At 41.2% G+C, this 453,886-nt stretch overlaps 14 protein-coding genes, 3 long non-coding RNA genes and 4 pseudogenes across 31 annotated transcripts; 14 read left to right on the top strand and 7 right to left on the bottom strand.

Moving 5' to 3' along the window:
• Nucleotides 1-35,665: 35,665 nt before the first annotated feature.
• LOC147247429 (dickkopf-related protein 1-like) lies at nucleotides 35,666-38,165 on the bottom strand. The gene is made up of 5 exons (XM_086180375.1): nucleotides 38,151-38,165; nucleotides 37,208-37,430; nucleotides 36,937-37,078; nucleotides 36,617-36,751; nucleotides 35,666-36,523 (listed from the first exon to the last, which is right to left on the bottom strand). Exons 2-5 carry the CDS (start codon nucleotides 37,406-37,408, stop codon nucleotides 36,258-36,260), a joined length of 744 nt encoding a protein of 247 aa, XP_086036501.1. The 5' UTR covers nucleotides 37,409-37,430; nucleotides 38,151-38,165; the 3' UTR covers nucleotides 35,666-36,257.
• Nucleotides 38,166-41,836: 3,671 nt separating this feature from the next.
• LOC147247427 (cGMP-dependent protein kinase 1) lies at nucleotides 41,837-136,461 on the bottom strand. Of its 4 annotated transcripts, none has more exons than XM_086179745.1 (18): nucleotides 136,076-136,461; nucleotides 126,577-126,743; nucleotides 102,988-103,101; nucleotides 74,135-74,240; nucleotides 69,870-69,933; nucleotides 64,972-65,049; nucleotides 63,469-63,563; nucleotides 55,131-55,196; nucleotides 52,136-52,210; nucleotides 46,918-47,014; nucleotides 46,098-46,237; nucleotides 45,681-45,770; nucleotides 44,466-44,607; nucleotides 43,167-43,330; nucleotides 42,841-42,963; nucleotides 42,696-42,758; nucleotides 42,533-42,599; nucleotides 41,837-42,430 (listed from the first exon to the last, which is right to left on the bottom strand). In XM_086179745.1, exons 1-18 carry the CDS (start codon nucleotides 136,330-136,332, stop codon nucleotides 42,332-42,334), a joined length of 2,007 nt encoding a protein of 668 aa, XP_086035871.1. In that variant the 5' UTR covers nucleotides 136,333-136,461; the 3' UTR covers nucleotides 41,837-42,331. The 4 variants fall into 4 exon arrangements, with proteins under 4 accessions (XP_086035871.1, XP_086035870.1, XP_086035873.1 ...); XM_086179744.1 differs by lacking the exon at nucleotides 136,076-136,461 and adding an exon at nucleotides 132,674-133,456; XM_086179747.1 differs by lacking the exon at nucleotides 136,076-136,461 and adding an exon at nucleotides 126,826-127,051.
• On the top strand, nucleotides 62,336-97,434 carry LOC147247428 (uncharacterized). 2 transcript variants are annotated; one of them, XR_015109344.1, is made up of 5 exons: nucleotides 62,336-62,415; nucleotides 62,507-62,617; nucleotides 70,424-70,506; nucleotides 74,454-74,550; nucleotides 76,537-76,553. It is a non-coding gene; the product is annotated as an uncharacterized LOC147247428 (long non-coding RNA). The 2 variants fall into 2 exon arrangements; XR_015109343.1 differs by lacking the exons at nucleotides 74,454-74,550; nucleotides 76,537-76,553 and adding an exon at nucleotides 95,886-97,434 and having other exon boundaries at nucleotides 70,424-70,528.
• Nucleotides 136,462-154,733: 18,272 nt separating the features above from the next.
• Nucleotides 154,734-178,701, bottom strand: LOC147247426 (phosphatidylcholine:ceramide cholinephosphotransferase 1-like). 4 transcript variants are annotated; one of them, XM_086180843.1, is made up of 6 exons: nucleotides 178,580-178,701; nucleotides 160,669-161,572; nucleotides 160,452-160,569; nucleotides 159,345-159,498; nucleotides 158,288-158,454; nucleotides 154,734-157,564 (listed from the first exon to the last, which is right to left on the bottom strand). In XM_086180843.1, the coding sequence occupies exons 2-6, from the start codon at nucleotides 161,277-161,279 to the stop codon at nucleotides 157,388-157,390; spliced, it is 1,227 nt and encodes a 408-aa protein (XP_086036969.1). In that variant the 5' UTR covers nucleotides 161,280-161,572; nucleotides 178,580-178,701; the 3' UTR covers nucleotides 154,734-157,387. The 4 variants fall into 4 exon arrangements, with proteins under 4 accessions (XP_086036969.1, XP_086036971.1, XP_086036972.1 ...); XM_086180845.1 differs by lacking the exon at nucleotides 178,580-178,701 and adding an exon at nucleotides 178,417-178,573; XM_086180846.1 differs by lacking the exon at nucleotides 178,580-178,701 and adding an exon at nucleotides 177,473-177,640.
• Nucleotides 178,702-181,337: 2,636 nt separating this feature from the next.
• On the top strand, nucleotides 181,338-186,410 carry LOC147247425 (multiple inositol polyphosphate phosphatase 1-like). Its single transcript, XM_086180042.1, has 5 exons — nucleotides 181,338-181,947; nucleotides 182,036-182,230; nucleotides 182,639-182,736; nucleotides 183,396-183,526; nucleotides 183,826-186,410. Exons 1-5 carry the CDS (start codon nucleotides 181,374-181,376, stop codon nucleotides 184,229-184,231), a joined length of 1,404 nt encoding a protein of 467 aa, XP_086036168.1. The 5' UTR covers nucleotides 181,338-181,373; the 3' UTR covers nucleotides 184,232-186,410.
• A 451-nt stretch (nucleotides 186,411-186,861) lies between these two features.
• On the top strand, nucleotides 186,862-190,737 carry minpp1a (multiple inositol-polyphosphate phosphatase 1a). The gene is made up of 5 exons (XM_086180043.1): nucleotides 186,862-187,568; nucleotides 187,669-187,863; nucleotides 188,257-188,354; nucleotides 189,047-189,177; nucleotides 189,305-190,737. Exons 1-5 carry the CDS (start codon nucleotides 186,980-186,982, stop codon nucleotides 189,690-189,692), a joined length of 1,401 nt encoding a protein of 466 aa, XP_086036169.1. The 5' UTR covers nucleotides 186,862-186,979; the 3' UTR covers nucleotides 189,693-190,737.
• LOC147247423 (uncharacterized) lies at nucleotides 187,971-192,208 on the bottom strand. The gene is made up of 3 exons (XR_015109375.1): nucleotides 192,131-192,208; nucleotides 188,280-188,362; nucleotides 187,971-188,118 (listed from the first exon to the last, which is right to left on the bottom strand). It is a non-coding gene; the product is annotated as an uncharacterized LOC147247423 (long non-coding RNA).
• A 70-nt stretch (nucleotides 192,209-192,278) lies between these two features.
• On the top strand, nucleotides 192,279-204,618 carry LOC147247422 (bifunctional 3'-phosphoadenosine 5'-phosphosulfate synthase 2-like). Its single transcript, XM_086180041.1, has 12 exons — nucleotides 192,279-192,482; nucleotides 194,630-194,744; nucleotides 195,596-195,831; nucleotides 195,968-196,106; nucleotides 196,257-196,375; nucleotides 199,331-199,444; nucleotides 201,014-201,125; nucleotides 201,789-201,994; nucleotides 202,080-202,215; nucleotides 202,606-202,874; nucleotides 202,984-203,213; nucleotides 203,704-204,618. The coding sequence occupies exons 1-12, from the start codon at nucleotides 192,456-192,458 to the stop codon at nucleotides 203,843-203,845; spliced, it is 1,845 nt and encodes a 614-aa protein (XP_086036167.1). The 5' UTR covers nucleotides 192,279-192,455; the 3' UTR covers nucleotides 203,846-204,618.
• A 2,468-nt stretch (nucleotides 204,619-207,086) lies between these two features.
• Nucleotides 207,087-219,658, top strand: LOC147247421 (phosphatidylinositol 3,4,5-trisphosphate 3-phosphatase and dual-specificity protein phosphatase PTEN). Of its 2 annotated transcripts, XM_086180252.1 has the most exons (10): nucleotides 207,088-207,869; nucleotides 212,046-212,130; nucleotides 212,229-212,273; nucleotides 212,363-212,406; nucleotides 212,628-212,866; nucleotides 214,323-214,464; nucleotides 215,966-216,034; nucleotides 216,562-216,728; nucleotides 218,180-218,437; nucleotides 218,557-219,658. In XM_086180252.1, exons 1-10 carry the CDS (start codon nucleotides 207,791-207,793, stop codon nucleotides 218,740-218,742), a joined length of 1,314 nt encoding a protein of 437 aa, XP_086036378.1. In that variant the 5' UTR covers nucleotides 207,088-207,790; the 3' UTR covers nucleotides 218,743-219,658. The 2 variants fall into 2 exon arrangements, with proteins under 2 accessions (XP_086036379.1, XP_086036378.1); XM_086180253.1 differs by lacking the exon at nucleotides 215,966-216,034 and having other exon boundaries at nucleotides 207,087-207,869.
• Nucleotides 219,659-236,869: 17,211 nt separating this feature from the next.
• Nucleotides 236,870-248,611, top strand: itprip (inositol 1,4,5-trisphosphate receptor interacting protein). Of its 3 annotated transcripts, XM_086180633.1 has the most exons (10): nucleotides 236,870-236,983; nucleotides 237,258-237,349; nucleotides 238,208-238,342; nucleotides 238,436-238,556; nucleotides 238,684-238,754; nucleotides 238,833-238,934; nucleotides 239,133-239,188; nucleotides 240,164-240,182; nucleotides 240,491-240,758; nucleotides 245,910-246,021. In XM_086180633.1, the coding sequence occupies exons 1-10, from the start codon at nucleotides 236,913-236,915 to the stop codon at nucleotides 245,914-245,916; spliced, it is 942 nt and encodes a 313-aa protein (XP_086036759.1). In that variant the 5' UTR covers nucleotides 236,870-236,912; the 3' UTR covers nucleotides 245,917-246,021. The 3 variants fall into 3 exon arrangements, with proteins under 3 accessions (XP_086036759.1, XP_086036758.1, XP_086036757.1); XM_086180632.1 differs by lacking the exons at nucleotides 236,870-236,983; nucleotides 237,258-237,349; nucleotides 238,208-238,342; ... (3 more) ...; nucleotides 239,133-239,188; nucleotides 240,164-240,182 and having other exon boundaries at nucleotides 240,656-240,758; nucleotides 245,910-248,611; XM_086180631.1 differs by lacking the exons at nucleotides 236,870-236,983; nucleotides 237,258-237,349; nucleotides 238,208-238,342; ... (4 more) ...; nucleotides 240,164-240,182; nucleotides 240,491-240,758 and adding an exon at nucleotides 243,008-243,167 and having other exon boundaries at nucleotides 245,910-248,611.
• Nucleotides 248,612-249,754: 1,143 nt separating this feature from the next.
• LOC147247419 (RNA polymerase-associated protein RTF1 homolog pseudogene) lies at nucleotides 249,755-250,978 on the top strand (annotated as a pseudogene).
• Nucleotides 250,979-253,642: 2,664 nt separating this feature from the next.
• LOC147247418 (RNA polymerase-associated protein RTF1 homolog pseudogene) lies at nucleotides 253,643-254,926 on the top strand (annotated as a pseudogene).
• Nucleotides 254,927-257,587: 2,661 nt separating this feature from the next.
• Nucleotides 257,588-258,871, top strand: LOC147247417 (RNA polymerase-associated protein RTF1 homolog pseudogene; annotated as a pseudogene).
• A 2,680-nt stretch (nucleotides 258,872-261,551) lies between these two features.
• Nucleotides 261,552-262,835, top strand: LOC147247416 (RNA polymerase-associated protein RTF1 homolog pseudogene; annotated as a pseudogene).
• A 2,359-nt stretch (nucleotides 262,836-265,194) lies between these two features.
• Nucleotides 265,195-280,003, top strand: cfap43 (cilia and flagella associated protein 43). The gene is made up of 37 exons (XM_086180623.1): nucleotides 265,195-266,023; nucleotides 266,125-266,378; nucleotides 266,702-266,798; nucleotides 266,886-267,053; nucleotides 267,905-268,040; nucleotides 268,131-268,275; nucleotides 268,387-268,469; nucleotides 268,592-268,723; nucleotides 268,813-268,929; nucleotides 269,033-269,110; nucleotides 269,187-269,335; nucleotides 269,440-269,543; nucleotides 269,683-269,832; nucleotides 270,372-270,532; nucleotides 270,660-270,824; nucleotides 270,908-271,038; nucleotides 271,545-271,710; nucleotides 271,878-271,955; nucleotides 272,077-272,202; nucleotides 272,286-272,390; nucleotides 272,479-272,595; nucleotides 273,060-273,257; nucleotides 273,887-274,093; nucleotides 274,227-274,313; nucleotides 274,548-274,628; nucleotides 275,075-275,203; nucleotides 275,287-275,406; nucleotides 275,495-275,602; nucleotides 275,823-275,909; nucleotides 275,980-276,068; nucleotides 276,203-276,404; nucleotides 276,820-276,932; nucleotides 277,232-277,391; nucleotides 277,483-277,647; nucleotides 278,574-278,654; nucleotides 279,177-279,330; nucleotides 279,415-280,003. Exons 1-37 carry the CDS (start codon nucleotides 265,857-265,859, stop codon nucleotides 279,588-279,590), a joined length of 4,986 nt encoding a protein of 1,661 aa, XP_086036749.1. The 5' UTR covers nucleotides 265,195-265,856; the 3' UTR covers nucleotides 279,591-280,003.
• On the bottom strand, nucleotides 279,862-281,207 carry sfr1 (SWI5-dependent homologous recombination repair protein 1). Its single transcript, XM_086180624.1, has 3 exons — nucleotides 280,907-281,207; nucleotides 280,279-280,623; nucleotides 279,862-280,199 (listed from the first exon to the last, which is right to left on the bottom strand). The coding sequence occupies exons 1-3, from the start codon at nucleotides 280,988-280,990 to the stop codon at nucleotides 280,011-280,013; spliced, it is 618 nt and encodes a 205-aa protein (XP_086036750.1). The 5' UTR covers nucleotides 280,991-281,207; the 3' UTR covers nucleotides 279,862-280,010.
• Nucleotides 281,208-286,850: 5,643 nt separating this feature from the next.
• On the top strand, nucleotides 286,851-311,043 carry col17a1b (collagen, type XVII, alpha 1b). The gene is made up of 57 exons (XM_086181376.1): nucleotides 286,851-287,215; nucleotides 288,340-288,404; nucleotides 291,149-291,199; nucleotides 291,335-291,442; nucleotides 292,126-292,401; nucleotides 292,518-292,574; nucleotides 292,690-292,725; nucleotides 292,842-292,892; nucleotides 295,121-295,267; nucleotides 295,919-296,590; nucleotides 297,372-297,455; nucleotides 297,545-297,607; nucleotides 297,701-297,853; nucleotides 298,230-298,322; nucleotides 298,398-298,442; nucleotides 298,534-298,677; nucleotides 300,720-301,358; nucleotides 301,436-301,486; nucleotides 301,675-301,701; nucleotides 301,786-301,839; nucleotides 301,927-302,022; nucleotides 302,124-302,177; nucleotides 302,797-302,823; nucleotides 302,930-302,983; nucleotides 303,070-303,105; nucleotides 303,187-303,222; nucleotides 303,322-303,375; nucleotides 303,832-303,867; nucleotides 304,029-304,100; nucleotides 304,204-304,230; nucleotides 304,331-304,366; nucleotides 304,510-304,545; nucleotides 304,640-304,720; nucleotides 304,839-304,874; nucleotides 304,974-305,066; nucleotides 305,364-305,435; nucleotides 305,585-305,635; nucleotides 305,717-305,776; nucleotides 305,850-305,909; nucleotides 305,991-306,017; nucleotides 306,149-306,208; nucleotides 306,350-306,436; nucleotides 306,529-306,567; nucleotides 306,647-306,754; nucleotides 306,848-306,967; nucleotides 307,053-307,163; nucleotides 307,249-307,383; nucleotides 307,469-307,579; nucleotides 307,750-307,929; nucleotides 308,354-308,494; nucleotides 308,605-308,757; nucleotides 308,866-309,018; nucleotides 309,099-309,335; nucleotides 309,445-309,609; nucleotides 309,726-309,806; nucleotides 309,894-309,977; nucleotides 310,076-311,043. The coding sequence occupies exons 2-57, from the start codon at nucleotides 288,350-288,352 to the stop codon at nucleotides 310,126-310,128; spliced, it is 5,868 nt and encodes a 1,955-aa protein (XP_086037502.1). The 5' UTR covers nucleotides 286,851-287,215; nucleotides 288,340-288,349; the 3' UTR covers nucleotides 310,129-311,043.
• A 69-nt stretch (nucleotides 311,044-311,112) lies between these two features.
• slka (STE20-like kinase a) lies at nucleotides 311,113-332,827 on the bottom strand. 4 transcript variants are annotated; one of them, XM_086181377.1, is made up of 20 exons: nucleotides 332,196-332,827; nucleotides 329,577-329,741; nucleotides 326,143-326,191; nucleotides 325,449-325,598; nucleotides 324,478-324,550; nucleotides 323,935-324,129; nucleotides 323,647-323,728; nucleotides 322,959-323,090; nucleotides 321,408-322,595; nucleotides 321,180-321,310; nucleotides 320,549-320,672; nucleotides 319,384-319,563; nucleotides 318,106-318,198; nucleotides 316,478-316,549; nucleotides 315,450-315,579; nucleotides 314,863-314,987; nucleotides 313,957-314,151; nucleotides 313,679-313,804; nucleotides 313,303-313,416; nucleotides 311,113-313,211 (listed from the first exon to the last, which is right to left on the bottom strand). In XM_086181377.1, the coding sequence occupies exons 1-20, from the start codon at nucleotides 332,343-332,345 to the stop codon at nucleotides 313,065-313,067; spliced, it is 3,621 nt and encodes a 1,206-aa protein (XP_086037503.1). In that variant the 5' UTR covers nucleotides 332,346-332,827; the 3' UTR covers nucleotides 311,113-313,064. The 4 variants fall into 4 exon arrangements, with proteins under 4 accessions (XP_086037503.1, XP_086037504.1, XP_086037505.1 ...); XM_086181378.1 differs by lacking the exon at nucleotides 316,478-316,549; XM_086181379.1 differs by lacking the exon at nucleotides 318,106-318,198.
• Nucleotides 332,828-334,753: 1,926 nt separating this feature from the next.
• Nucleotides 334,754-388,139, top strand: LOC147247411 (SH3 and PX domain-containing protein 2A-like). 2 transcript variants are annotated; one of them, XM_086179532.1, is made up of 14 exons: nucleotides 334,754-335,111; nucleotides 339,113-339,193; nucleotides 345,890-345,965; nucleotides 346,892-346,968; nucleotides 348,061-348,152; nucleotides 355,317-355,339; nucleotides 364,978-365,106; nucleotides 376,613-376,726; nucleotides 379,289-379,372; nucleotides 383,713-383,830; nucleotides 383,911-384,239; nucleotides 384,375-384,424; nucleotides 384,649-384,768; nucleotides 385,220-388,139. In XM_086179532.1, exons 1-14 carry the CDS (start codon nucleotides 335,040-335,042, stop codon nucleotides 387,137-387,139), a joined length of 3,285 nt encoding a protein of 1,094 aa, XP_086035658.1. In that variant the 5' UTR covers nucleotides 334,754-335,039; the 3' UTR covers nucleotides 387,140-388,139. The 2 variants fall into 2 exon arrangements, with proteins under 2 accessions (XP_086035658.1, XP_086035659.1); XM_086179533.1 differs by lacking the exon at nucleotides 379,289-379,372.
• A 742-nt stretch (nucleotides 388,140-388,881) lies between these two features.
• LOC147247410 (uncharacterized) lies at nucleotides 388,882-399,689 on the top strand. Its single transcript, XR_015109311.1, has 7 exons — nucleotides 388,882-389,266; nucleotides 389,359-389,392; nucleotides 391,309-391,441; nucleotides 395,450-395,551; nucleotides 395,705-395,793; nucleotides 397,198-397,320; nucleotides 397,638-399,689. It is a non-coding gene; the product is annotated as an uncharacterized LOC147247410 (long non-coding RNA).
• Nucleotides 393,885-425,823, bottom strand: LOC147247409 (E3 ubiquitin-protein ligase NEURL1-like). Its single transcript, XM_086179534.1, has 6 exons — nucleotides 425,572-425,823; nucleotides 420,346-420,587; nucleotides 419,027-419,348; nucleotides 402,552-403,268; nucleotides 398,460-398,639; nucleotides 393,885-397,833 (listed from the first exon to the last, which is right to left on the bottom strand). The coding sequence occupies exons 1-6, from the start codon at nucleotides 425,603-425,605 to the stop codon at nucleotides 397,589-397,591; spliced, it is 1,740 nt and encodes a 579-aa protein (XP_086035660.1). The 5' UTR covers nucleotides 425,606-425,823; the 3' UTR covers nucleotides 393,885-397,588.
• Between the last annotated feature and the right edge of the window lie 28,063 nt (nucleotides 425,824-453,886).

Genomic DNA, 453,886 nt, shown 5'->3' with positions numbered 1-453,886 from the left:
CTACATACAAACCACTGTATCTCGTGGTTTTATGAGAGTCCCCTCCCCTCCCATGCTTGGAGTCTCCAGAGGTGGTGGTGTCAAGTAAAGTGTGCACCAAACAGAGGTGCAGGGTCACACTGTCTCCGCGCCACAGCTTGTGTCAGCTCACTTATTCTAATTGGTATTTCAAGGCTGTTTTTTCTGGCCTTTGTTTGAATGGGTGTCAAGGGTTTGCATTGAGATATGCTCCAGGTCTCTGCAAGTCGGTGTAAAGGAAAAAAAAAACAAAAAGCTTGTTGCCATGAAACACAAGTTGCTCCCATATTTTGATGAATTTAAGATAAACATTTTTCCCAGTAAAGTAATCAAAGTGTGGGAATAAGCTGGGTCTTGTGGCCGCAAAATATTTAGTTTTCTCTGTCCATGGCCTCTCCAGGTCTTTGGAGTTTTTCCTCACTGGGCTGTTGGTAGTTCAGCGCCCTGGCAAAAGCTTTAAGTAGCAATTAGAATTTGTGTTTTATTGAAAAGCCTCATGAATTTATATTCAAGGACATTAATTTTTTATATTTACCCAGAATGGAACAGAAACTCTGCCCCGAAGCTCTTTTTTTTTTATTGTCACGGGTTGGAGTATTGCTCTGTCTGTTGATTTTGGGTTTTTTGTGTGTGTATGTGTGTGAAGAAGACAAATAGCAGTCACACTTTTATCACATATAAACGCTGCATGTCATGAGTGTGAAACCATGACAGAAGCATGGTAATGTGATTTTTCTTGTGTGTGTGTGTGTGTGTGTGTGTGTGTGTGTGTGTGTGTGTGTGCGCGCGCACGCACACAGCAGGAGTTCCTAATCCGCCTTCTTCACACTCTCAAGAGTGCATTTCCCAGGTACAGGTTAGCGCTGTTCTTCCAAAGTCAGCCCCCTGAGTTTCACCTATTAGCATCGCCCACAGAGGAGATATCCTGGCCTACAGCAGGTAATATGGTAATCCACCCGTGACTCATTCGAAAGGAGATTATCGCAAATCCCCAACGGAGGCAGAGGGAAACGCCTCATAATACCGTTGCTTATTGCGAACGCCTGGGCAGGACTCTTCCTCTACAACCAAACTCCAAAGTAAAACAATCAATGCCTCAGTGTTACAGCTAAAAGATCACATTTTTATATGCTTTGACATTTTGAAAATATCACTTGAGGATGTGAAAATGGCAAGGAGTTGTGGGAAAAGAACGCCTTTTTCAATTTTATAAACCTGAGCCATAACAGAGTAGTGAGTTTGTTGGTGAGTTGTTGTTGGTTTTTTTGTGCACACAATGAAGCCCCGATGACATTACAGCTCTTGTATCTGGTGTGCCATTATTTTTGGTATTCGGTGAACTGTGGCTTTTTACTCATTAAACCAGATCAGGTCTCTGTTGCCACCTGGACCACTGTCGTATTCCCATCCATCACAGAGGAGCCACTTCGGAGGTTCCAGCGCAACACTGTTGATGACAAACACACCTCCTGTGATGGAGGGTCATTTCTTTGATTAACAGCGAAAATGGGAGGTGAAGGTCTGTTTTATTCTTCGTAGCAAAGCTTTAGTATCATTTGGAGGTTGGAAAAAAGGGGGGAAATGGATGCTTTTTTTCCCGACTCACAGGCACAGCGCAGGAAGTTGTGATTTTTAAACTGCAGGAGTGACCAGAACAGAACAGCGGGATTGGCTGGCCAGTATCCGTGTAAGTGTCAACACTATATAGAATGAAATCATTGGCACAAAGACAATGAAAATCTGATCATCCCTAATAAATCGGAGGGAGAGATTTGTTTTGATGGACAGAATTCCAAAAAGGTCAAACTTTTCCTTTTATTTCAACATTTCCATATTCCTTTGCGGAGAAAAGCAGTAGATGCATCTAACAGGAGGCAAGGGGGGGCTAGAAGAAACCAGTGAATTTGTCACAGGACTACCATACTTGAAACATCTTCAGCTAAAGTCAAGTTTTCTTTTACGTGACTTCACAAGAGTCGTCGGGTGTGTTTGGTCCAGCTGTACGCTAACAATTGAGCAGAAGTGTGAAATCTTTGAAAGGAATGGAATGAGGCACGTTTTGAAATAAGGGATAGCGTGCATGCTAGCAGTTTGTGAGGCTGAACATCCATGCGTTAAACTGTTAGCATCAGCATGCTAACATGCTCACAGTAGAGTGACACAGGGGTGATGTATTTTCGTGGGCCGGGGCGGAAATTAACGTCGCCACCGCTTCCCTCGACTGGAAGCCTATGAGAATTTTAGACTGGATATTTGATGCTTGCTGAAAATCAGTTCTGAAGCAGAATGATTAAAAAGTTTGTGATTGACAAGTTTTGTTCATGATGATTATCTCCACAAATTAAAGCCACCTTTATGGTTTTTGTGGCAGAAAAGCTACCACTGAATGTCACCACAGCTGGCCTCACGCTTCCTCCTATTTCGAGGTAAAAACTCTGCTCCTTATGTTAAGCTGGCGTTAAGCACCAAGCTTTTTTCAACATTCCCCCAAAAGACCCATTTTATCATCCCTTTGACCTTTAGATAAGGACATCAGATATTCATCAATGCAAGGTTAATTTTTTTTAATTAATTCATCAGTGCAATTTTACTTCAGAGTTTCGGGAATCATGGCCTTCGCACGTACAAGGTAGACATAAGGAAGGTGGAAGCAGTGACAAATGGCAATTATTGGGTCTTAAATGCTCAAGACTCGGAGATACAAAACAAAGTCATGCATGAAAAATAACACAGAGAAACGAAGAGAAATACAAATGAATGTGTGACCAAAGCAAAGAAGCAACAGTCGAGTAAATGCAACTGCACTCTGCCGTGAAGCGCCACACACGTTCCCCTTTAAATAGTGGCGCATCTGTTTTGTTTCTTCTTTATAGATTTTTGGCTGGAAAGGTTAACGTTGCCAAATGTAAAACTCTACGGCTCATGTGCCCTTTTCTGTTACCCTGACACATTCCAGACACTGATGAGAGCCTCCTGTTGTCCAAGCTCTCGGTAGTTGTTTTTTTTTTTTAAATCCCGCTGACAAGTGACGGTATCAGAGGAGCTCTGGCCGCTCCTGATCGATGCTAATTTCATCAAAACCTGCCCGTCAGCCATAACGTGATTAACCACACAGGAGGTCCAATTCATAAACAGTCTAAGAATTCTCTGCGGGGCCTCAAGAGTTCTTTAATTTTCCTGCTGATCAATTTAGTTCTCACCTTCTTTCCAGTTTTGCCCCGCAGCTCAGCTACCTGTTAATATCACACTTAACCTGGGTTCTTTACGTTTCAGCACATCGTTGCTTACTAATTAGATTTCCTCTGGAGGGCTGTGGAGTTGAACCTCTGATCACAGCGATATCAGGAGAAGCCAAATGAGAGGAAGGTTACAGACATGGAGAGTGGAAGCATCCGAAACTGTTAATCCCGCAGAGACGCTCTGAGAATTGAGAAATGGACTGCAATAACATATTTCCTCAGCAATATTGCATGAATTCATTGCATGCAGGTTATTCCTGTGAAGGCTTTGCATTATATTATGTTCTTCAGGATTCACTGGTACTTCCATCGCCTTGGCTTCTCGTGAAGGCTGATGTTATATTTCTAAATGCCATTATGAAATGTAATTATCTCTCAGTCATTGGGTATTCCACACAACCGTTATACAGAATATATTTGCACAACATTTAATTTTTCCACCGTAAAATATGGAGCCAGCGCAGAGGTGCTAATGGAAATTGTAATGACTTTTTGTGTTGCCATTTGCCTCCAGATGCATTAGTTATCTTTTATAGAGCTGTCACTTCAGCAGCATTTCCCCCTTATTGATGCATTTCAAGGAAGACAAAGTAATCTTGATATTTATATGTATATATTCAGCATTTATTTGTCAATCTTATATCAGAAGGGAGTGAAAGAATGAAAACCCAAACAAGGAGAGAAAGCATCACTTGTCGTGACGTGAGCACACCCCTTGTCGTTGGACGAGAGCGTGCTGAGCGCTCTGAGTCATTAGTTCATGATGCATGTTTCGAGTGCTCCTGTGATATGCAGCCACAAGATGGCGCCTGAAACTCATGACTGTGGTTTCACTTGAGGCAAATGAAGAGCTGAATCTAGCTTCAGAGTAAATTTAATATTTCATTTTTTTCTTTCCTCTTTTGTGGCATTCAAAGCCCCGGAGAACAGCTGCTTCGATGTACTTTGTGAGTTTATAACACTGCTGAATGAGGACAGCAATGATACTTCTCTATCAAAATTGTATATATTTCTTAAAAAGACCTTAAATTTTGTCTGTTTTTTTGCACTTAATAGAATTCTGCTGACTTTCTGAGATGTAAACTGGTATTTTTTTTAATTTTCTTTTTTTTTGGGGGGGGGGGGTAAAACTAAAAGCCCTTCAGTTGTTATTTTAAAAAGAATCATATTCAAATCATAGTCCTTGATTTCACACGCTTTCTATTTGTCTAACTACGATGGACATGATGATTTGTGACATCAGTGACCGGTTTTCGCTCTCGCCCTCCCCTAATTGACATGCTTTTTTTTTTTTTTTTTTGTCGATCTGATTTATATATTTTTTTCTCCCCTTTTCTCTGGGATGTAGTGAACAACAGATCACTCCTATTTTTGGTGAGCTGTGCTTAAGTCGAGGGTAGATTCAGGTCCATCATCATCTCCTCATTTCCTGAAGCTATTTAAGACCGTGCCTCTCCAAAATAGGCGCCCAATGACCGCAGTCGGAGCTATCTGGGGACCTACTTTCAAAACTAATTCGAGGATATTAGGATGAAAAAAAGGTTTTTTTTTGTTGTTGTTGTTTTTTTTTTTAGACATCCCCTTCTTGACCAGTCGGGGTGTGTGCCGTCTGATTTAACACCACTGCCAAGTCATCTCAGATTTTTTTACATTTTTTTTTTTTTTTTTTTTTAGGTTTCCATAACTATATATCGTGCATTTTGAGTGCTTTATAATTTCTATGCTGCACATTGTTATTTTGGAAATGCAGCCCCAAAGTAAGGTTTAACTGACAGACAGGTCTTACACACAAACACATACATACGTCGCGCACATACCCATTCCTACGGCATCCCGCCCAAAGGTTATATTCTGTTTGAAATGTTGGGTGTGTAGTAAACTGTCTGGCTCTCCTAATGAAGGGGTTTATGATTGGTAGACCTGTGTTTGTACCATGTATCGTGCACCGCTCTATCGCTGGAGGTCAGATCTTATCTTGTGCTATATCCGCCAGCAGCGTAAGTCTGCAATGACAGTGTATTAGAGACACAGTGGAGACATGAGGCCACTGTTTTCATCGCTTTTGGGATTTTTCTTTTCTCTTTTTTTTGGGGGGGTGTGTGTGTGCTCATATTGTTGTTGATTTTACAAGAGCGCATTATGGAGTTTTTCACTTCAGTTATTCTGAGTCAGACACATACGCACGCTGCTGTACGTGGCCAGACTTGTGAGACTGCAAGCATCCACAGTGTTAATATATAATGTCAACGCAGTAGGGAGCCTTGTTAAAAAGCAATTAAGCCGAAATGATTTAAACATTGTGCGGTTTGGCTGCTGGCGAGCTTCGAGGTGCACACTGTGTTGTTTTCTTAAAATGAGAATTTCACTGTCTGCTCACACTGAAAACCGCTATTTGTGTGAGTGTAGCTCTAAACCACACTTTCCCACACCCGCCTAACCATACCAAACCACAGACTTCAGATGAGTATGCGCAACACACACAGAGCCACAGTATTCACATGAAGAATAATTGAGGGGTTTGACTAGTTTTTGGTGCATTAAAACAGTAGCTGTTTTAAATAACAGGGACTGAGACATACTTGCATTGATGTCTGCGAGGCTGGTAAAGATGGCTGATTACTCCAAGAGGACGTGGCATTCACTAACTCTTATTATCTTCTTCTTTATTCGCCAGAGTTTAACTCAGTCTCATTATGGAGCATTCTTGATCCGCATGTTTTTTGTTTGGAGGGGGGGATCAGTTGCACAACTTCTTCCTACAAACATTTCTTATTTTCATGACATTACTACTGACTGGAGCAATTAAGTTGCTCGCCCTGTCTCCAGAGCAACGGCTCATCCTGTATTTCACGTGATAATTAGCCATTATAGTTCGACCAGAGTTACATCAGCAGCTTCGGTTTTAGTTCCAGCAGCCGTTGTTTTAGACAACGATTAGCGCTGTACAGCATAAGCAGACATATTTTAGCTGTTGGCATTTTGTTAGCTTACACTCCGTGTGTGCAGAAGTGTTCATCCCTGCCAGGGTGCTTGGATGTGGTTTAAAACATCTGTGTGGTCCCCACTCAAGAAGAAGACAGACAGGGGAGAGAGACAGAAGCAGGGGGGGTAGGGTTGGTTGCTTGGACCCCAGGACTGCTTAGAAAGAAGCCCTCAGTTTTTCCATCACTGCTGTCATAGTGGTGTTGCCCGAGTGGAGCCAGAGGATAGAGTGATGCAGAATGTGTATATGAGATGTTTTTGTGTTTAGGGGGGAGGAGATGTGGTGGACATGCAAAAGCAAGAACGGGGGCAAAGCAGCTGGGTGGGGAGCCGTCAGTCTAGTCGATGAAGCTGAAGTTTAGGTCTGGCATGTCTTGGAGCCGCTGGCAAGTGGTGAGGAGAGGGGCATTGAAAGGAGCCGTGGTCCAAACCTGTGGTCGATTCCTCCTCCACCACCAGCAGCAGCAGTAGCACCGCAGCCCAGCTCCCTGCCTGTATGCGTGTGGTGTTTATTTACGAGCCTGTTTAACCACGGCGCGGTCCCTGCGGTGGACTGACACAAGATGACAGCAGCCTAAATGTCTTGCCCTTTAAATCCAGCTTAATGGTCGCTTAGAGCTGCGGAGACAGGCACTGGGATAGGCGCCTGGGGTCTTTTCATAGGGGCCCTCTGAGTAACACATCAGCTAACACATCTATGGGCCATGTGAATGACTTTTTAATATCTGTGTCTGTGGCGTCTGGGACAGTTTGAATAGCCACTGTATGGCTGGCTGTATGCGGAGGCCAAAGAACAGCAATTTAATATGATGTTTGGGATGTTTGCGCTCCACCAGAGCTGAATTCTTAATTCCAAACCTACAATTTAATTTCTAGAGCAGAGAAATTGCAGTGTGTTTTTTTTTTTTTTTTTTTTTTTTTGATGTTGTTGTTCTTTTTCTTCTTCTTCTTAACATTTCATTGCAATCCAGACTGGAGCATAGAGAGTTAATCCCTTGTGTTTCTGCCTGAAGTAACTCTGTGGTAAGTTAATAGCAGATGTGACTGTTATTGGGCAAATTATATGCAATATGAGAGCAAACATACACTCACATAAAAACGACCTGCGTAAACACACCATTCATAACTGCATACCATTCTGTGTGGGCTTGCCAGCCAATGCAATTAGATGCTTTCTGGGAGGAAGAAAAGATTATCTTCCAAAACCTTAGTCCTTGCTCAAATCATGTGAAGGGAAAAAAAAAAAAAGTTTCCTGTGAGACAACTATCAATAATCCTTGACAGGTTTCTGATCACACTTCCCGGATCCGTGAGAGGTAACGGACAAAAAAAAAAACCAACAAAAAAAATGGGACGACATGGGCCACAAATCCCATGGGAATCCCATCGCCTTAGAATCACCTGTTGGTTTCCCTCACTGCCGTTCTCCCAACCTTAGTTGCTCAACACGCACGCACGCACGCGCACACACACACACACACACACACACACACACACACACACACACACACACACACACAAAGGCTTTGAGCTTCAATCTGCATGCTTCAGCCCTGTGCAAACACAGATCAGACCATATTCATTGGGCCGTGTCTCTGGCACTCATCAGGCTGTTTGTTCTGCAATTTCCTCCCCGCTCTTATCCATGTTTTGTCCACTGTCATTCCAGCAGGATTATGGGGATGCTTTCATCATGCAGGAACATAGTAGGGGAAATGCAAAGGAGTCCTGTTGTTTTGCTCCTCTCATCTCACATAGAGTTATCATCACATGCCATAATGAACGCTGTAGTCTAGGGTTATCCTGAGAGCTAATTATTATTTTCAAGTGCTGCTTCTCCTGTCCATCTAAACAAATACAGCAGCTAAGCAAAGTCACATTTGTTCCGCTTGTCACAACCACAAGCAAATTCTGTTTTTAGAGGACATATCACAGGAATCCACGGCCAAATAGTCCTCTTAAAAGAAACCTGTGTTTATCTAGTAACACTTCTCTGAGCAGCATGTTTTACCGGCAGGCATGGAACATTTATTCTCACATTCATCTAAAGTTGTGCTGATGGAAAAAAGTGTTTTATCGGTCTATTTGAGAGTGTGTTGATTCAACCAATCGATTCATATCCTTATCAAAAATAGGTCTACGTAATATGAATGTTTAGATAACTGCGTATTCTTTTGGTGTTGTTAGCTGAACATTTCTCCAACTAAATCATATATTTAGCCGCTCTCTGACGCTCCTCCGTCTCCCTCATGTCACAGCATGGTATCACTTAAAATTCCATCCATCCATCTATTTTCTTCCGCTTCTTATCCTGTTAAGGGTCGTGGGGGGTGGAGCCTATCCCGGCTGCCTTGGGTTAGAGGCGGGGTTCACCCTGGACGGGTCACCAGTCCATTGCAGGGCCAACACATAGAGACAGACAACCATTCACACTCACAGTCACACCTACGGTCAATTAAGAGTATCAATCAGCCTCGTCCCCTCTTGATGTCTTTGGACTGTGGGAGGAAGCTGGAGTACCAGAGAGAACCCACACAGGCACAGGGAGAACATGGAGACTCCACCCAGAAAGAGCCATGGCCGAGCCGGGACTCGAACCGGAACCTTCTTGCTGTGAGGGGACAGTGCTGACCACTGCACCACCGTGCCGCCCACTTAAAATTAATCTCTTCCAATTCTGGTCATCAATTCTGATATTGATTTCTCCTAATTGCTTCCTACGTGAACATTTTCTGTAACATTTCACAAATCTGATTTGTCCAGCTTGTAAGGAAAATTGAAGATTGAGGGCTCATACGATCATGAAAAAAACCTGGAAAGGTCATGGAATTTGAAAACGACAATTTCCAAGCCTGAAAAAAGTCTGATATGAACAAGGACGTAAAATGAGACATGGAAATTTTGCCTCGCAATTATGAGAATAAGGAGTGTATTTGCTTGGTTTATACTGTTTTAGTTCATCACATGTTCATGTGTTCAAACCTCAAATTATTATTATCCATTTTAGTTAAATCATGGTGGTGATTTTGATATGGAACTCAAATGATCAAGAATATTTTCTGCACATGCAGGCAAAAGTCATGGAGATGTATTCATAAAACGGTTATGAATACATCTCTGAATTCGATTCTCCGTCTAGCCAGCGATGTTTCTCACGCCTTGTAGCTCTCATTCATGTCCTCTACTGAGTGTTACGGGAGAGTACTGAGACAGACCTCCTTTGGATGAATCACTCCGCCCGAGATTTCTCCGACCTGAAACTACTTTTATAACGGATCTCCTCGCGGTCAGCTCAAGTTCAAATTGATTTCAAGATCTTATCTTAGAGGCTCAGATGGGTCTGAAACTAAACTGTATCAGACAGTGTGAGGGTCCTCCAGCACATTTTTAATAGCTTCTACAGAGTGGGGATTAAAAACAAGACTATCTCTTCCCACTTCGAAATGAACTGCTCAAGGAGCTCAAGGCTAACTATCACTTAAATACACACCTGCTTCAAATCAGTTTTTGCAGACACACTTTATTTTCCTCATTCTGTTTGGTATATGATATATTTTATTAGCTGTGCTTGTTTTACGGTTTATCTGTCAGGTCGAATGCCACTGGTTGTGTTTCCATCGAGAGATTTTGATGCACATTTTGACGTACCACGTACGGAAAAAGTTGATGACAAAAACAGGAAACGACTCCCTCGCTGGCGCTTTGGAGTTGTAGTTTTTGCCTTTTTGGGGATTTAACTTCTTTTTTTGAAAAAGCTTTGACTTAGCAAATCTGTAAGTCACATGATGGCAGGTTTTTCTGCTTTTGGCATCCTCAGAGATATTCCCCAAACTTGTGTTCAAACAGCAGCAAGATACCAGACAATTGCACTACAACTTGTAATTCCTCACGATGTTGCTCTGTTATTGCTGGTAAACAGCCAAGGCAATCTCTTCTTTTACTCTTTTTTTCTTCTTTTAGTTTTTTTTCCGCCCATTTTTCTCCCCAATTCTACTCGGACAATTTTCCGTACCAAGTAGCCCATGTTGTTGCTTCGGCCCCCCCTTCTACTTTTGGGGACCACCGTGGACTTCATCATGCTTTCTCCATTACAGTTGGAGTGAACGTGTGGGAAGATCACGCCGGTTCCCCAACCGACCAGAGGAGGCGCTAGTGCAGCATCCAGGACACACACTGTCATTGTGCTTTCCGCAAGCAGACAGGGTTAACCGTGTCCATACAAGCGGCCAACAAGCCATCGGCAACACGGAGAACTGAACCAGCAGCCCCCATGTTGTTCCTCTCCTACACTGTTTCTTGCACATATGTGTAACGCCGCCTATACCGCCATCTTCTGATGAAAACATAAACATGTACATTTGTTCCAAAAAGGACACACACCTGATTCACTTTTTCTATTTTGTAACCTTTTGCAAAGTTTGCCGGACAAGTAAATGAATTCATGACGGGTGTTGATGTTTTTGCACGAACCTCCGTGTGTGATCTTGTTTCTGCACTAGACCGCTGAGAACAAACCATCAAATGCAGTCTAGACACAATCCACGGTTAGTTTTGTGTTTTCTCTTCGTATTAGCAAAGTCCCTGGCAAGGTTGACATGATTCTTAAGTGGAGGTTTCTGTCACTCGAGTCTGCGGGGGGACAGTTTAGTTGATTCAGTCTTTGATGAGGTACCCTCCGTCTCCACTACTGATGAGCTGTTAGTCGTCACCACTGCCCAGCCTAGCTGCTGTGGTCTTGGCCTGCTGCCTCCCTTCTATCCAAGAGCCTCATTCATCCCAAGACAAACAGACAGAGTCATTACAATTAAGCAGCGCTATTAAAGGGACAGGCCACTGGCAGATTAAGAGTAAAGCAATGACATTGCTCTTTGTGTTATTGCAAGACGTCAGGTCATTATAGGTTTGTTTGTCTGTGAGTGTAGCTTGCATGAGAGGGCAATTTTGGGACTGAGGACGTTTTTATAGTTGAAATTACTCACCTGGCATCCCGAGAGCAAATGAAAACAGGTCAGAGGAGAGACACAGAGGGCTCAGACTTCAGTTCTTTAAGGGGCCTTGAAGGATTAAGATTATGGGGGTGGTTCCTTTAAATGACTGATAGTACAAAGTGAGAGAGCAAGCAAGGCAGGGCAGGGAAGGAGTCTGTGTGGCGGACCAGCAGCAGCTTTACTCTTCAATCAGTGAGATGAAAATTGCCACTCCTGTCAAAGTAGAGGTGTTTACTGAAAGGAGGACGAGGGAGAAAAAGAAATGGGGGAGAGAGAGAGAGAGAGAGAGAGAGAGAGAGAGAGAAGGAAAGCGAGAGAGAGAGTTATGCAACCTATGTTGGTCAGAGGGATCCCAAACAACAGGTTCTGCTAAATTTGACCAATTGGGCCTACAGTTTTGCACCTCTCAAAAATCTGTGGGCAGAAATAGCCGAGGTGATGAGAGGTAGAATTGAGTATGATCCTGCAATGATATATATTGACAGAAAACCAAATTGCATATCTCTTTGAGTGTGGCTAAAATATGGCAAACGGAACGAGTTTTCTGGGAATGAAAGAATGTTGGACAGCTGGAAGACACTGAGAGAAAGTAATTCCACAATATGTCAGGGAGAGTGAGGCAGCTGAACATTATCCGTACCTCTAGAAAACTGTTAAAGGTAACGAGAGGCTGTCACCATGCAAAATGTGACTCGGCTGTAAATCATTTACAGGGTTTTGAGCATAAATGATTCATATTAGGAGTAAATGAACCCCCCCCCCCCAACCCCAGTGTGGTTTAGTGGGATGGAGGTGATTTATCATACAGTAACTTGGGGCAAAGCTGCCCACAATGTATTTTTGTCTGTTTTAGATCTTATCACAGATGTGATGGAGAGCTGCTGTCGAGACCCTTTTAAACGAGAGATCTTAAGACCTCTCATTATGCTGGCTTTAGGCATTGGCACTGGTTGTGTTTCCATCATATTTTGGTGCACATTTTGAAGTATTAGAAACTGAAAATTCTGAGGGAAAAAAAAAACAAAAAACATGTTTTATGCTTGCTTGAGGTCATTTTTGATTTTTTTATTTGGAAAGAATATTTGCAAAATTAGAGATGGAAACCACTTTTTCAAATGAGCTCCGATGTAAAAAAAAAATCATTAAATCAAGTTACTGACGAGCTGTTTCCGCTGCAGTCGTCTTCACAGACAGCTCCAGACTTTGTCTTTGTTTGTGGATAGAACAGGAAGGAACAATAAAACTTGTCCAACTGTATGTACTTCTCTACATACTGTATTTCACTGGAGCTGATCTCTTCTTCTACTCTATTTGTTCCAGCTAACATTGCCTACGCCGCCATCTTCCGAAAACATGCATTGCATAGCCTGATTTATTGTCTCAAATGCAGCTACTTTACATGTCTGAAGTTTCTTTTCATATTCAATTCAACTGCTTGTATATATTATATGGTCCACTTATAGCGCTTTATGATATTGCCTTATTCTCACGCAAACACACACACACACAAACACGGTGGAGGCTTCCATGAAAGGTGGCAACCTCCTCATCGGGACCACCTTGGAGCTCAATATCTTGCTTACTTCCTGCTTTATTCAGTGTCCACACGAGCTCAGATCGCTTTACAGAGGCTGACAGGACAATTAACGATTCTGCCATATCTGAATGATGTGATCCAAATCAGAAAAAATAATAAATCCGTGCAAATTTTCCAGCTTTACTGACTGTGACTACATCATGAGTCAAAGTAGGAGATGAACAGGGATTATATATCATCTTGAAAATTAAAGAAATCTCAAACAAGGACACGTCCAGGCATGTTCGTCACTTCTAAATGTCCTCTGTTGTTTCCTTTAATTGCAGTTGGTTTCTGTGTTGTGTTGTGATGTCTGAATGTGTCGCGTGTTTTTCAAATGATGCATGTGTCCTCACTGTTCCGCTTTGTTATCCCAGAGCGCATTTAAGCTCTCACAGCTATCGTAGACGTCACATTACACATCGCTGCGGCTTCGATATTTCAGGGCAATATTCAGTTTGAAATCAAGCGAGAACATTTGTTGAAATGATCCATTTAGCTTTTTAAGGAGAGTGGATCGTCTTCATAAATCAGTCTAATCACAGGGTTGTGGTATAACCCTGGCATTGTTGATGTTTTTGCTAATGCCATTGACAACGTGACCGTTGACATGCTTGCGCAGCATGAGTGAGCACCAGTGTTCTCTCTCTCAGCTGTAGACGACACTCATGCCAGACCTTTGCATTTTTGGCTCAGGATTTAAAATAGATCTCAACATCTTAAAGCTACGCTTTTAACTGTACTGATCTGGATGATCTATAACGTCGGTTTAGTCCTGTTGTTTTATGGAGCTGAATAAAGGAGTGCATCCCTCCTGCAACACCTTTTTATGTAGTGATATATTTTATCAGGGAAAACCTGACTTTCCTCAGGCGAAACACAGCTGGGCACCACATGCCTCATATCCTCAATGTCTGCTGTGAACCCTTCAGAGACAAGATACTGCCCCGTCTTTGTTTCCCTTGACTGGCGTCCCATTGTGTCTGGGTCTCTTATCCAAAGACTTAAATCATTACTGTATGTAAAGGCTGCGCTCATTTTGATGCTGCGTTGAAGTTGGAAGTCTTCCTGACAGACATCTGTGCTGTCTCAAGTGGAGTCAGACCCTGCTCAGATAGCAGCTGATGACCGCTGGAATGCTTTTTGTCTTATTGTGTTGTCGCCGAAGCAGACTTCGCGTCAGGATGCACTAGAGAGACCCCGCATCATCCTGAAACGAGTTGCGCGTTAAATCAACATCTCCGTCTCTCACATCTTGTCTAACACAAACATTCGATATAAGGGACTCCTCGTGTAGTTGCTGCTTGGCGTTTTATGCCTAAATCAATGCTGTTGGCTGCCTTTTTTTTAATCAATCTGTTTTTTTTTCTGTAGAAATATCTTTCTTTCCTCTCCACCCTAGCTAAAGCATCGCTAAAGCCGATCGTAATTGTAGCGAGCGGAGCTGAGCCGATGACTCAGCAGCATAGTCTTACAGCATTTTATTCAAGAATCATGTTTAGGTGTTTATATTTGTTGAGTATTTTACAACTCTTCAGTCAAATAAAGGAAAAACCTGGCTGTTTGTTAGCATTGCTGCTAACTCAGAGTTTGTCCTTGTTGCTCGTTGTGAGGGGCGGACCTCGATGATAGGACCACACAAAACGAGGTGGACAATATAGTTAGTCATCCAATGGTAGGTTTACGTATACCTTGGACATTCTTCCCAGACTAAAACTGGACCCCAAAAACAAAAACAAAAACAAAAACAATCATCAAATTGACCAAATGAGATTAAAGCTTTTTGAGATTTTTGTTGACAGAAACAGAAGTGAGATTAACTGTAACCAAAATACTAAAACGTGTCTAAAACTAATGGGAATTTCAAGCAAAAGACTTCAACCAAACCAAAATCATCTGGCCAAAATAAGCCGAAGAGAAACATTAAGGCTCACCACAAATAAACCCATTTACTTCAATGGTTTTCTTTGACTATGTAACACTGAAATGCTCAGACGTAGAGTCAACAAAAAGAAAACAGGACAATTACGACTAAACACGATGAAAATTAACAAGGACATTTGACACAGAGCTATGACTAAATTTAAAAAAAAAATAGCAGCCAAAATGAACACCATCGTGTTTTTAGTGTTTTATAGTGCTGCAGTGCTTCACAGTCAATATAAATAGCTCTTTAAATGCTTCAACTGTCGTTTTATTTCTGAAAATATGCTGCATTGACTGTATTTAATCAAAGGGAGGCAGTATTTCTTCCATGAATCCGTCACCGGCTTTTTTTTTCTTTGTCCGGCTTGTTTGGTACCAGTTAGTTACACTGAGTTCTGCTCCACTAATATGAATGTTCCAGTGTGCTTGTTACATTCCTTCATGTTTTCCAATCGTTTTTCTCTCTCTCGCTCTCTCTCTCTCTCTCCATTTTAAGCATCTACTTATTTTTATATGATTCCTATAATGTATTTTATAAGGAATGTTAGACCTACTATAATCTCTCCTTCGTGTTACCACATGAAGAGAAGAAAATATAATCCAGTGGCTGGATTTATTTGAACATTGTGATAATCATCAGTGCAGCCATTCCATTTCATGCGCTGAGCACTCTAGTGACACGGGCGACAACACAACTGACAGTCCGTCAAAGTTTCCAGCAGTTGTTCATCGTTAACGACGAGCATGGATCTGGTTATGATTAGATTAACAGAGACAGTAAATCATGACGCAGCACGAGACCAATTTGAGGCGGAAAGAAAGGACCTGGCCCTCGTTTTGCAGTTAAGTAAGACACATTAACATGCATGAAAGAAAGATGAAGGAAGAGGAGGAGGAGGAGGATGGCAGAGGGAGAGCCTGATCTGCAGGTGAGCAAGGTAACGTCTGGTTTAACCCTGGATGGCCGGGGTTCAGTTTTCGACATGCATCGCCATGGAAACGGGCCGCATGAGAGTAGTTGGAAATTCCAAGATCCATCGCGATGAACACGTGATCCATAGTGAAGCCATTCACAAATGTTGTCCAAGTAGAAGTCTTATGCCGATTATTCATTTACAAGCCATAAAAATACATCTACCGAAGCCATTTGTTTGATTAATGACGTGATTGGGATTATAGTCGCGTCTTAACAGAGGAACACAGTGAAAGACACATTGCAAGTGAAAACTTCCACAAGTGAACCATCAGCGGATGAAAGGGAGGAAAGTCTTGATTGTATCAGACACGTGATTCAAATCATGTGGTTCACAACCCAAGTCGACTTCCCTTCCAAGTAAAACTGCAGAGACACACACACACACACACTGGTGCTAAGACCATATTAATATCTGAAGGGTTGTTTGTTTACATGTTTGTGTTTGTGTAGAGGCCAAAAATAACAGGGAGGGCGTAGTGGTATTTACTAGCAACTAACAAGTGTGTCATTAAAGTCATCATATCTCAAATCAAGTCCGGATTTATATTTATTTATATATATAGTCATTGTCATTCTCAACCTCTGTCTGGTGTTACTATGGCTTCAAGCTGACTGGAGCTGTATGTTTCCATCAAGAAGAATAAACTTTCAAATGTGTGCGGCTGGATTTAGATGTGGCGACTGCGAAGGTCGTGGCATGTGATTTGCTGCCGCCCTGTTTGGAAGCATCTGCGTTTGTTGTAGTTCTCATTTATGCACCACTGGACTCAAGCTCCTTACTCATATCGATGCATCTCAACAGAAACACTGGCTATGTGTACAAGGACGGCAGTGTCAACACAGAGGGAACAAAACGTTATGTAATGGCAGGTAAACAGCATTTTCTAATGACCATAATCCAAAGAAGGTCATATGTCAAAGAGGGTCATCTCTTGATGCATTGGGGACTGAAGTTAGTGGCTATTAGTCTTGGCTTCCATGCCCATGTTACAGGGTTCAAGTCCAGTGGTGGACGAGGAGTACTCAACGCAGGTTACATAAGCAATAATCAGATTAAACCACGCGGCGTATTCCAGTCTTAGTTACATCATTGAAGTGCATTGTAGACATATAGACACCTTTATCACACTTTCAAGTGTTCTTGCAGTATTTTTTGTGACACGTGGCAGTCAAACTACTCAACGATTCACGGTCCAGCTTCCAGTGAGGGCTAAGAACCTAAAACTGTCTCTAAGCACAGTTTCCTGTAGTGTGAGCACAAAATTCAGGAGGTTGAATCTAGGAATATTCGACAAGAAACTGTTGTTTTACAGTAAGGTCTATAATCAAAATTATTGCTGTCCATGTAACTCTAGCAAGTGTGTTATGTCACCTACGTGTGTGCATTGTGAAAAGAGTGACTCCGTCTAAAAAGCGGATCCAACAGAACTTTCCACTCTGGTTGGAAGCCTCAGTAAAAGGCTATCGTGCCCTCTGTGAGCCTAAATGCAACAATCAGCAGGCAGATAAAGTAGGATTTCCCAAAATATCATCTTTCTAGGATAGTCTGAGTGTCTTAATAAGACGCCAAAGCTTTGTCTGTTTGTTTTGGAACAACAAATAAAAACCATCTTCTTTTTTTTTCCAGTGCAAACAAAAAAATGTTTTAAACCCTAACCCTGCCTCAAGGGAGCATCCTTCCAGAGAGGTTATAGGGGTCTGAGATAACCAAAAGGCATCGTGAAGACTCATTAATTTCTCAAGTCTCCCATACAACGCAAACAATGTTTAGAGAAGCTGCCCCTTAATCTTTGAGATTTTTTTTGTCTCCTCTGCTTTTCAGTTTCAACTCCGAATATACCTCTCTGGGTCAAATGATTCCCTGGCTTCACAGCAGTTCTGTGGTGGCTCCACTAATGGCGCAGTAATTTTGCATCTCTTTGAAGTTCTTCCCGACCGTTGTGTTACCTGAAGTCTGTGCTTCTCTTGAGGTTTTGGGATGGGGCAGGCTAGCTACCCTCTGCAGCCTAATTAAATGTAATTGCTCCATTTTGTAGTGGTGCCCGTGTGGAGAGGGGAAGCCTTGTAATAAGGGAGATTGTGTGAAGGGTCCGAGGATCACAGACGCCAAAGAGGAGCCACGAGGAGACGATTGGAGACGCTTCCCCCTGTGTCGCCTCCTCTGTCCTGAGCAGACCTAGTCATTACCCCCTCCACTCTTCTCGCTATGGCTCTGTCTCTCCTTTCCTCTGCTGCTCTCCCTGCCCCTGCTGCTACTCCTTCATCCTCTCTGTCATCATCACTATTTTTTCCATTCGGTGTTTTGTGCAATAATCCACACAGAGACATGCTTCATATGTAACTGATTTACTTCTCATCCTGTTCTCATGTGAACATGAAACAGAAATTCATGTCGTAGCTCGGGGATGAATCCTGTGAGTGTGTATCGGAAGTGTCTGGAAGGATCTCTGTGGCATTCCCTCAGGTGGCGTCACTGTTGTGGGTGCAAAAAAAAAACAAAAAAACCTGGAATTCTTGGAATTTTCAAGGCACCTCTGGGACTCTTAACTGAGTCAGACACCAAAATGGGCTGTTTAGCCCCCCTGACACTGACTGGTGGAGCGACAGGAGACACATTCTTTCCGGGAAAGAGGAGAGAGAGAGAGAGGAAATTACAGAGCAGGAGAGAGACAACATGACACAGAGAGGGAGTGCCAGCTTGACCGTGACCCTGTGGGATGACAAGCTGACAGGGGATGCATGATGATGATGATGATGATGATGATGTGTGTGTGTGTGTGTGTGTGTGTAGCAAAGGTGACTTAGATGGAGGGATAAGCATCATCCCCCTTCTCGTGTCTAGTTCTTTGCGTAGATGATGAAATTCCTTCCTGCTGCTTTTTTATCTCCATATGCTTTTCCTGCATCAAGGTGTCCGGCGATTTGCCTTCCTCACCTTCCTCCTCCTTCCTCTACTGCCGCCGCCCGTCTTCTCCATTCTGTGGTGCCAGTGCGTCTGCCACACCGCCCGTTAAGGCTAATGCGACACAGGCTCCGGATCACATTTCAGACTCACATGAGCCACCCACTGCCCCCCACCCCTCTGCTACCATCTACCCCCTTTCCCCCTCTCCTCTGAGCTGACCAGGCCTGGCCCAGGAATTAGACATTTGATTGGAGCGTGCAGATCAATAAAAGCACAGGATCCCAAAGCCATCATTTCAGTGCTTTATGATCCAGGAAAGTGTCCGCTAAATGATTTGTCTGCTTGTTAAAATGGTTTCATGAAGCGGGAGAGTGGTGCCAGTACCCAAGGTTCGCCTCGGAAATGTGTGTGCGGGTACAACTTCAGCCACTTTCAGGGGCACAAACCACACTTAAGTGCCATGTCCCCAAATGGTAAAACTGATTTTTGGGTCAGTGATTCAGTTATAGCGGTTAGTCTCCAGGAAATGAATAGAAGTCTATGTAAATACCTCAAATATGAATCAAGTAAATGTGTGTGTGTGTGTGTGTGTGTGTGTGTGTGTGTGTGTGTGTGTGTGTGTGTGTGTGTGTGTGTGTGTGTGATGTCCTGACAGAGAGAGTAGGGGTCTCCGGAGGAGCAAATGATAAAAACTGAGGAAGAAAACATCAAAAGTGCAGCCGGGAACGAGTGTGTGGTGAGATCACACACAGCGCTGGGCCTGCTCTCTCTCTCATGACCTCCCTGTCATGTGGCTTCCATGAGAACCAAACATCCAGCCACAGTTGTTTCCATACAAAACCAAAATGCTTTGGTGATCCGTAAGACTTCTCTCTCTCTCTCTCTCTCTCTCTCTCTCTCTCTCTCTCTCTCTCTCTCTCTCTCTCTCTCTCTCTCTCTCTCTCTCTCTCTCTCTCTCTCGCTGCCACAAAGCTAATCGTTTGGCTGTTTCTGTACGGCTGTTCCTTTCATCTAACGTGTGAAAGTTTTAACATCACACACACGGCGGCTGATTTATTCGTCACAACAATAGCTGTGTCTAAACTCCCGGTCCTACTTTGGCTAGATGCTAGTTTGGAAAAGAAAATCCTTTAAAAGAAAAAAATCACATACGTGTGCTACTGTCACATAAATCTGCCAACCTTATCAACGCTCCAGTTCTAAACAGGGGGCACAACCAATTAACGAGGCCTACTCAGTAATTAGCTGTCTGAGTGTTTAGTGCTCCTCATTCCCAGTTCACATTAGTGGCTTATTGCTGAGGAGCTTCATAATTATACCATGAATTGTATACATTTATAATTATACCATCTATGTAATTATACATTCATGCTTCCTCTGTAGCTTGTTTTGACAAATGTTGTGTGAACTCTCACAATCAGTGCCATTGCTGTGTAAATCTTTTTTGGCTGGTTAAAAACTGTTTTGGCATTAAAAAAGTGGAAACGCTTCAATCCCTTCTCTCGGAGGACGAGTGGATCCACCCCCTGTGATGAAACCGACTTATAAGGAGGCCAAATCCTTGGTCTCCTGCAATTTGGATATTAAGCCAACAAGTTGTTGTTTGTTTTCCTCAAAATGAAACTGGATTAATGCCTTTTGACTCCAAAGTCGCATTGGTCCTATAGGTGAGCTGGAATTAATGTAATTGTTTGAAGTGTCAAGTGTAAAATCAGCATCAGATGGCCTTCATTTATGGGCTTATCAAATCCAGATGGAGCTATATTTTACTCAGCGTGATCCCAGTATCCATCGCTTTGAGTCTGCTTGCAATCAAACCATTCAGTGAACGTTCAACAGCCTGAGAAAAATCTGCTCTTTTTTAGAATCAGTGGGAGACAAAGCAGGCTGAGCTGTTAACGCTGGCAAAGACCACCCTGGATTCTGACTGTAAATAATACGGTACTGTATGTCTGATTTGGAAGTGTTACATCAAAGCAGAGAGACATTACAGCCAAGACCGCCTCATGTGAATGAATGAATGAAAGAATGATTTTTTTGCATTCTTGCAATTATTATAAAACACTGATGTAACATTACTATGAAAAAAAAATGCCTTCCCAACTGTTATGTGGGTATCCAGACTAGTGCCTGAAATCCACCAGATCTCTCCGTCATGTCATCGGATCAGGGATTGTTCTTGCAGCACCAACAAAGCAAGTTCTGTTGAGTTATCTGTCTTTTTAAAAAACATGGAGTGCCTCATCATTGTGGATTAAGACAAGAAAACTAGACCAGCTGTCATGTGACCTGCTGAGTGTAGCTTGGTAGATGGACCTGGTGTGCTTCAGGTGATGTGCCTGGAAAACACTGGAGGATGCGGTTCATTAGTGGTGTGTATTTGGTTTTGGTCCTTCCCAAATAGATGGATCCTGTCCTTTTAAATGCCTGGAGAACCACATTGTCACACACTGAGGAAATAGTCCTGGTTTGGTCAGAGATGCCTCTCTTGCAGATGAGCGTATTTGATTTAACTCGCTTCCAGTTTGTTGCAGAAATCGTGGCCCCATTGCAGACAGACCTGGTGTGTTTCAAACTTGAGGCTCCTCTGACATCTTTCATGTAACCCAAGCCTTTTCTATAAAGTTCAAATGGACCTGCCTCGCTAAAAGCATCTGCACCCTAAGGTTACTTTCACATCATTGAATAAAATCGGACGCAAATCATGATAAAATAGACGAAAGTTTGTCTTCCTCGCTTTTACCCGACCCAGCGGCCTTTTTATAGACTAGAGGAAATGTATTATGAAACATTGGTATGATATCACTATGCATGAAAAATTGTGCATAACTACGAATGGTCGAGCGCCTGCACAAACCTCTGCAGTGAGAATCTCAAGCAAAATACCGAATTAGAATAGAATTCCTTGTATTCTCAGTGGAAAATGCAACATTCTAAGAAAGTTGTGACAACGTTGCGGTTAAACTCTCAAAGTCAAAAAGGTTGCAAATATCTCAACGTCTGGGCTTCTCTTCTCCATTTGTGTGCAATTAGTAGCATGGAGTTAATCCCTCCCCCTTTTTTTTTTTTTTGGATGAGCATCAGCAGTGTTCCTCCGCGGGTATGAAACACTATCTATCAGATGAAAAATGGAGATGTGTCAGAGGACCAATAAAAAGTGCATTATGGGAAACTCCAGATGTTTAGTAAGATCAAGAAGTCCCTGTCAGAAATTACCCCTCGGGCAACGTGGAGTTGTAATTTCAACCCCATTATGATGCATTAGTGTTAATTTGTTTAAAGACAAGGAGCTGTTGTGTTTATAAGAAGAACGTATTGTTTTGAGAGCGAGCAGCAACAATTACATTAATCTAAAAATCTTAATGGATGGAAAATACTTGCACACAGTTAATAAAATAAAAAAAAAAAAGACAAGTCAGGGTAAACCTGCAGGTAGAATTCAGTAAAACATGTTTTGGCTCTAAAGAGGAGACAGAAATACGTCGACATTTTGAGATGAAAGTGAATGAAAGAATGGAGACACTGTTATACCAATCATATTCTAACCACATAATGAGATGGTTCAACCTGTTTGTGATGACATCGCTTTTCTTAAAGACGGCAAATCTGTTGTGTGTGTGTTTCTCATGAAGTTCAAAAGGTAAAACCTCTGATCTCTTGTGTGGGAGCTCAAGGGGATGAAAACCAGCATTTAACTACTTTTTATTTCATTTCAATTATATTTGTCAGAAAGGTTGAAAATAACGTCAGATTAACCAGAAAGTCTAGATGGAGTGGCAATTCCTTGGAAGAAACTTGTAATGTTACTTAAAATCTTCTTTCTTTTTTTTACCCTTCTTTTTTATCCCTACGGAGCTCTGGATTGGCCATTGAGATTTGTGTGCATACACAAAAAAGGGATATCTATTTTGAGGATGCAAGATGTAACTTTTTCCCTGAGCTAAAATTTTTTGTTTGCCCTCGAGATATAAATAGAGAAGAAAGAAATATACAATTATAAACCTGAAATCACAACTTATATCAAATGGGCTCAAAATAGCTAAAATAGCCACAAAGTGTTGACCGAGGGGACAAGTCATGTATATATATATATATATATATATATATATATATATATATATATATATATATATATATATGACCACTCCAGGGCTCCCTAGCACTGACAGTAAGGGAGAAGTTAGACTACGATGATGCTGTTCATTGGATAAGCTTCCAAAGGTCAAAAGGGCAGCATTTAAATGGAAAAAAATAACAACAACAAAAAAAGCTGGCCTCTTTCATTAGATTAGAGTGTACGGTTGGGACTTCCTGGGTTAATGACTGGGACGGGGTTTGCATTATTTTATGTCTGAGCAGCAGGAGAGAAGCACAACCCTTTAATACGGCGGCTTAAATTACACCACATCAGGCAAACAATGTCCCCTTAGATCCCATTAACAAAAATAATACTCCAAAAACTGTGCTGCGAGTGTTTGCTGCTGGTCGTCCAGCCTCTCAAATTTGGCTCCTCAGCTGAAAAAATTTGGCTTGTCATCTCACGAAGTTAGGTCATTTGTAGGGCTTTAAACAGAAAGACTGATGTGTTTAAAAACAGTGCACCAACATCTGTTAAATTGCTGCCATTGATAATCATCACAAACTACCGGCAAATTGCTGCATCTTATCATGGGCAATTAACAAAATACGGAACTTCTAAAACACCCTCCGGCTGTCTTTTCTCTTCCTGAGACTCTCTATCTCTCTCTCTTTCTCTCTCTCTCCGTCCAATGGCTGCTCAGACTTATGCGGCCACATGTCAGGGGATGCCTCTTGTAGTGAGTGCCCATTGAAGGAAGTTATTTTGCCAAATGCCAAAGCCATTGAGTTGCTTCATATCCTGTCAGATAAGCAGCCACAAAGAGCTCTCTTTTTTTTTCCTCCCTCCCAAACCTAACCCTAACATCTCAACATCCTCCTCTCTTCCTCCCGCTCCCCTCCTAGTCCTCTTGTTAGTTGATAAAGAACGTTGTAATGTCAGGAAGAACACACATTCCTCAAGATGTACTCAGATCTCTGAGGAGCAGGGGTTAGCTTCCTTACAAAGTGTGTGACAGATCAGAGGAACGGGGGGAGAGGGAAGGAGGAAGAAAGCGAGAGAGCAAGTGAGTGAGATGAGAGGCGATAAGCACGGATTTGAGTGGAAAAAGAGGGAGTGAGCTGAGAAATGCATGGAAAATGACGAGAATGAAACATGAAACACAAGACAAACAAGAAATCTCATAATTGAATTGGATCTCTGGATTGTGGCAGCATATATTTGGTTAATAATAATCATATACTTTATGGCACCTGTCATATAACTGCAGCTCAGAGTCCTTTAAATAAAAAAGATGACTGTATTCACTTTCTCCTCTGTGGAAAAATTGCAGCTCTCAGGTCCAAAATAGGCTTGGTGTTGACAGTAATGTCTTGCAGCCTCTGCACAATGTCCAGAGTGCTCCATTAAAAAATGTAAGTTTATGTGTTTGCACCGCTGGAGTCAACAGTAGCAAGTTTGCTAAGTCCATCAGTTTGATTGTAAATTACATGCACAGCACAACAAAAAAGCCAATGTCTCCAGCGAGCCAACGACTCAAAACCTCCCTTGTGGCAACATTTGGATGTCTTGCAAGCTCAATAAAAAACAGGCTTGGTCGTCAGCCGCAAACCATTAGCAGCAAGCTGAGGCGCTCGATGTGGTACACAGGCGTTAATCGCCTGGTTACCTGTAACTGGAAGGGGGTGGGGAGGATTTGGGTGTGTGTGTGTGTGTGTAGGGGGTGGTGGTGGTGGTGGTGATGCTTTTTTTTTTAAGACTGTTGTTTTTGTAAACAAGGTTGTTTGGAGAGGATTGTAAACACCTGTGTTCTGGGAACTATCATACGTGATCAGGACAGTTGGAAGCTGAGAAGTCTGTCTGGGGCTGATAAGTACGACTTCACAGCGGCGATCTCCTGACATCTCACAGAAGCTCGCGGTTCTTGCTGTCCGTTTGAAGACCTTTTTGTATCACCCTTTCTTCTCTTTTATCTTGAAGCCATACTTTGCTTTCCTACTCATCCTCTATTCTAAAGCCTGAAACTGATTTGGAAACTGTCTCCAGATGCTCCAGCTGGTGGCACTCATTCTTTCTTTTAAGGAGGAAAACAGGGGAGACTGTCCAATAACAATGTCGAATATCAAATAGTACAATGTTGGACTCACTTGACAAGATCTAGAAAATAAGAAATAGAAATATTTTAAGCTTTAGGTCAGAAACATACTTTTTAAACCATGTTCGTGTGGACAACCATGTCATGAGCATTCTTGTCAATGTACGCTGTGTGTTACAAATACTGCTAGAGGGCACACCACACATGGAACTTCCTAATTTGGAATATTGTAATACCCTGAAGAAGAATGGATTTGGAGGAGGATTGTAAATACGAAGACATTCGCTAAGTTTAATGTTTTACTAATTCTAAAATATGGCAGAAAAAAAACAACAGTGGGGACATCATAGCTTTTATGTTTCGCTAGCTTTCCCAGACGACATGTTTCCAGTCAGAAAATAGTTCCTATCTCACCCAAGCTATGAGGTTGGAGTGCGATGACGAGGACACAACAATGACCTATTTTCTCAAACACTCTTGTTCAACCAATATTTTGCCACCTAGCCTGTTTGCTAGCTTGTTTACTAGCTTGCTAACTGGCTTGCTAATGTTACACACGCGGAACGACTGAAAGTTCGTTCTTGGCACTTGCTCAGAACAGTTACAAAAACATTTCAACAGTTGGTTAACTAGAGAGAGTAAGTGTAATCGTTACAAATCTTTAAAAATTTACAGATGCCAAGTTGGCCAAGAGCTTTGACGCCACATCTGCCTCCAGTCCTTCTTTCCTTTAACCGCCATCCAACAAAAAAAAAGAAGCTACCGGTACATCAATTATTATTCATGTTTGTCCTCGCCGACGCTTACTGTTCTTTTTTTCAATGTCAGTCCTTCATTTGAAGTTTTTCTTTAATTCAGTGCATTCACAGAAACGTTTCCTCTTAGTTTTTTCCAGCATTCTACCACCTGCTCTCCATCATCTCTGGTGCTCCCTTTTTCATCTCTGACCTAACATTGTTTAGTCGTTTAAAATGCATCACGACAGGTGCGTTAGGACAACAACTTCTAAAACTCCATATAATGTGAAAAGCAGGGCTGCTTGTACAGCAGTGATAAGCAGAAATTCACTCTAAAAATCCCTGAACTGTGTGAAATACTTTCTCCCTTCTGCACAAGTGAACCTCAATTCTAACCCATCTGATTTACAAGCCCCAGCATTTTACAGCTGCCTTATTTTCATTTTATTTGCACTTTTTCAATTTGTCAACATGAACTATTTTATTTTTGTTGCTTCGCTGACTCTGCAGAAAAGGCTGCTATATGTAGGACGAGCAAAAACAGTGTTACATGTGAAGCCCTCCCAGTTTGGCTCCTATCAAAATGGCTGAGATGCTTGTGGCTTTGTGATTAAGCTGCTGCAAACCACACAGCCCAGGGAGAGTAAACCTAACATTTAAACCAAAACCCAGATACAGGCAGCCTGGGCAACAACAGAGGCATATTAGTAATTACCTCAAGACAAAATGTCCATCATTTGTGTGTAAGCCACATTCAGGCAATTCGACTTCTCAGCACATGGAATTAAATCGAGGAGTCTCGAGGGGGTTCGGGCAACTATTATGCAGCCATTTGACAGCCCTGAATTGTCTGGAAGAATTAAGATGACTTGTTGTAAAAATGGCTCATGTGATTAAAGTTGAGATTTTCCAGATTTTTCAATGCCATAACTTCAGAGGTGGCAAAAGGACACACACATTCATTCCCAAAGTAGACATACTCAAAAGTAAAGACATGCATGTTCTTGAATGTTCTCAAATTAAAAAAAGAGATTTCTTTACATTTTTTAATGTCACGTTCCTGTTTTTATTTCCCAAAACACACAGATGAATACGGGGGAAAAGGAAACCTATAAATGTCATCCACACGTCCACCTTTGACCTTTATCTGAAGACAGGTTCGAGAAAATTGAATATTATAAAACTGTGCTTAAAATAAAGTGCCAAATGTTCAGTGCATCTTTGAGACAACATGCTGACTGTTCAAAAAAATTGTATTTAAGCCAATTTTTAGTATCACCTAAATGTACTGCCAGTATCTGTCTCTTTTCTTTTTATTCCATCACTCATGTGCACCAAAGTAATGAGTCTCTTTTGCTTTTTTTTACTTTAGAATTTGACAATACATGTATTTGTCTTGAAAATGTAGAGAGATTTATAGAAAAATACAGGAACAATAAATAGTCAAGGAATGTTCAGACAGATACCTGACAAATAGACTGAAGAATTGAAGTATTTGTACTACAAATTATGTTTTTAACACTCTGTAACAGTCTATTTTTCAATTCTTCAGTAATACAAATCACCTAATATTTGCCTGTTGCATCTCAAAGGAAGCAACTATTTGATATCTACTGACCCGTTATTTACCAAGTCCTTGTGAATCCCATCCTGACCAGCGGGACCTTGTCTAGAGGGGAAAATAACCCATCTGTCCGGCAAATGTTTCCATATGGACACTAAAAGTGGCGGCACATTCTTGTGGAAATGAAAGCGCGTCCTTTAATCTTAGAGACATAATCAATAAATGATAAGGCCTGTAGCCGCAGGGTAAAAGCGGTAGTTTGAAGATATCTTAAGACAAGATTAGTGATGGGACGAAAAAGGGTGGTGGTGGGGGGGGGGGGTGATGTTGAATTAAAACATTATGCATGGAGGACTGGAGTTAGTTGCTTGGTAATCATGGGTTCCTATCAGCTCTTTAGATCACTTCCTGCAAGCTTAGCTCAGTCTTATTCAAGTGATCATTGTTTTATCTGGAAGGAATGCTAATTAGAGTTGTAGAGAAGCCAAGCCTTGCCGACATCACCACAATACACTATGCGGTCAGTTTAAATGAGACAATAGATGCCTTCACAACAACTATTATGCAAACGAGAGGTTAGAGCACCGATAGGGAATGCAATCTTCATCTAGCAAATATTTATCGACTGCTGAAGAACAAGCTAGCGTGGTTAATGAGTTGAGGGCTACATTTTACTATCAGAGGGTTAAACTGGACCTGATACAAGCCCCTCGGGAATGTGCTGTGTGTTAACATTTGATGTGCGAGATAGTCGATGTAGTCAATCCAAATTGTCAGTAGAGATTCATGTGGAACACCAAGCATGGATTAAGACTTTATAGGCCTGGCTTTGATTTCATGGTACTATAGGCTTTAAGACTGGGATCATGTTTGAGTGTCAGGAGAATTTGTTCACGTCTGAAGCTGTTTCTAATGATATGAAATGACCCAGACGGGTGTTACTGGTCTCCCTAAAAATAGAGATGCTTATTTGCCATCCCACATTTGAGCCATGCTCAGATGAGAATGGCAAACTGTGACACCAGGCAGGCAGTCTAATTTTCCCCCAGTTAGTGCTGAGAATTCACTTTAACAAGCCAGGAATTCTTTGAAATAATAAATATGGAAACATATTCTTTGACTTGTGAACAACAGCTGCCACAATGGAGGCCTAGAGTTCTTATTCTCCCAATATGTTTATTTTTTTGAAAGAAACTTCCCTCTGTCCTTTTATTTAAAATGCCCGCCTAGTCATTTCTCTTGATGTAAGAACTTTTCTCTCATAAATTTTCCAACCAAAGAGATTTTAGGGGATTCTTTGTATGTCCACAGTTGATCAAATTCAGAGAGCAATGTCACGCAAGATAAACTTGATTATTTGTCTCTGGCTGCTGCTGACAGTGGGTGCTGGAGTGTGTGTGTGTGTGTGTGTGTGTGCACGCGCGTTTGTGCGTGTGTGTGCGCGCGCGCCTGTGTGCGTGTGTGATTTATACTTTTCTCCTAATGTCTGCTGTGAGAGTGACAGTAATATGATGTTTCCCACCCACAACGGAGGAACACACACACTGGCACACACATAGTCTGCGACCTCAACGTAACTGTTTGCTGTGGCGAAAGGGTGTTCTCAATCAAGCCACAACAGAGACAATAAGTTTGCTGCGCTGTTAAAGTCTCTGAGTGAATAAGTGAGGGACTAAAAGAGGTTGTCGTCGGGCTGTTATTTGTGGACATATTGCTGTTTCGGAGCTAATATGAAGATGTTTCCTTGGGGACATGTTTCGTGGTTTGCAGTGAGGAAGAGGAGGAGGAGGATGAAGAAAGAAGAGGTGAGCTTGAACACGCATCTGAAGGAGAGAAGTGAACTTGACCGCTTTGCTCATTTCCATTCAGTGGGTGTTTACCTTTTGTCAGCTCATTTAGGCTTCCTCAGATGTTGGTGTGAACAAATCAACATTTAGATAGCGTACTAATGTGCCACTGAGGAGACCCTCTGAAGATAGCTACCTTTGATATGACCCCCTGTGTCTCGCTCTGTCCCCAGCTTAGCCCCACCAGCAGGGGCAAGACAATCCAGGCCATTTGCCCCCAAGAGAGATCAAAGCTCCGGCCTCCTCCTTTTCATTCCATTACCAAAGACTCCACCTTTGCAAAGTCTCTACACAAATGAGATTGTGCATCAGCCATTTTCTTTTGAGGGGTTAAAGTGTTTTTGAAAGGAGGAAAAACAAGTAGGGACATTAAAGACTTTGGGTGATGAAGGAGAGGAGCTGGACCGGGGGGGGGGGGGGGGGGTAGGGTGGCATGAAAGGAGGTGGCCAGCAATGAAAAGGGCCTGATTAAGGCCTGATGGGCTGTTAATGGGACAATGATTGATCCGCTGGGGCTGTAACTATGTGACTGTCTGATAGGATGCTTCCTCCTGATGAGTAAACGAATGCCAGTACACAACATTGGGGGCTTTTGAGGCTCAAGCCTAAAAATATTTGTCCGTCAGTGGGTTGATATGCACTGTTGCAGTCATATTAAGACATTCAGAATCCAGACTCCAGTTATCCACCTAAGTGTGTCTGCCTCAGGAACTGCAGGTGGTTGCAACTGGACTTTCTACTAGTTCACCTTTTCATGCCACAGATGATGTGAACACCTGGCCATTTAAAGCGTATGTGCCCAAATTATTTGATCCTCAACTGCATCATCTAGGTATGATAATCCGACTTTGTAAAGTACGATTTCAGTCAGACAAACAACTTAAAACTGTATTTTTAAAAGCTTCTTTTGGGCGGACAAAACGCAGAAATTTGACTTTACTAATGTCATGAAAATGTACTGCATGCTTCACAAGAGAAGATCCATGGAGTCCAGTTTTACGAAACGAATCGAGAGCTCAGACACACCTATTTCCTCCCATCATGAAAAGCTGAGGTCCGTGCGCTGCGAGCATACTAGATTTATCATGGTCACCAGCAGTACTGATGGCGTGCATTCATACTGTGGTTTGCCAATCACTGGTCCAACTGTCTCTCCTCAGTACTTTAGGAAATGTTTCAAAGTATAAGATTACCACAGGCACCTCTAGTCAATCAGCTGTTCTAATTGACTGTGACTTCATAAGTCTGTCATCTTTCATATAACTGTGTAGAATGTTTTGTATTGAATAGCAACCCAGTCCTTTTCCACCAACTCTCTCACACAATATATTTTTTTTTGACTTCTTCGAAAACTTTGTGAATAATGAGCAAATTATATGTGTGAAGCAGCTTTGCGCTATGTGGTTGTGGCTGAGGCAGACTTTACATAGCAGCCAGGAGCTGAGCCAGCTCTGGCCCTTGTCCTAGCCCCTAGGCCGCCAGCAGAAAGCTTCTCGACCAACCATAATGAAGAGTAGGCATTTTTATCCCCAGCTGTAACTCTGTCCCCCCTCCTGGTGCATCTGTTCGCTCCCTGCTTGTCTGGCATAGCCGGCAGACGTTGCATATTGGGATATTATTTGTATAAACAATGGGCAGATTGTTTGTTTGCACTGAATTGGTTGCAGCTGTGAAAGCCGTGGGATAAGTGGCGCATGGAGGGATTGGAGCAAGTGAGGGAATGCACCTGAAGGACACAGGTGGTGGAGGACTAACTGAAGAACATGGCCCGTAAGTCCAAGAGCAACTGGTTTTGCCGAGAAAGCCAGCAGCAAAGCGAAAATAAACATGTACGTGAGTCCAGAAAGAAACGGGGCATTTCAAAACACAGCGTGCTGTGGTCAGGTATCTCTGTGCTTGGGCTTTCATGATGTATTACTGTAACAGGCAGCTTGCAAAACACAATACGACACTTGTGTCTGTTTTGGCCAAACACACGTCAGAGCAACCAAGTTTCCTTCATGTGGTAAACGTGGACTCAAACTTAGTATGACATCATCAGCAAGGGACCAGGGACCACATAGGAGGTGTGAGCCACAGATGGAAGGAACACCAAGATGGATCAAATAGTGAGTGAAACCAGTGTCACGGTTCTGTCCCTGGGACTGCAGTCAGAGACAGGCAGGGCCTTGTGGACGGTACATAGACAGCCGTCCCTACAAATGGAAATATGTCAGTATCATGTTGATGATTTAGAGTAATTTTAGGTAATGGATGACTCTCTCTGAATGGGTGTGGTTCCATCCACCTGTTTATGTTTGCATTTTAAAGCAACACCTTACAGGATTTTAGCTACAATTAAAGGTTTAATCAACAAAAAACACTTTAACCCCTCCTCTGAGGTCTATACTATATTTACCATGTAAAGTCCTTTTATCTTATAGTTTTGTTTCCATGCACGAGATTCTACCTCAGGATTCTCAGTACAAAACAGTACAGGGTGTTCGTGGAGGAAGCCAAGAGAAACCCTTACGTACTGCCAGTCTGTCAACCAATGTACCAGTGTATCATACCATAAGGATGAAGGATGTCACTGTACATCCAAGATTCTCAGGTTACTAAATGTTTCCATTCCTCTCTGTCCCAGTCTTGCTGTCAAAATCAGTTGTTTCACTTCACGTCAAGATACAATAGTGTGATACTCTGCTAATTCTGAAACCGACAGACATCTTTGTAACACTGTAACTCAGCAAAATAACATGACACTGCTTTAAATTTGTTGTGTGGAACAGCATGTAACGGGCTGTAATGTTACTGTTGTGACTGTAAAACGTGGATAAATATTTTTGGGGTATCACGTAAACCCTGAAAAATAAGATAATCACTATCAGTATATGATCTGTTAGGTCTGATAATATTTGGAAAATCAGGAAGAGCTCCACTGTTGTGATATGTATGCATATTCAAGTTAGCAGAATGCTAACAGGAATTAGCTAGCTCAGACAATGTAAGTCTCTGTTGTGCTCAGTATACATTGACCCTGCAATGAGAATTTTGCTACAGGGTACGAATATAAGCGACATTAATTGACATTATGGTGCACTGTCGCTTTAAATTTCTGAAATAAAAAAAAACTCAGAAAACATACATTGTCAGCATACTCTCTTGAAATTCTGTTAAAAATGGAATTTTAATTTTTAAAATTTTAGTTAACAGGTAAACACAGAAGAACAAGTAGTCAAAAACGAAAGTCTACTAAATCAACACGCAAGACGTGATTTTGACAAAGTGCCAGGCCACTTAACTTCAGTGTTATCCACTCATAATTATCCACCGCCCAGACTTGCTTACATCCTGCTAGATTTCCTGGTTGTACAGATAATTTAATTCTTTAAAAAAAGAGTTAACCGCTAAAAGAGCCATGAGAGACGTGGATGAAGAGGAGAAGGGGCCCCTCGAAAACTACTCCTGTGCAGGGCCCAAGATACTATGCGTACGTCTAAAACTGCGGTTGGTCCCCGGACCTGCAGCTTGATGATTTTGGAACTGAAATTCATCGGAGGTGGTTTTACTGAGCCACAGACCCACTCATTAAAGACTTTAAGGATAAAATATGTTAATAAACGCTGAAGAAATCCTTAATCGTGGTTTTCAAAAATCGGATTACTTCATGTTTGCATGAAAAAAATCATTATCAATGTATTTTCGTAGAAGATTAACTGGGAGAAATGTGTGTCACTCATGATGATGTGTGTTTTTCCGTTCCTATTTGTTTTGCAATGTTCCGGTTATCACCCAATGACGGCGTTTTTCCTCCATCTGTTATGCTGCAATCGGAATCTACCCAGATATTACTGACAGCTTCATGGTCAAAACATAGATATCTCTATATAAAATAGGCGGATATTTTACTTTTGAACTTTTCCCTTTAAATGTGTTCCACGTGAATGCAAAGACGGAACCACGGGACGACAGAGAGAACTGCAATTCAATACGCAACTTGGAGGACAGCGAGAATAATCGTTAATGGTGAATTACCTGACACGTTACATGATACCAATCAAAACACAACTCACCATGACTTCACTCTGTGAAAACCTTTGTTTCCCTTGTTGGGTTGACATCACGAGAAGTTAAATCAGTTGTTCAAACCTGTTTTCCACCTGCCTTCACACACATAGCACACTGTGCCGAATAAGCTGTCCTTTGTTTAATTATTATTTCCCAATAGGACAGGGAGATTTCCCCTTATTGCTCAATCAGGCAGATTGTCATCCCACAAAGATGAATAGTGCACATTGTGCTTCGTCTCTATGAAGTGATCGGGTGCCAGCGCCCAGAACTTTGACACCTCCCTGTGAAATTTTGTTTACATAAGAGCTTGGTTTTGATCCGAATGCTCATTCCAGAAGTATGCCATCTCTTTCATCTGACAAAATAACATGCATTGCCTCTGTGTACTCTGCCTTGTTCTGTAGCCTTTCATCTCTGATGCCTCACTCATGAGTTTGTTAACTCGGGGATGTCTGTCAAGGGTGTTTGGCAGCGATGTTAGAATAACAACGGCCGATACTCCAGGTAGACGTGCAGAGAAAAGCTTTATTGTAATACTTATTATGATGTGTGATGGCAGATTTTAGGGCGGCAGGATAACCAGAGGAGGTCTGGATTTTACTGCCCATTAAGTGTTACTGCACACTGATAAACTGCATCTGATGAGCACCAATCAAGCTGGACCTTCATATGCAAATAAAGCACATGCTTAGTTGAATTCAAAGTGACAGACATCTTATTTTCCTGAATTGCATATTGCATATTGCATATGCGCTGTGAGAAGCTAAATGTTTGGTCTAGTTATGTATTTTCAGTGTCTGTAAGTCTGCAGTAGCATGAAAACGCATGTGTGAGTGGAAATGATGACGCATTCTTGTGGTATGACAACACCAAATGTTGATGGTTAGGATTCCACTGCGTGGGCAACTGTTTCTCCAAACCTCTCACATCCCGAGATTCACCCGTACAGGGTGTGTAAATGCGTGTGGACGTGCGTAGACATGTGGTAGTGTATGAGGTAAATGATTGTACGTGTGTGTGTGTGTGTGCGCGCGCACGCACATACAGCTGTTTTAGATTGTGTGTGTCTGCTTGTTGTTTTGAATGCTGCTGTTGTTACTGTCGTTTCTAAATGTACCGTAGCTGTGTCACACGTACACACACACACATTGGTCTTCTTTGGCTAGGGCACATGCCTGTGGCCTGTGTTAGTCTGAGGTTAGCGTAATGATGACAGGCGCACACACTCAGATTCCAGGACCCCCGCAAACATGACTTGGCCGAGGCTGCATGGTATATTGTACTGCTGACAATGCTCCCATTACTCTTAATTACTCCCAAGAATGGACACTAAATTGTTTAAATGGAGCGTGTCTCTATGTCTGCCTGCCTCTTTGTCAATGGATCATCAACAGTGGTTGAACAAATATGTCGAATTTTTTTTTACTCGAGTTAAAGTAGAAAAACCACAAAATAAATGACACATAGAAACCCCCTACTGTAAAATTTTATGTAAGTAAAAGAAGCTATGAAACACTAATACCAATCGTTATGAATATGTGTATGAAGATATTTTTTGAAATGCAAAATTACAGTGCATTTTAAACTCATTATATGTCAAGCTGAAGAAAAAAAAAAAAGCAAATGAATGAAGGGCTCAGTTATTAACCTCGACTTGTCTGGAACTCTTAACAAGGCGAAGAAGTTATTCTGCTCGTTCAGATATCAAGAGCATCTTTTTGATTTGACACGAAAATCAAGCAGAAAGTACAGTCATTTCCTCACCATCTTCTAATCTAAACGGGTTCTAATTACAGGCATCAAGGTGTATTTGGGTGGATTTATAACATACATTGCACAACAGCCGGGAAACCGTAGTGTGCATGTGCAACCGGAGAGACTGAGAAAGAAAATCCCTCGAATTTTTTTTTTTTTTTGCATTGCATCACAAAAACACCAAGGGTTGCGGTGCACCTCATTTCATGAATCCTTGTGTAGATCGAGTAAGATGAAGTAATTAGAGGCTTTAGCTTGGATAGCTAGCTATCTGCACTGCTGCACATGAAGACGTTATAATTAGAAACTAGCCAGCAACACCAAAGCTGGCAAACACTCACCATGACACTCATAGTTTGTTATTAAGTCTTTGCAATTATCATTTGATATAGCAGCATCCTGTCCTGTTTTTAATGTTCGGCTAATGATATAGCCTCCATGACCCATCATCTATAGCAGGATGTGACATGTTTTGTGTCTGCGTGTGTGTGTGTGTATGTGTGTGTGTGTGTGTGTAGGGGAGGGTGGTCCAAGTAATGACTCATTTAAAAGTTGTATATTTGCTCTATGTTTTCTGGTTAAAGTGTGCCTGCGCATATTTCAGCAATTGTGGGTAATGAGTTTGAGAAGCGCATGAGGCCAAATATTTAAACCATCCACTCAAGCTCGACCACATATTTGTGAAAAATGGGCAACGCGCTGAACAACACCAGTGATTGTTCAAATCACTCTCGCGTTCCAGAAAGGAGTTTCTGTTTAAGAGCCAGAAATGTTTTTTTTTTTCCCTCTCTTCGCATACCTACCTTTAACTGACTATTTGAGTGGTTCTGTTTGTTTTTTTTGTTCCAACGCAATAAACACGTGTCATTTATTAGAAAAAACTGTGCCAAAAAATGAAGATCATGAAGGAGAAGAAGTGAGGTTATTAGAGTAGTGTTTAATAAAACAAATATATTCACATTTTCAATATATAACATTTTCTTATAAAACAATATATATAACACATTTACAATGCATGCAGCACCATGTCTGTATAATACTGGTGTTGACAGAATTCAATAGTTCAATTAAGTGCCACCCCCAGGATCGTATTTACAATACAGTAATTTACTGCAATAACTGAGGCTCCAAGTTCCATAAAAAGAGAAACAAAACAGCTCTGCCATTACCGCCGACATGAATCGATCTCACCAAGACCTCTGAAATGTCACTTCCTAACTTCCGACTCCTCATCTGTTGATGGGGAATCGGATCGGTTCATCTTGCACTGTTGCATCCCTCAGGGTGTATCACTTTTCCAGGAATCATGTCTATCCTTCCGGGTGCTGTGTTTGTGTCAGCAACTTTGGCAGGAAAGAATGTCTTAGGTGTCTGTGTGTGTATGTGTATGTGTGTGTGTGTGTGTGTGTGTGTGTGTGTCAGCATCTCTGGTGTATGCAAGTTTTAGTCAGTGTCTGTGACCGATGTGGGGTTGCAAGTATGTCTGTGTGTGTGAGTCTGTGTGTGCCCATGCATTTGTCAGCGTCTCTGACAGGTGTGTAGGTTACGGGCTGCAGTCCTGCTGACATTTTGGTCTCGCTCTCCTTTCTCCGGTCTGCAGGCCAGACCGTCACCACAGTCGCAGCGCTGGAACAGCTCCAAACCGTGGGTGCCTTTCCTGCGGTGACGCGTACACACCTGGCCCTCCGTCAGCACCGGCTTACAGATGCGTGACCAGAAGTGTCTGGCACAGCAGAGACCCTCCGAGCAGTCAGCAGATCTCAGGCAAGTATCACCTTCCTGACCTGAAATGATAAAAAGTTACAAAAATGTTACAAACATGAAAACTCCACCAAATATATCAACCGAATGAGATGAATCCTGAGGCTGAAACTCACCTTTCACAGCATTGGGCTCATGGCTGTGGGCAGTGGGAGGTCTCTTGAGGTGATGCTCCATGGTGTTGTTATGGATGTGCCATCCCGAGGTGATGGATGCATCTGTACTTTCTATGTCATTTGCCTGACAAACACCTGCAAAGTCAAATAAAAGACAGATGCTTTTAGTTTCTTTCTTTCTTTTTTTTTTTAGTAAATTTAACAGATATGAAAACATCATATAGGCAGTGAATTGACTATTTTCCTGCTGTCAGGCTATAAACAACAACTTTGTAGGCTTAAAGAGACAGTCAGCGTTCAAAGTGAGTGTCTTTGCTGACCGTTGCTGCAGCGGTTTCCTGCGCAACACATGGAATCCCGTGCACAGCGCTTCCGGCTCTTTCGGCAGGGCAGGCAGGCACCTCGGACGTCGTTACAAAATTCGTCGCCTCCGCAGTCTTCATCATCAGTGCAAACAGCAGACTGCCACAGTAGGACAAAAGCAACAGCAGTGAGTCACTGAAGCGTGCGATTTTGCGCATTAAAGTTACGTAACAGCAACTCTTGCCGTAGCGCGCAATCTTGATTTTTACGCACGGAAGAGTTCATTACCTGCAAGGTGTCTACGGGTAATTTATGTCCCGGTGGTGAGGTGCGCGGACTCGGACTGACAGTCTCGACTCCTTTACCACTTGAAGTTCCCGGTAAGTTTTTAATGGCGTTGGAGTTCATCAGAATTGTCCCCGCGTCCGTAAGGTATCCAAACAGCGTGAGATACACAGCCACAAAGCAATGCGCTGACGGCGTCTGCATGGTTCTTCTGTTTAAATCTGCTCTGCTGCAAAATTAAGAGGGGAAAAAAAAATCCCTTATACTTTTCTTCCGGGAGAAAAACAAAAGAATAACAAAAAAAATAAAATAAAATCGGAGTGACAAAGTCCAAAGCGGCCTTGAATCCTGAATCCCAAAAGTTTCCAGAGAGTTTCCAGAGGCAACAACGCTTGGTAGTCTCCTGTCTTGCAGTCCCGGGATGATCGCTTTATACATGTGGACCTGTTTGTCTTCCCGCCCCTCGCTGTGCACAACAAAGGCGGAGGGGTGGAATTTCAAAGAGAGCCCCACTGTACGGAAATGGCCATCTATTCTCCCTGAACAGGACCGCGTTTCACCATGTTTGTGTAATGATAATGACCCGCGGAGTCCGTCTGAATGACCATCAAATCTCCAGCGCTGCTGCTGCTGCTTACTAGAGATAAAGTATCCAGAATATACTCAGTATTGACCGTATCGAATGGCTTTTTTGGTCGAAATTGTCATTCATTTCACTTTTTAATAGAACTGTCCCTTCATTCCCCTCATGTGTTATTCTGATTTGTACAACATGCCAAAGTGCAGTGAGAGCGCAACACCAGGCTGATGATGTGTCTCCTGATTTATGCCAGATATCAGAATTCACATATTTTCTCCAACAATGATGGTAAAATGCTAAAAATAAATAAATAAATAAATAAATTCAAAGTTCCAGCACGTTTTGTATAGGTTTTATTGTACTCACGCCTGTTTGTCTTCCTGTCCCTCAGAATAAAAGCTGTCGGATATTCCAGAGTCTTTGACATTCAAGCAGCCCGTCGCTTTTTGACGGTCTGATTGAAGTCACTCACGTCGATTAACTCCCTTCATTTGATCCTTCTAATTGCAAAGGAGGCAATTATCCCCCCAAAGTGTGCTTGATTACACCAGTGGCGGACATCAATGTGTAGGATATGCAGACCATTAAGGGGTGTGAAAAGTTTACCGAATTAATAGACTTCCGCGGTGAGGCCTTTCAGGGTTGACTGGCACTTCGAGATTAAAGGCAAGTCATGATCTGCCCCCCCCCCCCCCCCCCCTCTCTGACCCCTTCGGGTTCCTCCGCAGAAGGAGATGCTTCAAAACCTGAAGAGTATCAACTGTGTATTTGTCAGCTGAGCTAAATCAGTCCAGTTCTCATAAAACAGCCTCTTTGAATCTTTGACTCTTACGCACTTATTTAATTATATATATATATATATATATATATATATATATATATATATATATATATATATATATATATATATATATATATATATATAATTATAAGCTGTAGAAATAGCCGAGACAGCGCACAGGTAACGTGTATGACGGGAAGGAGCTCTTCTGTTTCTCTATGAAGTTTTGTTGGCACTTGGACGTCATCTGCTGGTCGCCTGTGTGTGTGTGTGCGCGTGTGTGTGTGTGTGTGTGTGTGTGTGTGTGTGCGTGTGCGTGTGTTTTGTGTGTGTGGGGGGGGGGAGCGAGAGAGATGCGCTGCAGACACCTGACAAACATACTATAGCACTGAATTGCTGTATATCTTTTGAAGTGAAGCTTTTATCTTCACTTTAGTAAATGTCAGTGCTGCTAAGGTGAGCTCCTTTGATGCACTTTGATCCCCTTTGATCTTCCAGAAGTGTCACCCTGTTGTTATGGCTCAAGCCATTTCCCTGTCCCGTCCCGTCCCCCCCACCCTCCCCTCACAAACAGATTTGTTGTGCGAATAACACAGGGACCAGAGAAGCTGAATCATCTGCACTTACAGCTAAGTGGATGACATTACCTTAAGGACTGATTATTAGATCTGAGGAGATCTTAACCGGCTGATGTCAGGCTGACGCACATTGGTGGGGAGAGATCTGTTGGGCCTTTAGCTCCCTCTTGTGGTGAGCACCGCAAACTACAGAATACAAGCCTATCATTCAACCTTCTTTAAAATAAGGAGACCAACACCACTTAAAAGTATTTGTTTTTTACTCTATACTTTTAAAAATCATACAGTGGCACTCTGCAAAATTAATTTACAGCAGAAAGGACAACAAAACACAAGGCAAATATCAGGTGACATTGCAGAAGGCGGTCAAGATAAGACTTTAAAACCAGTGGAGGATGTACATAAGGCTGTGTGATAAACATAACCTGCCCTTGATACAGTAAAATAAGCCTTACTCTTCTCATTCGTAGTTTCCCATCAACATTTATTCAATGACTTATATTATTTAAATAAAATTATACAGAGCACCATGAGGAGATGTTGCGAGGGTGGATTTTTTTTTTTTTTTGCAAGAGTATTTGCAAAAGTATTTATGAGGTCAAGTGTGCTTTTGGGGTCTTAAATTTTACACGAAAACAAAATGAACGTCAAACTAACAAACTCAATTTTTATTTTGAGATTGGCTTGTAATTTAAAGACATCCAACCTGCGCTCGTCAGTTGGCATTTTTATCAGCTATGTGAGAGAGATTTGAAAAGAGAGGACGCAACTATTCTGTCCACATGGCCCTGGTGGAGTTTTTTTGCCAAGTAACTGAAATTGAATATTGACAAGTGAAGAAAACCTGCCAAATCCTTCCCTGTACCCCTTCAAGGTTAACCAGAGTGCTTCAGTTGGTTGCCCTGGATTACATAATACCACTCTTGCAGGAAAAGAAGCCTATTTTAATCCCCCCCCCCCCCCCCCCAAAAAATCTCCTCTCCTGGGCTCTGTATAATTGTGTTTGTTTGGCTTTCTGGGATGGAATATGAGTTGTGCTGTTCAGCTCGATTTAAACTGAACAATAATGATGATGATGATGATGATGATGATCCATTCGCTATCATTCTGTCAAAAATTGTCAACATTGGTAAACAAGAGTAGTTTTTGAAATACTGCAAATCATTCTTGCCCTGTTATTCTCTAAAACGGTCAGATTTCCCCGCTGATCGATGATCGATCCCTCGGAGCTGCCGCTCACTATCATTAACGCCAGTCCTGGGTGACTTCACATTAGATACGCAGAGAAAAGCATGTCATTGCAGCCGTATCGGATAGATTTGAATAAATGTCCATTTGAGATCGATCAAATGCTGGAAATCAATTCCACATGCTCTTTTCTTGGCCATCAAATAATTTCTCTTTCCATAGTGGTTAATGTATTTAGAATAACAAAGGATGAGAAGCAGCCATCAAAGAGGACACGTATGTTTTTGAGGTGTATATGTGTTCATGCAGCATCAAAAAGGTCTCGTGATGTTACTTTTGTATGCCATTGGTTTAAGGCACTTACATTTCTTCTGATTTCCTGCTCTGATTATTGGACATAAGAGATAATGACCTTGTGAGTTTTGTCAAAATATAATTTCCTTTGCTTTTTTTTTTCCCCCTTGAATCATTTCACCAACTGTCTTTAACGAGTTGTTGTTGTTGTTGTTGTTGTTGTTGTTGTTGTTGTTGTTGTTGTTGTTGGAAGATGATGTCCAGTCAAGATTTAAGAATGCGGTTCATTGTCATGAATGCATGGTTGTACCTGTTTAAAAAACCTCAAGAATACCAAATTTTGCACAATGCCGGATGGTGTCAAATGATATCAAACATATCAAGTTTACAAATAGACTCTAATATCCAAATTTTCTAAAGAAGTACGTACCGAAGTAATCAAGCACACAAACAAATAAATCACTTTACAAAAAAAAAACCCAAAACAGAAAAAAAACCAAACAATAACCAGTACTGTCATTATAACATCGCTCATCATAATTTACCAATAACAGCACCAAAGACATCAAAACCATGTTCACAGTTATGTCAGAGCTATACAGGAGCCACGTCCATTTTGGTTGACCGGGAAGAGGCATTTGGGTGATTTGAAAATAATAGAGGCATTCATATGTGGGATTCAAAGCGTATTTATGAACAGAAAAAAGAAAGTGTGACTTCATCTACTTGAGCTTCAGATGAATGTTTATCCTCGGTTAATGATCTTAAGTGCATAAGGACACATTGCTTCATGGAAATACTGACATATCACTTGTGTCGGTGTGTTGTTCCATAAATTTTAAACAGGGAACTCAGTCTTTTTCTTTTCTCTCCACTGAATGCACAGGGTTTGTGCTTGATCTAAGCGTCCCGACTGTTTGATTTTATCCCGGTTGTGTTCATTTATGAGTTTGTAAATTCAAATACTACGTACCGTACATACTGTATGCCGCATGAAGAAGAAAATGAATGACATTCAGGTAAGTCTAGAGCACTTGATACCAGTTGGTTGTGTGTGTGTGTGTAGATCTCTGGGAAGTCGTTGCAGCAAGCGACAGCTGCACGTTGGAAAAACCCCACAAAAAACCAGAGAACAACTGCAGTCACATCCCATTACCCCCCACCCCCCACCCCCACCCCCACCCCTTGCCCCCCAAAAGTCAAAAGTCTACCAACAAATATTGAGGAAACACAAAACATAATCTGTCTTTTTGGACCACCCATCACATTCTTATTTATCTTAGAAGCAAACAAAGAAAGTCTATCCAACATTCGTCCTCCCATTTAACATTTTTCCCTGTTACATAGGGAAAAACTGGCTCCGTGTTCAGCCATTTTTGTTTAGTGTGTAAGTGTGTGTATCCCTGCACTTTCATCTCCTTTGCCTTTTTTTTTTAAGCTGAGTGAAAGACAACACCCAAGAAGTGCTACAGCTGTCCCATTATAAATGCTTGATCCAGAGCCACAGTGAAGTAAAGGCATATCGGTGACCCAGAGGGTGTGCCATCCATCCGTTTATCTTCTTTTTTTTTCATATCATCTCATTTTTACTGCAGTTTTTTCTTTTCTTTTCTTTTTTAACAACACAGCCATGTCCTCAATGTGGCCTCCAAAAAAAGAAACATAAGAAGAGTTCCTTTTGGTTTCAAGGGGAGGAAAAAGAACTTTCAGAAATCAACGTCCCAGCCAGAGTTGTCATCAGGAGGCGGGTCTTCGTTGTCTTCTGGGAAGCTGTCGAAGTTACTTGTGTCAACTGCTGACGTGACCTGACGGAAAAATCAGAACGGATAAACATTTTTCTTTTTTTTTTTGTGAGGATGATTTAATCTTAAAGAGTATTTGCAAATGAAATAAAGAGCAGCACTTACATTAGGGATAATAGGAGGCGTCAACGTCCCCTTCTTTAAGCCCTCCCAGTTAAAGCCCTCGAACCATCTACAACAAAAACATTCGTTTATTTCTACGCTAAATCTCATAATTATAGTTTTAAGACAAATGAAAGACAAGCAGTTATTCTACAATCAATCATACTTGTGCTTTTGGATGTCTTTGACACCATTTTTCAAGTTTCCCAGTCGTTCCGAAGGATTATCCCTGCGGGAGGAACAAAACAACGTTCAGACCGCTTCTCAGACGAATCCTGCTGAGATGAACTGCAGCCGGGACAGACACTCACCTGCATAGCTTTTTGATTAGGTTGGCAGCATTTTTGGTAATTTTCTTTGGAAATTCGATCATGTCGATGCCTCTCAGGATGATGTTGTAAGTCTTCATTGGATCGGGGCCAGAGAATGGAGGGCTGTGTAACAGAAGCAAAGAAAATATATCGGTTTAAAAATGTGAATATCTTCCTGAGGACGAGTAGACCAGACATTTAAATGTCATTGGCATTGAGACAACTCTCAAACTTCAAGCAGTATAGCCTGTTTGTTTCAATGTGTATGGAATCAAAGGAACATTTATGTTATTAGTTTGTCTGAACATGCCCAGGCTTGTGTGTACCTGCCAGTTAAGAGCTCAAACATGAGGATTCCTAGAGACCAGTAGTCAGCTGAGATGTCGTGGCCCTTGTTCAGGATGATCTCCGGTGCTACATACTCCGGTGTCCCACAGAAGGTCCATGTTTTCTTCCCAAAACCAATTTTCTTAGCAAATCCAAAATCCACCTGATGGAAAGAAAGATGATGTCATTAATCATTACATCACTTCGGTACTTAGTCACGTAGTGTTATTGTTTTTATTTCCACTTGTCTGTCTCTCCCATTCTTGCTAAAGTGAACGCCTTGAGGATATTTCTTTAACTGTGGTAAAAATCACTTAGACAGGAGATCTACTTCACTCCAAAATGTATTTTGTCTTTCAGTTACTCATAAACAAACGGGATTTTTTTTTTTTTTTTGTGACTCCAAAATGCAGAAATAGCCAGCTACGTATATTTGGCGCAAAGCTAATGGCGACTGACGGCTAACAACAGCAAAACTGTAAAAAAAAAAAAAAAAAAGCCCATTTCCGAACGCTCAAGCACGTTGTCTGATACGATCCACATCTTCATTATCCAGCTGAATACTTGATAATCTACAGAAACTGCGATTTGATAAAAAAAAAAAACAACAACAACAAACCCTAACACTCCCTGCTCAGTGCTACTGTCAAAAAGCAAGTCAAGCAGAAGAAATACAGCAAGGAAAATGTCTCGGGGAGCTCAACACACCCATTACTGAGTACTTTTGGGTGAAGTAACACCTCAAATATGAAGTGATTTGACTTCATGTGACCTTTGACATTTACCCACTTAAGAACGTTTCTGGTCTTACTCAAGATAATAATTAGGGCAAAACTACATACAAATGTCTAATTGCATGACATGACATTTTATACCAGTCAAATTAAGTGTGACATCATCATGTTTTTCTGGGCATATTCAGAGTCATCTCAGTAACACCTCCCTTTAAAGTCTGCACCACATGCAGGTTATTACGAGTCTGGACAAACAAGAATTTAACTGCCGCTGAACTGTTAAGTGGAGGCTGACGGCTGCGAGGTGGTAATTCTACTTCTAGTTGGCATGAACCAGCGGAGCAGCTGGATGTTGGTCCACTAAAAGCTACAACCTGGTGTTTCCATGAGGCGAGAACAGAATGTGGTACCCCATAAAAGCATCATAGTTATATCAACAGCCAATGTGAGGCTGTTTCTTTTCTTTTTTTTTTTTTGACTCTTCATTTTAACCTCACAGAACCAAGAAAGAACACAAGCAGACCATGCAATTTTTTTAGGTGATGATCCCAGAAGATCGCTTACCAGTTTGGCATAGCCCCTGTGATCCAATATAAGGTTCTCTGGTTTGAGGTCTCTGTATATAATGCCTTTGGAATGCAGGTAGGCGAAGGCCTCCACCACACACGCGGTGTAAAACCTGGTGGTTGAGTCCTCGAATGAACCCCTACAAACACAGCAGGGGGGCAGCGGTGAAAATCAGCAGAGATGCAGACAAGTGGCAGCTGCATGCTGCTAGATAACTACAGCAAAACGACAATGATGTCTTTCACACACCAGCCAGGTGTTTGGCCCATCTCAGGGCCCCCCCGGCGATTGCCAATGAAAATTTTGGTACTGGATGTGAAAATACAAAGAATGAACTCTTTTGAGGAAAATAAAACCTCAAGATGATTTACATATCGTCGCCCTCTTCAAATAATCGCCGGCCATGTTTTTTTTTCAAGTTCTTCAGACAACACAAAAAAATTGGAGATGAAACATAATGAGGAGTTGATTTAAGAAAAAAAAATGAAGCAGGAAATAATTTTAAGAATGTGACAATATCTGATTCTAAAATCTAACACGCAAAGTTTATCAGGTGAGACGACAGTGTGTGACTTCTGAGAAGTTTACGGCCGTTAACTACAGCATTTTATATGTTGCAGCACACGTTTTTGTTCACAGCGTTGAAAGAAATACGACAAAACAAATAGAATTAAATGATGATAAAATCATCCTTTAAACAAGTGGAACATTTGCCATCATCACTTTTACCTTCGGCTCTTGTATGTTTTTAATATGTTATTTTCTCTTTGCTTATTTATTATGTGTTCAGGTTGTCCGGCATTTGTTCGTCTATTCTATTCTCTGAAACCCCTTGAGGGAATTTCCAAAAATTTGGCTCAAAGTCCACTGGGACAGAGTTGTAGACTGAAAAGATTTTGGTGGTCAAAGTTTCAAGGCTACTGTCTCAAGTGCACACTGACAGGATAAAAAAAAACGTATTTGATATTTTTTATATGTAATTATTCTTGTCCTGTTCTTGTCTTTTTTTTTTTTTGCTGCTTGAATCCTGACCACAACTACCTTGTAGATGAAATAATGTCTCTAAATAAGATATAGAGAGAGAGAGAGAGAGAGAGAGAGAGAGAGAGAGAGCGAGAGAGAGAGAGAGAGAGCGAGAGAGAGAGAGAGAGAGAGAGAGAGAGAGAGAGAGAGAGAGCGATACTTTCTTTGAGCTAAAGAAATCGCGCTTACCGGTCTCTAAGAATGGTCCACAGCTCTCCTCCTAAACATGCTTCCATCAACATGTAAAGGTACTTGCTGTCCTTGAATGTCCTATAGAGTCTGGGAACACAAAGGTGGTCTTTATCTCAAACAGCTGTCAAATGGGGGGGGGGGGGGGATTGATTCAAGGGTGGAGAGAAAAGAAGTCAACATTTTTATACATTTACTGTATGGAGAATAAACACAATCAATCATGAATTCTTGTGTTCCCTTTCAAGGTCACAGGAAGATCTCAGTTGACAAGAGAGATTCTACAAGCTCCGCTGAGAAAACTCTGGTAATCAAACCAAGGTTAGTCTGCCTCCGAGATGATAAAGTAGCCGTCCGTGACATGTAGACTTATAGAGTGGATTAATGGTTCTCTTGGTAATTGATAAGAGGGTGTACCTAACAATGAAGTCAGAGTGGGCCTCCTGCATGATAAGTTTTTCTGAGCGAATGTGCTCCTGCTGTCTCGTGTCAACAATGTGACGCTTCTTCAGGATCTTCATGGCAAACGTTTTGTTCTCGTCACTCTTGAGTTGTACCTGCGCACAAAGAGAAGAAGAACCTCAAGTATAAAAGTTCAACCCTTTCACATTGACTTGTTGGATAACATCAAGTGTGACTGTGGAAGCGACACTTCATCCAGATGGTCTAGTTTGCCTTTCATTACTCACAAGTACAGAACTAGCCCTGGGCTTTTTCACCACTGCATTGTAAGTCAAGAATGTAGAAAGAGCCAGCCGCGTATATTAGCATGAAGCTAATCCAGATCAATTAGATGCTACTGCAAAACTGTCTTAAAACTCTCACGTGCGTCATCTGGTATAATCCATGTCTTCTTGATCCAGTCGTATGCTCAGTCATCCACAAGCACTTTGAGCTACAAAATCCAAGTGTTCAAAGAGTTTCTGATCAAATTAAGTGTTAGTGAGAATGCAGCTGATAAAGAAGACTGGGATTAAACTGGATAATGCACTTAAGAGTTTGTAATCTAGTGTTTTTGAACAGTTTTGCGCTTGTTTATGGATGGCAATTTTGGACTACAATTAGCTTCATGCTAACTCGGCTGTTTTTTCTGCATTGAGGTGTCAAAGAGGTGACGGGGGGGGGGGTGTGACATCTCGAGACATCTATTTGAGAGTGATCAAAAGCCAAAATACACTTTTTGTTTAAACTATCTCTAAAAGGATTCATTGTACTGTCAAAGTGCAGCGCCCCCTACCAGTTCAACACGTCCAAAGCCACCAACCCCCAGAGTGTCGATGATGTTGAAGTCAGCCAGATTGAGATTGAAGAAAAATGCATTTTCTGCTTCATACCTGTGGTTCCGGGAAAAAAAGGGGTTGGGGGGGGATCAGGGAACAGGATTAGAGACAAGATAAAGGATGAAAGAAGAGATAATCCACTTTCAACAAACTGAAACCAAGTATCTGTTTCTCTTGGAGCACATTTGTTTGCAAATCTAAGAGGATTACTTTATAGTAATCTATCAAGGATGTTAGTGACGAGTGTATGAATATGAACAGGATGTGTTTAAGTCCCCTGGCGAAGTACTTTGGCCCCTCTTTGAATGTAGACTAAACTGTCCCCGTCTCTGACAGGAAAGAACAAAGATGAGACATCTGTCAGACAAGGTGCTCCCTTCTCAGCTGTCTCTGAAGACATGCTTTGGCTCTGCCACCTAACAACCCACACACACACAACCACACACACACACACACACACTGGCATGGCACCGCTGATCTGCACATGCTGGCAGCAGAGATTTCCACGTGGTCATCCCCTCTCCCCAGATACACTGCGTCTTTTCAGCTTATTGTTTGATCCAGAGTTTCATTACTTCGGTCTCTGGATCAGTGGGCTTAGGGTGGATCTGGGCTTGCGCAAGCTTTTCTGGGTCACTCGGAACAGACTACGACCTGAACCTCCCTCACAAAACCACTACAGCCTTCAGAGACAAACAAAAACATACATGGGACCCTGTTTATTTAATCATCTTTCTTTCAGTGAGCCATTAGCTGTAATTGCATAAAAAGAAGTGACTCTGAATTTGAAACTTATTTTATTTTTTAAAGGAGAATGCTGATGGTTTTATTGAGCTTTTAGATGCAGATAGGGAATATGACTACCCAGTCCAGCAGAACAACAAATCCTCGTCCCTGAGCTGCGTGCCAGCAGGCCCAGAGATGGCACGTGTTGACGGGTTACTGAGCTGACTGTTTCTCCTAAACACCTCAGGTTACCCGGACAGTCACTGTTTATTTGCGTGCGTGCGTGCGTGCGTGCGTGCGCGTGTGTGTGTGTAAGCACTTCTCGTATCATGTAAGATGATTCTCAGGTGATACTATTATCTAGGCCAAGAAAATACTCCAAATCCCAAAATGCTCTCTGCTTAGGAAAAGGACAAAGTATCAAATTCAAAATGGTGCCCCAGTTTGGGAAGCCTCATGAAGCCGTCTGTTTAAAGAGACGAGCCCATAAAACACACAAGCAGAGATGGAGTCTAACTACGGAGCCTTAGCGTGGCCAAAGAGAGAAAGATATAACTTTTAATGTTGTTTTAATGTGTTCCCATTTTGTTGTTCCCATTGAGGGAACAATTTATAAATCTCATGGCCTCAAAATAACTAAAGCAAGGGAACAAATTGTAGTTTGTGGCTTCAGATTAACTAATTTGAGAGAAAAGGTTACATTTTGTGGTCTCAAAATAATTAAATTGAGGGAACAGGTCATAGGATATATTGCGCCCACAAATTAATTAAATACAAACAAATCATATCTTTTGGCTTTAAAAAATACAAAACTGAAGGAGCAAGTTAAAGCTTGTACCTTCACAATAACTAACTGGAAGGAACAAGTTAAATCAGGTGGCCTTAAATGAACTAAATTGAGTTATATGTTGTTCACAAAGATTTATTGAATCAAGGGAACAAGTCTTCATGGCCACAAAAAAAAAAAAAATGGCCATAATTTTTGTATGACCACAAAATCTTTATACATTCCTTTCTCTGTTGCCACTCTGGGGCTTCCTATAATCTGTCAAGATACAAAAGGTCGAGGTTTGAAGTTATCTTTTTCACATCATGAAATCTTTGAAAGTGGTTTTACAGCATTTGGCCAGCAGAGGTCAGAATTACTCCATTAGAAGTATGGACTCCAAGAGAGAATGTTACAGAAACAAAAACAAACTTTTAAAAAGTAAACCTCAGAATGACGGTTTTTTTTAAATGCTTTAAATGAAGAATCGACACGTATCCGTGAACAAGGTTAACTCGTTTTTCAGCCAGGCAATTCTAAAAAAAAACTTGAGACCAGTTGATAAATTTAAGAGTTCAACAATATTTTTCTTTTGTCTGGTAAAAACACTTAGAAGTATTAGACGTTAGAAACAAGTATATGATCGCGGGAATGGAAACATAAAACCACCTTAAGATAAATAACAACATTAACAAGTAACAGGATGGCCCTAAAACGTAAGGCCAGTCTAAACTTTGCCTTGATTTGTCTTGCAAAAACCCTTTCAGGTAAATGTACTAACCCTAATGGGTGAGCCCCTCCATTTGTGGAGTAATAAGAAGGAAGATAGCTGTCAGGGTGCTGCATCCTGTCGTTCCAAGGCATGAGGAGGTGACACAGCTGCTCGTTTGTTTTTTGTTTTGTATCTTATTAGCTCTGCAAAACCGTAATGTTGGCACGATATCTCAAAAACTAATATAAAAATGTTGATGGAAACATAGAGGTAATATTACAAGGCAGTGAACTTCTAGAGGTGATCCGGATCACATTGTAGGGCCGGGATCATGAGGGCTGTTCTGGGACATTAACGGGATGTACAGTAGCTCCTGGCAGTATTTCTGCTCATGAGATGAATTTCCATCAAATTCCTTGGTGATGCATAATTTGGAGGACCTATTTTTAGCAGCTAGGAGGAACATTTCTGTACAGATTTTGATGATACAAGACTCTGAGAGGTATGTGCTCTCTGAGTACTTTAAAGGGATTTGTTTGGGTTTTTTTTATCTGTTTGAAGCTGGCCCCTGGCTATGTACAATACACTTGAACTTTGACATCACTTCAGTTATGTAGACATTGTTATTTACTCTTGTAAAATTGTTAATCTATCACAAGCATTGTAATACCAAGTGTTCCAGTGTAGGTCAAGTAGCACCCTAGTGGGTATCACTGGGCAAATGAGATCATAAAAAATGACTCAATCCTCATGTGTGTGTGTGTATGTGTGTCTGAGAGAGAGAGAGAGAGAGAGAGAGAGAGAGAGAGAGAGAGAGAGAGAGAGACTGAAGCCAGTTAATTGGGGACGTTATGTGCAAAAGCTGAGTGCCAAATTGGTAAAACCTTAGTTTTCAGATCAGTCAGATTAAAGTGAGTGTGTGAATGTGAGTGTGCACGTGTGTGTGCATATGTGTGTATACTTTCTTTTTTCTTTTTACTTTTCATGGTTCAGCCTGGCTCAGTGGAAGAGAAGGAAGTTGACGATAGCGCTGACCTTAACGCTGGCTCACATTAAATGGCACTTTTATTTTCCAGTAATTTCGGTTTATTGCACTCCTGCCAAACGGTTATGGCACTTCCTGAGCAGCGGGTCATTATTTTCTTATCAATCTTTGGTCATAAAGACCTTTATTTTTAGTTGAGCTAAATTAAGCACTAACTGAAAAAAGTGCTGTCGAAAGGCCATATGAAAGTTTTATAAACGTAGATGTAGGTTTTTTTTAATGACGGGCCCCAGGAAATATGTTCCCGTAGCGGCCCGTCAATCTCACTCTTGTTAACACAATAGCTAAGGATTGCCAGGACAGAATTTTTTCCAAATTTACCAAAAACAACCGCTGTGACTCAAGGATGATTTGAAAAAATGTTGTTGGTCACAGGTGAAGGTGACTGTAACAGTCATGCAACTGTAATGTAGTATTGTATTATCATGTCATACCATGATTAAAGTGAAAGCAAATGAAATAAAGAATAAAAGTGGTATCAAATGTTGATGCGCAGCAAAATTTGCATTCATCTGCAACTGCATTTGTCTACTTCTGTGAATTGGGATCCAATGATTGACTTTTTGGGGGGATTTGCAGACTTGAAGATTGTTTTCATGAGCTAAATTTACAATGAAAATGAACTTCTTCTGACATCATTTTTTAGATTTATGAGAGTAGAAACAGGTAACGAAGGCTGTATTTCCATCCTCTGTTTTGTCGTGTGAATCTGCAGAGCAAAGCTGGATCAAACACGGTCTGTGTATACGCCGTATAGCGAGGTCTTAGAAGAAAAGACTTGTCAAGCTCGCAGAGAGCAGCTGCAGTTTGCTGTGCAGTTACAGTAGCGCTCCATGATGCTTATTGGCTTTGCCCTTTTGAAGATAGTTTCCATCACAGTGAGATCGTGACTCAGGTTTTTCCTCACCAAGGAACTAAAGTGCTCCGCTGGGTGGGGAGTGCCAGCGTGAGACGACACACACACAGCAGAGGAAGCTACCTTAATCAGGATAAAAGGGGCTTTAATGTGACAGCTTTTAGGGAGAACAAGGAGAGTGAGTTGGGTTGCTGACAATAATGGCCATGCAAAATTGTGATTTGTTGCTCATTTGCATGAAATACACCAACAACTGGCTTCCCAACGGAGGGGGGGTCGAGTATTCACACAATTTTAATCACACACACACATCTGCAGTGTAATCATCAAAGCTATTGAGCCATGAGGGGCAACTGCCCAGTGCTAAATGCCAGAGGCCAACAAACCCCCCCGCCCATACCCCTCTTCTCTCTTGAGTTTTTTCTGCATCTGTCCAGCAGAATGAATAAAGTTATGCTCTGCTCCTTGCTAATTAAATACCACTAATATGCTCTCAGTAGATATCAAAACCAATGCCAAAAAGCTAGCCTGAATCATCTCGTCCCTCATCAGTCCATCCATCCATGCACATCTCTTTGTTTTGAAGTGGCGTTAAGCTGCCCCTGCTCCCTCTACAATTACTTTTCTTTCACCTCACTTGGACTCATAAAATAGCAGAGTGAGCAAAAGAATCAGATTATATCTCTTTCATTTACCCAAGAATGCCAAACCCTTGCAAAGGTGCCCTGTGCCTTCCGTAGTGCTATTCTCTTGTTTCCATAGCGACAATAGAGTACATATTAATTCCTTTAGAATTAGAGGTGAAGGTCATTGTCTCTTCTTTCCTCCTTGTTACTTCTCACATTGTCATTTCATATAAAGACAAAAAAAAGGGTGCTTCCTGAACGGTTTTAATAAAATGTTGCAACAATGAGCAGTCGTCATTTGGTACAAAGTTAATTGAAAGAGAAAGTTAAATATTTATTCCGTTAGAACAAAAGGGATAAAGCTACGCTAGGATATATTTGCATATTGAGATTGGCTGCTTGTTAAATCAGATACAACAGTAACGTTTTTTGGGGGAGTCTTACTTGGCTTTGGCATCAGCATCCTCCTGGCCTTTACTGGACACATCCTCCAATCCTCCAATCAGGTGTTTGAATGAACTGCAATGAAAGAATGAAGAGTTTTTTGGTTAGAAGGAACAGAGCGGTTTGCTATACTGCAGGCAATTCTTATAGGAAGCTAGTGCAATATCCGGCCAGACTGTCATAACAACCACTGCCAGTCACAATGAAATATTCATCCATCTACTTTTAGAGCCGCTAAAAAATCATGGAGAACAAAGGAGAAGACGGAGCTGCTCTGAATAGGTGTGGTAGCAGAGGAGGGATTTCAGAGACTAAAGTAGACGCTGGGCATACATTTTTAATGAATTAATTATAGAAAAGAAAACACACTATGCAGTAAGAGAAAAATTTACTGGCTCTTACAAAAGATTTATAAAACCCCATAATATTTTGAATCAGATCTTATTTTAGTTGATTTGCACATATAAACACATACAAGAACGTGGTTTTATGTATTCATTTTGCTCTTAACATTGCCCAGGAGATGTTAGAAGTCAAACATGGCTTGCAAATATTCCAATAACCAATTTAAATACCAAAAGTCATATGTTAAAATAATAATGCCTGAAACTATTTCTTTTCATATCAAAAAGATTAGCATCAGATAATTGAGATGGAATAGACGTAAAGGCCCTTTTTAGTTGTTTTACAATTCATTTCATGCTCAAAAAGTTCAGTTAAACTTCAATATCTAATGGAATGGGGTGTAGAACATATCTTTAAACATTTTCTTAATATATATCATGGATGAACTGGATTGATTTAGATTTTTATACTTTTTGTGAATTTGAAACAAGTGGGAGACATATATCAAACATAAATGCAAGATAAGCTAATGAAGCATCCTGGTGATTGAGCACCTCCTTCCATGAAACCTCCTCCATTTGGGATTTAAATAAGTTCTCATTTATCTTAATGATAAGCCCGAAGGCTTCTTCTCCGGAGCCTTTGGGCTCCCCTCATCCCAGATCCCGGGTGCTGCTAGAAGAGGCTACAGACCTGAAGAGGCTCAAACTGCCACCCTCAGCACCCCCTGTTCACGTCCCCGTCTGTCCATCAGTCTCTTCCCTTTCTCTCTCTCTTTATCTCTGTCCCTCTCTTTCCTTCTGCATATCTGTCTTCCTCCATCATCTGTCTTTGTCTCTGCCCCGCCCTTCTGCTTTCTTTCCCCCCAACCGGTCAAAGCAGATTCAAATTCATTGAGGGAGTGAAGTACTAGACCTGCTCTACCTGTGAAGTGTCAAGAGATAACTTTTGTTGTGATTTGGCGCTATACAAATAAAATTGACTTGACTTTTATATATATATAAATATATATAAAACTGGCATCATGGACAATTTTTAAAGCTGCTTATGTTCTCAAAATAAATTCTAAATTCTAAAAAACGTCATTCAAAGTTGCAGCTGTATTAGTTATCATAGTTAGCTCAGATTACTAAAGTCAATAACGACATTCAGCACAAAAGAATAAAATAACCAACTTAATTTCCGGCCTTTTTAATTTAAGCACAACTAATATTTTCATGTTAATTTTATTACTGGTAATATTTGAAGTCTTTTGTTTTTATTATGTCTACAGAGACTCATAAAAGTTTCTTACCAGCTCGTAACTGAGGGAGACCTGCTCACGTAACATGCTTTTAAGTTGCACTCACAGGGAGATCCACATAGAGAAAGTAACTGTCAACCCATTGACCTCGTAACTGGCTGCATATGTTAAAAATAAATACAAACAATTTAAAAAAAACAACAACCAAGAACTAAGTGAGGAATCTTTCATGCAAGACTCATCAAGCAGTTACACCCATGACAGAATACAGCTGGTGTTTCCTCCTGTTGAAGCCATTATGTTTGTGAACTGACTGTTTTGCAGCTTTTCTTTAAATGTTTAGCTGCTTATACTGTCTACTGCGCAGAGCCATTAACTCCCCGCTGCTTGTTTTTATCCCCCCGACTTTTTTCACACTGTCTGTATCTCCTCCTTTTCCTGCCATGTGGCTCCTGCAATTATCCTAATCTCACCTCTGAAGCCGCGCTGTTTCCATTTTAATTCGACACACACGCACAGACATACAGAACATGAATTCATGCACACAGGCAGGAGAAGAAAAGTGTAATTACTGACAACCCGGGCCTGGATGAGTAACACTCATAAACACACACAAAAAAAGCTATAATGTCGTGGGCTGTGGCAACATTAGCTACTTGTATGACGGGTGGTGGTAATCACCTGTGCTGGATGACTCACTCACTCACCCTCCTGCTAGATCTGAGGAGGGCCAATTTGTGCCGGCCGAGCTCCCAGAGGCCAGAGGGAGGCCCGGGTAAGCTGATACCATCTCCTCTCTGTGTCCTCGTTTCTCTATTCTCATCACAACTTAATACCAGAGATACTTTGCAGACAAACTGTTCCCTTAGATAGTATAGCTATCGGATATTTTCTTCTTTCAAGATGAAAACACACAAAGTTGGTCGGGCTGAGAGTAGTGAAGAGAGGGAAATTGCTGTTATTAGTCATTCCTGTGCAAATTTAGAAGACATCTGAATTTTTTTTTACCGAAGTTAATTCAAGGTTAGGGATGCATTTTACACCTGGCCTCCTGGCATCATCTTCCATAATGAGCATAAAAGCTTCATTTTTTTTTGTTGTTTTTGTTGCTCTCTGGGAAACATTTATATGCAAATGAGAGCTGAATAAGCCTGTAGGCTTCAGGTTATGACAAAGAGGTCTTTTATGAAAATTAGAGCATATGCAATACAGCGCATGTTGTTTTTGTCAGTTGATTGAAAACAGTTGTCAATGAAATACATTTACAGCTGATCGTGAGAAAATGCTCACATAACCTTGACAGGCCACAATGTAGGAAACAAAAACAGTAATTCAAGGATCTTTCATACCAATGTTTAAATGAATTAAAGAATAAACACACAGTGTAAAAGATGCACTGATACTCACTCCCTATCAATGACAAGGCAGGTGACAGCCTCTGCAGCGATGACGTTGGCTGTCCTGATGTCCTCTCTGGAGAAAGAAAGACACAACATAATCAGCCACAACAGTTGAATCATCATTATTCATTTAAATGCAGCAGCAGATGTGAGGATGGAAGTCGGAACACTTGTAACCACTGATTGACATTACACTTTATTGCATTTGACATCAAGTTCATCTTCCTCTGATGAGGATGCTTCTTCAGAGGAGTTGCCCCAGTCGCAGGAATCGTCTGAGTCCGTATCCCAAGAATCCATCTCTCACTAAGGTTGAAGTGATGAGCTGAAGTAAAGCTCTGATAAAAAGGCTTGTCGGTAGAACGCGTGTGTAAATCTCGGATCCAAAAGTGGTGTCAATCAATCTAATACAGGCTACAATATTATAAAAAGACAGAATGTTCTCCGGGTGGTATCCCATAAGCAGATCATTTCATGCCCAGTCTTTTCAGAAGACGAAATCATCTTCTACTGTCGAACAAAAAAAAGACTTGAAAAGAGTTCATGTGTGAACAGTGACAATCACTGTCCAGGTCTGATCTGAACTCAGACGTATGACAACCTATTTCAATGATCTGAGGTGACAATTCCTCCTCATGCTATGCCAACTCCCTCTGCCTTCCCTCTTCCATGCACAGACTCCGTCCTCGCACTCATACACACACACACACACACACTCGCCACTTGACCACTTTGAATAAAGGTCACAGCTGGTGGGGTAACAACAAGTTTTGAAAGGTGACGACTGCAGAGTAGAGCGGAGCAGAGGAAGGGGGTGTTTGTTCGCTGCGTAGGATATACAGTGCAGTATTATCAGATGACGATTTGGACCCTGCAGCTAGTGTGGCACATCAAGCATTTCATTCACCCCTCTAACCCATATCCATGCTCTTAACACTGGCAAACATGACTGCACCTGTTCCTCTGTTTGCCCACAAAAACATGTCAAACTCAAGTACATACTGAAGAGCAAAGGTGATGATGAGATGAATGCGATGGTTATGACATGATCAGTTATTGTTATTAGATAATTGTTAACACATACAGTGTGAGGTTATCAAAGTAGTTTTGTCATTGTTCTTACTGCATTTGATAACCAAAACTTGTGCTTTGGAAAGTTAAGAGAGAACAAATTGCAGTCTTAATTACTACAGCACTAGAAGGAAGACAGCATTAATTAACATTAATATTAGAAATATCGTGTGATACTTTTCCTTACTAGGGCACCTATGGTGATGCACTTTATCCAGTGGTCGGCCAGAGCTGAATGGTGAAACAAGAGTAGTGAGGGGGGGTGCAGCTAAGAGTATGGCTTTAAAACTAAAGACGAAGCGTCAAATAAATGCCTCGAGACTCAATGCATCATTTAAAATAAAACTGTAGCTAACAACAGTCAGGAAAACATGGATAAAAAGTGGTGTTTTTCCTTATTGGAGAACCCTAAAGGAAGAGAGGGAACTAGGGTACCTATATAAAGGACGCCTGTCCCGCAACGGTGGAAATCTGTTCTGTTGTTGCTACTGTTCCTGAAGATGAACCAGGGTACATTCTGAAGCTGTGACAGTAAAAAGTTAGCGGGCTAGTTAGCGAGCTAGTTAGTGAGCTAGCAGTTTTACTAGCTATTTTGAGAAAAAAGAGAACCGTTATGTCTCTCTGATTACAAAAATTAAACATCAACACCAATTCTGCACCAGCAAAATGGGAATGGGAAATAAAAAGTTACAAATCATAGCTTTAATAATTTGGATTTTTATAGGCTGAGTTAATTTGCAGTGCTGCTGAGGCGCAAAATCTCGTACTGTACTGTGCCATCTGTGAATTCGCTAGTGACCAGCTGTAGAGTTCAAAAGCTATCGCACTACTTTTCCAAATTTCCCTCCTCAGTGGATTAACTTGAGCAGCCTTATTTTTAATTCATGTCCCGTATGTATTGAAAAATGCTTCTCTTATATATTATTCAACCAAAAATGTTGAAGTTATTAGAATGTAATTCAATAAGCCAGACAAGTTTAGCACATCTGAGCAGATTTTTATTCACTCTCTTTAAAGTGTAAATATCTCAATAAAGGCCTGTGATAATGAGCTCCTCCATCTGTTACGTGACTTAATTTGTCTCATGCAAGGAAGTGTACAGTACTTGTGTCATTTACTCACCATGGTGACACGGAACAGCATGGGCTATACTGAAATAATGGTTACATAAGCATGAATCATGGTTAAGAGACCTCAAGGGTTTTACACAAGAGAGCAGCTTGCCACACCTGTCCCTCACTGTCTGACTGAACCCGAGGAAAACAACTTAGTACGCTAATACTTCCACGTTCTGTGGCGAAATGATATCCGTTGGAGTGACTCGTGTGTACACTACTTAAGTAGTGTACACACAATGTCTTAAGTCATCCACTCAGTCACAGATGGCTCTGCACTTGTTAATTGTGGTGTAACAAGAAATGTTCTTGGAAAAAAAAAAAAAAGACACGAGCACAGACTCACTAAAAGCAGCAGCATGCCGTGTCTGGAATGTCCTTTGGAGTTACACAGGAGGGAGCCTGCGGTGTTGATTACCAGTAGATGGTTGAAATTAACCTGGTAATTGGACAGTGATCTGGTGTCCTGGGAAAGGGATTATAGAAATAACGTACAAGCTTGCAGGCTCAGAGTAGAGGAGCAGCTCTGGGCCAGGGTAGGTTCAACACTGGGGCAAGAACGAGAGGTGGCTGCAACCTTATTTGTACTTAATTTCGGTGACTGAAAGTTTTTACATGGATCTCCTTTATATGGCTGCGTATGAAACTTCAACGGTTGGACTGGAAGTTGTGCATAACTTGATCATTCTTCAAAGCATACCGTACATTTCTACATTTATTCTTTTCTATGATAGCATGAAACCCTCTGACGCTATTAAGAACAAATTGCTTGAACCCATTTCAACCTAAAAAAAAAAAAAAAAAAAATCTATTTGTAAATGACCTCCTGAACCCTGAGTTTTCGGAAAAAGCCATTGTCGATCCTGAAGCAAATAGATTCATGAAATAAAACCCCAAAACATTTTAGATCTTTGGCTTCTCTGTTTATTAAAAAACATAAAAGCATGCAAATGTTGCATCGGGCTTAAAGGTAGAAGAAGCAGTACGTTGCATTAGGTCTACAGGGGTTACACGTATTTCCTTAATGGTGCATTAAGATCCAGAATTTGAGCATCAGCCTTTAAACAGGACTGCAGTCACATGCTCTATGTTGCCAAAAATAACGATGTAAAAATGATAAGGAGGAGCCTTGAGTCTTCCATGAGAGCATGACCACATTTCTCAAGTATAGAATCTATTTTGGTGACCCATCCAAAAAAAAACAATTGTCCTTTTACTTGCTGTCACATCTCGGACATGCAATTGACAGCTCTGCCTGCCAGAAGACGACTGTTAGCTATTTTGGGAATTCAGCATTAATGTTGCAGCTGGCTCATGGTGCTTGATGGTGTTTGTATCCCTCTCTCCATCTCCACCATCATCAGTTCAAGTCCTAAAATTAAAAAAATGGGCCCGTTGGAAACTTTGATGTGAAGGTCATAACTACATTCTTATACACAACACTGTATATTAATTGAAAAAGGGAATATATTTTGTAATTGTTATAGACATTATATTCTATGATGATATGAAGTGATTGCAGTAGTTACATAAAATGAAAGAAAATGTTTCCATTAATCAAAAAAATCCAGGACTGAGTGGGTTCAAACTTAGGTTTGTGCATATTGAATGAAATCATAATACGCTTACTAGAAAAATTATATACACTAATAGCAGTAAAAGAAGAGAGGGGGCTGAGGTGAGACACAGGAACAATAAAATTGGACTGGTTTAACACATTCACCAAAAATACCATATGGTCTTGTGAGAGAACTATGAAAATTGTATTTTTTTGTAACTATTAGTGAACATGAGCCACACGAGAGCACAAGGTTGGTAGCGTAACATGTTTGTGCGCTAGTTAGCAAGCAGTGAGCTCGGTCGCAAGCTAGTTAGTGAGCTATTTCGCAAGCTAGTTAGCATGCTAGTGCAAAGACCCCCCCGCACCCACCCACCCAGCTAAAAAAAAAGAATTATATGACACAACACACAGTATCAGGTCATTCCCTGCATAATTAGAAAAAGAACATATTTAAAAAAGACCAATTTTTGGAGCGATTTTTTTTGCCTATAAATATTTTTTGTACTTAATGGTTTGTGTGTGTATGTATGTGCATGTGCGATTGACATTACCAGTGAATGGTGGAATGTAAAGCTGTGACTGACCTCTCTAAACTTGTGCAATGTTTACTTCAACTCGGATTCTATTGGCAGTGTAGCAGGTCTGCATGTTCATCAAGTAAAAGGGTTGGTTCTGGTGCAACATGGTGGAGCATCACTGTGTTAATGTATACGCTCACAGACCAGTCAGAACACGGTGTTCCAAAAAGTTGCCGTCTGATGATCTAACTGTCAAAGTTAACTTTTGCTTGGTTTCATTATCTGTGTGTCTGTGGTAACACCCCCACCCTACCACTGCCTTTTGCTGTGATTTGATTTAGGTCCGTTTTTGGCCCGACGGTGGCCCTAGGCCCGGCACCAATCACCTATCTGTCAGTGACATCACACTTTTTTTAACAAGCTCTGGTCTTGCGCTGGAACACCCACACAGAATAGGTCAGAGTGCTCACTCTCTCTGGAGCTGATGGATCTACACCTCAGCGAGCTCATACTTCACATTTGACATGTTGCTGGCAACGTCCAAACAATATTCTCCTGTTGGGATGAGACATACTGTTGTGTTCATTCATGGCTTTACAAAAAACACAAAAAAAGAAACACCTCATGTAAGCTGATACTTGTGCTTCTTTAGTGCGCACACACAGCACTCATAAACACACTGAAAAAACAATTAGGACAGACTTTGATTTGTAAATATGTTATTGTCACAGATCAAAGGCAACAAATCCAGATAGACAGAGTAACCTTTGAGTAGGGGCTATTGAGTTTCATACATAAGGACACACACAGTTAACTTCTAATTAGAAAGATGGGGTTACAGAAGCACCCTCTGATCAAAAGCCTGATTTGAAGATGGCCAGCATCTCAATCATTTAAATTTGTGAGACATAACCATCAAAGCTGTAGTTCAATGGGGTTTTTCCACTCAAGACACTCCAAGACAAAACGCGTTCGATGGAATAAATGATGACAATACCAAGCAGGCGCTGAGGCGAGATGCAATTATTGTTGTGGGGTGTAGAAACAATACAGTTTCCACAGTTAAACAAAATGTATCTTGAAGGTGCATTCAAGAGCCTTTCACAATTCTACTTGAATTTGTATTCTGGGAAGCACCAAACATATTGACGTCACTATATATTTAAATGTAAACGCGACATACAACATCATTGGTAGTCATCAGTATCACAGTCAGGATTTTAATCAGTAATTTCAACATGAATTCCTGAAAGAGATCCAATTTATCCGTTTCAGAAGTAGCACAGCTGCTAAATCCATTATAAATGAGAGCATTCTGTCGCTCTCATTCATCACAAAGCATGTTTTTACGTCTCATTAGTGTAACAGGATCGGATTACGTTTTGAGACAAACGACTCCTCCCTCTGCCAAGAGATGAAGCTTCCCCGTGTCTCACATGTCCTGCATGCATTTTAATGCTCTGTCATCTTTCATATCTTATTAGGTGTAGTTTATGGGGAAGGTCCAGCCATCTGTGCAATCCCAGCTGTTGCACAATCATCTAATGTCCAGGGATTTCATTTGACAAAAAAAAAAAAAAAGTGTTGTGTGATTGGACTTTTATTTCACAAATCTTTGTGTCAACTTGATTATCTTATTTTTAGCTCTTGCACTGTGATTGTATGGTCTGATTTCATTAAAGTGTCATATTCACCGACCACAAGATGGCGACATCTCCATTTATTTTGTTTGCAGTCAGATGTAGAGTGAGTATGTCCTCTCAGACATCCATCCATTTTCTATATCGCTTTCTGTAAAGGGTTGCTGGGGCGGGGGGGGGCTGGAGCCTATCCCAGCTGACATTGGGCAAGAGGCGGGGTTCACCCTGGACGGGTTGTCAGTCCATCGCAGAGCCATCAGGAGCAATTAGGGGTTCAATATCTTGCTAAAGGATACTTCAACATGGTCACCGGCGGAAGTGAGGATTGAACCAGCGACCCTTCAGTTGCTAGACGACCACTCTGCCTCCGCGCCATGCCATCTCACCTCTCAGACATATTTTTGAAAACCATCTCTACCTTCCTCTGCTGTATAATCTGTTGTCCATGGAGGCAAACAGCCCTGAGCCGAGTAAAAATAGCACTTGAGGGCATCAAGTCCTCCACGACGGAGTCCTACAAAAATATTTTTATTATGCTTTACTGGTCTTTCAGACAAAGTGTTTGGGAGGTGAGATGACACCAAATGTTTGCAATGGCTGTGAATCACTTGATCCCTCAAGAATATACAGCCTGGTTACGTCAAACCCAAGTTCCCGGTACAGGCGTGCATGTGTTGGTAATGATGGGGATTGTGAATGCTTGTTTAACTCCATTGACATTGGCTGCTGGGTTACAAGTATCAATTTATTATCGCACAAATGTTAAAAGTCAGATCAAGACTGAATGTGCAAGCTTGAAGTTAAAGCAGTGTTTCCACCAAATCATTTATTTTCAGTTACTCACTGCTAGATGCTTTTAAACTATAAATAGAATTTTTTTCACCTGAATGACTGCTTGTTGACCACAGAAAACAAGAGACATCGGCCTGTTTCAGACCTTAAATATAAGAGACCAACTAAAAATGCATAGAACTAAAAGATAACTCAGCTTAAACTAAAACAACTAAAACTCAAAAGAGACCAACTAAGAACAGCGAGACTGTCCAGAATGTCCCCCCAAACACATTGCTAAAGCTAAAATGAAACAAACTAGAACACTTCCTGTTTAGGCCTCCCATGAACAACTGGGAATACTGTTACTAGCTAGTGAAATTTTTCATGCGTTGTCACAGTTTTTAGACCATACCAAATGCCAAAACACCAAATCAACCTCCTGTTGTGTAGCCCCTCTATCTCCAGCTGTTAGCGCGACTAATAGCTAAGCTAGCACCGCTAACATGAATGCTAGCTCTGCCAGACACAATACCAGAAGCCCCCAAACAAACGTTTCAACAGTCAGAACTCTGTCTTTGAGTGATATATTTTGTCCACTGCTACACCCATGGCTGTGGGTTGAGATTATTTCTATCATTCATCCATGTTTGAGCACATTCGGCTGTATATTGGGTGCCTAAAGCCTGATTTTTCCTGTCTAGCAGGAAATGAACATTCGCCAACTGAGTGAGCTACTCTACCTTTGATTAACAAGCCTCGTGGAGCAAGACGGATTTTGTGATGTGCCCTCCAAATATAACTGCATATACCCTTGGGTAAATCAATGCATATCCCATTTTGGGAATCATGAAACTCTTGGATAACACTGGTTGATGAATTGACAAGTTTGTATATGGACATCGGTAATTTTGCTGTTGTTAGTGGTCGCTCTCTATTAGCTTCAAGCTAATAATACATGGTTGCTCTTTGCAGACAAAAAAATCATGAAGGGGGGGGGGGGACCTACCAGTGATACTTTAAAAGTAAATTACACATTTTGGGTGAAATATCACTTTATGTTAATTCAGAAAAGATTAAGCTGCGTGAAAAAATAGCATGTGTTTCACTTGGAGAAGGTATGAGGAATCTCTATGTTTTCATGTTATTTGGGCAAAAAAAAAGAGTATGGGCAAGAGGGACTTAATATAAAATAGCTGAACTCTGCATGTTTATGTACTTGTATTCATGCTGTTCATACTGTGTAATATCTGTTTGGAAATTGGTCTCATAATCATGTCAGAGCTTGCCTCAACATATTTCATATCAAATCCCTTAAAAAGATTTGATTTCTGTGACACCCTCAGCATTTCTGATCAGCTCAAACATGACAAGCTTTGGTGATAAAAATTTGTGTGTCAGATATACTGAAGCAACGGTAAAGTCGCGGAATGCGTGCCCAGCTTGAAGCATTCCAAAACCTCCTATCAAAGGCGTCATGAAGAGTGAGCGGCGGAAATAAATAAGGTTAAGATAAGAGCTGGAGGCTGATTGATAGCAAATTAGAGAGGATAAATGCAGGTTGTGAGAGAAAATTAGAGGGAAAGTGGGTGACAGTGTGAGAAACAGAACCAGCAGGACAACAGAGGATTTAAATTGAAAGAGGCAGCATTATTAAGAATAATCTTACCCTTGCAGGGCTTTCTCTCCAAACCAGTCTCCTTTCCCGAGGCTGCGCAGATAGACTGGCTCACTGTTGGGCAAGTCCTCCCTGGTCACATTAACCTGGTGAGAGAATAGAACGAGGACAGTCAGATAGTGTGACGGGGAGGATGATGGGACAAGAGTAAAATAGAATGGGTTGATGTGAAACAGGATAAAAATGTGTCGAAGAAATGAGGAGAGACAATTAGGTAGAAAAGATTTCATAAACATTTACAGCTCTGTCATTCCGAAAGGAAGTGACAAGTAAATGATGTCTCAAGATGGCAGGCTATTCACACTGTTACACAGGAGGGAGACAAACTGGTGTGACATATATTTCTGGGTTGTGTGTAACAAGCAGGTGACTGTGGGATCTTGGAGATGCTGCCGACCACTTCATTAACCACATGACATGTGAGTGATGGCACCGGGTTGCGCTTAAGACTTGAAAAATCAAAGTGATGACTCGATTTTAGAGGACACAGACGCAAAAGTGTTGTCTGTGTTTATTAGTCAGCTGGGTGGAAGTGTAGTAGCATATCTAGTAGCAGCAGAGGGTTTGCTGGCTACACCTGCGTGACAGCATTTATATGCATGATGTAATAGGATCAGATGGCTGCAAACAAATAAACAGCACAAAGAGGAAGTGGAGAGATTTTAGGGAAGGTATAAAAAAGGGAGGGCAGATGCTGTGTGTGTGACCGATTTAGTAGCATGTCCTTTAGACAAAGTCCACTGTCTGTTGTCCAGATAGAGACAAAGTGAGAGAAAAGCAAGCGGAAAGAATTTGATAAGGTCAGCTGGAAATGTGTTCATGTCTGCAACAATGTGTAGATCATCCATTTTGGGTCAAGGACAGTGAAAATGGATAGAAATAAATCTTCACCATTTACAGTAACACATCCTGGAACGTGTGAACTGGGAGGGAAATGTGTCCGACTCATTTGGTTAGCAACACATTTTCCCCTTTGGGCATCTTTGCTGGAGAGAATGTTATTATTGACAAGTACATCACGATGGTGAGGAGGAGAAGGAGGAGGAGGAGGAAGAGGACGAGGAGGAGGAGGGGTAGTGGACAGAGGAGGAGGAAGAGCGAGGTGTGAAAGCGGCAGCAGGAAGCGGATAAAGAGAAGTGAAAAGAGCTGAGGGAGGAAGGGGAAGGTGGAGGAGGATAAACATGCTCTCAACATACAACAATGCGGGGACACGACAGCGCTACAACACGGCTGATGTCAGATGAGAGGAGGATGTCTGTGTGAAAGGCAGTGTTGATGACAGAAAGGTGAAATGAAAGTGACTCCATTCTTCTCAGAAGCTTGTACTGACACTGTGAGAGATGATGAAAAGAGGCGTCTGTCTCCCACATCTCAGATGAATGATGCCAAAATCGCCCCCCCCCCCAAAAAAAAACCCAAAAACAAAACAAAAAGCAACCACTTTACTTCAAAAGTTCTGAATCTTTTCAGTGTTTTGGTGCGTGTCCTCTTACCTTTCCCTTACTGATGATGAAGAAGGTGTCTCCTCTGGCTCCCTGTCTGATGATGTACTCTCCGTCTTCATAATGTGTCTGTTAAGAGAAGACAAGATGCTTTTTCCTGTTAATACCACCAAGTGGCAAGCTGTTGAGAGTCCCTCTCTCTTCCACCCACCGCTTGCTTAGATCTGCTCTACGACCTTGAATATGAATAAACAAGAACATGATGAATAAATTAATGGCATTGCAGAGAATCTCATGGTTTCTTTCTTAGACCTGGCCTGTACAGGTAAAGCATGGCTGTGACAACACAGAAGAAGCGGAGATGGAGAGAGGTGTTGAGCTCAGAAAAAAAGACATTCGCTCACACATTCATACCTCTTGTTGGAAATAACCCTCTTGGTAAAGAATGCATTTGATCCAAGGACAGTTTCTTGGAGGGAAAATACATCGTGCAATTAAAAACCATCCGGTCCTGTCCGAATAAAGACTGTCGCAGAGCGCAGGCCGACATGCATCACAATACAACTTCAGAATTTCCCAAAACACACACAATTCTTCATCTGGGACCGCAAGTCTACGGTGATGAAAAGGCTCAATAGCTCCTGCTGACTCATCGACATAATTCGCACACTGACTTCACACATCTGCCAGGTTGTTTTTTTTTAATTCTTGTCTCCCTTTTAACCCGGGGTAGGTACGTCACACCAAGCAGGGTGTTTATGATTCATGTTTGCTGTGCATCACTCAAAAGCTTTAGGGTTTTAGAGTAAATAGTGGGTTTATTTACTGAAATGTTCTGTATATTTGGTGGTACACCAGATTTTCAACAAAAGAAAAGGATATAATACCAGAATATCCTTGTTTGGTAAATATCAAGGACAGAAAGTAAAGCTACAGTAGATCAAACGAATCCACACACAGAGCAGAAGGAGCTTAAATAGCACAGGATAAGTCATGACTTGAACTACTGTTGTGACCACCAGCCGAACCACATCTGCAAGGAGAAACGATAAAATGCGAGAACGCATCTCAATTCAACCTCTGACTCTGTTTTGTTGTATTTTCCTGCCTCCTCCTGTCAGTTTTCTTTCCCCCGTTCCTTCTTGTCCTTCAACATAAAGGCACTTATGTATTCCCTGATAATTGTAGCCACCGCAACAGAGTAGCAACGCGTCCCTGCGTAGTGAAGGTATTGATAATATTGACAAAAGCATAATTTGCACATAATGGTACGCGGTGGTTCTCTATGTAATGTGCTGTTATAAAACTTTACAGAAATGCACCGTGTATGTCAACAATAACTGGATGTCTGTTCAGTCGTGAGGAACATCTGATAAATCAGCCAGTTTGTGGCTTCGTGTTGTTGTTGTGGCAGCTGTGGTTCATCATTTATGTTAGTTTTTGTTACCTTCATCTATTTTTGTGGCCTTATCGTGCAATGAAATCAAATAATTTGGAGAGCAAGACTTTCCCCTCTGAAATCAAGAATTAGATTTGTTAGCAAAACTTTTAAAATTGCAATCATTTATTAGGCTGCATTTTTTTTTTTGCTTCCTGAGTTATGTCAGCGTTGTTGTCATTACGTTTGTACAATTTTCTCTCAGACGAAGTCCTTAAGAAATATACTCAATCATGATTTTTATTACTACATAATTATTATTATCGTAACAAGTTGTCATGGTCATTACACTCAGCTCATCAATAATGCTCTACAGAACAGAGATTTAGTATTGCTGACTTCCCCAAGATGCAAAACATTATTTTCAAAAAAAAATTACAAAAAAACTGTAATGTACTGTTCAAACAGATTGTGATCAGTCGCATATTTGTACACCAGAGGCCAAAAGGAAAGGTGCATGGCCACATTGCATTAACCTATGGCCCACACGAATTATTACACAATCTAATATTACATTTTTGAGCTGCTTTCTCTGCAGTTATATTTAATTTAGATTTTCCATTGTGCCCTCATGACCTGTAGAATACAACCACTACGTGACCAGAGTTCTGCTCACATTCCTTTCTTCGGCATCAGCAGTCATCATGTGAACATCGCCCACATTCCAGCTGCCCACATGGTCAGTTTCCTGCACAGATCAGCCATAAGCTGCTGGATGGTCCCATTTCCCCCTGCTGGATTATTGGACCATTTCCCCAATTGCCACAGTTCAGCTGCACAGACAGCTGGGGAGCCATCAAAGTGTTCAAATGTGCACATAGCCCATGTGAGCTCTGTGCTCTTTTATTTTACATGTTCCCATCTTTGTCAGTACAGAGATCTCTGAACGCCATTCTCCTGTTCCTGATTACTTGCGTCTAGAGGAGGATCTAATGGTTTCTGGTGGCTCTTAAGGGCACAAGCACATCTTGGTTCCGTGATGCATCTGTTTGCGGGAAGTCATGGAACCCCATGGGATGCATTGTATCAGCTGCACAGCTCAATTCTGAGGCTAATTTCCACTTAAAGCTGTGTTCCTCTCTGTGCTGACATCAGCCACGGCTTAGCGATCAGCTGGGCTCTGTGTTGCCTGTGTATCGGTGTGCACCTAAAGTTTTAGCAACTCTCCTCCATTGTGAGTTTTTACCCTCCAGGGTATCATTTCACCTCACCTCAGCCAGGCAGAAGAAGCTTCTCATGTGCAGACACACCATCCTTTCATTCTTTATAGAGAGCCCTCGAGGGCTGTGGTGCTGTCCTAACAGCGTTATTCCTGTGTCACTGGTTCTACGATGCCATCATATGTGCACTGGCTCTTTTGCAGACTGACAATATAGCTCAGGCTTTCATTTCATGTGTCAGCGTGAAGGGAGTTAACTCTTATCTACATCCATACTTCTCTGTAGGAAGATGGCAGTGACGGGCATTTGCACCATGACATAGTGCCCTCTCATCCATATCTATCCGTGTAATATGTTTGCCCCCCCCCCCCACTCATTCAGTTTTATGTGTGATAATCGGCAGATGTCTCGATAGTCAGGCATGACATTTTATCCACACCTCGAACAGGATGCCATTAATCCCATCTTCATTCAGGGGTTATTCTATGCGTTATCTCATTTCTCCCTCCTGTGGGTGAATATGTCATTATTCTGCCCTCCATTCTGTCTATCAGGGCTGGTTTAGTTGTTACCATGATGCAGCAGTGCCTCCTTGCATCTTTGCGCTTTGTATTATAGAGTTGAGATCTGACGCACAATCACTGCTGGTAGCCTGTCACAGTGGGCATGGAGCTTTCGTCAAGCCCAATATAGCGACTGCTTTTTCAGACTGAAGTTTATATGAAATAGAATATTGGATATTTATTTATATATATATATACAGTATATACATACATATACACAGAATATACATATATATATATATACACATACTGTGTATATATATATATATATATATATATATATATATATATATATATATATATATATATATATATATATATACTGTGTGTATGTATGTATATATGTACTCTTGATTCTCTTAGTGCAACCCTCAAAAAGGAGCAGAGCTCAAGGACACACAAAAGAAAATATTTATGTCTGTTCATGTACACGAGGGATGAACCCAGTCACAGGCTATCGTCATAGAATCTGACATGACATCAGTAAACAACGTGGAGGCAGTTCAACATACTGAAACACCCAAATACAGCAGCACACATCAAATGTACAAATGACAGTGACGTTGCATAATTAAATTGCGCTGGAGAAAATGTCAAATGAAGTGGTGTGCAGATGGGTCGAACGTGATCTTCAGACACATCTCAAAATACACGCTGTCGGCAGCGTGACACAAGCCAGAGAAATCCTGCAAACTGCACATGAAAGAACATACAGTGACTTTGAGTGTCTCAGACATTTCACAACCCAGACTGTGTTGTTGTCTTCAGTATTAGACAACAAGCGACTTTGACTTGATTAACCACAAAATAAATCACAAGCCGAGATTATTATCACCGTCGACATGAAGGTTCCTTTGTTCTGACTCTCTTTGTTTTGTCTTTTCTCCTTTATTTTTTGTAGCTTATTTACTTAATTGAATGTTCTAACTGTGTTTGGCTAATTTTGGGGGGGGTTTTTTTAATCACCAAATTAGCCTATAATTGTGCTCTTGCGCCTCATATTAGCCTGTTCAGATTTCTTTTCTCTATTTTGCAATATTGTTTTGTGTAAAATAATTTTTTTTTTTTAAATTCTGTACCTCTCAATAAGATATTGATGCCCATTCATTCACATATTAGAGAAGAAGCAATCCATCACAATACAGAACATATTTGCTTTTAGTTACATAATTTCATTGCATTTACGGTGTGGTTTTGGAAATTGAATTGAAACGCTCTCTTCACTTTGATGGAACACAAGCTAGCCCGATGGGTGATTTTATCTGAATAAAACAACAGATGTTACATAAGAAAAGTAGTAGGAGAAGGAGCAGGAAGTACTGAATGTAGGTTACTATGCTGCCATTAAATTAATATGGATGTCGTCCTTCACCATGAAGTAAAATGGATTACCAGGCCCTGGCTTGATGAGAGTGTTAGAAATGGCTTCTTGCTGGAGTGCACTGAATTTCTCAACAGGTTCATGAAATTTTACTTCACACACTTTGTATTCACCACCGTCTGGTCTTGTATAAAGTGTCCGTACCTGCTCTACATAATAAGTGCCTCGCGATAACTTGATTTGCTACTAAAATCAATCAAATTGATCCAACCTTCCAAGGTGGCCTGAGCACGTACTTAAGAGCAACAAAGTAGCCAGTGGCTTTCACCTGACTTTTTTAAAAATTTCAATCCCACAACAGAAAAAAAAAAAATAGAATGTATAGAAATTCATTACGATGAGTGGCATGACAGCGACATCTGCAACAGAGCTGCAGCTGTCGCCTTCTTTTTGAATAAGGCACTTACCTCCTCAAGGACATCTGCGAGCTTGCTCAGAATATCTTCCTGCAGGCTGTGGAATGTGGGGACGCTGCAGGAGGAGAAAGAGAAATCATAGGTTCACTTATATTCAATATTCAACTGTCCGATGCAGATGAGATGCAGCTGGCGGCAGCGGATATACAGTACTGTGTGCACTGGCTTTACCAGCTGTCCAGAATCTCAGCAGATCCTCATTTGAAGATAAATATATGCAAGAGGAACACAGGAAGCTGGGTATTATGTTATGGGTGTTATCTTGTTCTTTAACAGTATATAAATATTTCAGTAACGTGTTTGGTTACACAGTAGGACATTAGATCCAAAGCTTGAATACATCATCAGTGTTTGCTCTGTTTGCTTCCTGGCAGCCACGTTGAATACTGTTACCAAGCCTGCTAAATGAAACTGACCCAATGTTTATCAAGGAGGAGAGAAAATAACCCGCGTTGGTGAACAAAGGGCTTATCATCCCGTATCATCTCTCTCTCTCTTTCTCTCTCTCTCTGTCTCCCCCCCCCATTTTCCATGCTTTATTACAGTAATCTGAACCATCTTGTCTCAACCCCTACGACCCAGGCCCTTTGCCACCGCTGTGATTCTTGTTTTTGTTGCTTCCTTGACAGTGAGTCCTAACAAGCAAAGCAGTAAGTGGATGATGACCCTACATGAAACATATGGAGTTTAAATCCCTCAAGCTGTGAAAACCAAACAAAAGGCCTCCATTTAATAGGTTTCTCATTCATCGGCTTAATTGTGTTACAGCAAATGAATTAGTAACACAAAAGCGGCCGGGGTAATGCGGTAAAGTCTTCATGCTGAGAATTTTAAACATTCGAAAAACCAAGACAAAAAATGTGAATCTTTGACGACTGGGTTTGACTGATGATGTCTGTGCCTCTTCCCATGTGTGGTGAAGCGCCGGGCAGATGGCTGCATTTATTCGTTGCCTTATAGTAAGAGATTTATCTCAAAAGGAGAGGGGGCAGAGTTGATTAATAGCCTTAGAAATATCAATCTACATTTTTAGGTGATGTTTGTTAGCTCATTAGACACAAACCACGCTGTAGCTCCATCTGCAGTAATGTTTGATTTGTGATTTGAGATACGCACGAGGAATAAGAAATCCAAACATCATAAGGACGCTCACATCCTCATATATAACAAAGTTTGGTTTCCACAACTTCAGAGCAGATAAAGAGTGGGTGGAGGACAGGGATCAACATTTTTTGTTTTTTTTCACTATTTAACACTTCAGATTGGTCTGAGAAAGAACACATGAACTTTTGAGGCCGATAAATCACAGCGCCACCAGGTGGCAAAAAGGAAATTCATGTTTTACACCTTGTAACTAAACCAAACTAAGGCATTACTGACCAATGTGGTCAGTAATGCCTTAGTTTAGTTTAGTGTAGTTTAGTTTAGTTTGTACCACTTCACAATAAGTCTCCCTTTATAAGGGGTTACTAAATGGATGTAAGTGCATTATTAATTGTAGTGTAAACGCTTGATAAATTATTAATTAACAGTTGTGCAAGCCCAATTTCCCATACATAAATGTGGGGTCATTATTTGGCAAGATGCCAAATTACATCATTTTTATTTAATCCATTTAGGTTGCAAAAGCTGATAGCTTATTTAACCTTAGTAACTGATTAGCCATTACGCTTGATAACAGCTACTCTTCCTGCGGTCCATCCAAAATACATGCAGTAAAGAAAATCAACAATACCAAATATCATAAAGACATTAAAAAAATGTAAAAAACAAAGTAATAACAAAAATCTGACAAAGTATTAGAACAATGGAGCAGCCACACACACCGATGTGTGCGGGGGTACTGCTTGCAGGATTAATTGGAGCCTGAGCATGTTAGGTGAAGGGGCCAAAAGGTCATCTCGGCGGATGTATGCAGTCCCCAAGTGACCTTTAGTTAGATCTGCTCTAACAAGAGTATCAGTACATGTTGAGAATTTAAGCATTTTACTCAAAATATCTGATTGGTCTCCTTGGGGCCACTTTAAACACATAGTGAGCCTAATCTAAGCAGTACGTAGATCTGTTAAATATTTACTTATTTCCTGGACTGTTATGCAAGAGCAGCTGAGAGGGAAGAGACGCCATGTACTCATACACACATTTGAGAGGGGTTTTTCGGTCTTTTTCAGTCAAAGGCGTCATCAAAAAACCATCAGCCTGAGACAGTAAAGCATTATCAATTTATATATTTCTTGAACTGCGAGTGTTCTCTCACAGTGAAAGGCCTCTGCAAAGGACTGAATTAGCTCTGCTGTGACTGACCTGTAAATGTCAGGGACATCACATTGTATTGCCCCAGGAGGCCGATCTCTCTCCCACTGTTTGTCATCACATTCAAAAGTAACCTGTGTTTATAATTCCCTGACTTTTCCTTGCTGCCGGAGGAATTACGCACTCTTAGTAGCAAAGGTGGAACTATTACTGTAGCAAAATTTATTAGGGTCAGAAGAGGTAAAAGTACAAAAGAACGACTGGTTATGAACAACGTGATCATTTAAACTGTATGTGTCATCCTTCCCAGACTTTAGACAAGAAGTTCTCATTTACATAACAAAGCACCAGAATATACAGTACACCCATTTTCAGTGGTGGAAAGTATCTAAGTTGTTGCTTTTTTGATGCTTCTTTATACATTTACTGTGGGGTAAATATTGTAACATCTCCTCTTTTACATTTATTTGACAAATGTAGTTCGTAGGTTTAAGAAAAAAGATTTTACACTGTTAATTATATAACTACAAACCCTGACAAAGCACAAACTTCAGCCAAGGAGAAAATAATAGCTATATCCCGCCAGTGGTGTAGAACAGCCTTTGGGAGCCAGGATCTACAATTGGATCCAGATCGCCTCCAAACAATATTGTTCTTTGCAATATTACCCATCTTTCTACTGAATTTCATCAAAATCAAAAATTAGCTTTTGCTAAAAGTCAGACACAGTGCTCCGAAAACTTCCAAGGTAACAAACTATTTAAAGTAAAACTCCTTTTTAATATTAAATTCTAACTTTTGGGGGCTGAGCATAGTCTAAGTCACATTCCAGTTATCTTTGAGTTGTTAAACCTCTCACGTTTCCGTTTGAATAAATGTTCAACTGATAAAATAGCTCACCAAAAAAAAACCTAATTCAACTGAGAAACTCCAGATTTTTTGGTACACAAAATTTTTTACTTCTTTAATGCCTCATTAATCATCTAAGATTAACTCAGACGCTAATCTGGAGTCTCTGAGGATAAAATTGTAGATAAATTAATTCAAACTCCTGCAGCAGCCACAATAATGTGCCACCCACAACCTCATAATGTCATATATAATAATACACCAGTCAGAGGGACCAATCAAGTACTTGAACAAAACTCAATATAAGTCATAGGTTCTTTCAGGATTTATTTTTATTGAGTTTTACAAGGATCAGTAAGTCTACCTCCACCTCATATACTGTATTTCTGGTATAAAGGCTCATACCAGAAATAATGGCTCCCTGTGTGTGCTGTATCCACCCTCCTGCCTCCTTGAAACAATTCTGTCAAACGATGACAGACTCCGATCATGATCGCAGTGACCAATGAGGTTTCGTTCAGGAAAAATTATCCTCTGCAGAGTGTGTGACTGAATGATTTCTTGAGCTTTAAACGTAAATTATAAAATAAGACAGTGAAGTGTGCGTGAGGAGACTGTAAAACTGTTTGCAGCCAAAACATGAAACCATTTAGTTAATTGTCTTAATGAGGACATAAGTGGATGAAAGAAAAAAAATAGGAAACAGAGGCGAGGTGCGAGAGAAGATTTATACTGGAATTGCATCTCATGCATGTTGATTATCTCACGTTGCTTTCCAGCTCTTTTGAAGAGTCTTCTTTTATCCTATACTTCATGCAGGCCAGTAAAACCATCAGCCGGCCTTTTAAGTGATAATATTCTCCTCTATAGACAAGTGGTTGAACCTCTCTGATACAAATGGGGACTTTAAAGAAACACGTTACGAGAAAATTCACCATTTAGATGAATCACAACTTCAGTGACACCAGAAATTTCCATTGAGTTATATATGTTAGGAAGAAAAAAAAAAACCCAGGAGTGAGAAAGCTTCTGAGAAACAGCTCACGCATATTGTTCTGAATTCATTTTGCTAATTCATTCACTGCATCTCAGATCAAAGCTCCATCCAGGGCCATTTGTCTGTCATTGTAGGACAATTTGCTTTGGTTCCTTACCTTTTCAGAAACTCCATGTACTCCGTGTGCTTAATGAGACCCGTCCTCATCATGATGGTCTGGAAACATTGTCGGTCGATGGCCCAAAGCTTCACATTTGTAAGAGCTGGGAGGAAGAATATACACAGTCATGGAAATGAGAATTTACCCTCAGGCAATCAGAATAATAAAACGGCCTATACATTTCCACATGACCTGCAACTGCTTTATGGTTTATGCATGCTTAATATGAATAAAGTGAATAAAATATGACATTTTAGGAGTTTGATATTGGGCTGGATATGCGAGAGGAATCCCAGTTGTTTGCTTTCTCTTTCAGTCGCAGTAAACCAACGTATCAAAGACTCACTCAGCCATTTTTGGAAACCCTTGCATGGATGGCTTGCTTCAAGTCATGCTAGAACATTTTAATCAAGGTCAGGACTCTGGCTATGCCAATGTTATTTTAAATCAGCTGAAGCCCTTGTGTTACTGATTGATCTTTGTGTTGAGCGCATTTATCAAACTGTGTGAGGAAACATGTCAAGTGACAGATCACAAACTGCTCATATTATTCCCAATGATACCCCGGAGTTCATTTTTCTTTAATTGTTCCCCTAATTACTGCAATCTGTGCCTCAACACCCCCCCCCCCCCCTCGTCCCCCCCGAGACATCAAACCATAAACTGAAAAAAAAGAAGTAACGGAGTAATGAAAATGAAGTGTTTATATGTTTTTCCTCTTTTCATATTGCTTTGGTTTTCAGTGGTTGGAGCATCTCTTTCCCAGAGCTCTTCTGTATTAAATCTTCAATGTAACATGTTTTGAATTTGACATTTCTTTGTTGTTACCATGGATAATCATCAGAGCTCAAGACCTCTGACCCACATATGAATATTGATACATTTCCCCACTGACATTAACTTCATAAAATACTTCTACGTCCTTAATCACTCCCTTATTCACTCATATACTCACTAACAAGTTTCAGGGAGCTCATCTACCAAAACGGGTCTGCCAAGGCTCGGTTTCCTCTCTCCTGTGTGCCGCTGTATTTCTTCAAGTCGGTGCAAAGCATGATGGGATGCTTAGTTAATGAACATCAGCTGCACATTTTTTTCCCCGTGGCATTGCGGGATTGTTTGTCAATGATTTAGGGTATAATAAATCTCACTATAGGTTCAGACCACAAAACACCACAAAATGGCAGACTCACGATATAGTCCACTATACAGTGATTATGAGGGATTTTCCAACACAGTCCAATCGGAGTTGATGCACATGTTGAACAGAAAACAGGTCAAAATTCCACATTTCATCAAGCTGAGTCACATTTGAGAAAAATAACAGTTACAATGGTTCTCAACCTACGGACCTGAGTCAGTACCACCACAGGGATTGTGAGATTAATCCAATAATCATAAGACTCAAAACTGTTTATTGGTCTTTGTGTTTTTGTTGTTTCTTTTCATAAACATTCTACTGCCTGTATTGATATAATTTGTCTTTGAGATCAGTTTTATCGAGCGTGTGAGTGTTTAAGTGTGCCTGCACATGCAAACTATGAAAACTACTTATGAAAACTACTATGAAAAGTAGTTGAAACTATTACTATATAACAGTTCCATAAGAGTATAAGGCTATGCTGGGGGTTTTGGGGGGGGGGGGGGGGGTTTAGGCAAAATAGTACACAGGCGAACTGTGAAGCCACAGTTATCTAAATAAATGTAGAACACTGAAGTTAATGAATAATCTGTACAGGGGTCACAAACACCCACTTGATATTTCTGGGTAATGGGTGGGTGGGTGGGTGGGTGGGTGGGAAGCGGGGTCAAAAAAAGTTGAGAACCACTGTTCTATGAAGACACTTCATAAATCAACCTTCGCGCTTGATTTGAGTAGCTGTACAGTCGACTCTGAGGAGCAGGGAGAGAATATCTTCAGTCTGACCCCCACAAAAATGTGGAGATCCCCACAGGCGTCAAAGGGACATGTAGTAATATCAGAGAGAAAATCATATAACAGTCAGCACAATTGCTGTTTTGTCTGTGAGTGAGTGTGTCTCTATTTTTCAAGAGCTTTTCAATCTATCTCATCCCCCCCCCCCCCGTGTGACACTTCTAAGAGAAGATTTCTTGTAAAAAATAAAAAAAAAAGAATGAAAGAAAAGAAAAGATGAAAATGGCTTTGACAGTTAAGCATCAAATGGTGTTTCTAGCGATTACCTGGTGGATAACAGTCATTTAAATATGGCTGTGTGATGGTTGGACACAAACAAATACAGTTTAAGCACGTAAACACACACACAAGGCTCTCACAAATCATTCTTTCTGCAGACCAAGAGTTGGTCATTACTTTAAAATAGGACCAGCCCACAGGGGAAATGTCCTCATTACAGCCTGACACTCTTTTTACGTTCCAGACACTATCTCAGAGATGGAAGCCCCCAAAAAAACAACTGCAACAAAAAAGAACTTAGAGAGGCATGAAATCTTGAGATCTACAGAAATCAAGTCCAGGCATGCACTGATGGTAAATATACACAGAGGATGCACTTCCAACCCTCAGGACATATATGTTGCTCACGTGTGAGTCCAACAATCAAAATCAGTCCCCTCCACCTCCAAAGACGGCGAAAGGTGTCATTTCAATCACATAGCACATTTGCTGTGAGTTCGCAATCTCAAATCTCTATGTACTTAGTTGTGTCTTTTCAACGTTTCCAAAGAGAAGAAAAACAACCCCAACACACGCAAAGAGACACCACTGAAGATACATTGGTATTAGCAAGTTGTAGCCGAGAAAACCGTGGCCACAGGAAAAGCATGAGAGCCAAACTAGGAATCCCTTCTTCTTCTATGAAATCACAAGTGCAGAAATATTCGTCATCCCAATAAACTAAGCCTCAATTATATCCAAAACAGATGTGAACATGCACAGCCGACGACCCCACAGACGCGTAGTACTTCAGCATCCGCTTACCACATGCATATCTAGAATGGTGGGACTGATCATTGTTATAGATGTTTTCCTAATTGGTTTTTCCAGCTTCCAAACCGAAGCCAGTGGATGGTGACAGAAGGTCACTGCACGGCCTTTTTTTTTGGTGCAAACAAACAAACACAAAAGGTTTTGCTGTATATTTAAACACAGTACGCACGACACCATCAACCTTGTCTTTTAAAATAATTTCAAACGGAAGCAACATCATAAAATGATTTCCAAAAATCAAATCGTGACCTGAAAGTCCGATCAATTGAGGGATTTGGAGAATCATCACACTGCGCTTAGTCATCTGATAAAAAAGTTGAATTATGATGACAAATGACTCCAAGGAAGGCTGCAGGAGAAAAAGATCCAGAGAGAATCTATCATAGTCATCTTCTTTTAAGATCGCTGATCCAAAGCCACAAAGTAGGGGGGCGGATATCACCAACCACTATGCAGCGTACAGGGGAGTGCTTTGACAGCGCGTGGGAGTGGGGGGCACTGGGAAATAAGATATGTAGGAAGCCTGCAGCAGCTCACCACAGCAGGTAAACGTATTATTGTCAGGCTTGACTAAATTGCAGTGAGACCCAGGGAGCTAGTTATCCTGTAGTGAGAGCACAGATGAATGTCTTAATGCTCATGGGTTACCAGCCCTGAGCTTCCCAGCTTTCCAGATACACTAACACCCAAGGCAGCGCTGGAGAAAGGCAAGGATGCCGCCTGTGAAAGGTTCTAACTGAGGAATGGGGAAGCGTGATTATCCGCTGGGAATATTATTTGGGCTTTAACAGTCGCGCTATGTTGGGCTGTAGCAAGCAACACTGAAACCCACAAGTGTATACTGTGTAAACCAGAGGTGGACTAAAATAGGAACACCTATGCAATTTAAAGCTGTCAAAAATGGAAGCTCAGCAGAACGCGCTACCTTTGGGAGCGCTGGTGCTTAGCGTAGCTACTTTGGATGACACTGCACTGTTGTTTTTGCATCCAGATGAATCATCATGCACTTTAAATTATAATAGGCCATGCATGCTTTTGAATGAATTAATGATTTCAACATTTGTGAAGAGAAATAATTTTACAATTACATCTATTTAGATTTAGGCACACAAGAAAAACATTGGCTTTTACCCATTTTACTTTCGTCTTATTCGAGATCGTTTTTACCATTCCACCTTTTTTGTAAATCATTTGTAAAGCACCACGACATGCAATTGATCTTGATGGAAAGGTGCCGCATGAATAAAGTTTGATTGATAGGGTCATCTTTCTCACTACATATAGACGTCATCGCATCACCACTGACGCTCTTGTCTCATAAATGTCCCGTTCAGCGCAAAATCCATTTCAAAGTCACTGTCAAAAAAAAGATCACAATAAACAAGTATTTTTGGTCCAGAAATGAAGAGATCGAACACATTTATGGTTGTAGAAATGTTTATCCCGACGAGTGAATTGGACAGAATCGTAGTCAAGATGTAGTGATCTAATAAGATAACATTTCAGGAAGTGACCGTAGATTTGGATTCAATAACAACAGTTACAGGTATTTCGATGGATTTATGTGTTCATATATTTGTTATTTTTCATCATCAAATCAGAATGTACTAAAACTTCTGTATTTTTGCATGCATGTTGGTTGATATAGATACTTATTAAGATTATAACAATAATGACTAAACAGTTACTGTCACATCATTAGTCTTAATCTGTTGTATATATGGTTGATCTTAACATGGATCCCAGGACTAACTAACTGAACTAAAACTTAACCACCAAGGCCAATAGCTAATTCGTCTATTACTTTGAAATTTACAACTAAAACACCATATATGGGTGGATAGGTATGCAAAAGTAAACATTCCCAATTTCATAAACCCTTCATACAAAAAAAGAATACTTTACACATCAATATGAGACAGGTGCGCTGGAAAAACGTTTGGTTGTTTTTGCGTAATCCTGCTAAAGGTCACACACACACAAACAAACAGCCACCAATGAAAACATTAGATCAAATATCATTTATTATCCACAAAGGAAAATTAATTTTGCTGGGGTCAATGTACAGGCACAACGTCCTTGGCGGAGGAAAAGAAGGCTATTCATAGCTGTGCTGCTGCCCACAGCCCAGCATTTGTCACTCTCAGTCACTCCTACTCCATCTTTATTCCTTCATGCAGGGATTGTAATCCCCTACCCTTCAATTTCTTCCAATTATTAGTAACAATAGATCAGCACTGATGAGTGTGAATACAACCAAACGTAGACAGCGAGCCTCGTTGGTTGCCGGGCCAGGATGGGTCTCACAGCCGGAGGAAAACAGTGAGGAATAATGCACATCTGAATGAACGAGACAGATGCAGGATGAGACGTGCATGCAACCGATTCACTCATTCTTTTGCCTCAGTCATAATTTGTGGTAACTGAATTTCAGCCCAGGGCATTATGCAAATGTTCTATGTGTGTTTGTTCTTCTAATCTAATTTTTGCTCATTGAATTATATGAGTATAGGATTAGATAAACCATTTTTTTTTTCCCTTCCTGCACTTTGGTCAGGACAGTTTATATCCAGAGACTAGGGTTAGGAAATACTATGTGTAATTCTGATTTTTGTTGAGAGCACCAAAAACTTTTAATTGGGTTTAAAAAATGACTCCAATAGTTTATGTCTGGCCTTCGATGAGTCAGAGTATAAAATATCTGCCATTTACACCGCAGAAAAATCTTAATTTCCAAAAGCACCACGGGTCGACATGAAAGCGGTACTTAAGGAGAGATTAGACCAGAGTCTCCAGTGGTGAAGTGCGCAAAAAAAAACTTCATGTATTATGCATTGAAAAAAAATAAGGACTGAAAACAGCTTTTTTCTCTCCTCATGCTCATCTAATAGGTGCACAGAAATCTACGTTTGCTGTCAGCGGCAGAATAAAGTTACAGATTCTGTCTCACTCTCTTGACTAATGAAATCATTGTAATGCGTCAAAGAAAACACGCTAAGAGAAGCTTGGAAATATTCATCAAATATGTTGGTGATTAGGATGTGCTCGCCTGTGAATCATCATTTTCGCACTTGTAGATGATTAACCTGAGGTTACACAGCTTTGAGAGAAGGAGTGGCGTCTCCAAACTAATTAGCAAGAGCATCCACCGTAAGAATTTTCACTCCGGTATTATTGTCATGTTTGGGTTTCAGGGCGATTCAATTGGTTTTCACCTCAAGACTACTGATGCCTCCCTCTTGAAAAGAAACTCTCTCGCTCTCTCACACACACACACACACACACACACACACACACACACACACACACACACACACACAAAAACGTGATATAAACATGAGTCCTTCAAGGCTTCCTGCCTGTTTTGGAAAGTGTTAAGAGGACGATGCCGTCATGGTTGCAAGGTGGAAAGGTGCAATCTCCTTTTCCCCAAAGTCATTAATAACATCAGCCGATAACATCTAGACTGAATCGGAGCGTGAGAAAGTTGGTCAGGGTCATTTACGCCAGACACCAAAAGCCAAAGAAAAATGAAAACAACCAATGGATTCTCTTCATATCCATGGCTCCAGGTGTGATTATAATGGCATAACAGCGTGGAAAAACAGATATTCTGCAAACACATTTGTAAAAATTCCTTTGCCAAAACAACAACAAAAAAAGAGAAAATAGAAATTTAGAGAAAATAATTCATAATTTCTTTTTTCCATTACGGAGCAGATGCTGTTTTATGTTTTCCTCACACAGTTTGTTCCCTTCGGGCAGGTGAAGTAAATATTTTGCTACCTTGGAAACAAATTTTCAGAACAATTGTAAAGCAAATATTGACATGTACCGCAGGATCATTCCGATGACAATATCCTACAGGTTTAATGCTGCTGAAACAGCTCAGAACACGGAAGAGTCGTTGTTAAGTGTAGGTTGGAATAAGGAAGAGGAGGAGGAGGAGGATTTGCATATATTTGATCCACGTGTGACAATTATGTGAATGAATGTTGAAAAACGGCTTAAGTTATGCAACACTTAGTCTTCATATGTAAACCTTTTTCTTTTTTTTCTTTTTTTAAAATCTAGTAAGTTTCCTTTGGGAACAAATATTTGCTTCAAGCAATTATGAAGTAGCACACCACTGTAAGATATGGAACAAAATGCGCTCTGGTAAAGAGTGGGACTTGAAGAACTTGAATTGGCCTCTCCACCTGTCATATTCGTATTTTAGTTTTAACAGCACAGGTACAGTCAATTCATTGATCCGTTTACCGAAAGCATCCTTCTATTTCCTCTTTACCGGCTTTATTTTTTTTTCCTCGTCAGACTCATCTCCTGTTTTTTTATTGTCCTCATACCCATATGATACTGAATGTGTTATTTGCCTGGATCCATATAAAAAAAACAAAGGACTAAAGAGTTAAACCTGCAGCTGTGTCTCCACTATGCACGGAAACATGTGCTCTCACGACAGCTTTCACATATCAGTGAACACAGAAAATGAGCAGCTTAATCAGATGCCATTTCCAGATGCCAGTTCTGACAAAGATGAGACACATGTGGCAGACAGGAGTCCATGGATTTGAGGCCGCAGCTGCTTGATAAATATTCAGCTGAACACCAGCTGAAAGAGAAGAGGATGGAATGAGAGCTGTAATTGTTGTCATGTTTCTATTTCTGTACTGATGAGGATCAGAAAGAGTTTGTTTAAAAAAAAAATGTCCAACTGGATCCATCATTAAAACAATAAAAAAGGAGACACTACATCATAATATTTAAATGCATAAATCTAACACTCTTGCTACGTTTCCAGCAAGAGGCTGACTGAAAAAAAAGAGTGCTTTTAGCTTTCTGTCTCTCAGAGTTCCAGACTACAAAAACACATTTTTACCACTAATTCCTGTAACATCAACAAACCTCACTTGCTGATCTTGTTTAGAACGCCATCATAAACACGCGCGCATTTAGGGAGACTGAAGTTTGGTTTAAAATGACACTCCATTATCCTGAAAGAAGAGTGCCTCAGCTTAAGTTGGGATTGCTGATTTATCCATACTTGAAGCAGAGCAGTAAACATCGCCTAGTTCCAGCACTGAGAGGGAGCCTGTAATCTTTTGGCTTTAAAACATACTTAATTTAATTTAAATTCAGTAATTACACTCGGAATAGGGCCAACAGAAGAAATATATTTTCTAGACGATATGTGCTGTCTTAAGCCTCTTTACCACTGGCAAAACAACCTGCTAACATCTGGCTTTCGTCTGCTGTGGGAACAGGATTAATCAGCATTCAGTTTAGGGTGAACTGAGACCGCAGTAGACTCGGGTATTTATCAGCTCGGACAGCCAGCGTGATGCTATGATATATGCAGTAAAAGTTTCACAATTTTTTGTTAGAAATTTAAATCATCTGCATTCAAGCGGTGCTCTAACATCAATCAGATATCAAATGCTGAGCACGGAAACACCGCCAATGACCTTCTCCACACCAATTGGTTAACTGGCCATTTTTCTACAAGGTTAACTTTGAAAAAACTGCACGTAGACGTAGTTATGTTTAGTGGAAAAAGGGTTAAAAGTCATGTGATGGATGACACATGACCATACTTTTTAGAAACAGCTGCTTCACTTCAATTTCGCCGCTTAAATCTCAAATATAAGCCATACAATATGAAAATGACAAAGGAAATACGAGGTTAACGGCTGACGCTGGGAAACAGTAAATCTTTACTCAAGAGTTTCTTGAGGGTGCAGGATATTAGGAAAAAAGTAGAGTTTATGTATCATAGAGAAAATGAAAAATCAGTGCAAACCTTTTGAGGCCTAAAACACAGCAGCAGTTAAGTGGAAAGAACACAACTCTGACCTTGAGCAATGACAACATAGGAGCAACAGTGCAACAGCTGGCACTTAAAGGTGCATTAAGCGTTGTTGCCTGATGTCGCTTCTGTTGACGTTCGTTGGAAATAGACAAAAACAGACCAATCTCGCCCCCACCCCCTCCCCCACCCCCTCCCCCCCGCGTCAGTGAATGTCATGAACGCGCATCGACATGGATGGTGGACCTGTGCTGTGCTAATGCTGCTGAGATGAGTGAGCAAACTCCCAACTGTTGGCTGAGTAAATTTATATTCTAAGTCTTTATATAATATCTTTAGGACATTAGGTTATGAGTTACAGCTGATATATTTAAAAAATAATTTGTTAGGTTACGAGTTACTGTTGATATACTGAAAATGAATTTATGAGCTGCGAAAGAGACCCATCTTGTAGGATTTGTCCTTCCTCGAATCGATGCTCGTGCTAGCTAGGACCTTAGGAATAACAAACTATACATGGAAAAATGGCTCACGAGTGTCATAGCGACTACGCTACTCAATCGACTCTGCTTATTCCCCGACATATGCATGCGCACTAACCAGGGGCAAAAATGAAATCGCGCTGAAACCATGCAACAAGACTTTGTGCACCTTCAACGACCACGAGGGGCCAGAAACTTCTGCGTGTCACGTCAGAGATAAAGGAGGGCCATTAACATGCAGTTCTTTTTATTTTTCTAATCCCTCCAAACTATTTGAAACAGGCCCTTCTTTGCTCTGGGAGTATATCAATAAATAGAAATTGATTTTTCTTTTTCTACTGATTTCTTTGCGCTGTGTTATTATTTCTAACTGACATCAGTGGTGAGTGTGTGCGTACGTGAGTTTGAGGGTTGTAGACACTTCAATGCCAATTCTAAAAAAGGACCTTTGGAGTTTTTTCTCATCGGTTTTGTAAGGTAAATTTCAGTTGTTTGTTTGTTGTCACTGCCATTACAGACAATCAAGCAGAAACTATTTTTCCGCAGGGGAAATCTGTTTGAGTAATTTGATGAATTTCACTCCACCCGGTGGTAGAAAACCAAACGTAGGAAATGAAGTGTGTTTGCTATTCATCAGCAAGTGTGTTATTTTTAGTTTGCAGGTCCAGGTTGTGTGAGCTAAACTGATGCATTTCTCTATACAGTCGGTTTTGCAGGCTCCTGATGATACTCCAAACAAAACACACACCCAAAAAAAAATCACTTTATTGATTCATCAGGCACTCAAAAATCAAGACAGCCAAGGAAACACTGTCAAGTCAGATTTAGATGTGTGATATTGCAACAGAGGTTTCATTGAGATGAGTTTATTCGTACGAGTGTGGGTTTGGTTTATTGAGATGTACATGTTTTTGTCGAGAACTCACAAGGTAGTTCACACAGGCATTAAATTTGATTCAAACACCTAATTTAAACGAGAAAAACATTTGTAAAACTGATTAAAAATGGTCGGCCATGTCTCATCTTAAAACAGTGTTCGATTAAAAAGGACATGCTGTCACTAGTGGTTGGCTCTGTTTAAAATCTGTCTCCCTTTGGTTCTTACCTCCCCGTGTAAACACATAAAATACTTCCTCTCGCAACATTCTGTGTCATTTACCCGCGACGGTTTGCATTTACCACAAGCGGCAGAGTACGCTGCTTAAATCCAGCAGACATCACATGTGTATTTGCTGCTGTTAATCCTGATGGATATCAGTCAGAGATTAAAAGCAGGAGAGAGAGAAATGACTGATTCTGGCCGGGTCAGTTCTTCAGCATGTTCCTAACAAACCAAACCACCAAAGGGTGCATTTGCATTGCAACACTACAGAGGGAATGTGGTCACATGTAATCTGATCTCAAGAGGCACTGTGCGTGTGCACACCTGGTATCAAGGTTGGCAACTTCTGATCGGACCACTCAGGAGGGATCTTAGTACCAGGTGTGAACAAAGCCTAGCGCTCACGGATGGTACCACCGGGCTCTTATTTTATCGGACCAGTGTAGCTACTAACATTTGAATGACTTCACACTAAAATAACTACAAACATGAAAGACTTTTTTTCCCCCCCAGTTTTGTCAAGTTTGGCAAACCGCATCTGAGAGTGGAGGCAAGGTGATAATTCATCTCTGAATGTGATGATTACATGTGAGTGAGTGGCATGTCAGCATGTGTATACACACTCATCTATCTACACCGCAGGAGTTCTAGATTCTGCACCCTTTTCTGTGACATTCATGAAGAAACTGCTCATTATGGAAGAAAAAGCCATATGCAAACATTCATCTACCCAATAAATAAAACAGAGTTTGTCTGTTCAGTGAGCCTGTGAAGAAAAATGTATGTATGTATATCGTATTATATACATTAAAGCTTCGGAGAATTGTGTTCTGTATAATTCACGTCGACGTCAATATGAAGAAATACAAATCTCATCTAAAAAATGAGCTATTTTTCAAGAAAATAAACAAGCACACCTCGTCATTATTGTCGTCATCATAACATTCAACGATAGTGAGAAAGTCTGGGCACTAATATGTTCCAGCAGTGGCAAGCAGATATCAGATCGCACTTCTAACAGGAACAGATGTAAGTTCATGGAAATGTTGCGGAGAAAAAACAGAAAACTCTTAGTAATTAGAGCACAACCGGCCGACGCCTACAACTCTATTGAACGCGTATTTAATTCCGTTTATGAATCTGGCTGCGGCTTTCATGATTATGCAAAATACTGAGTCACTTTTAAGTCTGAATTCATTTGATAGGAGAGCAGTCAATTTCAAATGATGCTGTAATGACATGCACAATGTGGTGTGTGAGTGTGTGTCTGTATAGGCCGTGTACGATAAACTCATTTTACCAAGTGTTTTCATCATAAACGGTTACCCTGATGCCCCCGATCAGATTTGTTCAGAAGGCGACTCTAATTGGTCCTCTTTGCTTGGAAAATGTTCAAATGGATTTTCTGAGAGTTGCCATTTTTTTTACTGGCTGTCTGATCTTGACAATTAATGTTTTTAATAAGCGCCAATATCACCAAAATGTTGCCTGCCAAGATATTTCAATTTCTTTTCCATGAAATCTTTGCTCTTTGGAAGTCAACACGCTTGGTTAACATTTTGGACGAACAGTGTTTGTGGTTAAATATTGAAACTGTGACTGAATTGGAATTTCTTCTAATATAGTGCAAACATCCACCGGGTCTCAAGGATGACCTCCAAAATGTGGTATTTCTTGTCAGTCTGGCAACCATAAGAATCAATCCCTTGGACCTAAGGGCATTCTGTTGCCTGTGTTTTGTTAATGACAAAATCATACAGGACATCTATTTTATATGAAGTGTTTCCAGCAACATCTCCATTTACAATGACAAAGTCCAGATTTCATTTGGGCTTCCTGTATTTGCTTCTCCACTGGCCAACTTACAAATCTCAACACGATCCATCTTAGGTGACACACAAACTGGTGCACCTGGAGATGTTTCAAAGCCAAATAAAACTAAAATAACTTTTTATGACTTCTTCACGGATAATTCGGCTTCACAAGCAAGAATAAAACTTTATCATCCTAAAAGGCTAAACTGGGCTGAGAAATATTGCAGTAGTTGGTGTGTGATTTCATGTGTGAGAGCAGGAGAGCAGTTGTTTATTTGTTTGGGGTTTTTTTTTTTGTTTTTGTTTCTTTGTGCCACAAAATGGAGAGAATTTGGTCTATTATCAATGGAAACAAACCCTGCTGCTTATCCACATGCAACCAGGAGAGATTGATTGTATTTACTGCTTTTTTAACGCCTGACTGGTTCTAGAACGTCCTCCAGATTGTGATGGAATGATTTCTCTTTGGAGGGATCTAAAGGTTCTGTTCCTCTGTGAGAACCTTTCAAGAAAACTAGTTTGTCTTTATTTTATGTTTTTAGTGCACCGGTGGAGACCGCACTCGTTAATTTGGCCGTCATTATCTGTAGAGAGTGGCCGTCTGACCTTGGACACTTTGATGCTTTCTGTTTCTAAGTGTTTGGGTTTGTCTTTGCTGTAAATGAAATTTCTGATTAGCGCCCCTCTTGTTTATGGCTGCTTTAATTGCTTAAGCGGATCTAAACGCTACTGTATATCCTACCCATCATGACTGGCTGGTTTCTCACTGTGAAATGAAATCTCATTTCCTGCCTTTCTGAAATATTAATAAATTCACCAGCACAGGGGATGAACTCTCCTTTTTCTTACAAGCTCCTTTTGTCACTCATCTCCATGTCACCAGCACTCCCAGCTTTGTCGGTACCCTCATGTCTGTTTACTCGGAACACAGTCAAGATGGAAGAAATATAATCAGTTGAAATATTTTTAACTGACATTGTGTATATCTATATTGTATATAAATTCAGGGAGGGTTTATCCAGCTGATGTACTCTTTTGCAGAATCATGTGAAGGATATCTAAATTAAAAGGTGGAAGGTGAGCCCATAAACATCCATTTGGGGACTGCAGATACCAGCTAAGCCTATTTATAAATAAAATAGTCATATTTTTGGTCAGATCTGCTCCAAATTGTACCTGCTTCTTGCTATAGGCCTGTGCGACACCTACCTATCAAGTTTGTTAAGAATCAGCCTCATAATTTTTTACATAATTCTGCAGACAGACAAATAGCAGTGATCAGTCCTTGGTGGAGGTATAACCGTATTAAAATAATACTGCCATCTTCTGAAAATGTGCACTCACACACTCAAAAGAGAACAAAGTTGCTCAGTGTAACACAGACAGCAGAGTAAGTTACTGCTGAAGACGCACGAGCTGCCATCTTGCTGTTTTGGTCACTTGTTAGTGCTGTTGCCTGGGAGGGGGTGGGGGGTGGGGGGGGGGGGCGTCACAATCTGAAGGTTGTTTGCCAATTTGATTTGTTACAATTTGATCTGATTTGATCTGATTTTTTTGCCCAATGGCTCATCTTCCAAGAGTCCGCATTTTAAACGCATACGATGAGACACACAATAATACATGAAAAATTGGACACGCAACCGACACAAATACATACATATACATGTCTTTTTATGAACATGCAAGTATGTTCATAAAAAGAATCGAATACCCGACAGGCTTAGTACAGCAATTAAACTGTTTTATTATCGTTATATTAAAAATCTTAGTTATTGGTGTGAATCACATAGTTTAACACTACTAAACATTTTATTTCTCCTGTTTCGGTGTTTATCTTTTGAAGCAATGATTTTTATCTTCGCTTTATGATTTATATAACTTGATTTTTATCACAGACCGACAAAAACGTGTCCTTGCAAACTGGCCTTTTAAACGTTTGAATTTTCGAGTTTTGAAAATGGGGTCAATCCAATCTTGTCTCACATGCTCTGCTACTGAGAGGATTGTTTTACAACAAGATGTGGTATACCCTGCATGACTGACTATCTGTAAGTGTAAGTCAGAACCATCTGGTTTAAAGTATTGTCAACAATCGCAGCTCCACAAAAAGTCACGTCCGCGCGTCCTCGCCTGCACCCGACTGACAAATCACTGTTTTTATTGAGCAAAATTGTTTAAAAAGAAGAGGGCATGAAGAATGCAAATGTCTCAGGGCTAAAACAAAACAAGTGCACACCAATCCTATCCTTAATGCAGACAGCTGTCCTCGGTTACCTGAAGGAAAAAAACAAACAAACAGCGTGTTGATATGATCGGTTTTTATATTGTCACACAAGATTATTTGCATAAAAATCCCAAGAGATGGTGTGTTTACGGCTACACCAACAGGATACCGTTACTGACTGCATGAATGTTGTAGCCTCTCTCTGAGTGTTAACCTTTCAAGCTGTCCCAAGCTTCATAAGAGCCTTTAGCTCCGGGCTCACACCTGAGCTCTGATTGAGAGTCAGGACAGCAGCAGGGGCCCTCGGTAAAAAAATCCACACACACACAAAAAAAAAAAGACTTGCACAAACACAAACAACATTAATGCACAAGATACAAATTTAGTTGCTTTATTTCATCTAGAAACATTCCTTCCTCTGCCTGTTCGGCATCATCCGAGTCCGACAAACGTGACATCAAACAGCTGGGGTGGGGGCCTTCTATGCCACCATCACCATTTTACCACTACATTTCTTTCTGCTCTCTGGCAACAGTGTTACCATGGCAGCTGTGGAAACAGAAGATTTTTTTCCCCCCCCGGTTGGTCCCGCTGGAATTGTATCTATCTGAGCCATTCTTTCTCTCTTCTACTTCTTCTGCTGCTTCTTCTTCTTTCTGTCCCTGCTTCTTCATTTTCTGCTCTCGTCCAAAGAAATCCACCCCCATTCTGCGTAGCACCAAAATATCTGGACATCATTATGAACAAGACAATCACAGCAAATGGGACCGAGCTCTTTGTTGTAAGCAATCATTAGCAAGTGTGCAACTTCAGATTTTTGTGTAATCGCCTTTTCCCTGCTTCTCTAATTGCTTGTCAGCGTCTAAATGTGAAATGCCATTTCTGTCTTTTTTTTTTTGCATTTGCACTTGCCTGTTTGTCTTTTGATACATCGTACGTGTGGCTTGTCGCCTCCTCTGTCTTTCATTTCCTCGCTCTCGATCGCACGTCTAATTAAGGTGAGTAGTTTAAGATTGGAAAACACACAATATCGCAGTAGGTGCCGCCTCATTGTTACTCGTTAAAGAGTGCACTAGAAAGCTTTCCCTCGTTCTAAAAATCTTTATTTCCGGACTGTGACAAGCAAGCTGTGAGAAATTGCATTGTTCAGGTCTGTTCTGAGTTCATAACAATGCATCTGATTTGTTTCTTTTAAAAGCTTGTAGAGGTTTTTACATCTCTGTGGTATAAATCATGTTCTGTGTACATAAATCAGCAACCCTGAGGTCACCTCACACACTCAACATGCACTTAAAAACGCAGTTGTTTTTCTCCTCCATTCCAGGTCTAACATGAAGAGGGAGAGAACACTGTAACGAGCTACGTTACATGGAAGATAATGTTGACTTTAGTCCATAATAAGGCTATCTTTTTCAGGATGTCCACACGAGTATCTAGTTGAACGTTATATTTGTTTTCCTGTCAAATCCCATCCAGCAAAGTCTGACTAATGACTGAAGACGTCCGCCAACATGACATCCCTACGTTCCAGGATTTTACCTTAAACCATTCAGTGTTTTTCTACCGTGTTCGATTTTAGGTGTTTTCTTGCCATTAATGCATAAAACTGACCTTAGACGCGAGTTTGTAGCACATAAAGCAGTCATACACAGGTTGTACTTAATCGAGTGATTACGACACACTTCCATAATGCGCCAGCCATTGGGTTACTCTGCCTCTTATCGCGAATGTCGCTTACTTTTCTGGGTTAAGGTCAAACGCTGTTTTCATAGCAGCACCCTATTCTGTCTAACATCTTAATCAGTTTAACATCTTGATATTGCGGTCTATGTGAATGTAGCCACTGATTTTGTAGAATAAGAGAAAAGCCTAAACTCGTGCTTCATAATGTTTTCAAGACGCATCAATGAAATATCATTGCCCAGTGAAGGAAAAAAATAATTATGGCATTGATCCAAAGCATCAAGTAAACACACACAAAGTGGCTACGAGACTATTAGCTCAGACTTACAGTCATACAGGAAACGTAATTCATTATTTAAACACAGCAAAATCCTCTGCGAACGCTACCATCCTCTGCCTTCGCGATGTTTAACTTGGAGCCTGCTTCTCAGAGGAGTCAAACCTATGACTTATCTCCATCTGCCTAAACAACATTCACTCAGTGTGGATAGAGGTGTCTCTGAGACTGAGCAGACATAGTCTACTACTACACACACACACGTGCGCGCGCGCACACACTCTCGCATGCACATTGTCCCTCTCAGGCTGATTAGAGACACGACCCTCTCAGCGGAAGGAAGGGTTTTTAAACAGCTAAGGTAGCACTGTTAAATGGTCATTCTAAGAAGTGTCCAGAACAATGCAACAATTCTCTCTCGGTGATACTGCAGCACTGTGTTTATTGGTACGTGTGCATGTGAATGACAAGCTGAACAATGTTGTGAAACATTAAATGCACGTAAGATCAGTTATATAGGGAAGCATGTGCAGTTATGGACAAAATCGGAGTCCCCAGTTTGTAAAAGATTATTTGGGAAGTGGATGTTTCAGGCAAGAAGGAGATCATTTAAGTGTGCTAATGTTTTGTAGCAAGTGCAAGGGTGTCCAGTAGGTCTCCCATGTCTAGTTTACAAGACCAACACTGCAGATCCTTTCGTTGAATAATTAAAGATATTCAGTGAAAATGAATGTGTGAATACATTTTCTGCATAGAATTCCCCACCTTTACGTACTTTTGCAGTGTTGTTGCAACCTTAGCGACCTAACCTTACTCTAGCGTGATTAGTGCTACCCACAATGATTATAATTGGCTTCCAGAATTACAAAAAGCGGTAGCATTTTTTTTCTTTTTTCTGTAGCAGAGTGATACTGGGTTGATGCGGATGTGTCTAATATGCTGGCACAGTGTAATGGAGGGATGTCTGGCTTTGCGATGTTAATACCACAAAAGGAACTCAGAAAACATGAGCATGTCTAATGATACCCAGGATAGCTGAACAACCACTTTCTTCTAGCCGTAGAGTCTTTCAGATCGCGTGCATCAGTGTGCCTAATGTACATTTTGAGAACTATATTTGTCTTTTGTCTGTGTTCTGAGACACTTGCACAAGCTCCTCGTTTTGCATGCAAGCCTTGATTGAATGAAAGTCTTGGCACTAGCTTTCTGGAGCTCTGCATTCATGGGCCGACAGCACATACTAGAGTGAAGAGTCTCACTACCTGGTGTGCAACCTCATGAAAGTAGAGCCCTTAATCATAAAGGACAGAGTCGGTCATGGTTTGGAAGGCTGCCATCCATAGGAAATTAACACCTTTTATCACATTAATTAAGACTTGCTCCTTTCTAGTTTATCTCAAGTCCACATTAGCAGCAAGATAAATGTCAAATAATAGGAACCATTAGTAGAAAGGAAATGTCAAATTGAGATAACAGATACATAAGTAAAGTGTTCAGGTGCCACAGAAGATCTTATAACTCCACTTTGGTGGATGTAACAGTTCCTCATCTTATTTTGAGATGGACTGTTCTTGCCAACATTGACGCGGTAACAATTTATGCATGAAACAGTCTTATTTATGCGTTAACCTTGTGGTGGTTTTGTTATCATTTACTGATATCCAAAGGTTGCATTTCTGATTTGGTAACTGCATTATTTTTCTATTGTGATTTATGGCGCGATTCCCTCCTAAATTGGTAGGTACATGTCAAGGGGTCTAACTGTAATCAAGAAAACTGTTCACATTCATTCGTTCAGTTGTTAGTTCTTTTTCACAATGCAGGCGTGTGAATGGACGGGTGTGAGTGTCGTGGAGCAATGTAATTAATTTTAATGTTCAACTGTTTGACAGACAAGCATATTCTTTGTTTTTCTGCCTTGTTTAAACTCAGGCATAATAAAACAAATCAAAATACTACTCCATTAGGACTACTTTTATTTTACATGGAAACATGATCAGACCAAAATAGGAAATTTTATCACTTCCCAACCCTATAAATTACTCGGATTGTTCAAAATGTTTGATTTTCTCAGAGAAAAGAGAAGCTTCAAATGCAACAGCTCAGTGTCTTTTTTTAATGCCTTTGTCAGTTTCCGGTCCATTGATGCTGCCATTTTCTTCGCCATGCTCGACTGTCAATACCTTCAGAACTCCTTAAACAGCCCGAGCTTCACTCTCAGATATGGTGCATAGGACCATGAAAAGGGAGGATGGGCAAGTGGAAAAAATGACCACCTTATTCTAGATCATCATGAAGATGCTTCTCAAACTGATATTACAGTGTGTGTGATTGAGAATGTGTGTGTGTTTACAAGTGGTTGTGTGTCTGCTGCTGGCAAATACCCAACAGTGTGTGTTTGATGTCGAGAACAAATCATGTCTTCCCTTTTAAACACACGCTGCACTCAGTTTATGGATCTACCATGAAGTATTCTGTGTAGCCTGGTACTTCTCAACATGAGTTATGATATTACCACTGATGGAACAGTATTCTAATCTTGTCATATGCCAAAGCATTCGTTAGATATGATCCCAGATCAGCTGAGTTTCGGTAAAGATGTCCGAGACTGCTTTTTCCATTTCATGTCATTAAGATGGTCGCCACAGATAATCTGTCCCGCTGATTATGTTAGTGGTAACTGGCAGTGATGTCACTCTCTAAGAGGACTGGTCTGAAAATATTGTCAAAATCCCCCGACGTGATACTCATTTAGAGCCACTGTAGCTGAGTAGTTTGCACTAAGCATCCATGTGTGTTTCCTAACGGCCTCTCATAAAAATGTGTTGAGAGCTACTCGTGTATTTCCAGGATTTTATCATGACCGTACATTCTCTGAAACCACTGTTAACGCATCAAAAATAAAACAAAATCCAAGTCCATATTTACTTGCATGTATGTTGCAAATTTAGTTTTTTATGAGTTAAATCAATTAACCAAAAGAGATATTTCTCAGTTGGTTTTTAGCTGAAGGCAAATGCTTTATACTCACATTCCAAGTCTCGAAATTGCCATTATCTAAATTCCACAATTTTTCCAGGTTTTTCACGAGTGTAAAAACCCTACAAGCAAAAGAGACGAACATTGTTTGACAGGACGTTGGCTTCCTTTGACTTGAATCAATCCCACCATGCCTCATTTGGCCATCTGGTTGACCACCCTCAGCCTATAGTTTCCAGAAAAAACTGAGAGTTTCCACAGGTGACTCCCGGAGGTCGTCCACAGCAGCACAGACACCCGTGTCACGTCAGTCCATCGGTGTCCTCGATCTCCAGAGTGTAATACCTGACTTCAATTCTACATCTTTCATCCTCACACCCATCTAGAGACCGTCTATCAGTGAATGTCTGGTTGGTCTCTGTCTATTCAGAGATGACAAGAGCTTGACACCTATTTCACCCTCATCTGCAATCTGAATGTAAAATATCACACACTAGGTCTGTATGATTCTAAGCTCTCGCTTGAAGTAGTCTGGTCCCGACACTAAACTGCTGGTGATGTAACTCAGCTCTCTCATGTAGGCTTACATTAATTTAGCTTCACTGTGCCATTTCAATTCAAGGCACCAACAACATAACCTACTCCTTGACCCGCACAAGCTGATAGCAATGAGAAGCAGGTTCAAAATATGCTTTCAGCCATACTGCCTGCATCCATGTCCAAGACTATTGCTTTGGCAGACAAACTATTAAATTTCCCACATGACAAGTTAATCTAATCACCAGAGTGTGAGAAGGATTGGTGTAATTACAGACTTGTAATATTCAAGTATCGGTCCTTTCACCTCATTACCTTCCTTTGTTTTGCACCGATTCAACAGGAATAGCCACTCTGCCCTGTCCTCATTCTACTGTGGTTTAGATTAACCTCTGTTGGCGGCATGTCAGGTCTGGGATTAGTATGTCATTGTCATTGCTAGCAGTGTTTTTCCAATACCCCAAACTATCCACTTCCCCACTTAAGTTTTTGAGGTTCTGGAAAGTATCTGGAACCCTTTATTCTCTTTTTTTGTAACACCTCCTAAAAATGTCCAAGTTCTCAGTTCCTCTTAAAAGTATATAATCTTTGCCCTCAATTGTTCAAATAGCTCGTAGACCTGAAGGAAACATTTCCACGAATGTTAATACTCCAAAGTCAGACAAGGAAACAGATACCCCTCTTTGTTATGTGCATCCATTAAGAAGCTGAGACCAGAAGAGACCAGCTGACCGCCGTGTAGTAGTTGGTAGGAAGTAATCTCCATCAAAAATCAAATCAACTCTCCTTCATGACACTGTGTGCCAGCATTCATATAACTGTCGTGCATCCACCATCATAATGAAACAATTCCAAAAAAGACTAATTTTATAACAGTAACTTTTAACAGAGGTACGTTAACACTGCTCACCCACAACCCTTCATTTTGCTAAGCTAACTAGCTAGACCCTATGAGTCTCAAGCTCCCCATTGGATGCACAGAGGAGAGAGAGGTATCTTTCTTCTTGTCTGGCTTGAGAGAGGATAGACAAGAAGTGTATTTCCTCAAAGCTTGGCACGTTCCTTCAAACTCATCATGGAGGTTCTCCTTAGCTCATAGTGGTCTCTTTCAAGTCTCCATCGCCATAGGGTCTCTGTTTCCGTCACACATATCTCCTGTTGACCTTTATTCCTTTTCAGCACTTGGATGGGCTCTTGTCGCCATCCTCCTGCAGCTTTCATCTACTGTACATCTTCATTACAGGGATCTTCGTCTCTGCCTGGCCTAAAATAGACACTGGGCTTCATCACTGAGTATACACGCTCCCCCTGCAAGAATAATATCCTCATCTCTGCTTATATCCTTATCTCAAAGTTTGTTGGGCTAATTTCTTTCAGCCTCTACTTCAATACTGTGCTCCTACATAATCGCATCAGGTTTTTCCTCTTTGTCGAGGTCTGAAAAGCATTATTGGTCCTTTGTATGCGTGTCCCCGCTTCGATTGGAATCATCAAGGTTGACTATAGTCTTAGAATTTGAGGGGACCCCACCCACCTCCTCCAGCAGCCACCTAATGAAGACATATCACGGCGATGCAGCCATTAATTAAATCTGAATCAATGTTATACACTTCCATTAGATCACTCCATATTGAAATGACACTTTGGCCGAAGTTCAATAGGATCTTTTTCCTTCTGTCGTTTTTCTTCTGATCATTGCATCCTGCTGTAACCTATGCTCATTTCTGCCTTTCTGAACTGTCACATTCCCTTTCATTCATAATTCAGAAGTCACTGCATCTGCACATGTTCTCTCTGCTCGTGTTTGATGGCATACTCAGTCCCTGGATGCTGTTCTTTAAATATATCATGGAGTCACCACCATTCTTTCTTTCAGTTCCCTGTTTGCACTACACTCCTTCTTCCCATGGATTTGGATGATCCTGGAGGCTCAGCTGAGGTTCCATCTTCCATCAGCTTGCAGTACACCACCAGAACCATCACCTACTCCCTGAGGGGATTCCATCCACCGCCAGTCTTCATGAGCCTATACGCTCTACTATAGCTAGATCACCACAATGAGGTCTAATCATCCAATTCCTTTCCCACAATTAAATCGGAAATGTTATTATGCACTTCCAATGGATTTCTCACTACAGAACTAAAGTAAAATGCTGAGTTTTTTGCTGCTTCATGCTGAATTACATCCTTTTGTGGTTCTTGTGGGGGGAAAAAAAGTAATTTTGAAGCTGGAAGGGTATTTTGGATGCAGAAAACCTCTTGTGCTTTTGTCTGTCTGTTTGTTCTGTCTCACTTCTGTTGAAGTGGCTCCCTCATTTTGCATCACTCCTACACAGTATTTATCACCTGCATTGCCTGTCACTCTAACACATTTCTTTCTCCGTTATCACCTTGGCCAACATCTTTTCAAATGGTGTCATGTTAAAACTTGGTGAAATGGATTAAATTGCAAAGGGGGATGTTTGTATACTGGGTTTCAGTCAGCATGTTTTATTTTTTCCAGGTCAAATTGCCCTTCAATTTTTTTTAAATTGCCGGAGTCAAACAGCCCTGAAGTGAATATATCTCCAAACTAAACAGAGACTATTGATTGGGACAGCTTGTCAAGTGCAGTGCCTGTGGTCTGGTAGTGAGAGCGACAAAAAAACAGCTGAATTTGTTGTAAGAAAGACTGATGAGGCTCACAGGGAGAGACAAAATGGGTGAACTGAACAGATGATCTAACACAGAAAACAGAACTAAAGTAAAAAAGAACTAATAGCATGATAGAAACAGGTGGGAGAACATGAGGGCAAGGAAGGAGCTGATTATGTAAGACACAACAGGAATGCGGCATGGGGCTTAGAAGGACTGATTAATTTAAAATAAACAGCTGAACACAATTACAGGAGAAGTAAATGAGAAAATCTGACGTGAGGGACAGAACTACTAAATCAAACAGGAAACTTAAGTTAAATGCAGCAACCCAAAATTCAAAGCAAAAAAACTTTAAAGACAATGACTAAAAGTGCAACAAACAATAAATGAATCCTTGTGGAATTTACAATAACCCAAGTGCAAGAATTAGGAAAATTAGACTAATCCCTATATTATTTGTCACAGCTTGCAACTGTGTCTAATCCCTGAAATACATCCAGATAAAAAATCCATACAAATGAATTTATCTTGGACTCTTTTCAACATAAGATAAAACCCTATTCATGCATCCATCCAGTTTGTTAACCATCTTTTTTGTGTCGGTATACTGTATGGTTTTCTCATTAAATACAACATTCATTTTAGCATGTCTTACTCTGTCACAAATATCGAGAGTTCATTGTAGTAGTCATTCAATATCCATTCATACCGATGTTGTTTGTTGAGGTTTAATTTGATTTAGTGACCTCCAGCAACGAGGTTATGTTTTCAGTGTCATTTATCTGTCTGGTTGTCTGTCACCAGAATAGACAGAAATAAACCTTGGTAGAAGAACTGGCCATGGGCCAAGGTAGGGCCCATTCTATTTTGGGGCACATCCAAATTAAGAGGCAGTTACACTAATTAGTTTTGCTTTTGTTAACAGATGTGGACATGAAATTGACAAAAGGCTAGAATGGATGACATCACATTCAGAATGAAAGGTGTTGAAAAGTTCTCAAATTTCTCCTCAAAGCAAATGTGTCTTCTTGCACACAACTTGCTACGCAAAGAGACATACAGTTTCCTCCAAGGCCCTTCAAGTTACAGAACTAATCCCCAATTGTCCCATAGTCTGACGGGGATTTTAAGAAACAAATAACACAGGTGTATTTACTCTACAAATATTGTTCAGCTCTTCTAAACTGTTTCATTGATGGAGTGAAACTTTTTAAAACCTATTTAACGCAACCACAGAATTAACAGATTTTTTTTCAAGAACCAAAATATTCTGGGATCTAGCGTAGTGCAGACTGATCTATAATTAAGAAGAGATGTGATATACGAAGGACGCTTACCCTGGAGTACTCTGTGAATAAATAACAAGCAGTGTTCCCTTCTCCCTGCCAAAGATTGCCACTCAACTTTCTCATATAATATACAATGATGTATTCTAAAGCCGTCTCCACTGGAATTTAAGAGCCGAGTGAAAAAATGCATTAAGAGATGTAAGTGCAGAGGCAGGCAGTGCATTTAAAATGGTTCCATGAAAGTCCAAAACAGATGAAAACATTCACTGAATCATCTTCTTTCTGTAGCTTGGGCTAAAATGGGTTTTATGTCTGTACAAAAATACTTCTTTGGTGGTTGTTTTTTGAGAAACAGCGTGTCATCAATCCAGAAACAGAAAAAAAATATTTGTAAGAAGGTACACTTCAAATCTGTGTCCCCTTATAAGATAGAGTTTTTAGAAAACGTACGTGTTTTTTCATCTGGCTTTAACAGTAACTTAAGACAATTCAGTGTAAAATGAATAGTATTTATTGCCCAAGCAGTAGAAGAGGTTGTTGTGTAGAGCAGGACAATCCGTGTAAGTGCATTGTACAGTTCCTCAGATTTCTTCAAATTCACACAGAAGATTTGTGAATCAAAGTGTACCCAAACTAGAACCCTGTGGCATACCATTGTTCAAATTCACAATACTGGAAAAATAACCATCAGCCACAATAGCTTGTACTCCATTAATGATATACAGTACAGACCATATACACAAATGCCATCAAATTCATCAGACTGAATGTGTTTGAGAGGATTCATTTATTTATCTATCTATTGTACACTGTATGAAAAACCTTTAATAAATCAACTACAGAAGGGGACTGCTGACAGATACTGCTGTTAGAATACTGTGTTCAGGTCTAAATCCTGATCTACACATTGTACAGACAAACATACTCACTTTTTCTAGGGGTCGAAGACGCTTTCAGTTCTCACAGTCACACTGACATGAAAGCTCAACATTCAACAACAAAAAATGGAGCAGCTAATTATAGAAGCCTTAGCTGTTGTTGGTCTGCCATTTTTTAGGATTGATCAAATAAAGACATTCATCATTCAAGTATTTAAAAAAAAAAAAGAGTTCAATGATACAGTCTGAATACCAGGACTGCCTCCATACCCAACAAAGCACTATGAGCTGAGGCTCTTGGAAGTTATGTGACATTTTTAAATATATAACCTGATGAAAGAAACTTCATTAATGTCTCACATATTTTCTTTCCACAAGAGATAAAAGAGGAACCTTGAGCAATATTCATTAGGTAAGGATGAATTAGTCTTGTAGGATAATGTTTAAACCATTTTCTAGAAATGTGGTTTCTGGAAAGTTTCCTTTGCTATCAGATGATGATTTGGCTTTTAAATTGCATTAGCTTTTTCTTCTTGGAGCAGTGAAGCTTGTGCAAAGTATCTTTACATGTTGACATGATTTGTTCACAAAGCAGACAAAGGCTAGGTGGGTGGACCGACATGGCAGTGTGGCTGTAATGAGAGGGAAGCCGAAGAAACTGTCTAACAGGTAATGGTCATAAATGCGGTACTTGGCAGAAAATTACATAGAAGAGGAAAACCGGCCGAAAAATGTCTGAGACGTATATACAGTATTTATAACACAGTGTACATACGCACCCATATGCCAATCAAACAGTGGGTCATGTGATATGTGAAGATACATCTAGCATATACACTTGCACGTTTTCATTAATTCCTCAGGAAACATCCCTTGCTCTGCATTTCTAACTGTTTTGTCATTTTATCACTTTTTTCTGAGACGGCTGCAAGTGAAGAGAAATTTGAAAAGTCATCAGGCACAGAGCGTGTCCATGAAGATCTGAAATGAATACAAACCAAACGATGTTTAGAAAATGAGAAAGATGCAATGACATTTCTAAACACAGTTTCATAAAATGTTGATGGTACTAATGTCTAATGTCTAGATGCAATTTATAGGTAGACTGGATATACAAATCGCGGTCATGTTCGAAGAACAGTTGGGACTGCAATCATCTCAATCATACTGACGCATATTCAACAGTTTTTACTCCATGCTCATTTTAAATTCTGAGCCTTCCTTCCTATCTGATTGCAAAGTCATGAAAATGATGCAAATGTCACCCAAAGTCTTGAAACAAAGAATGTCTTTCATCAATCATCATTATATCAACGATCTTATCATGCTGGGGTGGTCGTGTTAAGCTTGATTAGTCTGAAACAGAATTATGCACGATTTCAGATGCATTATTGTTCAAGGTGGCTTGAAATTGTTTCTGTAAGTGCTCTGATAGGACACAGACTCAAATAATGCCTTTGTTATCGCTGCCAGTAATGATGACATTATCTTTAGAGGTACGTATGCAGTTCAAGGATTGGAAAGGGGTGTCCTGTACACAATTTAATGCATGAACTCCTCTGGGTCCACATTAGCAGGTCCATCATCTGAAGTCTGCCAAGATGTAATTACTCATGCATATGACTTAGGAGACTATGCAGAGGAAATTGAAATTACGCTGAGGTTATATCCTCCAACACGGCTCCATGTGAGGATCAAATTAAATCGGTAGATTGGAAGCGGAGCCCTCGTGCACACTTGTCAGGTAGTTACATGATTTCCTTTAGAGGCATTGGCCTTTAATGGTCTGTATGGCAGCCACATTCCTCAGTAAATTATTGTATAGACACATACATTAAAACAAATGCAGCCACGGTGAGAGAATGCCCTTTGTTAGACTCTAAACACACTTCTTCCCATGTAGCCAGTTACATCATTTGTTCCATGCAGAGTTTTATTAAGCAGCCACCTCAGAGGCAAAGCACTGGCGTACACTTCTAAAGACTCCGAAGGGAAGCACATGCCAGCAGGATGGTGGAAGGCAAAGGAATATACAAAAGGAAAAGACAGACACTCTGTCGCCTGTGGGAAGGAGAATATTTTATCCCGTAAGAGTTGGCTCGTTTCCTCGTGGGCATCTGTTGCCATAGCAACAGGAGCTGGGAGTTCTGTCATGCTGGCTGGTCAGTGGTGAGGGGTCGTAGGACACGAACGCGAACGGTAAGGTGCTTACAATCCTGATCATCGAGTTACTTCCCCCACACTTCTAATAACGCCTCTTTACCCTCATGATAAGACTTCAAACAGTGAATACACTCAAATATTCTTCAACAGAGAAATGAACACTTCTAAAAACTCTCATGATCAAAGACCGAAGTAATTAATTTAATAAGTAAATACTTAGTCCATTCAAGTCATACTGCCTTTTATGATTTAGGAATTGGATTTGACGGTGATACAAGGATGATTTTTGTAGGCCAACATGGAAATTAGCATCTGCGTGGAAAACAGGCTCTGTGTCAAGCTGTGATAATGAGCAATCTAAATGCAACAGTTACCTCTAATTTCCACCAGATGGGGCTGCTGTGCATTACGGCTGCAAAATTAACTGATTGCGGCCATTCTAGAAGATGCTACAGTTTCCACCAGAAGCTATGCAGTGCATTTCAGGCCTGTCCCAGAAGCGGCTCTACACACCGCTTCACAAGGAGTACGTGGCAAGTCTAATTTTGATGAAATGCGCGTCACTCTGACCAGAGCAGATAGAGCCACACAGGAACTCCCTGGACTAATGGTACAGTGTATCCACTCAATTTTCAAAATAAAACATGATGTTAAAAATCTAGCCAGGCTGTCTAGCAACCAAAGGATAGCAGGTTTGATCCTGCGATGCTTCGGTCAACATGTTGAAGTATCCTTGAGCAAGATACTGAGCCCCTAATTGCTCCTGATGGCCCTGCGATGGACTGGCGACCCATCCAGGGTGAACCCCACCTCTCGCCAGCTGGGATAGGCTCCAGCCCCCCCACCCCCACAATCCTTAATGGATAAGCAGGATAGAAAATGGATGGATGGATGGATAATATTTACAGATATTTTATGCCATAGAACAAAATGCTGAAATAGCTCAAGCTTGTGTTAACTACAGCGTTTCACTTAAAAAGCCGTTGACTTTGAGACGAGGGAATTGCATGTTCAACCGTTCAACAATTCTGACTTTCCACCAGGTTTTGGGCCCCATTCCTGTTTTACTTTATTACAACATATATTTTTGTACATTTTTCCAAACCTAAGCATAAGAAGAGTAGAATGCGATGTGCAAACCTCCTACTTAGACTCTGCGGTGCAGAAGGGAAAATCCCTGAGGTTCCATTTCAAAAGAAGAAATTAATTCACATGCACAAACTCCCTCTTTGCATTAAAAACCATTTCTTTGCTGTCTCCCCATCAGGCCATTCTCCCCTTCCGCTCAACACAATACCCGCCCTAAACCTGAGCACGTCACACAGGAAACCTCACTTACGTTCATTTTTTCAGTTGATCGTGGATGCACACATGCTCACATGAAACCGGCAGACCTTATCTCATCTCACATTTTGGCAATTTATTATTCCAAGGACACATTTCCAGCCATTTCCTCTTTCCTGCCGTACTTAAACACACATTCTCTCATCCTGACACACTCTCTAATAACAAATCAAATGTGCACGGTCCACCATCTGTCCTCTAGTTTCTCAGTCTCTGCTCCTCTTATAGTCCGAGTATTCAAATCACCACTCAGACCACCTACTCAACCACTGTGCATCCTTCATATCTGCAGCTTTGACACATGAAAGAGCAGAGGCAGTACACCTGGCCCTTTACCAGGACACTTAACCGGAGTGTTGAGAAACGGTGGACTGGTGATGGGTAGTGTTTCATCATGACCGCCTAACAATGCTGTGGCTGTGTTCCATGCACCCATTCATACAGTGACAGTGTGATCTCTCTCGCGCTCGCTCTGTCGGCATAGAACTGATAACTGACAGGCAGACGGAACCCTAATCCTCCACACTAAGGCAGGGGATTTCACTGAATGTGTGTGAGTGCATGAAATTGTGTGTGAGTGAACATTACATCTGTCACCTGGGGAACACATTCAACAAAACTCATACAAGCAGTTTGGATGTTTTTCCAGGTGTCTGCAGAGACTCACTCTTGACAGTCGCGGTCCTGGTGCAGTTGTAGAGAATAGCCAGCTCTCCAAACACCTTCCCCGGTCCCATCGTGCAAAGCTTCAGGCTTTCCTTTGTCACCTCCACCTTCCCATCTGAAACAAGCATAGAAATTCAGGTGCATCAATAAACATACTCAAATTGGACATTTATTTTGCCGCCTGATTACCCAGGTGTGCAAGAACTCTGCTACATTCATATGAGCAGCAGAGTTTCAGTGTTGAAATGGAGTGGATGATAGTTGTGTGAGGGCTCTTGCTTCATTTTGGGGGGCATCCAGCCAGAGTGCTTTTGGCTCACTGAGCTAGAAAAAAAGATTATTTTGCAGTGTGGGGTTTCCAGGGGTTACTGGGCTCCTATAAATCCTTGTGCATGGCCCTGTTAAATAACACTGCAGTGGCATCGACGTAAAAAATGACAAATTATGCAAATTACATTTTCTCTCAACATAAGGTAAATGTCATGTTGCAAGCAACACAATGGGAACAAATATGTTTAGGCAGTCACATTAAATGTAATCCTATTTTAAATGTATATCAATTATTGTTATTTTGTTAGCTTCTGCTTTTAGCACACTTCCACCATAATAGGGATCTTATAAATACTTGTGTACATAAAGGAAGAAAGTTTTACAATCACACATTTGGTTCATCGAGCATCGAACTGAAACAAGATCATTTTATTGTGTGATTTGATTTTTTTCTGATGTGCAGTGGCATGAACTTTGGGGATTGAAACAGATACCTCACCCAAAAAGTGTACTTTTAAGTACTCACAAATCAGTGCCTTGAGCTCACAGAGATATATTTTTTTCATCAGTAAACCTGATTTGACCTTTTTTGAGTCCAGAATGCAGAATAGCCAAGCTTGAAGCTAATAGACTTCATCACCACCAACTACAAACAACCAACCTGTTCAAAAAAATTGCTATTTTACAAATTCTCCAACTGGAAGGGTTATAAATTTCTGTTTGTGGAGCACAAAGCTGGCTGAAGAAGACATGGATTATACTGGATGATGTGCCTCAGAATTTGTACACGGACAGTTTTGCTGCTAGTTGGTAGCTATGTGGCGCCATTAGCTTCATGTTCAAAATACATAGTTGGGTCTTTTTGTATTCTGTCTGAAAAAGAACTTAGCCAGCTGTCTGTGTGAGCTGCAAACAACAACTTGCTAGTACTTGAAAGGCAAAATACACATTTTTGGGTTTAGTATCTTCTCAGCTTTAAAGAAATATCTGAATGTATTGCTATCACAACAGCCATGCTAACTTTAGCTTCTCACACCTAAGTTTGAAAAGTACGTTAGGTTAACTTCACATGTACAGAATGTATACGATCAAATTCAGATTTACGCCCACATGTGTGGTGCACTTGTGCATCCATGTAATTTTTGCATGTTTTGAAGTGCTTTTTTAAAAATGTTTTAGCACTTTTGTTTCTCTTAAAGAGATTTCTGAAGGAAGGGTGAAAAGAACAGGACCTAAAATGCAAAGTAAGTCTGACGGAACAGAGAGAGCTTCTGGCAGCATCAGTATGCTTGGCTGAGGTTTGCTAAACTCTTGGTTTAATACAGACACAAGTCAGCAGTGACTTGAATCAAAGCGTGTCTAATAATGTTTAATCAAAACTGCATTCTTTCGCTGCCTAAACCGATCCAAAAACGGGGCTCAGGATGCCAACATTGTTTTCCTGTTGTTAACCCCAAACCATCTGCCCGTTACTCTTCATCCATGAATGTAAACATAGACTGAACTAAATGAGCAAAGCATCAGGATAAAGTCAACTTTATTTCTAGTAGACAAGGTTGGTTTAGTAATACCACTTATAGCCAAATGAACTGCCACATTTGGTCTGCTCAACAACTGTCCAGGGATACATTGAGAGGAACTTTGGCAAACAATCAGTGAAACCCCGATGATTTGATTTTGATTGCCTGATGTTTTCATAAACTGAAATTTAATTTGCTTTATAATGTGATATCGTTGCTTATTTCTTAAAGTCGCTTTTGACAGAGAGCAGAAACAAAAGCAACAACTGAAAATCCAATAGAATTTCAATGTGCAAAAATGAGTGCTGTTCTAAGGTGAACTTGAGTGACCCCGTCCTCAAAGGCAGCGTTTGCCAACCTGGAACGTATGTTTATGTCGAGGGGTACACCGAAATATTGTAGTATCATCACAAAATTCTCCATCCCAAATAAGCCAGTGTTGATCGTATCCACTCTCTCGGCCTCTGATTGGCTCTGACCCTTCGTTATCTCATTTTACACGCATAATGGCACCAAGTACCAGCCAATCAGAGTCAGAGTAGGGTTTTGGGCAGTCTTATGTGGCTGTGCTCTCAGAAAACCTACATCCCTTTCTTCCTGGGTTGGAAAAGAACATCCTTTAGCCGTTAATATGTCACCTGATTTCCTTAAATATGAAAAAACCTCTCGCCTCACGCTTCTGGGAGCATTAAAACCTATCAGAGGAGGCAGTTCAACCGCTGAGGATCCACTTGTAAATCCACTTCAGGGTCTCACAGAACTAGCATTAACGTTAGCGGTGCCAGACAAGCTGATGGCGGTGCCAGCCCCATCTGTGGAGGTAGAGAGGGGGCAAACAGCAGGAGGTTTATGTGTAGGGTTGTGCAGGATTTACGGGCACTGCTTTTTTTACCTCATGGATATAATAAATTCCTAATGAGGTTTTGCCAACCAAACCACATGAAAAAAGCTCCATATTTATCTTCCTTAACAGTGCAAGACTGCCACTGTTTTTAGACACGCTTCATCAAGGATGCATGCTTTCCTGGAAACTTAACATTCCAGCGAGACTATGACTCTGATTCACAAAGAGCAAAAACCAGAAGAAAATAGTTCAAGTCAGCTCCAGGCAAGACGATAAGAGCAGCCGAGTCATCCTTGGAGGACAAAGTTTGACATAATATCCTTTTAGAGAAGAACTCAAAATCTTTCAACAAAAACTTTTCCCTCTTATTATATTTTCCACCTTACTGAGTGTGTCATTTTCACCATAATAGACGTGACATTTTTCAGGACCATACAGCATGAAATGATATGGAGGGGCTCTTAATATATGGCACCGGCTCCAGCTGCTTCTCACTGTTTTCATTGTCCCGATTCAGAAGAGCTTTTTTTTTGTCACGGTGCTATTCTGAAATCACTTTCACCGAAAGCTTTTGCCATGAAAACTAATTCTTTTAATAAACTTGTAAATCTTTTCATTGCTTAAGCATTCATCGCACAGACTCCAAAAAAAAAAGCTTTTTTTTTTTCTTCAGCAACGCAGGTGTAAACACAGGACTGCCTACTTGATTATATTTCATATAAAAGGACTCTGCTTGATCAAATGAAGATTTTTGTGTTTAATGGCAACATTTTAGTTCATGAGTGATCCTGGTATCAGTGCAGCTTTCAAAAGAGAAACTGAAAATAATTTCTCTCTTTTTTCTGCCCAAGCGAGCTGCCGTTTGTTACCATCGATCACTTCACCTCAAGATATCTTCCAAAAGAGACGAAACCTCTTTAGCAAGAAACTGTAAAAAGTATTTTTATGAACTGAATTTAGCTGAGATCATTATTCTCTCACTGGCCTCACAAAGTCTATAAAGACTTTGATAAGTGAGCTGGAATCACTGGGAGATTTAAGTCCAGGGGCTGGCCATTGAGAATCGATTGAGCTCCACAAATATGCGTCAGGCTCAGCGAACGGTTAAAAAAAAGGGGGGGGGAGGGTCGGGGGGGGGGGGGGGCTTAGATGATTGCTCGAAATCCACTATTAACTGTAAAACCTGGGTGTCTTACAAAGGGAGTGGAATAGAGTTTGATGAATAGAAATTGGCTAGGATCGCACAACTGCTGCCATTTCTTTGGTGTGTTTATCCTAGACAGCCTGTGTGTGTGTGTGTGTGTGTGGGGGGGGGGGGGGGCTAAGGCAGGTGTGCTGTAAATTGTGATAACATTTGAGAGTGGGATGGGTCCAAAAATGAGTTAAAAATGTGTGAATGACAACTGGTCAGACTTGTTTGAACTTTAGTGTGCAAATTGTGGAAAAGTAGCGATGTATTTTTTTAAATGTTTGAAGGAGATTATATATTATGGTCCTGTTTAATATTCTAATTTTGCTGGTGTCTTTAACCACAGTGTCATGGGTGGAGCCCCTTGTGATGTGTGAAAGGTCAACCAAACGGAATCACAAGACAGCAGAATGAGTCAAAAATGATTGACACATCAAAAGACCCAAATCTATAAGCTCAAGCAATGAAAAAGTGAATTTTTCATGATATGGCCCCTTTAAATGTTGAATGAATTATTTAACCAGGTGATGTATCTCCGGAGATACAGAGAGCAACTTGGAAACTAGAGGTTACATTGAGCTTTGATGTATTGCAAAGCCTAGCAAAAAAAAAAAAAAAGGGCAGGTTTTTATGTGACCGGATTAGTAAACGCTGCGGAATACAAGGGCATTTGTATATTAATGATCGACTATCCAAGGGTCCGTAATTGGGCATTTCAATTTCATTGTGCGAAATCAACCCTAATAAGGTTGTGTTTACATTTGCATGTGAATGTGTTTCTTGCAAATTCATTCAAAAGGTTCCAAATCTATTAGCAAAGCAATTAACATTTTGACTTTTTTTTTTTTAAACGTGATTTATAGATGTGTTGTTCAAATTAAATTTTTTTTGTGTGTGAGTTGCTCACAAATTATTCATGACAGAATCAAATTAGTCAGAATTTGCATAAAGCTCTTCCCCACATGCGTTACTCTCATTTTAATGAGTCGTCAACTCATTATTTCACAAATATAAAACATAAGGAAGCCTTCTGATGCTGGTTCCCGCAGAGTAATAATCTTTTTTTTAAGATTTATGCAAAGTTGTTACCGAATGTCACCTACTTTTACGCTGAGCTGTTTCTCAGTTCGAATCTGCAAATCAAAATAAACAGAATTCCCTCTGTCACATGATGTTTCTTTCTATATTTTCAAGCATCCAGTATGGGACTCTCAGCAAAATTCTTCACGAGATGGGCTTTTTCGACTTTAAATAGGTGGTGCATCACTAATGGGGTATTGTGATCTTTAAATAGGTGGAGAAAGTCACGTACTACATGCATAAAAGTACATGTTATGCTTTTCCTTTTTTTTTCCCATCTGAAAGTAGAGAGATTGCTAGTGGCACAGGGGGCGTGAGAAATGAACAAAGAGAAGCCCACGACTTCAGCCTCCAGGTATGAGACGTTTTATTTCGAGTTACGTAAGAATAAAAACAACATCTTAAACAGTTTGTTTTCAACCACCGACAGATGGTTTGAAACATGTACACTCAAGCCTTTTTATGCCCAAAATGAATAAATAACATCGGGAGGGTTTCTTTTTTTAATATAAGATTTGAGTAACACACCCTCTAATGAATGCAAAGGGGGAGTCCCCATTTCCTGGTCTTGAACCTGGGTCCACGGCGCACGTGTGGGTGGGGGTGACCACCCGCTGTCATCGCTATACCTACCATGCAAGTGCTGCTTGGATTAAATTCTACCTTTCAAGGGGAAATACCGAGCTATCTCAGTCATATGAGACAGCAAAATTAGCAATAAAGGATTTAATAAGAGCAGATAATCGTGGTTGGAGTTCACATTAGGACAAACACGACTGCATTCTCAGCTTGACACGGACAAAACTAGTAATTTCCTGTGTAGAGCCAACTAATTACAGTAATTTCTCAAGTCCGACAAATGTGTGCAGTAATGGTACTTTGGACTTGGCTAGCAGGCTTTGAGGGAATTCCTGGGAAATTCAGTAATCCAATCATCCATTTTATGAATGTTCTTTTTTTTCTTCTTCTTCTTCTTCTTCTTCTTCTTCCTCCTTCATTCAGAAGTTTGGATGCGTCCACACACAAACACGCGTTCCAACTCTCATTTCCTCTTTGTGTCTAACACGATCTGTTTTATCTTATTCGAGATTCACCTCGCATATGCCGGCGTTATTCAAAACTTACTGATAAAATATCACCCACAGGCAAATAAACTCTCTCACCGCATCTCGCCAAGTAATTTAACAGTAGCTGTGTTGTTGAAAGTCAAATCAAAAATATGATAATCAAAACAACTGGAAAATTAAAAATGCAGAAATACTGAATTCATAATGAAATTCATTAAATTTTCCATGATTTTTGTGTGTGTGCGTGGGTGCGTGCATTCTTTCCCTAAGGCTGTGTGGATGGCTGACCAAATGAATGCTAATGGTACTTCGCTCCGCATAGCAGGGCAGCAAGACACACACACACACACACACGCACACACACACACACACACACACACACACACACACACACACACTGGCTCAACATCAAATGGGATTCTGGATGAATTCCACATCAAAAGCTTCCATCTTTTGGGTTGACTATCTCACACAGGTGTTGGAAAAAAAAAACCTCTCCAGCAGAGATGGGAAGTAGTGAAGTACAAATACTTTCTCTCTGTACTTGAGTACAACAACACAACCCACATCAAAGTAGTGGTACAACATTATCTCATTTTTACCTCAAAGATGCACTGCATATTGGAAATTGTATATATTATTTTAGGATAGTAAATGTCGTAGTTTTTGTTAAATTCTTATAAGTACAGCATGGGAAAAGAGCCTGTTAAGGGACAGGAGGGTAGGGACTTGGTTTGAATCAATGCTTCCCCTTTTACACAAGTACATCACACTTCTACTTGAGTGTGTGTACTTCTGCCACCTTTTATGAAGACTAAAGTTAATGTATACCATCTAACCCTTCAGCAGGAGTACACAGAAGATAATCACTACTGATATCTGAGGAAATTAAAAACATCCTTCCAAGACACTTTGAGACAACATGGTGGCCGCATTTAAATCTGCGAGCTTCAAAAGGTCAGACGCAGGGGAGAATAAAACATAGCACGATTCGTTCTTCCCCCTCACACTGACAGTCAGAAACGTCAAGAAACAGGATGTGAGGGAGTCGAAATCCCAGAGAGCATAACATCCGAGCAGCAACTCATCCTGATGACTTCTTCTTCCGCCACTGCTCAAGGGTCAGATTAGCCAATCTTATCCCTCTCTCCATTAGAGCCGCAGAGGAAGTGACCCCACATCAAGAAGAGCGTCCCTTTATCCTGTTCCCAGTAGAAAAAAAATGGACCATTTACATTGAATTATATTCAAGTGGATACAATACTCCAGATTGACTTCTGGTTAACATGATGTGTTTGTAAGAGAAACACATTGTCTGACAGTTTGAATGGTTGGTTTGAAGCAAGCCAGACGCTGAAGCTCCTTTGGCCAGTCGTGGGATCAATTTAAAAAAAGGTTCAATGTTTTTAAAAGCCACCGTCTGCAAAAAGCTTCACCGAAATTGTAGCTTTTTATTTTGTGCAGCTCCAAACATCATTTATTTTCACCTTATTCTTTCAAAAGAAATAATGTGACTGCTCCCAAAAAAAATATTTATGGCAACCCATTTAAGAAAAATGAGACAACATGGTGAGAAAACATCAGAGGGTGAAAAATGAAATAAATAGACCTGAAGATGAAATGAAACATTGGTTCAAGATGAAAACTTTTGTGTTTGAACCTAACAGAACCTGATTGAGTTCACTTGTTTTTTTTCCCCTCTCATTCTTACCAAAGAACCGTGACCATTTCCAATAATACGCATAAGTCACTTTGCTCTTCAGCTAAAACCAAAATTAACCTGGCAGTTTATGAAAATACAGCAAAAACAAACACAGAGGAAGAGAGAGAGAGAGAGAGAGAGAGGAAGGGAGGATGGCTAAGGAGATGTGATAAGTTTTGAGTACTCAGCCATTGAGAACGACAGAAATACTTAGTGTTGTTATTTCTGGGAAGCCATGTCTGTGTTTCCACAGAATACAGGATGATGCATTGCTGGAGAGAGCAAAAATGGGGGATCGAGGTTGAAGAAAGAGGACAGAAATAGAATAGGAAGATATATCGTTTGTTTCTGTAGTTTCAGAAAGTGCAAGCGTGCTGCCTCATGATTGTATTTACTATGAAAAGATACAAACTTTTGCTCACCAGTACAGTCATACTGGTGATGAAGCCCAGCAACGGGTGAGCCGGTAATGGACATAGAGGTTTATAAATACAAACAACTAATCATAAAAGAAAGTGGGAAGACAGCGCGAGAGCTGGGACGGAGCCGACTGGCTTAGAAACATCGAGTGATCGAAGACACTCGGGTGATCACAAGTCTTAAAAAGCAGGTAAACAAAAAAGGCAGGGAGTAGAAGCGCACAGGCAGAAGGGAAGAGTGATTTCAAAAGAAAAAAAAAGACAGTACTTAAACAGAAGGTGAAACCTGAAGCAGAGAAAGGAACAACACAAAGATCCAACCTTTACATAGCAAAACTGCAAGTCGAGAATGAAAAAACCCAAACAATCCAAAAAGAACTGACAAAAAAAACAAGAAAGAATTTTCCCAGCTCAGACCAATTTGACCAAACACTGAAAATGTTGTTCTGCTCATTAATTGACATTTCTCTTTTGTTTTGAAGGCATTTTTTTTTCTGAATGTGGTCTCCATAGTTACAATAACATGAGCTGCAGCCTGTCCTCTTGCTGTAGCCAACAGAAATTGTATCTACATGATAAACTGGAAGGCTTGGAGAGTGATTGTTTCTGTACTTTAGTTCTATTATACCCCCCAATTTCATCAGCAACTTTTCTGAGTGACACTGTTCAGTGGATCAACCCCCAAAATTCAAACTTCCTCCATTCCTTAAAGCTAGTTTTTGGATTTTTAAATGTTTTTTTTTTTTGCATAATCCCACTCACAGACAAACGGCATTAAAGGCAGGATCTCCTTTGGCGGACAGAAGCTTTACGCTCTCCTAAATCTTTTCATTTGCGGCACGAGTAAGTCTGGGCTCTCCTCAAAGCTAAGATAGACGTTAAAACTCTGAGTGAGTTTTAGGGTTTGCTCCTCCATATTTGTTTCACAGAGCAACAGTCTCACAAAAATATACTTGCAACAGCTTTCTGTCAACACACTTGAGCGGTCCTATACTGTATCTGTGCAGCTGCAGGGGCCTCACCCATGAGGCAGGAAGAGGAGGGCTGAGATGGTGGCGGTGTGCAGCTGACAGACGCTGATTTACAAAGCAATCCCAAAATATCGTTGGCCACATTCGCACTGGAAGGAAGAAGTAGCCAGAATCAGATTTTCTTTCATCATACGTGACTCAAATCTATATTTCCCAATGTGAACAATCATGTTCTTACAGTTTGTTCAATTCTGACTATGTGGTTCTATGCAGGTTTCATTTATTTTTGTTGCAATCCAAGTCTGATACCGAATAACGCATCTGTTGTCGCGTTGCAGTTGTGTCAGCTTATCAAGATCAAACAGATTTAAAATGAACTTGAGTGCACTCACGTTCACCCTCAATCTTTGTTGCCTCGTCTACAAATACATTGCGGCTGTCATTCCATTTGTTTGTATTTTTTTTTTTTTGAATCGACATGAGCCGGCTGCACAGCATATTCTGAATGACATGCAGTTGGATGTGAGCACCAACCAGCTGATGTCAGTCTTTTTACAGTGATGTCATTTTTATTGGAAAGACCATAAAAGAGAAAAAAAGGGGGGATTAATAAATCAGAGAGGAAGTAAAGGGGAAGAGAAAAGTAGAAGGACAGCTGGGGAGAAAAAAGCAGGAGGACTTGGGAGACCACCTGACACTATTGGAGAATGCAGCTGATCATCATATCACTGGAGATGAGAGCACTTCCAATCTTTTTTTTTTCTTTTTTTTTTCCCGGCTCAGCTGAGGCGCCCTCACCCAGGGCTCCCTGCCATCCGCGCAGTGGGAAATTGCTCTGCAGTTTTGTAGAAGTGGCTGGTGGGACTTGAAGACACTGAACAGCGCGTCATCAATGCGGTGGGAAGGACAGCTGGTTTCAACCTTTTTACATCATTCTTTCTTTAGAGATTTAGCAAAGAATAGACTGCTTCTTTTAACAGCCCTTCAGCCTCACCGAGGTCTGCTTTCATTCGGATGGGTGTAATGGGACGCATGAGGTGTGACACAACTGTTCAATTCCCTTATCCAGAGCTGCTATATCTCTGTTTTCCTTAAAGCAAACCTGCTCCTCTTCTAGTCATCAAACTCTTATTATAGCTCCTTTGTTGACAACCTGATTGGCAGCCTGAGCAAGGGGGGCAGTGAAAATGATCATTTTGTACTCACAGAGCAAATCACAGCTGTGTAATTAACAGTTTGTGCCTTGTGCATATACTGTGGCTTTTCTTTTCTGTAGACTGGGCTTAATTAGACAGCATCAACATCAGAATCCAGATTAATGCGGCATCTTAAGTACTACACAATCACGGGCCTCTCATTTCCGCAGACGGCTCTCGTTTCACAAGACCGCTGGATCAACCCAGACATGAGAAGGCATTTACAAGGAAAGTTGGATACGCTGTCAGTCTCGCCCCTCGAGTGCTGGGGACACACATTTTTACACACATACAGCTGCTGCGGTGCATAAGAAGTGTTACACGACAGGAGCGTTAACAACCTCCCCAGCAGCACTTAGTTTTGAACGAAAGGCTAACATTTTGCAAGTATAATGTTCACAACTTTAAAAATGCCCAGAGATATTCTTGACTTTTAAGATAATTTACAGAACAAGACTCACACTCACTGGGTAGACTGGTCTCTTTGTGCAGGGGAGCTTAAAGAGAGCTGAATAGTAGCATGTGAGCTTCTGGGTATGGAGGAAATGCTGGTGTGTTTATTCTATGGGTCACACAGGAAACTATAGTGAGTACACTAGAGACTTCCAGGGGCCAAGACTTCTGATTTTTAACCCTTAGCTGACTTGGTTGGGGATAAAATGACTAAATTTTTTTGCTCTTCTTGACTCTCCATATTTCATCAGACCAAAGGGATCATGTTATGATAGCAAAACACATCATTTAGCCAGAGCTGTGCAGCTTCTTCAATTTAAAGCCTGAAACACGCCGGGTCCGTCCGCCACACACAACCTAACGACAGCTGCTGCAGTCAGTTGTCGTCGTAATCAACTGGAGCAGCCACAGTGACCAAATCCATTGTTTGAGGCACAACCATCATCACCTTTGACCTTCTCCATCACAATACTCCATCATGGAACCAGTGGTCCTCAGACACAGGTCTGCTCTTGACCTGCGCACCAGCCAGGGAACCTCTGGGGATGGAGCGTCAAGTGTGAAGGCTTCTACCGTCAGGAACTCTGTCCTCACAGTAATTTTCAACTTCCCATTCCTGGAACTCTTCAAATCTCCCTTCAAGAGCCACCTGTTCACCAAGGCCTTTGGTTAGTCGGGTAGTTTATTTAGTCAGGTTTCTGTGTTGTTTCTGTTTTCTTGGTCCCTAAATGTTTATCATGTAAAGCATCTTTGAAGGTGCTACATAAATGAAATGTACTGTTATTATTATCGTAATAATCAGTATCTCAATTTTGAATCTCAGGACGACACAGCCTTCCAGGCATTTAAAATGATAGAATCTCCAGAGAAACCATTTGTGCTGCGGGTTCCAGTCCCATAGACATACATATAGAGTATAAGAAAATTTATATTATATATATATATATATATATATATATATATATATATATATAAATAAAAAGCCAGAACAACCTGAGCAAGCGTAATTAGTTGAAAACCTCCGTTCATGCTGCTGATGGAACACATCATGCATATCTCGTGTTTCAGGTGACAGTCATGGGAAAAAAGGATGTGTGAGCCACTGAGCATCTCCTGACAGACGCCACAGTTGTAATTTCACAGTTTGACCACTTTGCAAACTTCATCAGGAGCAGTGGTCAAGAGATTGACAGACCGCTGGTCGGAGTTTGGTTTCAGTTTTCCATTTTTCAGGTTGTTTAAGAGCGCTGCTGCTCTGTGAGAGCTGACCTCTTATCGAGGTTACCCAGCTTCAAATAAGCTTGTTTTTCTTCATTTAGTCACACGCTATTACTGTATGTGTGTCAACATGTGCGCGCACACACACACTCTACACGCACACTTGCAAATGCAATTTAAAACAGCGACTTGTTGATGCACAAAACCCCAGTATTACTATGGCGGGGGTGAAAGGTATTTGGAAGAGGCAATCAAAGTTCAAAAAGAGATGAAAGAGATGAATTTTCACTCAATAAGACGTCTGCAGAGAGCGGGAGGAGACATTTATAAGAAACCCTTCTCACAGTCCTGCAAACCTCGAGTCTCCTGACATTGACGGATGAAATGGGCCTTTACAGTTCAACGTGTTCAGGTTTGTTTGAGTATGTAAGACAACAATAGCCACACAGATCAACCTTCAAGGATGGGCACTGTCAAAGTAGCAAATCCTTACTGATCGATTCATTTTGGCTCAGCTCTAACCTCTCTTTGCAGCTAACTGTAGATGTGTGGATGAGCGCGTCAGTCTAGGGGTGAGGGGTCTGTCACTGTAGCAGTACAGATTACTTGGGCTCTATCGTGTATCCTCAGCCAGAAATTCAGCTAACACCGAGCTTATCCAGTCACAGCAGAAGCTCACACACTCCCTCACGGCACACGCAGCAAATATAAGACCCCGTACAGTTCATATGAAGCAAAGAATTAAGTTCCAACCATTTGCATAATATTTATCTTATATGATGGTTTTGCATCTGCTTTTCCCTCCTCTGTCTCTCGTCCTTATGTCAGACACACACGCACGCACGCACACACACGCACACACACACACACACACACACACACATGCTGCTGTCATTGTCTTTCCAGATGAGGAACTTTCAAAAGAGGATAAAGGCTTGCGGATCCTTCAAATTACTCATTAATTCTCTCTCTGAGGTGTATTCATTGGCTTCTATTGAGTGAAAATGGGGATCAGTTCTTATTCAGGGCTTAAACAAGGGCCATCTCATTCTAATCTGAGAGCAGAAAATGAGCGATAACAGGGAACATAAAGAGAAAAGTAGAATAAAAATGAGGTAAGATGTGTAACAGAGAAAAGAGGGGATGGGGAGAGACAGTGGAGGTAGAAAAAGAGGGGATGAGCAAGCGGAGGAAGATGGTGACTGGAGGACAGATTGGGGTCAGAGTCTGTAAAATGTGAGGAGGAGTGATAGAGGTAAACGTGCCTGCCTCTGGTCTTGTATTTGAAACGTTTGAATTGATAAATTGTACTCGTGTGTGTGTGTGTGTGTGCGCGCGCCCGCTTGTGTGCGTAGATGACAGAGAATGACAGAGAGGAAGTGACAAAAGACCAACTTAGAAGCAGAGAGGGCAGACGACAAAAGACATCAGAGAAAGAGTATTTTCACTTTCAATGCAGCTACTCGGTGAAGGTAAAATGATTAATCAGCGACACACACATAAACACGATTTGCACATAAATAGGACATTATCTTCATGTGTGTTCTTTTTTGAACGTCATTAGGTTATTACATGTTAGCAAATCCAGGTGAGTAACCTCTGTGTGGACAAAAAAAAATCAATGCCGGGTGCATTTGTCAAAACAAACAGACCACTATTTCCTGCTTCTTCGTCTTTGCCAGCATTCCCTTCTTTTTTCTTTCCCTGCTTTTCATAAATCAAAATCAATCTCTTCAGCGTAGCGCCGATCTATAGAGGATTTGCATTTACTCTAGTTCATCTGCTGTGACATTCCCATGTGCTGGAAATCAAATCAGAAAAATGCGAGGAAGTTGGAACATTTTCTGTAAGATCTTTTCACAATAATGGATTTTTCACGGCTGAGTATTGCATCAACAATGCCGCCAGTCAAGTGTGTGTGTGTGTGTGTGTGTGTGTGTGTGTGTGTGTGTGTGTGTGTGTGTGTGTGTGTGTGTGTGTGTGTGTGTGTGTGTGCGTGCGTGGGGGGGGGGTTGTAAAGCAAATTCTGGGTGACATTTGAAGAAGTAACCACAAAAGAAAAAAAATGTCATTACACCACGTGCTCGGTTCAATAACGTGAGCCTGATTTAATAGCGTCGGCCCTTGTTTCTTTTTCCATTGTAGAGGGGCAGACTGAAGTGGACGGCTTGTGGACGACCACCTGATCCTGACAGTTTGTTTTCACATGGTGTGAGATAACTAGGTGAGTGTTTAAATGTCATTCCAATTACAGACCCCCCCCTCACCTTTACCCCTGGTGACTTCTTAATAAACCTCCGCTGAGACCATCATTAGAATCATGAGAGCTGATAGCCTTGAAGAGGCCAAGCTATTTATGCGACTCTATCTCGTGGTAATAACGGATGTCGGGTTACGTGGGCGCACATAAACAAAAAAAAGCAGCTGATCTTATATAGAAGGGTCTGTATGTGATATATTTTAAGGTCTCAGTAGTAGTGAGGGTCTATTCTCTGGCTGATATACAGAGCTGTCAGGAAACAATGAGCAGCAGTTGTTCTATCGAATTTTGGCCGCATTCTTTATTTTCTGGACCCCCCCACCAAAAAAAAAAAAAAAAAAATTAAAATGTGCGCTTCACTTTGCTGAGCCTTTTCCCAAGATGCTACTTTGACAGCAACAGCAGCAACAATTTTATTGTCTGCATTAGTTAAGTTGCCAGGCAACCGTGCAGTGCAGGTTTAGAGCGCTCACGTTTCTCTGCTATTTCTCTGCTATCGGCTAATCAATATGCGAATTTATCATAATAATTACAGTGATCAGCAGATTAGCAGCAGTAAGCAGTGGTTGCGAGGGGATCCTTCTGTCACATTAAAAAAGTAAATAAATAAATAAAACACTGAGTCACACTCAGGTGCCCCCTCTTGATTATATCACGAAACTGGGCTCAAGATGAGAGAGGAGGCATCACGCTTTACCCCGCCTCATTGGCCGGTCCGCATCCCCTCCTCTCTCTGTGGACACCAGGCTACAGTATGATGAAAAGATGGGTCCTTCAAACCGGAACAGATCAGAATCAGACATATTAATTATTTTTATCTCTTGCTGGAGTTTGGTGGAGAGAAGCCAGCTTAGTGCGATGATGTTGGTGGGTAAGAGAGCTTCAGGCAGGTTGTGGCTGGTAGAGGATTCACACGTCTTGACTGAATTTTATTTTAAATTCAGTAATGTTTAATCTCATGAAAATACACACGAGACAATTCAATCAAAACACAGTAAATGTTAATCCTAATCCTTTTTTTTTTTTAACAGCGGCGATCACAGGGACTTGAGATCTCACAGGAACACTGAAAAAAATAAACATCCGTCACCGTAAACATGCTATGCTTGTGTGTGCGCAATGTTTTGCAAAGTAGAGCAGAGGAAAAAAATGGATGAAGTAATGGCTGAGAGTACTACCGAGTGTGGCTAAGCTAATGCTAGCTACAAGCTAAATTTTCCAGAACATCTGGTGGGAGACACTTCCTAGTCAGGCTTTTGCAGGTTTCTGCTCAATTTTCCTTTCCTGTTCCTTTCACGCTGCAAGATCAAGTTTTAAATATCAAAATATTCATTTATGATGGGAAGTCGGGGAGACTCTGATCCACTCAGGACCAGGGCAGGGTATCAAACTCCTATGGCACCACCTTAACTGCCTCAGAACTACAGCGAGTGTACAAAGATGCCCTTTGATTTAATACCCAAGGAGTGTATCTACAAATTGTGATCTATTTTTTTATTTTGTAAAACTGCTTAGAATGGAAAAAATGCTTATGTCTTGAAATACAAAATTCTTAACAGACAAATTAAGTTAAAACACATTCTGGTGAATTATTTTCATGTTGTGAGACAGTTGTTTTTTGGTTTTTTTTTTAGCAGAGTTTAAGTGTGTGAACACAGCACACTGTAGGATCATTTAGGCAGATAACTGAACCTTGAAAAGGGGGGACCCCCCACCCCCACCCACACACACACACACACACACACACACACACACACACAAGGGTTGGATTAGAGCTGTCCCATATGGAAAAGCCATCATACCATTAGCTATGGTACAGAAAATCAGAATACAAATTGATGTTCACTAAAGTGGTGTGCATGATAATGAGAACTGTCACTGTAATTTTGATATTTCACTCGAATACACACACATTTTTTTTCGTATGACACTCAAGACTCTTTTTTTTTGCTTTTCGTAACTAATTCGAAAGTGAAACTGACCTGTTGCTAAGACCACAGTTCATAGCTGCTACACGATACACTCGCACAGTCAACACTCAGACCACCGTAGACGAGCATTAGTAATGGTGATTTGCATCTGGATTTCCTTCTTTTAAATTTAAAAAACTGCTGACTGATGCAATACACAGTACCTTAAGACCAAGCTGACTAATGACGTATATTTTAACCCTTTTTCCAAAGCACACTTCAACAGTCTCAGGTGGATTAAACTGTGCAGAAGGCCCCATAATCAACTCATCTGTCTCCATGTGTAGAGATTCTTTGGTCATCGTTCTGATGCTGACAGCTTCCATTTTTTTCAGGTCACTGCGCCGATTGTTTGTACAGCAGCCCACTTAGGGGGCGGGTCTTAGCAGTAGGTGAGTTGTATATCATGATTCTGGATACTGGAAAAAAAAAAGAAATCCATAACAGAATATCACATTTAGATGATATTCAACATAAATCCATATATTGCCAAGTCAGGTGAGCTGACCCCAAATCAGCTTGTTCACCCTGGACTGTGTGCGTAGCTTTAGTTCAAACTAATTCAAAGTATTACATCCAACAGTGTTGGATCTTTCAGAAGGCATCTGTAAACAGTGCAGTAGAGAAGCTTGTCAGGTTTTAATGACCCAGCAGCCCATAAAGTAGCAGGTGACACGGAGGTGATAGGGTGCCGGTGGAAGCTGACGGGGATCATTATTACATGATCAAAATGAAACCACTGTAAACAGACTCCTGCCTGCATGCCTGCACTTCTCATCCTCCAATCTTCTTTCATATTTGAGTAACATAGAATGCGAAAAAAGAAAAACAGTCCATGTGCAACATTTCTACACACACAATCACTGCCTACCGAGCGTGGCATCACAAAGAGTCTAACATCATCAAGTATTCCCCTTATTGCGGGACTATTGAGCTGCAGTGGGTAAACAGTCATTGTTATTCACAGGTATATCTGTGACTTTAAAAAAAAAGCTGAAGGAGGAATAACTGTCAGGAGTGGTTCAGCATAAGCCTCAAACCGCCACGCTGTTTGTTTTCGTCATATTAAGACATTAAAGGATGCAAATTAAGCCTCACTTAGACTCAAACAGCACCAGAATACTGAATTTAAACCTAACAAAAAGGGCAAATGCTATAATTGGGACTGTGTCTAATTTAAGGTGGTAAAAAAAATGTAAAACCCAGGGTCTATTCTCAAATCCCCTGAGCACCTCGACCTGAATAAAATATAGTGCATCCATGGTTGCAGTGAATATAGTAGCCTGTCAAATAAACTGTCAGTGTAGTGTGAGCACTGGGGGGTTTGGATCCCCTCTCCTACTGTAACATTACCACCTCTGGCTCCCCTTAGTACTACTAGGACATACTGTACATACATTATTTAAAATCACACATGCATGAATCCTCATAGCGCTGATTTTTATTTTATTTTTTTAAGAATACACCTTAGGGTAAAGATATTACATAAAAAAAGAGGATTTCCTGGCCACTCGCTCCGGCCACGTGGTGCTCACTCAGAAATGTGAGTGTGAAAATCTGCCAAGATAAAACATAAGCGCATGAAATATTCAAAAATTTAAATACGGGGTCAGGAAATATCTACAATTAAGTTGTCAAACAGGAGGTGGGGGCTTTCCTATGGTTCATGCTGTGTTTTTTTGTGTTGGAGCAGTGTGGGCGCGGCATGCACCCTCCTGACCGGCTGCTATTTTCATCAGTACACCTGCCTGTTATCACCTCAGCAGCGCGTTGAACCCGTCTACTCCTCAGCTTGTCAGCAACCCAGCACATGTTCAGTCTCATGAGGTTTGCCAGTAATAATAATGCTGCTGCTGCTTCTTCATGTCCAGGATCTCCAGCTGCATCCCTGTGTATCTGTGAACCCGCTCGCCCACACACACACACACACACACACACACACACACACACACACACACACACACACACACACACACACCCCCACGCGTGCTTGTTTCAAGCCTCCCAGCACCAGCTCAACCCACAACTTGCTCACATGCATTATTTACATTGTTGCAATAAACTCTGTTACTTCCAGTTGAAGAAGTCCTCCTGTGCCGCCATCAGGACAGCGAATTATGAACCATACAGCTCCAATTTGAACCTGGATGACATCAGAAAGCTGAGTCAAAGGTTTAGTTGGACTGGACGGTGCAGGAATATTTTGAACATCATTTTCCAATCATTTAAGCAGAAGAGTGGAAACAGTTCTCTGGTTCAGACTTGCTTTCTGTAACAAGAATCATTTCACAAAATCCTATATAAATTTACAGGTTTTCAATGAATTTTTTTACAATTATCTCTTGTATATTTTCAATGATACTGCATGGCCCCTGTTGTGTAAGACTTTCACCACTGTTTAAGTTTTCCGTTTGTTTTGGTCACTGTTGCTAACTTCCTGTGGCAGCAAAATGCAAAAACACCCCTTACAAGCCTTGATGGACTCTTTGTGCTATGACGTTTTATTATTATTATGACTATTTTTGATCGAATAATAATGATAATGTTGTGATGATACGCTCGATGGGCGAATAAAAAATACAAAATGATCACTTAATCTTGAAGGTGTTTGATATGAGACGCTAAAGGTCATCTCGATGAAACCATGATTGCAATCAGCCACAAGGGCAGGGGAGACCACACCAGCTGTTCGAGGTGGACGTACCCCGTCAACAGCTCAATACATGGATTCTTCCCTGGCCTCAATTAAATGGCCTAAGTAAGTTTTAACTAGTTCAATTACAGCAGTGCATGTAAACCCACTGCATGTTCAGTGTGTTTAAACCATCCCTGAACCTCCAATCATGAGGTCAAAGGTCAGGCACCTTTGGCCTGCTCTTTATTAACATCGCCCACACAGTCCATGCAACTAAAGGACAGGTATCATCAAAGCATCTACTTGTATTAGTGTGCATTGTTCCATAGTTTAAGTAGACCGGTGACTAAGAGGAACAACAACGATGATTTACTGTAGAGGAAATACTTGATAATAATTGGATGTGATCACACTATTATCCTCATTAGCCACCTGTACGAATGTCCGTGCATCTCTCCTCTCCATGGTAACGACAGCTTTTGTCTGCTTTTCTATCAGTATTTTCAAGAGAGTTGACGTGGATGTTTTTAAAATACAACAAGCTCAGCCGGTGCCACAATCTACTCTGTTTGTGTAACTCCTTTTTTCCCCCTCCCCTTTATTCTTTGGTCTAATCTTTAATTATCAGGTGCATCTGCAACAAAACCAAACTAATCCAAGGTTGTTCAAACAATAGAGCTGCCATATATTCTGAAATATCAGTTGATGTCAAAGTAAAAATGAATTTCCCATAAAATGTTTTCATCCTTCTATTTCAACAAGAAAGCAATGATCTAGCTTGTGTGTGCGTGCGTGCGTGCGTGCGTGCGTGCGTGCGTGCGTGTGTGTGTGTTCGATAAGCTTACTGGTGTCTCGTACTGTTACATGACAAACTGTCTGTCTGACCGGTGGCAAAATGTTAATGATTAGCCCGTCAGGTCTCAAGACAGCAGGGAACACTTCATTTGCTTGAAATTGATGTGCAAAGTTTAGCTAATGATGCTGTGTGTTTGGCGTGCCATGTCACTGTCAGGCATCAAGTCAGCTTGGATTAAGAAAAAAGTCTCTGAGGCTGTGATGGGCTTCCACAGACCCTTGAAACAGAGTCATCGCCCCCTTCAGCTACTGTGTTTAACATTTGCTTTTTATGCAAAATAACTAGTTGGAAAGAAAACTGCAGGCAAGTGACACACTGCAACACGAGGAACAAAAGGGAGGCAAATAGAGAGAAGAGTCAGAGACAGATGATGAGTTAATGGAATAAAATATGTCAGGCTCACCCTACAGGTTAGAAAAATGTAAAATAATTAAACAAACATTTGATATTATTGGCATATGACCACTTTGAATGGCAGCCATATTCCCAATTACACTACCGTACTTTCCTATCACTGTCAGACAGGAAATCACAAGGCCCCTCAACAATTATTTCTCTTACAGATTTGTATCATTCTTTTCTGTCTGTCTGTTGCACTTGAGAGGGACCTATTCATCATGCCGGTGTGACACATGCTCATTGGTAACCCAGCGTGACGAGTCACCTCTGGCGCAATCATCTTCTCACATCCTCCGTCACTGGGAAGAGATTTAGATCTCTACCAGAAGATGTGACTGGTGTTGAGTTGAAAACACAGATTTCCATCTCTACAAACAAGAGGAAAAAAGCCTAGATGGCTTTCTTCTGTAATTCTTCTTTCTGTAATTCTCGAACATTTCGGGTGCAATAATAAAAGCTGTGATTTCTAATGGCAGTCATTAGTACGTGAAATATATAATCCCTGATTTTCGGACATGATGTAACGCTGCTGCGCACTCACTGCTCCTGGTTTTGCATTTCATTTGCATCGTGATAGTTACATGTCAGACCTGATCGTATCTCTCCGTCCTCTACAGATAAAGCTGAAGAGTGACGTTTCCTTGCACAGATGATGGAAAACATGACAAAAATAAAAAAGGAAGGAAGGAAGGGGTTCATCGGATCTAAATTCATAATCTGATTCACCGATCTGAACCGTCGCCATTTTTGCACACTGAGTGCCAAAATGTTCTTGACTGCATCTGGTTGACTTTGGTTCTTGATCCAGTCATCTGTCACCTTGAAATGCCCAATAAAAATAGTGTTTTCAGGCTTTACCACAGTTTTTATAATTATATATATATATAAACAGCATGAGCAGGAAACACAATGCCTCTTATTAGGAGAGTTCTGCTTGCAATCAATCACGTCTGGCTCCAATTAGGAGTAATTTATGCAACATTACTTTTAATAACCTAAAGATACCCTGAGATTGAGTCTCCTTTGATATTCTTATTAAGACAGAACAAGATGAAGAGTCTTTGCAGACACAGCAGAGCTTTGAGCTAACATGCAATGTGACAATGCTAACACGCAGATGTGAACGACACGTTGTGGTTCTAAGGTCTGTTCCACGCTTGGTTTGGTGGACTCCTGCAAGTCGGCGCAGAAGTCGCAACAAATTCGCATTTTTATTTCACTCTGGTTGGCTTTCACATCGTCTGTCTGTCAAGCGCACTAAACATCATGACACGAAGGCCGCCAGGATCCCACAGACATGTTTTTAATGACGTTGTGTGTGCTACGCCATTTAATTTTGTCGTCGGTCTTGAAACCACCGAGGGAACATTTCATTCAGACCTTAACTTGTTTTTTTTTCCACCTTTCATTCCGAAAAAAAACCCAAAACTCTTGCATTTGTAACCACATCTTTCTTTTCCTCTCTTGTCCTGGACCTGTGGTGTCATATTAAACTTTTTACTCCCGACTGTGTGCTTACAGCTCAAGTTTTAAACAAAAACCCTCATCAGCCCTTCTTTTTCCATCTCACAGCGTCGTCACTGGCGTGTATATGAGCCGATCGAGTTAATGATTTTTGGATCGCTTTCTATATTGGGTCAATTTCCTCAGTCACACCTCAAGGGAACTGCACCATGTTCCACTTGGAAGCAGACTGAGTCCCCAGGACCACCACCAAAATTAAGAGATTTCTGAAATGACACAAATATTTCCAGCTAAAGGTTTCCCTCTTCAAACCTAAGCTGCAAACCCATTAGGAGCTCATTTCAGCCTCCTTTGATATATACTGCATGCTAGGAAATGACCTGAGAGTGTGTTTTTTGGCCAAAAATAACTTAGTAAAGCCAGAAATCATTGGAGACTAAGAGCCTCATGTTAATCCATACATCCTCCATTTCTACACAAAACTCTCAATCTATATTAGAAGGTCCTGCTAGTATACTGATCAATATGACTGAGTCAACTCCCTAATTCAATAATATTTGAAGTCATATTTGTTATATCCCCTCAGAAAAGGTTTCCGAAGTCAGCACCGGTGACTCACTAGACCATATGAAAACAGACAGCGGCCATAACCTTTCAGCTGACAACCTAACCTGTCCATGGAGTCCTTTCAGATATCTGCCTCCCCTTGAAAAACAAAAAAAAAATCCATGAATAGATGTTTTTTGTGTATTTATGTTCAATATTTTTTCAATTTGGCTGCACGGTGGTGCAGTGGTCAGCACTGTGGCCTCACAGCAAGAAGGTTCCGGGTCTGAGTCCCGGCTCCAGCACAGGATCTTTCTATGTGGAGTCTCCATGTTCTCCCTGTTCCTGTGTGGGTTCTCTCTGGTACTCCAGCTTCCTCCCACAGTCCAAAGACACCAAGAGGGGACGAGGCTGATTGATACTCTAAATTGACCGTAGGTGTGACTGTGAGTGTGAATGGTTGTCTGTCTCTATGTGTTGGTCCTGAGATGGACTGGTGACCTGTCCAGGGTGAAACCCGCCTCACACCCGAAGGCTGCTGGGATAGGCTGCACCCCCCCCCCCCCCCCCCGTGACCCTTATCAGGAGAAGTGATAGAAAATAGATGGATGGATCTTTCAATTCCCGTTGGTTTAAAATTGCCGTATCATGGTTTTTAGGTTGTAATCCCTCATAAATTTACTCTTAACAATGTCTGAGCCTCCAGGAAATGTCTTGAAAAATCCGATAATCAAAAAAAGTGTCTGACAGGAAGACAGAAAAAAGAATAAATGACAGCATTCTCCTTTGTTAATTATTAACCTTTGAATGCCACTGTTTACCGACCATTTTATTGCGCTTGCCTTGCTCGTAGAGCAGCACAAGCGGTAACAACAAATGTTGTATATATTTGTCTGTTTCTATATCCTAATGCGCACCATGTTGGTGAATAACCTTTATATAATGAGGATTTATGTGTTGCAGGTATCGACTCAAGCCATTCTCCCTCAGGTTAAATAGTATCAGGGACAATGGCATTTTACTGCAGCATCACTTGTCACAAATCATGTAGCAAAAATGCCCTTTCACAAATCCCGTCAGCGCCAGAGCGGACATGATGCTGTTGTTCCCGTCATCACAGCTCTCTCTCACACTCGGCGTTGGCAACCCTCGTTTCAAAGCAATGAAAGTGGAAACCACATGCTGAAACAATACTGGTACACTTTAAAAAAAAAGAAGAAAAAAAGACTGAAATATAAAAGACGCAGCAGGCACACCGGCATCATTGCAAATAAGATCAATGGGACATGAGTGAGTCATACAGCATTCACAAAGCGTAGTTATCTTTTAGTTCAACGCTCCACATCAATAATGCCCTTTCATTTTTTATCAATCATTGTCATGATGCTGCTCTCCAGCTCCTGCACCTGTAAAATTCGGTTATATCTTTTTAGTCTAATTAAATAGAGCTAAGTTAGACCAACAAACCTATCGCTTTGCATAGGATTGGGCCTCCACCGCCGTGTTTGTGTGTTTTGTTTTGTGATTTTACCTTCCATGACGTACACCAGAGAGCCCACGTCGCCCTCCTTAATAATGCAGCTGTCCTTTCCATACTCGACGGGGTACATGCAGTCGACGATTTCTTGAATCTGCGACAGCTCCAGGTTCTTCATGAAGTCATTGTCTAAGATGGCCTCTTTGATCAGATCCTTAGACCTTGGAGAGAAAGAAAGAGAGGGGCAGCGAATAAAACAAAATATCATGTTATATGTGCTTTATTGTATAAAAACAAACTGACCGGCAATAAGAGAAAGAAAAAGTCTAAATGTATCAGGAAAACACACGTAAGCCTGGGCTCATAGAGTCCTAAAAGCACTGCACTGTTGAAGGTCCACTTCCGTTCTTTCAAAGTCAGTGAGTTTTGTTTTGTATTGTATTTTTTCTCTCTCTTTGGCATAAAATACGTCAGTAAATATGCTCCACGCAACTTTTACGCATCACAAATCAGGTGCGTCAAAAAGGCAATGGGGAACCGAGCAGGAGAGACAAAGACTGATTAACAAACAAGACACAGGTGAGCACTCCGAGGAGGAGGGGAAAACACAGGAAGTAAAGCAAAGAAACACACAAGGAGGAAGGATTTTCAAAATAAAAGAGGAACTGACTACAACAGGGAGACAAAGGCAAGAGAGAGATATATTGCATATAGATGCAAAACAAATATCAAACAAAAGAAGGCAAATTTAAAGTCCAGTTGAAATTTACAAATGGGAACTTGAAAAAATTCAGACTTCCGAGTTCAACTTGAACACATTGTGAGGTTGATGCCAAGGGTGTAGTTCTGTTACAGCCAAACAGTATTTATTTACTTCTAGTTATTGCATTTCTTTGTGAATCAGTTTGCTGGACAAAACATGAAAATATTACAAAGTGTCGTTTGCCAAAAATCGTCCTTTTTTTGCAGTAAATCAAGAATCCAATGTAGCAATCCTCTTAGCTTTTGGTCTTGAGAACCCAAACTTTCAGGACGGCCTACAAAAATAAGCAATACTGGCAGCACACTATTCTGATCTAAAGGACATAGAATAGAGGATTTACAGATATTTAAACTTAGCAATAACTTTTCAGCAACAAAAAAACAACACATATGGCCATCGCAAACAGAGCATGGTGAAACCCTTTCATTCCCTCCAAATGTTTGGAGCAAGTCAATAAATTGCTAAATCAATGCCTAATGGAAGCAGATTGTTTCCATTCAGAGGTGCAGTTCTAAAAGACAAATTGTCCTTCAGACTGTGGAGTCATTGGGGCATTCCACAGGTATGCATTCAAGGGCAAAAATGGAATTAATTACAGAGTTAATGTGCCGTTGTCAAGGTGCAGCTGGGTACACAAGTGAGAGAGCTCTTTGTCTGCATGGGGGATAAAAGGAAAATAAAATAAGACCACATTACGAAAAAAAAGGGGGGGGACATTAATCCAAACACGATTTAAATGGAGGAGGGCACATTAAGATGCTTTGATGGATAAGAAGAGAGGTGTTTGTTTATAGAAGCTCTACTACCAGATGCAGTGAAGTTTCAACATTAGCTTTATAATCTCCACAGCCGTGCCAAGAGACGTGAGAAAGTTTGAGGCGGACCAGATCCCGAAGCGCCCCCTCATTCATTGGAGCGCGTCGTCACTCGAGTCTGTCTTGTTTGGCTGCCGCTGGATGAATGAGGTTAATAACATGTATCAGGGTTAATCCAACAAGGAGTCTCTTTCTACAGAGAAGGAAAGCTTTTAAACCTTGAATCATAAACATGACATCCCCATCCTCTGCTTGAAGCGTTCAAAGGCACCCATGAACTGCCTCTTATCATTTTTTTTTTTCCTGTGGCTCCCTCCGTGCCCTTTTCAGAAACAGGTTTTGAGGTGCATTGTTCATGCTGATCACCAGAGGAGCTTATATCTAAAAGGGCAAATAACCTGGAAGGCATTTATAAGGCATCATTCCCAATACACACACACACACACACACACACACACACACACACACACACACACACATTTCTCTGTGCGGAACCAGCAGCACAACTACACACACCAAAAAATCAAGCACTTAAACTTCAATGTCTGCCTTGATGGACTATATCAGCAGTGCCCAGTGTATATTTATATTGGAATAGCTGGATTCCTGCACTGAATTAAAGAAGACTTTTTTTTTTTAGATAGCAAGAACTCCTCTGCACACCACCACGTGTGTGAGGTGATGTTTCATATGACTGACATCTTGTAAGGCTGGCTGTCTGTGAGAAGAAAAAAATAGCAGACGCACAACCGTCAGAAATGTGAGCGACGCCATGCTGTGCTGACTCTGGCATGTCAGCTGCAACATTTTAACACCATCAGCATGCAAACGGCACGCTAGAACGTCACCGATGTGCTTCTCCGCATCTACTTTTTCTATTGATTTGGGGTTTTTCGAGAGCTGTGATGCAGAAAATGAAAAGAAATCAGCTTGAGAGTCAGACTCTCCACACAAAAAAAGGCAACCGCGATGATGTTGAAGTTCCTCATTAGAGATTTCTGTCTCCGTCCTTCACAGTCAGAAATAACAAGATTGAGGTGGTGCACCTATTTCTCACTCTGTGTTGGGATGTGCACACTGAGGAGACTTTGGATTTAGTCTTGACAGCTCTTGCTAGGTTTTAGGAAGTAAAAAAAATGTGAAGATAGGTGGCTGGGTGGGAGGGGATTGTGATGAGCCTCGTGGTCCACACACACGCGCACCCACACCCACACACACACACACGGATGAAATAAAGCTCATGCTTTTCATTAAAACTTAGCATATTTTTGAAGTGATATTTATACAAAACATTCATTTTCAATCTCATCACCAAACACAATCCATGTTTTCTTCATCCAGTCCTATGTTCAATACTTGACAAATCATTCAATTTGACTTGAAAACCAACAAAAAAACCATGATCTGAACTGTTTTAGTTGGATAGATTTTAGCTTAAATCAAAGTGTTTGTGAAGCACGTCGACTCTGGCTGGAAGAAGAAGATGGACGACGTGTTTGAGAGCTTGAAAGTTTTGTACCATTTTCTGGTCTCCATTTGCCTCCAGCAGGAAAAAAACAAACAAAAAAAAACTTCATGAATTAAAGATATCTAACAATGACTAAGTGATAAACACGAATAATATTTGTGTGAAGTATCACTTATACTGAAGTGCTCCACTGTTAACCTACTCAGTTATTACTGTTTATTTTTTTCGGAGGGGAAAACAAATCGTTTCACTGTCAAAATTTGATTCATGCGAACTGATATGACATTTAGAGTCTGCAAGAGCTGCGCAATTGCATAAGTTTATCCATCTTTGAGTTAACAGTGTGTTAACAGGAAGTAGCCTGCTTTTTAGTGCCCTTACAGAGCATGCTCAGTGTGCACCCTCCCTGCAGTGGGGGAATGTCACCGCATACAAACACCTGATGCGCTGTGCGAGCTCAGCCGATGGCTTGATTGTAAGGAAAGTTTGTTTAAACGTAAAGATGTGATGCACTTGCACTGTATAATCAGGAACAAACATAAATGCCACTCTTCTCCCAGAGTTGAGCTATTCATTTCCTGGAAAGCACCTCATTACAAGTACTTCTCTTACATTCTGATGGGACCCCCCGACTCAGGCCCCCGATGGCAACGTTGAGCTATGACTCGTCCGCTGCAGCCAAGCAGACCCTTATAAAAACATCAGCCTTCCTCTCTTTTGTGAGGATGATATATTTGCCTTCATCCACTGGTGAAGTTTGGGTCTGAGCAAGTTCAGCCTTCCTTATAAGGAGAAAATATGCTCTTTTAGTAGGAAAAAAGAAGAGGGGTGGCAGAAAAGAGGGAGAGGCTACGGGCCTCGGAGGGAGAGGGATGGATAACGTATGAGCGAGGAACGCTGTGGGCCTTGTAAAGAAGATAAAGTGGGTGAGAATGTAATGAAATATAAACATTTAGCCAAATCTAACAGCCATTATCGCTACACTTCAAAAACTAAAACAAAATGAAAATGTAATGGGGCTGGTTTTTAACCCAGGAGGACACTTGTATAATTTATAAAAAAAAAAAAAGAAAGAAAAAAATCCTCTCTATTCTAAATTAAGCAATGACCACATTAAAAGCAAAGTAACTCAGATATAAATTATAGAAAAACTTGCTCAAAACTAAGATTCCAAACAAACTGATGGCTGACGATACAAATGAGAAGCCAAGCATGTTCCAACGCTTTCAGGTCCGTCCGGTTTTTAATTGTAACATACATCTTTAAGAACAGAGAGTAAAACATCCATCCTCAAAATGGGACGGATTCTAAAACTCAAATTTCCGACTGTACGTGAGAGACTTTGATGCGAGTTCAAACAACCACTTAGCAAGATGTAACTTTTCAGTTTCATCATGAAATTCCTTTTAGTTTCCCCATGAGGATTATCGCCAGAAATCGTGCACTCGCTTTTTGAAAGTCAAATTTCAAACTGCCCTTTATCCAAAAACGGAAAGATTGAAGCTCCTCAGTGGTGGAGACATCAAACGCTTCAGCCAATCTTGCAAACGTGCCAAAACACAGGGACATCCCCCACCCTCACCCCCCGAAAAAGAAAACATTTTTGAAGAAGCAGAATAATGACAAACTTCCTGTCGCAATCACTCTAAAAGCCTCTTTGGGAAATCTGTTAATCGAAACAGGCAGATACAGTAAAAGTTAGAGCGTGATATCAGGCTGCATTTCACATTCTGGTGGTTTATCCTCATGTCACATTCCCCGCCAGCATCCACAGTCTCGCTTTTAATACCGCCGAGACCAAGAAGAATGGAAAAAAAAAACCAACAAAAAAAAAACCAAGACACAATAAGACAAGAGTGAATTTTCCAACACAGAAAGTTGACAGGTATAACACAGACAAATGGACGTTTACCGCTCAAATAAATAAAAACCCGTCATTTTTAATCTTCTTTGATGGAATCCTCACAGCTTTGTTTGTTTGCAACTGTCAGGGGAAAAAAAATTATTTATTCTCCATCTTTTTTTTTCCCCATTTGAGCTGAGAGCACCGGCGAGAAAAGAGATTTTTTATTTATTTTTTTGGTTTAACAAAGGACAAATTACACAAAACTACCGTTATTTTGGAGCGGATGTCGACATTTTTGTTAATTCTCAGGAAATGGACATTTGCGAAGATTATCCAGTAGATAATAAAGTTTAAATGTCATGCGTTTCACAGCATCGTTGGAGCTTCAACATGCCTCAAAATGTCAATATTTCAATACAGTGTGCAAACATCTCTTCATCCTGACAACCAGAAAGGGTAAATCCATCGATTCATGACAACACAACCTTCAACAAAGATGGGGGTTTTTTTCTCGCAATGATGTGTCATAATGTTTCAAGTTGAGCCTGAATTGTGAGTCTGAGAAGAAGAAAGAGGGGCTGGATTTAGACAAATCATAAGGTAAACATGTGCCGAGAGCCTGCTAAGCCTCACTGTCACTGAATCACAGCTTGTATAAATAGGCATAGATACATTAGCCAGCTGCCACCACCACCACCAGCTCTCAAATCCAAACCTTCTGCCATGTTGTGGAAAAATCTTCTCCTGCGTCAAACTTCCTACTTCATCATGCAGATCATCCAGTTGCACCAGTGACCTCCAGAGCTGCATCTGGCATTTTATAAACACAACCAACGCTGGCTCGATGCAACGATCTATTAACGTTTATATGTTTGTCAGCGTTAAGGGATGCTCTTAAAAGGAGAAGGGATGTGCAAGATGAAGACCTCAACTAGGTTTGAAGCTGAGGGACTAGTTTGTTTGGGTTTTTTTTTCTTACTATAAACGCTATAAATCAGTAGCCTAAAACACACACACACACACACACACACACACACACACACACACACACACACACACACACATCTTTATAAAGGTTGGTACGCAACGTCTCATCCTGCCGTGCTACAGGTGCTGTACCTGCTGCGCCACATCACATTACGCGCAACAATCAAAGAGGTGATTAAAGGTGAATGAACTCACACTTTAGTGCAAAAGCCGAAGCTAAACATCAAAACTGATTGTGAATATTCATCTCGGTGATAATTCAAGACACCTACTGCGGGCTTTTGGGGTAGAAAGGTAGAGTGACATGGCTAAGATCCTGGATGTCGAAGGCGGTGGGTTCAGCGGAGATCGCCTGCCTCTTGGTCCGCTGCTGCTCGTGCAGCTCATTCTGCTTGTGGACCTGCTGGGTTGCCGGTTTAATAACGGATCGGTATTTATCCAGTTCGTTCTGTAGTCTCTGTATAAGCTCGTCTTTCTGGTCGAGCTCCAGCTCGAGTTCGTCGATGAGCGCGTCCCTCTGGCGCAGCTCCTCGATCTTCTCCTGGAGCGCGTACTGGAGGTCACGCAAGGTGCCCATTTCAGCCGGAGGCTCCACAGGCGACTTCCTTCTAAAGTTTATCGAAGGGTGTGCAAGCTGAAGTCTTTATCTTCTCTCCTCTGCCACGCCGCTCATAAACTTTATCCGGCATCAACAGACTGGGAGGATGCAGCCCCCGTCTCTCCTGTGGAGGAGGAGGGGGGTACGGTGTGTGTGTGTGTGGGGGGGGGGGATTCCTCCTCCCGGTCACACGCGGATTTGGGGGAATTTCGGCGATGGTATGTCCGGTGGATCCCGCGATTCCCAAGGTGAGCTCATGAAGCGTTTCATCCACAAACACACAAAGTTTGCTCTCTCTCTCTCTCTCTCTCTCTCTCTCTCTCTCTCTCTCTCTCTCTCGCGCGCGCGCGCGCGCGCTCTCTCTCTCGCCCCCTCCCCCCGGTGGTGGTGTGACAGCGAAGGACCGTCCTCTGCGAGTGCGTCAGGCTGCGACCCGCAGAGAGCGCATGGCGAGAAGGGCGCCTACAGGAATCCGTGGCACGGTGCAGCAGCAGCAGCAGCAGCCCGCCACTCCGGAGGAGGAGAGGACTGCGCTCGTCTCGCATGAATAATGGACTCCGTGAGAAAGTCACTGCTCTGAGAACCAGCGTGTCATCATTCAGTTGCTCGCCCTGAGGCTGCCGAGTTACAAATAGATGAGCAACGGAGCCTTAATGGAAGTTGAAGCTTGATGGAAACTTAATGAACTTGGGTTTATAAATAAATATCAGAGTTTGTTTTAAAGTGTTGTCTTTATACGAGAGATAGAAGAAGAACTCCGCCTTCTCTGAATCTATTCATTTTCCCCGAAGACACGCAGTCATCCAGGGAGCTGCTGTGGATCATGACTCTTCCACAGCACATCACATTCCTCCATCCAATCTGGTTCGTGCCTGTGTGTGTGTGTGTGTGTGTGCGTGTGTGTGTGTGTGCGTGTGTGTGTGTGGACCCTGAGCGCCACCGGTGTCTGTCCACATTATCCCAAGTTATCTGAAGCTCAGCTTTTGGCCTTATGCGCTTTCTAGCTGGACAAATTCAGAGGAGGGTGAACTGCCAAGGACAATCTGAGAGGATCAAGAGTGGCTAAAACAGAAATAGCTGTGCTGAGAGAGAGAGAGAGAGAGAGAGAGAGAGAGAGAGAGAGACTAAAACGCGGAGTGTATGATTTCCTTTTGCTGTGATGATGATGTTGATCATGATGATGATGATATGCTTTACGATGCTGCGTGATTCCCTGCATCTAAACAACCCAAACAGACAGAATGCACAATAACAGGCCACAGCTGCCCTCTAGTGGTTTTTGAAGGGATCAACTCAGGAAAACAACAAAGTGACACGTCTCTGGCCTCCAAGCATGCTGGGCTGCTGAATTTGTGGATGCGAAACGTGTGTGAGGTGCATATGATGACGTACAACTTGTTCACGTAAATATAATCCCTGACTTTACGAGAGATTTGATTCAAATAAATGCGCAATAAAAGTTCTGGCTGGAGATTTTAATCTCGGTGTCTGAACTTTCGTGGAACTAAAAGGGGATTTCAGATGTCACACAAGCACAGAAGCTCTTCATGGGATGAAGCAGCATCTATTCATCAAACAATAGTTGTTTTGTGAGAGTAACGGTGTCTCTGTGTGTTCCTCACTCATCCAAGGCCGTCCTTTTTTCCTCCCGGCTAATTATAAAACAGCTCATTTCCTTCCTCTCCGTCAAAGAGAGCACACAATGGCAGAGTGGCAGCAAACTTTCTCTCTGCAGGTGACCAGACATTCAAGGTCCAGCTCTCTCTGGTTTCTATCGCATCCCTGCATCCTCTCATCATCAAAGCCGCCCACCCTCCCACCCTACTGTCCTTCAAAGCACCTCTGGGCTTTAAATTTCACCTCTCTAACCACCCAACTCAGCCCTTTTCCTATGCAGATCAATAGAAACAGGATCTGTTGCTCCATGGTGCAGTAATCCGATGAGTGGGACGGGCCGCCAGCTGGTGCCATGTCCATGACTCTAAGGGGGGCGGGCCGGTCGGGGTGGGGGTGGGGGGGTCACGCTGTCTCGGACCCTGCGGTATACTGGCACAGGTGAACGCCCTCCGAGAAAGAGCGAGAGGCAACACGTCATCCCTTTCACAAATGTTTACGTCAGTTTCACTGAAAGAGACACATGCAATTACGCTTTCTGGAGGTTCATTCAAGACCGCCATTGAGTTTTTAGAATGAAACTGACAATGGATGCTTGTAGTTCTGTCTTGTATACAGCTTGTTAGTCATTATATCCGAATCGCTCTGAAACCCTTTCTTTATGATTATTTTCCGTAGCGTTGTCATGTTTTCTGAAGACACAAATATTCAATTCACCGGCGCAAACAAAAGCCAAACTTGTGTGTAGGTTATTGACAATAAAAAATGAAGATTAGAAACTACATCTAAATTGAGTAAACAGGGTGATATGCGCTTGTGTGTGTGTGTGTGTGTGTGTGTGTGTGTGTGTGTGTGTGTGTGTGTGTGTGTGATTAATATTCACATAATCAGTGCCAGTGGGATTCTGGTGATAGAAAAAGAAACAAAGAAAAAAAAAGATGAAGATTGTGTCAAAGTTTTTTGCAGTGTTTACTGTGTTATCGGGCTTATTATTAAACCTTCAGATTAAGGACAAATACTGTGAACCTAAAACCAGCACCTAAAGGTGATGAAGGCAGCATATGGTCAAACACAGCGCTTTCTAATGGAGTATTAAATATCCTCAGACATGCACTTCGGGTCCTCAGCGTCTAGCTACTAAAAGCCAATAATGCATCGCACTTCCTCCTGCCCGGGTCCTGTGGGACTGCCATGATGGATCTGATCAATTAGGACCTCTCTCTGAAGCTGCGTCATCGGCCCCAAGAATGGAAGTGCAGGTCCATTCATGACAAACATGTCAGCGTTACAAGGAAAATGTAGTAAAATAACCAGAAAAGGTTTAAGATGTAGGACAGCGAGGAAGTGAGATAAGTGTGTGCGCGCCTAGAAGTTCCTTTAATGGATTTCATTCACGTTTCTCTCGATACCCCCCCCCCCCTAAAAAAAATGACACATGTGCGTAAGAGAGATGAAATCTTACCAGTCAGACTTGGCATATTTCCGAAAAGCCTGCCTTGACAGGTCCTGGTGCGTCTGAGGCTCCGCAGAGATGCCCTGAGCCCTGCGGGTCCTCGGTCCGATAAGTTGAGCGCTGGGCAGCACAGACTGACATTTGTGCAATTTTCTCTTCAGTTCTTGAATCTCGTCTTCCCTGTTCGCCAGCCGCCTCTCCAGGTCCCGTATCCTCTCCTCCTTCAAAAGCAAGATCTTCGCAAAGTCGTCCTCCAGGTCACTCATGTTCAGATCTGCGTTAAACTTTGCCGCGATAACACGAACACGGATGATTTACTCCCAGAGCTCGCACAGGTTGTGAAATCCTCTCTAAAACACGCGGGGAGTGGTGATGCTCCGAGAGTCCCCTTCACGGTCCGCTTGTTTATATCGGTAAAGAGGAGAGCGAAGCGGTGTTTAAAGCCGGGGAACGGACGATTGATGGAGCAGCGTTGCGCCACTGTGGTCCAGCGAGCCTCCGGGGAGCTGCTGCTGATCTTTCATTGAGAAACCAATTACAGCAGCTCTTCCTGGCGAGGGCGAAGGCAGGCCGTCCAACTGGACTCTTAAGAGCCGAGCCAACTCCTGTCGGTAGTTCACCGCCTCTCACACTGCAAACACACCACCACAACCACAGAGGACACCCAGCGCTCTCTCAAATATTTGTTTATCATCTAAGCTGCACAATCCCCGAGCCCCCTCTCGAGCTACAGGGCTGATGTTTAACATCCACACCGCCTCCCCGACATGAAGGACCGAGTTAAACTGCTTGTTGGCTCTGCTCATATTTGATATGTAATGGCACACGTTAGCGAGGTGAAAGTAATTTCCTTATAGGGCAATAGCCTTTATATACCAGCCACGCGTGTGTGTATGAGATGAATATCTTTAAGATGCGTGTGTTAATCACGACTGCACCTTTAAATATCTGTAAAAGTTCATGTTGTTCGCAATTAACAGAACAATCATCATTGCCAGTAATTGACTTATGAGGTTCACGGCAACATTACATGATAAATTAAAAAAAAAAAAAAAGTAAATATAGAGGCCTGTAGTAACATGATGTAAGAATGTATACTGTGGTAACCAAAGTAAAGTGTGCACAGTGATATTATGTTGGGGGTGTGTGTCCTTGTTTGTCTGGTGTGTGTGAACAGTACTGGTATGTTTGGTGTGTGTTCACTGTGATTACTCCATGTTTGGTGTGTGTCCAGTGTTAGTCCTGCATGTTTGCCCTGTGCCAAGTGTTAGTACTGCATGTTTGATGTGTGTCCATTGTTAATACTGCATGTTTGATGTGTGTCCATTGTTAATACTGCATGTTTGCTGTGTGCCAAGTGTGATTACTCCATGTTGGCACTGTGTCCATTGTTAGTACTGCATGTTTGCTGTGTCCAGTGTTGGTACCTCAGGTTTTGTGTGTGCCCACTGTTTGTACTGCATGTTTAGTGTGTGACCAGTGTTAGTGATGTATGTTTGCTATGTGTCCATTGTTAGTACTACATGTTTGATGTGTGTGACCAGTGGTAATACTGCATTTTGCTGTGTGTCCAGTGTTAAAAACGCATGTTTGCTGTGTGTCCAGTGTTAGTACTACAGGTTTGCTGTGTGTCCAGTGTTAATACTGCATGTTTGATGTGTGTCCAGTGTTAGTACTATATGTTTGCTGTGTGTCCATTGTTAATACTGCATGTTTGATGTGTGTCCAGTGTTAATACTGCATTTTTGATGTGTGTCCAGTGTTAGTACTGCATGTTTGGTGTGTGTCCATTGTTAATACTGCATGTTTGATGTGTGTCCAGTGTTAGTACTGCATGTTTGGTGTGTATCCATTGTTAATACTGCATGTTTGATGAGTGTCCAGTGTTAGTACTGCATGGTTGATGTGTGTCCAGTGTTAATACTACATGTTTGATGAGTGTCCAGTGTTAGTACTGCATGTTTGGTGTGTATCCATTGTTAATACTGCATGTTTGATGTGTGTCCAGTGTTAATACTACGTGTTTGATGTGTGTCCAGTGTTAGTACTGCATGTTTGGTGTGTGTCCATTGTTAATACTACATGTTTGATGAGTGTCCAGTGTTAGTACTGCATGTTTGGTGTGTATCCATTGTTAATACTGCATGTTTGATGTGTGTCCAGTGTTAATACTACGTGTTTGATGTGTGTCCAGTGTTAGTACTGCATGTTTGATGTGTGTCCAGTGTTAGTACTGCATGTTTGGTGTGTGCTCAGTGCCTGAATGCCTAAAGATATACAAATGCCCAATATAATTAACTCCAACTACTGTATCCCACAATGCTATGGGATAAGAAGCGTGCAGCTGATGGTCACGAACCAAGCATGATATCCCATCATGCACTGTGTTGGCTGGCAGAAATACAGTGGACACTCTGTTTATATTTGGTAGATGAGCTCCCTATATAGTCTTCTTCATGAAATTCCCTGTATTGTGAGTACAGAGTTGCAAATGTTGGGTTAATTTTGGACTCTGTGAAAGTTTACTCACTGAAATTGGATATAAAACCATTTCTAAACAAACTAGTGTACATAAACAAAGGCTACCGTAATTCAAAAATGTGAGGTTTTTCTCAGAAGCAGGATAAAATAGATAATTCAGTTGTGTACATCGGACATAAAGTAAAGCTAATTACACAACTGATTTGGAGTGCGTTATCTCTGTGATTAGCAGTAAGCAGTAATTACCTGTACTGGTCCCGGTGCCCATCGCATTCACCCTCTATGTGCTGTATGGACTGAAAAGAGTTCAGCAATACATCATTACTTCTCTGCCTCTAATATTAATCTCCAATCCCAGTAAGTCATTTCTATGCTCCATTTTTCATTCTACTGCCTAAATCTGTTTCAACTCAATGAATTCATAGAGGGAATGAAAGAAGCTCATGTGCGCTTGGGGGATGTTTCATTAAGATTCTGAGTTAAAAATAGACTGAACAGATTTTCCCTTTGCTGGTGTAGTTTAACATATCTCACCCTTGTCTACCACTATACGCCACGTGCCACTTTACCGGGCTGGAGATGAACGCTCGTTGCTGGAAATCTTGGCCATACAGTTTTATTTACTGACTTTTATTACACATTATCTGGCATGTCCGTGCAGGTTCATGGAAGAAAAGAGTTACCATGATAACAGCTTGTAAATCCTCATCTCCCATGTGGAGATATCCCATTTTGCCTTTGCTTGATAATTGCCCCGAGACTTATTAGATTGCCTGGCACCTCTAACCATGTTGAGCCACATCTGATGCGCCTCACTAACAGTCGCACGTTGCACCAGTGATTGTGAGCGCAACCAGCATTCAAAGACAAGTTGAGGACTTATCATTGTGGAAAAAAACTGCGATCAATTAATTATGTATGCAGCAGACAGCGCGCCCATAATGACAGTAGTAAATTAAGTGTCCCCTCCCGTGACCCTGTCCATGTCCACAGAGAATATGGCTGCAACTGAAAAGACACTGTTGACATCCTCGTTGAGGAAAGGGCATTCATGCATTTGGATAAAAAGAAACGGAATATTAGCACTGTTTGATCTTGTGTCATTATTACCAATGCACATGTTTTCTACACACCACGGGAAAATCAGTTCCACATAAAAAAGTGGACCCTGAGACTTGGACCGGAGTTGCACTTAAGTGGACCACACTTAAGCCTTGACTGAGACTTAAGCCAGGTGCATTAAAATGGATACTTAAATGTACGTCATCATATTCTGATAAAATTGTGACCCATGCGACATTTAATGCGTCACGCAACAAAGTACAACTGTCCCAGTTACCAAATATTGTTCTGATAAATGGGAGAGTATAAAATTTATTTATTTGATTTGATTGATGAACCAAGATGCCGGCGCGCACAGACGCCGCGGCTACAAGCTCTCCACATAAAAAATCGAATCGTTTGGACTCAATTTCCACATTAAAGTTATCAACATAATGTGACGTACAGGTTGTTAGACAAACAGCTGGTATAAAAAGTTGTATTTTCAGCTCAATTTTCATTTTCTGTAAATGAAGTAAACTATCGCAGTATTGTATCATATATCAATTAATTATGAAAACATGGTGCCCACGTATGTGTATCATACCATGAGGTCCTTGATAATTCTCAGTCTAATTCTGGCTTTTGGGCTCAATTTTTTTTTTTGCGCGCGCGGCGGTCTGACGAGATAAACGTCGAGATACTTTAGCGAAACATCACACATCTTGGCAAAATTTTCATGCAAAACACAAATAAAAACAAATTCTGAATGCAACGTTTGTGGTTTCAAAAATAAAAGACACTTGGTCGCCTGTGTCAAACGTTACCAAGCACTGAGAACGGATCCGAAGTCAATCGACAATGTGAAAGTTAAAGTTGAGATTAGCAGACATTCTCAATATTTGCTCTTGTGCATCAGCTAAGTCAGTTTAATGTTACTAGATATTAATTGATTGCTAAATATTTTTAAAAAGATGAGTGTGACTCCTAGTTTCTAGGTATATTTGTTTGGAAATCCATTCATTCTTAATGACGTCCCATGTGTTTTCTCCTCCTCCTGTTTATTTTTCAGTCTGGTATTTGCCCGAAGTATGTTGAAAAAAAAAAAGATTCCCACCGAGTTTAATCTCATAGCAGACTTTAGCTTTCTCTGCAGCTATCTCTAAAGTGCCAACACCATGCAAAGTGTTCCATGCAGATATATTACATTTCTGTATGTCCTAAACGAAACACAATTAGCCTCTCACCCAGGGCTGCTCAGCGGATGTTTCCAGCACAATCCAGGGATTCGGGAAATAAAATCACAGACATCTGTATGTGCAAATGAGGTGTAAACCTTGGCTTGGACTTGGACTAAAAAGACATGTGAGCATGTCTTTATTAAACCTCTGTCCTAGGATACTGTTTGCTCAGAGAAAAAAATGCTGTGCTACCAGTTTTTGTTGTCTGAGTGCTACATGGGTCAGGTAATGGATTTAACCTCACGGTACCCAGAGATAGACTGCATGGAAGCAGCTGCTCATGGCTGTCGCTGACTCTCTCGTCTGTAATAAAGGCGTCATGTGTTGTCTTTGCAGTGTGTCAGAGAAATGCCGGCGCCCTCTCCATCGCCACGGGGACAGATCAACTTACGGAAGAGAGGAGGGCAGGCATTAGTCATTGTTTTCCTGTAATACACTCTCACAAGCAAGGACGACATAGAGTGAGGTATCTTGGGTATACCCAGACATATGCTTGCACATAATTATCGCCCACGCTTGCATACGAAGATTTATGTAACCATTCAGAAAGCTAAAATCCCTGCAGACATCATCATGCCAGTAGCTCGTATGGAAACATTAGAGGGGATTACTGTAAAAGCAATGTTGGAGAGGTATGTTCCTACGTCCCTGGAGAAGCTTCTCCTTCACCCCCTCATGTCTTTGATACTGTATCTGACTTTGCTTCTGATGTCTGGTCCCAGTGAGACGTCCCCGGCTTGCCCAGGCCTCCTGCCCCAGGAGAGGCGAGGTGGGGAAATTATGGGACCGGGGAAAGGAGACATATTTTAGCCTGGGGGGGGGGGGGGGGCATTCTATTTCTGATCCTCTCCAGTTCTGTAAATGGCTAAATCCAGCAGCAGTAGTAGTACACTTCACATCACATCTCAGACTGTAACCTGATATCGTATCCAGAGTTGCAGATTGATCGCTGACCTCGCGCTGGAGATGGATGGAAGTAGAGCTCAGGAAATTGACTTAGCAAACACAATCATGATACTTCCTTCCTAGTTCCCTGAAAGAGCACGCTCAAAATCAGATAGGTGGGGATATGGTAGACACTTCTTTTAATTACTGATCAATCTATCAATGAATCCTTCTCTGAAAATTCTCAATCAGTCAAGTCACAGCTGAGTTAGAACTTTATGAGAATATTACAAAGCAATGTTCTAAGCAGGATTTTTTTTTTCCCCTCAGGAAGTTCCTCTTAAAGCTTTAAAAACAGTCTCGCAATCTTTGGCAATTAATATTAGAACATTGTGTCCTTTTTTTCCAGTCCGTATTTGATGGCAGTAGACGGGAGAGACGGGAAACAGGAATTTAATCAGATGTAAGAATGCCATCAGGTAGACAGTCAGACGGTGAGGGAATATTGCGAAGGTGAACGTGTGAGAATGAGCACTGCCTCTGGATTTACAGCTAAGTGGAGATGTGAGGTGAAAAGAAGGTCAGAGGTCAGCGGTTGGAATGCTGCATTCCTATCATCTTCCAGGTGTGCAGGCTGACTAACACTCTTAATAGTGTGAAACACATGAGGAGCGGTTTGAGAGCTCCAACCCCGGCTAATTATCAAGACGCGCAGATGCTCGAGCCAACGTGGGAAACATGTTCGACAATTTGATAACATTCAATAATGGGGGAACACGTGTGACGATTCACGTGCAGCATCACATGACGAATACTGACAATACAGCCGCAGATGTGCCGCAGATGTTATCTAGCTAAGAGAAGAGCTGGAAAATAAGTTTACCTTCATTTATTTTATTTTAGACCTGCTAATTGCTTGACACAAGTGTGAACGTCTGATATTCACTTCAGGCTGCAACTGAAGTGAGGTAGTAAGAGTGTGAACTTCTCTCTTTACTCTTTTTTCTAATGTGCTCATGTGAGTCAGCGACGATTTAAACCTTCCAGGGGATAATTTATTAAAGTCTTTATTCACTTGTTTCAACTTTTGGGTTTTTTTTTTTTTACTTCCGACATAGTCAGCCAGATGCCCTCGAAGTAACACGTTCCATCAAAGTTCTTGTAATAAGCAGCAATTATGAGATGATAAGGGTTTAAAAGATGCTTATTTTGTATTAATAAGACATGTTCGCCTTAGCAACACACACACACACACACACACACACACACACACACACTTCTTGCTCGGTTATGAAACACAAGACTAACTTAAATAATTTGTGAAATAATGATTTGGAGTCTTTTATTTGCTTTATTAAAGTTTACACACATTTTGTTGCATGTGTATTCATAATCGACTATGCACTTATTATTGTTTAATAAAGCCTTTGACTCTTCAGGGTCTAACGAAAAGCAGTGGTTAATAAATGGTAAATAAATCATTTATCACACATTTATGAACAGTCAAGTCATCTTTTTGCATTTTCTAGATAAAAAGCAAGAGCAGTACTGCTTAAAGGCTCATAAAATGTTCGTAAATCATTTACTGTCCGTGCATTAACAGTTAACGTTCACGTTGCAGTTGTTTGGGGGGTTTTGTTTTGTTTTGTTTTGTTTAACAAGTGACCACAAATAAGTTTCTATGAGAAAGAGAAAGCCTCAGAAATGCACAAAACATCAATTATTTGTGAAAGCAGATGTACTTTTTTTTTTTTTAAATCACATTGGAACCACTCAAAAATACAATTGAAATGCTAGCATTAAAATCTTAGGCATTTAATTCACGAGTGCGTATGTTTTTTATTAACATAAATAAGACTCTGATCTTGCTTTGGAGCCGGTAGCTGCTTGGTTAACCGCTCATGCACTCGTAGGTAAATATGAATTCATCTTAATAAAGCAACAAAACTTTAAGTGAAACGACATATTTTTATTTGCTCGTATGTCCTTTAATCATGCGTTGAAAGTATTTGTGATGCTATAATGTGCATATTGTCTTATTTACACATACTCCTGTCAAAAGGCCTAAAAGAGGCCTTATTACATATTAATTACATGCACATTACTCAAAAAGGTTACCCCTGTGTAGCATTAACCTTCTCTGCAGCTTGCAGCATGTTTTCAACCTAATGAAGTCTCTCTCTTCAATTGCATGTGTTTTATTTGGTTGCCCCACGACCTCTTGACAGCGCTTGGTTTTAGAGTCTTTCATCGACCAAACCTCAGATCAGAATAACTATTTAGGAAGTATAAATCGCAGTGTCCGACACACAATAGGTTTTACGTCAACAATCAAACGAGCCTTGGCGAGGAGTTAAGTTTGGCATCGTCGTTAGATGTTTTCTGGTCAAGGCTAAATAAACTGTTCTCACGGTGTTGTCATTTCAATCGAAACGCAGGGAGAAACTGTTACAAGAGGAGAACCAAAAAAAAAAAAAAAAGCTCTTTACCATGCTAGTTTGCCTGAGAGCTGTGCTTGGATTATTTTTCTCCTCTTCCAGTAAATCCAAGGTGTCTTCTTTCATGCTGCTCCCGAGCTGCTTGCCACTGTACCATCATGGCGCAGAGACAAAATAGTTGTGATGTTGTCATTACGGAAGAATTTTTCTGTTTATCTTTTATGCCTGTATGTGTTTATTTTAAACCGAACTGAGGCATGTGATGATTTGGAGAGCAGTGGCACAGATTGTTTCCATGTGAGGCGATGACCTCAGTAAATAAAACAGTGTGGAGATTTTATAGTCTTTTGATGTGAATATTTGTTGATTTTAGCCCATTAGAAGTGCATTTGTCACATTTTCTCAATCTGCGGCCACATCTGTGATATAGAATCCGTCATCAATATCCATCTGAAGTGATGGACCGAGGCTGAATGAAGAAAGATGTGTTGTGCAAGGGGTGAAGAATCTATCACCTCCAAGGCTATGAAACAACAAATAACCGTCTTTCCTCCCCAGCTGGCTTTGCAGCATTAAAGCAACAAACCAATATGCTGGTAAAGATGGGGAAGTAATTGATGTTGCTGTGTGAAATGAAATGACCCTGTTGATGTCTCAAGCCTCTCCACTGCGCACACACACTCACACACTGTCTCACTTTCACCACCTCTGCCTCTTTTTATTTTCCCCTCTCCGATTGTAAGCATGTGTTTGAAAAGGTCACCACCTCTGACACGTTTTAGCTGAATAACCGCCTGAGAGGATGAGCGGCTCCGACTTTTTCTCTGTGCTCGGAGCAGATGCTGCTCCGTGTGTTAAGTCTGCCTCCTCTTCTTGCTTAATAAGCTGTAAACACACCTGAGTGTTGAGTCACATCAGTGGCGAGCTGCAGCCTACTAGCACGCCGTTATCAGGCTGTTTGCGAGGAATGCGTTTAATGGAAGCACATTCCTCTCCGGGTGCACACCATATGGAGGCTATACGTCAGGCTTCTTTGAAAGGCTAGGAAACACGGGACAGTATACACCAAGCTTTGATGAAATTCCTAGAATTTGGGTTTTGTTTTGTTTTTTTGAAGCGTCTCTTAAAAAGAAATATCAGTTCTAGTAAAGCTTTCACGAGACATCTTTGCCATTTCTGGGCTTCTGGTGAATGGCAGTTATAAGGAGGGAAAATATAACAAAGGGAGGTTCTGAAATAAAACTGCTGCTGTAAGAAGAAACATTCCAAAAGGTTTCATTTAAGGTTGACTTGTTTAAATTACACTCTGTAAATAATGAGATTATATTATATGTGTGCATGGCCAGTGGTAGTTTTTCCAGCTCAAAGTGATGAAAAGTGGCTCTAATGGTTTTGAAAATTGCCTAATCTAGCTCATGCTTTAAAAGAAGAAAAGGTGGCAAATGATGAGATTCTCATAAAATGAAATGCAAAAAGCACATCAGCGATAGCAGATTCGGTTTGGTGGGGTTGGGCTGGAGGGGCAAAGGTTGGCAAATCAGATATCAGGGGTCGTCATTGCCACCCAGAACACTGCAAAGTAACACAAACTTAAACATAATCCGTGTCTTATCTCAAAGTACAAATCAAATGTTCTTAAATTAATTGACATAAAGGCGGGATAAAGAACTGAAGAGTAAAATAAACTCTCACCGAAGTTGCAGCCATGCTTAAAAGTGAGAGAGTGAATGGAAGGGAGTCATCAGGTGAACTCAGTTAGGATAACGAGGGGTGAAAAGGGTGAAAACAAGAGCCAGAGACCAGCGCTGCGTCCGACTTGCTAAGTAGGTCGGATCATAGGTCGTAGGCTGTCTGAAACCACAACTGGCGCGAGTAGCGACCTACTTCGCAACCTAAATTCCAGCCTAAACACGCCCACATTGTAGGTCGGTTCAGGTGCATCCTACGGAGCTACCTACGGCCCACAGTGCACCACGGACTTCTTCCTCGTCCCCTAAAAACATGTGGACGCACAAGCCAAGTTTGCGCCACCAACAGTCTCCCATTCTTATGCAACACCAACATTTATAGTCGCTGTTGATGACTAAAGGTGCGTTCACACCAAACGCGACATGGTGTGAACCCACCTTTACAGGTGAGTTAATGTGCTTAATAATAGAGAATGAATGAAAGGTGGGCTCAGAGTGGAGTGCAGTACAACATTTAGGCCAGCAGGTGGGGCTTTCATTGGCGCTGTCTACCTATTTGTGGTATCTGTGCTCTGCAGAGGTCGTGCTTCACCACCAATTTTCTAGGGTGTCCGAACGGTACCGCCGTATTTAGGTTGTAGGAGTAGGCTGTAGCGGTAGATCGTAGCAGTAGGACGTAGGTTGCTACTTGGCAATTTGGACGCAGCCCAGGACAGGAGAGGCAGAGAGTGAGGTAAAGGAAGTGGAAGAAATTTGGGATCTTTATTAAACCATACAGAACCAACAGAATACTGGAATAAATAACATTTGTAATGTATATCAGTAAATATTCATAACTACAAGGGAAATGGAGGATCATCATTTTATGTGCACGTGTGTGTTTAAGGCGTCATATCAGCTCAGTCCCAAGAGACTCAGCCCTCATCACATTCTCGGAGAAACTTTTAAATTTCAATATTAATTTTAGCACAAGTGAAAAAGTTTACCTGAATTTTATTCCATCATATTCTGTAAATCAGGAATGAGGCGTGCTGAGATTCTGACCAATGGATCCGTAGGAAAGAGCCTCATACCTCCTCAGTGGGATTAAGGTTTTGTCTGCTCCTTTGGCCCTGCGCAATATTGACAATTTTCCTGAATCCAGTCAAAGCTCCGTGAGTATTCTGGGAATATTCTGTAATCCAGCCCTGATTTTCTTAAGCAGGCGTCTCCTCTTATTACCAGAGCATTGCATCATAACCCCCCCTGCATTATGTTTAGATTAGCGTGTGGAGATGTTAACACAAGTCAGTAGCAACGCTGGATTCCTCTGGCACATGCCTATCTCAGCGGGGGTTCCGGCACACGAAGCAAGCTGTGGCAGGAAGTAGTGGAAAGTCATGGCGGAGGCCGCTCACTCCAAAAGTCTAGAGCCTGATAAGACCGCTGCAGCACGCCCTCACTTCTTCTGGCTCATAAAAGCCAGCATAGCTAAAGATAGACGCAGGCAGACAGAGGGACAGCAGTAAGATCAGTAGTACCCCCACCCCCCCACCCCGCCCCAGGGTCTCAGCTAGGAAGGGTCCTCAGATGTTTTCAGCCTTCTGCTATTATGCTGATCCCCTTTAATGTAGCTAAACTCTCCGCTTAGTTGTTCTACTCTGGCGATGTTGACTGTACATGCTCAAGATTGGTCTCACCTTTAACATACTAACAATACGAGCAGGAGCTCCTCATGAGAAGCCTCTGCTGCCATTGATCCTGGCTGCTGCTTTGCGCCCAGAGGGCCTCCGCATTCCTGGCTCAGCTGGACATTCAACAGGCCGCCACCTGCAGCATGTCAACAACGACATGCTGCTACTACACGAGGGTAACACCCCCCCCCACACACACACACACACACACACACTCATTGGGAATCCATTTACAGTCACTGGAATTGAAAAGTGCTGTAAAAGTAGTTTGAGAGAGGACTTACGGGACCAGTTAGTGAGCGCTGGCGAGAAATGCTTAAACAAATAGAAACAAAGGATTAATTGCCAGATGTGGTTTTTGTTTTTCGATGGAGAATAATAGCAGCACGCAACTCAAAGGAAAGAGATGAGGTAATGCACAAAAGATATTGAGGAGGACACAGATTAAAGCTGAAAACAAAAGGCTTTGATAGACATTTGTCCGTGTGTGTGTGTGTGGGGGGGGGGGGGGTGGGCGCGGGGGGGCTAGTCGTTCTTGTCTCAGCTGTCACTTCTGAGCCTGTGGTGGGTAAACGTGTGAAAAATGCCCACACTTTGTCTTTCAGTCACATCCACATCCACCACCTTTTCGCTTTTGTCTCCTTCTTTATAGTTGTTTAGCTCCTTTAGGTGTGAGTCACTGTGCGATTTTAAGTGTTTTTCTAAGTCACCCTGTTGAAAAAAGATTGAGTGAGTGATAAATAATTAATTTTCTTTTGGCTGCTGAATGTACCGATCTGCTTTGATGTCTGATTCAAGAAACCATCCTTGAGCAGGAAGGAGCCTGGCTCGCTGTTGAGTATGTGCAACTGTAATTTCCATATTTGCATGACAAAGATGAAACTGATAGTGATAGAGATTGAGATCTTCCTTTTTGCATTGTTGCTAATTTATGTTGCAGTTGCCTAGTAGCCAGCGATGGCCTCTTCACTTCCAGTCCACATCAAATGGCGCCGGAGGAGCTGAACAGGAATATCGGGACAGGCCTCTGGAGGCTATAGCTAATGTAATAGGTATTAGAGAGGCCTTGGCTTTCATGGATGTGCGAGAGACGTAGTAATATTAACATCAATGCTTGGACCTTTAACTCTTCATGCATTTAGTCAAGAGAGACATTTGCTGTAACCATGTTTTCCGGATGAGAGCATATCGTTGTTCACCACTGCGAAAGAACTGGTGGATGACTCAGCCTGAAGGAGCGCTTCCAGATAACTGGTTCAAAGTCAGGCTTTGGCTGCTGGGAAACACTCCAAGTCTTCATGTTCCAGGCGTGATCGCTCTTCATTTGTCTGCGCTGCAGTAAATCAGCCATGTAGGTCTCCATTATGAGAACCCTCTGACCTTCCAAGAGCTTGTCAAGACGAATAGCACCGCTTTGCGGACACATTTATCATCTAGTTCGATTTCGGCTCTGATGCATTTCCGTTTTTGCCTCATGAAGCGGTAGCCACGCATACATATTATTCTTAACTCGTCGCCATTATTTGCTGTATGAACTTTTATTTATTTATTTTTTTTAAACAACGGTAACTTTCACATGCCCAAGAGGCTCAGCTACATAAATCAGCTTTTAATGTAATCAAGATGAGTTCCAAACTGTTAAGTGAAAAGAAAAAAAAAAAATCCCCAAATGGAACAAGCATAACATCCAACATTAGGGTCTCTCCAGTCAGAAAGGTCGCAGATTGAATGAAAAAAAATGCCTAAAAGATAGTTTATCTATTCAGACAAAATAGAACTCCATTGAATTGCACCTGAGGGTCCTGTGGAGCTGGTGGTGCACCAATACTTGTTGCTCAAGGACACAGATGAATTCTTTCTGACATTTGCTGCTGCAATCCTCAGAAAAAAGGGGAAAAAAAGCATAAAAAGGGCACATGCTCTCTATCAGTGGGTGGTGGTCATACACCTGAAAACTGTTTGCTTGAACAAGGATGTAATGTTAAAAAGATATATCGGCTTGCAACGGTAAGGGCCTTAGATTGATGTAGGTTATGGCCAATTGGAGTAATCAGGGTTCCCGACCACTAATTTCCGCCGTTTAATCGATTTCTCCCGACTCAGACTTTGTTTTTCTTCCACACTCGCGAGTTGTCTTGAACACAAAGCTTCCAGTAAACCCTTCACTTCACCCCTTCCTTTTGCTATCCTTGTATTTTTGTTTTTGGATGCCTACATAAGTGGGATAATTTTCGTTATTTGATCAAAGATAGTCGACTATCTAGCCGCGCTAGCTTAATATTGCTGTTAATTATAAATTTCAGAGGACAGCAAAATGCATGAAAATATCTGATCTGACTCATTTATTAGTTTCTGAAGAAAAAAAGCAGCCCATTTCCCACAAAATTAACAAATTATTAAAATACTTTCACCTCCGGGGGCTCCCTGGGGAGGCGTGCGTCACACTTTGTTCTGTAACATCTGCAACGTTAACAATCCGAACTTTTTAGTCTGTATTTATTACGATCTTTCTTCCTCTTTTATATGGTCTAAAACAGTCCCGCAGATAAAACGCCACCGTTCTTTCTCTTGAAGTGACTTTTTAAGGATTTTGGTGTTTGAAAATGATCCATTTGTAGTGAGACAGCAACACACGAGTGGTCGAACCGAGGAGCGTCACAAGCGCTGTGGCAGATTCCCCGCTGGTTGGACTCTCATAGCCAATTTTGGTCCGAATTGTTTTTAAAAATGAAATGCTTTTTAATGATGAGGGAATACATACATACAGTTTACAAAGAATAAGCCTCATTTCCTGTTTCGGGCATCAGGATTTGACCTCATCCAAGGACAATACAAAACTGCTGCTGCTGCTGTGGCGTTTCTGCTTTCTCCGTCTACTGTCTGAACTTCAAGTCTCATTATGAGAAATGACCCTCAAACAACCAGAAACATCACTGTTTATATCACAAACATTTCTTTAAGAGCCCAGTCTATCAGTGTTTACTTTATATTAAAACATGACGCTTGCAGATATCTATCACCGCTCCACACAAGCGTTTTTCCATTTATCAGCTAACTGTTTGGGTCCATAACTTTACGCCGGCATTGCTTGTGGACATAAGCTGACAGCTGTTCTCACATAAACCCATTTTATGTCCAAAACTGTAGACAAACGGAGCAGCTGTCTGATAAACACAGTGGAAAACTTAACAGTAATAGAGCAACATATTTCCTTCAGAAGTTCAGACAGCAAATATTCAGTCATCGCACAGCTGGAAGCAGGATTTCACCAAAAAATACCTGTTTTTAGTCTGCTGAAGGTGCAAATAGAAAAATTGTTTGCAAGCACATTCAACGCATCAGATTTGAAGGCAATAATACACCATCATGAGTTTACAACTTGTTGCCCCCAAGTGACCAAAGAAATAATCATAATAAATAATAAAATCCAAAATGGAACACTGCTCTCCCACTCTGTTCACCAGCAGCTTGCTGTCCTCTGCAACATTGATGGGTTTTTGTTGTTGTTGTTGTTTTTTTCTAAACTACACCACTGAAATTAGCCTCCCGTGCAGGTAAGGTGGAGACACTGATGTCTGTCCTGGCAGTGGTGGTGGCATGTGCTGTCAACAGATGGCACAGTAAACTGTTCCCATCAGCCACGAGTATGTCTCCCCAGTTGGCGTGAGCTGACTTTTGACTTGTTACATCACACAGTATGCCACACTGGACGCCGCCAGAGACTCTGTCCAAAGCTTGTAAGATTATAGCGGGTAGAAGACGCAAGGTTACATTCCATCACCCGTCGTAACAGCTGAGCCGTGGTCAGACTCCATCATCGGACCCTCTGGGCATGTTGTCACCTCTACCACTGGAAATCACCACCTTGTCATATTGGCTGATATGACTGCCAGTTACTGAGTCACCTCTCCAGTGTTAAATGGACTGAAACTGCAATGCAATTTCAAGTGGTCAGAAGCTGCAGGGAGCATTGGGCCAACTGTTGAGAGATGAGCCAGCTCTGAGGGGAGGATAACGTTTAGTGGTTAGTGGTGTGTGTGGGCATGTCATGACCACTTGATGTGTGTGTGTGAAGCCCTGGAGTGGGTGACATTACACTTAACCAACATAGATAAGGGGTGTGTGTAATGAAAATAACTGTCATCGTTTCAACTGTTGCAGTCCTCAGGAGCAATAGCCACTTTAGTTCTGAGCCTGGAGTGGTCCGAGGTTATCTGTCCTCTTGAGAGAAATTTGGACTGAAATTTATTTGTGTGTGTGTGTGTGTGTGTGTGTGTGTGTGTGTGTGTGTCTGTGTGCTGAACTCATCACATCTCAAAAGCATTCAGCTATAAAAGAGATACAGAACGTGGTTTGAATGTATTTACGGTAGATCTGTGGTTACAGGAAAGAAGGCTAAAACAGCACATACTCTAAAAGACCAGTATGTAGGATCTAGCGACATCTCGCGGGGATTTTTCAGATTGCAACCTCTCGCCTCACCCCCTCCCTTTGAAATGCATGGTGGCTATCATGATCACGTCACACAGCATTAAAGGGATAATTCAAACAAAAATGGTAATTTGCATTTCGAGTACTCACTGTTCTGCGTATTGACTCACAAAGACATTTTGTCCCCCTGCATGATTTCTTAGTGACCAGGGAAGTCAGAAAGTACCAGCTAGATTTTTAGGGCCTGAGCCTGAAGGTACTTCAGGTGAAGACCCTATTATATTTGTTTTAGTTTGAAGCTCATGAAGGTCGACAACTATCAACAGCAAAATTGTCCACAATGTCAGTTTTTAAACTCTCATACTCATCGCCCATTAACATCCAAGTCACCTTTACATGCTCAACAAATGTTTGCAACTGAAACTGAACACAGCCTCAAAATGAAAGTTCAGTCGTGTTGAACTGAAAAAATTCAGACAGAATCGCTGAAGTAAGAGCTCAGGCCACAAGTGGAGTAGTAATTTTAGCAGCTGTTGTAGTCTGCAGTGGTACGTATACACAATTTCTAAGGAAGTATGGGTATCACACCATTGTGTACTGCATTGATTCAACATTGAAGTGCTCTGTAAATCAAGACGTCTGGGGAGATGTCAGAGTAAACATGAAGTAGTGACTTATTTTCTTTTGAGAAGTCAGGATGACAAGATAATGTGAGCGATGCTAGCTAATCCAGGAGCTTACAAATGGTCCCTTTAATCAGTTGAAGGTGTCCTTTATTCTGACATCAGCTGTTGTATTCTTCTTCAAATGCAATGCAACACGACTCCAAACCCCAGAACAAACGAATACAGGAAGGAACTCGGGCTGAAAATTGGTTATTAAAAATCTCATAAGGACTAAAAAGCAACCAGTGGACCCCATGCATGTATATTGATGTGTGTCTTTTCTATCCATTAGCTATCTCTTGTAGAAACACAGGAGGGAAGGAGAACAGCCCATGATTGTACACACTGTGGCAGTTTTATTACCCAAATCCGTCTTTCTCATAGCACTCACTTTCTGAGCCATCCATTAATAGCCAAAACTCCATTTGCTCGCCGGCATTATCTTTACAGACTAAGTATGGTATTACAGTGAACCACCACAGCACCACTGAGAATAGAAGAGAATTTGCTTGTGGAGCCATGAATCAGGTCTGTTGTTTCTCTTGGCTTGGTGTTATTGAGGGAGGGAAGGTTGCTCAATAGTGCAGTCTTCAAAATCTTCACATATTGAAACTGAAATGTTCTGTTTTGGGGAAGGAAAAGAAGGGAGGAAAAAAAAAAAGGACCGATGGGCGGGAGAGTCCAGATTGGAAAACAGGTTGGTGCCGGCTGCAGCGTGGAAGCCTCAGCAGACGCTGCAGTTTCACATACTAGTCGTGTTAAAAGGCAACGAAAGACATGAATCGTTGTAACACCCCAAATTCTCAAATTAGCACGCCACCTCTCCCTTTCATAACAGAGACGGTACAACTTCCTAATTATAATATTACCAGACAGGTTAAGCTTCCTTGAGAGCGTCGCTCCAGTCTGTTTGATGCAGTCAGCTGAATCTAGAAGACTCAGCGGTCCCCTCTTTCCGTCCACTGTACACTGTGTGGGAGATCGGTTCCACTGGCCAGCACAGGCGGTCCAGGTTGCCAGCAAATTCTCCAGCGGGCTGAAAAACCAGCTCAACATAAATATAAATCTCTTTTCATCAAAAGCATAATCCATTTCATTGTGTCAATGAGCAAACACAGAAAACACCATTTATCAACAACTGAGATCATGATCTACTGTATTTTTTATTTGGACGTCTATTACATATCCCCAGAGGCCATCGTGGCAGAATTCCACGATCAGCGACGAGATCCGTCTGCTGGTGATTAAAGAAACGCCCGCTTCAATAAGGTTTTGCCTTTTAAATAGTCACAAATGCATGAATTGAGCTCACAACGATGTTTGGCTAAAAAATGCAGAGAAATGTAGCATCATAGCTACGGAAAAAAAAGAGAAAAAAACTGCCCAAAAATGTCTGTTTACAAACTGAAGCTCATAATTCACTGTAATACATGTCTTCTTCATACAGACCTAGCTTTATTTGAGCTAAAAACAAGCTAGCATAACCAGCATTTAGCTGAAAAAAATGTGTCTATGCTCATTCACAGCAGCACCAGACTGGAGGTGTTATCCTTAGTAGGATTACTGAGAATACAGCAGGATAAAGACATGGACTATACAGGATGATATGTTTGAGTTTGTAAATTTATGTTGTTTTTTTGCTGTTTTAGCCATCGGTCACCATTAGCTTCAAGCTAAGTATACGTGGCCGGCTCCCTCTGTATTCTATGAGTGACAGAAGAAACGCGAGAGGGGAAAAAGGCATCTAGACACCAGATGCTACATAAGTGCGATTTCAAGTGTCTCGGTGGGGTGTGTTCATTCAAAATCTTTGTGCACATCAGTTTTGTTTTTTCTGGAACAGGCTGACTAAAAACAACAGGGTGGATGAGAGAGGTTGTGGGAATTTTCAAAAGATGTGTGGGATGTTTGAGGAGTATTAAGTGGACCAGCATGAGTAAAAGTGGAGTGCACAGATACATAATGGAAATAAAGATATTTTTGAAAGGAGGGGTGAACCATCATACGCCTCACTGTGTCCATCTGCTGGTTGGCTGTGGGTTTGTCATGATTTTTTGGCACAATGTGAATAAGCTGAAAAGTAATGTGCTGAAAAATGAAAGAATAAAAAGAGTTTTTGCAAAATCTGTTATAGTAAAATCTTTTATTCAATAGCGCCCCCTGTAGAATCCTTTGTCATATCTTACAAATGTCTGGTATAACACACACACACACAAAAAAAGGGACAAACTGGGTGAGAGGTTTACTCAGAAACAAATAACTTTCATTTCTTAGATTAAAATAAAAAAAAACAACATAAACATAAACAACAACTTGATTAGCACACCAAGAGACAAACGTCACCTCCACTCTTCATCCCTATCAAGACCCTCGCAGGGCTAAGTTTGGACAATCAAAAATATGGCCATATGTGAGGAAGCTATTGTGCTCTTCGATCTGAGAGAGTTGTCTCTGATGATGAAATGATCGAACCATGATACAAAGAGGAGGCTGCGCCGATACTGCGATGCCTTAAAACACTAAGGCTGTTAAACTTTGCATGTCACATTGAAATGACTCACTCCCCTCCTCCATTTTGACCGTTTTTAAAGAAACATGACTCGTCATTCAACCGTGTACTCCTAAAATTAGTGCAGTTTTCTTCATCGAGAAATCTGATTTGAAATCAAAATTTCACTTTTTTTTTTTTTTTTTTTACATTTTTACAGTATTTGATGAATTTTAGTACTTGTTATTTACAGTTCAGTCATTGCTACAAATCCACAATTAACAAGATTGGGATTCATTAACAGACACATTTTCACATTCATGGAAACAAATGCCATCCTGTTTGCACTAATATGACCAAATATAAAATCAACCGCTTTGTGCATCACTTCCCGACTTGTTCCCCTTGTTCATGTTTGCTACTGGATTGTTTTGGCATTATGTTCGGAAGGAAATAAACCGTCTTCAAGCTGCAATGTAAAAACCAAACCGTGCATTTGAATGCAGAATTTGCAGGGCGAGGGATTTGGCACCAGAAGTGTTCTCGTCTTGTTGTGTTTGAGCGGGCTTTGGTTTCATGCAGGTAAACATTCGATGTGGTGAGGAGAAAAAAAAAAGAAAAAGATGCAGAATGCACTGTCTGAAACGGGATCTCGCACCTACCATCTGACCATGATTGTAGCTTTCTAATGAGTTACTTACAAAAAAATAAATAAATAATAATAATCCAGCTCCATATTGTGTTTCAAATTGCTTATGGATGTTTTGGCCCGGATGATCGCCGTTGACATCAGAAGACTCTGTTGCCCCCCCAAGAGGTTCAAGGATTGTTACGCGCACGCTCAGAAACTCTGCCTCAAGCTTCTGTGGTTTGCTGACATTCCCTAAACTCAGTACAAGTATCGTGTTGTGCATTCTCAAAGTTTGGTAATTCCAGTATTTAAGATTCTGTGGCGTGATTCCATACGGGGAACAAGATGGGGTTCTTTATCCCCTCACAAGTTTGAAAAACCATACACAAGACACACCCAGGTCCAGTTTAACTAGACTGGGCCTGCAGAGATTTATCTCATCGTGTTTTCTAACCAGGCAGTGATGTTTAGCAGATTAAGTTAAACCAGCAGACACTGTGGCGTCCATGGGCGACTGAGCATCAATGGGTACGTTTTCAACATGGCTGGTGTCTAGAAAAGACTGATGAATGAAATAGTACACACATAAAAAAAAAACAGAATTAACAGTCTTTTTTTTCCTGTTAGATCATCATTAACCAACCAAGCACACAATGACATCATATAGCATCAATAAACGGGATGTTTCACTCACTGCACTTGATTTGTTTTTGGGGGGGGGGGGGGGGGGAACCAATCTTCTGGTAAGGCTGGCGTTGTTGTCTTTACATTCATGGGAACGAGACTGTTAAGCGAGTCCCACCTGCTACCGTAGCGCGGTGACAGCCACGGCAGAGTGGAAACAAGACACGGAGTACTTGAACTGTTTTACAATCAAGCTAAGGAAGGCACTGGAATAATGTTTACATCACATTAGATTATTATGCTCTCAGTTATCCATCTTGAAAAAGGTAAAAATCTAAAAATCCTTTTATTGGACATCATTTGTTTTTGAAAAATAAAGTTTGACATACTTAGAAAAACTATTTTTTTTGCGCCTTTGACTTATTTTAGCAAGGACAGATTACAAAACACAATTGGCTTTTAATAAAAGAAAAAAAAAGAAAAATGCATATGGCATTTTGGTTGAAATGTGCATTTGATTGACACAATTTGCACTTAAAAAAAAGTTTTCTAAGAACATGTGGACATTAACTTTAAGTAAACTATGTCAGAGTCCTTTCGGCCCAAACGATGCAGTATTGAGAAGGTAATGTTGAAATGCTTCATAATCTGCTTCTTAAGCAGAAACAAATATAAATTAGTGCTCTGTGTTGTCAAATACTAACAGCAGAGAAGGTAGGACAAGAACGGGAAAAAAATCATATTATATATATATATATATATATATATATATATATATATATATATATATATATACACACACACACACACACACACACACACCATACACACGCACGCACACACACACACACACGCACGCACGCACACACAAAGGAAAGAAAGATACTAGGTGGGTCACAGTGTTACCCATTTGGAGAGGGATCATCTGTTACTGGAGGGGAGAGGACAGCGCTACATCAGACCGACCGTGACTTCTTCCTTGGACTAAAACAGGACTCATGAAAGTCACAGTCCTTGCCTGCTCTGACAGTCGGGTCACTGGATGTCCAACCTGCTGTATTTCACTCCACGGTTCCACTGCAGCGCTCGCCATGACAATGGCAGCTGATAGTTCCGGGGAACTGTGCCGCTGACGTTTTCTTCCAAGTATTGGAACAGTCTGTACCACCACACCCGTGAGAATGGGTTATTCTGTGATGTCTCTTTCAATGTCTGAAAAGGATAAAGCAGAAAGAAATATTGTTAGTTGGGTCATTTAATATTCTTACAAATTAACTACTTCTAAATATTAGAGCTGAAGAATTTTTTTAAAAATACCAAGTGATAATTATTTTTTTCCAATACTACAATTGTGGTATGACTCACAATATTAAAAGATATCATCATCTTTCATGTTTTAATTGGAAAACACATCGGTTTGAAAATGGTGTGACTTCTGCAAAGATCTGTAACAAAGAAAGACGTTTTTTCTTAACTCTGTAGAATACCATTTACATACATAGGATATTTTGACAGTGTCACAATACTTTCTGTTGAATAGTATTTTATGTAAGTATTGCAAAGCCTATCATTTGGATATTGCACTAGGCCTATTGTAATTTTGATAACATTCAAAGTAGCTGTTCAGCCCTTGTATTTGATCTTTCTAAGTTGTCATCCTGTTTTTTGTTTTTTAAAGGAGCACACAAACGTTTTAGGAAATACACTGCATTTGTCCCATCCAATAGCATGCATTGTGCTAAGTTAAGTAGCAATTAGCTGGTCCCTGTTGGTCTAAGCTCCCTGATACACACACAGAGGAAAGAAGAGTCTCCTCATCTGGCTCTGGAGAAGATGACAAATAAGCAGATGTCCCAAAAAGTTGCTGTGCTCCTTTAAGTGGCCATGAACAATATTGTGAAAATCTATCAAATGCTAATAGCATGTTGTACTCACCTGCTGGTTGGCCATAGTGTGGTACCACCAGAAGAGACGTGTAGTGATAAAGTATGCTACCACCACATCTACAGTGTAGTGGTCATGGGCCAGAAGGATGCAGAAAATCCCAACAGCACTCAAAGTCCAACAAAGCCAGTGATACCACCAGAACCTTTTGGGGGAGTCTGTTAAAAACACATAATTTCCTCTTGTGAATTCTGCTAGTAGAGAAACTAAAATCAGCTCTTGCACTGGTAAACACAGAGTGAGTGGGAAAGGGCGAGTGACTCTTTCAAAGCTGTTCTCATCCTCACCACTAGATGTCCCCGCTGCAACGTGTTTCTAGAACAGTGTGATGAAGACAGGGCAGAACAATGGGTACAAAGAAATTTAACCAGACCAAACTAAACAAGTCTGGCTCTTGTTCTTTGTGGTGACACAGGTGGATATGCAAAATAAAACTAAAGTTAAAAAAAAGGAAAGCCAGCTGTGGAGCACGAAAATATGTAAACGCACTGGAGAAACATACGAGACTATTTCGACATTTCCTCTCACATGTTTCCTTTGTGGTTATATTTCCTGAGAGGTATTGTGTGAACAGAGCAGCATTATATTTAATATTTCTCAGATCTGTGTCGCATATAAGTACAAGATTCCTAAAGGAATGAAATATGCGTAGTAACAAGTGTTCATTAGTGCTAATTAAAGAAAGAAAAGTAGCCTCACCTGATAAAAACGAATTAATGAATACCAATAAGCCGCAGGTAAACCTTCAACTCAAACATACATAACTGAAGACTACACTTTGACTTTGTGATTATTCTTTAACTGAGTCAAACTTAACTTAGGAAAGAAAGTATGTAGCTCAAGGTATAAACAGTTCATCTTTACTTGAAGATGCAGTGAAGGTCTGAAGCTAACTATGGCCACGGTGTCATTTTGTAATGTGCTAAAAAGTGAGCCATAGAGAACAGAATAGCACAGAAAAGCCCTCCCCTCCAGAATCCTTAGAGGCAGACATGTCGGATCAAGCTAGCGTTGACAAAACTACATGTAAAAACACAGCGGAACTTACATTCCTTGATGAAGAGGTATGTCAGCGTTAACATAACAGTGTGTCCACTATACAGATAATCTCCACACATGGTGTGAGAGCCTGTGATGGAGAGCCCTCCGCCAGCAATCATCTTCATTATTCTCCTCATCTGGGCTTCCCAGTTCCCGAGAAGCTGAAAGAAACACAACCACGGACTGAATAGCAGAGCTTTATACTAACACTGTTATGATGTAGAGGTGAAATCATTTAAGGCAGAGGTGAAATCATTTTGTTTGGATTCATCTCTAAATTATTTGTCCACTTCTTCTAACATAATTTAAAACTGCTTTTGAAATATTCCTCCTCTTCATTGTTTGAAGCATAGAAAACCCTAAGCTAGAAAAGTTACCAGAACTGAAAAGTAAAAATGAAGATGTGACTATTTAAGCGTGGAACCATTTGTTATTCGACGAGTGTCCGAGCACTGCGGCTGCTGAGTGATAAAATATTTCATATTATAAATGAGTATTTCAGGAACTTACACGACAGTTTTGTGATGCAAGTCATCAGGTAATCTGAACTGAGTGAAAACTTGATTGTTGCGCCAAGTCCAAAACGCATGTTTGTTTACATTTGCAAAGAAGGTGGTAGTGCAACGTTCTTAACCCCCCCCCCCCAAAAAAAAGATTGTGATTGAGGATGCGAGGACAACGTGCACGTGTACCACCTCACAGCATAGTTCTTTTATCTTTACCTATTAATACTGACATGTGACATACGCAAACGAGATCTTGTGGCTATAAAGGACAACTTAAAAATGAAGTTGTAATTTCCACATGCCAGTGAAAGGATGTGAAACTACTAGTTGAATAATATTTGCAAGAGGAACTAAGAAACAAAACAAAAAACAGCCTCTCCAATGCACAAAAATGTGTGTGTGCAAATGACAGTTGTCAGTGGCTTTGATCTTTTAAAAAATGATTAAAAAACACTTTTTGCTGATTTTGCCCATTCAGAAAGCTCATGCTCAACCAAACTATAATGATGAAAGAAATATAGTGAAATAGAGTGTAGTGTGTGTGTGTGTGTGTGTGTGTGTGTGTGTGTGTGTGTGTGTGTGTGTGTGTGTGTGTGTGTGTATTATACCTTTGGAGAGCATTTGAAGTGCATTCCAGGAACAGGCAGAGTGGTGATGTACATTGTAATACAGCGGTACAGATAGAGGGTGCCCACAATGAAGAAGAAGCGCCTGCCTATAATTGACCTGGAGAAGAAAAGAAAGACAAGGAAAAATAGAATTAAAAGGATTCGGATGAAGTTATTTGGACTGATGTTGGATGAAACTGAATATGAAGGCGTGTACCTGTGCTTTAGCAGAATCCACTGGATTAGCCAGAACGCCACCAGCACCATGCCGTTGATCTCACAGATGGAGAAGGCCCACTCTATCCTGTTGAACAGGTCGAAGAACTTATCGGGCAGCGGCGGGGTGTGCTCCTTTGGCGGTACTCTCTCATGAACCACTGAGATTACAACAGTGGTGGTGACAAAACACACCACTGCATAGACAAACGCGATGCCCGTTTTCCCCCACTCAGCAGGGAATGAGGAGCGAGAAGCTTCCTTTGTTGGGATGGGAATGTGGACCATCTCCATCCGGAAGTCCTTCCCCAACGTGCCGTTCCTCTGGGGCTTGCTAATCCCGTTGGGCAGCCCACCCATGTGCCCATTTGCGTGACCATTTTTATGAGCTTCGATATGTGTTTCTATCCGCAGCGTCTCCAGTCGCTCCAGCAGCTGCTGCCCACCATCAGACGAGACCAGCGAGAGGGGTGGCATCTGGAAATCTGCCTCTGTGAGCCGAAGCAAGGCAGGGCCACTTATCTGATGGAGTGCATCAATATACTCTGGCATCCCCTCTTTGCTTAACCAGTCAGAGATGTCCTCCGCCGTCCACGCCGCTACCTTCTTCATCTTGGCCAGTGGGTGGTGTCGAGGATCAGAGGGGTCCTCAGAAGAGAGGGGAGGGGACACAAGAGGTTTGGTGGTCTATGGGGCTGAGGTAAGTCCACACCAGCTCTGGCACATGGTGTTTCTTGAGCATTGAACAGCAGCACCCAGAGGGACCCCAGCTTCCTTTTGAAATGATGGGTGCAGAATCCAGGCAGGAGGATGACTCAGGGTGAAGGCCAGCAGATAGCAAAAGAACCACAGTGGCGTCTTGTGCCTTTTATTCACCTCATCGGTTTCCCACACACACTGCACTCCTGTTAAAGAAAAAAAAATACAAAGCATGATTCATAATGCTAGTGAGCAGTGCTTTGCTCATCTCAACTGCCCTGGTGGGCGAGGTCCTAGACCGGATGCAACACCAGAAGCCATCATGTACACTCTGACTAATAGAGCAGCACACTGGTTAACTTCTGAGGGTGAGCAGTGAAACATGGTGAGATTACTACAACATGAACAACAGGGGTGCTGCCATCAGAGGCATTTGTCCTCTTTGAACATCACTGCTAATAAGCCATTCATGCGCTAATATAATATAATATAATACAATTCTAGCACTAAAATAATAATTCGCACAAACTAATATTCAACCAGTGCTGCACAGTTCATCTGAAAGCTAATATCATGGGCTATGAAATAATTACAATAGAATTATTTGAAAAAAGCGCTGCAAAAACATTGCAGAGATGGCTTTGTTTATGTAAAAGTTATTTTGAAAACAGGACTGCAAAATATTCTGTTTGTAATTTCTTATATGTTTGAGTAAAAAAAAACAAAAAAAAACATTTATATTATCTTGATAACCTAACAAGGACACTTATCGTACTATTTGTTTAATAAATCCCAGTAGCAAGCCTGGACTGCTCGACCGCATCTGCATGACAGGAATCTTATGCCGCTGAAGGGAAATGTGACTTTCACTGGTTAATAAAGAACTGAAATGTTAATACTCGAAGGATCAAAGAATCCCCTAATAAATAAAAAAGAAACTGCATTTCCTTAAACATGATTAAAACTACTTAACCTTCCAACATTGAACAAATAACTTAATCAAAAACTGGCTTTGACATTAGGGTTAAACATTGAACTGAACTGAAACGTATTAATTGCCATTTTTCTCATGAATTCTCTTTTAAGCTGCTCCAAAAAATAAAAGCAGTTTAGACTACAGCACCACCTAAGTTTTCCCAAAGTTTTCTGCATTCTAGAAAAACAAACAAACAACAACAACAACAACACAACACACTCAAAAAAAATACAGTTATCAAACACTGAGACAAAAGAATAACCTGCAACAGCTCTTCAATGCCTTCACTTCAAAGTCAGGAACTTGTGTGTTTATATACAGGGACTTGAGGGGAAAAAAATCTAACTCCCTTTACTATCTTTGTTTTTTAGTTGAAAACCTTTCTTTTTTCCAACTCCACAAGTCTGCTTATTCAGCTCATCTGTCGTTTTATTAGACCCATTGCTCACTGTTTGCACAACATTAGAGTCGTACGCCACCATTCTTTCCCTCTATTTTTGTTTTTTCTATCTCTCGCCTTCTTCGTTGTTAAATCCTGATCTAACTGATTCCAGATTTTCTTGTCTCTCCAGTGACAGGCTCGCGTCCTCCTCCGCCGTGTTGATATCTGCACTTTCTGCCAGGATCTCCTCTGGCCTGACCTCAGCTCCTCCTGCTGCTCTGGCTCATTTGCCAGCTTCCTCTCATCACTGATGATGTCACTCTTCCATGTCTCATCATTTCCTTCGACAATGACAGGTTTATTTCCTTCCACTCCCTTTTCCACCAACACCTTTTGTTATCTTAACCCCATTCTCTTCGTTTCCATCTTCTAAGGTCTGCCCTTTGGTTCCAAACCTCCCAATTTTCCTTTCTTTTTATTATTTGCTTTCCTTTTCTGGACCTGACGCTAATCCACCAAGCAACCTGATCGCAAACTCTTTCCTTGACACAAAAAGGCAGATTTTATTCCTACTACAAATCTCTCTTTGCCACATCCAACACAAAACATCTGCTATAGTAAACAACATGATCAAACTCAGCTATTTTCAGACAAAAGGTTGAGTTTAAATCTGCTGTATACTCCTGTTAAGAATCATTAATCCATCTCCCATAAGACAACGTGCGCTAAAGCAGAGAGGACTTACACTCAGAGAGGACTTCTTTTTTTTCCCTCTTAATGGGGGACATTATTTTTCCGTGCCTGGAAAGTCCCCCTTTCCAACACTTTGATGAACGAGGAACACTGGACAGGATCAGCGTTCTTGGCCGGTGAGGCCAGAGGCAGCACCAGGACAAATGTGCCATTCACTACAATGACATTTGCGATGACTGTGTTCGCCTTTTTTCCCCACCTCATCCGCAAAAATCCCAACTGCTCCCTTTATGCTGTCTGTCTGTCTGTCTGTCAGACTGTCAGCAATATCGACCTCGCTACCTAAAAAGTAGCAAGCAAATCTTTAGTCAGAGTTTCCTTGTCAGCATAGAGAAGTCGAAGTTTAACTGTTTGGACAAAACACAACTTAACAAGCCAGAATCAATAGAAATACAAATCGCCACAATAAAAGAAGTTTATATGATATTTATATATTAAGAAACCTTTTGAATGTTAAAAATATAGGAATGCTGAGTAACATCAGCAAGTCCTCAGTGGGGGCAGATATTGGTCATTTTTAAATATATTGGTATCGCTCCGATGTCCAATAACGGCCCCCCAGGTGTTAAGATTTTACTTCTTTCTGTTTGTTCATTGTTGATGATTATCATGAGGAAACAATGAGAAATAAGCTTTACCAGTTTTAGAGAAAAAAAAACATCTTACTCTTTCAAAATTCTCTTTGTGTTTTTCAGCATGAAGAAAATGTAAAAACTAAATAAACCTATTTTTTTAATAATCTTTAGATATATTCGAATTCCAAGTATTTGGAAAAGCCCATTAAAATGTATTAACTACATAATTTCCTTATTGGAAATGACAGATGACGGGCAAGAAGGGACTTGAGCAAAACTGGGCTGGTATAAATATCGGCCATTTGAGCGATATATTCTAAAAACGAGTGAACGAACGAAAAACGACAAATATGCCAAAACTGCTGGTGAAGTGATATTATTGCGCATTGCTTTTAATAGCCATAATGCACAAAAATAGATATTCAAAGACCTCCCTGTGTATCAGAAAGAAAAGGTGAACATTAATGGCTAATTTGACAACCTAGTTAAGAAGAAAGTACATAAATTGCCAATGTATACACACAGACGAGTACTGTGGTTCACAAGCTTCTGTATTAAAGGACAACAGGATGTAAGCAGATCCAAGGTTAACATTGGGCAAGAGAAGAAATGGATGGGTCATGGAAAAAACATGTAATCTGAGGCATTCCATCATCTTTCATTTGATATCTGTCAACAAATTAATGGACGATTGCCAAATTACTGCGATTCGGGCTACTAATACCACTTGCCACTCAAAACATATAAGTAAAGCAGTTCTGACACTGTCAGACAGAAATAAAAATACTATCTCTACTAGTTTTAAAGCACACACATACACACATTCCAACCACTAAACACTTAATCTCCATACGTAGTAATCAACTGTTATGGAAAGGAACTCGCACAACTGCAGCACATCATGCGCATGTTTATAGATGCCCATGTCTGTGGTGGACACAGGGTGGTCTGGTTTGTGCTTGGGTGGGGGGGTGGGGGGGGCAGTGTGGGCTAAAGCAGGAGACAAGCTCTAATCTACAACATGGATTTGAAGGAAAGCAAGTGGACAGGAGGGAAACAGAGCGCAAGGAGGAACCCATATATCACAGCGAAGGTCAGCGCTGAGACAGCCCCACCCCTGTTTAAGAGGGTGATCAGCCAGCGGTCAGGCCCTAGCAGGGGCAGATCAGTGCAGACCAACAGCAGCTACATACACTGACTGGCTGGCTGGATAGCTGGATGTCTGGCAGGACAACAAACAAAACATCAGTACCTCATCAGGCCCGGGCTCAGGTCGGACCTAGATTCATTTAAGCCAGCGCACCAGAGCCAATTTAAAAGGCTACAAGCTGAACCCTCTACAACTCCAGAATCACATCCATTCCCTCTGATAGACGGAGAAAATGGGGCCTCATATGCATGACATCATAGAAGAACAATTGTGAGCATGTGGACAATATGCAAAGAGCCTGTAGTTTATCAGTATAACTAAAAGTAGTAAACGTGTCCTGCAAGGGTCTATTTAACAGTAATGATCATTTTTGCAATATTTATCGCACCAGATTGTGTTAAAATTAGTATTATGATACATATGTTATATAATGAGGTCCATGACAATACCCAGCCCTACATTTTGATACCTAATATTGAAGCGCACGTCTGCCAGATAATTTAACGATGCTGAAGTGATGGTTTTTGCAGAAATATTATCCACCCGTGCATTTCTGTGAGTTGTCTCAGTTTTATTACATTTTTCCTGGTTGGTCGTCTGATGAAAACTTTGGATCTGATGTTGAGATTCCATCTCCACGTTTGCAATCATCACAAGAATGGACACCGACTCATATGTAAACGTAGCACTTGTGTATGTAGCCTAGTGAGACCCAGAGCCTCTTTGGTCAAGAGTTTAATCAGCTGCTAATACCATATTTTGCTGTAAAATAGTTGGAATGTTTAAAAAAAAAGGTATCAAAAATTGGACGCAGCCCAACCCTACACACAGTTGATCCACGTGACCACCCAGCTGTGTAACTTTAAGCTGTGAAAGTGTGTGAGGGTGCAAAGGAGAGCACCATTTCATGGTGATAAAGAGAGAGAGAGAGAGAGAGAGAGAGAGAGAGAGAGAGAGAGAGAGAGAGAGAGAGACAAAGAGCTCTTCTGTCAGAAGTGTACAATTCAGACAGATCAGAGATTAGCTGTCACTGACTCAGCAATGTGCAGAGGACCTTTGGTCTATGAATCAGCTTACAACAGTCAGGCTCGCCGAAGAAATAATCTCACAACTGTACCGACAAAGTGAAAAAACAAAACAAGTCCCTTACCTAAGACTACACTTTTTTATTTTGCTAAGGTAGCTAAATACAAGGGTCTTCCCCAGACAAAATAAATCCTGGATTAAAAAACTACTGTGTTTGTACATTCTGAATGAAACGGTACAACGGCGCTGTGCTCCTGTTCTCATATTTGAGCCGAATATGAATAAGCACGTATGGAGAATTGCACGACTACATGCGCTTGTGGAAAATACATATTTGTACGGTTATCTGACATCTGGGGCTTGTATCAACAGAGTGAGAGGTGTGTTAGCCAGTATTTCATTGAACTGAACATGCATTTACTTCTGTAAGATCTTTCACTGTCCACGTTGCTGAAACTCATCGTTGGCTGGTTAGAGCCAGATGGGGAGAGAGAGAGGACAGATAGGAGGATGAAGACAGGTCACAGCGACACATGTCAACAGGCAATATACAGTAACAAATGAGCTGAACGCTGCTGGTGCTGCTGCTGCTTTGATTGCCAGAAATGAGAAATCAAATTATCCTCAAGATAATATGGTTGGAAGGCAAAGAACTACAAAAACAGCTGAAAATCAGTCAATCCCTCACGATAACTTCCAGTTCAATATGACAACAAAGCGTTAAAACTCTTCCCCAAACAAGATTTTGACCTTGAAAGCGTGTCATTTCCCTTTCGACATTCATGAACGCGGTAACAAAAGAGAATACATGCAGCTCTGGAGGGAAAAGATATTTTATTTTCAGCGATGAGGTGTGTGTGTGTGTTTACTGAACAGAGAGTTCTATTGTCACATGCTTACTTATTGTAAGCAAAGGCAGGCAGCTCTTAGAGCTCTGACATCAATCATTTAACCAATGTTTAAAGAGTCAAAGGAGGTGTTTCTTTTTATTCTTGGCCATAAAGAGGGACAAGGCAAACAATAGCGATTGCACGCACTTTGTTAGTGTGTCATAAGCATGATAAAGTGAACTTTGAATCTTACCACTGCTGATAAAACCTTTGCATTATTTGTGAACATGTGACTACCTCGAATAATTTCAAGCACAGCCCACACATGTATTGTGGTTAAAGAGAACAAGCACTTGTATTCCCGATTACTCACAAAAAAATAATTTCCTCAACTTATCAGGATCATTTATTATTCTGGGAACTGGGTTAGTCAACCAAAGTCAACTGTAGTATTGGCAGAATATCCCTTTTTTTTAAATGATCAGAGGGGTAATAATAATATGCTGCATGAATGAGTATGTACTGATCCCAGCTCTGAATAGAGCCATATAATCTAAATCAGCCTGACTGCTCCTGTGCTATGAGTTCCCTTTAATGAGTTAAGTGCTTGCTTACTCCTCTGAAACAAGTCAATTCATTAAATATTGATTCAATAAAAATTCGATTACAGCTGGCTTGTTTCTTTAACTAGTGTTATGTAACAACTATAAAGACAAAAGTATGTCCTTGAGGCAACAAAGATAGAAATCTTTGAGATGATCTGTCACCACCACAGACAGACAGCTGCGCAGATACATCTCAGTAAAGCAGCATTCTAAGATGACACACCATGGACCCGATCTGACCTTCAATCAGTTTCCGTTACTCTGTCATATCTTCTCTCTGGCTCTAGACACCTTAAGCACCAAGCATTCAATGTAATAAATTCAGTGACAAATCACACTTGGCTGCGGGAAATGGAAAAAATATAATGAAGTAAATGAAAAGTATTACCTTAACTCCCTAATGTGTTAAGTCTTTCCACTCTTGATGGTTAGGTGGGACTACGTTGGGGGAGGGAGGAGGCACAAGGCAGTACATGTGACACAACCAAAGAGGGATCCCACCCAGGAGGAACATCTGTCAAACCGACACAAACATAAACACACCATCCACAGTTCGTTTGGAGGGAGCCAAGAGTGGAACCGAATGACTCACACTTGATGGCTATGAGAAGCTTCGGCCCAGAGTCGCTTCAGACTGAATGGAAGAACCACAATCCCCAAAGACACAAGCCAAAGTTCGAAACCAGTGCAATAATTAGATGTTTACTATTGTCAGTAACTGGCCAGATGCACTCTCGGAAGATTACTAAACAACACTGTTTCCTGCCCCCCCCCCCCCCCCCGAAGAATTCTGTCAGCCTACCACAGTAAATGTTTAAAGCACCTTTTCTGAAATTCTCATACTATTTAACTGTAGTACCAGGTGTTTACATCGTCCCTATTTACTTCTTCAACGGTTCAACAACAACAAGGGCAACGGTCTCTCTAATAGGTCTCCGCCGGCTTTCGTGCATTTCCACTTTCTCATCTTTATTGCGCAACCGCCGCCCCCCCCCCCCCCCCCCCCATTTCACTCATGTACTTTTTTTGTTTAAACTTCAAGAAGTAAACCGCGTTATTGCTAGAATCCAAATCTGTAGATACGGTACAGAGGCTCAATACACAAGATACACATTAACCTGAGGTATATTTGTTGGTCCAGCCATATCAGCTGGAAAATGAAGCTAACCTTATGATAAATTCAGCAGCTAAAGTACCTCGAAGAACCTCTTCAGAAGGTAAAATCATTTTTCTTTCAAGAGTTTTTCACAACAAAAATAATGTTTCTTTGTTCAAACTGCCTGCAGACACACGGCAAACTAAAGCTGTGTGTTTTTTCGACAATCAAGCTATAGAAGTAGCATAACATAATATAAAAAATATCTCTGGGTAATCTGCTCTCTCAAGATACTCAAATTAAATTGAATACAACAAGGGAAGTTAACCAGGTGGTCAGAAAACCTTGTACACCCCCCCCCCCAAAAAAGTATCCCAATGAAAAGAAATTTTTTAAAAGAATCTACAGTAGAAACTGTGTTTCAGTAAATGTGTGTGACGCGATATCAGTTAACACCCATCCCAGTAGTCGATTGTTCCCCTTAAAAGTGCAACAACACTCAAGCAACTAAAGATTTTCTGCTACTTTGTTTCTTGTGCTATCTTAAAACTCATTTCTGAAATTCTCAAAACTAAGCGGTCTCCTTCACGAGGACCAGTCAGTTAGAACAGTTTAGCGGATTCATTCCATGTTTGACAGTTCATGTTGCAAATGGAACTGAAGGTCTCCTCTCACATGTAGATCACATTTGTGAGAAGTAAGATAGGCACCAGGAAACAATGCAGGTCACATAAAAAAGGCAAACAAAGACATACCAGTAAATTGAAGGGAATGCTTTAGTTTCTCTCTTCCTACCCTGCCTCCTAAGCATACTGTTCTTTCCACTGCACAGTTTTTTGTTTTGTTCCTTTTTGTAAAGTCCATGGTGTCTCTTTACACATTATCTTGCGAGGTAAACCAACAATGGGTGAGTGACCTATTCTCACCTGTATCCCTTTACACGTAGCACCCAAACGCTTCACAGGCGGAGGTTAAAAAGCACACAACAGGGGCTTGCCTGCTTTCAATCAAAGATATTCTGGTTAAAAATCAACCAGGGAGTTCACATACTTACAAAAACAGTCATCAAAATACTGTGACACATGCCATTGATGAGAAAATAGTGATCACTTGAAAAGGGGGGATGAAATTGAGTAATGTAGCAATGTGATGTCTTCTCAGTGATTTGGGCGAGACATGTTTAATGATTCAACTGTTTTTGGCTTGAATAGATACAGACAGGATGAATAATGTGATTGGAATGTGCAGCATTTCACAGATTAGAGGGTCAACTCCATCACAAAACACCCCCTCATAACCACGAAGATAACGACTAACAGCTTGAACGATCGCTGCCATTTCTGCCCTCAACCCTAAAAATTATTCCAGTTACAAGGATTTCAAGTTGATGTAAATATTTAGCAGGAAATGACACGACACGGTTAATATATCGTCCAACTGGAAACCGTCTGAGTGCGATCTAAGGTTCGTCCACAGTTAATTAAAACACACCCTAACCTTGAGTCAACAAAAGGCTGAGTTTTATTCAGTTTTAAATAAGTGTCTCTTACTGTAAAGTCAAGGTTCAGTTTCACCTTCATCTTCTGCCAATGTTGATATTTTTACTTTCACCTAGTTTGGATTGGTTTCCTTTTTTTTGGGGGGGGGGGGGGGGGGTTGGTTCCTGTTTTTAAGTAACACAGCACTCAGTGAATGAACTAAATAAATTCACTCGACTTTGTAAAACAACTAAATCGCTGCAGCTATCTGTGTGCTCTGCTAGCTCCCAACTCATTAAAAAAAAGACTCAGTTTGAAGAGAGCAATAAACTGAATTGAAACCATTCGCCTGACAGGAGGTTTTTCCCTCCAACGGTAGAATGGGTTGGGCGCAGCGCTTAAGTGTTTGCAGAGCATCTTTAGCTGAATGAACATGAAAAGGTATTTATGCACAGCACATACAACTGAATGTCAGAAACAAAAAATAATCCATTGAATGTATAACGTCTTAACTTCACAGACGTGATCCTCCGCTGATTATTCGTCCGAAAATCAAAGACACTGATTCGTCATCAGAAACAGAATGCAACACTTTCTTCAGTAAATCAATTTCACTAATCTCACTCTTTTAAGGTTGACCTTTATACATCTGCAAGTAAATAAAGGCTAAAAATTTCTCAAATTGTAGAATGATGAGGGAACAACAAATATCATTAGTGAGCTTTTCCAAATGTTTTTTTTAAATAAAGAAAAAAATTTACCTTTTATCAATTCAGAATGTAACTGTATTTCTCAGTATGTGCAAATTGTGAATATTATATACATGGAAGCTCATTATGCACACGACAATAATCATAAACATCAGTCAAAGTCATTTGTAAAATATCATAAGCGGTTTCCTACATCCCTGACACAAACACTGGAGGGTTTTGGTGGTGGCATGACGAGTGTTGCCAACCTGTACCAACAATGTTAAATCTGAGTCATCAATGAGAAACTTAGTTAGCGTCCAAACTATCGCAGAATATCTTCATGTTTAATCACTCTGTTAATTAACAGAACTAGCCGTGTTTGTTCAGACAAAGCTATAAATCACGGGTGACTCTTCCAGAAGTCTCTGGGGAGCTAAGCTCAATGACAAACACTCCTCTGGTAGCTGCCATCCACTAATGAGAAAACCACCTGTTGCTTTAGGAGTCACTGATTAGGCTGTCAGACTCTTACAGCCTCAGAGGACCAACACACACCTTATCTGGTCTCTGTTCAATAGCATGCGGTGCAGACACTGAAATAACATCTAGAACAGCACGCCGAGAGACGAGCTGTCAACAGGGAGTAATTAGCACAGCTTTCAGCCCATCTTTATATTTGTACTGCAAAGTTCTGTGTCAAGACAAGACAGACAGCCTTTCTGAGACTAAAACACCTCAACGTAAACCTGATGAAATCCCTTTGCTCCAGCTCGCATGAGATTTTGAAGGTACATATGAATTAAACAAAGAAACTTCTTGACCTACATGTGAGAATGCCACCCACTATACCCTGCTCATGACATCATGTAATTATATTAAATCTTCTACTATAAAATCTACAGAGAAGAAAGAAAACTCTCCTCGATGCAGGCACATAAGTGCAATCTCTTCTGTGTCTTTCTTTTTGTTTTTTTCTTCTCTCAGGGTGTAACCTTAACACGCGACTTCCGGGCACAGCCCATGTTTCTAGTTGTATTCTTTTTTGTTTCAGTCATGTTATTCAAACTATGAAGACGCAGTTACTTCCTTCGAGAGCGAATTCTAAGCCTGGCTTGAAAAAAAAATTTTAAAGAAAGGGTTGGTCAAGTGGATCCATGATGACACCCATAACAAGTAACCACATGGCATCTTGTACACTCACGGAGTCATAAAGAATGTCGCTCCATATGAAAAACAATCACAGTGAATTATTCCAAGTGCCTCTCTAAAGAGAACAGTTCAATCCCCACATCCAAAACCACAGTCAACACTTCAACAGTTCCAACCGCTGAGTTCTCAGCAGTCATTACCACATTATCAGAGTGAAAACCAAGTTTATCGCTGAAATGAGAAAAGCACGTCCATCCTAGAGGTCTGTACACAAATTAAAGTGTTCGGGGCATCAACTGTTCCAGGCTTTGAGGCCAACCACTTTCACCCTACGCAGGTAGCAAGCAATCTACATTCACATTTTGTGGCTTGGGCCTGAATACACAAGTTGCATTTTTCATCTGAAAGTTGATGTCACTTTCAGAGCGCTACTTTGATGTATTCGTTAACTTGCAGAATTGCAGCAATTTTAATTTTTCCACTCGCGCATCATGTCATTGTACAAACTATGACCAACTGATTTGGAATACGGCGGCATCAAAAGACTGTCACCTGACCTACAGTTGATTTCAAACATTGATCAAAGGAGAGCTGAAAACTCCACTGGAAATTAGGCGACGGCTTGGATAGGTTTCTTCTTGTGCATTGTTGACACTCTCCACTCTTAATTTAGCAGCATGTTGCACTTAAAATAGGTCAAAATATGCAGAAATCAGGGCAGGGGCAGGTCTACAGCAAAGAGGCCACATGGATAATTTCCTCCCCCCAAAAAAGTCCTGCTTTTATTGTTTTTTTTTAGAGAAAAAGAGCATAACTCATGCAGTGCAAGGAAGCGGAGTTACACCAAAGAACGGGGGGTCCTAGCTCAGGTAAGCAGGCCAGAAAAAAGAAGGAAAAAAAAAACACAAGTGACAGATTGTACTATTTCACATTCCTTACAAATACCCACTTCCAGACTCCAGCCCTGTCCTTGTGTATGCATCACAGCATTTACAAAATAACTGCATCATCTTATCTAAATGCACCCTTAAATTGAATTATGTCAAATAAATATTAAGTGTGGCTCCTTTCAAACTCTGCCCTGCAATGTAAGATAAAATTAGACCAGATAAATCACTGCCAATGTGTTCCACAAGGACTTTTATATGTTATCTCATATTTTGGCTTACTTCTTTTGGAGATACACAAAAGTAGGCTCCAGCCAGTGTTACTAGCCTAGATTTGCAAAATGCAGTTGTAGGGCCGAAAGAAACTGGGACATCATGTGACTGGTGGTAAAACTTCATGTGTTTCTAATTATGGCCAAAATAAGATTAAAGCCACTGCATATCATTTCTCCAGGGGCAACCCTTTGACGGAAATCAAATGATCAATGGCTTTTTGCTGGCAGTAACATTGTAGTGGCATATGCTAGAACAACAAACAGGCCAAGGCCATCAGGTAATAGCATTATACTGGAGCGCGGGGGGGGGGGGGTGTACAGAGGCTTTAAAGTGAAAGACCAGACATGATGTATTTCTAGCATCGAATGAGCGGCAGTGTAAGTGTGGTCCCACTAACTGAGGCTGTGTATCTGTAAAACCGATGACACAAATGAATGATGAGGTGTGCCAGTGATTTGAGAACTAGGCTTTGATAAGAAAGTGATGGCTCTCACTGTGCTGGTGCTTTCATTTCTTCTTAGCATGACTTTTAAGTGGAAGTCTGAAGTGACACAAGCAAGTGACACAACGGTGTTAATGAAAGGTGCTAACATTCCAAGTTTAGCAAACCACCTTGAAGAGCAACAAGCCAGGCTAGACTGTTATCACCATCACTGGAAAGTGGTTTGTCCAGTTGTTGGCCCTTCAAAGCTAAAGGCTAGAGATCTTTCTAGAACTGGCCTGGTTTTTTTTGTTGTTGTTGTTGTTGCTGTCACTGATTATTGGAAGAAATGCAATCTAATGCCTTCAGAGTCAGACACTTCTTGAGGCAGTAACAGGGACACACGAGCCTGTGGGATCTGTGAGTCGCCGCAAGCAGTGATCAAAATACAACAAGGCTGAACTTTGACCATTTTAGCTGACAGAGCAGTGCGCCAAGTGGTATGCTGCATATGGGGATGGGAATTGAGAACCGGACCCATTAAAAAAAAAATTATTGATAACTCAGAGAGTCAATACTGTAAACCTCTGAGCTTATTGATGCTTTTTTCTTTTCTTTTTTTTTTTTTGTTTGCTCACTGCAAAACAATGATGCCATGTGTCTACACTGTGAAAAAGCATGGCCAAATGTTATAGGCATACCTACTATCTACAGTGTTACTATAGCAGGAGATGACAAAAAGTCCAAAATCTGTGTGGACATGGTCTTTTTTTCCCCTGATCTTTTTTGATCAGAGATAAATACAGGAATTTATCTTTTTTTTTAATTTAAAATCAGGCTGAAAATGACATTGCTAAAAGATAAAATCCTCTCAATTCCCAATCCCTATCTGCCCGATGGATGCACTTTGCTCGAAACAACCACCACCGGTTTCAGAGAACAACAGCACTGTTGTTGTGCTGTGTTACAAAGTCCCATTAAACAGGTTCGGAATATTAAGCTCTGTCACCCAAATGGTGAAAACCCACAGCTCTCCTTCCTGCCCTGGAGTTGGAAGAAAATCTCAACTTTAAAAGTTGCAGGCAAAAGCTTCTAGACATTCATCTGCATCTGATAGTGAACACAGCCACAGCTTTAAACCCAAGACCCAAGGATAGCTTTGTCAAGAGTGTAAAGCAAATCCTTACGGCCAATGTCCATTTGCCAGAAACAGGAGAATCAGCAAACACCTCAAGGCGCCAAGCAAACAGCAAAGACTAGGGCTGCAACGATTAGTCAACGTTGTCGACAAAAATCAATAATAGAAATAGTCAACAATGAATTCCATTGCCGACTAGACGCGTTTTTCCAACAGAGTGAGGCATCTCACTTGATTATAATCTCTGCCGAGAGTCGTTCATGCACAATAGCGTCTCTGTCTCTGAGCAGTAACATGGAAAAATGGTGGCGTCAACATCAGGTACGCGTACCGAAACTTTTAAAGTTTGGGAGCATTTTAGCCTGGATACTGCGAATAAAAAGACTACTTGCAAAGTTTGCAAAGCAGACCCTGCGTGTCATGGCAGTACCTCGGTGATGCACGAACATTAAAAGAGAAAGCACGTCGGGCAGTTGAACGAAACAGAGTCTGACTCGCCTCGGTGAGATTCAAGTAACATTCAAGTCAAAACGGTTTTTATGACTTACATTGTACATTTTATAAGCGTATTTTCGCTGTAAGAGAGCTTGAGCAATAATCAATCAAATCAAATCAATAAAAGATGTATTTTTCATTGTACCCATCTTTCTTGTGTTTATTATCATTTGCCACATAATTCAATCAACTTCGTGCTAAATTTCAGAAAAAATTGATAATTAGCCGTTTGTCGACCAATCGTTTCAACAGTCGGTGACTATTAAAATAGACGTGAGTTGCAGCCCTAGCAAAGACAGCAAGAGATCTGCAGTGACTGTTAACAGACATACAAGTAAGGGAAAAGTTGACCATGGAGAGGATGCATCATCAGGGAAGAGGGCGCAAGGGTAGAACTCAACAAATTAGTTCACAATACAAAAAGAAGTGCCTGATCTCAAAGCAGTGGCGGACCAACTCACATACTTCTTACTGATAGGCTTTACAACAAATGAACTACATTTTATTTCCATCAATCTACATTTTAAAAATGTAAGTTCAGCCACTATCCGTGTAAAGAAACCCAGACTTAAGGATGGTTGACATGTAAAATAGTCTGTGAAAAATATTCATTCGTATTTGAGCGACCTACTTTTTAGTCCTTTGATTTTCCTTGAATTTTTACAACTGGTGTTCCTTGTTGATATGTTCCAAAAGTAACTGTACATTAGGGGAGTGTTTTGAATGCAAGCGAGGCTTTTCAACATGCGCCTTTGAAATTGTCACGCGACACAAATCAAGTTAAGACACTTCAGCGATGACGCGCATTACAGATGCAAACGTCTCTCGGAATTAACATTAGTTTAGCTATGGAACGCGATATCAGCAGCTCGAACTAATTCATTGATCATCTCTAGTAAATCTATGGATTCATTCATAAAGACACAACACTAATCTGGAGCCTTCGGGAGTAACCAACAGCCTACACAGATTCTTATGTCGCAAGGCTACAAAAGAACTTTTTAACAGAAAACCTCATGACTATCCCTTAGAGACCGAACTCAGTTTAACTACTTTCTAAATAAATCATCAATTTTCTTTCAGTGTATTTAGATGAATATATGGACGTATCACATTTCGAAAAGTCTTCAAGAAATAAAAAAATACTTTTATGCTTGTTTCAGGTGTTTCTTTTGAACCTGACCCATCAGATAGTCTGTTACACAGAACCATCTGGGAAGGCCTCAGAAGAAAGTGTTTGGAAAAGCCCAGACACTTTCCCAAAAATGCTCGGAAGGTGCCTGGATGAAACATTTGTCTGTCATGGGCTTCAACCAATCACATGAACAAAATCGCATAGAAGTCAAAGTCAGTTGGTAGAAGATTTAAAAAAAAAAAAAAATTCTTAAATTGAAGCTTGGCGAGATGGAAATTCATGCGAACTCAAGAATCCAGCAATATAATGAAGTCTGTGAGTTTTGCCTTTCCAAAAAAAAGAGGGGAAAAAAGCAGCAACGGAAAACGCTTTCCTGAGGTCGTAAATATTTTACTCACGTGACTGACTGACCATTGTAGCGGGCATCATCTCCTAAGACACTACAAATCTCTGTCTTCATCTCTGCACAGCATTCAACATGTCCAATACTAGCTGGTGGTTAAGAAGAATTCAAATACTCCCTCTCTCCATTTTTTTTGTAGATAGATGACTTCTTTTAAAATCGTGTTTTTTTCCTTCTTCTTACAGCCAGTGGCTGTACTGCCATCTTCTGGCAGCATTACATAGGCTAGTTCATTCACTCCAAAATGAGTAGATGGGGGGGGGCCGCACACACGACACTTGACATGTAAATTGCAACAGTTATTATCATGTTATGCCAGGCCACGGGAAGTTGATTATGGAAGCCAGAGTTTGTCAATATATCTGGTCGTCAGCTGACAGTTCCCCAATGCTGAATCATTGCCATGACAACAGAAAACTCATTGTTTCCACTAAATGACACACACCAAAAAAAAAATTATGCCTTCCTTGTCAAATGTACCAGCCTGGTTGTTGATAGTCTGACATGTTTTGCTTTGGCAGTGACATTTGTGCTGGATGCTGTGACAACAATAAACTCCATTGACTCCCTTCAGCATTTCCCTCCCTTGACACTCACTGCAGTCACACTGTTTATGCCCATGAAAAGCTGCTTTCTCACCATTTCCAAACGCAAATCTCCCGGCTCCACTATATTACTATCTCTGTCGGCCCATCGAAGGTTATCTCTCTCTCATTATTCCTTGGCCTTGGTCAATGTTGGGTTGGTCATTCACACCATGTCTTGAAGACGGGGCAGATACTTTCTTCTTCTCAACGACACGCAGTCACACATCAAGTTGATTCTTTTTTCCACAAGAGGAAGGGACATTTCAGTACAACTTTGTGAGGCAAAGGGAAAAGGTGCTGAAGTGGGTCAGCCGTTTCGCCCCGTTCTTTAGTGATCAAATTGAGTAAATAGACCTCATATGTGATCCTGCTCGGAGGCGAAGAGCAGAAACAAATGTTTTACCTGAAGTACTCTGGGTCAATATTAACAGTGAGTTGGATTAGCTAGTGATGTCGTTGATTCAATGCCACTGTTAACGTTAGCTGACACACCTGTGAGATAGCATTACTCATAAATCACGTCAGTCACAGGTGCCTCAACGTGCTAAAAACATAGCTTTTATTCACATTAAGATCCCCGGAAGCCGCTGTATTTAGTGGCTTAAGAGCTTATAGCCTGACCACCTAAAAATAGATAAAGCAAGCTGGCGTCTTCAGTTGTTTTAGCTAGCCGAGTTAGCTGGTTAGCTAAAAGACAAGCCTCACTGGGCTCCGTCGCGCGCTCCACCGCTAGCTTAATGTTTGTAAGTGATAAACAATGGAGCTAAATGTTGTTTACGCGACCTAAATACAAACCAGCTGGACACCTCTCGGGTTTTAATTGTGTCGATATAAAAATCACTGCAAAGCTCAGTAGCTCTGGATTAGGAATAACGGGAGTCGTTCAGTCGTCAACAGATAAAATGTTAAACACAAGGCCAGTGAACAGCACTGGCTACATGAGATAGGAAAGGCTGCGATAAGAAAATGAGTGTTTATCAGCGAAACGCCGCTTACCATACGTTACAATGCAGCGGGGAATGTCTCAGAGTTTGCCTTAAACAGTTATCTTGGAGCCAGCTGTAAGTTAGCTGAGCCAACGCACGGTTGAGGCGATCCAGAGATTTAGCTGCGGCTGCTCCTGGATAAAAGTGTAGTAAAAACGTGTGTGGAGTGTTACCTCAAAATGTTTAAGGATTCCTCTTCAAATTCTAGTGGTTACCACAGCAATGTGCTTCAGTCGGAGTCCGTACGGTGTTTTCATGGGTAGGCGGTTTGTGACTGGAGAAGCGGGGAGTACCCTTCACGACGTCACTCATGCTGGCTTCATGAACCGACAGAGAATTTGTAAATGCGAGCTTCTACGTTCCAACTCTTCACTGTATCGCTCTTTTCACTTGATGTAAGACCATTACATGATCGATGTATCGTCAGAGACTCTATTTATTGTTATAGAGGAAATGAAGAAATGAAGAAATTTTTAAAAAATCGGTACTAAATGTCTAACGTTGGAGATGCACTGAATGCAGCAACAACTATACAGAAAATGAAGCGTTCAGGTTCAGCACAAGCTACACAGCTAGCCCCACCCTCAGTTGGAAAAACTATTTTAAAAAATTGATTTTATAAAGTAAAACGAACTTTCTAAATATGATCACATGTGTACATATATATGTGTGTGTGTATATACACTTACAGACACATGAAATATATATATATATATATATTTAGAGAGCGAGAGAGAGCGATATCCAAAAACATATACAGTATATGAACTGTTTGAAAGATAAACTAACAATATAAAAAAAAATCAAGACACAATGTACCGTTCTTGCATTTGCTGTACATGAAAAAAACCCACTAGATTTAACTCTAAAATATTCATATCATGTATGGAATACAATAAAATTCAATAAAATGGGGTGTGTCCTATATTTCCTCTCTATTACAAATATCTGGTACTTACAATGAAAATCATATATAAGAACGACGAAATTGTTAAATTGAGCGTACATATAAAACACATTTCTTAACAGATGTGGAGCTAAATGTTCAGCAATTTAAAGCTGTATTATGAATAACTTTTCAACTTTATATTTTTTAGCTGGAACAAATTTGGTGTTGTGGATTTTCACAACAGACAGAAATTGTGTGAACTTGTTTGACAAGTGGATTTTCTACTTTTGAAAATGATCTTCAGCATACAGAGAGCACACAAACTGACAACAGATGAGTTTAACTTTGGCCTGTCATCAAGTTACTCGCAGAATTGAAATTAACAGCTGGCACCAACCAGCAAGTTAGAATTCTTATTTTTCAGATTCACGCATGTCACTGTATGAACATAATCCTAATTCTGCAGACTGCTGTAAAGAAGGATTGATTCTACTGTAATGAAAAGAGCAGAATTTAAATTCATGCCCTCAAAATATGTCTGGCATTTTGACAAATGTCTTTCTTCAGAGGACAATAAATGGTGATTGTAATCAAGACAAGAAGACATGACAAGAGTCAGGATCCATGAGGACATGAATTCATAAAAGGTCCAAAAGGTTTCAACTATATTCCTGGATCTTTCGATTCAGGTCTTTACAAGATTCACTCCACTAACCCTGGAATGTTGATGCCTACTGATAATATTCCAGTTTGGCTTGATCTTCTTAGATTTATTCAGGATTACCATCAGTTGACATCTTGATGAGACAGAATGACTGGGATGGATATCTTTAGTAGGTTTTTATCAGCTCAGTCTAGCAAAGTATTCGCTGTCTCTAGTAGGTAGATTTATGTCATTATCAGCCTGCCCTCATGCGGCCCCTTCATGCATCAACAATGGATCATTTCTACTGCCCCCTGTCAATGTAATCTGGAAAATTTGAAAGACTATTTGCTGTGTAAACTATTATTACATCCTGGATTTTCTACCACAACACAAGTTATTGCTCAGTACATAAAAATGACTGAATTTTGTATGAAAGAAATACAATGAAAATAGTAGGCAATAGGATGCAATAAAAAGAAATGCAATCAGTATTTCCAGTCCTGTACTAATATCTGGTAGTTTCAGGTCATATGACATGGAAGATATTTTTGAATTTATCTGAAATAAAATTAATTTTGCACAAAAAATATTTGTATATAACGTAATATAGGAGTCAAAAATACAATAAAATGAGTTGTGTCTTTTATTTCCAGTTTGGTACTCATATCTGTTACTGATTTGGAGTTTTTAGATGACATGACAAGGAAGGTTTTATAAAAATAAAAGCATGCATGTTACCATATATGAAAAAATAACTTTGCTCTTAAATATTTATGTTAAAAACTTGACAACAAATGAATTGTGCTCTATATTTCTGAAATTGTACAAGTATGAAAAGATTTTTCCATCCATTTTCTTCCGCTTGTTCCTATTAAGGGTCACGGGGGGGCTGGAGCCTATCCCAGCGGCTACGGGCGAGAGGCGGGGTTCACCCTGTACAGGTTGTCAGTCCATCACAGGGCCAACACATATAGACAGACAAACATTCACACTCACAGTCACTTTAGAGTATCAATCAGCCTCATCCCCAATTGCATGTCTTTGGACAGTGGGAAGAAGCCGGAGTACCAGAGAGAACCCATGCAGTTACAGGGAGAACATGCAGACTCCACCCAGAAAGACCCTGCTCCCGAGCCAGGACTCAAACCTGGCACCTTCTTGCTGTGAGGCCACAGTGCTAACCACTGCACCACCGTGCTGCCCAGATTATTTTTCAATTACATAAAATTTAAATTTTACGCTAAAATGTTCATCTAAAATATAAGTGGTAGTTTGTTTCCCATGCATGGTTGATGACAAAGTTTGAAATATGTTTACATTTGAGGATGTGGTGCAAGGAAATGAGGGTCAACAAATGAAAGTGGACTCTGTTCAGTCACTTTTTCAACAACAAACAGACAGTCCTACAGTCGGGGGAACAACAGGGTGCATCATGCTGACTATTCTTTCTACTATCATCCATTTCCTCTTCACCTCTTGCTGCTTACTTCATTTTGCGACCTCAGATGGGAACAGAAACATTCCAGCGATCGCAAAATATTTCAGCACTAAAGGACGTTACGAGGAAGTGAACCCGCATCTCCTTGAGGACATCTTGGCTGTAAACAGATCCATCCTGCAGCTCCCATCCGAGCAATGTCGGGAAATCCATCTTACCGCCATAATAAGACATGGCACAAGATACCCTACGAGTAATAACGTGAAGAAGATGCAGACACTTTACCAGCTGGTGAAAAACAGCGCCTCGGGAAAAGAGAGCTGGCTGCGTGAGATCCAGACCCAGTGGACGATGTGGTACACTGAGGACATGGACGGTAGACTGGTCCAGAAAGGTGTGAATGATCTCAAGAATCTGGCAGTCCGGCTGTCAAAGCTGTTCCCCTCACTGGTCTCAGAGGAGAACCTTCGAAACGGACTCTTCCAGTTCATTAGCAGCTCAAAGCACAGGTGTGTGAACAGCACCCTGTCCTTCAAGGCAGGACTGACAGAGCTGTGGGCCATTGAAGGTAGGATGAAGATGAAGACGCTGATGATGATGCTGTACTGTATGTGTAATATGTATTTCACAACAATCTGCTGCTTTCTTCTGCCCAGACCAGGAGTTTGATCACACAGTGAACGATACCCTGATGAGGTTCTTTGACCAGTGCACCAGATTTCTGCAGGAAGTTGTTTATAACTCATCAGCTGTGGTGGAAGTGGACAAGTTCAAGCAGGGTTCAGAGATGAGGAGGGTCTTGAAGAAGATTGCAGACCATCTAGGAGTCCCACAGAGTCTCATCACTCATGGTCATATCACAGAGCAGCTTTTCTAAATATATACACTACAGTATTTATCCTGTAAAGATGATTTTGTAAAGTAGTTTGCTGTTGGATAGGATAGTGAAGAGTAGGTCTAGTTGTTGTACACTGAGTGGCGCTGTTGTATTATATAGAAAACCTCCACATAATAAATTTGATCATTTTTGACTTTTAATTAGTCAAACGGGTTTAAAATAGCTGGATCACTAAGATAGTTGCAACAGTGGTGCTTTATTTGTAAGATCACTTACTTTTTCAAGCTGTGGTGTTTCTAATAATAGTTCCTGCAGGAGACGTGACGCCACAGCTCCTTCCTAAGGATGTCATTGATTTCTTTTTTGAAGATTTAAGTGGCAGCGGAATCATGATCAAGTAAAGTGAAAGTCTGTTTTTCAGATATGGCCCAAGCAGCATTGGACTTGTGCGCTTATGAGTTTTCCATCAAGGCTGTGAACTCCCCCTGGTGCTCGCTCTTTGACGAGGATGACTCAAAGGTGAGGGCCTCCACTGACTAAAGAATGACACTTTTTAAGCCCCTGGAGGGTTTTTGCAGCTCTCCTTCTTATTGTTTTTTCTTTATGTAGTGTACATTTGTATGTTTATATATGGAAATAAAGAAACAAGCGGTGACTAACGTGGCAGTGCAGGCTTCTCTTCGTTAATCTGTGATGTTTCAGTTATGATGTTGGGGTTGTTGTCCTTCTGCGTAAGGAGACATTTTTCTAAAAGTGCAAAAAACACAAATGTCCTTTCAACTCTGCCACTTTAATGGCTTTAATTTGTGTACTCATCTACTTCAGCTTCACCTACGTTTGCTCAGATTGTGTTTTCTATGGGTTTCAGAATTTATCTTGAACCATGAATTTATCATAGAGGATACACACACACACACACACACACACACACACACACACACACACACACACACACATTTGGAATGACAAGACAGGTATTTGGATCAACCAGGGTCAGAAGAATGTACAGATACTTAACACACAAAACCAAGCAAACCAACAGCTGATTCAAGCTCAGTCAGTGGTACTCAAAACCATCAGCATCAATAGGATGCACAAGGATGAGTATACACTCTTGTTAGCGCTATGTTATACTGATAAATCTCATCCACGTGTAGGCTAACTATGTAGTTTAACAGGTTATGGAGTATGCAAATGACCTGCTGGAATTCTGGAAGAGAGGCTATGGTTATGACATTAACAGCAAGTCGAGCTGCATTCTCTTCCATGACGTGTTTAATCGACTGAACAATGTGGCTCATGAGAACAGGTAAGTGAGAACAAGAAATGAGTACTTCCCAAAACCCTTTGAGGGAAATCAATTTGTCTCTGCTGCTGTCACGGCATACAAACAGTGTTCTTCCTTTTGAAAAGATAAAAAACACAAGCTATTGAATGTTAAGAAATCAAGGATTGGCCTTATACCTGCCACCAAAATATGTTGAAGTTTAAATTTTGTCCTTCACCATGTTGTATGCTACCTTAGGAAGTATTTGTATTCTCTGTAATAAAGTGGTATAATCAGTATGTTAAATTGTCACCCCAACACTGCCTCCATTTCCTTGGCAGATCCGGCCAGCAGGTGAATGAAGCTGTGACAATCCAGATCGGCCACGCAGACACCCTCCTACCCCTGCTGGCCCTCCTGGGCTTCTTCAAGGACAGCGAAGCCCTGACGTCCATCAACTACGCCACACAGACCCAGCGCTCCTTCCGCACCAGCTACATGTTACCCTATGCAGCTAACTTAATCCTGGTGCTGTATGACTGTGGGGAAGGAGACCTGAGACTGCAGACGCTGCTCAATGAGAAGCCCGTGACGTTCCCAGGTTTGACTGACCTGCAACGGGCCACCACGCCACTCTATCAAGATGTCAAGGAGCTCTACAGCGAACTGCTCCAAGGCTGTGACTTTGAGACCGAGTGCCAGCTGTTTAATAATCCTGCTGGAAGAGAGGCAGCTGGGGATGGATAATTAAGTTAATATTGTCTTTAATTTGCAACATGGAATCAATATTAGGCAGAGAATTAGATTAATAGAGAAGTTAATGTGGTCTCACAATGTAAACCATAAGAAATCCAAATACAAACCTCAGTAAAAACAATTCAAAGTCAGTGCTAGCCTCCTCAAAACATAATTCAATGTTGTTTGAAAAACATTAATTTACATCAACAAATATCTATTAAAAACAACATTTCCATACCAAAGACGATATTTCTTTTTTGTTGTCATAGTTGTCCCTAGCAACTGACTTGACTCATTCAAACTGATGTCATCAGTGTCAGCCCAGAAGAACGCCCTGTAAAATGACACCTTTTTTTTAGGTAATTATTGAACCAAACTTCAGCCATTCAAAAACTGAGTGACCATAAAACCTGGTCGTAAAAATGTCACACAAAGGGAATCAGCGCTCCAAGCCAAAGACACACTGGAGGGGAAACTTACCAAGAGACAGGCCCACTAACATGCTTCTGAAGCTTTTAAGGAACACATCTTGAAACTCTAGTATCCAAATGCATTTGTTTCCTTTCATTAAAAGATATGCTCCCCATAAGTGGTTATTATGAGGTTAATATGTGAACTTTTTTAATGATTTGCAAAATAAACTATGAAAATAACTCATAGATATGCAAATGCTTTGAATGATGAGCTGTTCATAGAGGGTGATGGGGCGTAATACACCTCCAGTTGTACTTTAGGTTTTCATCATCTGATATCATCAGTTATTATGCAGCGATACAGCTAGCAAATAAATCAACGACAGCTAGCAGAGGACCTGCTGTTCTAATTAGCTGTATCATTAAAGTAACTGTGAGGATGGACATTGAATCATAATGGCCAGTCAGTGACTGATTTCAAGGATGGTGAACAATGAACTCAAGTTGATGACATGTTGCGCCGTTGTCGTTTTAAGTCAAGACAACGGCGAACTAAATGTTTTTTAGCAAATGCAGTAAAAGGCTCTTCGATTATACTTCATGCCAAATATAGCCAACAAGTCACGATACACTGAATTATCTGAATGTCTGTTCTTGTGTGTTTCCTCCATTGAAAGAATCTTTTTTTTAACCTGAACCGCAATGTTTTCTTAAAGCTAAACTCTTATTTCCATAAATCCTCCAGGGCAAACTTCCAAAAATTCCAATCCAAAAAAAGAACAATTTGCTAATTCCGAGATCGAAAATGCCTTTTGAGATTATGACAAACATTGAAGTAGCACACAGGAAAATAATGTGGTTGTGTATTTGCTCAGTATTTACACATCTTTCAACTTTTCTTCATATTTTTACATTAATATGGACAAAGACTTCCTTCAAACTGATTGTGATGTCACAAAAGCCCACTGGCAGTTATACGCCTCTTGGCCCCAGAAAAAAAAAACATCATAACTACAACAAAACCCTTTAAATCTCACCTTCTCAGATTGCCTCATTAAACAGTCCAAATTTTGAGTGTCCGAATATGTTTGATTGTAAGTTTAACTGCTGAAATAAGATGTCTCCTTCTTCATGAAGTCCATCAATGGTTGGGTTCGGGTTAGGGTTCCACAGAACGCTTATGTCTGCTTTAAATTGGACCAGGATCAGCTTCTAAACTATGAGTGATCAAGGCCGAGCGCCAAACTGTACGTTTGTTAAGTATTGTGGAGTTGTGTCAGTATAACCATGGAGTGATTCACACTCACAAAGTACAGGAACAAACTAACTGCACTCCATCTGACTCCTAATAATGCCAAAGGCTGATAGTTAATTGTTCGCTCATTTGTACATTACTGAGCGTATAGCTGGATTAAAGAAGACGTGGATTACACCAGGTGGACGATGTGCTTGAGAGATCATAACCTGACGTTTTTAACAGTTTAGCTGTTTTTTTAGGTGGGGTTTTTTTTTGCAGTAGGTGACCATAGATCGCCATTGTAATAGTCTTTATTATTTTTGATGAGATAGCACATGCAGAAACAGCGACAATTCAAATCTCCAATACTTCAATTATGCTGTGTGTGAGCACGTATGGTAGTTTGTAGAATGTGATGTTGTGTTTTTTTTTAGACTTGTTAACAAACCTGCACTATTACAATGATACGTAACTATTTACCCGGAGCTGGGAGAAATGACATTTGAATCCCTAAATGTCTTGCACATATGGTGTCTTGATAAATAAAGCTGACTTGAACTGGCTTCAAACTAAATGTGGTTTGCACTTTTTGCCTTCTGGAGTCAAAAAGATTCGGATTTAAAAAAAAAAAAAAACATCCTCTGAAGTTCAGAACATATTATGAGTACTCTAAATAACAACAACTACAACAAAAACACTTTTGCAGTTAAGTAAAACTTTAAAGGCAAATTTCCAATGAGTTTTTTTTTTTGTGCATTCTTCTTGTAGCAAAGTGTTTTATACAATGCCTAAAACAAGCGTGCCAGGAAGAGAGGAACATTTTTTCACTGAAGGGGGATTAATTGGTTATTAATTAGTCATTTTGACTTTTGTAGTAATTTAACAAGAGAAAGCTAGAGCTGGGATTTTTTACGGACAAGCAGTTATGCCAAAAAAACGAGGAAAAAGGTGTCCAATGTCCACTGCAGCACATTGTGTAACCACTTGTTCCTCTGCTAACATCCCACGGCTAACGGACTGGTAGGTCCCATGTGAACGACGTCACTCCGTTACTTTTTGTTTTTTAGGAGGGGGTACAAACAGCCAAGCACGGTACTTGACTCCACCATGCCGTCCTGTTCCTGGCTAATCCTCTTCATCCATCTCCTCACCATCACTGGCTTCTCCTTCTGTTTCTCTAACTATATCAGTTCCGAGGAGAAACTAAACATTCCAGCGATCGCAAAATATTTCAGCACTAAAGGACGTTACGAGGAAGTGAACCCGCATCTCATCGAGGACATCTTGGCTGTAAACAGATCCATCCTGCAGCTCCCATCCGAGCAATGTCGGGAAATCCATCTTACCGCCATAATAAGACATGGCACAAGATACCCTACGAGTAAAAACGTGAAGAAGATGCAGACACTTTACCAGCTGGTGAAAAACAGCGCCTCGGGAAAAGAGAGCTGGCTGCGTGAGATCCAGACCCAGTGGACGATGTGGTACACTGAGGACATGGACGGTAGACTGGTCCAGAAAGGTGTGAATGATCTCAAGAATCTGGCAGTCCGGCTGTCAAAGCTGTTCCCCTCACTGGTCTCAGAGGAGAACCTTCAAAACGGACTCTTCCAGTTCATTAGCAGCTCAAAGCACAGGTGTGTGAACAGCACCCTGTCCTTCAAGGCAGGACTGACAGAGCAGTGGGCCATTGAAGGTAGGATGAAGATGAAGACGATGATGATGATGCTGTACTGTATGTGCAATATACATATTTAAACATATTTCACAACAATCTGTTGCTTTCTTCTGCCCAGACCAGGAGTTTGATCATGCAGTGAACGATGCTCTAATGAGGTTCTTTGACCAGTGCACCAGATTTCTGCAGGAAGTAGACAACAACCCGTCCGCTCTGACAGAGGTGGACAAGTTCAAGCAGGGTTCAGAGATGAGGAGGGTCCAGGAGAAGATTGCAGACCGTCTAAATGTCCCGTATAATGACATCACACATGGTATTTTGATCACTTTCTAAAGTAAATATTCCATCTTTTAAACATAGCACCTCAAGCCGTTGGTTACATGGCCCCTGTGTTTTTTTTTTAAATTGTCTAATTTAGTTCAAGAGTATGATGACAAAGTATTAATGAGTAGTAGCACTTAATCTTGATGCAAAAACAAGAAATCCTCTGCAGCTTAGTAGAACTCACCGCAGACGAGAGGAGCCATGGTCTGTTTTTAAATGCTGTGTTGCGAGTCAGAAACTGGCGCTGTATTGAGAAATGAACTCTCTTAGGTATTAGGACACACTGGGCCACTCCTCAACATTTTGTTTTTCAAAATGGCTGCACAGCCGGTCTTATCTGATGACACATTAACATTTCATCATCATAACTTTTCTCCCGTAGATATGGCTGAAGCTGCATTTTACCTTTGTGCCTATGAGTTTGCCATCAAGACCGTGAACTCGCCCTGGTGTCGGCTCTTCGATGAGGTCGATGCACAGGTACAGGCCTTATTTAAACACAGAAATAATAGCATTAGAAATAGAAATAGTAATTTTCAAAGACTAAAGAAACGCATCGACTTTTTGGGAAATTGGCTTATTGTCCTCCCTCAGAACCAGACAAGAAGACAGCACGTATTTGATCACTTTTGATGGGGATACTTTTCATTGGCTGCCATTATTTGTGCTCAGCTCCCCAACGCAGAAGTGGAATCTATCTCCTTGTCTGGCTCTGGGGAAGATGAGGTATGGGAATTGTTATCAGGAAGGACAAATGATACTGGAACATCTCTACTTACTATCAGTCTTAATAATTCTTTCATTAAAGTCACCAAAGCAATATTTTTTTGGCAAGAAATTGTTGCTAGCTGAGTTAGAGCATAACTACTGTTTCTATCTAAAGGAGGGAATGCACCAGAAACTTAATTTCCTCCGCCATGATGTATACATGGTTCAGTCATGTGGCCCGTCACAAATCACAATGCTATTCTTTATGTGTTTCACCAGAGAATTCATTCAGCGAGAAACAGTCTGGTATTATTCATGTGACAAAGAGTGTTTTGTGTCCATGCTGACCTAAGACTCAGGTAGCCTGAGATGTTATCTTGCATTATGAAAGACTTCACATAAAGCCCAGTTCACACACACTACAAGTGATTTTTTTTTTTTAAATATACTGTCTGGGTCAACAGGTTATGGAGTATGCAAATGACCTGAAGCAATTCTGGAAAAGAGCCTACGGTTATGATATTAACAGCAAGTCCAGCTGTATCCTTTTCCATGACGTGTTTAATCGACTGGACAAAGCGGCCGTGGAGATCAAGTGAGTGAATAGTTCTCCCTTGGAATTTGTAGCAAAAAAACTAGCTTTCTTGGATGTATCCTTGAAATTTCTTCTAATTTTTCAGAGATTCTGCCTTACAAATGATTTTGTTTATCATGTATATCAGATCTGGCCAGCCGCTGAGCGAAGCCGTGACAATCCAGATCGGCCACGCAGAGACCCTCCTCCCCCTGCTGGCCCTCCTGGGCTTCTTCAAGGACAGCGAAGCCCTGACGTCCATCAACTACGCCACACAGACCAAGCGCTCCTTCCGCACCAGCTACATGTTACCCTATGCAGCTAACTTAATCCTGGTGCTGTATGACTGTGGGGAAGGAGACCTGAGACTGCAGACGCTGCTCAATGAGAAGCCTGTGACGTTCCCAGGTTTGACTGACCTGCAACGGGCCGCCATGCCGTACTACCATGATGTCAAGGAGCTCTACAGTGAACTGCTCCAAGGCTGTGACTTTGAGACCGAGTGCCAGCTGTTTAATAATCCTGCTGGAGCATAGGCAGATGGGGATGGAGGTCTCACAGAGGCTTCAATAGGAGTGGTGAAGGAATGTTAGCAAAAAGTCAGTGGGTTTCTCTGAATGAGTATCTGCTTAAATGCCAAGGGTCTGTGGTTAACATTAGCTTCAGTTTTGTTCACAATACATCAGAAACTACCACGGTCACGAATTTTTTTTAGCGTTTATGTCCTTATAACGGCTATGAGACTACAGAGGTCACACCAAAAATAGACGAAGCCAAAGATAGTTGTAATGGCATCAAGTCTACTATAACGTTAGTTCTACATTTATTAGCCTCTGAAACAAAACTACAAAGGTGATTTGCTGCAATAATCAAATATCCAACGTAAGAATCCTGTTAGCTTTTGGTCAAGGAAACCCACGGTTTTGCTAATTTCCATGTAGGCCTGGAAAAATGTCATTCCTGCAGCACTCTGTTTGATTTTAAAAAATGGTGTGGAAATTGTGCAGCTTTTCTTAGTCAGGAAGCTTCTGTGGTGTCAACCATTAGCAGAAGACTGTTTGAAGTGGCTTTTTAATCACACATGATCAGCAAGTGTTCGGTTAACTCAGTTAAGTGTTACGCAAGGAAAGCATTTCCTTTTGTCTTGGGGCTGAAAAAGCAGACTTAGAGTCTTTTAGACAGCAAAAGTCCCAGCCTGTGTTCAATCTCAAATTCACTTTTGTCATTACAGTATTATTGCTGCTGTCCCAGCATCGGCTAACACGAGCCACAAGTTGTAATAATGTTAAATTAAACAGGAATTTTAAACACTATTTTTTTCGCTTTTCAGAGTGTCATATGCACAACATGTATTTTGAATATGAATTGCTGTTTATTGTAATAATAAGAGACACTTCATGATGACTTAAGCGGTTTCGCGCTACTGTTTGCTACAACTAATAACGGGTAGCGTGAAACAGCAGAGAAGTCCGGTGAGTAATGTATCATGAAAAAAGTGGTATTTATTACACGCCTGTCTTGCCTTATGTGAACTGAACTTGCTATTAAACTATTCAGGGTTGTTTAATTTATTTTGGTTCTCAGTGTGGGACGTTCAAGTAGAATGATGTTTTTCTCCTCTGCTTCAGCAAGTCTGCATTAAAATGAGCGTGTTGATAGCGTGATGCGGGTGGTACCTGCAGAACTGACCCTGGTATGTCACTAGTTCAGTTTCCTCTAATGTTGGAACCTTATCTCTAGGAATGGTGATATAATGCAGAACCACTAGTGACATACCACACACTCTTCTCTTAGTTTTTTTCCTGGCAACCAGGATGTTATTTTAATTACATGTCTTGTTGGTTTGCGGTATCGCTACCCAGATCAACTCGGTAGTTTAACCTACTTCCTATAGTGTGAAAGTCCTTGTAAATTTAGATGAACAGCAGCACGAAAAAGCGGTAACATCTTCACGCAAGAGTGTAAAGTGTTAGCTAAACATTTTGCTTCATCAAATCTTAATTAGCCTAACTGACCCGTATGTTGAGCAGTTCATTTTAAAAAGTTATAGTTCCAAGTGAGACAACTGTGACTAATCGTTAGCCGAGGGATTTAAAAAAAAAAAAATTTCAGACCCAGAGGAAATATTGTGAAGTAGTCCAAACTGAAATACTGAAGTAACGCTGATGCCAACTTAGCTCACTACTACATGAAAGAATTTATGTAAATAGGGTTCATTCATCATTCACCATCAATGAAAGGTATTATTCTATGTAGCCCTTGAGAGGCCTTAGATGTTGTTTTTCTTTTGTGAGCAGAGATGGGGGGGGGGGGCTATTTTGAAGCCATAAGATACAGCCTAATTAATTAATTCAAGGCCACAAAATACTGTTCCCACAATTTGGTCATTCACCAGAGGAAAGAAGCAAGGATTGAACCAGAGACCCTTTGGTTGCTAGACTGCCACTCTACCACTGAGCCATACCACCCTAAATTAGATTCTTAGGCACCACAAATGAAAAAAACTGGAAGCAATTTATGAGTTGTGGCCTTAAATTCATTAACTGAGGGATGAAGTGCAGTATCTGTGGCCTCAGCTACACTAAAGTGAGGAAACAAGTTACATCTTTAGGCACCAAAATGACTAAATTGTGAGGACAACTTATACGTTGTGGCATCAAATGAGATATATATATATATATATATATATATATATATATATATATATATAGATGTATATATATACATATATATGTATATGTATATGTGTGTATATATATATTTTTTTTTTCCAATTTATTCCTACTGTGTTTTCCGTACGACCACGCCAGGGTTCCGTTTCGAGTTAAGCGAGTTCTAGTACTGTCCTGGGACTGAGACAACAGCCTACACTAATAATATACACCAACTCTGACGTTAACTGCACTAATTGCTAGGTGAAGTATGGGAAAGTCACCATGTTCAACGCCTCTCCACCTTCCTATTCTGTGCCTACCGTCGTGCCCAGCCTCCGGCCCGGTCCTACCGGTTTGGCTGCTCGGCAGCTCGGCCCAGTCATGTCGTTATGCTTGAGTATTGGCTGCTGTAACTTAAATTATGCAGATTTGTAGCCGTCGGAGGAGGAGGGCTGTAGGCTGGGCCAGCGGAATGCTACGTGTCTTGGAAGTCCTTTTAAACCCCCAGCCACCCCCCCTCGTCTACATCGATTACCACAGCCAAAAAGTTAGGAGGTTACAGCTGGAACAGGCGGCAAACGTCCCCATCCAGGCCTGCGAGTGAAAAGGTGTCCCGGCCTATCGGCGGTGTTCCCTTCGTACGAAATGTCCGGAGTGAAAAAGCTTCGCACGGTGAGTAGATCTGGAGAGAATGTTAACTGTCATCGGATGAGACTGCCTGAAGTGTACCGAAGTGTTCCGAGCAGATGTAAAACTCCTCTCAACTCTCATGAGAGTCTTACTGACAATCAAGAAACTTTTCCGCTTCCCGTTGACGAGACTGATATCCCCCAGAAGAAGAAGAAAACGCTGAGAGAGAGAGCGAGAGAGAGAGAGAGAGAGTACAAACAATAGTAAAGTACTGGAGTGAAAACGAGTCGGGGTGATGCTGTAAATACACGTTAATTTCATCATCTTGACACTGGTGCCTATTTACTGTCCTCCAGGTGTGATGGTGGAGGACGAGCCGGACCCTGAATAGGCCGGTTGTTGTAGTTTTCATCTCAATATGCCCCATTCATACCGTAGACGTCTGAGGAGGGAGAAAGGAGCCAGTGTGAGGGAGCAGGACGGAGCTGCACAGGAATCGGACCAGGCTCTCTTTAGATATAACAGGAATTAATAGAAAGATCATGGTTAAATGGACAGAAGTGTTTGGTTTGGGGTTTTTTTGTTTTTGTTTTGTTTTTTTCTAGTGCCATCAAACTCAAGGTCTGATACTGATTCAAAGATAAAGATGCAACTTAATTTTTAAAGCAAAAACGGCATGTTCCAGTCTCCTTTTTTTCTTTTATATATTTAGATTTGATTAATATTAACTAAACCAAGCAATTTGCAGTATTCAGACTTTATATAAACATCAATCCTCAGAGATAATAAAAACCCCATCCAGAGCTGTGACAGTAACCCTAAAAGTTAGTTGTTTTGTTACAAAATGTCCTAACCAGTTCCACTTAGTAGAGCAGTTTCAGAGTATGTTATTACAGGGTTCATACCATCTTGAAAAATCTGGAAAAGCAATGGCAATTTACTCCACAAAAGCTTGCATATTAGTGTTTTGTTTAATATGGATGTAGTTTCATTGACTTTTGTTCAGCACACACAGGTAAATTTTGATATCAATTAACCGATTCCAATTCTAGAGAATGCGTGATCAGGGAAAAGTCACGGTAATGTTTAGCAAAAAACATGTATGTATGTGAACCTTTTTTCATCATCTTTGTTTGAGATTCAAGAAAGTAAGATGAGACTGAAACCCTTAAGACACATCTTAAGTTTTCCCTTAAATATGTGATTGATAGATAGATAGATAGATAGATAGATAAGTTGTTTCATGGAAGGAAGGGAGAGTATGTCAAGCGCAGGAAGTTACAGTTCGGTCAGAAGATGAGAGCTGTTATTCATCTCACTTGTGTGTGGGTTTTTTTTTGTGCGTGTGTTGTTGCACACGTGAACAAAGGTGAGGCTGCATGTCATTTTAGGGAGATTATGCTCATCAGTGGAGCACATCAAGCCCACCCTTGATGTGCGTTGGAGCGGCGGATCGTCTTAAAGCACCAGTGGTTCAACCCTCTGCTGGGTTTAAATATCACACAGTTCTTACAGGAACTTGTTTATGACTCATCTGTGGTGTGATTCCTTAGCACCAGCAAATCCCAGACTATAAATTTATAGCTCCCTCGCCATTCAAGAGACAGTAACGCGGCGTATCTTTAGAAGCAGCGGGCGGAATGTGGAGAAACCAGATAGGCTGAAGTGAAGCAACGGGATGGAGGGATGCAGGGAAGAAGGCAGTGGGCGCAAAAAGGGTCATCGAGCATGCGGGCACAAGAACTGCCACATCATCGCTGTGGTGCCGGTGCCGGCTGCACACTGGGCACATTGTCCACTCAGTCCTCTCCCTCCCTCCACTCCCTCCATGCTCTCTCCTTTGCCCCTCCCCTCTGAACGTCAATACAGCTCCGTTTATTCACATCCTGGTCCACATATGAGGGTGGCATGTAAAACTTGCCATGTAATAAAAAACATATGGGTGGACCCAGACAGGTTAGTTTGCATTTGTAATTTTAATGGTAGAAGGCCTCAAGGCTACTGTACGGCGTGTTCATTATTTCATCACTCACAATAGACGCGTCCGAAAAATGTTACCTGACTTGAAAGACTGTACGGAGCAGACAAACAGGTGTTGTTACTGGTGGTTATGATATCACATGATCCGAACAGAATACATCACAAGTCAGCGGGCAAAGATCCTCAACCCTTGTCTCCTTTTGTCTCAGGACCTCAACAGGTCGACCAACGTGGTGTACCAGGCCCACCATGTCAGCCGTAGCAAGAGGGGGCAGGTTGTGGGCACCAGGGGAGGCTTCAGAGGATGCACCATCTGGCTCACTGGTAAATCATCCATTGTTGATGAAGTGGCTCATTCCCCAGCCACACTTAAAGAGATCCACCAACCAAAAAAAGTGTAATATGCCTTTCAATAACTTACTTTTTACTTGTCTTGAAAAAATATTTTTTTCCCCACCTGCATTACTTCTTGGTGACTCGAAAGTCAGAAAACAGCAGCCAGATACAATTAGCGTGAAGCTAATGGAGGCCGACCAGTGAGGGCCAGACCACCTGGGTGTTGCAGCTGTTTAGTCGGCTGGCTAATATTAACTGATGTTAACACTTTTAGTACTTGGTTAAATTTAGAAGTGATGTTCCTAAATCTGTTGTAAATTGTAGTTTAGGACAATCATTTTTTATCAATATATACGTAAATTACTCCGCAATATCAGAATCTGCCCCAAAAATCCAATAAACTCATCATCCCAAAGAATTCAAGTGCTGTCTATCCAGCTATATGCTCCATAATCTGCAATTTGAGTTGAGTTAAACAAACAAGAATATTTTGCTAGCTTGCACATTCTTTGAATTCTTATGAGCCTGAACAATTCAAAGTTAAATTGAGCGTACGTCTAGATAAAGAAGAAGAGGATTACACTGGATTATGTGTCTGAGAGTTTGTAACCAGAAGTTTTGGATGGTTTAGCTGTTGTTAGTTGTTGGTCTCCATTAGCTTCAAGCTAAAAAATACATGGCTTGTGGGGGCAAAAGCATTTTTGTGAGTTCAAGTAACTGAAAGACAAATAAAAAATTTGGGGTGAGTTATTGCTTTAATCGAGTTTTATTTGATCCAGATTATTTCAAAAACGTTCGAGCCACATTCAAATCTTGCTCCTGTCATTTTACTACAATAGGTTTGTCTGGAGCTGGGAAGACCACCATCAGCTTCGCCCTGGAGGAGTTCCTTGTGTCCCACGCTATTCCGTGTTACTCCCTGGATGGTGACAACATTCGCCAAGGCCTGAACAAGAATCTTGGTTTCTCTTCAGAGGACCGTGAAGAGAACATCCGTCGTATTGCTGAGGTGGCCAGACTCTTTGCAGAGGCGGGGCTTGTTTGCATCACCAGTTTCATCTCTCCTTTTGCCAAGGTCAGAAAATAGCTTTAATCAGGTGCAAATTCCTTTAAATGATATTTTAAAAAGGTGGATATCAGCCATTCACCGTGACACACTGCTGCACTTTTATGTTACACAAATTAAGCATCCACTGTAATTTGTGCCACAGGATCGTACCAAGGCCAGGAAAATCCATGCAAATGCTGGACTGCCCTTTTTTGAGGTGTTTATCCATGCTCCTCTGGAGGTGTGTGAGAGCAGAGATGTAAAAGGACTTTACAAGAAGGCTCGTGCTGGAGAGATCAAAGGTGCGTGTGACAGAGCTCGCCTTAGCAAATATACTTCCAATCTCGCACATGCCCTTTCTACCACTAAACTGTAGTTACCGCTGTAGATTATTGTAGATAAACTGGAATAGAGGTGCCTCTGGGGTTTTAACGACTTTTCTTTGTTGTCAGGCTTCACTGGGATTGACTCAGATTATGAGCGCCCAGAGGCACCGGAGTTGGTCCTGAAAACCGGGGAGCTTTCTGTGAATGAATGCCTCCACCAGATTGTTGAGATGCTCAGGGAGCAGGTGGGTAAAATGAAAAAGAAATCTGAACAAACTGCTCTGTTTTAAAAAAGAAAAAAACAACAACAACAAAACTTTGGCTCTTTCAGCTTCAGACTGCCTTTCAAATCAGATTTGTTTATTTTCATGCTGTTCATTTGCACATTTGCAAGTGAGATCCGATTTTAGTGAGATCAGAGATTAGTTGTGTACAGACATCACCAACCTATTTACAAGACGCTACATTAAAGCAGCCTGTATCCACGGAGAAACATGCTGTGAGTGACACAAAAAGAAATTCTTTTTAAATGTCCAGAGGGGGACGCATCTGTAGACCAGATGGATTTCAGCTGTCCAGAATCACTGGACTTCACTTAACTGGACTGTTGTCGTTGTCCAAGTATATGTAAACAGGGAAGAATCTATTTATTCATCAAGTATGTCTGCTTCCGGAACAGTAGGTTCCCTTGTAGCTGGTGGCAGCCTATTGGCTAACCTTTTATTTGGCACAGAAGTTAAGCAGCAGCAAGCGATGTGCCTTCAGTCGGACTAATGTGTTTGCATGTGTTTTATAAAGTCTAACATTAGGATTCACTGTCTAAAATGAATTTAGATACAAATCTCAATATACCCAAACCCAGAATGAACAGGGCCTTTGTAGATTATCTAAATAGATAATAATCTACCTTAATCTATGTAAGGATACGAGATAATACTGTCAACAACTGCTGTTTTCTAGTCCGGGAACAGCTTGTAACAGCTAAGCATTTTGCAATGTTGATCGGTTTCATTGATCATGAGGGGACAGAAGGTCAGTGCAGCAAAATCGATTCAGCTGACAAAAAGCCTCATTTTATCACATATAGGCGCACAAGAAATATAGAGGATGTCAGAGTGTTGCTTACTAGGTTTGAATAGCTTCATTGATTAATCGAGCTATGAAGCACTGCTGAAGAAGCTGCTGTCCCTCACATTTATGTCAGAGGTTTTTTTTTCGCGATGCACAACTGACCCAGTTACAGTACTGTGTTGACAATTCAATGTCATCGGACTCTTTCCATGTTTGAAAAGATTTAAATCACTCTAGTCGAACTGGAAAGACACGTTCGTTCTTTTCTCTGGGACAAAAGCGTTAATTGCAATGGACAAACTCGTAATGCAAGAACATGTTTGATTGACAATAAGTAAAATGATTCCCATTAACAAGTTCTGTGGGGGGAAAAGTTGCAGATAAACTTCACATGTAAATATGTTACCTTTTCACACCACAGTCACAGAGGTAGAGGTTTACTTGCTTTAAGTTATACAGTCCTGTGTCAACAGGAGGAAAAGATTTCCCAAAGTTAGCCCTGCATTGGTAAACACACCTGAATCGAGCTGCGAGTCATTAAAAAAAATCCCTCTCAGGAATCCAGGGAAGCAGAATTTCATAGCGTGTGTCACAGGCAAGTGAGTACGAGTCGTGACAAACCAGACCGGCATTCATGTATAAACTGTACTTGAATATGTGTAAAAGCGGCATTTTAAAAGAAGAAATATTAATATGATTACAACACTCAACTAGGTAGTTATGTGTCTTGTGTTATGCTCGTAAACGTGTCTTGTTTTTTGCAGAAATTTAAAATACAGGGCGTTTGGAGAGGGCGAACCTCCACCAGTCTTACCTCAGCCAAAACCAGCATTAAAAAAAAAAAATTGCAATCTTTCACTATGTTAAATGGATCTGGTCCAAAGTGGTTCATACTGCACCCCCTTGCCAACTTTATTACATATACACATGTATATATATATATATATATATATATATATATATATATATATATATATATATATATATATATATATATAAAATGCATTTTTGTGTAAACATTATTCATCTAATGAGGAGCCGTTCCGTTCTTCAGAGCCACAGACATCTGATTCGAAGGCAGACATGCTGTTGCCCAAGAATAGAGGCCTGAGGGGAAGCTGCGTCACTCCGTGCCATCATTTCTGCTTTTGAAATTATTCGAAATTTCCCATGAAGTAGTCAGTGAAAAGTATGGGACTTTCAGAGGGGATCTGGATCAAGATATAAATCCTGGAGCATGAGGACTGTTCCTGTCAAGTAGTAGGATGTAACCGTTAGCAATATTTCCCGATTAGCACTTCTCTCGGGCAATAAATACTTGTAATTGGTTGGTTGTCAATCACTCCAATATGACCTATGGATCATTTTCTCTCATGTGTTTCTGGTTGAAATATTGTGATAGGATGTCTGATGTACTGAAAAATACCTAATACATGTAAACTGAGACCACATGTTTTGTGAAAAAGAATTTAGATTATATTATATTCATATTCTGTATGCACATAGCTTACTTGGAGGAGGAGTAGGCTTTCTCTGAATATTTTTTGTATTGTTTTGTTATAATATCAAAGCAGTGCAACTTTTGGGAAGTATACCTTCTTTTTCGTACAATCAATGTGTAACACGTTCGTTTCTGTCTTGTAAAACTGGGCATTTTGACAATTAGCATAGAAAAGCAGATAGATCTCTTCACTGAAGCTGTTGGTCATAGAGAAGAAATTAAATTAGTGTAATAAAGCCTCATAAAAATCAATTTGACATTTGATAAATAATTTGAGCGACAACATCGACTCATTGTAGAAAATATGTTTTTCTCTCTTTCTAACTAACCCATTTCATTCAGCACTCGTCACTGGTTACCAAAAATTAGATCTGATAGCTGGAAGATAAACCTGCTGTGGACACAGGTTACATCTGGTACACAAGTAACCGTGGACATGTACTCTGCTCTTAAGGAAAGCTGTTGTTAAAAAAAAAAAAAACAGACCTAAAATTAAGCGCCAGGTCAACACATATGATATGGAAAAATTGAGGGCAAAAACTATAACTGCAATGAAAAACCAAACACACTCAAACACCAACAATAGTCAAGCATGACATTAACATTCTCTTTCTCTCTTTGTTTATAGAGTATTGTACCAAGCGAGATCATGGAGGAAGTCAATGAACTCTTTGTCCCAGAGAATAAGCTGAAACTTGCTGTGGCGGATGCAAACACTCTGGACACCATCAGTATCACCAAGGTAACCCAGCGTTCCAGTATCCAGCCTCCTTTGTATTCATCAGACAGTCAGCAGGCACGTGGGCAGTACTGGGCCTAACAAGGTAGATAGAGTTTTGGAGATGATCCACCCAGAAACACTCCCTGCTGTTTGGACGGTGTGAACTGCTCTGATTTCTTGCCCTTAATTATAAAAACATAAACTGGACCAACAGCAGTGTATTTGAAGAACTGGAACGCAGACTGACAGGATTGTCCGGTTCTGAAATAACCAAGGGCAGTTTCTTTCTACAGGTCATCACTCTAATGAAGGCTTGCATCATTGCACCATATCAGGAAAAATAGCTGACACTGGTTCCTAAATTATATCCTTAATTACCCAAATCAAGACACTCGTGAAATTTTGAATTTTTCAAATGATTTAAATTTTGTGTGTGTTGTAGCCTGAGTAGTCTTTCTTTAAAGGTATTCCATGTGTGAATAAACTGAGCATTTGAAATGTTGCAGGATAAAAGGAGAATATATATGTCTGCCTATTTCATATAGATAAGATAAGTAACATGTTAATAGTCCATATTTATTCCAGCATATTCCCACTCCTCCCCACTGCAATAGTGTAATTTACTCTGTATTTTTAACTCATAATATGCTTACATATATTTATATTTATATTTATATTTATATATAAAACCATATTCCATATTACTTGTGTCATGTTTGCTCAGCTTCCTTGAGCTACATGTCTGTTCTTTGAATGTACTTGGACAGCAATGAAACAAAAAATCCTCTTATGCATTGACATACTTAGCCAATAAAGCCAATAAAGTCTAAATATAAACCAGTAATAATTACATTAAAGCCTGCACATGAACAAAAGACCTAAATAAAAAAAATAATAATTCCAGGAAAAATGAGAACAATCCTTGCCTCAATGCCAACATTCTGACCGTGTGTAACATACCGTTGCAGTTTCCTTCTAGCTGATGTGTTTTCCTTTCATCTTAAGGCTCATATTAGTCAACCAAGGCTGTGTGCTATCCCATAATGTCTCTCTGCTTCAGCGAGGGAGTTCATATTTTCATCACAATTGCATCAGCACCCATATCTTGTTCACTCCCATGAATCTGTTCAATGGCACAAGAAAGTTTAAAAGGTTAAAGCTCATTTGTGGAGTTCTTAAGGTCAGTGTGTTGGATCTAGTGACACCTAGTGGTGAAGTTTAAAACTTCAGTTTTTTTGCAGAAAGAATACCCTAAACACTCAACATAAATACTAGTAAAATGTAAGTAAATGTGAGCAGAGAATTAAGAGGATGAGCAAGAGAATGTGGCAAAAACATAAAATTCTTATTTTGCTTGTCCATTCCAGGCTACTGTAGTCGCTCTCCATATACATCCAAGGACATCTAGCCGTCATTTTTTTCTTACACAGTTCACTGATTGACTCATACATACTGGAATCAGAGTCGTGCATTGACATTTACAACCAAGGGCTCAGAGCAATTGAATGGATACTTTATATGTTTTATGGGTTATTCAGTATCATTTCCTCTACCTGATGTTTACAGTGAGCATATCTTCTTTGTCAACAGTTGGATCTCCAGTGGGTGCAGGTTTTGTCAGAGGGCTGGGCGAGCCCTCTTAAGGGTTTCATGAGAGAAAGAGAGTTCCTGCAGGTTTTGCACTTTAACAACCTCTTGGATGGTAAGAGACAACTAAAAACATGGTTATCAATGCCACGAGCCTCTTTCGGTACAGAAAATTACATCCGTTTCATCTGCATTTGCTCATAGCTGCAATTTGTTTGTAATTGTTGTGCTAAAAGACAATGTAAAAATGTGTGTGAATGTTTTAGTTTTTTTTTCTGTCAAAATTTGGACATTTAAATAGAAACACAAAGCAGTAATTATTAGTATTGATCACACAATTATCCTTGGCAGAGATAACAATAAACCTCTTTATTTTATTTAATAACATTCCGAACCTGTTCTATGACCTTTTTCCAGATGAAAGACACAAACTACTGACATTGATTTGGTAAATCTAATTACATGCAACTGTTACAACTTAACTTTAATTTGAATGCATCATCTGTTCTAAGTTTTGGGTAATTCAAGTTTTATTTATACAAATGAAAACCAAAACCTTCGATGGAACCAGCAAGTAGATATGCCTTCTTTTTGGATTAATGAGTGTACACAAAGCCCATTATCTGTGATTCTAATCAGTCTGTTTCGGTAAGAAGTAACTCCTGAGTAGAACTTGTAATACATTACATTTGATGTCTTTTTTTGTTTTTTTGTTTTTTGTAGTAAGTACTGAACAGTTGCTTCACTGGTTAATCTGCTGCATCCTCTCCTGTCTTAGGCGGTGCCATCAACTTGTCTGTTCCCATCGTCCTGCCTGTTACCACGGAGACCAAGGAGAGGCTGGATGGCTGTGCAGCCATCGCTCTGGAATACCAGAATACACGTGTAGCCATTCTCAGGAACCCAGAGTTCTTCCCCCACCGCAAGGAGGAACGCTGCGCCAGACAGTGGGGCACCACATGTCCTCAACACCCTTACATCAAGGTATCAGTGCATTCACCCAGCGTCTTTATCACTTACAGTTATTTATTTGTGTGGGCCAAGATACTGGAGTTTTCATGGTGTGCAGATGGTGATGGAGGGAGGCGACTGGCTCGTAGGTGGTGACCTGGAGGTGCTTGAGCGAATCAAATGGAATGATGGACTGGATCAGTACCGTCTTACTCCACAGGAGCTGAAGCAGAAGTTCAAAGAGATGAATGCAGGTTGGGAAAACTTCCAAAAACTTAACTCAGGCAACACAAACTGACTTTATATCTGTGGAAAAATGAAACTAATGGGAAGGTGGTAGTTTACCTAGAGCACACATTTGTCTTTCAGAAAAAAACATGACAAAGAAGCAGATGAAAAACTGAAATGGTAAATTAAAAGATGCATGAAGATGTTTAATTCTGAATCAGCTTCCCTGACTTTGACTTGACAGTTGCACTCACACGCTGTGGTTAAATGTTGTTTTTGCATACGTAGATCACGCATGTTATGATGGACATGATAAAGCTCATCTGAGTGATGTGGAAGGCATGATGGGCATGTTATATTATCCTCACATTATGAATCACGCAACTCAAATAAGGTTTTTGTGTCGTCTCCCACAGATGCAATATTTGCATTTCAGCTGCGTAACCCGGTCCACAATGGCCACGCTTTGCTGATGCAGGACACCAAACGCCGTCTGCTGGAGCGAGGTTACAAGAACCCCGTCCTCCTCCTGCACCCGCTCGGCGGCTGGACCAAAGATGACGACGTGCCTCTGGAGTGGCGCATGAAGCAGCACGACGCCGTGTTGGAGGAGGGCGTCCTGGACCCAGCCAGCACCATCGTAGCTATCTTCCCCTCACCTATGATGTACGCCGGACCCACAGAGGTAGGTAGCTGTCAGCTCGTCGGATCTAAACTCTGGACAACCATGTACACACTATAAACACACACATGGGTTTGAATATTAACCTGCGTGTCCTCTAACCTTCCATCAGGTGCAGTGGCACTGCCGGGCAAGAATGATTGCAGGAGCAAACTTTTACATAGTTGGACGAGACCCTGCAGGCATGCCTCACCCAGAGACTAAACAGGACCTGTATGAGCCCACTCACGGGGGCAAGGTCCTCACCATGGCCCCGGGTCTCACCTCTGTGGAGATCATTCCCTTCAGGGTTGCAGCCTACAACAAGGCCAAGAAGGCTATGGACTTCTACGATAAAGAGCGGTGAGCAAAGAAGCATCTGCAAATATTACTGACAATAATTCACTTCACACATACGGCTAATTTATTGATTTTGTCTACTTGATTAGGAACTTTAGAGCTGCTAAAATAATTACGAATTCATTTTTCACAAAAAGAAAATTGTCTCTTTTATTCAAAATTACATACAATAAATCACTGAGTGAAAATGACAGAGGTCCTCACTGGAAACTGGCTGAGCGGATTCTTTCAAAGTAATAAGTGTATGTGGTTATTTCAGAAAAAAAACAGGGCAGGAGTTGTTACTTAAATTATTTTATTTATTCATAAACAAGGGATTTTTTTTTCCTCGGGCAAATGCAAAATGTTTCTGTTGCAAAAAATGTGAACCACCTCCATCCCAAAGTTCAGCACATCATACTGTTATAACATGCTTATATCCAGTGTCTTGTAATTTTCGAGGAGAACACGCCATTTCCTATAACCTCTCCTGTGTTTCTTTCCTTTCTGTTAGACATTCCGAGTTTGAATTCATCTCAGGAACCAAGATGAGGAACTTGGCTCGCAGCGGAGAGAACCCTCCAGAGGGTTTCATGGCCCCCAAGGCCTGGAAGGTGTTGGTTGACTACTACAGCTCCATTCAGAAGGACAAGTGATCAGCACTGCTCACAGCTATGAAAATATACAGTAAAGTACGCAGCCATCCCTCCAGGAGTATTTTAGATATCTCCGTTTTATCCAAACCCTTGTTAAGTGTGATGAAGTCTGGCAAAGGTGGGTGTAAAACTTAAAAAAAAAATTAAAACTGTTTTCCATTCCTTTAAAATTATGTGATTTTATTAATCTATGGTATGTTTACAATCACTTGTCAATTTATAAAAACTTTCTAATCTTCTTGCAAGGAGGATTTATTATATTGAATGAGTTTCATCTAGGTGTACCTAATAAAATGGCAAGTGAGTACATAATAACATATTCTATGTATTTTTAATAAATTAAGGGTAACATGAGATTATTTTTATTTTTGAACTTTAGGAGCACATCCCATGAAAGGGAAATCATTTTCGATATTTACATGTTGTATCTGAAGGAAAATATATTTACATTTAAATGTATTTTACATCACTGTCACTCCAGTTATTTGTATTGCTAAAAGAAAGCAATGTTATCACTACCTACAGTGCCTTTTTGTTTTATAAGTATGTATGTTAAATAACAGCTCATGTTTAATATTATTGTGAAGTACAACAGACATTTTTTTCTTTAAAATGTGATCAAGTGCCTTTCTCTCAAATGTCTACATCCAAAAGCTGTAATTGTTTGCCTAAAGATTTTTGTGAAGTGGGCATTTGCATTCAAAGAACCTGCAATATTAGGAGGATAAAGATGTGAATATACAGATACAGTAATAAAGGAACTTATTTGTCATGATGGATCATTTGTTTGTACTTATTTCTGGGGCTTTATTTCCTGCAACCTAAATAATACAGCAATAACTGGGTTTTTTTTCTTCTTTTGTTTCTGTGTGCACAGACTTGTGCAACATACTTCACGTTAACTCCTGTCTGTGCAAGGTTCATTCTTTATCGACCAAAGGTCAAAGGTCGACAGCGTGGAATCCTGCTGTTGAAAAGTTTTAAGCACAACGCTGCCACCTACTGGCGAAAACTGTCACAAAAACCAAATCACTGCTGAATGAGAAACTGCTGTGATGCTTTAGACAAGACCACAGACACGTAAAGTCTCTATTGCAGCAGTGAAACCCGCTGAACAACAATCTACACAAATTATACATCAATTTGATTACAATTTCTAGCAGCACCAACAGCAGATATCTGCTTTTAAAATACTCTTAATTGTGTTCGGCTGCACTGAATCTCTTCTAATTACCAGATCTTTTATAATAGATTAAGGACTTTTAAATTAATCTTATGAGATGGTTGAATGAATTCGGAGGGCTGATTGGTTTTGCCCGTCATTAAGCTGTATGGGCTTACATCGCTCTGGGATGAGTGTTCTTCCATGAGGAGACCCAGTCGCTCCTGTAAGAAGCAGATTTCTAATTAGCCTTACATGGGATCAGATCATTTAATCTGTGATGTTCCAGGTAAACGCATTTAAATCTGCTGAGCTGCACTCTCAGGACCTGATAAAATCTCTAACTAATGTACATCCAACATGTCATGTCACTGAGAAATGACAAGGCTGGAACTGTTGTTCATCTCTTAGAATGGGCAGTATACGCACAGGACTTGTCATACTTCCAAGCTGTTTTTCAGAATTAATGTTGATACTCGTGGCTTTTTATTCAAATATAAAAATGTCTTCGTTTTTACAGTCTTCACATCTCTTGTGTTGCATAATTTGGGTTTAGTAGACACCTTAGATCCAGATAAGGGCTGCACAATGAATTAAAAAAACGTAATCAGAATTGCAATTTATCCAAGGAAGGTGCAATATGTATCAATTTAGGCTAATTGGGTGTCAAAATACCATTTTAGATCAAATATTGCATTGCTGCAGAGATGTCCCGCCTACAAATCATATTTTACAGATTCAAGACAATATTGTTGTTTGATACAGATGCCCAGAAAACAAATCACACACAATCATCTTGATGGAGAGCTCAATAAAAATGACATTATGTAAAAGATAACATTCCATATATTACTGCAAATCATAACACAATCATAATATAAGTCAAAACAATTGCAATTGGATTTTTTTTCCAACATCGCAAGTGGTTCACAATTTATCTGTGTATTTGGTTTCATGATAGAAGTTATTACTATACACACTTGTTACAATATTATCTTATTGTTTATTTTTGGGGGTATTTTGTCACTTTGTGTCACCTCAAAACAATTCTGTCGACTTTTCTTTTAATTTCATTGCAAACAGTGTAAACATGAATTCAGGGTAACACAAATTTTAACATTAAAAATTAAATAAGTACCAAAAGAACCAAAAGGAAAGATTACATGTGCTGGAGGTGAGATATAAAGTGCACATTTAATGAAACAGCAAGTTTTATATGTTTAAGTTGCATTTCTGTTTGTTTTGGGGAATTTCAGACGTAGACGTTTCCATTTTTAACAATGATAATTAAGGAAATAATGGTTTCTTAATTGTAAATGTAATCTTATGGATGCAAAATTAAACATTTCAAAAATGAGACGATTTAGCACCGATTTTAATAGTACCAACTGACAACTTCTGGGTTTGTGTCATGGAAAATAAGCAATAACTGAGGAAAAACTGTCACAACCATTACATGAATTGAAGACGTTTAGTTCCCTATCAAGGATTTCGGTGGGGGGGGGGGGGGGGGGGGGCATTCCCAAAATCAATGTGTTCCTTTTTTGGTTTGAATCTTGCAAAAAAAAAAAAAAAGTGTTTATATGAGTCATTGAAAATCTTGTCACACAGTCTGTCACAGCTGATGTTTTTTTTTTTAACCCGATTGGCGGCATTAAGAATTGACGGAATATAAAGAAAATACTGTCAAGTATATTAATTTTGCGTCGCAAGTATTTTAAATGTCTCATCGGTTGTGATGTTTCCAGGATGTGTTTCTTCGTGCTTTAAATGACAGGTTGAAACCGCGAAAAGTGACATTATGAGAGAAACTTCCCCAATTACAGCCACGCGTGATCACTTTGACAGAAGGGAGCGTCGCATGCGGACTCATTTTATCCTTCCGCCAGAGGCAAGAAATAACTCCGCTGATGAACTTTTTACGGTTTAAACAAAAACTCTAGTATCTAGCTTATCGTTTATATTTGACAGGGAAAAAAAGAAACGGCATTGCACACCACTGCAATAACTAGCTGTAATCAAACTGCGGAACTATAAAGTGAAGGCGGTGGGATATGTGCTCTAAAATCCCAGCCTGCTCTACCTTCTTTTTTTCCTTCGGTGGAGGCCATGATGGGAGCCTGAGAGTTCAGCTGGAGTGAGAGGAGCGAGAAAAGAAGATGATTCCCCGGGACGGAGCTGTCAAACCTATCTGTGCAGATTCCTGATCTTTGTATAGTTTGTATACATCTAAGGTGGAGCCTGTCACTTTTTTTCAGATGTTTTTTTTGGCAATCAGTCGATGACAATGTTGAATCGTTAGGAGGCTTTTGGATCGAAAGAGGGGGTAGCTATTGTTGCTAGCTAGCAGTGCTAGCTAGCTAGTTAGCTAGCACGCTAGCTACGTCTGAGTGACTGGATACGGGTTTCGGGAACCGGTGAGTTCTCTATCCTCTCACCGTCGAGCCGTCTGCTTGGACCGAATCTGGCATCTAAAGGTTTTTCTGAGGACAACTGCATGTATTTTATTCGGAGGTTTTCGCAAAACGAATTGCATGATTGGGAAAGTCGGGCCTGCACGGAGGAGCAGAGTAAGGCCCGTCTTTATGATCCAGAGGAAGCCTGTCTAATCCTACCGAAAGCCACTGCTAGCTCTGCTGGCTAGCCGTCTCTGAGAGGACCTGCAAAATTCAGAAGGACCGACGGAGCAGACCCGCTGACTGCGACACACACGACCACACGGCCAAGAGTAGAAAAACCTGTTTTCATCATTTACCCCCTATAGACTCCTGTCACCTGCTGCAATGACTGCCATTATAAAAGAAATTGTCAGCCGGAACAAAAGGAGATATCAAGAAGATGGATTCGACCTGGACTTAACATGTATCCTTCTCCGTGTTCTTTATTCCATCTGCACCTGGCTGTAAAGCTCAATAACATATTTGGTAGTTACATTGATAATCTGAACTGGAACCATAAATGTGAGTGGAGTACCGTGAGGGAGCTAACTTCCCTGCTGCTCGGCTAGCTGGCTAGATGTGGAGACGGCGCAGCTTTGCTGTCACCGAGCGTGTTTGAGAGATGGTGGATCTGTCAAAGCAGCGTGCATGAATGTCATAGTCCCATTGCAGCAGGACAATCTCGTCGTGCTGGACATGTATGTGTCTATAACACAACGACAGAGCCTTTTTTTTTGTTGCTCGGGTACCAGTCATCTAGTGGAGATGCATTTAGTTTAATGTACTGTAAGTGGCGTCTAGTCAGCTTTTTTCCCGGTGAGATGTCTGATTCTTATCTTCACGTCTCTTTTAGTGTTCTTATGATTGGGTACTGATTAATGGTATGTTAAGCAGTGTGTAAGCATGTTGCCTCCTGTGTCATGCATGCACCTTGTATTCCTGTGTCCTCACCCTGCAGTGATGAGTGGAAATCCATTAGTGAAGCATCTTATTAACAATTCCTCTGTGTGTGATTTCTAGGGTCATGAACAGCTACCTTAATGGCCCCCCGCTGATATATATATTCTGTTTAATCAGAGGTAATTGTTGACATTGTGTTCCATTACTGAGTTTGAAGTAGTTGGCTGGTGAAGAGATTAACAGCTAGTATGACTGCTGATGGCTAACTAACTGCAAAGTGATATTTCATACAGCCCTGAGAGTGACTGCTGGCTGTATCAATATGTCAAACTGCCTCCAACAGATTACTGACTGAGATATTAAGGATTTAAAGGCAATTCGTGGACAGTCCGTTAACAGAAAGTGACGTGGCAAAAATGCTGAATATTTAGGTCATGTTGTGATAGAAATGTAGAAGTATATGTTTACTGACCTGTCATTGATGGTTAACTGAAAGTGTGGCTCTTGGACTTTGAGGTTGGACTAAACGAGCCATCTGAAGTGTTGGTAGTTATTTATAGATCAAATTATAAACTGACCAATGACAAAAAGAACTTGTAGGTGAATCTATAATGAACATAATCATTGGTTGCTTTCTCATCTGGGTCATTGTAACATGTTGTGTATCAATCAGGCTTGAGGATTTATTTAATTTTTCATTTTAGTTCATATCCGTCTTGCTAGATTCATTTGTGGGGTATTTTCTATTTTTCAGACCTCAGTTCAGACCCTGCACTGTCGCTTGAAATGTATTTGCTCTAAATTCAGGTGTGTGTGTGTGAGTGAGTGAGTGAGAGTGTGACAGTGCGAGCGCGAGAGAGAGAGAGTGCGAGCGAGCGAGGGAGGGAGAGTACACATGCTGGCATGTGCATGGTGGCAAAGTTCAGTCAGATGTCTCACCTGGCTTTTGTTGTGGTTAAGTGCATGTCAGTGAGAAGAGCTCTAAGTGTGCCTCTGAATCTTAGTGGAGGTGTGTGTGTGGGGCGTTCTCAAAAGTGGCATCTGTAAGTTTGAAGGGTTCCTCTTGTCCAGATGTGTGTCCTTTTTGAACGATCGCTCTTATCATTTTGGCATGGTGTCTAAAACAATATGGGCTCTCTACAGTTATGTAATGCAGTATCACAGTTCTGGGAATTGCCCTTAAAATAGCGTTGCCAGTGATCTTGTATCAGCATTGCTGTTTGAGTGCGCTCCCTCTCTCCCACCCTCTCAACCCACCACCTCTCCTTTGCTCTTTTTCTTGACTACTCCCACTCTAATTCTCCCTCCCTCCCCTGCTTGCCCCCTTTCCTCTGCTCTCCTCCTTTCCTGTCCTCCCCACCCCCTCCTCGCGCGGCACTTGCCGGTTCCCACTCCCCCCCCCCCCCCCCCCGTTCTCAGTTGTGGATTTGGCGTACATGCATAGAACCAGCGGAGGAATGGCTTTAAAGAAAAGGCGTTCCTCAATTATTATTTTTTTTAAACAATTTTTTTTGTCTTATTTCCCTCCTACTTGGAGCTTCCGTCGGGGGTCTTGCATGTGCGTTTCCTCCCAGCTGCAGAGACCAAGTCCCTGATGCCCTGGGCTGAAGCTCTCTTGGGAGCTGTGGAGCTTTTTAAAAACACTTAGAATAGTCTGACTGGGATCACTTTGTCAGTAGGTCCAAGGGTTAGATCAGCCTATTAAATAGCATAGAAAACCTGGACTTGGCTCCTAATTAGGTCTTTGAGGTGTAAATGGAACGGATTATGGCTGCGTATATACAGACGGAGCTAGTGGGAAGTAGTTTGACAGTAGTGGAATAACACCATAGATTGCTACTTGGTTGATTAATGTTCACATTTGAGTTGACATGATACCAGCGCCAGGAATTTGGGACATCTACTGTTTTTTTAGTAAATTAAGTTTTTCTTACAACCAAAAAAAACCTCAGAATTTCAGACTTTTTCTTTCTCTATCCCAAAAACAAATTAAATAAACCCATTTATCACCTGTAATGTTATGTGGTGAAGTTGATTCCGTGTCTTAGTCATCTTCGGGATCTTCTTGGTCCATGATGCTGGCTGCCGGCAACATGGCATGCCTGCTGCAGGCGCACCGCTAGCTCTACTTGCTACTGTTACACCAGGAGACGTAGCGTTGAGGCTAGCTTTTTCAACTGTACAACACCTTGCAGTCATTTGGGTTTAAATTGACGTTAAACCAGGTGCCTCTGCAAGTTAATGTATTGTGTATGTGTTCTCCACCCTCTGCAGGACATGACGGAATAAGACCAAACTGACAGAAGCGATTTCCGCACAGATGAGAGATTTCAGTGTCCATCAGCTCACTAAAGTTGTACATTTGCAGATCCTCACCAAATTTAAAAAGTTATTTCAAAAGATTTCAGTCGGTTTGAGTGAACAGTGGTGTGAACATCGTGTCTGTGGCGTGAATAGTCATCCTTGCATGTGCACATAAGGATTGTTTGAAGTCTGCGCAGCAGCATATAAAGTTTCTCATTCAGATCTAGGATGCTTTTTCTGAAGAATAAGTTCAGAAGTGATATGATTCTGGAAGAAGAAGAAAAAAAACCTAACGTCTGCTCAAACCTCAAACAACACATCCAATTAGAAATATTCAGCTTTTCTATTTTTGACACCGTGACACACAAAGGGTAAGAAAAGGTTGCCCTTTAGTCAGTGGTTAAAGTGTGAAATCCCACAGCTTATGGCGACAGGCAGACTTCAGTTACAGGTAGGCGTTGCAGCTGAGCCTTGAATTCATGCGTGCCAACTCAATTATTCTTTTTGCTGCCACATAACACTGATGTGTGCCTTAAGATTTTATGTATGTCACACTAAAATTTGCCATGACATTTTCCATCTCATTTTTTTATTTTTATATTTTTTTTTTTTGGGGGGGGGGGGGGGGGCTGAAATATGGAGACCAGTTCAATGATGTAAAGAGAGTGTAAAAATGGAGGCGAGGCAGTGCAACTGGACGTCAAACTCATAGATTAAACAGGTGTGTGTGAGTGTGAGCACGCGGGTCCCGAACCTTTTGCTTCCAGTGTTTTTTTTTTAAAGAAATGGTTACTACCTGCTGCCGTACGACAACAACACAAACTCAATGGATTTTCCGCTCTGTTGTCATGTTGCCTGCTGTATTGATAAATATTCAAATGTGAACTCAAATGAGAGATAAGCTGAACATTTGCGATCATCCCAATATAACTTTGGGCTCTAAAAATACATGCAGGTCAGGGAGCGGAGAGACGCTCCTCATGCACCCACATGTGGGCCTGGCTCGAGCAGGAGCGCTGTTACTCCCGTCCTTTCTTCTCACTGTCAAGGCCATCTGTCACAACACGCGGGCACACACACACACACACACACACCGTGGCGCACACCGATCAGCTCCCCCTCCGTGTTCTCATCTATCTAACCACTACAATGACACCCTCATTGACATTGGCTGAAGCTTTTTCAACGGGCGGCTGCTCATCCCTGCATCCATGTGCTTGTGCTCTCATTCTTATCAGTAGTGTCACTTTTTCGGGAGTAAAAACTTCAGTGAAGTCTTCTGGTAAAGCTATCGAGAGCTGACCTCCTCTGTAACTGTGCTGTCATGCCTTCTGCTCTGAAAGTTTTCGCTATCCACAGACATGTACAGTCCCTTAACCTCCCCCTGCCTGATCAGATATCTACCCAAACATCATTGCTATGGGCTTTCCAGCAGAGCGACTCGAAGGCGTGTACAGAAACAATATAGACGATGTAGTTCGGTGAGTTTTTCCCCGCCTCTTCGTAGAACTGTTACAATGTTTATTCGTTTTACTGTGATGTCACATATGGCTTTCTATTCATTCTTCCCTTCAAACAGGTTTTTGGATTCAAAACATAAAAACCATTATAAAATCTACAACCTGTAAGTGTTTCATACATGTTCCCCACCTCTGTTTACTCACCAACTTCCTGTGTGTCATCTCGGACTGAATTTCGCTCTTCCCTTTTCAGCTGCGCAGAAAGACACTACGATGCTGCCAAATTTAACTGCAGAGGTATGCCAACTTGCACGTTCACTAGAGCCCCCTTCCCCTTTAACCAAAAAAAAAAAAGAACAGTTACACATTGTGCCTGATGACTCATAAGGTCGTTAAATCTCACCAAATATCCACTGTCTGTCTCCTCTGACTTGTCCCCTTTTTATTTATTTATTTTTCTTTTCGCCTTTTCATCTCATTACAACTTTGCTTGGGTCTGCATCACCGTCACGCATCAGTTGCACAGTACCCCTTCGAAGACCACAACCCTCCTCAGCTGGAGCTAATTAAGCCGTTCTGTGAAGACCTGGACCAGTGGCTCAGCGAGGATGACAATCACGTGGCGGCCATCCACTGTAAGGCCGGGAAGGGCCGCACCGGAGTCATGATCTGCGCCTATCTCCTTCATCGCGGCAAATTCCTGGAGGCCCAAGAAGCGCTGGACTTCTACGGCGAAGTCAGGACAAGGGACAAGAAGGTGAGAGACTGTCTCAACTTAGTATAGCCGCTATTGTCATGTCAATGAGCCTGCCAGTTATTTTATCGATCTGTTGAATGTCATACACATTGGGTCCAAAATCATTACTTTAAATGGAATGAAAATGGTCGCGGATTTATTCAGGGTGATGTACTGAACAATTAATTGATTAATCCAGGAATGTCGACCTTTTCGCCCTTGCTATGCATGTTGGTCCAGAGGTTAAATTGTATATACATTTATACTCTAAAAGCTTTGCTAGCTTGCTGCTTTGGCTTAAAGGTAAAACAAAACAAAAAAACATGAACGGGCTAAATGAAGCTCGCTGTTAGTGATGCATGATCAGCTCAGCTTTGCTGGTCTCCTTCTTTGCTCATCAATAACGAGGAATCAACAATAAATATGATTAATCGGCTTTTCCAAATGTTTTGGAAATAAAAAACAAAAACAAAACTTAAAACAGTTGTTTTCCAGGATGAGCAAAGTGTTTATATCATATAAACTTGTTTTTTGCACCGATAAAATGACAACAGTGAAGTAAATATCAGCCAAAATCTGTTGTAAAATATCAGCATATCTGAGATCAGCCCCCCCCCCCCCCCCCCCCCCCAAAAAAAAAGAAATGTTGTTCGTCCCTACTCAGCACTTTGCTGTATCACACCAAGGAAAAGCACCTGGCAGCATATATGGACGGCTTGCAGCCAGAGATTACATGGCTGCTGGATCACAGATATGCTTCTGGTGTTTCTAGGAGCTTGTTTGGTACCGGGAGCCTGAGTAGGCTGTCCTGTTGTGAGCAACTGTGTAAAACGCCACCAGGAGAAGAAGAATAAGTCAAGTTAGCAAGGGAGACGAGCTTGCTGTGACCTCTGACTGCTGGACAGCTCTTATAAACACAAGCTACATTGCAGAAGGACAAAGCACAAGCTCGCCAACACGCTGCTGCAGGGGAGGCATGAGACCACGTCCCTATTGTGCCCTCTAGAGCTGCAACAATCAATCAATTAGTCGATGGAAAAATGGACTGGAAAAAATCAATTTAATCGTTACAGCATTTTGTCAAGCACCAATGACAAACCTTGACTGGTTCCAGATATTTAAATATCGGAATTTGCTGCTTTTTTTTTTTCTTATGTCATGAAGAGTGTGCGTGTTTGATTAAAGAGGCAATTTTTATAATAACTTTGGACTCTGGAAATGACATTGAGCTGTGTTTTTTTTTTTCCTTGAATTTCCTATCATTTTCTAGACTAAATGGTTCATTGATTGATCGTGAAAAAAAAATCTGCAGATAAATCGATAAAGAATCTAAAGGATAGTTGCAGCGCTGTTGTCCTCAGTAACACTGAAAACATTGTAGCCTCTCCCACTCCAGTGTGAGTCCCCTGGGTCGTGTTCCAAACCAAAAAGGAAGGTGACTCTACACTCCCTGTGAATGTTGTTTGTGTCGTTGCAGGGAGTAACGATCCCGAGCCAGCGCCGCTACGTCTACTACTACAGCTACCTACTGAAGAACCAGCTAGAGTACAAGCCGGTGGCGCTCCTCTTCCACAAAATGGTGTTTGAGACTCTCCCCATGTTCAGCGGGGGCACCTGCAGTGAGTCACACTCCTGTTCAACTTTACCTCTAAACTAGGGCGTAGGCATGCATACCGCTGTTCAAACGGAACAAGAGCCCTGGATGGTGTTGTGCAGTGAAGGGCTCACCCACGCTGCAGCTCGGCACCGTAGAACAGAGCAGGTACTCTGTGATGGAGCTGAGTCGTAACGGAAAAGCGAAACGGCGGAATTAGCTGCTGTATTTTTGGACCTTTTTGAACCAACAAGGCCAAAGTCTTATTCATCATGGCCTCTCTTTTTTTGTGTGTGTGTGTGTGTGTGCTTCCGTTTACCAGCTTTTTATTTTGGCCCTTTTTAATGAATTGTTAATTTAAATCCATGCTGTTGGAGCCTTGCGGAATTTTCAAATATTATTAGGATCATAGGATGGCTTTTCTTTGGCATGTCTCAGTTAAGGAAAAACGCACATCAACAGATATTGGTTGCCTATTTAAGAGTTTTTATAAGCTCAGGAGGCTGCAAAGTCGATAAAGGAGGTTATTAGAGCAATATTTTTTTAAATTTTTATTAGCTTCCTCGGGAGTGCTTTTGAAAGGAGCGGCCTGTGAAATGTTTAATGCTTTTCTTTGTTTCAAAATGCGCTGTTAGGACAGTAGAGCACGATGAAACCTGCATGAGGGAAGTAAACTCACTCACCGCACAGTCAGGAAGCAGCCTCTAGTGTCATGTGCTTTACTTTCATATAACTAGGAAATTAACGGACATATGATTGCTCATTTTTTTTCTGGGTTGACTCATTAAGCAGATAATGAGGATTTGTTAGCTTTCCAAATAGACGTATATCTGTGTGTGTGTGTGTGTGTGTGTATATATAATATATATGTGTGTGTGTGTGTGTGTGTGACCATCCTTCAGTGTAGAGCACCATTCATGGGCTCAGAAAATGAAATTTTTTTTTTTTTTTTTTTTTACAGTCCTGAGTCACACGATGTTGTGCTTTTATTGTGTCTGTTATTCAGATAAACAGCGCTGCCTCTTCCCTTTTTCATATATATTTTAAATAAATAAATACATTTCTGTGGCTTTTCCCCTCTAACACCTTAACCATGCTGAATGGCCTTGACCTTATCGACTCTTGTCTTTTCTGCTAACTCTTCCCTTTTTTCCGAAATAAAAAGGCCCTATTCTGAGTTTGACGCTCAAGTATACACACACATAGACACACACCAGTTTTTTTTACCCTCAGGTTGTAACTGACAGCGGAAATAAAATCCCACATTTTCAATTCAATTCAATTCACCAGAGAAAATCGTTTGCCGATCTTTTTTTTTTCCCCCAGTCCACTCCGTGCATCTCAACATACCATGTCAGTGTTCCAGATTTAAAGCCACACATGTTTTTTGGTTTTGTTTTTCTAAACTATGGTAGATGTAAATATTTGTGTAGCGCTCTTGTGTTTGTGCCTGCTGTGCTGTCCAGCCCCACCTTGACAGGCCGGCCGGGGCCCTGTTTGTGATGATCTCCTTCTCTCTCTCTAAGGGGACAGTACGGTTAAAAACAGGAGCGAGCCGACCCCTCAGGGCTTCAAGAAAGGGAATTGGCATTGGGGTAAATGAGCCTTTCATCCATTATTATTTCACTCATTTTCTTTTTATATGGCCCCAGAGATCCACCAAGCAGAGCGCAGACAATGTTGCCTTACAGGATAGAACTAGCTAGCCCCGCCCTCCCAGCACCATTACCCCCCCCCCCCAAACCCCTTACAGGAAGAAGAAAATGTTTTAGATGCAATGACCAAATAGTGATGGTCTATCAGAATAGGGTCCAATCTCTCTGGTTCTGGGTCTCTTTGGGAGTTACATTTTATGGTGTGCTACTTTCCCTTCCTCTGCCTAATTTTAATATTTTGTCCTTTTTTGGTATTATTCCTGTTTTTGTTTGTTTGTTTGTTTGTTTTGTCCAACTCATGTAATAACACTGGTATTCTGTCTTCCTCTCTTGATTCACTCCCTGCCTGTCTGTCACTCAATTATCTGTCCAACCCCCACACCATACATTTTCTGACAATCATGCCCGCCCCCTTTTTTTGTGGCACTTTTATTTATTTTTTTTAATTTTTTTTTTTTATTTTCTAGATCCACAGTTTGTTGTTTACCAACTGAAAGTGAAGATTCACACGTCAAGCCCGTCTCACACCCGGCGCGAGGACAAGCACATGTTTTTCGAATTCCCCCAGCCGCTGCCGGTCTGTGGCGACATCAAAGTGGAGTTCTTCCATAAACAGAATAAGATGATGAAGAAGGTCGGTGCTGTTTTGTTTGCTCATTTTTGAGTGTTGTTTGCTTGTTTCTGAACAATTAAGTTTTATTTCAGCGTTTGATTGACACAATCTCCTGCCGGTTCAGTTTCCGCAATGATATTTTCAATCATTGCGTCTCGAAACAATTTTGCTTTTAGAAGAAGTCTGCGAATATCACTTAGTAAATGTCGTATTTTGCATTTCCTGTTTAGCTACAGCAGTTTCTAGACCTCAGCTGTTTGAAACATTTTCAACACTGAATCAGAACTAATTAAACAACACAGTTTACTGCACAATAGTCGCTAACGTACACTGTTTACCTCTGCTTGAGTAAAGCGTTGAACTGCATTGCCCAGATGTAGGGAAGCTGTTAAGTTTTTGAAATGTTCATGTGAATCTCTGGCCTGGTTTGAACGGTTTTGACCCAAAGTAAAGCCTTTTATACTTTCTGCATCAGTGAGCATGCAAGGGTGTGCAAAGTAACTAGTTTAAACTTGAGGTGTGGGGCCTCTTGAAGACGGCTGTGGGCCAAGTTGTAACCGAAGGTCGTGACAAGATTCGTGTGCGAGTCAATGCTAAAATAACGGCAATCCCGCATCAGAAATTTTTTTCTTACATTACTGTCGCTATTATCATTTGGTTTCTTGTGCGCATCTGCAGCTTACGTGTCCCTGTAGAAATCAGGTTTTAGTTTTGTAGGTGTAGTTTTAGCACGTCCACCCAGCAAACATGAGAAAGTAGTACAATTTGAAACACTCTGGAGCTATAGTGGGCGCAGCGGTAAATGTGCGCAGCGGTTGAGAAGTTTAACATAAAGTGGATTCATGTTTTGGTTTGGTCTTGTCCTCGAGGGATTGAAAACTTGGGATATTGCTAGCTAACGTGCCTGATACCATGAACATGAAATCGTGGGTCTCCAGCTCATGCAACTTCCTTACCAATAAGAGGGGGCCACTGGTTTTGGTTCCCTGTGTTACCGCCAGCTTTGTTGGGCGTCTGTAGTGACACGATTGCGTCTGCAGGTGGAAAGCTTGATGTGCGTATTGGTAGTGCTCCTCCCACACGCCACATCCTCCAAGTGAAAGGAGGAAAATCTCATCAGAATCATGTGTTTCAAGAATATGATTAAAAAATACATCTATATTCTCTAGGGGCGGCATGGCTCAGAGGTAGAGTGGCCGTCTAGCAACCGAAGGGTCGCTGGTCTGATCCTCACTTCCCCCGGTGACCATGTTGAAGTATCCTTGAGCAAGATACTGAACCCCTAATTGCTCCTCATGGCTCTGCGACAGACTGGTGACCCATTCAGTGTGTACCCCGCCTCTCGCCCAATGTCAGCTGGGATAGGCTCCAGCCCCCCCACGACCCTTAAAGGATAAGCGGTATAGAAAATGGATGGATGTATATGTATTCTCTCCTGCCCGCCACTTCATTCCACTCTCATCACCCTACAGGACAAAATGTTCCACTTCTGGGTGAACACCTTCTTCATCCCCGGACCAGAGGAGAGTGGGGACAAGATGGAGAACGGGGCGGTGAACAATGTGGAGAGCCAGCAAGGGGGACCGGCTCAGGGCCAGCCGCCGAGTGCTGAGTGCAGGGACAGCGGCAGGGAAAGCGACAGGGACTACCTCATCCTGACGCTCACCAAGAACGACTTGGACAAGGCCAACAAGGATAAGGCGAACCGCTACTTCTCGCCAAACTTCAAGGTGAGCAGGTGAGCTGTAACTCAAACCAGACTAGGGTTTTAATTTGATCTGCCAGACTTGCTTCACAACTCTTTGCTTTTTCAGAAACTGAAGTTGGTTGTCTCAAATTTCAATTTCAGGTGAAGTTGTATTTCACGAAAACAGTGGAGGAGCCTTCAAATTCTGAGGCAAGCACCTCAACATCCGTCACGCCGGACGTTAGCGACAATGAGCCAGACCATTATCGATACTCTGACACCACTGACTCTGATCCGGAAAATGAACCTTTTGATGAAGAGCAGCACACACAAATCACAAAAGTGTGAACTCTTTTTAAACAGGAAAAGAAGAAATTATACACCAGAAAAAAAGGAGAAAACTTGAATATAAACTCAAAAGAAGAACCTTTGTCCCTTCCCTCCCCCAGACGGCAATAGAAATATCATCATGTCAAATGCCAATTTTAGGGAAAAAAAGATAAATATCCTGACCAATATATTGTTTTTTTTCTTTTGTTTATTTTTCTTTTTTTCTTTGGCACGGCCATCTACCATGTGCGAGGTATTGACACTGTTGCCCCATGGGAAAAGGTGCTGTAGCTATAAAAATGTGTTGATATATATACATACGTATATGTATATACATATATACATGCATATATAAACAACTTCTTTTGTGTCAAAGACAATGGAAAGAGTACCACAATCAGGAGACGGGAGTTGAAGTGGGAGAAGTTAGAATGATGTACCAGGACTATGCTGCTCCTTCTCCTGTCTAAACCAAGGCCAGTGCTGCTGTCACTTTGTTTCACTCCCTCTCTCCTCCTCCCTCCTCCCTCCTCTTCCTCTCATCTTTTACTCTCCCCTCCCCTCTCGCCTATCCTCCTTTACTGTGAATGCTTCTTGTGCTCTTTGCAGGCTGTCTCACATGACTTTTTTGGCCTTTTGTGCAGTGCAAACTGCATGCGGGCCGTGGGTTGGGGGTGGGCGGGGTTACGAAGAGGCTGTGATGACGTCTAAAGCATTGCCATTCCTGTTCCCACTGTGTATACGTTAAATTATGCAGAACAAGGCATCCCATGTAATTGTTAATGTTTTTTTTATCCTAAGATAATAAAAATATAATACACAAAACAGCAGGGAGACAAGTGTTTGCAATAATGTCGACACTACATTTAAAGGACAATGGTGACTTGCATGTATTGGATTTGGCGTCCATCCCTAATAAATGTATGCAATGTTGTCTTTTCTTAAAGAAATCAGCTCTGAGATGTGTCTTCTGCGTGGGGTTCCCCAGTGCTTTGAGTCATGCTCAGAAAATTACATCACAGGGTTATGTAATAGACTCCGTTTGCACTTAATGAAAATGATTTTTTTTTTTTCCTCTCCCTGAAACGGCGAGTTCATGGCTGACAACCCAGACTCCCGTTATCTGGGTTTTTGAAAGAGGGGCTCCGTGTTGGCGACTCAGCTGGAGGAGAAAAATGTTGCAAAGCAGGTTGTCGTTGCAGCTGCCGGGGCTGTGTTAACAGTAACTTCCTGCTTTAAAGGTCAGCACTGCAAATAGCAGGTGGGACCTGAGGTAGGGAAATGGAAGGATTATTATTAAAAGTTCAACTGAGGGCGTAGAGCTAACTTTCAAACAAATAACTGAAACTGAACTTAAACTGCAAATCTGTTGATCATCACAAACAACTGAAGCATTTAATGGTGTGGTGGTGGTGTTTTGTTTTGTTTTGTTTTTCTGTGTTTCCACTTTGTAACTGTTCATGTCCAGTGTGATTTTGGAGCAAAGAGAATTGAAACCTGATAAAAAATGATTAGCGAGCCTGACCTCATCCCAAACCATCAGTGCTGCATGCCTAGCTGCTGCTGCTGCTGCTGCTGCTGGCTAATCAAGGCGTCCTCCAGATGAAACGAGCAGAGGAAGGAAAGGCTAGCAGCCCGGGAGGGAGGAGCAGGAGGCCTCGCGGAGACGAGCCTGCTCTACTTGCAGGCTCTGGCGCCCCCCCCCCCCCCCCCCCCCAAATGAAAGAGTAACAGGATTAACGACCATGTCACTGTGATAGGAGAGCAGAGAGTGGCAAGACCCTGACTAAAGCACATCCCCAAGTCTCCTGATAATAAAGTATGAATTTATGATTATATGAACATATATTTTTTTTAAAGAAATGTTCCACCCTCAGTGGCAGGCAATCACATAATCCCCTTCTGCTCTATTAAGACCGTCCCCGGCTCCTTGGTGTTGATAGAGACATCAAAGCCAACCAGTGCAGCAACGAATGAGACGGGCAGCAGTCGCAGGGGCCCGACTGTAATTGGCTGAACTGAGGAGGAGGGAGAGACGGCCAGATTAATAATGAATGTGCTGTGCTGGGTTGAGGGAGACCAGAGAAATGCTTGGGCTCTCCGCAGGCAGGCGAGACTGAAGAGGCCTGACTTCACTAGAACTGGAGAGTCCGCACTTGGCGTTTGATTGCCCTCTTCATCTCTCCTCATCGTCACAGACGCGGCACCGGCAGCAGCATCTGAAATATTACTCTAGTCAATAAACTGCTTCATCTGTGTTGAACATCAGTTCCTCTGGAGGTTTGTTCAACACTTGAAATGGGATAAAGTTGGAGAATTGTTGGAAACTTTGTGGATTTTAATCTTGTCAAATATATAAATAGGACGGGCGTTGCATAGCATATTGTGCCTTAACAGCACTCAGGCTGTTGGAAGCTCCCATGATAGGTGTCATCCAGCTCCTCATATGTAGTATCTTGCTCAAGAATATTATATTTTAAATGTACTTGGTTCTAACGTGGCATAGTCCTGCTAACAAACCCAGATGAACAAAACAAATGTCCATGTTTAAAAGCACTGGGGTTTTTTTTCTTGCAATTTTATGGAATATCTGTGTAAAACTGCCTTATATTTCTTGTTTCCATCCAATTCATTTCTTGCCTCAAATTTAAGAGGAAGTTAATGCATCAGCTTTGGTCCACACTAGGTTATTGCTGACATACACTCAATCCAAACAGCCCTAAATCCCAGTCCTGACACTAGAATGTACCCAGAGAGAATACAACTGGGTATGGTTACCGAACATGAATATAGTATCAACAAAATCAATTCCCTAATGTTTTAAAAAAACATGTCGTAAACGGGAGATGTCGGACACGATCCATGCCGTCCCCAGCAGAGTCTCATACACACTGAATTCAAAAAATGACATCAAAATATGTTTTGGATGAGAAATATTGACATCAATGTAAGAAACTGGTCTTGATCAAAGCTTGCTCTGTCAGGGTTTTCGCATGGACTGGAGAAACTGGATCAACCAAGATCCAGATACAGAAAAAATAGCTACTAATAGCCATAGATGAATGGTCTACAATCCAGGATCGACCAACTGAGCCAGATCCTTCCATCGCTATTCACTCGTTCAATTTTGAGATATCCTGCTAACAAAGAAACCATTGGCAAATGCAATAAAAATAATCAAAGATATCTAACCCAGTCCTGCGTCAATATTTATGTTGGGGTTTTTTTGTCACATTGAGTACTGTTGGGAGTCAACCTCCATAGATCCATTTGTCACACTGTTGTGAAAAGAGGAAAGAAAACTCCACCAAAATATAGAGATTTAAGCACAGTATTATGACCAAATTTGGGGGGTGGGGGGGTCAGTCTGGCCTACAAAGAGAAGATAAACCCAAGCTGGTAACCCCATTTCCCTTCCATCTGTTGGTAGCAGTTGTAGAGCATGGCTGCACTCACCAGGACCTGGCAACCCATCCCCCAAGCCCTCTTTCTCTGGCTGACTGCACAGCTGTGTTGCGTTTGGATTAGGCCAAGAATAAAACAGGAAGTAGAAATTAAACAAAAGCTTAAACACACACGCAGGGAGACACACACTTCACGCAGACACAGTAAGTTTAAAGGCTCGATGGTGGCGGCAGCACGACGACTGACGGCCTGTGGGAGAAAAAAAAAAAGCGCACACACCCACACGTGTGGACCATCTCACACACACATACACACATGCACAAATATGCTACAGAATGTACAAAGTCATAGCCTGCCTCCCACAGACTCATATAAACTCAGTCAGGACCACAGGCGTATCATTTCTCCATGCCCACACTCCTGCTCTCCCATATGGTCTTTTTCATGCTAAAATGCTTCTCCTCTTCATGGTGGTCCACTGCCACGAGTAAAACTAGCAAATAGGCCCTGAAACTATGATAACATTTATGATTATGATCCTATTTTGACTATGAGATGTCAGGCAAACTTTATGTTCAAATAAATCTGATTAAAAAAAAACAACAAATAAATGCCTTAATGATTTTTTTCACTCCTCGCCGGAATATGGAAACCATTAACATTTTTAGATCTAGAAACACTTAATTTATTACAGATTTGTTTTTAAATGATTCCATGACACTAAAGCTGGAATCTGATTTTCTTTGAAGGAGACAAATTCAGCTGTACAATACAACTATCATCAGCATATTATAACACTCAAGTCAGTCATTTTTGCTTCTTTTTTGTGGCAGGAATCTATCAGGACATGAATATCTTGTAGTTTAAGGATCACATTAAAAATATAATCAGACCCTGAATGTACCATCTAAAGGAAAATGAATCTGCATCATAAGGAAGCAAGTGTTCAAAATCATTTAAGTGTCATATGAGGCTTTTAACGCTTTCGAAAACCTTCTGCGTGGTTTCTCTTTTGAATGCCCCTGATACAGTCCCATGATGATACACAGGAACTATGGTAAATGAGGAAGTGGAATTGGAGAAGAAGATGATGATGATAATGATGTTTAGAAACATGTACATGCATATGAACACATTAGTTTGCTGGAACATTCAGACTTGGATCAGTCGTTTTGATGAATTTACTGGAAATTTTTTCAGATTTTTGTTTTGTTTTGTTTTGTTTTTTACCGTCAAGACCTGAGTCACCTAATGAGTCACATACAAGTTTTGTGTATTTTTGTTGACATGGATATGCCATCATGCTTGTCTGCATGAATAAAATACACAAACACACTCAAGTGGAAACATTTACTGTATTGCTGAAACACTCAACCTGTCCTCAATACACATACACAAATACACACACACACACACACACACACACACACACACACACACACACACTTACACTCTTATTCTGTAATGTGATCAAGCACGTAGTGTCTATTGTATTGGTCAACATGTATAGCCAGAGGCAGAAAAATAAAGATAGAAGCATTACAGTATATACCCACATTCTCATAAACACACACACACACACACACACACATACACACACACACACACACACACACACACACACACACACACACACATATTTCTACAACAGGAACTTGCATTGTGTTTAGTTTGGCTTTCTGTGATAGGAACCCAGCAGTGAAGTTCTCCCACTCCGGAGCTTCACTGTATACGTCTCTAATAATGTGTATGCAAGTGTGCACCATGATCCAGATGTATGAACGGAAAACATGCATGCATCATTTCCCACACATAAACTGTTTTTTATAAAAACAGCAAAATGTGTAGCGGGATTGTGCCCGCAGGGTATACGATGGAGAATATTTAATTTGATACCCAGTTGCGATGACTGTGAGATTTTTATGCCCTTACAAACCTAATAATGATAAATTAGTTTCATATGTTTAAAGGCACCGTTTGTAAGATTTGGTTGCCAAATAAATACTCCACACTCACAACCAACAGGGGAAAGAATATTAACAGGAAGTCGGGTGTATTGTAAGAGATGAGGAAATGCTAACTTAGCAAACATTTCAATACTCTCAGTGGTAAAGTATCTCAGGATTTCAAGAGTGAGGACAAGATGGAGTATAAGGTACACAAGCAGATCAGTGCAGCACGCACTAGAAGTTCTCCATTTACCACATCACAAGCTTTATTGTTCCTTAAAGAACAGCACTGAAGATACTCATCAGGGACATAAGTTGTTCGTGGTTCTTGCCTCCATCCAAGCAAATATCTGGCTCTGGCTTATTTGAAATCTTCAAACTTCAGTAGATAGATATCATGAGACTACTTCCACAGGGTGTTTGGACCTGTGGTGTGGATATGCATCAGGCGTAACCTGATGTACACCTCCTGAGTTATGTAAGTGCATGCCATGGCAACACAGACTGCAACAAGAACAACTGGTCTGCTTCATGGCGTCACCTCCTCTTACACATTTTTTTGCACACTCACTAACACGTCATCTCTTCCTCTGTTCGGAGCAAATGTAACTGTTGTACAACATTCCAACTCATAAACAATGCGCTCAACCACCATTGTTTGAAGTATATATATATATATATATATATATATATATATATATATATATATATATATATATATATATATATATATATATAAAAGATCACAAAATTAAAATAAAACGCCCAAGTATAAACGCTAACAAAGCCGTGGAGCAATTGAGTTAGCTATGGTGCAGGGTCAGTGCTGAGGCAATGCAAAACTACAGATAAGTGTTTCGAGATACATTGAGGAATGGAGCTACTGCTTCATAGCACTACAGTGACTCACTATCATCTCTTGAGGTACAAATGGTACTACCAGTGCTATAGCAAACTTACATACAGTTAAATTTAAATTGATCATCTTTCACCTTACATGTTTTTTTTTCTGTCCAATCCTTCATTTTCACACACTAAATTGGTGTTGTTTTAAGAGTCTAAAAATGAATCCCTGATTTAGAATCATGAGATGCTGTATGACTGCCCGTGTTGGTGTCAGTAATGAATTATTTGGATGCAATGAGTCACAGAACAGTAGTGTGTAATGACAGTTGTTTTGAGAAACTGTGCAACTTCTTTCCTGTTGGTTTCAGCCACAGGTATACAGATTAGCAGAGCACACTGATACGATTGGTTTAGGGTGTATCATGTTGATCTGAGAGGAGCGTGCATCTACAATAACTGATAAGTGTAAAACCAAACCATGTCTGACAACAAGAAGGCATAAACACTTCTGATAGTTTTAGTCATAGATCCATAGTTTTATATGTCTGGCCCCTTATATCCTCCAGGAGTCTGTGCATTTATCAGACTTCACTTACACAGGCTTTGTTCTCTACCTGACTCTTACCCTGAAATCATGAAGCAGGCGTAATCCTCCCCCTGAGCCTCCTCCTCCTCCTTCTCCTCCTCCTCCTCACTCTCCTCTGTCTCTCCATCCTGTGTCATCATGAGGGTAATATAAGGCATACGGCTGCTGATGACAGCTCCTAATCCTAACACTGATAACTGATACCCGCGCACGCTTCATCCCCATCTTGTCCTTATAGACCAAGAACATGTAAGGAATACTTTATTCAGCATCCCCCCACCACGCCAACCTCTCTCTGTCTCCCTCAGCTGAGAGTCATTATTTGAAGTGAATGATGGTAGAACAGCTGACGGACCTGAGAGATACTCGCACCAGAGACTTTTAGAGAGACATCGTCAGGGATTTACAGGACATGAAATGCATCAGTTATGTCTGTTCGGAAAGTTTGTAGAAGATACCAGTTTAAAGTATCCAAATCTTTCCACATCAGGAAATCTCATGTGAACGCATCAGCACAGTTCCACGACCAAACGCAAATGCCATTCCTTTAGTACAGACTCCCTTTAGAAAATCTGGGATTTTACTGTAGCTGTGTCCCAACAGTCTGCCCACTCACACCGAGCTTTGGGGATTCTGTCCAACAGGTCCAGCAGTATAGCCTCCAGGAAGCGGGTGGTGAACTCCATGTCCTGGAACCACACACGGACCCTGCTGCTGGGATGGACCTGCAGCAGCGTCCTCCTCATCCTCTTGCCAGGCGATCTGACTGCAGATCAACAGCGTCAGAAAAGCCCCCCCCCCCCCCCCCCCCCCCCAAATTCTGTTGATCAGCCTCAGAATGTGGCAGCAAGCATGGTGTGGTGTGGTGTTGCAGGTTGCCGTAAGTCAATAATAAACGGCTTTTGGCTTCCATTGTAGTCATGTCGTAAAGTGATGATGAAGAAATATTACTTGGTCACTACAGAAACTATCAAATGACCATTTACTATCCAGGAATTTATATTATCAACACATCAAACCTGACAGATTGGACTCATGCATACAGACACGGGGCAATTTGAAGTCTGAGGAGCATAAAGAACATTTGAAGTACTTACATGCACTTTCTTGCAGGGTTGGACAAGAAGGTTTGTAGGTCTCTAGTATTCGTCAGGAAATAAGATGCGTAGGCAAAAGACAAATTTGCATCTTGCAGACAGAAGCACAGGGCAAATAAATAAATATGTTTAAGTTTCTCTCCCAAAAACTTTCTGCCAATCAAAAGGACCTTCAACCAGTGGTTGACCCGCTGAGTTAATATCCATTTTGAATGAACCAAGAAGTAAATTCAACATGCATTTATTGAAACCTGTCATAAACTATCACTGGAAAGGCTCAATATGGTGGACATTTGTGGTGTGTGTGAGAGTGTGTTGTACAAACACGACATACTTTCTGGAGGCCTGCTGGTTGTCACTCACAGGACTGGTTAAGCATGGTCCATCCTCTCATTTAGAGCCTGTCAGTCAAACAGCCACTCACCCAGCCCCTGGAACCAGCCAGCCAGAGCTTTTTAAAGGGCCTGTGATTTGACAGTATCCTGTGGGGTGTGTGTGTGTGTGTGTGTGTGTGTGTGTGTGTGTGTGTGTGTGTGTGTGTGTGTGTGTGTGTGTGTGTGTGTCGGGGGGGGATTAGGATTAGCAGCTGTTTCCCCTCAAACACTGGAGAAGATACGCTATAGCTACACCATGCTGATGGCAAATTAATAGATGAATAGAACATGCGTGCGGCGTCTCAGATAATATGCTAAGGCTCCCAGTTTCATAAATAGTGAGGAAGGTGTCCTTTTCATGAACCCGGCTGCATGGATCTCCTGTCACACACATACAGAGTAGCAGGAAGGGAATCGAAGGCATATTGTGGCCGTGAGAAAGGTTTAAAACATCATCACTTTAATCTGGGAGCACAAAGCCAGCTACAGATTATGCTCCTGCCTCTCAAACGACTCTGCTGCAGATCCGGTTTAGATGACCCCTGCTAACACCCTCAGAGACAGGGGCTTTTAACCCCAAACAAACACTGACAGCAAACGGCTACCAAATGAGAACACACAGCAAGCGCACACACATTGATGACATCAACTGTACCCACCCACAGCATCCAAAAACACACACACGCACACACACACACACATACGCACGCACGCATCCATACGCCTGCCCTAAGCACACAGACAATAACAGATAAACACACGAGCTTATGTCAGTTCCACTTGCATCTGTTTCATGCCATTAAACAAGACATGAAAAACCCCAAACTGTTGCGTAGCTAACAGGTTTTGAGGTTTTAAAAAAAAAACAGCAAACATAGACAGTGTTGCTGGTGTTAAATGCCTGCACATAAATGTGGCTGTCACCTGAAGTCAGCGCACCACCTCTGTGATGCTGTCAAAAAATACAGCAAAGTGGGACACATAAAGGCCACAGATGTATGAACTGAAGGTTTTCTGTTCAGTAGAAGCTTTTGACCTTGAGGACCTGGAATCAGGAACTCAAAGAAACATAGATTTTCTTTTAAACTACTATTACAGTTGCTCCTGTTGAGCTAATAACTAGTCGCTTGTACAAACACTTGGAAGGCCACATTCAACCTAGACATAAATTAATTCCACTCTTTTCGTAGTTTTTCCTATCTAAATATTGAACTTTTTTTTCCCCCCTCCTCAGCAGATTGACACACTGTATAATTTACAATATTTTCTTTCTAAAAAAGCTAGCACATTTATATTTAATTAGATATATGCATTATTCAAAGCTATCTATATTGAACTAGAGCTTAACCTTTGCTAAAGAGACAGACAGCCGCAGAGCAAACGAAGATGGAAAAAGAGAGAAAGTGAGATACGGGAAGGGAAAAAGGATATAAAAGAAGAGCGAATTCGACAGCGGTTCGCCACAATACACTTGAGACCTGAAGGATGAGTCAGAGAGGAGACGGCCATGTCAAAGAAAATTGTGAAAGCAACAGAGAGAGAAAGAAGGAAGAGGGATTTTCAAGCGCAAATAACATTCTGTTTGAACTTAGCTCTCAATTTTGAACCCAAAAGAGTAAAAGTCTATCAGCCTGTTCAACTTCTGACCACCAAAATCTCATTTTGAAAATGTATTCTCTGGCATAACGAGGCAGTGGGTTTCTTGGATGATATCTGCCCGACACTGCAATGAACCTAATTGGCTTCACTTAAGCCGTTTGTGTCTAGAGCAGTTTTTTTCTTTTAATTCACACTTAACAATTGCAAAGCGTAACCACTCAAACCGCATGATAAATGTCTCCCCACCCTTAAATAACGGCTGTGTTTTTGTGTGTGTGTGTGTGTGTGTGTGTGTGTGTGTGTGTGTGTGTGTGTGTGTGCGTGTGTGTGCATTTTCCATTATGGAACGTCAACCTGCCCAATCAAGCATATTAAATTTTTCATGTGGGTCACGCATGACAGGAAGCTCCCTGTAATGGAGACATAAAAAAAAAAAAAACCTGACATATTTAAATAAATGTAAATGCATTCACATGTATTACAATGCACACAAACCACCTGCCACTCTGGCTGGGATGATGTGTCTGTACAATCTTCAACACAAGTCAATCAAGACAAGACGGCAGTAACTTAAAATGATACTTCATGGCCTCATACCTGTTGTGGGAAGCTCATGGAAACTGAGGAGCAACAACAGCAAATCTATCCAAAATAACATGTCCTCAAACCCGTAGACCTACACAAATCTTCTTTGACCCACTAAAACAAAACGTTTTAGCATAGTCTGGTTTGGTTTAGGTGAAGGCCATAGCACAGATTCAAATGAGCATTGTTTGATGGTAGCAAAAATGGAAACCCAAGCTCCCACTTCAGCTGCGTGGCCTTCGGGCCTCGTCTGCAGCTGTATGGTATCCAAATATCCCCACAAAACACCCACAAAACCGTACTGAACATCAAAGCAGCTTTCTGGTTCTCAGCTGCACATCTCACCCTGTCCACTGCTGCCTCCACCTCCGTGTACAGACTCCCCTTTCCTTTAAATGATGTCATGATCCTACTGTCCTGTGGTCGTGATTATTAGGGTAACTACTTTGCATCTGTCACTTACACATGAGTACAGGCTGGTCAAATACCCACTGTGCAGTAAGTCTTCCAGTTCTACATCTAAAATCAAAATCTGAACACTTAAATTTGAGCTAGAAATCGGAACGCTTCCAGTTGTACACTCAACGACTCGAGCGTGACAATCTAACGAAGCCAAGGCCTCCGCTACCTGGACACTGTATAAACATCCAGCAGTGAAGTCAGACCAATGAACGAGCATGGACAGTGTTAGTTTGGTAGTTTGTAGTCAAGATTACAGTGTTGGTTACTGGATGAAGAAAACTTGGTTTGAGAGTTTGCAAGTTTTGCAGCTGTTAAAAGCCAGTCTCCATTAACCTCCAGCTGGAGAATGAAGTTAGCCTTTTCTGAATTCAGGCTTCACCAAGAAGTCATACAGGGACAAAACAATCCTAATCAATTCAGGACATCTAATGGCAAACTGACTGAGAAACATATAATAATTTTTAGGTGAAGTGTCACTTTAAATCCCCCTCTGCTGACACACAAATTAACAATTGAGCATATTAAACTACAATGTATAAACTCTCATTTCTTGTGTGGTTTACATGTCCTCTTATAACAGCCTCACTGTAATGACACTATTTCTGTGGCACGATAAACTCTGTATCACATTCACGGCTCTGCCAGATTAAAGATGACAAAGTGTTGAGGTTTTGTGTCTATTCACTTCCTCTGTGATTTCTAGAGAGTGTGTGCATATATGTGTGTGTGTGTGTGTGTGTGTGTGTGTGAGAGAGAGAGAGAGAGAGAGAGAGGAGAGAGAGAGAGAGAGAGAGAGAGAGAGAGAGAGTAAAAGAGAGGCCCTGTGTGCTTAAATGCAGCTAACTCAAATAAGTGAGTGTGATTCATCACTTCCTTCCTATTATGCACGAACTGGGTGTACACACCTAATGTTACAGTTAGACATACTAGGTTCTCACCCCTCTGCATGCATGTTTGCAAGTGCACGATGTGAACAGCTTGTGTGTGTTTGCAAGCTTGCAAGTTTTGGATCATTTTAAGTGTTCATAGGACAAGTGTGTTTGTAGAGTGTGTATAGTGCGTGTGTCTGTAGAGTGTGTATAGTGTGTGTGTCTGTAGAGTGTGTATTGTGTGTGTGCGTGTGTGTGTGTGTGTGTGTGTGTGTGTGTGTGTGTGTGTGTGAGAGAGAGAGAGAGAGAGAGAGAGAGAGAGAGAGAGAGAGAGAGAGAGAGAGAGAGAGAGAGGCCTCTGAAAAGCTCTGCTCTCGACCTCTGGTGCCATCTGTCCGTGACAAGGCAGAAATGCAAATCAGATGCAGTCAGATAATACACGGCACTCGCTCCCTCCATTAGAGCAGCCTACAGAAATAAACTAGGTCAGACAGACCAGCAGCTCACAGTGTGTGTACATGTATGTGTGTGTGTGTGCGTGTGTGTGTGTGCGTGTGTGCGTAATAAGGGACATGCGCCTTTCTTTGTGTGGGGAGACAGCTATACGTGTGTGTGTGTGTGTTGGGGGGGATGGGTTTGGAGTTGAGGGTTCATAATATCTGTGATGCTGCACGCTGAACAGTAACATCAAGACAAACAGCACAGCTCGTGCAGTCAGCACTCCTTCAAAGACGTGAGCCTGAGAGGGCACCTCTAGGCTGTGTGACGGGGCAAAGGAGCTGGGTGACAATAAAGGCTCTTATCTGAGGCTGAAATTAGACCACAGCCAGAGCACAACTGATAGGGAGCGTATTAAACTCTTGAAAACGAACCACCCGGGAGGGTGATGCAACGCAGAGGCAACGCTGGCGTAATGCAGACAGATGCGTCCTCCTCTCTCATATCGCTGCGACGCCTCTGAATTATGAATGAGGCCTCTTGCACCTCCTCAATGCAAAAGGCTTCTTCTCTTCGTGTTTGTTTCGTTAATGCTTCGAACTCAAACAGCGCCTGCTACCTTCAGTGTTGGTTGTGCTAAAAATCTTTGATAAAGAGTATTTGAGGGGGCTTTGATAAATCCCCTTTGTCTGTCTGAGAGTCAAACACTGCACGAAGCAGACGGCTTATAGGTGCTGATCTGAGACAAATACTGAGGTTGCCTGGTATTGCATATGAGAACTGGTGTGGATTTTCAGATGCATTTTGGCAAATCTTACATATCTGTGCATTCATTTGATGGCATGGTGATGTTGCTGAAGTTTATATCATCTCTTAAATCCAGGCCACCTCTGACAAATATGCCTAACAGACATGTTCATAAATAAACTGTCAGAAAATGAATGTAGATTCCAAACACCTGATGTGTAAAACCCTCATTCTATGTGATAAACATAGAGCTGAATAATAAATGACTCCATGGCCCTCAGAATCAAACATTTCTATTTATAGGCATTCAAACATTTCCTCCTCCTGCTAACTTTCTCTATTTTCTTTATTCCTCCGACTGATTTCAGGCTCAGATTGTAGATTCAATCACAAGGGAGGGTCAGTGATTCTCATTTCCTGCAGTTTGGTCCTCTTTAACCAAATGACTCTCCCCTCCCTGAAGCTGCTCTCATATCTAGATGTTCTCTCGTGTGAATCTATGTGTACATACCACCGGTATATACTATAATGTGCTTATGCGTGTGTGCCGTGTAGTCATGCAGCCGTGATGCGTGAAGTTAGATGAAAAGGTGACATGAGATGAAAAGGTTAATATTTTCCAGGTGGGTGGAAGGTGATAGTACAGTGTGTGCGTGTGTGTGGATTAATGTGTGCGTTTGTGTGACTTAAGCCACTTTTAGGGACTCAAAGCAGAACTGAGGACTGGTTAATAGGGGGTAATTGGTGAATATGTCCCCCAAAACTAAAACGTTAATATTTGGGTCAGTCGTTTGGATAAGTCTCATAAAAAGTCTATGTAAATACCTCGCAAGTAACTTAAGTATGTGTGTGTGTGTTTGTGTGTGTGTGTGTGTGTGTGTGTATGTGTGTGTGTTGTGCCAGCAGTGCTTATTTATTCTGAAGACATCTCCAAGTTGAATTTAAGTCACTGTCACAGTGCCACCCTATGGTTACAGGAAATGCGACATTTCGTTTATGTCAAAATGACATTGTGCCATCTTCTCCTGAGACAGCACCAGAAGATATAGCGGCTACGTGTTCTCTAGCGCCACCTATCGGATGCAGTAAGTAATATTTGCACCAGGCACAGCATTAATCTGCTCCTCCATGCAAAATTCCAATATTATAAGGTTTAACATCCCTCTCACTTTACTGAACAGACACACACACCAACATGCGTGATGGTGTCAGGGCCTGCTCATCACTGTGTGCAGCTTTGATTGGGACCAGAGCACTGAAGTCTGAAAACTCTCTGAGTGCTTTCTCAGGCATGTTGGTTTTAAGCCAGAGGTGTCCTACAGGCTACAGAATTGCGCTTGCAATCAGATGGTTGGTAGTTCAATCCCCAGGAATGGCAAGATTAATCTGCCGCTATTGAGGTGCCCTTGAGCAACACCCTGAACCCTGACTGCTCAGATGAAGCTGCACAATGGAAACAGATCAGGTTGTGGTTGTGTGAGCAGCCTCTAGGTGTAGATGTGATCGGGATACTCCTGCAGCTCCTTCAACAGGAGTGAGATGTCCTTGACTAAATTTTACAAAGCGTGCTTTTAAAAAAAAAAAAAAGCTGTCAACTTCTTTTTCTTCATCAAGAGTTAGGTGTTCGACCATTTCCTCAGATTGTTGTTCTAAAAGGCTCTGATGAGCCTTCCATTATGTCTCATACCGTCTCTTGAATCCACACGCAGATGCAAGACTTCTGCGAACATTTTCCATCATTAAATCACAAATTTTTGGCAAATACATGGCACTTCCAGCTTCCATTTTAAAAGTTTGAAGGGGGGGGGGGGGCATAGAATTCCACACAGAAACAAGAGTGTCATTGAGACGCCCTTTTATCTGATGGTTCCAGTATGGATCCACTCAGAGGACAGCGAGGGCAGGTAAAGGACAGGACAGCCTGGGTTTAAATCAGAATGGCCTACAGGCTCAGATCAGTTTAGTCTCCCCATTTTGATAAAGCCCCTTCCTGGATTTTCCCAGTGCCAGTAGACTCGATAAATCCATCTCTGTGGGATATTCAACTGGCATTATTCCTGTTTTTCCTCTGAGCTGGAGAAAAGCTTGGAGCGAGACATCCGATCCTCTCAATTGTCCTCCCCAGCAGACATCCCAGTGAATGAATGCTCCCCCTTCCATCCAGGCTCCCGTAGCCACAGATACACTCAGCTCTAATTAAGCAGACCGCTGGACGTGTTGCTGGTGGAAGTCTCTCTGCATATCGTCTAGTGGTTATAGATTTACTCTTTTTTTGTGTGTGCATGTGTGCAAGCTGGTGCGGTGGGACAGGAAGACATGGAGATATTGTGCTTGTTTTCAACGATTTGGGCGATTAACACAATCCTCCTGTTTCATGTGTGGCATCAAAAAAAAATTGTCAACTGGTAGTGTTGGTTGGCCTTGCACAGCTCTCAGACTACAGCACGCCTTAGATCTATAGAACTTGCTGAGCTTTCCCCTGAGACCTGCGTCATCAGCACTGAGGTTATTTCCTGTAGCTGGAGAGCAGCATGACTCTTTTCCTGTTCTGTGTGGAGGCGCATCAGGTTTGTGCCACCAGTTTCTCCTTTACTGGAAGTATGTCACAAGGTAGGTAAGCAGTTGGTCGTGTATCCTCACATTTTCTTTTTGTGTGAATAGAAGTCTGATCAATCATTCTTAGCATCCTGAACACAATCACTATCGTAACAACAACAAAAAAGTCCGAATGGCATCATCTGCCATTTAAGGGGAATGTTTCAAAAAGATGGTTAGAAACAACAACAAAAAAGTGGGCTTGTGTTTAAATGTCAAATTCACAGCAGTACAGCTATTCTGACATGAAAGAGCTGAAGCAATCCCTTCAGAAATATAGTTTTCACTCGTGCTGCATTCATGGTTTATGATTACTACCTGTAGGCCTAGAAGCTTTAGAGAAGTGCTGCAGCTCCAGATGAGAAGGAGCTCAGCCTGGAGCTACTTAAGTATGACATATCAGCTGGCACATACACAGCGACATATATATGCAGCGGATTCCTGGAAATTCTTGTATTTAACTCTGTTTATGTGTTTTGACCCAGTTTCTAAAAAAAAAAAAAAAAAAAAAAGGTTTTACTTTACTTCATTTATGAAACAAGAAATGAACACGCTGAATAAATTAGAATTTTTAATATAAAAGGGCGGGGGGGGGGGGGTCACCGTAGCCCCCTCCAGAATCTGCCTCCAATAACAATAAAAACATTGTCTTATACTATTTTATTTCCCCCGCTCACTCCATCTCGGCGGAGCTATTACTCTGCCTTATTCTGAATGTGACCCCGGGGGCGATGCGAGGCAGGAACACATCGGCCGTCTTTTCATACAGCTGAAAATTTGGGAGTTGCAGTATTTTCTGGTAGTGATTAGGCTGAGATGGTTTGTTGCTGAAGGGAAGAGAGTCGATGTTTGGGAGAGTTTTGTATGCTGTTATTAGACCGTTAGAGCAGAAATCAGACAATGAGGAGTTAATACGTACGAAAGGTGCCCCAATCCCACATCCTCCCATATCAAAGTCAGTCTCATGTGTTATGTTTTGGGGTTGTCCCACTCTTGTAAAAATGATATTTCAGGAAGACATCGGAGGAAATCCTTTAAAAATGTCCACCGGGACTCGAAGATGAACTGGAAAGATTTTGCCCACAAGTTAAAGGACAGGGGTCAAAGTTTAAGGTCACTCATACGAACACAAAGTCTGTCCCAGGAATGTCTTCAAATTTGACACAAACATCCACTGGAAGAGAAGGATGAACTAAAATGGTTTCAAATTCGAGTTTAAGTATTTTAATTTTACAAATTAAGACAACAATTTGCCTTTGAATAAAAAGAATCAGTGAAAAAATCCACGCCTGATCATTTAAAAAAAAATGTATTTGCTTAATTTAATATTATCAAAAACTGTAAATCTTTGTCACTTGGCTTAGAAAGTTCAACCGTGGATGATGGGAACGTGGGAGTGAATTACACCTGTGACCTAATAATGGTAAGAAGATGAGAGCTCCAAGTGTTACTTCAGTAAAAGCTGAGGGGGCATGAACTCCTGAGCTAAACTTGGCGAATTGACAGTCTTTACATTCATCCAATTCTCTTTTCAGGAAAATATCAGCGGAGAGGTCATATTTAAACATCAATTAAACCATTTTCTTCACTGAATACTCACAAATTATGAAGTTATGAATTCAACACAATGATTTATTAAGAATACTTTTATGAGCATCGTTCAGATAGCTTTTGCTAAGACAGTTTTATAGGTTTTGGCCGATAGTATTGCGTCAGTTCTGCAAGGAAATAAAATATCATTTTATAGACGGACCAATCAGAAAGCAACATCGTTTCCAGCATTCAAAATAAAGAACAATTTCGCCCCTTAGTGGCGAAATCATGCGTGGCAGGCATGAAGCCGCCATGTGCACATCGATTCAGACTTTTCCGTGACTTATATAACAAGTAAATGAGCAGGAAGAAATGTTACAAAAAGAATGGCAACACATTTAGATGTAATTATAGAAAAAAATAGCCATTCAAACGAAATTGTTCGCTATATTATGAAGTTAATGTAAAAAAAAAAAAAACTCCTTAAGGATTAAAATCTAATTCAACAACAATGTGTCTCATACGTTTACCTCAGGAAATTACATTAATCCTGTTCAAAATCTATAAGATTACATTCACTGAAAAAAATATGATGCAAATATGTGCTGTTTAAATTTGTGTCACTTGTGTAGGTTCTGAACTACTGGTGGATTTACAGTGTCAGAAAACTGCATGTCTCAGAAGGGAGGGGTAGTTTTTAGTTTATTCAGCTGATGAACAATGAAATGAATGCTTCGACTTCCTAATAATCATGTAAAATATAAAGAAGGTATATTTTATCTGTCAACTGACCAAACAAAGAATTTATTTAAAAATTATTTTTAAAATTATTATGCGTGTGTGTATGTGTGCGTAAGTGGTGTTCAACAAGGTAGCATATTTATAATGAAAGTGAAACAAAATGGCTTTCGTCTTTGTTTATGTTTATAAACATTCGACACCTTCCCTTATTGTTTCAGTTTTATTTCTTTCAATTGCAAAAACCATAGTAAAATGCATACTTCTTTAAAATATTGACAAAATGCCGCAAATTCCCAACCACTCTTGTGCGCATGCGCAATCGCACAACTCGCCATAGAGTGACGGCATGGGCTGGAAACAGGATGGGGAATGAATTACACCTGACCCCTGGCTGGAGTTTTCTTTTTGCTCTGTTTTGCTTCCACTGGTTTGTGTAAGTAACGTTTAATAAACCTGTGTTTGTTAAATTGGGGATGTTTATGAGTCTGTGGTTTTTACGCTATTTCCGTGTTGTGGGTAAATATGTTCATAGGCTCATTACTTAAAAATTGAAATTTCATATTTAAATGCGTGGGAAACAAGGCACGCTAAGATAATTTGACACTGTTCTGGCGTCATTTAACCTTAAGGGTGAATTTTAAAAAATCTTAATCGATTTTTACGTTAAAAAATATATCTTGAAAAACTTTCACTTTCGTTTCCGGCAGGGGTTTTCCTTCGGCATTGTCTCAGACTGAACCGGCGTGTGCAGACGGTTTTTACAAGCATGGCGATATCACTTGTTGCAAGTGTGGGGCAGGTAATGTCTGTCTTACAGGAAGATGAGCCCTTTTTAGGAAATGAGGTTATTGTCCCTAGAGCCAGACGAGCAGATGGCGTTGCCTTCTCTGCTGTAATTAGCATAGCATAATGAATGGTAGTGGTTGGGAAGTGTTAGCATGTTAGCATACCTCCCTTACCTCAATATGCACCCCCCCCCCCCCCCCCCCACACACACACACAAACTCACGGGCTGATTTGATAGCTGTAACTTTCTAAACATGTCTGAACTCGTTTTATGTTGTCAGTATAGTTAGGATAGGAACCTTTGTCCTGTGTGGGTGCTTTTTTGCGGGGGACAGAAAAGAATAAACACAGCAATCCCAAGATTTAACATCGGTTGTGTCTATTTTCCTCTTTATTGTCAGTGTTATTGCACCTCTTGGCAATTTCCAATCACCATCAGCCAGCTGCAGAAAGAGTTCCACTTCACTAAAGCTCCAGCGGTCGTTGACAAAAATATGCATTCACTTTTTATTCTGAGCGCTGTTCTATAAATGCCCTCCAAGAGCGACAGTATTTCAACAATATGATGCGCTCTTCATTCTTTCTCCTCCAGGGAGGCCGACTTTTCACTCGGTCTTGAAATGTATCCATTAAAACTACTAAAAAACTACCGTTAAACTTTGCCCAAAATTAAAATAAACTTAACCCAGACAGCAGCACATATGGGCTGAATCTTCATTGCTTTTGTTGTAATTGATTAGCAGTTTTATGTTGTCAACCATAACATCACAAGATATTGAGACTTTCTGCTGTTTAAAACTGTTTAATTCATTTGACATAATGACAAGTAGTGACACATAGTGTTCCTTTCCTCCGGATTCCATGTCTGTAGGCCAGAAGCTGAAGGAAGACTGCTCTGAGAATCCATATGATGGACAATGTGAGCTGTGTGATACTGGGACGTACAATAGTCTCCCTAATTACCAGCGCTCCTGTTTACCCTGCTCTTCCTGCTCTCATCCCTACGGTACAGATGCAACCACACATTACCATTTCTTCTACTTACCCAGCGCCTCAAAAAACACAACATGTCTAATGTGCCAGGATGTGTTCCTTTCAGCCAATCAGGTGGAGGAGGAACCCTGTACGAGAGCCAGAGATGCGAAGTGTCGGTGCAAAGAGCACCACTATTGCCGTAGCGGCAACGAAAACACCTGTAAGCTCTGTGACCCTTGCAAAAAGTACGTTCTTTCAAATATCTGTGACAAAAGCATTATTTTGCAAAACATTTGGGTCCAGCCATTGTCGATCTCTTCGTCCTCCAACAACTTTGAACGATGTAACAGCTTTTCATTTATTTCGGTCAAGGTGTGGCGCCGAAGGCATCAAAGCAGCCTGTACAGCCATCAATGACACAGTGTGCAACGAGGAAACTGAAAGTACGTCTTCAGTCTCTTTCAGTGTCACTTAATATGTGTGTGTAATAAAACTCTCATGTGTATATCCTTCTGTTTCAGGGGGGGCTCCTTTAGCGACAATACTTGGCATAGTGCTCCCAGTTGCGATACTAATAATTGTAGGATTAATTATTTTCTTTTGGAGAAGAAAGAAGCTATCACGTGAGTATTTGTCAATATAAAAAAAAATATGTCTAATTGTACTATCTATTGTGACCAGCAGAGGGCCCTGCATCTGCATTTGCCAGCAAAGAAGAGAAATAACAGTTTGATTACAATTCAGAGTTTATGTTGATTGTTTTCCTATGATCTCAATAAAATATTAATATTTCTTGTTTTTTTTGTTTGTTTGCCATTAAGGAACAAACCACCTGATTTTAAACCGACAGGAAAATGGTAACAACACAAATGAGGTGGTAAGTAACTCTTTCAATGATATTCCAAATGAAGTAAACATCTGAATACACACCAAAAGTAGAAAATATCAATTATAAGCAGTAAAACGATTTAAATGAAATATGAATTTTATAAAACAGCTCATGGCAATTGCGCATGTTTAAAAAAATAAAGGAACAAAACATTTGAAACGTGGAAACCAAAGTATAAATTCCTCTCTTTCAAATGTCAGGCTAAACAGTTTACAAATTACAGTATCAACACTAACCTGGGGGTGAGAAGGTTGAAGTTTGTGTTATGAAGAAAATAGCTGCTGATGTCAGGTGTTTGACCTCCCAAAGGTTTCTGTGCTACTTACGATGTGCTAGGCTACCACTATACATGACCGTTGCTGCAGGTTTTGTCTAATGATTCATGTTTGATGTCGTATGTTTCCGAATATTTGAAGCAATAAAGATTCCATTTCTGCAACGTGATATACGAAATTCTGATTCTTCGATGGATGCGACACGTTGAAGCACGTCGAGGCGGAGTTAGACGCCTCAGAAGCTTCAGTACGACGCTACGCTCCTTTACCTGTATGCTAAGTGTATGCTAAACTCTGTGTGTCTCTCTTGTTGGCTTAGTTGTCATTAGCTGGAAAAGGTATGGGTTTGTCCTCCTTGTCTTTGTTAGTGATGCTTGGCTGTGGTAGTGCTGTTGTCGTCGTCGTCGTCGTTGTCGTGTGATGTAGTTGTGAGCAGTTTGTTATCACAATACTAGAATTTCAATATTCAATACCGATACCCAGGGAAAAACCAACACTCGATACCATTTGTGATACCACAGGGGGAAAAAAATGACAAAATAATAGGCATAAAAAAGTTTTTAATAACGTCTAGAAAATACAAACAATAAATAACATCTATTGCAACACATAGGCGAAGACAGCACCATCGGTATCGATAATTTTGACAACCCTAATTTGTAATCATTTTGTTTTTTTTGCTTCACAGGAGATGCAGCCCATTAGAGGTAAGAAGTGTGTTGTTTTTATGTTGGATTCAGTAAGTTGTTATCTTTAGGCTGGATGTACAGGTCTCATTTAGCCGTTTTTATGGTGACTTTTGAACTCCATGTCCTTCTCTGGCACATGAAGATGATCCCATTTTTAAATGCAATAACTGCAATATGCAGGTTAAGATTTTGATAAGTCACGTTTAATTTAATAATTCTAGAACCTGCCTTTTTTTTTCTTTTTTTCTTTTACAGCTCCAAAAAAATCAAAATGTCCCCGCATGATAAATAAAGTTGCCTAAGTCTCCCTCGTCTCTGTCTTTCAGCTGTGGATCTCTCAAACCACATCGTCGATATTGCAAAACTACTTGGGTGGAAGGATATGAAGGAGGTGGCGATGCGCAGCAACATAAACGACACCACTATAGAGGCATGTGAACTGAATCACCCGCGTGATGCTGAGGAACAGACCCTCCAGCTTCTGCAGGCCTGGGTGGAGGCCCAAGGCACGGAGGCCTCCAGCAAATTAATACAAATACTACGTAACATGGATAAACAGGTTAAGGCAAAGAAGGTGGAGACGATATTGGCCGTGTGAGTGTTTTTTTCAAACTATTGTGATAAGACACAAGATGTGTGTCCAGTTTTTAAGCTTTCTGCGACTGTTGAAATGTATATAAGCAGAATTTTTAAGGTTTGTGTGCGAAGGATGAATGCGATCAACATGGAGGCAAGGCAAGGCAAGGCAAGGCAATTTTATTTGTAGAGCCTGTTTTCACCAACAGTTTGTCTCAAAGGGCTTCACATGGCATCATAACAACATCCTCTGCCCTTAGACCCTCACATCGACTGAGGAAAAACTCCATAGAAAACCCTTTTTAACAGGGAAAAATCTGAGAAACCTCAGGGTGAGCAACAGAGGAGGGATCCCTCACCCAGGACGGACAGACGTGCAGTAGATGTTGTTACAGAGAAGAAAACAGTTTACAATGCAGAATGTGAGAAACACGGAAATGTTAACAGTTGGAGAAGGAAGCTTCTGGAAGGGGAGGCAGGGAGAACAAGCCAGCTTGATGGGGGACTGGATGGTAGACTGGTTCATGGAAGGGGAGCGCAGGCCGGTGTAATAGTAGGGAATAAAAGGGGGGGGGGTGATGCAGGCGGTGGTTGGAGCTCTGGTGGATCTTTGGAAACACAGAGAGACTGCGAGACACCAAGGCCAAACTACAAAGTGCAACAAGTAATGGTAATGACAGTTCCAAAAATGTGCGGGGAGGAGAGAGGGGGAGAGAGGAGGGGAGGGGAGGGGAGGGAAGGGCTCCATGTAACCTGATGTGTCCCCCAGCAGTCTAAGCCTATAGCAGCATAGCTATCAATGGTTCAGAGCTACCTGAACCAGTCCTAACTGAAGGCTCTGTCATAAAGGAAAGTCTTAAGCCTGGACTTAAACGTGGACCACTTGTGTTACCTCCATTTTTACCAAGTGTGCACTGAATGTCTCCCCCTTCCTGGTTTGATGAGCTACACTGTCGTATTTAAGAGTGATGATGGAAGTTTCTGTGACTTCATATTTAGTTGATGTGATGCATGTATTTTGGTTCCCTTTTTGTGAAATGACACTGTGTTGACAGATTGCACCTGAGTAGATAAAAGGATTACACGCAAGTATTTCACGAGTTCCTCTGTTTTTCAACATAGTGCTGCAACTTTCCCGTTTGAAAGGAGTTTTGTACCATAAAATACAGGTTTACTCACTTTTTCTACGGTACATAAGTTTTTATTTACATCGTGTTACGAATTAACTACTGCACACCACATCTGGTTCGTAATTGAAAAAGAAAACCATAATTTAAAACATCCCTCTTCAACAAAATCCCTGATTATTCAATGAACCTATTTAGCCTACAATCTTTTTGTTTATACTTGTAAGTACATTGTACTTGTACAGGCTGTAAACAAAAAGATACTATGACGAACTACATTTAAGAAAGAAGTTGAGAAAAAAACCTTGACTTCCTGTCAATTTAATAATAAACCTTCCATCCCTGTTCCCCCATTGTGATTTAAAGAGGTGATTTTGACAAATACTGAACTCAGCAACACTAATACTTTTCTTAATCAAATAAATTAGAATATGCGTTCCAAAATTTGAAGCTTGATGTTTTCAGATTGATGTATTTAGGCCAGAACCCAAGTATATTCAGTTTTCAATCACCAAATCAAATCAGAATATATCTGATGAACATGAATTGTCGGTTTATTTGCTAACGTCGGCAGCGCTGTAATGAGAATGAGTAGACCCAACGCAGCCGATGGTGATAAAACAATAACGTTCCGTTTCTAAGGAAATTTCCAGTGTCTTTGTAGTGATTAACTTGTTCAATTTCATATCGTATGTGCGAACACACACATACACACACACATAGACAAAATAAGAATTGTGAATATTCCTGTTCAAATTCAAAGCAGGAAACTGCTTAAATGTTGTTGTTTTTTAAATATGCAAAATATCATATATAATTAGGTTTACTTGCACATGTTTCAATTTCTGCCCCTTAAAATGATCGTGGAACACATAGTTTGAATTTTTAAATCTTATACTGCAAAGTAGCTGCTGGACAAAGCACTTTCAGTTGATATTATTGCAGTTGAAGTTGTGCTAAACTGGTTCTCTTACACCGAGTTTTGAATATTTAGAATTAATTTCTGAAATTTTCGCATCACTTTTGCAAATGTATTTGTTCACTAGTGTTCCTTTGTCAAATATATATATTACTCACACTCATCAATGTATATAAGTATGCTGGCTTTGAGGATCATGAAGAGCAAATGGGCGTGGCTTGTTACTATGGGTGTAGCCCTCAGACAGGAAATGTGTAAGAGCAAAACTGTGTAACTAAACTCACCCTCGTCTTTTACATAAGTTTGTTTGACGGGGTCTTTTGCTTCCACTGTGGTGCGGCTGATACCATGCTGGTGCCATGCCGGTAGATCGTGTCAAAGGTACGTCCATCTTCTGTTTCTTAAAATCTCCAGGAAACTTGCAAGATTTCTAGGAAAAAGCGAGTCGGAGCGGCTGTAAGTGGTCAAACTTATGTGATTCTGTCGTTTGTTTTCAGCAGCATTTGTGCTTCAATAAGTTGCTTTTCTTCACAGCTTAGTGTTTTGAGCGAGTTACGGCTGCTTTAACTGTGACTCATGTGTGGGTCTGGATTAATTTTGGTCCGAAACCACATTTCCGTGATGAGGCGGTGGGTCATTATTTTGTTGCTAAGACAACTGAGGAGGAGGAGGAGGAAGTCGCTACTGGCAACTTGCCAAACTAAACTCCATCACTTTAGAAGCACAATCCTGTCATTGATGGAGACTTTGACTCACCTCAGAAAATGACGTATTTAACACTTGCTGAGTATGCGTGTGCTTTGCTCTATGTTTCCTTTACTTCACTTTACTTTGGGGGAAGTGCTATTTGCTCCATTGACGCATTGAAATGAGCATTTTGACTCGTGGTAGCAGGGTACACACAGATGTAGCTGATCAAATTAATTTTGGCCCCAATCGGTGTCACAGCCTAATACCTGGGCCAAGGCCCACCTAATTGGAATGAGGCTATAATAATTGAGCATAGGCAAACTTTTACACCTTCTTTACTCTGGAATTATGTATTTTTCTGATTTATTGGGTACACTAAGATAATACCAATGCAAGATAATAGAAAAGCCATGAAACAAACCCTCCGTAAACAAGAATTAGAATCAATCTGAGGGAGGTGTCGATTTATTTTGCCATTTTTAAGGCAGATGTTTGTAGGACTGTATAACTTTGTCAGATTACATGTTTATTTAGGGTGTATTGATATGTGTACTGTCTTGATACATCTTTTTGATGGCAGAGGACACAGTTTATTCTGGGCACAATGGGAATATCGATCCGTATTGTGATCGGCCATCTTTGATGAGCCTTTAATTTGAAATTCCATTGGGCAGTATTTATTGTCTATGTAATGTTTAATTGGGAAACTCAATTTCATATGATGAACCCTTCAATTTACATCTCTTAGTGTTAATCATATCGCGTACATCCCATGTTCATGGATTTAGGGGTTGACAAATCTCCTTGATTTTTAAAAAAAAATTCTCTCAAATCTCCAGTTAGGCCGTTTTCTTCTTCATGTAAACGGCTTCGCTTTCTCACACTGGGATGTTTATGTTCTCCCAGTTTGGCACTGGTCCAATGGTGGAAGTGTCAGCAATCAAACCCAGTGGATGGGACAATGACCTGCTAGATCCACTTGGGTCAGTCAGACATTACATCGACTATATATAGACTGGTATTTGTATCGTATATATGTATTCAAACATTCTGCATACTGGATTCTTGTTGACTAAAATGCCACGGAAAGTATTTTTGCGTATATTAGTTGTCTTTTGTTTTAATTTGCACTGTAAAGTTTTTTTTGGAAAAAAAGGATTCAGTCTGAGTGTGTTCCAAATGATTCTGGCGGACATGCTCAGCATCAGTCTGGATCCTTTGGGTTTGTTTGGATGGACGGAACCATGGAGGTGTTGGAGAGCATCCAGCTGTGGAAGTCATGAGAAGTTTCCCCGGCTCATTCCCTTTACTGCTGCTACGCTGACTGAGAACGGCTCATAACCTCATGATTTTATAACGCTTTCTGACGCGTCTTTGTCAGAGTCAGGGGGCGAGCACGTTTAGCGCCAGAGCGTTTTGAAATGCAGAAAAGTTAGAAATTCTTCAAGGACCTTACATCATTTCCTCTTCTGTGCAATGTATTATGTTACGTGTTTATCTTTCTCTCCCAGAGAGGAGATTTCATTTTCTGCTAACAGGATGTAAATGTTAGGAGATATAATGTTGGTACGGGAGGAGGAGGGTTATCAGAGAAGGGCTCCATCTTCCTTCCTCCCTTGTTGCCGTCTGATACTGAACAAGTGCGTCACTCGACACGCTGCCTCTATATTTAGAGCTACGAGCTGTGCTTCCCCCTGAAGGGTGGAGTACAGAATAACAATACGCGGATTCTTTTTTCCTCTTTTTTTCTTTTTTAAATACTCAGATTTTCATACATTGTAGTTCCTCTTCGCCATACGATCATGTTGAGTCCACGCTGTTCCCGCCGGTGCTAGAATCCCTCGACAATGCATGAATGTGAATCTTGAATATTTATTGGGGTATTGTCATACTAAATCTGTGGGTCAGTGGCTCTTTTTTATTTGTTGTTTTGTTGTCTTTCTCATGGTTTGCTTCTAACCCTCAGAGACCCGCCGGAGTCCCATTTTATCTAAACAGGGAGGGACGTCAGGTCAAAGTTTAAACATCAAGATTGATATGAGATGCAAAACTGGAGCATTTCAGGCCACTCACTAATTGATGAGAATGATTAAAAAAAATAAAAACGTAATATTTCTATCGTGATGTAAGGAGAGATATCATCTTAGATTTTGGATACCGCTAAAAAATGACATCCCAAAAATGTTTTTTTTTTCTGTAATGGCTGGATTACATTAAAGTGCTGTTTTCTCTGAGTTCTCTGAGTTTATTTATCCAAAATGTCATTTTGTCTATATTTTGTGAAAGAACCAATAGTTGATACTACATCAGAGCACCAAGATCAATATTGAGGTATTTGATCCAGAAGGTAGTAATATTTGACTTTGTGTGTATCACTCAGCTCTTCGATATGAACCTTGAATAAATCCACCGTTTTTTTGCTTTTTGTTTCAGAGTCTGAGCTGCAGCTGCACGGACGTGTGTGAAGTGCTTTAATGTGAACCGTCGAGACACGTTGAAGATGCAGGGCGCCATAGCACGAGTGTGTGTGGTAGTGGCGGCTGCCATATTAAACCACCCCCTGCTCTTTCCTCCAGAGAACACCACACTACCAGAGCAGGACAAGGAGCTGATGGCTCGCATGCGGGAGCATGAGGAGAGGATGAGAATGGAGCAGGCCAAGCTGGAGGAGGAGCTTTTGCTGCTGGACGCAAAGCAGAAGGAAACCACGGCGGAGGAAAGTTTTAGCTGGTACTTCTGGAGCGCTGTGTCCTTCATCATATTCTTCACCATTGAGATGGGCAGGGTGGACTTTGCTGATTCAGAAATGAGGCCGGTTGACGACGAGGACGTGTTCTTGGAGAGTGGATCCATCAGCCCCAACACTATGCTTCTAGATAAGGATATTCTGAGCAACTTCTGTGACAAATGCACATACAGTTCTGCCCATGAAACCTGGAGGGTGAGGGAGTTTGTCGAGGGCTTTGCCGATGACCTCCTGGAGTCGCTCCGGAGCGTATGTGACAGGGATGCAGACATGGAGGTCGGGGACTTTGTGGGGATTGGAAGCATGTTTGAATCTTGGAAGGTGTGCAAGCCTCTGATGTGTGACCTCATTGTGCCGTTCTCACCTCCGGAGCCGTTCTCCTTCAAGTCCCACCTGTGGTGCGATCCATACAGTGGCGTGACCCCAGACATGCAAGGCTGTGGCATGATAAAAGTGACCAGGGAGAAAGACTGTCTCTGTGGCTCTGCTAACCTGGGCGAGGACATGCTTTGTCTGTTGCACAGTAGAACCGATGCCCTGGTCGTGGAATGCAGCCCTGATGAGCTGCTGTGCTCCAAAAACACACCTTATCTGGCCAAAGATCAGGTCATGAAGTGGTTCCAGATCTCTGTGACTAAAGCATGGGGCCGCATCTCCCACAAATATGACTTTGAGGTCACTTTTCGCAGCCTGGATGCCGCCGGTGCCTTGAAGATCAGATTCCGTTCAGGGAAAGTCATCATGATGAATGTCATCCCAGTCGTTCAGCTGGAGGGCACAGATGCTTATTTTGTCCCACATTTCCCCTCAGATTGTGGCAGTTTTCCAGACCCATACTGGCCGCTATCTCTCGCTGTCTACGAGAGGGATTTATTGAAACACATCGCCAAACGCCTCCCGCAGAATTCCTGTCACTTACACTGCCTGCAAATTGTTGCTTTCCTACACAGGAAGCAGGCAGGGCTCACAGGAAAAACTGGTTTGACAGACTATCACTGGAAGACTGCCCTGTTGCACCTGTTGCTGCGTAAACGTCCGTTTGCTTGGAGCGCTGAGAACGTGGAGCGCAGGCTTCGGGATGTGCTCGGCTACATGCAGAGAAGCCTTCAGGAGAAGAGACTTCTTAACGTTTTAATCGGAAACAGCAAACTGCCGGACAATATCCAGGTTCCTGAGATGGTGCGGAAAGCAGAGCCTGTCAATTTATTCCGGCCTCTAGTGTTGCAGCAGAACCTTTATGCTGTAACGGTGAGGCACTTCCAGGAAATGTTGAGGAATTCCACCGTGCTCATACAAGAGTACACTCCTCTCACGTCAAATGGAGGTGTACACCGCCTGGATGATTATTAGTAATAACGGAACCTGATTCACATGTATTTAAATGAGGAGGTGGACATGAAGCAGCTATTTTATTAATGGCTAATATTTGGACAGTATTATTGTGTCTACTTACTTAGAGGAACGCATCATCTTTTGGGGAAATACGTCTGTTTGCCATGTCAGAGGAAGCACATCCTTTCAGTGCCTGCATTTGTGAGCTGAGACCCACAGAACCCAGCTAACCACTGGTTAGCGTAGCTAGCTTTAGCGGCGGTGATGTAACCACAGTTGTGCTTAAAACTCTGAAATCACTGCAAATTACATGAACATATTATATTTTTTTAGAATAAGACAATACTATAGGGAAAGCATCTGTCCTACCTGGATGCAGTGTGAATTCACACAGCACTTTAAAAGCCCCATTGTTGGTTGAGTCAGCAAGGTAAGAGGTATGCTAATACTTCCCATCCACTACCATTCACTGTGCTAAGCTCACTCACGTTCAAGCTGGTTTCTGTAGGTTTTAGTTCCCCAAATGCAGCACAGAGGACAGAAGGGCATCTTCTTGTCTGGCTCTGTAGATTATAACAAACAATCGCATGTCCCCCAAAACTGTTGTGTTCCTTTCATGATGGTAATCAGAGAGAATAAGGCGCCCAGCAGCCGATATATTCAGTGTACTCAGCAGAGCAGGGAAACCTTGTGGTAAAACTACATATCTTCTAAGTTTTGACAGGTGTACCACACACTTGCGTATTTATATACTTTTTAAATCCTTCTAAAGGACTTTTTGAAGATTACAAATCATGTAGCTTGTCTTAGGAGCAATTTTCAGGCCCAGAAGAAGCTGCAGCCATTTAAGATGCTAATTTCATTTCACTTTTCACATGACAAACATAAAATACCTCTTCTGTTATGCCAGTCTGAACGGGAGTTCTTCACCAACAAGTGTAGCACTGTTTCTTGTTTTCATTCATGCAAATCTGATGGCAGCTAATACATTTTGTAATGTTCAAGCCAATTAAATGCTCCTTTTTATTGCTCATTAAAAAGCCAGACCTTTATTTGACACTTATGAGTTGATGTGAACTTTTTGGCGGGATTCAGTTGATGAAAAAGGTCCAACCTGTGTCGTGTGAAGCGAAATCATCATGCAGATTTAAGTAAAAATCCAGACGGGTATAATTAGATTTTTAATCAAGGAAAGGTGTTGCAGTTTAATGTGAACACAGATGGCACCACAAGTCATAACTACTATAACTTATTCTCAGTATGTAGATTATATTTTTTTTCTCAATAACAAGTACAACACAACATTTATTTATTTGAGCCTCAAACTTTATTTAAAGAGTAAGTAAACCCCAAAATCACTCTTATTTCTCCTGAAAACTAAAGTAAATGCTGTTTGAATTCAAAATCTTGTGACAAATATGCTCAGCAACTGCTCCTCTACTGGTTCAAACTCAGGGGTGACATTAAGTCTTGATATTTGGCTGTAGAGGTGATGGAATGGAGATACATTTCAACTGTAGCCAGCAGTTCACTGGATTCTGGAGGTAAAGGTCCTCCACCTCTGTGTTGTGTGTCAGTGAATATCCGTACTTTTTGAGAGAACATTTGACATCCAATTAGATGGTGCGGTGCAGTGGTCAGCACTGTCGCCTCACAGCAAGAAGGTTCTGGGTTCGAGTCCCAGCTTGAACACGGCATCTTTCTGTGTGGAGTCTCCATGTTCTCCCTGTTACTGTGTGGGTTCTCTCTGGTACTCCAGCTTCCTCCCACAGTCCAAAAAGACATCAAGAGGTGACGAGGCTGATTGATACTCTGAATTGACCGTGGGTGTGACTGTGAGTGTGAATGGTTGTCTGTCTCTATGTGTTGGCCCTGAGATGCCGACCTGTCCAGGGTGAACCCCGCCTCTCGCACGAAGTCAGCCAGGATAGGCTCCAGCCCCTCCGCAAACCTCAATAGGACAAGCGGGAGGAAATGGATGGATGGAAGGATGGATGGTGACACTACGGTCACATGACTGACACATAACATAACTGTCACAACAGATCACTCAAAGAGGGAGATCTATGAGATCACTGATACTTGTCAGTGTAACAGCCCCTGCCCACTTCATCAAAACTCACAGAGAACTGAGCTGAAGTAGCTGTACTCTTAACTGCAACCTGAAAACAAGTCAGAGGTACGGTCCACTGTTCATCTCATGGAAGACAGAAGACCGCTATCTTCTGCAACATCTGGGAGAAAGCGGAAGCGCGCTTCTCCCTCTCCCTGCAGAGCTACTAATTCCTTTCGGTCCCGCTCTCCCTTACATAAACGTCCTCGGGTGTCTTCACCTTCTGTTGAGTCTAGAAGGCCCCGAGACGCCCCCAAACAGCATGAGAGGCCCAACAAAAGAACCCAGGCCCTGAAAAAGCAGAGAGCTGGACATCAACAGCCCCTGCAGACCAACAAGGTCCACTCAGAAGCTCCACCAAAATGGCAGCCCGTGTCACCAGCTGACCTCAAAAGGATCTGGCTGTCCAGAACAAAGCTGGAACAATGGTGTCACATGCCCTTCTTTGCTAGGACTGTGACTGGCTGCTTTGTCAAGGTGGCAATGAGGAACAGCAGATGTGAAGCAGTTTACAAGCTTGCTGAAATTGGGGATGTGGTGGAGAAGGAGACGATCTATCAACTTGGATCCACAAGAACCAATAAAGCTTTGCAATTAAAGCTTGGTGATGACACACAGGTTGTGAGGATGGAATACCTGTCGAATCAGGAATTCACAGATAGTGAGTTCATGGAATGGAGAAATTCAGTGATGGTGGCCGGGATGCAGGTTCCCCAGCTGGATGACATCATCCAAAAGGAGCAGGCCATCGCTGAGGCTCTGAGCTGCACTTTAAGGGAAGAGGACATCGATCACATTGTTAGAGAGAAGGAGAGGTTCCGAAAAGAACCAATAAACTATGCGAAGAGGAAAGTTCAATTATTATCAGACATGGCCAACGCGGAGCAGTGCAAAGATGCTGAGAAAATTAAAGCACTCCAGGAAGAGCTAAAGGAGCTCATCAAGAAGACAGAGGGGCTTGATAGAAAGACGATCAAGAAAATCCCTGACATCACCGCCATCACGAAGAGACACAGAGGCATTGTGAAGCCTAAAAAAGCTCATGTGGCCCAAGGACGGACTTTAGAAAACACAGAAAGTGGTCCTTGGAGTCAAAAAAAGTGCAGACCCATCTTGTTTACAAATGTAAGGAACCCATGTGTCCGGACAGCGCTTCAAGCCAACCAGAACCACAGCTGTGGGTCAGGGGTGAATCCAGCCAGTGAAAGACAAAACCAGCTGGCTCAAGGACAACCAGAAAGCTACCCAACCACTGGACCCTCGGAGGACTTACATGAACTTCATGACTTTGACATGGAGTTTGACCTGTAGCCAAAGTAGCCAAGCCAAGCCATTTGGGAACTGCAGCACATGAGGAACAGGCACTGACTGAGGAAACAACTGACTATTCCTCATTCCTCAAGGTCAACTCTGAAACCCACCAGCTGACCTCATAAGGATCTTCGTCTTCAGATGAAAGCTGGAAAACCGGTGTCACATGACCCTCTTTGTGACGACTGTTAGCCAGTAAAGGCTAACCTAGCAGAACGTTAGCTCAATCGTAAATTTAGCTTGAGTCAGTAACTGGAAGAGGAAAGATGCTGAATGGATGGTGAAGTTGATGCTTCCTCTCTGTTATAGACTCTGTGGTTGAGGAGGGGATTAAATCCCCCAGAACACCCCAGAGTAGATTCTATTAACAAATGTCAGAAGTCACTTCCTGTATTGATGTGGAATGATATGGAAATGAGTAATTTGATGTGAGGGCAGGGTATTTGAAGACATTAAAAGAAAAAAAACAATGAAACAAATTGTTTTCTTGTTGTTTACTTGGCAAGTTGTGTCATTGTTTGAAAAATTGTCATTTAGAAATGAACAAGACTGACATCTGGTGTCAGAAAGTCTCCAAAGAAAAATGTCATTGATGAAACAGTGTGATAAAAGAGGAGAAACCAGCCTGTCAATGTGCTACAAACTCAACCCATTTGAACCTGCCAGCAACGATAGCAGCCAAAGGGCACGATTGTCATTTTCCACTCATGAATACATTTCTAAATATTAAACATATTTTTATACACCAATTGTTTTTGACATGGCTCTTTAGAAAACTGTTGATATCCATTTAGGGTACATGCACTCCAGTCACAACTGATATATATTACATAACTGTTACAACTGTAGCTACTGGTGTGCTTCAAAAAAGGCCATGAATCACACTGATGTCCAGATTTATCTTCTATTCGCCTCCTTCTCCCCTGATGACACATTACATCTTGAGACACCGTGAAAACTATGGATTCAAGCATAAAATCTGTGTAAGGCCAATGAAGCATCAATAAATAAACTGAATACTGCTTGCTGTTGTTACATTTGCACACTTATTTTTATTTTTGTACATTTGCTCACCCCTCATATTTATTCACATACTATTTATGTTACATTCTCCTTTGTTCTTGCTGCTGTAACATTGTACATTTTCCCATTGTTGGACCATGAAAGGTTTATCTTGTCTTATGCTCAGATTACATTGAAAACAACCAAAAATTAAACACAGAAAACAAAGTACAGTTCCCGTGTGCTCCTCTGGAACAAAGTGTTGATTGTCCTTTTGGCTAACTCTGAAAATGTGTCAGAACTTCCCATTCTGTGAGCGTGGTTTACCCACAATTCCTCACGTAACAGTGCCAAGTGTGCTTTCAAAATAAAACATTCTCACATTAAGAGTTTTCAGCGTGACACTTTCTCACACAAGATATTCACAACAAAGCTCATTTCAACTATCCAAATTAGTGTCATGAATTTATACTCATTTACCTTTTTCCCAACCTTTTAACACGTTTGTGTTTATGTTGTTTGACGTTGTATGCAACACAAATAATGATGAGACGTCTCCAACAGTTACAACAACAGATCACCAAACTAAATCAGTTCATTACTCTTGAAAATCTTGCGATTGATTGTGATTGTGTGACAGAGACTTCTTTGGAGGCTGCCTCCTTTCCTGTAATTGAAAGATTATGATTGAATGATAATTTTGCCAAATTTCCATTACTATTTTCAATTGATTCCTATATTTTTACAGAAACTTTTCTTTATACTTATTCACAGGTAGCTTAATAAATTTATTGATTTATTTATTTTTTGATTTGTTGAATTTATTTGACCAGATATATGATGGTTTTATAGAACTACCATCTTTGGAAACCTGGATGAGTCCACACACTTGACCTCTGTGCAAAAGGAAATTATGAACTTCACATCTTTGTTAGCCATATGTTTCTTAAAACAACAACAACAACAACAACAACATTCAAGCTCAACAGAAATAACCAACTGAACTTATTTAAAAAAGATTAGTTGGAAAAGAGACCATAAAATGACTTTAAATTGACCGTAGGTGTCTTTCTATATGTGTCAACCCTGAGATGGACTGGCGACCCCTCCAGGATGAACCCTTCCTCTCACCCGAAGGCAGCCTGGATAGGCTCCATGCCCCCCGTGACCCTTAAAATGAAGAGCTATCAACAAAGGACGGATGGATGGAGGATGGAGTCCATAAAATGGAGAAAATAAATGGGGAGCATTCTTTTGTCCATAAACGGAGCAAAAAATGGTGTCATACTGCTTGGTGATTTCGTGCACTGTGTTAAAATATCATGGTCGCTCCCCAAAAAAGGTCAAGTGCTCTTTGATGAGCAGTGGTTGCTGTTGTTAACACACAAGAAAGTCTCCATCAGGTGGCAGGTTGGACGTGTGGTTGGTACCAACAAGAACAGACCTTGACAGGAAACTTTTTTTTTGGAGAAAACAGTTGAAATTCGATCACATGACTGACACATAACATAACTGTCACAACAGATCACTCAAAGAGGGAGATCTATGAGATCTATGAGATCACTGATACTTGTCAGTGTAACAGCCCCTGCCCACTTCATCAAAACTCACAGAGAACTGAGCTGAAGTAGCTGTACTCATAACTGCAACCTGAAGTTGATCATGGTGACGGGAGCTGAGACCACCGAAAACAAGTCAGAGGTACGGTCCACTGTTCATCTCATGGAAGACAGAAGACCGCTATCTTCTGCAACATCTGGGAGAAAGCGGAAGCGCGCTTCTCCCTCTCCCTGCAGAGCTACCAATTCCTTTCGGTCCCGCTCTCCCTTACATAAGCGTCCTCGGGTGTCTTCACCTTCTGTTGAGTCTAGAAGGCCCCGAGATGCCCCCAAACAGCATGAGAGGCCCAACAAAAGAACCCAGGCCCTGAAAAAGCAGAGAGCTGGACATCAACAGCCCCTGCAGACCAACAAGGTCCACTCAGAAGCTCCACCAAAATGGCAGCCCGTGTCACCAGCTGACCTCAAAAGGATCTGGCTGTCCAGAACAAAGCTGGAACAATGGTGTCACATGCCCTTCTTTGCTAGGACTGTGACTGGCTGCTTTGTCAAGGTGGCAATGAGGAACAGCAGATGTGAAGCAGTTTACAGGCTTGCTGAAATTGGGGATGTGGTGGAGAAGGAGACGATCTATCAACTTGGATCCACAAGAACTAATAAAGCTTTGCAATTAAAGCTTGGTGATGACACACAGGTTGTGAGGATGGAATACCTGTCGAATCAGGAATTCACAGATAGAGAGTTCATGGAATGGAGAAATTCAGTGATGGTGGCCGGGATGCAGGTTCCCCAGCTGGATGACATCATCCAAAAGGAGCAGGCCATCGCTGAGGCTCTGAGCTGCACTTTAAGGGAAGAGGACATCGATCACATTGTTAGAGAGAAGGAGAGGTTCCGAAAAGAACCAATAAACTATGCGAAGAAGAAAGTTCAATTATTATCAGACATGGCCAACGCGGAGCAGTGCAAAGATGCTGAGAAAATTAAAGCACTCCAGGAAGAGCTAAAGGAGCTCATCAAGAAGACAGAGGGGCTTGATAGAAAGACGATCAAGAAAATCCCTGACATCACCGCCATCACGAAGAGACACAGAGGCATTGTGAAGCCTAAAAAAGCTCATGTGGCCCAAGGACGGACTTTAGAAAACACAGAAAGTGGTCCTTGGAGTCAAAAAAAGTGCAGACCCATCTTGTTTACAAATGTAAGGAACCCATGTGTCCGGACAGCGCTTCAAGCCAACCAGAACCACAGCTGTGGGTCAGGGGCGAATCCAGCCAGTGAAAGACAGAACCAGCTGGCTCAGGGACAACCAGAAAGCTACCCAACCACTGGACCCTCGGAGGACTTACATGAACTTCATGACTTTGACATGGAGTTTGACCTGTAGCCAATGTAGCCAAGTCTTCATTTGGGAACTGCAGCACATGAGGAACAGGCACTGACTGAGGAAACAACTGACTATTCCTCATTCCTCAAGGTCAACTCTGAAACCCACCAGCTGACCTCATAAGGATCTTCGTCTTCAGATGAAAGCTGGAAAACTGGTGTCACATGACCCTCTTTGTGACGACTGTTAGCCAGTAAAGGCTAACCTAGCAGAACTTTAGCTCAATCGTAAATTTAGCTTGAGTCAGTAACTGGAAGAGGAAAGATGCTGAATGGATGGTGAAGTTGATGCTTCCTCTCTGTTATAGACTCTGTAGCTGAGGAGGGGATTAAATCCCCCAGAACGCCCCAGAGTAGATTCTATCAACAAATGTCAGAAGTCACTTCCTGTATTGATGTGGAATGATATGGAAATGAGTAATTTGATGTGAGGGCAGGGTATTTGAAGACATTAAAAAGAAAAAAACAAGCAAACCAAATTGTTCTCTTGTTGTTTACTTGGCAAGTTGTGTCATTGTTTGAAAAATCGTCATTTAGAAATGAACAAGACTGACATCTGGTGTCAGAAAGTCTCCAAAGAAAAATGTCATTGATGAAACAATGTGATAAAAGAGGAGAAACCAGCCTGTCAATGTGCTACAAACTCAACCCATTTGAACCTGCCAGCAATGATAGCAGCCAAAGGGCATGATTGTCATTTTCCACTCATTAATACATTTCTAAATATTAAACATATTTTTATACACCAATTGTTTTTGACTTGGCTCTTTAGAAAACTGTTGATATCCATTTAGGGTACATGCACTCCAGTCACAACTGATATATATTACATAACTGTTACAACTGTAGCTACTGGTGTGCTTCAAAAAAGGCCATGAATCACACTGATGTCCAGATTTATCTTCTATTCGCCTCCTTCTCCCCTGATGACACATTACATCTTGAGACACCGTGAAAACTATGGATTCAAGCATAAAATCTGTGTAAGGCCAATGAAGCATCAATAAATAAACTGAATACTGCTTGCTGTTGTTACATTTGCACACTTATTTTTATTTTTGTACATTTGCTCACCCCTCATATTTATTCACATACTATTTATGTTACATTCTCCTTTGTTCTTGCTGCTGTAACATTGTACATTTTCCCACTGTTGGACCATGAAAGGTTTATCTTGTCTTATGCTCAGATTACATTGAAAACAACCAAAAATTAAACACAGAAAACAAAGTACAGTTCCCGTGTGCTCCTCTGGAACAAAGTGTTGATTGTCCTTTTGGCTAACTCTGAAAATGTGTCAGAACTTCCCATTCTGTGAGCGTGGTTTACCCACAATTCCTCACGTAACAGTGCCAAGTGTGCTTTCAAAATAAAACATTCTCACATTAAGAGTTTTCAGCGTGACACTTTCTCACACAAGATATTCACAACAAAGCTCATTTCAACTATCCAAATTAGTGTCATGAATTTATACTCATTAACCTTTTTTTTCCAACCTTTTAACACGTTTGTGTTTATGTTGTTTGACGTTGTATGCAACACAAATAATGATGAGACGTCTCCAACAGTTACAACAACAGATCACCAAACTAAATCAGTTCATTACTCTTGAAAATCTTGCGAATGATTGTGATTGTGTGACAGAGACTTCTTTGGAGGCTGCCTCCTTTCCTGTAATTGAAAGATTATGATTGAATGATAATTTTGCCAAATTTCCATTACTATTTTCAATTGATTCCTATGTTTTTACAGAAACTTTTCTTTATGCTTATTCACAGGTAGCTTAATAAATTTATTGATTTATTTATTTTTTGATTTGTTGAATTTATTTGACCAGATATATGATGGTTTTATAGAACTACCATCTTTGGAAACCTGGATGAGTCCACACACTTGACCTCTGTGCAAAAGGAAATTATGAACTTCACATCTTTGTTAGCCATATGTTTCTTAAAACAACAACAACAACAACAACATTCAAGCTCAACAGAAATAACCAACTGAACTTATTTAAAAAAGATTAGTTGGAAAAGAGACCATAAAATGACTTTAAATTGACCGTAGGTGTCTTTCTATATGTGTCAACCCTGAGATGGACTGGTGACCCCTCCAGGATGAACCCTTCCTCTCACCCGAAGGCAGCCTGGATAGGCTCCATGCCCCCCGTGACCCTTAAAATGAAGAGCTATCAACAAAGGATGGATGGATGGAGGATGGAGTCCATAAAATGGAGAAAATAAATGGGGAGCATTCTTTTGTCCATAAACGGAGCAAAAAATGGTGTCATACTGCTTGGTGATTTCGTGCACTGTGTTAAAATATCATGGTCGCTCCCCAAAAAAGGTCAAGTGCTCTTTGATGAGCAGTGGTTGCTGTTGTTAACACACAAGAAAGTCTCCATCAGGTGGCAGGTTGGACGTGTGGTTGGTACCAACAAGAACAGACCTTGAGAGGAAACTTTTTTTTGGAGAAAACAGTTGAAATTCGATCACATGACTGACACATAACATAACTGTCACAACAGATCACTCAAAGAGGGAGATCTATGAGATCTATGAGATCACTGATACTTGTCAGTGTAACAGCCCCTGCCCACTTCATCAAAACTCACAGAGAACTGAGCTGAAGTAGCTGTACTCATAACTGCAACCTAAAGTTGATCATGGTGGCTGGAGCTGAGACCACCGAAAACAAGTCAGAGGTACGGTCCACTGTTCATCTCATGGAAGACAGAAGACCGCTATCTTCTGCAACATCTGGGAGAAAGCGGAAGCGCGCTTCTCCCTCTCCCTGCAGAGCTACTAATTCCTTTCGGTCCCGCTCTCCCTTACATAAGCGTCCTCGGGTGTCTTCACCTTCTGTTGAGTCTAGAAGGCCCCGAGACGCCCCCAAACAGGATGAGAGGCCCAACAAAAGAACCCAGGCCCTGAAAAAGAAGAGAGCTGGACATCAACAGCCCCTGCAGACCAACAAGGTCCACTCAGAAGCTCCACCAAAATGGCAGCCCGTGTCACCAGCTGACCTCAAAAGGATCTGGCTGTCCAGAACAAAGCTGGAACAATGGTGTCACATGCCCTTCTTTGCTAGGACTGTGACTGGCTGCTTTGTCAAGGTGGCAATGAGGAACAGCAGATGTGAAGCAGTTTACAGGCTTGCTGAAATTGGGGATGTGGTGGAGAAGGAGACGATCTATCAACTTGGATCCACAAGAACTAATAAAGCTTTGCAATTAAAGCTTGGTGATGACACACAGGTTGTGAGGATGGAATACCTGTCGAATCAGGAATTCACAGATAGTGAGTTCATGGAATGGAGAAATTCAGTGATGGTGGCCGGGATGCAGGTTCCCCAGCTGGATGACATCATCCAAAAGGAGCAGGCCATCGCTGAGGCTCTGAGCTGCACTTTAAGGGAAGAGGACATCGATCACATTGTTAGAGAGAAGGAGAGGTTCCGAAAAGAACCAATAAACTATGCGAAGAAGAAAGTTCAATTATTATCAGACATGGCCAACGCGGAGCAGTGCAAAGATGCCGTGAAAATTAAAGCACTCCAGGAAGAGCTAAAGGAGCTCATCAAGAAGACAGAGGGGCTTGATAGAAAGACGATCAAGAAAATCCCTGACATCACCGCCATCACGAAGAGACACAGAGGCATTGTGAAGCCTAAAAAAGCTCATGTGGCCCAAGGACGGACTTTAGAAAACACAGAAAGTGGTCCTTGGAGTCAAAAAAAGTGCAGACCCATCTTGTTTACAAATGTAAGGAACCCATGTGTCTGGACAGCGCTTCAAGCCAACCAGAACCACAGCTGTGGGTCAGGGGCGAATCCAGCCAGTGAAAGACAGAACCAGCTGGCTCAGGGACAACCAGAAAGCTACCCAACCACTGGACCCTCGGAGGACTTACATGAACTTCATGACTTTGACATGGAGTTTGACCTGTAGCCAAAGTAGCCAAGCCAAGCCATTTGGGAACTGCAGCACATGAGGAACAGGCACTGACTGAGGAAACAACTGACTATTCCTCATTCCTCAAGGTCAACTCTGAAACCCACCAGCTGACCTCATAAGGATCTTCGTCTTCAGATGAAAGCTGGAAAACTGGTGTCACATGACCCTCTTTGTGACGACTGTTAGCCAGTAAAGGCTAACCTAGCAGAACGTTAGCTCTATCGTAAATTTGGCTTGAGTCAGTAACTGGAAGAGGAAAGATGCTGAATGGATGGTGAAGTTGATGCTTCCTCTCTGTTATAGACTCTGTGGTTGAGGAGGGGATTAAATCCCCCAGAACGCCCCAGAGTAGATTCTATCAACAAATGTCAGAAGTCACTTCCTGTATTGATGTGGAATGATATGGAAATGAGTAATTTGATGTGAGGGCAGGGTATTTGAAGACATTAAAAAGAAAAAAAAAATGAAACAAATTGTTTTCTTGTTGTTTACTTGGCAAGTTGTGTCATTGTTTGAAAAATTGTCATTTAGAAATGAACAAGACTGACATCTGGTGTCAGAAAGTCTCCAAAGAAAAATGTCATTGATGAAACAGTGTGATAAAAGAGGAGAAACCAGCCTGTCAATGTGCTACAAACTCAACCCATTTGAACCTGCCAGCAACGATAGCAGCCAAAGGGCACGATTGTCATTTTCCACTCATTAATACATTTCTAAATATTAAACATATTTTTATACACCAATTGTTTTTGACATGGCTCTTTAGAAAACTGTTGATATCCATTTAGGGTACATGCACTCCAGTCACAACTGATATATATTACATAACTGTTACAACTGTAGCTACTGGTGTGCTTCAAAAAAGGCCATGAATCACACTGATGTCCAGATTTATCTTCTATTCGCCTCCTTCTCCCCTGATGACACATTACATCTTGAGACACCGTGAAAACTATGGATTCAAGCATAAAATCTGTGTAAGGCCAATGAAGCATCAATAAATAAACTGAATACTGCTTGCTGTTGTTACATTTGCACACTTATTTTTATTTTTGTACATTTGCTCACCCCTCATATTTATTCACATACTATTTATGTTACATTCTCCTTTGTTCTTGCTGCTGTAACATTGTACATTTTCCCATTGTTGGACCATGAAAGGTTTATCTTGTCTTATGCTCAGATTACATTGAAAACAACCAAAAATTAAACACAGAAAACAAAGTACAGTTCCCGTGTGCTCCTCTGGAACAAAGTGTTGATTGTCCTTTTGGCTAACTCTGAAAATGTGTCAGAACTTCCCATTCTGTGAGCGTGGTTTACCCACAATTCCTCACGTAACAGTGCCAAGTGTGCTTTCAAAATAAAACATTCTCACATTAAGAGTTTTCAGCGTGACACTTTCTCACACAAGATATTCACAACAAAGCTCATTTCAACTATCCAAATCAGTGTCATGAATTTATACTCATTAACCTTTTTCCCAACCTTTTAACACGTTTGTGTTTATGTTGTTTGACGTTGTATGCAACACAAATAATGATGAGACGTCTCCAACAGTTACAACAACAGATCACCAAACTAAATCAGTTCATTACTCTTGAAAATCTTGCGATTGATTGTGATTGTGTGACAGAGACTTCTTTGGAGGCTGCCTCCTTTCCTGTAATTGAAAGATTATGATTGAATGATAATTTTGCCAAATTTCCATTACTATTTTCAATTGATTCCTATGTTTTTACAGAAACTTTTCTTTATGCTTATTCACAGGTAGCTTAATAAATTTATTGATTTATTTATTTTTTGATTTGTTGAATTTATTTGACCAGATATATGATGGTTTTATAGAACTACCATCTCTGGAAACCTTGATGAGTCCACACACTTGACCTCTGTGCAAAGGGAAATTATGAACTTCACATCTTTGTTTGCCATATGTTTTTTTACTAAGCATCAGAAATGAAAAACAACAACAACAACAACAACATTCAAGCTCAACAGAAATAACCAACTGAACTTATTTAAAAAAGATTAGCTGGAAAAGAGACCATAAAATGACTTTAAATTGACCGTAGGTGTCTTTCTATATGTGTCGACCCTGAGATGGACTGGCGACCCCTCCAGGATGAACCCTTCCTCTCACCCGAAGGCAGCCTGGATAGTCTCCACGCCCCCCGTGACCCTTAAAATGAAGAGCTATCAACAAAGGACGGATGGATGGAGGATGGAGTCCATAAAATGGAGAAAATAAATGGGGAGCATTCTTTTGTCCATAAACGGATCAAAAATGGTGTCATACTGCTTGGTGATTTCGTGCACTGTGTTAAAATATCATGGTTGCTCCCCAAAAAAGGTCAAGTCCTCTTTGATGAGCAGTGGTTGCTGTTGTTAACACACAAGAAAGTCTCCATCAGGTGGCAGGTTGGACGTGTGGTTGGTACCAACACGAACAGACTTTGACAGGAAACTTTTTTTTTTTGAGAAAACAGTTGAAATTCGATCACATGACTGACACATAACATAACTGTCACAACAGATCACTCAAAGAGGGAGATCTATGAGATCTATGAGATCACTGATACTTGTCAGTGTAACAGCCCCTGCCCACTTCATCAAAACTCACAGAGAACTGAGCTGAAGTAGCTGTACTCATAACTGCAACCTAAAGTTGATCATGGTGGCTGGAGCTGAGACCACCGAAAACAAGTCAGAGGTACGGTACAGTGTTCATCTCATGGAAGACAGAAGACCGCTATCTTCTGCAACATCTGGGAGAAAGCGGAAGCGTGCTTCTCCCTCTCCCTGCAGAGCTACTAATTCCTTTCGGTCCCGCTCTCCCTTACATAAGCGTCCTCGGGTGTCTTCACCTTCTGTTGAGTCTAGAAGGCCCCGAGACGCCCCCAAACAGCATGAGAGGCCCAACAATAGAACCCAGGCCCTGACAAAGAAGAGAGCTGGACATCAACAGCCCCTGCAGACCAACAAGGTCCACTCAGAAGCTCCACCAAAATGGCAGCCCGTGTCACCAGCTGACCTCAAAAGGATCTGGCTGTCCAGAACAAAGCTGGAACAATGGTGTCACATGCCCTTCTTTGCTAGGACTGTGACTGGCTGCTTTGTCAAGGTGGCAATGAGGAACAGCAGATGTGAAGCAGTTTACAAGCTTGCTGAAATTGGGGATGTGGTGGAGAAGGAGACGATCTATCAACTTGGATCCACAAGAACTAATAAAGCTTTGCAATTAAAGCTTGGTCATGACACACAGGTTGTGAGGATGGAATACCTGTCGAATCAGGAATTCACAGATAGTGAGTTCATGGAATGGAGAAATTCAGTGATGGTGGCCGGGATGCAGGTTCCCCAGCTGGATGACATCATCCAAAAGGAGCAGGCCATCGCTGAGGCTCTGAGCTGCACTTTAAGGGAAGAGGACATCGATCACATTGTTAGAGAGAAGGAGAGGTTCCGAAAAGAACCAATAAACTATGCGAAGAAGAAAGTTCAATTATTATCAGACATGGCCAACGCGGAGCAGTGCAAAGATGCTGAGAAAATTAAAGCACTCCAGGAAGAGCTAAAGGAGCTCATCAAGAAGACAGAGGGGCTTGATAGAAAGACGATCAAGAAAATCCCTGACATCACCGCCATCACGAAGAGACACAGAGGCATTGTGAAGCCTAAAAAAGCTCATGTGGCCCAAGGACGGACTTTAGAAAACACAGAAAGTGGTCCTTGGAGTCAAAAAAAGTGCAGACCCATCTTGTTTACAAATGTAAGGAACCCATGTGTCTGGACAGCGCTTCAAGCCAACCAGAACCACAGCTGTGGGTCAGGGGCGAATCCAGCCAGTGAAAGACAGAACCAGCTGGCTCAGGGACAACCAGAAAGCTACCCAACCACTGGACCCTCGGAGGACTTACATGAACTTCATGACTTTGACGTGGAGTTTGACCTGTAGCCAAAGTAGCCAAGCCAAGCCATTTGGGAACTGCAGCACATGAGGAACAGGCACTGACTGAGGAAACAACTGACTATTCCTCATTCCTCAAGGTCAACTCTGAAACCCACCAGCTGACCTCATAAGGATCTTCGTCTTCAGATGAAAGCTGGAAAACCGGTGTCACATGACCCTCTTTGTGACGACTGTTAGCCAGTAAAGGCTAACCTAGCAGAACTTTAGCTCAATCGTAAATTTAGCTTGAGTCAGTAACTGGAAGAGGAAAGATGCTGAATGGATGGTGAAGTTGATGCTTCCTCTCTGTTATAGACTCTGTGGTTGAGGAGGGGATTAAATCCCCCAGAACGCCCCAGAGTAGATTCTGTCAACAAATGTCAGAAGTCACTTCCTGTATTGATGTGGAATGATATGGAAATGAGTAATTTGATGTGAGGGCAGGGTATTTGAAGACATTAAAAAGAAAAAAACAAGCAAACCAAATTGTTCTCTTGTTGTTTACTTGGCAAGTTGTGTCATTGTTTGAAAAATTGTCATTTAGAAATGAACAAGACTGACATCTGGTGTTCGGGTACATGCACTCCAGTCACAACTGATATATATTACATAACTGTTACAACAGATCACCAAACTAAATCAGTCAATTTACTCGGCTCCCTCTTCTTTGGAACTCCCTCTATTTCTCTAATTCAAAGGTTGTCATTGAATGATAATTTTGTTGAATTTCCATTTTTATTTTCAATTCAATCATATATTTTTTTTACAGAAACTTGTCTTTATACTTATTCAAACGTGGCTTCATAAACTTACTAATATGTAATCATGACATTGATGGTCCACATGTGACATTTTTAAATGACATTCACAAAGAGTAATTCTGCTTCAAAAATGCTACAAGACTTCTCAACAAAATCTCTGAAACATGGAACCGTACATTAAATAAGAGCTGAAGAGGGGACAGAACTGCTGTTGGGCCTCTGAGAAGAACGGTGGGAGAGTGTGGTGGAAGAGCTGGGCTGTTTCATCTTGTGCTCTTTCATTCATTCAGTTTGAGGATTTACAAAGAATTCATTTTTCTAAGGCACGACTGTGTGAAATACTTATGTCATCGAGGTTGGAAGTCACACTTTTTCTTCACAATTGACTTGTCAGTCCAGGGTTTGGGCCAGATATTAGGGTTGGACTGGTTTTGTGTTGTGTGAGATACTGCACTGGAAGTTTAATGTAAAGACTGTCTTGGTGTAACACAGAGAAATCACAGGGTGTAAATAAAAGTTTGTGAGAAAAATATAATGACAGTCTATAATACTATTTTTCAGTTAGCAAATCCTTGTTGCCGTACAGCATTACCTCCGAAGAAACACCTCAGTTGCCATGGTTAAGCTGCAATTGCTGTGAAAAAAATGTCTTGTTGGAGAAGCTTTGCAAGTGACCAGGCAGAGCCCTATCTGTGGGTAACAGCATCAGTCGGAGGTGATCTCAATTATTTTGTTCTGTAGCTGTGAGGTGGGTGCGTCTGAAACTGTGAGTCAATAGTGGTGAAGAGTGGAGGCGCCTCCTGTTCAACGGTTTCAACCTGTCAAACAATCGGTTGACAAATTATATGCACCTGTATTCACTTTAAGGCCTGAAGGTGGATTCAGGTCTTCAAAAAAGAAGAAAATGGTATTTATCAGTATGTTACATAATGTGGGAATCATTCCTTTCCTGAACCAGAGGCCAATCATGCAAAGAAAAAAAAAGCTTCAGTCACAGGGAAAACTGGGATCCTTGCACTCTGTGCAAAAACTCACACTGCCTGCCCATGTTTCCCAGTGGCAGGTGTTATTAGCAATAATTTGCTATAAATGGATGTCGGACGTATCATTCGAGCTGTACAACGTGATTCAGAAGCATTCTGTCCTTACACTTCAGCATTCACTTTGCACTAAATTGCAAATGTCCATTCTAAGATGTTGCACATTATGTTGGTGTTCATTTAAAGCTGATCAACTAAGAGAAAGTGCATGATTGAGAGAAGGTGCCAGCTTTGTGGAGGCGGGCTTATTCAAAGGTTTTTTGTGTTTTAATTGTCGCTGTCTCACTGCTGAGCAGCCAAAGATTGGACGGAAGGAGAGGAACACATTACAGGAGAGAAAAAAGGAACAGAAAGACAACTGTAGATTTAATTTTTGTTTTCGACTACGGTAGTAGTCAATATTCTGTCTGGTTATGTGCCATGTTAGGAGGTCATTTTCAAAAGAAGAAACTCACCATTCTAAAAATAAATCAATCGATTGAAATTGTAAGAATACATACGATTAGAAAAATTGTATTTTAGTACACTTTCAGGCTTTTGGAGACACTTTTATAGGCACTCCTATAGCTCACAAGTGCTCTGAGAAAATTGTGCACCATATGACAGGTTTCACTCCTAGATTAATCCTAGGAAAAAACTGTCACGGATCAGCTCCTGATGTAATACCTCACCTGGCGTAAACTCAGGTGTTGGAATGGCACAAAGGGAGATCTTCTCTCAGGTTTGTCTTTCGTGTTCATCTTGGAGTTGTACAATAAAAGTAGAAGTACACTGCAACAAAACGGAGTTTAAAAAAGCAATAGAGGAACGTGTTTTACTTAAATTTGGTACGTATTTGGATTCCTTACATGACATGAAGGTTATTCAAAGAAAAAGAATTTAAATAAAATCTTGCAATAAGAGGAGGTATTTAAAACATATGTAAAGAGATAACGGTCCTAACTAGAAATAGTTTTATTTTATCGGAGAGTATGTTTATTTTTTTCAGTTAAATGACATTAAGAAGAATGTGCGTTCTTACAATCGCTGATGACTTTACCTTCTTTGACTCTTCAGACACGCTAACAATAACGCCGAATGTTATCAGTGTGACTACCAAGAACGCCGGTACAAATGAGGGGAGAATGTTGACAATTTGTGTTCTTCAATATTTGATTTAAACTACAGCATTGAAGAGTAACTGGAAAGAAAAGTGAAATCATGCGTTCAGGTGAGGTTGCTAGCTCATGCTCACTGTGTCTATTACTTCCGGTGAGGGGGGTGTCTGGTTGCCATGGATACGTACAACTTTCCCTTCGTTCCTAGCTAATGTAGCTGTTCAAACAGTGGGTTTTGACTACTTGCTTCATATTTATGTGAAAATGAACGATTCCTTTGGAAGTTTAGAAATAAGGTATGTCACATACTTACTTACAAGTGCACCTATTACGTGTACAGGTAATTCGTTCACGTTAATATTTGTCTTTTTTTTTAACTTAACGTTGTGCCCTCCAGGTGGATAAAGGGTTTTACAAACCAGAATTTGGAGTTCGTTGACAACGAAACAGTGTGTTACACATGCGGGAGTCATATCTGTTTCCTGAACTTGGAGACAAAAAAGCAAAGTGTGTTTCAGAGCCCTGGCAGAGGCGCTAGTGTCTTGACAGCGAATGGAAACACCGGCATTTTTGCCTTCTCGGAGGAAAAGCTCACGCCATCTATATTTGTGTTTACTTTCCCTGAGCTTCAGTTGAAGAATGCCCTCAAAGGTAACTCAGAATTTACTTTCAGGCCTGTCCCAATAATAGATTTTGTTAGACAATAAATTGCCCCAGAAATTATGGTGTTAATTGTAATTTTTAGAGTATTTTTATGATAAGGATAACATAATAGCATAAATATGCAGGTGCACTCCTTCAAAGAATGATTTTTAATTCCTTGGAATATCAGTCAGAGATTAAAATAGGAAAAATAATAAAAAATATATAAAATTGACCACAAAACAGGTAAGTTTGTTTTTGTTGTAACTTAACTGTATGTTGTTATTGACTTGTATGCATCCTCATGTCAACAATAAGACTCATGTTCCTAGGAACAGCACAACTGGACTACAAATCTCTAACTTTAAGCGATGGTGGACCATATTTGGGCTGTTGTTCCACTTTACCAGACTACACTATAACAGTGTGGTAAGAAACACACCATCTTCAATTATGCTGTAAATATTCTTGATTTAGATTAGCAACTGTGACTGTAATTCTGCCTGTGATATGCAGGAATTGGGAAACTGCGGAGCCCCTTTGTGCATACACACAAGCTGGGCAGGATGTGATTTCTCTGGTGTTCAACCCTTTGAATTGGTTCCAGCTTTGTGCTTTTGGCAAGTCATCACTCACTGTCTGGAATATCGAGAAGAGCGCCAGCATTCATGTCCTAAAACCAAGGTAAAGCAAATGTGGTGTTAGACTTCTCTGACTTGATTCAAACCCTTTTAGGGGTCTTTCACGCGAGATCTCCTGGTTGAGTCCATTCCAAGACATTTATGCCTACACAACTCTTCCCCTTTTGGTCCCTTATGTTAGGATTTTGGAGGGTGTGTCCAATCCACTTGAAATAATGGTTTAATCTTATTAAACTGGTTTAAATTGCAATTCTCAACTGTTAGTGTCTACACGCATGGCAATTCACTCTCATGATTTAATGTGATTTTTGTGCTTTTCTATGAATAAAATGAAAATCTTGCAGTTCCAGAGAAAAACAAAATTTTTTTCCCCCTAAATTCTACAAAGAACCCCCCCACACACAAAAATTGAGGTCAGTACTCATTTGCCGTAAAATGTAGTATTTTTGTGTCATTAGGTGAAAGGATTATGATTTTTATGAATGCTACAGAACTAAAGTAGCACTTTTTTGAAATTAATTTATTTACTCAGAAATCAGAAAAACAAATCTGAATCTGATATTTGTGAAATTGTTTGATATTTGATCCAATAATCAATTGCAAAAACAAACAGTCAACTACTACTAAAGAACTTGTAGAACTTTTACAACCGTCGACCATGTCACTTTGTACAAACATGAACCATTAAGTTACCATATTGCTCATTGGAACTTTGACTTTGAAAATGTACCTGAGGTCAATGAAACTGTTAATCGTGCTAATGCTTATGTTGATTCTTGTGCAAAATTGAGTTGTATAGTATTGTGTGAACAGTGCCTGTTTATGGAGTTAGTCCCTATTATTCATAGATAAATAAATGTTATGGTTTTTTTTTCATGTTTTGTGGTGTTGCAGTGTGATAGAGCTTCCAGCTGCTGATGGTTCCATTGTTGAGAGATTGCGCTCCCCCTCTCCTACTGCCAACTTGGAATTTACCTATTTTGTTCCAGAAATGCCTCCATCAGCCATCATGGGACTCAGGGGAGATGGGGTATTGTCTTACTGTCACGTAAACACAACAAAATAACCACCAGCTCCACAGGTGGATCTGTTTTCTTATTTAACTGTGAATTTTACACAGACTGAACTCTACAGCAAACCCAGACTGACTCCTACTGCCATCTGCTGGACAACCACATCAAATCTGTATGTGGGCTGTGAGGAGGGCTTTCTGCTGCTTGTAGACCCAGAGAGCCTCACTGTGTCAGTCCTCTTCAACCCCACAAGTAAACACATGCACACACTTGGACTTGCTGGTGCTCTTCTGTATTTGTATTACCTTATATGGCAATAGCAAAAGATATTAAAGAATGTATTTGTGTTACACTCTCTTTCAGCTGCCGATGACACTCTTGAGCTAAAGCAGAACAAGTTTCTAGCTTTCGCTTTTCACAGAAATGCTTTGATTGCTGCGGGGGAGGTACGCACTCATTCACACATTAATGTCTACTTGGCTTGAGTGTAATTCCTTCAAACTTCCTCAGTGATCAGATGTGGAATTCTAGGCTTCTGAAAATATTCCTTAAAATGTTCGCGTTACAGGAGAGCGTGGTGTACAACCTGCAAATCCAACAGGCTCAGATTGTCATCAAGCAGATGTGGCACTTAGAAGGACCTGTAACTACGGTTATGTTCTCCCCTGACCATGAAACATTACTTTTTTCTTCCGACATGGTGAGAACTTGAGGGTGCTGTTATGTGGCTTTCTATTTAATGATATCACCACAAAAAAAAAACAACTAACCAGGCTTCTTGTTCTACAGGGGCAGATTTATACATTGCACCCAACACATTCAGAAGATGTTGTGAAGATCTTAGATGTTGGAAGCAGCAACTTTGTAGCAGCAGCTTTTCTACAATCAGACCAAAGCATTTGTGTGGTAAAATCCTTGTGTTGCCCAAGAACAAAAGAGTCCTCTCTTGTAATGGTGTTATTCAGGTCACTGTGAGTTGACCGAGATGTGTTTTTACTGCTGGTTGTAGTCAGTCAGGGAGACTGGAGACCTGCAGCTGTGGTCCGCAGAAGGAATTTGCCTGAGTTCGCTGTCTCTTCAAGCTGAGGTCAGAGTCATTCCCCATGAACACATAGATGTGGTGTCACTTTTAATTGATTTTTTTTTCATGCGCGTCTGTTTAGGTGACGAGTCTGGCCTGCTGTCCTATTGTACCATACGCAGCTGTAGGGACAGCTTCAGGGAATGTGCTGTGGATTGACCTGAGCAGGGAGCAGCAGCCTCGCTTGGTTCACCAGGCTCATCTTTATGATGGACCTGTGAATCACCTAATGCAAGTATCCTCCATCATGCCTAAATAGAGAGAGTTGTCTCCCTGCGTCCTGGTCAGGAAAGCAAGAAGGTAAAATAAGATTTTTATTTTTATTTTTTTTTTAGTTTTGATCAAGATGGACACTTCCTTCTCACTGGTGCCCCAGATCCACATGTCTATGTGCTAGAGGCAAAGCCATCCAAAAGATTTTCTATCATTGGGTACACAGGTAATGTAGATACTGTGTTACAGTTTTACGCATACATATCATTTGAGTTCTGCAAGTATTTTAGCTTTAAATTATAATATATGGAGGTTATCTCTGAAGCGCTCTGGTGTTTCAACTTTATGTGGTTTTCTTTTCACAGTTGTTCCTGGACCGGTTCTTTCTCTGTCCACTCAAAACTTAAGGGAGAGTGAACAGGTGCAAGTTCTTGCACTCTGCACCGGACAGGAGGGCAAAACTCGTGATAGCACAAATCTCACTCTGTTCACTCTGTCTCTAAGGGACCTTGCAGGTGAAGAACTGATAGAGTCAACTTATTCCAGTTCCAGGGCTGGTTCAGATTTGGTGCAAAACTTGGGCCTAGCTCAGTGTGTTCTGATAAGAAATGAAACCACTCCTGGCCATACGAAGTATAGCCAAATCATTGCTGGTTGAGAACCAAGCCTTCTGGCGAGAGGCGGCGCTCGAACCCAGAACCTTCTTGCTGTGAGGTGCACAGTGGTGCTAACCACTGCACCACTGTGCCACCCATTAATTATTGATTATTATATTTGAACATCTTTTAATAGAAATCAAAAACATACTTCAAAAAGTCACATTTTATTGTATATTATTGTATACTATTAACATCAATCAGAATCACTAAACAGGTGCCATCTCAGTAAAATAAACAGGTTATGATACAATACAATCTGCCCTAAAAAATATTGAATACCTTAATGTTTATTACATTGATAGATTATTTCATTTATTGCAAGCTGGTAAAACAAATCAGCAGGGTTTATTTTTTTGCTTTGAAAATGATTGTGATGTTTCTCTACTGTCCTGCAGGTCCAGATTGTGTAGACCAGGATGGTTGTGTGTCCGATCATGTCCTGAAAGTGTCTAAATATGAAATGCCTCATCCAGTTAACTCCTGTGTTCTTGGGGTCAGTGACATCTATGCTTACTGCCACCGGAGGAGAACTCTCCAGCAATATCAGCTTCCACAGGTTTGCTGTCATCCACCTGAAATGGCCTTATAGCAAAGTTAAAGCATAGCATTATTTTGCACTTTTTTGTTTTGTTAAACATTCCAACTGTTAAGGAGTTGTCTCTCTCCCTGATTCATCCTCTCAGGACCCGAAGAGCCTCTCTCGTAAGCAGGGGGTCGAGCTAAAACAAGTACAGGAGGTGAAAGGCCATCCTCTGGGTCCTGCCTCCCTTGCGCTTTCACCTGACCAGTTATGTTTGGCCTCTTGGGGCCGAGATGGCCTTCTGCGTATCCAAGACACGACTAGCTTGGTATGAACCTGCCTTGTTTTCTGATTTTTTTAGAAATATAATTATTTTCCATGTGTATCATGCTGCTGTTATTGACCCTACAGGAGTGCTACATTGAACAACAGTGTCATTCCTCCCGCCTCAATGGAGTTCGAAGTGTGTCATTTTCTGCAGACAGCCAAACTCTCCTCACCGTTGGCTTTAAAGTCAGCTCTCTTGTGTGCACAGATCTCAGGTACAGCTGTGAACTGTCTATCATGCTTGTTTCAGCTGTGACCAGTAGAGGGAACTGTTGCTTTCGATGCCACTTATGGTTTTATACTGTGAAGAAGTAGTTCATCCAGAGGGATTGTGACCAATACATGAAGGGAGTTAAAATCCAATGAACCATAGACACAGTTTATCAGGTTGATCAAATCTATTGAAGTATAACAGCAGCACCAAGGAAACTTGGTGAACAGTAGCTGTACGCAGTAGTTGTTAGTTGTACATACAACTGAGAACAGAGTGTAGAGATCAGAGATTAAAATCAGAATATCTTTGGTTCATCTGCTCCAAGATGAGGTCAAAACTTGAGCTCAAAGTTAGAGGTTATTAGGATGGCGTGTAGCTGCCAGACTGGGGTGAAGTAAAGTCCAAATTAGTCAGGATAGTGTCACAACGTGTCTGGGTAAACTACGCTTGCCGATGTCACTTCTGTTCTCTGTGTGTTTTCTTATGTTTTTCAATTGCTCCATACAGACTTAAAGGTTTGGATGTTGATGAGCTAAACAAATCCACTCAGTCCAAACAAACTATGCGTAATCACTTGACGAACACTGCCAGTTCAGAGACACTGGCCCTCATGGGCTTGCATGAGTGTGGCCAACAGTCTTCTATTGGCACTGAAAAACCAGAGGACAGTAAGGTAAAGACTGTTTTATTCCAGAGCTTTTCTAAGTAAGAGGTGGGTGTCGGCAGGGGACTTCAAACTTGCAGAAACACTTGGTAAAATATCCACATTTAACTGCTTCAATAAGTTTGTTTCAATTGAAATCTTCCCCGTTTCCCATCTTTATACTGCGTGTTGACCAGACTGCAAAAGAGGAAAATCTTCAGTATATTGAGAAAAGGGAAAACATGAAGGAAAGACTCAAAGAGATCTGTGACATTGTAAGTTAATTGACATCGTTTGACGTATTTGCGATGAGCTGAGAAAGATCGTCTTTTTCAAAGGTTCTTGAGCAAAGGTTTTCTTGATGAAAAATAAGATAGGAGTCATTTGTATTGTCAGATCCAGGAGATGATCCATGAAAATGATAATGTCCCAGAAATCGAGCGTCTAGACCTGAGGGAGTTCAATGTGAATATTGAGGAGCAGAGGAGGCTGGCTGCCATGATTAAGGAGGAAGTTACAAGGGTAATGCATGCTCAAAATACCCTTAGGATTTTGAATCGTTCACTTTGATCCGAGCTAATTGTGGCAGTGACCCTTGATTATAGGTGAGACAAGAAATAACGCTGGGAACTGCGGAGCGATCTCACCAGTGCGATGTTATACGGAGAGAATTTTGGGATTCTATGAAGGTCAAGGGCAGAGCAGTAAAGGTAGAATATTCATTTTCTCATGATCAAATTTACACAATTTTTTGATTTGCACACAAGTATTCTATTTGCCTCTGGCTGTCTTCCACAGGCCTTTCACTCTGAGCATGAAGTGAAGAACTACCCCCTGAAAGAGCGAACAGAAAAAGAGTTGGAGAACCTCCGTAATGTTGAGAATATAAGGATGTTGGAAAAAGCCGCCTGCACTGTAAGCAGTCTGGTTTACATTCTGGTGAATGCTGCATAGTGATGCACATGTGATGAATTAGAATGGATTTGATTATGTTTATTGAGTTTAATGTAAAACAGTGATCGAGCAAACAGCAGTCTTACATTTTGAACATTTTTACTCCCCAAAAATTTGTTTTAAGGCAGTACTATTCAAGTCAACACACATTTACTGCTGGGAAATAAGTTAATGTTTTGAATCACTGTCCTATCTCTGACCTTTCACTGTCATTTCTTTTTTAAATGCATTTCTCAGTGCCAGGCCAACAGCGTTGAAACATCCCAAGATTTATGACTGTGTGGCCAGGAAAGAGTTGTTACGAGCTTTCCCTCAGCTGCTATATTCTTGGGATAAATTTTATAGTCCTATGGCCTCAGATTCAATCTTCAGCATTTATTTCATTCCTTTCATTCAACATGTTTGTCCCCAACTTTTATCTACAGCTGAGCAGCCAAAAGCAAAGTTCCAGCACAACCAGTGATCAGGACCAAGAGCTGGAAGAGGAAACAAATGAGGCCTCTGAGAGTACTGAAGTAATGGACAGTTACTCCGTTATGTTAGGATGCTCACATCCTGACATGTACAATCAGTTCATTGTGCAAACCACGGAACAGAGGATCAACCAGATAATTCTGCTACAGGTGGGAACCAGTTACGAAGACTGTGTCTCATGTAGCGCTTTGGTCAAAAGTTGATAGCAAAATAAATAAATCAATAAAACATTAGAAAAATCTTAGTGAGTGCATACCTCCAGCTCTTTCTGACCCTTGAACTTTTGTGCTCCTAATTAAAGCAACAAAAAGCGATTAGTGGGCCCTTGCCACCCTGCAAACCCCACATCATGTGGCTATTTTGGTGAGCAGTTGGATTTCGAATGAAGCGGCAGACTAATGCATGCAAATGTCACTTCTTGCACCTGACTCGTGGTTCTACAGAACACACGCTTGCTATGTACTGTATTTTTATACATCATATGAAGACCAGTTTGATTTTCCTGTTTGTCACATCAGACTTGCCTATGACTAATCTGCTTCAAATTTTGATAGGTTATTCTTTCCTTGGCCTGTTCTACGCTCTTATTACAATGTTTGGTAAAAGTTGGCATCATAGTTTAGTGTTTCCCTGCCACTGAAACAATATCTTCTAGGCAGAGGGAGTAAAACATATATGTGTGTGACTTGTATAAACAGATTGCTCATACGCACATGAATCTGTTATTGTGATCATAAAAAAGTATTCTCTGTACTTTTCACTCAACTTAAAAATGTAGGATGTAATCTACCGACTCAAGACAGCTTTCAACGTTGAATTCAATGCCGTCCACAAGCAAAAGGTGCAGGAGATCGACCGCGTGAGAGACAGGAACAGGCAAATCAAGGAGATCACATCAGCGCTGGAAATGGACGTGAACCCGTGGGAACCTGATCTGACGGACAGAGAGTGTCCAGAGCGCTTGTTCAGTGTGGCTGACTCAGAGGTCTGGGACTTCATGAAAATGATGATGTTGATTTAATTAACAAAGTTTAGAAGTTGACGTACATGCTGGTTCTGTTTGGTTTTCACACTTTATCACTGAGAAACTGTGTGTGTGTGTTTCTGTCCCATTGTAGATAAAAGCAGAAAAATACCTCACCCCAGAACAAAGAAAGGAGGAGGAGAGGAAGGAGCTGGAAGAGCAGAAACGAGTGGTTGCCAAGGTATGCAGTTGCCATAATGAATGTGTTTTTGTTTTTCACCTTCTGTTTGTCACTTCTTCCAAATTTCTCCCCATGCATGTCAGAATTTTATGATTACTATTGTGACTGAATTCAACAGTTCTTCAAACATTTTGATGTTGCGGTGATATAAAAAATATATAATCCAAGTCATAAATTGGAATTTCTGTGGATCAGTTCTTTTTTTACTGATCAGTTTTGTCTTTTTTGTTTCAGGGTGATAATGTCAGAGGAAGGGCTCTTGATGACATGATGGAAGGAGCACTCAAAATGAAAAAAGGGGACTTTTTGAAAATGGTAGGATAAAGTATTCAAATTCTAATTGTCAAAGCTTGCTAAGGCTAAATCCTGTAATACCTTGATCCCACATATGTCCCTGTATAACTGTGAATAAATTATCTCAACAGCAGTTCATCTGATTGATGTCAAACTTGCCTCAAGGAAGTTTAGTACAGGGTTTGAAGTCTGTGGTCTAAATGGGTCTGATATCAAAGTAAGATCTCTGAGTCAAAAGTCAGAGACAAGGGAGGTTTCCTAATGTTACACAACCTGCAGTTCATCAAACAACAGGCTCTGCACTTGCCTCTCTCCTTTGTCAGCTTCATCGATTCAAAATTCATTTCTCTTTTATAGCATCTCTTACAGTTTGACACAAATGACATTGCAGACAGCGCTGTCCTTGTATTCAATCCCATTTATTTCTGCATGAAGTGCTCATACTTTCTATTGAATGTACTCCACAGGAAATACCTCTGCCTGAGTTTGCTCTGACCAAACCTGACAGGGAATGGAGTCCGGAGGAGAAAAAAGTCTTTCAAGAGTATGAAAAGAAAGCCAAAGAGCTGAGCGCAGAGAAAGAAAAGTACAAAAAGGTATGAACAGCTAATGGATTCATACCTGTGTTTTTCTTCAGTGTTCCTCTGTTGTAGCTAATCTGTGAACATTATTATTTTAGTCACTGGAAATTGAAATGAAAAAACTTCAAGAAGCCAACAAGGATGCTACTGAACTCTTTGATGAAACACTTAAAAAGCTATTCGAGAGGAAAATTAAGTTTGAAATGGCGATAAATCAGGTGAGCCTGCGATGACATGCAGTCTGATATCCTTGGTATTAGACACTGTAAAAGCCTTGTTTAATGTAGATTTTGATGTATTTTACAGGAAGAGCTCAAGATTGCTCACCTGGATTATTCAGTCCACATGGAGGGGGTGATGGGGAATCAAGAAAGGGAGCTCAAGCTCAAACTTGATAAAATGTTGGCTTACAAGGTTAGAAAACACACTAATGTTGAAGGAATTTAGGACTGCCAGCTTCAGATTCTGAAATTTGTGAGAAAAAAAGGTTACATTTTTAGGTTCTGTTATATCATTGCATAACACAGGTGTGGTTTTGCGAGAGCTAACCTGCATTGCGCACCAATTAGATGAACTAACATTCATCATTTCCCGTACCTGATACTGGCGTCTTTTTGATGTGTGTCTCTTCCAGGATGAGGCTGGAGAAAAAGTGAAGACCCATGAACGAGAAGTAGAATTGTTTCAAGAGATTTATGACAGCGTTGTAGCTGAGGACAAAGTATGCTTGCGAATAAAATGCTGACATCCCTGAAGGTCTGTGTATATTTAATATATCGATGTTTCCCAAGGTTCTTGACGAAGAATTCAGGAAGAGTTTCCCTGATGTACCAAGACCTGTTGTCAATCGCCTGTATAAACTATTTAAGCGTAGACCCAGGTTTGTCGTACCTACAAATTCATTAAAAACACAAATGCAGTTCTGCTGAATTACCAGTAGTAAATTATGAAGCAGATGCTGCAGACAGAGCAGCAATCATATCAAAAGATTATTTTCCTTTTTGAACATTGCAGGAATCAAAAGATGCACATCCAGACCAGCAATCCAAACCCAGAGCAGATTCAGCGTGCTTCTCCGGTTCCTGGTGGGCTTGGCAAAATAGCAGTGGGCATGGAAGAGCTGGATGCACCAACCAATATGCCTGAGGGCTTGAACCTGTCGATCTGGGAGAGGTTTTGTCTTATCCGCGGAACAAAAGTATTGAGTGAGCAAAAGGTAATATGAGGACAGGAACATAAAAAGATTTGACACAACTACAGCACTGAAATACCAACAGCTTGCAGACATAAATCTTTGACTTGGCTCCACCAAGTCTCACTTGATACCGTGTGTACACTGTACAATGTTTCTCAACCAGTGGGTTGGGGCCCATGGGTGGGCTTTGAGTGCCCTCTGTTGAGCCGCAAAATCGAAAATTTTTAAAGTATATGTTTCAGCCATATGAAATTTATATAAATATTTAAATGATAACTCATTAGTTCTGCCAATATACATTTTCAAACAACGTCAGCAATTTGAAATGCTCAGTTTGGAGCTAAGAAGTTAGGAAACTTACACAAATGACTAAAGGGGTTTTCCTCTGTATTTGTGGTGCTAGTTGTCCATTAACTGAGTGACGCCTCTTTTGCAGGTCCGGGAAACAGCACTGACTTTAGCTGAGATGAAGGCATTCTTGCTCAAGAGGAGAGATGAAGACGAGGCCGCTCAAAAAGAGATCAAACGTCTCACTACTCAACTTGAGAGGTACGATTGGGCTGTCAACAATTCTAATTGAATACAAGAGTGCAGTGCCTGCTGTTGGAGACACGGGGCCATGTGTGGGATGACATCATAAATCCTCCAACACACCCACAGGCAGTGAATCCTAACTTGCTTTCCCCTCTAACAGGATATACAACTGTTTCTTCTTAAATGCCAATGCTTTTGACACAATTTGTTTTGGTCCTTGTAACTTAGTGTGTCAATGAAAAAAAGGCTCATGCAGCTGTTCGAAAATGCGCACTGAAAACAAGTGTTGTTTTTGTTTTTCTGCTCCCTTCTAGGGTGCATGAGGAAAGGAACCGTTTACTTCTAGACACTATGGTCCAGGTCTTGCTCAAACAGGGCCAGGTGGAGGTGTCTGCCACAGAATTGGCTCGTGATTACAGTGACTCGGTACTCCTCTGCAGAACTGTGGTGGATGACCTCAACACAAAGATCAATGTAAGTTTAGATCCTAGACTTAAAAAATTGAACAGTTAGCCTGCACATGATAGTAGTAGACATGACATTGTTATGCTCTTTGTCCAATCAGGCACTTGGAGAACAGAAAATAGCCAGGATGGTGAAGACCAAAGACTTGCGTACTGGCATCATCCGGCAGGAATGGGAAAACAAGAAGAAGAAGATGCAGAAAGAGGATCTCGAAAACAAAGCGAGGGACATTCAGAAGTTACACCTCACCGAAGATCATAAGGAGGTGAGTGTGGATGAGTGTTTGCCTTTAAAACTTGTTGTTAAGCCTGGCTTAAAGAGGGGAAAATACATACTAATTGCTTATGGGTAGTAAACTGAGTTTAGTGTATGTAATTTTGACATGCTAATTATATGTTATACATTTTCAATTTTTTGCATCCGCTTGAAATGGTGATAAAACTTATACTCTTGAGGTGAAAAGTTACCTCGTCTGGAACTCTGGCCAAACCACAGTCGCTGTTATCGAGACAGGTATTTTGGTTTTGGCAGTAATAAATGATGTGCTAGGAGATAAATGTTACCATACTCAAGAGTAGATGGATAATCTATTCTATTCATACGAGCACTCGTCCCTTTTTATTTTCTCTTTTGCGACTTTTTAACCTTTTAAACTCAGTTAAGACTTGTTCTTCATCCCCTTCAGCCATGTTTATGCCTAAAATTCTGTGTTTACAGAAAAGCTGTTCTGCTTCATTTGGCAGCAGATGTAAATCTGAGGCGTGAACAGGCAGCGTCATCAAATACAAAACATAGTAAGAAGATGCTCCTGGCTTTAAACCATCAACCTAAAACACAAGAAGAATTTCACAGAGTTTCTGGTTGAGGAACTAAAGATCCAGTGAGTCATGCATCATCCTATTATGAAGCTGATGAGCGTGACAAAGAAAAATGTGTCTGAAGGCCCGAATGCCAGTTTCATTTGGCAGGAGGTTCAGGTTGCTCAGCTGTGGCGGGGCATGCAGCTTCCTGTCATTGTTTCAGCTCCCTCTAAACTTAAAGGCCAAAAGTTGGAAAATAAGCAAAGAGACTGTCAGGGATCTTTTGATTAAATCTTTATACCAGCCTTGTAAAGGGATCTATCATTAAGAGGGCTGGAATAGTCATGAGTACAAACTCAGTTGTCACTTATCACTTATCTCTTCTTTCTAGTATCTCAACAAGACCGATCGGGACTGTCGCGTGACCAGACAGGTTTCCACTTTGAGGGACACGATAGCTTTCCAGGAAAAGGTAACAGAAAAATTGTGTGTTCTCATAAAGTATGCACAAGCAGTTGTAATGAGCCCAAAAATACTTTCCTGCATCACTACTTTGTGACTCCAGAATACCGGAGGAGCTGGCCGTGTATATTTAGCTTGAAGCTAATGGTGACTGATGGCTAACAAAACAGCAAAATTTCTAAAAAAGTCAGTTTACAAACTCAAGGGCATCAGCCGGTATCATCCAGATCTTTGCTGTCCCAACTGACTGTTCAATAATCAGCAAAACTTAAATTTGTTAGAAAAACAAACGATGTATCTGCAATGCACTTAAGAGTTTGTAAACAGATGTTTTTTGGCCAATTTTGACAAACAATTTTACCTAAAAACAAACTATAACCCTTCCAGTTTAGCGCTTGTTCATGGTGCATTTAGCAGAAGTGTCACAAGAAAGTAATACAAGAGGGAAAAACAGCCTTGTGAGTTCAAAAAAGAAAAAAAAAACGCCCTTTAGGTTCCATTACTGCTCATTTATTCTTTACTCCATTTATAGACCCATCAAAAGAACATCCAGAAACGCCTACAAAAAATAAAACATTATAACAGGCAGGCTGCCGTTGAAGAGGAGAAAAAAGCCAAATTAGAAGAAGAGATACAGGAGATGCAGGTTACTGTGTCAGAGATGAAACACATCAGTGGATTTTCAGGTTGTATAACATTCTTTTCCTTTCTAACATACTCATGTTTTTTTAGGCTGCTCAGACTGATAATGTGGCTTTTTTGGTGTTTAGCGGCAGAGGAAAATGAGGCTGCAAAGACAGAGGAACGGTACCAGGAAATGCTTCAGAGGAAGAAGCTTAAGGACACCGCCAGGTCTCAGGAGGAGCAACTGGCTGTCCTCACTGCTGAAGTTGAGCGTCTAAGGATGAGGAACTTCCCATCACTGGACCAGCTGAAACACGACTGAAACCTCTTATTGGAGTTAGGCAAATTGCCAGCTTTGAGGTGGAGTTCCATCTTTGCTGTTGAATGAAATGATGGCCAGTGGATAGTAAAGCACAGCGAGCAAACTGCACTCGGCGACAGCTCAAGACACACACAAGCAACTGATGCTAATGCCCAGGGGTTTTAGCCTCCCAGATAGGGGTCAGGTAAGAGGGAAAGGAGGTTACTAAAACAGAAGAAGTAGTTCAGAGGAAGCTGAAGGACACCACCATAGCCAAACCTTCTTTTCAACAAATAGTTTTATTTACACGCTTCTTCACAAGTAGAATCAACATGAAGCAATGAAAGTTCAAAGGCATCAACAAATGGCTTAACAGATATATTTCAAAAGGTGACTGTCGTGAGTTGTACAGTGATAATAAAACGGATATATGAAGCATATTTAGGGAGTGAAGTCCTCTTCTGTGCGGTCAAAATGCAGAATTCTGTCATCCAGACTAAAGAGGTCCATGAGCTCAGACAGGCTGGCCGTCCGCCCATCTATGTGGAAGTCTGACTGGAGCTCCAACAACGCGGCCTGGGCACAACTCCGCCACTTGTCAATCAGGGTTTGCAGTTGTGCTAAATCATTCTTGAGAGAAAGAGAAGGGAGTGAGTTTTGAAATATTACAACACCCAAATTCAGTTATATTCTTTTCAGGAGATGATACCTTGCTTCTGTACATCTTCACCATCTTGAGTCTGCGTAGAGTCTCCATCTTGTCTTTCACCTCCTTACTGAGTGTGTCTCGTTTTTGTGCAACTTCTTTAGAAGGGCTGTGGTCAGGAATGGTTCCAGGAAACCTTTCACTACTTGATCCGGCTTCTTTTCTGCTTACATCAACACACTGGGGGATCACTGGAGGGTTATTAACTGTCTCCTGGGGATCTGCTGAAACTTGCCGTCCATCCTCCACATCCACACAAAGGCGTTTGGCCACGGAAAAGGGTGAGGTGAAGGAACGCCTCGATCGCTTCAGTCTCGCCTTCAACGAAGCACTCAGCTCCTGACGAGGCTGCTTGGAGACAGACAGATGTTAGCAGGTGTGGGTGGGCATGATCATGCCATTCCTAAAGCTGGGAACTAGTGGTAAAAGAAGTATGCAGTTCTTCACTTAAGTAAAAGTAAAAATACCAAGATAGACGTTACACTATAAAGAAAGTCACCTACATGTAGCAAAGTAAGAAATTCGGTATTTTCTATGGGGGGGGGGGGGGTGCAAGTAAATGTAGTAAAGTAAGTGACAAAGATATGAATACTCAAGTAAAGGACAGATATGACAACATATCATCATTTACCGTTTCTTTAGATCCACAGGACAATGAGCCACAAGGAGAATAGTCTACCGATTTTAATTGGACCGATTTCGGAGTGACCTCCATGGTCGAAACTGATATCAACTCGTACACTAACGCTGTTTTCAAGCCAATAATCTGCCTGAAGATAGGCGACTAACAAGTACTCAACTCATCCTCAACAAACTTCGAAAAACCACAACTTGAAAGACGTCCAATAAGTGATTATCACAATACGCACAAAGATATTTTCGCAAGACAGATATGCATCGAGCAGTCTTGAGACGAGGCGTTCTGTTTTTCCGTATTTTTGCGGATCAAGAAAACCTCCAAAGTCAGTGATTGGACAGGATTCAATGACGTGTAGCCGACAAGGCTCATGGGACTTGGCGTTTGCCCGCTGGAGAAGCTACAGCGTGAATATTCGCAACGTTCTAATTTAATTTGTCAAATCCAAAAGTAAATCGCATCTTCGACTTTTCCTCATCCCTCCTGTTGTGTTTCAATGATCTTAAACGCCTTTTGTGACTAAACAAAACTATTTGTGAGTTTACCGTTTCCAAATCTAACAGGCACCAAAGATTGTTTTGGTTTGCATTTGAACTGTACAATTATATTGAAGACAATAGGAAAGTGTGGACATGCGGGGGAGGTTATACAATATATCCTCTATGTAATGATAATTATAATAATTTTGATGTATTTATTGTATTCCGTTTATTTGGATTTGTTTAATAAGAGAAAAGAAAAAAAATGGCCAAAGAGAAAAGCTCAAAGAAATATATCACCTGTGTGGGTGAGGTGGAAACCCAGTGTGGGCATAAAGCCTCATTAAAAGAAATACATTATTCGATGAATGTATGTTAGTATCACCATCACTCCAATCATAATTAAAATATTAATAATAGTTACAATAGACACAATATTCGGTAAAATATTAAAAGATTATCTTTAAAAAAAATACAACTTTGACAGTATAACAGAACAATTTCAGTTAATTACAAAGTCATCAAGGTGCTTTGGAAGTCCTCTCTATCTAGTCATGTTCATTCAAAATGTACAAATTAATATTTCAGAACTGGGTTCCACAGTATTATACTGCAAGCTGTCCTCGAGATGATACTTTTGGGGGGGGGTTTATTTATTTGTCTAGTTATGTACGAGTTAACTTGACAATTACAACTAAAAACCTTCTCAAGCCTTCTCTCTCACTCATGTACTCCAATGTAAATATAAAAGTACGGATGTGAAGAATTTTACAGTCGGAAGTGGCCGATATATAACATTCAGAAAGAGATTCATTGTGCTACAACCAAATAAAGAGCTTGTCGGTCCAGTGTTGTCAGGCAGTGTTACTTGGTTACCAGGACCGAGTCAGAAGTGATTCAGCTCTTCTCAGCAGATGACTCACCTCTATTAAAAGATTTAGATTCACAAGATAGTAATGAGAGTTGTGCTGATGTACTCATAGTTTAATCGTGTATTTTCACAGCCGCCAGGAGGGAAAATTAAAATGTAATCTTGTAGAAACTTGAACACTTGGCAAGGTGATGTAACACACCCAGGTGACTGGGGGGTTTTTAACATTTTATATGGATGAATTTTGCATGGCTGAGAGTGGAAGGTGTTTACTATGTGTGAGTCAGGACCTTTTTAGTTTGTATTTGAAGTGGTGAACATTCTATTCTGTGTATTGGCCATTTACAAAATGTTTGATGAAGTGATGCTTCACCCAAAATGTGTATTTTACCCTTTAAATACGCACAAATTGGTGTCTAAAACTAACAAATACCCCCCCCCCCTTCTGAATATCTTCTTTGCGACTCCAGAATGCAAAAACAGCCACACAAATATATTTTGCTTGAAGCTAATGGTGCTCATGGGCCACCAACTACGACGGCAAAACTGCCCAAAAATGTCAGTTTAAAAACTCTCAAGTTCATCCCCCAGTATTATCCTCATCTTCTTTTTTCCAGCTGTTTTGCTCAGTAATCCACAAACTCTTTGATTTAACATAAAACAGGTTAAGGCTGCACGGTGGTGCAGTGGTCAGCACTGTCGCCTCACAGCAACAAGGTTCCACGTTCGAGTCCCGGCTCGGGCACGGGATCTTTCTGTGTGGAGTCTCCATGTTCTCACCGTTCCTGTGTGGGTTCGCTCTGGTACTCCAGCTTCCTCCCACAGTCCAAAGACATGTGATTGGGAACTAGGTTAATTGGATACTCTAAATTGATTGTAGGCGTGGCTGTTGGTGTGAATGGTTGTTTCTCTGCATGTGTTGGCCCTGCAATGGACTGGCGACCTGTCCAGGGTGAACCCCGCCTCTCGCCCGTAGCAGCTGGGATAGGCTCCACCCCCCCCCCCCCCCCCGCAACCCTTAACAGGATAAGCAGAAGAAAATGAATGGATGGATAAACGAAGCTAACTGGACCACTTCAAGTTTGGTGCTACCCTGAACAGAGTGCAAGCTAGTTGTTAGCCGTGAGTTGCTGTTAGCTTCAAGTTAAATATAGGTGACTGGCTTTTTCTTCTTTCTGATTCACTAAGAGGAGATGCAGGAGGAAAAAATACCTTAGTGAGTTGAAGAGGTCTATTTCTGTATACTCAAAAAGAAAAATAGTCTTTTTTTGAGAGAATCTTACAGAATTTTGGAGGCGACATTAAAAACAGCAAGGGCGTCTACTCTTCCATCTAACACTGCAATCATGAGCACAAGCGTATATCATGTTAGCACACTTATATCTGCAAAAAAGCAGTAAAATGCTGTTGAGGCGTTTGTATCTAACAAAAAGGTTCAACTCTGTAGTTTAAGCATGTTGCTTTAATTCACTTTTGGCTCTTTTTAATGAGCTTTCTGTCCTCGCCTGACATTTGTTTGGGAACTAAATGGTTACATTCCTGTTTCATGCATGCCAAAAAAAAAAAAAAAATCAGGTAAATATACACATTAAATCCAGCGAGGGCATGAACTGCTGGAACACTTACACACACAAACACACACGCACACATAACGGCACTGTTCTCAATCTGTTCTTTGACATTTCTCCCACAGGGGTTTGCCAGCTTAGAACAAAGTGTGATGCCCATGAAAAGGGCTGCCTCGGTTTTTAACTCTTCAACAATGCCAAAACCTACAAAATTCCTAAGTTTTATTGCCAGTCTGGGAAGTTCTGTTGCGTTATCTTTTTCTTTTTATTGCTCACGATAAACGAACTCTCCTTGGGTGGAGGGAAACAACTACCTGTAGGAGATATTGCTAGTGATATAGCTGTGTAACTGTGAATAATCCAAAGTTATGAAGACAAACTATGTAGCACGTATTCAGTTTGTTGATAAATCATGGTGAGTAATGTTCTCTGGTTTAACCTGATGGTTTTGTTGCAACACCTCAATGCCAAAATGACTTTAACCACGTGTGAACGTTTACATACCACATCCACTTGATACATCTCATTACAATGTAAAGAGATTTATAAAACCAAGTAAATAATGTTTCATTTAAAAGACGTTTTAAAAAAAAAAAAAGACAGTCACAAAGTGTTTCACAGGCTTGAGTAGAAGGCAAACGATAGTACAAGGAGTCAAAAAGTACAGAAAAATACAAATGAAGGGGAATTATCTTTTCTGCAAAGATGAGGTTTGTGTATAAATGTGAACCTTATTTGGACAACTTAAACAGCCGCTGCCATTTTGTGCCTCTTTATCTAAAAAGCTGTTAAACTGAGCAAAAACATGAGTGTTTTGTATCCAACAAGTCTACCGCAAAGCCAGTTTTCCTTTTTTTCCCCTCTTTCTCTTCACCATCCCAACCCCTTTCCGTTAGGTTTGGCATTATTCAAGCTTGCACATAGATGTGAGCAGAGCAGCTCCTCCTCTGTGCACCATCCTTGGGGCCATTTGTTTTCCATCATTTGAGCCGATCGGAGTCATGCTCACTGTGAGTCATGCAGGGTGGGTGGATGTCAGCGCAGGGTGTGGTGGGTGAGGGATCCTCTGGGTTCTTGTGGCTTTCACTGCACAAAAAACACATCTATTTTGGTTCAAAATTGTATAATTGCAAATTAATAGATAGAGCTCTTTTATGTTGTTAAAAAAAACTCATTTGGTTAGAAAAGTTTTGGTCTTGGTTTTTTTTTTTTGGACAAACTTTATATAGTTCATGCGAAAAACAAATGACTGAACATGATATGGGAACGTGTTGCACGCTGCTTCTCAGAAGTAACTAAAGGAAACGGAGAACTGCTCAAAATGCTTAGCAGCCACTTGTGTGATGAGGCGAGCTCTCTGACGAACATATGAGGATTTGAATACTTGTTTACCTCTCAAAATTACTGCGAATGTGGTAAAATACACTTGGGTTGTGTAATAACTCAGTGGGTGAAGCCATACAGGATAAAGGTTCTGTTTCTGACACAAATGTGTGCACCAGATGTGATCCAGCTGCAGCTGGATTGATTTGCTGCACACAATAGATCTGCAGACCTGCAGAGGCGAATCTAGGGGGGGCAGGGCAACAGGGACTAATAACGCTCGCTGAACTTGGAATACACACACACACACACACACACACACACACACACACACACACACACACAAAATCAAATTTACACATTATAATTCATGTCTCGAACAATAGTAAAATTAGGTGCACAGCCTGTTAAAGAGATAGTTCACCAAAATAAAAGTGTTGTTTCTTTGGCTGTTGTTTTGTTGTAGTAGCAGTTCTTAGCCAAAAGTCGGCGTTTTGTTGAAGCTATTAAAATCTCTGCAAACTCTGTTTGCGCGGTTTCTGGAGCCGTGTGTATTTTTAGTCCACTATACTGTACGCAACTAGTTTGAAGAAAAAAACATAACATTTCTCGACAGGTTTTGGATAGGCTAGGTCAGTGTGCTAGCAAAAACAAGTTGAGAGGAAATGAGTTCGCTCGATTGCAGGCTTTTGCTCTCTCTGGATTATTCCCTGTTGATGTTCCACAAGCCTGAAGTGTCGGAAAACAGACAGAATTAGTCTCTCAGTCGTGGAGGGTTTCTGTCGACATTCAGAGGTGTGTACATCACATGAATTATGCAGCAGGTTTTCCACTGTGGAAATGAGAGATAAAGTACTGGTATTTTATAGTTTATTGTGTACTGTTACAGGAGTTTGAAAAATAATGGATATTTGATTAATTTATGAATTAATGGGTGGCATGGTGGTGCAGTGGTCAGCACTGTCGCCTCACAGCAAGAAGGTTCCAGGTTCGAGCCCCTGGATCGGGCGCAGGATCTTTCTGTGTGGAGTCTGCATGTTCTCCTTGTGCCTGTGTGGGTTCTCTCTGGTACTCCGGCTTCTTCAAAAGACATACAAAAGGGGGCTAGGCTAGCTGATACTCTAAATTGACCGTTGGCGTGGCTGTGAGTGTGAATGGTTGTCTGTCCATATGTGTTGGCCCTGCGATGGACTGGTGACCCGTCCAGGGTGAACCTCTGGCACACGCATTACACAATCATGCCCTTGATCCCATTTGTAGGTTTAGCTTGTAAATGGGGAACTTCTAGTAATAACCAGTAGAGGGCAGTAATACAGTTTGGCTGCATCTGTTAAGCCACGAACTCAAACGAAGTTTTTGACTTCTTAAGTATATCAATTTGTTTATTCACATATTTACCAAAATCGACTTTATAGTGGCTGTCACAGCCAAAATCAAGACATTTCAAGCATCTCATTAATTCGTTTTTTTTAACCGATTGATAGCTCTAATTAACTATTATTATATGCCTTTGAAACACTTTTTTAAAACCCCTCTGACAGAGCAAGTGGCCCCAAGCAGCGCCCCCCCCCCCCCAACCTCCAAAGAAAAAAAAAACAATCTCGGTCCGCCACTGCAAAAATGCTCCCATAATCCGAAACGGAAAAGTGAAAAAAAAAAAAAAATCCACCTCCTCAGACACCCCTTCCCACTTCTTCCCCAGATTTTGTGGAGTTGTGGCGAGCGCAGCAGCAGCAGCAGCAGCAGCAGCAGGAGGAGCTGGTCTGGGCGTCTCTGCGGGGGTGAGGCCAACACGTTAATTGGTTCCCTCCGGCTGCGGATTTCTTTACTTCAAACCTTTCGTGCTGTCTGCTACACCTGCCTGCCAAGCTCCAGAGTTGATGGGCGCGGCTGGGACCGATGCCCACATCTCTGTTTTGACTTGTCTGGGAAAGTTGGACGATAAGATACAAAAGGACTGAGGAGGTTAAGAAGATCCCACTACGACGCGTCAACTTCGCTCGCATTTACGCACACGACGCGGACCGGTCGGTCTGTGAAGGACGTGAAAGGCTGGCTGAAGGTATGGATTTAAAACTGAAGTAACTTGGATACTGCTTTTAAAAAAAAGCGTGTTTATGCTGGATGTTGCATCCCACCTCGCATCTCTTCTCTAATATCCTCACTCTGGATGTTTGGTGATGGGCTGCCAGACTTTCTTGGCTTTGCGTAAACTTTACTTCATCCATTTTTTTTTAAACACTAGAGTGTGTTCGGCTCAGAGGGGGAGGGGGATCACTTTTCTTCTTGTGGTATCTTTAAAATTAGTCTGTTACGGTGATCTCAGGATAGTTTTACATGCTCTTTTGCTGGGCTATTTACATCTCTCTAAATATATGACAGGCCTTGACCCAGCCGTCTGCTTTCTTTGACATCAGCCTTTTATATTAGCTGTGCAGATCAGTTGCAGGCTGAGATAGTGAACTTTGTACAGGTAGTAATGGAAATAAGTGGTGCATTCACAGAAAAGTGTCCATGTTTACTTGAAGACACTGAGAAACTATCATCTGAAATGTTAAGGTGTGTTTTTAAGTCACCTTAAATGGCATATTTGTTGTTTTCGATCATAAATATGGTATTTAAGTGCATAAAATGAAGCACATGGCTGTTAAATGCCCTTAAGGGTGTGGTGGGAGGGTGATCTTTTGGAAATGTGGAGCCTCTTTTGTTCCTCAGAAAACTTTTCAGCCTGTTGATAGTTTTTCTTTTGGTTTGTTTGTTTTTTTTAAATAATGGTGATCTTTAATGTGGTGTCAGCTATTCACAGGAGAGTCAGAGCACAATTTGTTCATGCATCGGGTTCTGCTGCGGAGTTTCGGCCTTTGTTTAGGAAGAAAAAGGAGGTTATTCAAGGGGAAAATGTCCCTTTGTGCTGTACACAGGCTTTTTTATGTGGTCATGAGACTGATGTGATTACTTTTTTTTTGAGTGTGTTCCTCTGCAGCATGAAATTTGAAATTAATGCTGCGAAATTCATTTAAATCCCGCTGGTCTTTAACCCAGATAATTCTTGTGACATTTGTGCCCTTTTCCCATCAGAACTCTTGTGCTCAGAAATGCCATTTAACCACATTTTAGAAGGGGATACACTGACTCTTAATCACACTTGGCACAGCGTTGTGCATGACCATTGTGTCGTCTCACCAGATAAGATGGGATGGACGAGCTAACGAGACAGATGGACATCTCAGGAGCCTTGTCAGAAGAAAGGGGTGAGATTTCTGAATTCACTTCTACCATTAGAAAAAAAAATGATAGAAAAGAAACAATAAAAGGTTGGTACTCTTAAAACACAAACATGAACAAAAAGCAGGTTTTTTCATCCACTGATATGGAACTGGATTTCAATTGTTATGCCCAAAGCGTTGGAAAATTCCACTTGAAAAACTAAACAGGAAGATGTTATTCCAAAAATAATGCCCCAGGAAAGCCCACAGACCTCAGTATCACTGTGATTTCTCATTTGAAGATCGTGCCAGATCAGTACAGCATTGCTCTTGACCCCCCCCCCCCCCAAAAAAAAACTGAACCAAAATAAAACAAAACTCTTAGTTGATATCTTAAAGATACCACTGCCACCTTTTTCTTGGGGGTCTCTCTTTCTGGGGGTTTCCTGTCACTATCACCACTGCATGCTTTTATTTTTTTTATTTCTTTTCCTCGCTACCAAGTCGTCCTGCAGGTTTAGTGAATAAGCGAATGTTATTTGTCTTTATTGACATGGAGAGAGATGAAGAGGTGATTATACGCTCGATGCTGACGGAGAGAAACGTATAATCATCCTGTCTGCCTCATTCCTCTAGTTTTATATGTCACCTCTGAAGTTCTTTACAGAGAAAGGAGCGGCGCCCATTTTGGATGCGTCGTTCAACTTCGTGAGATTTAACAAAAAGTTTTTTGATGCTTTTTGAACCGATTCCTCTTCGTCTCTTATGAGGGAGTGTGTGTGCGCGTTTCAAAACTCAGGAGCTCCAACTGCTTTTCAGCCTTGACCTGAAACGCATAGATGTCCCTAAAAGGAGAACAGGAGCACAAGAAGGCAGGATGGAAAACAAATGGGATTTATCACTGCATAAGATAATACCGTTAGACTAAAAGCGTTATTGGTGTAAATAATACAAACCAGGAAGTAAATATTTATGACAGGATTACTTTAGCATTATTAGTAGGATGGCGATCAGAGATTTTCATGGTGGGAGTCGGATCCTTTCAGCGGGGGACCAGTCCCACTCAGGCGATGTCCTGTGAGTGAAAGTGAAAGAGATTTTTTAAGTTGCTTCATTAGTAAAGAACATGAGTATAATTTGGTGAAAAGCAGTTCAAAGATTTAACAGTTTTTGGAAATCCTCGAAGTCAAAAACTAAGAAATTTCTCAGAACGGACATTTGTCTTGTCCCTGACTTACAAAACTATATAAATATTTAATTTTTAAATATTTCCAGGGACACAGTAAGAGACGCCACTTTGGGTTTCGATGATGATTTAGCTGCTTTATAGTGAGAAAGTTCTAATTTATGTCAAGTCTGGGGTTATGTAAGATTGCAGTATTATCCTTGATTCCGTTGTTGACTTGGGGAAACGAAAGCTTTCTGATTCACGAAAAAAAGCTGACCAAGAGTACAAGTTGAAATACAATGTTTATAACTCATCATGTTAATCAGAATCCCAAAAATACACTGTAGTTTCACTTCCCTGGTCAAACTTTCTCGTGATGTGCACCGTCACAATTTTGCTCCGTTGCCGTGAAGATGCTTGAGTTGGTTTCACAATACGCGTCTGAAAGCTTCACAACATTTTCAGGAAGCTCTGAATTCAAACCGCCACAAAAGACACAAATGGAGGTTTTTTTTACTGAAGTAAACATAGAAATATCACGCCTTCTAATACTTTTTAATGGCTTTGTGGTTACTGCACATCGTATTTGAACGTATCTGCTGTGAAATGTACTTCACTCACTAGATAATGCAATAAAATAGTACTTGCGAACCTGGTACTTTGTCAGAAAGATGTAAGGTTTAATATAATGAAATGTGCTTTGATCTATAGTGGTGCTCAGTATTTATTACTTGAGAGTATAAAACACTCACCTTCCAGCTCTGAAATTTATGTAAGAATCACAGTTTTTATCTCATCTGGTAAATCCGACTAATTTCAGTTTATCGATGATTTATTGTATTCTCTAAATTAACATTTAACTGCCTAAACGGTACAATAAACATGTGTTGACATGCAGAAATATTTGTTTAAATGAGCCGGCTGTTAGCTAAACCCTTTTGTGAAGTCCTAGAAAACTTGCTATCGAGTACACAAGTCAGGATAACTATGATTTACGTCGACATTTAACGAGCTACAACAGGACTTTTGTGGTGGTTTGATCAGATTTGATTGACAGGTGACCGCCCACCATCTGTCTCAAGCTTCTGATTAAGATGTTGATAAATCCTCGTTGTGAATGGATCCCTGCGATGAATAAATCATGTGCTTTTTCGTCAACATAAGCGGCGATAGAAGTCCTCAAAAAGCTGCAGCATTTATAGAACTTAAATCTAAAAGTGATGAGCCAAAGTTACGATGTGACTTAAGAGCTTTTCCAATCACTAACTGTCTGCTTGCGGGTTTCCCTGATAGCAGACAGAGTTGAAGCACCTCCAGAGGGATTTGTGGGAGACAAACATTATAAGTGCTAATTTATAAAGCTATCAATTATTGCTCGACAAATTACGCCTTGCTAGAGCCTGTCAGCATTGTGTATCAGTGGATATTACACAAGTGCATTCTATAAAAATCATCACCCCCGTCAGTCACTCAACACTCCAGAAAACACCTGCCAACTGGGATTCACGTGGATGTTTAAGTAAACACACACTTTGGTGGCTAGATAATCCTCTGGATTCCACGTGAATGCGCATGAGGTCCACCATAAGTAACCGTTTTCTTTCTGTTTGTCTGCTACCAGTTGTGACAGAAACGATAACCTCCACATCCAGACTGTCTTCTCTACCGCCAAGTGAGTGTCTCGTTTGCTTTGATTACTGGCAGCAGGCTTAAGCATAAAACAGTCATTATGGCTGAGCAGTTCTGAAGGAAGTTCCCGATGAGTAACTACTTCTCCTTGTTTTGCTGTGTGTCTTCTCGTTGCTAGAGGGAACCGGCGGATCAAATCACAGGAATATGTCCAGCGGTGCTGGAGGGCTGGGCTTGGAGAAGAATGCCTTAACCCAGCACAGCAGTGGAACCTTTTTCTCTTCCTGTGAGCACATGTCCACTCACGAGCCAAAATCAGAGGATTTCTTTTGACCATGTTATGAGATACTTGAAGTGATGCATCACCCCAAAAAATGTTTTTTGCTTTTCAAGTACTCACAAATAGTTGTCCTGAGCTCAGAATGACATTTTGTTTCCTCCTGCATCAGCGTTTTTGTGACTCCAGATTTCAGAAAGAGCCAGCCATGTATATTTAGCTTGAAGCTAATTCTAACTGATGGCTTATGGCCGCAAAACTACCCTAAAATGTCCACGTCTCCTCCAGCTGTCTGCTCAGTAATCCGAAATACCTTTTTGGTTTTAGGTAAAAACAAAGTAATTACAACACTCCCAGTTCACATTTAGCTGAACCAACTTGCTCGTACTTAGTTTGCTAGTTTTGAGCACAAATCAAAGTTTCTGGATTGCTGTGTATACGTCAGGGTGGTGAGGACGTGGATGATATTGTGGGATGCATTTAAGAGTTCATAAATGGACTTTTAATATACATTGCTGGCTCTTCCTGCATTCTGGAGCCACGATAAAGGAAGGCAAGAGGGGGAAAAGACATTTATGTGAGTCCTTGAATGGCGACATTGATGTTTTTTTGGGGGTAAAGTATCATTTTAATGTGATGGCTCTGTAGAGTTGTAGCTGATCACCAAGATCTCCCATGCATCATATCTCCAGCCTCCGTAGGCGTGAACAGCGGTAGCTACAGCTCATCCTCAGGAGTTTACCTGGGAGGAGACTCCTCAGGAGGGGGCGATGGAGCTGGAAGCTACATGGAAGGAGAGGGCTATGGAAGCGGAAGCGGTGGCAGTTATCTCGTGAGCTCCGTGACAAAGGTCAGGTCCAGCTCGTCGGGCGGTGCCAGAAGAACCCAGACTGCTGGCTCATCATCAGGCCTGTCGCCAGGTTTCCGGGAGAGGAAGACCGTATCCAGCCGCTCGGGAGGTTATGACGGTGAGATCCTGTTCTTTAAACTGCACTGTTTCTCGCTGTGCCAGAAACAGAAGCTTAAAAAAGTGCACACAGGAGCTCTGTTTATGTTTCTGCTAAGCTATTGTGTTTTCTTCCAGGGAGTTCCAGCGCAAATTCCTCCCCAGAATTAACACGCAAAGACTATGGAAACTACTGTAAGAGAGGCTGACAATTATTCTCTCTGCAGAATAGAAAACGTTGCAGTTTTATCCTCACCATGTGTCCGTGTGTATTTATGGGTTTTTTTCCCCCCCTTTTTTTTTTTTTCAGGCTCCAGCACCACAAGAGGGAGGAGCGAAAGTAGAGGTTTGCAGTTTTTCCTTCCTTCCTGCTTTTATTTCTGCACCATCTATCTTGTCCTGGCTTGAGTTTTTCTTTTTTATTAAATGAGGAATTCTTTCTTCATTGTGGTTTTTCTCCAGAGAGCGAGATCAGAGCTAGACTACAAAGTGCCTCTCCCACGGCTACCAGATGTAAGACCACTTGGACCCATTCACTGCTGGTTATGCAATTCCCCATAAAGCAACAAAGCTTCTTTATTTGAGTGTCTCTGAATGAACCAGTGGAAGGTCTTTTTGGAAGACTGCGTTTTTGTTGTTTTTTTTTTTTTTTTTGAATTATGCTGCTGTCAGTGTTCAGTACATTCCTCCTTCCTTCAATTCTCACATGCATGTTTAGAACCGTGACATTTCAATTAGTAACACATGTGCAGCTTCCCAGCCAACGTGAAAAAAATTCATCCCCAAAAAAAAAGAAAGAAAGAAAGAGAAAAGGCTCAAGTTTGCATTGTGCTCATGTGAGGAGGAAGTCTTGGTACAGATTTGTGGTGGCACACATGACTCACCGTTCGTGGGCTTAGAACAACAGCGGAGGGTCAGGGTGCCGCACGCCGACCGCTCCCCCTGCTGATTAAAAGAAATAACTGCCATGATTTCATCTTCACTTCTGTGACTCCCCGATGACGACCGCTTTGAGTGTTTTCAGGCTGCGCACACGTCAGTGCTATTTCCGAGTTATCTCAGGAACGCCTCGGCTCTTCAACTCGAGGGGCTGATTAGAATTGGGTGGCTAAAGGTCAAGGTCACCTCATAAAGCACGTTTTTTGGCAAAGAAGTGACACTCTGGTTCTAGCAACATTTCACCACTAATGTCTCAAGAAATGAGGATTTTCAGTAAATCATTGCTCTGGTCAGTAACGGTGGAGGGAGGCCCACAACCACAAGGCAGTAATTCTACTTTTAACAGTCATCTGTGACCTCTTAACCCCTCGTTAGCTCGGTGTCCCATTACCAGGCTGCTTTTACTTCACTCACAGCGGTGGTGGATGCAGTATTCAGTACTTTTAGTTGATGGAGATAGTAGTCCCTCTGTGTTCAAATCTAAAATTAACATCGGAGGTGGAATGCAACTGAGTACACGTTCTGGCGTGTAACCTTAAGTGCTCTGCTTCGGAGAAAGTTTGAGGCCTTTGCGTTTAACTGTACTTTTTGTGCTGCTTTATGCTTCTATTTCACACTCTAAAGAGAATTAATTCCTCAAACGACATTGATTTGAGAAAGTTCGAGATATCTCATAGAAAATACTTAATTATCTCACAGAATAGGATGCCAATTACTAGACTACGTATAAAGATGACACAATTTGTCTGTACCTGCATTACCTTCAAGCCCCACCAGGGGGCCACAACCCACACTTCACTGGCCTTGACTATTATACGTTAAAATGTCAAACTTTACTGAAATGAGACGAGTCAACTACTTGATACAATCCTACCAGTTTTACTTGAAAGAGCAGATATGTTGTCAGAAAAAAACAATGGTAGTATTGTCATTTATGTAGACTTCTACCCACCAGTTTACCAAGAAAATGATTAACAGCCTAATAACGACAAAAAAAAAGTCAGGTAGTGTTTTATGATCGAGGGTTTTAATTGGATTAGAGTTAGCGGTGAAAACTCGATTTCACTCTTTGAATGTTACACAAGGAACTAATAAAAATCTCAAGCTATTCCCAGACTTAAGAATGCTTTGGCTCTGTGTGAAATCTGAAAATCTCCTGCTGTCATTAATCACACAAAAAAAAAAAAATGTAATTGCGTCAAATCGTTTTCACATCTTGAGACAAGACGGGTTTTGTCCGTGTTTGCCATGATTGCAGAACAGCTTGGATTGTTTCTGGCCCTGGTCGCGCGAGTGTGAAAACATCTTTTCGATTTCACAAATTCGCATTGTTTTTTTTGTTGTTGTTTTTTTTTGACGATTCTCGTGTTGCTGTTGAGTTTTCCTTTTTGCAACTTGATAACTGCAAAACACATTGCAGATCAAAAATAGGTCGGATAAAGTAAGAACGAGTAGCTCGATTTCAACCCCGTGCCTGTCTTTTATTAGTTGTGATTTCTTTTACACATATCAGTATTTATTTTAAACTTAAAAGCAAAACTTGCACCACCTGCAGTACCTTCACAGTCCACCAGGACTCACAACTCAGAAAAGTTTGAGGTATTTCAATCTGTAGCAATTCATCTTATCTGTAAACTCTACTACTAGATGTCAGATCGAAATAATGTAGGTGTTGAATGATTGATATTGCACAAATAAATTAAAATACTGAAATGGAAGTAGAAGTACCCCGTGCTCCGAAGTTGAAGCTCTAATTGTGAGATGGAGCAGGGCTTGGACAGTAACTGGTGGGGTTTTTGTAGGGACAGAGCTGGACGACGTGAAGAAGCTGCTGAAGGGACGCTCCAGCAGCGTCAGCCCAACTCGCTCCTCCAGTACCTCCATCGCCCTGCCTGTTCCAAAGAAGACCAGCGCGGAAACCAAGACCATGTCTGTGGCCTCTCAGTCTGGTAAATAGCAGCTCTGGTATTATCAGAATTACGCACGCACACACACACACACACACACTCTCTCTCGCTCTCTCTCTCTCTCTCTCTCTCTCTCTCTCACACACATGCGCGTAGTGAACGTGCACGGACACTTTAAATGGTTTACCATTACAGGATATGTTAGTCAGAGGGCATCTGTTTTCTGAAAGATAATCCTCAGCCAACCCAGACACCTCACACTGACTCAGTTGAAAGTTATTTTTAGAACACTGAAAGATTCTTCTTCATCTCGCTAAATAATTTTTTTTCTGCTAGGTGAGAAAAATTCTTCAATTTTAAACCAGTATTCTTTGTTTACACTGTATTTTCCTCTCAAACCCGTGCTGGTCAGAATTAAAACTCATACATAAGAACAAAATTGTTGTAGGATGCAGGGTACATCTAGCCGGTTGTCTGTTTGGGTCTAAAGTCACAAAAGTTTCAGATCGACGCAGGATTGTTGGGGCCGATTTTTCAGTGCAGAATCTTTCAAAGATTAAAACTAAACTTTATCGCTCATTTAGTTTTAGCTTTAACTTAGTAATAATTATCCCTTGCATCTCTTGGGCCGAGACTTTAATTTTGAGGTCTTTCAGTCAAATATGTTTCCTTTGTGTTGTTTCTCTCCTGCAGTGTTGACTTCATTTGGCACCGGTCCCTCAACAGTGGGATTCAACACCATTGATTCATCTGGCCTGTATGATAACACTATGACATCAGGCCAGTATGATACTGGTGTGAGGTCAGGCCAGTGTAGCATCAGTGTGAAATCAGGGCAGTATGATACTGGTGTGAGGTCAGGCCAGTATGTTACTGGTGTGAGTTCTAGCCAATATGATACTGGTTTGAGATCCGGCCAATATGATGTCAGTGTGAAATCAGGGCAGTATGATACTGGTGTGAGGTCAGGCCAGTATGTTACTGGTGTGAGTTCTAGCCAATATGATACTGGTGTGAGATCTGGCCAGTATGATACTGGTGTGAGATCTGGCCAGTATGCTACTGGTGTGAGATCTGGCCAGTATGATACTGGTGTGAGATCTGTCCAGTACAGCTCTAGTGTGAAGTCAGGACAATATGAGGGCAGTCAGAGATCAGGTGCTCAAGAAGCGGGTGTCAGATCCGTCCAGTATGACTCGTCTACACTGGATGCCATGTTTCCAACGTTCTCGTGGTCCACCACCACTCTGCCCTCCTCCTCCTCCACGGTCGCCGCTGGAAACACCAACAGCTACTCGTACCAAGTCAGCACCAACAACGTCGCAGGAGGATCATCAGCCGTCAGCGCTACCCCGTCGCTGTCAGGTAAACTAGTCCCAATAGGTGACACATTGTACTGGTTAAAATAATGAATTTTCTTCTCTTCTACTGACTTTCAACTTTTCTGTTTCGTTATCGGTGTGTTTGTAAGACAATTTGAAGACATCACCGTCCTCCTTAGGAAGTGGGATGGTACTTAGCCTCTTATCAGATTTAGTCTTAGAGAGTTCGAAAGGTTAAAGGAACACATCAGCTTCATGGGAAATAGTCCTGATAGCCATCCTCCCCAGAGCCAAGAAGATAGATAACCTTCTCGCCTCTGTTCGCGCAACAGGAAGTTGAGCCCCACAGCAAATGCTACGTAGCTTAGCACGATGAATGGTAGTGGGTTGAAACATTAGTATAACTCTGTGTGTGTGTGTGTGTGTGGGGGGGGGGGGTTATTTCCTGAAAACGTAGTATTTTTCACATTTTTTGGACATTTCATGTGGAATTATGTAATCTTAACTTTAACTATTTAGTCTGTGGCATGCTGCATTTATTTGTATTTTTTCGTCATTCTATTAGCCTTTTTTTTTTTTTTTAACAGAATGAAATAGTACCAAGAGACAGAAAAGAAGGAAACCAAGAAATCCCAAAAAATTAATAAATAAAAAGATGTAGGGGTCATGCAGCTTTTGAGCGTAAAATTCAAGCACTTTTTTAAGTATTTGTTCAGGTACCTGCGCTAAAAAAAAAAACCCTTCACTATTCGTTTTACCTTTACGGAGTGATGAATTTGTCAAAAATCGCTGCTTTGTTTTTACCGTCACGTCTCTGTTTGCAGTTTATGGCTTTCAGAATAATCTGGCGCCTGCTTCCACCAGTGTCCTCACCACCAGTGGAGCTAATGTGAATGCTAACGTGGGAGGTACAGTGGCACAGTATCAACAATACCTCATCAATATCCCGCTGTCAGTAAAAGTACAACATATATAGTTCTCGTGTTTGTGTCTACAGGTTATGGAGTTCAGAAAAACGTATCAAACGGCGGCGGAGTCGTCAGCACCGGAGTTTCTACAAGTGCGTTGTTTAAATCCAAAATGCTTCCAACAAACATTGCTATTATTCTGCCGGATAATTCCTGACTTTCTTTTTGTTGTTGTTGTTTTTCAGCCACTAGATCCCAAACTGAAGACACATTCAGAGACTATAAGTACATGATCTCTGACAAGGAGAACGTTTCAGCCAAGAGGGAAGCAGAAACGCTCATTCTGGCTAAAGACAGCGGCAAGCAGTTCACCAGCAGCAGCGTTCACCTGGGAGGAGGTCGGTCGGCGTCCCACCCTCCTCATGCCACAGATGTGACCTCGCATTATCACCGAGAGTATTTAAGGCTCTTCGGTCATTTATGTGAAAAACTTATTTGTAAAATTTGCTAATCATTTTCTCTTGATTTATTTCGACAACATGGGAAAATGCCACGAGTAAACGAGCAAGAACTCACCTGAAATTCACAAGAAATTGTAAAAAAAAATAAATAAAAATTTCAAGATGATTGACAGGAAAGTAGAATTGAATCTGAAAATTTGAAATTGTGTATATATAGCATTCATAGGATAGGGTTTTAAAGTAAAAGAAATATTTTTAAAGAAGAAAATGAACCTAGAAAGTGGCTGAAATAACTTGATTGTTGTTTCTTCAGGGTCTATTTCAGGAGACTCCATCAAGAAGGAGAAGCTGATTTCCAGCTACAGTGAGACGGCGCCGCTGAAGGCCGAGAAAGGCAACTCTTACTGTGAGTCCTTGTTTCGAACCTCTGTGTGAACAAGATGTTTCAGTTCTCAGATCTAAATCAGTCGTGTGTCTCCAGATGGATCATCTGGAGTTCTAATGAAAGACAAAGCCACCTATGCAGGTAGTTTGAAGCTTTTTTTTTTAAAACATGTTTATTGACTCTTTCATGAGGGTTTGATGTTAAGAATGTTCCCTCGGCGTCTTCTTCTCAGAGATCCGCAGGGACAGCGGCGTCTTCGGCGGCGGGGGACTCTGCTGCTGCTCTGACTCGTGCTGCTCCTGGTGGAAGTGGCTGCTGGGTCTCCTCCTCCTCTCCTTGCTCCTGCTGGGGCTCCTCTTTGGCCTCATTGCGCTGGGTGAGGTTCTCTTGTGAAACTTTCCTTAATTGTGAAATTCCCTGAAGATAAAAACCATGGAAGTTGTGAGCTATTCCAGAGCTGCGTTGCAATAAAACGCCTTGGAGAGACTCTTTGAGTCTTAAAACCAATAAAATGTGTGTTTCAGCATTTACGTGCCAGCTAGGATTATTCCACTGTGCCACTGAGAGCTGTTAGTAAATAGACTCCCTGGAAATCTGATTCCAGGTCCCTGTCCCACTGCCATGAAGTGGGTATGTTATTCATTGTCAGTGCAGCAACTGCAGAAATAGTTGCTGGATGACATCACGTACTCCTGCAGCAGGAGAGACGTTGATGGGGATTCATCTTGATAAAATGTGTGTATAAACCAGAAGCCTCTGAAATGAAGTTTTACTTTAGGCGATGACCTCAACTTAACCCCCCATAGAGTTTCTTGAACCTTTCTAGTACTCACAAACAGGTGTCTTCAGCTCTCAAACACATATTTCCCCAATGCCTCACTTCTCTGTGACTCATGATTTCTGGAAAGAGCCAGCGATATTTATTTAGCTTAACGCTAATGTTTCGCCGTGGCTACTGGCAACAACTAAAACTGTCCAAATATGCCAGTTTATAAACTCAAAGTGCACCATCTGGTATAATCCATGCCTTCTTTATCCAGCTGTATGTTTTGTAGTCCACAAACATTTTAATCTGAGATTGAGGCGGACTACAGTTGCGAGTGTTACTGCAGTTTTTGGTGGGTTAATCAGTAACGGCTTTGCAACGTATCGGTTTTTATCGAATAGTCTAAATATGACATCCTGTGGATTTTTCTTTTTAATATTGAGAAATTTAATACAAATCTTTCCTGTCTAAGTCTGTGCTAAAAAAAAAGAAGCAAAAGCTATGTCAGATTTATCCCCCAAAAAGTTTGAAATCTCAAGTAAATTTTCGTTTCAGTTAGCAGTAATCGCAATTCCATATTAGTAGTGATTCTAAAAACATATTTTTTTGGTAGCTTCTTATTGTCAGATAATAATAATGATACGAATAAACATTAATAAATGTTGAATATGAATTTATTAGCAGCAGCAAATTAACATGTCTGTTGATGTTAAGATGACTTTATCCATCTCCCACGAAAGAAAATGCCTTCAAACATATTTCTAGGCATCGCAATAATAACCCAGTAAACACACAATGAATATAAATATGCTTGCAATCGTATGTAAAGTCAGCCTTACGTGACCTGCGTCATCAGTCTGTTTTGTAAATTTTACGTTAGCAACGCACTTCTCTCATGTTTCCAGACACACAAACAGTTGCCGTTATCTTGGAGCGTCCCAGCTCTGGTGTCCTTCACATAGGAGTGGCCTATTAATATGAAGAACGGACAGCTGATGAGTGAATGTTTATAGCTTTTCACACAGTGGGACCCGGGCCCTCCCTCCAGAGGTCGTTAGCACACACTCAGAGAAAGTCCAGCTGCCCTGCCGAGTCTTGGGGAGTGAGAGTGGGTGTTCTTGTGATCCTCCCTGACGTTTTACCCAAATAAAATACTTGAGCTTGACTGATTCCAAACCAGCTGATAAAACTCAAGCAAGAGACAGATTCTTTAAAAACTCTGTTTGGCTCCTTCCCAAAGTTGTCATACTTTTTCTTGAGTGACTTGATTTAAAACGTCGTGTCTCTCTGGCTTTTTGGCTCTCCCTAATGAGATGTTGGCAGGAAATCGTGGGAAAAGGTTAGCTGCTGCTGAACTGTAGAACAGGATTACAGATGAGTGCAAGAAATCAATCACAATGGTTAATCTGTGCATTGAAGCAACCTGGAGGTGAGGCATCGGGACTAAAATGATGAAGCATAGCAGTATTTTTATCTTAGTGTTGGTTTTCTTTTTCTGCCATTGTTTGGAAGAACTTCAAATGTTTTTCTGTAGTAGTTTATATTTATTAGTAATATTTTAAGACCACCACATTTACTGTGGTTCTCTGTCTTTTTACTCTTCCAAGTTGTTGCGTGTGATTCTAACAAAGGTTGTTGCCGCTGTTTTTCAGCTGAGGATGTGAGGAAGCTAAAGAATCGAGTGGCGAGTCTGGAGGCCGAGTCAGCAGCTATAGCGGCTCGTACCAGTCGGCTGTCTGGTACTTCTAATGACATCAACGCCTATATGGATGGTGGAGGTCACAGCCGTACTGACATACACATAGCCGCTGGAGGAGGCTCGGGCTCCAGTTCCGGAACACGAATCGGGATTACTACAGATGGAAGGGGTGGCTCCGCCGGCACTGGTGGTAACAACATTGACATCAGCGCTGGAGCTGGTGTTGCTGGTGCTGGAGGTGCCAGCGGTGCCACTGCTGGAGGTGCCACTGGTGCCAGCGGTGCTAGTGTTGGAGGTGCCAGCGGTGCCAGTGTTGGAGGTGCTGGAGGTGCCAGTGTTGGAGGTGCTGGCAGTTCCAGCGGTTCCAGTGTTGGTGTTGCTGGAGGTGCCAGAGGTACCAGTGTTGGAGTTGCTGAAAGTGACTCCAGTGTTGCCAGCAGAGGCAGTGCTGGAAGCACCAGTACCAGCTTCAGTGGCAGCAGTGGTACAAGTCTGGGGGTTGGTGTGAGCGGAGGCTACATAGACGCTGCTGCTCTTCAGATTGCAATCCGACAGATGCTGACAGCTGAGATGCAATCACATAACTTCAGAGGTAATGCACACGCTCACACACACACACACAAGCGCTCAGAATATTCATGTTCACTGAATTTCTGTTTCCTCGCTCAGCTCTTCTAGCATCGTCGATGCAGTTTGAGAGAGGGCTGCCTGGACCCAAAGGTGAAATTCAAATATTATTTATTTTATCAAACATTAGTCCCCGTTTTTTTTTTGCTAACTTTGTTAAGTGTGTATATTTTGTGTTAAATTATCTTCTTCTCAGTTGTAATTCTGTTGTTAATTTGTGTTTTTATTTGTCTGGTGTTCACTGCATCATCCTAATGTAATGTGTGTTGTTCCTGTCACAGGAGATGCTGGTCTACCTGGAATTCCAGGTGAGGACTAAAAACTTATAAATCTCCTTGAGGCATTTTGGGAATTTTATTGTCAACTCAATTTACTATGACCTTTGACCTCAGGTACTCCTGGCCACACAGGCCCTGAGGGTCCGAAAGGACAGAAAGGAAGCCAAGGTATGAATAGTGATTCTGTTTTAGTTACATGAAACCGGTAAACTGTTTGGGATATTTAGTGTATCTGCATGTGAAATGTCTCATCAGGTGAACATGGCCTGGAGGGTCCGACAGGTTTAAGGGGGCGTGAGGGTCCTGCTGGGCCAAGAGGTGAACCGGGTATTGGAGTGAAAGGTGACAGAGGTAGGATTCTGACTCAGAACCCAAACAAAAGCTCTGATAATAATTAGACTTGTTGAACTTGAACAGCACTCAAGATTTTTTCATGTCTTTGGTTTGCTCAGGTGTTCCTGGAGATCCGGGCGTTCCTGGTTCTGTTGGCCCGACTGGTCTTAAAGGTGTGATCATTATCATAATTTCCCTTCACCCCTTCTGGTTGTCCTTTTCCGCAGGACTCCACCTGCATTCATTCATCAGTACCACAGTCGGTCAACATGGGTTCAGTTCTACCAGCCTGATTCCAAATAGGAAAAGTGGAGTTTTTTTTTTTTATCAGGCTGTGTCGTATTTAAAGAACAAGCACTCTGTAGTTACGGAATAAGAACTAGACAACAGTGTAAACATCGCAATCCGCTCCCTGTTGTTACTCCGTATTTATAGCTCGAGCGCTCTTAAGGGACAACTCCTTCTCATGTTGGAATCTTTAATTGTACAAAAGTATCAACAAGCCGATTGTCTCTCGAACCCCCCAAAAAAACTGGAATGGTTTTTATTCCAAATCATACCATGAGCTAAACCCTGGAGTGTTCATGTGTGGCTCGCCTGTCAAAGACACACCCATAAGAATTACTGTAGCTGCCAGTAAAGGAGTATTTGTATTTGTTTTTATTGTACTTCTTCTGTAAAAAGAACCTACTTAATAATGTCAGACTCACACTGATGTGCACCAGTTGCGCATGGTTTTCGTGATCTTCCAGTCTAATTAACTTCTCTTTTAATGACTCGTCTTGGCTTCAGGTGTAGCTGGACCTCCTGGACCAGCGGGTGAGTTGCTTCATCCTGTCACCTTCTGTCGTGTTGAATATTGTCTCAAATTCAACAGAAATACTGAAACAATGTGTCGAATGAATCCCTGCTTGTTTTCATTCAGGTGAACCAGGTTCGCAGGGTTTCCGTGGTGAAGCGGGGGCACCTGGGCCTAAAGGTGGGTTATATGTACAGTTGCATTGCATTTTTAAAAATTTTATCTGCTATAACATTACTCACACATGCACCCCTGTGATTCTGCAGGTGACAGAGGACTTCCTGGATTTCAAGGACTTAAAGGTTTGTCATGCTAGATAAGACGTTTATTGGACTTGAAGGCTTAATAAATGTTTCTAATGGTTTAAATCACGTTTATTTAAGGTGAGACTGGTGACAAAGGTCTCAGAGGTCTCCAAGGTAAGCACAGTTTTATGAATTCAACTAAATCTATAACTGCTAAATGGTAACATGCTTGACAGCTCAGTCAAGACTCTAAATCCAGTTGTCCCTCCTCAGGTGAACCTGGCTTACCTGGTCCGGCCGGCCCAGCTGGAGAGAAAGGATCGATGGGTGAGTCACATGACCACTGACCGCAGATTCTAAATTCTAGAGGTTTAAAGACCAGAACTGTGATTCGGTTCCAAGAAAGACTTAAGTTGGAAGAAGAGTTTCATCCATCCAAAAACTAGAAGCACATAATCATGGTATATTCATTTCAAAAAATAAATTTAGTTGTTGGCAAAACATTGTAGCTCATTATGTAATCACTTTTTCCTCTAATCATTCTGTGAAACACAGGCTATGAATATTACATGTAAATAATTATGTTAGTGTGGCAGCAGTGACAGCATTATCTCACAATCTCCACCAAGTGGCAGCAGAGAAGAGTTTAATATTCAGGGGTTCTTTTGCGCCCCCTACACGTCATGAAAGGAATAACAAACACAAAAGAAACTTGCTATTTATAGCAAATGTTGGTTTCAAAGGAATTCTGGTTTAATTATCTATTTTACTGTTTTTCATCAGGACTGGCTGGACACGACGGTCCAAAAGGCTCAAGAGGTAAGTTTGAAATACACTTGCTTAAATATAAGAGTGAGTGCACAAGGACATGAGCACAAGGTGGAGAACAGAAAAGCTTTACATCCTTAGTTAAGTGACAGATTTTCACTGAGGAAATATTTACAGTCTTGATTTACCTTTTTTTTACTTTCCACCCTCAGGTGACCAAGGACCTATTGGACCACCTGGTCTTAGAGGTCCTACTGGGGCCCCCGGAGATGCTGGAATCCCAGGTACGGTCAAAGTAGTGTCGTCCTAAAGAAATCTAATCCTTAGGTATATTAGCATTGTTATTAGCTGATAATATGATAAGAACTGTTTTTCTCCTCTCCACAGGAACACCCGGACTTCAAGGTCCACCAGGTACATGAAAACAACACACATGATTGTGTTTATGTTGTGGATTTGGCAAATTAGTCTGCTTTACTCTAAATGCTTTGAATTTAAATGTTTTTACTTGTAGGAATACCAGGGAATCCAGGACAGCCAGGGATTAAAGGTACGAGTCTTGTCAACTCCAGGAAACTAAAATATTGTGCAGGATTGTAGAGAAACTACAGCTGGTCTGTGTGTGTGTGTGTGTGTGTGTGTGTGTGTGTGTGTGTGTGTGTGTGTGTGTGTGTTTGTGTTCATTCGTTCCAGGTGAAACAGGTGCACCAGGAAGGATCATCAATGCAGGTAACAGAATAAGAACAATGGAAGTCACAGTATTTGACAAACTATTGATCACACTTGACTTTGGGGATGTTTGACCATCTCTTTTATTCTCCAGCTGGCTCCACATCTGTGGCTATCCCAGGACCACCTGGGCCCGCTGGTCCTCCTGGCCCTGCAGGACCACCAGGTTTATCAGGTATGCAACATTTATCCTGTTTTTCTTGCATCTGAATTGTAAATGATGACAACACATCAGAAGCGCTGTCGTGTTGGTGATCTCGAGTTCTATCTGATGTTTCGATGACCCTCCTCAGGTCCCATCGGCCCTGCTGGTTTGCCTGGCCAACCTGGTAAGTCATCACTCTTCTCTAGTCTCGCAGGGAATGTTTTCCAGATTGGATTTGGAACCGTAAGGGTTCACAGCTGTTGCTTTTTGTTTGTCTTCGCAGGTCCTAAAGGTGACCGGGGTTATAAGGGCGACCAGGGAGAACCAGGAATAACAGTGAGGACATCTGAGACAATAAGCTCAAGCAGAGCTGAGAGTGAGTAGCGAGAAGGATCGAGCCGTATCCTGTTGATGTAACATTATCTTCTGCAGATTAGCACAGAATTTGGAAGGAAAACAGAAATGGCAGTTGGCAATGGAACCTTAACTAGTGAACACATAAAGCTTAATTAGACAGGATACAGTAGATACAGACAGGAAATGATTTGGGAATGTTGGGGAATAACAGGCGGAAAAGTCTTCAGATTCTCAGAGCAGGGATGTTGCAAGTCTTGAACAGCGAGGCCATCACACCCCAGACCTGAAAGTATCATTTCTTTTGTTTCTGCTTCAGAGCAGTTTAGTTCTGGCGGAGTCTCGGCTCTACCCGGCCCACCAGGTCCACCTGGACCTCCTGGACGTCCAGGTAAATTGGACAGCACAAACTGTGTTGCAAGTTCTTAATTTATAAAGACTTGAGGTTTTAGAATTCATTGACGCCCATTTGAAATTTCACTCTCAGTGTCAGTAATACTTCTAATATGTCACTGATGTTAAATAAATCATGTCTATTAGGGGACTCAAGACAAGGACCTCCAGGCCCGCCTGGTCCTCCAGGCCCACCAGGTAAAGTGTTGATCATCAAACCCAGTGTTGATGCAGTTTCTAGTTATCTTGCCACATTTAAATAATCATATCTGCCTGTAGGTTATGGAAGACCGGGACCCAAAGGAGACAGAGGAGACTCCGGATTTGCGTCAAGCTCTGGTACGATCCGATATCTGCTCTGTTAGGATATGAATGCTGGAAACAGTTGATTTCATCTCTCCTCTTCTCTCAGGAACCTTTTACACTGGACCACCAGGACCACCTGGGCCTCCTGGCCAGAAGGGATCAATAGGTTTGTGAACTATGTCTGACCTCTTATGCCTCCATGTTAGTTTATCAGAACCACTGAATGACATTTCTCTCTACATTTTAGGTTCTCCTGGACCGAGGGGCTACCAAGGTAATTACCTTTCTTTTAATTCTGTGTTCAAATCTTTGGTGCTGTAGTTTAATGGATCTTTATGATCATGATGGAACAGTTCACATCTTTTAGCGTCATGAACTGTGACCCCCCCCCAATTTGTGTCTCAGGTGAGCCAGGACAGCCAGGAGTTCCCGGCAGCCCAGGACGACCTGGAAGCTCTGAGAGAGGTCAGCTGATGTCTGTCAAACCAACATTCAATTAAATTCCTTATAATCAGATTCTAAAGCAGTGTGGTGGGCTGGGGGGCTGGGGGTGGGGGCGTGGCCAGGGAGACACCCAGTAACAGTATATATATTTCTTCCTCACAGTGTCAACTTATGCAGGTGGAGTCACTGTACAAGGACCTCCAGGTCCACCAGGATCTCCTGGACTTCCAGGACCACAGGGGATTAAAGGTAAAGCTAACAAGGAACTAAAATGCTTGATTGTGTGTTGTCTGTATCAATGAGTAAATAAATGTAATTTGTTGTCGTTCATCATTTTCAAGGTGACACCGGAGCTCCTGGTATTCCCGGCTCCTCTCGAGGTATACAATCATCAACGACGGCTTTACAGTTTTTTCAAGTGCACTCGTTTGGGTATTTACCATTTGTTTTTTTTCTCAGGCTCAATCTCAGTCACCTCAGGTCCTCCTGGTCCTCCAGGTCCTCCTGGTCCACCAGGCTCCTTCGCTTCCTCTAGTGAGATGCGTCAGTACATCTCTGAATATATAGGTGAGTGTCTCTCTGTGAAGGTCACAAGATGAAAGACTGTCAGGAGATGGGAAAAGAACCCCACATAATTATCTGTTTTTATGTTCCCTGCAGGTAGAATCAGACAGTCTGGTATCCCAGGACCTCCAGGTCCACCTGGTCCTCCAGGACTCCCTGGAACCTTCTCAGGCTCCATAGAAGACATTTCTGCTCGCATCATTGCCTACCTGCAACGTGAGCCTCTGTTTTCCTGCATTACTATTGATGGTGTTAGACATGGTACTAGAGAACCATCATTAACGGTGTTGTGTTGTTACAGGCTCAGGATCCAGCATTAACATCGGTGTGCAGGGACCCCCAGGTCCACCTGGCCCTCCTGGTCCTAACTCTGGAAGCCTGACAATCAGCGCTCTCATAGCCATGCTGCAGAGTCAGTAAAGACATATTTATTCAGTCAAATAAGCTACATAATACCCAGCTCTTCTAATCTTGTCTCTCTGCTGTGGCCTGTCCAGGAGATGATGTGAGGAGATACTTGTTAGGACCACCAGGGCCTCAAGGCCCACCAGGACCACCGGGGACATCAGGAGGAATCTCCGCCAGTTATAGCGTAGAGGAGATAGCCACATATGTCTTCAAAATCATGTCCGGTAAGCACTGGATGAAAACAGTGACCTGTAAGTGGTCATCTTGAAGTCATCAGTAATTCAAACTGCTGTCATTTTTCTTTTACAGACAGAGGAATTGCGAGAGGGCCACCTGGGCCACCAGGCCTTCCCGGACCTCCAGGTGCAGGGGGCTCTGGCTACAGCACAGTTACGATTGACTACTCTACTCTGATGAAGAGTAAGATCATTTATCAGGTTTTGTCCCTGAGTGAAGACGAACAACAGGCCAATGATCAGCTGTCATGTTGATTTTGTTCATTAATTCCACCAAGAACGAATGTTCTCCAGCAGCACTCGCCACCACAGTAACGTCAGCTCACTCACAGTCTCCTTTGTATCCTTACCCAGATACAGAGTTCCGTACATGGCTCAGCTCTGCTGTACAACATGGTTCTCCTGGTTCTCCTGGTCCTCCGGGTTTGCCCGGCCCTCCCGGCCCTCAAGGGCCACCAGGACTCTCCACTGCCACTGTGCTTGGGGCCGGTGGTCAGGGGTACAGCTTAGAGGACATTCAACGTTATCTGCAGGGTGAGTCCGACTGACTGGGTGGACATAGACGTGCTGTTACTTACTGCTAATATGAGGTAGACTTACTGCTTATGTGAGGTAAACCTACTGCTGATGTAAGGTTTGACTGCTTATTTGAGCACTTAATGCTTGTGTGAGGTAGATAACAATGAATGAGTGAAGTCGTTTTCTGGCAAACTCCAGATGGTGTGAGGCTACCAACATTTGGCAGGTTCTGCCTCAGTTCCAAAACAATTTACATGAATCGGAATCTGCCACAATACAAGGATAAACCAAAGCCCAGCAATGAATCTTTGTCTGACTTAACGTTCAGGTTGTTGTTGATCACTTTGACTTTGGTCATTTGACGTCTCTTGGTTGATCCAGTCTGTGGTTCTCCCTCACTGACATATGGTCATTTTGCATTTTGCTTTGCACATCTCAGGATCTAGCTTCCGAGGTCTTCCCGGCCCTCCTGGTCCTCCTGGTCCACAGGGTCCACCAGGCAGTTACAGTGGGTCAGTTTCAGTTGGTGGAAACTTCCCTCGGGAGACCATCCGCGCTGAGGTTCAGCAGTACCTGACCAGTAAGCTCCTGGTCTCATAGATGCATACAAGAGTGGAAACCATTTTAACCTGCATGAAAATGCTTCTACTGTTACCATGGCAAGTAACACAAACACACTTTTTCTATCAGGTGACAGTGTTCGACGCTCCCTTATTGGACCCCAAGGACCTCCAGGTCCACAAGGACTACAGGGTCCACCAGGCAGTTACAGTGGGTCAGTTTCAGTTGGTGGAAACTTCCCTCGGGAGACCATCCGCGCTGAGGTTCAGCAGTACCTGACCAGTAAGCTCTGCTCACATAGCTTCTACATGAGAGGAAACCATTTTAACCTGCATGAAAATGCCTCTACTGTTACCATGTCAGGTAACACAAACACACTTTTTCTATCAGGTGACAGCATTCGACGCTCCCTTATTGGACCCCAAGGACCTCCAGGCCCACAAGGACTACAGGGTCCACCAGGCAGTTACAGTGGATCAGTTTCTGTCAGTGGAAACTTCCCTCGGGAGACCATCCGCACTGAGGTTCAGCAGTACCTGACCAGTAAGCTCTGCTCACATAGCTTGACTCAGCAGTTCAAACCCGTGTGAGAGTGCCTCTGATGTTATCATCGTTTCTTTCAGGTGACAGCATTCGGCGCTCCCTGACTGGACCCCAAGGTCCTCCAGGACCGAGAGGTCAGAAAGGAGAGCGTGGAGAGCGTGGCGAGCCAGGTTATGTCCAGGGCTACGCACAGAGCCAGAGCTACTCTCAGGGTGATGCTCGCTACGGCTCTCAGCGCCAAGAGGTGGATATCAGTAAGATCACAGAGTCGATGGACTACTCCAATGTTGCCTTGAAGGTTACGGACTACATCAAGAGTGAGTAGCCACTGAACAAACACAACAACCCAACCCAACGCAGACCGATGTGAATTGGCCTGCTATGATGAAAACATACATTTGAACACAGCAATATGATCTTGTGTAGATCAAGGCCTCCTGCAACAGTATTTGGTTGAGGGTCCTTGGAGGACAAATGTAAGAGCGATTCAAGGTCCCCCGGGCCCACCCGGACCTCCTGGACCACCTGGCTACAGTCGCGTCCTCGGGACCTACGGCAACATCACACGTGACCTCATGGAAGTTTTCAGAAGTGAGGATACAAATTTATGATTTTCCACATTCAATTACAACTTAAACCTGAAAAAATATGAAGTCAGTCGCGAAGGTTGCTTCATTAGCACTGACTCTACTTTTGCTCTGCTGCAGCCCACGGCACCATCCCTGGTCCTCCAGGGAGCCCTGGACCAAGGGGAGAAAGAGGGCATCCAGGTCCCAAAGGAGACAAGGGTACGGTCCAATGGAAGGGATAGCGCTAAGCTAACTCTGCTGCTGTGGAAAACTTTTGATTGAAATCTGAGTCTTGTGTATTTACAGGTGATCCTGGACGCCCAGGTTTACCCGGAATACCAGGGACGTACACCGTCCAAATTCCACATAACGTGCAGAAGAGGGATACAGGTACCAGAATATAAATCCTTATCAAAACACATCAAAATGTCCAATATAAGATAAATGTAACTCATTGCTACATCACTTTTTTTCCCCATCCTTGGCAGGTAAAAAATTGGTTCGCCATCAGCGGAATCTGCGTCAAGCCAGCGGGGGCTGAAGAGCTACATCCATTTACTCATCTTGATTTTGTAGGTGTAGCAATGCAAAAAAAAGCAAATGCTCCTCATGGTTGCAATTCGTAGAGAAGTAAAAGGACATTAAAACACCCCCAAAATGCATCTTTAAAACGGCTTCAGTAGAGTAATGGGTTTAGCTGCTGGTCAGTGTTTTTACGACACAGACATTTTTCCATTTCTGACACGTGGGTGTTTAATGTTTACTAAAAAGCTTGCGCTAAAACGTCTTCCAAAAGAAGCTTTAAGAAAATATCTATTTTTAAGCGATAGCTAGCAAACGGTGATATTTTAAAAGCACCCGGCATCTTTTTCCACAGCTTGTATGACTGCACAATCTCTTGTACTTTTTTAAAAAAAGCATTTTATTGTCTTTTTGAGGATTATATTTGTATTGAGTGCTATAGAAGTGTGAAACACTGTTAATGTTTTATAACCATTCAATGTTGGATGAAAGCTGAAAATATTGTCATGATACCGTTATGATTATATGACATTATCCATATAAATCAAGTCATCTCTCAGCCTCCAAAGACCCCCGGATGTTTTTCATTCAAAATACGAAAAAATAACGTTGTTTTTTCCCTTTTTTTAAATTAAAAAATAGCAATACATGAAGCAGATAGTCCCAGTTAGGTTGAGGGTCCTTCAGGCCCAATGATGATTTACTTGAAAGTTACTTGCAGGACAGGGATGTTTCTGAAGAAGTGCCTGATTGGATTGTATATTTTTGTATGAGTGCACTGAAGTTGATTGATTGATTTTTTTTTTCTCGTATAATTTCAAGTGTTGAAAAGATTAAATTATAAATTGTTCCCAGATTATGTTTTCCATTCTTCAATTTATTGATATTTGCTCAGTATATTTGAAAAAGCAAAGCAAATAAATCTATTTTTGGACTTGTGAGTTTTGATATTTGCATGACTAAATTGATCTTCAAACATCCAGAGAGCTTCAAATGGCAAATGAACAGTTAATATTTTATTTACAACAAATATGTCCATTTACAAAGACACTTTCAATACATTTGATCTGACATCAAAACTGCATATACTGAGAATATTCATAGTAGTGAAGTAACAACTTAGCAACACTTCCAAAAAAAAAAAACCCAAAAACAAAACTGCTCTAACTCAATAAAAATAAAAAAAATATTTGAAATCTGTTGGCTGTACGGTGTGATTCACTGTACAGCCTAAAATAAAAATCCAGCATAAGGAAAACTCAGCATATAGAAATTATCATTTGCATCGTTGATACACAAAATCGACTAATCCGTAATTAATACATATTTGACATGATGAAACAACTCAACACAGTTAAAGACGCAGCGTTTCACCTTTCATACAGCTCATCAGGAATTACAGCCTCAGGAAGCCGCTTGTGCTCATAAAAGAAGGTCGAAAAAGCCCCAAAAAAGAAGAAGAAAAGAATGAATGAAAGAAAGAAAGCAGGCATTCAAAAAGGTTCAGTCAATTTGGGAGTTTCAATAGGCTTGGTGAGTCACTGCCACTAACACATGACAGTTTACTACTGCATATTTTTACTTTTAGCTCACGTGGCAAAAAAAACAAACAGTGCAAATCAACAGCTTTACATTCCTGTGGTTTGTGTGTTCATACAAGTAGCACACGCTCATATATACTGGATGTATCCTGCTCCGTCGGGTTGCAAAGTTTTCAGTTCATTTCCAAAGAAGTGCTTGGGAATTTGGCGAATTTCACCTTCATTTGCAGACTTGGAAACTTTCTACGGGAATTAACATTTTCAGGGTAATTTACTGTACTTTATTAGCACCTTGCACGCTACTGCAGGGCGTTTGACCCCCAAGATTACGTCTAATAAGCGACGCTTTGGTGATATTGGAGGGTTGATCTGAATTCCCCTACAAACTGCAAATAATTTTTGTTGTTGTTCAATGAAAGAATCCAATCAGGTCACAAATAGATGGGAGTCATAAAAAGACATTTTTTTAAATGTTTATTACAAATACTTGCATGCATTTGCTAAGAATACAAAGGGTTCACATCTATGTCTGTTTTTGACAAGGTGTAAACAGATAGAATTTATTATCCCAAAATTTATAATCTACTGCTGTTAATTCCCATGAAAATTCCCCAACTCTAAATATTCCCTGAATTTTGCAACCCTTCCCTCCAGGAAGTAACGGTCACCTCGGTATTTAACTAAATGCAGGGGAGTGCTTTAAGAGTACAGCAATGCCATGGAATCATGTACTAAAAGAATACATTTTTGTTCATTTTACTGCAAAAACCCTTGTGGTACACATTTAAGTGTTCGAGCTAGACACGTAACATATTACTCAGCGCATGAATCACAACACAGTACATTCCACTTGCTTTTTGATCGCAGCCTTATGATCCCATCATGCTGCTGTTTTTCATGACAACACACAGGGCACACGGGACTACACAGCCAGAACGAAGCCTTTAGCACAGCACATCCCACCCGAACCAGCCCCACCTCACATGCAGCATGACAAACCGTACGGTTGGCTTCATCACCGTTTGATGAAATTATTAAAAAATAATCTCTCGACAACGGCTGATAAATGGGTGGTAATCATATCCAAGTACTTAAGTGCAAAACATTCAGGGGGGGCACCGTATTCACAGCAAACACATGGAAGTGCCTAAATGCAACAACTCAAAGGAACATATGAGGCACTAGAGAGAATTCCTCCTGGAGCAGGCGCTGCTTCCACAAGCACGGCGCCTGCTGCAGATTTTTAACTGGAACATGCGCCAAAAAAGTGCATACTGTCCGTCGGACATTTCCCAACAAGCTGAGAAAAAAGGGAACGGTGTGTAGGCACGTCTCGCTCACTAAAGGTGGAATCAAAGCAGTGAAGACATGTTTATCAGAGAAATGATGCTCCATGGTGCAGGCCGACTAGGGGCTATAAGCCAGAGTTGTGCAGGTTTGGGATGGGGTAGAACTTGGACACTCTACTCTGCGTGGTGGGATTAAGGCATTCGGATTCACCACTCATCTTGAAAAAGACCTCCTGCTCCTGGAGCTTCCGTGTGAACTCGTCCTCTAACGCCTGCAGGGGGCAGCAGATACACAGAAGAGTTAGATAGAGGCCACAGCAGGACTGAGAATCCTTCAGATCAATAAAGGGACGGTAATCTGGCCTTTTTCCTGGGTCGTAGCTTCTCTCTCCACTCCTTGATCTCCTGGCTGTGCTCCTCATCCAGCTCCTTCAGCTTCTGGGTCTCGTGTTCAATCAGAAGGTGGCATTTCTCATTCTGAAAGACAATGGGATTAATATCTCCACTTACAGGGACTTTATCTGCGCTGGGATTAACTCCTGTTCCTCCTTCTTTCGCGGTTTTGAGTTCAGAAAAGTCCTTTTATTTCCTTTCCGAACATTTCACTTGGATGGTCCCTTGATAGCTAAGCACCAAAAGTGGGTTTCCTGTTTAAATCTATCTAAACGCATCTCATGTGCAAGCGTGCGTGTGTGTGTGTGCGTGTGTGTGTGTGTGTATGTGCACAGTGTGGCCTCACCTGCAGCTGCTGCAGCTCTCTGATGTTCGAGTCACACTGCAGCTGCAGATCTCTCATCTGATTCTCATGTTTCTGGTGTTGGTGGAGTCTCTCGTTCTTCTGCCTCTTCTCTTCCTGAGAAGCAAACTAGACCACACAGAAGTGTATGGAGTCACAGAAGAAAATCTATTTTTAGATGTTGAAAATGACTGGCCGTGCTGATCATGGCCGCAACTCTCTGCTAGTGTAACAGGATGTTGAAAAGTTTAGTCACTCTTCCTGAAATGAGGCAACTGCACCTGTTTTATTCGTTCTCTCTCCTGCTCGGGTGTCACTGCTGCCGTAGCCGTGATGCGGAGGCTCTTCTTGAACATGGCCATGCGAGTCTTAGCCTCGCTGCGCTGGATCTTTGGCAGACGAACCCTCTCTTGGGTCTGTTTGTTCTTCATCTCCTCGATCAATCGCTGGTTGTAGCGATGCATCTGCTCCATCTCCTGTACGATACACACACAATTTCACACTGTCAGAGTTACCGAGACTACATGTCACCTTTGAATATGATGCCGATGTGTGAGTGTGAACTGGAGACAAACAAGTATAACACTTAAAGGACGTGTTCTTTCATTTTCAAGCTTTTGAAAAATGTGCATCTTACATTTAGCTTACTTTAAGAAAGTTCATATAAAAAGTGGAGCAGCAGCTCAGATTTCAGGGGGAATTATTGCACAGAAGCACTGTGGCGTTACAAGATGCCACTTTTCATAACGGGCACTGTTTCATGACGTATAAGAAACGCTGCTTTTGAAATTATGAATTCATGATGAACGCACATTCCTGATTAAAAGCTGGTTCAGCTTCCTGTTTCCTTTGAGCACCACATGATATTACATCTCGTCTCTCTCTGCGCATTTGAACTCGTTCACAAAGTACCACCAGAATGGAACGTGATTGGTTGGGTAGTGTCACGTGGTGTAATCTAACACACATGTAATTGGTCTGGGAATTTCCAGGGTCACTAAAAGAGAGCCTTAAAATCTAGAAAAGCTGCGCCGGTCAAAATACTCCACACACTTAAAATAAGTCTTGTAAATTTGTTGGTTAAGAGTCCTGCTAGGACGACAGCTGTAGATCATGATGTACAGAACACAATATTAAAAAGAAAACTTGTTTTTTTCGGGGTTTTGTGTATTTCTTCATGCTCTTACTTTCTCATGCCTCTTGAGCAGCTGGTGCCTCTGCAGGAAGTACTGGTCTTTCAGCTGCTGCTTGAGCTGCTGGTGCTTCTCCTGCAGGTGGCGCTCCTCCAACTCCCACATGGCTGCTTCCCGAGCTGCAGAACGTCAGCGAGTTTTAATAAGCAGACGTGTTCATGCGTGTTGGCCGGTGACGAGTCAAGGAAACAAAAAAGTCACAAGAGTTGGACGAGCTGGAGCACGTCTGCGGGTCACTGCCATTTACACGCCGCCGATAAGTTGTGAATCATGAGTGAAAGATCATGATCATCATGTCATGTTTGCATCAGATTAAAGGGATGCATCAGCTGACACGGCCACTGGACAGATAATCCATCGTGTCACGTTGACCGACGCCTAGTTTGACTTGCACAGTCATGCACTCTCAGCACAGATTCGTAACAAATGTCTGCTGATATTCCTGCTTTCATCAAACCCAGAAGTCTCTGGTGGATGTTTAACACCGTCACATGAATGCACCGCAGAGGCGTGCTTCAACTCAACCGATGAAAACAAGTGACTCTGCAGTGAAGGACATTCTCCATCCCTCCATCTCCCACCTCTCATCAGCTGCTGCTTGTGGTTGAGGCAGTCCCTCTCGATAGTGGCGATCTCCAGTTTGTGCTGCTGAATGATTTTCTTCAGAGCGCCGTCCAGCTCTTGCTGCTGCTTCTGGAGGAACTCCTGCTCCTGAGGAGGAGGAGGAAGAGCAATGAGGAACAGCCAGTAGAGGGAGCCATAAAGGGACAGCCAAGAGAGAAGAAAGCAAAAAAAGGAGACATCTATTTTTACGTAGCAAAAAAAATGAATTATCTAATCTTTCTCAAGCCATCCACTTCAAGTTCAGAACAAGACCACAGAGCACTAGATGTCACAGCATCGACTGGAATCAGAGATCATGGATGGCAACGATCCACAATGGAGGTGAAGAGAGCAAGAGAGAAAGGTTAGAGGTTCCGTAGAGATTCAGATTCACAGTTTTATGAAAGACAACATCCACAGTGACAGAGTCCAGCCTGAATTATGCACAACTCCTCATAACATCGAGTTTCTTTTCTAGCCTTATGCATAATTTGTAAAAAAAAGATGGTGACAAACTTTAGGTGAAGTGCTTCTTCTACTAATCAAAGAGAGGTGACACAGAATTCTAAGCGTTAGGAGAGCAAAACTTGTAGTTATTGATGATGCTGGCTAGAATATCATGTCATGTGTTCCATCCATCCTGTCAGTCTATATTTTGACCTCAGGGGACACAGACGAACATGATCCGGACAGATGAGGATCAACAACCACCTCTCATATTTACTCTCAGACTCCGTCTAACGAGATACAAGTAAAATATCATAAAGAGTGGAGGCGGAACGTTTGTGGACTGGTGGAGGAGAAAACTGTTCAGGAGAGGAGGAGAGAACCACTGCACAAACACAGCCATGACGACACTCAAAAAAAACATAACACCACCATCGCCCATGCTTACATGTATCCTTCTCAACTGAATCATCACATTCTGTCCTTTCACATCTAAGTATGGGCTAGAAAAATGGAGGAACGAGGCGGGGGGAGGTGGGGTGGGTGGGGGGGGACTTACATCCTGCATCTGAGCGTTGAAGAGTGCACATGAGGACAACTGAAAAGACTGTATCATAACCTGGGCCACTGCCTGCGGAGGAGAGCACACAGCGCACTCGCCCTGATCAGGGACAAACACAGCAGGCAGAGGATCTCACACATACTCACGCTCTCTCTCTCTCTCTCACACACACAACCATACATATACACTCACACACAGATTCTTCCTAAAGAGATGGCCCTTTTCCCTATTTGGGAATACTGGTGAGTTTGAGGCGCACGGCACACTTGTGGATAAATGTTAGAAGAAGCCCATTAATTAGTTATTATCGTTCTTTCTGGTCTTTTCATGCTTGAAAGCTGCTCAGAATTCCAGCACTTGACTTCCATCCAGCTTGCAAAAGAGTAGTTTTGTTAACACTGATTCCATGCTAAAGGGCTTATGGCGTTAGAAAAAAAATAAAAAGAGAGAGAGAGAAAGAAAATGTATTTTTCCATGACTGGAGTTCATACTCCAAGGTTTGGAGACGGGTGTCAGTAGAGATGTGTCTGCAATCACTCCCTGGTTCATCCAGCCATCGTTCCCCACACGACTAACACTGGAGGGTTCATAAATCCCCCTCCCCTCACCTCCCGACGGTGCCCTGTGACATAACTAGATGTCTTTTTATAGGTCACTTTCCGTCAAAGCCCAAATACAGAAGTGAATGAGAGACAACAAATATGCACATATAAGAACGACTGAAACATCCTTTTGTTTTAAGATATTAATATTAGGGTTTGACCATTGTTAATATCTGAACACTGCCTGGATATTAAACCGTTCTATTGGTGTATTCCTAAACTGCTGTCGTGTCCTGTTATTCTAAAAGTCCTCTTTTAACGACGCATGCAGTCCTCTGACAGCACAAACACGCCTAAGTTTCCAAGGACCAGGTGTCTGAGGTACGAGGACCAATGAAACTCACTCAGTGGTCGGAAAGAAAAGTAGAGCATAACTCGCGTTTGTCTGTCTCTTTCATCTCTCTCTTCCGACACTCAGACACGGACACAGACTCACACACACACATACACACACACACACACCCTGATTAGCTATCATACCGCTGTTAGATTTTCTTCCAGGAAACGGCATGCAACACAAAATACCAACAAAATAACAAAGTGAAGACTTAGTCGCCCTCTAGACTCTTTAAACACAAAACAAAAACGCTGCTTGCATTATTCTATCTGTTTGACATGAGCGCGTGCATCATCTACTGCAAATGAATATTAGCTAATGCCCTCCTTTGCTTAGTAATAACAATTTATATATCGGTACCAGAAATAAAAAACAACAACATATGGAGCAGCCCCTGATTAATATCAGTCATTGTTAGAACTATTGATGGATAATTAACAAATCCTGAGAAGTTGATTTTTTTTTCATCTTTATCTAACCCACCAAAACAAAACAAATTCGAATACTTCAATATATTGATGCAACAAATGTAACTAAGCCATACTGCATTACCGCATTAGGTCATGAATAGGGAGTGATCACAGACACAGTGACTGTTTGTTTATGAGAACCAGGACAGAGTGAATTAGGTTATGAGGAAGCTAGAAGAGGAGAGAAAGTGTAATGCGTTAGCGCAGCAGGTTTACCTCAGCAGTCTTAAGGAGCGATAGGTCCTCCTTTATGCGTTTCATGAGCTCTTTTCTCATGTGTCTGGGGGACTGTCCGACTTCCTGTTTGGCCTAGAGCGTGTGTGCGTGCGTGCGTGTGTGCAGAGAGTGGTTGGTGTTGAACATTCCAGAAATCTGATAAAGTTGGCCCAAGAGAATAGATGACATGCACAGCTGAGTTTGAGGGGAGAGATACCTCACCGAGCCATCACCTGATTAAACGTTAGCATGCTAACTTCCCACGGCCTGCTGAACTCGGCAGTCTGGTGATTAGTAGCTGCTCAGAGCCCACCGGGATTGTCAGTTGGAATGACGTCATGAGTAGTTTGTCAGAAGAAAGATTTGAATCGGGCATAGAAGAAGATTAACAGCCCCACTTTATGTCCAACGTCAATCCAGTTATTATTTAGCCTGTTAAAATGAAGAAGCAGACTAACTGAGCTGGAATCATCTGGCAACCGTGATCTCAGTCGTGACTTGTAGACTCACAAGATCCCAGTCTGAAGGCCACATTGACTGATTATATCCAATATAAGGCGTTTGTTAATGTTTACATTTGAAATGATTCCATCTGAGTTACTCAGTTACTTTAATTTTTCCCCAAACGAGCCCAACACCACTTGGAAAAATCTTCAAATATTCACCAAAGCCACCTCACACACTCATACAGAGGACATGGTTAGTTAAATACACAACACAGGGAATAAAGGACACAACATTGCAAAAAACAAAAGTATTACAATATATGCATTTTATCAGTAGGCAACAGTATAATAATACAATTTTGCAGCTAAACAACAACAACTAAAAGCACTGCTGTATGCGGAAGCAAATACTTGAAGCCATCCTGCAATCAAATAGAACTCTGGATAACACAGAAAAAACCTCCAAGCAGCCCAGAGAACAAATAGCGAGAGGCGAAACCAACGAGGAGCCATAAATGCAAAATGCAATGTCAATTAGCATGATTGCAATGAAAAAAGCAGCATGAAATAAAACAAGCACAACATGGACAAAGCATAACGACGCTGACAAAGAGCCAGAAAAGACTTATGAAGACCAATTATACAGCTAGCAAACCATCCCAATGACGTTTTAGCTCAGCCTCAGATTGAACTTTTATTAAGTAGCACAGTGTTGCTTTGGAGGCAATAAGCCTCCAGGCAGATGAATAATGGATATAGAAACATGCAGCGAACAGCATTGAGGAGTAAGAGAGCAGCTTGGCAGCATGCCGTTACACTGGACTTGTCGTACCTCTTTCTTCCTGTTCTTCAGCATGTTTTGGAACTTTGAGAGCTCCTTGTCTTGATCTGCTTTGATGCGTTTGGCTTCGTCTCTCAGCCGGCTGGTGTGATCCTGCTCCAAACGCTCGATGGTCTGCTTCTGCTTCTTCTCGAGGTTTTCGACTTCCTGGTCATATTGACGCTTCTTAGCCTGCACAGATAGAGCCATCCAACATCACCACGACGTAGCTATTTATATTACATATGTCATCACATGTAATGTTACATCATATGATCAACACCTTCCACAGAAGTAGGAGCACTATCAGTGTCCATATTTTTAAGTGTAACCTGTACAAAATGGAAGTGAGTGAGGGATTTGTCGTCGATTTTGACTGGCATTTACTTTAGCCAAGAGCACTGAATGTACACAGTGACTTCTGCGTGATGGAGACTTACATCAGCAAAAATGGTCATTTCTGGTTTACTTTCAGCCAATAAATATTGATGAATTAAATAATCCTGTGTTCTAAATGTTATCAGACCAAACAGTAATTTTGCATTTAGTCTTAATAATATATCCACTGTTTTTCACAGCTGAAACTGTAGGTAGTTATGAAGCAACAATATGGGAACTCCCGCCCTTAACTGGAATGGGATTGATCATCCGCGAGCCCCTTCAGACTTTCCAAATGCGTTTCATGACTGCACTGGAACAAATTTTATGTCGCTCAAAACAATTCGTCGATAGTTTATCAGCTGCTTCTTCCACAATGCAAGTCTACGGTGAAAAGGTATCTTCGGACAAGAAAATCAGAGAGCACATGTCAGTGCAGGACAAGTCAAATGTTTGAATGTTTTTACCGGGAGAGACAGTCATTTGGGTGTAAAAATAACATTTTTTTAACTTAAATTTGCCATGTATTAGGAGATAAATGAAGAACTAACACGGGGACACTGGATTAAAACTGAGAACATGTATAATGCCATTTTATGGGACTGTTTAAAGTTTCCAATCAATGGTAAAACAATTTGTGTTTTAACAGAAGAAATGCTCAATGTGTAAAAGACAAAGGATAGAGACAGGAGAAGCACAAAACTCAACCATTGGTTCAACTATGGGGTGAAGCAGCTTGTTTCCTAGGAGAAAGCCACATAAAACAACACCCGGCTGTGGTGTGAACAGACTGACTCACTGTAGTTTCCTGTTCAAAGCGGCGGAAGATATGCTCTCTCTGCTGCTGCAGCTTGTTGCTGAGCTGCTGCTGAGCCCTCTGCTCCTCTTTCTGGAGGAGGCGCAGCTCTCGTAACTCTTGCCGCCTGAGGAAACCACACCAGCAGTTAGGACTTTCCCCTCACAAAAAAAAAAAAAAGGTTGATCATCTATTCTTTTCTCATATGCAAATCGTATCACATTTAGTACAAGGTAAGAAGCATTCACGTTTCATAGATGACGTGATATTTCTGCAGTGGTATTTGTGAGGGTTTAACTGATACCCGTCAGCTCTCTGGATTACAGTCAGAAGGTCGTGAGCCCAAAAGAAAACTGTCCAACTGTTCTTATTTAAACAATCACAGCAGCAGGTCTGGTGTCTTTAAAAGGCAACATGGGAGTAAAATGATGCAAACCCCCTCACAGAAGATAACCTATCTGGCCGTTGTAAAAAGCTGTGGGAGTTTTGATCTATTTAAGGCAGGCATGTTAAATGGGTCATGTCCCATATTTAGAGCAACAGTACAGAGAGCACATTCAAGAGAGAGAGAGAGAGAGAGAGAGAGAGAGAGAGAGAGAGAGAGAGAGAGAGAGAGAGAGAGAGAGAGACGTACCTCAGGAACCTCATCTCCTCGTTTTTGGTGTCATTGTCCGTCACTATCTTCGACGTTGTCACACTGACCTCCACGCCATCCACCATGAACTTACGGGTCTTCTTCAATGTCTTCTTCTGACGTTTTGACTCCTAAAAAGTAAACGGGGGAGTTTTATGGGAGATCAGATGATCGATTATTGTTGATACATGACAGCAGAAGTTGTTGATGAGGGACTGATTTCATTACCTGAACTGACACCGAGCCCCCTTCTTTGCTCTTGGACAGGAAACTGGAGATGGACAGGTTGAGGTCAAGGCTGTTGCTATCAGCAGCAGAGCTGGAGCCAGAGTCTGAGTCCTTCTCCACATCTTTTTTGGTCACAGACGGGCTTCCCTGCTCCACCTTAGCTTCTGTTTCACTCTGTGAGACATTGTGATCATTGCTCTCTTCAGCAGGAGTCGTCTCCTCATCTTCCTTTACATGGACAGCCTTAATTGGAACCACTTGTTCCAAGTCCTTAGATGTGTCTCTGATTTCATCACACCCTTCATTTGTTGTTTCAGCTGGTGCCTGTGCCTCAACCTCCTCTTTGACCTGATTCTCTTGTTCGGGCTGCTCAGCCTCCTCTGAAGCCTTCTCCTCAGGCTTTTCTTCTATCGCCTTGCTTGCCTGACTTTCCTCCTTCTCCTTCTCAACCAGAGCCTCAGCAGAGCACTCATCCACACTCAACTCTGCTTCTGTATCTACGTCTACATTTGTATCGGTTATATTTGATTCCGGGCATGACTCAATATCCTTATTTACATCTGTGCCATTAACCATGTCTGATATTCTGTTCTCTGTCACTGTTTGTTGAAGCCCCTCCTCCTCCTCCTCCTCTTCCTCTGGTTGCTTGTTCTCTTGTTCCACCTGTGTTTCCTCTGATGCAGCTTCTGGTTCTTTAGTTATAGTTTCAAATTGCTCTTCTGATTCTATGGATTCAGCAGGCTGCTGACTTGAGTCTTCAGCTTCTTCACCTGCTTCTTTTTCTTCTTCTTTGGTCACCTCCTCTTCCTTCTGTTCCCCTTCTGACACAGGTTTGTGTGTATCCACTTCATCTAAAGACTCTTCCTGTTGTGATACCACAGGCTCAGTGGAAACCTCTTCAGCTGGGACATCTTCTAGTTCAGCCTCCTTGATGGACTCGACCAGCCCTGAGGCCAAGTCTTCATTACTGGCATCAGACACCTCATTGAGCTTCTCCTCCTCAGTCTTGTCGATCTCACTAGTTCCGAGTCCTTCATCAGAGAGCTTATCACTGGTTCTATCCTCAGCCGGCTCAGCCTCCATCTTTTCTGTAACAGATTCCAGCGCGGAAGGAGTTGGCGGAACTTTATCATCCTCTGAGCTGGCAACACTGACATCGGATGGTGCTCGCTTGTGTCCAGGAACGGCCTGAGTCAACAGGCCGAAACAGAGAGATAATACCATCAAATATCATCATAAGAATGTGGAACAATTCTACATCATTTTATTTGACGGTAAAACAAAAACTTGACACAGAATTAACTAGGTGCATCTACTTTTTTTGGACCTTCTCAAACTTGTGGTATCAACTTATAGACAGTCTTTTCTGCAACTTGTTCACCCCCCAATTTAGGCAACTAAACACTTTTTCAGTGGTATTGTGATATATACATATACACATATATATAATAAACATGCTAACAACATATATACATGTGTGTCTATGTATGTACATACATGCATGTATATATATGGACATGTGCATACACACACACCATTAAAACCACATACCAGAGGTGTCTCAGGCTCTTCCTCCTCTTCCTCCTCTTTGCTATCCTCAATCTCCTCAGTGACTTCAGCTTTAGCCTCCGCTATGAGCTCTCGCAGAGGTTTGCTGTCAGTTACGCTGCTTACAAAAGGATGCTGCCAGGACGAACGGAGACACAAAGAGAAATCAAATACAACATGACCGAGAAGTTGTTGTTAAATAAGGTTTATAAAGTTTCCTGCATCATCTGATCCAATACAGCAGCAGAAGACATGCAATGTTAATGTAATATACATCTGAATTACTGAAATAATAGTGTAGCCACTGGACTTTAGGTTTTCAGAAAATATGAGATCTTTGTCACAGCAAAAATGTTAAATCTGCTAGGCTTGCAATTTCTTATATGGGTGTTCTCCATCAAATTCAACAGGGTGGAAAATTTTGTGACTTGGTTAATTTATTTCTGTATTAACCGTTGGGAGAAACTAGGAACTAGGGCCATTCCCACACATTTAACCTGATGCAGAGAAGCTATCGTAACAGATAATTAACTTCCTAATTCTGTACATTTTAAATACCTGTAAAAAGTCCTATTTAAGACCAAAAATACACATTCTAGATCAAATGCAAGACTTATTAAAGCCTGGTGGACTGATAGTGAACTGATAGTGTTTGTACACTACAGTGGATGACTGGGGTGAAGCAGCTTACCTGTAGAAGCTGTACTGGACCCCACCTATTGTCCACATTCTTATCAAGTGCTTTCCGCAGAAAGTCACTGAATTCCGGTGACCTTTAAGTTTATAGAAGAACAAACAGAATCATTTATGCTCCAAAGTCAGGTATCACGCAACAAAACGTATAAATAACTTTTCCCCTGTGCCTGCTCAGTTTAGCAGGATTGATTTGCAGAGCGTTCTCATACCCAACATATCCTTATCACTAATCACAAAACATTCCAGTGCCACCTCGCTAGTCAACACCACAGCACAATCTCACCAGCGTGAGGGATGCATTAGGGTGGGCGGCTCGGACTTGGCTATTTTCAGCAGCACTCTCATGGGATTCATCTCGTGGTTGGGCGGCTCAATCTGCGCCAGCTCTATAAGGGTGACCCCGAGGGACCAGATGTCAGCCTTGTAGTCGTATGGACGGTCCTTGGATGTTTCGCACATAACCACCTCAGGGGCCATCCTGCGCCGTGAGAAGAAAATAGATTTGAAACAACTATTAAACATTTGGAGAGCAAATGAAGGTGTGGGTCCAAGACTGTTCTTTGATCTGGTTCTTATTTTTACAACAGGAAATGACATTAACACTGAATGTGTGTGCATATCTGCCTGGAATTTGAAAGCTATTGAGCAAGCCTATTCACCATTTCACACTGAGGTCATCTGACACTCTTTTAACTTGCTGAATGAAATGGCAGCTTTTGTGATACCGCTTTGAAAAACGGTCACCCCCTCGCCGTTGGACATGCTATGACAATTATCAGAGGAAAAAGCGTTGAATACCCTCTTGTATCCTGGCTGCATGACTCACCAGTATGGAGTGCCGATGAAAGAATCTCTTCTCTGTAACGTTTTGGTATTTTTAGCCGACACCCCAAAGTCAGCTGAAAAGTAGAAACCAAATAAGTTTTTTTTAATTGCGACCCAGCTAAAGCTGCGTGATGACATCTTCTATGTTGACTATTATGATGCAAAACAACATAAGGCACACTTCTACTGACAAGCAATCGTTCACATCATCCTTAACTAAATGCTCCATTTTTCAAATGTGACACTCGTAAGTGGACATAAAAGCCTCGCTGTTCATTTCATAAAGCTCTTAGGAGGCCATCGTGGCTCGCAGCAGTTACCTGAGCTATTACTTCAGTCTGCTCTCATGTCTCTTACAGTCCGTACCCATTAGAGGGAAAGAGAGCTATCATTAAGCCCCCTTGAGTATGCTTGATAATTATTGTTTGCCAGCATCCGCCATGACCCCTCTGCCTACAGAACATGAATCACCAGCGGCTATGGATGCTACACCAACACTTCTGGGAGATTATGTAACCAATTCAACGCACCTCCAGAATGTAAGTGAGAGTTAAAGAAAAACAATTTGTTTTAACTTTTTTGTGCCACCAACGATATGAATGGCTCATTCTAATATTATCGTATGTAAACAGTCTGCTATGCACTTGCTGAGTGCTGTCCCCAAAGTCACATAGCTCAGCTGGTTACTACAGCACTGAGGGCACAGGGATCCAAAATTTTCTAATTAGCTTTTTAAGCCTATTAGTGTTGGCCCTGCAGGAAGGTTCTTAGTGGCCACCAAGGACACTGGCTAAGAGAGAAATCAACAATGAATCAGCTTTTGTTCTGTGTAAGTATTCTACAGAGGATCCCAACGTGTGCTTAGCTGGAACAGGAGTCATTTTTCTAAGCTGAATAATCCTTCAACATTTAGAGAAACATTAAGATGTAGCAGCCAACATTAATAGCTTTTTTCTTCTTTTCTTTTATTACCAAGTTTCACTTCCCCATCCAAGGAGAGGAGAATGTTCCCAGCTTTCAAGTCTCTGTGGATGACCTTGTTCTCATGGAGGTAACACAAGGCCTCCAAAGTCTGTTTACACACCACACGGATCTGTGGCTCCGTCAGGGGCCGCTCCAGTTCTGTAGATAAACAAGTGAAATTCACAGGTCATATTTTATTCTGGATCATTAGGTCCTGGCACACTTTCACAAAAACAAGAGTTGTACAACATTAAAAGTGATGGCCTGCTGGTATCCCATAGCAACTGAGGGACAAAACTCCACCCTTGCCAAACTCAGCATGTATGACTGGAAAAGTATGTTGGGAGATATTTGTTATAGGTGAGTCACACTGCGGATCAGCACCCAACAACATTCAGCAGTGGAGCCAATCTGTGCTCTACGTCAGTCACACATACAAAGAAGTATAAAAATGGGTTCTTCAAGCTTCAAAATAAGAGAAACAGACATTAGAGTGGACCAGCCACTCCTTGAAATCTGAGCTACAATAATTACACACTTGGAATAGTCTACCGGCAGGGAGAGGGAGAAAAAAAAATCCCACAGAGGCTTCTGGATGAAATGAAAAGAGCTGGCACTTGAGGATGAAGCAAAGAAAAACCTCCCAAACGTTAGTGGGATTTTTTTGTTTTTTTAATTTGCTTCGGTAATAGCAGGGACTCACCCAGCATGATGGCATCCACTGCACCACCTGCACAGAACTCGATCAGAATCTGAAACGACAACAAGAAAAGTGGAACAGTAAGAAGGTTTCGATGTAAGGGATCCACGATTTCAACAACTCTCACAGCATATATTTCTTTAAAATGTGGATCTAATTGACCAAGTATGATGGCCACAAAGGGCTGTTTAGGAAAGACGTCAGTACCCTGACTCTGTCAAGACACTCATCTGTGCTCCGTCTTTGTATTTCGTTATTGTTTTCATCACACATTCTGATGAAAAATGACTTCCTCTTTTAGCCAAGTCAAATCTAACAGTTTGATTTCCAAACTAACAATTAATGGATGAGTTGAGCGTGAGGAAACTGATTTCCAACGATTTTGATTATCGATTTTTTTTTGGAGAAAAAATATTTAAAAAAAACATCACTGCTCCTAGATTCTTGAAGACATTAAAAAGCGTCAGCAACACTTGTAGTGTATCGAACAAATTTATAAGCCCGATGCATTTAAGCTTGTGGCCTTCATCAGGGTGACCAAGCCTCTGTTAGTCTCTCTCCACAGCTGACAACTACAACTCTCTGTTGATGTTTCTGTCTGGTGACCCCGATGACACTACAAGTCACTTTGAGCTCAGGTAAATTTTTATTTTTTATTTATTTATTTGACATTTTCTCAACTTTTAATAGGTTAAACTCCAGATGCAGTCATACACAGTGTCATTCATGTCATGAACATCTTCGACATCCTTACGCTTACTCTCCTAAAACATACAATTTATCATAGGGGAAGTGTAGTGGTGGAAATGATGAAAAAAAACAAGTGAGGTGAAAACTTGGCAACCTTCAGTCACAACATCTACATGCATAAAGTGTCTGAAATAATAAAAAACCATGTGCGTTTATTGCAGGCATTTTCATTGAAATATGTTACATAAAAACAGCCTCAGCATCATTCTGCAGCCAGTATTATACACTTGTTCATGGATGTATTTATTATTATTTAGTTTAAGTATTGCCACAGTATTTGTGGAATGTGTGCTGTGTTTTATTGGTGCTGCCTCTGGTACTGAATTTCCCTCTGGGATCAAAAAAGTATCTATCTATCTATCCATCCATCCAAAACAATAACTTCTCTCTCCTTACGTTTAGTGGTCATTACATATAAAAGTTGGATTACTCCTTGTAAATTTCAAAAGTGGCTGTTTCAATTAACCATTGACAAGCCTGACAAGAGCTATAAACAGTTTAGCAGAGTAGCAGACATCCTGCGTAGTATACGGTCTGTGCACAGTACACCTTATATTGTTTGGTGTAATGTGAGTGCTGTCTGACCTCTGTTGTAGTAAGTGATGTAATATGCCCAAACATTACTTCATCGGTTTCGGATGATAAACAAACAAAAAACAAAACATAAAAAAAAAAAAATCATCAAGCAAAGGTAAAACAAGGCACTGCCCTCCATTCAGAGACTGAAATAAAGAGGGAGGGACCAGTGGTTGTTCCTGTTCTGCATGATGCTTTATTGTGCCGTGAGAACTTGGCGTGTAGTCAAGGAGCGTGTAATTTTCACAGGTGTTCAAGTATGAATACACTAAACGTTGCTGATCATCAGGTTCAATATTAGATGATACATTTCTGTCGTTTTTTTTTTTATGGATCATTTGTGGAAAAATAAACATTTTGCACATTAACTCATCACATGCACAGCAGCGGCAATTATGCATTCATCATGCCGCTTAAAGACGGGGCCTGAGGGACAACCTGCATGCAGCCCTGAATTATTCACAGGCACTTTCTCCAGCCTCCGAAACCACTCCATTATCTTCCCGTAGACGTGGGCAGTACACAAGGGATGGTCACATGACACCACCTGCCAAGACCAAATTGCTTAGGGGCCTCTTACTGGGCACACAGCACGAGCATGACTGACGACATATTCAAAACCGTGCTGTAACTTAACTTTAGGCTCAGCCCTAACAAAGCTTGATAACTGCAATGAAGTAAGCAGATGCACTATCTAAGATGGATCCTTATTATAAAAAAAAAATATATATTTTGGTCTCTCAAAATTCAATCACAATTGAGGCTATTCTGTTAAAATATATATCCATTTAGCTATATGTATACATAGGTTTATATTGATTTAAAGATAAGACCCGAGTACTCTGGCTCTGACAACAAAAACTCATTAACTAGCATTATGTTGGACTACCACTAATGAGTGGACCTCATGTAATACAGAGGCGGGGAACCAATTCAGGGATGAACTAAGATTCTTCAATGATTCATGCATGGATGCAGAAGATGTAGTATTATTTGAATTTATGTGTCAGAAGTTCAGTGTGAGCTTCACACACACACACACACACACACACACGCACGCACACGCACGAACACGCACACACAGCGATGCAGCCAGCAGCCAGAGATTAAATCAGGTCAAGCGAAAATAAAGTTTCACCTAAGTGGAAGAAAACTAGATGTTTCATACTGTGAGTGCAAAAAAAGCTTTGAAAGTAAAATGCTATTAAGCACAATTCATCCAAATGTTAAAAAATGTACAACAGTAATATTTTTAACTCTTTTGTCTATAGCAAATTTTTATGAACCAGTTAGAATTAAAGCTATCTGTGCTGCGTGACTAAATTCTTACTTAATTATATACATGTTATATATCCACCTATTTCTTGTGACAAAGTCTGCTTAAATTCACAAAATTCTCAAACACAAGATCTGGTGGAAACTAACAGGAGTGCATCAGTTATAGAAACAACTTCTGGCTCTCTATAACATAAACTAGTCATAGTGCAACACGCCTAAATTAACCCAAAGCCCAGTATCATATATAGTATGTGTCAGTCCAGCAAACAGAAGTCAACTTAAAAAACAGCAACTGACACTACACTTATGAACCAACCTGTGCACCTGCTGCATAATATGGTAAATTCTGCCCTTGGCAAAGTAAATAAAAGCTCAACAAGCATTTATAAAGATTAGTGTATATACCACAAACAAAGAGGTGATACGGGACCGATAAAACTACATTCAACTATGTCACGAACGCAATCCGCTCCACTTGTTGACATAATCCCACACCTAAAATGACACTGCAGTTCATATGTTTTATCATTGCAAATCTGAAGTACAAACTGATTTCCTCATTTGTTTCATTTTTTTTGACTCCTCAAATGTGGGTGGGAAAAAAATGCACTGCCATTATCCATTACTCGAATCAGAAACAAATAGTTGCCAGCAATGGCTTTGTGTGTCCAGTGTCCAGGCATGACTGGTTGACTGCCTGCATCGCCTTGGCTTTAACTCAACACACACACACACACACACACACACACACACACACACACACACACACACACACACACACACACACACACACACACACGCAAGAAACAACTGCTTTGTCATAATCTACTTACCCAAAGTTTTCCTTCAAAATAGAAGGCGTCCAGCAATTTAACGATGTGATGATGGTTGCAGGAAGCCAGAATGTCTATCTCTACCATGTAGTCTTCCAATTCATCCTCTGTCTTTGTGTCAATCACCTTGGCGGCAGCCAGGGTCCCATTTTGCTTGTTCTGTGCCTGAAATCATCAATGACAACAACAGGAAATCATGGAGTGTGTTCTATATATTTAAACTGTGTCATTTGGAGCGTAAAGAGAAAGACTGGCAGAACTGTATGTTGTTCAATACAGGATTCAAGATCCAGGGTAAGATAAGAGGTGCAAGCTGTTATGGACAGACATCCATCAGCACTTCATTGAAGGCAAAGCTATTTTAGGGGAAGAGCAATAAACAGAGGAGCACTTTCTGGCATATGAAACAATATTAAAAGGATCATGTCTCCATGATATATTTTGAATGATTGCAGGTTGTTTTATTTTGAAAAATAAAATGGCTGTAGAGAAGGCCCCGGAACCAGTCAAAAGAATTTCATGTATAATCATCTTTGGACCAACTCTTACAAAAGCTGTGAAGCGCACTTCCTGCTTTTCTTCTTCTCCCCTTGCTGCTTTCTTTTTAGCCACTTTGAAACGCTTGCTATGACATCAGACATTACGCTGAAGTTATTTACAGCTATTAGAGTAAAAAAAAGGACCTAATTCGATTCATTTCACCCATCAGAAACCTCACAAACACAAAAAAAAACCACCACAACTTCTGTCGAATGCGTAGAGGAGGGCAATTTTAATGCCAGTTTGGATGAAATGTTTTTTACTATTAACACGTCAGGGAGGACAGGAAAAATAAAAAGGAAGGGAGTGTGTCAGATGCTATGTTTACACAGTTCTAACCTGACACACACCCTGTCTTTCCCTTCATATTAGCCATCCTCTGTCTAACTAGTCTGTCTGTCATATTTGAAGTCATCTGACTCAATCTATCTGTTAGCGGCAGGCTGTATCAGCACGTCTTTATGGCAGCTTGTGCTTTGTGTGTTTTGTCCCATGCACTGCATCTCATAACATGCCTCTGCAGTAATCAAGCGGTACTGTACAGTCCCATCATGCTACGTTAGGTTAAAACTCTTTGAAACAGCTGTTCACGCTTTGCTGGCAGTCGCCCCACCTAAATGAGGCAGCCATCAAAAGACTGTGAAATGACTAATGAAATACGTGTTCTGTCTGTATGACCTGATGAGGCCATCAGATGGATGGGAGACAAAGCCTCTAACGACTCTAGGTGCTGCACGATTAACCGCAATGGTGATGTCAGCTTGTGCAATTATATAACCACTAAAAATACAACGACAACAACAACAAAACCCCACTTATTTTGTACGGTGCACCAAAAATGTTGCAGGCAATGCTTTCTGTTTGAATAAGGAATCTGTTTCTATTTAAAATAATTTAGAAAAAACATTGTTATTTTTAAACAGTCCTGCACAACTGTTTGGTTTTCTATTTAAAAAAAAAAAAAAGAGAGAGAGAGAAAAAAAAAGGAAAGCTGGTTCAGAGGTTTTCCAAAGTGTGAAGTGGGGGCTTCCCAGGGTGGCTTCAGTCAGTTTCAGGGAGGCTCAGTGGCTGTACATGAAGGAATATTCAGAGGACATCAGGTAGAAGAGCCTGAATGTATGTGATTTGGTTAAAAACACCTCTAGTTAAAAGATGCAGTAGGTTGGGGGACTTTTTTTTAACCGTACATCTAATTTTCCATGAGTCAAAACCAAATAAATAACTCAGGGCAGACTGTTTTCTTTAATTGACATACTTTAAAACAGCTATATTAGGCTTGCTAGGCTAAATGGTTTCCCAGTAATGTGATTAAATAACATAATAATGATCCAGAAAACTATAAAACTATAAGAATGTCAGGAGAGGTATGAAGCTTCGTCTGAAGGTAGTCCACCAACACCTGAGCTACTTTAAGTTTCCACGTTTAAGTTTAGAAACACACATTTAAAGATTGCAGGTAATTTGTGAGCATTTTTCTTGGTAAGCAGGCAAAAAGACTCATAATATCATTTATTACGTTGTAATACTGTGCTCAATAACCACAGTAAGACTCTTTTTTTCACCAAATTCTGCAACACTACTTTAAACTTTTGAAGGCACCTGTTTCCAGGATTCCTTATCTAATTATGAATGCCCTGATCTCTCTCCAAGGAACTCCAGACAACCCAGTCTGGCATTTATGATCCATGTTTATTCTGTGGGATTTCACCACACCTTCATTAAGGCAAGCTGCAAATCATTGACAGGGCAAAGTCATATTCTGGAAATGTGACCAAAATGGGAAATGCCCCTCACACTTAGAGTAGGGACAACCAAAACACACAGACCAAAATTATGTTTGATGATGAAATGGAGTATGCGGTAGGACTTCAGTGACATAACATGCATTTGGGGGACTAACTCAATTACTGGAGCTTTAATAGCCTGATGTACAAGGCTTCAATTAAACTGTCACTGCTGTCATTTAAATATCATATACTGTAACCGCCATGCAACAACAGGGGCCACATAAGAACCGAATACATGAAGAACATAGGTTCGAAAACCCCAGAAGGGACGTAATAAACATATGTATATTACCTTGTAGACTTTCCCAAATGCTCCATCTCCAAGTTCCCCTATGATCTCCCAAATCTCCTCCGGGTTCACGTCTCTGTGCACATGCTCGTACTGCTTCTTCTTCTTGTCAGGCCCTAGCTTGAAAATCTTCCGAAAATTGAAAAAGGACATCTTTTTGCCCTTTTTTTGGGGTGGGGGGGGGGGGGGGTCTTTAGATCTGGTTATTTCCGCCCAGAAATGTAGCGGTTCCTCCACAGCTCAAACGGCTATCGAAATAACAGCATGCGGGCGGTAAATAGAGACAGACACAGCGGTATTGTCGCCATTAGGCCATAATAACGCCAATTATAACTTCCCTCGACGATGGTTAAACACAATCATACCATAGCTAGCAGTGCTCACAGGACGCTGGCCGAGAAGGTGAAAGAGACAGAAGAAGAAGAATGAGAAGGAGAAGAAGAAGAAGAAGAAGAAGAGTTCCGCGGCTGCTGTTTCCGTTTTAAATGACTGGAATTAAAATGAAACAAAAAACCCTGATCAAACCTTCAAAGTCGACCCTATGTTTTCACTGTTCAACGTAGCCGGGAAAAAAACAGGCAGTCAGTAGACCTCATGCCTCGGTTAGCTGACCATACTGAAGTTGGCAGCTCAGCGTCAAGTAAGCTAGCGTATTTCTTGCAACTTCCGTCAAACCCTTTCACAATAAGTTATATAAAATTAGCAAATGGATAGAAAATCAGTTATGAGTGCTAATGGGGAACTCGTGCTATTTTTAATAATAGAGGAGTAACTTGAGTATGATAGTAAAATTTGTATCAGTTATATTGTGTCTTCTCTACGGTGCACAGCTCTAAATATCTTCAAGCGGAAGCAGGTATTTCCGTTGTCGACCGGTGTATCAGTAGTTAACTTGACGCAGTTGAATAGCTGTATCGGTTTCCTGATTCTCCCCGGCAGGAGGAGGACATGGGCAGGACGTAAGCTTTACCACGCATGCTGCTTGTGTTTCTGTCGTCATGAAGACAAAAGAGAGTAAAGTTGTTCCAAAATAAAAATGTTGGCCATTGTCCAATCACTTCAATGTTTGCCTTACCTGACAGAGAGAGCGGCACCTCTAAGCATTACAGAGGTCCCGTCAGAAATTTCCCACCTGAGAGAGGGAGCTTTTCTGACTACATTTTAAGATTGCATAATAATATCAGCATGCCATGGTCTCAGCAGATATCTGTAATTTTACATTTTGCACTCAGGTCTATTTCTATGGACACTGTGCCATAAGAGTGTTTTCCAAATGTTTGGGAATTAAAGATAAGCGTAACTTCTTCAAATTCGCAATGTTTACATGTGATTTCAGAAAGAAAAACTTTCAAATATCATATAAACTTTAGAACCCATATCAATATCAGAAAATATCTGACTTTGGCCTAAATTTGCGTTATAGTAAAGATGGAAAAAAAAACTTACATTAAGGATCCCTGCATTTATAAAAGTATTAGTCCATTCTGACCACATAACCCACCAGACACAATAAGTTCATCTGATCATTTCATTTAAGGTACGCACAATATTGGCAGATCCGGGTCATCTTTTGCTATATCAGTATCTGTCTGATGAGCGCTTGAGGCTCTTTACTCATAATCTGTTGAGGAAACAATGCACTTTTTATTATTATAATATGAATATTGTTTATAGGCTTGTCCAAATACTTTGGAAATAATGAAAATGGAACTTTATCAAATTCAAAGGGTGTGTTTTTCAGTTTGTTTACAATATGAATATGAAAACTACACAAATATTATTGAAAATTATAAACAGCAGCTCTCTGGCAACTGAAATTTAAAATAATAAGCTAATTCTAAATAAAGAAATCTGGGAATTTCAATATCTAAGACTGCATGAGTCACTGAAATGCAATAGTAATATAAGCTTAAACAATTCTACCATTGTCTCTCACACACACACACACACACACAAACACACACACAAACACACACACACACACACACACAAACACACACACACACACACACACACACACACAAATAACAACAAACCCAAACAACAACGCTCTAATTACATATCATTGCGCCTTTTAATTAACAGTTTTATGTTTTAGCGCCCCCGCGTGGAACGTTTTTTAAAAAAAAAGTAATTATCTTTACCTTAGTGCTCCTCCCGCCTCCTCCAGTAGGAGGAAGCAAAGTCACGCGCTGAGAGCAGGGCGCGTGCACAGCTGGCTGCAATGTGACTTTCAGTTTAAAAAAAAAAAAAAAAACAAAACAGGCAAATGAATAAAGTTGTGGGTCAGTTATTTTGTGCACGTGGTGTTTAGAGAAAAAAACATACAACTACGATGAAACACAATAAAACACATCGCACTTCATACAGCAGCGCAGCAATTCTCTTTTGCATGCGCTTTTCGTGTTCCAGGTTAGTTGTAGTTCTCGTCTCAGAGGTTTTTCAGAGGACTACAGGTCCCATATACTGTAGTCCACCGCCTCAGCTGTCCGACAGAGGCGGGACCGCCCATGTATTTGTCCTGCTTTCCTGTCCCTACTTTGTTGCGGTGTTCCAGCCCCTCCTGGGGGAGGAGAAGTTTGATTAAACGCCAGTTTTATTGCGCTGACATGTTTCTCAAGGAGTTCAGAAGCCCCGAGACCTCCTGACACATTTCGCTTCATGGATGCTCTCCAAACTCGACTCTGGAGGATTCTTATTTCCAACTTCTCTCCAGACCTTTTCTTCCCCTGTGTGTCTCCACAGGACCATTTTGATACAGAATCTCGTTTTCATGGCTGAGTATAGTCTTTTATAGCGCTTTCTTGGTAAAAAACAAACAAAAAACAAAAAACAACAACTGTCAAGATGCAGCTCCGGACGGTCCTGGACGTGAATGTGGTGGATGTTCAGAAGAGGAGGAATCCATCTAAACACTATGTATGTTGGTTCTGGTACCGTTTGTTGTTCGTCGAACTATTTACCGCATTGTTTATGCTACCAGCATGGCTCATTTCGGTCCCACCACCCTGCTGATTGCAGTAACAGTTTCCCCGGACTTGATAAGCTGTCTTTTCCTGTTGCTCCTCCACATCCTTGGCTCTTAGTGAGATGTCGCAATGACTGACCTAGAAATGATCCTTTGATTTTTTTTTTATACCAACATCTAGTTAAAATGTATATTTGTTCAAAATTTGATTTAAGATTACTTGCATCACCAGTGAGATTCCCTGAAGCCTCCACTGTGCTTTTGTGTTTAATTATCAAATGTACTTTAGATGATGAAAACTGGAGATAATGATGACTTTTTTTTTCCTTTTTTTTTTTAACCATGGACTATTAGTTAAAATGCTGCTGACTTAATTTTAAAAAAAGAAAGAATTACTGCACAATACTTATAATCCATGCCCAGACCAAGGTGAATTCATTATTCTTGTCTGTCACAGCAACAGTCCAGGCTCTAAAGATATTCATTTAACCATAAAATGTGACAAAGACCCAAATTCTCACACTCATGAAACTGGACCAAGGAATGTTCAGAATTTTTTTTTTTTTTTTAGGTAACTGATTAATCTGTTGCACAACAAATCGTTTCAGCTTTAAAGATACTCCTTGCGAGTTTTGGAACATCAGCTGATCCTGGTCTGTCCCATTTCTTAATACCACTTTGTACTTTGAGCAAGAATCAATGATGAGTCACTGAAACAGGAGGGAGCAGCAGCTCTGCTCTGAGATCCTCACCTCATCTCCAAGGTTATACGCTTACATGCACGGTCTTTTTCTTTCTGCCTCTTCCCGTAGTCCGTGACCATAGTTGAGGGTTGTGACATTCAATTATTCACCACAACAGAGCCATGCAGCGCCTTCAAGCATGATGGATGCTGCTTTAAGCCGCTACTTCACACTCCATCTCACTCGCTCTTGCGTGCAAGACCTAAAAATACTTGAACTGGTTTTCTCCAGAGTAAACGTCCAGAGCTCTGAAAGACCTCTTCTCCATTTTTCTCGATGCTGCTCAACAACAAACAACAGTCTTCATTAAAAATGCTGCATTTTTAATCATGGCAACAGTCAACAGCAGCGTGCCAATAGAACCCGGTAATTTCTCAGTGGGTATAATTTTAATATGCCGGCATACAATGAGAAACCTGGATGCAGCTTTTAATCTATCACAGTGATAAGAGGGAAAACATACAACGGATAACCGATTGCATCTTAGTCTTATTAGAGGTTTACATGATGCAAATGTGCAAACTTCTACAAGTATAAAACGGATAAAAACATTCTTGAAAATAATAAAGCTAACATTAACAGTTAGCCTGAGACAGCATTTGTAGCCAGATAACTAAGTGTCAGACATCCTTTAACTGATTAAACCAAAACTCTATTCAGTCAACAAACATTTTACAAGTTATTTGCTTGTTTTCTTGTGCTAAACCATAACAAAGAAAACATTTGTGCTTTGCAAAAATCAGCATCATGATGTCTTTACTTTGTTACTATTTTGAACCATTTAAAGCCGAGCAGTCATTCTGGTGCAGTTTCCGAAGGTGGCTGTGAAACACACAACCGTCTGTGTGAACCGGCCATCATCTCCAAAGCCGCTCACAAATATTCGTTGTTGTATTAGTTTTATTGTTTTAGCAGAATACACTTCTAGTTTTAAATATCTACTTGAAATATCTCTCAAACATCAACCAACTGATAGCAGTGGACCTGCAGATGTAAACACCCGTTATAATAAATATATTTGTTTAGTTTAGGTTCTAAATACTGTAAATACAGCATCAGTGACATTTCCATCGGCCTCATTTCTCTTTTTCTTTGGTATTGGCTTGTTAACTCACGAGAATAATATATTGAAATTTTGGCAACATTGCGTCTTCAATTGATGGATGTATTTGCTGTGCCTTAGCGATCTGACCTGAACTTTTAGTGCAAAACTATGATGGTTGCAGACTTTGCTGCTTGACTGTTTGGTCTGGTCTTGGTGTCATTTTACTGACGGGAGTAATTAAATCCAATGAGCCACAGGACACGTCTCAGTGGGACTGCAAAAATCAATTAGTCCATCAGGTAAAATTGGATTAATTAACCTGAGAGTTGGGATCAATTGCATCATCCATCTCCTGCTGAGGGAAGCTCCCCAAGGCCACTGAGCATAGGGCACTGGCATTCCCCTGGGATGGAAGCCGGAGGTGAGGGGAAGTCCCCAGAAGGGAAGAAGAGGAAGAAAAAAATAAAATCTCATTATCTATGAGCTAAGCAACTGAAAATGCTCATCCGGTTTGAGGGAGGAAAGAAGCAACCCTTTGTCTTTTGTCCCCGCTTTTCAAGCGTAACTTCCTTCCAGGGACTTGTGGCACATGGAGACAGAGAGAACATGGCAACTAATCCTTGTTTACACAAACTGCCAGAGGGGGATCCACTGGCAGGTCCTCAGTTTGACTTTGCTGCAGTAACATGCTCTTCAAAACACTGTAAAAATGTTCTTGATATAAATATACGGCCATCAGTCATGGTAATTTAGATGTGATTAAACTATTTCCATCAACAGTGATTACACAGAGTCAGTGTACATTAATTTACATGGTTTAATCCACTGAATACACCAAGAGTATAATCCTCTTGCATGCAATTACAACAGGCCAGTGACCCATCCATAATGTTGGTTGCAAAATCGCAGTCTATTCCTCATTACCATGAGTTTTGCTTATTATAGCGACAGTGTGTAACCTTTCTGTAATTATGTTAGAGACCCAATTTGGTGTATGTTACGTCAGGCACTCCAAACTCGATTTAACTGGTGCAGAGAATTTGTGTTTAAGTTATCTTTTTTTTTCTCAAAACGGTATTAGAAATCTGCTAGCTCGCTAAGTAGCCTGTTAGCTCGCTTAGTAGCTTGCTAACTACACTCAAAGTCCCTTGGCTGCTGTTCAGAAATAGCTACCAACTCAGAACATCTCTGCTCAAATGAAGACAAGCCATTGTTATTCACATTTATCCTCCCCATCGCCATCACAATTTAAAAAAAAATCTGTACGACAAAGTTTTCTTTTATCTTGAGCATCCATTCCATGTTACTTTGGAAGAAATTCAACTTCACAAACTGTCACCTTAAACACTGCTGTTGTTACCTAAATTCGAGTGTTTCAGCAGGCTGTCTGTATGTAATTAGTAGCTGCTGGCACACTTGTTCCTCCTCAATGCACATGCTTTCTGTAATAAACTGTGTGCACAATGAAGACCGACGTTCAAACTGGTAACATTGCAGATTGACACCATATGTGTGAATGCTGCTTTTGTAAACACTCAATGCCCTGTGCACGGAAGAAATGCATTAAGCTCGGCCATCTGTTTTGCAACCCCAGGGCGTTGCGAATAGTTTGTGGGTTCATTATTGCGGAGGCAAATACAGAATTTATTGTGGAAAAACTTCCGGCAGCAGGGTTTTGTTCTGTAAATGACAGATGTTTGCCAAGGAAATGATTCTTGCTTCAGCTTCTGTCTGGGGAAACACCTTCAAGACATTACTCCTGGTGATAGATAGGGCTGCTAAAGGTTGTTAACAGAATGGGAGCATCAGTTTTTTTTCCTCAGACAGTGAACTCTTTGACATCATAAAAAGTGAACTACAACGATGTGATGTTACAGGGCTCTTAGTAATTATCAGTATTCCAATCGTAATTAACTTGAGTTCAAAAAACAAACATGTCATTGTACTTAACATCTACTGGCTCTGTCATTAACCCCTCATGCCTTTTCAATGTGTGACTGAAGTGCACACACTTTAATGAGTTTATGTGACCTTTCTTGACCCCTTGAAGTTGAGACAGGAGGGAATGCACTTTGTGTCATTAGTGTAAATGAAGCTAAAGTGGTGTCATGGTGTCTTTCAGAGAGGGACTTAATGGACGTGATGTTTGTTCTTCTCTCTCTAGGTGTACCTCATCAACGTGACTTACACTGACTCCACCTCTCATGTCATCTACAGGAGATACAGCAAATTCTTTGACCTGCAGGTACGTCCCGTTGACAAAATAACCACATCGCTCTAATAAAACCTGCCAATCATCTCACATCCATAGTCTCCATTCTCCAGTCACTTTTTTTTAAATGCAATGATAATTCATAACACACAGAGAAAAGATACAAACAACCGATGCACACATACACCTTTATGACAGTACATACGTATATTTTCATAGAATTATGTCATTCAAACACAAAAATCATTTTGTAGTTTAAAATAGCAGTCAGATATTAAGTTATGGTATGAATCACAGCTCAGTATCTCATGTTTTTGTCATTGCCAGGTAATCCCATTTCTCTGATTCCTGACATTTTAAAATGAGCTTTTCCTGCAAATACTGGTGTTAAAACGATATCATAAAGGAAATCAAAACCAAGTAGCATAACGGCGTTCAATAGCATATTCTCATCTTCTAGATAACCCCAGAATAATTATGTACACAGCTTTGAAAATGTCTTTTTCTCCAGATGAAATATCTTGTTGTGACTATTTATCTGGTATTTGGTTGGCTGAAGTTCCAGGTTTAAAATTCTTTTTAAATAAGGATTTTGTAAACATCAATGGAGAAAATAAATGAGAAATTGGGGCGGTCACTTTTTCTCTCCATACCACCTAAATTCAAACTGTGTGGGCTGTTTCTGAAAAGTTATCACCTTTTAGATTGCTGAGAAATAGTTTGAGGTTTGTCTGTGTTGCCAACCTGCCTTGTTAAAGGAGTCAGTTTGACCTTAGGGTCATGGAATTTTGTTCAGCTGATGGATGGTCTCAGTTAAGACTCGTGGAAGCTTCTTGGAAAAATGGATATCAGGGAAAATCCAGTCAACAGCTGTATCATATTCATTCAAGAAGAGGTAGCAACAAAGCGTGACTTCAGACAGAATGTAGGCATACTTCCAGCTACACAAGGCTAAACACTCTGCTCTTTAGTTTGGTTGTAGAACGATAACAAATTCAGACCTTTAAGTAGCCAAAGCGCAAGAGTTTTCAAGCATCAGTGTATCCCCTGGCCTCTCCTTAGTGGCTGTATGGAGGAAGACCTTTGTTCTCTGGTCTCATGCTCATAGCCAGGAAACCTCTGTCTTGCTTTGTTTGATAGAAACAGAGCTTCTCTCCTGTCTCTGTAAACATTAGTCTTGTCTGCAGTTCCCTGCTGTAGGGCTGTTGTTTCTGGCCATGCTAATCTGTGAAGAACAACAGGCTGCAGCTGCTGTTACAAGAACTGAGTCATATAAGTGAAAAATGAAATCTCTGCGGTGCAGAAGACAGGTAGATGAAGACAATGGGTGTGATTTGGTGCTCAATTTAGCGCAAAATGCAAAAAAGGAATCTCCTTATGAAAACTGCGGTATGTTAGCATGTGCCTAAATATATCATATTGGTGGGGAAAGTACTAAACAACTACCACTGAGATACATAATAAGAATCTTACACAAGGAAGGTGTAGTTTAGAAAATGTATCCCAGAAGAAGGGCTGAAGAAGAAGATGATTTCAGTCAATATTGAGCTCAAGATTACTCATAGACTTTGGGAACATCATGCTTGCCTGTTGTTGTTCCATGTCAGATTCCTCGAAACCAAAGTATTTCCAAACATTTGAAATGGTTTCAGCTTTCTTGTATTTCGACACAAAAGTAGAGGGTTTTTTTTGGAGGTAGTTTTTCCCTCACTTGAATATGCAGGTCATACAGGACAGAGGGTGTTGTACCTCTTACAGACTGTAAACCTAAATTTTATTATCCTACGAAAATTCAAAATCCATCCTCAACTTTTTGAATTATCCTTCTAACAGATAAACAAACCAACACCGGTGATGACATTACTTCCTTGGCGGAGGTAATAATTGTTTTTATCACGATTAGCCCGTTTTCCAAATAATTGGGATCCAAATGTGTAACTGAAAATATAATTTGATACATTGCCCAACCCCAGCCAGAAAGATCTTCACTTGATTAAATTATTATTTTTTTCACCTCTGCCAAGGAAGTCATGTTTTTGGTACTAATTGTCAGTGGGTTTGGCAGATTTTCACCAAACTGAGGAATGAAGGGTTGTAGCATGGCCGAAGGAGGAACTCATTAAAAATTTGGGGACAAGCCATTTAACAAAGTGAAAAATGGTTTCTTTTTTTTCTTTTTTTTTAAAGAAATAAATCAGGTTTGGCTGAGTTGAGTAGAGCAGTGGTTCCCAACCTTTTCTAACTCAGGGCCCAGCTTTTGTATCAAACATTTTTGAGGCCCACCTCTGACGGCTGTCGATTCACCATCAGTGTCTTGTCTCTCTTTCCTTTTAGTGTTCCCTGTTGCTAGCCAGCAATCCGTCCTTACACTCCAGTTTCAGCCATCGGCCTCAAACGTAAACAAGTCAAACGCAATGTGGTCCTGCTGCAAAGTGGACCGTCTGATAACAGCAAAATTTCCGATCCCTCTTTTATGTGTAATACTTGAAGGAAAAACAAAACAAAATAATGAAAGTGATATTTCAACAGTTTAAAATCTTTTTAAACGTAACTGAGTTTTAACGTTTAAAACATTATTCTGTCTATTTTTATTTTTATACTATTACATTTCCACCACCCACTTGCAATACCGGGCCGCGTCCCACAGGTTGGGAAACATCAGAGTAGATAAAGTGAAGGATTAAAAACTGAAAGTCTGTAAAATTGACATTTATGCACAGTTACGTTGTAATTTTTGTTGGTTGTGCCATTAGCTTTAAGCCAAATATAAGTGGCTGGCTCTTTCTGCATTCTGGAGAGAAAAAAGAAAACGTCTTCGAGAGCTGAAGGCGCCTATTTCTGAGTACTTGAAAGAACAATAAACACTTTTTGGGGAAGTGTCACTCTAATATATTGTGTCTTACTGCTGATTTTCGTTCATGTAGCTTTTCCTTGTGTGTCTGCCAATTGACACCTACAACTTTTTCCAAACTCAAGACAGCTCTCTGTCTTTGCAGCACAATTGCTAGTTTTATTCACGAGCAGCACACAGATGGGGGGAGGCATTTGACACCCTGGCCTGACAAATGTGACCATGATCTCATCTGACAGCTATTAATTCACAATGAAAAGCTACGCAAGGTCACAGAACAAGAAACGCCTCTAAAGAAATGAAAATGAACAACATATACTATGTCTCACAGCAGTCAGCACTGTAGTGCTGGACATGTAAAATTCCTCATCAAACAGGCGGTTTTGCTTGTTGTCTTAAGTATTCAGTTTTATTGCCAAAAGGATGTCCAAAAGTGCACTCACTGCTAATGTTTCTAACCTCTTTAGTGCACTCGACATAACTCATAACTGCCCCTCTGGGAAGCAATTATCATCCATTATCCGTGTTCCATCTCCCCTCTGATTCTTGTCTCCTCTTCCTTTGTGCTGACCTAAATGGAGGTGTGCTCTTTGCGTGTGCAGAGTTGAACACATGGATTCCCACGTTTTGACCCCCCCCCCCCCCCAGTTTTTTTTTTTTTTTTCATGGTAGAATAGTTTTGAGACTTAATTCCTTTCTGGTGTTAAAGTCAAATGGTTTGGATCTGCATCTGTTTGTTGTGAGCAGAGTTGGTCAGTCTTCCAAGCAGAGACAAGTTTGAAAAGTGAGTTTTCAAACTCCACACCCATCAGCCTCCGTGGACGGTTGCAGCACACAGGTCGCAGCATTCCACGGGGGAGTTGTGGAGCCTGCAAGCTGGCCCGGTTCTAGCATTTGGACTGAAACCTTTCCAAAAAGCCCTAAGACGTCATTATTTTTGGATTGGGAGAATTGGACGAGGGTCAGTCTTACATTATGATGCTTTTGGCTTACTTTATGGGCACAAATATAGAGTTGTTGTCCTCAGAAACTGTTGTGGAACATGTGCACATGTTATGAAAAAACTGCTTTTAGTCGATGGGGCTGCAAAAATGAATAGCCAACTGGTACTAGAGGCACAAAACGTGAGTTTATGTCAGTATGAGCCAGTTTCTGAACAAGAGGTCAGTGGCACCATTATCTCTCTGTAGTAAACAACTGCCAGGTCCATGTCAAACCACAATCAGATTCTTTGCCCACTCAAACATTCCTCCAAACTCCTCCTGTCTGAGATTCCTCTCAGAGCAGTTTCTTTGTTTCTGACAAAGTTGTGTCTCTCTCTGTCTGTCTCTCCCTGCCCATCCCTCTCAGTGCAATTACATTTAAATGTTTGAAATGATTGTTATTACAGTGTACACAAGCTGTTTGGGATGTCACCATAATTCATCTTCGCAATGCCATAACAGAGATCTTTGATGACAGTGCTTTACTGTATCTTGGATATTTATTTTCGCAACGCTGACTATAAAGTGGGTAGGAGACGAGGAAATAGTGATTACATCATAGTATCTGCGGCTATGTGTATATGTTCATTTTCCCAGTGGGAACACTTGGCTGACACAGCAGCTTAAAGGAACATGCGAACTTTTTGGCCATCCTCCCCAGAGGCAGACTAGAGGATAGATATCATTCTCCTCTCTGTGTGACGGAATGGAGGCTCACAGAAACCAACTAACTGCTTGTAAGCTTAGCATGGTGAATGATAATGGATGGGAAGTGTTAGCATACTTCTGTCAAAAGTCATCAATTGCATTTTAGCCACAAAAAAAGGTCTATGCCTACATTAGTATAACTTGAGTTGTGTATTAACATTTATTGTGAAATAACAATTCAAACTTAAAGATAGTGTCATTTTAGAATCGGAACTACTTTCCTGACTGGGCGCAGTGATTTGACACATCACCCCAAAACAAACAAAACAGTTTGCCTCAATCAACTGCCACTACCAGTCACAGACAAGTTTGTAATAAAGGAGGATTTCTTCTGGTCATTCAAGATCCTGAACCTTACCTTTCAATGCTAACATTTCCCATCATCTACCATTCATTGTGCTAAGCTAACTAGCAGCCACCTGGTGTCTGTTGGTCTCTGCTCCTTACAGCAAACTCTGAGGAAAGGAGGTTATTTATCTTCTTGCCTGGCTCTGGGGAAGATGGATGATAAATATATTTCCCAAAAATGTTGGCAAGTTACTTCAGTACACTGAATTATCCTGTACAGACACAATATACAGCAACTCTGTGGTAAGTCCCTAAATTTGATGTACATGAAATATAAGAAATGTTTTCCCTCCTTCCCAGCTGTTGTAATAGGAACGCCTCTCACACCTGTTCTGTAAAACAGTGAGTGTATCCAGACAGCCCTGGGGGGATGATGTCATCATTGCCTCTGGATGAGAACCATCCCAGTCAGCCACGGTTGTTCCTAAAGGTGTTGAATGAACATTCCCAGCATAGAGGGAGGATATGGCTATATCCAGCTGAGAGGCTGATAACATGATGAGTGTGCGGCTTAGTCTGTCAGACAAACATTTCCCGATGCTCTGGAAAATTTTGGAAATAATAGCCCATGTCATAAAAATTATATTCCTGCTTTAATGTCTTGAAGAAAAACATATTTGAAGCTTTGTGTTCTCTATTTAAGGAGGATAAAATTCTTGTCTCACCATGAAATGATTGTGTGCATTTCTGCCTACTCAGGCAGGTGTGGTTAACCAGTTCCGTAAACCCTCAGCATTTTACTTGGCCCTTTAAACACCATAACCGTCCTCTTCAGGGGGAAACCATTTCTCATTAGCTGTCCGTATTTTGGATGAGGAGGAGGAGGAGGGGGAAAGCCATGTCCTGAGAAATGTAAAGATTCAGCAAAAGCAGCAGATGAGAGCAGAAAAGTAAAGAACCACAAGGAGAGAAACCAAACCTCCTCATACTGGAGACATCCCGCAAACAGCCCAGACAGAGTGGACCCAAGTTTAAACTCGCCTCTGTTTGTCCACCTGGTCCTTTTTGGCTCTGACTAGACCGAGACTACTTTCCTGGTCTCCCCTCCCAGTTTAATGTACTGGAGCACATCTGGAACAAGGCAAAGCAGGACGAACAAAGGGGGAAATACATCTGTATTATGCTGTTACTGTAGGAAGCTCATATAGAGGCCTTGTTTTGTTCAAAGAGGAAACTTATCTATTACACAAACATACTTAACACATTGGTAGCGTGTCTAACCCGATAGAGCACATGTCGTTTGTACACATGGACAGATGCGCATATATCTCGACAGATTATAGTTGCATGATGTCATCATAACAGCCATCGCACAGCTTGCTTCTTTGTATGTTTGTAGTGTCCTGTGTCTCTCAATAGATTGACAGTAGCTCTGTTGTAATACACTTACATTTTTACTCGTGAGTCTCACATCTGTGTCTCAACTCTTTATCTGATGGCTTTTTAAGCTTCTTAAGTGCAACCTGCTTTTGAAGGGTTTTTCGTCAGATAAGTGATGGTGACGTAACCTCGTCTGCTGCCCCACAGATCAAAGTGACTCTCTTTGCAGTGGCTTGACACAGTAGCTCCTCAGACAATATGTAATTACAGCCGCTACTGAACTCGTGAACCGTGACAAGGGGGTTCCCTGAGAGCTTGTAACCCCTTTTTGTCTCATCTAAGTCTTCCGCTAATAAACACAGAGTAGATTTAAAGCCAGTTCAAGTGGGCAATTTGATCAAATATTAGGATGGTTGCTTGCCTTTCATGATAATTACAGTATCTTTTGGTAATTTATTGCTCGAAGTGGCAGACTGGCAGTCAGAAAGAAGATGATGTTTTCTCCTCTTACTTTTACAGATGCGAATCCTTGACAAATTCCCAATTGAAGGAGGCCAGAAGGACCCGAAAAAGAGGATCATTCCTTTTTTGCCAGGTGATACACGCGTACAGTGCATCAGCACATGTACGTCAGTTTTTAACCATTTAAAGAGCATGCAGTACTCATATTTCTAATGTAAAGTTTTACTATTCTTATTGATGTTTAACTGTAATATTCCACCAAATCCAAATCGATGTGTTGTCGGCCATGCAGGCAGGAGGTTAGCGGAGAGTGTTTCGTCTAATCTGATCAACATATTGTGGGTCAGTGCAGAAAAAGAGGTCCTTTGTTGGACAAGCTGTTCTGCTTGAGCTATTTTGATCTCCCTGGAAGCTCACCAAGCAGCATGTGCCATTTATTTCACTGCTCAGCTGAGTTCATATAATTAGACACTGATAGTGTATCAGAGTGAGGATTGATTGAGGGGACAACTTGCTGCATCTTGTAGTGTTCACAATTGGTTGTACGGTCACCTGGAAAAGAATTCAGCAAATTCAAGGCCTGGAAAAAAAAAATACATTGGAAAAATAAATAAAGCCATAACATTTTATAAAGGTAATTTAAATGTTTTTGGTTTTTTTATTTCGTTCAGTGAAGATCAATTGAAAAAAAATCTCTTTTGTTTCACCTAAATATATGTTATACTGTACCAGAACACGCAGCTTGTCATAAATTTACGTTAAATGTATGCGTGTAAATTTCGACATGGATTTCTCATTTTATTTTCATGTGTTAACATGTTCAGAGAATGCATACTCATGATAACTATAACTGCAAAGTCATGGAAATTCATAAATCTCGTCATTGCCGTGGGCTCCGTAATTGCAGGGAAACACGAATTATCTGATGGATTTTTCCTCTTCTTTTTTTTTTTTTTTTATACAGATGCAATTAAAATATCAGGACTTTTGATATTTCCCTGTAAATTTGTAAGGTTTTTAGAGATGCACACAACTGACAGTGTTCTCTGTCTCCTCAAGGTAAGGTCTTGTTTCGCCGAAGTCACATTAGAGATGTTGCCGTCAAAAGACTCAAGCACTTGGACAACTACTGCAAAGTAAGACAAAGATTGCATGTCTCATACTATTCTTAACGCAATACTTCACCCATGAAGTAGATTTTACCTTTCAAGTACTCACAAATAAGTTTCTTGAGTGAATAAATACACCTTATGCTGCTGTTGTTACTTATTTTTTTTGTTGCTGTAGCTGTTAGCCGTTAGCTTCAAGCTTCATCATACACGGCTGGCAATTTCTGCATTCTGGAGTCACAAAGAAGGGAAAATGTATTTTAAAGAACAAGTCACCTATTTGTAAGTTGTAAAGCAAAATGGGTGAAATATCACTTTATGAATTGTGATAATCTTTCAACACTAAATCCATAATCCTTAGTGTTGGCACATAGTTTATAAACTAGAGAGTTTATAATCAAGGACTGTAAACATTGAGCACTTGTTGGTTGGGAGAGCATTTTAATGCTACACTCACGGTGCTTATTTGCCATTTTCAAGGCAGGCCTCAGCATTTATCTTCCTGTCACAGCCTCAACAGGAAAGCAACTGCTCTATCTACACTGGTCATTTCCTGTCACCAGTGTAAATAGGCAGCCTATGAAAGGAAACGAAGGAAATGGGGGCACACAGGCAGTTCCAGAAATCCAGAGTGAATCAGCAGACTCACCACGTAGTAGTGTGTGCAGCTGGATACCTGACCGTCTTATATTTATTAGGTCAGAGAGGAATGTGGGGCAGGTGTGTTGCCAAGCGTGGCAGCAGTTTTCATTTTGAAGAACTAAGTTAGATTTGCTGTGAAGGCAAGACGTTTAAAGACAAGATTTCCCTTTAATATTGTTCCGACAAGATTTTTTTTTTTTGATTCATGCACACTGGGCCAAAGTGTCTCATGTTTCATGTGTTCATTGCTGTAGCTGATTGTTATTCTATGTCACTCCTATGTATGTTTTCCTTCAGTTTTACACTCACTCTGGGCTACTTCCTTCCCCTCCGTGCCCTCCACACCTCATCCTCTCCTCTGACAACAAAGTGTAACCAGTTAATTGCAATTCAGACCAAACGACAGTGCTTTCAAATATGGTGACATTTTTTTAAAGTTAATATGTGCCGAACAGAAGTCTCGTCCCTCTCCCACAGGCTCTGATGAAGCTCCCATCCCACATCTCCCAGAGCGAGGAGGTTCTTAAGTTCTTTGAGACCAAGGCAGAGGACCTCAACCCTCCCACAGAGTGAGTAACTTAACTGTATAGAAGTCGTACACTATGATTACATACATGGTGGGATACAACATTGCCCTCTGGTGGGTAGGAAGCACTTCTAGCAGCAGAAGCAGCAGCATTGCGTACGCCTTTGTGTTTCAGCAATGATGGATGGATGCTGGTTAAGAGGCAGTGGTTTTAATTAATAATGATTTCTGGGAGGGGGACATCTGATCCCGGAGCTAATGCAGAAGGATCAGTGATGTCATGGAAGTTCAAGTCTCGGGACGGATGAGGCTCTGAGCCTGGTCACTGACTCATTTGTCATCCTCAGTTCAAAGTCAGTGTGGGAGTAATTGCAGTCCAGCCCTTTTAAATGGGTACGGGTGCAAGATTACTTTGGTTTTAGTCGTTCTCTTTGTTTTTAATCTTGTGCTGAGTTGAAGTTTGTGTATAGGCAAGGCAAGTTTATTTGTAGAGCACAATTCATACACATGGCAACTCAAAGTGCTTTACAGTTGCAGAAAAATCTGAAAATCACAAAAAGGCAGATAAAATCATAAAACATAAATAGAATCATTAATTTAAAGAAAAGTAGAAGAAAAGGAGAAGAGTGCAGATAAAATACTTTCAGCTGTCGTATGCACGACTGAACAACATATATATATATATATATATATATATATATATATATACACACACACACATATATATGTGTATATATATATGTGTATATATGTATATATATATGTGTATATATATTTATATATTTATGTGTATATATGTATATGTATATATTTGTGTGTGTGTGTATATATATATACATATATATATATACACACACACACACATATATGTGTATATATATGTGTATATATGTATATATATGTGTATATATATTTATATATTTATGTGTATATATATGTATATATTTGTGTGTGTGTGTGTATATATATATATACACATATATACACATATATATACATATATATATATATATATATATATATATATATAAGGTTTAACCCTGTAATCAAGTCAACCTGCAAGCAGATTAAACGTCACTATAATGTGTTTATTTAGGTTAAAAAAATTAAAAGTCATATTTAAACATAAAAAATAATGTCTGCTCCACTTTAGGATTATAGGAAGAGTAGTACCTTTCCATGAAATTGCAAATAAAACGTGTTTTTCTTAGAAACAAACCTGATAATGTACGAAGGTGAGTCATCGCAAAGATGTGAATTTAAGATAATCAAACGGTCGAACGTTGATGGTTCAGTTTCCGTACGCAATCGAGGTGAAAAACATGGTCCAGCGACTTCTTGAGTGGTCCCTCTTCTACCAGCAGGCCCGGCACCTTTACCCACACATGTAATCCCACTTCAAAGAGAGATCTTCCACCAGTCAGCACAGGAGAAAGACCAGCGCAGCTTAAAGTGAGACGAGGGGTCAAAAAGCCATGCCACCCAATGTTCAGTTCAGCACCGGCCTTTGGGGATCTGGACTGTTTCATAACAATTTAAAACAATGTGCTGCTAGTTCTCAGGTTCAGAGACGCAGTTTTTTTGGGATACCCAAAAATAATATATGTGAGGAAACGGTATTTGCTGTTACAAATATACAGGTTAAAACTGGTAAATGTTCAAAATTGATAGGAAGTACGCAGATGTTGTATTTTCACTGAGCACCCCATCATCACGTTTGGCACAAATAAGGCAGAATGAATGAAAAACCATGAAGAGTTACAGTCCTGATCAGGGAATCTCCTTTTCTTATCTTATGAAAAGAAATTCTAATCATAGCTGGTGATTTCTTTCTGTCTCTGCACATATTAAATAAATCAAAAGCAAAAATAAATGGTAGTGGTCTTGCACAGTCACAAGAGGGAGCCAAATAGTAAGGTTGAATTGTGTGACTGTCTCTTTCTTGTGAGTGAAGGACACTGGGTGTTCCTGATGCCCACTCAAGTCTCCTTCTGAATGTCGTGCATCAGTGTGGGAACTTTATTGGCTCAGGGTCAAGAGATCAGATCGAGAAAACAGTTTTACCCATGATGGAAGTGTTCACACATTGCTATCTAACAGCCGGTACATCCGAATGAAATCAACTAAATTAGCTTCAGCATGTCTTCAAATTGTTGTCTAGTAATAGTAATACAACTTCTAAGGCATTTTAACAGATGCCCCTGATGCTAACGTGGCTCCTCTTTGGGCTTGTTCCTGAAGAACATAATTTAACGTCCAATCTGGTTTGACTTTGCTTTATATCGCATTTTCAGTGTGTAGAGAAGTAAGTTTATCAATCCCCCAATGGCAAGATTTGTCCTCTACATTTGATCCATCCAAACTATTTTGAGAACAACGTACAGCTATCAGACCGATGCCTGTGGCACAAACTCCAGTTCCGAGGTCAGTTCCAGGGCTAGGGCAACAACATAAATATGCATAATCTGAGTGAACACATTCATTCTTCCACCATATTCACACTTCAGTTCGAACAGCATTTTACTCCTCGTATAACAGATTAAACCACACCTGCTTATTTGTACGGCTCACATCATCTGTACATATTTTCTTATATGTTCACCATCTTCCTTCAGCCCGACTAGAATTCAAGCAAGACAAATATACATACAACTAATGAAAATAAATGGAAAAAAAAACAACACGTCACATGCAGACTGGACATTAGACTTGTATGACGGAAAGTATTAGTCGATGGACACAAGCTTATATAAGCGGCTCATATGGAAAATGTTTGTTGGTTGGGAGAAATGATTTCAGAGCTGTTATGAACTACTGTGACGATGCATTAAAGATGTGTAGGCAGAGAATTTCATCTTAAACTGCAGTTGAGAAGTATAGGAAAGGGAGTGGGGGGGGGGGTGTGGCGGGGGCCTTGAAGGCTGTGGAGTAACCATGGAATTTATAATTTTATGTAAATGTGTCTCTAAAAATAGGGGTGTGTGAAGGAATTATGAACAAATAATCCAATGAGGCTGAGCCATCACCTAAACAGGTGATGCCAGCTGTTCAAAGTTCAGGAGGAACAATATCCATTTTCCAAAAACGCATGTAAATTATGAGCATTTTCATAATGTACTCATAAATTAAGATGACTAGAAAATAACCTTTTATTTTGGTCACAATCTCCTGAATCTCATTTACTTAAGAAATTTTTTTTTTTCATGATTTTTTTTTTAAAAAGATTCTTTGTGTTACACATTATCATGCAACACACATTTCAAGGTAATTAGAGCACGTGGGATGTATTTGATTTATTTCCTAAAACTCCAACAGTGCCTCCCGCTGTCGGTGCAGTCATAGCTAACCCAGTGATTTTGACACTGTGACATGATTTCAAGAGGGTCAGTGACCAAAGACGTGTCACCTCTTACGGTCTTGTGTTGTTCTTCTATTGAAAAACAGACCATCGCGCCATCGGTAGAAAGACCTGCAGTCATACCATTCACCAGATGTGCCTACAGACAAATTAAAGGAATAAATGAGTGGATGGGAATTCCCCCTATCCACAGGGCACGAGGGGGTCAGTGACTGGTTTGATGAGTATGGAAATGAATCATATGCTGTGGCCTTCGCAGTGACCAGAACCCAGCGGGACATTTTCTAACCAACATGTTAGACGGAGCTCCTCAACCACCATCAAAACAGCAAATGAATGAACATGTTGTGGAGGAATTGTTTTCCATCCCTCCAGTAGAATTCCAGAGACGTGTAGATCCAAGGTGCATTGAAGCTGTTTTGGCAGCTTTGTGGGGGCTCCATACTTTATGAGACACTTTATGTTGTTTCACTGACCGTGCCGGCTGAATGGGCTGCTTGACCTTTCTGCTTCTCGCTCAAGTTTCCATCAAGACATTTTCATGTAACAGGCTGATGGAAATTGCAAAATTAGAAGAAGAAGAAGAAAAAAAAAAAAATCCCTCAATTTTCAAAAAAGGGTTTTGTGGTTGTGTCAAAAATGGGAGATGGAAACCTCTTTTTCGAATTGCCTCCGTTGAGCAAAACTCTTGGGACTGACCAGCTGTTTCCACTGCAGGCATCTTCCCGAATTCCCAAACTTTGTCTTCATCTCCAAACGACATGTTAAATCTCTGAATATCATTCCTCACGCACAGCAACTTGCCGATCATTTAGCTGGCTTGAGTTTTGACTCCAAACATAATGTGAATAATGAGCATTCCTTTCCTGCGACTTTTCAAAGTTTTATCAAAATTTGCCTGTCAGTTAAGTGGACACGTGACTTAAAAACTGTTGTTCGGTTGGTTGCTATAGGCGCTTTAAAAATAAGTATATAAATGACAGTGTCTTGTCCACAGGAACCTCTGTTTTGGTCTGAGATGCCAGTTGCTGTTATGTAACTTGAATGTCGTACATAGAACCTTTAACGTTCAGTGTTTCCCCATAAGCTATTAGTGCAGTTTCCCCTGCAGAGATCCACGTAGACGGATGTGTGAATTTAAACAAGCGCCGTCAACGTCTTCCTCAGGCATACACACACTGTAACTGCTATTCAATCGTACCCCATCGCAATGATTTTAAGTTCAGTGACGTTGACCCATTGACCCCTGGAGCTGGAGAGGTTAATCTTTGGTCAACCTCAGGCGGGAGTGTGTCTGCATAATGTATCCTTTTGGGGGGGCGCAACACTTGGGTCATTTGGCTTTAGAGCCGAACGTGAGCAAAGCACTTATAATCTCATACATTCCATCTCTAATAAGCCCACCTACGCAGCGCTGCACAGACAGATGGTTTTTCTCAACTCAGGTTTAGGATGGTCTCCTTTGCTCTTGAGACTTTAATCACATACTCGTTGTGTACAGTGTGCATATCAATCACTCAAAAATGTACGCGTATGAGGCATTTCATACATCAGATGCAACTCAGTGCGCTTCATGTTAAAGAAAGTTCAAAATAGAAGATTAAAAGGAGGAGACAATACATTCAAATACTTATGTATGGTGCCAAATCACTGCAAAAGATATCTCATGACACTCATAAAGATAAGATAAAACAGGTCTTGAACAACTCCCTAGCAAATCATTTATCCTAAAAGACCCAACAACTCCCAAAGTACTAGCGCTTTACTGGCAGAAACACCGAGCAGACCCAGGCAATGATGGAAAAAAAGCTCAATTGTACACAACTATGTTATATGAAATATAAACACTATCATTTCTATGTTTCATTGTTAATGAATGGTGAAAACTTACCTCTGATGTCAACCCGAATTCATACAAATGGGATAGACAGAATATCAGTAACACCCCTCAATAAAACCCAATACAGTCCAACACACATTACAACCTTCAAAATTACCATTAAAATGAATAGATGCAATAAAAACTGAACATAATAAGCCTCACGAAAGGTTTATTGTAGCATTACTTATATCTGGATGTACCTAATAATTTGGCAACTGAGTGTATTTTTCCCTTTTTTTTAACCTTCCTCTATTAGATTTTCACTTGCGATATGAGGTGATATGTGTGTTCCTCTTGGGAAGAATATTATTCCAACTCTGGGTCACAAGTTCGCTGGGCAGGTCAATCTTCTACTTTATCCCCATCAATTCTACCCCACCCTCTGTTGTGCTTCCCTCAGGTTCATCTCCACCCTACCAGATTTTGGCCAAATAAACACAGAATCATCATCATTTAATACTTGAGAAATGTTGCTTTTGTAATAAAAATTAATCCCCGTCATCCAACTCCTCTAAAAGAATATGGGAAACATTTGCACGGTATGTGATGTGTAAGTTAGAGAGACCGACTGAGGCAGGATTTTGTGGGTTGAACTTGATTCTGATCCAGATAAAGTAATAAATCTTATAATAGCACTTTAAATTAAAACGTGGCAGGATTATGACTTATAATTGACATTAAAAAAAAACAACCTAAACTAACCAAACCAGTGCAAAGGGGTTTTGAATCATTTAAATTAGGCATGTTAATGATTCACTTGATCCCAAACTGGTCCAGGTGTTTTGTATGTGTCCCGTAGGTCCTGCTGCAGTTTAAAGGAAAAGTTAAACAGCAAACAATTAAAGGAGGTGTCAGAACAGAATTTACACTGAAGTGAAAGCTAATTCGCTGCTCCGTTGCAACATCAACTGTTCTTGGCCTCAAAACTAGACAAGCAGGCAAAAATGAAGTAAGAAACTCAATGACGCCACTTCTGAATCCACACGTCCTTTTTAATCATCCTGCCTGTTATTCTAAAAATAAATCTTTTTCTGTGCTGTTTCCATTGATGTACGGTCCAAAATGGTAGCGGCGCTGTTGTGTTTCCGCTTTCCTATTCCCTCTTGCATCATTGTGGTGGATAAAACAACAAATTTCTGGAAGGTTGAGTGGACAAACTTGATGTTTTCTTAGCTTAAGGAGCTGTCCGTCTTTTTTTTTAACAGTCTTTGAATTTTAATCTGCCTACAGGGATGCTGCTTGCTGCTGGTTGTCTTGTTTTTGTATGTGATGCAATAAGGTTTAGCGGAAGGAAGCTGCAAGGAGGCACACGGCCAGTTATCGCTCTGGATTCAGCCGTACTCGAGTCAGTACAGTGATTCTTCCCTGGTTCTTGCATACTGGCACAGTAGAATTAAGTAACGCTAATGGAGCTATACCTACAGCTCACCTGCGGCTATGCATATAAACCCACAATGGAGGGGCAAAGTAGTGTCTTTTTGAGTCAATGAGCGCCGGATCACAAAGCGGTTGAACTCTCATTCATTAGTCCAGCCGTTGGTACCATGTCTAAATATGAATGGGACTTACCAGGAGATATGATACTGTTATCAGTGAACTAACTACTGAGCTGCGCCACACTCATATCCACTATTTCCACAGTCTTAACACAGCGAGAAAGTATTTGAACATAGAGAGTTGATGACTTTGTTACTGTCCTTGTCACACACCCATACGTGGTATCCCACTCTCTCTCTCTCTCTCTCTCTCTCTCTCTCTCTCTCTCACTCTCCCCCTCCCCTCGGAAGTGGGTCAAGTTCTGCATGCATTCTCAATAAGGGTTTGGCTGGTACGTGTGTGCCAACTGTATCTGGATGGTTCCACAAAGAGATTCAGCCTTAGGCCCTATCAGTATTAATAATGTTCTGACCTCTGGTGAACTACTCACTCACACTGACCATGCCTCTCTGGTGTTGCTTCTTTTGCAGAGATTTGGGCAAACGCAAATCAGGTAAGAGTATTTTTTTCTTTTCTAAATTAAGTTCTTAGAATGAGAGTAAGAATTATTCAAGGCTTTGTCTATAGGTATACAAATAATGTCAATTTTTAAACCTGTTTGTGCCGTTTATTGTCGCTCTGCTATGGTTTGCCGTTGGAATTTGTATGAATGAGAGATAAAGATAAACCGTCTCGTCTCGTGCTACCACTTTGTTCCCCCAAGAAACAAAAGTGAATCCCTCGTCCTGTTTTTTTTTAAGTATTTTGATGTGCGTTTTAGTTTTGTATCAGAAAAAGGTCGATGAAATCGACAAATTCAACTCAATTATGAAAAAAAATTGGGGTTTGTTTGCTCACTTGATGAGGTTTTTGCATTGTTTGAAAAAGAATAATGTGCAAAATCAGAGATGAAACTTCTTTTTTGAGTAACCTCTGATGTAACTAATCTTTAACTAGGGTAACCAGATCAGATGTTTCCGTTGCCAGTGCCTCCTTGGATATTCCCAAACTTTGTCTTCCTTTCTTGACCACATTTAACAGCTGTTTTTTACAGCTGTATGTAACATTGCCTGAACTGGATTCTGACAAAAATGCAGTACTTTATTTACTCCACCCCGGTGGATCAAAATCGGTAACTTGCTTGCCTCTTTGTGCAACTTACCACAAAAGTCACTTGACAGTTTAATGGAAAACATGATAACTGTACCGCACAGGAGACACAGAGATCCTGGAAGTTAGATTACATAATTTTCTCTCTCTAGACACTGACAGAATAGTGGTCCTCCAAGCCAGCAGCCCCCACCTTTACAAAGGAAGCTGATTTTGTCCACTTGTATGCACAGTCAGCACTCAAATCTTGTGACCATGTGCTGGAACTGAAATCACCTTCACTTCATGTTTGTATTACCATGGTACCTGGTAGTATGCTGCCCCCTATTGATTTGGAGTGCGAAAAATGATCTCACCTACCAACCGTACCTTTTTAGGTTTGTGTGAAAGAAGGCCAGGAGAGTGTGTGTGACTTAGCGTGGGGATTGGGGCGTAGGAGGCAGCAAGTTTACTGAACAGCTGTGCGAGTGTTGTATTTGTGTCTGTGTAAATACAGTATGTGTGTGTGTGTGTGTGGGGGGGGGGGGTGCTTTCACGCAGTCTTAGAATACCCACATTACTGAATTACATGTTAGTATTGCAGTCATGCAAAGTTGCTGTGGCTGCCCCACTTGAAAACTCCAGTTATTTTGAGTTACATATGACATCGCTGGGCAGCGACAGACTCACTAAATGACCTGTATGTTCAGTTTCTGTGGGTTAATTTGAGGAGAGGCTTTACAGGATTTGCCAACAAATGAAATAAGACCCCAACCTAATTTCATTATGTGTTCCATCATGGTATTGAAGCTTTACGTAACAGGGAATTCCAACTTCATAGTGGAATGGAAAATATCGTCCTATTTCAGCTCTTTGTGTGTGTGTGTGTGTGTGTGTGTGTGTGTGTGTGTGTGTGTGTGTGTGTGTGTGTGTGTTTCAGTGTGTCCCTGTGTGTGTTTTTGTGTTTGTGTCAAGTAGCTTACATTTAGTCTGAGCATGATTTTAGATTCAATTCATATCGGTTGCCTGGAAACTTCGTCATATAGTCCCTCAACAGCTCCAGCTGTTAAACTCGGGTCATTAATAATTTCCAAGATGCATATGTTTATGCTGTTTAACTTATTTATTTTATGTATTCTTTGTGCTCATGATCGTTTTTCAAAATGGAGCACACAAAGCTCTCCCTTCTTGTAAACCTGTTATATCCTCCTCACTGAACATTAGCGGTTAACGGATCCATCTCTCTCCTTCAGAGCAGGACAGCAGATAAAACGAAGGAAGTGAGTCTGTGGTGAATTTAGCTGAATCTTAAGGTTTCCGTAATTACATGGTGCTGGTGTCCCTTGGGAGTTAACCGAGCCCCTGCCCCTAACAGGAGAATGCTGCCGTTCACCACAAAACTGCAAGTGGTTAGAGGTTCGACAAGGTTCTGTTTACCTGGCGAGGAGAGGAATTCCTAGACGACCTAAACAGCTGAAAACACTCACAGATGAGCGATCGCTGTCGTCGTCATGAGTATCGACATGATTTTCCAGCTTCTTTGTCTTCTTTCTTTCTTTCTTTCAGGTCTTTACCTGAGGTTTATCTTTGTTTTGTCCAATAATTACAGGATGATAAGGACCAGAATTGAGTTCTTTACGCATTGAATCCATCTCTAGTGTCCTTCAAGTTCCACTTCAGAAAGCTGAAGCAATCAAACCGTCTGTATGGCATAGTGGACGATGACATTTTGAAGCCTTCCACAAGACTACAGGTGTTTATTCCTTTAATAGCTGACAAACCTTTCACGATAAAATGTTTAATTTCAGTCACGAATAATTGTTAATGATCTATTTTAATGAAGATGAGGAGTAAAATGGGTCAATTTAAACACTTTATCAGATATTTTCTCTTATTACAAACTTTCTATTGCATCAGAAGTTGATGGTGCAACTAAACAACTCGCTCTCTAAATGATTAGCCGTGTTCGAGAGATTGGCTGCTTATGAGCCCGCGAGGGAGTCCTTGCTGGGCTTTTCCAATCAGACAAATGTATTTAATATTTGCTTTCAGGGCAGGATGCAGTGAATTAATTGAAATTAAATGGTCGATATGCTTTTGAACACTTCTCTCTTTGCGAAAGTGGAATACATTTTAAACATTGGGGTCTGTGTCGATTGGCTCAGTTTTGGAGACAGCCTCAAGTGGCCTGTTGAGCAACTGCATTTCTGGGTTTAACCGCGTTTGTTTCACTTAACAACCATGGAAGGTGTTGCTTGATAACGATTTCTGTGACTAAACTTGAAAATTACTGTTAAAGACTAATGAGGAGATGTGCTGTGTAACCACACCTTAAAAGAAGCATGTTTTTAGTGTTTAAATGGTGCATTTGATACTTTTATAGGTAAACGTAGTCCCACTGTGTGATATATCAACGTATCAGAGATCTGCTGATCCAGTTCTGCACATGGAGCTGGCAGACCGCACCGACACGTACCAGGATGCATTGTGTCCAAACTTCTGATAATAAATCCCCCTAAATTTAGGAAAAGTTGAGCTGATGTCTTAAATCCTCGATGTATCTTTCAGAAAATGTGACAAAACAACCTAAAAACATACAGGTTTATCCTGTCTGGATGGAAAAAAAACCCAGAAAATTCGAGACATTTGAGGCTTTGGATTAACTTTGCCAGCGATCTCTAGCCTGGATAAAAAGGCCCCGCAGCCTCTTCCTCTCCGCTGCATTTCTTAGAATGTATACTGCGGCTCGAATAAATATGGCTGAATATCAGTCAGCCAAAACACTTCAAAAAATACACATGTGGGATGCTATTTGGGATGCCATTTTCGCTGCGGGAAATGTTGCTACTTTTGTTATTTAAGCCAGGAGACCAAGGAAACTGTGGTTTCGAGTGGCAGCACGTCCCCTGGCTATCCGAAGATGGAGATTTAAGAAAGCCAAGCTGAAATAGCCTGTAGTTCTTACATAACACTAATTATGTCACTGATGTCATAAGTGGAGGAGACTCAGCAGCCGTTTTTTTGTCAATATAACTTACACTGAGGAACTTATTGCTTCAATTGACTCCATTTACCCCCAAACACTGACTACAACTACAAAGCAGAAGTGTTTCCGCTGAGTGCTTTATCTGGCATGCGTAGATTACAGTGGAGAAAGGCAAGAATTTAAGGGACGACCGCTGTAGATATGTTGTTGTTTTTTTTTTTTAAACTCAACATTCAGGATCAGGAGCTTTAGAGCGTTTTGGAGCGTTTGCGACAGTCTGGGTTTAATGTGCAACCGAGGAAGCGAGATGTGCAGCAGAAGAAGAAGAAGAGTAGGAAAGAGAAAGAAGCAGAGTGCTCGGGGGTGTAGTGCATGTGAAAAGCAGATGGAGAGGAGGTTTACGTGGCAAGTGGAAACCATTTCAGTGTTGCACATGGACTTAGGGAGTGTGTTTATGTGTGCAGACGTGCTGTCTTTATTTGAGCTGCAGGTCCCCGGGGGCCTATAGGGTGTGTGTGCATGAGGTTGTGTCTTTGGGTGTTTACATGCTGTATGTGGTAGTGCGTCTATGTGTGTGTGTAAATGCTTAGTGGAAGTAAAGGGGTTAACTAAGTCTTAGTTGTTTAGTGGATCAAGAGGTGTTTGTGTTTGCAGATGGATCAGAAATCATTAAGAGAAATTTGCACTTCAAAAATCACTTGTACACCATTGCAGCAGTGTCTTTTTCAATGACCAGTCACCGAGTACCAGATCTTTTAGCACCCCTCCCCTTCCCTTCTTCACCTATACATGATGATGACTTTCACAATAGCAGTAAGACTCATTTTGGGGGGTTAAACCAGGTTCAAGTCAAATGTGTTTTTTTTCAGCAGATATCCCTGTCTCATCACCGTTTACTTTGATGTAACATAAGCTCCCACACACAAGGAGCTCACCCAGTTCGGGCTGAAAAGGTGGAACTTCTTCCTCCTCTAGTGTACACAACATTCAATTCAGACTGCTCTGCTCCTGTGAATTTGTCACATTTGTCACAGTGGAGTGTGACCTGGCTGTCGTGTCGCTCTGGAGGCAGCGCTTATGGTTCATGCTAAAAACCAGAATTATAAATGTATAGAGCTCAAAAGTGACCGCTCAACTTTTCAAAGGGTCAGTTTAAAGAAGTATATTTTCCTCTCAATTCTTTACATCAAATTTTATAAAGGAGGAGCCCAAAAACAAAAACAAAAAAAACGGGGCAATGAAACCTGACTATAAAATGTTTTATTTGGCGCAGAAAGGTGCAAAGATGCAAGACTAAATGTGATTTAAAAGATCATTTTCAACCCAGCGATCTTTTGTGTTGTTGCTCTTGCTAACTTGTCCGTGATAACAAAGAATATACAATGAAGTATCAGAATAGTGCTGCCAGGTTCCTCTCAAACTGTCACTGAAACTCTTGAAACTAAGAACATCCAAAAAATGTCTACAGTGACTAAGCACTTTAGCATTTTTATGGTAGCATCAAGTACACTCTATCCTTTAGGATTGTGGGTAGTGTAGTAATTCCCGAGAGATTGCTAATAAAATCTACTTTTCTTAAAACAAAGTTGATATTCTACAAATACTATTTAGACTTTTTTTTAATTTTGTGCTTTTGTATTTCCCATGAACATCACCACCACATCATGTTGAAAAGATCTTCACTATGTGACTGCAACATCTCCAACGTCATGTTGACGCATTGTAGCGATGCACAAATGAGAGGGTTAGGACTGCAGTCAAGAAGATAACGTAATTTATATGATTTTTGTCAGTGAAAATGAAATGAAAAATAACCACTCCACTCTCGTTTGCAGTATATCACTGCAGTATTGTTGTTTGCGGGATGGTTTTTGTGTTTTTTCACACCCTTACTGTAAGTCAAGAACCATCGAAGCCAATCGTATAAATTTTCATCGTGGTCTAAGCTTGAACGCTAACACATTTTGGTCGCTAACTTTCTGTGGCAGCCATATTGGACGATTGATTGTTTTTACACATCTTAAATATCTCACATATCCTTTGCTACAATAACAGTTTCGTGAAATATTCATGGAGCGCTACTTTGTTCAAGAAATGTTTGATTTTTTAAATTCTTTTAATTCATCCTTTGGAAGCCATATTAGATTATTTTTTTCAATAAAAACTTGAGTTTTCTTGACACACCTTGATGGATTTTATAGGTTTTGGGTGAATATGACCAAACAATAAAAACCCTTTAAAGGAATCCAGTTAAATGACAAACACTGAAAAGTCTGAGGTACTTGTTATTGTTTTTCTACGCCTAAACTAAAATGTTAAGACGATCTGGAGATGAAATGTAAATAACAAAAATATTAAAGAGTTACAAACACACTTGTGAAGATTTTCTTACAGTTTTGGGGGGAAGTTTTAGTACTGTTTGTTTTTGGTCTGCCCCGTCTCCCTCAGGGCCACATACTGATTCAGTGACATGAGTACATCTGTACAACATTTAATAGCAGTCCTGTGTCCATTTCTAATCTAACTGCACATCTGCTGCTGATGAGCCACACAAAGGCATTGCACTTGGCCAAATTTTACTCCTCTTAACTCAATTCTGCTGTCTTAAACTTACCCTGGGGTTCAAATTATGGCAAAGCAAAACACTGTGATCCCCAAAAAAATCTCTCACGAAGAAAAATTCCTTGGTATAAATGGGCAGAATTGACTTCCTGGTTTCCTCCTTATGGTGAATTATTGCAGGGTTCCTAACTGTCATCACGGCCAGGGTGGAGGTGGTTGGATGGAGTCAGGTCGTCTGGGAGTGCGAGGGTGGAAGCAGGAAGCACATGTGTAAATCTGAGCGAGAGGAGATATAAACAAAGAAAGTGGCTAATAGGAGTATCTAATGGAGGAAGTAAATACCTCTGTTTTCAAAGCTCATGAATACTTAACATCTGCTCTACGGATACACGTATGACACATATATGCACACTTTTGCACACATATGCGCATTTTCACAAAGACTGATGGAAGAGATTTTACCATTTCATTAAAACATTCATATGATTCATATATATATACTGTATATATATATGTATATATATATATATATACATATATATATATACACATATACATATATATATATATATATATATATATATATATATATATATATATATATATATATACACACACATACATACATACATACATACATACAACATAAATGTACGTACTTCTTATATAGAGTTTATTTGAAATGAAACCATTCATGACCAAGGTTGTTTCACCTCATTTTTCTCACACTGCTTTTCCCCGCTTTTGCAAACATTTCATTTCCTGAACAACTGAAATATTAGCTTTTGTTTTTCAGGCCTATTGACTTTGTTGACAAAGACCTTAATCACTCATCTGGTAGTCAACTGTTCCCCCGCAGCAGCAGTGTTTTAAGAACCTCCGTTTACATCATTTGACATAAATTATGGCTTTAAGAGGTCACGACTAGCTTTACTTTGTGTCCGTCTGTCTTGAACTTATTGTGTCAGCATGCGTGTGTTTCCGTTTTTGATAAGACAGATTCCAAGACTGCATATTTTTTCCTTTTTTCAGGTCATTCATTTGTTTCAAGACTAAATTCAGTGTTAAGCAGATGAATCGGAGTTGTAGTTGTGGTTTCAGGGATCATTCTGCAGTCAGCTCAGCAGTCCCTGCGTTAGTTAAAGATGAAATACCCTTTCATTTGTTTCAAGCATATTTAATGTTCCATTTTCATTCTGGACTGCAGCTATGGGTGGTCATGAAACAGTCAGCTTCATCGTTTAACTACACTGAGACGCAAACCGTCATTTTATGTGTACAAAACAGAATTTGCCTGGGTGATACGCCCCTGTATGGTCAAATGTGATGTTGCATGTAGCTTAGCATCCCCTTGTGAGTGAGTGGCCTTAATTTATATGGAAGATGTTGACTTCATCGGCTGATTTACAAATAAGACATTCGATGGTGGCAACGGTCAATGTTGTTGTTAAAAGACTTAAGATAGGGGAAATAACAAAGCCCAAAAATAACATAACTAAAGAAGAATGTCAGTTTTGGCATCTGCCATTGACTGAATTATTTTTTTCAAACATTGGTTTTGATATTAGCCCAGAATTTCACAATGGCCGTGTCCCTGGTGTAATACACTCAGCAACAACATCAATAGAACCTTTTTTAACTTGTAGCAGCTGTAAAAATCCTGTTACAGTCAGGGGCGGTCATGTCTTTGTTGAGCTGCCACGGATAGTGAGTTTAAAAACACTTCACCACACATTTCTAATAATAGAATCAACAGAAATATTAATGCCAACTGTAAGTAAAGTGACTGTGATATTACAGTTTGAAGAAAAAGACAGTAGCCTAAATGTAGGTTATTTTCGTGGTGTGATGTAACATTTTGTACAAATAAAGTGACGTGACATAAACCGCAGCCCAACCGCAGTCATCCAGCGTCAGACTGGATGTCAGGTTTTGAATTTGAGATGCTAATGGTGTTGAGTTGTAACTGTGGAAGTTATTTAACATTTATTGACATTCAAATCAAGATTCTGAAATTATTATCCAGGCATAGAGACGTGGAAATCTCTAGCCCGGAGAATTGTAGCCAGGTCGACTCCTGAGAGAAAAAGTGGTTCAATCCAAACTGTCTCATTTCTTATCTAAGCCTCAATACTGTTGGACGGAGTTTTTTCAAGCTTAGGATTTCCTCTTTCCAGGAATTGTTCATCGCTCTTGTTTCACAATATTTGGACTTAATTGGTTTTTCATATTTTCATGGAAATATTTGTTATATGTGTTTTTCTTTTCTCTTCTTATGGTGATGGCCGGTGATAAAAGAAACACAAGGAAGAACGTGGTGATTGAAAGTCAAGATACTGATCTCCGCTGATCCCTTACATGCAAAACCTCTAGATTATTAGCAGCAGCATCGTTAAGATCAGCAGATTTAAACCCAAGTGTGTGTTTACAGTAGCCTTCTTCTGTCAGGAGCTTTGAACTCAGAGGTCAGCTTGAGCTCTTGTTAATGTGTGAACTGAATGTCAGCTGGGTTTGTGTCTGGTTTCCAGCTGACACTTGTTAGATCTGCTTCAGCTACGATTATTTTAAAGATTTTTTATGATTACGCCTGGTTCAGTTAATTTAGCCTCGCTCATGTGTAGAGAAAATGTAGCGGGTGGTTGCAATATATCAGCTTTATGTTCTTTTCGCAACTCAAAACATATTTGTTCTGTCTTTGGAAGGGCATTCCTATACTTACAGTGAACCGCTTGAGAAATGAATGTGAACAAGTTATGAAAACAAGCACGGCGAAAAAACTAAGTCACTGCTGGTGCTTACATGGTTAACCCAGTGAAGGAGAGAAAGGAAGGTTTCCATTGGCTGGGCTGCACACTGTAGTCAGAGGTCTAGTGTTTCATGGAGACAGAGGGCCATCCCTCTGAGCTCAGCTCCAGCCCCTTCATCTGGTTCTATTTAGGCCTCTAGTGCCGACTCTTATGATTGGCGTACACAACCCCCTACTCTTCCTCCAGCTCCAGCCCCGACTGAGGAGAAGGAGGCTTTTTAGCAGATGGTTTATTTTCCAAGGGAAACCATTTCTTTCTCCCTTTCTACTGTCCTGCCTGTCCTTAACTGGCTTCAGCTCACTCTTCTATCTCTTCTATATCTGCTCTCTGGTTGGGGCTTTCTTTGTCACTGTTTCTACCTGCTGCTATTGACCTTATTTCAGCTTCTTCTTTTTTTTTTTTTTGTTGACAACGAGGATGAGACCCCTTCTGTAACACAGGATGGATTTTCTGCGGTTGACTGCTTGAGCCTCCTTTTTAGGATCTTTTTCTAGATTTTCAGCATCTCCACTGCCCTTGATGTTGGGCTGGAGGGGGATGCATCTCTATGGCTAGACTCCCAGGAAGATGCACTGAGCCCTGTGAATATTGTGATTGGCTGAGCTCTACCAACAAATTGGCCTATGGCACAGCGAGTGCCCAACAGTCGTTCCAGGGGACCTATGGCTGGCAGCTGGCTGACAGCATGTTTTTTCCCATCAACCCCAGGTCTGGATGCTTCGGATCCCATGCTCCTGGAACAGTATGTGGTGGTGGCCAGTTACGAGAAACAAGAGCCGGCAGAGATCAGCCTCCAAGCGGGTGAAGTTGTGGACGTCATTGAAAAGAGCGAAAGTGGTGAGTAATCAAAACAAATGCACAAGAAACACATGTTGTGCAAGAATAGTCAGCAAGAATAACCAATGACTCTCTGCTGTCATCCAAAACCCCAAACACCATGCCATCTTTCGTCCCTGCTTCCTCAAACATTCTCAACCCTCTCACCTCCTTTGTCCACAGCTTGCTCGCTATTACTTAGCCCCATCTGGAGGCTCAGTTTGGCCTGCAGTCAGCCCTGTTTTTTCCCCACTGTTGGTTTAGGCTGGAGGCCAGAATGTTGCCTCTAGCAAGAGGAATCTCTTCCAGACTCGTATTAATTATTCCAGCTCACTTTAGTGGAGAGCAAGACATGCCTGGATTTACAAATGCCAGCTGCAAAGAGTCCTTAGTCAGCTGTTTAACCACTGGAAAAAGCTCGTAGTCGTGGCCAAGATTCTGTGTTAGAGCATATGTCATTCAGCTTGACAATCGTGAACGTTTCAGTCAGTAGGACGCTGACGTCAAATACTACTTCATGATATTCTCAGAGTGGATGCTTTCCAGGAACCTACATCTTTGATGTATCACGGAAGCAGACCTTCATCGAACTGACATGAAAAATTGCTCACATTGTTCACAGTCACCAATGTATGCCGACCCAAAATACGACAAATGCATTTCTACAAAATTGTCACAAGCATTCACCAACCAGTTTCAACCAGTAATTATCACGACATCCGCCCATCAATCAATCTCTAACTTTTAGCTGCATGCATGGATATCTGCAAGCTAAGCTATGTTAGCTAACAAAAATGGTTCGTTGGTATATTTTTGGTTCATCGTCACCTCAAATATACATTTTTCCCCAAAAAATAACATAGTTAAGGATCCGCTGACAAGGTATTTTACAGATATACTGACAACTTGGGGCACGAGATGGGCGTCATCTCTCTCCCTACTTGACGAATGCTGCTATACTGCTGGGTCTTCGCCTAACATTATGACATGCAATGGTTACGTCAATTTTTTCACCATTCCAATGAAATCCCCAAATGTATTTCCTGCCTTTCTATCCCACTCAGGTATACTTCACAATACATCAGCTAGACACTCTAAATATGTTGTTTCAGCTGGACTTTAAGAGGTCCTTACATATTTTTCAGCAAATATAGTGAATCAGATCCAATACAAATTCAAAATATAGTAAAAACACCCACGAAAAAAGATGTCCCAATAGTTTTGGGTTGATTTGAAGATATTAAACAGAAGACAAGCTGGTGATAAGCATGCTGTTGTTTTGATACACATGGGTACAAAATCTCGTGTTTCCTGTACCCTTCACTCCTGAACCCATATCTAGGCAGTTACTTTTGCTTCAAAGATAATTTGTCATATGAAGGCCGGAGTGACCAGGGAGGTGCAGGCCCAGTAACAGGCTTTGACGCTTAGCTTTAATGGTGTGCTGAGACAGTAAAACAGTAATGGGACTCATGTGTTCTTCAGAGGGAGGACAGAGAAGGAGAGATGGAGGAGGAAAACAGTGATCAGGAAGGCAATCGGACTTGAGTTTCACGAAAGGCGCGCGTGCGTGTGTGTGTGTGTGTGTGTGTGTGAAACACCATGCCACACTGCCCTTAAGGAAGAAAGTCTCTAGAGTAGGACCACTTTGAAGTGTCACGTGTCCACCCTTCAGGTTGGTGTATTTGTTTTCATTCACTGCTCCAGTAGGATTTCAAACCGATGGGGAGCCACAGTTAGGCGGATATTCCAACACCTTGAAGTCCTTTTATCGGGGGCCTTCTATCCAAAAGCACATGTAGCAACTCAAATTCCTTGGTGCTGGGCTTTAAGCAGAGGCCCCTCTACATTTGTATTTCAGCTGACCACTGTGCAACATTATGGTGCTTGATGATCCATGCAGAATGTGAAACTCATGCACTTCAACAGTCTCATTATGATTCCCAGGCTTCTGTTTTATTACTGTTGCTCAGTTTCCATATCGTTTTATTTCATTTTCTCTTCTCTGCTGCAAGCAATATTTCCTTCTAGTTAAACAGTGGACTCCAGGTTTCTTACGAAATTTATTATACACTAATGGACACGTTCACATGGATCTGAGGTAAATACCTTACAACCTTCCTACATCTTGCTTTGGAGACTACTTCCAGCAGCTTAACCGAAATCTCAACACCTCTGCAATGGAAGTAGGCTGAAGCTACTCCATTTGGCTGGGTGACATCACACCATATCCCTTTGCCAATACTAACAAGACCAGGTGTGTGCTAAAAAGATTTCAGAGCTCATTTGATTTAGCGTCCATCCCCGAGCAGGATGAACACAAACCCTTGAATCGATTCTGACAGTCTGAGCTGCGAATTACGGACTGAAGTAGCAAACGTGCTGAACTCGAGCTACTAAATGGTGTCTGTTACGTTTATCTTTTTGAGCTTTAGTCAGTTACACATTTTCCTCTATGAAGCCACAAACATTTAAACTGGTACACATTCCTCTGCAGAGATTTTGGATGTTTTGTGTGGAAAATCAGTTTAATGCAATCTATTTTTGTATCAGCTTGTTTTGTATATACTCCAAAATGGGTTGTATGAAGGTGTGGGACACAGTGACACATCTACAAATGGAAAACTACAGCTCTGTCATTTTTGTTTTTTTACATTGCCATCATACAGTAGAACTGTCCCACTGTTAAAGCTACAGTAGTGTAGACTGTCTGCGGCCGCTGCCCGGTGCAGTTATCAAGTTTTCCTTACCTTGGATTAGATAATATATGCCTTTGACAGGGCAGGGAATCTAGGTCAGACCTTTAAGCGAGCTCAGCTTTCTCCACTTTTCCAGCCTGCTCTCTCAAGCCAAGGCAGTATTTTCCGCTGAAATTGCTCAACGATACAGTTTGTGGCATGGCCTTTGTTTCAATTCTTTACAATAAATTGACTGTTGTTTTGGTTTGCTGTGTTTGAAGTTAGTATAAATCAACCTACGAATGTACGATGCTCCCCTCCAAAGTAAATGAAAAGCTGAAAATGTTAGAAAAGTTACTGGTTGGCAACTGTCTAAACCTTCAAGTCTTTCATAATTTTTTATAATGAATTCTGTCCTCACTCCCTCTGCATGATTGCAGATGTTTTATTTGTCTGTTTTATGAGCATTTGCTAGGGGGAGTTGCTGGCTCAGGAGGAGAGAGAAGTGCAGGAGAAACTCATGGAGAAAATGGAAAAAGCCATTTCCTGCCAAAGTTAGTGGTTCAGAGAGGTTGGTTCATTATAATGGCTTAATGGATCCTCCAGGATGCCTCCTCAGTTTACACTATACTGGAGAGATGTTAAACAAAGCTAAACCGTTTTGGTCAGCTCAAATGCTTTTGAGTCGATGCTTTCAACTTAAACGGAATAGAATTTAGAGAAGGACAAAAATAATTTGCAGTCCTTATTGCAGCCGGTTAGCCTGCACCTCAAGGGCAGCACGAGGCATGCTGTGCCCAGTCCTGTGGAGCAAATCTCTCCTTATGGACCAGGCAGTGTTTTGCTTGTCTTCAGTCCAAGTCTAGATCAGCCTTTATGAATTACAAATGAACTCCAGGAATGCTTGTCTATTTTGGAGGACCAGCTCCTCCTAGACCCCCTGGCACCACCCGTGTACAGAATGTATTGTATCTGTGATGCTATAACTACCTTGCTTATCTATGGTGCATGACTGATGAATTTTATGAAGAACCTTAAGGGTCACTTACCAAAACAGCAATCTTATCCTTATGAAATGGCATTATTCGCATTTCTAAGGAAGGTAACAGCAGTTTCACCTGCAGCTCATGTTCGACTGCTTGGCTGAGAGCCAATAGGAACTGCAGGAATTAGATCCTGGCAGGTTACGCAGGTCTGGCCCTCAGCAGGGTATGATGGATGTGCAGGATGTCTGCTATAGTTTTAACATGGTAGAAAGACATCCACACTGTAGTATCCAACCTTGGTCTACACTCTCGAAGCGAGATGATCTTAGTCCTCATCTCAGCAAGAGCTTATTGGAGTCTTTGAACTATCCGCTTCCATTGGCTGTCTGTGCATATTTTATATAATTGGTTTAGCCTTGCTAGACATGGCAATGTGGGTCATAGCACCATCTGGCCCAGACTGAAGCAGCTAAAAGACTAAAAGATGCATTGTCATGAAATTTTGTACAGATATCAAAATGACCTCCTCTGACGTTTGTGATCTCTAGACATTTGTTTTAGCACCAACAGGAGGTTGACATTTATGGTTTTCTGTTTGCATGGAACCATTTTCACCATCCCTTAACTATTTATCTGGTCTCTGCTGGCCGAAGTCTGTCAGCTGTTGTTATAATTCTAATATGATAACCCAAGAGGATGAACATGGCGAATTTATGCCAAACACCAAAATATTTGGAGAAAACATGAAGCTGCTAAACACCAGCATGTGCGCGTATGCCCTCATGCTAAATCTAGGACGTGAACACGGAGAACTTAGCACATGCCGAACAACAGCACATGTGCGTATGCTAACCTGCTAAACCAAGAGGGTGACGATGGTACACTTTAGCACATGCTAAACACCAGCATGTGTGCTTATGGAGTGCTAGCGTCTCAGAGCACATCGTCTGGCAGTATTTTTGGTTGAATGATCATCTTTTGTTACACCTGGAGCCCACGCCTCTCTCTTCATTCATCTGGTACAGATCACAAAACTTTTGATGGCAGTTGAGTAGGTGTATATATCAAGAAAATAATAGAAAATGGACATTTTTAGTTAACCACAACCATTGAAATTTTAGCAGCAAGTGTGACATTATCATGTATACTGGGGGCATTGATTCAGTCTCTGATATGCATGATGATGGAAGCCAACCCTTGAGCCTCCTTGTGCTCAAACTTATTACTCCAAACTGGTATTTGCAGCATCAGCAAGAGCATTTTTGTCTTGTATAAAGAAGAAAAACCCCTATAAATCTTGTCAATGAACCACGAAAGACATGATACAGAAAACCTGCCAAGTGTCAAATATCTTTCTTTTTTTTTTTTTTTTAAGCAGACATTGCAGGAGCAGATGGAAGACACATTATCTTATAGTACTGTAACCCCCATCCTTCACAAACTTTAAAATCGCCATAGGAAGAACTAGTGACCATCTCAAGACATTAACATCATCCTTAGATCAGGGGGGCTTGCACTTGTATGGTATAGCATTTAAGTTTGGGCTTTAATGGCAGCATTGACTTGAATGTTGTTACAAGTTGTGTATCCATCAGTGTATTTTGATGTTCATTTTGAGGTATGACATTAGAAAAGAGTTTAAAAAAAAACTCCAATTTTGCCAGTTTTTTTTTTTAGATGGATCTTTTGAGAGTGAGTAAATGTGCAAAATGAGAGCAGGAGGCCCCATTTCCGAGTCAACTCTGATGGAGGGAATTTTTAACTCGTGTCTGACCAGCTGTTGATGCTGCTGGTGTCTACCCGGTTATCTCCAGATCTCCAGCCTTTGTCTTCGTCAGCATGCAGCATGGTCGACATTAGCTGGCGGGAAAGAACAATTACAATTTGTGCGACTGGAAGTAATTCCCCCTGAACTCAACTTTTTGATGATAGATGACTCTAGATGGCCAAGATGAGCTCTTTTTCTGATTGTGTGTAATGCTGGATATGCATGGCGAGGCCTTGTTTATTTGCTCCAAACTGGAAATTAGCCTGGTTCACATTTCCTTTTTTGTAACAATTCCAAAGTTTGTTTAAAATTTGGTTGGCAATTAAATGGAAACATGACGACAGAATTACACTTATAAAGGAGATGAGCAGCATATTAAATTTTCAAGAGCACGGATAGTAGTTAAAGATTAGTCCATGGAAGTAAAAAGCTGCCCCTCTTTCCCTAAAGAATTGTCCATTGAGTTAAACTGACATTTCAAGGGATGGGCTTACTCAAGGCTTGCTGTGTCTCCGAATCAGCGGGGCCTCGAGTGCACACAAGCTGCAGGCTATAGCTTCATTTTCGACCATGAGGCGATCCTTTCAGAGGCTGGCAAGGAGAGAAGGTAGTTCCTTAGGTCAACATTAGCTCTTGAAAGTCGTTTTGTGTCGTTTTCACTCACACACACACACACACACACACACACACACACACACACACACACACACACACACACACACACACACACACACACACACACCCCATTTCGTACCGTAGGATCCCAGGTAATTGAAACCCAGTGTTTTATGAAAACTGGAAGTGTGTGCATTGGGCTGATAGCTTCCCCTTGTGCATTGATACTGGATCTACTGTTAATAAATACAGAAGCTGGAAATGAATGGGGTTTTCTCCTGCTCTACTCGACAGTGGTATCAGATAACTGCAGGACTGCTGAGCCAATGCATTCCACATCATTTCAGGGTCTTGGGGAAAAAAAAAGGTCTCCTCTTGCTGCTGAATCTGTGGTTCTCATATTCATGCTGTTGTACATCTTTTGTCCTAAAGCCCAAAACAATGTTTTAATAGGTTCAGGGATGAATAATTAGAGGTCACACTGTGTTTTATGTGCCATTGCCAGGTGTCAGACGTGATTGATTGTGTATGTAGATGCCGGCTGCTTTGTTTTACAGGTCATTGAGTCATTTCAGGAAAAACAAAAAAAAACAAAACCAAGTGTTTAAATTTAGTTTCTTGTTGCAGCTGAGAGTCTGTTGTTGATTACTGTAAAAATGAAGCATGGCTCTTAAAGCTGATAGAGTTTCCAGATGTCAGGTACTGTATCTGTTGTATCCTCACTTGCAGGGTAAGAATACACAGGACTAGGAAGACAGCTCAATTAGAAGCATGGACCAAGCATTTGCTGACATGTCTTACTCTCCTTTTATAAAAATCTATCTCAGTAGCATTGTTTCCATCTGGCATTGTCAGAACTTGCATTCAATAGCAAATTTTCTTCATTATGTATTATGTTTAATTTGTCATGTGTTGCTCATTTTTGTTGGTAAAAAAATCTGGATCGGTATGTTTTAGTAGGCTGACATCATCGTTTTCTTTTTTATTACCGAAATAGCTGGAATCAAGCAGACGTTTAACTTGATGGGTCCAGTGTTCTGCAGCTCACAGCAGGCTACATTACACACAAACTTAATTACAACTTGTCCTGGGCTCTGCTCTCAACACATCCTGTTTATCGTCAATGCAACAATCCCGTCAAGACAAACTCTCTTGCATATCTTTGCCTACTGAACACGGGGGATTTCTGAATGTCAGATGTTTGAACGTCCATGAGAAGTACCAACACCCATTCCAAAAAGAATACAGTAGCATAAGAGGGGAACTGTCAGCGTTACTGCCATTTTGGACTGAATACGTCAATGGAAATGACAAAATAAGACTAACAAGGTGACCGTGAAGAAATTATGGAATCAAAAGCTGTGTTGTGAAGATTATATATATATGTATATATATATGTGTGTGTGTGTGTATATATACATATATATACATATATATATACATATATATGTATGTATATATGTGTGTGTGTGTGTGTATACATATATATGTATATATATGTATATGTATGTATATATGTGTATATATATATGTGTATATATATGTATATGTATTACAAGGTGACAACATTAGTCCATGTGGCAGTGTTTGTTTTTAACCAATTCATATTTCTTTAACATCCTCTTTAAGTGAGGCTACGATGTTGCTGGTAGGACATTATTTACACGTACACCACTTCTGCAGGTCACTGCAAGTCAAGTCAAGTACTGCCCTGAGGATTTTTGATTGGTATTTTAATACAGGATTTTTCTTAAACTTTCATATCGTTTCCACCCAAATTAGCAACAAACCTGAGAGAATATCCTCAGCTTCAATGAACAAAGGTGATATATTTTCATATGCGAGTTCTACAAAAGATTTATGAGTTCAGCTTTTGTCATATGCATCCATTGACCCCCAGAAAGGGGTTATAAAACAAACACTGCTGGGACGGTTTAGAGGCATTTTTGATTTACTCGTGATGCTGACTAGAGAGCTATAATATTGAATAATGTTTAGCAAAGTGTATTGCCAGTCAGCAATTGGCTGTACTCTTTTTTTTCCTCTTTGTGGTTAAGACTCTGCAGCAGTTTTAGATTTTTCCTTTTGTGGTCAACAAGGAAGGGTGACACAAGGAGAGACAGGTTGTGATCAACAACCTCTAGAAAAGTTACAGATAAAGATAGAAATGTAAAGGCTGCGGTAGCCAAGACAGAGTCAGACGGATACATGTGCATATACAACTCCCAGACATGAGGTATTTCCTCCACCTTTGCTCCTCCCACATCTGTACATTTCATCTGTCATCCAGAAACGAGAGTGCATTCCTTTTATTTCCAGTGTCTGCCATTGCACCTTTCCACAACAACGTAGTCTAACTTCATTCACTCTTTCATTCTGTTTCATTTTCTATCTTTTTGATGTTACATATGTTTTCAAACCCTAATATATAAAATATGTCGATAGAAATCCATCCAAATTCATCACAAGCTGCATGTTTTCTCAGCAGCAGCGGGAGCCTCACCAAACAGCTGCCTCTTCTGGAATGACCTCAATTTCATGGTCTTTGTCATAAACAATATTGTCCTTCATGCTTTTATGGAGGAATAATACATGACAACATAATTGGTTTGGTTAGTTTGAAATCTTCAGCCCTAATACGACCCCAATGTCAACTGGTTAGTTTCTGAGATGGTTTGTGTTTTCTTTCTTTTCTACATGCACTATATGAGCTATAAAGGTGCTTTTATGTAAGACTGAATTGTAGCCATAATGTGGTGAAAGCCATCAAGCAGTATTTACTATTTGTTTCCTGCATTTCGTATAATTGCAACATATCAGATTTAAACATGAAATGGCCAGAAGGAAATCAGCACTTGGGCAATTTCTGTGTGTGTTTTTTTTTTTTAATGGCTTTTATTGCTTCTTTTGAGGTCCAGTGACCTTGGTTTAAGCACCTGCCATATGGGAGAAGAGTTAAAAAACATTCAGACAAAGCAGCTCTAGCTATCCAAAACAGCAAACATGCATTAGCTCTGGATTTTTTGAAAGTGACGGTGTGTCTTTGCTGTGTGTGTTCAGACTTAAAGTGAAACACAAAAGTACATTGGAGTACTTTAGGCTTGTATTTCTATACTGTGGGTACTCAAGTAAATATGGCATTTCCCTTTTGCAAAGCTGACCTTTCTATAGAGTGGTCAATTTCAACTAAACCTACATTTCTTTCTTTTTTTTTTTTAACAGTGGTGGAAGTAGGAAAAAAGGTTGCAAACACAACATACGTCTTTTTTTTTTTTTGAGTTGATGATGTGAACATGTTCTGAAAGTTATTAAAGCGGCAACATTTTGATCCATCTGGAATCATGTTCCGATCATCCTTCCGAGTCAAAGTCCAATATTCACTCTCTTGTAGCTCTGTTTTCTGTCTCCATCGACTCCTGAGGGAAATGTTTGGCTCCTCAGCTGCTAAAAGCTCTACTATGTTCACCAGCGTGTTACTAACTGTGTCTCTTTGCCTCGTAGGGCTGAGCAGGTAGTGTACACTGAGTTTTTAGCTTTCTTTGAAAACAACACTATGAAAGCACTGAGAGTGACCAAAACAAAAATCTTTGTGCAGAACTTCCTGTAATGTTTCAGAAAGCTGAATAATTCCATGTAGATTGAGCAACACCTCTGATATTAATTGAATACTACTGATTAAAGCTGCTTTGTTAATGTTCATAATGTGCACCCGCTGCTTGTCATTTGACATTTTTCACAAGTTTTCAGTGCCATTATTTATTATTGCAAAATATGGTGGGAAGTAGCTTGTTTAAAATTAGGACATCAGTGTAATTAATGTCAAATTAAAGTCAACACTGCTTAAATCACCATTATTCCTACACAAGCCCTTCCACAAGTATAGAAGTCTACTGGTTCTTAATTCTGTACACACACACACACACACACACACACACACACACACACACACACACACACACACACCATTTTGTTTTTTTGGTTGCAGCCCCGTCTGATTTATTGACTCAGGGTTTTTGTTTGAGCCACAGCTCTTAAGCAAAGACGGAGCCCATTACATGGCGTATTACATCCTTGAGCCTCAGCCAGCTTGGTGCTCAGAGCCAAACATTAACAGCAGAGGCATTCTCCAAGCTGGATCCGCCCTAACTCTATGCAAAATAGCTCTACTGTACAGCTGATGAGTTGTGTAGCCTAGCAAGGTAAGGTTATATTCTCCGTTATTGCCCTGACCGAGTCATTCATTTAATCTAATCAGGAGGAAATCTCTAAACTGTCTAGGTATTTACCTATTTTACCAATTTTATTCATATTTGCAATAAAGTTTAACATTGTCAGTATTTCTAAAACTCTCATAGCCATACTTAGTGTATGAAACTGTGTGATACCAAAACCTGAGGGCATCCTTGCAGAAACTAATAAATTGAGGGGGGGAGATATAATGATCCGATTCATTAGGTGTATTGCCATTAACAGAACGTGTTTTCCCTTCAGAGTGAATCATTCAACATCAATGAGAAAACCCTCCTCCACCGGAGTTATGAATGTCCTAGTCATTTCTGTAGTAGCATGTTCTGCATCTCTCTTTTTCTTTTTCCACCAAATCAGTGATTCCCAAAGGTTTGGGCCCCCTAATGGGCTGTAAAGGTGCTGCAAGCAGGCTGTTACAAAACATTTTACTCCCAAAATTACCATTGAATACTTGTGATTACATACATAATTTTAATGAGCTGGATAAAGCATTTAAGTGTGATTTTCTTGTATTTATTATTTAAAGTTTGTCATGTGAATATGGATGATTATCTTTTTTGCAGTCTAGCACTGTACCTGTAGAAGTGCTCTGTTGGCCAACTGTAGCAAAGTACGTGTTGGGAGGTGTGAGTGACTGCTTGGGTGGGCTACAGATTTTTTAGATTCAGAACTAGGAATGAATGGTTGCACTAAATTGATATTTACTTGTTTCTTATTCCATTTTTCTTCTCCTGTTTCTCATATTCCATCTTGATTGTTTCGGTTATATGCGACTAAATTGCCTCCATTTCTTGAGGAGAATGTCTACTGGATGTTTGGGTCAGGTGTGAAGGCGTGATGGAACTCTCCTGTCCTTTTTATGGCTTCTCCAGACAGCTGTCAGCCATATTGTATTCCTGTTACCACAGCAAATAACCTTCGTTCCACATATAGGATGGATTTTGTGCCAGCATTTCCACTTTTACATCTGACAGTGTGTCAAAAGTGTGGTTGGACTTTTGATCAAAGCACAGCTGAGGCTACTGTCATCGAGTGATTGACAGATGAATAAAATCAAAACCGTTGTAAGGTTGCAGGTGAATATTCTGGGTGGTGATAGCAATATTCCCACTGAAATCGTCACTGAGCTGGATGGAACACACATTTAACAAGCATTAGCTGAGCAACAGCCAGGTGGCGTCAGATTCCTGTTGGCAGTTCAGTTAATGTTTTTTCCTTGTGTTCCTTCACAGGTTGGTGGTTTGTCAGCACGGCGGAGGAGCAGGGGTGGGTCCCTGCTACCTATCTGAACTCCCACAGTGGTACACGGGATGACTTGGAACTGGGCGCCTCAAAAGCCGGGGAAGGTAAGTCATGGCAACCCCTCCTGGCCACCCACATGAGCGTGCACAAACACGCTTCATACCCACACACAGTTACCACCTCGGCCCTAAACGCTTTGATATGTGACAACATGGAGCAAGCTCGCCCTGCTCCACCACCGCCGGCTAACGGCTAATGCCGGGCTGCTGTCTGCTTGCCATCATAAGCAGGCTTAAACAGAGTGCAGATTCAGTCGTTGGGAAATAGTAAGGAAGCCTTCCAGGAGAGGCCAGACCACAAGCGAGTGCTGAGGTGCAGTGTAGTGATGCTCTGCACAATAAATGCACTGTACACTACAGATGCAATAAAATATTAAGTGATATGACCTCCGCGGGGTGAGCACATGAAAGAGACATGTGTTTCCATTAGCAGTGAGGAATTAACATTTATCAAAATAAGCTCTGGTATTAATTATGCTACCTCGTGGCTGTTTAGCGTCGTAGGATGATGATAAGATACAGTAAAATAGATGAGTGTTGATTTAAAAATTTTGTAAAAGTAAACTAGTGTCATAGTATGTTCTCAAAGCTTGATAAGAAACATACCAGCAGAGTTTATAAGTCCAAGGATTTGATCATCTTGATCTCAGATACAGTTATCATCTAAGAGGAGTCACGGACTCTGATTTTGATAATTTTGACAGAAAGTGAAGCAACTGCATTGACTGTGGGAATGCTATGCAGGATCATGTTAATGCAGTGGTTCCCTAAAGTCTTAAAGTTTTTAAGTCCTGCACCATCTGAAAAATTAACCACCTTCTAAATACCCCCACCAGTGGCTAGGCTAGCATCGCTAACAATCATGGTGGCTCTGATGGTTTTGACTCTCAGAACTCTGCCTTCAGCTGATGTTGTGCACCATTGCTGCTCCTGTGGGTGTGGGGTGAGATTGATTCAACCATTTATCCATATTTGAGCAAGTTAGGCAACCTATTAAGGGCGTAAATGCCCGACTCATTAAGAAATGGATTCAGGCCGACTGGGAGTGAAACCCTAGAGGACCCTGGGGTGATGGATCAGGGTTAGAGCCACTCAGAGGAAGAGAGGGAGCAGGTCTTCGCAGAGATGAGTGAGGAAAAAACAGAAATCACTAGCTTTTTCTTGATGGACATTTTTTTTGAAAGAATATTACAATTGTTTTTTTTTTTGTTTTGTTTTGTTTTTTTTTTGCTGTCCACGTCAGACCTAACTGTGCGTACCCCTGGGTGTACACGTACCTCAGTTTGGGAATCATAGTCTTAGAGAAAACAGGACACGGGAGGCATGGAAATAATTGAGTTGGATAATACGCTTCCAAACAAACATTAAGCTTTTCCAACACTCAGGCCAAAACATCTTTTGCTGTACAATTGGTTTATTCTGTAACAATGGGAGCCAGGGTCCCTTTGGTGTTGTATATCTCATGACTCAAGGATGGAGAGGGAACACATAAGGCTGAACACTGTTACAATAAAACAGTATGTTTGAGGTTTTCAAATATATACTGTATATATCTATCAGCAGTAGATTTCATCATGTATGCATACCACAAACACGGTCACACATACCTAAATCTACATCTCTCCTATCTACTCCATCAGGCGGCGTCTGGGAGGACAATCTGTCATTGTAATTAGTGTTTATATGTCCAGCCAGTCATGGGAATGCCATGGAACTCGTAAAACATCTCTTTGTCAAACCAAATGTTGTTAGAAGTCACCGAAAAAGCACATATATTTATGTCAAAAAGCCAAATAGGAGTGATGTTGAAAGATCAGATAGCTCATCATGTTTTTTTTGTTTTGTTTTGTTTGTTTTTTAACATGTCATCTTGTTTTGGTTGTAGTTAGTGCTAAAATTAACCATATTGCTTCAAGAAACAGTGAGTAAATGTGTATACTTACCCCCCCCCCCCAAAAAAAACCGACAACTTTAAAATGCTTAGATTTTTGTAAGTGTTGTGTGATGTTTCTTTCTTTTCAATATAAATCCTTACTATTAATCATTTCAGTTATTAATTATGAACAGTCTTTCAGTCAGGGATGAAAAGCACAAGATCATTCATAGGACTGTTCCTTTTATCATTTTGGCATGTGACACAAGATCTGTCATTTGGCAGGAAGAACTTCAATAACTCCAAGTGTTTTATCTCCCAAATGCGTAGAAAGATATAGGCCTTCTGAGGCGAACACTGCGCTCTCAGCTGCTGGAGTCATTGAAAGATATTCCTCTAGCAGCAATGTGTGTCCCAGATGCTCTGACATGACAGGATGGGGAAACCATGCTAACAACATCCTAATTAAAAGCCACAGAGAAGATGTCTTGGTTTAACACTTCCTCTGTAACCTTCCCTCTTCCATCGATCCGTCTCTCCATCCACTCATCCCTCACTGTCCACTCTGTTTTTATGTTTTGTGGTCTTGTCTTCCATGTAAGCCAATAATAAGGGGAACATTTGGGCCAGGATCCATGTCATTTTATGTGCTACGTGTTTAACATTTGTGCTTGCACTTGCACATGTTTCCCATGTTTGTTTATTGTTGTCTGGTCACCATGTGTGTCTGTCAGTTACTAAGCGACATAAGGCCCATCTGAAGAGGCTGGACCGGAGATGGACGTTGGGGGGTGTCATCAGCAGGCAGCAGAGCCGAGGTGAACAGATGCTGCACCACCACCACCGTCCTTCCCTCCTTTCCTCCTTCCCTCCCTCCCTCCTCTGTTGTTCTCCTTACCCTGCCTTCCTTATTGTCCCTTATCACATAGCTAGTCGTCCTTCTGCAGATGCACACAATTGTTCAGCCTTGCATCCCATGTTGTCTTTATGAGCCACAACCCATCACGACTAACCACTAACTGATGCACTTATGAAATGAGCCTTCACACAAACATCTAAATGCCTTGTTTCCATATATGGATGTTTAGGGTCCAGATATCTCTCCATGTACTTGAAAATCCTTTTATTTCCTATGGAAACCTCCATCATCTCTGATTTGTTTGTGATGCTCCTCTTTTGGTTTATGTCCAGTCAAATATTGGCCAGAGTTCTGATAGATCGTGCTAGCTAAAACATGCTAACAGGGTACCATCTATCCATCCATCCATTTTCTACTGCTTATCCTGTTAAGGGTTGCAGAGGGGTTGGAGTCTATGCCAGCTGACTTAGGGAGAGAGGCGGGGTTCACCCTGGACAGGCACAAGGAGAACATGCAAACTCCACGCAGAAAGATCCTGTGCTTGGCCGGGGCTCGATCCCAGAACCTCCTTGCTGTGAGGCGACAGTCCTAACCACTGCACGACCGTGCCGCCTGCTAACAGGATACAATAAGCAAAAATAAAACACTTTTGCTCTCTCTGCAGTAATCTAGGAAGTATTCCAAGTCGATACTTCACCCGTCTAGGGGTCAAAAAACCAAACATGAACCTCTCGCTACATGCTGATTAGCAAATGTTTCTATCACCATCTGGAGGCCTAATCCGCATACGAAAGACATTGAAATATGGAAATGAGGTGTAAAAATAATAGCAGCACCCAACTGCAAAATTACAAAAACACAAATAATGGGTGTGACAGACTTAATTGTAGGACTCCTGAATTTCTTCACAGAGCATTTAAGTGCTAAAAGCAGCTTTTGACTCAGTGAAAAGTTAGGGGTAGTGAAGAGAACTCCTAGAGACCAAAACCTAAAGAGTCCTAACATGGCTGCTTCCAGCAATCCACTTTGTGATCCTGTCAACATTAAAAAAAAACATTCAATAGTACTGAGCTTTTCAAATAGGTACCACATCATTTGCAAACAGTTACATGTTACTCCAGCTCCAAATGTTGCTTTAAATATCTTCTTCCTTTCATCCAAAAGCTGAACAAGAGGAAAAAGCTGTTCTAGTGTTACTCGGGTGTGCCATCTCATCACCCATGGTTAGAATCTGGATCAGGATTAAAAGGCTGCTTCTATGTACTTAAACAAATATAATTAGCCTCACTTAAAGTCTGCTTGACTAGTCAGTTTATTACTCTTGGTTTTATGTCTCATCATCATCTTTCTACAGTTTTTCTGAGATGAAATCCCTCACAGAACCCCGCCCCTATCAGCCAATCACGCTGGGCTTATTAAGCAAATTTGTTCCTGAAATATGACATCAGCAGCAGCAACAGGGTCACTCCAGCTTCTTTCTCTTAACTTTAGATCTCTCCCAATTCCTTACTAAAAGTTTCTCTCAGCAGCTGTGTGAAAAAGTTTTAAGAGGAAACTCTTAGCAAGGAGTGTCATTTAGAGGAACTCTTTAGTGGTGAGATCAAATATTTAGTGAGTATGGGCTCTGGAAGGCAAAGGTGAAATCAGCAACTTTATATAGACCAATTATTGATGCTAAGCTTAAATTATCTTACTAAATTGCTCCGTGTAAGTGTTTTCATAATAATTAAACACCGTGCCAAAGCCAATCTTCTCAGAATCACTGGGAAAAAAAACAAAAAAGAAAACTCGACCCGCTCATCAAAAAGCAGTTGCATAATACAGACAGTGGAATGACTTACGCTGCATTTTACGGCTATATTTTGCTCTTTTTTTACGAGGAACATGTTTCTAATGAATATGTGTTCTAGCAACATGTGGCAGAAGCGTTTATCCTGCTGGGGCGCATATAGCAACTAATGCTGACAAATAAACAAAGAACGGTATTAATCTCTTGCTAAGCTAGCATGGAAATCAAACACAAACTTGCACATGTTCTTCTTACCAAGGCCAAGGTTTTTTGTTTTTTTTCACAGGAGATGCATTTGGATAGCTGACAGGCGAGTGAGGATAGGCTATTGAGTTCAGCCCAAACTTTGTGCTTGGCAGCGGTTTCTCAATCTGAATGCTGCTCTCTAGAGTGGGGAGAGAGAGAGTTAGAGAGAAGAGTTAGAGAGAGAGAGAGAGAGAGAGATGTTTCCACCCTAGGACTCAAATCCTGCTTTGTGTTAAAAAAAAGCATTTTGCTGACTCCACCAGAATAATTTATAACACTGATGCAGGCGATGCATGTTGTGGTTAACATAACATCTGATTCAGAGTTTCCCTTTTATGCACGGGTGGATATTGTTTGAGAGCGCTTGGTGAGAGGAAAAACGTTCACCCAGCTCACACACACACACACACACACACACACACACACATGCACACACACACACACACGCACACAAAAAAGGCCGGAAGAACCTGGAGAGAGGAAAATAAAGTGTACAGAAATACCCTTTTAACCGTGGAACTGGCCTTAGTTTTGTAAGTGAGGGAAATTAATAACCCACATCCAACACCACCTTGGAAAAGGGTGGGGGGAAAAGGAAAATGGAATTATTGGTAACCAGACTTTATACCACCTGGGAGCTTGGTGTCCCTTGTGAACACACCTCTTGTCCCTGTGCTGTCTGTGTTTAGACAGGAATTGCCATAATGACAGGAAATTATGTCTTTGCTATGCCCGCTGGCCTTGTGGGAATGCATAAATCAGCATGAAGCCTCTGCTCGCTATTATGTGCAGAGTTAGGAGATGCTCGCTGTCACAAGGCCAAGGACACAGTTTGGAAACTAGTTCACCCCAGGTGCAGAAGTCAGTCCCCTTTGAATAGCAGCAATTTACTGAAGCTATGTTAAAATTGGTGGATATTATAGTACATTTCATTATACTTGGAGGATTTGTACGTCTTATTTGTGCTGTGAATCATAGTCTATAACCCCATACTTTTTGACGTATTGCCCATGATACTGATGCTAACGCTGCGAGTGATTTTGTGCCTCTATTTACATTTATTTTGTTTAACTTAGTTTATTTGTACAGGGATAATGGACATTAATCAATGGTTCACTTGCCAGTTGCCAATATGTCAGTTTAGCTTTGTAGCTAATTTTCAACTGTAGTTCCTTGGCAAAGCATTGACAGCCGGACTTGAATGTTTAAAACGATCTAAATTGCACTGTATAATATGATGACATAGTCAGTGGTGGATAAAGTGCACAACTCTGTTACTTGAATCATAGTGTATTTCCTGTTCAAATATTACTCCAATCAAAGAGAATGTAGTTGAGACAAAAGTACAATATTTGTCTTTGAAATGTCATGGCTGGAAAGTCGTGAGACCCCCCCCCCCTTCCAAAAAAAACAAAAACAAAGCCAAATACTCAAAAAAAGTCCCCACACCTAAAGAATGTACTTAATTACTGTACATCAATAAATGTACTTTGTTACTGCCCAGAAGGAACATATAACATATAACTGGTACAGGTGCAAAATAAGCAGAAATTATGACACGGATGACTCAAACGTCTGGAAGCTTAACTGCACAAACTCACTACAGTTAGAGTATCAGTCAGGACTACTTTTGTCCCAAAAAAAAAGGGTTAAAAAAACTGCAAATTGTAGAATCTTGAGTTGGCATTTGAGTAATTGGAATGGCTTTGTCTCGGGGGATTTAGTCTCTTGCTGTGAACATATCAAACACATGATGTTAACAGAAATATAAAGCAATATAAAGTTGTGTGTGTGTGTATGTATGAAGAATACGTATAACTGAAGATTAAGAAGCCTTAAATGCTATATATCAGTGATAATGCACTTATGGAAAACAGAGGAAAATACCAGGAGTGGGCAGAGCAATGTTCTCAAAACAACTATTTCCATGTGAAAATTATGTCAGAAATGACATCTACAATAATGAAAGGAGGAACTGAGGAGAAGGGGGATGTTTTAGAACGATTACACTTGCTGTATTAAAGACGCACCTCTGCTCCATTATGACATATATTTGACACCAATGTACAGTATCACAACAATAAAGTAATGCAGAGGTTTATTTCTGCAATATAATGCAGATCATTTTATTTTCCGTCTTATGTGATTTCCTCAGAATGATCGTCAAGAGGAAATATTTTTAGAATATACATCTCAAGTTTTCTTTATGTATGTTTTTACAGCCCTCCTTATTTGAATTTTGTTGTCTTTTCCTGCTCTGGCAGAAGAGAAGTACATCACGGTGCAGCCGTACACCAGCCAGGGCAAGGATGAAATAGAGTTTGAGAAAGGAGTCATTGTGGATGTGATTCAGAAGAACCTGGAGGGCTGGTGGTTCATCAGGTAAGCTCACACGCTCACACTCTCAGGGAAGACATGCTTGACTGTGTTCATGACAGGGAGCTCACTCAACTTACCTGCAGGTACCAAGACAAGGAGGGCTGGGCTCCGGCCTCCTACCTGAAGAAGGTGAAGGATGATTTCTCTCCCCGAAAGAAGCCGGCGACGGGCCCAGTGGAGATCATCGGCAACATCATGGAGATCAGCAACTTGCTCAACAAGAAAGCTCAGAGCGAGAAAGACGTTCAGACTGAAGGAGTGTCAGAGAGCCCCCAGGTGGCCAGGAAGGAGATCAGCCTGCCAATCCCCTGCTCTGACTCCAGTCCCGTTAACGCCTCCCACAACGGAAAAGGCAAAGCCGAACCTGCTTCACCAGCTGTTGCCCGTATCGCCCCTCATCGGGTTGAAATAGGTCAGTTGTGTTACTCTGAATGGTTCAATTTATTCGATTAACTTGTGGAGTAATATTTATTTAGAAAATTTCTATTTACTTGTTAGTTATGAATAAGTGCAATATCTTTTATGGGTTATTGTTATTGTTTCATAGGTTCCCCAGTTCTAAGGCAGAAACCTCCTCCTCGGAGAGATGCAACCCTGGTAGGATGTTGACTTATTTGTTATTCATCCATCAAATTGTATTGTCAATTATTTGTGTTTTGCAAGGATGTGTGTACAGGTGTGAAGAAAAGGTAGCTTGCTGCCAGAAAAAAAACCTATAAATCTGAGCGATATATTGTACATTTTCTTCAATTAATAGCATTTAATAGTATTTTTTTTTTACTTCAATAAAGCTTCTATACCTCAAATTTCATTCTACATAGGGGTTTCAGTTGCCCTCCCCACCAGAGCCCCCTACAGTTGAAGCGGAGTATTACACCATTGCAGATTTCCAGTCTTGTATATCTGATGGAATCAGTTTCAATGGAGGTCAGAAAGCAGAGGTAAGCTATTTTTTAAGTTAAACTAAAGATGTAACCATTTTAATTGAAGACTATAATCTGGGATTTTTATCTTGGAGTTGGATTGTTTGAGTTTTTTAATGAACATGGATAAGAATAAAAAAGATTTTGTCTTACTTGAATATACTTAAATGCTGCAGTACTTCTTATCATACTTTATTTTAGCCAGGCCAAATCCTACATAAGTTTGGTATATATTCCTCTTTTGAGCAGTTATAGCCTTACTATTGAGATTTGAAATACCTGAAGACAAAATTTACTTTTCTATTATATGTAGATCATAATCTCTTGAACCTTTCTATCCAAAAACCACAACTCCCAGCTTTACCTCTTTTTGTTTACAGCCAGTCTTGCCCGCTCCAGTATGGCAGCAACAGGCTAAAACTGGCCTCTGTATAATGACTGACCTCACTTTGATCTTTGAATGTTGTAGGTCATTGAGAAGAACTCTGGTGGTTGGTGGTATGTCCAGATAGGCGAGAGGGAGGGCTGGGCTCCTTGCTCCTACATCGATAAACGTAAAAAGCCCAATCTGAATCGTAGAACAAGCACTCTGTGCCGGCCAAAAGTTCCACCCCCGGCTCCACCAGTCAAAAAACAAGATTCTGTGGAGACTGCACCTCCAAGCAGCCCTGGGTCCGAGGCTCCAGAGTCCCCTGTCTCTCCAGGGAGGCCTGTGTATGAGGAGCCAGAGTATGATGTTCCTGCCATAGGTGATCTTGATATGGAGTCTGAGTTTGAATTTCTCAGGGGTGAAGCTTCTTTGGTGGATGGAAAGAATGAGGACACTTCCTCAGAGAAGGGATCCCACCTCTCCTCAAAGCCTTCCCCAGCATCATCTCTCCACAGTGCCTCTTTCAGGATGGGTGAGTCATTTGAAGATGGCCACGAGGCTGAGGCAGATGCAGAGGAAGAGTGTATCTATGAGAATGATGGCTTCCGACCCTTCAGGGAGACTCCAGAGAGGCAGTGCAGCAGGGACTCAAACAGCTCCTCCAAGACAGAAACCGTCAAGATTGTAAACATAATCCCAAAATCAGGTGGATGGAGATCTGCAGGTAACAAGCTCAAGATTGACTTGAATGGGAGCCTACTTTCAGCCAAAACTGAGGAGATGTCCAGTCCTAAATCTGCCTCCAGTGAGTCCACCCCAGATCTGTCCAGACCTAAGAAAGACCAAGATGAAAGCAAAGTATTTCCTGCCACCAAGTCCTCCTCAAAACTAAAACCAGTGGTAAGGCCAAAGCCACAGCTGGCCAAGGCTTCCAGTGCCGAGAAGATGGACATCAGTACCTTGAGGAGACAGTTGAGGCCCACAGGTCAGCTGAAGAATGGCAGTAAGACCAAAGGTGAAGACTCTGAGACGGCCTCTGTCATCTCCTCAGAGGACTCCTTCTCTTCTCAGAGTACATCATCAGATTTCTCCTCCATCTATTCCAAAGGTAGTCGGGGAGACTCTGACCTGGAAAGCTGTGTCTTGTATCGTACCACAGACCCCTACGAGAAAGTCCAAGAATCTGAGCTCAGCTTCCCTGCCGGAGTGGAGGTGGAGGTGCTGGAGAAGCAGGAGAGTGGCTGGTGGTATATTCGTTGGGATGATGCAGAGGGTTGGGCCCCGACTTACTACTTGGAGCCTGTCAGACAACAAGATGACATGGCTGGGTCAGAATCTGATGGCACTCCCACCAAACCTGGGAGCCTCAGCAAATCCAACAGCCTGGAGAAGAATGAACAGAGGGTGCAGGCAATGAACAACATCAACCAAAACCTGAAGAAGGTCACACCACCCATCCCCTCCAAGCCTCCCGGTGGTTTCACGAAACCCACAGGCTTGTTTGGATCACGCAAGCAGAATAGCACCAAACAGCAGCAGATTGTCAGGCCTCAGTCAGTCTTTATTTCAGCCCCCATCAGGGATGGCCCCCCTGTTGGCTCTCTCAGGAGAAACGAATCCCTCAACTCCACCGACCACCCTCGTGCCAGCCCCACAGTGCGACGCAATGCCTCCTTTGGCACGGTGCCTCGCAGCCTGGCACCAAACAACATAGCACTACCAAGCAGGAACAGGTCCGGTACTGGTAGCGCTGAATCTCTCGGCCTTAGCTCCCAGAAGAACGCCGTCCCTGTATCAACCGTGAAACCCAAACCCCACATCATCCACAACAACCTCAGAGAGGTGTATGTCTCCATAGCGGATTACCATGGTGACGAAGAGACCATGGGTTTTCCTGAGGGGACAAGTCTGGAGGTTCTTGATAGAAACCCCAATGGCTGGTGGTACTGCAAGGTTTTGGACAATGGCAGACCAAGGAAAGGGTGGGTTCCTTCAAATTACCTCGAGAAAAAGCACTAGCACTCATGTGTGGAGCTGGCAAAACTCTGAACATGTGTGTAAAGACTACTTACAGAGACACATTTATTTTGTTAAAACAGGCTTAACCCTAATAAGTAAATCTTACCTGGTACCTTTGCCAAAATGAGCAGCGAAATCAGAAATGACATGAATAATAAAAAGAGTCTGCCTGATTTAATATTAAGAACAATGTATTAGGACGACAAAGCCAAAGAGAACACCAGAAAGAGGAAGGATTTGTTGCTCTTTTTTAGTGATAACCTTTAACTTGAAATATGTCATTTTTGTGTGCCCACACCTTTTTTGTATGTTTATCATGTAATTTTGTACAACCTTTTTAAGCATGTAAAGCTTACTGCATGTTTTAAATGATTCATTATACTGACGATGCCTTGAGCTGTTAAATTTTTTTTTATTCATTTTCCTTAAAGAAAATCCCAATTGTTGCCAAAGCTGCTTTGTGTTTGTCTCAACTTGGTGCTGTCTGTTTGCATGTTTTTTATAACTCTTTATACTGTATGTCACCTTTTAAGTGAAATATTTTATCCTTTTAATTGTGTAATACTGAAACAATTTGTGAGCATCTCTGATTTTCACAATATTTTATTTCCTTAAATATTAAATTAATCCCCTGATGATTTCCCTGAAATATAAAACCTTTATTCTTATTATTTCAAGGGTGATTATCCTAAGTAAAATATCCCTAACTTCAGCCAAAATTATATTTATTCATTACTTATAAATCCTATTATTTCTTATGTTAATAGTATTTTAATTTACTGGTAGAGATCTTTTTCACAACCACTTATAATTTCTAAGACCCGACTGCTCTAATAATCCATCAAAAATTTTTAACATTCAAAATTTCTGCTGGGCAGTAAATTTGACTCTTAACTGCAGTTGTAGCGGGATGCTCACTTTTGTTTTATGTTAACTGTGTGACCAACGATGATAACTGAAGTGCCAAAAGAATGACCTAAATAAATGCACTTTTGAACAATCCTAAGTAGTTTTTTTCAGTAAGTTATTATTTGCACACAATTTCTGTCATAGCGGCAGCATTTTTAAGGATACATAATTCCTTAAAATGGTGCATCTTCCAAAAAGTACTTTGCCTTTCAAGCACTCACAAATGAGTGTCTTGAGCTCACAAAAACTGTTTTTTTTCCCCTCCTGTATCACCGCTTTGTGACCCCAAATGCGGCAAACGCCAGCAACATATATATTTAGCTTAAAGCTACTGGTGACTGACAGCTAACAGTTACAGCAACAAAAACAACAGCAAAACTGGTAAAAAAAACAAAAAAAACAAAAAAAACCAAACCCAAACATGTATATACTAACTCTCAAGGGCATTCTGTGGTATAATTACATCTTCTTATCCAGCCACTTGCTGAGCAATCCACTCATACTTGGAGCACCAGACAACCAACCAACTGGGCATTAAGATGAACCAACAAGTGTCTGTCCAGCTTCTTTATTCTTGGAAGAGCTTGACGTGTAAGTGTTATTTTCTAGCTTCAATAAAAGTCTTTGTGGATTACTGAGAATACCGCTGGATAGGGAACACATGGGTTATAATGGTTGATGCATTTTAGAGTTTGTAAACTGATGTTTTTGGGTAGTTTTGCCATTGTAGCTGTTGTTAGCCATCAATCCCGGTTAGCTTCGAGCTAAACATATGTGGCCGGCTTTTTCTTCATTCTGGAGTCTCAAAGAAGTACTACAGGATGGAAAAAGCTTACTGGTGAACTGGAGACATATTTTTGAACACTCCAAGGCAGCAATTCTCAGACTGGAGGTACTGGAGCTGTCCCTAGTGGTACTTGGCGGGACCCTAGAAATAATTTTTTGAAAAAGGAACAAGTGAAAAAAAAATTAAAAACAAACAGTTACATCAAACAGTTACTAGTTTTTAATGAAAATACGTAGACCCTGCCTTTCTTGAATTCTTTCGTGTCAGACCTCACACGGTCGCGTTCATTGACGTCGCGCATGCGCAGCCATAGCGTCCACGGCACCTGCTCCTGCCCCTGCTAGCAACAGACATGCGAGAGGGAAAGCAGCTACGATCGAAAGAATCTCTGGTTCTGAATCAGTTAGACTGAAGAAGAGCCCAAATTGGTGGTAAGTGGAAAAGTTCTCAGCAGTGATTACATGAACCCAACACTCAGACGACGGCTTTTAACACGCTTCTTCTTCGCTGCTCCCCTCCGTAGAAGCTCCGGTGACAGTGCTTTCCTGTGACTGACGGTAAGATACATTCTAGTAGCATATTATTGTGAAACGTCACGGTCGCGTGGTAACCATGTGCGCGTTACGCGACTCTACTTTTAACTTTGGTCCTAAGGGTCGTAATGTACTTTCAGTGTTTTTTTTGGTTTTGTTTTGTTTTTCTGAGGTGGTACTTTTTTTCAAAAAGTTTGACGATATCACGACATAGTACTTTTAAAACGTCACACCAGAGGACATTGGTTTCTCCTCTGCACACTATTCATATTTTTGAAGTTAGAAGGTGTCTGAACATATTTATTTCTTTATGTCATAGTAATGAGTTATTTCATTTTCCCTATTATATTTTTTCCTTATTTGTTAAAACCTGAATTGACTGTAGGTAAAGTTTTTAGTTTAAACCCCTAAATTTTAAAACCAGGAGAATTCAAGACAAACTAGACGATGGACATTCACATTGGTGCACCTTTAGGGTGAAATTCAATTCAGTGGAAACCAGAATTAGCGTATTAGCATAGTGCTTTTAAATTGTCTGCAGATTTTGCAGCGAAATAATGTGGTTTGTGATGAAAAATATGATGACACTCTTTGACAGGCTGTAATCCCTGGTATGTTGATCCTGTCAGTTTTGTTGGATTAAAAGATTTCTGTGCTAGAACACTGAAAAAGAGTTAACATCTTGTGTGAGTTCGACCAGCTGAATGCTGTTACGCACATAAATTCGATTACACTTGGTTTCTTGATGTCCCCCTTCATTTCAAACCAAACGCGCTGAGCCAGATTGTGTCCACTTTGATCGGTGTCCTCTGGAAATGCAGGAAAACCTGCACATGTGACTTTGGTTTCGAGGGCTTTTGTTCTGTGGTCGCTGCTTGATTTGGCATCAACTGACAAAGCAAAAATTGATGTTTAGTCAGTAATATTGTTGGATTCAGCTACAATCTGTGAAACACCGCAACACATGCATTTCCCTAGTGTCAGATGCTGCATGTTGATGATTTAATGTTTTTATGAATGAATTATAATAGATTTGCAGTGCAGACGATTACAATGTGGAATGTATGTCCATCTCAGTGGCCTCATCCTTGTATTTCTAAGCTCGTTGTTTGTTTGTGCTAAACAATAAATGATTGAATTAAAATGGAGGTGAATTAAAGGCTTTCAACCCATTAATGACCGAAGACTATATTTTAGTCGGCGGTTGTACTGCTCCAAAATGCTGGTTTCTTACAGACCTTCTACCTGTTTGAACTTAGGTGTAAATCTAATTATGCAAAACACATTTTACATTATATTAATAAATATTCAAACGAATGTAAATGTGTACAAGTTAACTAAAAGGCTAATTTTCAGTCAGTCCCTTAATATAATGATAATATTTCATCAATTTGCCATAATATTGTTTTTAACAAGACAATACAAGAATTCAAAAATTTTGGAGCAGTAGAAAATGTTTGCCAATAAGCAATAAAACTTGAGGTACTTTCACAGTTGTCGCTGCACACATCCGACAGGTACTTATCTATGTATTTCAAATGTTGGTGTGCTTTGGTTGAATTGGTTTTGAAGTTTTCTTCTGATTTGTATGAAGGAAAGTCGAGAAAATCCCCAAAGGAACTTCAAATGCGCTGTTGCCGACAGAAATAGTATAATAATAAGAGTAGTGTTGGTAGGAGGAGTATATCAAGTACAAGTAGCACCACCTTTTTAAAATTCTGAACATGTTTCATAGCATTTTGGAGTAAAAGGTCTTGATCTGCTGTGAAAAATCATGAATATGAAGTAACGTCCTCCCTGTCACAATAATTTCATATGAGATTATTGAATGAGAGATTGATTGAAAGTCTCATTTTATGACGTCCCAGAATCAATTGTGACCTTTGCCTGTATTTCACACTGCTGAAGTGTTAGTGATTCAAGGTTTGTCCCTGCTATAGATTTGGTGTCTGGGCTTTTTCTGACCACTGGAGGGCAGCAGAAGTCAGTCTCTCATTGCAGCGGTCCTCACTCCTACATCACCAAGAAGATGGAGGAGACATCACACAAAAGACATTTTGACTGATGAAAAAGGTTGTACTTTTAATGTCATTATTTTCAGTTGGTCCATTGACACTGCAAATCTGACATGGAGCACCAGAAGCTTAAATCCTCTACTTCAACAGAAGAAGAAGAAATTCTTAAAACTCCCACTGTCGGATGTCTAGTTGAAATTCAAAATCAATACTGTTGTACATTTTTTGAATTTCAATATGATACCGTAACAGACTCTGTGTGTGTGTGTGTGTGTATGTGTATGTGTGTGAGTGAGTGTTTGACCAAACAGCTCTCTGGAGGAGATTTTGTATACAATTCCCCGCTGAAGGATGACTGATATCACAGCACGTCACCCCAACACAGCTCAAACAATCCTGCCGAGCCCTTAAGCCTTCAGAAGGCCAACAGCCAGGTTCACAGAGAGGTCTAAATGGAAAGTCTGTGTGTACACAGACACCACTGAGATATACTGTATTCATGTCACTTTCGCTGAGTATTTCATTCTCACCTCTGAGGACACTTGGCCATGAACGGTAGCCGCTGCTGCCTGTTTCATGTCGGCAAGTCACGAGCTGTATTTGTGCGGCGTGAAACAGAGCTGCATTACAGCCAGGCTTGCAGGGCAGTAAATAACAAATGATGTTCAGTGTGGCCAGGTCTACATACCACAGCTCTAAACAGTTTATCTGTGAGTTATAGCTGTTTACTAAAAGCCCTTGCCTTTGTTATTCATATAGTATATGGCCTGGTGTTACACCAGTATCCTCCAGTGGAGAGTGATTGTGAGATACGGCCGCACTTTTGTTCTCTGTCTGTTGCTCAATTTGAATGTTCTCGCTTAAGAGGTTAATACATCATTAAACATTTGTTTAATTAATGATTTGTGAAAATTTAATGGCAGCACTAATGCTCTCTCCTGACCCATCTCCGCAAGACTGACTACAGTGTCCTGCAGTGATTAAAATATAATAAGAAATAGAAATGGTCGGGTCAAAGTTGGCTGGAGAGCTGTGTCTGAGTTTGAAGATATGAGACATAATTACAGGGACAACACAAAAACTGAGTTGAGGGTCCAGACTTGAATGTTTTGCAAAGTTAGAAAATTTGGAAACCAACTTATGTAGGTTTTTTTTTTTTTGTTTTGTTTTGTTTTGTAAATGTGTACTGAGTAATAAGCCCATAGATAGGACAAGGCGAATGGGTGGATGGATGGATGATTTTCCAATTTTTTGTTTGGCATTTCGGGAATAAGAAGTTGAGAATGAAGTCTAAATGTCGAGTAAATTCAAAATACTACTTTTAGAATGATGTCCATGTTAAAGTTGAGCACAAAGGAATAAGCTTTTGTCAAGGCCGGATTAACCATTAGGGCAACTGGGCAGTTGCCCAGGGGCCCTAGATCCTTAGAGGGCCCGCCGCAATCGGTGCAAAAGCAAAAAAAATATTAGTCTCACTATGCTTTAAGTCTGACAGCTGCCGCTGTAGCTTTTGTCAGCGCAAGTCCAAGTTGAGGGGCAGAGCCTCCTCATTGGTCGTCAGCCCGCCATGGGTGTAATTGTTGATACCGCGGTGTTGGTTGGGTTTGGGGGTTGGGGGGGGGGGGGGGGGGACTAACAGGTTGTTGCCCAGGGGCACTGTGGAGTGTTAATCCGGCCCTGGCTTTTGTCATGCTGCTGGTGTGTAACAGCAATTCAGAAAATGGGTGCTTCACTTGACTTCATTCTCAACATTTGGTCTTTACTCTTGAAAACCTTTGCCCTAATAGCAGTGCTGCACGGATGCTGTACTTTATTACACCAACACAGAAGTTAGCGTCACCTTGGACGTCCTCACCCAAAAGTCAGTGGAACGCTACATTGGATTTTTGATCATTGCCAATAATAAGTTAGGTAGCCCCCCCCCCCCCCCAAAGGTTTTTGAGAATTACATGTTTTGTTGATAATGATCTTTGCAAGTGAACACCACTTGCATATTTGAAGCGTAGATACAAATATTGGAAGTACAAAGCCACCTCCTGCTATGGATGAACCATGCAGCAGGGCAGCTTGCTAACCCCTGCGCTCTGTATTTGCAGCTCCAAATCAATAGAGGGCAGCACATTACTGGAAAACATTGCGGCATCCACATTTATTGTAATAAATAAAGAAACGCGATCTTCCTTCACTTGAAGGTGAAACTCTCAATTTTAAAGTTTACATTTCAACACTCAGCTACGATAAGATGATAAGATTTGGGTATTGACTGAAAGGTCGCTAATCAGCCAATGACATTTAATTTTCTCCGTAACAGATTTCCCTGCAAATGCCTCACTATTACTGGATACAGCAATGTTGAAAAAGACAGTTAGTTAGTTAGTTAGGTGCAGCACTCTGGTGCAAACTTGCACTCGAGAGACTTTTACTAAACAAAGCAGTATAAAAGGTAAGAGGGGCATCGGCTACGGTTCAGGCGCTTATTAAAGACAAATGCCGGGTCCAGGAATCAGATTTTTATTCTCCAAATAAAAGAACTTGCTCGTTTTGTTTGGATAACAAGTGTTTTGGTCACATTTGAAAAATTCAATTTCAAACAAAATTATGACCATATGGGAATTATTCACACCACTTCATTACAACACAAAATCAAGATTAAGCACAAGAAGGATAAAAATTAATTTCATCAACTAACAGCTAATTAGGTAACCAATATCAGCATTTTTGGACCATATTTTAGTGTATGGCAATAAAGCTGAAGTGTGATATTTTGGGAAGTATTCAAACTTCTTTTCTGGCAGAGAGCGAGTTGACCTAAAGGAAACAAGCAGCTGATTAGCTAAGCTTAGCATAATAGATGGAAGCAGGTGGAAACTGCTAACTTGGCTCTTTTTTGTTGTTGTTTTTAAGTGTAAGCAAATGTGCTTACTAGCAGCTCATCTAACTCTCTGACAGAAGGTGAATACTTTATTTCCCAAAATGTCACAATATTTCCTTAAGTGAAATGCACTTGACACAAACGGTCTAAAAGGAATTAAGTTTTCTATTATATTTAACTAGGCAACAATAAAATAGACAGTATTCTTATTTTCTGGACATGATGGCCATACAATAATAATTCTATATAGTGACACTGACAAAATAAATAAACATAATGTACAGTTATATTTCAGTTATGTATACAATTTTTTTTTTCAACAAAAAAATTACAAGGTTGTACATCTGCTAGGTCATATTTGGTCGAAGAGGAGAGAAAAAAAAATCAAACCAGGTAGAAATGTAAAAGATCAGCATCTCTCTCAAAATAAAAATTCCAGTCCTATGCAATTTAGAGGGATACTGTGTTATTCAACCTGAATTGGCAGGTTGTGTGGTTACACTGTGCTTTTTCTTGTCACAATTCCGAACAAGAGTGACTGAAATATTGATCTAATTTCACCAGACTCTCTCTCTCTCTCGCTCGCTGTCTTTTTTTAAACAAAGGCACGCAGCATTGAAAAGTAGTTGTTTCTGAAATGTTGCACAACTGCTTATTTTCCTTCCAGGGTGGTGAGTTACAACATAAAAAAAACCCCATCAGCGCTTACTTCCTTACTAAATACTGAGTGATGTTTTAGCGAGGCCAAAATAAACACAACACCTGTAAATAACTCCGGGTTTTTTCCCCCTTCACAATTCAAGGTGGTAAATAATGGATGAGATTAGTCGAGTGAAGATGTCCTTGGAGTTTTCTTTTACCGACGGAGCAGCACTCAGCAGATGCAAATGAATTTTTACTGAAGTCCCACAATAACAATGACATCTTTAACTGCATGTGTGAATATTTTTCTGTTTAAAGACTAAAACAAAACCAAAAAAAACGCTGATAGTAAATGTCAATTTTAAGGTTTAATGTGGAAGAAAGGGAAGTGTGTAACCTGAAGTGAACAAAGCCATCTGTAACTGATTGAGTTTCATGGGTTCCTTGTAACGATGCAGAGGTTGATTTGTCATCCTTATGTGCTCTTTCAGGATTTTAAAAATACTCCCCTGCCCACAAATGTTTATTTGGATGACTTTTGTCCAATTACAGTATCCACCAAGGCTTATGAAGCAGCCAGAGATGGCAGGGACGGCTGCCAAGGACGACATGCGAGCCATGCAACTTCCACTTTTTTCAGGCCGTCATACCGAGGTCTGATACATCCGCCTTGCCCCAATGAGCAAACACTTTCTTTGCACTCAACGTTGTGCAGACACACAGCTTAAGGTGCCTCTTCCTCCTCAATATACAACATCCGCTCTCCATCTCCTCTGTCGCTCCCTCTTTCTTGATTTACATCCACAGCTGCCGCAAGCGTTGACCATCTATGGTGACAGAGCTCCCACATTTTTAACCTTCGCACAAGCTCATCCTGCCTGAAGCTCACAGAACAGGTAGTGAGATATTTGACAAAAACACCTTATTTGTTTGAAAGTTGCTGTGAAGATGTTTTCTCCCTTAAGATTTGGGGGTTCTCATTTATTACTGCAGGGGGGAGCATTCTCTACGCTTTCACAAATGGATTATTTCAGACAGGTTTTTCTCTGAGCATCTCACCACTGGCTTTTGAATTGATCATCACTCTAAAACAATGCCATTTGACCCAATACTGTGGTAAAAAGCAGAGGAGGAGCAGCTGGTGAAACCACATATTCATTCCCTCTGCTTTATCCTCAGCTATGGACAATTAGACTTTTTTCTACGGCTATCAGTGAGCATGTGCAGCAGTGGTTTGCACTGTTACCTCACACCAAGGAGAACTTACGCGTGTTCTCCCAGGTTCAGTAATACTCTTGTCTTCCACTGCACATACTCACACCTATGCATGTTTTCTTTAAGCTCAGTTAAAAGGTGACTGTCATAGCAAGTATACAAGTTTTTGTTTTGTCTTTCTTCTGGTGCGTCAAGTTGTGGTTACCCGTTTTGTATATCTTCTATTCCGGGAATTTTTTTCAAACTCAGTGCTGACTGAAAGATGTTTCAGTGCTGCTTCAGTGCAGAGGGATGGATTAATTTGGATGAACAATAAGGAGGCATTTCATTTTTTTTTTTTTTTTTTTATGTTTGAAAATGGGTCTTGCTTCACTTCAGCTGTTTTGGGAGAAAAACTGCAACACCTTTCCCTGTGAAAATCCAGGAGCCCTATTTAGGCAATCTATGGTGGCGCTATGTGTTTTCTGGTGTCCAGAAATATCAATACGCCATGGTTGCGTTGGACCAGGCCTCATCAACATATTTGAACCTGACGGCACAGACGGAGTACTAGTTCATTCGCTAGTTAAAGGGCAAGAGTGCTTGATTTTAAAACACCTTGTGTGCCAGCTTTCAACTAAAAATGACACTTGCACCCAGAAGTGTTTGGTGAACCACAACACTTTACCTGACCTTCTAGCAGCATGAGGGTGTGTAGGTAATGGCTGAATTTTCTTTTTTATTTGGACTGTCCCTTTAAGTCTCCTTCAGGTGCTCTGGCTTCCTCCCATAGAGCAAAATCATACAGTTTACATTGTAAGAGTCTTTTTCACGGCACATTTTAAAATTGTCAAAGCAGATTAACAACATGAACCTGATCGGTGTCGGTGAGCCGGACCCAGAGCTCTGATATTGTGCATGCTCACTCACTGATATGGCTTACTGGGACAAGTAATGGAATGGAGCCACAGTTTAATGTTAGTGTTTGTGCTTTTCCTGCTGTGACAATGAGAGGAGACTGTTGGGAGACTCGAGGTGGGAATAGTCTCGATATGTCATCCCTGTGACTGACTGCTGACCCGTCTCCGTGTCTCACCCAATGTCAGCTGGGATTGGCTCCAACTCCCCATGACCCTCTACAGGATATAGCTGAGTAATGAAGGAACATCTAGCTAGCAGCCAGCTGAGGAGGCAACTCTTGCTATGGATGCACAAATCACTGGACAATGGTAGGTCAAGGTGGGATATGTTTGGTCCACTATGCTGTTACTGCACTCACACACACACATACACACACACATACACTGACACACACAATTTAACGATGATCCTCATTGCTGTCTGCTTTCCCAGCATTGCGCATTCGACCTAACATAGATCAAATGTTGGAGTGCTGTTGTAGAGTACCTGAGCCAGATTGCACACACAAGCAGGGCTTTCAAAGTCTTAGATGGCTTTGACAACCTCCTGACCTGAACTTGAGGACGTTGTCAAGCCCTATGTGCTGCGGTAGGTCTTGATGATGTCTTTGATTGTCCTCCTGCAGATGGGGCAGCAAGCGTTGGCCATTTTCTTGAGTTTGAGGCCACATGCGTAGCAGAGGCACATATGTCCACAGGCGTAGAGGACTGTGTCCACAACATTCTCGTAGCAAATGGTGCACTCGTCGCTCCACGAGTCTGACCAGGATTGAAAGGTAGGGGACTCCGGGTGACTGGAGAACGGAGAGCTGGGCGTTGTACCTGGGGAGAAGAGAGAAAATGACATGGAAGAAAACAGAAGCATAAAATGCCTTCAGCCAGTTCAGGCAAACGACTGTAATATTTTTGCTGTCAACCCCCTTCCCACTGTATTGCTCTTTCAAATTTATGGAAGAATAATTGTGTTTACGCAGCTATTCTCTCTCTGTGTCAGTTTTCTTGTCACACTGTCTGCAGCTTGGGACGGTGAGGATGTCGGAGATCACTGCTTCACATCACCACCATAAATATTTGCTTTATGTGCTAACAACACGTATGTTGTGGTTCTGTTTATCAGTGTTTGTGTACTGGTGGCTGTTGAATTGCTCTCTTGCCTTCTTTGCTGTCGTAATCATAAAAGGAAATCATGACTATTAAGATGGCAAACACACGGCATGACCTGAATAGTGTCATTAACTGCTGGAGAATAAAGAAAAAATATTGTGCACAGTGCATGCAAATGAAACGAGATGAGATGCATGTCATCATCATTATCAGATTGCTCCCTTCTCTGAAGGAATCTGGAGCGTTGTCATTAGAAAAGCTGATCGTTCGGAAAGCCCAAGGAGAAAAGAATAAACTGAAAAACTAAGGCAAAAACAAAGTGAAAAGAGTAAGTACAGACAAACCTGTGGAGGAAGAAAAGATATTCTGATAGTTGAAATTGAGGCTTGAATTGAGGTTGATATTAAAAGGGATGTTGAGGTTGGGCTCGGAGTTCCCACTGCAAAGCATTGTGGGAGTGTTGGGTGTGCAGGAAGGTGAGCTGGGGGCTGATGGGCCTCTGGGATCTGGGTGTGGAGATGAGCCTGAGAATAGAAAAGAGACATCCAGGTTACACGGAAGAGTTCCTGAGTGCCAACATGCAGGTCCACAGAAGAAGCTGAGTGTCCGGTTCCATTTGTTTGTCAGCAGGATTACGTTAAAAACGTGACGGCCGAAACTGATCACACTTGATGGAGGGATGTAGTTGGGGTTGAAGAAGGTCCCATTTAATTCAGGGGCAAATCTGTTCCAAAACATTGAAAATTTCTTTTTTTTTTTTTTTTAAACAATGAGCTTGGCTGATGTGTGATGAAGACAGAGGTAAGCGCTTCTCTTCTACTGTAGTTTATGAAAGTAACTTCAATGTTGAAAAGATCTCTTCTATCTTCAGATATCAGAAGCAAATATTTACATCATTCATGCACTCATGCTGTGAAGCTAGTCAGAGCTGTTAATTTGCAAATGAAGGAGATGAACGTCTTGTTGCATCAGTCTGACACTTTTTCTTTCTCTCTCTCACTCACACACACACACACACACACACACACACACACTGTATTATCACTAAGATGATGACTTGTGAATCCGCAGTGTGTGTCTGTGTGTGTGGGCGTGCGTGTGAGTGAGTCAAGTGTAGTCTCATCAGAGACGGCGAGGAACCCACACTCCTCCACCTCCTTCATGAGCCCATCACCCCTCTGGGTATCATAACCATAACCAGTATCTCAGGCAGCTCATCGCTCCTCACAGACGAGAATACGGACCCCTAATGCCGCAGACGAATTCCGATCTAGTTTTGCCTGGCAGCTATAAGCCATTGTTGATTTTAAATTGACCATGGCAGAAATATTGCTACAGTTGCTGGTTACTTGGCACCGCCATCATTGTATGTATCCCACAATTTAAAAAGCTTTCTGCATTGACAGTATGAGAGGAGAGAAACTTGCTAAAGATATTTATGTGGTCTGTCACTCACACAAAAAAATGTATACAGTTTGTTCCATCCTCCCCCCCTTGGGAGACTCCAAAAAGAAAAAAGGCTCGGCCAACACAAACAAATCAGATTTTTTTTTTTTTTGACATGCAAGTTAAGTCAACACAAAAGAAATGTATACACATACAGAAGCCTTTTATACAAACTTCATTAAAGCAAAATTGATAACCTTCATGTCTATCATGTCTATTAATGTAGCTTTCATCAAGGGTACCTTTCATCTTCTCTCATATTGATGTTCCTGCTGGTCGCGTGAGCAGAAATGGCTCGAGCTGTACAGGAGGTACACTTGTTGCTTTCACTGCTTGGTTGTGAAATATAAACGTATTTATTGTTTCTGTCTGAAAGAGTCGACCTCACCAAACAGTTGATATATCTAAAAACATATTTGTTTTGTTTGTAGCCATCAAATGAATAGAAAAGTCACTGAAGTTCGATTTGCTCCCTCCCTTGAAAAGGGAAAAAAAAAGCTGTTTCATGTCGCTTTATTTCAAGAAAAAAAAAAAGCTGCCTGCTACACCTGGAAATGACACTGATGACAGCTGAGGGAGCAAATCAAAACATAAAATTGAAGATAAAAACACAATGACATGAAAGATGCGGAAATGCTCCCTCGAGTCGCTCCTAGTTGGGCTCAAGGTGACAATTCTCGATGGTTTTGTCACAAAACAACTAAACAGCACACAAATTTAGTATTTGTGATTAAAAATATGAACAAATACACCATAGAGGGACACTTGTTATGCGGAATAACATGACTGGGCGATGAATGACTCATATCAAGTTATAAAATCTTGATAACGCAGAGAAAGTGACCGTGTGAGGGCTCCCATCTGTTTCACTTCACAGGCTCGACAACACCAAGTCATGACTAACTGTCACTTGCCTCAGTGGCTAGATGTTTCCATGGCAACTCAATGGGGCAAGTTACAGCCCCCCCCCCCCCCCCCCCACACACACACACACACACAGCTGGAGTGTCTCAAGGAACATTCACACCTCAGAGATTCAGGAAAGGAAGTGGGATGTGAAGAAGAAAATACAGGAGGCAAACAGAAAGTGGAACTAGAGGAGCAGTGTTCAGGGGCCCGTGGGTGGAAAACCAGCATGTCAAACCCCCCCATGCAATTACATTTTAATAATGCATAGTGGGCATCATAAAGGGCTATAATGGGTCCCCTACTGATAAATAATGCTAGCTGCTGGGAGCCCACGCAAGACAGAAATAACCTCCTTAACTCCGGCCCGACTGACTGACTTCATGAAAAAGCATAGAGAGAAGAGGTAATCTAGAAATAATGTCACATTCAGAGGAGTGTTTCACCTCTTATCATGGATTTAATATGAAAGAAGCCTTTCATGCTGGGTCTGGATCCTTATCAACAGTGGAGGAAGATTCAAGGAATCCGAATCTGCAGTGACTGTAAACAAATGAAAAGTACATGCGCTTGTTCTCACAGCTCTGCAGTGTTTCAGTCACGCAGTCCAATTCTAGCTGCTTTTTTTTCGCTTTTGGGTGAGAAGAAAAATACAAAATTAAAAACAAGTAAGCCATGCTAAATATTTCAAACTAAACTTGAATTGACCCACAATGTGGAAGATTATGCAACTCTTCAATGTGGGAGGTAGAACTGAACATGGTAACATTGACTTTCCCTCAGAAATGTTCATCTTAAATCCCAAAACATTAAACAATAAAAATTAAAAAAAAAAAAAAAAAAAAAACGACCTGAGGGCAGATTCACTGAAAGACAGAACTCAGCGGGGAACCAAGAAGTTTTGGTTCCTCCACGTTATCAACTTGACTGTGTGATCATACGTGGTATGCGGTAGGATTAGCGTGCTTTCAAAGTAAGGCAACACGAGCTAAATACCAGCTCATGAACTGATTAGCTTTAATATGTTCTTTATCTGTTCACTTGGATTCAGTTTGCCCTGAATTGTATGTGCAGGCAGGAAGAAACTGAGGTATTGCAGACTTCTGCTGACGTTGCGGTTTTGTTGTGTAAAATCAACTGGAATTAAAGGGCGTTGATGGAAATTCTGTTTAACGAAAGGTAAAAAATTCACATGCAAATTGGCAAAGAGAGATATAAGAGTTGGTAAAAAGTCAAGAGAGAAAGAAGAGAAAGGAAAAAGGGGAGAAGTTGTTCAAGGATCATAGACTAGAAAGTTCCTGTAAAGCTCTTGGAACAATCGTGATTTATAAAGAATTAAGGATGCAACCATCCAACTTTGGTCTGTCCTGACACTGATATCTGCGCTTTAGGTGTCGGCTGTTAGCAACCGTTGATGCAATAAGTGTGTTTAAGAGGATTCTGAGAGCACATATCTCTGCCAAAACAATTATTTCATTTCGGCAATCCAGAACACGATCCACACCAAGAACTGGATCAAAATACGCAAAAATAATCCAGTCAGACTGACTATCACAAACAGACGATCGCGAGGATTTGCTGATGTGAATTTCTGTCAACCACTTATTCAAAATTTGTGTATGATGTCAAAAAACTGATTCAAATCGCTCTAAAGTCATTCCACTAATTTTGATCAAAATCTGCCCCAAATACCCTGCCAACAAACAAAACAAATGCAACAAAAGGTAACTAATACGCCGTGAGACTGGGACCAATGTTTCCCAACTTTCTAAACCTAACTGGAAGATAAATTCACAGAATTGTTATTCCTGAGCATAATAAATCCTAGTATAATCTAATAAAGCTACATTAAATAAGAACATTTTATTACAATGAAGACAGACGAGCGCAAACAAATTTGTCAAATAAAAAAAGTGGTTTGGGACAAAAATGGAAAATGAATAGGAATCAAAACCATACCCGAATAAACTGAAAGATTGAGCCCATTGCCATGATGAACTGATCTGGCTTTCAGATTTATTGACCTTGTTTCTTCTTAACTGATGTTTGTACTAGAATTAAAACAGAATATCAAGAGAACATACCTAAAATCCTGAGTTGCGTGAGCGTGCTGTGCAGACCGTAGAACATCCAGAGCGGCCTGGAGTTATCCACACACAGCTGCATCCCTGCACTGACGCCATTATGGCTCATGATCACCTCTCCTTCTGCATTCACCACAAAACCCAAGATGTCTCCACTGTGAAGCGGCACTGTCACCCGGCAAACTGCCCAGAATTCTTTGCGGTCAACCAGAGATTCGGGGTTGGAGGGCAGGTCACTGGGCCTTAGAGTGGCTGGGTCACATGATGTCACGCCGTATGACAGAGACCCGGGCCGCGGGGAGCCGGCCTTCACCTTCACAAATACAGTTTCGGAGCAGCGCATGGGCCGGCTGGTGAACACAAGGGTCCTCTCGTCACCACGGTGATCCAGCCGTGCCACTGTGTGCTTATCCAGCCTAGTCACGTGGATGCCGTGCACTGCGTGGATGTGCACATCGGTGTCAAAATGGCTGGGCAGCAGGGAGCTCTGCTGCAGGTTTTGAGAGTTTTGGGGCACATGGCACGAGGCGGAACTTAGAGAATGTAGCCTCTCTTCATCCTCATCATCCTCCTCTAGATGCATCTCCTGCTGCTGCAGAGTCAGGTCACACAGGCTGATGGACAGACGGGGGTCATCCCTGTTGGGCTGAGTGGTGGATCGGTGGGGGGCAGCGAAGGAACGAGGGCGCAGGCAGTCCATCGGGACCATCTCACTGTCTGAAGACACAAATTCACAGGAGTGTTACACAATCACATTTCCAGGGTTTCTAAATGTTATTTTCAGTCACAACAACACACAATGCCTCTCGTTTTCTTTTCATTTGGATAACATTTTTAATTTATTTGAATTGGATTAATACAGTAAAACATATTCCATTTTGAGCCCTTATAAGTGGGGCAAACAGAGTCTAGGGAACCAAGTCATGTACCTACTTAGTATTCAGCTTATCCCCTCATGTAACACTGGTTTCCTTTTATATTCCCTGTTGGTACACGACGCATCACACCTACCTATCACTGAATTTAAAATCGTCGAATAAATACACTCTCTGCAAAGTTTAACAAAGCTGAGGATTCATAGGCTTGTTTACATGTTTAGAAACATAGCAGGAGCTTAAGTGAGGACATGCTGTCGCTGCAGGCCGCTAGCTGCAACACTGTAAGAGACGTAACAGGTTTATGTAACACTTAAGTTACTGAAAGACCATAAAGCCTCCCACTCTGTCTATAGCTTGGAGTCTTGACAAAAAAGGCTCCATTTTCTTACTTATTTCTTAAGGCATGTCCACACAGGAGAAGGCATTGTAGAAAGGTTTTATAATCTTCCATCTCGTGTGTCTCTGATGACACAGATACACTGCTGTTGTCATCAATTTGGCTGTTATCGAAAGAAACGGAAAAATCTAAAATGCGTTACATAATCACATTTAGGTACAAAGAATGTTTGTTTATGGTTCACGATTACACAACATTTTAACAATTCATTTGTGTTATCAAATAAGCCCACTAAAAAAGGAGGTATCACACTCATTCAGTTTGGCTTTATTTTATAATTATGAATTGCATGTGGTCTACAGATTTAAATTGGTTCACTCACAGGAATGCAGCGTCTGGGTAACATGGTACGTTTTAATGAAATTGCGCAATTTCGACTGTTACAACTCGATATGAATTCTCACAGAAAACTATTTCATTATATGGTACAAGGGAAGAGTGAATACCAGGATAATGGCATCTAAATGGCATCTGGAACTGAAGCTTTACCCAAGGAAGCAGGGATGGTGGATGATGGGTATAGAAGAATCAAACTGGGGAGTGGTCCTGGTATGAGACAAAAGGGGTTCTTTGTTGGAGGGGCAGCTCCCACAGTTGGGGGGGGGGGGGGGGGGGTGTGTGTGTGTGTCAAAACTTACATACAGGTGGGGACAGTAAATAACAAAAACTTTCCCATTATTTAACATCTGCATTTATTGAAGCACAGAGAGCTCTTTTTTCCCGCTGTTGATGGTCTCATGCCTTGATAATTGCAATTGAACCCAATGCTAAATTCCACAACCTCGTGATTCTAAACATTCTAAAACTGGTTCGTTTCCATAGCGACGGCATACTGGCACACTCCTGCTTCTGGTTTGACTGTATTTTGTGGTTTAACTGGATTACTCTTTGTGTACCAGCAAGCACAGCGGTGAGAGATGGACGATTGTGACAGTGAATGATCAGGAAACGGTGAAGACGGTGAGCTACAGAAACTTGACTGGGTGCCTGGGCCGATGTCTGGAAACAGCTGGAATGCTGGAGGTATACCAGGGATGTTTTCCATTAAAAATAGTGTTAGAAAAAGTATAGCGTGGAGTACAAGTTTTCAGTGGCAGATAGTATAGTTGAATAAATGTATTCAATGACTTCACAAAACTAGTGAGTGAGAGTCTTTGTTGGTGTCCATAAACTCTAGCTTTAAAATGCTGCAATAATTAAAACCATGTTTCAACTGAGCCCTTTCAGTGTGTGAGCAAGTGTGTGTGTGTGTGTGTGTGTGTGTGTGTGTGTGTGTGTGTGTGTGTATGTGTGTGGGTGGGGGGGGGGGGTAAACAGTGTGTTTCAAACAACTCTAATTTAGCCACCACTAGTCTTGGGTGTTTACATTACAAACTGTCTCAACAGCAGTGACTTAATGTTCCGTATCTTCCTCTGTCCTCCGTTAACACTTCCAGTTATGTGTGTGAATGCTAAGGGCAGCTGTTTTTTTTTAAAGATCCCCGAAAGTGAAAGGAATTCTAGATGTGAATCACATGTTAGTTCATACTATGAGCCACTCCAGCAAATAGAGTTTCTTACTCTTAAGTCTGATGATTGTAAAATAGAAGACACATGGAAACATCAATGTAAAACAGTTCCGTGCACACAAACGGCTCTGCAGCGTGGCACGCCGAGGGACACGCTGCCAAATTTAACATGCCGCTCAAACACTGGCTAAAATTAGCCTGATTGGACATTTGAGGCCTGCAGGGAGGGATAGGCCAACGGATGAATGACATGATGGCTGCTGCTCTCAGCCTCAATCTGCTTTGGGTTTCCCCTACGGGAAGTGGATGGAGAGGGAGGGCCGACAAGGGGTGGGGGGTGGGGGGGGCGGATGAAAAATAGGGTGGGGTGGACAGTTGAGAGAAAGGGCATACCTCACCAGCCCCACTTTATCAAACAAAGACAGCACATCTCCGGCCAGCCGCTGATAAACTGCTTGAACTCAATTACTTCCTCAGTAAAGTGTCTACAACCAAGCATGAGGTTCTTATTATTAGCAGCCTTATCATCTTAAAGGCAAAGTTAGCCGACATTGGGATACAAGAGATAATTTCTACTCTTGTTATTATGGCTTCCACACAGCAGTCAAAACAAGTCATGAGGAGAATAGTAATATTACAAAGAGCTTTTATTGCAAGAAGTAGGGGGGGGGGAGGGGGGAGATGTACAACAGATAAAAGGAGACAAGACAATGAAAGATAAAGACGTGAGCCAAATAAATATGAACTGCTTCTTCCTGAATTTGGTCCCCCGCAATACACCATGTTTACCTTCTGTGTCCTATGGTGAACATGTGTTTACGTATGACACTATCTGCATGTTGACATCATTGACACTATGGTTGCATGCATGGTCGTCCTCATAACACACACACACACACACACACACACACACACACACACACACACACACACACACACACAGATTAGAGGACATGGATGTCTGGTTAAACTGTCAGGACTTTTTGTATCACTCCAAAAAAAAAAAAAGAAGCCAGAGACATTTGTTCCAGGTAGTGAAAATACTGATCAACATCATAAATAGAAAAAAATTATAACTCCCACCATGTGTTGGAATTATGAATGCTTGAACAATAATTTAAATTATACATTTTTTTTACTCTAAAATTAACATTTAAACAGGCTGTTTAAAGGAACAAGCCAATCTGTCTTTTATGTTGCATTTCAGATGAGATCCACAAAGACTGCTAGTTAGCTTAGCACAATGAGGGTTCAGAGACTTCTACAAGTAATTATTGCATCCAGCTGTTTTCTCAGGAAAGTAGTTTCAATTACAGTATGTGTCAGATTATAAAATTAACATATCTCACTACAAATGCCAGCCCTAGTTATAGAAATTGGCTCCAGGCAAAATCCATTTTTTCACTACAATCATTACTATCATTCTTTGTGCTAAGCTAACTAGCTGTCAGCTGGTCTCTGTGGGTCTCAGTTCCCTCACCCATGCACACAGGGCTAAATGATATCCATGCAAGATAAGTGTGTTTCCTTAAAATTTGGCATTTTCCATTAAAATACAACTTTTGTCCACAAAAATAAGAGATTTACCCCTTTCACAAACCCAGTCGATGAGTTTGGGTTTTAATTTTTTTCCTGCGTGTGTGTTACGTTGTCTCACGTCCTTTTATCTGTCTGTCGGTGCACCCGTCAGTGTCTCCACAAAAGATTGCTTTGGTTGGTAAATGTGTATTTTAAAACTTATTTTGGGGCTCATTGGACTTACAGACTTAACTGCAGCTCAGCTTCCCTGCATGTTAATTAGCTCGTGTTATTAGCACGTCAGATTAACATCTTTTGTGTCGTTGGAATGCTAGAGATGTGCAATGTAAATGCAGTCCATTTCTAGTTAACAACAATGTATGGATGGCAGGTATTTGCGGTACATCTATCTATCTATCTATCTATCTATCTATCTATCTATCTATCGTGTGGTGTCTGAAAAATGACCCGGGTGTAATGTACATTGTCACAGGTGCTAGGAGGTGACGGTGAGTAGTACCCATTATTTCTGCAGAGTAATATGATGTGGAAATGAATGCGGTCATACAGCTCTGAAAGGCAGGAAAGCCAGCTGTTAGTGGTTGTAATAGTTTGCGAAAAATAATAAATTGATGAAATTGCTTTGAGTAAAACCAATAAATAGGAAACTAGTGGAGATTAATGGACAAATGATGTTTTGAGCTGACTAATATAAAGTTAACCAACCAGGACAACACTGGGAGTTAGATTGTGTTGAAAATACAGCAATAATACCTACTTTTTTCTCAACATTAGTTACATAATAGCAAGTTTGAACATTGGAACCAGATGGTTGCTGTTGAACAGGTCCATCAATTCTTCTTAAAAGAATCTTTCAACACCTGAAATACAATAGCCATGTTTTTGGCTACCTGTAGCTGGGGTGTAAACCTTTGTTTTTTGGTTTTTTTTTCTCATTTAATAAGTGTCAATAAGGAGCCAAATCTTGTAGCTGTGGGTTTAGACCTGGTTCCACTCCAGACTGCTTATTCATTTAAATGCCACTCAAGCAAAGACAGGTGCAGCCTCAGCTTTTGTCCTCTGGATTATTAGAAAATTAAACATGGAGCCCATAGAAACTTCCTTTGGAGCTTAATGTGACACACTCTTAACATTTGGCAATGCTCCAGTGGATTTTAGAAGTATCGAACATAATAGCGATTATATTCTACTTTGAGCTTCTAAAGTTCAAGTCCTTCAGGCTTTTGAATAGCAAACGAAAGCCTGAAAAAGTGTGAAAACAATAGAGTTGTGATTAAATGCATGGCTGAAACGGCCCCAGTAAAATGAAGTGGTCTTTGAACGGCTCAGGCAACTCAATCTCTGGAGAAAAGCTCAGTTTAAATAGAGGAACACATACCAGACTGACACTGTTCTGCAGGGTCAACGACTGACCTCTTGGCTTCAATTTTTATGAAGTTGTGAGGGGGAAAAAAAAGAAATAAAAAAGATGGGACTGCTCTTGCAGTAGGACCAGCCTTACTGAACGTTACGGTGGAATGTGTTGGCTTCTTGGGTGTAAGAACACACCCATGACCAAACATACAAAAGCAGAAGAACAGAGATAAACATCCCTCTATCTGTTTTTGGTTAACCTTTAAATGGCTACCCTGGAAACCCAAACTGGAAAAACCCGTTACTGGAACGTAACACTGGGAAGGGAGGATGAACAGGATATAACTGAAAGACTGACATCCTGTCCCTTTTTTACCATCCCGGTGTGACAAGTAATGTATTAAACATAGAAAAAAAAAAAAGAATGTATCTACACAATCAAAACTAAGTGGCTCCACCTCATTTCTGAAAACAAGTTAGACAAGCCTCAACAGCTCATCTGCTTCTGTTCGTGTTAAACATTTTGAAACAATTCAGGATTTCTAAACCCCCAGTTCCTTTTTTTAGCCTTTAACGGCTCTCAGTCAGACAATGACACGTTAGCGAGTAGAGAGGGAAGGGTTCAGTTCATTCCTTGGCCTGCTGGAACAGGATTAGGGGGCTTTGGGGCGTTTAGGGAAGCTACAACCTCTGTACAAGGTCAGCTGTGCATTGGTGTATGTGCGTGTTTGGGGATTTGCCCTCAGTATGCATCGCTTAGCGGCCAATCTAGGGCACTGTCTAGAATGAGTGAGTGAAGTCATCTGTCATAAGAAAGCAGAGAGAGGAGGGGTGCTGGCCATAAAAGGAGGGGCTTATCAAGGGAAAAAAAAGAAAGGGAAAAAAAAGAGAACAGCCTCTGGGGGAATATCTATGTTGATGAGCTTTTAAGGAGAGGTATCCCAGTAAAGATAGTGTGAGTGTGAAGCAGGAGGGGCTACCAGGCCTTAGTAGCAATACATTGATAAAAAAAAAAAAATAGGGGGGGGGGGGGGGGGGGGAGTTGTGTGCTGTTTTCAGTATCTGAGAAGCCATGGGCAATGATGTGGTTTTTCTGTGAGATCAGGTCAGAGTTTTTAATTTTGAGCTTGTTCACACAGCTGAAAAGTGGGAATGTTGTGGTTTGGAAAGGTCCCAGTGAAAAGCGTCACGTCATTGACAACAGAGCTCCCCCTGGAAAATCTACTCCATTTCTGCTGTGTGATTGCAGAAAAATATCAAAAACAATTTTATTGACAATAAACAACACAAAATGAAGCCTGGGAGGTCAATATTTCAAGGGATTTCTTTCAATTACAATATAATTATGTTATTTTGCTAGCTAGAGGGCAAACGTCATTAGCCACGAAAAACGGGTCTACACAACAAAATCAAAGATACAAAAGAATGCTGCAAATAATTTTTTGACATCGCAATCATCTGTGCCGATGAATACAAAATATATTAACAATAGGGCGATTAACTTAGGCAACTATCTTGGGGCAAATTATCCCTCTCGTGGGATATGTTCTTCCACCTCACAGACTCATGAGTGCAGTAGTGATAACCAGATGTTTGAGTTTTTTTAACTGTCGTTCATTTAGCATTAGCTTCCTGAAACACTTCTGAACTTGATTTAAAGCCATAATGTGTAAAATTTCACTATATCATGTAAAAAAAAAAAATAGCCACATTATTCATTTAGTTTCGTAATTATAATACCTGGAACGTTCGCAGCACTCAAACGTTTGTGGTACCACTGTTTTAAGCACAGATAACAGCTTTGGCTCTAATATTATCTAAGAGTAGGGAATGAGCTGGACCTTTTTTCTTTTATTAGAATAAAATAGCACAAATAAACATAAATGGATTAAGAAACAAGACCATTTAGCAGATAGCTTTGTTAAAAAATGATCCATCCAATGGTACATTAAGTTTCTAGCTTTGCATCTCGGCCTTTATCAGACCCTCTCCAACTGATAAGGAGCACTTATTAAAGAAGGTTCGGTGTACATGGTTTTTATTTACAGTCACGTATATCCTAAAACTGATGCATTTCTCATCTCTGCTTGAAGATTCAAAGATGGTTGGCCATGTTCTGACAGAAAGGGGGCGCTCATCCACAAGTGAATAGTTGGGGGTGGGATGAGCGGAGGGAACATGGCTCGGTTGAAAACCGGCCTTCAGATTCCAGATAAAGAAGAGCAGTCTGATGTGGTTGGCGAGCAGCAACAACTCCATGCTCCCACAATACCTCAGGACCTCATCAAACTTTTATTGTTTTCATTGAGAGAAATATTAAAAGCCGGAATTTCATCATGTTTGTTCAACAGAAACACAATGTCCTTTCACATGGTCTCAGTTTGAAAGTCATCGACCTAAATATGTCTGAAAGTTCTAGAGAATGAGATGAGTGTGTCGCCCAAGGTGTAGGAGCGAGAGTTGAGGAGTCTGTGGGGTTTCAATCTTTCACCGACACATTTCTCCAATTATAAATTAATTTTGATGTTTTGGTAGAAGAGATATTGAGAGAAACTCTGTGAAAACCATACTGAACACACACAAACACACACGCTGAATTCACAGTACATGTTCCCATCTTTACTGGGACACGACCCTGGTCATCTGAAAGTGATTAGCCTCCTCTCTGAAGGCTTCCCCCTGTACAGCCCAGATCCAAACCTGACAGGCTTCATTACAATTTCTGTTTTGATTCCTCCGAAAATCTGTTCGATTCCATCTGGGACGATTAAATCCCAGCTGAGGCACAATAGCCTGTCATGAAGCATTTATTTTAGTTCGACAAATCAAATAAATTCCAAGCACTGAGCTCACATGAAGCACAGTTCTCATAAATACATTGACCATAATCCCAGTGTGTGTATGTAAACTGGCAGGTCAAAGGACATTACCCCAAAAGTTTAGTTTAGGACACTATTCTTTTGTAACCAACCATCTGAGACTTGATTTACAAGAGCAAATTAAGAAATGAGAGAAATTAAGAAGTTATCACATTACTTAATCTATTTTTTGCACAATATATCAACCAAAACAGTGAGGATGATGAGGAGTGTGGTTGTTTTTTGGTCCAAAGAACATGTTTTGTTACTTATAGTATCATTAGAAATCCAGGAGCCTCAGCTCAGGTTGGTGACTGGATTCCACCTCTATAGCTTTTCCCTGGTCCACCCAACAGTCATATTGCTGCTGTTGTATTTGTGAAAATGAAACGTTCCCTGATTCTCTCAGGGAATGGATGACAACTTCAACTCAGATGTTGCTGCAATTTAATTATAACAAACTGATCAATGCTGGAATAACCACATTGTTTATATAATTACATGGATTCGTAGAACTCATAAATTCATGCTTTTTTTCAGGTCCATTTGCAATACAACAAGCAAACTTTAAAATACTTGTTTTTTCAATAAAGTTTGGAACATGATTCAGTCAGACTCTCCATCAGCCTCTGTTGTCATCACCCTGCTCTCTCCCCTCTTCACTTCATTCCTCATTTGCATCTTCTATGTGTCCTCATATAGTTGGCTCAGACGCTAGTTACTGTGGTTGCCATGACGGCCAGCCACTGGTGTTAATGAAAGTTATTTGTATGGAGGGTTTAAAAAAAGGTAAAACCACAATGAAATCTGCGCAGAAAACTCTCTCTCAATTAGCTGGTTTTGAGCAGGTGCAAAAAGGTTATTGCTAGCTAAAATTTAAACAAGTTAGCCAACATGCAACCAATCTTAATTTCAGGTGATCCCGCACTAATGCAAACGTGGCTGTGAATATTCAGTATGTGCAAAAAGATCCTTCCCCCTTTTTTGAGATGCTCCCTGAAAAAAATGTTAAACTAGTCTCACTAAATACTCTCAATACAAAAAAGGTTGAGCATCCAAAGCCATGCAAGCACCCCTGAGAGAGCAGAGTTCAGGGGCTGGTGAGCATCACCGCTGCTTCGGCATCGAACACAGTGGGAAGATTACCAAGCATGAGGAACGACGTGTCTAGCTGGAAATGGAAAAGGTTACCACAGCCTTCAAGCACAATCATCTTGAGCCTTAGGATTTTTACCCAAAAAAGGTATCAACATGGGCCTTAATTGTCCTCTGGACCTGAACAGAAGTTGCAAGCTTCAGTAATTTCCAAAAGAAGAGACCTTGGGAAAAGGTCGATTGTCTCAATGTGAATATAATTGTGTTTTAAATATCCAATCTGTTACAAAGGGATCATTTATCATGTGATTTATTGGTGTGATCAGCATACAGAGAGATAATATGGCAGGAAAGAGACAAAACAAAAAAGAGTGACAGTCTTTAGTATGATTCATGATTTTTGTCTAATTCTGCCAAAAGAATTCAGCTCAAGGAAATTACTTCATGTTTACAATATGGCGACATTAACGTCTTTATTTGCTTTTCTACCTCCGCGATTGCTGTTTGCCTTTGGCTGGAAACTGACTTTTGATAGATGACTTTGCATACTGTTATTACCATGCTGAACTTCTAGTTTATTGTTTTTGGAAGATTTAGATGTGTTGCAAAGTGCAGAAATGGAGCACATTCATTCAACCTCCATTTACACTACTTAAGTGTAATCAGAGCCCTCAGGCCTGTGGCCTATGTCTTCATCAATCAAAATTAACAAAATAGTTTTTGGTTCTGCGACTCACATATGAAGCCCTGAGGACACAGGTAAAGACAACATTCTCAAAATGATACGGAGATCGAGTTAATTTCATTTAAAGTTATATAGAATTTTGTTTTTCCACCTTGTTGGTTGTTCTTTCACTATTGGGTGGTGACCTTTCTGACCATTGAAGTCAGACTGCAACCTATCTGGTTTCTCTATATTTAAAACCTTTTTATCCATAAATCAAAACCCGCGCAACTCAACATAATCTATGTTGACAAGTGAAACAATAAGCAAGATTTGGAGACGGAGAGTGTGAGCGTTGACAAAAATAGACACAAAGAAAGGAAAAGTATAGTACAATCTGGTTTAGATGACGCAGCATGTTTGTGCAGCAGAGCTTTTCATGATCTCTACCAATCTGCTGTTTACACAACAGGTATGAGTCGATGGTACACTGATCTGACAAGAGACGGTTTTCTTTTAGGCAACAAAGAGGGCCAGAAGATAAGAAAAGCTGCTGATCAAAGATGGCAAATGTTCACAAGTGTACATATCAAAATACCGGTGATTCTATTCTGACATATTCTCATTTATCATGCTCACAACGGCATATTTTTTCATGTATCCTTCACCATGTTTACATCCTAGTTTAATGTGTTAGCATGCCAACAGGTGCTAATCGAATTAGCATAATCACAGCTGGGGGTGATGGAAATGTAATTAAGTTTGTGAGAATTTGGTAATTAACCAAAGTATTAGATGAAGGGGACATGAATCCATCAAATATTTTTTGAGACTACTCTCAAAAACAAACAACCAGATAGAGATATATATATATATCTCAAATCCATCCATCCATCCATTTTCCTCTACTTATTCCTTATATCCCAGTGGCTACGGGCGAGAGGCGGGGTTCACCCTGGACAGGTCGCCAGTCAAATCCAGCCATTCATATAAAATAAATAAAATATCTAAAATATAAAAAAAGTTATACAGTATATCACCAACATCATGGTGGTGCTTGCGTGATGCCTGGTTGCGTGTTCTCTAATGGCCAGCAGGGGGCGACTCCCCTTCTCACACTTGTGTCTGGTCTCATTACAGCTTGCTGCTCATTACATAAATTGTGCTCCCCTTTAAACTTTAAAGCAGGGTGTGACTGCTAAGTTACTTCCACAGGGACCTGTCTCTGTCTCTGTCTCCTTCTGATCCATCCCTCGCTCTTCTAAATCTCCACCTTTTTATCCAATACCGTTACCGAATATGGTTACTTCTGGTTGTACAAAGCCAAGATGTCACCATATTTGACAAACTAATAGGGAAGTGTCACGGTAGTTTATTGTCATCCTCTTAAAAATCCCGGTACCACAGCTTTGTGTATCTGCAGATACTGTTTCCAATCAATGCGTCAGCGATTCATCCCTCTGTAAGACAGCTAAACTACTGTAAGCTTCAAATACCAGTTTTATACACATGTCGAAACCAATATTTCACTACATTCCCAACTTCCAAAAAGAAGAAAATGCATGCAACACAACTCGGTAATCCCCAAGTGACACATGCCATTGTCTGCACCACCCCTGACGTCTCTCTCTTCATGGAATGTGGCAGCATTTTGCTTGGTGTTAACCTGAGCATTTAAGCAGGAATATGGGCTAATGGATCGGTTCAGATTCTGTATTTCCGAAATTTGATCGAGTAAAATCATCACCTGTTTCAAGTTTGATTCGATCAGAAAGATTATTTAGTAAGTTCTGGTCCCACTTTAGTAAAATAGAAAACAGAAGCATATGCTTTCAGGTGTGGCTACCTTGTGATTGACAAATCGTTACCATGGTGACCTGAATCCGCATAAAGGTGAGTTAATCAGCATGTGAACCAATTCCAATCTCATAAAAACATGGCCTCAATGCAATGAGAAAAATAAACCGGCTTCAAAGAAGCAGGTCATAAACCAGTAGGCGTGTCACAGTGGCTACATCCACTTCTTAACACGGTCTATGATGGCCCTACAAAAAAAAAAGTCAAAGGAGGTCAAAGTCAGAAGACTTCATAAAGTGTAGACAAAGAACGTCTGGGCAAAGTTTCATGGAAATCCATCTGACAGTTGTTGAGGTTGACTGGCAGCCACTTTCACTTTCCAACTGTATTCAAAAGCCTGCAGCATCTTTGAAAGCTGTTAGCTCAGCCCCCTGAGGTAGAAACGTTAAGTGATGTCTCACCAAATGCTACTGAGCATGAAAAGCATACACCGGGAGGTTTTCCCCACCACGGTGCTCTACAGGCCTCATGTATCACAGTGTCATGTATAGAGATGATTGATGTCAACATCCTCCTCTTAATCACCTGAGAGCTACGCTGCCTCTTGGCAGTGTGGCAGACATCTTAGATTCTTCTCTAATGACTGGAGAGACAGGTTGCAGATGATGTTAGCTGACGCCGGTCTCACGGATCACTTCCATCCTGTCAGTGATTAAGTGACTCATCTACCTCTAGTAAACAAACCCCCAGTAGAGCATCTTGGATCCATCAAAAAATGCCTTTGCCTTGCTTCGCTTATCTAACTTGGAAGGAATCCATCACACCTGTAAAAAAAAACGACAACAAAAAAACAACAACAAAAAAAAAGAAGAAAAAAAAAACCCTGGATGCTGTGTGGTCCCTCGGGATTGGTAAACAAACATTCTGTTGAGACTGCAGCATGGGAGAAGCGTGATTTGCCATTACTTCTTTTTGACTGCGGAAAAGTCTACTATTCCCATATGTTTCACTTTGGTACAATGGAACTGCAAAAAAAAAAAAAAAAGTTATTTATGACCTGATTTTTAGAGCTTCTGTTGCATTTGTGAAACAGCTGACAGGTTGAGCTCTGAGACATGTATTACACTTGAAGAAATCTTTTGTCAGCCCCTTTCTAAGAGCTAATGTGTCTCTGCGTAGCACTACAGATGCTCACCAGCACAGTACGTTCTGTATAAAAGGCACTTCAGTCTTTATTGATAGCTGGGCGAGCAGTGTGGTGATGTAACGGATCTTTCTTAAATTGCATGGGCAGCATTGTCGGTCTGGACAACGCCTGAGGCTCAGTTTGATTTGAGCAGATTAATTTAGCTTTCTCTCTTATGCAACACCATCTCAGCTTTCAAGCAGTCACACTGATCTCAGGACCACCTTTGACTCCTTGCATGGGCGGCTGGCTACTGAGCTGCTCTCCCCTGATAAGAGCTTAGAGAGGAAACAACACAGCTCTTCAATAGATCTTTAAACACTAGAATAAGGCCTGATAGCAGGAAAACAGTTTGGCAGGAAGCAAACCAGCAGGTTTGATGAATTCCAATGGAAGGTTGTAAAAGATGTGATGCCGCGCAGTCTTGTGGATACAGATTATCCACAAGCTAAATGCAACAAACTTGTCACAGTTGCCTTGCTAAAATGGATCGCTTTCATAGTTGGTGAATGCCGGTGAATGAAAAAGATGTTCAAAAAGAACGAGCACACAAAAAGAAAGTTATTCGAAATTGAACTTTATCCTGTATACAGAATGAATGAAATATTCACCCGAGGAAACCATCAGTTCAAGCAAACCACTAAAATATTTTGTGCCCGTAAGTACACTCAGTAGATACCCAGGTGGTGCAGTGAAGAAAAACGGTGACAGTAACGTTGACGCGTGTTGACATGCGAGCAGGGACACTACAATTGATCCATGAAATATTTAAGGTGAGCTATTCAAAGGAGGGATGTGATCAGATGCTGTTATGCTCCTGGGTCTACACAGGTCTTAAAAAAAGAGAGTGAAGGCTGGCCGGATGGCGTTGTCGGCGAGGGAACGAGGTCACAACACGGTGAAGCTTAGAGAAACATACATTCCTGGGGAAGAGGTTGTCTCATGTAGCAAGACTACTGTGCCGTACCAGAACAGGAAAGACATCTGACTCCTTCTGTTACAGTACAGAAAACTGGACTGATGGATTGATTCTTTGGACCAATCACAATCATGCAACAATGGCGTCCTTGGGGAGTAACAAATTTGTTTAGTAGCCTAACAGGGCTGCACAGATTTGAAAAAAAAACATCCCAGTTGTTTTAAACCGATTTTGTGATATGATTTGCGAGATTAGACAGAATGTTGTGTTTCCATCACGCTCATTTTTCACAGCAAGTCACCCAGTGTCACCTTATACACGCAACATTGTCCCTGTAAGCAAACCACAGAAGAAGAAATCTTTAAAACTCATCGCTTCAACATAAACTGTTATCCGACTTACCCCGAAAAGAATAACACTTGCCAAGTACACCTTAACTTATTGAATTCTTTTTTTTCATTACTGTCTGCCACATTTATCTCAAAAGCAAAATCAAGGTCACCAAAACAGACCATTCTCTACACTCCACAGAGCTTATTCACAGCTCCACACTCCATTTCTTCCCTCTGTAAAAACAACAGCTGTAATTCCCACCTGGATAGATTGTGTGATAACTTTACCCACAACAGGTGAAATTTGGCTCGTTATACCAGCTGGTGTGGTGTTCTTTTCAGGCTCTATTGTAAGCATCATTAAGAAACAAAATGCACCCTTCTGTTAAAGGAAAATGCACACATGTGGTGGTTCAGAAACTCCAGACTTTGATGTGTCCGCCCATATTTCAGAGGCTAAGTGTTTGTTGAGCTGCAGCCAAGTGCCAAGACAATACTGGGCCTGTGAGATATACCATGCTCTTAACTGGTGACGCTCTGCGACTATAGAGGAGAGAAGATAGCGGAGTGATTTCTCAGCTGACTCAAGAGGCAAAACTTTTATTTTAATAGTAAAATGGCAAAATCTAAGTACACTAATCAACCTTCTGGTCAATAAAACAGTCTAAATATCCTTGAAGGGATAGTACGCATTTATTGAAGTGGGGTTGTGTGAGGTCGTCATTGGTAATACGATGGACCGATGTGGCTCAGGGTGTCTTCCGTGTCGAGAAGCCAAGAGCAGCGGCCCTCTACGCTCAGCTGTACAGCTGAGGAGGAGATATTGCACGCAAACGTAGTTTATTCACCAAATCAGATGGATATCAGAGGACATAGCTGTACTGTACGTGTAAACTGTGTATGGAAACATATTTTTTCTTCTTCTGTGGTGATCATTTTCAGACATACTTTTTTTTTTCTGTGAGCCATCTGTGGCGGTACATGGAAAACACATTGACCTACATCTACTGAAGATAAACTCATACTATGGATGATGATATAACCCCACTACAAAAAAAAACCCCAAAAAACCCCAATATCAATAATCCCACTTTTTTTTAACATGTACATTTTTGTAAGCGGTCACATGACGCGTAAACCCTCCGCTGGACTGATTGTCTTGCACCTCAGACATGTCAATACCTGACATCATCCCCTCTCGTCTGTGTCCTCTTGGGATGAGCAACACACTTCAACATGAGCTGTTTGCTGGCCGGCACCACGAGGCCAGTGAACCCCAGATAGCCGCACTCTGGCGCCGGACACCAAACAGCCCATCACCAGATAGCACGCTTCTCGCTGTCAACCACACCAGCAGAAATGAGGTTAAATGGCACTATCTACACAATATGGAAGCCTCTTCTATTTTTATTAACGGTGCTGACAGGATCTATTCTCAGATGAGAGGCAGTGGAATTCTTGGAAATGGTTACAAATAAGGCTTCCACAAAGATTCTTATTTATCTTTTTGGCATTGTTTAAAAAAAAATGGAGGCAGCTGTTTTCAATGCATGACGTGTTTCTTCAAGTGAAAAAAAATAAACTGATGTTAATAATCGGTCCTGTTTGCTTTTAATTTCTTTGATCTAGTGACCTTTTAAACAGCGCAATGAACTTGTCTGAATGCATTTCAGACATTTTGAAATTCCCCCTTTGGAGAGATTTCTTTGATATTAACAAGCGTGGTAAGTATACAATCTCCCACAATCTTTTTTCCACTGAGCTATTTTAGTAGGAGTGGAAAAAGTCAAACAGCTGTATGTAACATCACCTTAGAGCCGCTCACTTGAGAACTATCAGACGTAGAATTGTTTTCAATGAGAAAGCATTACGCTAAAAAGAGAGTGATAACTTGACAATTTGAGTCATCGGTTTCTCAGCAAAGAGCTCAGCCTGCATGCATGACTCACCTAGCAGCTGGATCCCCCTGGTGAGGCCGTAGACATCGATCAGTGCCCACAATGGTTCAGACACTTGAACCCCGCTGAAAAACAGCATGGGGCTGGAGTCGTTGATTCTGTAGAACACACGGCCCTTCTTGTCCACCCAGAAGGAGATGACGTTCCCCTCATTTGACAGCTCCTCTGGCAGGGCTTTGGCCCAAAAGCCGCTCTGGGAGACCAGATCTGGACAAGCATACTTGGGCAAGGTGTCTGGGTTTATCCTGGATGGGTCTTTGGATGTAAAACCAAGACGTAGAGCTCCACTCCAGCAGCACTGCTTCTTAGTGATCTGGAGGCCACACACACGTAATAAAAAGCTATGAACTTCACATGAATTTTTACACTTCAGTATCTCTTTGTTTAGTGAGCTACACGCTAACAAACTTAGCTTTGTTTTACCTTAATTCATCTATCACCTGCAAATGATTTTTGTCTTGTTTCAAACCTCTGTTTAGTTTACATTTATGGTGCAAGATAACAGTACTCCTCACATGGCAATGCTTGCATTTCTCTGTCTGTCTCCCTCTATCTCTCTGTCTTTCTCTCTCTGTCTCTCTCTCTCACTCTTTTTCTCTCTCTCACTTTCGAGACATAGATGGCCTGATAATGGAAACTTGTTCTAAGCTGCTGCTTTGGCCCACACAAAGAGGGAGAGAAAGAGAGAAGGTGGTAGGAAAAGAGCGAGAAGAAAATTAAAAACAGAAAAAATGAAAAAGGAAAATCATGTAGTTGGAGGAGTACTTGATTCCTTCCTACACTACTCTAGTATTGCAAATACTAAAGTTGCTAGAGGATCTGGGAGTTGTATAAAAGCATCTTGTTTTTCTAATTGTTCTCCTACTGTGCATGGCTCTTGCGAGATGATGAACCAGTTACAAATACAGAGTACTTCAGAAGTGAAATGTGTCAGAATGAGTGACAGGAAATGAGTTCATGCATGATATCCAACCAGTGAAATGTGCCAATGATCAACCGTCAAAGCGTCAAATAAAAGACCGGAAGGTCATATGTGTTGGCATCATGTCCCAGTGGATCATGATGGAGGCAGATTTTCAAAGTAGGAAATGCATAAGGATTTCCCAACATGAAAGATGACAGCGTTCTATTTTGGTGAGACAGACTCAGCACTCTAGTGCAAGCACTTTCAATTATACTTCAACAATTAATGGCACAAAGCCTGGAATGCTACAATTTTTCAACTGAACTGTCATATTTCCATTTTCTAAACTGCTTTGCGACAACACAATAAGCACACATCACTTGTGGTCGCCATGTGTCTCTCTTACCCTCAGCCGAACTTGCTCGTACACGGCGATGGGTCTGTTGCTGAAGGTGATGGCGTTACAGAAGCTGGCCTGCCTCTTGACGGTTTTCTGAGACATGTCCATGACAATCTGTGAGCCCTTGGTGCTGGGGTGGAAGAGCAGAGGGAAGGCAGACAGGCTGCCACATGGCTGAAGTGGCAGGCAGCGCTTCGGTTTGTGATGGCAGCGGTTGGATGAGGCAGGAAACGGCCCGTTCAGAGGATCTAATTGTAGGAAAATACAGTACATTTTACATTGAATTAGAATATTATAGTCTGTTGTTGGTATGACACCCTCTTAGGGTCACATGGTAAGACCAGACGCACAAAGTGAATAACAAGCTAAAATGTCCTTGATTTTTTTTTTTTTTTAAAAGCACCTATAAAAACAAAGAAACAGACTTGGTTCCATTGTATGCCATTAAGAAGAACAGTGCAGCTGCAACAAGTGCTGCTTTAATTTGAGTAAATGGCATATTTCTGGTAAAACCTATTAGTCTTTGTTATTCTACCTTATGCCAATTTCAAAGCTGGCTTGTGTTTCTCTTCTATCCTGGAACACATTTGTACAATAATAAGTAGAAGGGAGGAAACGCGCAGGAGGGATACGAGGACAGGTGAGGAGCACGAACAAGTCTAGAAAGAGTGGATTAACACAGCGGGAAGCGACCTTTGATGGCTCATATTTTAATGAATACACATCAATCCCAATTTATACGGAGAGAAATATGTATAACCTACCTTATAAAAATAACCCCCCCCAAAAAAAGGAATTTGTTGCGCTTTGTTGTACAGGAAGCACCACAATTAGAGCAGACCCACCAGAGAGTCAGTGACTCACAATATGAGTCTTTTGCATTTTTTTCCCATGCAAAGCTGTGAATCATGACTCCCACTTACAGTAATACACAACACAGACAAACACACACACACACACACACTCACACACACACACACACACACACATCTGTCTTTCTGGGTTTAGACGAGAATTTTTCTCTCCTTTTCATTAAGATAAACTCCCCGTTTCTGTTTCCACATTTTGCCAAGGTCACCGCGGTGTTTCGCTGCTGATGTTTTTTCACACCGATTTTGAGTTCTCATTAAACATCCGTCAGGATGACGAAGACGTGATTGATACCATGTGTAATTATCATCTTCTGCTTCCAGTAATACATTTTTAATTTCTTTTCTCAACAATGTTATGTTTTTTTTTTGTTTTTTTTCCAGCAAGACTGGAAGCCTATTCAATATTTTAAGCCTAATTAACACTTCTATTTTCACACCTTCATTTAGAAGCCTGTGTGGGAGCTGCAGGTGTGAGACAAGTAGGCTATACAGCTACTGAGTGACCTCACAGGGTCAAGAGGTTTAAATCCATCCTGGAGATAATTCCATCAATGCTGCTTTGCATCTATAATCCGTTTGCTCTTGTGGAGAATGCAGGTCGTTGGGTCAGATTCAAAAATAACCGCATTGGGGTTCTTTTGGAACAGTACCGACAAGAGACCACATCTTCAACTGTCTCGGCCCACTTCTTTTGCTCTGCACGTGTCTGGGCAGACACTTTCAACAAATACCCAGTCGGTGACTGGATGAAGCCTCTGTCTATCACCATCTATTACAGGCTAACTTCAACCAATCAGATCAACAAACTCGCATAAAGCCGAAGTCACTCAATAGAGGAACTGAACCATCTTTTCACTGAGGAAGAAGGAAAAAAAAAAACGCCATAACTCTTCAGGAGCTCAAAGTCTTGCTGTCATCTCACCTAAATCCCGCCTCCAACTCTTCAAAGGAAGATGATTGGCTCCACCACTTTGGGAAACTAAACACATGTACGAACTGGATTCTGGAAAGATGATCTTGAAAATCCAGCTGGTAACGAATGAACGATACCAAAAGGGAAAAGGAATCCCAGGGTAGAAATGAAAGCACCGCTGTCGCAACTGATCATGCGATCTTTTAGAACACATCTGTTCTGACATCACCACTCTTTACATTCAAGCAGAGACTTTTGTGCACAAAAAACTTCACTCAAGACAAAGCTTTAAATCGGTGGATGTAACAATGTCTAGTTGAAAATTTTTTTCCAGAAAGGCTCAACTAAGGAAGTTACCATTACTCTCCTTTAAACATTGTTGCCACGTGTTGTCTGTTGCGTCTGTGTTTATAATCAAGACACAATCGGCTCTGCCATGCGCACTGGGCTCACTTCTGTATTTGTTGAGCTTTTCACAGCCTCTTGTCGCTGCAGAACAATGCTGAATTGTGCTCCGTTTGCACAACAATGGTCCTAAATGAAGTCATAACTAATACGTCCACCATGCTGCATCCTTGATGTCATATCATACGTGATGTCTTCAAGAAGACAATACAGGATTGTGTTGTAGTCCATCACTGACTAGAACAGAAAGAGTGTTTCCTGCAGCAGAGTCACAAACGAACCTGAAATCCAATCTCTTCTCTCATTTTCACTTCATTTATATAATTTCTGCTGCTGTGCTTCAGGAGCAGCTTCAACTCACATCCCAGGCAGCTTTACTCACACAGTAAATAATGAAAATCGATGGATGGATAAACACACCTCATTAAATTTGCTGTAAATGACAGCAGAGCAGCAAAGGTGCTGATGACACAGCCGTATTTAAACAGTCATGCAAACTGACAGAGAGATCAGGGCTGACAGAGACCAGAACGCTGCCGTGATAAAGAGAAGTGCCACCACAAACGTCACAGGAGCAACTTAAGAACGGATAATGTTACTTAATACACCATCGCACACAATGTGACTGTCTTTGCTGTCATTAATTGGCCACGACAAACACTGCGGAGACAAAGAGCGGCCCTGGTGAGTGTCACCTGGCCTCCTACGCTCCTCTGGGTTTGTTCCCAGACAGAAGCTTCAACAGACGAACTAAAGTGGCGTCACGCTCACTGGGCCACGCTCACAAGACCAGAACTTGAAGGCAGAATCTTACACAACCCTGAGGTTTCCATTAAAAGTCAACAGAGGTGATGGGTATCCAGGATTTGGACACATTTGGAACTCACAAATCAACCACATTGTTTCTTCATTACAAACAACAGCTGAAGAAGGGACTTAAGCAAAGTGGGCCAACTGCTCTTTAGACAGATACGGTACAAACAGATGGCCGATAATGATATTCTTCCGAAGACGTGATTCTAAAACACCGGTACAGTTTCATCTGTTGAAAACTGCTTTTCCTGTTTCATACTTTAAACTTCTGAAGAGACGATAAGTGCTTCAACTGAATTACTACACCATTCATTTCATGTACTATAAGCTCCTTGCAAATACATCAGTTATGTGCTATTTTTAATCCATTCCTGCTGTTTGTGTTGGAGGTCAACGTAACGGCTGGTTGCCTTTGTGGGGTTCGATATCATTGACAACTTATCAGTTTTCATGAGAAATGGGTCCTTGAGCGAGACAGAGGATCTCCAACATGACAAGAATTATAGATTTTTACAGACTGAGCTCATCCTGTCAGGTGACCGAGTCCACCTGATGCACCAAACATTCACCTGGTGGCATACAGTGCTTAACATTATAAAAACATATTACAAGATATATAAAATCATCGTAAAAGTGGTATTGGAGCATTTCATTAGTGCTAATATTCAAAAAGTCACCAACACTGAACAACAACATTCAGATGTGAGCTTTTCTATCACAAAACCTATCAATCAACAATTGTATCAGTAACCTTTCTTGACCAACCAAATCAGAAAAAAGATTCCAAAGTCCAACTTAATTAAACCTTGAGATGGCATCTAACACCTTAATATTGCCTGTTTTATTCAACCCCCACTTCTTACCACTACCCTGTATGCATACACACGCTTATACACAAACTCACATTGTTTTCAGTATAAACAGGCTTTTACAGACCAAATAAAAGCAAGAAAATGTCAGGAGCAGAGGTGGGCGTGATGCATCTCACACTGTATCACTGTATTTCATGGCATCTTTTGTTGTGTGGTGATTTGAAAGTAGTGACATATATATATATATATATAACATATATATACATATATAATATATATAACATATATACACACATATATACATATATACACACATATATGTATATATATACATACATACATACATACATACACACACACACACACACACACACACACACTTCCCCCCAGCACAGGTATATATATATATATATATATATATATATATATATATATATATATATATATATATATATATCAGGGTCATATGTCCAGGAGAGAATGACACACATTATCAGGAATGTTATTGTCTTGATGGTCACCTTATTGGTTTCAGTTCTGCTTTCTTATATCAAATAACAGCTACAAGTTGTACCATATAACTAAATATTTCTATAAGACTGTAGTTAGTGATGGGTTGCAGGTATCAGAAGGGGAAAGGTTAAAGTGGAACATTCAGCCAGGGGAATTACACACATTGGAGAAGCTGGAAACACACAATGTTTAATCAAAAAGCCTGTTCTTCTTATTTCAACTATAGCTTAAGGTTCCATTTATCAGCTTATTGATTCATCAACACGTGTTACAGATTAATCAACAACAACTCCTCTCCTCAACTCATGATTAATGCATGTTTATCGAGGAGACTTTAGAAATATTGGAATAAAATAGGTGAATTCACACAAATTAATGAGTAAGTCATGAACACAACAGTCAGATCTCTGGTTTTGATTTACAGTAACTCACATTTCAACTGTGTAACATGACGATATTTCTCAATATCTGTATTTAAAACTAGCTATAAAACGGTTGTTGTTGAATGCACGTCAACTTCCATTACTTGAAATGATCAATTCACAGCTACAAAAAGTTCTTTTTATGACATGCAGACTAAAGAGAAAGAGAAGTTCTGCTGAAAAAGTTTTTGTGTGTTCCAGAACCTCACTTCAGTTCTTTAATTGCAGAAGTAAAACTTGCAGCTAATGCACTTTTATTTAAAATAATAGAATAAGCATTTTCACGGGGGAAAAAAAATACCGTTTTTCTAATACAAAACAAGTCGTGACTCACCGGAGGTGGTAAACTTGGCTGCTTTCACATCTCTTATTTCCACTAACTGCCTCACACACACACACACACACGCACGCACGCACGCACGCACGCGCGAGTGACAATCTCAACTTGACAGGATTTGTCAACAGTCCGGTGCAGGTCTTACCGTAGAAGGTGTTTCTGGTGATCTGACCCCCCATGGCTCAATGCAAGGTGCGTTCACTGCCTTTCAAACTCTTGGTGGATCCACGTTATTCACGTCCCGCTGCGCGTCCCCCAGCAGCAGCAGCAGCAGCCACATTATACGAACACGACGACGTTCACAAAACACGTCCCGACGGTTGATACAGCGACTGGATTCAGCCTCATTGACGTGACACGGCAGCCGACAAATAAACGCGCAGCAGCACAGTGCAGTCCGAGGAGATCACGCTGCAATTAACATAGAAGGTGGTTGTGGAGGTGGGGCTTCCCGGGAATATTAACGCTATAGTTACCACTGAAAGGCTCTACTTCCACAATATACAATATGGGCACCAATATCTGTGTGTGTGTGTGTTTGTGCCTGCGTGTGTTTTAAAATTAGCTGGCCTTTATTCGATTATGACGCATCATTAAACAGGTAGTTGGGTTTTTCTCTAACTGGCTGCTGGGAAGTCTAACCTGTTAGCTGAAGTTTTGCTTTTGAAAAAAAAAGGTGATAAAGCTCTAATGCATCTTTTTTTTTTTTTTAAATAAAGTTCCATTCAAGCCCAGGCATTGCTCATTAAAGGGGGCTTATTTTGGAAAAAGCCCCTCTCCACTGCTTGTGTAGCCTATATATGCTGTTAACAACTCTGAGGTGAACACCAAAAAAAAAAACAAAAAAAACAAAAACGAGTCATTTAATACAGTTTTGCTCCGTAGTCTTGTGATTTGATGAGCTGTTCAGATCTGATGCACCTTAACGCATCGCAAAGGGCTTCATTGAAACTGTAACCACACATTCATTTTAAACATGTCCTAGAGAATGTTTTCATTTCAGGCTGCCTCAATAGGAGAACTCCCTTTATGGTAAGGGGTGTAACGTTTTGAAGCAGCTAGCCAGTCACAACAGAATGGGCTTTACGGAGGCGGGGCTAGAGCCCACTTAGCCAACTGGCTGGACTCATGACTGAAGAGCCGTAACCACAAAACGTTTGACTAAAAAATACATGCTAATGTCAGTAAATACACCACCAAAGTTTTATTGTTTAACATTTTACTAGATTTGATACTCTGCAGCTCTCTCTCACACTAGATAGTGTTTTGGAAGTGTTTACTCTCCCATGTGGCTGCAAATGTTTCATTAGCAGAGCAAGCTACATCCAGTTAGCCCCCTGATAGCTTGAATATGGGATCATTTTCTTTTTCATGAAACTATAGACTCCCCAAGGTTAAGAGAGCAAGCAGATCAAATTCTAAAAGTGCAGGAAAGCATTTTGATGGGATCACGTTACTTACCACAGTTTTACAGTTTTGTATGGTTCAAAGAACAGCCGTGCTTGGAATTCCTTTTTTGAGGCCGTTATCTTGAAATCGAGAGTCGTGTCATTTCGAGCTTTCTACTGTATCTTCTTGTTCCTCGTGAAAAGGGCGTTGCGTCTTTATCTCGGGAAAACAAAACAAGGAACAAATAAATTGAAACGGATTTCTACTCATCCTCATACCAGAAGCTCATGATGTTACTGGGATATTCCACAAGTTCTTACAGAGATAAATTTGGACGTAGGGGAGGCGTGGCTCAGAGGTAGAGTGGCCGTCTAGCAACCGAAGGGTCGCAGGTTCGATCCTCACTTCCCCTGGTGACCATGTTGAAGTATCCTTGAGCAAGATACTGAACCCCTAATTGCTCCTGATGGCCTTGTGACGGACTGGCGACCCGTCCAGGGTGAACCCCGCCTCTTGCCCAATGTCAGCCGGGATTGGCTCCAGCCCCCCCCCTCCCCCCGACCCTTAACAGATAAGCAGTATAGAAAATGGATGGATGGATGGAAATTTGGACATGTATATTGTATTGCACCTTCTGCCGGTTGAACCTTGCCTGAAGTTGTCTGACGAGTTGATCAGAAACGGATGGCCCTCAATCTCAAATTGTCGCCGTTAATTAGTTGCTACAGTTTTCAAGCCTCCACCCACACATGCTGGCGCTGGCGCTCATTTGATAAACTGTGCGCTACAATTAATAGCTTATTAGGGAATGACCTCATTATTACAAGAAAATGAGATGCAGTAATTACCAAGCATCACCGCTAATGGCAGGATTAAAGTGCAAAGAGGAATATTCTGACAGCAGTGTGTAACATGAGACCAACTCTTCTACATTCGTCTGTGTTTATTTATTTTTTTATTATTATTTTTAGGAAATAAATGATGTCAGCCCTCCAGCCATTGCTTGAAACTGACTGGACAAAGATGTCACACCTCGGGGTGATGTTGCCGTTCATCCTGAAGGTTTAAGGGCGACTTGATTTATGGTCATCTTATATTCCCGTGTCTTCACTTCAACACAGTCTTACTTTATTGTGGGTTAGGGTGAGATGATGAATGCTGATGCATCGTGACAGCCAACCCTCAGCAGCAGAGTTACTATGGCGAAGTGGAAATATGACTTCAGGCTTGAATGATGCTGCAGCTGAAAATGTTCAAAGCAGGAAAACAACAAGTGATTTCAAACTTTTATCAGTATTTATTTGCTGCGCGTTTCCTCAATAATAATGTGTAAAAATCTGCAAAATGCACCTCATCATATGCAATATCTGAAAGACTCAATTTGTTTTATCAGCTAATTTAGAGGTGTAAGCATCGGCATTTGAACATATAATCTCAGACGCTTTCCTCAAAGGCAAGGGTTTATTTCCTCCTTGATGCTGCAGAACTACTTTTCTGAAGTGTCTGACTGTTCATCAATGGTGTGATCATGGTCCTCCTGGTCCCCAGCAGGATTCGCCTCAGTGGTTACATAAGTTGTGTGGGCAGCCAAGCAGCCAAGCCTGGGAGACGCTGCACAAGCTCAGGAGCACGAGCTATATTATCATGTTGTTTATACAAACTGATTTGCGGTTAAGTCAACTGTCTGTAAGCAATTCGCACCGAAAAGGAAAAGGCAGGCATGTTAAACTGCATCACGTAAAGTCCGTGTGTGTGTGCGTGTGTGTGTGTGTGTGTGTGTGTGTGTGTGTGTGTGGTGAGGTAGATTCATTCATTTGGGCCAAATGGAGCTGGACCCTATTCCAGCTGCGAGTGCTTCACTGTGGACAAATGCCAGTCTATCACAGGGGTGGGACACGTAGAGGCAGAAAACCATTGACACTGGCGCACAATCTGAAAAAACTAAATGCTTATTTTAATTTCTTCACACCAGTAACAGCTGTAGACCAGAGGCGTGATGTTTTTGGGTGTTCCGTCTGTCTCGTTCCTGTTAAAAATCCCTGCAACAACACCTTTTAGGAATTGCTTCACGTTTGGCTCAAATGTCCACCAGGACTTAAGGATTAACTGAAAACATTTTGGTGGTCAAACGTTCGCTGTGATAGGCACATCACGTTAGAGGCAAACCACTGCAAAAGGATATTTTTAGTTTGCTTTGTGGGAGGAAGCCACAGCAACATGCAAACGCCACATGACAGTGCTGACTAGACAAATGTGCATAATTTCAAAATGAAAGATGAATCAAATATTTCATCATGTGGGGAACATAGTAATTTCCTTACGTGATTGATCAGAATTCAAAAAGTCACTCTTTTTCAAACAAACACATCTGTATTTGCCGTTGGCATCAATAGACTCTGACCAGTTCCCATTCATGCCCCTCCCCCAGAGAATGAGGACAGCATTTTATACATATATTTTAAAAAGTGGAAAATGTAATTCTATTTGACAGAAGTAAATGAGCTGGATGAACATCAAAGCAAAAGGTGGGAACAGAGATCGTATGAGTCTATGGTTAGAACCTGTGGCTCCTGGAGTTACAACTAATGGAGGTTGACATGCTGAAAAAATTAATTTTTCCTCTTTTTTCCACCAGATCTCCTCCGTCACAAGTTTTATTTAAAACGATAAAACATTATGCCTTACTATTAAGGTACTGTCAATGTTAATCATCATGCTCTGAAAAGTAACAGTGAGTAACTGTAAAATCCCAAAACACAAAAAGCTATTTTTTTTTTATTACTATATTCACCTTAAATGCACCCTGATGTTGCTTCACACAAAGAAAAATACTAACAGTCTCCTAGAAGTCACAGATCAGGGTTAATGTTTCTAAACTGACTCAGTCTCAAAGTGTAATGGCCTACAGTCCCGCTGCTGTATTGTTAATACTACAAATTATGATTATGACCTATTTCCATGTGGAAAAGCATTCACCCCTCACTCATAGCTGTGGATATAGTGTGTGCAGCCTGACAGCAGTGACGCTCTCCTCCCACAGTAGATTATTTGTAGATGGGTGCCTGGCAGGCGGCAGCTGCCTGGTGAGGCGTGCTGGCGAGGGGCCTCTGCCACGTCTTGACAGCCTTGTTTCAGACAGCCGTGTGCACGCTTGCTCTCTTCAGGGATGATCCGCGTTGAACAAATACACCATTCAGTTCAGAGTTTGGACCCCTGCCCTGTAGCCATATGCAAAACATTACAAAGCAACACAAGCGCATCATATGATCTTCAATGGGGGGGTCGGCGAGGGTGGGGGGTGTCAACAAAAAAAAAGGAATCACCTTATCGAATGGCACTGAAAAGTGAGAGGGACTCAAAAAGCCTCGTGATCATAAGATTAGCATCATGTGCCATGTAGCGGGGGGGGGGGGGGGGGGCATTAAAAATGACCAGAATCACGTTTATTTACTGGCAAAAAATGCTTACACAAAGAATTTGACCGAGGTCGTCAGTAAGAGTCACTTGCCAAGTTTGCCTGTTATGAAAGACTTGGGGCTTGTTTTTCTGTGAATTTTCCTCTTAATATTGGTGGTGCGGACTGCGTTTGCATTTTGGGGCTTTTTGTTTCTAAACGTCCTTGCTCCTATTTTCCTCTTTCTCTTTCCACTTTACATGCCAGCATAAATGTCTAATTTTCAATATGTTGCAAATTTTTATTCATCATGACTTTGGGTTGTCTGTGCGGCCTTCTGAGATAAGTATCCCAGAAACACCTCCAGAGAATTTCTTTTTACTCGGCAAAAATGTCGACTGGGACTCGAGGATGACCTGAAAGGATTTTGGCGGTCAAAGGTCAAGCTCAATGCGCACAGTGCAGACGCATGCAATCACAGTGCAGTATTTCTACTTTACGTTACACCAGAATATACATTTTTTTAATGCGTATGTTGTATTGTGTCGTGTATTTTCTGTTCATTGTATAAGTACTACAGATGGAAAATTGCTATCTGCTAATAATAGTACACCATCTTTTTTTTTTTTAAATAGTTAATAATTAATCAAACTAAACAAAACAAAATAAAAGAAATAAAATAATTCATAAATGAATATTTACCCCCCCAAAAAAAGGGAGAACGGGGATTCAGAAGTACAAATATTCAAAATAGTAGATGATTGAAGTAGAACAGCACTGGTCTCACTGTGCGTCAGACTACTGTGTGGCCATGTCTTCCTCTAGCAGCGGCTGACATGTGACCAAGATGGATAAACCTGCCTGACAGCACAAGTTGACTCCAAAGTGCAGGTCAGGACAAATCCTGCCCATGTAGGGCGGCTGGAAGGCAGAACCTCAGGGTGAATGTAGGTAATGGTGTCAAAATATTTACAGTGAATATATTAGATTGTGAAGACTGTTTTGTTTTGTTTTTCCTCCCCAAGGTAAGTAAGTGTCTCAAGTTTAAAGACAATTATGAATTATCATTTATACAAAGATGGATTAAACCATGAGCCAAATATTTTTTTGAAAACACTTTAAATGTATTGTTCATTTGGTTGATAAAAAAAAGCGCCAGCTGGTGCTATGGGGTATTCTGTGCTGGCTCCCATGAGTAGAAATAATTACCACATTAATCACTGGCGTTAGTATTTCAATGTACTTGCGCCGGGTGGGTGAGGTTTTATTGTTTGGTTTCAGTGAGATTCAAGTTTTACAAATGAACCTGGTGTTTTTCAGTTTTGAAAGCTGTTGCGTAAACATTTGAATGTGAAATACTGTAAAATCGAATACAAGTGGATGTGAGATTGTGAAAGACGGGGTTAATGATAGTGGAGTAAAATGGACAGAAATGCTTCAACTTTTTGAGGAAATAGGCTGTTTGTCAATCTTTTTCAAAGCCAGGCAAGCATACAGACCCTTCCCTCATGACCATGTGCATCACCGACTTCCTGTTTTACTTCAATAACCTTTGTCTCTTGTCATGTCGAGTTTTGCGCCTGTGTGATTGCAGGCTCCGCCCTAATTGGTAACACCTGCGTTGATTGCACCACCTGTGTCATTGATTACCCTCCTATTTGTGCTTGAAGTCTCCGTGGCTGCCTGCGATTGTCTTGTCTCTTCCAGTAAGCATTTGTTCTATTTCAAAAGCTGCATTGTCTCTTCAGCCAACGAAACAAAACATTTGTTGACAAAAAGAAGAGCAATGACTGCTACTAATCATGGCCGACTTTATGAGAGAGGATGAGGAGGATTACTTCTGAACAAACCAAGACCCTGAACCTGATCTGTTTTGAACCGAAATACAAACAGAAAAGGAATTGTAGGCTTTGGAAAATGAGAGATGTAAGTCAGACGCTTATGTAATTCTCCTCTCAAATTCTTGAGAAACATATAAGACAGTTAGCTGCTCGGCGTTCTTCTACATTCGCCAGCTCATTGTCAGCTTCAGCGCTTTTTTGCACAGAATAAGCGTTACCAGGGGACCTTAAATAAAGTCCTCACGACTGCACAGTTTGGCACAGTAATTTTTTTTTTTTTGGAAGAAATTTTACTCCACAGCTCCTGGTTTCGAATCCCTGCTGTCTCAGATCAATTCTTGGAGGAGTTTGCATCTTCTCTCTATGTGCTGTATCCTCTGGGTACTTCTCTCTTCCCCACCCCACCATCAAAGACATGCATATTAGGTTAATACTCCTGATCAAGGCACTGGCAGAAAGATCTAGAGCTGGTCCCATGAAGATGCGGAAGACAGATTATGTTACATCTATGTACAAGTGACGATAAAGGCGGCTTTGAAGCCTTTTGCTTGCTCAGAGAATCAAGAGTTACAATCTGTAGTAGTTGTTCATATGTCCCTCAATAGTGTGTTGACAATAACCCATAAACAGATGTTTCTATATTTACATACTGATGCTGTATATACAAACTTGGCAATCTACAATCTGCTCGCTGGTTTTGCACACTCCAGGAAAAGTCAGTATTTGTGCGTCAGCGTGCTTATTTATTTTATTGTCGGAATAAAATGGAGCGATTGTCATGCTGAAGGTGCATATCAAGGGGGGCCGGTGACAAGCAATCAGCCGCCGTTCAGTGTTTATAACTAAACTATGGGTTTACAATATATGGAAGAAACAACAACTGCGTATACACAGAAGTAGCTGTATATACAGTGTGTAGCAGAGGTGGTTTCAATTGTGGTTCTACACATCTGATTCCGCAGTCTTTGTTTACATTTACAGTATGAGTTTACAATAGGGAGACGAAAAACCAGCGCACACATACGTCTGTTGGCTCTGTTTTGCATCTATATGAGGCCCACTGGCTGCAGTAGATAAGTGTTGTATGTCCGTGGTATGATCGCACCGTTTTTGTGATGTTTGTCATCAAGGAATGCCCTTATCAATAATCATATATGATTATTTTGGAGCAGCCGGTGAAAATCTTAAAGCGGGCCTTCCATCACTTTCATGACAACAGACAGTTCAGATGATTGCAATTGATTTTCCAGCGAGAATAAAAATCCAACCCAGAAGGAAGGTAGGGGGAGGGGGAGTGACGCTGGGGAGGGGGGGAAATTCCATAATTACAAACCACTTTGTTCGTGATTCAAATACCAGTTTCATTTTCATCAGCTCTTTGTTCACGTATTCATTGTTCAGTTCCCAGTGAAAGAATTCAAGAACAATATGGAGCAATTTTCTTGTAAAATGTAATATATGCTTATTCAGGAGTCTGTGCACATTAACATGATGAATGAATGCCGCAGCACCAGATAGTGGGAGGGTCTCAGCAGACATCATGGAAGAACAGAGAGAGTTAGCCAATTAGCCATATATAACATAACGTATTGTGCAATCACGTCCAAGGATCACGGTTGAAATCAGACACCATGCATCCTACAGATGTTCCCATCTGTTCTCACTTAGCGCAAGACAGCAAATTAGTGAATTATGTGCAGCATTTTTCACTTTTCAACCAGCACGTGCATCCATTCAGCTGAAAGGTAACCCCCCCCATTACTGCACATACTCACTGGGGTTTCATATGACCGGTGTGAGAACTATTCCAACACAAAACTTAAAACTTAAAGTGCAACTTTACTATTTAACACTAAAACCCTTGAACATAAGAGCCCGGCTGTAAAACGACGCTTTAGCTTCAGTACATCTGTTTACAGTCTTTCCACCATTGTTAGCACAGTATTATAAACAGTTTAGACCTTCGCCAATATAGAGCCTGTAAAGCATTGCTGGAGGAGAGTGACTGTAAACATGTTGGAATGTGACCCGAAAGTGTAAACCAACCGTGAATTAAGTAGGTTTATGATCAAATATGACATTTATAATCGATAATTGTTTAAGGTGATCCACCGAGCTTGAGTTTCATGTGTAATTAAAGTAGTTTATATACATTTATAATGATGTAATGAGAAGAGAAGACATGAGGACATAAAACAAACACCTGATGTCTCCATTTGCTTATTAGTTGTAAAATCATGATCGTTTATTGCTGATTGCGGCATGTTTTATTAAAACACAGGCACAAGTTGCATTAGACAGCCGACAAAGACGTTTAATTGTGGAATTTTATGCTGAATAATGACAGAAAAACAAGTTATACTATCGTTATATTGAAAATGGGTCATTCTCTGTGGTCAACAACTGTACCAAGGCGCTCATACCATGAGATCTAATGATGCTTCAGCTAAAAAGGATATTGTAGACGGATAGTGGTGCCGAGAGAACGGTCAGAATACTAATATCATTGGCCGTCCTTGTGATATTCATGGCTGTTGCTCAGGAGGCAGAGCATGTACTGACTGAGGGGCTGGTGCTTTAATCCCGAGCACATTGTAGGTGGAGCCTAAAGGATTCGAGGGGTACATGATCACCAAAGCCCCTCGTCTTTGACCCCCAGGGTCCAGCCCCTGCAACATTTCCTGGCATTCCTACATTTTTGTTTTATTTGCAGCATTTTTCTCATTAGTATTAACCCCACCACCTGGCTGGCATTAAGGTGGATGAACAGCAAAGATTGTTTGGGTTTTTTTTGTTGTTGTTTTTTTTTAAAGTTATGTTCAGTGGTTAATGTCATCACATTGCAAGTTACAAAAGATAAATCTGCAGTACGTGAGTAGTAAAACAGCCGCCTCACCTCACTGTATCAGTTTTCCCTAATCTGCGACAGAAGCACTGCTTCTGAATTCACGCCCAAAACTTGAATCAACCTTTTCCAACTCAAAATGTCAGCAGAGAAAGACAAGATAAAGTGCTCAGATTCATTCATTTATAAACAATATTTTCCTTTTTTTCCCTCACTTAAAGGTTATATTTGCATTTAGGCAAGGACAGACTGAGATATGTAGATTAATACAACAAAATGGAAATCTGTAGAGTATGTATTCAGTCTAATTTAACTTTGGTTGCATGTGAATCCTGAAAGTTTCTACAAGTTGTCCTAGTTCACCTCATTTTACGGCGAATGAAGGCCCATTGTGGTAGATACAGCTTCTGATCTCTTGCTTGTGGCTGACTGACTGAGCAATAAATAGAAATGTATTTAACGTTACAGTTGCTCGGCATCAGGGGGGAAACGCTCACAGCTAGTGAATTTAGCATAATAGTGGTTTCGATCTGTAAGAGGGTTTAGACATGAATTTGACCGCCTCTCTTCATTCCCGCTTTAACAAAAAAGTTCAAAAGCAGTTCTCCCTGCACTGCGCCCAAGATTGTCGCAAGGCTCTTTTTTATTGTAACATCAGTACTTCAGTCTATTGATGGCTGAGCCTAAGAGTGAAGCACTTGATGTTACGTTTGAACGCAAAGGTGAACCCAAACGCTCGACTCAGGCGCAGAGGGGAGGATCAAAATCAGAAGATTTATTGTGAGATTCGGCTGAGGTGATCCAAATGAATGGAAAGTGGCGAGCGCGGTGAAGGCTTGACTCCAAAGGGCAGGTGGCAAAGATCCTGAGGCACAGAGAAATATATGCTGGAAGAAAGCTAGAAGAGATTCACGGAGACTATCAACACAAACTGACGCTGGAGACGATTTGGCGAATGAAAGATGTTATACCGTAGAGCTGGACCTTGTTTGACAGGCAGCACATGAAATTCATCTCCGTTCTATCCCAGATTATTGAGTGCATGTCTGTCACTAAGCTTCTGCGTGAAGGAACATGCTGCAACAGGTTTTGCAAGACGCCACAGTGCAAACATTAAGGCTTTGTTTCATAAAACACTGGTGCCGGCCTGGGTTGGTTTGTTTTGGGAAAAAAAAAAAAGAATCTTTGATCATCCAAGAACTCGACCTTTTAAGGTGATGTCAGTCGTACCTTTATCTTCCTTGGGATGAAGCCTGCTTTAGGCCGTTGTTGTGCCAGTGGTGAAAGATAACAGATTGTTGCTGGTTTAAGATTTTCAAGGGATTTCGCCCCCCCCCCCCTCCCCTCAGCATTTTAATTCCTCTGTGAAAACTAGCAGATATTATGGAAATACGCTCAAATTCAAACTCCTGCGTGCCATTTTTGCATAATCTTAGCGTGAATTTTCCATTTGATAGCAATTAAAAGCCATTTCCACCGAGTTTAAAAGTCCGCCATGCACGTTGTCTACGCACATCTTCAAACCTCTGAATTGTTGTGCAGTTCACGCCGTCTTTGTTTTTGAGCAGGCACTTCCACTAACAAGAAATCAATCCACAAGAATCCAAAAGGGTAGCAAGTAGGTCAACGTCACATGCACATATGTTGATAACTCGTAAACACGGAATAAAGATCAGGCATGTTATTTTACATACTGCTCAAATATTTTAGAGAAATCACAACGAGAGAGAGGAAGCAGGCACAACAAAGTCATTACTCAGCCAGGTTTACAAGGCATTAAGTACATAAACATGGCCTTTCTTTCCATGTAGTTTGTAGAACTTGCTGACAAACACAGCTAGACGATGAACTGTAAACTACCTTTATGAGCCCAGGACATTTGTTGTCACTGAGGGGACACGGTGAAAGTGGACATCTGCATTTCTGATCCAGAAAATACATCAACATCAAAGTCAGCCCCGGACATGTAGCTGTTATCTCATCGGAGTTTATTGTGTTTTCAAATTTCTAATAAAGATACCTTTCGCATATCTCATACTGAAGTGTCAGAGATCGGCCGTCCCAGGAATGCAAAACTTAGCCAAAGCTGAAAAGTCCCTCCAAAAGTAACACATAAGTTTCCCCGCACAGCAGCAGCTCACACTTCCAAGGTCCCCTGGGTCAAGATGAGATGGAGGGACCGGGGGCAGTCAGCAGAACCATCCAGGCTGCACTGCTTACATCAAGACTCATCCTGAAAGCGGTGAACAGAAACTCGGCCACTTAGTCACCAGTTGCCTCAATTACTGGCCACTGAGCAGAGACCATAATTTGAACAACATGGAGTTGCAGGTTTACAGATACATACACCAGAAGAAGGAGACAGACACACACACACAAAAAAAAAACAGCCATGTATTCTAAGATTGCAGACCTCTGGAAAAAAACCTGTAAGAAAATATTCAAAAGCGTTGCAAGAAAATGATGAAATAAAACAACCCCCGATCCACATCCCACATTCAAAATGGTAATGTGCTCTCAAGTATTTGGAGGGTTGCTGGTTGGATCCCTGCTCGTTGAATGGCAGCCTCCACAATCAGTGTGTGACTGAGGCAACTTTGCAAAGCACTTTGAATGTCATAAATGTAGAAAAGCTGTTTTATCATTTAAGATGCATCCTGGAAAAAGTTGAAAAATCTGTCTAGAATCGGTTCTATCAGGCTAACAAACCAACTGAGCCAAACGTTGTGTACGAACGCTGTTAAGGAGGTTAAAAAGACAAAAAAAAGCACATGGAAACAACAACAAACGAAGCAAAAAAAAATGGAAGGGTTGCCACTTTTTTTTTTTCTTTTTTTTTTACTAAATCGCAAGGGTAATTTACTTCCCCGGTCTATGGTTCCTTTGACATTATCGTCTGGTTTTAATCATTGATATTTCTGAAATCTGGAAATGGTCATCTCAACTCATGATCAACACAAGGTCTTATACTTGGGACACAACTGACTCATGATTCTGTAGCCTTAAACATAGTTTTTAAGCGGTGTTTTTTTTTTCTTCTTCTTCTTACCAGACAATTATAAATGGTAATAAAGTAACGAGAATTTAGAAATCCTTCTATAATGGGACCATGGGTCTCGCTACCATCAGTCTTTCCTGCACATTCAGGATAAAACTCCTATTCTCGAAGTTGGTGCATACTGGGGTAAGCGATCGTCCTCCTGAGAACTGATCCGCCCGTGTGACAAACAGATGCTCCGTCATTGGCTGCAGCTCACTATCAAATTAAGTTGACAACGAGGTGAAGGCCATGTTACAGCTGAATGACATCGCTGGCTCCTCTGGATACAAATAAGTTTCTTCATTTCTTTACTCTATCACACACACATACACACACACACACACACGCACACACAAAGCTGAACAGCTGCTCTGAATCATTTCATTATAGGTGAAGTAAGGAAACCAATTCAAATGGAATGATGTGTTGATTTTAATTCCATTGTTGAGTCTATTATTGGTTGTAATTTGAAGCTGCATGTGCAAATGGTCTGGTCCAGATTTCCGCTCTTGTTGTTTGTGTGCTGCTCAGACAGATGCTGCATCAAATCTCTTTATACTTGGCTGAGCACAGGGAGTTATGCACCGTCACCACATGGCCCCCATTTCAATGTATAAGCTGTCACTTACTGTGATAGCAGTGTGCAGTGTGCGTGCAAAGAGTGTGTGTGTGTGTGTGTGTGTGTGTGTGTGTGTGTGTGTGTGTGTGTGTGTGTGTGTGTGTGTGTGTGCGCGTGTGTTGCCTGAACACACTGTAAGCCAATGGGCTCTTTAAGTTTTGGCACAACTCTTAATTTGGAAATTTATCGTAAATCCTGTGACATCCAGGCTGACTGTAAACCAATATATGTTTGTTCATCTGGTCTTCGTCCAAAAACGACAGCCTCAAGACCTCAGTTCCATTTTTCAGTGTTATCCTGGCCACTTGTTGAAATTTTTGCTCTCTGGTTGTGTTTTACAGTTAAAGTTTGACGTGCTCGAGAGTTTTCAAACTGACATTTCCGGACAGTTTTGCTGTTAATTGTATTTGTGGCCAACGGCGTCACTAACTTCAACTCAGAAATACGTGGCCGGCCCTTTCTGCGTTCTGGAGTCACAAACAACGATGCAAGTGAGGGAAAAAACATGATGTTTGTGAGTACCTGAAGGGCAGAATGCAATTTTTGGGTGAAGTATCACTTCAATGCTCATCTCTGAAGCATGGAGCAAAAGCTGGATGAAATTTAAGTGGCTGCACACTCTGGTGCTTCTGGAGGATGTTTGCAAAAGGAGCTGTGCCCCTCTGAAAAAGCCATTGGCCCCAGCATGGCTCACACACTAAAACGGGTCTAAACCTTTTTTTTGTTTTTTTTGTAACACAGAACCCTCTCCTACGGTACATTACAGAGCACCTGGAATGTCATCTAGTAACAAAACAGCATGAGAAACGTGCAAACGTGAAGAGAATCGGTGAGCTCTCACAGGTCGGCGGTGACCCCTAGCGCAACCTCTTATTCTATTCTTATTAAGTTGTGTGTTACTTTAGCAGAGCCAAACACGTGCATCTGCTCAGCAAGACATGAGTTCGAATTTGAATATAAATCCCACGTAATTTATATCCCAAAGCTGCAGGTCATCACTGTCCAGAAGAATGGTGATTTTTTTTTTTTAATTTGAATTTTTTTTATTTAAATGATATTCCAAAAGCTCTCCACGTTATGAATGTAAACACTGTTTTAAAGAGTGAGTGTGCGGATGCAAACTGAGGAGGTTTTGTGAAGCACAGCGCAGTGTTTCTCTCGACTGTGTCGGTACTCACGACACAGTGTGTCTTCAGCACATCTGTCTTTACTCACACTGTAAAGCTGACATCATCTCCACACATGCAAAACCCATGAACACACACACACACACACACACACACACACACACACACACACACACACACACACACACACACTTCCCCCCAGCACAGGCCCTTTAGACACTTCTGGAGCGTGTAGATGGAGGAGGGGTAAATAAATCAAAATCAACAACAGGCATCTGTTTGAAACGACTGACAGGATCCAGGATGCAGCCCCAAAGCAGGCACGGTGAAGGTCAATGAGAAAAAAAAAAAAGGATTCGCAGAATTGTCTCTATCTTTTAGGAAGCAGGCAAGTTGAGCCAATTTTTTTTTTTTTAGCATCCTGTTTCACACAAATCACACTTACAAGAGTACGGATTAATCACCAAGGATACAGATAAGAGAATGGCTTAGGTGTCACACTCTGTTGTCAAGGAAACTAGTCAGAATTGGCCTGGTGGCCTTGGCGGCTCACAGCTGTCCACCAAAATCATCAGATACACACAGCGTGGAGTCCCAAAGAAGAACACATCTTGTGCTCTCTGCTTTATTGAGTTTATTTTAATGGAATGTTGCTTTCAATTCTCTTAAATTTGTAGCAAAAATAAATAAATTTTTTCCTCAAGCTTCAATAAAAAATAACAAATATGTACAGTATGCAGTTTTTATAGCAATCTGCCAAAAGGTTATTGAAACGCGCATGTAAGCTATTGGACTAGTGTAAAATACCTCAAACATCCATCCATCCATTTTTTTCTGCTTATACTGTCAAGGGTCGCGGGGGGTGGAGCCTATCCCAGCAGCTTTCGGGCAAGAGGCGGGGTTCACCCTGGCCAGTCCATTGCAGGGCCAACACATAGAGACAGACAACCATTCACACTCACAGTCACACCTACGGTCACTTTAGAGTATCAATCAGCCTCGTCCCCTCTTGATGTCTTTGGACTGTGGGAGGAAGCTGGAGTACCAGAGAGAACCCACACAGTAACAGGGAGAACATGGAGACTCCACACAGAAAGATCCTGTGCTGGAGCCGGGACTCAAACATGGAACCTTCTTGCTGCGAGGCGACAGTGCTGACCACTGCACCACCGTGCTGCTGCTTCAAACAGAAATAGATCATTTCTATACAGCTTGTTCCATAAACACATGGCAGTGTATTATTTACAGTTCTAAGATTAAAGTAATTTGTCTGACATGTTGGACAATAAATAATAAAAAATTTATGAACAAACAAGAGAGTGCATACGTATGCAGAGGCGAACTTCCCAGCTTCTGATGTGAAGGATCTCGCGCCTCCTTCATCACTGCACGTCATGTGTGGCGTTTGGAGACGATCTGACTGTGCCGAATTCATAGTGACACTGAATCAGGGAGACACACAGTCTTCACAGTAACCAGTCAGCAAGTTCCAAATCGGAGGCAAATCTGATGGATGAAGTCCTCTCTGAGAATTCAGCTCGCAGGGTTCCTCAGGATCTCATCTAAGGTGTGAAGCCTCTAAAAGATCTGACCACGTGGAGTCCAGTTACAACTGTTTTCCTGTTCTGTGATGAAATATGCTACTTCACCAAAGTAAAAAGTGTGGAAAAAAACCCAAAAGACGCAATTTTCTTTGGCCAACCGGTGGCAAAGGTTCATCCATGTCCCACATGTTATTAACATTTCCGTGTTTCTCACATTCTGCATTGTAAACTGTTTTCTTGTCTGTAACAACATCTACTGCACGTCTGTCCGTCCTGGGTGAGGGATCCCTCCTCTGTTGCTCACCCTGAGGTTTCTCAGATTTTTCCCTGTTAAAAAGGGTTTTCTATGGAGTTTTTCCTCAGTCGATGTGAGGGTCTAAGGGCAGAGGATGTTGTTATGATGCCATGTGAAGCCCTTTGAGACAAACTGTTGGTGAAAACGGGCTATACAAATAAAATTGCCTTGCCTTGCCTTGCCTTGCCACACTGCACCTTTCCTCCATGTTTGGTGAAAATCAGCCTTGTACTTTTTGGCTCATGCTATTATGATATTGTAACTATACATTTGTGAAATACTCCTGACAGACGCACAAGACCTCAGAATTTAGAGGCAAAATAAAAAGATCCAACATATGCAGTTATATTAGGGACGGACAATGTTTAAAATGTGTGATAAATAGATATGGCTGTTGTAATATTGAAGTCAGAGAAAAGATACTGTTGAGCTTGTAGGGTAAAGGAATAATTCATGATCGTGTGTGTGTGTGTGTGTGTGTGTGTGTGTGTGTGTGTGTGTGTGTGTGTGTGTGTGTGTGTGTGTGTGTGTGTTAACAGGCACATCTGGGAGAAAAAGCATGTTGATAAACACGCACGACTATAGTTTTCTTTCTTCGCTTTGAGTGTTTTACAAAATGATGTTTTCAAAATCTAAAAAAACCTGTGTCATTGATGAATGTTCTTAGGTTGATTTTATTTTCCAGCAGAATTCCACTTTGCCAGTTAATGAGATTTTGCTCCCCTTGGAAGGCAATTAAACAATAGACCCTGTGTTCCCGTCGCTGCCAATAGGCAGGCAGCTCTCCTCTATCAACACACAACTATCCAATGCCAATTAGTTTCTGTCTTTTCGAACTGTCTTTTCAAATACATGCAAATTAAGGTTGCAGCAAATTAACTGGCTTTTCAGCTTATCCCAGGCGCTGAAGTGTGGACCCCTGGCGCTATATCTTTTATTTTGTAATTATTTCATCCCCCAGTCAAAGTCACTTCATTCTCAGGAGTAATATGATAGCAGGGAGATTAGCCTGACCCAACTTGTAATATCTGATTCAGCCCAAAATAATGAAGCTGTTTATCCAAAAGTGTGAAATATGTTTGCAGAGATGTTGCATTCAGCAAATATTTGTGAATTATGCTGAAAGATAGGTCTAGTGCATGCTCCCTAATCATAATCAACTTGCCTCCAATGATCTAGCCCCCTCTAGTGTGTGAAGAAATGATCACGTGGGTGATTGAGAGGTCCTCTTACAGCCCTCATACATCATACATGTAACCTCAGCACATCATGCCAGTAACACCGCATTTGTCTTGAAGTGCATAGGTTTGATTATAAAATGGATTAAATCTCATCTTAATGTCAGGTTGGGATTTTAAAAATGTATTTTTCACATCTGCTCAGTCAAACTAAAAGACTCTTCTGGTCTTAATGTGCCCTCATGATCCATCTCTTCCTCCAGCATCTCTAAAATAGACCCTTTGACACCACCAGGGGGCACTGTGAAACAACTAAGCTATTAGCAAATTAGTAGCAGGGGAGTCATAAAGGATGGTTATTTCTTCAGTAGTGGCTGTTTGAGGCTGTGTTACTGAAAATTAAATTCAAAACAAACAGGTCTGTTTGGTACATCTTCCCCTCATTCTCCCCTGCTATTCCTCCAATTTGCCCTTGTACCACTTTTTTCCCTCGCTTTTTTTTTCTTTCCCCTAAACCAACCGGTGGTTATGTTGTCTGGAATATGCTAATCTTCTATGCACCGGCAACTCCCTGGGTGAAGATCACTTATTAAAAGCATAGTTGGGAGGGTTTATGCAAATTGAGTCAAATCAAAGCAAGTTCTCCCTTGGTTAGTTACCCCCTTGCATACATTGTGAATTTAAAAGCAACATTTTATTCCTGATGCTTCTTTTCACGGCATCTGTGCCACTTTTTTTTACATCACCTCATATTGTGTATACTTCTCCTTTCTGATTTTTTTTTGGGGGGGGGGGGGGCAGGATGATGCTGCAGACAAACAGTTTGCTTGTCTCCGAAAGAAGTTTCATTTCCTGTTGAGTGGATTGACAGATTTGTTAGAAGGAAAAGATGGATAATATCCGCTGTGGCCAAAGGCTGCCATGAAGTAGTCTGACACAGACACTGATTAAGCCTCTTGAGATCTGAGGGGATTGTGGGTCTTAGTTGAGAGAGAGAGAAAGAGAGAGAGTGAGAGAGAGAAAGAAACAAAAAGAGGGGAGTGAGCAGGCTGAAGAACAAAAGTGCAAATTGGATTGGATGAGATGCAAGTGTCCTGTGGGTGTTCTTGCGTTTGTGTAACATATTGTTCAGGTCGGATCAACAATCAGTTGTGCTTCCTTAAATCCGGACTATTAGGTGTTGGAGAGAAGGGATAAGCAGAGCAGCGAGGGCTGCATTGTTTGTGGGCAAGAGTTGTATTCGGATTCCTGGTCATTATTTAGAAAAAGTCACATTTTCTGAACCCGCTGTGCTCATTTTGCACACAGCCACGTATTGTAATGAAGGACTTAATTGGACCTCTTGACATGCATATGGGTTTATATTTATACCACTGCAATGCAAACACGTCTGACTTCTAAAATCACCCCTGACCTTTAGCTAACCTCACACTGTGCTAATTTAGATCGCAAAGGTGAGTCCTAGATGTTCCATATTTATATTTTGACAATAAATTAAGTAAAAAGAGCAGAGGTCAATCCCTCCCCGAGGCAAATGTGCATATTCTGCAGTCTTGTGTTGGGTACTAAATATCACAAGGTGTTCCTTTAACTGGTTTAGATGGGAGTCAGATGAAGACATTACAGCTAACTGAGACAGACGGACTGACGGAAGTGGAGGAGCTCAACTGTTCACGTTGGCCAAGCTGCAGGATGATAAGATAATATTTGTACTTTAAGGGCGGTAATTTTAAAATTCTCCCTGGATAGCAAACAAGAACACGTGTTAGCGTCTCTCACTGAATAGCCATGCATACAATCTTTGATGAAAGCACTCACAGCTCATGTGGCTATTGTGCAAAATTCCCCTGGGAGTCTAGTCTTTCCATTAGTTTTGCACCTATACTGTACTGTACTATACTTATAATGAGGTACTCTGAGCTATATCATACCATATAATAGTATGTTAGAGGTAAAACATCCTCCCTGGGGTGTTACTGTAGCTGTACAGACATGAAAAAAGGATGACAGCTGGTTGACACGGCGATGGAAAATATATGTTTCTGCACAGTTACTGCAACACTTTGGCCAAATAATTTGTGCATTTCATTCAGTGTCACAAAAAAGAGGGAGAGAGACAGCCAGAGAGACAGACGGAGAGACAGCCAGAGAGACAGCCAGAGAGACAGCCAGAGAGACAGCCAGAGAGACAGACAGAGAAACAAACATTTTATGGCCACAAGATGTAACTCACTCCAGCTATTTGATCAATATGTGGTCTCAAAATGTAACTTTTCGCTAAATTTATGGCCATGAGATCTACCGTATTCCAACATTTTGATTAATTCGTTGTCACAAGATGTAACCGGTGCCCTCAGTGTGATTGCTATGTGGCCTCTAACTGCAACTTGTTCCCACAATATGATACATTTTTTGCAACGAGATATAATTTGTTAATTTCATTATTTTTGCTACTTTCTACCTTGTACATACATACTGAAGACATCATATATAGAAGCATAGAAATATGAAATTATGTAGCAAAGAAAAAAATTGTAAATATATTTTATATTTTAGATTCCTCAATGAAGCCACCCTTTGCTTTGTTGACAGTGCTGCAAACCCTTGGCCTTCTCTTAATGAGCTTCCTGATGTAGTCACCCGAAATGGTTTTCACTTCTCAGGTTTGCCTTGTCAGGGTTCATTTGTGGAATTTCTTGCCTTCTTAATGAGGTTGGGACCATCAGTTGTGTTGTGCAGAAGTCAGGTTGGTACACAGCTGACAGCCGTATTTGGCAACTGTTAGAACTCATGTTATGGCAAGAACTAATCAGCTAAGTAAAGAGAAACGACAGTCCGTCATTACTTTAAGAACTGAAGGTCAGGCAGTCCAGAAAATTGCAAAAACTTTGAATGTGTCCCCAAGTGCAGTTGCAAAAACCATCAAGCGCTACAACGAAACTGGTTCACATGAGGACCGCCCCAGGAGAGGAGGGCCAAGAGTCTCCTCTGCTGCTGAGGATAAGTTCATCCGGGTCACCAGCTTCAGAAATAGCAAGTTAACAGCTCATAAGATTAGAGCCCAGATTATTGCCACACAGAGTTCCAGTCGCAGACACATCTCTCCATCAACTGCTCAGAGGAGACTGTGCCAATCAGGCCTTTATGGTCAAACAGCTGCTAAGAAACAACAAGTAAGGAAAAGCAACGAGCAGAAGAGATTTGTTTGGGGCCAAGAAGCACAAGGAAGGGACATTCGACCAGTGGAAGTCTGTGCTTTGGTGTGTTGAGTCCAAATTTGAGATCTTTGGTTCCACCCGCCGTGTCTTTGTGCGACGCTGAAAAGGTGAATGGATGTTCTCTTCATGCATGGTTCCCACCGTGAAGCATAGAGGAGGAGGTTTGTTGGTGTGGGGGTGCTTTGCTGGTGACACTGTTGGGGATTTATTCAGAATTGAAGGCACACTGAACCAGCATGGCTACCACAGCAACCTGCAGCCACATGCCATCCCATCCAGTTTGCATTTAGTTGGACCATCTTTTATTTTTCAACAGGACAGTGACCTCAAACACACCTCCAGGCTATGTAAGGGCTACCAAGAAGGAGAGTGATGGAGTGCTGCGCCACATGACCTGGCCTCCACAGTCACCTGACCTAAACCCAATCAAGATGGTTTGGGATGAGATGGACCGCAGAGTGAAGGCAAAAGGGCCAACAAGCGCTCAGCACCTCTGGGAACTCCTTCAAGACTGTTGGAAAAACCATTTCAGGTGACGACCACATGAAGCTCATCGAGAGAATGCAAAGAGTGTGCAAAGCAGTAATCAAAGCAAGGGATGGCTATTTTGAAGAATCTAAAATATTTAATGAAGAAAAGTGTGAAATAACTGAATTTTTTTGACTACATAATTTCATATGTGTTCATTCATAGTTTGGATGCCTTCAGTGAGAATCTACAATGTAAATAGTGAAAGAAATCAATTTTTTTCATGACTATTTACATTGTAGATTCTCACTGAAGGCATCATATATGTGTATGCATGTGTGTGTGTGTATCTATCTATCTATCTATCTATCTATCTATCTATCTATCTATCTATCTATAGATAGATAGATAGATAGATAGATAGATAGATAGATAGATAGATAGATAGATAGATAGATAACTATATATAGATATATAGATATATATAGATGTATAGATATGATCATATTGCCACTCTTGGGCTCTGTAGATTTGAATGTGGATCATTGTAAATCTTTGCGGTCGTTAACCACAGGGTAACAGAATAAGGTAACTGTATTGCGTGTGTGTCTCTGCTAGCTTCTGTCAAGATTTATCCTTTTAGACAGTTGCTTTAATTCATGTATTTGTGGGTCAATTCAGTAAAGTTTGGACTCTGCAAGGGAATCACTTGAGCACATTTGAGTGTTTAACCCGAGCATAAACCCCATCCGTGCAGCAGGAGAAGCTGTGGATGATTCCATAATCCAACAAGACACTGAGAGAGGGATTCATAAAGGCAGAAAGGCTTCCAACAGAATCCCCCCGCCTGCACACCAGCAGGGGCAAAATTCCCTAATGTGAAGGCAGACGGGTTTTCCAATTGCACAGACTAATTGCGATATTAATCAATTACAGAGAATAAAAACCTTGTTTTTATGTTAACTGTAGGTGGCTGCTGTGCTGACTTCCTGTCATCTTTATTCACTGGATGATGTCAGGTTGGAGCTCGATTGTCAGAAGAAGACTTCCCTTTCATATTTGCATATTCATTCAAGAAACGCTGTAATGCAGTATTAGCTATATAATGCAGGAAAATCATATATGAAATGTTTGCGGGAGTCATGTCGATATAGTTACACAGAATCAGCCCTACATTAATGGTGAACGCAGTTCAATAATGTCTCAGTCTGGATGAAAGCAGCCCCCCATAAAAACCATCAGAGGGCAATCGATGTGCTTTCATCCCCAGAACGGAAATTGCACTCATATGGCTCAGACTCTATGACGGTCCCCCATCCAAATCCAAATCATTAACGTCAAGCTTGCAGGAAAGAAATCAAAATGTCAGTGTGCCTCGCAATCTCTGGGCCGATGAGTATTGCTTCTATCTCATACAATTTCATTCCCCTTATATTTAATTCTAGGGTAGCCTACGGTAGGCCTGTTTCCTCCAGTAGAATAACTGTGTGTGCTTGAGTACTTTTTGAACTAATTAATTCAACATACTGGAAGAGATCACATGATGACACCTGGAGCAGGAAGGATAAGGCAAGCGCTCCCACCTCAGGTGCCACCAGTTCACCTCAATAAGAAGTTATGTATTGTGCTTTTTTTCTTCTCTCTTTTACCTCAGCTTCCTGTAGCTTAGTTTTCTTATTGGATATTTGATTTACTTTTATTGTACATGTAACATTTAATCTCTGAGAATAATGTTTAGTCTTTGAAACCTGTCATCTCAGATCACTGTAATAGAGAGAACCACATCGTGAACGTGGAGAGAGCCGTGGTCATCAGACCTGAAAACAGCAGATACCTCCTTTAGATCAGGGAGGCAGTAAGGATCCGGCAACGAGCCCAGAGAACAGTTCACCAGGATAAGAAGGCACATATTTTACCTCGGAGGTTTGAGCCCTATTCAAACTGCTGTACAGTAACCTGGGCCTGGTCATCCCACATCCCAGAATGACCAAACCTGGATAAATCCATCTGACGGGAAACATCCCAGCTACATCGAGAGACTCTTCTGAGGAAGACTGTAGAAAGTCAGCAATCAGAACATGTCAACAAACTTTAACGCCCCCTCCCACACCAGTGCATGCGGCGGTCTGTGGTGTTTCAGTAGCATGAGGCAGCGATCAAACCTGATAACATTCAGACTTTACATGAAGGAGCAGACCAATGCATGCGCTTCAGTGCAAATATCACTTCCTGCATCCACTAGGTGGTGGTAGAAAACACAAAACGGTGTAGTTTAGATGTAAATCAGTTTGATACGTCCTACTTCCTGTTACCACTAGGTGGCACTGTGACTTCAATTTGAGCTACAAGATGTGTTTGGACCCTTTGCAAACGTGTAAAGTTTGGAAAAGATCTGTTCCAACAGTGTTCTGTTATATGACGAAAGTAGCCACCTCATCATGGTAACATGGCAATCTCCTGTTCTTCAAAGTATCCCATCAAGAAATTCTTGAGTCTTTTCAAACGAGACGGATCTGGTTGACCAATTGGGTACGTCAAAGCGTGAAAAAAACAAAAAACAGGCTGAACTCAAAATTAAATGGGTTCTTCTTTCGCCCATTCCTCACCCCTCCAGAGTGTCTTGAAAATCTCCTAGTTTATGGTAATCCTGGTGACAAAAACATTACCTTCTTAGAGGAGGTAATAAAAACAAAACAAATCCATTGCCACAGATATTAGTGAGTGTGAAAATACCGTGCTCGTCACTTCATTGTCTATTGTTTTAAAGCCCAGGCAAACCAAGGGACTTGATAACTTATTGGACACGCTGTGAATGTTCAAATGGTGTGTTATATCACAGCAGCATTTACTTCATCCTTTTGATCATCTGGCATTCATGCTAACTTTAATGTATGCCAAGGCCTCCTGTGATGCTCCCCACAAACACAAATATATCAACGCACCAATAAACTCTCTCGCTCCATCTCCCTCTGCATTACCCTTCATCTGCTTCTCATTCTGCGTCGCAACATTTGCTGTACCCAAAATGGTTTTTCGATCTTATGGCACGCGTCAGTCTGGTGGAAGAGATACCAAGACAGTTACGCTCATCAATCACATCTCCCTTCTTTTAGCATGTCCATGTTTTGATATCCACAAGAATGCTTTAGCTTCGAAGCAATTAGCAAGCTCAAAACAACACTTGATCACTGTGGTGCGACATCAAGATGATGAAAAGCAGTGACATGAAATTACTGTAACTGCAAGTAATGCCATCTGTTGTAGTCATGGTATAAATGGTTTTAAAGGTTTTCCCTACGATTCCCAACAAGATGGTATAACCCGCCTATTTAAAAGTCTAATGGATTCTGTTCTGGGGGCTCTTCAAGATAATCTTATTTCGTTTTCATTTGCACTGATCTTTTCAGACTCTTTAAATATCTGGACACCTCTGTTCATATTGAGCCAAACACATTATATTTAAATATAACAGAATTGATTCTCAAACATTTTAATCTGCTTTCTCCACTTTCTTGACCTTCTGTTTCAGAACATCCGCACTGAAATTCTGATGCTAATGATGATTGATTCTCAGATGCAATTGTTATTTCTCTTCTCTTCTCTAATTCTCTAATTTTTTTCTTTGATCGTGATCAAAGATCATTTTTGAGAGAAAAAATTCTGGTATTTAAAAAAAAAAAAAAGGAACTATTTTACCAGTGTTTGTGCTGATGATGAATGATTGATGGGAACTAACATTATGGAAATTGTTTCACGATTGAGCAAGTGTGTTGCAGAACAAAATAGAATATTTATCCAAGAAAGAAACTCAGAAAGGAAAACCCAAATAAATAAAGATTGACTCGTCGGGGAAAAGACATCTCAACTGGTCATCCAATCCAAAACACACAGAATGACTTGAACACCATATCATGTAAAGTATATGTGTGTATATATAATGCTACTTTTGGTTGGTGTTAGTTACAAAAGTTATGACAGTGTAAAAGTTTTACAACTTTTTGATAGGCTGAAATGATAAGAGACCCATGGCAGGTAGATGAAGCAAACTCAAGGGATGCGGTGCAGAGTACTTTTGTTTTGTTGAAAGTTTTAGGTTTCTCCTTTTGTGTGGGAGGGAAGTTCTTCAAAGAGAACGAAAAAAAAGTATTATTGCACAATCGGAAAGGCGAGCATTGAAAACAGCATCAACATGAATATACAGTATATTATGAGAATCAAATTCAATCAGATAATGAATGAAATTCACACAAATGATGCCAAACATGGACAAGGGAGAACAGAAGAAAACCGTTCCATCTCGGTCTTTCACAACCTCGTTGGATAAATCTCGTCCAGGAATGGTCACTGTGGTTCATACCACTCAGGAAGCATCACCAGAGAGAATGGGTTGATCTCTCAAGTAAAACACCAAGTCTGGCTAGCTGTTCAACCCAACCTCTTTTGGATGACCGAGGAAGTTATACCATTGTTTTGGCTTTGTGATGACATTAAGAAGGTAGCCTGGCTTGCAAGGGTTCTGATTGCTTGTCCATCGGCGAAGTCTCTGAGCTGGGACAGAATCAGCTGGCATCAGCCAATGGGAAGCGTTGCAAACATTTATCCAAGTGGGACCGCTGGGGTGCCTTCCCAAGACTGTGTTCCTCAAGCTGATTCTTGGCGTTGCATTGCAGAGCATAAATAGTACAGTGAGGGCTAAAGGTTGCGCCAAAAGGGTAAGACTTACTTCTCATATGTGGTGGTTCTGCTTCTTGTAGACTCTTCTAGATAAATCATAGAACAGCTTGTCTGCTATTAGCAGTGGGAACATGGCCTTTATTTACAGGCAACCTGCCAATGTCTTGAGTGGAGAAATGCACCAAGCAAAGAAGGGCTATGGATGGGATCAGCTTAAAAGGTATTCAAGCTCTGACCTTGGTGAAGGTACAACCTGTACTCAACGTTATGTTGTTCTAATGGTACTGGGGAAAAACGAAACAAAACCAGCACGACCAAATTCCCCCAGATTTGCCAGAGTAAATTCTCAATAGCTTTTCCACTCCTTCAGTCAGGGAGTGGAGGTTTTGGATGCTGGTCCTGTTTGGATTGAATCTTTTTCTTCATATGTTGGTGATGGAAGAGGAGCTTTAACTTCACTTGTTTCCTCACAAGTTCATCCACAGTACTGAGGAAGGGGAGATTAGTGAAATAGTAGTGTTTTCGGAGCCCCTTGGGGACCCATGCAAGAGCTTTTCAGAATCCAGACACAGGAGAAGCCACTACAGGCTGGTTCATTTGAACTGATCTGATGTGGGTGTTACATGTAGCCGAAAACCATATTGCAGACCACATGTGGGTGTGTTTCGTTTTACCCTCACTTTCCAGAGCTGTCCCTCCTCCCTATACCATCCTTCTGTGGTGGGAGTGTAGCACTTAAGAGTAATCAATCATAAAGGGGGGGAGGACCAGAGGAGCAGAGTGACCTCACAGACAATGTGATGGAAGTTGTGTTCTTTTCCTCCCTTCTCTTTCTTAACGTGTTGTGTTGTTTTGTGTTGTGATCGCTGGTTGTTTAGTTATCATTTTTTTGTTTGGTATGTGTGATTTTGAGGATATGCTGCATGGGTTTCATTAAATCTATGCATGGTTGGACCTATCAAGTGTTGTTGTTTTTTTCTGCGACTTCCTTTGCTTACTTTGACAATTAATTCTGATGACTTTATTTATTTATTTATTTATTTAAAGGTTAGATTTTTTTCCCCCCCAGCAATTGGTTTTTGGTTATTCTATGTTTTGATCTCTAAACTGATTTTAGGATTACACATTTGAACCAAGCCTTAAAAAAAAGCATGTGTGGAAGGTACACTTCTATCAGGAACGCTTGTCTTAGCAAGGTTTGCCAAAAGATGACACTCAGCCTGACGGGTTTTCAGCAACTCGAACATCTTTACCACCTTGGCTCAAAGTTACAGTTCCTCTGTTCTGTACGAGTTTAACACAGGTTTCACAGGTTTTGTTCAGCTGGTCAGGGTCATGCTGTGAAAAAATATAGGCCATGAAGATGAAAAGAGAAAGAAAGGATGGCTATCATCTTCCGTTGCAATGTTTCACTTTGTCAAAGGCCACCCGACTAGCTCATATCAGCTCGCCACCATACAAAAGAAATCCACCTCACCACTTATGTCAGCGATGCCATTGTTTTAGTCATAACCCAAAGCTCATTATCATAAGTGAGGGTGGACATGTAGGTCAAATAGTAAACTGAGTGCTTTTGACTTCTGGCTCGTGGTGAGGAAATTTGCATTTCCTAGTTTCTTTAAATCTATCAATCACAAGAACGGCTCCAGCCTACCTGGAATCCCTGATCCAGGTCTACGCTCCTTCTCGCCCACTACGCTCTGTATGCGAAAGACGCCTGGTGCTTCCAGCCCAGAGCTGCTCCAAATCTCTAGCCACACTCTTCTCTTCTGTCGTTCGCAAATGGTGGAACGAACTACCGAACTCTGTGCGTTCTGCTGAGTCCCTTTCTACTTTTAAGAGACAATTGAAGACTCAATTGTTCAGAGAGCACAGAGGCACTGAACCTGACTCTTCTCCTCTTTGGGGTAGAATAAGTCAGAGGGTCCAAGACCCAGCACTTAGTGATTATGTAGCACCAACTGTGTTGTGTGATGTTGTATGTTTGTCAAAAAAAAAAAAAAGGGAGGGGGGGGCGACACTTCTTCTGCCACTAGATGGCAGTACCTGTGACCAAATCACAACTGAAGCACTTTTGCGCTTCCTATGGGCTTTTCCTTAATTAAGTCTAAATTCTTGCTTGTGTTGTACGTCGCTTTGGACAAAAGCGTCTGCTAAATGAAATTGTAGAATTGTAGAATTGTAGAATTGTAAATAGGGGTGGATCCAGGGGTGAAAGTGAGCTGGAACGGGCCGGAACGCAGTTCCGGTAAAATATTCACGGCCGGAACGGAGTTCCATTTAAAAAAAAGAGGAGAAGGGAGCTGTCAAAATCCCATATTACAGTAAATAAAGAAAATGATGTCTGAAGGCGGTTTCACATTGCGCGGTGTGGGGCGCAAGCACGCGCCGTGCTACTGAGTTGCTGGGCTTGGGTTGCGCTCATGTGACGTCACAGCGCCCACATACACAATGAATGGACTTCCCCGCGTATCCTGCGCCTTGCGTGTTCAGTGTGAAACTGCCTTGACACGGAGTCGTGCCCATGAGCGCATCTCAGCATGCGAGGCATTTCTGGTTGGCGGACAGACGGACACGTGGGTCACTTAACTAGCATTGTTAGTTTTGATTGGTTAAAACCACACGTGTTCTGCTTTCACTGAACGAAAAAAAGAGAAAGAAAACAAAACAGAGGGCGAAATCAAATGAGTAATTGTTCTTGAAATTTTCCACAAATATTTTGCTAAATAAATCATTGAGTGATATTGATGATCTGTTTTTTCATGTATGCATGTCTGCCTGTTCCCTGTTGTTAGCACTGCAGTGGGCAGTTACTGTAAAAAGCAGTT

This window comes from Aulostomus chinensis, chromosome 16 (assembly GCF_037954235.1).
Source record: "Aulostomus chinensis isolate RoL2024-O1b breed Wild chromosome 16, RoL_Achi_v1.0, whole genome shotgun sequence".
Lineage (NCBI taxonomy): Eukaryota > Metazoa > Chordata > Actinopteri > Syngnathiformes > Aulostomidae > Aulostomus > Aulostomus chinensis.
The sequence above is the reverse complement of the archived record's forward strand: the minus strand, read 5'-3'. Positions and strand labels throughout refer to the sequence as shown.

Coding starts and splice junctions, on each gene's coding strand:
- LOC147247426 (XM_086180843.1), bottom strand. CDS start 161,279: ATGAAGAAGGTAGCGGCGTGGACGGCGGAGGACATCTCTGACTGGTTA. Junction 159,499..160,451: donor ACTTCAAATGCTCTCCAAAG/GTATAATACACA, acceptor TGTTTCTTTCAG/CTTCTCGGGAACTGGGAAGC. Junction 158,455..159,344: donor ATACCTCTTCATCAAGGAAT/GTAAGTTCCGCT, acceptor TGTTTTTAACAG/ACTCCCCCAAAAGGTTCTGG.
- LOC147247425 (XM_086180042.1), top strand. CDS start 181,374: ATGCTGACTATTCTTTCTACTATCATCCATTTCCTCTTCACCTCTTGC. Junction 181,948..182,035: donor AGAGCTGTGGGCCATTGAAG/GTAGGATGAAGA, acceptor TCTTCTGCCCAG/ACCAGGAGTTTGATCACACA. Junction 182,231..182,638: donor ACAGAGTCTCATCACTCATG/GTCATATCACAG, acceptor TCTGTTTTTCAG/ATATGGCCCAAGCAGCATTG.
- LOC147247427 (XM_086179744.1), bottom strand. CDS start 132,978: ATGGGCACCTTGCGTGACCTCCAGTACGCGCTCCAGGAGAAGATCGAG. Junction 103,102..126,576: donor TCTGGTGTACGTCATGGAAG/GTAAAATCACAA, acceptor TGCTTGTTTCAG/ATGGGAAGGTGGAGGTGACA. Junction 42,600..42,695: donor AAAGACATCCAAAAGCACAA/GTATGATTGATT, acceptor TTTTTGTTGTAG/ATGGTTCGAGGGCTTTAACT.
- slka (XM_086181377.1), bottom strand. CDS start 332,345: ATGTCCTTTTTCAATTTTCGGAAGATTTTCAAGCTAGGGCCTGACAAG. Junction 320,673..321,179: donor GAGGAGATGAGGTTCCTGAG/GTACGTCTCTCT, acceptor TGGTTTCCTCAG/GCGGCAAGAGTTACGAGAGC. Junction 315,580..316,477: donor TCAACGCTCAGATGCAGGAT/GTAAGTCCCCCC, acceptor CCTCCTCCTCAG/GAGCAGGAGTTCCTCCAGAA.
- LOC147247411 (XM_086179532.1), top strand. CDS start 335,040: ATGCAGCTCCGGACGGTCCTGGACGTGAATGTGGTGGATGTTCAGAAG. Junction 345,966..346,891: donor GATCATTCCTTTTTTGCCAG/GTGATACACGCG, acceptor TGTCTCCTCAAG/GTAAGGTCTTGTTTCGCCGA. Junction 384,425..384,648: donor CTCGGAGAGATGCAACCCTG/GTAGGATGTTGA, acceptor CATTCTACATAG/GGGTTTCAGTTGCCCTCCCC.
- LOC147247422 (XM_086180041.1), top strand. CDS start 192,456: ATGTCCGGAGTGAAAAAGCTTCGCACG. Junction 202,875..202,983: donor TGTACGCCGGACCCACAGAG/GTAGGTAGCTGT, acceptor ACCTTCCATCAG/GTGCAGTGGCACTGCCGGGC. Junction 203,214..203,703: donor GACTTCTACGATAAAGAGCG/GTGAGCAAAGAA, acceptor CCTTTCTGTTAG/ACATTCCGAGTTTGAATTCA.
- sfr1 (XM_086180624.1), bottom strand. CDS start 280,990: ATGGAGGTCACTCCGAAATCGGTCCAATTAAAATCGGTAGACTATTCT. Junction 280,624..280,906: donor CCTGTGGATCTAAAGAAACG/GTAAATGATGAT, acceptor GTCTCCAAGCAG/CCTCGTCAGGAGCTGAGTGC. Junction 280,200..280,278: donor TGAAGATGTACAGAAGCAAG/GTATCATCTCCT, acceptor CTTTCTCTCAAG/AATGATTTAGCACAACTGCA.
- LOC147247421 (XM_086180252.1), top strand. CDS start 207,791: ATGACTGCCATTATAAAAGAAATTGTCAGCCGGAACAAAAGGAGATAT. Junction 212,131..212,228: donor AATATAGACGATGTAGTTCG/GTGAGTTTTTCC, acceptor CCCTTCAAACAG/GTTTTTGGATTCAAAACATA. Junction 216,035..216,561: donor GAAAGGGAATTGGCATTGGG/GTAAATGAGCCT, acceptor TTTATTTTCTAG/ATCCACAGTTTGTTGTTTAC.
- itprip (XM_086180632.1), top strand. CDS start 245,977: ATGCAGGGCGCCATAGCACGAGTGTGTGTGGTAGTGGCGGCTGCCATA.
- LOC147247429 (XM_086180375.1), bottom strand. CDS start 37,408: ATGCAGACGCCGTCAGCGCATTGCTTTGTGGCTGTGTATCTCACGCTG. Junction 37,079..37,207: donor TACCCGTAGACACCTTGCAG/GTAATGAACTCT, acceptor CTACTGTGGCAG/TCTGCTGTTTGCACTGATGA. Junction 36,752..36,936: donor AGGAAACCGCTGCAGCAACG/GTCAGCAAAGAC, acceptor TTGACTTTGCAG/GTGTTTGTCAGGCAAATGAC.
- LOC147247409 (XM_086179534.1), bottom strand. CDS start 425,605: ATGGGGGGTCAGATCACCAGAAACACCTTCTACG. Junction 403,269..419,026: donor CAGGGGGATCCAGCTGCTAG/GTGAGTCATGCA, acceptor TTGTGTCTTCAG/ACAGTGAGATGGTCCCGATG. Junction 398,640..402,551: donor CACGCAACTCAGGATTTTAG/GTATGTTCTCTT, acceptor TTCTATTCTCAG/GCTCATCTCCACACCCAGAT.
- cfap43 (XM_086180623.1), top strand. CDS start 265,857: ATGCTCACTGTGTCTATTACTTCCGGTGAGGGGGGTGTCTGGTTGCCA. Junction 274,314..274,547: donor AGAAACGAGTGGTTGCCAAG/GTATGCAGTTGC, acceptor TTTTTGTTTCAG/GGTGATAATGTCAGAGGAAG. Junction 276,933..277,231: donor CTCACTACTCAACTTGAGAG/GTACGATTGGGC, acceptor GCTCCCTTCTAG/GGTGCATGAGGAAAGGAACC.
- minpp1a (XM_086180043.1), top strand. CDS start 186,980: ATGCCGTCCTGTTCCTGGCTAATCCTCTTCATCCATCTCCTCACCATC. Junction 187,864..188,256: donor GTATAATGACATCACACATG/GTATTTTGATCA, acceptor TTTCTCCCGTAG/ATATGGCTGAAGCTGCATTT. Junction 188,355..189,046: donor TCGATGAGGTCGATGCACAG/GTACAGGCCTTA, acceptor CTGGGTCAACAG/GTTATGGAGTATGCAAATGA.
- col17a1b (XM_086181376.1), top strand. CDS start 288,350: ATGGACGAGCTAACGAGACAGATGGACATCTCAGGAGCCTTGTCAGAA. Junction 305,636..305,716: donor TGGTCCTCCAGGCCCACCAG/GTAAAGTGTTGA, acceptor ATCTGCCTGTAG/GTTATGGAAGACCGGGACCC. Junction 307,930..308,353: donor CATTCAACGTTATCTGCAGG/GTGAGTCCGACT, acceptor TGCACATCTCAG/GATCTAGCTTCCGAGGTCTT.